At 41.8% G+C, this 576,716-nt stretch overlaps 2 protein-coding genes across 18 annotated transcripts; both read left to right on the top strand.

The window, feature by feature from the left end:
- The first annotated feature begins 207,554 nt into the window (after positions 1-207,554).
- Positions 207,555-472,371, top strand: MYT1L (myelin transcription factor 1 like). 15 transcript variants are annotated; one of them, XM_033143039.1, is made up of 26 exons: positions 207,622-207,680; positions 210,225-210,233; positions 291,027-291,130; positions 292,524-292,573; positions 361,640-361,694; positions 361,882-361,915; positions 362,220-362,282; positions 382,696-383,066; positions 386,694-386,789; positions 401,204-402,178; positions 408,837-408,971; positions 412,158-412,248; positions 415,856-415,963; positions 419,846-420,057; positions 427,481-427,728; positions 431,828-432,064; positions 434,557-434,678; positions 435,059-435,121; positions 435,622-435,690; positions 456,317-456,379; positions 459,861-459,944; positions 461,494-461,715; positions 466,768-466,859; positions 468,878-468,981; positions 470,112-470,255; positions 470,590-472,371. In XM_033143039.1, the coding sequence occupies exons 4-26, from the start codon at positions 292,535-292,537 to the stop codon at positions 470,728-470,730; spliced, it is 3,768 nt and encodes a 1,255-aa protein (XP_032998930.1). In that variant the 5' UTR covers positions 207,622-207,680; positions 210,225-210,233; positions 291,027-291,130; positions 292,524-292,534; the 3' UTR covers positions 470,731-472,371. The 15 variants fall into 15 exon arrangements, with proteins under 15 accessions (XP_032998928.1, XP_032998930.1, XP_032998932.1 ...); XM_033143037.1 differs by lacking the exon at positions 210,225-210,233 and having other exon boundaries at positions 207,555-207,680; XM_033143040.1 differs by lacking the exons at positions 207,622-207,680; positions 210,225-210,233 and adding an exon at positions 289,681-289,696.
- Positions 472,372-480,320: 7,949 nt separating this feature from the next.
- PXDN (peroxidasin) lies at positions 480,321-556,409 on the top strand. 3 transcript variants are annotated; one of them, XM_033143023.1, is made up of 23 exons: positions 480,321-480,573; positions 506,169-506,240; positions 506,950-507,021; positions 513,183-513,254; positions 517,357-517,428; positions 518,933-519,004; positions 525,429-525,598; positions 527,813-527,930; positions 528,216-528,385; positions 529,346-529,618; positions 529,741-529,857; positions 531,408-531,566; positions 533,132-533,244; positions 533,969-534,125; positions 535,469-535,577; positions 537,640-537,797; positions 540,657-542,160; positions 543,242-543,376; positions 544,391-544,599; positions 547,149-547,266; positions 550,359-550,491; positions 555,151-555,264; positions 556,138-556,409. In XM_033143023.1, exons 1-23 carry the CDS (start codon positions 480,341-480,343, stop codon positions 556,261-556,263), a joined length of 4,476 nt encoding a protein of 1,491 aa, XP_032998914.1. In that variant the 5' UTR covers positions 480,321-480,340; the 3' UTR covers positions 556,264-556,409. The 3 variants fall into 3 exon arrangements, with proteins under 3 accessions (XP_032998914.1, XP_032998915.1, XP_032998916.1); XM_033143025.1 differs by lacking the exon at positions 480,321-480,573 and adding an exon at positions 480,814-480,846; XM_033143024.1 differs by lacking the exon at positions 513,183-513,254.
- Positions 556,410-576,716: the final 20,307 nt, after the last annotated feature.

Raw genomic sequence — 576,716 nt, 5'->3', positions numbered from 1 at the left:
GCCCTTCTCAACTCTGTAGCCTAAGCATTTATTTGTGGTAACAGGATGGGGAGAACAAGTTTGGCTTGGCATCTGGTGGTCTGGTTTTTTTGCTTTTCCGGGTGAGATCTGTACTTCTGCCTTGGGGCCAGTTGATGACCTGGAATGTGTTCCCCCTTCCTTTCTGCTTTCCATGGTCACGATTTAAGTTGTGCTTTTACTCCAGAAGAGTTGGATGAAAATGTTTCAAGCAAGCCATGTACCTGAACAATTTCCAACTTTTTTCTCAGGGATAACTTCTGAAACAGTGTGAGGGCAAATCTCCTCTTAAGATGCAACCTAGTGATGGTTTCTGCTGTCCACATACCTTGCACACAATCTCATTGCTGGAAGGTTTTTAGCTGAAACATGAAGCACTTTCATTGAGTTTGATGCCATTTCAGATGATGTGAAAGCTCTGTCTTTTTAGTATTTGATGTTTGATGACCGTTTCACACATGCAAGCTATCACTTGATATCACAGTGTTGTTATGTTTTGCCAGGTATGTTCAATCAATGTTGCTAGATGCCACCTTTAATTTAAAGGGCTAGTCCAAATTCCAAAACTACAATCCAATTGCAACTCAAAACTGGGAAAACAAATGCTTTGTGGGTTGCACTGACTTAGATTAAGCTCTAACAGAACAGCGGAAATGGAAGTCATAGGGTACTACCAGGTTTTGATCCAGCACTGCTATAACATACACCTATGTCCACCAGCCATTGACTCCTTGCAAGTATAACCCTGCAGTTCTGTGGACCCCAAGACACTAATATTTCATTAATCTCACCGGTGTCTAAAATGTTACATTCTGCCATGAGACAAACTAAGCTATGTGGAACCATATTTGAAGGGGGGGGGGATTGTGGTAAACATGCTCTTCTGAAAAAAATGGGCTGGAAAGTACAAGAAAATATCTGATAGTAGGAAAGAGACATTGTTTTGGTTTTTGTCCTCTATCTAGAGACACATAAAACCTAATGAAAAGTCATGTTCCGAGGTATCAGCACCATGGACAGTTCACCCTTGGTAAGTCTATAAAATGGTACAGGCAGTTATCTAAGCTGGGTAAACAAATTTGTTCTATCAAGCAGCACACATTGAAGTATTAAACTCAGCGATGCTCCTGGAGGTCATGTATATCCAGCAAGGTAATGGAAAGCTGGTAACATCTGTCTGTTAATCTACAGGACTTCAAAGGTTCTTGCTCATGGCATGAACTAAGAAAAACAACTTACAATTGCTAGTTTTATGTTTATTAAGGTACTCAAATCATAATAACAATTGAACTTTCACCCCATCCCAAAAGGCAGTCTAATACTATCAGTTCTTGAGTTTTTAAAAATTCTTGATTTATCTTGCTTGAACATGTTAGTTTTGTAGATAGATAGATAGATAGATAGATAGATAGATAGATAGATGGATGATAGATAGATAGAAAGATCCTTTGGCATTTAGTGGCGATGATAGCAGATTTATTATGAAGCACAATTTTACCCAATTAGCCAGAAGAAGATGGATAGATTCTAAAAGTTGAGAAAATGAAACAAGGCAAGTAACATTCACATTGTTTCATACATATTACAGCAACCCCAAACTTCTGTGTTGTGCTGTATTACAGTGGAGGGACATTTAAGGAAGATAACTCTTCCTTATACATTCTGGCCATCCTGCAATGGCACATGCATTGATGTGTGAAAGGTAGTCATTCCCTTGGGCATCATTCCAGAAGCTTGTGGAGTTAGTGTTCTTGGGCTTAAAATAGCTTTGTCTGAGGGTCAATCTTAATGCGATGTTTTTCTTCCACAGAGGAAAATCTGCAGAAAATCTGCATCAGAACGAAACATCTGCACAGATTCCCCCCACCCCACCCCGGAAGAGAATACAGTACCCTACTTGCAGGATCTTTCTATGTGAATTTGTGTTTTTCTATGTATGCTTCTGTGGCAGAAACACATTATTGTGGAGTCAGTCCTCCCTTTCCTTAGGAGACAGAAGTGATTGTGGCCCATTGTGGATTAAGGGTGACACACAAAACCTGGGCAACTATGAGGGTGGGACCTTTGCTTTGCTATGGCACCCACCACAATCCTTTCCCTTAGGAAGGGTGCTCAGGAGAGGTAGCGGGTGGGTGATGAGGGGCTTTGTGTGAGAGACAGGGTAGAAAGCATTTCCCAGGGTGGGAGGGTGGGAGAAGAAACAGTAGTTCCCAGGTGAGAGCTGGGAAGGTCTCATTTTCCATATATGGTTAAAGGATACGATACAACTTTGATAGAGGACTTTTATATCTATTTTTTATTTTGCCTTTTTTCTTGCTTTTTATTCTCTCTAATTTTTGCTCCTCTTTATCTTTCCCTCCTTTTTTATTAGTTTGGTTTTCATTGTATCCTATGCTGAAAACTTTCAATAAAAATATTTTGGAAAAAGGAAGGGTGCTCAGGAGAGGAGCAGATCACCCATGGCAATTTTGGTATGGAAATCCAGGCTAACATTTTGGGTAGATAGAGCTTAAATATCAGAGCATGGCTCCCTCCCTGCCCATTGATTCCATCTTATAACTTTTGATTTGATTTGGCATAAACTGTAGAAACAAAAAAAAAGTTGTGGCCATTATACTCCAGAACTGCAGTCTCTTCCTGGTTGTTTTCGTCTGCTGCTTCCTGTGTGTTATGTAGCAGATGAGCACGGATCAATGTACAAACCAACCTGAAGAGCATGACAGGGTGTATCTAGTCTGGTCCCTAATGCCTCTTTACCAAGAAGGTGATAGCAAAGTGTATACGCATCATGAAACCTGGGGACACATCTGCCGCTCCTCCATGCTTCAGATGCATCTGCAGCCCTATCATTGTGCCAGAGGGAAAGAGGTAGCAATGTTAATAGGCTTCAGACACAGGTAAGCTTAATCTGCTTCAAGACAGAGAGCAGTAATTGGTTACAATTAGGGAAGTACAGCCTGAATACAAATCTGGTTGGCCAGCAGGGGTTTTGGTGCTGTTCAGAAAACTGAATTTTTTGCTCATGGTAGGGGGAACAGAGAGTTGACCTGGTTTTCTGGATTGAGGCTACTGCAGAAACAGAACAGTCTTTCATATGTGGATGCTGTTGTATTGCTTCATTCACAATCTACTCTGCCCATGTTGTGGAAGCTTCTAAAGAGAGCTTATAAGCCACCCATAGGCAATATTCTTCAGCATTGTTTGCTTTCTTGCAGTATTGGCAGGTTTTCAATTCCTCTGCCTCAAAAAGGGAAATGGTGATTTTTATTTTTATTTTTTACACCTATACCCTGTGTACTTGAGAAGATTTTTAAAATCACAAATCAAGGCAGAAATGGACAATAATTGTGTGTTTGAACATATGACAGTGATACATATTGGAAATAAGAGATTAGTCCTTCTCTAGGAAATTAGTCTGAAGGCCCATGAGGCATTTCCCGCAAGTACAATGGATGTGCCCTATAAACTCTCAGATATCAGGTGTGATGGCTTTCATTCCACACCCTCTCTCAGAGAATGTCATGAACAAGGATTCTTCATCCACCACCATGCCTGCAACCAAGATCTTCCAAATCAGAAAATGCAACTTCACCAGACTCATTAGGTTCAGGAGACACTCTCTTGGTGCACTCCAACCTCCCCCCCCCCCAGTCAGAAGCGCCAATGAATCTTGAGAACCAAATATAACAGTCAATAGGCTGTAGGAGAGAGTGGGGGAAGGGGGAAAGGACTGTAGAGCCTTTCCATCAGCTCTGTTGAAAGATCAACAACTTTTGGCTCTTTAAATCTCTCCACTCCACCTTGTGTAGGAATGGCATAGTTCCCGAGTTCCATGTTTCCGCCTTCATCCTAATCCCTTTCCTTTGATGTTTTATCTTTTAGCCTGTTAACACTGAGAACTTATTATTGACATTTGTAAGCTGTTCTGGGAGCCTTTTTTGGGGAGGTGCTTTCGGGTGGAACAAAAATTCCTTAAATAATTTGAAAAATAAATAAGGCAACAGCCTTAAAGTTCTAGGTAGTATCTTTGCAGGGGATGGAGGGGGCAATGCCACTACCACACCAGCACACCTTTAAGGTGTTTGAAGGCATTTATTCCCCACTAAAGAAACTGTCCACCTGGCTGTAGGCAAGAAGCCTTCAGACACAGATCTGTCCAAAATCAGCTCTAGTCTGATTTTTGCTCTACTAGCCAAGTTTGGACCTTGTTGACTGAGGGTTCAAGTCCACTTTCATTTTCCTTCTGAAACCTCAGCTTGAGTCCCTGTGAGGGAAACATTTGGGGTATAATAATAACAACCAGTGCTATTTTTCTAGAAAAAGAGGTGCCAGAACTCATCATGAACTCTTGTCCTCTTATAATGGCAATGGCGCCCACCTGAGAGGTGCTGGAACTGAGTTCCATTGAGTTCCGGCTGGGAAAAAAAACAATAACAACGTGACTCTGCCACATCAGTCACCATGCCACAATTGTGGTATGTTTTCCTAGGAGCTCAGAGGCTAGCAGGGACAGGACCTGGAAGGAGACCACCTGGGAACCATATGTAACTTGCTTTGATCTCCTCAAAGAGGAGAGAGTTGTGTAGAAAAATGGAAGCATGCTGAAGAGAATAGTGGTGAGGCCATGAGCTTTAAAATACTGAGTTGTGAAACCCAAGTCTTAGGGAGAAGCTCTTGGAAGCATACAGCAGCCAACAGTTGTGGCCACATTATATTATCAAAAGTACAAGCTGAGGTGGTTCATAGTACTATCTAGCGTGGACATGCTAAACATTCTTCAAGGAATGGACAAAATTAATTGTTACGTATCCCATGTCATTAATTAAGAAACAGTGTGATTAAGCCTTGATAGAAGTAACTGAATAATTAACTTGGTTGATTAAGAAGGTAAAGGTTTGGCCAACTGTCTCATGTGTGCAAAAGTATCTTGCTATGAATGACTCGTTAATGCAAAAAAGAAATTTTTGAGTTGGAGGGTAACATTTGCCTTGCCCTGCCCTTCTCATCCTCCCAGTAGAGATACCAAAAATCCTTTGTTTCTTCTTGCATAAATAACACCATAGTCATTTCTGAAGATGAGGCTTGAATTTGCATTAAATCCAATCTTAATGCACATGTAAAACCTGCAGAGGCTGGGATGTACATTCTGTTTTCCTTCCAAATTGTTTCTGCATTAACAGTGTACAAAGCATCCAGTGCAGAGGAAAGACTCAACACAGTTCTTCATGTTGGATATGGAAACACTCTTGGGCCTAGCTAGCAAAACTAGACATGGCAGGAACACAGAGCATATGTTTCCCCGCTCATCAAGGTATTGTGTATTATAGTACAACATAGGACACGATGCCACTTACCCTGTGGATTTCACTGCTCTTGATACATTTTATTGTGGGGATTGGGAAAACCCAGGATTATGCTCATGGAAACTGTCTCTGAGCCTTACCTACTTTTACTATGATGATAAAAGCCCATGAGCAATCAGGGCAGATTACAACTATTTTGAAAAATACAGTATATTAAAATCAGTTTAAAGCAAATAATATATATATATATATATATATATATATATATATATATATATATATATGCTCATTTGTCCATTTGTTCTCAATGTGTTTGGCCACCTCTTGATATATCACCACCAAATTCATCATGAGGGTTCCTGAGGTAGGCACAGCAAGTCTTCATTGATATTTGAATGCCAGTGTCTTTGTTATAACTTCACCCATTTCAGGTGCCTCTTAATATATCATTGCCACACCTGACATGAGGGTTATTGAGATGGGGGCGGCAGTCTCTGTCAACGTTTGGATACCAGGTGCCATTTTGAATCAAGATGGCAGACCAAAATATCAATTTGGCATGACTTCACCCGATTCCTAGCATCTGGTATTCTGAGGCATACATCCTCTGACAGTGGAGAAAAACCCAGCCATTGCAACCAGCAGGCATTGTGTCTAATTTTATTCTACACCTATACAAGTTGGTGGTCGTCACTACCTCTTGTGGGAACAATTTTCATAGATTAACTATGTTCTGTGCGAAGAAGTTTGTATTTTGGACTTGGGAGAGGGTGCAGAAGAGGTCTGCACTGAGAGACCTGAAAAGACCCATTCTGAACTTTGACCAGGCCAACTGTAGAGGTTTGGAGCTTTTAGAGTTAACAAGCTCAACCAGGTTGTCCCACCCACAGGAGGAAGAGCGTCACCGGATGCTCTGTGTACTGTTGTACTTTGTAATGTGATACTTTCTTTTTCTGAGTCCGGAGAAGGGAGAAGGGAGAAGGCAGCAACATGGCTTGCGTCTCTCCAGGAATGTAGATTTATGCCTTGTAAAATAAAGCTTCTAGATTAGAAAGAAGCCGGACTCTGTTGTCTGTAATATGCTGGCATGCACACACCCCGCTGCGTGAGAGAAGATAAGAGAAGATAACTCTGCTGAATAGCACAGGAGACGGCAGCAAGGAAAAGCGCTTCAGTCAGGTATTCGCAGCGGAAGCGTGCCGGGCTCCAAGGTGTGCTAAAGTTGGTTTGAAGCGTTTCCAACAATCAAAAACTCTTCACCAACTAAAGCAGTTTGGGGGAGGGGTTTCAAGGTGCGGATGTCTTGTTTTGCCTCCTACAATGCCTAGTAAACACCACAAAAAGTGTTAAATCACCAGTGTTCTCCTCCTCCGAAGCAAACCAATCCCACAATTTCTAGAGAGATCTAGAGGGCATAAAATATTGTCTTGGATTGACTGAAGTTGGATATTTTTGGCCTTTGTTGCCACTTTGGGTCTTCCAAATACGAGGGCAAAGCAGGACATGCATCTGCTGGGACTGACTGCATGTATATTATTTATCAAGAGGAAGTAACGCAGTACATCCATATGGCTCACTTGTTATCTTGATGAGCATAGTCAGAGCTATCACTCTGAGCAGCAGGCGCCACTGGGAAAGGGCAGGGAGTCCTCTATCCCCATGCTTGACACTCTGAGGTCTTTACACACTGGAGAAGCAAAGCACTATAAAGAGAGCAAGGACAAAAACTTGTACCTGGATGTCCCAGACTGTCATCACTCAGGTTGCAGATCTCTGTCGCAAACAGCTATTTTCCTGTTGTTGACTGCCACTTTGCTTTCATTTTCTTCTGCCGTTGCTTTCTATTTGGGGGGCAGTATCTGGAGGAGTAGTCCCCCCCCAATTAGACTTCCCCATTATGGCCAGGGCTGTCAACATGGCACCCACGGGCACTAGTGGGCCTGACAATGTTTCCTAATGCACCCCAAAAATGTCTCTCAAAAATCCACAACAGGTAAGAAACTGTTTGCTCTTTCTGTCCAGTTCCTGTTTGCACTCACTCGGCCTTTCCTACCCCTAGCATGACCACATTTCACTGCAGGACCAGGCTATACCGATCTCTGATTTTGGTCCACCCAACCCCCATCCAAGATCCATTCGTATCACGTGTCTGTCATGATCAAGCATGATCAAGCAGATCAGCCCATGATGCTGTTGCTAACGTTGAATAATGGTAGCAATAATGGCCAGGAAGGCATCCTGGAATGGCAGTGTAATGGAAGTCCCGGGTAAAGCAAGAGTTTAATGGTACAATACAGGCAAAATTCCGCAGAGTGATGTAGCTCTCAGTATGCTCAGCTAGAGATTCAATCTGATTGGCTGCAGGTCTAGCTAGCCAGAAGTGGTGGAGACAGCACTTTGAGAGGGAAAGGGAAAAGAGGGTTTGCTTTGTTTTGTTTTTTAGTTTTGTTCCTGGCATTTGACTTGGTAGCAGCATAACTTCTGAGCTGTGTAAAATCCACCCTGAGAGAATATTTAGATCCAGAGAAGGGCAGTCTTTGAGCTGGATGGTTAGCTTGAAAGACAGTGGCTATTGTGTTTCAAAGGTATACAGACTTGTGAGAACTGGGAAGTTGTATTTTGGCAGAGGAGGAGTGGAATTGTGAGGCAACGCACTACTTAAATCCCAGTTTAGTAGGAAGGGAATATGTCTTCTAGTGAGAGAAGGATAATCTTAAACCAGTTAGAAGGGGAGTGGTCTGTTATACAGAGTCTAACAGAGGAGCCTCAGGTGTGAGATTTCTAAAGATTAGGAATCTGAAGGACAACGGGCAGGTTAATACTAGTCTGACAGAAAGTCAGTTTCAGAACCCACAAGTTGTTGAAACCTAAGCTATAACACCTCTGTGTGATAAGTTCAAGTAACAGAAGTAAATCTACGCTGTACACTTACCATCTTATTGTGAAGCCTGTGACGTCTACTGAATTATATACTGTATATATATTCTTTAAAGATTTCCAACTCCCGACATATCTCTTTTTACCGTTCTTGTTGTGAAATAAATCCTTTTCTGTTTAACTTTAATAGAACTCAAAGTGCCAGGTTGTTGTGTTTTGTTTTTGAAAAGCGAGGTGGCTATATTAAATAAAGGCACACTCTGCATCTGTTCTGGGGCTGAGTCATATACCCAAGAGACAATGTTTCTTGGAAGGTGGGGCAGTATTTTAAACCAAGCCTAAGAGCTACACACGCTACCACAAGGCTAACTCCATTGTTTCAGGTTCCCCAGTATTGGCAGTGAAATCCACTTCAAGTAGGGGGAAAGGTCCAGGGTCCACATCATCAACAGCAACCAAGGCATCCGTGTGTCTGTCTTTACGAAAAAGGAGGTCCTGTAGTGGTTGCCTCTGGAAGTGCTTGGTGGAGGAAACGGGGACAACTGCAGTTTGGGGGGGGGGTGACGACAATGACGACAACCATGATTGTGTTTATATTTTATGTCTAAAATGTGGTTATGTCTGTTGGGAGTAAAGCACCAACGCTTGCAAAAAGTTTACCTATACCACAGTGAAATGTCATTACCAGGAAACCTCTAGGGGTGGGACTCATTAATGGTTCCTTTATGAGAATGGTAATGATTCTGATCTTATATGGGGTTCCAAAGCAATCTTCCCATTCAGGTTTTGTGCTGGCGGAGGCCTAGTTATTAGCTTGAGGCCATTTTCTAGGCCAGCATTGAGCGTTATATTTGAATCAGGGAAGGGTAATCGGTGAGTACTCTTCACAGCTTGTTATGTACTGAGTTGAATAGGATCCAAAATACAGCAGCCTGACTGGTCCCAGAACAATAGGATTGAGATTGCAGCAGTCTGATTGGTCCCAGAACAATAGGATTGAGATTGCAGCAGTCTGATTGGTCCGCAGGAGCTACCCAATCCAGCTCCAGGTGGAAGTGAATCCGCACTCCGATTGGCATACAGGAGTATCCCGGAATTAGCCAATCATGTGGGGCCCATTGTGTAAATAGTGTATATAAAGCAAACGTTTTGGGGGAACTGCATTCCTCACTACTATGAGCTGAATAAAGAGCATGAAATTCACACTTGACTCCGAGTATATTTCACAGCTTCTTTTCCCCTGTGAACTGGATGGGGAAATTGTCTGACTTGGTCTAGGGCAACTAAACTGAAATTCTGTGCACATTGATCTGGGCCTAAACCACACTGAATGTAGTGGGACTTTCGTCTTAGTAAAAAAACCAAACACCTAGGATTGTGCTGAAAGACTCTTAGTGGCCTAAGCATCAAGCCAATAGCTTCCCACAAAATAGTCTATCCTCATTAACCCCATAGTCTCACAGAGACTTCAGGACAACTTTGCAGAGCTGAGACATTCCCTTGCATTTTCTTCTATTTCTGTTTAAGTATCAACTGCATGATGTGCCTTCTGTTAATCTTTTCTCTCTCTCCATCTTCTGCTAAAGCCCCAAGGATACATTTTCCTGAGCCACCGAGGTGTGTTTTCCCTCTAGGAAGTCCCACGGTACATCGTGTCCAAAGATGGATGTGTAACATCTCCCTGGGTGTTCCGGCTTAAAGTAACCCTTGTGGGGCCAAACCCCAGATGTTTGAATGTGCATGAAGTGTGTCGTCTGCTGTGTGCACCTGGCCAAATTAATTAATCCCGTAATGTGGTTTTGTTTGCGCTGCGGTTAATAGCAGTACGGCAGATGTCAGACAGCAAAGTGTCCATTTTACTATAGTACTTTATAGTCTGCTGTGGTGACAAGGATAGCAAAGCAGTTCAACAGCTATCAGCAGATGCACATTTTAGGATCACAGAAAACACATTTACAAGAACATTGCCTCTTAAAAGTCAGGGCGGGGGAAATAACTCAAAGGCATACTTGTTCTCTCTCAGCTCAAGTCTAAAGGTGTTCAAAAAAAAAAAAAGAGTCCAGGTATAATGGGGCATGGGAGAAAACACATAGTGTAGTTCTTGTCAAAGTCTTGCCAATCTTTGATCCTGACTGGGCTCAGAAAATGCATTTTTCATCGGGGCACCAAAACATCAATTGGAACAGTTTTAAAGAAGCTTGTACAGCATTTATGTGATAGCTACGAATGGCAGCCATGTTCTTCAACCATAAGCTCACTAAGTTGCCTTAGGTAAGCCATCGTCTTTTTGCCAGAGTGCCACCATCTACGCATATGTTATACAAACAGAGTAAGTGAGGTTTCTGCTACTGGGAAGATTCCCATTAGCTTTCCTCTTCTTCCCACAGGGAGGCTATAGGCCTTTCCAGCACAGCTCAGGAGTTTCCCTGTTGGAGGGGTCTGGCCAAGCTGATGTCAGTGCAAATGCACCAATAGGGACACCAGATCTGCCAGCGCATTTGCACCACACAAGCCTCCCCAATGCCTCACTCCTCTCCCTTCTGGTAAGCAACAGCAACTGACCTGAAAGGAAGCTAGCACAATGGTTGCACTCCAGCTCACAAGCCAGATCTGGACATTTGTGAGGACAAAAAAAGAGGCAGAGAAAGGGTTTTTTTTTTTTTGCATTAAACTAGTTCGTAGTTTTATTGTTAACAAAACAAATCAATTCCACAAACCTGAAACTAACAACTGCAGAACCAGTTAAAGGCCACCCAGACCAAGCCATCAGGCTACTTCCTCACCCAACTTAAACTGTTGACAGGCATCTCAGTTACAGTAGCTGTCCTGTTCTGTCCTTCCCTTTACCTGACACCAGTGGTGTCACTCCACAATTTGGATTTGCCTGGCTCCACCAACACCACTGGCCCACCTACTAAAGTTGTGATGAAGAAAGAAATGACAGCCTATCTTTCACCCCAGTTTTGCCCTGACAAAATGATTACCTTAGTGCAACCTTGAATGCCCTGTAGCCTCACTTCTCACAATGAGGGAACCACCAGAAAGCCCTCGGTGCAGGATCTCAGTGTCTAAGCTGAACAATGGGGTGGAGTTGCTCCTTCCCAGGGCCATTTAGAGCTCTAAAGGTCAACAGCAACACTTTGATTTGTGCTCAGAAATGTACTGGGAGCTAATGTATGTGTCCTGGTGGTTTCCAGTCACCAGTCTAGCTGCTGCATCCTGGATTAGTTGTAGTTTCCAAGTCACTTTCAAAGGTAGCCCCACGTAGAGCACATTGCTGCAGTCCAAGCAGGTGATAACCAGAGCATGAGACAGTGCACAGGCAGGCAAGGTCTCCGTTGGTGTACCAGCTGGAGCTGGTAGACAGCTGCCTTGATGACACACACCATGAAATCAACAAAAGTTTTATTTCCCCAGCTGCTAGACTATGCTCTACCTCCACTGTCAGATGTAGCATGTTTCTGAGTACCGGTTTCTGGGTACTGCTAGTGGGCAGAGTGCTTTTGCTCTCAGGTCCTTTTGGGGTGCTTCCCACAGGCATCTACTTGGCCACTGTTGAAATGTAATGCATGGCTTTATGGGCCATTGACATGATCCAGCAAGGCTCTTCTTATATGAATGGTGTCAGTGAGTTAGGGCTTCAGCTGAGCTCTTAAGGATGGGCACACACTTAATGTCTGGTCTTTGCTGCATTTGCTGCTCAAAGGAAACACAAACCACCAGCCTTCGTTCTGAGGCAATGGCGGTATGGCCACAGGAATACTCTGGCACTTGGGAGGGTAGCGTGGTCTTCTATTGATGCCGCAGCACTGCAACCTGAATTCACCTGATGTGCCACCTCCTGAGAAGCTTTACTGCTTGCCCAGTCCTTTCCGTTATAAGCTCTGTCAACTTTAATTACAGTGGGCTGGTTCAATGCAGAGTTTACCAATAATTTGTAGTGATCACTGGATCAATCGAGATTTAGTGCCTGCTAGGTGAATGAGTGCAACTAAAGGACCAGGTGTGTGTGTGTGTGTGTGTGTGTGTGTGTGTGTGTGTGTGTGTGTGTGTAGACTTTCCTTTTTCTTTGCTTCGGTGAACAAAGTCTTCAAAATGTAAGCTGAAATCTACAAGGGTGATTTCTAATAATAGAACAATGATTGTACTTTATACCATCATCTGTTAACTTTGGTAAATTCTTCCTTCCTTCCTTCCTTCCTTCCTTCCTTCCTTCCTTCCTTCCTTCCTTCTTTCCTTCTTTCTTTCTTTCCAAATGCCAGTGGACCATGGCTAATGGCGACTGGAGGGAATCGCAGTCTGTTCTGACACACTAGCGTGTGGGTCATCACGAAGGAATCTCCCTTCAGGGTTTTCTCTCCCTTTCCCACCCCCAACTATGAGTTGAACTCTATCAGGCACTTCGAAATAAATTTATTTAGGATTATCGACCCGGTTAGATGGTGGTGGGAGAGATGCGCTGCAGCTCTTGTGGCGAGAGGCTTTGCACAAATGCCACCTCGAGCAGCGCATGCTGTGCTTTTTCTAAGTTTGCAGCAGGGCTTGTGTAGCCTTTGCAGGTTGAATTTCATTCCAATGTTCACAGAGACCATGCACAACAGCTGCAAGGATGCTGCTTGCCCAGAGTTGGAAAGATGATAAGATCCCTACCAGAGCGGAATGGCAGACCAAGTTGTTGGATTATGCAGAGATGGCAAAAATGACCGCGAAAATCAGAAACCAGGAGGATCAAAACTTCAACAAAGAATGGGGGAGATTTATACTATACTTGAAAAACCACTGAAAACATTTGAACTCTTTAGGTAAAGGTAAAGGGACCCCTGACCATTAGGTCCAGTCGCGGATGACTCTGGGGTTGTGACGCTCATCTCGCTTTCAGGGGCGTACCCAGGATCAAAACTAGGGGGGGGCAAGCCATGGTCACCCCCCCCCATTTTCCCAGAGTTGTCGACCTTTTGTCTGGCGGGGTGGCATGACATGGGCCCAGGACTCCCATGATGCAGGGGGCAATAACCAGAGGCGTAGTAAGGTTAGGTGCAGGGGCATCTTAAGCATATCCGGTGCCGGAGTACAAAGATCCCTCCAGAGGGCGCCTCCCATTTCCCACATCATACATTCAACACACATTTAAAGCACATGATTTCACCCAGAGAATCCTGGAAACTGTAGCTTCCCACTCACAGAGCTACAGTTCCCAGGATTCTCTAGAGCAGGGGTGGCCAACTTCCAAGAGACTGTGATCTACTCACAGAGTTAAAAATTGGCAGTGATCTACCCTCTTTTGGGGGGTTCACGTAAAAGTTGTTGAGCTTCTTTAGGGAGGAGGAAAGCAACATTGAGCTTTTTTTTAGGAAGGAAAGCCCTGTTTTGGTGGTTCAGGTCATTTTAGGGGTGCAGGGTAAAGACGTTGAGGTTTTTTTTAGGGGAGCCAAAGTTTTTTTCTTCTTCTTTGGGGGGAGCCACTGATCTACCGGTGATCTACCACAGACGTCCAGTGATCTACCGGTAGATCACGATCTACCTGTTGGACATGCCTGCTCTAGAGGAAGTCACGTGCTTTAAATGTGTGGTCTACTCTAGAACTGGCGTCAGCGGCTGAACATCTGCTTAACATGAGGAAGGTCCCTGGTTCAGTCCCTGACATATCCAGGTATGCTGGAATAGGACTGCATAAAAATCCCAGAGGGCTGTTGTCAGTCAGTGTAGACACCATGGAGCTAGGTAGGCCAGTGATACAACTCTGGTTAAGTTATCCCTCTATAAAAGTAATATTTCATTTCCTCAGGTCATGTGTCCCTTGTTAAACTGGCAGAAAAGGAGGGGCCCCACCCATTTTTTGCACCTGTCCTGCCCACCACTAGTATGCCACCCCTGAGAAATGGCCCTTCATGGAAAAGGTTACCCATTCCTGGTTTAAACTACCTTGATATGTTTTATGAGTAAAAGTAATCCTAGCTTCATTCCAGAATTACAGTATCTGATGTTTACATAAACATTTTGGAAACAGATTTGTCAGGGGTTGGCTTCATAATTTCTCAAACTTTTTGGAGTCCTCTGTCCATAGGAAGCCCAAGTGAGCCAGTAGTATTTACTCAAGTTTGCTTGGCATTCTTCTTCCTCACTTACTGGAAAATTAAGTGTCTTCCTTGTATTTTTGAAGTAAAAGGTAAAAGGTAAAGGACCCCTGGACAGATTAAGTCCAGTCAATGGCGACTCTGGGGTTGCGGCGCTCATCTCGCTCTATAGGCCAAGGGAGCCAGTGTTTGTCCGCAGACAGCTTCCGGGTCATGTGGACAGCATGACTAAGCCGCTTCTGGCGAACCAGAGCAGTGCACAGAAACACTGTTTACCTATTTAACTACTTGCACTTTGACGTGTTTTCGAACCGCTAGGTTGGCAGGAGAATGAAAAAAATTGGATTAAGCAAATAAGAGAGCCAGGGAAGTATAGCAGTTAAGAATGTTGGGCTAGGTTGGACCTGAGGGAGGCCCAGGTTCAAATCCCCACTCAGCCAAGAAGTTCATTGCATGACCTTGGACCAGTTGTCCTCTCTCAACCTTGCCAACCTTGCAAAGTTGTTACAAAGATGAAAAGAAAATCATGTTTACTTCCTTGGACACCTTGGGGGAAATGGAGGAGTATAAATGTAGTAAATAAAGAAAACAAGCAAACAAACAAACAAACAAATATGGACTGTGTTACTGGAAAGGTACTTTTCCCCAAGTCAAACCATCTAGCTCAGTACTGCATACACTGACTGGCAGCAGCTCTCCAGGGTTTCAGGCAGGGGAGATTCTTAGCCGTACATGCAGATGCCAGGGAGGAAAATTTGGGTGCAAGGTGTTCTAACCACTTAAGGGGATGACCCTCCCCTTAAGACATAGATACATTGGAAGCCACATTATGCAAAATCAAACTCTTGGTCCATCTAGCTCAGTATTGCCCACACTGACTGGCAGTGGCTCTTCAGGAGTCTTTCCCACTTCCCAGCCCTAACTAGAGATGCCAAAGATTGAACCTGGGACCTTCTGCATCAAAGCAGATGCTCTGCCACAGAGCTATGACTCCGCCCCCTGCTTTATTTGCAGATTAAATAAATAGTTGGAATGTTGGGAATTAGAAAAAAATGAAACAACCAGTTATTCCCAGCCTAGCTGGGGGGGGGGGCACTCCAGCCATCCTTAGGGCCATTTGCCCCTCTACCCGCCTTACCCAATTCCCCCTTTCCTACCTGGCTGACTGGGGAGTGGGCTTCACTCTGCCAAGGGGGGATGCCACAGAGGTTGGCACCCTCTTCCAACAGAGCCAAGTTTGCTCATCTAGTCTTCTCTTGTTTCCCCCACCTGGCATGGACCTGGGCTGGGAGGGATGAGATGGAGCTTTACTTCCCTCCTTCCCCTCCCTCTTTGATTCCAGGTTGTTGGGAGGGGGGTGTTTCCCCCAATGCATTGCCTTTTTAACCCTTCTCTGGCCCCTTCAGCCACAGATTCCTATGAAGGTCACTATGTAGCATCTTGGTCAATGCTGAGGTTCATGGACAGGAATTTTGAAGTCGTTTTTATATCTTGCAAACCCCGTTCTGCCCTGTTATGCCTTGTTCCTGCCCCACCACTGTTCCACCCATTTTGCCTTTTTCCAGGTCCAAAAGGATCTATGAGTTGGCAATTGCCTGAAATGGTCTCCGGCTGTACAGTTTCACAATATGAGTATTTATTATCATCGCCAGCCCACCTTTTATTATTTTCACAATATGAGTATTTATTATCATCGCCAGCCCACCTGGGAAATCCTTCCCAGGAAAGTAACATTTTTAAATGCATTGAGAAATTCATTTAAAAAAATTAAAAAATTCCTTTCAGTAGCACCTTAGAGACCAATTAAGTTTGTTCTTGGTATGAGCTTTCCTGTGCATGCACACTTCTTCAGATACACTGAAAAAGAAGTCACCAGACTTGAATGCAGACTTGATAAAGACTTGAAGGCAGGAAAGTGGAAAACAAAGGGTTAAATGCTGCTGGGCAAAACAGCAACTAAGGAACAGGGAGAAGCCACAACAAGGAGGGTCTTAACAACAAGGTGGTTTTAACACAGCAAAAGGCAGGGAGGGGCTGAACAACAGTAATTGCTAGGGCAGGTAAAAGGACGCTGCGAAACACCAACCCAGGAGATATTTTTGCTAGCGGTAGAAAAGCAGGGATTTTAAACAGCTCAGAAAAAGGGGGACAGAGGGAAACACCAACTCCAGAGCAGTAAAGAAACTTTAAAAGGGGGGAACCAGAGGAGTTGGGGTGAAGGAATGACAGACAACACAACGCCAGGAACAGGCAAGCCCTCCAAACGTGTTAATATTCCCAGAACACCGGGAGGGAGGGAGGGAGGGAGGGAGGCGTGAGAGGGAAGAGCGAAGACTGAAGCAGCGGCAAAAGCACAGTGAGCAGAGCCGTCCCCACCCACAGTAGCCCGCCGCTGTGAGCGCGCTCCTCCTTGCCTCCGGGCAAGGGGGGGGGCAAAGGGAGGAACTTGGGCGGCAGGAACAGCAGCCTCCTTCTCCGCTCCTCTCCTCCTGCCCCGCTTCTTCCTCAGCCTAAATGGACGCGCCGGGCAGCCCAGGATGCGGCTCCTCTTGCCGGCCGGCGCCCATCATTTTTGCTTCTGGGGGGGGCAGCTGGCTTCTAGGGGGGGGCAGCTGCCCCCGCCTGCCCCCCCTTCGGTACGCCCATGCTCGCTTTACTGGCCGAGGGAGCCAGCGTACAGCTTCCAGGTCATGTGGCCAGCATGACTAAGCCGCTTCTAGCAAACTAGAGCAGCACACGGAAATGCCGTTTACCTTCCCGCCGGAGTGGTACCTATTTATCTACTTGCACTTCTGCTTTCGAACTGCTAGGTTGGCAGGAGCAGGGACCGAGCAACAGGAGCTCACCCCATCGCAGGGATTCAAACCGCTGACCTTCTGATCAGCAAGCCCTAGGCTCTGTGGTTTAACCCACAGTGCCACTCTTTAGCAGGTCTTAAATAACTCTTGTAATGTTACATAGACTTTGGATACAATTTAGAACCGGAAAACTTGAGTGACTTATAATATGCAGCTGAAAAGGTTAATTAAAGAACCCATGGAGGGGAGGAGGGAAGTCTAGAGATTCAGGAGAATCTTGTGTAATTTTTATTATTTGTGATTTTGAATGTCAAAAAATTGTAAAATCAAATAAAAACTTTCTAAAAAATCAGAGACCATGCAGTTGTAGATTTACCTTCACACGTTACTATTACTGTTATCGTTGTTTTTACATTTATATGCCATCATTCCCCCAAAGAGTTAAAGGTAGCAGACATTGTTCTCCCCTTCTCCTTTTTATTTTCAGAACAACCCAGTGAGATAAGTTGGACTGGAAGCCTGGTGCACGGTAACCCAATGAGCTTCATGGTTGGACGGAGAGTTGAATCCTGGTCCCCCAGGTCCTAGTCCAATACTCCAACTGCTACACAACACTGGTGTTCTGTGGTGAAACACACCAGACTGCATCTGGAGGTAGCAAGCACAAGCAGTGCTGGAAGTTTCAAAACTAGGCCATGGATTGAGCTGGGAGCCAGGCATCGTGAGCCCAGACTGAAGGTTAGAGGACAGAATCAGAAGGTGGGGCCAAAGAGCCAGACCAGAAACACAAGCAACATCAGAGTTAAGAGAGACCTTTAACAGTGGCTCAAGCAAAGTTCCACTAAAGCAGGGAGCTCCCTTTTAATCTACAGTATTCATGTTCAGGAGCAGCACTGGACAGAGCCAGTTTGGAAGCTTTGTCATTGACAGGCTGCAGTGACAAAACTTGCCATGTGGGGCAGCGATCAACAGTTCCTGGCGGAAAGCTGCAGGATATTTCCCCCCCTCAAACACACAGTTTTCTCAGAAATTAATGGATGAGTATCTGAGGCAGGAGGGAGAAGGAATCCACCCCCCCGCCTCTCTCTCTCTGTCAATAACTTTCCTCAGGCTGTGTAGTATAGCTATTTACTCACAGAACACATCCGAGATGCCTCTGTCACAGGCTTCAAAAGTTGACAGGCCATGTTTTCGGAGGTGGTGTCGCTTATAGTGTGTCTCATGAACTCAAAGTTTTAATCTCTCCCCTGCCATGCTGAAGCAAAGACACATGTCTTGGGGCCAGTCTCGATGAGGCACCATTCACATAATCAGCAATTGCTCGAATGACTTTTAAAAAAGGAAATTGCAGGCTCACTTTTCTTGTATCCAAACAGCCGTCTCACTGTTTTGAGGTGGGAGGTGTACCCTACTCCTAAAAACCAGATCTGCTTGAAATGCTATTGTATCTTGTCGCACAGACAGAGGGGTATGTCGATTCATGCAGGTGCATGGTTTGGAGACCTTTAGCCCTGCTTGTGGTTTAGGATCTGCAGGAGCAACGTAGGAAGCTGCCTTCTGGCAGGTCAGACACTTTGTCCACCTCTCCCAGTATTCTCTACTCCAGTGTTTTTCAACCACTGTTCCGCGGCACACTAGTGTGCCGCGAGATGTTGCCTGGTGTGCCGTGGGAAAAATTGAAAAATTCAAGAGAATTACTTTATATATAGTCAATATAGGCACAGAGTTAATTTTTTTAACATTTTCTAATGGTGGTGTGCCTTGTGATTTTTTTCATGAAACAAGTGTGCCTTTGCCCAAAAAAGGTTGAAAAACACTGCTCTACTCTGACTGGCAGCAGCTTTCTAACTGAGCTCTTCCACACCCCTGGCTACCTCAACTCATTCAGTTCCAGTTAGTCTGGAACCCCTGCCTTCTGTGGGGAAGACAAATGGACTGAAGGGACTATATCCAACTAAATTATACCCAGAGTAAACCCATTGAAGTGGATGGACCTAAGCCAGCTGTCCTTTATTTTCAGTGGATCTGTTCTGAGGAGGTCTGACACTGGATACAAGGCCTTCTCTGTAAAGTTCATTTTCATCAACTTGAGCTGCTCTTATGAGTCAGCATGACTTCCACTCTGCCACATGCATTTTTCCTGTGAAGTCGCCCATCATGCACGATTTCCTTAAAATCTTTGCTTAAGAGTAAATGGTGCCTTCACAGGGCCATGGACTTTTGTAGATCTTCTGAAATGTGTGATATATAGGCACCATGCTGAAGTTTTCTTCAAGAAGTTTAATAGAAGTACCTAAAGAAATTGGCTAGCGCTCTGTCATTCCTTCCCCAAGGGGCAGGCAGATGGTTTGCTAATTCCCATCCCTGCCTTTTCAGTTATTTAGATTTATGATTTTTGAGATTGATGTTCCTCCCCACACATTTTTGGCCTCCAATAATTATACGCACATTTCAGAAGAATCTCCTTTTCTTTTCTGTTTCATCCCTTCAGGAGGTAAGGAAAATGCTGTCGCCTCTTTGCCACCATGCTGTGTATATTTACATCCCAATTTCGTGTGTGTGTATGTTTTTCTCCACCACCCCTAAAATAAAATGTATTAGTTAAGATGAGATGTGTAAGCATTACTAGGGTTGACTTCAAATGTGGTTGAAACACATTGTTAGTCAGAGTCAGTGCAGGGCTTCTGGGAGTTTGCATTTCTCACTAGAATCGACCCCCCCCCCCCATCTGCAAGGGTATAAGTGCTCCCAGGAGAGCCTAATTGCAAGGTCAGGCTAAGGTGAGCCTATGTCCTCCATGCAACAGGACAGGAATAGTCTGTCCTGGCCATATGGCTGTTGACATGTTATTTTCCTGAATCCTTAGGATAGCTTGTTTTATATACATGTGTGTGTGTGTGTGTGTGTGTGTGTATTGTATATATATGGGTGTTGAAGCACACATTAAGTTTGCTCACCTTTTTTGCACCTCTGTATAACTGCTAATAGGCACTTGCCCTTTCCCATTTTAGAAAGCTCCAGATACCCATGTTATTGTGCGTTCATGATTGTTTGGACTTGTGAGGCTGTCAGTTTACAGTCACACACAAACCCTCTTTCAATATCGTTTGTGCCTGCAAAAGTTTGTGCATGGTCACATTGCTTCACTAACCAGTCAGGGCATATCTAGTAACTTTCTGCTGAAATCCTGTAACGTTTTATGTCACAAATGTCCTCGTTTATTTTTGTCTTGCTTTTGATCTCTGTTGCCCCTCCAGAATAATAATAATAATAATAATAATAATAATAATAATAATAATAATAATAATAATAATATGTTAGCATTGGGGAAGCATCACAGAACAAACTAAAGCTAACACCCATGCACTGTTATTGTGTAAAGGGAAGACTTCAGTTTCATATCCACCCATCCCCAATCCTTCTGTAGGACTGGTGTCCATTTTTTTTTTATTCAAGCCTAGGATTTAAAAATGTTTTTCTCACTTTGCATAGGTGCTGCATAGAAATACATACAGCTTTAGGGTATCATTATTAGGTTACAAGCCTATGCACACTTACTCAGCAGCAAGGTCACATTCTACTTTGTAGACTTTCTCCTGAGTAAACCCCCACAGGACTGAACTGCAAAATAGACATCCTGCTTACGATCAGGTACATAGATTGCATTTTAATAAATCCAAATTAACTGGAACAGATTGGTGATGATGGCATGTATGTGAGGGCAGCACAATTTGCACAATGCAATTTCACAGGCTATTAATTATCCCAGAGTAGTTGTTCTCTGATAATTCCACAAACAAGGAATTCCTGTGGGGGCTGGCCTTACCTTTCTGCTGACTAGTTGGGGTCTTTCACAATCATTGTGGTACTTCAGTGGAATTATGAACTCGGCACACCAGAGATGACAGCTCTGTTGTTACTGTTCTAATAATTTATTGTGACATACACTGGGGTCCAAGACTGATGATAAAATGTCAGGACCACTGAGAAAACTGATCATTTTACACAGTATGTAATGGTTCAGAAGTGTGAGCTCCCAGAGAGGAGATCATGACCCCTCGCTCCTCCTTGGTCATTTTGCTGCTGTGCTGGGCTGAGCTAAACCGTGGTTTGGCTTAGTGTGTCATCTGAACCTGGGCTTGTGGTTTAGCTCTCCCAGGCAAACCATGGGCTGTAAACCATAAACAAACCTTGGTTACAGCTTGTGGTTTGCCAGGAGGCAGCTAAACCATAAGCCTGGGTTTGAATGGTACACCATGCTTTAGCTCAGCACCAAAACAACCAAGAAGGAACAAAACAGCCTTGACCTCCAGGAGCCCACATGTTTGCTTGTTTGTGCTAAGCCATGGTTTGGCTTAGTGTTACATGCGAACCAGTGCTCTATGCACTCAGGTAAAGTATTTCAGGGTGGATCCTATCAATATGTGCCACTATTTATAGGCTTGGAGAAAAGAAGGTTAAAAACAACAATGAAGTTCTGACATCTGTAGTTTCAAGGCGGGCATCTAGAATGTAGTACCCAGAAGTCTCTGGACTGGAATTAGAGAGCGAGACAAAGTTAGGAAGCTTGCTTGCAATAGACTTGAGAGACGAGGAATGATAAGGAAGGAGCATTTCCAGAATGTTTATTGCTAAGGGAAATTCAAATGCCTGTTACCACCATTTCCTCCCATGTGGAGGATGATTCCAAGGTTCAAGATCAAAATACACCTGGAAGGGCCTGTTGGAGAAATCAACAACGTAAGAACCTAGGGAGCTGCTTTATACAGGACTTCTTAACTGGTGGGCCATGAACCAGGAGGTCCATGAACTGGGTGCAAATAAAGTACAATAAAATAAATTGCATGCAAAATTTTGTGTGTATTTGTTTATGTGCATTTTTCTGGGGAATCCATAACTTTCATCAGATACTCAAAGAGTTCCCTGACCCAAACAAAGTTAAGAACCACTGGTTTGCAATCACTGGGTCTCTGGGGTTCCAGCAAGGGATATTCTCAACCCTATCTAGCAGTGCCTGAGAATGAAGCTGGCACCTTCTGCATGCAGAGCAAATGCTCTATTACTTTGTTGGGTGGGGTTCAGTATCTAGTTTAAAAACCTGTTGGGGGGAAGCAGGAGAATAGAACAAGGAGACACCAGCCCAGAGATAGCAACCAGATGTGTGTGAATCTGAGGAGAAGCTTGCTTGCTTGATGCCTCCTCAATGTAGAGTGTTTCATTTCCCGCTTCATCTTGAGTTTGCCTGCATGGGAAAGATGGCATCATGCTTTGGTAATTTTAGGCAGCACTGGGATGTGTGCCCCGTCCCCGCAAATACAAGGATCTTACCCCCTCCCTCCACCCCACCTGCCGTCCCCAACTGCTGGACCCCTGTGGTAACTTACCTATTTTACAGATTTATAAACCACTGCAAGATAAAATGCAATAAAATAAAAATGCAAACTCTAACACAATAAAAGCATTTCTACAAACTCTAAAAGCAATGAAAGCATTTCTACAATTAATATTCCATAAAGTGCCAGGATCACACTTCAGGGAAAGCCTTCTGGAAAAAAAAAACTGGAAGAGAAGGAACGCCTAACGTAACATTATAACAGAATCAAAAAATGGAAATTTAAAAGAAGGCTGAAATCCTAAACATGCTTACTTGAGAGCTAACTCTGTCTAAATCAATAGGACCTCAGATGCTTCATATGGGAGCATTAATGTGAAAGTAGCATTTCTTTTTCTGAAGTCTAGCATGTCAGGGGGTGGAGTTAGATAAGTTGCATCCTTACATTTAAAACACATGACTTTCCCCAAATAATTAGGGGCATAGGAGCCAACTCCTAGGGGCCGAGCTTCCTTCACCCATAAAATATTTGAGGAGGCCGGGCCCTCACAAAGTTGATTGGAATTGCCATTCAACTAGTGTTTGTGCTCCACATCTTGTGCTCAGTTATGCGGGTTGGGGCTTACCTGGTCACCCTCAATATTTTGTTCGAGTTGGCACCCTTGATCAGGAGAACTGTTGTTCACTCCCACAGAGCTACATTTCCAAGCACCCTAAACCAATGGCAGTTCCCAATGTTCTTTGGGGGAAGCCATGCAATTCAAATGTATGTTGCTGTGGTTGTGACAATAGACTTTGGATTTAATGGTCATGCATGGCCCTGTCCCTCTTTAGATGCAACATCAAAATGTGATGAGCCAGGACTTCTGTCTTTGGGACCCTCCTGCTCATTATGCTGGATGGGGCTCTGGACTACTGCCCCAAAGTACTGCCCTGGCAGCACCAATGACAAAGCGTCTCCATCTAAAAACCCACTCACCCAACATCCCCCCCCCCACATTGCTATCACTGCTGTTAACCCTCACGTAGACATTCTGTTTCAGTCTTGTGCAGTGCTATATTTCTAGAAAAAGAGGTGCCAGAACTGAGTTCTGGCAAGTTCTGGCTGAAAAAAAGCCCTGGTCTTGTGTCCAACAATGATAATTTCAATGTGCTGGACAGACTAAGGGCCCATCGCTTGTAGCTCCAACAGCAAAGGACCAGAGGTACCTGGAAGCACTCAGGGCACAAAGACAATGGCTTTGCTCTGTTTATTAATGCCCCTAATCTAACGGCACAGATTGGGAAGAGAGTGTTCATTGCACTTGCTGCTGAATGAAAAAACAGCAATAAGGAGTGGGGTGCTTGGAAGTGCTCAGAGCAAACCAATCAATTGTTACAGCAATAATGGCAGTTGCATTTGGTGATCTATGGGCCATTCAAAATGAAGTACACAGATTTCTATTGGAGTCAAGGAACGCGGGAGAAGAGAGAGTATTTTAAAAAGTATGCAGATCAGCTGCTTCAGCCGCGACCAAGTGTTATGCATCAGTTAAAATTGAACTGACACTCCCATGACCCAAACCATAAAACACACACACACACACACACGTTTCCATCATTGATGAGGATATTTTTTTTCTGCACTGTTCTGAGAACATGTTAGGCGACAACGAAGACACACTCAGACAATAGCCTTGAGACTGCAGAGCTGCTAAAACGCTTCTCTGTGAAGTGAAATAAACATTTGAGCAGACAATGCTCAACGAGACCAGAAGTCACTGAAGATTGCGATGTAGATTTGATAGCTGTTTCCTTTGTCTTCATGCTTTTTTTTTTTTTTAAAATGTCCAGAGTTTCTTACATTCTTCTATGGTGGCATTAACCCCAACTGACAGTGGTGCAGTAGTGGAAGGATGTGTGGATCCAGAATTGGCCTCCACAGTCACTTACGGACTCACTGTTAAAACGTTGTTTATGGAAGACACTCTTACTTGGCTACGAGTGATCGAAGAAGAAGAAGAAGAAGAAAGAAGAAGAATGTTAGTAAATACAGCCTTTTGGTTGGGCAAAAGTACTGCAACAGAGGAAAAAATAGGAGGGCATCTGTGCTTACACCTTACTGAAAATAAATAATCTAAATTTCTGGCTAGTGGTTTTGCATGTGTTGGGTGCAGGTCAGTCTCTGGCAAGCATATCTACCATAAGTGACATGAAAGAACGGGGCTGATTCAAGACATTTTTCTGCAAATGGCCAGGGATGGTAGGAGCTGGGGTCCCCCAACATCTAGAGGGCTAAATATCCCCCACACCTAATGCTAGAGCCAGCCCTGTGGGGGGAAGCTAAAACATGATAGGAGCAGATCTTCAGTTGAGTTCTCTTTCCTTGCTACAAAGCAAAAACCTAACAAATGCACCTTACAGTTGTACATTCCTGTGCTGGATACAGTTCTAGTTGCCTCTGCGTGTCAAGAGCAACAATTATTTGATAGTTACCAAAAACCAGATTCTGAGCTGTCGTTAGAAATGTGCCTCATTTGAATTTGGAGGCACATCTTAGAGAAATGTTTTGCAACAATAAACTCCAGCAAGCTCTGGAGCTATTCATCACGCTCAGCAGGAAGAAAAACCAAATTGAAGGAAGTGCGTGCACAAGGCTCTCTCACTGCACCAATTTGGATTTGGCTGAACTTTATTCTTCAGTTCACTGACTTGTGTGACATTAAAGAGACAAGAAAGGCCAGTCAAATGACTTGGGGGAGAGAGAGAGAGAGAGAGAGAAGGGGGGGGGAAATACCCCAGCAACCCTCTTATTTTATTGCATTACAGGAAGGCAAGCTGTTCCTGCTGTTTTAAGTCAAGATAGTGCTGAAATTTCTGAGCATTTTCCTACAAGCTGGATGTGTTTCAAACAATAACAACAACAACAACAATGGAAGGAAGGAAGGAAGGAAGGAAGGAACGAACGAAGGAACGAACGAAGGAAGGAAGGAAGGAAGGAGAGCAGCCCTCTTACATTTTTTTAAAAAATTATATCTATCCTGTGAAGTAGCAGGTTAGGCTTGAGCAAATGACTGACCTGAGGTCACCCAGTAGGCTTCACAGTTGAGTCAAGATCTGAACCTGGGTCTCTGGTGCTAGGGATTATGGGAGCTGTAGTCCACCAACATTTGGAGGGCCGAAAGTTCCTCACACCTTCTCTACATAATGGTAGGGCTGGCTCTGTTGGTGAAGCTGAAATGTGATAGGAGCAGATCCATACCAGGTATAAATTCCTTCATATCTTTCAGTGGATAGGAAACTATGGGTTGGGACATAGGGAGGACATAGGGTCATCTTACATGACACTGCTGCCTGGGTACTTGTCCTCTCTTTCATCCTCTGTCACTTTCTGGTATATCAAGCACGTACTGGAAATGTAAGCTTGTGCAGTTTGAGTATATTAAAGCACTCTGCTATCCTATGGCAACACACCCACTTAGAAACAATGGAGCTTTCGCGATTAGGAAAGTTAAGGCAAAATGTTTGGGAAAGTGTGGGATGAATGAACAATTAAATGTGAAGATGTATAGATATCCTGCAAGGAAACAGGGAAGAATGCATATTGTCATATAACCTCCCCATAAGCAAATCAGGATGAATGCTCAATAAATGGTTTGTGTGGTGGAGGAGCTCACTCTCGAGAAAGATTCGCTTTCATTCAGTTCATTTATTTATACTACAAGTTGTAAAACCAGCCCAAGGTGGTTAAACTGTCATCACTTCCTCTCAAAGGCCCCTGGAAACTAGCTTTGGGAATGCGCTGAGAATTTTATATTTAAGAACTTTGGGTCTTGGTCCTTTGATTTGTCAGTCAGCTGCGCACGAGCCCCCTTTCCCTCCCCACCAGCACGACCAAATTTAGACTGGCTTGTAATGAGCAGGCATCCAAATCCCTCAAAGTCAGTTTTAATGTCAAAACCCAAGCTTGATACCCCACTACACGAAGGAAGGAAGAGTCTTTGGAGAGACAACAATTCATCTGCAGTGAATTCCTGAATGACTCTTCTTAAATTGGTTCTTCCTCAGGAGTTGTTTAAATGCGGTTTATTCATTTAAGGAGCTTACCATGGGGAAAACAAAACTCCACATCGTGCGAGATCTCATTTGCAAAAGGGTTCTGGAGATCAGGAGAGGACATATGTATGCCATATGCTCCAGCTCCTATCCTGCGATTTTCCTGCTGTTATGAGAAAATTTGAAAATTGCCTAAAATTAAAATATATGTGTGCATCTTAACTGTATGTCCTTTGAGGGGCAGAGCTGCTGTGGTAGCACTGCGTTATCTTAAGATGTACAATCTTTTCCCTAAGATCATATGGGGAAAACAGGTTTTGCATTGGGAGGGGGGTGGACCCCGGCTGTGCAACCTGCTGATTGGCTGGGAGCTTTATGACATCGTTAAATTCCCTCTCCTCTCCTGGAGCATTCCCCACCCCCAATCTTTTAAGAGTATGCATATTTGTTTTAAAAGGTGCCAAGCATTAAATTGGATAAACTTGCAATTTGAAGAATCTAGACAGCCCAGTAGAAGCATTGGGAGAGTCGCAAGACAGATAACTCAGTCAGTGCTGAATATGATGGTAAAGCTCCTGTCAAAAACAACACAGAAAGGTTAGGTAAGCTCACTGTGCAGGAGGTAAAAAAAAGAGAAGCACAAACAGGTCACTTCTTAAAATATTATGCACACGCTCTGCATCTCTTTCTTCCTTCTCGAAATTATAGTGTCTGATGGTTCTTAATGGTTTATTTGTGTGTCAGTAGAGCGCGAGACTCTTAATCCCAAGATTGTGGTTTATTTGTGGCAACTTGCTGCTCACATGTTTAATGGCACCCCTGAGGATTCCCTGAGAAGCCTCTGAGCCCCTGAGCCCTTCCTCCACTCATCCCCGCTATGTCATGAGGGGGTGAGGGTGGTTACCTTCCCTTCTTGAAATGTACAGAGGACTGGAAGACTGACAAGTTTGTTGACTCTTTGTTGTCGCTGCCCTGTGACATGGCCTTTTCAGTGGCAGTTCCACATTTGTGGCATGGCCTTTTCTAGTGAGGTACATCTGTCCCCCTCATTACTGACTTCCAGGAGGAATTTGAAAACTGAACAGGGAGTTGAACCTTAGGGATCCACTATCGTAGCAGCAGCAGAGAGTGGGGTGGCGGGTGGGGTGGGAGCTCCCACCTGCTCTCTGTGTTGCTGCTGCATGTGGGGTGGGGTGGGGGGTGGAGACAGAGAGGGGCAAGGTCAGTGCACTGCATATGCACTGGCAGAGCCAATCCAGTGCTGCCTCTAGTGGATTTGGTGTCTCTGACGCCTCTCCTCTTCCACTTTCCATCCCAGAATGCAGGGCTGCCATATGTCCGTAATTTCAAGGACATAGCCGGAATACGGCTGTCCGGGCAGAAATCACCGAAATGTCCAGGAAAAACTGGACGTATGGCAATCCATGTCGGAAGTCTAGTTTTTGGTGACTTTTCTTTAAAATTGCTTAAAAACGTCTTTTTTTGAGATTTTGCAGAAAGAAAGCTGAACAACTTTGGGCAAATCTTAAAAAAAAAAAGCTCAACAACTCTCCACCACCACCTGCTACTGATTCCCAGTTTACCATCACTCACATACTCTCCAGTAAGGCAAGTATAGCACTATTGTACGTCTGTTTAGTATTGCAGCCGACTAAAACAGGAAGTCCCATTGGAATATCGGAATTGGAATATAGGAAACTGCTATATTCTGAATCAGACCATAGATTTATCTAGCTCAGTACTGACTGCACAGACTGAAAGTGACTCTCCAGTGTTTTGGGAAGGGAGAGCATAGAATCGCAGAATCATAGAGCTGGAAGGAACCCAAAGGGTCATCTAGATTGAACTTGGCCCCTTCTGCATGCAAGGCAGATGCTCTAGCACTGAGCTAAGGCCCTTAATTGAATTCAGTGGGACCGCCTTTTGAGTAGACACGCCTTGGCTTTCACCGCACAACACCTTAAGACTTCTCAACCACTCCTGTGTCTTGTGATTCCAGCCCATTTACCTCCATAAACGGTACTGCTGTTTGATATAACTTGCATATTTCTCCCTTTCCCTTTGATAAAAGTAAATGCTGCTCTCTTTTCTCTCTCTCAAGCTTTAATGTAGCTGTATGGTAACTGCGCCACGGCTTTCTGTGTCGCCCCATTTCCTTGACTTCTATTACCTAATCAATATTTCTCATTATGGGGTGTCAGTTCTCTCCTCCCTCCCCACACAGCTGTTGCTGGTATTGCTTTCTGCATGCACACACGGGGGGGGGGGAGGGAGAGGGAGAGGGAGAGAGAGAGACAGAGAGAGAGAGAGAGAGAGACTCAGCTGCTACTAAACCTTTTAATGTCAGAATGACCCAGAGAAGAACACCAGATCTGACACCAGGAGACAAAAGCCGCAAAGGTGGCGGTGGAGGAATCTGTGAAAATCCCCTCCAGAAATGAAGCGCTGTGCGGAAGATGATGATTCACGTCTCCGCAGTGATCCTTCAGTGAAAAGGTAATGGAGCAGAACTGAAAAACCATTTTCAGTCTTCCTATCTTCATTTCACCCAATCTCGACAGAATTTTGTGGCTCCCTGCTGGAGATTTGGAAACGAGAGTGGGAGACTTCTTTAAAGACTTGCACGGAGTGACCCACTTCGAGAGAACGGGTTGTAAAACAAGGCAAGGCAAAAACAAAGGCACCGTAATCTGGTCGTAAATTCCTCCAGCCGGCTCCTACCATCCATCTATCTTAGTGAGATTTATGGCCATCGCAGCCAGCACGCCTCATCTGGCCAAGTCCACAATGCTCAGTCGCCAATTATTATTTGTGTTAATGCCAATAAAGTCGGACTGGTCTTGCGACAAAACGCTTCCTCCTCCTAAAAATAAAAGCATGCAATGAATGGAAAAGCCTGGTGCTTTTCGTTTGTTGGGATGTGGGGAAGGAAACCGAAAACTTCGTTAAAGTTTAACGCAGGACATGTTCAGGCCTATGAGAGGGAATGTATTTGCATTGTATCATGCAGATGGTAACAGTGACATGTAAGTTAGCCAGCCCTACCATTAGGCAGAGTGTGGGGGCTGCTGATTTTGGCTCTAGGCTTGTATCCAATGCACCCCTAAGTAGCTGTCCTGTTCAACGCAAGGATTTCCACTTATGTGATAGGACTCCCCCCCCTAAATGTGCTCCCTAAACCTGTTCTGGGTTCCCCCTCAACTCTCGGTTGCAGATTTGAGGAGGATACAGGGCACACGGGGGTGGGGGTGGGGGTGGGGGAGAGGGTTGGGCAAGTTCCATTGCGGAAACAGAAATCCTTACAGTGATGGGATGCTAATTTAGCACTGCATTGGGTACCAACATTGGTTGTTACTGCTGCTTCTGCTGCTAGACACTTCATTCCTCAGGTGCCAAATAACTTTCTCCATACATTACAGCTAAGCTTGGGAAACCAGAAAAGTCCTTTAGGGCAGTTTTGGTCATGTTAGGACAGGGGCCCAGATCCAGTGCTGTCAAGTATCCCGTTTTCCCCGGGATTCTCCCTTATTTCAAGCAGTTTCCTGCTGCTCTCCCTTATTTTTTATTTCCCGTTTTTAATGGAAGCAGCTCCTCCCCTGCTGGCCAGGACTGGGTGGGAAGACCTCGCCTACTTGGAGAGAAAAGCTTCAGCCATCAAAGCAAGTGGGAGCCGTTTCCCATGCTTACAGGGGGGGTGTGTATTCCTCCCCCTGCATCAGCCCCTATCCGTTGCCGCCAAGCCCCTCAGCCGGCCAATAGGGTTAGCTGGTGGGCAGAGCCTGGCTGCCTTTGAGCAGCTGCTGCTTCCTGTCCTGTTTTGATGGGATCAGACAAGAAGATGATGGGGTTCCATCGCGCGGAGCACATGGCTGCCCTCCTCTTTGCTGGCTGCCCTCCTCTTTGCTCCGCTCTGAGCCGGAGCCCGCTTGGAGTTTACATTGTGCTCCACCCACTTTTGCTTCTGGCTCCGCCCACCACTGACATGTGACTGTCTCCGGAATAGGTGAGACTGCTGATCCCTTATTTTCAAAACCGAAATTTGACAGCTATGCCCGGATCCATCCTGCTGGCATTTCCTCCCTTTTTCGGGCCACGTAGCAGAGAAATGGTGTAGGGAGTCTTCCACCACCATCGACCTTGATATCTCTAGAGGAGATAAGGGAAGGCAGGGGCTGCGGTATGGGAAATATATTGCTTACCCTTTGCTCTGGAATAGTACAAGGCAAGTGCTTATTCTCAGGATAGGTATGCCAGGCATTACAGCGGTTGAACATATAACATGCACCATGCTGCTGACTTCACTCCTGGAAACATTTGGGTTTTATAAGCCAGGAGATAAGCAGGGTGCTGGTGGAAGAAGTGCTAGCATAATTTGACATACGGCGAGACATTGTATTGCATCATGTAGTAGTAGATGCTTCTATATAGCAGAGAGTTCAAAGGCACAGAGTTTTTCCTGGCGAATGTTGCCCTGACAGATTTGCGGTCTGCAGAGTCCTGCAGAGAACTGAGGGCATGCATTACAATGCATGGTCTCCTGCAGAAATGCGCAGCAGTTTTATGCCTCCTGCACCGTGCAGAAATATTCGGTTTTGAAAAGCAAGCTTTAGCAGAAGAGGGGTGAATTTTCAGGAGGGAAACATTGCTACAGTTGTGGGGAGCATTACAGTCTTTAGAGTGATACCCTGGCTGAATCAGATGGGGTTATTTTTATGTGCTGATGTGGCGCTAGCAAAATAATGATGCAGCAATCCAACATTAAAAGAATGGATTTTCCCCAGGATGATGTTCTTACCCTATTTTTATTTGTTTTGGGGTTTTTAATATATATGTAAAACATAAGGGCCCAAGGTCCCTTTCAAAATGCTTCTCTGTCGATGAGAGAACTTTTAAAGACTGAAATGGCAGGCTCTCACTACAAACTTCCCAATGGTAAATTTGAAGGTTCTCTAACCCTCAGCTGCGAAGAGCCACTGCCACCGGAGTCCTGTGAGCCCCACAGTGAATGGGATTTATACATGGTTATCTTCTTTTTAACAAGATCTAGTATATCTTCGGTGAGTAAATGAAACCCACCATTTCAGAGATGAAGAAAATGGTGAATTCACACAGCGACCTCTTTCCAGAAGTAAGCAAGGAGTGGACAGTTCCAAATGTGAACTGAAATGATATGAGGGTGTTAGAGGATGAGCCAGAATACTTTTGCTCTATGTTGACGGGTGCAATGGTGAAAAGAGTGAACCTCTATTACCGTACTTTTCCATCTATAAGACGCCACCATGTATAAGACCCCCCTATTTTGGGGGACTCAGTTTTAAGAAAATGAGGGGAGATGGCCCAAAGTTGTTGAGCTTCTCCCCCCCCCCCAGCTGCGGACAGAAAACACTCCCTAGATCATTTCCTGCTTGCTGCAGCATTGGGTGAAGTTTCACTCCCACCAACTGGCTGGCTGGCAGGAGCACCGCTTCCTCTCCCCACCCCCACCCCACCCCATGCCACTACCCGTGTATTGGACGATCCCAGTTTTTTGACATGATTTTTTTTAGTCAAAAAACCTTGTCTAATACACGGGAAAATATGGTAATTGTGCCAAATGAGTGGGGCTAAATGAAGCACATTGTCTTTTATCTGTGTCTGCATAGCTCCCTTGGCCATTACTCTGAGGTGCTGCAAATTCTTTATCTATCCCCCTGCCCAACATATATTTTAACCATTTAAAAAAAAAATGGAGACCCAATTATCACGTAAGCCTTTTTCTTTCTTTTTTTGAGTAGTGAATACTTATTCTGGATACATTAGTGATGCATTAGTGATGCAGTTAAGCAATTTTGGGCTGTGGGTTTAATGGTCTAATGTAACTCACTCTTTAGAGGAGAATGTGCGTTATTTCACTTACTTCTAAATGTGGTAAGCAAGGTCTGCTGCATATGGGGGGGGACTCCTGTTATTTTTTTGAGTGAACCCCCGCGTCTCCAAGTCTTGCCCTGATAGCATCATTGGAATGTGCCTTGGTGTCTGAGGCTGCTGAGGCACCAGCTGGGGAGTCAGAGAAAGGGCTCTGAGCTAACTGCTGGAGATCAGGAGACCACTGCACCTGAGACTTACAGACAGGAGATCTACCTGGACCACCATGTGCACCTTCCTCTTGAGCCAAGGAACCCAATGCCTCTCACAGTCCCTCACCAGTCAAGCAGCACACAGGACACACCAGCTAGGAGGCTATGGAATGGAGGAGGAGTGCCCATCTTCTGGCCAGAGGGTTGGTCTTTTGAGACTCTGAAGTTCTCCAGAAGGGGGTGGAACAGAAGGCAGAGACTTAAAAGGTCTCTGTCTGCTGTCAACCTCAAAGCAAGTTCCTTGCTTTGAGCTATCTGTGGTCCTGCAACTCCTGACCTGCCTCGCTGCCTTTTCAATGGGATCCAGCATCAGACCAGAACATGACAGCAATAACCATTTGAGAACAGTTCCTTGAATACATGCCAAATTCCCTAGTCATGGCATCTCATGTTCCGCAATACCAAAAACTGCAACCCAGACAGCTAGGCTGGCAGACTTCTAGAGAGGAGACCTACCCCTTGTTTGTTTGTTTGTTTGCTTGCTTGCTTGCTTGCTTGTTTTATTAATATGAGTTGACACTTTCTTTGTGTGGAATAAGTGCAAGTCACATTGAGTTGCCTTGGATGAACCATTTTAATTTATAAAATAAAAATAAAATACTTGCTTCTTGTTCTTTCTCAACAAGCTTCTGGGGTTGTAATTAATGAAGTAGTGACAGAAGGTTGGACAGAAAGACAGAAAAATCCTTTAGGCTAGAGATGAATCTAAAGTTGTTCAGTGCATGAGGAAATCTAAGTTATGATGTGTTATAAAGTACGGTTGTGACTTTTTCGATTTTATTGTTTAATATTTGAGGGTTGTTGTTGTTTTTACAATCAAGCGGTTTATAAATTTTATTAAATGAATAAATAAATGTGAAAATGAAAGAAGGTCCATCATGGTCAGGTCCTCACCACATCAGAAATGAATGAAGTAATCTGAACTGCACGTCAAGTGGAATCTTTCCCATTTTTAATATGATCATGCCTCAGTAACCAACAGAAGATACCCAAAGTGCTCAGAATAGGCTAAGTTACATTAGAAATGTAAGCAAAGGGATACATATTAGCAATAATATTCATTTACCTAGCCTACCCAAGTGAGAAAGATGGTAAGTTTCACTGAGTTCACAAGAAGGTTTACTATTTAGTTGGCGCATTTAGGTTATTTCAAAATGCCATCTTTACCCTACCAGCAGCCAAACAAAAGGAGATGTGTGAGAGCAAATAACCCCTTGAATTTCTATAGAAATCAACAGGTCTGCCAAGGTGCACTTCGATGGTTCTGTTCCTATGACATCCTGAGTGAAAGTGAATACAAGTTGGCCTGTTTTTACAAGCAGCAGGTCAGAGAGAGGATGAGGAGAAGCCATTGAGTTAAAGGTGTAACTGCAAGGTAGAGTGACCTTCACATTCCAAGTAAGTTCAAAGATGGGTGCAAAAGACTCTGTGAGTACTGGTTACAACTGTGGAATAGCCAAGAACATTACTTTAATCTCAAAGTTTATAACTTTTCCAATAATGGATTGTCACACTGAATGTTGAAAACAATGAACAACCCTTTCCTCACTTCCTCTTGAATACCAAGTCGCCTCATCCTTCATTGCAGAAGGCAAATAATTGCCTCAATGTATGGTAGATTCTTTTGTTTAAAGGGTTACTCTAAAATTGATTTATGAAACAATTCCCCCTGTTTATTTCAGAGCAAGCCCTTCTCCAGTAATTAATTAGATATGCCTCTCCACTCTGTAGTGGCAAATAAATCTGTACCTATCAGATGCCGGGTTCTACTTTTCTAGAGAAACAATCAATGTTCTGTGTGAAGATGTTTAGCTCGAACCATTATTTAATAAGTAGGTTGGAGCAGAGACTTCCCAAGCGTTCTTTTGAATTGCTGTATTAACAATCTGATGATGAAGTGGAACCCCAATGACACAGCAAGAATGAAACAACTGATAATATGATAAAGACATGTGATTCTTTATCTTTTGGTATTAAACACAGGGCCATTTTTTGTGGAAGAACCACATAATGCTTGTTCAAGATTTCTTGCTATTTTGAGACCTGACTTTGCCTACAAATACTCAAAGATTTTGGATGAAGATCGGTGCACAGTTCTTTTCCTGAACAAATGTTCCCAAGGAATTCCTGTGTGTTTCACTATAGCTTTCTTTTTATTTGCTGTCTATAATGACTCTGTGCCATTATAGGAATGGCCACCCATCTACATATACCTGCAAAACTGCTTTTACATTCTTGATCTGAACTGGTTGAGTCCAAATTTTATGTTCACCAGTAACACTGGTATCCATCCAATGGGTTTCCCATTCTTTGGGTTTCGTTTCCATTCCCCTTCCAGCATACACTATTAATATGGATTGTCAGAAGAAACTCATATCATCATCCCTGACCATGTGAGAACTGATGTGAGTTGGCAGCCCCACAACATCTGGTGGGAACCATGTATGCTGAACTAAAATATATACAGTGTTAGAGTGAGAAACTCATTGCGAAGATTCTAAGAGATGGTGTAATGGTCAATTTGAGAACCCGGGCCAGGGAGCAAACATATCACCAGCCTGAGAGGACTCTGTTATTCTGCATCTTACTGCATCTTATATAATTTGTTTCAGTGTTTTAAAATTGTAAACTGCCTTAGGTGCCTTGGCAGAAAGACAGTATATAAATCATATTACCACATTTAATTAATTAATTGGATCTAATTTAGGCTCAATACGAATTGAACTCAAGAGCTTTGTAATGATGCTGGCTATCTCTTTCCATATGCTTCATCCACTGACTAGTGTCTTGAACAGGCAAAAACTCAATTGCTTTAAGTATTGTAGGACTGATTCATTCATGTAGGTTCCTCCCTCAGTCACATAATTTATCGCTTGGTGACTTGCAGCTCAGTGGGTGAGTGGCTTCCACTGAAAAGCTTTGCATTGAGGCAATAGTTTTGCAGGTCTCTGGCAGCTGTTTTACGCTATTGCTTGATGTTGTGGCCATCCAGTGATGTTGTGCTCACCCCATACATGTGGCTTAGCCCTTTAATATAAATAAAATTAGGCAAAAGCAGTTGCCTGTAAAACTCATTTGACTCCCTGTGTTTATTTTAATGATAATAATTAGCAATACCTATTGAAGGTCATTCTATAAATCCATCAAATTAAACATGTACTTACGTAGCGTCTAGATCAGGCTTCCTCAAACTCGGCCCTCCAGATGTTTGAAACTACAATTCCCATCATCCCTGACCACTGGTCCTGCTAGCTAGGGATCATGGGAGTTGTAGGCCAAAAACATCTGGAGGGCCGAGTTTGAGGAAGCCTGGTCTAGATGATTCCAAACTGAACGTAGCGGGGAGGGCCTTTGTTCTCTTCAGTTATTTGAGTCTCTCTGTAACAAATCAAAATATGACATAAAAGGAGCTGCGTCTTTAATTTATAGCATTACTTTAGAACAATATGCAGGTAATACAGGAGGCCTCCAGACAGTATGGGAAAAAGACTTGGGGATCATAATTACAGATCATAAATGGCAATCAGTTTGGCACAGCCCATCCCTACGAACAACCTTTGCTTGTCTGCTGTTTCTCTTAAAATTATATTTCGCTGGCACTCAACTCCATCACATCTGGCTAAAATAAGCATGAGCATCTCTCCTCAATGCTGGAAAGGCTACAGAGAGGTAGGCTCATATTTTCATGCATGGTGGAGTTGCATGTTGGGAAAAGGTGCTTCACATTATTTCCAAAATTACGCAGCAATCCCTTCCACCCAATTAGGCTCTTGCCTTGTTGTCATTGGACTCAAATCTAAACAATAATCTTAAATGCAGAGATTTAGTATTCCCCCCTTATTATTAGCAGCCCAATTAACAATAGCCTAATACTGGAAACAACCTATAGTAATAATGCCTTATTTGCCACAGAAGGATAATTAAAGGCAATTCAAGGATAGACACTTTTGGTGAGACTTGGCTTCCTTTCTTTTCCTTTATAAATGAGACAGAAGATACTTTTATTCCATCCACAACACAAGCATCTCTGGGGAGAGGATACTTGAATTGATAATGCGCAAATAAATGTATTGCTTGTGTACTGCATTTGAAACTTAGTAAGAATGTACCACTGGACAAGTTACTGTAGTTATATGTGGTTCTTGTATTTTCAAGAAAAACCAATAAAAATTAGTGGGGATAAATTGATAATTCCAAACTGCTTCACATATATTGTCTTGGTATATTCCTTACCTGCAAAATAGATTGCAGTATTCTTATCCTTGTACTGGAGACGGGAAGAGAAGGTGTCCGAGAGAGAGTAGCTTGCCTAAGGCAAGCTGGGGAGTTTATGGCAGAGATGAGCAACTCTGGCCTAAGACATTTTGCTGCCTGAGGCAAAGGACAAGACAGCACCCCCCGCCATTCCATGTAGAGAAGCCAACTGGACTAGCAGTTGAAACTTATTTCAGTAACAGCAAAGGGATAATATCCTCCACCGCGTCTGAAGGCAGCGGCTAGTTATGGTGGTGCAGGATGGGTCATGTGGCACACAGCTCTGTATTTCAAGAGAGGGATACAGTCAGGTGGCTGTCACCATTGCTCCCCAGCACCTACTGCCTGAGGCTCACTGTGCCTAATGATAGGGCCGGCTCTGGAGATGAGTTTCAAATTGGGGGCCCTCTCATTCCCCTAGTCCCTATGCTACATCAACTTTCATTTTGAAGGAGTGTGCTACACTATTGTATTAGAGAAGAAAAGAAATGCAGCAATACAGATTATAATATTGCCCAAGATCGTAGGCTCTTAGGAGAGTTTTCTAAAATCAGGTAGCAGAAGATTGAGACAAATTAAAGCTTCCCTTATAGATAACATAAAACATGCTTTATTGGTGAAGCTGAACTTAAACTGGCATGGCCTTTTCTAAAATTCTTCCTAACAAAGGAAGATTAGAAATAATGCTAAATAAGGATGTTTTAAAAATCATCTCCCTGAAAATAAGAGTTATAACCTTCTTGGGAAGATCAGTCTTTAAGATTAATAGAGCATTTACTGCCTATGCATAAAAGGTGATTTTAAACTTGGGAGAGAAGAATTTATAAACCAGGTGAGATTGCAGGGGTGCAGAGAATGGATGGAAAGGCTACCTCTGTAATCTCAGAGGAGGTAATTATAATACATTCGGGAGAAGGAAAGAGAATCACCCCCTTGACATGACTATTGCTAAGAGACCAGCAGGTTCCCACAGGCTCAGGAAAGTGGAGGCTGGACAGAAATAGAACTCTGATATTATTGATCTTCGTAATAAAAAATTTAAGGAGTGTGAGAGAGGTCTTTTTTGCAGAAGCAAAAAGGAGACAGAACACTGATTGTAGCACAGTATGGTAGCGTATTGATCACTTGCAGATCAGCTGGAAAGAAATCCTAAAGATAGGAGAGGAAGACTAATGACCTCCAGAAAAAAATACACCAGGGCTTGAACTTGACAGACAAATTCAAGGAACAAAGTTAGCTTGATGCTTGCATTCAAGAGCTCTCAAAAATGACACCGAGTAATTTGCATTATTATTTCGCAAACGCCAAAATTACATCCACATATATTTGCATGGTTTGTTTTTTATGCCGTTGCAATAATCATTAAGCGAGCCATTAGGCAACAGCTTGTACAACTACAATTCCCAGAAGCCTTAGCAAACTACAGTTTTCAGGATCCTTTGGGAGGGAAGCCATGATTGTTGAAGTGGTATAAGAGTATTTAAACGTACGGCTCGGATGTGACTTTACTGCCTTTGCTATAACTGGGTTTCTTTTACAATTGGACCAGGGTCACAGAAGAGAGATGAGCTACAGGGGTGGAAAGCTGCTTTGAAAAGGAATGAAAGAAACAGCAGCACATGATATTAACTTGAAAAGTTTACTGTCTTAAGCCAGAAAAATCTGTGAAATTTCACCTGTCGTGAGAAGAACACCATCATTATGGTGATTTGGGTGGTCAAGAATCCCCTCACATCTTTACAAAAAGAAGGGGGTGGGAGAATCCCCTGTCATTATATTCTTGCTTTGTCCTTGCGTTTCACCTGCTCTAAAATTGCAGAGGGAGTGTGGTCTTCCTGTGAGTGCCACTCAAATTTACTGTGGTATAGCAGGAGTAGTCAGGGTAGTGCCATCCAAATATTTTGGACTACAACTCCCATCATTCTCTACCACTGGTCATGTTGTAGTCCAAATATCCAGAAGGTACCACATTGTATACCGCAAGGGGGGAAATCCATTTCAGAGTCTAATCTGATTCTGCCATTTTGGGGAAGATTCAGACCAAGCTCCTGTTCTGGGCAGCCTGCTACAAACAAACTGGGCAAATGTTGTTTTGTTTGCTGATTCTTGGCCGCAACCCTCTGCCCACTTACCCGAGAGCAAGTCCAATTGAACTCAATGGGACTTACTTCTGAGAAGACATGTACAAGATTGCGCCGTTAGCGATTAGATGTGGATGAAGGCATTTCATCAGATGGCCACTGATGGTCTCATTGGATATGACAAATTACATGTTCTTTTTACAAATATTCTCTTGACAGTGAAAAATCAATTATTCCCTCACCATATAAAAGCTGTGATCATCCATAAATTCAGATACCTGATGCCTGCTCCATTACAGCGCCATAATCTAATTTATATTAGTACCACTGCCCTGATATAATTGATGGCTAATCCGTTCCAATTGTTCAATTTTCTCCTATGTTATTCATATTATAGTGAAGTAACTTGCACATGAAAAGGAAAATGTTCTAAAAATCATGTGATTATTTTGCCCTGCTCTCAACTAATAGCCTTTTTTTGTTATGCTTTTCTATATATTTTATATATAAGGAATGTTTAATGTAGGTTATTATAACATGTCTGGACTCTTAAAATTGCTTCTATCATCATCAGGACTTTTTTTTCCAGTCAGAACTCACCCAAACTCAGTTCTGGCACCTCTCTGGTGGGCACCATTGCCATTATAAGAGAACAAGGAAGGTGTTCATGGTGAGTTCCGGCACCTCTTTTTCTAGGGAAGAAAAGGACCATCATCCAATTATTTTGTGCCAGCTTTGGGGTGTGTTCACACATGCCCATTCAAGATTGGTGCAGCATCAGGTGATGACTTCCATGTTTGATGCAACTGCCATCAATTATACACCCCAGATGTAGCCTTTATCACCTCAAATATACTTCTGAGCACTTGTCAACATTCTGATTGATCTCCAAAGTCAGTTATACTCAAAATATATTAATGAACTTAAGAACATTGATTTTAATGGGCCTACTCTGAGGATGTCATAGTTGGATATCACTCTTTACAGTTACTAAAGGGAGCATATGCACACAACAAACATACTGTGGTAAAATCTCAAGATGAGTGCAGAGGTTCCTATGCAGGCTAAGAGCAAGGAGAGCAGCTAAAGGATGAAGTAAGGAGGACTCTTAAGGAAGAGGGAGATAAATATTTCACTGTTGTTCAGTCGTTCAGTCGTGTCCGACTCTTCGTGACCCCATGGACCAGAGCACGCCAGGCACGCCTATCCTTCACTGCCTCCCGCAGTTTGGCCAAACTCATGTTAGTAGCTTCGAGAATACTGTCCAACCATCTCATCCTTTGTCGTCCCCTTCTCCTTGTGCCCTCCATCTTTCCCAACATCAGGGTCTTTTCCAGGGAGTCTTCTCTTCTCATGAGGTGGCCAAAGTACTGGAGCCTCAACTTCAGGATCTGTCCTTCTAGTGAGCACTCAGGGCCGATTTCCTTGAGAATGGATAGGTTTGATCTTCTTGCAGTCCATGGGACTCTCAAGAGTCTCCTCCAGCACCATAATTCAAAAGCATCAATTCTTCGGCGATCAGCCTTCTTGATGGTCCAGCTCTCACTTCCGTACATTACTACTGGGAAAACCATAGCTTTAACTATACGGACCTTTGTTGGCAAGGTGATGTCTTTGCTTTTTAAGATGCTGTCTAGGTTTGTCATTGCCTTTCTCCCAAGAAGCAGGCGTCTTCTAATTTCGTGACTGCTGTCACCATCTGCAGTGATCATGGAACCCAAGAAAGTGAAATCTCTCACTGCCTCCATTTCTTCCCCTTCTATTTGCCAGGAGGTGATGGGACCAGTGGCCATGATCTTAGTTTTTTTGATGTTGAGCTTCAGACCATATTTTGCGCTTTCCTCTTTCACCCTCATTAAAAGGTTCTTCAATTCCTCCTCACTTTCTGCCATCAAGGTTGTATCATCAGCATATCTGAGGTTGTTGATATTTTTTCCGGCAATCTTAATTCCGGTTTGGGATTCATCCAGCCCAGCCTTTCGCATGATGAATTCTGCATATAAGTTAAATAAGCAGGGAGACAATATACAGCCTTGTCGTACTCCTTTCCCAATTTTGAACCAATCAGTTGTTCCATATCCAGTTCTAACTGTAGCTTCTTGTCCCACATAGAGATTTCTCAGGAGACGGATGAGGTGATCAGGCACTCCCATTTCTTTAAGAACTTTCCATAGTTTGCTGTGGTCGACACAGTCAAATGCTTTTGCGTAGTCAATGAAGCAGAAGTAGATGTTTTTCTGGAACTCTCTAGCTTTCTCCATAATCCAGCGCATGTTTGCAATTTGGTCTCTGGTTCCTCTGCCCCTTCGAAATCCAGCTTGCACTTCTGGGAGTTCTCGGTCCACGTACTGCTTAAGCCTGCCTTGTAGAATTTTAAGCATAACCTTGCTAGCGTGTGAAATGAGTGCAATTGTGCGGTAGTTAGAGCATTCTTTGGCACTGCCCTTCTTTGGGATTGGGATGTAAACTGATCTTCTCCAATCCTCTGGCCACTGCTGAGTTTTCCAAACTTGTTGGCATATTGAGTGTAGCACCTTAACAGCATCATCTTTTAGGATTTTAAATAGTTCAGCTGGAATATCATCACTTCCACTGGCCTTGTTGTTAGCAAGGCTTTCTAAGGCCCATTTGACTTCACTCTCCAGGATGTCTGGCTCAAGGTCAGCAACCACACTACCTGGGGTGTATGAGACCTCTATATCTTTCTGGTATAGTTCCTCTGTGTATTCTTGCCACCTCTTCTTGATGTCTTCTGCTTCTGTTAGGTCCTTTCCACTTTTGTCCTTAATTGTGGTAATCTTTGTACGAAATGTTCCTTTCTTATCTCCAATTTTCTTGAACAGATCTCTGGTTTTTCCCATTCTGTTATTTTCCTCTATTTCTTTGCATTGTTCGTTTAGAAAGGCCCTCTTGTCTCTCCTTGCTATTCTTTGGAAATCTGCATTCAATTTCCTGTATCTTTCACTATCTCCCTCGCATTTTGCTTGCCTTCTCTCCCCCGCTATTTTTAAGGCCTCATTGGACAGCCACTTTGCTTTCTTGCATTTCTTTTTCATTGGGATGGTTTTCGTTGCTGCCTCCTGTATAATGTTACGAGCCTCCATCCACAGTTCTTCAGGCACTCTATCCACCAAATCTAAGTCCTTAAACCTGTTTTTCACTTCAACTGTGTATTCATAAGGAATTTGATTTAGATTGTATCTTACTGGCCCAGTGGTTTTTCCTACTTTCTTCAGTTTAAGCTGGAATTTTGCTATAAGAAGCTGATGATCAGAGCCACAGTCAGCTCCAGGTCTTGTTTTTGCTGAGTGTATAGAGCTTCTCCATCTTTGGCTGCAGAGAATATAATCAATCTGATTTCGATGTTGCCCATCTGGTGATGTCCATGTGTAGAGTCGTCTCTTGTGTTGTTGGAAAAGAGTGTTTGTGATGACCAGCTTGTTCTCTTGACAGAACTCTATTAGCCTTTGCCCTGCTTCATTTTGAACTCCAAGGCCAAACTTGCCAGTTGTTCCTTTTATCTCTTGACTCCCTACTTTAGCATTCCAATCCCCTATAATGAGAAGAACATCCTTCTTTGGTGTCATTTCTATAAGGTGTTGTAAGTCTTCATAGAATTGGTCAATTTCAGTTTCTTCAGCACTGGAAGTTGGTGCATAAACTTGGATTACTGTGATGTTAAAAGGACTGCCTTGGATTCGTATCGAGATCAATCTATCATTTTTTGAAATTGCATCCCAGTACAGCTTTCGCCACTCTTTTCACTGCATGCCCTTAATCTCATGCAGAAAACTTGTGTATATACAGACCTATTAAGGAAATACAGCATTGTCCACAAAATTAACCCTGGCAGCCAAACAGGAATGTTGATGATGCAAAACGGATTTAGAACATATTGTTTATATTTTACTGTAGTTATTAAATTGAATCAGTTCCTGAACTAATCCATGGTCACTTTAAAGCCCCCTATAGCTCGGGACCACGATATCTGAAGGAATCCTACTCCTGTACAAACCTGCCCACATATTAAGATCATGAAGGGAGGCCTGTTTCTCTTGCATGTCCCAGTGACTCCTGATATAACCTGGTTGGACCACAGAAGGGACCACATACCTGTCAACTGTCCTGGAAAAACTGGACATCCCTTTTATTCTAGCGAGAGAATGGTGGCCATTTTTGGCACCTTCCTCTCTTGCAATTTGGGGCCAGGATCTAACCCCCCCAAAAGCATTTTTTCCTGGGTCCATGATTTTACATGGTGCTCCCAAATCCATGTTTTTAGGTACCATGCTCCCCCAAATGCACATTTCCCAGATTTCAGACCCAGAAGATAATGGGCCGTGTCACGTTGGAGGGTATGAGACCCATCTCATTTGTTGTGCTGAGCTCTGGAACACTGTCCTGAGGAAAGTTGCGTTTTTGTACTCATTAATGGTTTTGTGTGTTGGTTTGCTGCATTCCAAAATCTTCCTTCCTCAGGAAAGGTTCTGGATTTGCTGCTTTAACTCCACTGGACCTTGTTTTCACTGGGCACTCTTGGGCTGTTATTTTTACTCTACTTTTAACGTTCGTTGGTTGATTGCTGCTCTAGCTTATCCTTCATTGCTGTTAGTCACATCTGAGGAAAGGCGAGGTTAGTGCTTTCTTCTTCTTCTTCAGGGGGCACTCAAGGGTACACAGTACCGGCACCTCTTTTGTTGTTGCTAAAAAATGTGACACATACTGTAGCAACTTCATGGTGAGTACTGGAACCTATTTTTGTAGAGGCAAAAGCACTGGGTGAGGTTGGTTTTTTAAAAATGCAAGTAACTTTTGTGTTTTAGGGAATGTTGAGAATATGCCCTTTCCTACCAGACTTGGATAAGCAGTGTGTACTAATGAAATAGTTATAATACAGGATTCAAGGTGTGTGTGTGGAGCCCATTATTAGAAGAGAACAAAAACATTGATATATTTTGAAGAGCAATTTTGCTTAAATACTCCCCCCCTCCCCTTTCCACTCAAATGCCTATGATGCTGCCAGGTGGACTGAGCTGCTGTTCTGACAACTACACACAGTTGTTCCTGGGAGTGAAATGCCCTTTGGGCAAAGTAAATTTTTACAAACAAGGTATTTCAGTGACCTTGTATGTATGAGCCAGACAGGCGTCATTAGCAAGTGATTTGGCTGGAGAGACTCCTGTCGAGGCAGGGATATTGTCTGCTGTTCCTATTACTACATCCCAGTTGACATTTGTAAAAGATGAAGGTTGGAGCAAATGGCACAAATATTCCCCACAGCTTAAAGGCTCACATTTCACTTAAATATAGAAAGAGGTAGAGGCTTCTATGGCTTAGCTGATAAGAATGCAGGGAGACCGGCAAAGCAAGGCACTTGAGTGTCCTTAACACCCAGAATGCTAATAGTACTGCTAAATTGGAAGGGTCTTCCTTACATAGCTAAGGGGTACACTGGTAGGTATCTTTAAAAAGAGGGCTTGGGGTACAGACCCTTTAGGGGACCCTACTACCTCAGACCCTCCAAGTGCCCCTATTTTCCAGGAACATCCCTGATTTAGAGAAGCCGTACCAGTTTCTGATTTGATCCCAGAATGTCCCGCTTTTCCTCAGGATGTCCCTATTTTTGTTGGAGAAATGTTGGAGGGCATGTAGTTAATAGACTTCTGAGCTGTCTGTTTTCTTAGGTTTTTATATATGTTGGGAGCTGTCCAGGGTGCTGGGGGGCAACCCAATAAGATGTGTGATGTATAAACAGTAAAATTATCATTATGGAAGGGGATGTCCCTATTTTCAGTGGAGAAATGTTGGAGGGTATGCTACCTCAGCAAGCACCTGTAAGTTTGAAACACAGCTCATATTTTTAGTTGGTTTTTTAAAAAACAAAACAAAAAACAACAACAACAAAACAATATTTGGAAAACCAGAAACCATCTTTGGTAATTTTATCTGTGTTTCACTTGAGTTTATATGTTTGCACTTCGTGCACAAATTGCAAAGGCTGGTGGCTGATGCAAATAAATTATTTGTCTTTCTATCTACCTTTGTCTAGATGTGGCAACTGTCCGTGTGTAGAGGCATATTAATCCCCTGTTGATTGGAAGATTAAATGCACCCTGTCAGCAGACAGAAAAAATAAATAAAACTTTTGGGTTAGTCCTTCACGATTCCATGTTCCAGGTGGTCCTTAACCATGTCATGGTGTCTATTGCAATGTAGTGTTTCAGCCTGTGTTTTTAATTTAGTGATTAATTCATGTTGTTCCACTAAGGGAGTCAATTCTACTCGTGTTGGAATGACTGAGAAAAACAAAAAGCCATGCACATAAGGTACTTGCGGTCAAAGTGACCTCACATAATGCTGTTTATAGCTATTAGTTACTTGTCAGGTCTAGCCCAGAACCCATTTTGTCCATTTCATGAGAGAAAGGAGAGGGTGCAAAAGCAATATACTGCCTATTTTGATACTAGAGAAAACACTCACTTCCTGTAACATCACCACAAATGGTATCAGGGGTCGATAGTTCCCCAGAAAACCTTTGCAAACCTGAGCTGCCTGCACATTTTTACCCATTTAGACTCTCCTCTGTGACCCAGCAAAACTGCTTTGTTTTTCACCCATAGATATAAATTTGCACAACATTTATGAATGCAGCTTTTCTGGTCACAGAGACCCCCAACTGCATCTCCAAATGCTTGCAAGCAACCCTCACTCTCAGTTCATCATCAGGTAAACAGTCTAAATGGCAACTCTCAGTTGAGAATTTTTCAATAACCACTTTCTTCTGTTCACAGAAAGATCTTTGCAATATATGTCATTGAGGGTGGCCTTCAGCATTTTCAGGGCATGATGCCACAGGTTTTCCTCAAAAGAAATCAATAGAGTCCTCAGATTTGACGACTGACTTCACCGCTGAGCTACCAGTGGGAGAGACAAGGTTCCTCATGTTTACCAACACACCCCCACAATCCTTTGTGCCATATAAGAATGTTAAAAAGGAATAACTGGTGTCATTGAAGGGAAGCTGTCCAATGAAACAGTATAAGCCACTTAAACCCACAAAGCATGGCATAAAAATTTGATTGCATCGCAGCTTCAGAAGTTCATGTTTGTGATGCGGAAAGGTGGCCGAGCAGTTCAAAATCTTTGCCAGGACAGTGGTTGAGAAATTAACAACGTATTTACAGGATTCTGAATGGAATCAACTTTTTTAAAATAAGATTTTAATTAAAGAAATTCAAAATCCATCCAAATTATCAACAATACCCCAATTACATTTTCCCCCTTTCCCACCTCCCCTCCATCCCTCTCCCCCCACCCCCCTCCAGGACTTCCACCAGCTTCCTTAACTGTTTTGTTTATTCATAATGTTTCTGCATACTGTACAATTATAAATATTAGTTTCCTGTTATCCCATTTCATTTTTCGCTAATAAAATTGTGTACGTTTATTCAAATCCTCCCAATAATTCTAAGTCTCTTTGTTGTATTTTTCAAATATTTTGTAAAAAGTTCCCATTCTTCCTTAAAGTCCCAATTGTCCTTTTCACAGTTTGTTTGTTAATTTTGCCAGCTCCGCATAGTTCATCAATTTTTCTCACCATTGTTCCTTCGTTGGTATTTCTTCCTTCTTCCATCCTTGTGCTAGCAAAACTCTTGCCGCAGTTGTAGCGTACCTAAATAAATTCTTTATTTCCTTCACTATATATTGTCCTAAAATTCGTAATAAAAAAGCTTCTGGCTTCTTAACAAAAGTCTTTTAAAACATTTTTTTCAATTCATTATAAATCATTTCCCAATATTTTACAACTTCTCCACATTCCCACCATATATGGTAAAAAGTCCCTTCTTTTTCCTTACATTTCCAACATGTACTATTCCCAGTTTTATACATTTTAGACTGGTGTAATATACCATCAGTACATCATTTTCATATAATTTTCCTTTAACAAAGAACAGTCTGTAAATTTCAAATTTACTTTCCACAGTTTTTCCCAGTCTTCAAATTGTATATTATGCCCCAGGTCTTGTGCCCATTTAATCATTACTGATTTAACCTCCCCATCCTTCGTTTCCTATTCCAACAGAATACTGTAAGCTTTCTTCAACAGCTTCACCTCCTCTTCTACCACTTCTTTTTGGAATCTTGAAACTGTGTAACTAAACCCTTTCTTGTTATCTTCCTTATACAGTGGTACGTCGGGTTATGTACTTAATTCATTCTGGAGGTCTCTGTGTTGCTGTTGTGTTGTTCAGTCGTTCAGTTGTGTCCGACTTCGTGACCCCATGGACCAGAGCACGCCAGGCACGCCTATCCTTCACTGCCTCTCGCAGTTTGGCCAAACTCATGTTAGTAGCTTCGAGAACACTGTCCAACCATCTCATCCTCTGTCGTCCCCTTCTCCTTATGCCCTCCATCTTTCCCAACATCAGGGTCTTTTCCAGGGAGTCTTCTCTTCTCATGAGGTGGCCAAAGTACTGGAGCCTCAACTTCAAGGTCTCTGTATATACTATCAAACTATCAAACACATACCCAGTAATTAAACAGTGGCCAATGGTGGGGTTTCCCCCCCCTATTATGATTATGATTATTTAAATTTGTATACCGTCCTATACCCACAGGTCTCAGGGTGGTTCACAAGATAAATCACAATTTAAAAACACAAAATACATAATCAAAAATAAAAAACAGAAGCAACCCCATAACCTCCCACTCCACATGTCTGGTGGATATCACCTGCTTAACAAGATGAGATGGGGACAAGATTTAAACTTTTAGGTACAGAATTCTGTGCACTTCACTACTTTGGGATTTGATTTTCAGAATGGGCTTGATTCCTCTCCGTCAGCTTTCAGAGATAGCATAAAGAAGCTTTTTACAAGTGAAAATAGGGGTACTTTGCCGTAAGAATATAATGAATAGTTTGTTTGCCCCTTGGATTTGCGCCTTTTTTTCTTTCATTACCTCTCGGTGCCATTTGGGGTTGTGTAATTTTTAAAAATTAACTTTCTACATGTAGAAGAAAACTTCGACACAGAATGATTTGTTTGCAATCATTATAAACCTTAATTGCAGTATATGTGCTTATTATGGAGTTGGATTGAATACCTGCAATTATATAATTAAAGCATGTAGTTGCATAATTTAATAAATGTGTATTTAACTAAAAGAGATTTGCTGTATAGTGACATAAACAGATGCATTAACATTGCAATTCTCTACATGTCTATTCAGAAGTAAGTCCCTTTGAAGACAGTGTAGGGTTTACTCTCAGGTATTACTCTAGGTTTACACCCTAAAGCTGCATGGATCTCTGCCACTCAAATTTGCATTTTTTTTAAAAAAAATGTTTTAAATGTTTTTGCTGTTTCAGAGTGTAATTTTTACTCCTGACAAGTTTTCAGAAACAGATTAAGCAATCTCGTGAATTCAGATCATTCATCTTTGGTGTACAGAACACTTCTGCATTCCTTTAATATTTCTGTGCTTTTTTTTTGAATTGGTGACAATTTATTAAAACCTTTTCATATTTTTGTCACCATAAATTTGAGGGGATTTGTTTACTTCAAAACTGATAGCCTCCGAGGTGTTACATATTTTTAACTGCCACTGCTTTTAGTAGGAGAATTACGCATATTATTAGCTGCCACTTGGTCGTCAAGGGGCAGGTGAATGGTGCAAGCTCACCCAGCCACCTCCAGATAGCATCATATACAGGGTGAGTCCTTTAAAAGAGGCCCAATGGATTCAGAGTACACATGTTCCACGGGGCCTCTTTAAAAAGACTCACCCTGTGTGGTGCAAACACTTCACATGGATGCTCGTTGGCACAGATACCAGAGAAGGAGGCGGAAACTGAACGATGAAACAGGAGAGGGGAGGTACAACTGTGAATCCATGTGGTCGAACTCCTGAGCATAGTTAGAAATGGGCTACAAGCCCCTTTGAAGGCTGGGCCTGATTAGAAACAGACCAATTCTGTGCAGAGTAGGCAAAGAAAAAGTGAGCTTGAAAGACCAAACAAAGACACACGAAAACATTCCTGCTCGGTACTGTATATTCTCCAACATGTTCAGAGGAAAACCAGGATGTGAATCATAGAATTGTAGAGTTGGAAGGGATCCCAAGGGTCAACTAGTCCAACCCCTGCAATGTAGGAATCTCAGCTAAAGCATCCATGACAGATGGCTATCCAATGTCTGCATAAAAACTCCCAAGGAAGGAGAGTCCACAACTTCCCGAGGGAGACTGTCCCACTGCTGAACAGCTCTTACTGTCAGGAAGTTAAAAGAAAATAAAAAATTCTTTCCAGTAGCACCTTAGAGACCAACTAAGTTTGTTCTTGGTATGAGCTTTCGTGTGCATGCACAATTCTTCAGATACCTGTACTTGCTCATACCAAGAACAAACTTAGTTGGTCTCTAAGGTGCTACTGGAAAGAATTTTTTATTTTGTTTTGACTATGGCAGACCAACACGGCTACCTACCCGTGTCAGAAAGTTGTTCCTGCTGTTTAGTCGGAATCTACTTTCTTGTAACTTGAAGCCATTGGTTCGAGTCCCACCTCAGCAGCTGTCTGGAGAAGTAGACTTCAGAAAAATGGGATGGATATGTTTTGGATAGAAATGTGTGCACTAAAGCCACTGTGAAGAACTTTATGTTTTCCTCCCACACAGAAACCAATTCTTTCTTTTTGGCATGTAAGGACATCTTCCTAGCCATCTAGAACCCTTATTGTTTTGCTTTGACTTTGGCTTCGTGATGGGGCAGTATGTTCAAAAGAAACCTTTGGGGCAGTGAATTATTTTGTGGCTGAAAATCACACCCAGTTTTAAGCCAGGCCAGTTTTCTGCAGAGGAAAATGTGTGCATTGTTCTGAACCAAGCACTTTACCTCAAGCATCTGAGATGAGTTGCGTTTGTTGATATGAAAAATTCCATTTCTTTAATCAGGCAGTTCTCTTCTGAAACTTTATGCTTTTTAAGGAAATACCTGTTTCAAAACACTTGAGCAATAATAGTGAAACAATGCACAATAATCAGTGGTGGCGAATTTAAATGGCGCTTAATTGCTAACATTACTGGCACCTATTTGTCTAACAAAGCTAAAGGAAAGCAATTGAAAAGGGGTGAAAATCCCTTATTTAATGTTTTACACCTTGTTGGTTATTCAACTATAATTGGTTGTTTTAGATTCTTGATAGCTAGTCCCGTGTTTCTTGTATTTTACTGGCTTCTGGTGTTTAAAGGAAAAAATAATGAGAACGTACTTCTGGACTGGTGGTGATATCCACAAGTTTCCTTTTAAATATGCACAACAAAATGGATTGTTAAAAAAAATAATCCTCCAAGTCTAGGTCAGCCTTTGTCAGTTTTCTACCAGAGTGCACTCTGTACTGTGACAGAAAATTGCTCATTAATCTCTGAGGAATGACCAATTTCCCAATAGTCACTCAACTGTGCTGCTGCTGTTAATTTTTTTTTTTAAGGTGCTGTGGGTGCCATTAATTGCTTGCTGTGAGTTGTAACTGCGGCAATCTCCTTTGGATGGGACATTAACTCCCAAACTAGGTATGTGTCAGTGATATGGGGTAAACAAGATATGGAAAAACCAGAATGTAAAAGAACAAAGAGCTTTAAGTTGAAAATGAAAATAGCAGTTGTCTCAAGAGTCTGCTATTATATCTGCACCCTTGAAGATTACAAATTGTTCAGGATTTCCTTCTGAACTAAGATTACAGTTGCCATTATTTCAGTAATTACTTTCTTGCATTTTGTTACATACCTTTAAAAACAACAACACCTGATTCCTTCCTACTGTGGAGCTGTGGTCTAAACCACTGAGCCTCTTGGGCTTGCCAATCAGAAGGTCGGCGAATCGAATCCCTGCAACAGAGTGAGCTCCTGTTGCTCTGTCCCAGCTCCTGCCAATCTAGCAGTTTGGAAGCATACCAGTGCAAGTAGATGAATAGGTACCGCTGCGGCAGGAAGGTAAAAGGCGTTTCTGTGCACTCTGGCTTCCATCACAGTGTCCCGTTGCTCCAGAAGCGGTTTAGTCATGTTAGCCACGTGACCCAGAATGCTGTCTGTGGAAAAACATCAGTTCCCTCCGCCTGAAAGCGATATGAGTGCCACAATCCCATAGTCGCCTTTGACTAGACTTAACCATCTAGGGGTCCTTTGCCTTTTTAAAAAAATGAAAATATAATGAAGACTGAATAGCTACAGCTGGAGAAAAATACCTTTCAGCATTCCAATAAAGACTGTTTACATAAGTAGCCAGAGGAGCTCTCTTCTATGAACTTTACATTCTAGTTCCAGTGTGACTATAAATCATTGTCTGGTTTTGTTCAAGGCATGAGTAGCTAACCTGTGGTTCCCCAACTACCATCAGTCCCAGCCAGCATATTTAAGGGTCAGAGATGATGGGACTCAGAGTCCAGCAGCGTCAGGTGGAGCTCAGATTAGCCACACCTGGTTTAAACTCAGCATGGTGACTCAATAGTTCTGCAGATGACATGTTTTGACTTCAAAACAGAAGAACAGCTAAGGAAGGGCTTGATATAACAACAGATACTTCTTCAGCCTTATCAACAGCAAAATTGACTGTACCAATCTGATATTGGGGTCAGATCTACTCCGTATGATGTGTGTGTTGTTAAGCATCTGCAAGTAAACATAGAAGTCTTTGCCGAGGTCTTCCCTTTTCCAGTAAGACAATTTACTTGCACACAATTCATTGAGGTCATCAGTAGCCCACAGTGCAAAGTACAAAACCCTGCACAAGCGATAAATGGAACCCTCACCCCCTTTTAAAGAATGTAAGTGGCAATGAACAACATAAGGTTTTAGGGTGTTGTGTTTTTTATATTATATTTGCTATCTTGTATTTTAATGAAATCTTCTCTAGCACTCCGAGAGACTTTGGTTTGAAGGGCTACTGCTGCTATTATTTAAGATAGTATTATTATTATTATTATTATTATTCATTAAGGATATTATATTATTGTAAAATATAAAACTACTACTACTACTAATATGATAATAATATGTTCATGAAAAACACAAAAACACCCATTCCTTTTGTTAGGTATATTGATATACATCCCACATTGCACCAAAACAATAATATACTGTGAATATCTTAAAAATGTGTTCTACTGTCAGCAACGCTTTCTTGGAAGACCCGGATTATCCTTTCGATTTTGTCGAAAAGATCAAAATCACTATATAAGACTTACACACTTCATTTTAGTTTTGAAAAATGAAAAGCCATGTTGATTTAGGAGTTATTTCCAACAAGGAACATTGTGTTTTCTCCAAACCTGGCAACCAGACAGGGTTGTAGCATACATCTCCACCCCCCCCCCAATCCTTTACCTCAATTTAAATTGTACAAAAATAGATTTGTGCATTTGGGAGGATGACTTTATTACTTCCGAGAGGGATTGCAGCTAAAATTTTGTCAAAATCTGTATGCTGTAAGGGACAAAAAAAAAATAAGGCCTCTCACAGAAAACTGCATAGAGGTTTTTTTTTTTAATCTATTCAGTATTTTGTTAGTGTAATATTAAATGCGTAATGGAGTGAGGTTTGTTATGTTTTGAAATGGTTACTCAAGTCTAGAGGCCTGGCTTCTGTCTCCACACATATTTCAGCTCCTAAATGTACTAATTGTTATTTACAATTGTAATTTATAATGAAATGTGGAACTAAGCAAATGGAGTAATGATGCTGGTACTTTCTTCTCCCGTTTCTGCACTTTGCCTTACTTATGAGGCTCTTTTATTCCCAGAAGAAATAAACCTTTTACCTTCTGTCAATCATAACCACCATTATTTTTAAGATAATTTATCACATGCTTGACTGCAGTCTACACCTTTCACAGGTATTTTCTGCTTTGCGGAATTTACAGCTAACCTAATAAAGACTGCCTGGGGGAGAAATTACATCCTGAGGTAATGCTCAGGCCTTTATTTGGTGGGTGAAATAAGAGGGCATCAACTGTGTTGCTGGTGTAAGATTCCAGGCATGTTATGTGTACAACAGAATCACCATATTCCAGTTCCCCAAATCTGGAAAGCCTAATTTGCCTTACTAATTATACAACATTTACTCTGGTTCTCCCCCCCCCATTTTTCAATAACTAAAAATGCTATGCATCTGCTTACAGGTCATTGGAACAATGGGTACTAGGTTTGGACTGGGACAAAACCGCAAGGGGTAAATTTCAAGCACTTCCCTTGAGCTTGATTCAGAAGCTGTGGTTAATGCAGAATGCTGCATCACGATTGCTGACAGGAGTGAGATCCTGTCAGATATAGAACCTGTGCTCAGAGACCTGCACCAATTGCCAATTTGCTTCTGGGTTAAGTTCAAGGTGCTACTATTGGTATATAAAGCCCTTAAGCTGGGAACCATTTGCCTGCAAGATCGCCTTACCCGACTCGACCACTTCAATTTCTGGAACTGGCCCTGTCTCAGGTGCCACATAAAAACTGTATTGCATTTGCAAGAAGCTGATCTTTTTGTTTGGAGCACTATTGACATCAGGCACTGCATTATTTTTTTCTGCACCTGCTAAAAACATTTTTGATTAGGCAAATGTATCTGGATATGTGGGATGTTGACATATGCTGTAAACCGCTTTGGGATTTTTCTGAAAAATATTAAGCGGTATAGAAATGAAATAATAATAATAATAATGTGTTTTAATTTGGTATTCTGCTCATCTTTGGTCTTAATTATGTTTTTTTGAATGTTTAAAATGTAGTAACTGTTTTTAAAAGTGATAATTGCATTGTTTTATTTTGTAAACTGAGTCCCCCCCCCCCCCCGCCTTTTTACAATCAGGATATCTATAATATCATGAAATAAGTAAAATAATAAAATTAATTGAATGACCTGTACTGGGACCTGAAGTGACCTTTTTAAAATGGAAATTCCAAACAGTAATAATAATAATAATAATAATAATAATAATAATAATAATAATAATAATAATAGAATTTATATACTTCCCTATACCTGGAGGTCTCAGGGTGTTTCACAGAACAAAATCAAAATATAAAACCACAAATATATAATCAGAATAAAAGCAACAACCCAATAACACCCCCCCAAAAGAACCACGTTTTAAAAGGGCATAGGATGTCAATCAAATCAACCAAAGGCCCGGTTAAAAAAGTGACCAGACGGGGTAGTTTGGTGGTGGTAATAACTTTTACTGCAACATGTCAAACAACTTCAAGACTCAGTGTACACATTGTTTGGGCATGGTATGTTCCACTCTCATGTTTCCATTCTGTACGGTGCACATTAGACAGATGTTTTGACTAATCAGCTAGGTCACTCGGCAAAGAGGCTCCAAATGTGGGACCACTGATGACTGGATTGTCTACCAAGTTGACTTCTTATCATGAGAACAAAGGTGTCCCAGGAGAAAATAGGCCTGCTGTCCGTCACCATCAACCAAGTTGTTTAACACAATGGGTCAACTAAGGGGAAAGAACAGAGTGGCCCTTCATCCTGCTTTACAGAGAACAGCTCTCTATTTGAAGGATTCCTCTGTTCAAAAGATAGCCTGGTCCATGTCTGGTTTAAAGATAAAGTACCATAATGATGGAGATGGGGGGACTTGAAGCATCCCACCAACAATTTGAAGCCCCTGAACAGCAAGCTTAGCAGACCTACTGGTCCTCAGGTCACTGTCTTCCCAACTATGTTTAGATCTACTGCATTTCTATTTACACTGCAGTCATTGTTTCTAAATTTGCAGCTATACCTGTACATATATGTGCATATGCAAATGTTATGCAAATATGTGTCCTTTTGGAGAGGGTGATGCATTTCTTCTTCTTCTTTTTTTTAAAGTGATGTATCAGGGGCTACATAGGAAGCTGCCTTTGAGACATGCATGGCTGTCTGCAACCCCCCTTAGATGGGTCTTGTCACTGAATGCAAGCATCTGTCTTTTTTCTTTTTTCTTTTGGCCTTCCTACAGATTTATGTTTGAAAGGGATGCTGCTTTGAAATAATAAGGAGAAAGGAAGAGATGACTAATTTAGTGTTCTATTGCTGAGCTGCCTGATGGGAATATGTGGGAAGAGGAGACTGCCAGTCGCACACAGAGAGAATTGAAAAATGACCTGGTATTACCAAGCCCCTAGCGCATGTTGTCAGGAGTGCTGGCATTATAATAAATCAATCTGTCCAACATCAAGGGTCAGTTGCTGGGATATAGGAGGATTCACCTAATCTGCAAAGGCATGGCCTGTTCACCGTGGGACATTTAGCTTCGTGATGGTAGTGCAATCATGCTAGAAATGTTCTCCGTGCAAAACCAAAATCTTTTGTTTTCATGCTTTTAGCACTCAGAAAACCTTTGTGTCAAGTGATCAAGGGTCTGGAAACCAAGCCTTATGAAGAATGGTTGAAGGAGCTGGGTATGTTTAGCCTCGAAAAGAGAGACTGAGAAGACACTGAGGTCCAGCGCTGAGGGCCTTCTGGCGGTTCTCTCACTGCGAGAAGCCAAGTTACAGGGAACCAGGCAGAGGGCCTGCTCGGTAGTGGTACCCAGCCTGTGGAATACCCTCCCACCAGATGTCAAAGAGAAAAAACAACTACCAGACTTTTAGAAGATATCTGAAGGCAGCCCTGTTTAGGGAAGCTTTTAATGTTTAACAGACTATTGTATTTTAATATTTTGTTGGAAGCCACCCAGAGTGGCTGGGGAAACCCAGCCAGATGGGTGGAGTATAAATAACAAATTATTATTATTATTATTATTATTATTATTATTATTATTATTATTATCTCAAGGGTTGGCCACATGGAAGATGGAACAAGCTTATTTTCTCCTGTTTTGGAGGGTGGCACTTGAACCAATGGATCCAAGTTGCAAGAAAGGAGATTCTGACTAAACATCAGGAAGAACTTTCTGATGGTAAGAGCTGTTCAACAGTGGGATGGACTCCCTTGGGAGGTGGTGGACCCTCCTCCTTCCTTGGAGGTGTTTAAGCCGAGTTTGGATGGCCATCTGTCATGGATGCTTAACTGAGATTCCTGCATCGCAGGGGATTCCTTCCAACTCTACGATTCTATGATCCCATTTCAAGATGGCTTCATAGCAGGGCAAAGTTTGGATATATTTACAGTTAAGATCTAACGAGTAGGAATCTGTTTGGGTTCCACTGGGTTCATTTTAGGAGAACCAGAGAAAGGTCATCAATGCATTAGTTGAAGAAATTGTGGGCCACAAAAATTCCATGCAAGTGTTTTTTTTTTTAGTACATTCTTCTGGAATTCTTGCTGAATAATGATGATGTCATGTGGCAACATTACAAAACACCCCGAGCAGCTATACCATTATAAATGGTAAGTGCCAAAGGCCCTAAGCTCTGATCTGCTACATCTGTGTTTGAATAGCTTCTGTTTACAGTTCCTTCTGCTTAAATCTACAGTCTCCTGACAAATTCTCAACTGCTTTCCTTCACTGTAGCTAGGGTTTGGATGCTTTCACCTTTCATTTTTTAAAAACAACAACAACAACAACAACACAACTTCACCGAACTGAATTTTGTATACATAATGCATATATTGCCTAACACAATAGGCAAAAGTTTAATTTATGACATCAGTCCATTAGAAAAGTTTGTCTTTGCTCTGAGCGAAATATGAGAGAGAGAAGAATGTCATCACCATTGTTGGTTGTGGAGAAGGATAACAAAGCAATATGGTACCCTCAGAAAAACTGTGGAAAGTAGGCCATTAGTTTTTTTTCATATTTCAAAAATAAATAAAGAAAACAGTTATATTTGGGGGCCTTCAGCAGGAGATGTATAAAGAAGGGTGAGGAAACACTACATAAAGGATGGATATGGATAACAAGTCATTGTTTTTAAGGTGATATTTTGTTTTAATGCTTCTAAGGACTTGTTTCCTGTGCCCTAGTGTTTTGGGTCTCCCTTGTCACCAAATTATAATCCCTCCCCACCAGCTTCTCAGATATCCATCAGCCTTAATTTGCCTCTGTTGGGAAGCCACAACTGTAAAGCTCTGGAGATTTGTGTGTAGTTATCCCTTTTCCCATATGAAATGATACAGACTTTTTGAATTGGTGGACGAAACCTAGTGGCACGTGGGACTTGAGATTTCCACCTTTGAGGTGTGTGTGACCCATGCAATTTGTCGTTATGTGAAGCTGCAAATTGTTTGTGTGTAGTTCATGAAAGAGCAATGGGAGGAGAGAGATATCCCTAATCTTTCTTCTGTGCTCTTGCTGCTCCTCTATCAGCCTCCCCAAATCAATTCTTCCCCCTCAAACAACACCAATTAATTTTGCAATCCAATCAGTAATTCTATCACTCAAAATAGAGACTCAATTATCTTCCCTCAACACAGACAATCCCCAGCAGACACTCATCATTAATCATGTTCAGGTTCCCTAGAGCCACTTCAAGCAATAGCTATTTACAAGGTTTTGGTGTTTGATCCTCTTCTTCCCTATTCTCCTCCTGCCTCCCAACTCAGCCAAGTTTCCTTTCCTTCCTCCACATCTGCTCTCTTCTGGCCCTGAGAGAGTGCTGGCAGGAAGATTTCTCTAGTGAATGGTAAATTTGGTCATCATATATATCAGTAACCCGTTCTGCTTGTCTGGAAATGCATGTCCCTGATCTAAGGCCCAACAAGTTTAAACCCAAGCCCCTTGCTAATTTCACCTGCTGGTGGTCTCAAAATATTCAAACTGATGGCATGGAATTTATTTGGGCTTGGTTGCATTGGTGTACAGGTGCAACTGCCCCTGTACAGTGTTATTGACCATGGAAAGCCCTCACCGGGTTTGCAATTCCAGTAGGAAAAGCAGTAAGGGTATAGGAAATGCATCCTTCTGATAAACAAAGGTCCAAAATGAAATATGGACCTGGTGAGAACAGGATGCTGGACTAAATGGCTTTTTGGTCTGATGCAGCAGGATCCAGTCACATCCACACTATGCATTTAAAGCACTTGCGTTCTCCTTTTACAATCACGGCTTCCACCTAAAGATTCCCGGGGATGGTACTTTGTTAAGGGTGCTGGGATCTGTCACTGCCAGGAGTCAGGGAATAACTCTCAACAACCTTAAACCAACTGCAATTCCCTTGATTCTATGAGGGAAAACATGACAGTTGAAGTGGCACGAGTCCTTTACCTGTATGGTGTGGGTGTGACCCTTACAGTAAAAATAGGTTTATAATCTTTGAGGCTTGTAAACAGAGGTTCCCATTGCTATTAACAGGGGATACTTCTGAGTAAGCATGCATAAGAAAATTGGTCATATGCAAGACTGCTGGCATGGAAGTCCACCAAGGCCTACTGCTCTTTTTTATGTCACCGGCATCATGCCTGGCGTGCTCTGGTCCATGGGGCCACGAAGAGTCGGACACGACTGAATGACTGAACAACAACAAAGTAAAGAAGTAAGCATCAGGAGATCTAATCATGAAACCTCCCCTTCTTACCCAGGAATTTCTAGTGTGACTTTCTTTCAGGATGAATTCAACATTGAGCTGAGTGGATTCCATTTGGCTGAGTGGATTCACAATTGTCATTTGTTCTGCAGAAAATGCAGAGAGGAAGGACTTGTGCCCTTTTGCAGGGTTCAAGGGAAGAGGGGCAGCAACAGGAGTTGGCAGCAAAAGCAGACATCAAAGACCAGGTATTATGGATGGCCACCAATTTGCTCACCAATGCAGCAAGAAGACGATGCAGCTAACTTGGAAATACGTTGTAATTGGTTTTTACTTTTAAAAAATTATTATTGATGCTTTACCTGGTTTTATATCTTTACTTGTTATTTAGTGGCTGTTTATTGTATTTCATTGTTGCTTCGAGCACAGTTTTGTGGGAATTTTGGATATAAATTTAACAAACAGAGAAATAAATCCTTGACTCTACTGAAATTATTTCTTCTATGAAACTATTAAAGGAATGGGAGTCAACAGGGCTTTTTTCCCCAGCCAGAACTCACTGGATCTCAGTTCTGGCACCTCTCAGGTGGGCACCATTGCCATTCTAAGAGAACGAGGAAGGCGTTCATGGTGAGTTCCAGCACCTCTTTTCTAGAAAAAATACCACTGGGAGATGTCCTTACATCTTGTCACTGTAGAAGAGTCTGGTGGCCTCCTGATCTTTTGGGTTAGAACTGGCCATGCTGGCTGGGGTTGATGGGAGTTGTAGTCCAAAGGAACTGGATAGCTTCAGGTTGGAGAAGGCTCTGCTAGCATGTGACAACTATGCTTTCCAGAAGCCTTATCTTTTGACCAGTAGAACACAAAATTTGCACAATGCATTTATTGCACTTTACAAATACACCTTCAAGTTTAAGGCTACACCTACTTCAATGGGACTTACTTCTGAGTAGACATGTAGGATTGCACGGTTAATGTGTGAAATGGCCTTTTTTGCATTTGACTAAATAATATGGCCTCTGATTACGACCCAAGCATGTCCAGCATTTTCAATAGCTGTGATCAGTCCATGAACTTTGAGATTAATTATCTTAAGCTTTGTCTTTGAAGAATATTTTGAAAGACACAATGATCCTTGCAACATGTTCTAAGTATTAATTTTCTCATTGCTATATAGTGCTTCTGACACAACAAATCAATCACATGGAGTTGAAGGGTTAACAGAGCCTAGGCAAGGCCAGCTAGGCTGATTAATTGCTTAATGAGGTGCAGGTAGCTGAAGAGCTGCATCTGGAGACTTGGCTAGACTCTTTAAGGGAGAAGCTGAAGAGAGGAGATGAAGGGAGAGAATAGAAGAGGGAAGACTTTACCTCCAGGCTAAGAGCTTTCACTGGGAAAGAAGGGCGGGTGCAAGCTTCTCAGGCAATATATGGAGGAAAACCATTTGGGAAGATGCAATCATATGCATTAAGACAGTGATGTAGGCCACAGTAGGATTGCTTCCTAAAACTGCAGGCTAAGAGACGTGCTTGCAAATTTATGGGTCCCACCATTTGGAGCAGGTGGAATATGGACCATGGGAAGCAACCAAAAAACAAAACACGCCAACCTATAACAGGTAGCCTTAAAGGTAACTGAGTTGGTTGCATGGACAGGTTGGTTTGCTTCAACGTATCAACTGCATCCAATGGTGCATTCCTAATCATGTTTACTCAGAAGTAAACCCCACTGAGTGCAATGGGACTTATTTTCTCATGAGGTTGCTTAGGAGGATTACAGTCTATGTATATTTTGTATATATTGTTAAGTGTTGAATTTTCCTTTTATGGGGTCTATTGAGAGTGCACAACTGAGATAAAAAAGCTCCGATCAGAGATACTTAAGAGCATCCTTGTATTAATGAATGAGCATTTTGCCTACCCATCCTGGGACAAATATATATACTGGGGGAAAGACCGTTTTCACTGTGAAACATGGAATCCTCTGGGAGGCAAAACAATATTAAGTATAACAGTATTGCCATATTTGGGGAGGAGATAGAAGAAGGAGGGGAAAAGTTTTGAGCTCCTGATGTGGACATGTTCTAGGTACAGATCCCAGGGTGAGGACCAGTCCTGTGCTTCATTGGAGGCAGAAGTAATCATATGGCAATGAACTGTGGTGGGAAAGGAAGAGGAGGTATGACAGTATTTTCCCCAGGCATGACAGGGGTTGGTGAGAAGGGGAAGATGGCGATAGAGCAGGAAGGTGACAAAAGAGAGATGGCATCTGTGATTGCCTGATGCAGCTGCAAGTGAAGGCAGGCATTGATCGCACCCCAAAGTCTTGAGTCTCCCCCCTGACCTTTTGATCAACTGTAGATCAGATCTCACATATCCACAAACAGTTGAACAGCTGAAAAACAGGATATGCCTATAGCTCCCCCTGCTTGTATAATAAAGGCGCCATCCGCAACTCCCTCACTTCATTGCAGCACATTGCTGAAGGCTCATTGTGTCCTGTGCGACTCTGCAACAGCATGTCATCCATTGATTTGAAATCCAAAACATACTCATCCTGCAATGTTCTAAAGCAGTAGCTGCATCCGTGTGTCTTATTAAATAGGTTTAAACCCTGAGTTCTAGCTGAAGGAAGGGCACAACAGCAAATAAATAAATATACACAATGTGGGAAAGAAAAAGAGCCAGGATAGCTCAGTAGGTTAGAGCACGGTGCTGATTGTGAGGGATCCTATTCCCTCCCCCTTCAATACTTCCCCAACAGTGACTCTCCCTAGGTTTCACTGACAACTACGATGAATCCTTCATATGGGAGTTGTCTCTGGGGTACCTCAGGGCTCTACGTTTGAAAACCTTTTGCCACCTATGGGATCTCCCTACCAGGGTTCCCAACTACTGCAGTTTGCCTTCCCTTTAGGCAAATAAGTGGCACACTTTGCTTCACTGCCCAGCCCTCTGTATGACAGGAGAATAAGCAAACAGTTTTCTCTTCCACAGGAAAGCTTTGTTCTCTACTCTTAGTCAAACCTCTTAAGGTACTGATACACTGCAAGAGTCAACGAACGTTTAAGCACATTTAACTTTATTAGGTAACTTGAAAACATGGAAGTCTCGGGTTATTACTGGTACAAATCTTCTCATGTAATTCAGCTTATTTATAATATTTCCTGCATCCCTTTAGCAATGGTAATGACCTTTCCTAGCATTCCCCAAAGCCTAACCTCTCATTTTCTCTCTCTAATCCTCCACCCCCAACTGCCAAACCCCCCAACTGCCTTTCAAGGTTGTTCCCCCTACTTTTAGAATGCCAACTAGCTCCGCCTCACAGGGAACACCTACCTAACATGGGAGTGATAGGTTAACCCATGATGAACCTGAATCATCAGCAGGCATTATTCCGCCACACTGATAATGCCAAGGTTGCAGCTTTGATCCATCTGCATATTCCTGCATTGCAGGGGGTTGGACCAGATGATCCTCAGGGTCCCTTCCAACTCTACAGTTCTATGATTCCATAAGCAGCTTCCACCCTTCCATTAGTTTGAAATTTAACTTCTAAAAGCCATGGATTGGGAGCTGGGTCCTAGCTTGGAATCGGTACCCAAATCTCTTGGGCAGCTGCAAGTGCCCTAGAGCTCTCGCATGGCCCTCCAGCGACGCCTTGCCCCCATTTCAACATTTCCCACAATATCCTGTAGCATTGACCTAAGGCACTATGGGAAATTTTAAAATGGCAGCTTCACAGCTGCCCTGCAGTTAAGGAGAGGGGCACCAAAGGAGGGGTAAACACCAGCATAAGAGGAGGGGGCTGCCAGATGGCACTTTGCCAAGAGTCCCCTAAAACGTGGACCCGACCCCAAATCTCACACTTTTTTTTTTGAAGGCACTTCCTTAAAGGCAACCAAACAAAGAGGGGAATGTGGAACAACATTTTAGCAGGGACAGGTACCAGAAAACGAGGAACAGTTGAAGATAAAGATTTCCATTAAGAAGCCTTGCTATCTATCTCTCTGAAGGCTAAGTGCTGTCTTTCTCCAACTCCAGCCACCTGGTGCTTTGTTGTTGCTTGTTTTTCATAGATGCCCCCCCCCCTTGTGGACTATGGGTTCGCTCCAGACTAATTTAGCTGAACTTATTTCCCACTGAAATCAATGGGACAAGTTAGTTGTAATAAGCATTGAAATCAATGGCGCTTAAGTTCAGCAAACTTAGTTTGGGTTGAAAGTTATGTATTTGTATCCATTACTTGAGATTTTTTTTAAGTACCCTGATCTGTATGTGGAAATGCTCTGTGAGCATTTTGTCACCTCTGAAGCGGCCAGACACCTGAGGGGAAATGAAGTTTTACCGGACGGACGTCAGTGTTCTAGCACTCTTCCTCTCCAACTTGTTTCAGCCTCTCTGCAGGCCTTTAAATCAAATCAAGCGCATTAAGGGGTGGTTACCTCAGGATAAATGATCATGTAAACAAGCACTTAGATGCGAATCGACTGATTAAATCCAGTAAAGAAGAAGACTCACTAAAAGTAATTACACTTTATTTAGTTCCTTAATGAACATCCAAAACTTCACTTGGAAGTATCTGATATTGGACACTAAGCAGGAAATTTGGTGAGGAATTAGCCTTCTCAGTTTGACTCTACAGACAGGATGAAAAGCACTTTTTAGTACAATTTCCCCTCCTTCCAAACCAACAGAATTATTTTCTTTAGGAAGAGTGTGGAGAAAAGAAAATGGAGCATTAGGTGTTCAGCACAATGGGTTGTGCTCTGAGTCCTTATGATGAGGTGAGTTCGAAATCTTTAATTAAAAAATAGCAATGATAAGAACGATTTAACCTCCTCCCTTGCCTTCTCTCTCTCTCTCTCTCTCTCTCTCTCTCTCTCTCTCTCTCTCTCTTTCTCTCTCTCCAGATATATTGCTTTTCTTGCTGCTTTGTAGGGGCTGAGAAAAGGACCACCAACCTTTTTGGGCCAGTGGGCACATTTGGAATTTCCAGAAAGGGCCATGGGCACCGGTCACAAAATGGCTGCCACAGAGCATAGGATCACAAAAGGGTACAGGCATGCCCTCCCCATTAGCCATCCCATCAATGGGAATAGCACCTATATCAGCCACAGCCATGCCCACCCACAGAGTAAAGCACTTCATGGTATCCAATGAAATGTGTGCATATTTAAGGAGGTGCGCTCAATGTGGGAGAAGCCAAGCCGGTGCAAACTGTAACTGATCAGGAAGAGAAAACTGGGCATATTTACTGATACCTTTTATGAACAAGATAGCAGGGACTGACTGGCACACTAGTGCCCATGGGCACCATATTGGAAGCCCCACAGCTAAGGTGTGTGATCCAGGAAACCCCCTATTTGTTGCATTTTGATCCCAACTTTTTCTCCATTCAGCTCAAAGTGGTGTACATGGTGCTCCCCTTCCTCATTTAATCCACAAACTAACTGAGGAAGGATTTGAACCCTGGTCTCCCAGGTCCCAGTCCGGCACTCTAACCACTACATCACCCTGAGTGTCAATCCCCACCTTCTCTTATTTAAGCCTTAGCACTATGGAGATAACAATACTGACCGAGTTGAAGTTTTGCATAAAGATCGTAGGGATAATGTATGTGAAATGCTTTGAGCATGCTAAGTGCCAGTAAGTAAAAACACCATCAAAAGTATCAAACATCGAGAGACAGTATTTAATTCTTTGGGGGTTGAATTCTTGTAATTCGTTTGCTGCTTTCTTTCCCTTGTGAACTGAAAAAACAGTATACAAGTTTTGCATAGAGAAAACATGGTGCCGTGGTTAGAACGCTGGATGTTGATGCATATCACACCTCAGATGCAGAGTTGCTATATAACTTTGGACAAATCACACTGTTTTCAGACTCAGATCAGCATCATTAAAATTGGAATCATAGCAGCCCATAAGGTTATTATGCTGCTCCATTTGTGCCGCTGTGGAAGTTAATACTATGTGGCTAGAGATCTCTCTCTGTTTGTGCAAGTAATCAAAATACGAAATGAGACCGAGGACAAAAGGCTGCAGCGTTGCCAGCCAGCCACTTCCTTTCATAGGATATCCCATGCCATTTCCCCTGCCCTAGTTTTATATTTCCCTCTCAAGCCAGTTCGCATTCCATGCACACTGACTGTGCACACCTTATTCCTCACTGAACTGTTTCTCCCCCTCTTGTCCTCGTTCTTTTGCAAGCCCCCTTGTGTTGGGATGGTGCTGTTTTGGTTACATTGTGGATCCACACACTCAGAGAATGAGTTCATTATTAGAACATGGGATTGACAGAATATTACAGCAGGTACGACAATACACACACACTGATAAAAACATCACCTCAGTTGTTGACCACAACAGTCCAGGAAAGTACTTCATTCTTCAACCAGCTCAGTAAATGCCTCAGATCTACTGTACTGAAAGCCTATCTTATGTAGTAGATATGCAAGGATTTAGCTTCTCTCTGGTAAAAAAAAACAACCTGTGCCTGTCCTTAGGTGATCCCAGTTCTGTGGCACTCCCTGAAAGCTCTCATATCACCCATCCCCAGATTTAATAGCCTGCAGTAAAGGGCATCTTCCCTCTCCAGTTTCTGTCCTTCTCCATATCAAGAAAAGGGGCAACCACACAGTAATGGCAGATAAGTCAGAAAGGAGCAAGGCGAGATGAAAGCTTTGCTCACAGATGAAAAGCTGCAAATACCAGCAGCTCAAGGAACACTCCCCGGAAGGGGAAGGAACTGCAGCCTGGCACAGCCTTCCTTAATGGAGCAAAGCGCTGCAAAAGCAGCCTGCAAAAGACCCACAAGGGCCAGGAGTGGGTGGGAAATGACATAATGGATTATGATTGCTTTCTCGGCTCTCATCACAGCAAGGAGCAAACGAAAGCTCTATTAAGTTTGTTGCTCGAGATACAGCAGGGTTATTAAGGAAGGGATAGCACCAAGCAAGGGGCTGCCATAGAAATGCATTCTGCGCTTGCCGAGTTCTTCATAGGGAGGGAGGTGATTGAAGGATTTGCACAGGACAAGTTGATTTGTGGTTCCAAATGTGATCAATAGCATGAAATAAGGCTTCGGGTCTGTCGTCTCATCAGTAATGAGCTAAGGAGAGCAGGCCTGGCTGAGACAAAAGGGACCAAGGCAGACATTGGCAGGGGAGACTCCTTTCAAGATCCGATGCTCTGAGACTCCACATCAAAGCTTGCCATCGTTACCCTAGTAAGGCCCTGTGATGTGTTTCCAGGGGGGAAGGGCATGTATTTACCCAAACAATTATGGAAAGCAATCATTAACTGCTTAGGCAAGTGAGAAAATGTTTTTTTTTAAATCTTTCTCTTTGAATGCCTGCAGCCTCCCAAATCAGATAGCTTAATTAGAAGGTAGGCTTAGAGAAGTTTAAGAGATGGGATAGAGAGGAGAAATTTGATCCAGCTTGCATTTAAAGGTGAGCCTACGTAATTCACACTTTGCAAGCAAGCAAGCAAGCAAACAAACCAATAAATAAATAAATAAATAGGTGAACCAAAACACAACTATCACTAAAAAACAACAGCAACAAAACCTGTGAATTATATTTGGGAGAAATTGTATACAAACATGGGTATGCGAATGGAATTTCAAAAATTAGCAAGCTGATGTGGAAATTCAGAGAACTGGACTTCAGATTGGGAAAAAATAAAAATGGAGAGAAACTGAAATTGACATCTCTATTTAAGAGAAACTGAAAATAATATATATATGTAGGGATATCAACCAAGAACAAAACTTGGGTTGATCTCATTGGGCAGGGGCAGATTGGGGTCATGAGGCAGATAGGAGGGATCTATGCACAGTACTTCTGCATGCACCCCCCCCCCAATCCTGAGAACTGTAGTTTACTCCCCTTCCCCCCCCCCCGACACACAAAGCTACATACAATTCCTAGCACCCTTAACAAACTACACTTCCCAGGATTATTGGGGGGGGGGGAAGTAATATGCTTTAAATGTATGGTGTGTAAGCAGCCCCAAAGCCCAGAGAGCTGTGAAATGCAGTTCTCCACCCTTGTCCTTCAATCATCCTTTCACTTAAACAGCTTCCCTGACTTAATTTCTTCTTTTGATGCAGTTAAAGGAAGGTTTGTTGTGTCTCAGTGTTATTAGCAATACGTATCTCAAGGTCTTTTTTTACTTGCCTTATTTTTGACATTGTGCCTGAATTTGTGCTCTCCCATATGTTACTCATTTGGGCAGGTCTTCTGCTTTTGAAAAGAATCCTTCTTCCCTTTTATAGCTCCCTTGATGCTGCTCATTAACCAAACTGACATTCTCTTGGACTCTTCCTAACCTGAGATACACACTTTTTTTTTTTTTGAGATTCTGTTATTGTGGTTTTAAATAACCTCAAAGCATCCTGAGGAGTTGGGACCTCCTTGACTTTCCCTTCCTATTTTCTTTTATGTATCCTCTCGTCTTTCAGAGATTTCCTCCTTTTAAGTTAAATGTGATATGTGTTGAATTTGACAGCACTGTGGTCGCTGCTTCTGTGCTGGATAATAATGACATTGCACACCAGATCCTAGGCAGCTCCTAAGTTCAAGTATAGGGTTGCACCTCCCTCAAGTCAAATCCATTGCTAAGTACTCTAGAGAATTTAAGACATTTGTGTTTCTTTGTTGTGATTTGAACATATGTGCACCTTATCAGTGTGAGGATGTCAAGGCTGGAGTCAGATGCGGGTCAGAACTGGGGGGTGTAAAACTGCAGTCAAGTACAAAGAGACGCGGGTGGCGCTGTGGTCTAAACCACAGAGCCTAGGGCTTATCGATCGGAAGGTCAGCACGACAGGGTCCCAGCTCCTAGCAGTTCAAAAGCACGTCAAGTGCAAGTAGATAAATAGGTACCACTCCGGCGGGAAGGTAAACGGTGGTTCCATGTGCTGCTCTGGTTCACCAGAAGCGGCTTAGTCATGCTGGCCACATGACCCGGAAGCTGTCTGAGGACAAACACCGGCTCCCTCGGCCTATAGAGCCAGATGAGCATGTGACCCCAGAGTCGTTCATGGCTGGACCTAACGGTCAGGAGTACCTTTACCTTTACAACATTCCTACAGTGGACATGTTAGGGGATGTTTTGTACCACTCAGGAGAAGACTTCCGGTTTCCTCCTGAGCTGGGACAGACTTCCACTGCATGTGACTTGAGGGTGTGGTCTGTTGTACTAGCATGGAGGAGCACATGGCCTCCATGTTCTGATTAGTATGTGTTCTTCATTTTGTATGTTGCTGTGTGTTTGGAGAAGTGACTGCTTAGTTGCAGTCACTTGGGACTAACTTCTTTATGGAATAGTTCTACAATGGTACCTCGGGTTAAGATCTTTATTTGTTCTGGAGGGCCGTTCTTAACCTGAAACTGTTCTTAACCTGAGGTACCACTTTAACTAATGGGGCCTCCCGCTGCTGCTGTGCTGTGGCGGCACAATTTCTGTTCTGATCCTGAAGCAAAGTTCTTAACCCGAGGTACTATTTCTGGGTTAGCGGAGTCTGTAACCTGAAGTGTCTGTAACCTGAAGCATCTGTAACCCAAGGTACCACTGTAGTTATTATGTAACCTAAGCCTACCTTCAGGGATGTGTCTGTGAACCTGAATGAATCTGTGAGTAAACTAATTTTATGTTAATGTTAATCAGATTCTTGGGTTTATTCTTTTTAAGAGGGATTAGAAGGGGTTTTACCAGGAAGGAATCTTTAATAGTAAGACTCAGACGAACCAGCAACAAGCTAACTGCTGTGTAATTTAAAAAGGGGAATGTTTGGAACTCTGCTAGGATATGGAACTTGCTAGCGCAAATTAGGAAGGGTATCATTAAATAATATGTCCTCTCCTGCCTCCCTAATCATCCCCACAAGAACAAAGACAGGGTCAGTTGTCAGTGAAGTTAACTGTTTATTCAAGGACAAACAAAATAGAAAATTCTTTCCAGTAGCACCTTAGAGACCAACTGAGTTTGTTCTTGGTATGAGCTTTTGTGTGCATGCACACTTCTTCAGATACACTGAAACAGAAGTCACCAGATCCTTAAATATAGTGAGGGAGTGGGGAGGGGTATTACTCAGAAGGGTGGTGGGAATGGGTGATCAGCTGATAGGTGTGGAAAACCTGTTGGCGACTCTTAACGGCTGCAATTAGATCACCCATTCCCACCACCCTTCTGAGTAATAGGTTTAATTTTGGTGTTAAGCTTGTTATCCTAAATTCATGGCCCACCTATGCTATTATGCACTTGGGTTCCTTTTATGTCTGTACAATCACCTTTCTTAAACTCCACCCTACGTTATTTACTTTTGCTGGTGTAACATCTATAGCTGGATGACACGTTCCCTTTCAAGGACTCTTATGGCTGATAAATCATTATGTCGTCCTGGACTAAAGAAAGTGTCTGATCATCCCTTTACAGTGGAGCATTGGGTGAGCATGACGGTGCTTAATTACAAAAACAAGCCCATAAAAACCCAAAGGTTATCTGGATTAACAGGATGCTGATGAGACAACAAAACAAAGGAGGGAGGGAAGGCTTTTTTATTATTTGAAAATCCTGCATTTGGGAAGTTGTTTTTATTGTAATGAACTCCAAGCAATGATGAGAGAGAAGAACTGTCAATCTGTCCTTTTATGACGTGCTGTCTGGTACAAGGAAATGCATCCTTTTTTGTTTGGCGAGAGATGAGAGCAAAACTAGACAGATGCTGTTCGCTTCTCTACATGCTGTGTGGATTTGAGTTCAGAGGACACAAAGCCCAGCTCGGCGGGAGTCCTTTTGAAAATAGATGCTGAAGATTCAATTTGGAAGCAATCTAATGCCAAGAAGAAATGTAGCTCCTTCCTTGTAGCTCTCTCATTTCCTGCTCCCTAACCTAACCTTTGTTTTCAAGACATGCTCGAGTAAATAGCACAAGATGACTTCTATGCCAATATATCTCCTCCCACAAAATGTAGAAATAAAAAGAATTTAGGCACGTTAAAGTCTGAATGTTTATTTCTTCAGATTGGGATATTGCAAGATGGTCACCTGGGACCAAAAGGCCACATTTTCACCTCACACTAACCAACGTCTTGCACATGATGTGCACACACTGCAGTGAGATTTGACCTCACACCCCCCATTTTCTTCTTCCCATGTGGTTTTTGCTTTTGCTTTCAGTTAACTTAAGTTCCCCCATGTTTTCCAAACCAAAAACCAGTGATAAACACTAACTAGGATCAATTTCAACAAGCTAGCTTCAGAAACCACTGTTAAGTGAAAGCAAACGCCTCCAAACTCTTCCTGCATAATATAGTAATAAATAAAAATAATAACCTACTACACTAAGTTTAAAAGGCTGCAAATTTTGAATCTGTTTTAATTTGTTGTAACAGTTGAGCTGCTTGCTGTCATGGGCTTCTTTTGGGAGAAGTCAAAAAAGGTTAAAGGGTAAAGGACCCTTGGATGGTTAAGTGTGGCACTCTTCTCTGCTTTCAGGCCAAGGGAGCCAGTGTTTGTCCACAGACAGCTTTGTGGGTCATGTGGCCAGCATGATTAAACCGCTTCTGGCGCAACGGAACACCATGACGAGTGCCAGAGCAAACGGAAACGTTGTTTACCTTCCCACCACAGCAGTACCTATTTATCTACTTGCACTGTAAGCTTTCAAACTGCTAGGTTGGCAGAAGCTGGGGAAAAGCAATGGGTGCTCACCTCGTCACTCGGATTTGAACCGCTGACCTTCAGGTCGGCAAGCCCAATAGGCTCATTGGTTTAGACCATAGCACCATCCATGTTTTAGGGGAGAAGTGGCAAAGCAGAAATGAAGTAAACAAACAAACAAACAAACAAACGATAACGTCCTAGTGATATATGTCATGGATGAGGTTTCTTCTTTTTATGAAAAATAAATTAATACTTATGACAGAAACATCTCTTTCTTCTATCCCCAATCTCCCATGCATCCAAAACTATAATCTCTGGCTGTATTCATGGCTCCAGACTTGCACTGATAGTACTAATGTGATGTAATTACTCTGGGTTAGCTGAAAATATCCACCCAATGGGGTACCCTGAGTAGGGAACAAATTTTGTTTGTGTTACTATAAACACAGTCTATAATTTTGCTTTGCCCCCATACAACAGCAAAATGAAAGCCAAGTGGAACAGGTTATCAGCATGAGTTAAACTATCAGGTTTAGAAACCCTTTGACAGCAAGCCCCATGAGAAGGTTTTAGGGAATGGATTAAGAACTTGTGCCTGCATGGCAGGTAAATGGATTACCTGAAGTTAATCTGCCATAGTGTAATCAATTTTTAAAAGTTTGTATGTGAAATGTTGTAACTTTCTTAAATTCTAGAAAGTTCTCTCTCTCTCTTTCTCTCTCTTGACCTGAGCTAAAAGGGTAGGGTTTTACTTTCTTCTGCTACTCTTTTAAAAAGTATTCATCTTTCATAACTTGATAAGCCTGTGACTATCCCATTAAGGAAGTTGCACTGAACAGCGAGAAACCAGTGAACTCCAAACAAAAGAATGGATCCCTGATAGTGTGAGGGTTCAGCTTTCACCTTTTCTATCCCATTACATGGCAATCACTATGACACATAGGAAAGTTGCCTGGGATTAAATCACTGGAGGCATATAGCTCATAACTGTCTACACTGACTTGGCAGCAGCCTTCCAGGATTTCGGACGGGGAGGCTCTCCCAGCCCCAATTCCAGGAGATGCCTGGGATTGAACCTGGGAACTTCTGCATGCAAAGCAGATGCCCCATCACTGAGCTATGGCCTTTCCCCTACACGATAGGGCATGGTTATCCCATGCCCTATAATGTCTTCATGTTCGTTGCTATCGCGGTTACTGAGTACCAATGACTTGCTGTTTCAACAAGAGACAGAAGCACCGTGCGTATACCCATCAGTCACCTACTTCATACATTGGGTTGAATCTAGTTCTATCAGATCCATCACTGCCATGACATTCAGTGGGTCTATGGTGAGAATTTCTTAGTTGGATTCATCTCAGTGTAAATGTGTGTTCTAATGCACCCAGGTATATTCAAGAGTGGAAAGTGGGAGACTTCCTAATTATATCAAAGGCTGGGCCCTGTCTACCTAGTTATTACGATGGTGCCTTAGCATTAATCATTTTTAGACGAACAGAAAACAACATAAATGTATCAAAGTAACATGCAGTTCATTTTTTTATGTTTTACTTGAAACGAAAGATTATGGGTGGAATTCAATGTCCTGCTACGATGAACATGTTGCCTGATGGAAACCCCCCTCCATCTTGCAAACTGTTTCTTTCATGGGTTCTCCTGAAACCCGTCCAGAGAATTGTGTGGGGTGTGGGGTGGAGGGGGAAAGCCCTGCTGCACCTCTCCTTATGGAGGGCTTCCATTGATGGCGCTCATGAATGAATCCCAACTGCTGCCCCTGTTTGTGTTGCTCACCACCCCAACCTACCCCCAGGCCCCTCGCCACTGCACCTGCCAACCCCATCCTTTAGACTTCACCCAAACCCCTACCCCCTCTCAACTCCTTCAGCCTTCATAATGCTGCCTACCTGCCCCCTTGCTGTCTGTCACCATCCCACCACAGAAGCTACCCTCTCTCAGCTTGCTCCAGTCCCAAGACGCCACTGCCACTCATGGACGAGAGGAAAATGATGAGGAGAAAGTCTTTCTCCCCGTGCTGCCTACAGAAGGAAGTTCATGTGGAAAGAGGGCAAGTCAAGGAAATGGATCCGTTAACAATGCGGTGTTACATGATTATACTGAAGGAGCAAAAACTTAAGTACGTCAACAACTCTTCACTTTCCACCACCCCAAAATGACACAACTCTGCTATTCTCACCTCCCCTTTGATGTTACCCCCTTAGCCAAGTTGTACCCAATGCTCACCATACAGACAGATACAGTAGCTGGAAAAAAGATTAATATTTTACCAGCATTTTACTAGCATTTCAGCCTAGGCATTGGGAAAATGTGATTATGCTTCTTTGGTGGGTGAATACGGATGGGGGAGAAAATTGGTTCAGTTTGCATTTAAAGGTGAACCTATGTAATTTGCAGTTTCTGAAATGATACATGAACCGAAACACAATGTCAGGGACTGGCTGGATGCAGAGGAATTGTGGGAGACACCAGCTGAGGAACCCCCAAGGGAAGAAGGCTCAGGCCCAGGATGGTGGTGGTGGTGGGACGATGATGCATGGTCAGAGGGAGAAGACTGGGAGGAGGATGTGTCGGAAGCTGAAGAGGCAACAGGGTTTAGTGAGCAGGAAGAGGCTGTGGCAGAAAGTGGTTCAGAATCAGAGGCAGAAGCTGAGGCTGGAGAGGGGTGGAACCAGGAGGCAGAGAGGCAGGATGCTGAAGAATCCAGGAGTCTCCCCGTCCTGCTGTGAATAGCTCCACTCCTCCCTGGTCTGCTAGAACATGCAGGGAAATTTAATGGCCAGAGCAGAGTCTGAACATATGCTAATGATACATTTTGTAAAATAAATGGGCCCAAGCTGCTTTTTATAAATTCAATCCATGCATGCCAGACAAATGATTGCTAAATAAACCTCAATGGATATTTGGTATCTGTTTAGTATTTTACTATAAAGATTGAAAGAATGGAAATATCATATGACACTCTGTCGGCCTTTCTCACTTCGACCCTGCTACCCTGAACTTCATTTAGTCACATGCATAAGTGCAAAGTGGATGTAAAGTTTCTCATCGAGGAGCATTTCACACCCCTGTTGCAATGGCGTAAAAGGGCTACACAAAGTGCAAGACTGTGGAGAATACTGTTGACTTCACTTAGAGGGCATGTTCCTATAGCTTTCCCAGCACAATTCTACCATTTGAATTCAGAGTATAGGTATAAACTGAAAACATGACTTATTTATGCTCCTGAAAGAACAAAATTACCTTAAATGATTTTTTTTAAATCACTGGATGCATCTGATTGTTTCTGTCTGCCTCTTTCCTCAGTGCATCCATTGCCTTGCCTCCTAATTTGTTGCATAGTATTCAAATTTTTGTTGTTGACCGGGAGATGCATTGCAGCCCTCCATTCCAGCATTTCTTCATGCATCCAAATTATCTCAAATATATCGTTCCATTCTTTCTGCAGTTCCCAACTAACTCCTCACAGATACATTCTTGATGGCTCAGGGGACTGGTAATGGAGGAAGGAGTTTTCCAACGCTTCAGTTGGCCAGTTCAAACAGGGGTCAGTTCAATAATATCTGAAAGTTATTATCATTGAATGTCTGTTTCATGACCTAAATAAAGTCAGTGGGAATTCCTAGCCATCGTTCTTCTAAAACAGGTCTGCGTAGTAGACACATGAGCAGACTTCGTGCTTTCAGGACCTTCTGACCTGAAGAGCAAATGAGTGGGTTAGGCATATATGCATTGATGAGGGCTCTTTGTGAATCCATTCACACTTATACTTAACACATTGATCCATTCTCTCTCTCTCTCTCTCTCTCTCTCTCTCTCTCTCACACACACACACACACACACACACACACACACACAATCCACCCACCCATCCATTCTCTGAGTGGCAGAGTGAGTGAGTGAAAGAGAGAGTGAGAAAGAGAAATCCACCCATTGGATGGGTGGAGTGTGTGAGACACGCACATACACACACAGAGAGAATGGAGTCTCTCATTGTGAATGCAACCTTGTCCTTTCTTCCCTACTGTTCATCAGGGGAGGGGAGGGTTAACAGCCCACCCAGGAGGCAAGATGAGGCAACTGTCTCAAGTGACAGGATCCACAGGGGCAGAAGATCTGTCCTCCAATGAATGCAACACCTGTTGCTGTGCTGCCATTCTTGTTCCCAGGTAGATCTTCACCCCTGCTATGTTCCTGATGTAGGTCTTCAACTCAGCTCTTCTTCTCTGGCAAGTGGAGGAGGTGCCATTTTGTCACCAACACCCCCACACAAGCAAATTTCTATTATTTTATTATTTAATAAATTTTTATACTGCGTTATACCCATAGATCTCAGGGTTAATCTGCAGGAAGACCTGAGCAGCAAAGAGAGAGGAAGTTGGTTACAGCCAGAGCCTCTTCCCCCTCTTTCCCCTACTTTTCAGCTGACTGGCAGGAGGAGACACTGCAAGCCACATAAAACTAGGCAACAGATATCACAAGAACCATAGATCTGGTACCAATACTGATACACAAGCTTGGTTGTATCTGGGAACAAAAAACAGGCCAAAGAAGTTGAATGGTGATAATAATCTGGGCTCCCTTTTTTTTGGCCTAAATGTTTTCATTGCCCTGAGTGGTTAATAGGAGCTAGGGACAAGGGTGGCACTGTAGTCTAAACCACTGAGCCTCTTGGGCTTGCCAATCAGAAGGTCGGCAGTCCGGATCCCCGTGACGGGGTGAGCTCCTGTTGCTCTGTCCCAGCTCCTGCCAACCTAACAGTTTGAAAACACACCGGTGCAAGTAGATGAATAGGTATCACTGTGGCAGGAAGGTAAACGGCGTTTCTGTGTGCTCTGGTTTCCATCACGGTGTTCCATTGCGCCAGAAGCGGTTTAGTCTGTGCACAAACAACGGCTTCCTTGGCCTGAAAGCGAGATGAGCGCCACACCCCATAGTCGCCTTGGACTGGACTTAACCATCCAGGGGTCCTTTACCTTTGCCTAATAGGGAGCTGCTACGTGGAGTTTGGGACCTATTTTAAAATATAGCCCTGTGGAGAAGGTTTTTGGCTCAACAGGACTCTATATCCACTCCTTGCTCAAACACAGTCGTACGGCTAGTGACAAAAGATCAGATAATTATAAATCATTCTCCAATCAAGGGAAGCCAATAAAGACCACACATGCATGGTTGCCTTGTACTCAGTAATATGAGAGGCGGATTCACGATGTACAGTACCTGCCTCAGCAATGCACTCAGTTATTTGCAAGTCAATAGTGTATGCCCCATTTCTTCTAATACTATTTGTTTTTCTCTGCAGCAGTGATCAGATAACTAAAGGGAAACAGCCCAGTACTGGCTCTTTCTTCATGATGCAGCACATTGATTATCCTGTCTATGCCTTGAATCAGCTCCATGAAGAATCCAATGCTGGAGTTATGTTTCTTTTCTGCAGAGAGATGGCTGGACATGGCTCTTCTGGAGAGTAGGGAATTGACCCTGGTGCTTGAGAGATTATTTCTATGGACTTTGGCCCAGAGGGAATGAGGGACTCTACATATCAACGTTCTTGGCCCCAGGGCATTTTTTTCTCTCTCCCCTGTACATATTACTCACCATTTTCTAATTTCTTTCTAATCTAGCCCAGTCCCGTTATTTGTTCCCTGGGTTCACGTGACCTGGGATTAAGATCTTGAGATCGGAGTGTGGGTTAAACATGTCGTCCATGTCTTTTTTGGTTTCAGGTATATCTGAGTTTGGTGTGGCACAGAGCATGGATCCCTCAACTGGGCAGTCCTGGATCCACCAAATGGGCAGAGTCTGCTGACCAACACTAGGCCAAGTCCACTAGCTGAACAGCAATTTGCAACGGGCTCATCTTGTTGATTAAGTAAGCTAGCAATGAAGCTAAAGACTGAGAATTGGGGCTTCTGAGTATTAGGATTTTAAACGTTTTTCTGTTTCCGGAATATATTTTAGGTCAGTGAGCTTGGTTTCATTCTTTTAATCGGAGTACGTGACTTAATGTATGCACTCACATGTGTGAACACACATTGCTTTACTTCTGCTTCCTGTATTAGCATTTAGTGACACATGAGCACTTCCGCAAATCATTTTGCTGCCTGAAATGTACTCTGGGAAGATGACTGATTTAGCCTTAAGGGAAAGTATGGGTGGTACTTTGCTCTCAGCTCCAATTGGCTGTGTTGACCTATTTATGCTTCTCTCCATATCTTTATTCAACTGGGATGTGTGTTGTGATCTTTAGCCTACCTACCTCCCCGCATTACGCCTTCAGACACAGGAACGACTTATTAGGAGCACCACCGTGCTGTTCAGTTGCAGCGCAGAAATGTATTTCTTTACTACATCCCAATCTCAGCTTTCCTCTAAGGAAGATGGCACGTATGGTTCTTCCCGCACACCCATGTTTACCCACAGAACAACCATGTTATGGAAGTTTATACTTGATTCTGACCAAATGAAGACTCCTGATATATATTGTGCTCTTGGAGGTTTGCTTGGTCGGAATCAAGTACACACTTCCAGAGCTAACACTAAATACATTACTTCTGGTAAATGAGCCACAATAGCCGCCAGAGGGCTGTGAATTTTTGTGTCCCAGGCTTTTTAGATTTGTCTTACCCATGTACTATCTGAAACCAAAGGGCCACATTGGTTGCCAATATATGTGAAACATATTGGCACATTGTTTTCAGCTCTCCTACTCCACTATTCTGTCCCCTTTCTGGATGGTGAATGTAGGGTATTAAAATGATCAACGAAAAAGGATACTTTTCTTTTTGTGTGTACGCGGATAAACCAATTCTTGGCCCCGATTCAACCAATTCTTGATCTTCGATATCTTTAGGTAGTTTGGACGGAGCGTCCTTGAATCTTGATGCTCCCTTATTTCTAGTAGTTTTATAATTACTATTAAATATTGGCCACAACCTGTCATTTGAATTTACTGAAGCTGCTGCCCGTAAATTCCTCTTTTCCTCTTTAAGGCAAGAAATCCAAGTAAGAACTCAAAACTATTCCTCAGCATAGCACTCCAGTCCATCTGCTTCAGAAATATGAATAGGCGACTTGTAGCAGTTCTCGATACAGAACCATCCAACCTGGCTGATTTCTGCTTATTTTTTTTTACATTTGCGCCTTGATCAGAAGAATCAAGCTCCGCTAACCAATCTCATATGTAGCATGTGCAAGTGACAGAGGATATCGGAGTCGGTGGCATTCAAAGCTACAAGCCACCTGCTATGATCCACTTACGAAACTGGTAGCACATGGGAAGACTGCCACTCTTGCTGACACATTGCGGGAGGACTCAGCAGAGGCTGTCGCTCTCGGTAAAGTTGATTTCCACTGTAATGAACACAAATTACAATTCAAACATGCGCATCTGAAGTGTTTGCAAAAGGGGCTTGGCAGTTCCGAGTCCTGAAATATTTCCATCCATTATAATGCAATTTTAGATGGCTTTCTTTAAAAAAAACAACTAACTAAAAACGTGGGCTGCATGTTTTCTTTTTCTTTACAAAAGTAGCTTGAAGCGTGGGAGGGACAGAGTTATATTTCAGGTTTTGGTGCAGAGGGAGGTCAAAATAGATTTTTGCGTGCAGCAGACAGAGGACAAGAGTTGCAGAAGCTTTGAAAGGCCTGATCTTAAGGCTGCCTTTTGGCTCCTTTTCTTTTTAATTCCTGGAGAACAGGCGAAGTGCCAGCAGACTGGAGGAGGGCAAATGTTGTCCCTATTTTCAAAAAGGGGGAAAGAGAGGACCCAAACAATTACTGCCCAGTCAGCCTGACATCAATACCAGGAAAGATTCTAGAGCAGATCATTAAGCAAACGGTCTGTGAGCACCTAGAAAGGAACGCTGTGATAACTAAAAGTCAGCATGGGTTTCTGAAAAATAAGTCATGTCCGACTAACCTGATCTCATTTTTTGACAGAATTACAAGCCTGGTAGATGAAGGGAATGCTGTGGATATAGCCTATCTTGATTTCAGCAAGGCGTTTGACAAGGTGCCCCATGATATTCTTGTAAAGAAGCTGGTAAAATGTGGGCTAGACAATGCTACCATTCAGTGGATTTGTAACTGGCTGACTGACTGAACCCAAAGGGTGCTCATCAATGGCTCCTCTTCATCCTGGAGAGAAGTGACTAGTGGGGTGCCACAGGGTTCTGTCTTGGGCCCAGTCTTATTCAACATCTTCATCAATGACTTGGATTGTGGGAATACGTTTTAGGGTTTCCCGCGCTATAGCTGCTTTGTTAATCCTTCCACGCTACTGCGCAGAAGGAAAGAAGATCTGGCCGGAGATTGGAGCCTGGATCCCTCCACGCCTCCCCAAAAGCGCGCCAGGAAGCCTCCTGGTAACGGTCACAAGGCTGGTTTCCCGCCTGGAAACACTCGTTATTACAATGCTGTTATTGGTTGATGCTTGTTTGATGACGCTGTATAATTTGCCAATAAATAGCCCCTGCTTCTGTTAGCTCAGCGATGAGATGAGCAGAGCGACAAAGAGACGGAGAGCTCGCTCGCATTGAGTGCACTTGAAACCACCGACTGCAGTCTGTTTTATTTGGCCTCTTTCTGCTTCTTCGGCGACACCTTTTGCTTTGCTTCTTGCTGCCTATCCTATCCTCTTCAGACCTTCTGCAACTCCTAAAACTCCTCACGACCTTCAAGAACCCTCATAACCAGCGAACCTTCATAACCAGCCGGAGCAGGCTCTCAGACGACTGGTTATCCCAACAACTGGTTATCCCGACATTGGATGATGGGCTTGAGGACATCCTGATCAAGTTTGCAGATGACACCAGATTTTACAATGTTACAAAGTTACTAAAGAAGATTAGAAATGAACGCAGAAGAGAGGACGCGAGGAAGTCCCAAAACAATGATTTTAAAGAGGATAAGGATAGATAAATAAGTGTGTGTAAGTGTGTGTATGTTTTTGTTTTGTAGTTTTTTGTAGTGTTTGTAATTTGTGTATTTTTATTGTTAAAACCCAATAAATTTTTATCAAAAAAACAAACAAACAAGTTGTGTTGCGAAATAAAAACTGAAGTGCAGTAGTCTGTGTATCAATGTATATTGGAGATCCCCTTTATCATCTCTCTATAGGCAATGCTAAATATCCCTTGCTTTATCCAATCTTGGGTTATCCCAGATTGTTGCATTTTCAAGGAAGCAGATATTCATTTTAACTTAATTCCCTCACCCACCCCCCAGTCATTGCCAGTCAGTCCTAGCTGGGTGAATCTTCAGGTGTTTTATCCTTGGATTCAGTTACTAAATTAAAGTCCAGTCACATGGCAGTGGGCTGAACAGATTATTCTGTCTCTATTCAAAGTGGCATCTGCAGGCATGGGTCCTCATGCCAGCATTAAAATTGTGCTATGAAAAACAGCATAAAATTCATTAGTTCTGAGCATCCTCTCTAGCATTTTGGAGCCCGAGCAGCTCCTTGGTACTTTGAAGAGCTCTGGACTATGAAAAAAAAAAGTCAGATTAAGACTGAAGCACAAGTTGCACAGGTCTCTCTCTGAAGCTGACTGAACACTGGTAAGAATGCATCATCGTGCCTACCATGCAATTTAAAATTCTAATTGATAATTCTAATACAGTGGTACCTTGGGTTAAGAACTTAATTTATTCTGGAGGTCCGTTCTAAACCTGAAACTGTTCTTAATCTGAAGCACCACTTTAGCTAATGGGGCCTCCTGCTGCCGCTGTGCTGCCAGAGCACAATTTCTGTTCTTATCCTGAAGCAAAGTTCTTAACCTGAAGCGTTATGCCTGGGTTAGCGGAGTCTGTAACTTGAAGTGTATGTAACCTGAGGTACCACTGTACTTGCTCTTGTTGACCCCAACTCATGGGAAGTGACTGTCCAAAGTGGAGGACCTTGTGTATCCCTGGGGAATCACTGCATGTTTTAGATTTCTGATTTTTCCAGGGTTTTAAAATGCACAGGAAGCCTCCGCAGGCACAGGAGGGTCCCTGCTTCAGATAGTTCCCTTCTATGAGATGAGGGTGAAGGGAAGGACAATGGAGAGACTGACAGAGTGAGTGCACTCAATTGCCCCTTCTTCCCCCTCACGTCTTTCCTCTACATTGAAGAGGACTAAGGATTCCCAACAGGTAGTTGCAGAATGCAGTGGTTATAGATGCATCTCTTTCTGACTAAGTGGAGGGTTCTTGTTTCCAGTGATTGCTTTCATCTTTTCAAAGTAAACATCATTTCCCTTTCATTGTCCCACATGATCCTCTTTCTGCTCCGCACAGCTGCAAAAATGAGCAATTTTATTTATGATTCGGCAATGCTGCTGCGTACCCCCTCTTTTCTCATTTGGAGCTTCCAAAGCATCATCTTTGCCTGCCCTGTCTGCATTTTTAGCTGCTTTGAATAAACCCGCTCTTCAAGTTCAATTGCGGATACTTATTTTCCTCTTCCAGGGCCATATTGTTGTGAAGCTCAAGTAGCTCAAGTACTTTGTATTTATGGTAAATCTGTGAAGTCATTTGAGAGGCACTTTGTGGCCATGTCTTCCTGCATGTGCCTCCTTTTGCTGTGTAAGAAAATGGAGGGAACTGGATTCTACTAGCATTTACTGTTGAAGAGCAGAGTTTCAGTTTGGCGAAGACCACCTGGGAAGCCTATAAAATATGTTGGATCATTTTGCCCAATTTTTTCCACCTGAAAGAAATGGCAGAGCCCCTGATTGGATGAGCTTCTCTGATGTCATGAAACTTTCACAAACATTCTGTCTTGTCATGCAAAGGTTGGTCAGCAATAGAATAAAATAAGTAGTACACCTTCTGTGAGAGGCAGTAAAGCAGTGGAGAGTCCTCTGTTGGATAATGTGAGGCATAGCTCTCTTAACATTCTTAACACCCCAAAACTCACAGGGCAGTGGTTCTCCAGTCACCCACAATCATATCAATACATTTCCACTGACCAAGAAGCTTCCTAGATGCTTCTGTTCATCTCCTTAGCCAATTATAATAATCTTTGCCTGCAGGACCCACCTGTCTCCAACCCTGTAGGAGCCTCTTAGGGTTTAGATACATTTACATTTCTTCTGTGCTTTATAGGCATGGTACGAGCTTTAAAGCTTGGTGTCCCATCACTCTTCCTTTGCTCCCGAGTATCCCTGCAAAAACCCACTCTTTACCGCTAAATTGGACCAAACGACAGTCCATGGGAAACCTGCATTGCCATATATTGCACTTCAATTTAAAGAGCAGGTTTTTGCAGAGAAAGCTCTGGGGTGGAAAAAAGAGCGCTCTGATGCAGAGCTTTAAGGTATGGACCTAGTAGTATGCCTGGAAAGCACAGGCAAGTATGGATAAGCCCTTAGTGTGTGCATATGTTTTTCAGGAAATGCTGTGAAGAGGAGATGAAAGCAATGTGGCAGAGAGAATTCCAGAATCGGAGGCAGAAGCCGAAGCAGGGGAGGAGGGAGGCCAAGAGGAGGCAAGATGAGTTAGGCTGGTGAAGAGTCATGGGCATCTCCCCACCCCCTGCTATGACAAGCTTCCCTCCCCCCTGGTCACCCAGAACCAGTAGGGGAATGAAGAGGGTGGAAGAGAGGTTGGCTTCAAGTGGTGCAGTCTCTGGTTGCTTGGGGAAAACCCTGGAGAGGAGAGAATTTAGATGGCTGTGGGGAGGCAGTCTGATCCATGGGGCAAGACCTACCGGGGATAAGCTGCTGTGCTCACTCCACCAAGTCTGTGCAGGTCATGTTCTTGCTAATAAAGAGTTAACTCCAACTTGCATGGAGTGATTTACTGCCAGCTCTCTCCTGACATGCAGGTGGAAGGTTGGCTGAGTTAAAGAAACAGCTCCACAGAACAAATATAGCATTATTATTATTTCTTCTTTTTCAAAAAAGAAAGAAAGAAAAGAAGATGAAGAAATGGAGCTGCAGTGTTAGCCTCCCAGCAGGTGGATCACAAGCCAGCTGGCTGTCAAGTGCTTGGAATGTCCCACAAGCGATTTTGACAGATGCATGGGACAACCCATGTGCCATGATGTCATAACAATGGCATGTGATTGCCAGGTGGGCAGCCCCACCCACTTGTCAAATTTGGCCGGCAAGGCTGATCCTGATTCCTCACACATGCAATATAACTTCCAGCTTATTGTACCACGGCTGCTACCATCAAATTCCTTTTTTTGGCGATGGATCCTTTAAAGCCAGGCTATAGATGTACCTCATTTAGCTACCCTCAAACAGATCTATTCCTGCTAAATGATGCATTTACTATATTGGCATTTGCTTTTCTCTCCTTCTCTTGGTAAATCTATTGAACAGTGCACAATGCTGCTAACTTTCACAGCAACATGCCGTATATAACATTATGCAAAAGATATCGGATTATTGCAAATATACATAGTAGAACATCAAAGCAAAAATCCAAGAACAACCTGTGTGATCTCTCTCTGCTGCAGGGCATCAGTTTTGCTAAAGAACCGCTGTAGTCTTTGAAATGCAAGAAGGCGGCTAAATGAGATTCCTGATAGGGACAATTCATAAGTTACTGCAGCAGTACGTGAGCCCCTCCCTTGTGTGTTCTTTCCACTTTGACTTTTCAATGTAGGGAATGGGAGACTTGATCTGGCCATCTTTTTACCTGCCTGATGTCACCAGGTAGTCATGGCTTGGCCAAAACAGCCTTGAAGGCCAAATGTGGATATGTAATTAGGCCTGGAACCAGAAGTTCCCTTCTGTAATGGTTGCGTACCAGAACCACATGGGTAGGGTCAATGACTGGGGAATGTTTAAATGGAAATGACACGAATCAATCACTGCATCCATGTGGTTTCTACTGAATCCAGACATTGCCACAGCAGTGTACTAAAAAGCATGAAGAAATGCCCCCCAGACCATAGCAGTAACTTCTGAAGATCTCTGGCTTCTACTGATGAAAAGATCTCTGGTTTTTACTGATGAAAATATTAAGGGTGGCACTTTCAGTTAATATAAGTCTTGGTGGATAATTATGCTAATTTATTTTCAATAATTTTCAAATTAAAATGATGTACTGTGGATATGTGTGATGGAAAAATGTGCTATTCTGCTGTTTGCCTGAAAATTTGTGCTGCGATCAATCAGGCCACTCAGTTACCTGGGGAAATATCTACTCCCCCCCCCCCCGGATTTACCAGAAAAAATGCTTTGTTCTATGGAATTTCTCCCCAACCTGATCTATAAAAGGGTTGGGGAGCTTGTATCTCTCCAGATGTTGCTGAGAAGCAACTCTTAGAATCTCTTTGGCCATGCTAGCTGAGACTAATTGGAGTTGAAGTTCAACAACATCCAGAGCCCACAAGTCCCTCACCTCTGGTCTACAGGGTGTTAGCAGACCCTCCAAATGTCCCTATTTTCCAGGGACAACCCCACATTTACAGAAGCCATCCTGGTTCTGATTTGATCCTAGAATGTCCTGCTTTTCCTTCGGGCACCCCTATTTTCCTCAGAGAAACGTTGGAGGGTATGGTAGGACATCCCTATTTTGACTGGAGAAAGCCGAACCCAGGCTTAAAGGCACAGGTGTAGGTCAGGTTGGTTTAGTTGCCAACCCAATGTGGCAATACTTGAATTTGTTAAGAGCACCTTTTAACACAAGGCACATGCAATCAGAAATAGAAATTCCTGCCATTTTTACCCACAATGAGTAGATCATTATTCCACAGTTCCAATGATATTTCTAAGCAAATGCACCTGCGTTCTTTCTGTCTTTTATATCATATTAAAGGTCTGCTGCAGTTTGCACTGGCAACTTGCGCAGGAAGTTTGAAGAGTGATTTGATATTCAGGTGTGTGCCCCTGATAAGAAAATAAACACGTGAAGAAGATTATAATTAACCAGAAGTCAAATACCTCCAAAGGGTTGGTGGATTTTTATCTCAGTTCTCTGAGTGGCTAGAGAAATCAAGCAATCGGATTGGCTCGCAGCCAGGTGGTTGCTGGAATCACTTGGGTCAGAATTTTCTCGCCTAATCACTCGGCACAGATACTAATATAGGGAGCATGCTAAACAGGAGAAAATACAGTGTAGAGGTTTCTTAAAGCGAGTCATGCCAGATGCATTTTGGAAAGCAATTTCATGAACAAAGAAACTTGTACATCTTGCAGCCTGATCTAGAACATGTTTGCTCGCAAATCAGTTCGATGGAACTGAGCGAACTCTGGTTGACAAGTTTTCCTACATGCATATATACACATGCATTCCTTGTTGTTGACATCCGTCTGTCTTGAAACACAATGGAGTGCACCTCCAGGGCTGAAGTGAACCGCTGGAGAGTCACAACTCCTACTGTGGCTGTAGAAACCAGTAACTCGTAACTGCTGTCTCATCCATTGTTTTTGCTGTGTTAGCAGCACCAAAGTGACCTCCACGGGGTGCAATCCCCCTGTGCCTCCCTGCACCAACTGCAAATCTGCTCCAAAGGGTTAGGGAAACCCTAGCTTAGATTTAGGAGGGTCGCAGTGAGTTTGCGGGATGGAGTGGGAGGGAGAGTTCTGTTTTGCTTGTGGAAGATGCTTTGCACACATAATTATTTAGTGGAAGACAACCCATAGCCATAAATGATACACACAAGTGTATCTGCTTCTAAACTTCCCAGCCATTTCCTTTGTCTCATAAAATTTCTAGAATGATTTCTTGGTATGTGCACACCTGTAGTTTGTGCTGGTTGGCAACACTTCAGTTGTCTCTGGGAACTCTATACCTGTGATTAGGCAAGAGGAAAACTAGCATGTAAAATAACTCCTGTTGGAATCCCTGGGATGATTTAAAAAAAAAAAAAAGTCTACAGAGCATTGTTGCTCTATCTGAACCCCAAACGTATTAGGTAATGCTACCTGATGCCGTGTTTCTGTGAGATTTTCCTCCAGAGGTGGGATTCATTTCAAAACAATCTATTGGCTTCTCAAATTTCCATGAATCTGCAGGGAACAATGCTGTTCCCAAAGTATCTGTCTAGCAAAAGAGAGGGGGGAACAGATTTAAGAGTAGAGTACCACCTGGTTTTATTGCATGGTGTTACAGGTGTTTGTGAGCCACCCTTGAGTCTGAAAAGCATTGGGAGATGCTGTATACCTTACCATTTGTCAAAAGATATCTTTCTACAGTGGACAAACAAACACTTAGTGAGTTGATCGTCTGCCAAGCAGAAAATCTTACTACACCTCTGCATGTGATCAGAAAGCCAGGGAAGGAGGGGAGGAGTAAGATGAGATCTTCTTGCTGTTGGGAAGGAGGATAAGTCACCCTTTACAAAAAGAACAACATGGAGCAACCCCTCCCCTCATGCATTTTTGCAACAGGGAGGGAGGGAGGGAGCTGTGCCTCCTACTGTAGACCACCTCATTTAAAGCAGCACCTGCCCCTTTAAAGGGGGGGTGATCTTTAGTACAAACTGCAGCCCTCTTTCCCCTGGCTCCCCTTACAGAGAGTGCACTTTGCACTGCATGTTATCTTCTTTGGAGTGAGGAGCTTATCGCTTGAAACAATGAAGGAATAGGAAGGAAATGGAAGAGGGGCAAATGGGGGAAAGTATGCATTTATTTCAGTTGCAGGTTAATCAGTTTATGGGTATGAGGTTCTGCTGTAGGGTTCACAGACAGGGTGAGTCTGGTGTGGGGATCGGCAGAAGATTAGAGGCAGAGAGCATAGCTTAGTGGAAGAGCAGCAAATGCTTTGCATATCAATGGTCCCTAGTTCAATCCTTGGCATCTCTGGTTAAAAGCGTCTGAGGCCCTAGAAAGCCACTACCAGTCAGAATAGATAATACTGGGATCAATGGACAGATCCTAATGATCCTGAAAAGGGCAGCACCATGCCCAGAAGTGGAGCATGTTAACCAGTTGACATGTTCAATTCCATTTGTGCAAGTTCTGTAGGCCCTTGTGTGAACATGAAGACCTGTGATTGTGAATAGTTGCCAGTGAACTCAAGTTAGCTCCGGTATGTTGTGAACCCTGACCCTAAGATATTGCAGTGTGCAGCTGAGGAGCCTGAGAGGGTGCACATTGGTTCTCTAGGGGGATAACTGTCAGTATGTTAGTTGAGGCCCTTCTGGCAGAAGGATACTGTCCCCAGCCTTTAATTTGGAGCCCCCTGAAGTACCTCCACTCCCACCCCCCAGCCTCACAGAAGTCAAAGAATGCAAAATAGGTGCAGTTCCTCCAGGCAGGTAGAACTAATAATCCTGGATTTCTTGTCAGACAGTGTATGGGTTCAACTGGCTACTGCATCCTGCAAACTCAGCACCTAACTACAGCTGCTTTAGTAGGCAGCATCTCCTTTGTTGACTTCAGCTAACAAGCCCTCCTTGGAGCTGTCCATGGTCCTGCTTTATCAGTCCTCTCTCATTTTGACCTGAATTTGTCTAACCTTAGCTAGATTTCCCCTGCCTTTGGCCTAACCTGGCCTCTCATGATGTGCCTTCTGCCTTGACCAGAATTTAGTTGCTTGATCTGATTTTGGACGCCGTGACTGGACTTTAGTAGATAAAGCTTGCTTCTCCTTTAAACTTCAAGTCCCCGTGCTGCAGGACACATTATTTGAATGTGATAGTCTAGTCCTCTTCAGTTCAAACAAATGTGCAGAGCGTGAGCACATTCACACTATCCCAAACAGTGCCCTCGTCTGGCTGCAAAAACTTGTGGAGCAGCAGAAGCCTTGGTGATTATTCATTATTTAGCTTCTCCAAGGAAACAACTTGCAGGGACTTTTTATACACCCTCCCAGTGTAAAAGCCTTGGAATCTTTTCAGCCCTGGGTCCTCCTTCCAGGAGAAATATAATCAAAGGTTTGAACAACTTAATCCTTTCATTCTTAATACATTTTCCCCCTTGTTTGCACCCCACCTTTCTCCTTAGAGCTAGATTGCAGGACGCTTGGCCTTCCAGAGGTTGTTGGACTACACTAGCATCATCTTTGGCCATTGGCCACACTGGCTGGTGCTGATAGGATTTAAGAGTCCAGCAATATCTGGAAGGCCACATGTCACCTACCGTTGCTTTAAAGACAAGGCAGCAGCAAGCAGCAATCTATCTACACACATACACACACACACATATTTTTGAGTGCATCACCCATGAATGTCATATAGGAAGTGGGAAAGAGCTATTTTTTAAAAAATCATATGCACATTCTAGCAAAAGATGTCAAACATTTTTAGTTATAGGGCCAAAGCAACCCTTAATTTTCTTCAGATTGTAGCATAGCTATGACTATGGCATTTCCCGGATTTACTAATCCTCTCGGAGCTAGAAGCAATGGAATGAGCTCTCTTCTAGCAAGTACTTTCTCATCACCAACAGTATTGGACTCGGTCCTAATCTTCACAGAGCTGCAGAATGATGTGAAGACAATTAATAATGCATCCCCCTACTTCTTGCCTGCAGACAACCTTCTGTCTGAATGATACTTAGTTAAAAGGGCAGCATATTAAATGTCCTGAAGAGAGCCTCCCTGTAGTTCTAGAACAGAGAGAGAGAGAGAGAGAGAGAGAGAGAGAGAGGAATCCACCGAAGAGGAATCCACCTTGGACATGTAAGGGAGTCCCAAATCAACAAGGGATAAATTCATTCTTCCTCACATATTTGGTAGTTGCTATTTTTAAAATATTCTTGGCGCTTGATGAGAATTTCCAGCATGGTATTCACATCACAACCACGGTCATCAGTTGTCCATCTGAATTTATGAAACAGTAATTGTCTGACCAAGGTGGATTATTGTATCAGGCAGTTAGCCAATATGTTCAGTCCAACATGTGGTTCATATCTTGCATACAAATAGCAAAAGAAAAAGAAAAAGAAAAAAGGAGCATCTTGTTAATCTCTAACAAGAGTCTTGTGACACCTGAAAGTCCAAAACAGTCATTGTGGCATGAGCTTTCTTGGAGTAGAGCCCATTTCCTCCAATGTGTGAAGTCTTATCTGTGAAGTGAGATGCAAAGTGGACATGAAATGTGAGCTGTACCGCCTGTGACAATTCTGTGCAAATGTTCAATGTAAGCACAGTGCCTGAAGGAACGAAACTGTTTCGGCCATTTTGTCATCTTTCTTGAAAAATTTGTTGCTTCTTGTTTTAGAACTGACCGCACAAAAGGTCACAGGAGGATCAACAGCTGAGCACAGAAATCTGACAGATAAGCAGGAAATAAAAAAAAACAACTTTAAACTATATCTGTTAAAGGAAACAAAGGAAACTTAACAGCAACTATATTGCTCTTTCGACTGATCAAGGGGAGGAGGAGTGGAAATAATGTATTTAAATAAAGCTGGTAAACAGAGCACTGTTGGGAGACTTGGGACAGGATCTGAAGAAGCAGTTCTGCTAATGCAAGGATGTTTACCTTCACAATGGCCTCTCCTGCCCTCTCCTTTCAATGCAAAAATCCTAGATCTGTTCCCTGGGTTCATCCAAACCTTTAGAGCTGATCTGTAGAGTTCACACAGAGAGAAGAGTACAGAGAAGTTCCATTGTGCAGCAAAAACTGTTTACATGGATATGGCCTTTTGTCTTAAGCCTCATTATTTACCCCACACCCATGAGGTGAGGTGGGGTGGTTGCCTCAGGCAGCAGAACTAGACCTAAGGAGCTCATCAGTGCACCCTACCCCTGCCTCCTCATCTGTGGGCACCCCACACCACTGCCTCCACCCACAGCAGAGGAGGCAGTGATGTGGCAGTGGCATGGTGCACCCCCAGCGGAGACAGCAGTTGTGTGGTGGTGGCAGTGGGTTGTAGAGTTTTGGGGTTTTTTTGCCTCAAGCAGCAAAACATGCCAGGCCATCCCATTCCACACCTAGTAGCCTTAGCACAGGTAGAAAGAGCTGGTGGACCAGTACATCCCAGAGGTGAAAAGAGGCCACCAGAGAGTAAAGACATCTAATTGGTCGGAGTGGTGAGAACCAAAGACTATGCACTGAAATAGAGGAAGAAAGTAAAATATAAAAGGTACATCCGAAGCAACATAATTAACAGGAAACTAAAATATTACCTTAAACGTCCCAAAAGAAAACATTACAAGAGGAAGTCAGATTTAAAATGCACATTTAAAGCAGCACAATTGGCAAGAGGATCAAATATTATCGTAATCATAGAACATATCTGCCCCTCATGCTGCCAGTCCTGCCAATGGTGGTCCATGGCAGGGGGTGGCTGTGGAAACCCAGGCTCAATGACCCGGGTTTTCACTAAGACACAGCCAACACCATGGACGATCACCACAATCATTCCCTTACATCTTGACATGAAACTCTTTGCTAATTCAACGAGATAGAGGAAGCTCTAAAGCCCCCGCAGCAAGACAGAAAAACAAAAAAACAAAACCACAAGTCAATTCCATTTCCTGCGTCTCCAGGACCTCAGCATCGTATTGGCTGCAGTCTGGTGCTAAACTAGGGGGAAGCACAGGGATGGAACGCATTTCCAAAGCGAATCCTCTGCTGCGCTACTCCCTTCTGAACAACACTTTGCTTTTTTAAAGGAAAAGGGAAAAAGAAAGGAGCTTTTTTCCTGAATGTTTGTGGCTATGGCCTAAACCCCCTACAGGAATAAATGGGTAACTATTGATAGACTGTGCCCCCCCCTTTTGTTTTTTTTAAACATGCTCTGTGTGTTGACAGGATAGAACTCTGCCCCCAAGTTTATGGCTACCTGTCACTTCTAATAGATCCTCTCTCTCTCTCTCTCTTTTTGGAGATATGGTGTGCATATGAGTAGGATGTCCTGAAGGGGGCCTGGCAGCTAGCTGTCTCTGAAATGGCTGGGAAGCTGCTTATGTGTGACCTGAATAACAGCCTTTCCCATCCAGCCCCATCTGCTTTACATGCAGGCGGCGTAAGCAAGAAGCACCTAGCAGCCCTGCTGATATGGCTGTTGTATAGCACTTATTGCTTCAACACATTTAGACACAGCACCTCTGTAATTTGTCTCGACATGATATCATCTTTTGTCTTAGCAAACTGACCCTTTTATCTGCCTTAGTTCTGCGCTCCTTTCGCTCTCGCCAGTATTGACAGGGGACAATGGCATTGAATGGGGGCAGCAGAATAAAATGGTGCACAGATGAGGTTGGGGAAGGGATGAGACCTGATAATATTGTTATTCTTTTCCCTGTGTTGCTGATGGTGGTATGTTTCTTCTTTTAATTTTTTAAAAATAGTGTGTGTGTGTGTGTGTGTGTGTGTGTGGTTTGTGCAAGAAAGAAAAGCAGACAACCCCAGAGAAAGAGGACTTTCAGAAGGAGCTGTGTGTGTGTGTGAGAGAGAGAGAGAATTCATGATGCTCTTAATCTTTTGCTAATTTGAATCTATGTTCCAGTGATGCATTATTTGTTGTTGTTGTTGTTGTTGTTGTTGTTGTTGTTGTTGTTGTTGTTATTTGAATTTCTATACTGCCCGATACTGGGGGGTCTCAGGGGGGTCTCAGAGCAGTTCACAGAATAAAATCAAGATATAAAACCACAAAATACCTAATAAAAACAAAAACAACCCAATAGCCTCCCCCCATTTTAAAAGGGCATAAGATGCAAAGGCCTGGTTAAAAGGGAACATTTTTGTCTGGTGCCTAAAGGTGTATAATGAGGGTGCCAGGCAAACATCCCTGGGAAGAGCAGTCCCAGATGGGGAGCCACTGCAGAGAAGGCCTGTTCTCGTGTTGCCACCCTCCAAATCTCTCAAGGAGGAGGCACACAAAGAAGGGCCTCAGAAGGGCCTCTCAGGATCCAGGTAGGTTTATATGGAAAGAGGCGGTCCTTGAGGTATTGTGATCCTGAGCTGTTTAAGGCTTTATAGGTCAAAACCAGAACTTTGAATTAGGCTCCAAAACTAATTGGTAGCCAGTGCAGTGGGACCAGGATCGGTGTAATATGCTTTCTTCAAAAATATGCTTTCTTGGTTTCTTCAAAGGCAAGGTTATTTGCATTTCTCTCACTTAGGTATTTACAGTAGTCCGGAGATTTTTATTTAAAACTCTCTGTAGGTGGCATTTTGGTTTGTGCGACAGCAGAATAAAATGTTGCCCAAATACAACTTCTTCCTAAACATGATTGCTTTGTAAGGACAGCAAATTCTGTATATACGAGTGACCCTAACACAAAGTGTGTTGATTCTTCTGGAGTGGGGCAGGGGGTTCATTGCTCCTGTGACCAACTTTGACAATTATGCAGACGTAAGAAGACCAAGACTCTTGAAGCTTACACAATTTAATGTCCAGGCTGGAGCTTGGAAACTCAAGTTTGGGGGTCTGTAGAAACATGTGGTGGAGCTTAGTGAAAGATAAAACTATTATTATTATTATTATTATTATTATTATTATTATTATTATTACTAAAAAAGAGTTCAAGATTCTTCCAAATGTTCTCTAGTAAACGTTTATTTTTCTTGCTCCCAAATGTTTTCATAATATATTATGACTTTATTGGAATCCTCTTTTCTGTCAGCTTTTAGAAACTACATTGGCAATTAAGAACTATATGAATTAAATAATAATAGTAATAATAATAAAAACATAAAATAACAACTATAATATCCTACAAAAAGAACGGTATTGACAGGTAAAGCTCCTTCAATGAGGGAGATGGAGGAGGCTAATTAAAGCACATTCACCCTACCCTCTCAAAGCATTCTGGGCACTGTAGTATACCCCTCACAGAGTTACAATTTCCAGCAACCCTGAACAAACTACAGTGTCCAGAATGCTTTGCGGTGGGAGATGTACTCTGAGCATGCTTTAAAGGTATAGTGTGTATGCAGCCTTAAACACTGTGTACACACCAGCGGCGGAGGAAGGCGATCGGGTGCCTGGGGCCCTGCGTGGGCGTGGGGCAAGCCAGGGCAGGACGCTCCCCGGGGCCTCCGAGGAGTCTGCCTGCCTCCTCCCACTCAGCCGCCCTATAGCTGAGGGGTAGGCGGTGGGTGGACCATTTGGGGCAGTAAGGAGCCTGCAGGCGCCCAAGCCACCGTGTCACTCCTAGGAGAGATGTGTGGCTCGGGTGCGCTGCAGGCCCCGTGGTGAGTGCCGCCTGGCATTTGGTCACCCCCCTCAGTGGTGACACCCCCTTCCTCCACCCCTGGTACACACTACTCTACATCCAGGGTGCTCCAACCACTGGTTTGTGAAGTACACACAACATTAGCCACAACCGTCCAGTTTCTTGAGAAATGCTGCATTGTGCCGTGCTCTCAAACCAGTTTTGATCCCATTTGAAAATGTAAGCCATATGAAGACAGCCATGCTCCCTTTCTATGGTGCGGACAGACAGTGGGCAACTTGGAAACGAATCCATCCAGCTGCTCTGATGTGTACGACGATGCACAATTTGAAATCACAGCAAGGCTGCGTTTTAAGCTGGCGATGTGCGCACAGCCCGTTTTGACCTTGTGCTCAAAACCTGAAACCTGACAATCCTATGCAAAAGCAGAACGTTGATGTCATTGCATGGCTGTAAAAGAAAAGAGAGGTGGAGGGGGGAAGGAATGGGTGGGTTCAAACACTGAGCTAAATGGGCACTTGGCTTGGGTGTTACAGAAATGTAAATGCTTCATCCGATCAACCTTCAGCCGCACCACACTGTCGAGCAGCATGAATAGATTCTAATGAGAATTCGCTGCCTCCCAGGGCATGTCTGCACTAGTTGTGTGCTACAAATCAGTGCCAATCTGAGATGTAATTCACACAAACGGCAGAAGATGCAGTAAAACGGATCCTGAAGAGTATTGCTTCAGACTGTGTGCAAGGGGGTTGCTTGATTAAATCCCTCCACAACAGTGTGGAGAAGACTAGGCTAGAACGATTCTCCCTGGACCAGCTTGAAGGATTTTTTTTTATTGCTCACTGTGGAGCAGGAGTGGGAGCGAGCTTTAACCTCCATGCCCACCAAGCACATCTGCTGCTTACCCTGCCAGCTGTTCACGCAGGGGTGTAATGTCTGACTGCAGCGTACACATATATAATCCAACGCTTGTAGGCGCAAATCATATGGTTGATTTTCAAGATAAAAATCTGTAAATTGGCAGCACAACGTGAGCCTATTGTAAGTGTGTAGGTAGGGATGAACATGTCAGTCAGAATTGTTTTTGCAGATAAGTCTCCTCTATCCCATTAATCTGCATTTTTAAAAAAAGCTGCATAAACAAAATCACATTTACAAATATATTTTTGAATGCATATTCTCACCCAATTCTCACAGTGAAAACACATTTCAGCATGCTCTTTGAGCCAACGAAAGCATTGCAACAGAGTGGTGCAGAATCCAAAGAATTTTGTAGATTCTTTGATCTACACATTAGTCGAGCAGGCGCAGATCGGGTCAGTTCATACTGGGAATAATAAAGCTTAAATCCCCTCAACTACCCCATGCTTAAGCCACAACCAGACACTAGGTTTTTCAGTGTACTGTACATCCAGCAGTGCCTAAAGGAGGAAAGGTTAGTGCTTGGCTAATACAGAGCAAGGACAGGAGGCCAGATCCCACCATCCTTCACCATTGACTGAGGTTGTTGAGAGAGCTGGAATCCAGCAACATCTTTGGAGAGCACCACATTGGCTATCCTTGATCTAACCAGAGATCCCCCATCCCTGGTATAAAGGGGTGTGATTTAGTACTGTTTTTTCTACATGTATGTATGTACAGTGGTGCCTCGCAAGACGAAATTAATTCATTCCACAAGTCGTTTCGTATTGCGAAAATTTCGTCTTGCGAAGCACGGTTTCCCATAGGAATGCATTGAAATTTAATTCCCATAGGAATGCATTGAAATTTTCATCTTGTGAAGCACGACCATAGAAAAATCCATCTTGCGAGTCACCTAAAAAATCGCAAAACCCTTTCGTCTAGCGAGTTTTTGTTGCGCGAGGCATTCGTCTTGCGAGGTACCACTGTATTTGTTTGGTTTTTTTTTAATATACAGTGGTGCCCCGCTAGACGAACGCCTCGCTAGACGAAAAACTCGCTAGACGAACGGCATTCGCTAGGGAAGGCTGCCCCGCAAGACGAAAATGTCAATGGGGCTTGCCTCGCAAGACAAAAAAAAATATTTTTCGTCGCGAAAACCTCCGCTCTGCATTGCCGCTTCGCTAGACGAAAAATTCGCTTTACGAAGACACTCGTAGAATGAATTATTTTCGTCTAGCGGGGCACCACTGTATAAGCATGAATCCCAAACGACTCCTGGGTTATATATTTGCCAATGTGCCTGAAATTCTGAGTTGTCAGTTTTGGAACCCAGCACTCGGCCTGCAAATGGTTCCCTACTCTTGAGTTATCCTTTCAGTTTGAATTAGTGTAGTCCAATCTTGTCTGTTGTTTGTGGGAACGAGGCCTCGAGCATCTGCAAAGTGCACCTGGCCTCTCTTCCTTCATGCCTGCTGGAAGATGCCCACATGTGTGAAACAGGCATTACAGATGAAACATGTCAGGCAGAGCTATTTATTTATTTGTTTGTTTATTTATTTGCCATCTATTCTCACTTCAAACACATTCCTTCCCAATGGAGGTGGTTCACATGTTCGGACGACAGTGGCACGATGATATGTCATGCGATGTAACTGCATTGTGAATCAGACATATTTATATTATTATTATTATTATTATTATTATTATTATTATTATTATTATTAGTGTAAACAAGAGATTATGTTGATTTCCGTGGGGTGTACATACAAGTCCCGGGGGTCTTGAAACATGTCAGAACCTGTTTAAAAAAGAAATGAATGTTTAAATATTTAACTTGCTGACTACTATAGGCTGTAGATTACAAATAAGACTTTAAATCTAGCACTTGTTTTTACATGTAGGATTATAGTTCTGTAACCCACTCTGGTACCTTGTGGTGAATGTGGATAAAAAAGGTAATAAATAAATGAACCTTGAAGGACCCCCCTTTTAATAGATGGCTTTATAAGACAGTATAAAAGAGTTTCCCCCCTTCTAATTATTGTTATATATTTTAATGTCTAACACTTGATGCTTTTATTATGGGTGGGCTATAAATACTGGTAATAAAATTGTTGTTGTTGTTGTTAGGAAGAAACATGTTTTAAATGATGATGCACAAACAAATATTTGCAAATACTACAAGGTTGACTGATACAAACAAAGGATTTTTAAGATGGAAGAATATTATTCAGGGCTGTTACCTTTTTGGCTTTTTCCCTACTAGTGTTGTGTTGTTTCTGTGTCTAGTCCACAACCACTGTCGGGTAGATTTTCCAGGCCCATTTTACAATCGGGGGATTAATTTCCAACCACTAAACGGTGGTTCTGGGTTGAATTATGGCAGGTAAATGTGTCTGTCAGAGTCTAAGGTTGAATTATTTTTTCAAAACTTGAAAACTGTCAGTTTGACCACTTAAGAGGAATAAAACCTGTCTGGAAAAGTTATAGGTTCAGAGAAAGCTCATTGCTGAGAATAACATTTTAACATGACTTAATTTCATGCACTGTCACTCTGTGATCAGTCAGGGGAACACAGGCTGTGGAAGAAGCGGGGTGCGGGGAGCCGGGGAAGGAACCGACAAATATTTGGGTTGAGAGAACTTCCCTGGTGGTCAGAGGGGAATAAAGTGTTCCATCACTTCTTCAATTTGAGAAATCCTTAGAAACATGGAAGCACAGCCTCTTCTACCAAAATTTCAATTCTATATGTGCAGAAACACTGCGAAAATTGAAACTCTATGGTTTTATGTTCAAGTTGTGATGTAGGGCCTCAGCTCCACAAAATACAAGTAGGAGCAGAACTTTGCGTTTACAAAATCTTCCAGTAAATCGGGTCCTCCATCAAAGAGGGCACGTGTTGCGGTGCGACCTGGCCACCTGACCCGGTGTTGTGTGTGGGTAATCTTGGAACAGCCACAACCCCTGATAGGTGGGTCCCGCGTTGTTTGGGTGCAATCTGGCCAATGGGGTGCCTTCAAGAAGCAGCAACGTGCGACCCATGCAAGGCTTACGAGCTTCCTCTTTGGGAACACCCACCCACCTCTCCCTATATTTAGGGCTTGCGCTTGACCTTGCTATGCCGTCGTGTGTCGTGTGCTTTTGGGGCAGGGGCATGGTAGGAATTTTCCCCACTTGGCTGATTGGCTGGTGCCATTTGGGTTTCGCCTGCTGCATAGCAAATCGTCACAGCTTGTAAGGTTGCGGATAGGTTCTGGTTCAGGTGATAGGCATGGCACATGACATGGCCATGCTTATGCAATGACAGGATATTCCGGTAAAGGAATCCAGGGACTCACTGGTTTGGCATTCCCAGGAAGGGGTTCGGCCTGCGCCCGAGTACAGGGGACATCAAGGAGGCTTTTTGGTGTTCCCTCCATCAGCTGTCCCTGGTGTTCATCCATGGCTGTCCTACGAACGTGGCTCTGGGAAAGCGCTGCCTGCATGGGTGCAGGGAGATAGTCGAACCAGAACCTATGCAGCCACTCCTTGATTGTAATCAATAAAGTTGTGGCCTAAATTTCTGCCAAAAACCAAACCAAATATCTGACTCCTGTGTGAATTTATTTCGGGGAAGGTAAAAGGTCTAAACACGCAAAACAGTAGCTGGGGGGGGGAGGGATGGAGCATTGTGGGTGGGCCATGAGGAAGGGTGGCAGATTTTTATTTCTCCAGATGAGTTGTCCCTTTCTCCTACGTTTCCCTTGAGTTTCATGGGGAATTCTCAGGCCTAGTTCTGAATGAAGTGAAAACAGACTGCAGATTGGAATAGCTTGCTATCTCAGGATGCTCAGTGCTCATGTAACTGAGGGTGCCACAAATTTCCCTGCACAAAAAAACCTAGATGGCAAGGATTAAAGTCTTCCAACCAACAGGCCCGCTCTTCTGCATGTGGTGACTTTATTTCTGTACAGAGTAGCATGCAATCATGTGAGCCAACACTTGAAATTTGGAGTCGTGCTCAGCCCAATAGTAGCTCAGTGAGAATTAGACCTTAATCTATTAATTTTATACCCCTCTTTTCTTCAAGTTGTGTTCCCAGGCTTTCTTTTCCCATCCAAGCACTGGTTTAGGCTGTGAATCAGTGTGGGGCAAGTCCTGCGCTGCATCTAGATTTTGTAGACATCTCATAGAATAACAGCATTTTGCAGATTCTCAGGCTTGGTCTCTGTAAGGATGCCTTATTTCTCCGAAGAAGGTTGTATGAAACATCTCCTCCGTGTGGTGCTTTGCCCTCCAGGCATGCTATAGAGTTTCAGCAATTCTTCTTCTACCTGACCTGTTCATTGCATACTAGCACAGCCTGTTTCTAGAAACTCTCCACATGGGGGGAAAGACTCCAGTTACAGTAGCTGTGGAGGTGAGTGACACCACACTGAAATTGTTCCAGGGGTACAGTGCTTCTGCTTGCAATTCAATGTAGCTAATGAACTAATTTTTTCCTTGGCACCAGTTATTCAGTACATATACATTCATATTCATTTAACCTCCATGGATTTTGGCCCTGGGATGCAATGTGCACCCCAAATTCCATTACATACCCTCAGACTGTTGGTATCCGTAAAGCGCTGCAATATATTGTTGTTCTCCCATTTGCCGCTCAGCATAAAATGGTAGAATTTTAAAGGCTAGCTCTGATCATGACATCACCAGTCTGACTGCCTGGATAACCGAGGCCATAGAAATATACTCTTAACTTTTAACCTCTCTCCTCATCTCCTGCCTCCCTCAGATGAATTGTGTTTCGCTTTCAGAGTTGTGGCATGGGGGAGATAAGAGTGTTCCTTTTTAACAAGGCTCATGTTTTAATTCCTGCCTCTGTGTTGCCTCTGCCAGTGTCACTCTGCCAACCTAGCTGTGGCATTATACGAGGCTGGCTTTTTGCCACCCAGTGCTTGGCCTCGGTGATTGACAGAATGAGCAGCATGTGGCAGACAGCAGAGTCTGTTTGAGGCACTGCTGGGACAAACAGAGCGTTGCCCTCAGGGGGTAGCACGCTGGTACAAGGAGGAGAGAAACTCAAACCTGTTTCATCACATTGGAAGATACAGGGGAACCCAGAAGGGAAAGGGTTGGGAAGCTTTGCATTGACTTAAAAATAAGTAAAAAAAAAAAAAATCCCATGAAACGGTTTCACGCCACACATGCAAAACTGTTTAGGGTTTTAGGTGTAAACCAATATTTTCTGTATAGTGCTGCTCCAGAATAGGGATGTGTAGATCAGTATTTCTGGTTTGTGTCAATTGGGCATGTGTTCATTCATAAATCTATTCTCTGCTGTTTTCACAATAATCTGTGGTTGGTTTGTTTTTAAAATACCCATAACTCGGTGTATCCATTTCTAGACATATTTTATCTTAAAATGTGTTTGTTTGTTTTTTTTGTTTTAAATGCATTTTGGTATATTTTTATCTGTAGAATTTTGCATGGCAAAATTCAGAGAAGTGCGAAATCTGAAGGATACGTATGTTCTGATTTATGAATTGGTTTGGAACATGCAAATTTAGTTCAGTTTGCTTTAAAATGTGGGCTGAATGAAATCCTCCTTGGTTACAATTTCATAAATCCCTCTCTTCCTTTGGCAGATGCTACTTGTATATTATATTGAGTGTAAACATAAGTTTCTCACCCTTCCTCTAAGAAGATCAGGATGGTCACCTGGGCCTATCTTTTTCTGTCCTGGCAAACAACCCTGTGGTGAAGTGAAAATTTATACCACAATAACATTGTTACTCTTTAAGGTGTCACAAGACTCCTTATGTTTCCCTGTCAAGATGAGGGGTGTTCAGACATGCACACCCTGGATGAACATGTGAGGGGAAAGTAGGATTGTGTGCACTAGCCTTGATATGATGCACTCTCCGGCTATGTCCCCTGGTGGTGTTGCACGTGGGAACTCATGATTACTTCACTTTGGCAAGATAGACTCATTTAAGGTTGAGGAGGCCTTCAGCACAGGGTCTTCTTGTGAGTCTTCTCTGATTGGCCATGGTTGGCTACCATTTTAACTTCCCACAGCACCCAGGAGTAACACAAAAATCAGGAGCAAAGTGAGAAATGCACTAGAATTTTGAGTTTGGTAGACCGAAGGCAGGTGTTGGTGAAGGCAAAAGCTGCCCAACGATGTAAGATGACACAATCGTCAATTAACTTTTTATTGGCTCATTTATATCCATGGCCAGTCATTGACAATACACCCAGAGTGCAGGTTCTGGTTTGAACGAGACAATAAAAATGAATGCCACAAGTGTACTGGCAATTGCACCAAATGCCTTGTCTCTATACAACGTTGCCTAACCCATTTAATACAGTGTGCAGAGACCAAATCCATTTAAGATCCTTCCAGTGATCCTCCCACAGAACTGATCTACACATTCCAAATGGTACAGCCATATTGAAACGGTGTCATTTCAAAGTGTGGGTGGGAACTGAACATTTGGTTGCTGTCAATAAACTATTTCATGTTGGTTAGTTCCAGCCTTCCTTTGGCAACATGCAAAGGTTTATGTCCATCTTATTTGGCTATTTTTGCATTGATACGTCAGTACATAGCTGTCAACTTTTCCCTTTTCTTGCGAGGAATTTCCCTTAAAAAAGGGAAAAGTTGACAGCCATGACGTCAGTTACAGGTGGGTAGCCGTGTTGGTCTGCCATAGTCAAAACAAAATAAAATAGAAACTTAGTTGGTCTCTAAGGTGCTACTGGAAAGAATTTTCTATTTTATTTTGTTTTAGCCATGACGTCAGTAACAGCAACAACACATCAGGACAACATTGGCTCTGAGAAAGCTAGTGTATCAAGGAAAGAGGTTATTGCCTAGCTCTCTCCCTGATGTGCTAGTTGCCTATATGCAGAGAGTTTTAAAATATGGAGGATCAGTCGCACACAGAATTCTCATACTTGCAGTGGAATAGGCTTCACTGACCCATAACTTTTGTGATCGTTTTGGATCAGCTCTAGTGTCTGAGGATTAGAAGTGACCATCCTTGATATTAGTATAAAACTGTAACCAGTTCTACATTTTACCATCAGGTAGGTAGGGGCGTGTTTTTTCTTCTTACATGTTGTCTTGGAATTATGACTAAAATTTCTGCTATTGAGTACTGGTTTAGTTGTGATATTTTTAAAAGTGAATAATAGCAGCAGTTACTGGAATAGAGTCTTTGTACAGCTGTCCTTCCTATCTTGTACGAAGCAATCCTTATGACAGTTACAGCTCGCCGATAGACTGTGGAGAAGCCAGATGTCTGATAGTCCTTCTGTACTGCTTTTGTCAGATGGTTACCAGTGAGTGCATAAAACACGAGACCACGGAAAATATGGAGGCTTCACTTGTCTGCATAAATCTGGACCTAGTGATTCCACAAGGGAGATTAATGGATTCTAGACTTTTGGAGTGTGAATTAAAGCAACATCTGGCAGAAAAAAACAGAATTAGTAATGACATGTTGTCAATTTGCAAAAAGGTGTTTCAGCCATGCTGCTTTTAGAAATTTGCCATCCCGCATAAGAGAGCTGACTTTGTATAGCCAGCGGTTTATTTTCTGCTTGAAAATAATGTTCTTACATTGGGAAAAGATGGCGAGGGCTGATGTTCAAGCCTCCGTGAATGAATTCCTGATGCTTATGAAAATACATTCAATGGATGGCCACTTCTCCAAAATGTGAGGCTGACAATAAATGAGAGTTAAGGGGTTTGAGGAATTTGTGATTGGCCTGGTGCTATTTGACCTTTGCGGCCTTAAAGATAACAGAGTTGTCTTGGGCACAGAAGCACCTGATTGTTCATTTGCTTATTTCTTTAGGTAACAGGTGGCATTACACTGGGAAGCTCTATTGATGTGCAAGGGATAACACACAGCTATGTTATGAGGGCAAATTGAAGCTGGCAGCATTTTCCTCCAAAGATGAGTGACTTCATTCCATGTTAGAATCAATGAGACGTGTAACTATGCATTCCTACCAGATGGTATAGTGGACCTGATCAACTGCATATAAGAAATTGTTATGATACCATGGCTGTGTTCAGGTCCAAGGCACTTTTCTCTCCACCTGCATTGAGAATGATGTGCAGTTGTCCTAAGCATTGGTCTTGGGCATTAGAGAGATGTTAAAAAGGTTGCTCCCTGATGCTGCTTGCAAATGCAGTAAACACTAATCATAATTTTGCATTCTTTTTGCTTCCCTTTTGATCTCTTTCATGACATAATGATTCCTGTGCTTAAGCATTCTTTTCTGATTTTAGCACAGTCCATATTCTAACATGTCCAAGAAGCAAACACCATCACTTTGCAAGCTGAGATTACAAAGTCAAGTAGTCTAAATTCAATTCATCTACCAACTTATTTAAAATGTTGGGGAAATGCAATGTCTACATTAACTGTCCGCACTATAACATTTTATCCTTGCCAAATGCATTTAATCATACCCAAAATAGCTCTGTAAACATACAGTTTAAAGAAAAAGGAGGATAATTGTATTCCACAAAAGCACTCAAGCAAATGGAATATAATGAAAATGTTGACATTAAGGTTTGCGGGTGTTTTTTTTTTTAACTGCGAATATTTCTAGGGTGATAATTTCCTTAAATGCTTTCTTTGATGCAATGCTGAGAATATGGTAAAATATTCAGACACATTTTTTATGGCTTGGCTTCATTGAGTTCAGAATATGAAATTGAAAGGAGAGGAAATTCTGTTTTAAATAAGAATCTTTATCAGTCTTGGTGTGAACTGTTGAATGCATGTTGGAAAGGGCAATCCATGATTCTCTAGATAAGTAATATTTCTCAAATAATGCTGGTCATCTTCAATGAGGCCAAGATACCAGAATTGCCTATTCACACCAAAACGTGCTCCACTGAGTTCATTTTTCAATGTTTGTGAGAGGGAAGGCAATGCAAAATATATTGTAAAGCAATATCTGCCTTGAAGACTGATATAGCACAAGTGGTCACCAATATATATCCTGCCATGTCCTGTTACCACCACCACCTTGAAGTAACTTAACCGATTTTCTATATACAGTAGTACCTCGGGTTACGTACTTAATTGATTCCAGGGTGCTGTTCATAACCCAAAAAGTACGTAACTGGACTGGCGATATCGCACATGTGCGAAAGCGCGATACCGCGCTTTGCACATGCGCAGATCGCTTCTGCGTATGCGTGGACAAAAACATTTCCGGGTTACGGGAGTACGTAACCCGAAAAAATGTAACCCAAAGCGGACGTAACCCAAGGTACGACTGTACATTCCACACAGTCTTGATGTTCCTGCAGGCAATGATTGGGGGGCAGGGAGACACCTGTAAGTTGCATGGGTGTTTCAAACACTATGATAGTTTGTATGACAGACCATAATTGGGGTGGGGGAGTTGCTTTCTTCTTCTTGTTGGTTTTAATGTGAAAGATAACAAGCATTGCAGCTTATAATGATCTCTGTCAGGCGAGCAGCCTGATAAGCAGCAAAAAAACAAAAAAACAAACAAACTCTCTGTCAGTTTTATACAAGCTTATTTAAAAGAAAAACATATTCTGAGCATGACGTTCTGACTGCTCTCATTAATCTTAGTTTCTCAGTCTGACACATCGTTCTTCCCCCAACAGGAAGAACGCCAAAATCCTGCCTTTCGTCTACTCCCCTTCTGTTGCTCTCTGAGCTTTTCTAATCTCCTTGTTTTAGGACTGCAGGGCTGAGCTACCTCTTCCCCAGATGACTCAGCCTCTGACACCAGCTTATCTGCTGGTTGCCTGGCAATGCCTTGGTCGACTTCTAACTCTTCCTCCCCTTACAGGTAGGTAGCCGTGTTGGTCTGCCATAGTCAAAACAAAATAAAATAAAAAATTCCTTCCAGTAGCACCTTAGAGACTAACTAAGTTTGTTCTTGGTATGAGCTTTCATGTGCATGCACGAAAGCTCATACCAAGAACAAACTTAGTTGGTCTCTAAGGTGCTACTGGAAGGAATTTTTTATTTTATTTCGTTCTTCCTCCCCTTGGGAGCTAACTGCTTCTTCCCTGGAGAGGAGGGGCTGTTCTCTCTAAAATCAGACAGACAGTTCTCATCTACTGAGTCAGTCTCTTCCTTGCCCAGCTCAATTTCTGAGGCAGACTCTTCTGCTGTGCTGGGGGGGGGGCACGTTCCCGACACAGCTAAAGACAGGAGCATTAAACTTGGCTGGATTTCTTAAAAGTAAATACAGTATCAGGGTCTTCAGTGGAGGGAAAAATCTGTGATATCTCATTGAACGTTATCTTCTCTGGCAGCATATACAACAACAACTAATAATAATAATAATAATAATAATAATAATAATAATAATTCCTGCCCATCTGGCTGGGTTTCCCCACCAACTCTGGGCAGCCTACAGCTAGCTCTGAGTAAGATCAGAAACTGGCCAATTTGTGTCTTGGATATGATCTCCATGCTTGTTCACTTTGCCCGATGGTCTTGATCTTGCCTGCTAATGTTCTTTGCCTACTAATAAACTTTGTCTGCTCCTGCCTTTGGCTGTACCCAAGCACAGCCTCCCATCCCTGAACCTGTCCATCCTTCTCAGACCTATCTCCTGGCCAAAACAGATGCTACTGCTATTTGCTGCAAGCCGCCATATTTTAAAATGCTGTTATGTTTGTAGATACAAGGCAGCAGGTCAACAGCTGTAGTTGGAGTGTAGGATCGAAGAAATAATTGGGCTGGGCAGGAGATACAGGATGGCAAGTGCAAATAGGCAAGGAAAACATTGTTGGGTATTTTATATTAAACCTCCGGATTAGAGCAACCTATAAGTGCATCTAAATTTTTTTTGCTGCTCATCTTACCCATTCCTTCATCGTTTATCTTTAGGCATACATGATGAGTAATTTTATCCAATATTATCTCCACCTGAAGCTATCATTGAGGTAGGACTATAGGGTATTGGCCTCCTTCAATGAGATATTAGTAACCAGTCAAAGACCAAAGAATATCTTGGCTGCCAATTGCTGGAGAAAAAAAACCCAATGCAGTGGATCGATCTGGAAACCATAATGGCACCTTAATCTAAAATCAGAATTTCAGGGGTGGGGGGAGAGATTCTCATTTGTCATTACAGAATCAATGGCTATGAGTTTATTCATTACAGGTTTAATATAAAGTACACCTGCTACGGCGTTTCCGTGTGCTGCTCTGGATCGCCAGAAGCGGCTTTGTCATGCTGGCCACATGACCCGGAAGCTGTACGCCAGCTCCCTTAGCCAGTAATGCGAGATGAGCGCTGCGACCCCAGAGTCGGACACCACTGGACCTAATAGTCAGGGGTCCCTTTACCTTTACCTTACACCTGCTACAATAGTCACATAAATGCTCACAAGGAAAAAAGGAATGTGTGGAACTTCTCCATCATCATCCCATCCTTGAACTCATTTTCTCTTTTTACAAAAGACTAAGAAATCCCTGTTCCTGGAATAGTTTGAAATATATTCAAATTATTCATTAACTGAAATAACTTCTGTGTGATTATCCTTTATTCATTAGCTAATTATGGAGTCCTATTAACTTTAATATTGCAAATTAATAAAATGTGTCTTGCCAATTACACTTTTGATAAAGTTAAAACATCTCCTCTAGTGTTATTTAACAAAATATATGAATGTTACAGCAGAAGCACTTGGTCTGACTATGTCTATCCTATAGCACATCTTAGTATGAAGATGGAAATGAAGCAACAAAAACAGACTATTATCCACAAGTATCTTGGGATGATACACTTATCAGGAGGAATTTTGTTCCTGGGTTCTTCGAGTAAAAACTGCATGATAAAATGCACCCCCATTTTGTAAAATAAATAAATAAATAATACAATCATGGGAAATATAGAAAGTAAACTTACATCATATGACAATATCTAGGTTTCACTGTACCATTATGATGACCATAAAAGGATTGCAGTTTGACATCTTGCATGAATTCCTAGTAAACACTGATTAAAGCTTGCTTAAGGGTGCCAGTACTTGAACAGGAGCTTTTTCATGCAATGAAACAATGCAACCTAAACTTAACTCCCATCAGAAATTTAGAGGCATGTGTTGGTGAAAAATAGCACACCAAAAAATAAAAAAACCAGTACAATAACATCAAAATTTCCTGGCAATAGGAAGGTGAAATCTATATACGTATTGAATATCAACATATTATTAGAAAGTAATAGAAGACGAAATTGGATGTAACAAGACCTGTGTGAGAAAAAGGGTTAAGATAAAGAAACAAAGAGTGTAAACGGAAGTCAAGCGTATGTAATTGTATTGTAATAATGTTGTAAGTTGTAACCTTAATCTAGACTTTCTACCTTTTTTTCTTTTTCTTTTTTCCTTTTCCTAATTTTTCCTTCTCTTTCCCCCTTTTTCTATTTTCTTTCTATCCTTTTTCCGTTTGTCCTCTGAACCCCCTTTTAGGATTAGTTCTCCTTTTTAAATACCGTCAAATTATGTGCGGGTTGTATCTTTTTCTTTATGTGTGCTTTGAAATTATTGTGTATTCTGTTTTTGTTGTTTAATAAAAAAGAAAGAAAGAAAGAAAGAAAAATAGCACACCAAAACGCATTACATAATAAATATTATATCACATTATTACTTGCACAATTGTTTATATTAAGCAAAACCGCTTGCAAAAGGTTTAGTACAGTTGTCATCGGAGCTAAACTGCTGATGAATTTTTATGAGGACTTAAAAAAGAAAGCCACAAGCTGAGACAGAAGCTGAAGACTGGAAAAATGAGAAATGGAGAGAAACCAAAAATTATCATTTTATCTGTCTGTCCAACTGCTGATCCCCATGCCTCATCCCACAATCTTCTGGAAGATGCAGGAAGCTGTAGGAGAAACTGCAATGTCCCCCTGCCCCCAGTCTGCTTCCTTCTGCTTGAAGTAAAAAATGTAAGGTTGATGAGAAGCACCAGACTTAGGGAGGTAGGGTCTGGTGGTAGTGGCAGTGGAGAATGAGATAGGATGTGTCTTGTTTGGTTTTGCAACACTGTTATGAGCAATTAGAAGTTTGCCACTTAAGCCATTCATTGCTTTGTTCCTTCACCTCCATCGGTCTTGCATATGGCTGTACCAATGTTGTTTTTATAAATATGTGCTTTTCTAAAATAATCATAATTATATAGATAGATTCAAAGCAACTAGCAATAAAACCAACACTAAAGTAAACCACAATTAAACATACCGAAATATAATAAGTGTATAGTAAAATGATAATAAAAGCACTAAAATAGTAGGGAACCCACATGCGAAAGCAGCTATAAAACCAAACGCAAAACCATTTAAAAACCCACCATCAGGAAAATTAAGACACAGCTAGCAGTAAAGTTAAGCAGCTGGAAATGCCCTCTGAAATAAAAATAAAATTGCAAAAACTCTTGTCTTCAGTCATATTCCTCCCGTTTTCCTACTTGCATCCTAAATGGTCAGTATAATCTTCTACTTTGCGCTATGCTGGTTACAGCCATTTTTCAACAAACAAATGTGCTTCTTTATATCAGAACGTTAGCAGATTTAAGATCTTGTTAAAATATCAAATCAAGTTTTCAAAGCGTTTTTGAGAATCTTTCGAACACACAGGATCTAAAAGCCTGGCAGCGCCACAAAAACTGTAAGGCATGAACTCAGCATAGTTTTCAGGTTGCAATGTACAATTGCCAGGGCTGAATTCTTGTGGATTGGCCCATGCAGTTTAAGAGTGGACATTGTATAGTTTAGGTTTCTCTCCTATTCTAACAGAAAACCCTTAGTTACTGCACTGCTTGATGCGATTGCATCTAAGAATGGACACTCAGTGAGGTGAGTGGGGCTGAGAGACTTCAAAGAAGTGTGACTAGCCCAAGGTCACCCAGCAACTGCTCTTAACCACTGAACCACACTGGCTCTCGACACAGTGCTTCGAGTTGCAGGCATTTCACGTTACGGACGGGCCTCCGGAATGGATCTCGTCCATAACACGAGGTACCACTGTACTTGTACATGAAAGCTTATACCCAGAACAAACTTACTTGCTCTCTTAATGTGCTACTGGATAATTTTTTGTTTATTTCGACTGTGTCAGACCAACATGGCTACCTACCTGAATCCCCCTAATAGGTACATGTGCAGACTGGTTTGTTGCTTATATGGCTTAATCCTCACAATCCAATACAAACATGTGTCTTGGGGGGTGTGTGTAAAATGAGTACGTTCGTTCAAAAATGCAGAGCAAACAGGAATCTGCCACTTCCCTAGTTACACCACACTTCCATGGTGTCAGGGTTGTTTATATGTTCCCGGCAGTAGTTCATCCTCATTCTTTTTCATCTTACCCCTTTGATATCTGATATTAGTTTTGTCTTTTAGTCAAATGAATAAAAAATTCACGGCATCTAAACTTCTTAGTTATGCTGGGTGAGTAGGCCCCAGGTGCTTAAACTGATTTGAACTTGGTGTGTAGGGCTTCTCAGCAAACCATCATTACCTTTCATTTTCATCGCCCATATTCCTAGTATAACTGGTTACCGTTAATTTTGTTGTTGTAGTTCCTTGTGGACTCTCCAACTTCTGTTTTGAATACTCTGCTTGCTAGTACAGACACCCTTTCAACACTACAATTTATGATTAAAAATGCGAATGTTTATATAACTGTCTTATGGGAGTAAGAATTCAAACACGACAGGGATGGGGAACCTGTTGTTTGACTACATCTCCTATCATCCCTTTGTCTGGTGGAACCCAACATCTGGATCTGGTGGAACCCAACATCTGGAGGACCATAAGTTTCCGATTACAGTGGTACCTCAGGTTACATACGCTTCAGGTTACATACTCGGCTAACCCAGAAATAACGCTTCAGGTTAAGAACTTTGCTTCAGGATATGAACAGAAATTTTGCGCTGGCGGCGCGGTGGCAGCGGGAGGCCCCATTAGCTAAAGTGGTGCTTCAGGTTAAGAACAGTTTCAGGTTAAGAACAGACGTCCGAAACAAATTGAGTTCTTAACCCGGGGTACCACTGTACTGAAATGCATGTGGATAAATAACGGTAGGTGGATACATGGTTGCCACCAGTGATCTCTGAGGAAAACCAGGACTCTTAATAGAAATATCACTGTATCACGGAGTTCGCAGCTGGCCCTCCCCAGATTGCAGTGATATTTGAAAAACTTTCCTGCAAAGTATCACTCTGATAGGCTCCTTTGTGGACCTTTTCACTGAGATTACTATGGCCTGAATACCCAAGTCCATTCACAAGAAATTGCACCTCCCTAAACCTCTCCTTTAATGTGGCTTGTGAGATTGTGCTTTCCAACAGAAGCAACAGCTACTTGCTGCGGTAAAGCATTGTCTGTTAAATAGAAGGTATGCTTCGAAAGCACTAATAAAGTTTTGAGAGCTACTCGATGGGAGGAAAAACCCTAACAGCAATCTTCTAGTAGAAATTACAATGTTTTGGTGCAAGGAAGACAATTATCCCAAAGGGTAGAAGATGAAAGGTTCGGGATTTTTGAGCCTTTGATACACAGGTGCAAACAGCCCCGTTTCCTGTGGGCTGAAAATGAAAACTGACATTTAAGGACAGAGTTCCTGAACAAATAGCAGAGCTGGTTAAAAAGAACGTGGCACCAGGAGATGGCAGGGGAAAATACTGTGATAACAAGCATATTGTATATATTGGCAGACGTGCAGGAGAAGGGGCCTATCACGTGGCATGTTTCTCTGAATCTGTGTGTCCCCCCAAATGCATTTAGACAATGGAGTCTTTGTATCCCATTGTGCAGGTAACATCAAATGTGCTTAGCAAACATGCCATTACCGAGGACACAATGGTGAGAGATAATGATGCTTTAATAGTGGCAAAGGTTTGTGAAAGGGAGAATGGGGGGAAAAAACAGGTTTCTGCCTCCAACAAAGAGGCTGTCCGGCACTGCTAGGGAATAACACACCCACTGTCGAGCATTTCCTCAAATTGGACAAACATTTTTGCAGTTGGAATCAAGGCCTGCTTTCTGAGCACTAATGGCCAGGAACTCCTAATTGCTCTTTAGGAAATGCCGCGATATCTAATGAGCTGCTGTTGGATCACAAGGAGCATTCTGCTGCGTAGACCAGATTTTGATGATATTGGATTAACAGAGAAGCTAATAGGTGAGCAAATCGCACCAACTGGGATAAAAGGTCACTCTAAAGGACAATGAGATAAATCAACCTTCTACCTTCATCTATGGGGTTGTTTTTTTATACGCAAGCCCTTTTCCTCAGGAGTAAGTCTCATCGATTGCAGTGTTACATACTTCCAGATGTTACTGAGTGAGCTTCGTGATTCATCAGCTCAGAACATGAATCTTGCTGGGTCATAATACTCACCTTTAAGAAATGAGGTGGCTAGAATGACCCCCAGAATTCTTCTTCTCATTTTTAATTAAAGATGGAGAAGATGTCCCTTCTACTCACTTGACCACTGCTTCTTCTATAGTAGCACTGATTGGGTGGGGAGAGGGCAGGGTGGGAGAGAGAAATGGAAGACTAAAGGACAGTCTCTCTCTCTCTTTTGCATCTCCATCTTCTCTCTGCCTGTTCTCCCCATCCTCCCTGGCAGGTGATAAAATATTCCCAAGGGCACTTGACAGTGGTTGTTACCCCTTGCGCAATGGCATTTCTCAGCGCTCAAGATGCCTTGCAAATCCAAATGACAGCCTAATACAGTACGGGACGCAAGTGGCGTTGTGGTCTAAACCACACAGCTTAGGACTTGCCGATCAGAAGGTCGTTGGTTCGAATCCCCGTGATGGGGTGAGCTCCCATTGCTCGGTCCCTGCTCCTGTCAACCTAGCAGTTTGAAAGCACATCAAAATGCAAGTAGATAAATAGGTACCACTCTGGCAGGAAGGTAAGCGGCATTTCCGTGCGCTGCTCTGGTTTGCCAGAAGCGGCTTGGTCATGCTGGCCACATGATGCCGGCTCCCTCGGCCAATAAAGCAAGATGAGAGCCACAACACCAGAGTCGTTGGCTGCTGGACCTAATGGTCAGGGGTCCCTTTAATACAATACAAATTAGGACAGCCCCCTCAATAGGTTGATGTCTCAGGGAGGCCATAATCCTGGCACAACCCTGCTGCAGTTTCAGCTCTCCAGCAGGAGGCTGGGATGGAAATAAAACCCAATGCCTGAGCCAAAGATTAACCTGTACCTGTAACCATTAAAGTTGTGGCCATTTTCAATCCAGTTGGTTGACTGCCTGCGTCTGTTCTACCACGGGTTATCTAGCTGCCGGCGGAGGGGAGGATGGCTGTGCGACTGAGTCTGCAATTAGCTTTAAACTGTTTTTAGTGCAGTATTTTATATTGATGTAACATGCCTTGGGACCTTCTGGTGAAGGGTGGGCAAAAATCATCATTATCATTATCATCATCTATCCGTTTTATTTATAATTATTATTATGGGGGAGCCAGACACCCGAAAGTCTGAAGTCTGAATTGCTCCATTGTGGGAGTTCCAGCCCAATAATTCTTGATCTGTGATTTGTTTCTGCTTTTCTGCTTGGTGCTTAAAATTCTGCCTAGAATGAAAGAGGGTGTACTTTGCGTTGCTAACAGGAAATGGCTACCGGCCTGTCATCTGCACCAGTCTACTGAAGAATGCATTTGTGTTCACAGAAAACCTACATTGTATAAGTAGGATTCACTCTGCCAATATAAAAAGCACTCAACAGCTTCCTTCAGAAAGAAAAGTCCCTTCTGTGGGAGATGGGTGGGTTTTGCTAGTGTGTGTGTGTGTGTGTGTGTGTATGTGTTGAAAGCCTCTATTAATGCAATGAAGATTATTAATGAGTCTAAACCTCAACTACACTTCAATTTTTTTTAAAAAAAGGATTATAAATGTTTCTTATCAAAACTGTCCAGAACACAGCAACCTTTCTCTGACTGGTTTTTTTTTGGGGGGGGGGGACATAAACCCTGGAACTACTGGACCGAAAAGCAGCAGTTCACTATGACACAAGCAGGCGCCTGGAAGATAAATCTTACAATCCGCTGGACTGTAGAATATTAGTACTCTGTGACACCTCTGGCTATTTCAGGCTTACCTGTGGCGCTTTACACAAGGATGCTGGAGCAGTTCTTTTGGATGTTAACAGGAAATAAGGACAGATAGCCTCCTGCCTCAAGGTCCTGTACAGTAGGGATCTCACATTAAATGTGTACATGTCTTTGCAAGAATGCTGGCTGTAGAGCTTCTTTCTTCAATAAATCGGAGTACTTTTTCTTATGGGTGTTAAGGAGCATTGGCATTCAGCTGGTGGCTGCTGGTGAAGATGAGGCATTTCCATATAGGAAATCCTTTTTTAAACCCTGACTTTCACCAAGTCACACTGTTCCAGCCAAATTTAAGGTGAACACAGTTTCTGGCGCTGGGGTTTTTTTTTTTTTTTGGTGGTGCATTCTTCTTTTCCCCACTTCGATTGCCCGAAAGTTGATCTGCTGCTCTCAACCATTTCTCAACCACAGGCCATTTCTTTACATGCTTTAACATTTGACAGTCATCCATCCGTTCTATAGGACATATCCTAACCTTTCCATTGTCAGTGTTCTGGGTAAACCAATCAGGTGGGAACAAGGTAACTAATGCATTGTGTATGTGTCATGCTATCACTACTAGGGCTATGATTTGCCATACAAATAAAATAATAATAATAATAATAATAATAATAATAATCCCCCAGGTTTCACACAGCTGCACTTTCTTATTTCTGAACAGAGCGTTGCTTTCAGATGTAAGCCGTTACAGCCTAATAATCCCCTTAAGTTTGGAATTCCAGGGCCAACTGTGATGTTGACAGTTCCGCCTTGTAGTTTGTCACTGACATGCAATTGTGAGTGTGGGGTCTCTTGACTCCCCCCCCCACACACTCCCATGTGCATGGCTTAACGTTAGGATGACATCTGCACCCTCTCAAGCAGGCGCTGGGCGTCTTTCTTTCAGGAGGGCACAGGTTGCAGCAAGGCTTGGATGACCAGCCTGTGTTGCTTTATATGTTGTGCAGATACCTGATTATCATCTTCCAAAGCAACTACTCTATTCCAAACTTAAAATGGAAAGCTCAATGTTGGTGGTCAGCAAAAGAGGTTTAAAGACTCTCTCAAGGCAAATCTTTAAAAATGTAGTATAAACACCAACAGCTAGGAAACACTGGCCTGCGAGCACTCCAATGGGAGAACAGCCTTTACCAAAGGTGTCATGGACTTTGAAGACGCTCAAACTCAGGGCGAAAGGGAGAAATGTGCTAAGAGGAAGGCACGCTTGGCAAATCCTCACCATGATCAACTCCCGCCCGGAAACCTATGTCCCCACTGTGGAAGGACGTGTGGATCCAGAATTGGCCTCCTCAGTCACTTATGGACTCACTGTTAAAACTGTGTTCGTGGAAGACAATCTTACTCAGCTACTAGTGATCGCCAAAGAAGAAGATATTCTGTTTGTTCTTCCAGAAGCATTTCCCCAACAGCACAGTCAAGAAGGATGCCACACAATTTTTATTTCTCTAAAAGGGGGTGGGGGTGGAGATCACAACAGAAACCAGACTTTGAACCAAATGGAATAGTTGGTGCAGTACAGGCTTCAGGTTTGTTGGAGATGGGTGTGTGTGTATCTTTGGGCACCCCTCCCTCAGTAAGTCTAGTGGTGTAGTGGTTAAGCCAGTGTGGTGCAGTGGTTAAGACCAGTAGACTCGTAATCTGGGGAACCGGGTTCGTGTCTCCGCTCCTCCACATACAGCTGCTGGGTGACCTTGGGCTAGTCACACTTCTTTGAAGTCTCTCAGCCCCACTCACCTCACAGAGTGTTTGTTGTGGGGGAGGAAGGGAAAGGAGAATGTTAGCCGCTTTGAGACTCCTTCGGGTAGTGAAAAGCGGGATATCAAATCCAAACTCCCTCCTCCTCCTCCTCCTCCTCCTCCTCCTCCTCCTCCTCCTCCTCCTCCTCCTCTTCTTCTTCTTCTTCTTCTTCTTCTTCTTCTTCTTCTTCTTCTTCTTCCCTTTCGTTGCTGTTGTTGCCAGCTGCTCACTATTGCTACTCTCTGCTAGCTCACCAGAGAGAGCCAATAAGCAAGCAGTGACAGCTCCTCCTCCTCCTCCTCGCTACTGCTGTTATTTGCATGCTTGTTCATATCATCTGAGCCAGAGTGGGAACAGGCAGGTGAACAGGCAATGCTGAGGAGGATGAGGTCAGGAGCCAGGCTGCCATCTTGATAACACAGCACACAAGTCATAATTAGCTTGAAGATTTATTGCAATACAAACAGTCAGCCTCGCGCTTATCCGCACGTCTGTGACTTATGAATCAGTTGACCCTTCTGGGGAGTAATTCCCGGTCCGGCAGAATATCCCAAACCTATGCCCTTTCCATTTCCATTTCCGGCTTTGTTTTCTATCTAAGAACTTTCCCACACATCTTCTCCTTGGGTGAATTAACTCGCCTTCCAATGTGGAACTGCTTTCCCTCCCGCCTTCTGACATTGCCTGTGTCACTTGAGAGAGTCGGTTTCTCTTTAGCACACTTTCTGCATTCCTGTCATTCTCACAGTGAGGGGGAGTTGATAAACTACCATTCACAGCTGTCTGGGAAGAATGCGAGCCTCTCTCTTGCTGGCTGCTTCCCCGACTCCTCTGGCACTCTTATACCTTGGGCAGAAGTGCTAATGACAGACGAGGTCCAGGAGGCTCTTATTGGTGCTTCTGGGGTGCGGTTGCTTGGTGAGTGCTTGACCATGCCAAACCCTGACAGTGGCTATGAGTGGGCACTCAGCTATAGGTGGCTACCCAAAATAAATGGTGACGATGTTGGCACGTGAAAAGCACTCTAGGAACTGAGACACATCATGTGATCGTACAGGCTGCGTTATGTAAGATGGTTGCCTGCTTCTCCTTGGCTCAGGGCAGGGAGTATGTCAGGGAATTATAGTGGAAATAGAAAAGAAAGTGGGAATTGCGTTATAGAAATAATAATAATAATAATAATAATAATAATAATAATAATAATAATAATAATAATTGTACCCTGCCCATCTCACTGGGTTGCCCCAGCCACTCTGGGCAGCTTTAAACAGATATAAAACTGCAATAAAACATCAGACATTAAAAACTTTCCTGTACAGGGCTGCCTTCGGAAGTCTTCTAAAGACTGTGTAGTTCTTATTCTCCTTGGCATCTGATGGGAGGGCATTCCACAAGGTGGGTGCCAATACCGAGAAGCCCCTCTGCCTGGTTCTCTGTAACTTCACTTCTCACAGTGATGGAACCACCAGAAGGCCCTCGGAACTGGACCTCAGTGCATTTCATGTATTTATTCCGCCAGGGATAAAAATAATTTGTGATAGGTATTCATACACATAGTTTCTAAGTTCTGAAATGATGCATAAATCGTGACTTTTGAACACTTCTTTTAGAGTAAAATGAATGTAACTTACAGAAATGCTTATGTGGCTTACATTTATTAATGGACAATAAGATGACTAATGCAGTATTTGGCAGGAACCAAACTGCAGCAGAAAGGAAACAGGGCTGATTGTGATGAATACAGATCAGAATGGAAATGGCACTTTCTTACATCCCTACCTTGGAGTGGGAAGGGAAGGCATATTCCCTGCAGGAGCAAAGAATCATTAGTGGGGAATTAAAGAGGAGCTGCCTTCCTTTTAAAAACAACAACAAAAATAAGCCAGTGGAAAACTTTGTTCTTAAAAATATGCAAGACCTTTAGTTTAAACTGGATTATAGAATTATGTGTAGGACTATAGGAAACTGCCTTATACTGATTCAGATCATTGGTCCTTCTAACTCAATATTGTCCAGAAGGACGGGAAATAGCTCTCCAGGATTTCAGGCAGGAGCATTTTCCTAGTCCTGCCTGGAGATGCCAAGGAAATTAAACCTGAAAGCTTCTGCAAATGCTGAGCCACTAAGCTACAGGCCTAAATGAACCTATGCAAGAACGCAAAGCTAAAAGCTCAATTGAGAATGGGTAGCTGCCTGAGAATTTCTCCAACTTTCTCCAGCTTTCTTTGAATCTTCCCTTTGTTCCTAGTTTTCTCCTTTGTATCTGTGTGTGTGTGTGTGTGTGTGATACAAGAATTTGCTCACACTCAGGGGAAATTATTTGAGTGGAATTCCAGCGGCTTCCAAACTTGTCAGTGGACAGATGACAAAAGCCTTCTCCTGCCACAATTTCTGCCGAGGGGTATATGCATTGGCAATGCAATTCGGGTCTCCCCAGCATGGTCTGAAATTATTGTGGACATTTCCTACGCACAGATTGAATACTGCTGCGGCTGTGGTAGCAGCAGTTTTCTTGTTAGATCCCAGAGTAAACTGCTCGTGAGAGCACTGGCTTGATAACAGAAGAGGAGTGAGATTTAAACTTGGGGGAAATGTATGCAAAGAGAGAATCTAGCTTAGTCTAATTATATGGTGCTTGGAAAGAGTGGAGCTTTGTGTGATTTCAAGTCTCTCCTAAAAGAAGTTTCCTGTTATAATTCTGACACTGCAATAGGATTATTTTTGTGCTCTTTGCAGAATTCACCCTTTATTTGGAGGCTGTTCATCATTCCTGCCAGGGATAGTTTGGCCTAGAGTTGTGGGTGGGGAGAAGAAAGTGGTGCCTTTTTTTAAAGAAATACATGGAGTTCTGCTGCTTTCCTTTTGATTTAAAAATAAATTTTGATTTCATTGTTCAATCACTGGACACCTTGCCACCAATATTGACCCTCAGGTCAAAAAGACACATAATTTCCATGAAAAGTGAGCACCACCAGAGTGTTATACTAGGAAGCTTGTTTTTCCTATCCCTCCATGCAAGCCTGAAATATTATCATCCAGAGGGGGGGAAAGGTTATATATACATTTCTGTTCATGCTGCTGTTTGTGCCTATAAATCAATGAACTTGTTCAGCAAAAACATAATTTAAAAGTAATCTCTGTTACTCAGGGTTGGGAAATGGAATGTGGCCCTCCAAACATCTCTATCTGGCCCCCAGGATAAGGGGCATGGCCACATGTGACCCCTTACTGGTCCAGCTTTGCATTGTTCCCGACTGTTTTTGCCTGGGGCAAATGTGTCTTTGAACTTAGAAAATGCCTCTTGCTCGCCTGGACTGAAGATCTTTCTCAAATAAAAATCACATAGCCGTTAACAGAGGTGTGAATTCTTCCTGCGCAATCTAATCGTGTGTCATCAGCTTTGCCTTTCTGAGGAGTCAATTCTGCAGTTGTCCAGCGGAGTCAGACTTTCAGCATGATACCACTCAATGTGAAAAGTCTCCCTCTTCGTCTAATGAAGTCTGGATAACCGGGAGAAGGAGCACGAAACAAAATAGAAAATTCTTTCCAGTAGCACCTTAGAGACCAACTGAGTTTGTTCTTGGTATGAGCTTTCGTGTGCATGCACACTTCTTCAGATACACTGAAACAGAAGTCACCAGATCCTTAAATATAGTGAGGGAGTGGGGAGGGGTATTACTCAGAGGGTGGTGGGAATGGGTGATCAGCTGATAGGTGTGGAAAACCTGTTGACGACTCTTAACGCTGCAATTAGTCTTGCAGGGAAAGGCAAGGGGTGAGATGGCTAAAGATAGCTTTGTTAAGTATAATGAGATAAGAATCCAATGTCTTTGTTCAGACCAGGTTTCTCCATGGTTCTAAGTTTGGTGATTAGTTGCAATTCAGCCACTTCTCTTTCCAGTCTATTTCTGAAATTTCTTTGTATTAAGACAGCTACTTTGAGATCTTTTATAGAATGTCCTGGGAGATTGAAGTGTTCTCCTACTGGTTTCTCTGTCTTGTGATTCCTGATATCAGATTTATGTCCATTTATCCTTTGGCATAGAGTTTGGCCTGTTTGTCCAATATAGAGAGCTGAAGGGCACTGTTGGCATTTGATTGCATACACAATGTTGGAAGATGAGCAATTAAATAGTCCTGAGATGGTATGTTTGATGTTGTTGGGACCAGTAATGGTGTTGTCCGGGTTTATGTGGCAGCAAAGTTGGCATCTGGGTTTATTGCAGGCTCTGGTACCAGTGTCCATGTTGAGTCCTGTGGTTGTATTATTGTGGGTGAGGAGCTGTTTGAGATTGGGTGGCTGTTTGTATGCGATGAAGGGTCTTCCTCCCAGAGCTTGAGAAAGAGAACTGTCATTGTCTAGGAGAGGTTGTAGATCTCTGATGATGCGTTGTACTGTTTTAACTTGGGAGCTGTATGTGATGACTAGTGGTGTTCTGTTATTTTCTTTTTTGGGTCTGTCTTGCAGCAAGTTATCTCTGGGTATCAGTCTGGCTCTGTTGATCTGTTGTTTAACTTCATCAGGCGGGTATTTTAGTTCTAAAAAGGTTTGCTGAAGATCTCTTAGGTGAGAGTCTCTGTCTGTAGAGTTGGAAGGAGCATGCTGGATACTTCTGCACTTAGTTCTAGAGTACAGTTCTAAGCGTCTTTATAATGAGAGCTTCCACAGTGTAGTGGTTACGGTATTGGACTAACAGCAGCAGCAACAACAACAATTTCACCTCTTAGCTATGATGCTCACTGGATAAAATTTGACAAGTTGCTCTCTCAGCCCAACATTCCTCACGGGGTTGTTTTGAGGAATGGAAATAATCATATACACCACCTTGATCTCCTCAGAAGAAAACGTGTGTGTGTAAATAGGCAGGTAGCATGCCCTCCAACAACAGTTCTCCAATGAAAATAGGATGTTCTACTCAATAATAATAATAATAATAATAATAATAATAATAATTGTATTATTTATACCCCACCCATCTGACTGGAGTGCCTCAGTCACTCTGGGCAGCTTCCAACATACATAAAAACATAATAAAATGTTTAAAATTTTTATTTATTTATTTATTTAACCTTCGCTCTACAGCAGGCACCCCCAAACTCAGCCCTCCAGATGTTTTGGGGCTACAATTCCCATCATCCCTAGCTAACAGGACCAGTGGTCAGGGATGATGGGAATTGTAGTCCCAAAACATCTGGAGGGCCGAGTTTGGGGGTGCCTGCTCTACAGGGCTGCCTTCAGATGCCTTCTAAAAGTTCTAGAGTTACTTATTTCCTTTGCTCGGGGTGGTCACATAAGTCCATACACTCCAACATTTCTCTGATGAGAATAGAGGCATCCTTCCATACCCTCCAACATTTTTCTGATGAAAATGAGGACATTCTAAGGAAAAGTTTCCCAATCAGAAACTGGGATGGCCTCTATAAATCCGGGATTGTCCCTGGAAAGGAGGGACACTTGGAGGGTCTGAGGTAAGTAAAAGGTAAAGGTAAAGGGACCCCTCACCGTTAGGTCCAGTAGCGGACAACTCTGGGGTTGCGGAGCTCATCTCGCTTTATTGGCCGAGGGAGCCGGCATACAGCTTCCGGGTCATGTGGCCAGCATGACTAAGCCGCTTCTGCCAAACCAGAGCAGCGCACGGAAATGCCATTTACCTTCCCGTGGTACCTATTTATATACTTGCACTTTGATGTGCTTTCAAACTGCTAGGTTGGCAGGAGCTGGGACCGAACAATGGGAGCTCACCCCATCGCGGGGATTCGAACCGCCGACCTTCTGATTGGCAAGCCCTAGGCTCAGTGGTTTAGACCACACTGCCACTGAGGTAAGCAGGAAGGATAAATAGAAAGAGGTAAGTCCCATTCAGATAAACAGAATGTATTCCTACAAAGTATCATACTTGGGATTGCACCCTTAGTCTGAGATTTAGACGAAGCTTTAAACTTAATAAAAAATAAAAAATAAAAAAAATCCTTCCAGTAGCACCTTAGAGACCAACTAAGTTTGTTCTTGGTATGAGCTTTTGCGTGCATGCACACTTCTTCAGCTCATACCAAGAACAAACTTAGTTGGTCTCTAAGGTGCTACTGGAAGGATTTTTTTATTTTTTATTTTTGTTTTGACTATGGCAGACCAACATGGCTACCTACCTGTAGCTTTAAACTTAGATTCAGAATGGTACTTTATGCTTGGGTAGCCCGACAGTTCCACCACATTTATTTCCAAACCTTTTGATTTCATAAGATATTAAAAGTTTTGCTTCCATATTCCGCAATAATTTTTAAACCTAGAGTAGGAGAAGCAGAAAACCTCTGTGATAGAGGGAATTCATGTAAAAGCAAATGCCTGCGCCTTAAAAAAAAATGAAATGCTGACAGGTCCTCCTTTACTACTGCACTGTGTGAGACACCACTATAATTAACTAAGGTGGCAAGAATTCTGCAAGGAACAGTAGCTATTCATACGAACGAACAGTCATCTGTTGGCTTGTGTGATCCAAATCACAAACCGCTGTTTTCAGAAGCAAGAGAAGGCAGTGATGAATGACAGTCAGCCCTACCATGTCTCTAACAAAGATGCTTCAGGAAAAAAGCGAGGAAATAAGACTGGCTAATTTAGGTTGTACTCTCTAAATACAAGGCTAATAAGGAGGAGGGAGAGAAAAAACCAGCTTATCAAATAAAAGGTGACTGGAGAAAGTGGTGCTTGCTTTGCAGTGAAGACTAACGTTGGATTCATCAAGCTAATCAGGACCAAACTATATATTCCATGCAATTATTTGATCCTAAACAGCAAAACTCTTTGCCCTGAGTTGTTGTTGTTGTTGTTGTTGTTGTTTTACTGAAATGCAACTGGTGGTGGTGCTCAAAGGGAGGATGTGGAGCAAATGCACAAACTCTGACCCCTGGCTCACACCAATTTTAACAACAGTTACAGATGGGTAGCCGTGTTGGTCTGCATGCTGCTTTCCTTTGCATTTGCTTTTTTTTAAAGGTCTTCTTTTAGTGCTGGCCCGGGCGGAGCCGCAGAAGCGAGAGGCTGGCCAGCGAGGAGGGGTGACAGGCTGGCGTGACGCCCCTCCTTGCTGGCCCTCCGCGGCTCTGCCCAGGCCAGTGCATGTCCGTGCAGGGCGTCGCTCCATGCGCATGCATCGTGACGTCACGACGCATGCGCACGGAGCAACGCCCCGCCCCCAGGGGTGCCGCTTGGCTTGCCGCCCCCGGCAGCCAAGCGGCTCGCTACGCCCCTGCTGATGAGGGAAGAATAGTGGCACTGGCACATAAAATGTGAGACAAGAAATGGCCAATTGCCGCTGCCAGTACAGACCCTCCAAGTTACCCTATTTTCCAGGGGCAGTCCCAACTTTACAGAAGCCATCCTGGTTTCATATTTGATCCTGGAATGTCTCGCTTTTCCTTAGGATGTCCTTGTTTTCATCAGAGAAATGTTGAAGTATATGGAGTTTTATGTGACCCTCGAGCCAAGGAGATAAGTAACTATGCAACCTTTAGAAGACATCTGAAGGCAGCCTTGTAGAGGGAAGTTTTTAAATGTTTAATGTTTTATTATGTTTTTATATGTGTTGGAAGCAGCCACCTAGAATTGCTAGGAGCAACCCAGTCAGATGGGTGGGGTATAAATAATAAAGTTGTTGTTGTTGTTGTTGTTGTTGTTGTTGTTGTTGTAGGGCATACCATATTTCCATCTTGTGTCAGCCACTAATACGCTGAATTCTGACTCAAACTGAGATCTATGGTAGTTGCTGCCGCATGCAAAAATTTCTTTAAAAAGGACAGCCAGTGTGCATGCTAAATTTGTGTTTGTGTGTGATGGGAATTCATTGGTTTTCATGACAGAATAGGTCTTTGTAACGGTGTGCCCTTTGGTGATGTGTAAATGACGTGTGGATTCTAGGTTGTTATTTGGCTTCACGTTGGGAGGACTTCCTGGAGTTTAATTGGTTTTGTCGTGTGTATTCAACACAACGGGAAGGAGCTGAAGTTTTAAAACGGAATGGATGGGTCATCACGCTATTAAATTAATGGAGTAAGTGGGGCTGGCCAAAATGATCATGACTCCTGTGGAGCCCTGCCTCGTTCACTGCACACCTGACAAGATATACACATTCCCTAGGTACGTAGTGAGGCAAGCCATGCATGCAAGCATAGCACAGCTGCTTTCACTCCAAATATTGGTAGGAAGTGCTAAATAGTCACAGCAAATTAAGCTTCTGAAGCACAGTCAGGAAAGATCCAACAGGTTTCCTGTTCTGCTCTTGGAATCTAAGAACCGTCATAAAAATGCATTAGCCCAGTGTAATCACACTGGATTCCAGGGTAGTGGGGGAAAATATCTATTCTTTACTGTTATTCTTAAAATTCTACCTTGCCTTTCTTCCCAAAGGAGCACAGGGAAGCAAACAGCATAGTTAAAGGCAGTTTAAAGACACCTGAAATCATTTAAAGTTAGTCATACATCCTCAAAGCTAATATTTTCAAGGTTGCCAGAGGCAGTACATTTCAGGCATCTATTACCTGGGTGAGAGGAATGCTTTTAAAATTCCCCCTGAACATCAGTAATGAGGGAGAGGTGAACGTCTCACCAGGCATTTCAGAACCAGGGAACTGCTGCTAGAAAGGCCTATGTTTCGAAACCTAGCTCACTTAACAGTGCTGTAGTCTAAGATTGTACTCAAACATGTCTTCGGCTGTGTTGGTGCTGTCAAATAAAATAGCTTGTAATATGGCTGGAGATTCACAACCAATGGAAACCCCTTCCTACATGATTTGCACTTGATTGTGTGCTAAATAATAAACTGTTGTGCCACACCACTACTGCTGCGGTGGCGCTATGGTTCAAACCACTAAGCCTCCTGGGCTTGCCAATCAGAAGGTCGGCAGTTCAAATCCCCACAACGGGGTGAGCTCCCATTGCTCTGTCCCAGCTCCTGCCAACCTAGCATTTCGAAAACATGCCGGTGCAAGTAGATAAATAGATACCACTGTGGCAGGAAGGTAAACAGTGTTTGTATGTGCTCTGGTTTCCATCACGGTGTTCCATTGCACCAGAAGTGGTTTAGTCATGTTGGCCACATGACCCAGAAAGCTGTCTGCAGACAAATGCCACCTCCCTCAGCCTGAAAGCGAGATGAGCGCCGCAACCCTATAGTCACCTTTGACTGGACTGAACTGTCCACGGGTCCTTTACCTTTACCTTTACTGCTGCCCTTCTGTCACTGCAAGGAATGCTTCTTATGCAACCTCATAATGAGAAGAAGATCCAGACATTCTTGCAAGCTACATGCGAGAGGAATTCTAGCCAGGCTCTAAAAGCTGCTTGAGATGCTCCCAGATACATGTGGGAAGGAGTCTCAATTCTCAATTCAAACTTTATTTGCGTAGCCGACTGGCCATAGCATCTAAAAGACAAACACCAACAAAAATATAACAAATATGGTTACCAATAAAACCTTATAACCTATTAAAACTCAAAGTAATAACTTCTTGGAACTTAGCATAAATAGTAAAATATTAATAATAATAATGATAATAATAAAATCCTATGCTGGGAATCCGGATGACTGCACTGTTGTCGTTCAGATAGCAGCTCTCAATCTCATTGCTCTCTCAATAAATCTGGCAACCTTCTCTGTTATCGAGCTGTTCTGGTCGGCTAAAAGTGAAAACAATTTGGCTTCACAAGAGCGGCCCGGGATGGCAGATAGGAGCGGCGTGATGGTCTCATCCCTCAGATCTTTATATAGGGGGCAGGACAAGAGTACGTGTGGCACAGTCTCTACATAGCCGGATCCACAGGGGCATAGCCAGATCTCGAGTGGAATTTTTTGGTATCTACCTTCAAGAACAGCTGAGGGTAATTTTGGGGTGGGAAGGAGTCATATTTTCCCCCCAGATGTTGAATGAGATACGGTTCCTTTCTTATTCAGACTGTTTCATATCTTCAAACAGAACTTCCTAATTGTCCAGATAAGATCTGGATCTAGAGGAAGAGATAGACAATTTGATTTCTAGTCTAAATCGGAGCCTGGCAAAAGGTAAATTGACAGATTTGTGGGTGGCCAGAGATAGATCAGCATGGATTCCATACTTATAATTCTTTAATTCTAGCTGTATATCATTCACACCAGGCTCCAGTTAGTGATCTCAGGGTTCAAGTGAAAAAAACAAAGTTGATCCCACAAGCTTGAAAGTCTGAGCTCCACTGGCCTAAATAACAATAAAACACATTTTGAGGATTTTGTACCTGGTATTCAAGCTGGTGGGATCTGTGGTGGCAGCTGCTATTTTCACAAAAATTGCTGACACCTTCCTGTCAACCAGTGTCATTGTCCCTGTCCTTTAAAGGGGAAACAGGCCGTGCCAAAGGAACACTGTTTTCTTTTACTGGGTGCACATGTTTTGGTTTTTCGTATTTCTACAGTAGCAGACCTGAGCCAATCGGGGAGAGGATGGTGGGCTAAAAAACCAAATGCAACAAGAATTAGCACCAAAATTTCTGGTTACAACATTTCCCCTGAACATTTTTTTCTGCCTCACAAAGGACCTGGTGAGTTCTCCTATATCACACTTCATCTGATGATTTCAGGATGGTTCACAGCAGAAATATACAAAATAAAAACACAAAATGCATAATAGAAACAAGAACGAAAACAAAACAAACCCAGAACCCTTCCATTTACAGAAGAAGTTTTTTCCATTTGCTTCTGTGTCCCAGCATGACACTGTGTAACTTGAATCCTGCTTGCAACTGAATTTTAACCCAATTGGCCTTCACAAACTTTCTCTATTATCATCTTAAGACTGGAAGAGAGTGCAGCCAGGGCTTAACGTTGTGTCCAACCCCGGAAGCACATTTCTTTTTTGCATATCTAGCCTGAGGAAGAATTCTGTGAAGCTCAGGAACTCAAACATAATGTTTTAGTTACATGTAGGTAGCCGTGTTGGTCTGCCATAGTTAAAACAAAATAAAATAAAAAATTCCTTGCAGTAGCACCTTAGAGACCAACTAAGTTTGTTCTTGGTATGAGCTTTCGTATGCATGCACACTTCTTCAGATAATGTTTTGTTGCTCTTAAAGAGATATTATTTTGCTGTTCCTCCAAATAAAAAACAGTCCAACAGATGTAGCAGTAAAATATGTTAAGGTCTGGAAGAGATGGGGTGAGTAGTGCAGATTTGCTTTGTGTGTGTGTGTGTGTGTGTGCATTTTCTATTTTACATAAACAAGCAAATTCAAAACATAAACATATTATCTCCTTTGACTTCCCCCCATTGTGGATCTTAATATAATGATTTTCTCCTCTGCATCTCTTTCATAAATCTATTCTTATAAATCCTTTATCATTCCATAGTTCAATTTTTTTGCTACAAGATTTCTGTCAAACCTACCAATGTGTGTAATTGTTTACAATAGTTCTTTCAAATAAATTATAAATTTTCCCCATTCTTTATTAAAGACCTACTCTTCCTGGTTCCTGGTTCTTCCTGTAAGTTTTGCCTTTTTAGCATAGTTCATCAATTTTATCTGCCACTCTTCTTTGTTTGGAGTTGTACCCTCTTTCCATTTCTGGGCTAATAGAATCAATGCAGCCGTGGTTGAGTACATAAATAGTTTAATCTGGTCCTTCGGGATCTCTGGCCCTGTAATACCTAAAAGAAAAGTTTCTGGTTTCTTAGGAAAAGTTATTTTCAATATTTTTTTCCAGTTCATTATATATCATTTGCCCCTGTTTGTTTCTTGCAGGATAGCACAGTTGCTAAATTGCTGCAAGCAGTTCCCCATTGCAACTGTGCATATATTTAGGATCAGTTTTTAATCCCCCCCCCCCACAACCTCATGATACAAAGCCTACCGCTGGTGTTTATTTCTGCTGAAGTCCCAGTAAGACAGTCTGCAATTCTGATCAAGTGAAAAAAACCCAAATTCTTATACTGATTTATACAGTTATATTTCGTATATTCATAGTTCAGTCCCTGGAGAGAACCTGTAGGAAATCTCAGTTAAGAAACAATCCCTAAAGATAAATTATTTAATCTAAAAAACCAGCACATGTTTACCACTGGTGTATTAGAAAGAGCAAAATATATATATTGGTGCAACGTGTGTTCCTCTGTTAATATTTATCCTTTTTTACGCTTTGAAGTCAATAACATCCTACTATATGTGAATATAATTTCATAGTGGAAGAAAACACATATAGAGCAAAATGTCTTTAGAAATGAGCCAAAATATTCGCAATGTCCCTAAAGTGCTGATGTCTGCAGAATGTGGAACCTTTCCAACGCTGCCCTTGCGAGATAAAAACGAAACATCTGAAATACACAAAACACAGCATGGTAGCTGCTGGGTAGCATATTAGGGCGCTTCCAGACAAAAGCCACAATCCATACCAGGGTTTGGTGTACTTAAACCCATTTGTTTCCACAGTACACTCTGGCCAATCAGTTTCCATTGCTGTGTGGGCTGCAACCATCTTCCCTCAAAGAAGTGCTTCCATGCTAGAGATATCACATTTCCCCAGTGCTCAACACATAGTGCGGTGTTGCTGGAAGAAGGCAGCCCTTTCCTCATCCCGCAAGGCCATTGCAACTTGGACGGCTTTTGGGAATGCTGTGGAACTGATAGTAGGAAGCAGTATTGGATAAGTGCTTCAGATGTCTCTGTCAGCAACTCCTCCTGCGACTCTCAAAGCCGCATCCCGTGATTACAGGGAAGACAAAACTCCCTGCTCTTCGTGTGAGATTAGTCAATTTCAGATCAATTTCCCCTTTCATTACAATTTTCTTTTTCTCCCTTCCTTTTTGTTTTACAAGCTGTGTCATGGGTCTTTTGGAAACGGGCATGCCTGGCATACAACGGTATAAGTATTATGGGATATGTGTGCTCTTCGTTACCCTCCTCGTCCCTTCTCAAGTTTTAGCATGGCAGATTAGTTCCAAGGTTGTTGTTTTTTGCTCACCTGTAACAAATGTAAATCACAAAAAGTGTAAAAAAAAAACACTGGATGGAGGGAAGAGACAGCTAGCATGATCTTATGTATGCCCATTCAAAAGAAAGTCCCACAGAGCAGGATAATTGCTGAGGGATAATGGTAAGCACCTTGCACTCATGATTTCAGGCTCTTGTGGCTACTTTTCACACACATGCACACACACAGCTCAGGGAACTGAACACCAGCTGTGTCCTAGGTTGCTGTGAGTTGGCTGCACTGAGAGAGGTGGGTACTTACCTTCTCCAGCTTTGCTTGTCTCCCACCACTTCCCCTGCATGTCACCTTGTGCACCAACATCATGGAAATATCTTATCGCCAACTCACTTAAACCCCCCTTTGAGAAAGCATTTGAGAATAAACAGAGGTTCCCAGATGTGTGAATGTGGGTTTGGGTTCAGAGCAATGCCAGCAGAAGGGGCTTTGTGGAAGGTGGCTTTTAACCCTCAGGAGCCCCCAATCTGCCCCAGGAAGACATCTCCTGAAGTTCAGTCTAGTCCCTGAATGATGATATATGTGGCCGCTGTGCTCAAGGAAGGTGCCTCAGTCTGATTTTTGGTGATCCTCCCTACTTCTGCCACAGTCCACCACGTTCAGGACTGCCCCCCAAACTTCAGAATAGGGTTTTCAGCCTCCTTAGTGTGTGTGTGTGTGGGGGGGGGGCTGCCTAAGGAAAAAGTGGAGTGGAGAATCACCTTTCATCAACCACTTTTCCCTGGTGTATCTCTGAATCCAAGCTATGGTGTTTATCTCATCCCACATGCGTATGCTAATCAAACTTCTGTTAAACCCACATTCTAAGTATTTCACTGGCAGTTTAATGGCAACTGCTCCAAATTGCTGCATTCCCCCCACCCAATGCTTTTTAGTTGTTGTTATTCAACACACCCAAACTTTGTGGGAAATATGCAAATCCTTTTCATTATAATCCATATCTAGCCTCAACATGCATCGTATGTTGTGCCCTTAACAAATGCACTCAGAGCAATATTCAATAAACCTTTATTCCCCATTCCTGTGACAACTACATGTTCTGGGAAGTTACTGATTAGTGATTACTGATCAGTTCAGAATTCTGCAGACCAGCTTTCTATTACAAGTTCCCAGTGGCTCTTGAGTAGGTCTGGAGTGCAAGGTTACCAAGGATGTAAAATAGTGAATTTGATTTTTAATTTTCAGTCTCCACTGTCTGGCTTTACTCATGTTAGGGTCAGTAAAGGTAAAAGGTAAAGGAGCCCTGGATGGTTATGTCCAATCAAAGGTGACTATGGGGTTGCGGCGCTCATCTCGCTTTCAGGCCAAGGGAGCCGGCGTTTGTCCACAGACAGCTTTCCGGGTCATGCGGCCAGCATAACTAAACCGCTTCTGATGCAACGGAACACCGTGGCAGAAAACAGAGTGCACGGAAACACCGTTTACCTTCCCGCCGCAGTGGTACCTATTTATCTACTTGCAGTGGCATGCTTTCGAACTGCTAGGTTGGCAGGAGCTGGGACAGAGCAACGGGAGCTCACCCCGTCGCAGGGATTCAAACTGCTGGCCTTCTGATCAGCAAGCCCAAAAGGCTCAATGGTTTAGATCACAGTGCCAGTACTGAAGTCTGAAATATTTTTTCTACCACTTAAGTTCCCCCATTTTTTTGTTACCTTCCGACACCTCCTCCTCCCAGTCTTCTCCCTCTGACCGCTCATTGTCACCCCACCACCAATCCCCTGGCTCTGAGCCTTCTTCCCCTGGGGATTCCCTAGTTGGTGCTTCCCACCTCTCCTCTGCATCCAGCCAGTCTATGACAGCGGGTGAAGAAGGTTCTGCCTTTGCCATTGGCTGAGCTAGATCTTCATGGCATCCTAGTGAACTCCCCTTTACTACAGAGGGGTTACCACAGATCTCCAGAGGAAATGCAGTGAAGTGATAACCATGTAATATTTATAGCTCTCTTTCAACACCTTTCCTCGCCGTGTAGAGAAGCCTCATTTCATAATTTTCCCTCATTAGGGAAAAAAACAACAACCAACCTCTATAGGGGATTTCGGCAGATGGAATGAGGCCAACAGCAGGTGTGGCGTAATAAAAGCCAAGCACTTTGAACTGTCAGCCACTCTCAAACCACACTCTCTTTTGTACAGCTCTCACAGAAGCGTGCCGGTTCCACTTCAGAACAGCTGCTCTCTCACAAGTATACCCCTGGCTCCCATTCATTCATGGCGCAGGGAGGGGTGCCAAGGCTTAGACCAAAAGAGGCCAACTCCCCCTACCTGCTCCTGCACATTCCCCCTCCTACTCCCAAATCCCTTGGGGAAGCCTAACAGGCCCAAGGTGAGACACCTGTGTATGAAACTCAGCAATAGAAGGATGCAAATGTCCTGCCTTCTCCTCCTTTTTTTAAAAAAGGCATCTATCAAAATAAAGGTCTGTGAAAGCCACAATTTAGGGGAAACAGCCGTGTTTGATTGCTGTGCACAAATAGCTTCTGGTCTCCTCTGATTTAGAGTCCTATGAAATTTTTGTCATGTGTCAATTACACCATACTACACACACACACACACACACACACACAGAGAGAGAGAGAGAGAGAGAGAGAGAGAAACCTGCACTCAGCTACTCCAAATTATGCACCATGAGAAACTACATCCCACTTAAACAAATCTACATATATTTGCTTATGTGGCAAAATTTATTCCATTTCCGTCACAGAACTTATTTTCACATGAGTCAGAAGGACTAGAAATTGCTTTGAAAAAAACAACACCAAGAGCTAAGATTCTCAGACGGAACACTAAATCCTGAGCTCAGTGTCAGCTTCTGTGCTTTTTCTGAGTTGTGTGGGATCACTGGTACAGATTGAACACTTGTTCCAGGGTATGGTCTGGAGAAACAAGGGACAACCACCTTGCTGAAACCAAACAGGTCTTGGTCTGGTTGGTGCTTGGATGGGCACCTGGACGGATGACTGGCTGGGATTCACACCTTTCACTGGGAATTGCCTTGTACTCAGGGGACAGGAGATAGGAAGGAAATGCAAATGAATGTAGGAGCTGGTGGGGCTGAAAAGAACAGCTATGCCTCAGCAGGTCAGCAGAAGAAGGCAGTGGTGCTAGAGCTCTCTCCTTGCCCACTCCAGTTACAAAACTGACTGTGCTGCTATGTGTTTACACACCAATTTGTGACCTCCAAACTGTGGTGGACACATCATTCAAAGACAGAGAGAGGTCCCCAGCTATCAAGAGACTGATCTGATAGCTTGCTCCTCAGCAGACCATTCTAGAAAGCAATTTACCTCACAAATTAATAGTCACCTAATAAGGTAAAGGACCCCTGGACGGTTAAGTCCAGTCAAATTCGACTATGGGGCAGGTGGGTGCAATGCTCATCTCCACTTTAAGGCTGAGGGAGCTGGCGTTTGTCCATAGACAACTTTTCTGGGTCATGTGGCCAGCATAACTAAACCACTTCTGGTGCAACGAGACACTGTGACGAGTGCCAGAGCGCACAGGAAAGCCGTTTAGCTTTCTGCCGCAGTGGTACCTATTTATCTACTTGCGCTGATTTGCTTTCGAACTGCTAGGTTGGCAGGAGCTGGGACAGAGCAACGGGAGCTCAAATGGCCGACCTTCAGATTGGCAAGCCCAATAGGCTCAGTGGTTTCGACCACAGCGCCACCCACGTCCCCAGTCACCTATTACATATTACAGTGTTATTGTCAGCCCTCCACACTGAATGCCAAATTCTCCTCAATCCCCCAGCATTCTAGTCCCTGACATAAAAATATCCAAAATTCCGACAATATTCTTCAGGAAACCTGTGTATGTAAAAGGAAGGTTATTAAACGAAATACTGCCACGCAGAGCAGAAATGTAAGTTTGTTATGACCAGAATTCTGTCCTGTCCCTCCACCACTGAAGTCGCAGAAAGCGACATTTGGTTAAGAAATAAATAAATGTTGCCACGTCTCACACAAAAGGCTTGAAAAAAATCTGTGCTAGGGAACATTGTTAAAAATAAAAGTGCTCAGCTGGCTGGTTAATATTTCATTCTCTTTTGATATGTGCATTTGCATTAAAAAAAAGTTTTCTTATGGCTTCCCTGAAGGAGGAAACTGTCATTTGCATGCAAACGACTTAACTGCTAGGACTCCTTTTTGGGGAGTGGGGGGGGGTGTTAATGAATTCTAAGATATGGTGGTAAATGCTAGAAATTTAGTCAGAAGCAAGAAAATAATTCCAATGGTGAATCTTCTCACCATGCGGATAATGTAGGACAAAACTGTTGGGGCCAGCAATTTCTTTCCATAGAGGCTGAGTTTGCAGCAAGCCTCAGCAGTGCTGAATGCACCACCCACAGGGAATATCTGCTGGGGCAGCTCTTCGAGAATTCACAGGAGCTAAGCTATTGGATTCTTCTGCTGTCAGGGCTTGAACAAAGAACCTTCCGATCTGCATGTTGCTGCCCCATGTGGTGAGCTACAGGACTGCAGGTTGGCGCACCGGCTTTGTAAAATAGCAATGGCCACTATCTGCACTTTCCAGAAACAATTGAATAAACTTTGGTTCCCACAGGCTTTCCTAGTTGGACAAATGTGTCTTTGTCATGAGTGTACAGTTTTAGTGTATCTGCTTTTGTGTATAGAAGGCAATCAATAAATTAATAATAAACAAAAATAATGAAAGACCCTGAGGGAATATACCCTGAGGGCTCCTCTAGGTGTCTTCTTTCTTGTGCCTCCATGATGACTTTTGCACTCATGGTGGTACTGGTGCGGTTATACTCTCTGTTTCAATACTGTTTGTTCCTGCAAATGTTTTTGGGACAGGCATACTCTCTGGAAGTTTAAAGACAAATCTTTTTTAAAAAAATGTAGTTATAAACACCAACAACTGGGAATCACTGGCCTGCAAGCGCTCCAATTGGAGAATAGCCTCTACCAAAGACGTCATGGACTTTGAAGAAGCATGAACTCAGGACAAAAGGGAGAAATGGGCTAAGAGAATGGCACGTTTGGCAAATCCTCACTGTGATCAACTCCTGCCCGGAAACCTATGTTCCCACTGTGAAACGATGGGCAGATCCCGAATTGGCCTCCACAGTTATTTACAGACACACTGTTAAGACCAGGGGTCAGCAACGTGTGGCCCATGAGCCGGATGCAGCCCACAAAGACCGCTTTACCGGCCCCCGAGCCACCCCCGAACCGAGCCGCCCGCTTAGCAGGTCCCCCGCATGCTGTGCTAAACCAGCACGACATGGGAACTTGCTGAGCGGCGCCAGAAATCACATCCGAAAATCGCGTCTGTGCATGTCCAGACGCCAAAAATCATGCCTGTACAGGCACAATTTTCGGCATCTGAGCATGCACAGAAGCAATTTCCAGCACCACGGACATGCACAGACACAATTTCCGGCATCGTGCCGCGCTAGTCCGGCCCATGAGCGATCTCCGTGGGAGTGATCCAGCCCATGGCCAGTAAACCTTGCCGACCCCTGGTTAAGACCCTATTCATAGAAGACAATCTTACTCAGCTACAAGTGATCGCCGAAGAAGAAGACTCTCTGGATGACAGTCCGTAAAGAGAGGCTCCAAAGTTTCCTCAGAAAATGCACGGTTGTTCAGTAGGGGACGAGAGATGACAAAACGATGAAAAATTTCATAAGAGGAAATGCCTCTTTGTTACTCCTCAGGGGAGCAGAATTGGCAGCTGAATGTGCCCTTGGGAACATTCTGCCAGGGCTGGTCCTATTGTTAGGCAGAGTGAGGCAGCTGCCTCAAGAACTGGATGCTAGAGGACTGTGGATGTACCTCCTGACACCCGTCCCCAGACAGTCCCTTCTGTTGGGGGACAGAGCTGTGTGTACCACATAGCCTTTCCTGTACCCCCAAAGGTAGCCTGCTGTTGGCCTGGTACAACAAAGACCACAGTCTCGCTCCCAAACCTCTGCCCTCAGTTCTGGCTTGGTTCTTTGGCTCCAATTTTCACTTCTGATTCCCGCTCGTGTCTCTATTTCCTGCATTTCTAGGCCACCTTTCATGGTTGCCAGTCTCAAAAGGCAGCTCTCAACTTGTTACTAACAATTTATAAAATCACAATAGTGAAAATAATTTTAAAAAGCATAACCTAAAATAACTAATCTAAAAATTATCACAGGCGGTGAGGAAAAACTATATTGGCAGACGAAAACAATAGAAGTGTAAAAGCAGACAGCAAAAATAGCGCAAAGACCAGCAGCAGGCAAGTACCACTATAAATATGAAATAAAAGTGGGTGAAGGGGGGCTTTGTGAGCTATTTAAAATTTATCAGTGTGGGGGGATATATCCCATTCCAAGGATGGAGTTCCAGAGGCATGGAGCCACCACTGAAAAGGCCCTCTAATATAATACTTTTTTGTTGGCAGGTAGGAACAGGGGAGAAACACAATTTAAATTCACATTTAACAACAAACTTTCTTCATTTGCAATATCCAAAATAATATGCTAACTCCTTCAGAATTTAGGCTTATCTTAATTTTTGCAATGCAGCTTTTCAACCAAGTAATGTGAATATATGTTATGAGTTTGTAGAGGGGGGAGACCCTAATAACCCTTGGAGCCAGCAAATGTTAAAATATAAGCAAGGATTCGAATTCCAGGTGAGGTGATGGCCTAGGTAATGGGTCGTTAAGGGAACAAATGACCAAATGGGTGGCCTTCCCTCCCTCAACTGGCTGGTAGTTAGAAAAAGATAAAGGTCAGATTTGAGAGTTGAGTGGTGTGACCTAGATGCAGGAGTAGCAGGCTGTTCAATTGCATCTTGTACATCATATTGGGATATATAGGTAGAAATGGAGATAATAGTGATAATAATGATAATGATATGTCAGGTTTGGGAAGTAGAGGCTTGGCTCAGTCAAAATGAGATTTCATTTTTTCCTCCACAGAGCTTCACAAGACTGTCAGGAGTCTCGCTGAGAGATTTGCTAAGGCCCAGTGATCAGATCTTGAAAGCCCTTTGCCAAGTGTCACGCGTTCCCTTTCCCCTCACTGTGTTTCCTGCTGTTCGGGGAGTTTCTTTCTGAGCACACAGAGTCCCCTTCTCAGTGCACAACAAGGAAACGCAAAGAGTGAGCTGGCAAGAGAAGAGGAGATCTGTGTTCCCTCTCTGCAAGTTAAAAGGTGGGACCTCTCTCTCCCTGTGCACTGAGAGGAAACCTTAGGCAGGAAATGCAGTGAGCTGGCAAAGCAAGAAGAGATCTCTTCTGACATCACTGTGTTTATTCTCTGCGGAGGAAGCAGGAGGAGGAGGAGTTGGAGAAAGGAGAGAGACCGAAAGAGAAAGAGAGCACACTCGCAAGTGTGGCAGATGTCAAGAGTGCCCAGGGAGCAGGCGGAATGAGGAGGAGATAACAGATCATCTCTGCCACAACCTCCTCATTTTATATAAATGAGAAATTCAATAGGAGCAAGTGTGTGAGAGAGAAAAAGAGAGGCAGGGTAGGAGAGAGAGTTGAGTTGGGTGTTTTTGACCTGCCTACTTTGGACTTTGTCCACGGCCATTATGTGGCCCCAAGATCCCTTTCCCCCCAAGGAAATAAGGGAAAGGGCTCTCCATTGTGAAAGAGGTACAGAATCATGGATTTGGCTGTCAATGCGCAATTGCTTGAATATGTAAAGGTGATGAGTGGAAGTGTATTTGCTCCCATAGGAGCCAACTCCTAGGGGCTGTGGGAGCTTTGGCCCCCGTAATAAAATATTTTAGGGCCCCTCCACAAAGTTTATGGACGTTGTCATTCAAATGGGGCGCATGCACCAGGTCATGTGATTGGTTATGTAGAGCGGGGCTTACCTGGGCCCCCACAATATTTCATTCAAGTTGGCACCCCTATCTGTCCCACAAGCTAAAACTTTCATGGCTGGGGCAAGGGGCAGTTGTAGCCCCCCCCCCCAACAAGTGAACTTGACCCCCTTAGAGGACAGAATTTAATTACCGTACTGATTAGTAGTATCAAAAGACCTTCACAGAATCCATTTGGTTTCTGGGGTTGCCAAAATGTACACCCGCCTTTCCCTACAGAATGACTGCATTATTTGTGGATAAACAGCAAGTGCCGCAGAATGGCAGCACTGAAATTCTACAGAGCCACTATTTCAGCCGGCTTCCATGGATGAGAAGCTGTGTGTATGCTTTAGATTTCAGGTCAAAGATGGATCATTAAGGGCTCCCGGCCATTATTCTTTTAGCACATAATATCAATAACAATGATGAAAATCCTTCTTGCAATAAATTGCGGAGATTACTCCCCCAGTCGCTGGAATCTTAATGTACTCACTCCCTGCCTTCTCAGGAATACTCTTGTAGACATCACTCGATGTGGAAAATGAATAAAGAATAAAGTGCTGAAATGAAGAGGTTAGCGGCTGCGGAGACCTTGGCTTCCTCAGAGGTCAACAGTGAGCCCCATTCAGGACAGCAGGAAAGAAAACTGTATTCCAATAGAGCTCAACTTGAACTTGCCAAAGAAGAGAAGAATCAACACATGTAGCGATACCAGATCTGCTTGTGTGTCTGCACACATACATGTGAACCCCCATCTTACACGCATATTTACAAAAGTATCGCTTTGTGGATGTGATTGCACAATACATGGCTTATTGCAATGCACACAGTTACTTAAAAAACACCAATACTTAATTTTAGCTAATCATTCAACCTACTATTTGCATTGTAAACGCAGCGTGGTATACAAATTTTACTTGCATACCTCTTTTTTGTTGGATGACTAAAAGAAAAAAAGAGATATGTCAATATTTTCTTGCTTATTTGGTGAAATTTGCACGAACCAACAAATGTCAATATAAATGAACATAGATTATTTACACAAAATGGTGGACACTGAGTAAACTGGCTTTGCCAGCTTGAGGCACCAGTACTGGAATGCAAAATAGGCAGATGGCTAGTTGTTGCGAGATATACAGGCTACACAGATCCATATTGTCTGGACCATAAGCTTATTAGAGAGGTAGAGCTATGCAGAGAAATTGCCTTATCCATATAAGGTGGCTTAACAGGAAGAGTTGCAGCGGAGGTCTAAACACAAGGGATGGAAATCTTGAATGCAAATTACTTGGGTTTAGATTAACATGAGAGTTCAGAGGCAGCAAAGCTATGGAAATGAGAAAGGTGGTGATATGAAGGTGGAGAAACACACTAATTACTGATCCTGAGAATAAGAGAGTAAAAAGGAGCTGTGTCTTGAGTTTCCTGAGTGTTTATTTGGGGCTGCAGCAGAGGTTTCTAATGGAGGCTAAAGATGAATTCTATGGTGGGGAAACCGGCCTAGAGATCATTACTGGTGAACATGTGAGCTGTCAATAAACTTCCAGAAAGAGGGCTTCTAGACCTGCACAATGATGGGGTTCCCAAAGGTATACCAACCACTGTGGGTCACTCTTGAGCTACCCAGCACCCAAGGTTCCCCAGAACCTTCCTAATAGTGTTCCAGAAATAAAGAAGCTCCCTTTCGAAATAACTTGGGGCTTCTTTCAAGGGTCTTGACCAATCCAAGTCAAATCAACAAACATGGCTGAGAAGTACAGAGATGGGGGAGAAGAGGAGAGCATAAAGCATCTGGCTATGCTGAAAAAGAAGTCTGGATCTCACAGGCATCCGCAGGATTGGAGCAGGCTTGAAGCACAGTGATGTGGTGCAGCTTCTCAGAGGATTTCAAATAGCTGGATTAAGTGGGGCAGTTTCCCAGTAGAGTCTGAGCAATGTCCACCTATAGAGGAGAGACGACCTGACAGGCAACAGCTCTAACACAAAGGGTGATCTTGGAGGGAAGGGGTATTCAACGACGAAGAACATGCACAAATGAAGATCTTCACTGATTTGGAAAGGCATCGGTGATAGGTGACCCTTCCTCGGGAGAGCTTTCAAAGTGAGGTAAAACAACATGGCAGAGCAGCGCAGGCAGGGAGAAGGCACTTCCCACCCCACGCTGCTGGTGGCGATCAAAGGCTGCCTTCCCTCTCTCAGGCAGAAGCCCTGAGCAAAGGAAGGCCAATCAATTTATTTACTTATTTTGTGGCAACCCGCATACATGTGATTATGCGCAAGTGGGAAGCGGCACATAAGGGTTTGCGCGTGCGTGCCCATATTTAGGGATATGGACACTTGGCTTAAAAACTCAAAACAATCAGAGTTTGCACTCTGTTTATTTGCTTTTTCTCCCTTCAGCTATTCCTGAGGAGCAGGAAGGGGCAAGTAAGCCAACTTACCAAATACTAGGTGTGCCTATTTACAGGCTTACTCCATACATACCAGTAAAGAATCATGCTCCACTGTGGGGATAGCCAACAGATGGGACGACCAGTAATCCCGGAGTTCCTGCTCCCACTGCGTCGTGAAAGGGTCCGCTGGCTATGATCTGAAGGTAGTTGTCGTGAGTTCTGAAGGTTACTGAAGGTTTCTGAAGGTTTTCTGCAGGTATCTGAAGGTTCCGGAGATTCCGGAGGTCTCCGGATAGAAAGATAGGCTAAGCTAGGTAGCGGCCGAAACTTAGAAGGCCAAATAAAAGCTTTTGAAATAAAAGAAATAAATACTAAGAGACTGCAGTCAATGGTGAAGAAGCTCTCAAGTGCTCTGTGCGGTTGGTATTGCTTTCGGTTTCTCTCTGGCTTGTCTCGCACTGATGTTCTCTCTGGCTTGTCTCGCGCGTTCTCCACACACGCTACAGAGAGCGCAGGCTATTTATTAAGAAATCAAACATCGTCACAACATTTACAAGAACCAATCACAACCTTGTCTCTAAGCTAGTTTCTGGGCAGGAAACTATCAACTAACCGTTACATTGGCTAAATTAGCGCGCTTTGCCCAAACGCGGAGGGATCCATGCAGCAAACTTTCTGCTGAATCCTTTGCCCTTCCTTCCTAGCGCGGAAGGTTACCTTAAAGTAAACATAAACAAACAGGTGCAGGAACACCTTAAATACGTATTCCCACGCTCCACACATGCACATTAATGCCCTTGAGGTTAAGTGGGAGCAAAGGGTTCACACTGCGAAGCCCACACTGACAAAGAGTGGAATTCCTCAGATTAACAGATGCTAATAGGTGAATCTGTGGTTTGTTTGTTTTTTTAATCAAATAAAATATCATAGTTGTACAACAGAAATACCTTTAACTCTTGTGTTTGTAATGTTGTAGTCTGCTTTTGTCCCCTGGTGGTGCATAGGCCTGCATAAACTTAATTTTTCATTCCTATCTTTCATCTAGATTAGTGATTGCGAGTCCCCAAAGTGCTATCTGTTGCCTGAAATCCAGCATGGTGCAACATGTCATCCGGTCCAAAGGAGCAGGTTTTTTATTTTTTATTTTTTTTAAAAAAACCACAGAGCTGATCTGACATTCTTCAAAGAGGAGCCTAGGAGAGTCCTCTCTCTGCACCTGGGTTCGTTAGATACAACGAGAAACAGGAAGCATGCTCTGAATCCTGTCACTTGAGCTGCGGAAAGGGACAGGCGGCCATGTCAAAACTGACGCTCTTTCGCTAGTCTTCTAAAAGATGTCTGCCTTGATGTGACTGCAGCTGACATCAAACAACATAAGTGGCTGCTTTCTGTGGTAGCAGACTGAAATCCACCCAGTTGCCCGAGTTCACTCTGCGATGACTTCTCATGCTAATTCTAAGTGAGCGGGGCATGAAATATATTCACAGCCTTTACAAATTTAGGACACTTTAAAGTTGATTGAGGGAAACATCTGTGTCCCTCTCTCCCTTTTCTCCTTCCTCTTCTTCTGCTCATTTCTTCTTCTTCTTCTGAGTTTTAATTATGCAGTGAAACACTGAGGGGAGAGAGGCTTCCTTGGCTGATCTGCTTTTCCCTTTCCTTTTTGATAACAGGAATGCACCCTTGTCATGGAGTAGGAGAGGAGTACAAACTTGCATTTGTGCTTAATAGTGCTCACCTCCAGGTGGAAGGATCAGGGAACAGGTGGTGAGAAAGGCCTCTGCCTGAGGCTGCCACCGCTCGGAGGAGACAAAATGGGGCTAAGATGGACTGATGGCAGAAGTCAACTTCCTACATGCTGGCCCTGCCATTAGGCATACACCTTCAACATCTGAGTTGCCAGCTGTAATTGATATTTCTCTGTTGAAGCCAATAAGTTTTAAAAAAATTAATCTCTATTCTCCAAGGGTTTATATCCAAATTGAATTGAAACTGATCAGGTGAACCATTAATCATGTGGACTGATCGCTGCCAAACAGTTGTTTAAATGAGCTCCTTAGATCATTATCATCCTATAGCGAGGAGTGCTGCCTTATCTGTGTTTACTGTGAGGTAAGCCTCACTGAGTTCAGTGAAGCTTACTTCTAAATAGACATGTATAGAATTTTACTGTTAATCAGAATTTCCCTAGATATTTTATTTTTGTTTTGCATTAGTGGAGCTGTGTTTAATATTTATGTTATTGGAATTACATTGCATGATTTAACTCAATTGTGCTTTTTCCAGTGGCTAGGATTTCTGTTTATAGGATTTTGTAAACAGCATTATTTACAGGATTTTGATAAATTGCATTTTTGAGGCTTGAGAATATCCTGGCTTTATGCTCTCTTTTTTTTAAAAAAAAAAGCAGAACAAATAGCACATAATGTTTTATTGCTGAAAAACGCATCTCTCCTTCCTCTTTTGGGATGCGGGTAGCACTGTGGGTTAAACCACAGAGCCTAGGGCTTGCTGATCAGAAGGTCGGCAGTTCGAATCCCCGTGACGGGATGAGCTCCCATTGCTCGGCCCCAGCTCCTGCCCACCTAACAGTTCGAAAGCACGTCAAAGTGCAAGTAGATAAATAGGTACTGCTCCGGCGGGAAGGTAAACGGTGTTTCCGTGCGCTGCTCTGGTTCACCAGAAGCGGCTTAGTTATGCTGGCCACATGACCCAGAAGTTGTACACCAGCTCCCTCAGCCAGTAAAGCGAGATGAGCGCCGCAACCCCAGAGTTGGACACGACTGGACCTAATGGTCAGGGGTCCATTTACCTTTACCTTTTACCTTCCTCTTTTAAAATGTGTGTTCTCTTCTATTTTGTGGGTGTGCAAACTCTGGGTGTGCAAGTATCGTATCTTTTGGAAGGAGATGTGAAATCAATAGCGCCAAGCAAAATAACACATTCACCCAGGGGACCTAGTACTTTTTAAAAAGGAGTCACCCTATCTAGTGTTCTGCAGCTCCTATTCCCAAATGTTAAGAAAATATTGTCGATTCCATCACCTTTTTCAGTGATATTGACAAACAGCAGCAGTAAGGCGCTTCCCTGCAGACAGCCTTTTCAGTATTGCTTCCCTCCCTTGGTGAAAATGATAAAGATCTGTAGGAAAGTGTGTCCTTCGAGATGTCAGACTACATATAGCAGGAATTTACAGGGCTGAAATAAGGGATTTACAGGAGGATTGTGTTAAGGGGTAGGGAAATGCGATTGGAATGCGGTTTGGAGTTGCAAAGATCTCCCCAATGAGAATTATGTAGGTCATAATTGCACAGGAATACCTATTTTCATTTAGGCACAGCACACAAGTTGTACAGGAAATACAAGGAGAATCCCATTCCAAGTAGTGATGGCTAAGCTCATCTGGCTCGGTTTGGATTTGGCTCAGTCGTTAGAAGCTTTCTTGGCAAATGATGGGAGAAGCTCATCTGTTTTTCTTGCGCAACTGGCAATGTTGGTGCACGGACACTGATGCAGCTGCAGGTATGTGCATTTATAGCAGCAACCGCTTTAAAATGGTAGTTCCCAACACCAGTCATAGCAGAGAGCTGCTTTGCAATTTAATCCCCCCCCCCAAAAAAATCCCACACCTGAACAAGAGAAGGGTTTTGTTTAAATCTATATGGGAGACATCACCCATGTAAAATGTTTTTCAAGGAATAATGGAGATAACTGACCAAAACAGAGGAGAGGAAAGGACAACTGTAATATTTCTGATGCTCCAGGACTATGCAAACAAAAAAACAAAACAAAAAACCAGTGTGCTTTCAGTTTGCAGCTCCAATTCCCCCCCCCCCCTAAATTAAGATTAGGCCCTGCTGACTAATCAATTCCTTTTTAAATTGATTTTACATATTAAACACATTAGTGCTTTTGGCGCTAATTTTAAGCTATTGTTACCTGTCCTCTGGAATCAGAACAGTCTGCCATATATGCATACAAATTCAATTTAGAAACACTCCCCAAAAGCAATCAAGCTGGCTGGAAAGCTAAATAAATAGCCTCTGGTCCAGAGTTTGCAAATAGGTTCCTTTGGAAACAGAGATCATAGTTATTGTGTTGCAAAAAGGCAGAAGGTGAGAAGTCAGCTCCCACCTTTACCTTTCTTCCCCCCCTTTCTCTTTGTGTGTATTTTGCAGCTGTTTTACCCAGACATCTGTGGTGTTTATCATGCCTGAATCAAAATATCTAGATGCTGCCAGTTCAAAGGGAAGGAAGTAGGGAAGAGAGAAAATTGTGTGGAAAATTGCGTGAGGCTATATGCTTGTGACGGACGGCTCTCGCCATCAGCCCATTACACTACTTCATTATTTAATAAAGTAGAAGAAGTGCTTTTATTTCATTAATATTGTATTGTATCTTTATTATGCTGAAGGGAGTTCTGGATAACAAGAGTAGCAATGGAGGAGGGTTGACAAAACAACAGCAAAGAGTCAAACAAAAACCCCTTATTTTCTGGAAAACCAACGCTTCTGATCTGGTAACTGCAGTTCTAATTAGTACTCTTTTTCTTTTTTCTTTTTTTTAAAAAAAAGAAATATAAGATTGAAAAACATACCCGGCATAACAAAAATATGTTGTTGCGGATAGGGGCTGGGTATTACCCCCTTTGTTTATTCTAGGGAAGGTAAAGTAGGCACTAAATATGCAGGTACAGACATGATAATTTTCCTGTCGGTGATGTAGCAAGGGGGGAAATCAGAGTTAATGATAATTGACATATTAAAAGCATCTTTTAAGAAATAATGGTGCTGGCTGAAACTTCTTCTCCCAGCGATGTTCTTTGCCAACATTTTTGCACTCACCTCAGACACTGGATGAACTGCCCTGAATCATCAGATGTCACAAACACACCTTCTGTTTAGAGGAACAGATGATCAGACAACAGTAAAAACACAAAAAAGGCCTTGCTGGATCAGAAGGAAGGTCATTCTAGTCTATCACCCTGTTTCTAGGAAATTTAAGCAAACCTGCATGCAGGACACTCATTTCTTTCTTTGAGCAGCTATTGCTTTCATGGTGCTTTGGGATATAGTTATCACGGCTAACCCCTGTTGACAGACCAATGAATTTGTCTAATCTCCTTCCAAAGCCATCCAAGCCAGTGGCTGGCCCTACAACTTATGGCAGCGAATTTCATAAATTTAATTACACTCTGGGGGTGAAAAGGGTTCTTTCTCTGTCTCTCCTGAATCTCTCCAACTCATTGCTGTTTGTGACCCCATATCTGGTGTTAGAAGAAAACAAGAAAAGTTCTCTCTTCCATCATTTTCTCAAAGCCATTCAGAATTCTATAAACTGCTGCCACAATCCCCAAGATGATTCCCTGCCCCCCGCTAAACTAGGATGTCCAAGATGCTTTAGTCTCTCCACACAAAGAAAGACAGACCCTGCAAGTGTTTGTATTTTCCAGGGACAATCCTGGATTTACAGAAGCTGGCCTGGTTTTTGATCTGATCTCAGAATGCCCCACTTTTCCTTAGGACGTCCCTATTTTCATCGGAGAAATGTTGGAGGGTACGGAGTTATCTGACCCCTGAGCCAAGGAGATAAGTAACCATATGACATTTAAAAGATATCTGAAGGCAGCCCTGAATACAGAAGCTTTTCAATGTTTAATGTTTTATATATATGTTGGAAGCTGCCTAGAGTGGCTGGGACAGCCCAGTCAAGTAGGCAGGGTATAAAGACTGTAATAAAATTGTTGCTGTTGTTGTTGTTGTTGTTGTTGTTGTTGTTGTTGTTGTTGTTGAATAGGACGTCCCAAGAAATGTTGGAGGGTATGGAAAGAGTTCTTGTATTTTCTCACCTACTCCTAGAACCCCTTCATGTTCTAGTTCCACCATCAGTTCCTATTCAAAATGACCCTTGAACCTCATCCTACTCATCATCTATTTATAGATGTAATTGGGAGAGACACATGACAAAATACAATACAATATATTTAAAAAGAACAATGACCTTGCACATAAAACCTAGTGGTGGGCAAAAACCTATCCTATGTGATGAAATGGGCTTGTTTGCATATAATGCTAAACCATGGTTTTAGTGCTATGTTCATGAGCCAAACGCCAGGCTTGTGCATTCTCCCCCATACCTCTCCTCCTGTGCAACTGGAAGAAAGATTTCTGCAGCGTTTAGTTTCACTTTAAAAGAATCACAGCTTGTCGTTCTAAACAAGCCAACTTTAAACCATGGTTCTGAAGCTGGCTTGTTTAACTAATCAGAGTTCACTTTAAAAGACCGTCACTGGTTCATATGTAACACCAAATCTAGATACTTTGGAAGTGACACTAAATGCTGCAAAAGTCATATTCCCAGCCAGCTGACCAATCCCAAAACATCACTTGGGATGCTTCTGGCTTGTTCTTATAGTGCTAAACCACAGTTTAGTGTTACATTCACACACACACACACACACATACCATACTGCCATTTTTTTGGGGTTGCATATACAAATATGTATATATTTGTCACGTCAAAGTGCAAGTAGATAAATAGGTACCGCTCCGCCGGGAAGGTAAACGGCATTTCTGTGCGCTGCTCTGGTTCGCCAGAAGCGGCTTAGTCATGCTGGCCACATGACCCGGAAGCTGTCTGTGGACAAACGCCGGCTCCCTCGGCCTATAGAGCGAGATGAGTGCCGCAACCCCAGAGTCGGACACGACTGGACCTAAGGGTCAGGGGTCCCTTTACCTTTTATACAAATAATAAAAACTTGTAAAAGCCTGCTCCACAGATCTTTCGAGGAATTTTATTTGTGAACCATTGCTTTTGACAAAAGATCTTCAAGTCTGCTTTTGAGAAAGGCTATGAACTACCCCCACATATCTTACTAAATGAATATTATGTTCTTTAAAAAAAAAAACCACCCAACTGCAACTAATTTTCAGTGCAGTGTGCCTAGCCATATGGATTTTTTTCACACTGCCAGTGACTGTGGCAGGCCCTGAAAGAAGTTTCAGAGGGCTAGCACTCATCAAAAACTGCAGGTGTTTCATTATGGAGCAAGAGCAGTTAAATCACTTAGCTATTTTGTCTATTGAGTGTGAAGTTGAAAGAGAAATTGACTTTGGGGAGATAATGCATTGTTTCGCGATGGAAAGTGGCAGAAAAATAAAGCTTTAAAATGAACTGGTTTATCTATAACATACATGCAGCCATGCCAGTCCCATAAGAACAGGGGTGGGGAACCTTTTCAGATCATGGGCCACCTTTCCTTAGGAGCATGTGACCCCAGTGAGGGTGGGGTGGGGAGGCAAAAGTGGGAGGAGTCACAAAGGAACATTTTGCATTTCGCAAGAGGCATCATTAGAGTTGGAAGACACATTCCAGCCTGTGAAGCAGAGTTACTGAGGACTGTAGCCCGAGGATACTTCCAAGGGTTAGTTGCAGAGGCCCGCAGCACAGCACTGGAATCAGGTGAATGTCAGCAATGCAACAACGAGGCACCTAATGTCACTGCTGTTAACTCTCCATTCAAAAAAAGAAAGAAAAGCAGCTCAGTCCTAGTGGTCATAGAAACTCAGCTCAGTAGGTTTTGCCCCAATGAAACAGTTGTGAGGGCTGAAGATCCCCACCTTCCCACTGCTTTCTGAGGCTCCTCCCCCAGTTCCTTCCCTAGGAACCTAAGGCTTCATCGTCTTACCTTTCTGTTGATGCACGCTCCTTCATTTCTCTATGTGTTCTGGGTGACCAGGGAGGAAGGGCACTGAGTGCAGCAAGAGGGGAAGACTCCCTGGATTCTTCAGCAGCCTGCCTGATCTCTTTCCTGGCCTCCCTCCTCTCCAGCCTCGTGAGTCTGTACTGCCCTCTGCCACAGTCAGGACCGGTGCTGGGGCATCTGGCGCCCTAGGCGAGTCCAATCTTCTGGCGCCCCCCTGCCAAAGCCTGCTTTAGCGGGAGGTGGGGGGTGGAGAGGCAAGCAGCGGTTTCTCCGCTGTAGCAGAGAAGCCGCTGCTCGCCTGCCCCGCCCCCCCCGCCAAAGCCTGCTTTAGCTGGGGAGCTGGGGGGTAGTGTAGGGGGCAAGCAGCACCTCTCCGCTACAGCAGAGAAGCTGCTGCTAGCCCATCCCGCACCCCCGCCCAAGCCTGGCCAGTGCCCCCTCCATTTTGGCGCCCTAGGCAATTGCCTAGTTCGCCTAAATGGACGCGCCGGCCCTGGCCACAATAAACCCTGTTTCCTCATCAGCTTCCGACACCTCCTCCTCCCAGTCTTCTCCGTCTTCTCCTTCTGACCACACATCGTCATCCCAACACCACCACCCTGGCTCTGAGCCTTTTCTCCTGGGGCTTCCCTTGGGGGTTCCTCAGTTGGTGCCTCCCAGCACTCTTCTGCATCCAGCCAGTCCATAACATGCGCTCACCCCCTGGGCCTGAGCTTCCCCATCTCTGCAACAGATTTATAAAAATCAAAATATCCACTGGGTAATACTGTTGCGCCCATTTGTGTTTTTTTTTTTTTTTTTTAGGACAAACCTTTGTGGGACTGTTCTTTGGGTTGGGTGTGATATGAAAGAAAAATATCCCCAAGTGTGGGTGGTGGAACATGAGAGGAATGTTGCAAGTGTGGGCCATGATGTAATTTCAGAAATGTGGAAAATTTAATTTCAGAACTGAAATAGGAACTTTTCCTCTCTGACTCATGAGGTTCTATGTCTCGAGTGAGATTGTGGCAAGTGTGTGGGAGCAGGCCCTCTGATAAGTATGCAGTGGGTCCCCCCCAAAAATATGCATTTCCCCTGCATTTTGTTTGCCTTAGCACCTGATACACAGGTGTTTCTAAAGCGTTAGTGGTTCTGTTTGGACATACGTTTTTATATTAAGATTCACAATGACAACATGAGTGGCATAACTGGATCATAAGACCAAACCATGCTGGCCAAACATCCTTTATTGACAAATTCAGAGCCTGGGAAGCTGGAAGAAGTGTTTTGGGTTTTGTTTTTTTTAAAACTCATTGGAGCTTGCTGTTCTAGAAGATTCTTCTTTTATATAATAATAATAATAATAATAATAATAATAATAATAATAATAATAATTTTATTACTTATTGTTTAAATTTTGGAGGGTATGTGAGTTAAATTATACCCAGTGACTTCCTTTCCAGAAAAAAAACAGCCATTGTGGATGAAAGGACTTCTGAGATCCTCATGCTAAAGCACTTGTACCTAAATGAGCCCAAAGTGTGTGTGTGTGTGAGAGAGAGAGAGAGAGGGGGGGGGAATTATGTAGATAACAACATATTCAGCTTGAACCGGCACCTTTCCACAAGCCCTTAAAGAAGAAGAAAAAATATCTCTTACAGGATGCGTTGACCACATAGTTAGACACTTAATTACCTGTTTACTAGCTAACAGCCTAGCTTGTTATCACTTCAATAAATGGTTGATTGCATTAACATCGCATTCAAGAGAGTTATTGCCATCCTGAATAATTATTTCATTTATTGCACATCTTAAATGACCCATTTAAAAATTATAAATCACAAATGCGCACGCTCCCCTCCCCCCTTCCCACCCTGTAAAGGAGTGGGTACATTACAGATGCAGCACTCTGCTCTAGTGTGAGAGGAGCCCTGATTAACAGCCACTTCCAGAAGGGCAAAGAGAGGGGAGAAACTGGGAGGAGCAGAACTCAGATCTCTCTTCAGATCAATTAGAAACAAAAGATTTATTTTTAAAAGGGTTGATCTGCAAAGGCTCCTCAAGTTGAGTTTGCAGGCAGAGAGAATTGCGGCATTATTATATGCCTCACTTGACAAGAGACTTGCCTCTGCTTCTTCATTACCTGCGAAGATATCATTACACACACACACACACACACACACACACACTCATGGGAATGGTATAATTCCTGCAGATTTAAAATGACGAGAAGAAAGGAAATGGAACGCAACAGATATAATGGGCAAGTTCTTTAATGGGTTTAGATTAGAAAGATGTAGGATTGGGGTGGGGGCACAGTAGTGAGTAGTGTTTCCTCAGTAACAAAAAAAGCCTGAGTGTAACCACTGTCTCCCCTTGTTTATTTTAAAACAGTCCATAGGAACATAGAGCTGCCTTATACTGAGTCACACCTCTGGCCCCATCTAGCTCAATTGTCTACACTCACTGGCAGCGACTCTCTAGGGTTTCTAGGAGGGGAAGCTCTCTGCCCTAACTGAGGATTGAACCTGAAACCTTCTGCAGGCAAGGCAGATGCCTCACCACTGAGCTATAGCTCTTCGCCAAAATTAGTACCAAATAAGCAGGTGCAGATGTGCTTGCCCCACCCTCAGTCATTTCCCCCTGCTTTGTACAAGCGGTAGGGCCGGTTTGTATACATGGCCTGTTTCCGCACTGCACAAATATCTGTGTAGCCAGAAAAGTCTACTGTCCGGGGACTAGCTGGTAGAAGAAGAGTGATAGGAGGCTGCAGCTGAGGAACCCTCAAGGAAAGGCACAAAGGAAGAAGGCTCAGACCCAGGGGAGTGGTGGGGAGACACAGGAGACACATAAGAGGAGGGAGGAAGCTGGGAGACAGAAGACACAGGAGGCTTGGGTGAACAAGAAGAGCCAGAGGCAGGGAGCCTACCAAGGACAGGTCTGGGTGCAGAGGAACACACTCAGAGCGCAGGATCTGAAGGAGAGGACAGGGAGGAGCCGGACACTGCAATAGCTTCACAGCAGCTGCCCGGTCCCTCTGCATTGAGCTCCCCGCCCCTTTTTACTCCAAGGTCACGTAGCCAAACAGAAAACTAGAAAAGCCCAAGGGGGGGGCTCCTTCCCGGCAGAGTTTTTGTCTGCTAGGAAGACATCCAGAAGAAGAGGGGTAGCAGGAAAAGGGGGTGCCAAGTGCCAGTCTTGGCAACATCTGCACGGAGGCAGCTGTGCCTGAGTGATCTCTGTTGTATACTAATTTCCTAAATAAAACAGCTAACTTTACTTTGAGTCTCCAAGTCTCCCTTCTGACCTGTTGAGGAATCTGCTCCCCTGACAGCTCCCTGACACCCACACATTTGTCTCTCTTTCTCTGTGCAAAGAACCCCCCAAAATTATGAAAACTTTTACATCACAGAACCAGAGCCAAGTGCAGAGTAGGACATATGTATGGATAGTTGTGGGTGGGGGAGGAACGCAGCGCATGATGTAGATCTGAATGTGGTGTTTTTCATGTGGGTCCTCTACTGCTCCTTGGTAGTGGATTAGGATGCTATGTTAGGTTGAGTGTAATAATCTGGAAGGGAGAACGGTTGCCGGAAAGTGCTCTTTCCCTTTTTCATCTCTTCTCCCTTCCTTGTGTCCCTCCTGGCTCAATACACATAAGGGGCAGGTTACAATTGCAGTTCCAAATGTGAAACAGAGCAAGCTTTATTGCCTCATCTGAAAATGTGTTAAAGAGTTGTTGTTGTTTTTACTTTGGGGGTACAGAGTGCTCTCCTGCAGTCGCACAGGATTACATACCGACTGACTAAGCAAACGTTAATGTAGCAAATAGTTCCAGCACCCCGAGGAAAAGCTTGTTGACATAAACTCTCTAGGTGCAGCATTTTACATGTATCAGCCGTTATTTGTGTTTTTATCGCCTTGAGACAATGGTGTAGACGCTGATTGATATGGTATTATTATTAGTAGTAGTAGTATTAGTAGTAGTAGTAGTAGTAAGATGTGCGGGATTTGGCATCTTTCCGCAGGGCCTGCAAGACGGAGCTGTTCCACCTGGCCTTTGGGTTGGTTTCTGTTTGATAGTTATGCTTCATTCTTTTATTGGTGGGCTATTTGAAAATGAGACTGCAGTTTTAATTTTGAATTTTTAAATTTGTATCTTAATCTGTATTTTAAATTGATTGTTTTTATGTTTTTGCTGTGATTTTAATTAGTGTTAGCCGCCCTGAGCCCAGTTTTTGGCTGGAAAGGGCGGGGTATAAATAAAAATTTATTATTATTATTATTATTATTATTATTATTATTATTATTAGTCATCTGTGGATTTGTTCTTTAGCAATACCACGTATAAGGAGTGTCTATGAATATGGAGGGAAAGTGCCTCTTAGTTTTCTGTACTGGACATAAATGGTTGGTTTTCCATGGCTTCCATGGATTTGGCAACAAAAATAATAATAAAAGAAGAGATGGAAAATGAAGCAAAGGCTTTTTTTATTCAAGTTGAGCTTTGCTGAAGTCATACTCTCCAACGTTTCTCCAATGAAAATAGGAGATGTCTCATTCCATAATAATAATAATAATAATAATTTTACTATTTATACAACACTTCTTACTGGGTTGCCCCAGCCACTCTGGGAAGCTTCCAACATATATAAAAACATAATTAAACATTTTTTTAAAAAGCCTTTCCTGTACAGGATTGCCTTCAGACGGCTCGGGGGTCAGATAACTCCATACCCTCACCTGTAAATCCTAGACCTGTAATTCCTAGACCTAAGGCCCATGGGCCAGAAGCGGCCCATGGAGGCTGTTTAACTGGCCCACAAGCCACCCCCCTAACCGAGCCACCCGCTTTGCGAGTCCCCATGTGCTGCACTAAACCAGCACAGCACGGCATGTGGACTTTCTTCCGCAGCTCCAGAAATCACTTCTGCACATGCCCAGACACCGAAAATCGCATCTGCGCATGTCCGCAGCACCAGAAATTGCTTCTGTGCAGGCCCAGATGCCGAAAATCGCTTCGGCGCAGGCTCAATTTTTGGCATCTGGGCATGCGCAGAAGTGATTTCTGGCGCTGCGAATATGCACAGATGCAATTTTTAGCGTCGCACTGCACCAGTTTGGCGCACGGAGGATCTCTGCGGGAATGATCTGGCCCATGCCTGGTAAGCCTTGCCGACCCCTGTCCTAGAAACACCTACAAGAGAAAGGAATGTTTTACAGGAGTTGACAACATGCTGCCCTGGTAAATTATCCAGGAATTAAATCTTACCAAGACCTGAGATTGAATGCTGGAACATCTGTTTATTAAAGTGGGGTGGGAAAGGGAATTCAATTACCGGTACATGCTGAACAATGTGGTATAGTTCGCAAAACATAAATTCGTTTGTGCATTTCACTCAACACCTTACTGCATTTGTAACCCTAAAAAAGAGAATAAATTCTCAGAAGAGTACTATGCTAAAAAGTGGAGGGGAAAGAGGGTGGGGGCAGATCAAGTTGGCTCAAAACTCCAAAAGACAGAAAAGAGAAGAAGGTTTTACCTATCCGGTGCTCCAAGCAGTCCTGGAAGCTCGACATGGTTAGTGATGTAATGGCATGGTGTGCATGTTGAAGCTAGAACTAGAAGCTCAGGCCAGTATGATCCCAAGTGAATTTCAGCTCTGGGACTAGGAAGATTGAAGTGAGGGAAAATCAAGCAACATAATCCTTCACCTTAGAGCTTTGTGTACTGAAGTGTTTCTTCCCAGAAGAAAGCATGTAGTGTGTGTGTAGAGTCTGGCAGTGATAGAGAATTTGGTTTCATAGGAGTATCTAGAAGTGTGGTTTTCTCAGCCCTTCTAGAAGTGGGGTGTATTTTTCATCCCACTAAAAGTTAAACATTCTTTTTTTGGAGTAGAAAGTACAAATGTGCTTCAGATGAGATAGTTTGCGGTGGATCCTGGTTTCCCAGGAAGTATAGTGTAATCTGAATTTTTCTATTTGCCCAGGTATGTCCCTTGACTTGCATTATACTTGGGTTCTGTCAATAGCAAGAAAATCTCTTTCCCGACTGAATTACTTGCTGGGGAGTCTGATCAAGGCAAGCCTTTGTTTCACCCATTATTATCAATTCATCAGACATACCAGACTGAAGAGCCAAGCAGCTTGGCCTCAAACTCATGTCAATAGGTGATAGAGGGGGACAGGAACTCCCAGCATGCATGCCTAGTCTCCTCCATTTCCCAATCCAGTGTCCAGAGATGCAGAATGGGTAGTCTTGGTCTGCCATTTTGCAGAATGCCTACAGCAGGCACATAGTAGAAAAGATTAGGCTATGCATGGAGAACATTGAAGCAACTGCCTTGGACGATGCGGTGATGAAGTCCCAAAGGATAGTTTCCTTACAGTGATTGCTGTCTGTGGCTTCCTATTGATTTCTTTCCAAATGTTCTTTCCAATGTTGCATGTACAAACACTTGACCAGCACAGAGTAAAAGGTTACCTCTCCAACAAGCAAAAGCCCTCAAGTTCCTTCAGAAACACCAGGTTACTACAAGAAACACACAAGCACACTTTCCAGCTTGTTTGCTCTCAGCTGCAATTCATGGCAAAGTGCTAGTACTATTTATTTGCTGCAGTGGTTTGCCAGATGTTGTTGGTTTGTGAAATTGCTCCATTTAACCTCTGCAGTTGTTTCATTCCTGTGTGGCTTTATTCAGGGGTTCATTTCTTCTTTGATGTTTGTAGGGTTCCCCTCCCCCCTTTATAGTCTGAGATAGCCACAAAGTCTTCAAGTTTTCATGGAACCATTACCAATATATGTATGTGTGTTGTGTTCATACCTCTCTCTTTTTGGTTATACTTCTCTTCTAAAACTACAGTATTAGCTAAATAATACATTTCCCAAAATATAGGACTAGATCCTGAGAAGGTAAGACCAGCACAAATCAATGTTGGGACAACAAAATAATATGTGGGGCAGAGAAGGGGGAAAGCGCTTATTTGTCCCACGTTATTTTCGAAAGACAAATGATGGTATGCATCACATAATAAAGCTCCCATCCTACACACACTGTCTCTGAAGTAAGCTCACATTTCTCCTTCCATTTTGTCATTAACAGACAGAAGTGAGCCCATGGGGAATATATATATTATCGTGCAGGGGTTCAGCAAAAGGGATGTGTGGGGTGAACTCTTTGACCAAAGGGGCACTTGCCTTCCACTGGCACCAACTATTGTTCAAACAGGATGGGTTTTTTTTACCTCCATTCCTCCTTTCCCTTCCATGTTCTTTTCACTCAGGAACCACAAGTGCATATGGGATGCCTATGCAAATATTCACCTGAGTGTTTTCACTGCTTTCATGAGCACCATAGCTGTCAACCCTCCCTGCTGTTTCCCAATGCTATAATAAGGGAATTTCCTGCAAAAAAAAGGGAAAGGTTGACAGCTATGATGAGCACCCCTGTCTAGTCAGGGATCCACGTCCAAATAGAAAGCAGCATTTACTTCGTTATGGCCATCAAACTTTCATGAGGACAAGCCCCAGTCCTACTGAGCTCACAGCACAGCGATATTCTACGTTAGGATGCACATCCAACTTAGGCTTGCCATTGCTAATCCTGCAAGTGATATAGAGAAGCTGGCTTCATTGCATAAATTGGGATCCGTAACTCCACGAAGCTGGTTCTGGAGCAGCTGCTGTAGGCCGTCTACATGAGCCAGACTATGCAAGTTGCAGCACTTGCAGCTGCAGTGGGTTTCCCCCGCCTTGGTTGTTGTGGCTGCTGCTTTGCTTGATCCAGGAACTTCTCAGCTTGAACAGGTGGGTTTTGGGATCGGCCCACCTGTTTCTGAGGGTGCATGTTCTCCCAGGCCAATTCTTCCCACTGCCCTTTAAGCTGAAGGTAGGCATTCTTCCTCACCATTTTAAAGGCTGCTGTGGGAGTAGATATGCATCTTCTATGCCCTAGCCTTCCCTTTAAGCCCCATGGAAAAGAGAGGGAAGCAGCAAGGCACTAGCTTCCCTAAAGCCTAATTCACAGCCCGTTAAAGGGACCCCTGACCATCAGGTCCAGTCGTGTCCGACTCTGGGGTTGCGGTGCTCATCTTGCTCTATAGGCCGAGGGAGCCGGCGTTTGTCCGCAGACAGCTTCCCGGTCATGTAGCCAGCATGACAAAGCCGCTTCTGGCGAACCAGAGCAGCGCACGGAAACGCCGTTTACCTTCCCGCTGGAGCGGTCCCTATTTATCTACGGTACTTTCACTTTGACGTGATTTCGAACTGCTAGGTGGGCAGGAGCTGGGACCGAGCAACGGGAGCTCACCCCGTGGCAGGGATTTGAACCACCAACCTTCTGATCGGCAAGCCCTAGACTCTGTGGTTTAACCCACAGCGCCACCTGGGTCCCTTCACAGCCCATTACCAGATGGTTAGTACTTGCACACTGGTCCCTGATCAATGAAAGGCCTGACTATTGAGATCAAACCTGGGCAAAGCTGTCTGATTCATTGTCAAAAGCAATTCTAAAGGAAATGTGAAGAACAGAGCGAACGGGATTCTAGATCTCTGTTCCCATGCTTGAAACTCTCTAACGCTAATAATATCAAATGAATCTATTTCATACATTTCTACAATTAATTCATGTCTAGTTGGTCGGGGGAAGTATAACATGTTTAAAAAGTTACTTTTTTGCCCATATACATGTTTTTCCGGCACAGCGTCTTGAAAACTAACTCTCATCCATTTATTTTCTCCCCCCCCCCCCAATATTGTTTTGGGTGCTGTTTCTACAAAGCAGTGAGGAACAAACTAGGACTGAAAACATTGATTTAATTAATAAATGCAATTAACTGATTAATTATAGATTAGCATTTTGAATTGTTAATCAGTTTTTAATTGGAGGCGTGCTTTGTCAAGGTGTGCTCAGGCAATATATTTAAAGTGCTTTTCCAAACAATGAGAGAAGCTGCTATTGCATTATCTCAAAATATCATCCGTATTGAGGGATTTCGACAGTTGATTTAATTGATTGGCTAAAAGCAACATAGGGGATCAGGTTTCTTTTAAAAAAACAAAAAACAAACTTTTAATTGGGCACCAGGCTGAAAACCAACCATTAAAGCTCAGTAGCTGCAAAGACTTTTGAACTGCAGTTCTGCATTTAGCTGGAAATTCAGAACCATTGAGAACTAGTGTACCTTGTCAGTGAAGACTATCCTGTATTGATCTGTATGCCTATTTAAATCCTGCTCTTCAATTTTTCCATTTTCAATGCACCTTACAAAATTAGCAAATAAAAAACCACAACACTCCTAGACATTTATGTAGTGCAGTGGTTAAAAGCATAAGCTGGAAGCTCCACTGCCCACTCTCACTCCTGGGTTCAGATCTTATCTCAAGCCACGATTAAGGATGGTATCCAGTGAAGTGGTTCTGTTAGTGCAAAGTTTTCCATTTGTGACATGGAACTTGCCCTCCTTCACCACTCCCCCTGCAAAACTCCCCAAAACGACTCCGAAACACTGGGGGAAACCCCAGAACAGGTTTAGGATGTTCACAGGGAGAGGCGAGGGAGAGGAGGTTCCATTGCACATCCAGAAGTGCTTGCACTACTTCTCTGGATGTACATCACTAGATTCTGCCCATGATTTTAGGCTAAGGGTAGCCTGCAAATGTTGTTAGACTACATCATGAGTAGGCAAACTAAGGCCCAGGGGCCAGATCCAGCCCAAATGCCTTCTAAATCCGGCTCGCGGACGGTCTGGGAATCAGCGCGTTTTTACATGAGTAGAATGTGTCCTTTTATTTAAAATGCATCTCTGGGTTATTTGTGGGGCATAGGAATTCGTTCATCCCCCCCCTCCAAAATCTAGTCCGGCCCCCCACAAGGTCTGAGGGACAGTGGACCGGCCCCCTGCTGAAAAAGTTTGCTGACCCCTGGACTGCATCTCCCATCATGGCAATCTTGAGATATTTTGTGGCCTGAGGCAAAGGACAAGATGGCACCCTTCCCTCTCCATTCTATAGACAGAAGCCCCTAGATTGGCTGTTGAATTTTACCTGATCACTGCCTATGAGACAGTGCTCTCTACCACACCTGAGGGAAAGAGGTACAGGAAAGGCTGTGTCACATGCACAGCTCGGTTTTTCCTCAGAGGGAAACACATGGTAGGTTCTGGAGGAGAAACTAGCAGGCTACTACTGCAGACCCCATCACCAGCTTTTGACTTGAGTGCGTTCATATCTGACTATTGTGTATCCCGGTTGAGGACGATATGAGTTGTAGTCTAAGGATGTTTGGAAGCTGCAAAGCTGGCTGTCCCTGCTTTATGCAAAACAAAAATCTGCCCTTAATCTGTAAGTTTGGAATTAAAAGGACAGAATTCAAAGGACTGCTGCACTGATGTAGGTAAAAAATATTCGATATTGTGACCGTTGATGTTTTAAAAAAGCACAATATAAACAGTTGCTAATATGGCTATTACTTATTTCAAAGGAATTCTCCTCAAAGTAAGCTACACTGAAGTCAGGGAAAGCATGCAGGCCTGGGCCAGCAGTTGGCCAAGTCATGTGCTGACCATGGGCCCCTGCCACTGACCATCCCAGCTGAGCCACCATTCATTGCCCTCACTGCTAGGACCCTGGATGCTTTTCAGCAACAAGTGGTGGTACCACTTTTTAACAATGCAATGCCTGAGGCATTGCATTGTGGGAACTTTCAATAACAGGTGGCCACTATGAATGGAAACTGAGATTAGACCCCCCCCCCATTTGAAACTATCACCAACACCTATCCACCACTGAAACATGTCTAGGTGTTTGTTGGAGGGTAATAAGTGGCACTTTTTGACAGTGGCAGAGATGCGGGGAGGCTGGGGGAGTGAGGAGTCCATTGTTGGCTCCAAGTGAAACCTTCCCCCCAAGAAACATTCAGGAGAAAACAAGGTTTCTTTCCACAAGATCATTCATTGGCATGCTATTTTACCATTCAACAACACAATGCCCTACTAACATGCTGTTTAATAAGAGCATTCCTGGCGTTTCTTTTGGTAAACATTTACTGTATCTCTGTAGACCAGTTTGGGGTCTGCTTTTGTCATGACCTTTCCTGAACTTTTGGCATGTTTTTTTCTTCCTCTCCTCCTCTGAGAAAGGTGCGCCAACACTCTCATTATAACAAAGAGCAATTAAAAATCACTAAGCTCTGAACTGTGCTTCAGAGCTCATTTGGGAGCAACACTGAACTTGACTTCCATGTTAGATCCAGGTGCAGTTGGGCTTCTGGCAGGTTTGTAAAAAATGAGGTTTTAGTAACTTATAGTAAGGATTCTTCCATACTGCCATTTAATGTGGGTAATGAGCTTCCCATGCCTCTTTTAATTCTCTGCTGGCCATGTGGCTTTTTTCTCTCCAAATCACTGCCTTCCCACATTTCCCCTCACTCAATCCAGATTCTCTCAAAATCAGGGATATTCAGAAAGGAGAGGCTATGAGAAAATCTGGACTGAAGACTTATCCACACATTTTGCCCTGCTCTTTCCATACACAGTTCCATTGCCCTGGAGCTTTCTCCAATAAAGCCTACTCTTTTAGTGTTGATTCAGAGCAAACATCAATTCTAGTTTTCCATGGATTGTCATTTACTCTGATTGAGCTTTAAAAAGCTGGTTTTCGTAGAGAAAGCTCTAGGGCTAAAAGAAAACCACATGGGGATGGAGCTTTAAAGTGTGGACAGTACCTAGACAGAGTAGAGGTAAGAGAAGTGTGGATAGGCCCTGGTAGATGGGAAAGTATGAGAAGACAGGGATTTTGAGGAAAAAGTCATACGGATAATGGAGAATTAATGAAAGTACAGTAAGCTTACTATTCACATTAAACCAAAGCATGGTGAGCCTATGCTGAAGAGGCTGGGAAAGGGGCATACACTAATATGGCATGCATTAAAAAACAAACAAACCCACAACCAAATTCCATTGGCCTCAAGCTAAAGCTCTGTCTACGGGGGCCAAACTATCCACATTGTCTATTTTGTAGTTTGCCCTTGACTACGAACTTTCTTTCACAAATGGTGGGCACAAGGACCCTGATCCAGACTGGAGATCCCACACGGGGTAGTAGAGAGTCCTTAATCCTTTGCTCTCTGCTGTAGCCCCAATCCTGAGTAGGGGACCCTCCCTACATCTGCAGTTTGCTCTGGTGGGGACAGTTCCCCACTCACTTCTCTAGAGAAGGTTGAGTTATGCAAGTATCCCTTCTCATGAAATGAATGCAACAATTCTTCAGGGAAACTATATACATGGTGCTTTATAACAGCAGGTATGGCAATCCCTACCCCAAGGGAATTACAATCTAAAATCAACAATATTTTATGTTTGTTAAGAATCGCTGGGACATATTGTCGCGGGCCCTTCCACCCTGTACAGCCACCCCCGGACGTTTCACGGTCTATGAGTGCTGCACCAACGACAAACGGTCCCCAGCTGCAACCCACCAGACTGCTAGCTGGAACCTGCTTGCTTCATATACCACCGACGAGGATAACGTGAACAAATAAGTTGTTTATTGAGTACAAAAGCTTGTGGTTGCTGATAAATAAAAGGTTGTTCAATAAGCTTATAACAGTTGTCCTATACCGGCCTATTACCTCTAAATGATACCGGCCTATTACCTCTAACAGTTAACTAAATACCAATAACAACACGTTTCACAATCTGTTTATCCTCTCTGCTAACTTCCACCTCAGACTCTTAAACTCCCAGCTCTCACTCCTGACTCACGCTGCTCAACTCTCCTTCTAACTCTCCACACTTCTAACTCCCGTCTAACTCACCGTCTAACTACCTCACTGACCACTGGGAGGGGTGTTTTATACCCAGGCTGAGCCCGCCCCTAAGGGTTCTAACTGTCAGAAAATTTAACCCCTACCTGGCATTGGGCTAGTTCTCCACACATATATTTTAAATGTAGGATTGACCATGGAAGCACCAAAATTGAGCTAACTGAATATATATTTAAGGACACAGAGACTTGCTTCCAATGTCCACTAATACTATAGAGAGTGGAGTATGATCTAGTAACAGGAATATTTATGTAGCGTTACATTTTAATGTATTGAATTGGCAAGAAGATCATTGCTTTTGCAAATGTTTTGACAGAAGCATCCCTATGCATCGTTTACTGATGTCCTTGCAGAAAGCAGTCCCATTTGCCAGCAGCTGGCATCCTAATAAATATTGAAACTATAAACCTAATCTGTATCTGGAGCATTTTAAAAATAAATTTGGAAGCAAAAAAAACCAGTATGGTCTGGCTGTTGCTTTTTCAGTCTCAACTTCATAGTCTTCTAAATCCATCCATATTTCCATTGGTTGAGAACAAATTCTTGCAGCACCAATTCTTAAAATTGCAAAAAGAACAAACCATTTTTTAAAAATTCTGTATGTGGTGGTAGAATTGGAAAGGAGTAGCCATTGGGGGATGTGGAGCAAGGTGCCATAATCACACTGATGGTACCCAATTCTATTTCTCTAACATTGAACTGGGAAAGGATGGATGCAGTGATGGGCTGGATGAAGGCTAATAAAATGAGTCTGAATCCTGGGAAGATAGTGGCACTGTGGGTGAGAGATTCCCAGGGCTGGGAAGTCAGGAAGTTGCATTCCTTGAATTAGGCTGCACTCTCCCAGAAGGAACAAGTGCATAGCCTGGGGCTGCTCTTAGACCCAGCTCTGCCACTGGAGGTTCAGGTGTCCTCTGTGGCTAGGAGTGCCTTTTAACAGGTTGGGTTGATACAGCAGCTACCTGGTCTTCTCCTGGATGAGAATAACTTGGCCACAGTTGGCCTTGGACTTGTAAATTCAAGATTGGAGCATTGCAATGCCAGTGTGGTGTAGTGGTTAAGAGCAGTAGTCCTGTAATCTGGTGAACTGGGTTCGCGTCTCCACTCCTCCACATGCAGCTGCTGGGTGACCTTGGGCTAGTCACACTTCTCTGAAGTCTCTCAGCCCCACTCACCTCACAGAGTGTTTGTTGTGGGGGAGGAAGGGAAAGGAGAATGTTAGCCGCTTTGAGACTCCTTCGGTTAGTGATAAAGCAGGATATCAAATCCAAACTCTTCTTCTTCCTCTTCTCTATGTGGGGCTGCACTTGAGGCTGCAGCTAGTGTAGAACACAGCAGCTTGGTTGCTTGTGTGAATAAACTACCACTAGCATATAACACCTTGTTTTCAGAATATGCACTGAGTGCCAACCTGGTGGCAAGTTCAAGGCACTGTGCTAACATATAAGGCTCTGTACAGCTCAGGACCAGGTTACTTGAGAGACTTTATCTTATCCCTGATAAACCCACTAGGTCACTGCATCCTGCAGCAGAGTGTCTCAAGTCCCTAAAATATGAGGCGCCCATCCTACAGTCACTTGGAACAGACATTCAGTATGGCTATCCATTTTCTGGAATGGCCCCCTATTGAGATACAGCAGGTGCTCACTATCTGTACTTTTCAGAAATAAGTGAAGGCATTTTTTTGGTTTTAAAAAGCTTCTCAGGTGTATGAAAAGGTCTGAGTCTTAGGTGGTGTTATTTTTCTTTCAATAAATATCTTTGGTATCTGTAGGAGTTGTGGACTATTTTGGGAGGGAGACCCCTATTTTTAGTTGTTTCTCTGATGTGCTGGTAAATTGTCTCAAGATGCATGTAATAAAACCAATTAATTAATGAAATAGCATATGCTTATCACTCCCCGCCCCTGTAGAGGGAAAATAGAAGAAGGAAATGACAACTCAAGGTGAGTGGCAAAAGCTGGATAAATTGCAAGAAACTGTCTCATCGTACCCAAGAGGAGACATTTTGGTACACTTCCTAAGTGGTTCAGATTCTTGGCTTCTGCAGGAGCCTGAGGCAAACCATAATCCATTACTTTTACACTCCCTTATATGTCTTTTTCTTTTGGCAAGTAATATCTCCCCAAGGAGCTTGGCAGGAACAGAGGTGAATATGCGTCTTCAATACCTACTATTGCACACAATGCAATGTGACGTGCCACTAGAAGTCAGCTTATTACCTGGCACAGGTGTGAGGAATACTTTTCAGCTGAAGGGCCACATGTCCCCTTATATTTGTGCAGCTGGTTCTTCCTGCCTAACATTTGTTCCTGTTGAAATTCATTGTATTGGTTTTGGCCCAGTTCTCCAATCAGTTAAGGCCATCTTGAATCCTGATTCTATCTTCCATGACATTGGCTACCCCTCCCAGTTTGGTGTTATCTGCAAATTTGATTAGCATCCCCTCAATACCTTCAGGCCCAGTACATCCCACTTGTCATTTTTTTCCAGGATGATGAGGAACCATTAGTGAGCACTCTTTGGGTTCGGTCAGTCAAGCAGCTACAAACCCACTTAAATGTAACCTCGTCCAGCCTACATTTTACTAGTTTATTTGCAAGAATATCATAGGGGACTTTGTCAAAAACTTCTCTGAGATCAAGATACACTACGCCCACAGCATTCCTCTGATCCACCAAGCTTATAACACTATCAAAAAATATAAATGAAATTCATCCGGCATGGCTTATTTCTTTCCAGTGTCCATACTTAATGATAATTTTTAAAAAACCAAGCTCTGTCTGCACAACCATTGGTCTTATTTGTTTATGGATTTATTGCTGTTACATTTGTCTGAGGCAAGTTCAGAGCCAATGACATTCTACATAAAAAGCTGGAATTTTTTATTTTATTTTTTACATTTCTCATTTTCCTTCTGTTTCCTCAAATCCTAAACAGGCTTTCAAAATCTCCCTTTTAGCTATAGCTATTCATTCCTCCTCCATCATCATACTTCCGTTCCTACCATATGGAATCACTCACAAAGCTACTCTAGTCAAGATGAAATATTTATGTGTTTGGAATATAAATGCCTATAAATATCATGCCCCATTTATGAAGTAGCCACTACTGGTTACCAATGGTATAGTTCCTATGTACGTATTCTGTGTCCTGAAATTTTATAGGCATCCTTCATAAAGCCCTATAAAAGACTTTAATTTAAAAGCTCCTTAAAAGTAATAGAACGGAAGCTTCAAATAAAATGTGGAATTAAATGAAGCCATTTGCATTTTGATCTCTCAATGTTGAATCACTTAACATATTTTTATTTATGATAGAGAAGCACGGTTGTTCTTTTTCCCTGGTGCAAAGGCTTTTTATTGGCAGAGGAGAGCCAGGTGGACTTAGGCTGTAGGAAGAATCCAGTATGCATTTTATCATAAGCTAGCTATCCGCTGCCACTGGAGAATTGGAAACTTTTTTTTAAAAAACTCCCAAACATCTGATGCAGATTTGGGGAGCATTATAATTAGAAAACTGAGAAGAACTTCAGAAATTAATGGGGTGCTTCCCCCCCCCCCAAATGAGCTCCTTTCATTTTCAGAACACTGGACATATTATTGCCCAAGCAGAAATCACTTTAATTTTGCATCGGTTCATAAATAAGCTTGTCCTATTCATCCTCTGCCCCCAAGCTGGGCTACTATTAGGCACAAAAGCTTATCAGGTTGAATAACCTTTATTAAATAACTTCCAAGTGCAAAGATTGCTAGGAATTGTGGTTTGTGGGGAGCTTCCATATTATTACCAACTACAATTCCCATAGAATTTTTAGCTCAGAATTTCTAGCAAATGTTTGGCTCAGAAGGCTGGGAAGTTCCCCTGGTAAGGTAGACTCAAGGAGCAAGTCCCTCATTTGGATCTCTCATCTGTTGCCGCTTTCAGAAATTAGATTTTAGTGAATGGGAAGAAGGTTGGTGCTGGTGTGCTGACTGGGTTCTGATGAGAGTTTCAGTACAAAACCTCCAGAGGGCACCAGGTTGGCAAATTCTATTCTAAATGGCACGCAATTGCACCCAATCTGAATTGAGCCTAAAGACATAAGAACAGGGGAATCTTAGCCACCATGAATTATAATGGATCCCAAGAACATGCAACAAGAAAATGTAAGAATTGCCCCAGTTCTCTAATGTCAGGACTGGAATCAGGCATAAAGTAAAGGTAAGGGTACCCCTGACCGTAAGGTCCAGTCACGAACGACTCTGGGGTTGTGCGCTCATCTCGCTTTATAGGCTGAGGGAGCCGGCATTTGTCCGCAGACAGCTTCCGGGTCATGTGGCCAGCAAGACTAAGCCGCTTCTGGCAAACCAGAGCAGCGCACGGAAACGCCGTTTACCTTCCCGCTGGAGCAGGAGCAGGGACCAAGCAACAGGAGCTCACCTCGTCACGGGGATTCGAACCGCTGACCTTCCGATCGGCAAGCCCTAGGCTCTGTGGTTTAGACCACAGCATCACCCGCGTCCCAATCAGGCATAGGTCAGCAATAAAACAATAAATCACCCAAGGCCAGTGAAGTAACTCTTGATTCAAGAAAACAAACCACAGCTCAAGACTAGAGGTTTCAGCAACTCTTTTCAGGATGTCTTGCCCCAATGTTGAAGCCGTCGTGAGGACTGGAATTCCCTGCCTTCCCTCTGTTCTCTAAGGCTGAGGCTGATGGGAGTTGGAGTCCAACAATATGCCACAGATTCCCCACCCCTGCTTTCAATCAAGGTAGATCAGAAGAGTGATTTACGCTGATCCAAAGGGGTTTGCTGATAGCAGCAAAAAAACAACAATCCCACAGTTTCCCCAACTAAATCATTATAATTAATTAATTAATTAATTAATTAATATTGTACACCACCCTTCAAAATCTCAGAGCTATTCACATCATAAATTAGGCTGCTGAACTGAAGAAAGCTAGCCAGGAGAATACTTTTGTGTGACAGGACAGTGAGCTCAGTTCAAATATGGAACTGAAAATAAATTCATTGTCTCAAGATGGGCTCCATGGTCTTTAATACTAACTATATGGCTTTTGTACTTGATTGTGATTGGTATATCTTGGGATTCTGGTCAATTCAACAAGCCTGAATTCTGCCTACCTCACCCTGCCTTTTTCAGGGCCTCATGTCCAGCCACTCGCAATAACCACAATTGATCTAAGTACCTTCCAGTCCCTACCACCTCCTGACAGCTTTCATCTCTAATTATTTAAGCAGTGATTATACAGTGCATGGAATTTTGTTCCTGAATTAGGTGACTCTTCCAAAGAAGTGAATGGGGAAGCGTTGCCCATTTTGGAATGCCATGTGTGCAGCAGACTATAGATTAGGGATATTGTCAATTTTAGCTTAATACCAACTGTATTGCTAGCCTACTATTTTCAGTAATTTGCTGAAACGGTGGTAATCTTTGGTCATTGTACAATGACAGGCATTTGGTAATATGAAAAATAAAATCAGTTATTTTAAAAAATAGCTAGTTTTCAGGAACAATATATGCAGGGGGTGGTTGGCCTCCACTGTTTAGGCACTGTTTAGCTGAGACTGCATATACACCACACATTTAACACACTTGGCTACCCCCCCCCAAAAAAAAAATATCCTGGGAACTATACTTTGTTAAGGGTGTAGGGAATTACATCTCTATGGAGAATAATCTACAGTTCCCTGGATTCATTGGGGGCTGGTGGGTAGATGTTTGTATGATGTGTATAAGTCCATGTTAATATGACCCTGTGTTTTCCTCCTTCCGTTCCAATCTCTTTTCACTGCAACTTCCATCAATTTTTGCCCCCTGGGTGGGAGACAGGAGGGGAGTGAGTCATGCATGCCAGGTTTGCAGGGTCCCCCTGCCCAGTTTTTCTCCAGGCTCTAGTTATTCTTGTGTGGGGTTAATTAGTGTTTTGTCTGCTGTCTGGTTGGCTGCAGTCGGAGAGAAAAGTGGTTTCTGCCCCAGTACAGGGTGAGAACCTGGTGGTAGAACCTTATCACCCCCAACTTCCCTCCAGGTGATAGACAGGAAGGATAAGTGGATAGCTCAGTTGGCTAGAGCACGGTGCTGATAACACCAAGGTTGCAGGTTCGATCCCCGTATGGGACAGCTGGATATTCCTGCATTGCAGGGGGTTGAACTTGAATTCAGGGGTCCAGGGCCAGATTTGATGAAGGGAACATGTATGAGGGCTGACCAAAGCTGTTGAGCTTTTTTTTTTTTTTAAGGATTGAAGAAGTTGTTCAGCTTTTTTTTCAATTTTACCCCAAAGTTGCTGAGTTTTTTTATGATTGAAGTTGTTCAGCTTTTTTTTTAAGGATTTTAGCCCAGGACATATACTGCCACGGGGGAGTATAAATCGACCGGCAGGCCACATTAGTCACCGAAACAGATTTTGGGCATGCCTGGACTAGATGATCCTCAGGGTCCCTTCCAACATTGTGATTCTAAGGGAGTGGGTACATCCTAGGTGAGATATAGGCATGGCCTGATTGAGGTATCCCCCCCCCAATACCTTGCTGCTTGCTGCAGAGCTAATTGGCACCTCTAACCTATATCCAGCCTGATTGACTGGTACTTTGTGATTTTTAATTGTTTTGATTGATTCATTGTGTCTATTGTGCTTTGATTGTATGTTTCTTTTGTATTAATGTGCCGTTCGCCATTTTCTTTGTTGGGAGGGTGTGGGGTTCCTTGAGCCAAAAGAAGCGGCATATGAATAAGCAATAACATAATATTATTCACTCAAAGGACGTCATCTATTTACATGAAAAGCAAATCACAGGCTGTGGCATCTCTCCCTTGAGCTTTGAGAAGTCAGGTTGTTGCCTTTGGTGCTCTGGGGTGTTTGTGGGTTGGTTACAGCTTGTTTGATTCGGCTGTGTGTGTTTTTGGCGACGGTGCTTTATTCAGCTGTTAAAACCTCACTCTTTGTTTTCTGTAATGTGACCCACCTTCTGTTTTCTTCTTGTTTGTTTGTTTGTTTTAGGGAGGAAAGGCAGCATATACCTAAAATAAATAAGTAAATAAATGTTAGTTCTAGAAGTGCTTGGCAAGTGCTAAAATATTCTATTTGATGCGGAATATAGTTTCCCCAAAGACTGCATAATCTGAAACAAAGGTTCCACAAATTACTGGAGTTTTAGAAAGCGAGAATCTACAGTGGTACCTCGACTTACGAATTTAATCCGTTCCGAATGCACATTCGTAGGTCGAAAAATTCGTAAGTCGAAAAAAGCGATTTCCCCATAGGAATGCATTGGAAATGAAAAATTCGTAAGTCAAGTAAACCGCATCTAAAATTTGTAAGTAGAGTAAACCCCATCTAAAACCGCCAATGGATGTCCTTCGGATGTCGAAAAATTCGTAGGCGTGCGGGCACTTTTTTCATTCGTAAGTCGAAAAATTCGTATGTCGAGTAATTCGTAAGTCGAGGTACCACTGTACTTTCAAAGGACTTGGGGGCAGGGGGTGGCATTGAGGGTATTGTCTTCTGTTTTGCCAAAGAGCCCTCACCCATTGCACCAAAAGCTGTTTTCCAAAACTTAGGTCTTACATCCTAATTACACTTCCCAGAGGGTTACCCTGTTAAAACCCCATGATCAAGCTATACCATTTATAATGCAGCAAAGAGCAGTCACTGTACTGAACTGAACTGACAAAGAAGAAAAGTCCACACTGTACCCCGGAGCCTGTTCTTCTGGTTCCAGTGCCCATAGAAAAATAAATGTTCTTCTTTGGATAACCTCTATTGTCTTTCTCCTGTTTGGGGGTAATGAAAGGAAGATTCCATGTACAGTAGATAATCACCAACTTCTGTTTTCAGGAAAGCTTTTGGGATTTGCGGCGATATAAGAGTAATTGCATTTTATGCCTCTTTTCCCCTGTGCACACATTCTCTCTCAAAAGAACTGCACATACCTAAGGCACTGCGTAGAAGTATAAAGTTACAATAATAAATTGTCCCTTCTGCAAGCCCCACTCTCACGATCTTATCTTGAGAGTACAATGTCGCGTTCAAGCAGCCCTCCTTGCAAGCATGAATGCTCTATCATTCCGAAATGTAGCAGATAAGGCTTTGTTCTATAACCATGCTCCCTCAAGTTTTTAAAAACAATCAGCTCCACTTCAGTTTCCTTGCTTTCTAATTTTTTAGCCTGGCCTAACCAGGTGCACAAGGTAGATAGCAAATGGTTTAGCAATTAATATGTGTTTTTTGAAATATCAATGAAACAAAATCATAGCCGCTGTCATTCAGAACAGGAAATACAGGACAACATAGTCTGTTCAACTCTGGCACATCTTAGCCTGTTCTGATCTAAGCCGGTTTCCTCTGTTCTCTTGCTTAGGTTTCTAGTGATGAAGTCCCCATTTGTATAAAGAAGCTTTAATTTGGGGGAAATCTGAACACCGGTGACAAAAGTAAACGCTTTCACATTTTACTCTTGCCGGTCTTCCTATGGACTTTACCTGTTTGAGGCACAAAAATTAAAGTTTCTGTGCCACTTTCTTCCAGACCAATTATTCAGTCTTTCCAGGTGATGCAAGCTAATGACACTGCAGAACTGGAATATTTTAGCTGAAGTCAGTCTTTGGTTTTACTTATTTTTTGCTCCCCAGAAGAGGAAGATGTTGCATGCTAAAAACCGTGGGGAACTCCCAAAATGACTTGCTGCAGCCTTTATTTTCTTCTCTAATTTAGTTCCTATGTCACTCACCGCTACAGGAGTTGGTAGATCCATTTGCAACCACCATTTCTCTTTCTTCCAATTATTTTAAACTGAAATTAAGGTGGAGGTTGAAGACGGATAACAAAATCAGACTTAAAACACTTCGGGGTGTTCCATGGAAAGTGATTCATAAATGAAACAGAGAGAGGAAATAACCCCTTTGGGAATGTTTAGATTACTGAGAAAAGCGAAACCCAAGTGCTGCTGGAGCTACTCTGTCAGCGTCTTCTGCTCAATACTGGGCACTGCAATATAATGAGCAATAAGTGGGATGAGAATCTTCTCTGTTCTGTGTGCTTCCAAAACAAGTCATGGAAGATAAGGCTATCAATGGCTACCAGGCATGAGGGAGGCTATGCTTTGCCCCCATGGAGCAGGGAGGCAATGCTCTCTTCACCACAGTCAAAGGCAGTATTGTTTCTGAATAACAGTTGCTGGAAACTGCAGTGAGGGAGAGTGCTCTTGTGCACAGGTCCTGCTTGCAGGTTCCCCCACAGGCATCTGGTTGGCCACTGTGAGAACAGGATGTTAAGACTAAATGGGCCTTGACCTGATCTAACAGGAATATTCTTTTAAAGAACACTCACCCAAAGAATCCTGGGAACTGTAGCTACAATCCACACAACCCTCAACAACCTATGTGGTGAGTTGAGATGTACTTTAAATGTATGAGGTTGCAGTCAATTAAGTCCTACTTGGAGTAATCCCATTGAAATTAATTGGACTGAAGTTAGTCATTTCCATTAGAGTCAATGGGTGTTCTCTGAGTAGGACCAGCATTGAATACTTCTCATGTTGTGTACACAGTCCATGTTTCCTGCACTGTGTGAATCAGCCATCAGCAAATGGAGGCTGGATGTCTATAGAGCTACGGACTGGGGCTGGGTGCAATATTGGATTTTCTTTGAGCTCAAGTGTGATCAATCCTCTGTGTTATTACTCCTCCCTAGCCACCTGGTTGTGAACAAGAACAGCAGCATAAAATCCAGCCAGACTAATAGATTAATCCTGCGTGGAAATTGCTGTTTGTGCAGCCGGCGAGAGGCTGGACGTCGCACAGTGCTGTATATCATCTCGCACTCAAATGTGGACAGTGTGGGGGGAAATGAAGTTTTTTTCCTGATAACGTGAAGAATGGAAGACAGCAGTGTGAAGTCAGGATTGACTGCTGGCAAGAATGGCAGCCCTGCGAAGTCCGCAAAGTCCAAAGTGATTCAACCATCAAGCATGGCTCAAGGAACTTTGTGTGAAATCGATCGTACATCAAAGTGCAGCTCTCCAGCTCTGCATATCTTGTGAAGTGGGCATGAGCTATCAAGGAGGGTTATCAAACAACAATGAAAATATGAAATGGTGGGTCAGAAGGCTTTAAGAATTTGTAATTGAAAAAAAAGCATTGCAAGAAATGGGCACACATTTGAAAGATGGTTATAATCATTGACATCTGATGAGCCTATCTGTTCACCTTCAGCAAAAGTGATGGGGGGAAAAATGGAAAACAAGACTCGGGGTCAAACTACCATGCACCCATTGCATCAGTGCAGATACATCTCATCCCTTCCCCACTCCTATTTAGTTACATGTGTTGGGGTAGCTCATTTACACTGGGGCTAAGATCTGAGGGGAGGTGGAAATGTAGCTGATCCTTCCCCAGCTATGATCCCAGTGAACCCTGCCCTAAGTGGCTATGAGGCTTGCACAGGAGGGGAGCTCCTATGAGCTCCAACTATATCTGGAGAAGTCCCACCCCATGATAAAAGTCCCACGCGGCACCTCCTCCCAACACCACCATCACTTTTCCAAGCCTGGGCAGTGTGTATGGAGGTCCTGGGCTGCCCAGGCAACAAGACCCCCACCCCCTCGGCCTCAATGATGAGGTCCAAAGGAAAGGGGAGCAATATGTTTGGCACCAGCTTGGCTTCAAGAGTTGCCAGAAGGAGGCACACAAAAACCCACCTTAGGGATTCCACTCTGAAATTGTGTAGCCTTTTCTTCTTCTCCAAAGATGTCCCCCAAGGCAGTGTGAAAGGCGGGAGTTAAGAGACAATTCTGATGATGAGAGAGAAGAGCCTCTGGAAACACACACCCTTGCACAAAGCCCCATTTCCCACAACACAACTTGATTTTTTTTTTATTTTTTTTTGTACAGTGGTACCTCAGGTTGAGAACTTAATTCGTTCTGGAGGTCCGTTCTTAACCTGAAACTGTTCTTAGCCTGAGGTACCACTTTAGTTAATGGGGCCTCCCACTGCAGCCATGCCGCCGCCGTGGGATTTCTGTTCTCATCCTGAAGCAAAGTTATTAACCCGAGGTACTATTTCTGGGTTAGCGGAGTATGTAACCTGAAGCGTCTGTAACCTGAAGCGTCTGTAACCCGAGGTACCACTGTATTTTCTTTTAGAAGCATTGAAGCTCTGTTTGATAAACTTGTAAGAACGTGACATTCTGCTTTAGTAGATGTTATGGCAAGGGAGGAGGAGGAGAAGAACAGCTGCAGTTTGGTGACAGAGCACATGCTTTGTACGCAGACAATCCCAGATTCAATCCTTAGCATCTCCAGTTAGTGGTGGGATTCTTACCTGAGATCCCATAAGACTGCTACTAGTCAGCAGAGAGAGAGAGAGAGAGAAATCAGCAGCCTGACTCTCTCTACAGAAGGCAACTTCATCCAAAGAGCTGCAGGACAGCTGCTGCAGCTGCTTTTGGTAACATTTTCATCTGTGCTGTTTTGGGCAGTTCTGGCCAGAGGGAAGGTAGCGAGCTTGGTGGCAGGTAAAGGCAGTGATTCACAGGTCACCTACATCTCATGAAAGTTACTATAGTCAATGAGTCTGATTTGGCTCATATCCAAATAGTCTTGATTAAATGGTTTGTGGATCAGCCTGAAAGCACACAACAGTAAACTCCTAATATTTGTCATTTGCCTCCTTTCTTTTTATTTTTAAAAGCATCCAACTCCCGTAATTACTAATGTAAGGTAAGGGGGGGGAGTATAATGAAAGTGCTTCAATTCACGGATTGTTTGCCAAATCCTGTTAAGCAAGATCAAACTCTTGTGCACCCTTTGTTGTTTTCTTTTAGATACTGCACAGTGGTAGATAATTCTTTCCTACAGAATTCCTCATTACAAGTATGTGATGGCGGTTTAAAAAAAAAATCAACAGCACAGTAAGGTAGTATTCAGCCAAGTTTTACTCAAGGTAGAGTCACTGAAATGAATTAAGATGATTAAGGGCAGTAATTTCAGTGGTTCTACTCTAAGTAAAACTTAGTTGAATGCTGTCCCTATATGCCACTAAACACAAACGTGTCACAAATTCAGCTTATATCCTTCATCATCTGAGAATGATTGAAATAATTAGGGATGGATGAATCTGCCAATTTCCTCGTTTTTTTCATTCTTAACTTCCGTTCTCCACATTTCCACACTGGTTTGCAAATAAATAAATAACTCTCTCGTGAAAATTCATCAGCAATTTAGTGCAAATTTCTTCTGATATTTACATTTTTTTGCTCATAAGTTTGCCTGATACACATTTTCCCAAAGCAATTTCCTCCAACATTTTTGTGTGCTATTTTTGCCAATAGGCACACTGAAATATGAATTTTTGTATGCAATAGGCTACTTGGCTGTAGAACTGCACTGCAAACTTTGGAGAAGTGTAGCTGTGTTTTGGTTTGTGTATTGTTTTGGAAAATGTGAATTAGGTATGCTCAACCTTTCTATGTGAACTGCACTGAATGTATTCCCCATTCCTAAAAATGACAGAGGATAAATTAGACCTAGGCTCTTTCAGGGACTTAGCAAAAAATGCAAGAGGAGTTTCCTGGTACCTCAAATCATAAATACAGATGATTTTTTCAGGTCTTGCTATGCAGGCCATTTAGGGAAAAGCCAGCCTTGCTATTAGCTGATAAATGCAGGAGATTGGTACTTATGAATGCAACAGGACAAGATGCCTTTCAATTTACTCTCTATTAGCACTAGAAATGGGAACATTACTGTACTTAAGGGTCAGTCTCCTGGCTTGGTGCTTTTATTCCTGCTGCCCTTGTTCCTAAGACTTAGATGGTGGCAAGTTCATATATGCATGCCCATCAGTTGCTAATTAAGTGGTGGCTAGCATCTATGAAGGAGCCACTGCAGGTCAGCACCACCGAGGAAAGCACAAAAGACAGGTTCTTGCCCCCAAGTGATCTATAATCTATAGTCCTCCAGTGAGGAGGTAACAGGGGTAGGAGAGTGGCAAGACTGCCATGGGATGAATATGAACAAAGGCCTTATTGGTTGCAGATTGTCACTATTTTGCTTGTAGTATTCCATCACATTTTGGCAAATTCAGATTGCATTATTAAGTTGGATCTGGCACTCTTGCACAACAGAAACAAATCAAACTTTTTGCAATAAGGAAAGTGATGAGAGAATGGTGTTGTGATGCCATCATCCAGCAGTGATCAAGACATAGACTCCAGCTAAGGAACCTGATAATAAGGTTCAGTAGAGTCAGCCAGCTGGTAGAGACTGGAAGACCACTGAGCCTGACAGACAGGAGACCACAAAACAACCTCCAGCCTACAGAGGAAGAACCTAGGGCAAATGCACTAGATAGTGTGGGCTTACAATTGCTTAAGGCCCATGTTGTATAACCTTCCAGATAAACCAGGTGAAGGTAGCTGATCAGTCTCAAACCCTTGGTGAGTTAGGGACTTCCCCTGCATGCAAAGACATGCCCTGGTGGATTGAAGGGACAAGACCAAAAGTGGGTTCAACGGTCATGGGGCTTGTCCACCTGGGAAGGTAGCCCATCTAGGAGGAGAACTCTGATCCGAAACCTCTGCTGCTTTGTGGGATATCTTTGGAGAAGTAAAATCTAAGGAGTAAACCCTACACAGATCCGGAGTAGAGTCCCTAAGACGGCTGGGTGGTGCCCTGTACGCCTCTTTTCGGCAACTCCTGCAGCCAAGCTGATGCCAAACATATTGCTCTGCTTTCCTTTGGACCACATCAGTGAGGCTTGTCATCTGGGCAGCCCAGGCCCTCCATACACTGCCCAGGCTTGTGCCCCAGTGTGGTCATTTCAGTGCTGATAACACAGCAATTTTGTTTCAACCCGGAAGGCGCCCTCCATTGTCTCTCAAGACAGATGGACGCCAACAACAACAACATAACCTTGCTGCAAATGAACCCGGAATGAAGGTTCAGCAAACAGCCAGTGTGGTGTAGTGGTTAAGAGCGGTAGACTTGTAATCTGGTGAACCGGGTTCACTTCCCTGCTCCTCCACATGCAGCTGCTGGGTGACCTTGGGCTAGCCACACTTCTTTGAAGTCTCTCAGCCCCACTCACCTCACAGAGTGTTTGTTGTGGGGGAGGAAGGGAAAGGAGAATGTTAGCTGCTCTGAGACTCCTTCAGGTAGTGATAAAGCGGGATATCAAATCCAAACTCTTCTCTTCTTCCTCATGTAACCTCCCCACAAACCTACTGCAAACAAATCAGGATGGATGCTCAGGGAGACATTAGGTCACTCAGATATCAGTTTTGAGGAGGGAGCTATAGCTGCTTTCATCATAGATAAAGCAGTAACAACTGTGGGTTGGTTCAGCTCTCTCCAGCTGCAAGTAGCCCTTCACTTTGCTGTGAAGGAAGATGTTCCCGTAAGTGCTGCTGTCAAGTGCAGAGGGAAGGGCATTCAAGGTATTTCCTTGAAATTTGTGGCAGAAGATATTATGGAATATTATGTACATATCTAATTTTATTCATGCCGTCCTATTAAAGTGAATAATTGGAGTGAGGGGGAAATGCAATATGCTGCAAGCACATAGATTTCTGCGTTGCAATAGATTCTGCCATCTTTTAAAAACCAAAAAAATGTTTTGCCCCAATTAGACTAAACTCTCTCTGGTTTTACATTAATTTAACAGCATCGGCTTCTTCCGTGCTGCATGAGATTTACACGGCTCTTTGGGGGAGGGGAAGAGCATCTCCTGGGTGTCATAAAGAGAGGGGGAGCCATGCTTGTGTGTTTCTCAGATATTCCACTTGAGAAGGGAATTTGTATACCACGATTTTAAAAAGCATTTGGTTGATCTAACAATGCCTCCAAATATCAGCCTTATTCTATATCGTCAACAATTTGTGAACGGCATTTTAGATGCTTAAAACATAAAAAAAACAGTAGCCTTATTACTCCTTGTTTGATGGCAATCTGTTCTTTTGCAGTACTGAAAGGTAAGATTAAATAAATCTGCAGATTACCAGGCAGCAAACAATGCACTGTATAAGGGAAGGTACCAGGAAGAGTTCCTTTACGTTCTGAAATAACTTGAGAGATAATTACCTGCTGTGCTTTACTGGCCTGGGAAGATATTGTGACTTTCTTCCCTCCCCCATCTTCATTTGGTAAGGTAAAGGTAAAGGACCCTTGGGCAGTTAAATGTGGCACTCTTCTCTGCTTTCAGGCCGAGGGAGCCGGCGTTTGTCCACAGACAGCTTTCCGGGTCATGTGGCCAGCATGACTAAACCGCTTCTGGCGCAACGGAACACTGTAGTGAGTGCCAGAGCACACAGAAACACTATTACCTTCCTGCCTCAATGGTACCTATTTATCTATAGTCCAAGAGCTAAACCAAGAGCTAAACCTTGAATGCCAAAAGCGCCCTGGTGATTTTTTGAAAGCCTACTACCTATACAAACAAAATATGGCAGTCTTAGTAAATATCAGTGGTGGGGGTATAAAATACAGGACACCATCAATATGGCAGCCATGTCATTTTCACTTCGAGGCATTGAAACAGCTGTAACTTATCAATGGTCTGTCATAGAGGCTTTGTTTTTTTTAAAAAAAAATTCAAGTTAATTTAATAATAAAAAGCTTGTTATGTCAATATTGTTAGGCCTACTACTTGCACTGGTATGCTTTCAAACTGCTAGCTTGGCAGGAGCTGGGACAAAGCAATGGGAATTCGTCCCATCATGCAGATTCGAACTGCCGACCTTACAATCAGCAAGCCCAAGAGGCTCAGTGGTTTAGACCACAGCACCACCCACATCTGATCTACTATTCCTATGGCTATTGATATTGATTGATTGATTGATTGATTGATTGTTATGTACCCTGTATCCATTAAACCTGGCAGAGGCTTTTATTTTTGAGGAAGTATTATTATGGGGGTGGGGGTGTTTGTTTTTCAGTTGCCATAAATGTGTCAATAAATTACTTTTCAACATTGCACATTTGGGTCACTTTGCATTTTGACAATAAGGAATAGTCAGAGGACTACATACTGGCTGGTTGGTTGGTTGGTTGGTTTTTCAGTAATTTTGTTATTGTGATATATGTGAGAGGATCTGTTTCTATTATTTAAAAGATTATTATGTAATTATTCAGTAAAACTAACAAACCAACATATTTTAAAAGGCCCTTTTCTTCTGTGTGGTTTATTTCACTTTCATACAATTCTAGTCTTCTTCATTAAGAAGTGTATGTGTGTAGTCCTGACCACATTTATTTGGAGGTAACATCTGTTGATTAACAGTGTAATCCAAACCCAAATTATGCCAGGATGAGAGAATTTGGTTTGGGCAGATCTTGACCAGCATCAGTATTGGAGTTTAAGCAGGAGCTGAGTCAAGAAGTTCTGGATATGGATGAGGGAGAAATTTAATTCACTTCAAATTTAAATGCAACAAGACCTAATTTGCATTTTCTGAAGCAATAAGTGAACCGAAACATAGCTATCCTTCAAAATTCACAAAACTATCTGAATTTTGCACTGCACTTCCCTATCCTAGTAATGTATACAAAATGTGTAACGTGTGCATGAAAAAGCTTATATTAGTAACGTCTGTGCTGAAATGCATATATTAGTGAGAATAGCAAAGAAAAATTCATTGCTAAACAAAATTGCACACGAATATGCTGATGAATTTTCATGCAGACATTGAAAAAAAAATAACCACAAGCCGATATGAAAATGTGGGGAACTGAACATAAGATTGGGAAAATGAGAAAGTGAAATTGACCAAATTCACCATACGTGGTTTTGGGGCTGGAGGTCATCAAGAGAGTGTGGCATTAAGAAAGCAACAGGGATATGTTAATTCAGGAGGGCCCCAGAAGAGACTCTTATGCCTTCATTGTTTTGCCTCCCTGGTCATCTTCTGTGTCGTTTTTTGAAGCTGGAGCCTCTCCTTCCTCCATGCAGACCTCTAGCAATGAAGCCTCCTATAGCAACATGGGACTTTCCACTGAGTCTGCTGCAACTTTCACTCTTGAAGCCTGGGGAGAGGGAAAGAGTTGGGGAACAAGGAGGGCTCCGGAAGTGGTGGGGGTTTGTTAGGGAATCCAGACAAGACAGCCATGAATGGAGCTGTTCAGGTTGTCTTTGGCTTTTGTGGGTTCCTCGGGTCTTCAACTGAACTGGGGATCTCTGTGGGGTGTCAAATCTCTTTCCCAAAAGGGTCTCCCCAGGGACTGGGTCAGTAGGATCCTGTCAACAGTAAATCAGAGGAGGAATGAACACCCCCTCCCTATACACACCAGAAAAACACACACAAAGGAATCAGTGCTGTTGAGCCTTTTAATTCCTATTTGTGGTTTTCTTTTTTACTTTAATTTTATTTAATTGCATGAACCTGGCAGGTGGGTTCCCTACATTAGCCAACCTCTTCCTTTCATTCTTCACTCACTCCTGCTTCATCATCTAGTCAGTCTCCATTTTCACGTGCTAATTAGCTGCCTTTAAATCCCAGCTGCATTTCTTAACCATATGGCACCGTTGAAATGCATGTGTGCTGTGTTTGGTTTCCATATGAGTACATTTTCGATACAGTATGGCAGGAATTTCAGGTGCCTTCCCGTCCACTTGCCGAAGCAGTGCTCACAGTTTCATATCCAAATGCACCCTAATTATACATTTAAATTCCTCGCCTCCCGTGTTTTCAGTTAAGACATCACAGCCATTATACTCCTGTGACAGCAGATTGTCCTTTTTACAGATGTTTGTGTTTGGATGCCATTACCAGGAGATAAAAGTCGCAGGGATTGATTGTTTACAATAAAGGTTTTAAAATGAAGAAAGTATATAGTAACAGGTTGGAAAACTAGAAGTAAAGCTTACTCAGGTGATATGATGTTGTCTTAGTGTCAATATCACCAAATGCAGCAGATATATGCAGCAGAGGAGGATTTGACTAGCAACAAAGAGAAACCACACTAAGGTGACTCCTGACTTACACAGGAGTTACGTTCCAGGCCTCTGTGGACATCAGTGAAATGTGTGTAAGTTGGGAGCACCTTGGAGAGTCCTAGTGGCTTGTGAGAAGATCTTCCACATCCTCTTCTGGCTCCAGGAATGGTCTCCCTGTGAGCTGGAGGGGCAGCAGGGTTTTGTGGAGGCTGCTCAGTCTAACAGCTAACATGTGGGTAGTGCAGCAGTAGCCGTTTCCCAGAGCATCAGCTGAGCAGCTCAACAAAACCCTCAACAAAGCCCCCCCCCCCAGCTCATGAGGACACCCTCCTCAGAGCCCAAAGAAGATGTCCTCTTCAGGCTGTGGGGAGGGTCTCCTTGCAAGCTGAAGGCTTGTTCATGTTGCTCAGCTGATGTGTAGGAAAGTTTCATCACACGTTAGCTGAGCAGTGAAAATGCAAACCAGGAGACCAGAAAATGCAATAAGCATTATAACCATAACCAAATGTTGTAATCAATTAAGACAGATCTTCACAAAATTCACAATCATATAAAATTCATACTGGAATCAAGTCCTTCCCAAAATATATGTGCTGACTTTAGAAATTCAGTTGACTTGCACTGGAAAAAAATATTGTTCGGATATGAAATAAACACAAACCATTGATCTTTGAGTGATTCCTGTTACATTCACCCATCAGACACACATACTTGCTCAGTCAATTTGTCCATCAATGCTAACTGATTTTTTTTAAAGGCATATGTTTTATTGCTGTTATAAAACAAGTCACAAAAGAACAAAGGAGAAAAAGAAAACCCACATTACCTAATTGTTTGAATAAAACTAAGGCAAGTTGTTGTATACTCTTTTCAAACAATACTGTGCTGTGTGCCAAGTTATGCATAATGGATCTTATAATTCTCAAAGGTAGTTTAGATCTGATAAGAAAATAATGATTAGATTTTTTTTTCAAATGCCAATGATAATACAAAAAGGAAGGTTTCCCTGCTCCATGGACTTCAACATTTCCAGAACATTTACATCTGCGTTGGAACCAGTCCCAAAAGATACTGGAGTTTTTGTTTTGCCTCAGCGTGCCTTATAATTGTATCAGTAAAACTGGTAAGATGTGTAGCTGGGATACAGGAGTCCTGCAATTTAGCTCTGCTCCCTCATTAAGGTGGCATCTGACATGTGCAGCCACCTGTGCTTTTGTGCAGGACTCTTCTGTCAAGATCATGCACAGCTGACTGGGCTTCACTCGAAAACCCTCACCGTCGAGCGAGCGCTGAGAGTACAGAAATCACCAGAGAAGAGCGGGAGACAGCAGAGCGCCTGGCACCATCCACAGAGGTCAAATCAACTCCAGTCTGAAAGCCACACACAGAACCTTTCCTGACACACAGTAAATGAGGAAGGACCACCACCTGTGTAAGAGGTGGGTTTGCCCCAATGCGCTGTTGACATGCACAGTTTGTGGGCCAGCACTCTACAAAGCACAGTAGGTCGAAACTCTGGCCAAGGAGGCTTCCTAATTGTAGCTAGGTGCCTGTCACAGGCAATCTTCTCCTTTCACTTGAAAGCAGTGGATCTATAAGAAGCAGAAGCAATTCCAAGAGTGTCAGTCAGCATGGGAGAGACTGCGGAGGTGTCTAGCTGTTTGGAGGCCCAGGAAGACAGCTGATGAGACAAGCTATTAAATGCTAAGTCCCTTTCCCCAGCTCCAGCATGTGCTCGGGGTTAATGACTCATGCACATGCTTAACCCACCACAGAGCTGCATCCAAGATAAAGGCACTGCAGGTGTGACAAATCACTCTGCTTAAAATTGGAGCAACTTATCCCACCAATTTTTGCGACATCTTTCTACAAGAGTGGCAAAGTGACTTGATAACCACCACTTGCGTCCTGTGGACAACACCTCTTCTTCTTCTTCTTCTTCTTCTTCTTCTTCTGATTGCAGAAAGAGGAAAGCTTATGTTGACAGTTGGGAAAAGAAGCCCAGAGAACTGGGACTTTCGATTTAGTGTTCACACAACCATTGGGACATGCCATAGATGCAGGAGGAAAAGATACTGAAAATTCTGCTCTCAGTGGTCCTCCAGCCAAGCAGAATTTGGTTTTCAGCACACATGGGGCCCTGTTAGGGAAATGGCAACTTTTCTGTGAAATAGGGTTATCCAGCCCAGGGATGATTAATGCCTAGTGGGTTGAGGTGGTAGTTAATGACTCATTAAGGGAAAGAGTAGTGCCTACTGCCCTGATGGAGGTAGTGGTGGGGCCCATTCTCAAGAAGCCCTCTCTGGACCCTGCCATCTAGAAGAAAAACACTAAATATGCTGCTGAGGGTGTCTAAAGCAGGGACGGGTAACCTGTGTCCCCCACAATTTGCTAATTCTGTCTAACTCCCATTAGCTTCAGGCAGCAAGGCCAATGGTCAGGGATTATGGGATTTGTAGTCCAACAACATGTGGAGGGCCACAGTTTCCCTAGTCCTGATCTAAAGGGATTTTCAAAATTGTAGCCACTGTTTCTTATTTAGTATGAAATCATTGTACCACGTATTTTTGAAGAATACGCCAAGGAGAAACTGCAGTAAATATAAGAGCTCTCATCCATTTATAAAAAGGATATCAGATGAGCCTCTTCATATGAACTCTTTGATCTGATTTATTTAACATCTTTGTCGTGCATTTTCTCAATAGAGCTCAAGGCAGCTAACTCAAAATAAAATTCAGTGCAATTATAGTGTAACAATTGAACACTAAAAACAGAAGAGTGAAAAGAAAATACAAGTAGCCATTAAAAGCAATTTGACCAGACAGCTTCCAGCAAGTTAAAACAATTAAGTAAATGAGCCAATGATGGCCTGAATGCCTTCCTCAAAAAGGGAAGTTTTAGCACACAGTAACCCTTGGGAGGAAATTCCAGAGCCTGGGTGCAGCTTCAGAAAAGGCATCCTCCCTTGCTCCAGCTAAACATATTTCTGGGACCACTGGAACAGACCAGGTGGCTTCCATTTAAGTTCCCAGAAAGTGAGAAGTATTTTATGGGGGATATCCTTTAATATATCCTGGTCCCCAAACTTAGAAGAAGAAGAAGAAGAGAAGAAGAGTTTGGATTTGATATCCCGCTTTATCACTACCCGAAGGAGTCTCAAAGCGGCTAACATTCTCCTTTCCCTTCCTCCCCCACAACAATCACTCTGTGAGGTGAGTGGGGCTGAGAGACTTCAGAGAAGTGTGACTAGCCCAAGGTCACCCAGCAGCTGCATGTGGAGGAGTGGGGAAGCGAACCCGGTTCACCAGATTACGAGTCTACCACTCTTAACCACTACACCACACTGGCTCTTTAGGATACAGACTTTTCTGACTCATCCTCCCAAGGACCCTGAGAACCACCAGAAGTCTCTTATCTTCAAATAGTATTTGTCAGCTCAGCATTCAGACCATGATTAGACCTCTTTTCATCATGGACTGTCCTCTGCGGTGAAGTTGTGCAGTATCTACAGGACACAAGTTGCCGCCACAACTAGCTTTCTTGCTAAGATGGTTTCTCTCCTCAGCTGTCTCAACCCTTCATCCATCTATTTCACCTTTTTTTTAGTTCCTGCTGGGAAATGCTTGCCAATTCCTCTTGGACTTTCCCACTCTATCCTCCCTCCTTTCCCTCTTTGCTGTCCTTGTTGACTCCCTCCATATCTGTTTCTCTCCACCTGGGAGTCCACCCTGCTGCTCCCCGCTCCTTTTCCTCTAACCTACCCCTCTCTGGAACCTGGATGAGATATGCCAATAGCTGCTTTATTTATCTTGCTGGTGGTTGCACAACTCTTTTTATCCCTGCTGTGTGATCTCAGCACAGCCTTTCCAGCACACCCCAATCTCTCTCAGAGCGGTGTGCAAAACTCTGAGTGGCTGGCATGGAAACTGCCCCAATAGCTCCTTACAGGGATCATAGCTAACACCTTAAATTGGGACTAAAAATAATTGGAGGCTACTGCAGTTGTTTCAGCAAGGGAGTCATATGCTCTTTGTATGTGACTTCCATTAACAATCCAAATGCAGCAGTTTGGACCAATTGCTGTTTCCAGACACTTTTCGTAGGCAGCTCTATGAGCTACTTGACAGATGTGGTGGCTCATGTGATTGCTTCAAGGACACGCCCAATGCATGCTAAGACCCAACAGCTACATCCCTAGAGTTCACACAACAGTAGCACAACAACACTGCTACACAAGTGTTTTCCCCACTCTCTGCCTCCTATGGGACACAACTGTGCTGATCATGATGTTGACTCAACTAGCAGCCCATATTTGTAGTGTAATAATCTAGGGGACATTGAAATGGCCATTGGATCCCATGTACTAGTTGAATATGTTTTCCAGGAGTGATGTTTATGGAAGTGACCAGTATGGTTAGGATCAGGGCCCAATGCCCAGCAGAGCAAAACCTGCATGGTCCTGCACATCTCATCAGTTATTAGATATGTATCTTTGTATAGCTTCTTGGAACAGGCTTTTCAAACACTCATAACAGCATTTCCAGAATATTTCCCAGTATTAGAATAGAGGTCATGTTAAAAAAAAAAAATTGAATCTGACTGCTGCAGCGAAAGAAAAATGAAGTTCCTTGGAAATTCAACATGCTGCTTGTGGCGGTAGAAAACCATTTTTGCTTCAGCAAGCCACGTTCAAGAAGAAACACTCTTTAACTTGCACTTTGTCCTTGCATCCAGCAGAGGGAACTTTATGACAAACAGTATAATATTCTTTACCACCATCCCACCCCTTATTCCCCCCATCCACTAAAAAGAAATTTCATACTGATACACCAAGAGGGAATATTCATTGTACGACGACGCCAAAGAATCTTTCAGATCTCCATGCCTTTTTGTGAAGCCTGCTTGGCTATTATGGCAGATTGGTGCCTAATATTTCCTGCAGTATTGACATTCTTCTTTTAGGATTCTCACCACCTGCCCTGGCAGATGTTCTCCTATACCTTCTGACAGGAACACAGTGGAGAGGCGCTTGGCAGATACTGCCTTCCTGACATTGCATCTCCATGTTAAAGCTTTGAATCTATGGAGTTTCTCACAGATACAAACCCATAACTAAAGCATTGTCAGTAGAACAGATCACAATCCTGAGATGCTGTATGTAAGCTAGTGTGTGTATGTGTACACACACACACACACACACACACACACACACACCTTTTAAAAGCACCAAGGAAGGATCTGGCAATGATGTTACTGCTTTCCCCATTTATTTCCTTCTGGTCCTTTCAACCACTCTCTTCCCACCAATGCTCCTGGGTCTGCTATTGCAGGTCTGAGAGGAGGGCGAGTGAAGGAATGTGCAATCTAGGCAAGTGTTCACCGCCTCCTGCCTCCTTGGCATTTACTCTGTGCGGCAACTCTTGAGTTGTGACCTGCCAATCCTAGTTACAAGAAATGTAAGATTAGATGTTCACTCTGTGTTTCTCCTCTCTCTCTCTCTCTCTCTCTCCTCCTACTTGCTGTTCTCTTGCTAAGATCCATTCACTGCTAGAGTTATTTCATAACAAAATACACCTGTCTGTACATGGTTTCTGTCTCACAAACACAAAAGAAGATAGCATCACAAGTCCAAGGCAGAACGGCTACATACACACCATATTTTTTAAAGCACATGACTCCCTGAAAAGTGTATTTTGTCAAGGGCACATTGGGTATTGTAGCTCTGTGGGCAATAAACTACAGTTCCCAGGATACACCATGCCTTATGCTAATAGAATGGTTGCTGTATCCCACAGCAAGCACACAAAGCCAGATACAAAATACATCCCCAGCACCCTTGGAAACTATCTCAGTGCCCACCAATTGGGCTGTGCCACTGCTGATGTCCACATGCTACTCACACATGGAGGAAGCCAATGAACCCACAATTATGGGCACAAGGTGTCTTCATCACAGCACAGACAGAAGGAGTAATGCCACACCAGCACACCCAGTCCATCAGTTCTAGTGGCACAGCCAGCAATGACCCAGTGCTCCCAGTTTCCAAGAATTCCTACTGGATGGGTTTTGAAAAACCGCTTATGCTGCTCACATGCAGCATTTTGGTGCACAACCATGCACCCAAAGGGAAGGAAGGAGAGCTCACAAAACACAATGTTCACATAGCTTTCTAGGAGCTAGATACCTTCAGTGCAGAGTGCACACAGTTCTCCTAGCACAAGGGTTCATAATCTACCTAGGAAGGGGAAAACTCTTTTGTCAAGCAGCTGTGAGTGAGGGACACCAGAACACAAAACAAGGGAAGCTGCAGACACATGCTGATATCGGCCTCCTCCAGTAGCTCACCCCATGGGGCATAGGGGTCACAGCCCACAAGAGAGAAGCTGGATAATACTGAACATTCTCTAACTGGTTGACAGCCCCATTATAAGCATTTATGAAACTGTCCAGATTAGCTCAAAGTAGTATTATGATCAGGGTAAAGCTGAAGTTTAGAAAGTGTAATCAGGGCCAGCCCAACACATTTTGGCACCTGAGGCAAATGACAAAATGGTGTCCCCCTCCCCACCAGGGAGGAAGGGGTGAGTGAAGATCTACATCAGGAGCAAGGGGGGGAATAAAGAACTACATTAGGAACAAGGGGGAGGGAATAAAGATCTACATTGGGATCTGCTACCCCTGTGGATTCTGCCCCCTGAGGCCATCACCTCACCTTGCCTCATGGGTGGGCCGGACCTGACTGCATTACAGCTTCAGCTGACCATTCTTCACTCCCACAATGAAGAACACAAAAGTGAGGCCATGCCAGGTACCCCCATCCCTGACCCTGTGCCCTCCTCCCTGATGTCCACACCTACATGTATGGATGTTGGTGAAGGAATGAACATTGGAGACGGAGCTCCTTGATGTAGCCCTGGTTTTTGCTCTTGTGTTGCCAAGGTGGGAGTGAAGAACAAGGAATTTAATCTATATACATTGTGAATGCTTATGCATATAACCTTTCGTCACATTCAGAGAAAAATTGCTATGGTAAATGTGTCTGTGTGTGAGAGAGGCTATGAATTCACCTAGCAGAGTCCAGGGAGCAAATGCACTTCTGAGTGAATATGCATTGGACTGGGCTACATGGCACCTGTCAGATGTTTGCAGTTCATCATGTCAGGTGTAAACATAAAGTAATATTTTAGCATAATATCACACACCTTAAACAAAAGCTTAATGTGCCCAGGTTCTCTCTTTTTAACCATAATTTAAATAACCCCAGCAGTGCTCATGGACCTTGACAGCCAAACGGAAATAAACTATCTCTTGCATCGAGCTACTTGTAAAGGATAGGTTTGGCCTTGCCTGGGAATTGCAGGAGGGGGGGAAAACGTCAATCACTCTTTTCACCTATACATAAAACCCAGAGTGCAATCAATATGAATTCGAACAGCAGATGCCGCAGAAATGTGTTGCACACGGGTACTATTTGTCCTGTTCTCCAGTGTCCAGATCTCTTGTCTGGATGTTTTTGCCTGTCTCCACTTCAACCTGGAACGTCCTGTGGGCTGTGTTGTTGATTCAAACAGAAAAACAATACAGTGCACTATGGATAAAGTGAAATTCTTATTGCTATCCTACTTCTGCTGATGTTGCAGAGACAATATGCTGACTTTTGAAGAGCCTTAAAATTGCCTCCATTTGTCCGTGAATGTTAGGTATGTTGGCGCAGTGAGGTGGTAAATCAGGTCGTTGTATACCTTTGTGGGGTATCTCTTTAAAATGATGTTTTTGAGCATGTAGCAAACATTTCACAGGCAATAGATGCAACCCAACCAAAGTTAGGCGTGCCTAGGACCCCTAAAATCAGTGGAAGGAAATTGCACAGCAAAATGCTTGAATATAATTGATTTCAGGAGGAATGAAATGTATATAGCCTTCACTTAGACTTAGTTCAAGTGTTGCATGTCATTTAATGGCCTGTTCACTCATAATGTTTGCAAGTGGTGGGCACAAATCTCAAGCCATCATATATCCTTTCCCTGCACTGTGGTAAGAGTGATTAAGTGACCTAGGTTGTACCATATTTATTTGCATGTGATATTCTACTGGCTACCTGTTCTGTCCCCATAAATAATTGGAGGGGTATAAAGAATATTGGTTGGGTGGTCAGGGAGATACTGAGAGCCAGTGGTACAGTTTCATTCAGTTACAGGGAGGAAGGGATGCTTGTGCTTAAGATTCATTCTGGTTGAAATTTATCTCTAGAATGTAACAAATTCATTTCCCTCCGATACTCTCTCCATTTCTCCATCAACATCTGAATTCTTTCTATTCTGTAGACCATTTCTGCATTTTTAAGTGACAGCTCAGCTGTGGAACCTGCAAACACTAGCTCCTAATGGATGCTCCTCTTGGCCTGATTTAAGTGTCTGAAGAAGAACTACCACTTCTACAGTTCATTATTCCACTCCATGCATGCTTCATTTCCTTTGTGCTGGACTGCTGGTCTCTACTAGAAGAGATCCTGGGCTCTGATTGTTTGCTGTAAGAATGTCTGATTAGACCTTCTCTAGTGGTCGAAATGCTTTGAGTTTCATACCAAAGGAGTGGTGTGGGGATGCCTCATGCATTTCAGGGTGGTTTTCTTTTCGTAGAGATGTGCAAATTGCCACTTTCAAAGTTAGAAAATCTGGGAATTCAGGCATGCCAAATTTATATTTTTTATGAATGTTGAAATACCTAGTTGCAGGAGTAGCCCCTTTAAACCCATCAGTTCCTGGGACGCTTAAGGAAGATGGACAAAAGCTGCTGCAGGTCCAGAGGATGATTTAAGAAGAGAAGGGGAAAGAACCAGTTCCCATCCATTGGCTGCTTCAATATCAGCATGGCTACCTACTACCCAGTGTTTGCTTGCGTGTCAATGAATCTCCTTGACTGACCTCTTTGACAAGTTGTTGGATAATGAGTTAGTCTGAAGACCCAGGAGGAAAAGATTCTGCAATATGCAGATTTATTTAAATTCCCAAAACTTTTTTTTTTAGTCTACAGGGACCAAAGGAAGCTGTTCAAAATTGCTTTGTTAGTTTTTTCTTGCATGTTGACAAATCCTGCATATATTTTGCTTTCATTCCAGAAAAGAAGGAGTGTCATATGAACGGGACTTAGAACAAATAAGAGATAGGAAAGTAGTGACAAGTGACACCAGAAGAATGTTGATACAGAGCCTCACTCGTTAGACTTACTGTCTTGGACTTCCTCCAGATTCAGTGCATTCAGGTATTCTCAAAGGCTAACAGTAAAACTGAGCTGGGGAAAAGAATGATGGAATCCATGTTTAAAAAAGGACAACGTTGCTCAGTTATAATGCTATTCTCTTCCTATTTTAGTAATGATTTCTGCCAGTGTGTGCCAATCATGCTTCATTCTGTTTTTCATTCCTCCCCTCTTGCCTCTCTCCCTACCTTGGTTTTTCTCTCTAATGCAGGCTGTTTTCCCCTATGTAGCATCCTCTTACATCTGTCTCCTTTTCTCTTCTGTCATCTGTCTTCCTGTTTCATGCCTCTCCTTTGTGTCAGACCAACTTTCATCCCTTTTCCTTTCTCCCACAATATCTACCTAAATACATATGCATGGATTCCTCTTTACTCAGCTGAGAACCACATGCTGCGCACCTGCCTCATGAAGGATATTAATGCCTTCCAGGTCTGTCATATATACAGGCAGGTGTATTTGCCTGCCGCACCCCCTACTTTAGATGTAATAAGCATAATCACCTTTTTTGACCGTGGTAGGAAAGCATAAGACATATTCATGTGCAATTTATTTATTTTGCCTTGTTCCCCACTGGACTGATGCCAGATGGCTGGCCTTCACTTCATAAGTACACAGCAAAGCAACACACACAGAAAATTGTGGTGGTGCTTTACACTATCCCTGTGAAGTTAGCTATTAGATGCAGACCAGTGACTTGAGTGACAACCAAACTTCCCAAGAATTGTCTCAGTGTGGCCAATGGCATTTGTAAATGTGTTATTGTTGTTGTTGTTAAGAACACATTCTGCAAACAAACACACACACACACACACACACACACACACACTACATAACATTATATTCTGAATATCAAATACATACATTACAAGTACATAAATGATAGTACTAACATCCAATAAATATTAAATCTTTTTATTTTACTACATGAAAAAGCAATTACGCTTATCAATATTTATCTTCTATCAAGTTTTCATAAATTCAGTTAATGGAAGTGATTTACCTCTATAATTTTGCCTTCTTTGGCTGCTGTTATTTAAATCGACTTAGTAAGTTTATGAATCACCATTACCTTCCTGATTTTAGCTAACCATTATTTTATCATTTTTGAACCACTAATGTATAGGCAGCAACTGTTAGATGTCACCTATTGCACCTTGCAAGAAACAATCTTTGGGTTAATCATTGATACACCATTTTCAATCCAAATCTGATCTTTCAAAGTAGGAGTTCAATCAGCTGATGAAGTATGATGCAAGCTGTCCATGCTATCAGTATTGATACTATTTTTTAAAAGTCGTCAGACACACAGGAATTTTGGTGGCTAGGAGCTGTTGAATGCTTTTACAAAATCTGTGCTTGGAAAGTATGAATGACCATAGACAAAATCATGTATGTATCATTATAAGCTATAAGCTGCTGCAAGGCCTAAAGCTGCCATCTGTCCCTCGCTGGTTGTGCCATGGCCAAGTAGCATAATTGGTAGGGAAGAATGGTTGCATTACCTGCTCCTGCCATCCTCCTCCTGCTTCTTGAGTGGACATAAGATAAGCAAAACCAGCAGCGTTCTCCCCTGTCTCTGCCTCAAATTTGCTTCACTATTTGAAGGCACCTTAGTGTCTCTGTCCTGTTATTCTCCTGGTGGAGGAGCCCACAAAGCAAAGCTAGTCAATTGTTGTAGCACCATGGAGAGCTATTGTGCAGCACCATGGAGAGCAACTCACTCCAAAACAGTTGGAAGTAGACATCTCTTAAATAGCCAGCCCTCTGGCCTAAAGATGGGCACTTTTCCTGCATTCCATGGCCTCCAGCCTTGCCATTGGACTGATGAGGTATGGTGGGAATCATTCAGTTACTCAAGCCCAGGGGAAGGCACCCATGGTGGTCCTGGATATGGTTTCATGGGCCCTTGTGCTGTGGAATCTGGTTCAGTGGTCCCCGGACCACTATACCAGGCTCAGAGCTAAAACCTTAGCTAGTACAACTACAGCATGTGGCTTGACATTGTGGTCACTGCTAGTCATGGCAGTTCACTAGCAATCATTAGACCTGGTTGCAGGCAACTCCAGAAGAACTGGAACAAAAAATCACACAGAAGTATTGCAAAGATAATGAGCAGCAGCTTAAAACAGAAATGTGCTACAGCTACAGTTCCTTGCTGCCTGCTGTCCTCCTTGCCCTATTTTACTCTAGCCCCTACTTCCCTTTGACAGATTCTCCAAACTGCAGTCTTGGCACGGATTCAGGACTCTAACTCTAAATCTGTGGGTTTTGCAGTTAAGGTGGCTGGCCAAAATCTGGCAGTTACAGTAGTTCCTGAGTGAACTAAGAATAACTGATCAAACTGTGAAGGAAATGCCTTTGCACCCCAAAACTTTGGCACCCCAGGCCTGTGAGACAATAGTGAAAATAGCTCACACATGGTCACAGAGAAAGCAGCAAAAATCAGAGAAAAAAAGGTGGATTTTCCCCCTATTTAATTTAGATACTTAAAACCTAACTTTTTGTTTAACATACCAAATATTGCTAGCTACTGTTTACTGCACTGACCAAAGGCTGTTGTCTCATTCTGTCAACTTGACCTGTACACAAATGTGAACCTTAAGCTATGTGTGTGGGTTAAAATTGTCAGAGGCTGATGTATAGTAAATGTTAAATAGTTATATAACAAATACAATGTGTGCACGTGGCACACTTTGATGTATTTTGGTTAATTATTTCCTAGTTACAGAAATGTATAAAAGTCTTCATTTGGGGCAGTACTTTTGGGTTTTCACCTCAGGTGCTGTCCTGGTGCAGCAGAAATGAAGAAGGGTGTCTATTCTGGCCTATCTTACTTGATTATACCTTGGTTGCATTTTTATTCGAGAAACTCCCTATCTGGGAACGATCTGGATGAATGGAACAAGCCACTTCCTTAACAAAACACATGGAATTAAACCACTTTTGTAACTACTTGAAGTACAACTATGGATGAAAGGGGATCTGTTACTTACTGCAACTTCGGCTTTTTGTTTTGGAACACAGAAGATGATGAATTGTGTGAGTCAAAATGCCTTGCCCTTTATTTGTAGTTCATTCACCTGAGAAATCGCTTAGCTATAATTACATACATTTATTTGTGTGTCATGTTTGTGTCCCATCTTTCCTCTGAAACGCTCAGGACAGCATATATGGAATTATCTAATGCAATCAGCAGTTTATGTAGGTGAGATTCTAACACGATGACACACTGAAGGCCACTGGGTTGCTTCCAAGCTAAGAAAGGGTTTGAACTTTAAGGAGAAGGGTCATCTCTGAATGCCAGAGCAGGTTCAATCCACACCTTCTCCAGATGGGCCAAAAAAAAGTCCCTGTCTGAAATCCCAGAGAACTGCTGCCACTCGGTATAGAATTTATAGTAAGCTAGCTGGTCCAGCTTTTGTATAAATCTGTGTTTTCCCATATCATGCTACATCATTATTAATTTCTCTGTGATTAGAACTAGGACTGTGGACTGCTGTTTTTTAAGCGGATAAACTAACTGAATTTTAATCAATAAATAGAATACACATAGTTGAATATTCAAATCTTTATGAGGATATTGAAGGAACCGTAAGTTGGAGACATAGAAATTGCTGTCTAGTTAGTCCTGTATTGTGTGGCCAGATACCTGCCTCTGGAAGCTTACTAAAAAAGGATGCAAGTCAAAGCCTTTTCCTGTTTCTTGTTTCTGACGTGCAGGTTTAGAGGTATACTGCCTTTGTTTATTCATATGTATTAAAAAGCATACTAACTCTCTGTCGGGGGGTGGAGATTGCTTTTAACTATCATTACTAATACTGCCCAGCCCAAAAGAAAAACCAACCCAGCAATTTAGTGACCATCACCTCACCCTGCAGTGAAGACTTAAAAAAAAAAATCTATCCTGAATCTATTGCCACTCGTGGTCATTGGGTAATGAATAAATCACTTATTAAACAGACCATGGTCCTTCACAGAACTGCTGCGTAAATTTGGGGGAACTAATTCCCCTTGAAATCAATTCAGTGAGATTTAAAAGTGCTTAAATTTCAGTAGAATTGTGTACATTATTATCATTATTAAATGCACCATGTATTTACTTTGATATTTACTTTAAAAAACAAGAAAAAAGTCACCGATGATTTAAGAAATTACAAATGTGCACTTTAATAATTGTCTTATTTTTTGTGAGTATTGCTCATGTAGATTGGGATACGCAATCCTTTTTTTTCCCCTGCTATGCATCGCATTCCCTGGGAGTAACCTGGTGGAGGCTGCATACTGATTGTGGGGCAGGGCTGGTGTGGGCACAGGCAGAGTCAAAAGTGTGACCCCTTGCTCTCTGTTTCTGTGGCATTCCTGTCTTGTTCTGACATTCCCTTCTCTCTCCTTCCCCACCCAGCAGGTTTCCAGCAGAGGGACATAGATAGCTCTTGACAGCATCTGAACTGAACACCTGCAGAGGGTTTTGAAATTAGGCCAACAGCCATATAAAATTAGTCCGAGGGCCACAAGCAACCCTAAGGCTGCAGATTGCCTACACCTGATACAGGCTATTTTTTTAAAAAAAACAAACACACACAACTGAATCCCATATTGGACTATTAATTTATGTGAATTATCTTTAGGGGGACAAAAAGGCCCCCAAATATTTAATGAAACAATAATAAAACAGTCATTAAAAACAAGGCAACAGAAATCACAACAAGTACTTTGAAGCGGATTGAAGAGCAAATGGGCAGCCAGTGTTCTGACTGTTTCATAATACAAATGGACATGACATTCTTGACTTCAATAATGCTAAGTGTTTTGGACTTGTAATACAGGTATTCTCTGTGTAGCGAGGGTGTATATAGAAAGAAACCATGTGAGATTTAGATGTAGATAAAGGAGCCCTGTTCCGAAAGGGATTGTGTCTGCTTACAAAGAGAAAGGCCTGGGTTCTCCAGCAATGTTCTAATGCCAATGGGAAGAGCCAGAGGTATCAAACAACTGGCAGGCAGCTGTCTGGAGAACAAGAGCCACTCTTCAGTGCTGCTCTGCCTCTCTTTGATCCTGGAAGTGAACTGGGAATACTGCAGACTGTATCATGGCCCAAACTTGGCATAAATTACATCCCTGTTTGCATGTAAGTGCAGTCTTGGTGATTTTCTGTTTTTAACCAGATGCAGCAATGCCTTCTCTCTGTTTACATACGGCATTTCATTTGTCCCTCTCATCCTTATTTTGCCCTAATTCCTTGCAAAACATTTAGCAGAGAGATGCAGAGTCTTAATTAATAGGAGGATCAAAATAGATGCCTTGAGAAGTTATATAGAAATGGTTATTGTTGTTCATATTGTTTTATAAGGTGCCTATATTTTACTAAATGATTTACAAGCATTATCTACAAGTAAGTACCTGCCTGTAGGTTTACATTCTAAAGCAGATACTGGCAGACTTTGGGCTTGTGGAATCTCTTTGTTTTTTGCCAGGGCCCCAAGACACATCAATCATAGCATGGTGCAAAGATCATATATATATTTCAAGAATTCTGAGCCCAAAAATTTGTTCTGAGCTTCATGAACTGAATGTAGCACACAGTCCTCCTACACAAACCCCACTTGTGGTTAGCAGTATTATTTAGAATAATGAGGAATCATTGTGTTGTTGCTATTGTTAAACAATTAAGGGTTATCAATCCTTGCTGGTACAGTATACTGCAATCATCCAAAGATCTGGTAACAGACCCAGACGTACCTTCTGCCCATCCCTGTTCTAAGAGACATAACACAAAAGGAAAAGGAAGGAAAAAACAATCAAGCTCAGGCACCAATTATTAGAGCTACATAGTTGTCATAATAACTAGCTTGAATGGAAATGCTATGGGGAAGAGAGGAGCCCAATGGCAGCTGATTTCTCAGTGGAGCTGGTGGAGTGGACCCTGCTGTCCTGTCTCTCCCTGTACCATGACTAGGTGGAGCGGCTGCTGATAAATTGCAGTGGATGGAGAAGGAAAGCTCAATGACAGGTGGTCTCTCAGCCAAACCAATGGAGTGAGCCTACTGCCCCATCTCTCCCTCTGCTGCAGCTTAGCGAAAACGTTCATTCAGTCCGAACTGAATTTATAAATTTGTTTTGCCATTTACATCTTAACATAGTTCAAACTTTAAGGGAACATCAGTTACATCAGCTGATTTATGCCTGAAGGATACCGCACTATGCCAGCAAAATGTCACGTGGGACGCACTACTAGAACAGCTGTTCACGTAAGGTAAGCTGGTGGGGAGGCTAAAACAGGGCAGAGTCCCTAGAATTTCCTCTCTGGGGAAATTCTTAGATTTCCTAAGACCAACGTATTTCATTATCCACCTGCTCTTATTAAAATCTAATACAGACTCTGTAAGTCTTGCATGTTTTCAAAATCATTAAGGTAAAAGGTAAAGGGCCCCTGGGCAGTTAAGTCCAGTCAAAGGCAACTATGGGGTGTGGCACTCACCTACCACCAAAGGTCCATGAGAAATTTGAAGCTTAGCAGAGCAGAGGAGCCAATGTTTTTGAACTTTTTTTAGGGTGATGTGCCAAAATGGTTCTGCAGCCGCTCCTGTGCCATCCTACAGCCCCTTTGCTATTCACATGGTGTGTGTAATGGGCTTGCATACCCTGACAAAAACAAGAAAACAACTATTTTCTGGGGTGTTGTGTTTCAGTTTCAGAAGACCATTCTACCATGTCCCCAATGCAAGTAAAAATTGTTATATGAATCAACTCTGTAAAGTGGAAGGCCCTTGGTCCAGAAACACTAGGCAAGATTTATTTTCCTCCTCTGTACATGTTTCCAAAGGATGTAGGAAACCGTGACCAATCTTCCCATTTAGTCCATTTCTACAGACTACATCTGTTTGCTACGGTTCCACTGGGGAAGCAGAATGACAGATAAATCAGTTCAAGACTGATGTCGCTACACCATCTACTTCCTACATGGGTGAGGCGAGGCTGTGGGGGGACTGGGACCAGTGACTAAATATTTTCAGACCCTCCAAGTGGCGCTATTTCCCAGGGACATTCCTGATTCAGAGAAGCCGTTCCGGTTGCAGATTTGATCCCAAAATGTGCCCCTTTTCCTTAGGATGTTCCTATTTTCACTGGAGAAATGTTGGAAGGTAGGGAGTTATTCCACCCCGAGCCGTCAGAAGGCAATCCTGTATAGGGATATATATATTTTTACATGTTTAATGTTTTATTATTATTTTTTATACATGTTAGAAGCTGCCCAGAGTATCTGAAGTGTGCATGCACACAAAAGCTCATACTGGAAGGAGTTAATTAGCTAACCTATATATTTACCTGAATGTATTGTTAGTCCAGTGAATGTATTAAGTATAAAAGTGCCCCTGTTAAGCTTTTCTGTATGAAATTGCTCTGTAAAGCTGTGAACTTTGATCTGCATTGTACTTCTCTCTGGCAAGCTTTGCCTTACTAAGTGTCTGGAGATAAGAACAGTAGACCTTACGCAGAGAGTACTGTAGCTGTCCTTCATTGAGAGGAACTGTTGTCTAGGTCAAGAGATAGGATGGCCTTGCTGGAGTGCGCATGAACCAACTCTGGCTAAATGTCATTTGCTGGCTAAATGTCATTTGCCTTATATGTACAACAGGAAATGTTCCTTATATGGACAAGAGGAAGTTTTCCGAAGGTGGGGGGAATGAGTTGGAAAACTGTATAAGAACTGCTGGTAAACTGACTAACTTTTGTACTTGCTTGGCTATCTAAACACCGAAGTACCTCTGCATGCAGAAATTAAATCTTTCTCTCTCTCTGAAGCCAGAAGCCTCAGGTTTTTTTTTTTACTTCCATGTTCTCTCACCGGGCGCAACAATGGGAACCCGTAGGGGCAAATAAGGCTCCATAACGTGGTGCATTGGCCGGGAACCCTTCGCTGTTCCCCGGGATTGAGAAAACAGGGAGTCCGAGGCGTCGCTGCACAGCAGAAAGGCTCTCCTGGTCTGGCGTTTGCTGGCCCCAAGCGCGCTTCCTGCCTGTTTGTGGGAAGGGACTGGCTCACCCCAGGGGGAGAGCCAAACTGCACCGTGGCGACGGGAGAAAGAGAAAGCGGCCGCAGGGGGGAAGGGAAGTAAGATCTGCAGAGGACAGGTAAGCTCCACAGGGGGAGCAGCTTCCCAGGGAAGGGGAAGCGCAGGATGCGATCGATCCTGCAGCGGCAGTGTGTCGTAGAGGACCGCCGCTAAAATCCGGTAGTGTGCAATAGAGTTGCCACCGGAGCCTGGCAGTGTGCAATAGAGTTGCCGCCAGAAGCCTGGCCGTGAGCCGTGGAGGGCCGCCAGGAAGGGGGAAAAGAAGGGGGGTGCCCTCTCTGAGGAGAGAGAAGGGGGTTAAGAATTTTTCAGAGAGAGAAGGGGGTTAAGAATTTTTCTGTGATTTTACTCTGTGTATGGGAATGGTGTGTGGGGACACTCCAATGGATGTATTGAGTGAATGAGACGCAGGAACTCAGTGTCCCTAGCGAAGCGGAGAGTGTGTGCATGAAAAAGTCTGGTTAGGTGGAAGGAGTGTCCCACTGTCCCAGGTTGAACCTGAGCTTGCTGAGATGGGGAATTGGAATTTTTGTTGTTGTGCAAAAATTTATTATCTTGTAATAATTTTATGATTTTTCCTTCACTATGTGTGTGTTGTATGAGTTCTGTGTTTGCAGTGATTGTGCAGTGTGATTTTTGTGAGTTTGTCTGTATCTGTAGTGCCTGTGTGTGTGTGTGTGTGTTGGTCCCTGCTTGAGGCTTGCATTCATTCTGGAAAGGTGGTGCAGAAAGCAGCCCTAAAATGTGTGTTCCCAAACTCTGTGTTCCCAAAATTGTTTCATTTCTTGCTGCATTGCCAATGAAGTCTGGGAAGTCTGTTTTTTTCCGTGTATATGTGGCTGCACAATTTGTATTTGTTGTTTTGTTTTGTTGTCCCTTCAAGGAATCTGTTTGAACCCCAGGGTTTGGTGAGTGTGTTTTGGAAATTGTTTGTGTGCCAAGGTATGTCCCTTCAATAGAATGGGCTGTAAAAGTATTTCTCTGCAATGTTAAGGTGAATGTAAAAGTGTGTCTGAAGCATTGAAAGGAGGGCTGCTCTTGCAATAAGGAATGTTTGTTAGTTTGTTTTTAAAGTTGGTACAGTCTTATTTTGTTTCTTAATTGACCTTTGGTAAAGCAATGAGAGTGGGGAGATGGACAGAAATGGAGAGAAGCCTTAGTTTAAACAGCAAGGATTTTTCTCTTTGCAGCAGTGAATCTTGCAAAGGAAGGGAATTTGCCACCCACAAGGGGGGAAGAAGATTATGTCTTCTGAGCAGTTTGATTGTTTCCAACAGAAGTTGATTAGAGGGAAAAAGTTTTATTTTATATCCCAGGTTTTAAGTTTTTCAGGGAAGGTTTTGAAGCAGAATGTATTTTGGAATGTAGATGTAGGTTTGTGGGATGTAGAATGAAGGAGAAGAGAATGTTGAAGTAGAATGGGAAGGGGCTCATGGTTAGCAACTGACAGTGTAGCCCTGACAGTGTAAGTTAGGATTTGGAGTAAGTTTGAACCTCAGGAGGAAAAGGGGGCAGAAATTTTTGGAATGATTGGAAGGAAAAATTGATGATAAAGTGAAGGTATACATATCACAGAATCATAGAATCATAGAGTTGGAAGGGACCCCAAGGGTCATCTAGTCCAACCCCCTGCCCAGCAGGAAACAATATTGAAGGCAATACACCACCCTTCATGCCAAGGTTGCAGAGCACATCTAGGGGGGTGAATCCATTGTCCAAACCATGGAGAGGACCGCCAGGTTGTTGCCATGGAAGCGTGAGACAATGAGAGAGGCCTGAAGATGGCTCTGCTTCAGAGGTGGTAGATATATAGTAAGCCCTTCAAAGATTGTTTTAAAAAGACAGGAGTTTTTCCTATTGCCCTGTCCATAATTCGTTGTTACCTAAAAGAAGCCTGAAAATTGTCACTATTTGAATGAGCACATCAAGGGTTCAACTCCATTGTCCTAATGAAACACCGTTGTGAGGAGTTAGCAATTTTGCTAAGCTGGCCGCCATGTGTGAGATGATGAGAGTGACCAACCGATGGCTCTGAAATGAGATAAATAGGCCAAGTTCTATTCTGTCTGACAACCCAACTCTGTCAGAATTTGTTCCCTACTGCCCTGTTCCCACCTTAAGTCCTCCTGAAGGTCAAAAATAGGTTGGTGGTGGTGAGTTAATTCTTGGACACTAGGTCCTGATAGGCTTGGTGAGGTGGTAAGTAGAAAATTAGGTACTAAGGATCAATGGCTGGTGCTTGGATGCAGGAAACAGAAGAGGAGGGAAAGTTAGTTTTTGATGTGGCTGTTGGAATTGGTAATATAATTGGGATGGAGAAATGGAACATTAGAAAAGAGAAGACAGTAAGGAGAAAATAGCTATACCCAAATACCCTAGATCATTTGTACAATGTTATATTGGAGTGGATTAGTTGCTATGTAAAAGTTTTCTTAAAAGGAGAATGTTCTGAAGGATGTCAAGATAGTGAGAATTGCAATGGCTCTAGTAGTGTGTCTGGAAGGTGATGTTGAAGAAATGGATCTTATTTGGGGGGAAATTGTATCTTTCTGTTCCCTGACATTAGCAGAGTTTTATGTTAAATTGGTCTGAAATTGTGGTGATGGTAATGATGATAGTGTGTATGATTGTACTGTGTATTTGTTTATATTTGTGTGTATTCTAAGTTTAGAGTGTTTGCATGGATTGGAAAAATGAACTAAATTATTATTCTGGGCCAAAGAAGTAGACCAAGGAGCTATGGGATAATCATTGCGGAAGAATATTGTATTTCGAGGAGATAGTGATCCGGCATGGTCAGTAATATCTTGTGAGTGTATGGGAGGCTGTCCTTATTTGATTGGGTTATTCTAGCTTACCTCCAACAGGGAGGAGGACTGAGGTGTGATCAATATCGATACCTGTGAGGTTAATCTGTGAGGCAAAAGAAAGGCTGGAGGGGCCCAAGACACCACCCTCCAAGGGCAGATATAATCTCTGTAACTATCTCCTATTCTTTTAGCAGGTGCCCTAATGCCATGTAGCTTTGCTAAGCCAGTTTTATCCCTATGCAGAGACTCTGAAACCTAAGTGGCAAAGATCCTACACAGTCTTTATGACAACACTGCCAGTGGTGGAAGTGGCTGGTGTCCGCCTCCTCATGTAGAGACAGGACCTGCCACAGTGTGCTGAAACATCCCTTGAAGCTGAAGATCCAGGGAAGCAACAAAGGCCAAGAAGCAACAAACCTGCTGCCAATGCACAGGGGAGGGGCCATTGGCCCTGTGCACGCCAATAGAAGAAAGGGAAGGAAAAGAACACTGAATGGGAGGACTGAATGATCATATTGCCTTAATTTGTGTTGACCAGTTACCAGATAATGTGACCAGTTGAACAGTTTCTGTAATTAGTGTTAGGAATATTCGAAGTAAAAGATCCTTAGTTGTATTTGTTGTATCTGTTGGTATTGTATCCCCCATTGTTATTTTGCTTCTAAGCCTCTGTATTCTCTGCTTAAAGCAATGCATGCATATGGTGATTTATAAAGTTGTGTCATGGATTCTTTAGCTCATTGCCCTTGCTAGAGAATATCAGTCATTTCCCAGGGACGCGCTGGAGAAAGAATTCCAGCGGTCCGAAGAAGAGGAGGGAATGGAAGGAGTTAATTAGCTAACCTATATATTTACCTGAATGTATTGTTAGTCCAGTGAATGTATTAAGTATAAAAGTGCCCCTGTTAAGCTTTTCTGTATGAAATTGCTCTGTAAAGCTGTGAACTTTGATCTGCATTGTACTTCTCTCTGGCAAGCTTTGCCTTACTAAGTGTCTGGAGATAAGAACAGTAGACCTTACGCAGAGAGTACTGTAGCTGTCCTTCATTGAGAGGAACTGTTGTCTAGGTCAAGAGATAGGATGGCCTTGCTGGAGTGCGCATGAACCAACTCTGGCTAAATGTCATTTGCTGGCTAAATGTCATTTGCCTTATATGTACAACAGGAAATGTTCCTTATATGGACAAGAGGAAGTTTTCCGAAGGTGGGGGGAATGAGTTGGAAAACTGTATAAGAACTGCTGGTAAACTGACTAACTTTTGTACTTGCTTGGCTATCTAAACACCGAAGTACCTCTGCATGCAGAAATTAAATCTTTCTCTCTCTCTGAAGCCAGAAGCCTCAGGTTTTTTTTTTTACTTCCATGTTCTCTCACCGGGCGCAACAATGGGAACCCGTAGGGGCAAATAAGGCTCCAATACCAAGAACAAACTTAGTTGGTCTCTAAGGTGCTACTGGAAGGAATTTTTTTATTTTTTATTTTATTTTTTCCAGTAAGATGTGTGAGGTATAAATAGTAACATGTATCATTATGGAATGGGAGGTCCCTGTTTTCCTTGGAGAAATGCTGGAGGGTATGTCTTTTCCACAAAAAGAACTGCTACATTGAATCTTTAAAAAAAAAAACAACAACGAATGAATGAATGAATCCGGACCCTTCCGAACAGATGAACGACAACGGCGCTTGCATGGTGCGATAATAAAACAAGCATCTGGGAAAGACTCTGGGCTTTGCCTTCCTTTCATTCGGGCGGAGATTCAAAATGGCTGCGGAGCAAAAATAAAAAAATAAAAGAAGAAATATAAACCACCTTCCTGTCCGCCGCACGGAGGGACTGGAGGGGGGGGGGGAGAGAGACAGACAGACAGACAGACAGACAGACAGAGAGAGAGAGAGAGAGAGAGAGGTTGGGAAGCTAAGTAGGTAGAGGGCAGGAAGGAAACCCGGGCAGTATCTCTTCAGGGAGACAGAAGCTCATACTTGGCAACGGAGAAAGAAGCTAGAATAAATAATTTAAAGAGAAAATTCAGAGAGAGAGAGATTTGGTGAGGCGGGTGGAGGAGGAAGGGGAAGCAGCGCTGTGGTGGTGTAAGTGCTAACTGGGTAAAGGAGGAGCTACGCATCCTCTAGTGTTTGTCCTGAGACATCCTGCGGTCTACGAGGCTTCCGCCTGCCATTTCCCATCCTTGTTATTCTCTCTCTCTCTCTCTCTCTCTCTCTCTCTCTCTCTCTCTCTCTCGGGTCCGCCCCCCCCCCCCGTCTGAGAAAGAGAGAAGCATTAAAAAAGAAAAAAGAAAATGCCAGCCCAGGCTGCGACTTGTGTCGACGCAATATGGCCTCATGATTCATTCATTTCCCCGAGATCTCTGCTCCTCTCCAGCCCTGATCTGGGGACTGGCGCGTTCTCCTCGTCCCTGCAAGAAGGCTCTCAACTGGCTGGGGGTGGAGGGAGAGAGGGAGGGAGGGAGGGACGCCTAGAAATGCTTCACTGGAGCCAGACGGAGAGGAGGGCGGTTGCTGTCAATATACCGGAGTTGTAATACATTGACAGCGCTGGAGGAGGAGGAGGTGGCGGAGGAAGAGGCGAGGGGTCTGTGCCGCAGTACTGCTGCGGTGGCTGTGGAACGCCTCCTGCCCGCCATTCCCGCGCGGACTTGGGAGGGCGAGCCCGGTTGGAACCGAGGGGACCCGCTGGCTCCTGAAAGAAGCGGGTTGACAGAGCGGGGCGCGGGGCTACGCAGCGTGTCCACGCAGGGCATCCTGGAGCTCCAGGCACAGACGAACCCTTCTTCCCATGGGCATAGCCAGGATTTCTTTATTGGGGGGGTAGCCAGGATTTCTTTATTGGGGGGTAGACCTTATGATAGGGGGGATAACTTGGTTTAGGGGGACAGCTATGCCCGTGCTTCGGCCCCCCAATAAAATATTTGAGGTCCCCCCCCAAAAGTTGATGGACATTGCCATTCACATGGAATGTGTATATCACGCCTTGTGATTGATGATGCCCCCCTATTTTGTTTAAGTTGGCACCCCTAGCTCCAGCCTCCAGGTTTTCTGGCGGGGGTCCGGGCTGCCCCAACACACACACACACACCCAGCCCCTTCCGACGAAAACCAGCCACCAGTTTCTGGAACGCCCACGGCTGGAATTTCAGCCGCAGTTGGGCTGCGGAAGCCGGCGGGAATGGGAGGCTGGGTTAAAAATGTAACAGCAGAACCAAGCAATGCCGCCCGGGTAGGATACTACCGGTAGACAGCATAGGAGCGAACTCCTAGGGTCCGAGGTCCCATTACCTCCCTCCCCCCCCCAATAAAATATTTGAGAGGGAGCCCCCGCCCAAGTTGCCATTCAAATAGTGTGCGTGGGCCATGTCATGTGATCGATTATGTGGGGCGGGGCTTTCCCCCCAATATTTTATTCAAGTTGGCATCCCTGCCAGAGAGGGAAATACAGAGATCTCAGGAGAACTCGATGTTGATGGTTAAACACACACACACACACACACAAAATTAAAAAAAAACCCTCCCTGACTGTCCGTTTTGGGAGTCTTGCGCAAGGCACGGTGTGGAAAAACCCCCGTGCAATGCAGATCTCTCTGTGTCACGACCGTTCACATGATCATCTTGGAGGCGGTGGCGGGGTGCGAGGAAGGGGGAGACGCTTCCCTGGCGCGGTGACGACACGCGCACCCCCCCCCCCCAGCTCCCTGGTCTGGTCGTTGCTCGTGACCGACTGTCACCTGACGGCGAGGGAAAATCAGCCCTTGGTCTCCCGGAGACAGGAAAATACGAGCGACCTTTTTTTCATATTTTATACATATATATATATATACATGGAAGTAGACTGTAAGCGATTCCTAGTCTTTGCTCCACAGAACATCCGATGCGGTGCCCAATCAGCTGTACAAGTTGCGCCGACGTCATTAAACTCTCAATATCTTCCTTGTGTGTGTGGGGGGGGGGTATATGAGTGCGCGCGCTTTTTGTGCACGGCCAACTGCGGCTGCTTTGCTGATCGGATTCTCCATTAGAGGAGAGCTATTGATTTCTGATTCACGCCGCAGCTGCAGCCAGCAGCAACCGAACCGGTAGTGCAGAGGCGCACCGTTGGAGGGGACTAGCAGGGATGGAAGGCAGAAATGTGGAAAGATGGTAGAAGAGGAGGCATGTCAGCATGTATGGGACGGTGCATGAGAAGAGAAAGTGAGACTGTTTGCGCAGCCAAGATCATCTAGTCCAACCCCCTGCAATGCAGGAATCTGTCGATCAACGTGGGGCTCGAACCCATGAGCCTGAGAATAAGAGTGTAGCCATTAAGCTATCCCGGCAACTTTGCTTTCTCTCTTTTTTCATATACTGTACAGAGACCCATTTTTAGGTGCATGCAGACATTTCAACATACAAGACTGTAGCTATCCGTTTATATACATAGATATAGATATAGATAGATATAGATATAGATTATAGATATAGATATGTAAACCAAATCGTTCTTAAACCACCGGACTGTTCTTAAACCGAGGTACCATGCGCACATGCCGCTTCTACACAGAAGGGGAGAGCGAAGATGGACAGGGCGCAGGCGCAGAATGCGCAGGACCATCTCGGAGACCTACGGCAAGCTAACATTGGCTTGCAGTACGCTGGGGAAGGAATAGGCTGGCACAGCCGGAATCTGAGCAGCCAAACCTTGCTTTCATTTGCCTCTTTCCTCCATCGAAAATATGAGCAGTAGCGAAGGAGGATCTTCGTTAAGCAACACGTTTTCACCCAGCCCAAACTAAAATAAAATAAAAATAGCTTTGGGGAACGACATCATGTTTGAAAGTGTAGAAGCTTTCTCGTTCTCTAGCTCTCTTCTCCCACCTCCCCTCCCCTCCCCAACGCGACTGGCCGCCCTCTTCTCATCCAATGAGGCAACTGCGTTTCAGGACATCCCTAAGCCTTTTCTCCATCCCAACTGCTTATTGCGGACACACACCGCGAATGGAGCGGAAGCGACTTGCTTTTTCAATTAGCAGCGGGGATGGTTTGGTGGGGCATAATCGCCAACGTTAAACACATCGTGTCTCTCCCACATGCGCACATTTCCAATGCTCCCTCCCCACCCCCGGAGTATAAGGACAGACGGATAAGAAATTAATCGGGCTAGTTTCTCTCTCCTCCCCCTCCTTTCCTTGAGCTGTCTGTCGTAGCTCAGGGCTGGCAATAAGTTCTAGCTGCCAACTAAGATGCCCCCTTACCACCCTAGCGCTTTTCTCTCTCTCCCCCACCTCCATTTTAGGAGGAAAACCCCGGAAAGAAAGCTTGCAGTTTCACAATGAGCGCTTGTCAGCCTGACAGACTGTGGCTGCGAACAATATACAATTAAGGGGCGAGAGGAGGGAGAGACGGAGGGAAGGAAGGGAAATCAGAATCATTATGTGTATGGGGCGACGGGAGGAAAAAAAGAGGGCTGGCGATGGTGAAGGGGTGGGGGAAAACGTGCTGGGTGGGGTGGGAGGAGAGAGAGCGAGAGAGCGCGCGCAGGAAGCCATTATTAGCAAAAGCTATATTGAGCCTGCTTGCTTGCCAGACTAGCAGCAGCAGCAGCCCAGCTCGGCTCTTCAGTTCCGCCCAGACATGTGCCGTGCCATTCTCATTGTAATCAGCCTGCTCAGGATGGCTGCTGATTCATTTCGCAGGATGGCCCCCTGGGAGCCAAGGTGGAAGCCTGAGGCGAGCTGCTGTTGCATCAATGCGCCACTCGAACATCACAGAGAAGGCAGGGAAGCTGGCACAAGCCAGAAGCAGATCCAGCTCAAAATATACCAGCGTTTTCTGGGTTGGGTGGTTCGTCTCCCTTTCCCTCCCCGCCCCCCCCTTTCTTTTTTAAAGGAGGGGGAACGGGGCGGAATTCGCGAAGGAAAAGCCCCACTGCTCCCCAAATAATTAAATAAAGCACAATTAGCGACAGAATGAGAGGGAGACCTCTGGACCACCTCCTTTTCTCTGAACTCGGTGGCAATGCCCATCGCACGCTCCCCCCCCCCTCCACCTCCCCGGCTTTTGCTGTCTGTGTTTACTCCGATCCTCTCCTTTCTTCCTCCCTTTCTTCCTACCTGATAAACTAGTCGTGGGGTGGGCTACCTGATTTAGCCGGAGACTTTGATTTGTGGGATTGACAACCTTATTATGCAGCGAGGCTTATTATTGATATTATTCCCTTCTCGGTTGCCATGACCACCTTGTGAGAGACATTCAATTTTCTCTCTTCCATCATCATTATCTATGAGGCCATCTGTTGTGGAAAATGAATTCAGCCTCATTTGCATGACTGATAAGCAATTTTTTTTTATCTATTTAACAGAAGGTCATATGCCGGGGATTTGGAGCTGGTGGAAAGAAAGAGAGGAGAGGAGGGAGGGAGAGAGGAAAAGGGGGAACCGGGAGGAGGGAAACCATATCTAGAGAATGAGTGGGAGTGCGTGCATTAGGGGATGTATGTGGAAGTAAAACAGATCCCTTAGGCCTGCTAGCCTTTCCTTCTGAATTTGTCATCTCTGCCAGGGCGACATTTTCCCCCCATAGCTCCTGCACACTAAAGAGAAAGAAAGAGGGGAGAGAGCGAGGGGCTATTCCCCCCCCCCTCGCAGTCTTCTCGCAGCCCTCACCCCCACCCGCCGTTTTCAACGCTGAGTGTTGGTGGGTGTGTTTTATTTTTTATTTTTTTAAATCTCTGGAACGTGGGATATTTTTTCAGTATTCAGTGAAGAGGGGGGAAAACGGAATCTTTCCGGGGGTCTCCGCGGTATGCTTCAAGCTTTTTTTTTTTTTTAACTACTTCTCGTCCGTTTAAAGTTGCAGCGAGCTAAGGCATATGTGTGTGTCCCCACCCCCCACCCGCTTTCCCTTAACTGTGTCGAGATTTCATATGTTGTAGCTTATCTGATGGTGAATGTAGGTTGTGGGTTGTTGTTCATCTGGGGGGGGGGTTGGTTGTCTGAGCTGACTGGGTATTATTTTGCTTCAGTTGTTTGGGTAGTTTAATACCTGCAGCTTCCATTGTTTGCTTGCCCACCCCCACCCCACACCCCTTTCCCCCTTCTTCTGCCTCCAAATTCTTCACAGCATATTTGCCGTGCTGTCGAAACTGCATGGGACTCTGGAATAGGAAGTAATCTCAGGATGAAATCTGTCGCGAATGTATACAGCCATTATCGTGCATGCAGGAAGCATGTTGTTTATATATGAAGTTGCTGCATGCTGAACAGTACTTGCTTGCTAAGAAAACAATCGAGGCAGAAACTTCACAGACGCCCATACATCACTTGCATATAACCAGTCATTAATAGGAGATCTAGATACATTTGAACGATGACACTAAGTTGACATTCCACAACTTATTGTGGAGCAGTTTTGTTGACTTTAATGGCTATTCTGGAGTAAGTGGACTCCAGCTTGTGCCTTTATTCTCAACACCTGTATTTTTAAGATCACCATGACAAAAGACTGGCTATATATATATATATATATATATATATATATATATATATGTTATGCAACAAGTTAAAATAAATGTATACATAGGTTTCAGTTCTAGAGCTGCGTTATGATATATTTAACTTGTCACAACATGTGAGAATTAACTCTTATTAAATTCCATTTTTATATTCTACAACCTTCAATTTAAAGATGGCACAGAGTTGAGAATACTGCACTGAAATTTTCAGATATCCAAACTTGGTGGGTGTGATAAATATTGTAATAGTTTGGCACAGCAAATTTACTTCCCTTTATAGAAGAACAGTTAGAAATACTAAGCTGATTCTCTTGCTGAATTTATACTTGCTATGAAAAAGATTAAACACCAAAGAACAATTTGACTTGCATTTTATTTCCTGTGATACAGTCCTGGAATTCAGCTGTAAATACTGCAAATCAAAGACTTTTATATATATATAAAAAAGTGGTTTACTGCATACAATGTAATTATAGATGTTTTTAAAGTCATAGTAAAAGTAACTATCTGACAAAGCATTGAGGACAGTATTTCTTCACTGAAGAATATGGAATGTCTACTTCTGCTAAATAATTAAAAGTGCAGCCAATGAAGGATTTTCCCATTGTACATAACTTTAATTCCAAAATGTATCAATGAAGAATAACTTTTGAAAGACTGAACTATTTCTGGTGGGCTGAATTTAAAATGAAAAGAAATTTCACTAGTCCTCAGATCAATTTCAATGGGAAATTGGAATTTTTGAACTAACCCTATTAAGGAAGTATAACTTGCTTAGTTCGTATATACACAGAAGCTTAGAGTTTTTAAAACAACTTGGTTGACAGGTCACCTGACCTGCTATTTTAAATAGTACTTCTCTGCATTGCTGTCTCTTGCCATACAAACTGTTTGGTTTAACCATTGCTTTACACACACACACACACACACACACAAACATGTATGTATGTATGTATGTATGTATGTATGTATGTATATAAAGAGATGCAGATATCTAACTCCACTATAGTTCTGTATCAAACATAGTTCCAGCACTAATTGGATTTTCTGGTGAAAGTTGAATTACACAGCCTTGTTCACACCAATATGCTCAATCACAACCAACTCTCAACATAAAAATGCTAGTTTCCTCAGTTGCTGCCAGCTAGAAAATATTGGGGGGTGGCGTGGGATTTATAGCTTGCTTCATAACAATTCGAGCCATTCACAGTTTAATACCACCACTCTTTTTAAGTTTCAGGAAGTTCCAATGGCTTGTAGTGAGGTGTGTGTGTGTGTGTGTGAAGATAACATGCCTTTTTTCAACCACCAAAAAGAGATAATACACTTGTTTCCCTTTCCCTGCCCCCACAAAAGTTAATTACCAAGCTTGGTTGGATTCCTCCTTGCCACCCTGACATTTGACTGCTGCTAATTCACTGATTAATCTCATTAATGTGATTATGGTGGGATTTGGAGTTGGCTGCCATTGTTCTGCAGACAGTGCTATTCAGCCCAAGAACTTGCCACCTCATTCAGTTTTGCTGTGATTTTTTCCGAAGGTTGTTTGAGTGAACTGTATTATGAAAGCGGCTTCTCTTTTCAGCACCAGGAGCTGTCCGTTGCTGATAGCAATTACTTTTGAGTCCCGACTTCCTATTAGTTCACTGGCAAATAGGAAAATAACTCACTTCCCTCACTTCAGCGACTCTGTTACAAAGAGCAGGTTAAAGAAAGGGGACTGTTTATACTCCACAGCCATCATAGGCACTATGCATATTCTTGAAGAGGAAAAAACACACAAGATATATTCACTTTTGTCCTTATTCATGCATTTATTTTACTTAGCCTGCTAAACGTTGAGGTGGGAAAGATGTAGAAATCTCTCTCTCTCATTGTTTCATACATATAGTTTTAAGACTCGGGCATTATTGACATTACAGGGTTTTTTTTCTTCTCTTCAACAGCTTTGCTTGCCTTCAAATGAGCCCGTTTGGAACAAATATGACTAGTGTTCCCCATGAACCTATGAACAATAGCATGCCCAGCATCACTTTAAACTCTTCACAATTACTCCACCGCGCTTGCAATGGACTCCCACCCATATTCAGACTTTAAACGCCCCCCTATCTCTCACTCACTCACGCACATTTATTTCTTCCGAGAGCGTTTACTTAACTGAACGTCTCAGCTGTAGTGCTAAATAATCATAGAGATTGTCTTTTCTGAGAAGTCTCTGCTTCCCCCCCCCCCTTCATTGTGTGGAGTTAACACTCCGTCAGCATCCTGAACTAAGTCTAAAGGAACATTGTTTGAAGCACGATGCTTTGCATAGCATCCGCGCATGATCAACGAAGCTGTCTGCTGTTTGACTTTATTATTTGAAGCTACATTGTTATCATGAGATGCGGTTACTGCGCATGTGCAGCAACTTTTCCATCCTGTTTTGAATATCCTCCCTATTCTTCAGGAAACGTGCCACTATGCTGAAAATTTCAAGCCATCATTAGACTCCATTGTGTTCAGAGTTTTCTCTGAATTCAAGGGAGTTGTGGCAGAGACAATTAGATATGCATATATACCCTGCTCCTCATTCTTAGGCACTCTGTTAAAGATGCAGTCCTATGCATGCTTCTAATAAAATGTGTTTAGTACTGAGCTATTAAGCATGCAATAATGTACTTTCAATAATTAGGGCTCCTGGTCGCACAGTGTCAACGCTTTATTTGAGGCCAGTTTTATTTACTACTCTCTCCAGCAACATATTCTGCATGTTTACACGGGGAACAACTCCCGGTGTATGCAATGGGAGTTGCTGCTACGTGTGCATGTGATTTCAGTATTGGACTTGTGCGTGTGCCCGTGTGTATTGTTTTCAGGGTGGGAGGGAAAGTAAGAGGAGGAAGCTAGGGGAAGAGAGAATGTATAGGACAGAGGCATTCATAGTGACACCTACAATTTGCTGTTTAAATGTAGGCAGTTCACAGCTCTGCATTCCCACAAAGATCTACAGTTCCAGCCTGGCAGTGGTGAACCTTGTCTGTTGTACTTCTTGCGTTGACTCGTGCTCCTCCAGGTTCGGCCCCTCTCCCGCTCCAGCCAGTCAAAATAAATGAAATGTTATGTTTTCAAGTGTAGGGGCTGAATGAAACAAACTGCGTTAGCCTCCTCCAGTGTGCATCAGAGAGAAGGCGTTGCATTCTCATTATAGGTGCTTCCTGGATGACAGCTTTACCCAGTGGAAAGAGGGATCTGCTGCAGAGATACCTTTGGGGGAAAGGAAGCCCAACCTCTCCCCCATGCTACCCCACCAACATTCAGCCAAAGTCTGACGAATGCAGCGATTTGCCGCACTTGCTATTGTTCGAACATGCCACAGTTCTACTGCAGTCGTTTGGGGTCCCTACCTTGACTTTCAATTGAAGCCAGGGCGTGGGAGCTTTGCGATGTTTCCCCGGCGGTGCACCAAATTTCGTTATTTTTTAGGTGCCCCTAATCACCCTATTGCAAGTGCATTCACCCTAGAGTGGGGGCTGCTTGCTTTTTCGCCAACACTTCTCTCAGGAGTAAATGTATTCACACTTAAAAAACAGCACAGTGTGTATATATACTCAGTTTCATTTTCCTTAGCTCCCTATAACCACCCTATCATACTCAGAGTCACAATGGGTAAAGGATGGATTTCCCCATCCCCTTGCACTGCATGCTCATCAAGAAGGGTGTCTAATCCGTATTAGCACTAGAGCCTATGCAGATGACCAAAGAACCTCGGGTGAACTTTCTTCTGCACCAACGTACCAAGTGGTAAGGCGACTTCTATTACACAGCCGGTGGAAATCTGTGGTAAGATGTTCGTCTGTGTGGGTTCCCGTGTACTACAGTGCCATCCTAACTATGCTTACTCAGAACTCAATGGGGTTTACTTCCCATTGTGCTTAGGATTGCACCCTTGGTGCAGTGCTAATCATTAAAGGGGCTGTAAAGTCTTGCCTTTGTGACTCCAGGGAAGAATTTAATGCAGATGATGTAAACATTCTGGAGAAATGTGAAAGATCCGTATGAGCTTCCTCATCCTGCTCCTGCTGATAGCTGCATGTAAGGGGTCTTCGCACAGGACATGCTTTTGTTTTGTTTTTAAAAGATGGTCATATTCGAATTCTTAACAATTTGGTTTATTAATTTTCGAAAAGGGGGAAAGTAGAGTTGACCTCAAAAGCCATAGAAACAGAAACAGATTAAATTGGTAATCTTCCCATTTCAAACGTTGAGTAATTTGGACGAGGACCCCCCCCCCAACCTTATCTGCCACCCAAAAGCCACTTGCACATATCACAAGTCATCAGTAGCCCTGGCGAGCTAACCTTCACCCAGCTTTATTATCAGTACCCTGAAAACAGTGACAAATCCATAGCGCCTTTGAGCCAGTGCAGGGTGCCTCCCCCACCCCCATGAAATCTGAGGGGCACCTGCCCTCCCCTGGGTTTATCTTCTCCTTCAGAGTGCCACATCCAGTTGGAAGTGTGAAGAAACCCCAGGCTCTCAATTTTACCCAGGAAACGGTTCTCCTTCACCATCAAAATCGACGGGGCTTTTCCAAGACAAGTGAAGATGTTTTATATCACGCTTTGTCGACGCAGTGCATCCGTTGAAAAAGCGCGTTAACACGCTTTCGCTCCCTCCCTCCCTCCCGATCCCGGGTTACTTTTATTTTTATTTATTTTACTTGAAAGTAAGTCCCCTGAGTTTCGATGACGAGCTTTACCCCCCACCCCCACCCCCGCCCAGAAAAAGCTCCTGCAGTGCCGTCCTGGGTGCACTTACTCGGGAGGAACAGAAGCTTACTCCCGAGAAAGCCAGCGCAGGCTTGGCCTGGCCTGCGTAACCTTCGGATCGCGACCCTTGGTTCACACTGGGTTACTCCGAGTCTTTTTTGTTTGTTTGTTTTTTGCTTCCCCGGCCAGACGCACTGCTTTAGGCTTTAGGTGTAACCGAGGGAGCCCCAGGAGGCTCCGTCGATGGAGAAGCCGAGATGGGGGAGGCGAAAGGAAGCCCAGGTGCGGGGGAGGGGGCAGCCCTCTAAGATCCCTTTTCCTTCCTGGGGAAATACCTCGGCGTCCCGCCTTTCCCCGAATCGAGTCTAGGGAGAGAAATGCTTGTGCCCTCGCATTCTTTCGCTGCAGCGCGCGCGCACCCCGACACACACACACACACACACACACTCGTTGGGCAGGATTTGTCAGCAAAGTTTGCCCTCAGCTTGGCTGCCTCGTCTGTAGAGCTGCCGGGGAGAGCCCAGGAGGGAAGCGAGAGAGCGAGCGAGCGAGCGAGAGAGAGCGAAGGGCGGGCTGCGCTCCAGCGAGGCTTTCCCTTCCCCTCAGACTGCAGTGCGAGCTGGGAAGGGAATTGCCATCGAGAGAGCCTTGGTGCGCGGCCGCCGCTGGCCGCGGCGTCTCGTCTCGGGCCTTCTTCTCTCGGGCCACCTCAGGCAGCCGCGAGAGGCGGATTACTCTGGCTGGTGTGGCTGCGCAAGGAGGTGCGCCGTGTGACTTCCCGCGCTGGGGTCAGCCCAGCTGCCTCCTCCGCCGCGGCAGGAGCGGTCAGTATTGTTGTCTCTCCCTTCGCGGAGGCTGCAGTTCGGAGGCGGCGGCGGCGGCGGCGGTGGGGGGAGGGCGCGCGCGCGCACACACACACACACACACACACACACACACACAACACACACACACACACACACACACACAACACACACACAACACACACACAAACGCTAGGAGCTAGTGGATGGTGAAGGAGGAGAAGAAGAAGAGGGGGGAATGAGTGTAGGGGGAAGAGAGAGAGAGAGATGGGGAGAACTGGGGTGTGTTGAGAAGGGGGAACTTCACGCGTGTCTGCATTGTGTGGTGGGCGAGGGAGAGATGGAGGCGGTGGGTATTGTGTGTGAACGGAACTCTGAGGGGACTGGGGTGTGTGTGCGTGTGTGCGCGCGCGCGTTTGTGAGGGAAATTGTGGAAGATTGTGCTTGTGTGAGGGGGGAGGTTGGGGAGAAAACGGTGGGATGTGAGTGAATGGGGGGGGCGGGTTGACCGTGTGTGTGAGAGATCTCGTGAGGGAACTATGGTGTGCGAGATATATATATATATAATATGGATCCAGGCTTGTGTTACTGTCTGTGTGTGAGAGACACAGAGCACTCTGATAAGATACTGTGTGAGAAGGTGGAGTGGACAGAGATTTCCTCCCTCAATCACAGGGAAAGCTTTCTCTCTTGCAGCTCTTCACGAGTTACTTCTCCAATGTCCATACATGTTTTATAAATGGGGGGAAAAATAGTACCAGGAAGAGTAGTTTGTGTGTGTTGCCATCTGTGTGTTTCTGGTTTCTTTTTCATGGCTTTCCTGTAGTTGTGGAGCACCTCTGTGTAAAGGTCCTCACAGCTTGTACCTAGCTCACTGGTTTTGACCACAATAATTTGAATTGAGAAAAGTTGGCATAAAATACGTTTTATTTTTATTTTTTAAAAAAAACCTTGTGCAGGGAACTGGCCAGTAAAATTTATTTTGACCTTTTAAGCATAGGGTTACAGTCACAAAGTTCCTAAAGGGTCATGTTTCAAGCAACAGTAACAGCAAAGTTACCTGTCTTATGACTGAATATTATGCAGGTTAGACTTTTCAGGTATGTGCTGTGTGTCTGAAGTGAATTAATTTAGACGTGTGTCTGAGTGATGACCCTTTAAAACAGTTCTTTACTAGCCTTGGGAGAAAGTGCAGCAGAAACAAAATACATATAGTGGCAAAATTCTGAAGAAAGCTTCCAGATACCCTAGCCTTTTTGTATATGAATCATCACATGTATGTGTATGTATACACAGACACACACACAAAAAGTTTTGTTCCCAAACTTTATACCAGAGATGCTTTTTGTTTAATGTATGTGGCTCTGCAGTCCTGGCTTATTTTAATTTATTCTCATTAAAGGTTTGCTTTTCTTGCGCCTTCCCTTCAAAGGTATGTGTGGCTATTTGTTAACCAAAATGAGGTTAAAGACATACTTGGAGTTAACCCTGTACACGTTGCACAATTATATAAGGATTAAGCAGAGTTTTAATTCTTTCCAAAGAAACACGTCAAAATGGTAGGGAGCTTGCTGAATTTCCTGGCGTTTTCTATAATGAGCAGACTTTTGTCGGTGATAGAATTAGAGACCCCGTGTTAAAAACATATATTTTTCACTGGGTTGCTGTTAAATAGCTTGAGTAGTATTTACCATTCCCATCTATTATATTAAATACAGCATTGCACATGATACACCTCCAGAGATTTAGGGGCCTGTGGGTAACAATGTAGGCAGCATACAGTACACATCCTCAATCTTGCCTGACTCTGTTGGCGAGTCTTATAAACAGGAGATTTAGAAACTATTGTTGTAATCCAAAAGTGGGGGCAAAGGAAGGTGAGGGGTCCCTCTCTTAATTCAGAGGTGAAGTTTATAGCAGCTAGAGGAGGATATCAGTCAGCAGTCTGCTACTGATGTTATTTTGCTGCAGTAATGTGGTCTCTAAGGGAACCTGTGCTTGATGCATATACTACACAGCTAGGCTTTTCTGTAGCCCACTGCCTGCCTCTCTGCTGCTAGTTCTTTTAAATGGAGGCTACTGCTGATCCAGCAAGCAGAGTGCTGCACACATGTACATCTTCCTCCGCCGTTTAGTGGCGTCAACTTATTAATTTCTTGCCTTCCAACTTTGGATCCATTGTGTTCCTGTCTGAAAACATTATGACTTCTGTCTGTGTGGCAAAATAATTAGCATACAAATGAGGAGCAATTCCTGTCTCTTGTACCTCGGAAAATGCACACACAGAGAGAAGATGTGCACTGGAAAAAGTTGACTGGGTGAATGGCAAACAAATGGTGGACATTTGGAAGCATTGCAAGAGTTTGTGTTGTTAGCGTGAAGCTGGTTTGTCACAGATTTCTGGGTGAATATCTCGAAGATGGAAAAGCAGGGTGGCTGGTGTTTGTTGTTTGAAATGATTGCTTGACGGTGTGGCCTACTTGAAAGTGCAAAGTTGGACTGCATGCATAGATAATTCATTTGGACTACTTTGTTTTTGCAATTTTCCTGCGTTCCATTTGATAGCCCATAAAGGTAAGCATGCCCCCTTTTATACTTTGTTATTTTGGCTTTCTGTTCAGCAACTGCAAGGAATTTGATTTGCTTGACGAGGGAACAAAAGAATAGGCTATTTCTTTTTATTGCATGCATGGGGGGGGGGGGAAATATATGAAATATTGAGAGAACCTGGTTCTTCTCCTAGGTCAAACAGGAATTTAGTGGTTTTGTTTTCTGAAATGTACAGCAGCCATTATTCAGTGTTTGCATCGTTATTTTTTGTTTTTCTAAAAAAGGAGAAAGTCAGAAGGATAGTCTTAATAAATGTTTCAGTTAAAATTTCAGAAGGAATTAATTCTGTGTGACATGCTTGTGAGAGAGTATATATTTTCATGACTGAAATATTGTGCCTTATATTGTGATCCTGAGAACCTTAACGACTTACTGATACAGAGATGGCAAAGGGTGAAGGGAAGTATTATTTTTGTACTGCCAAATGATATTCTGTATAGAAAAGCAGAACAGAGATAGCAAAAAAGAAAGCCTATTTAAATGTAGGCAGTAAAATCTATTATTGCAGTTACTCCAAAGTCTTTCACAGGACCTGAATATAATTTAGTCTTCTAGTAATCTAATAATTGACTTACATGTTTACTGTATAATTGTGCTGGATTACTAGAATGTTTGGTTGAAAATGCCTTCCTTCTTTTTATGATATGAGTAGTTTTATCCTGTTATAATGGTTGTTAATCTCCTTAAATACCGAGGTTTTCATTTTAACTGACCTAATTTTTAAAAAAGCCAAAAACAACCTATCCTGGTTGTGAGGTTGAAATTAAGCATAAATTATCCCTTAATTGTATTTAATTAGTTCTCTAGCCACTAGAAATTGACTGTGGAGTGTTTGGGGTTTTGTTGTTGTTTTTTTGGTCTAATTTATAAGTATACACCCTCACTTCTTTTCTTTGTAGAAAATATGTGTATACCAAGGAGGTGCAAATCTTAAAATTTTGGGGTTCTCAGGCTACCTTTGATGAAAAACCAAATATGAGAACTGAGTAAAAATTACACAATAATCATCAGACAAAGAATTGTTTGAGCAAACTGTTAACCCTTAATATGTAACAGCTTGCAGTCACTTTCTCTCATTGTTCAAGTTTGAATGCTGATGTTAAACTTAGTGGTTACCATCTAGTTAAATCACCATATGCATATGTATTTATTAAGTATAGTGAGATTATAATACAAAATAAAACCCAGATAAGTGAGAGAATCAAAAAGCTGTGTAAATAAAAACATAATTGCTTTTTAAAAGATAGAGGTCCTGTTTTTGGCCACTGGGAAAAAGTGAGCTGTACTGACAAGCTACACAAAGAAAGAAAGAAAAAAGACAAAATAATTGAAAATGGGGGTGGGGATGGGATTTTAAGAAAGAGCTAAAAGGAGTACTTTGATTTTTAGCTTAGTTTATACTTCAGATTGTCTTGTCTGATGAATTAATAAGTGTTAGGTGCCAAGCCTAAGAGAATACTGTATGCAGAATAGTTTGCTCATTGCCACCAACAGCGCTTCTTTTGTGTTTGAGTATACACTGCTGAAGTATGTTCCTGCCACTGCATCCGTGACTAGATTGTTCACCGAAGTTATTAATTTATAGTATGACTTTATGGTAGGCTATCTTGGGGTTTTTTTTGGGTAAGATTTCCCTGCTCTTGTTTTCCATATAATACAGTGAATCATAAAATTTGCTTTTTGAGGAACTCTAGTTTGTTTTGACTCCTCATAATTTCACATTATGCAGAAGTTGTGTTAATATTAAAAAAATGAACATGTGGGTATACCCACCCCTATATATATAGTGAGAGAGGTGTGTGTACTCACAAACCAGCCACAAACATTCTCATGGGAACTTTGCAAGTTGAATTCAGAAAGTGCTGTTCTGAATGTAATGAAGCAGTGGTGCCTTGCAGTCATAACCATTGCTATACTTTATCAATAAACACACACACACACACACACACACACACATATGACTTAAGCAGGCACACAGTAATTACTTGTATACTTTTCGACACAATGATAGTTCAAAATATAGCTGTTCTTTCAAATGCCATCCTTCAGAATCACATTTAGTAAGTGATCTCATTTTCTAGGATAACACTTGTATCAAGCAGAATAACTGCTGTTGTCATCATGTAACTCTTGCCATTATAGTTCAACAAAATGTACCATTTTGTTATTACTTGTTTGTTTGTTCCTTCTTTGATTGTAAGCAATGGGGAGGCTTTGTGGTGATATTTAAACCCTTATGAACCAAAGAGCCCCAACATTTGCAAATTGTTTATTGGGGCAAGTAACTTGTACGCTGTAAATTCTCTCTAAGGTTTGTCAACAAAGTACAGTTCACCTATGCTAATAGTATATTGATTAAATGTGATTTCCTCCCATTAAAGTACATTATTCATTTATTAGTACCAGCATGTTTATGTGAAAAATTAAAAGTTACAAAATGATTGAAGGACAATAGAGAAGTGGTTCAAGTTGAAAAAATGTCTAACAGACCATTAAAGTAAAATGATGATTTATTTTTATCACGTTAGATATGGTGTGGATACCAAAGTTTGATATTGCTCATTGGGAAAGGCTGCAAATATACATTTGCCACATAACTATGCTAGCCAGCTTGGATGTGAAATAATCAAGGCTGCAGGGCACCCCATAGAGAGCCATCATGTCTAGTATGGAGCAGTCTGGTAAATTGTGAACATACAGAAATCAATGTTGCATCTGCCAGTAGGCCCTTCGGTTCTCTGAAACTCCCACGTGTCTAATGAGTCGGGCCGATTGGTTTCAGACACTAGTTTCCTTCAGGATAAATTTAATGCATCTTGAGGGTCAGGCATAAGCAAATTGATTATAGCTCTGCACCAGGCAAACTCATAAACATCTGTAAGATTGGAGATTTTAAGGCCATTCAGCATCAGGGTCTGCTGTTTTCAAAACCCATCTCCCTCATCCCAGCATGGCATATCTCATGCCAGCATGGTGCTCTTGAATTGGGAAACTGATTAGAAAAAGGGCATGGTATATCCTGACGCTCTATTTCTATCTGGCAATGACCCAGCTGCTTGTAAGTTGTGGGTTGTGGATTGTGCTGCTCATTGCTAGTTGTTACTGGCCATGGGGTGGTAGGGAAAGCACTGTTTTAAAAATCATTTGCATGATAGGTTTTGAGCAGACAGCTACTTTGGTCTTGAACACAGCACAGTTAAAGCTTCTTTGTCCCCAGTGTCCATATATGCTGTTTATAACAGCAAAACCTTATTTATTTAGCTTCAGTTGTATGTTGTTCTGGGACTGGATGTTTTTAGCTTTCTACATTTTTCAGCCTTCTAGAATTTATTTCTCTTTTGGTTGTAGAAATGAAGAACATATTAAATAGTCAAGTTCGTGATGGATTAGCTTAAATGTTCAGGTACTGGGTCCAACAGACTATATGGTTCCACCTTACATTTTATACTTATTGGGGTATTATTGGGCAGAGTTAGTGACAAAATTCATTTTCCAAGCAAAATTTTGTCTTCTGCCATATCTGGTCAGGGCCGAAGAATATTACCAAGGGAATAAAACGTTATGCCTAATTTTAGTGTTCTTCTGCCTAATGTGCTGTGAATAAGTACCATGTTGCAGCATTTAACTCTGTCCATCTCTGTCACTTCCTGAACATTTGTTCTTTTTCATATAACCCCCCTCCCCCCCCAATGCTGTGAGCTTAGGATACCTGAGATTTGTTGTTTGAAGAAATTATGGAAGGGATGGTCTTCTTTTGCCTTTGAGTCCTGCCTCACATTTAACACCGGGTGGGATGTTGTTTCTGCTTCTAGGCTGTACATAATGATTCTGCTATGCTTGATGGATCACACAACTGAAAACTCTGATACAAGGTGCTTTGGAGGGACTAACAGATTGGAGGTGAAAAATATATTTTAAACAATATTTCTCTTCAATCTGTCTTGAAGAAGGAATCATGACGTATTAGTACTTCCTTCCAAAGGATGTTGAATCAATGGGCCATGCATGGCGCTATGGACTGAGGTTCTGACATGCTTTTTATAAGAGCACAGCTGAGGAGAACCTCTTGATTTAAAATGTATACTAAACCAGGGAAGCCTGGTTTATCCTGATTAGCATTGGGTCTTTTTGTCTCGGTTAAAAAAAAGAAAAGAATTGAGGCTATGCAGGTAAATAAGTGGGCCAGTAAAATATGTTTCTCTCGTACTGCCTCTAGTTTAAAAGAGGGGTTGTTGTCAGTAGTAGTGGATTTGTACAACCATTTTTGGGATTGCAGCTGATGTGATAAAGTCAACATAGCATGATTTCGCCTCCATCATGGTGGTTAGTAGTGTTGTGACACACATACCTAACATGTATCAGGCATGTTATGAGATTGCTTATCACCGTATCCTATCTCAGCTCACATTCTGAAAGTTTTCTAGAGGTGGTGGGATATCATCTTGTACAGTGCTCTCTCTCTCTCTCTCTCTCTCTCTCTCACTCACACACACACACACACAAAACTTACAGGAAATTTATTGCAGAAAACATAACCAAGAAATAATTGTGAGGACCCAATCTGTTTAAAGTTGAGCTCATCTTAATGTGTTTGAGAGCTGCAACAAGAACACATTTGTACCAGTCCAGGCAAAGTCATTTGTCCTGAAGTTGTATTAAAATAAAGGAGAACTCTGTTGCAACTAGCTCCGTTCACATTTAGTTCAGTGGGGCTTAAGCAGGATTGATTTTGTCTCTGGAGCTCTTGAATATGACTTTAACCATTGTGATTTCAGGGAGTTAGTGTGGCATAGTGGCTCAAAGCAGCAGCTAGGGGTGAGAATGATTCCCAGTTCAAATCCTTCCTCAGCCACAAAGTCATTGTGTGTGTCTCATCAACTTCCTTTAAAAATGCATATACTGTATAATTTTGGCCTACCACAAAGGGTAGTTGATAGACTTATTGAGATTTGTGTATGTGAAGCATCAGACAAACATACATTATGACAAATAATTGAAAGTAATGTGAAACCCTGTCCTAACGCTGTTTACTCAGAATTAAATCTCCCAGAATTCATTAGGACTTAGTTAGTAGAAGGCATGCTAAGGATTAGAGACACTAGAAACAATCCGGTTAAGTTTGAATTGTGGCCTTAAGTGTTGTGTGTGTGTGTGTGTGTGTCTGTTTTAGAATGTGTCATTAAAAAGGTACATTAAAATGGTAAGCATAAAAGGGCATTAATGAATTTGACCAGAGGCCAAGGTTTGTTCTTTGTTATAGCTCATGGTTAGTCTGAATAAAACTTAACCACAACTCTGGGGTTGGACAACATGCCAAACCCAACTTTGTTTTACCTTGGTGCAACTGCAAAAAGACAGGGGAGGAGCAAAGTGTCAAACTAAGCAAAGAATTGTCATGCTAAGCAAAGATTTGGGTTAGCTTGACCAGGCCATTGTCTTCCAAATATTTTAGTGGGAACCAGAATAGTCTTGATAAAGCATGTTGTTAGCAAAATGTGATTTTCAACAGGTTGTATACTTTTGAATACCATAAAATTTATAATTCACACCAGTGTCCCAAATTTACCTCATAATTATCAATATCTTCGATCCATTTGATAGTCCAAGGGACTAGCTAGTCAACTTTATTCCCATTTCCAAATATCCTGAAAAACTACTATGCTTTTGACAAGTTTAAAAACAATATTTCCTCAAGGGATTAGCTTCACATATACATCAGGCCAAGAAATGTTCTCATTTGCACCCCTCCAAGGACAAGTTATTGTACCTGTTTACAAATGAGAGAGAGAGTCACTAATGATCTAAACAGTAATAGGTTGAAATATTTTACTGGTTATCAATAATATTAACATTTAAATGCTAGCAAATTAAGTTTTGGTAGAAATCAGGAACTGATGATACTATTGTGATTTAAACAATTTCATTGTCAGTTCCTTGGACTTAAAATCCAGATCACTAATGGATTTTTTCCCCCTTCCTAGCAGACTTGTCAACAATCTGTCTGTCATGACCATCTACTGCCTTTGGATTGTGGACAGAATGTTCAGTGATAGCATTAAAAATTATGTATGCAAACTGAGAGCACAAGATTGTAGGGCTGCACTTAAAAACGAGCTGTCTTGGAGTATGCTTTATTTATTCAAATTTCTATCCAGCCTCTTCCCAAATGTTCAGGGTAGATGATGGCAAATTAGCAACATGCACTGATTTTAGTAGCATGATTTTGTTTTAACACATCAAAATGCTACACTCTCATCTATATGGTGACACAACCTTGCATGATAAAAGCTTCTTATGCATTATAAACTGCTTACAGCTATTCTTAAAAAAGAAAAGCTCAAGTGTTTGACAAACCTCTGGGTGAAGGCAGTTGCCCAGTTTTAGGGCAGCCCTGACAATATTTCAGTTTCTGCTGAATTTTGGCAAATAGATGGTATTGTTAAGATAGCTCTTTCAGCCAGTCTGAGAACAGATTTGACTTTAGGCAAGGATATGATCTTTTTAAATATATTGGGCACAAGCCATTATGCGGATTCAACATTTGTGGCCCAACACGCATATTACCATTAGTATACAACATTTACTTGGGTTGTGTATGGATCTCAGGTGTAGAACTGACTCAATGTAGTGCTGAGCCAAAATAAGTCCAGTTACCTACTTTCTTTGTCAAGAAATGGATTTATTTCTTTATTTAATTTGTATCCCGCCCTTTCTTCCAAATGAGGCCAGGGTGGCAAACAAGGGATAAATCAATATGCATGATTCTAATACATATGCATACTGGGAAAGATATCAGCTTAAAAGGCTTGTTGAAAGAGGGAGATTTTAAGTAGGTGCCAAAAAGACAACAGAGATGGCACCTGTCTTAGATTCAAGGAAAGGGAATTCCAAAGGGCAGGTTTTGTAATGTAACCTATTCATAGACATTTAGAAACTTAGGAGCAATTGGGTTTCCCAGTTTGTTTTTACACAGACTTGCATGCAATTTGATTTCTCTATTCGTTTTGATTTGCAACTGAACATGTGAAAGGATTCAAGTGAAAAGCATTGTGTTTGAAATGTGTGCTGATGTAAAAGTTCTGTCTGCGCTGCTTGATCTCTGATAGCTTATTGACACATGCAAACCACTTCCTGACACTGTAGTTTAAAAGTATTGAATATTCATTTGTGAACAAGTTCGTGTTCTAGGGTTTTCTGCATGCGGATACAATTGCAGTTACTCTTTGTTTTTAATATGTCCCCCCCCCCAACATGGAGAATACTACAGCTGGAACTATCCACACACACACACACACACACACACACACACATGAAAATAATCATAATATTTATCTCTGTATGGTGCAGGAGCTAAGCCACAGTTTGGCTTAGTTTATTCTTTGAACCCACTAAACTCTCTCCTTAACCACAAGGTCTAACCAAGAACATCCTGCCATACAGGAGTGGATATCCTGTTACTGCATGCTCATGAGTGAAGGGCAGATGTTGGAGAAGCAGTTCTGGATTAACGAGCATGGAATACAAAAGTGGGTGGCATGCTCTTAATGGATGTGGGTAAAAATTAACATGGGAAACCCTTTTGGCATAGTGTTAGCATCTCAAGCAAAACATTCCAGTTTGGGTGAAAAGCCCATATATGGCTGCTGTCTAGAATGCACATGTGGATGGCTCTATGCTGGAGCCATTTGGTGAATTTCAGGTACTCCAGGCTGCAGTTTTACAGGTATAGCTGATGCCAGCTGTGAGGTCCTGTCATTCTTAATACATTTGCTCTGCATAATTACCTTCCAGTAGTCCCCACCACTTTTGCTAATGTACAGGGTATTATTACTAAGAAGCAGGAGACCTTGTAGAAAAGGATACATTCTATTTTGCCTCTTCTCAACCTTGTGCTGCAAATTCAGATAGCTTTTAGTTGTGCTAATGCAGTTTCAGACCTTGATCTCATATTTTATGGTGCATTCGCCAATACTAAAGAAGCTGGGCACCAGCAGAGTTCTCTTGTAGTACAGATGAAACTCGAAAAATTAGAATATCGTGGAAAGGTCCATTTATTTCAGTAACTCAACTTAAAAGGTGAAACTAATATATGAGATAGACTCATGACATGCAAAGCGAGATATGTCAAGCCTTTATTTGTTATAATTGTGATGATTATGGCATACAGCTGATGAGAACCCCAAATTAACAATCTCAACTTTGGGGTTTTCATCAGCTGGACGCCATAATCATCACAATTATAACAAATAAAGGCTTGACATATCTCGCTTTGCATGTCATGAATCTATCTCATATATTAAACTCCAGTAGCTAATGAAAACAATTGCTTACATAAATGGACTTTTCCATGATATTCTATTTTTTCGAGTTTCACCTGTATTTTGACCCAAGATTGCTTGCTTGCTTCTTGTGGAGGCCTTTAAAATTCAGGCTCTTATTTTCTACTGATACATTCTGGCAACTGATTCCTTTGCTCACGGTGTGTCTCTGATGGTGGTGTCACCCTACGTCAGCAACACAGGCTGATGACCCTTCATGCTCTTTTACAGTGAAGAAGAAAGAGGTTGCAATCCAATGGACGAATAAGGAGATGGACACAGTAGGTTGGGTTGGACTAACAGCCACCTTATTGAACTTAAATACAACAAACCAGATGATTGCAGAGGGAATCCTCTATAGGTGTGGGAGTAAATGGAATCTCAGGCCAAGCCTGCAGCTAGTACGGTGAACCGCCCTGCCTGTGGAAATGGGGGCTATGGAAGAAGTGCCTACACCTTATCCCAGGCTTCACCCCCCTCTAGTGCCCCAAAGCGCCAGGCTGGTGAGGCTGATTGGCCTCAGAGATGTCTTTATCCAGCTCCTGGGCCCCATAGAGCAAAGAGCCATCCTCAGGCTTCACCATGAAAGGTTTCTAAGGCTGTCACCTTGTTGAAATTTTTATTTCTCCCCATCCCACAGCTAACTACCAAAAGTGACCAAATTGAACCAGATATGCTTGTCTACAGTGGTAGACCAGACCCCTAATGACATCTGCCCACTGGTCAGTGTAGAGCGGGTGAAAAAACTCATCAGCCACAATGAGCAACCAGTGAGCAAAAAGTTCCTATACAGCCCCAAACCACCCTAGGCTGCATTGAGAATCAGGGAGGGAGGGTATGTGCCACCAACAGAGGAAGAGGGAGTGAAGTTGGATCCGCCCCCCACCGGCCACTGCATTGTGTGCAGGGGAGTTATGTGGCGATGTGAGACATTACCAGGAAACAAGGCCTGACTTCCTGTCACCTCTACATCCTGCTGCCGAGAAAGGGTGGCTGAACAGCATTTTGTGGCAGGCTTCCATTACTATGGTGACATCGCGAGGGCTTACTTTCCCACACTGTTGACAGTCCCTTGCACTGTTCTGGAGCTGTGGGAGATTAGAACAAGCTATATAAAAAAAGCCTCCCCTTGAATAAAGGCTGAAGCACAGATTTTTAAACCTGTGAAATCTGGATCCCTGTCAGACTTAATGCATTGTTCCTTAATGCATCCAACAACTATTAATTTCTTTCATATTAATTCCTATTTCAGTGTTAAGAGTATTGTTGTTTTCATTCGGTTTATCTGACTAAGCATGTTTTGATGTAGTGAAATTAAACAGTCATGTCTATAAAATGACAAACGCAAATTTTCATTCAGAGCCTCTTCATTTTGAGATACAGCTTTAGCTCTTGCCAGTTGCCAACTACTTTCCAGTTCAGAGTCAGCACTTTTGAGGCAGAAATAAATTTGTAAGGATACCAGTAGAAGTAAACACTGTAAATGCAATCTAACAAAAACCTGTGTGATTACGTAAAACTACAAAAAGTGTAGCCTTTTTCTTCTCCCACTTCTAGCAGTGACTTCAGGAAAAAGAGTGATTTCAAATTAGTCTGGAGCAGCTCCCTTATCTATCTAATAAACCAAAAGTCTGCCTAAACAAAAAAATAACAGTTTTGCCATACAATGAAACAAGAGAAGGGGCAAACTGACTTTTCCAGGACAAAGAGTTTCATGACTTCCACAAATTAGGCAGATGCTCATTAGAACTATACCTGATCAAGATATGTTTCCTGACCAAATCTAATATTAATCCTTTTTTCCACACTGAAAAATATAATGGCCATGTGTGATGCATTTAAATTTCACTGTGTGTGGTGCATTTAAAGTATGGATAGTTAAATTTGCTGGACAGCCAAGGAAAAAACAAAGGCATTATCATTGCTCCCTTTTCTTAATATAGGTGGCAACATGCATGGTACATTTCACACCCAAGAGCATCTTCTGATGTGTAGTGAAGCTATATTTAGATTGATGATGATCTTGAGTGTGCTTATTTCAGTACAAAACAGTTCCATTCTGTTGCAAATTAACTACAATCAGATGTCTAAATCTTCCAAATTAGTTCATCTCTGAAGGCTTCTATCCACACCAATTCCATTTATAATTAAAGGGAATTTTATTTGCTAGTCATGATCTGTCAGGGATATTTCATTTTCAGGACAGACATAGAATGATTATCATCTTTAGTGCTGAAGTACACAGGAGCTTTAGCAACTTTATGAAGAAGATACATGAGAGGAAGAATGTGTGTGGTCCATGCTGCTTTTGTTTACACTCCTGCTGCTGAAGCACAGTGTATGGACCTCTCCACATCCACCCTGAAGCCCTCCCCCAGAATGAGATGTAAGCTGTCTTTATATCTGGAGTTAACTCATCTCACTGTGGGGAGGAGATGTCCAGCTTTGCTCTGATCTTTACAGAGGGAAGTTCACAAACAGGAAGCTAGTTCTGCATTTCACTTGCTCCTTGCATTTCTGTAATTCTGAAAGTGTGGAACAATAGAACGTAGGAAACCATCCTATATGAATTCAGTCCATTGATCTATGTAGCTTAGCGTTGTCTATGCTGAATAGTATCAACTCTCCAGGTTTTCAGACAGGAACCTTCCACAGCCCTACCACTTGGACATGCCATTGATTGAGTATGGGACCTTCTGTATGCATACTAAGGTCCTTTCATGGGGCCTTGCTGTATTAGAGGGATTCTTGAATTAGCTCCCTAAAACCAGTCATGGTCTTTGAAGTTGGTATTATATATACACAAACTAAATATATATGCTTTAGCATATTATAATATTTCAGCTAATATTAACCTTTTGGAAACAAGTCCTGCAGCCCACTAAAATGGAGTGTACCCAGTTTGGGGACATCTAAAAATACTATTTGAAGTTTCCCAATGAGTGGTATTGGTGCCCGCATGCAAATTTGGATGAACATCCATTAACAGTTTGGAGGTGCTGTACTTCCAGTTATCACAAAATTATATGCCCTGTATTTGAGGCAGGTACGTCACTTAATGTACGTTTTGTACTGCAAAAGTGAAGTGTGGGTTGCTGACTGTTTCCTGGAAATATAGTAATAATTGCCTACATTTATTACACATATGGAGCTTTTCATAAAGGGTAGGTTTGAAAATAAGTCAGTCTTATCCAGCAACTGCTTCCTATGCATGGAGGCAGGTTTTTGCGCATGGATGAGCATTAGTGGCATCATGACAGGCTGCTGTGAGCATGTATGAGATAGCTAGCGAACCTGTATTCATCAGTATTCAACACCTTAAGTAATAATGTATAATCCCAACTTGGATATTTGTTTGTTGGCAGCAGGCATTCAAGTGGCCTGTTACTTCCTAGATTTGGGGTGATTTAAACACAGGGACAAATTTAAGAACTTAATGAATAGCAGTAATTTGTGTTAAAAACTATGGTATAAATAACACCTTATGTCACACCAGAAATGAATAAAATGTTTCCAAACAATGTTAATGAAACATAGCCTTGACCATGAAAATTCTCCAGAGTGGTAAGGAATGGAAAAGTATGATAATAAATGGAAACTTGTATGGCATTGTCTTATTTGGTCTCCTGTGGGAATTTTATATGGTAGAAAACACTAGAGCAAGCTTACGACTCAAACAGTTTAAAAGTCAAATTCCAGTTTGAATTGTATCCTAATTTAAGACCAACATAAATTGTTCCTTGAGCAGTGTAGATAGACATTCTTGTATGATGAAGACTGGGAGGGGAGGGTATAGATAATAACATTTTATAATGATTACAACATGAAGACACAAAATGTAGAGACTGGTTACATAATGCAGACCCACTCACTTTCTACAGAGATTCCTGAATAGCTTTCTCACTGAAAAAATATATTTATATTGTAGATTAAACTAGCATTCTTTTTCTAAAGGCAGCCACTCTGCATTATTCAAATGTACCATCTCTTGTTGTTTGTCCCCAGTAAGTGCCTTTCAGAGGTACAGTGCCTCTGTACATGGTGTTTCTATTTAGCTAACGCAGCTAATAACCCTTTATGGATCTATCAAATTTGTCTAACCTTATTTAAAAACAATTTAAGCAAGGGTCCTTTGTCACATCTTGCTACAGTGAACAGTACAGTGTTTAGTTAATTGAACTCTATCTGAAGAAGTACTTTTGTTGTTGTTCTTCTGAGCTTAATGAATTTCATTGGGTGACCCAAAACTGCAGTATAGTGTGGGAGAAATCTGTCTCTCCATTAAAAACTGGTCCATTCACAATTATACAAAAACTCTAGCATTTACAACCCTTGGAATTCCACCCCCGCCCCCAGGAAAAAGCCACAAAACTTTCAACCAGTTTTATGTGAAAGGTTATCCATTCCATGATCACCTTTAAATACTCTGTTTCTTTCCATCTTTGAGACATCCTCAGATGAGTGGCAATCAGAACTGTGCAGAAGACTGAATGTTTCCCAGGTGGATATAATGATGGGCATGGAATGTTTTGTATGCATCAATTAATGTTATGGTTTCTGCTGTTGCTGTTATTGTTGTTAATGAAACATTGAATACTACCAGTGATTATTTCCAGCATGGACTTATAGAGCTCTGCCCTGCCATACTCTCCAACATTTCTCTGATGAAAATAGAGATGTCAACAACAACAACAACTTTATTATTTACACCCCATCTGGGTGGGTTGCCCCAGCCACTCTGAGCAGGTTCCAACATATATAAAAACATAATAAAAAGTAAACATATATAAACATAAATATAAATAAACAATAAGCATACACGGCTGCCTTCAGATGACTCCCTGGCTTAGGGGTTGCAAAGCATCCAACATTTACGAAATTCAGTGGCTGTACAGCCAAATTAATTTCCAGCAAGATACGAGACCATAGTTTAGACAATGTTGAACTGTTTTCAAATTAAGATTCTTTTTTCTTTTTTTTTACTTACTGCATCATTGTCCGTCTCAGGCCCACTATACACAAATAAAAATTGAAAACTTTCCTGAATGTCCTTCATGTGCAAAATGTTCCACAGTTCATCTACCAAGGCCATAAATACTTGAGCTGAGTTGAACCCAGGTTTCTGCCTCTAGTGGGATATGCATATATATTGAGATCAACCATTTTAAGTTCTTGGGAAGAAGGCATTGTTTAAAGACATGCATGTACCACGTTCACAAATTAACTATGCTGTACTGGACCTCTGTTCTGTGTAAGAGATTTTAAAAGCATATAGCTTCTATTTTCTGGAGTCTGCATCATACTAAGAAGTCTGAGGCCAAGTGAGCTGGATAGTAAATTCCAGAGATACAGGTGTGCGTGCTTATATTTAATTGCTGATATTATCATTAACAAACATAACAAGTGAAAGAAATGCAAAGTTTTGGAGTTTATAGGCGGTGAACTGTTTGCTTTTGTTCTTTCCCAGTGTGTACCAATGAGATAAATATGGGGTGGCAATGACAATCTGTCTCAATCCTGCCCCCTACATCCCATTCTACCTAGTCATTATCACACATGCTTTATTCACATGCTTAAAGCTGTGTATGTTAAGTGCTTGAGCTGATCAGAGCCCTGCACTCCTACTGCAATAAATTACTACACAGAGATGGTGATCTCAAAACAAGGCCCTTGGCCAATTAGAGAAGTTGATTTAATGGCATTCACTAGTTAAAGGCATATAGGGTGCAAGGCGGTAGTGCAAGCAGCTGCTATCAAGAATAGGCAGGAACAAAAAATTCTGCGGCACAAGCAGAATATTGGTTATATCTGAAAAGAGGCAGCACATCGTGTGGCAGGTTCTGTAGCCATAAATTCACAGCAAACGAGTGCATTAACACAGAAATAGTGATTGTGCTTGGATTTCCCCTATGCTGGATTAGAAGCATACTGGAAGAGCTTCACTTTAGGGCCGAACTAGATAAGACACCAACAGTTCTGTGTATGTAAACATGGCATTCATGTAGAAATGGTGGGACTGATTTTAACGACAAAGGCAGTGTGCTTGTGCAAGGTGTTTGAACCCTCTGTGCACTTGCTATTGACCACCCTGCAGGCCCTCTTCTCTGTATGCTTCCCACTTGTGTTGGAGTTAAGCTAAGAACATTCACAAGGTGTGAACTGCTGCAGAGGAGGAATGCAGGTGTGAGGGTGGTTCTGCAGTCCTCCTCACTCATGTACTGCTTTTGCTATTAAGAATGTCCTGGGATATCCATTATGAAACACAGTACTGTATGCAAATATCATAAATAAACAAAATCTCCTCTCTCACAAACGTGCACTTGCTCGTGTGTGATTCTATGTGTAGCCACACAGAACTGCTGTTTTAATGTGTTGTTTTAAATAAGGCTAGAGAAGTTACTTACCTGCAAAACATCTTGCTAGCTTGTTGGTGGTGGTGGGGGGGGCAGTTAGCAGAGGAGGGACTGCGAACTCCATTACACGTCAAGCAGCCTGCTGCATTTCTGTGCAGGGCACAGAGGAAGGGGTTTGTCTTTTCTGGCAATCCGCTTGGTTTCTATGCTTGTTGTAGAAGTGGGATGCTCAGCATCGAGTTGAACATTCTGACACAGCTTAAGCCAGTAGTTATTGGCCTATTGCCTGGCAATCCAATGGGCATCACTCCTTGAAGCTACAGAGAACCAGGCAGAGGGTCTTGTCGGTAGTGTAGTGGCGCCCGCCCTGTGGAACGCCCTCTCATCAGATGTCAAGGAAATAAACAACTATCTGACTTTTAGAAGACATCTGAAGGCAGCCCTGTTTGGGGAAGTTTTTAATGTTTGATGTTTTATTGCTTTTTAATTATTCTGATTAATATTATGTTGGGAGCCACCCAGAATGGCTGGGGAAACCAAGCCAGATGGGTGGAGTATAAATAAATTATTATTATTATTATTATTATTATTATTATTATTATTATTATTATTATTATCAGCAGCACCCTTGCCTTTCTTTGTGCAGCAAGCATCTTCTCACATGGCACATGCTTGTAGTTCACAAGAGCCTCGTCCTTTGTGACAATAACAGGCTCCATGTCCTTAATGCCGGCCTCAGATAAGTCAGAGTCTGGATCTGCTGCTCTCTTTTGCCAAATGAGTGGACATAGCTGTTTTGCAGGCTGCCTCTTTGATGTAGTTCCACCTTGCTTCATTGCTGTCTCTGGGGCAGTTCAGTAGAGCTTGTTTGACGGAATCGGCGAAGCACCCACAAAATTCAAGTATGGCTGCTCTGGAAGTGTCGATTTGTGGCTGCACTTTTTGTTTTGTGCTATGGGTCCTCTTAACCTGGTGCCTATATCATCTTTCAGATGCCAGGCAAACACCATTATAGCTTCCAAAACTTTTTAGAAGCAATTATAAGCCTGCTGACTGTGCTTAGCCTACTTTTTTATGATGTTGTGGCTTTAATATTATTTGTGTTTACATTTTAATTGTTGTTTTCTTTTTGTAAGCTGCCCTGGGAATATGATTGAAGGATGGTATAAAAAAGTACTTATAATAAATCAATCCTTTTTTTGAGCTTAGTGATGAATGAGGTTGGACTGTATTACTGGCACTTTTTATCTGTCACTTTCTGCCCAGTATCACTTGTGTTGAGAACACATTTTTTAAATATATATATTATTTTCTTTTGCTTAGTGCTCTCCTTTTCCAGTGTTGAGGAGCACAGCCTATAGAACACTTCATTGTTGTTGTTTTTTTTAATGTGCTGCACTTTTCTGTACAACTTAAAATGTGGCTGGGGCATGCTTTCATGGATTGTCTGGTTGAACCCCAAGACTTGGAGGGATTGTCTTAGAGCTGACCTATGAAAGTGAATTCATTGACAGTGTTACCTTGTTGTTACTTTTTGTTCTGTGGTGGGCTCTTCCTTCTGACTTTGCTCAGGAGAGCATTTGAAAAAACCAGAAAGGTTCTCCCCGCAATTGCATCCAGGTTGCTTCCAGACTCAGAGTTTAGAGTGGAATTGTCATGCCTCATTCACTTACATTTTATGGAAAGTCCACACAACGTCGTCATCCCTTTGTAACCCTCCTGTGTTTTCTCGGCACTTCCTCCACACTTTTTTCCCTCACTGCAGAAAAAGAAAACTCTCTTACGGGAACGTGTTTATCTTCTGACAGTCTCCAAAGGTATAAATGCTTTTAGCAGTACTCTTCTGTCTTTTTAAAGAGGTGTGGTTTTGACATGGGACTGACTGCATGTCGCACTAGACAGGTGAACCTATCATAGCTCAGCACACGTTCACTATAACCTCTGCAGTGTGCATCATTTTATAATCCCGTTTATATTTTAAATCAAACTATCGTCATTTTAAATTTAAAAGTATTAGTAAAATATGAAATGAAAGTGTTGTAGCGTTACAACACTATCATACTAATTTTAAAGAGGAAAGAATAATCCAGTCACTGCCATGGGTTTTCCTCCTAATTAAACACTTCAAATCCCAAACAAACATAAAGCACTTGTTTTTCTGACATTTCATGGGTAGCAGTGATGAATAGATTCTTAGTGCAACATGCATAACTTTTTAAAAAAATGGCCACTCAGGTGAACTGGGTTTCCCCTTTATCCACCTACAGTAGCTGTGTCATGCCCACTGGGTATTTCTGCAGAATGTACAGAAAAAGTACAATTTCCCTGATGATTAGTGCTCGCTTTGCATTCCTTTTCTTATTAATTTGTTTCGTATTTACACTACTCTTCATTTTAAAAAGATCACCCAGTTTTTAAAGCAGAAGTTTGTGTGCCTGGTTCATACTGTAAACTTGTGGACGTATATTGCTTGAGCAAGGTAAAAGCAGGGAGTGATGCTCTGCTAAAAAGTTGCAATACAGTGGTACCTCTACTTACGAATAGACTAGTTTCAGAAACTGCAGCTAGTTCAGAACATGATGGTGAGGTTAACAGGCACGGGTTGCAGAGACCAGAACTAGCTGCAAGTTAGTTTGTGAGCTCAATTAAAGAACTGGTATTTCGTTTTAAATCGCTTTGAGTCCTGGATATCTGAAGCAATGTCTGCAACATAACTCCCTGCAAAGCACAATATTATCTGTTTCAATTCTGTTGCTTTAATGGCCTTGTTTATGGTACATTTTCATTATGGATGTTTATTTTAATGTTTTGAATGAATTGTTTTATTGTATATTTCAATCCTGCGTGGCCGTATTTCTGTAGCTGGCTTTATACTTGTAAATCACTTGGAAGCGATTGTTGGCAAGTAAGTGGTATATAAGTTAATAAATAATGCTATCCTATCAAGTCATATGGATATTGAGGGTAAGTGGCATTAACAATTGTAAAAATGAACTTTAAACAGGTAAAGGTTCTCACAGGTTCTTTTTTAAAAATTGTTGTCATGCATCCCTGTTTTGCTCTTGAAGAGCACTAAGGATGCTAGCGATAAGAAGAATGAAGTCAACTCTAATAATTCCATATAAAAAAAATCTTTCATTTGCCAATGGGTATTTTTAAAGCCAAGATATCCTTGGAGATTAAAATTCAAACCTTTGTGCTTTATGGATTGTGTTCATAAACATTAATGGATTGCTGTACTTAGATATTCATTGCTGTTTCGTTCTTATTGAGAGGCCATTTATTTTAACAGTCAAAACTTTGGGATGGAGAAGATTGTATAGAGTCAGTTGGTGACTGGGTACTTTTTTCCAACAAACATCATTAGCATATGCAGGGATTGCAGTCCCCTTAACCCTATTCTGCTGCTCTTAGGCAGGTTTATGAGTTTATTCCAAGCCACAGTACTTTAGTGCAAAAGGCCTTGTTTTCCAGATTCTCCCCCCTCTTGCTCTCTTTCACTTTCTTTCTTACACACACACACACACTTATGGTGGAATGGTACAGGAGGACCTGCCTTGTTAAACATTCTCAGGTGAATGAGGTCCCATCTGTAATATACATTTATAGCATCATGATACCACTTTAAGTAGCTATGGCTTCCGCCAGAAAATATTAGGAACTGTAGTTAAGAATGCTGAGAGTTGTTAGGAGACCTGTATTGTCCTCAAAGAGCTACAATTCCCAGAGTTCTCTAAGAAGAGGGATGGACTTTTAAACCAAGGGTACTTCAGATCTAAGATGTTTGTTCAGTGCTCCTCATATGCCAGTGGTGGTGGCAGCTTAGGGTTCCTCTGACTTGTATATAAATTGGATGTTGGCTCATTTTCCGAAAGTGATGAATAATGGGGTTCCATCCACCTAGTTTTGTGTCCTTGACAGCCACACGGTTGTGTTAATTCATATTGCTATGATTAAAGTTGACTTATTAGTTAGGATATCACCAATTATGGGAGGCATGCATGGCAATGCAAAAAAAAAAAAATCTGCTGCATTTTGCTAGGGCAGTTTAGTGACATTGACATAATTATTGGTTTGGATAGCCTTAACCAAAGAGGCTGCTCCAACTCCAGGTTTCATAATTTAGTATGAAAGACAATAGTCCAATGCACAACTTGGCTCAGTGAAGACAATAAATTTTAACCCTTTTAGTCTCATTGAATTTTATGGGGCTCACTGAATGCACATATTTAACTGTTAAACTATAACAATGACTTATCCTGATTCAAATGATACTTCAAAGAACTGGAGCAGCATAAAGTTAAATCCTGGTATGGGCAGGTATTCATTTTGGTTTTGTTGTTGTTGTTCAGTCGTTCAGTCGTGTCCGACTCTTCGTGACCCCATGGACCAGAGCACGCCAGGCACTCCTGTCTTCCACTGCCTCTCGCAGTTTGGCCAAACTCATGTTAGTAGCTTCGAGAACACTGTCCAACCATCTCATCCTCTGTCGTCCCCTTCTCCTTGTACCCTCCATCTTTCCCAACATCAGGGTCTTTTCTAGGGAGTCTTCTCTTCTCATGAGGTGGCCAAAGTACTGGAGCCTCAACTTCAGGATCTGCAATTCCAGTGAGCACTCAGGGCTGATTTCTTTGAGAATGGATAGGTTTGATCTTCTTGCAGTCCATGGGACTCTTAAGAGTCTCCTCCAGCACCACAATTCAAAAGCATCAATTCTTCGGCGATCAGCCTTCTTTATGGTCCAGCTCTCACTTCCGTACATTACTACTGGGAAAACCATAGCTTTAACTATACGGACCTTTGTCGGCAAGGTGATGTCTTTGCTTTTTAAGATGCTGTCTAGGTTTGTCATTGCTTTTCTTCATTTTGGTAGCATCTTCTTAATGCCTCTACTTCAGCAGCAAGTTTCTCTTCTTGTAAAGATCGGAGCTGCTGGCTCACCTGCCCCTTGTTTCCTGAGGGTTATTGTGTGTGTTATCATCACAGGCATTTAGCATGAGAAGTTGAGGAACAATGAAGTCATGGAGGCCTGCCTGGTGCTGAAAAAAATGGCAGACATTCTGCATCTGTGGTGCCACCACCGGGGAGGCCGTCTCTCTGGTAGCTGCTTAACTTATCTCAGGGGCACCTACAGGAGACCCTCCATTGAAGACTTTAATGCACAGCTAGTACTCTGGTGCCAGGCTGTGAAGGGCTTTAGAGTTTACCACTTTGGTTTGATCCTGGGAATGGACTGTAAACGAGTGCAGCTGACATAAGCCTAACATGAACACAAAATTCAGTTGCAACTACTGCAGAATATGGCTGCTTGATTCCTAACTGCAGTCCCATGTGGCATGTGTTATAACCTGCAGGGTACCAGGCCATGGATTATTGAGGCTGGGCAATTTCTGTCCAGGTAGAAGCTCAGATGTATCTGGCTTAAGCTAATAAAAAGCCCTTTGTGCCATAGAAACAACCTGAGTCTTCAGTGACAAGAACACCCAAGTTATGGACAGTTAGGGAGAGTGCAATTTTGTCTAGCACACACCACTCCCTTGAATTGATGAGCTACTCTCCCAAAGAATCTCTGTCTTGTCCTGATTGATCTTCAGTTTTGTGTGTCTCATCCAGTCCCTTACCATAGCCAGAAACTGATTTAATACTCCACTTTGATGAAAAGAAGATAAATATTGGCTGTCATCTGTATATTTATTTATCTGATTTTCATACTGCTCCTTCTTACAGTTTTGGAGCCCAGAGCACCACCACCACCACCACCTTCATTATTATTAGTGAAATATTCGTAATCTCTCAGTTAATTCTACTAGTTGACGTTACTCAGATGTTCATGTAGATGTTAAATAGCATGGGATACATCATGTCATCCAGGATCCCAAAGTATAAATGCCAAAAATGCAAGCTGTAGTTTACTAGAACCACCATCAGGAATTGTCCATAGAGGTAGAAATGGAACACAGTGACTCCAATCCCTGTGGACTCTCCAGAAGGGATATCATGGTCAATGTTAACAAAAGTTGGTGAAATGACCAGGAAAATCAACGGGGTCACTCTCCTCCATCTTTCTCTTGTCATAGGTTATCCATTCAAGGTGTCCAAACACCATGATGCCCAAACAATGTCCTGAACTCAGATTACAACGTATTTGGAAACTCATCTTTGTCTAAGAATACATGGATTTGTACACCAACCACATGCTCAGGTATCTTCTTTAGGAGGTGAATTTTACAAATTGGCTGATAATTATTATGTTCTTCTGGGTCTGGAGTTGATTTCTTCAGGAGTGATCAGCTTGCTCTGCATCTGTAATAATAGTCTGCTTTAGGGATGGTATTAAACTCATCTTTTGGATATTGTGGATGTCTACTGGCACGTTAGTGGTGAGACAGTGGAAAGCAGGCAGGTATATCTGCTGAAATCTCCCACAGTGGCATTATGAGTTCCGGCAACATCTGCCAAGTTGAGAAAGGGGGTGAAAACAGAAGGAAGCTCTATAGAGGATAAAAGTACAATGGTATCCAGAAAGGTAATTTGAATTAAAAGCCATTCCAGGAAGTGTTTCATTTTTCTCTCTCTAATCGTGCTTGGTCTATAAATAGTTGGGTTTTTGTTCTTTATAAATTGTTGAAAATTAAACAAGAAATACCATGGTCTCTAAACTGTTCCACTTATATTGTACGTGCTTTTGTACATGCTGATTTAGTCTGGAGGGGAAATAGGCTGATAACAATTTATGTTAAGTGGCAAGAGCTGAGACTATTACTTTTTATTTATTTCTTTGCTTAATACTACACAAGATGAGTGATTCAAATCATGTTGACTTCAACCCTTAAAAATAATAATAATGTGAAATCCTACCTTATTGCCAATGGATTTTCTGTGAGAGAATGGATTGTATTCAGTCCTTAATTCCTTCAAGCAAGCAAGCAAGCAAGCAAGCAAGCAAGCAAGCGGTGCTGTTGGCATATTCATATTTCAAAATTGCACATTCTGTACATGCTCAGGGGTATTAAACTTCATTGTTTTTCATTTTACAGACTCTTGCACTCAAAATAGCTGCTGGAGTTCAACTACAGTTAGCCTTTGCTCAAATTAATGAAATATGTTGTACATTTAGAGTTCTTTTGTTCAATAATTGATGTCACTTTGCATGGGTGGGGAAGAAATGTTCATTGCTACCAGTAAATGTATATTCTCCTTTGCAAATGGATGAACCATTGCTTTACTGATGGTGGCTCTTTGGGGCTGGCAACTTCATGTACAAGTAAGTGTTGTGAAGCTGTTTGAAGTTTAAAGTTATGGTCAAATCCGACTGTTGTTTGCATCTGAAAAATGCTGGTGCTTAGGAAAATTCATGTCAAAATGAGTTCTTTAAAGTATCAAAAAACTTTTGATGATCAGTAGATGTGGCATGAAATGTAACTCCATTAAGCAATTAAAAAGAAAAACCCCAATCATTCAATAAATAAATTCCACAGTGGTCTTCTAAACTTTCAGGTCACTTTCCATTCATAACCAGTGTTAACAATTAGTGTCTTCTTTCACAGATTTAACAGGATTTTTTTTTTTTATAAAAAATTTACTTACAGAGACAACTCAAAAGAAACTTCACAGGTTTCTCTCCATTCTTCCTGCAGTGGAACATTTACATTACACAGTTCTGAAGTTCTCAATTTGTGTCTGAGGTGCGCTTAAAAGAAAAGTTATTGATAAACTAATGATATCATATCAGTTGTGATTGATGGAAGGGAAGTGGGAAATTGTTAGGTTTTATCAGGATGGTCCTGTGTAAAAAGTGTAGATATGAGTGCATTTCTGCTGACTCCCAGTCCACCCCCAGGCTCAGTTTGAGCTTTGAAGGTCCTTTATGGCTCAGTAGGTTTGTACCTACCGGATTGCCTCTTTCCATATACCGGTACATGCTTTGCGATGAGTGCCCTCTCTCCCCAAGTGTAGTATGGTGAGTGGCAGTAAATACATGAATGCAGTAGTGGCTCCCTGCATTGTAGAAGGTCCACATGGCACCTATCATAATGTCATTTCACTGCCAGGCAAAGACCTTTTTCATTTTGCTAGGCCTTTAAAATTATGTTGTGATGTTAGCATTGTTTTAGCTCCATGGATTTTGTTCCTCTGCTCTCTGTTTCAAGTTTGTATAGTGTAGGGTTGCCATATTTCAAGAGGTAAAAATCTGGACACAAAAGTTGTTGAGCTGTTGGCCCTCCATTGCAAAGCCCAAGCCACCCATGCCCAGAGCCCGAGCCTGGGTTACCCGGGCCAGAGCCACCTGCGCACAGTTGTTGTTGTTTTTTAAAAAATACAAAATCCAGGACATTTGCTTTAAAATGTAAAATTCCCATCGAATGGGCATGTAGGACCCCCCCCAAAAAAGGACGCATCTGAGAATTCCCAAATGTATGGCAACCCTAGTATAGTATGGTGCATTTTTAATTCCTCTATTCTCTGGTTTTAAGTGATACATTTTGATCTATTTTCATTTTCATTTTGCTTTTTTAATTTATTGCAAAATTATAATTTTTTGTACACTGTAAACAACACAAAGTGCCTTTATTTGCCTGCTCAAAAAATAGCCCAAATAAATAAATATTTTCACACTGAAAATTGTGGGCTGAAAGTCCATTGCTATGTCCATTGCTGAATAATGCTGATTTTTGTCTCTTTATTGTGTGTTGTAAAAGGCTATCCTGAACTAATCTAAAAGCAGAGCTTGGTGTGGTGGGGGGCAGAAACCTCATAACTGCCCTACAGTAGTAGCCCAAAGCAATAATTTTGTTAGGACCAACTATAACAGGGAAGGGACCATCAGACCTGAGGTCCAAATGAAGTCCCAAGCCTCTACATTCTATGTGTTATTCCTGCTATTGTTTATAATGTGTTATTCTTGTTACTCATTTCACTGTTTGGAGAACTTCTTTGTTTTGTAAGTGGGGGCTATGACTTTGAGAACTTGCATTTGCGTTTTGTAATTTTGTGTTCTATATACACATTACCTTTAAACGTGTTCACATGCTCATGTTCTAATAATAAGTCTCTCTCGACAAAAGCCATCAGTTAAAGCGACCAAGGCTGCTTCACTGCCAGACTGTCTACACTGAAATAGGTATAGATAAGCAGCCCCTCTCTTGTGAACTTTTAAAGGCATAAGAGCACCATCCTACATTTAAGCTGGCAACCTTAGCTGATCGGCATGTAGTTGTGGATTTCAAGTGCCATGGCATTTCACCGCATATCCAAATGAAAACCCTGTTGGACAAATAGAATTCTGCTAGCTGCCGTGTGCTTATATTTATTCTGAATGGAAACGTGGCGAATACTTTCTGAGCTATGTGCAGGAATCAAAAGATGGGAGTGCCTGTGAGTTTCACTGATATTTGAAAGAATCCTGGACCTTTTGGCTACTCTTAACTGATAAAAGCTTCATTGCTGCATATTTAAGCACTGTCTGGATTTCCAGACTAGCATGGCTAGACTATTCCTTTGTTCCAGGAAGAAGGACCTTATCATCCCATACTCTGTCACCTTCAATGACTTTTTATCCATCTCCCAATCCAATTCGATTTCTCTCCATATCCCAGGTTCTCTGCACTAGCTCATCTGTTCTGTTTTGACCTTTTGTCTACCTCCCTCCCTGACAATTTGCTCAGCTTCTTCATTCTTATATATCTCCCTGCTCTTTCTACATGTCCTTGCAATTTAGGGTATCTTACATGCAGCACCTCATCTTATCTCTAGTGCTCATTTTCTTCTCATATTTCTCCCACCCTCTGAATTTCTGGCAGCTGACTAGGCTAGGCTACGTAGCCAATCTGTTTATGTATGCTGATTTAGTCTTGTTGATCTCACTAGGACTCAGTGGTTGAAATCCAGGTCTGTCTGTTTATCTGGGTTATAGATTTGCAGGCACACTGTGTATCATCTTCCTTGGATCTTGACTTTTAAACACTGTTATGCTGTATGACTATCTGTAACATTCTTCGCTTGACAATTCTTAACTATTCATCCATTTCCCTTCCCTTCCTTGTCCTTCCTGTGGTTTTCTATTTTTAGTCTCTTACAATGCCTTTTGTTGTTTTACATTTTTTACTCCCTCCCCCCTTTTCTACCTGCTTTTTCCTATATTGCCATACGTTTTTGGATTTCGGTTGCTGCTGTAGCCAGCAACATTTTACTGAGATTCCATGTGATGAGCAGAATTTCTAATTCTGCTTTTTTTTTTTTACAGGTGTTTTGCCTCTTTTGTTCATATAGGGCTGGGATTCAGTAGGAATTGCATCGAAATAGAATAAATAGATAAAATAAATAAATAAACTGAATAAAGTTGGAACTGCAGTTTTCATGTCTTAAAAAAAGCCAACCTTTTCTCTGATGAAGCACCATATATTTCAGGGTCTCTCCTCCTCTCCCATCCATTCTAACTAGATCTGAAGGATGAAAGGGATTTTTAAAAATCCAGACAACCAAAGGAATGCACCTAACCCATATTTAAACACTTATTGTGGCACAATTCCACTGCAGCACAAATATTAATTAAAGGGACCATGATTGAAACTCACTCCATTGGCTCATGGAAGCTGTAATAAACTGAGGTGCTATGAGCTTCCCACAAAAGAGCTTTGCCATATGCAAATAACTGTGCTAATTAGCATGAAATCCTCCGGGTGGTGAGGTCTGCAGCCGGCTAGAGGAAGCTGGCTTGGTTCGGAGCTTGGCTGTTAAGGGAGATAAGAGCTGTGGGAGGCCCCTTGGCAGTAGAGAGAACCTTAAATATCCATGTGGCCCTTTTGCCATCTTTTGTTTTTGACAGAACAGCTCAGGTATGTTGGGATTTAAATGTTAAAGGACTAGGGCTTAGAATTGTTAGTCAGGGATGATGCTTGAATAACGTTTATTTGTATTCATATTAATAGAGTCCGCTGACTTTGCGTTCAGTCTTACATCTGAAATACGAAATGTAAAATATAAATTAAAGAAATGTATACCTGTGGGACCTGATTAGCTTCTGCCAAATTTTCCTTTCTGCAAGAGTAACTATATGGGTGTCAGTATAATTACCCCTCATTTATAAGAGAGGCTGGAAGATTCCATACAAGACCAGAGATCACTTGGTTTCAGCACTGGCACAGAAAGGGGGAACCTGATTGGATATAATGTCTCCCACCTTATACTGTTTTTCTAGGAGGAGATATCAGTGTGCCATGGAGAGTGTAGAAGCCTAATTCATGGGATGGTCTTTGACAAGTCATAAACTATGTCTCAGCTAGGGATGTAAGAAAGCATCATTTTCTCTTCACACCTATGTTCATTGCACGCAGTGCCGTTTCTGTTCCACTGCAGTTCAGCTTCCAACAAAAGCTACATTGTTCATCTTGTTGCCTGCTGTGGTGGAATTTTGTGTAATTAATAATGTAATTAATTATGTTAACGCTATATTATTCCACACTATTCCTGTCGATGCAAAGGAAACACAATGCAAATGGGCAGGGGAAAGTAATCAGTTATGCATCATTTGCAGACTGAAAACAACAGCAGCCACGGATATCGATCCTATCAGGTGGATTGATTTCCATTCTGGACATGGGCCGAATAAGCAAACATCAGCAATCTGCTCCTATTTCTGTCAGAATTCTACAGCATCCCTAATTGGTTGTTTTTCTTCATGGAATCTGCCATTTTGGAGATTTTGCCCCATTTTTCTGATTGAAGAGACCCACGAAACACAGGCCTTATTTTTAAGGCTGATATTGCTTCATCCAGCTGCAGCATCTTATATCTTCAGTATATCTGAAGGAGCGTCTCCACCTCCACCGACCTACTCGGACACTGAGACAGATGTAGCTAGGGATGTGTAACGCCTCTCTCAAAGTTTTAGAGAAATCATTGATTGTTATAAAACCTCTCAACATTGCTTCCTACAAATTCTCATTGACTTTACTATTGTCCAAAATTTCAGGGCAACAGTAGCTGCCATATGACAAATATGCATTTATATATTTTCCAGCCCTGGCTGCCCCTGAATTGTTAACATCAAGCCATAGGTGCTATCTCCCCTCAATATTTGTAGGCAGGAAGCTGAGCTCCCCCAATGTTGAAGGGGAAGAGGAGGCTTCCTCCTGATGATGAGCACCTTCTTCTTGGCCTCCTCCTAATGATGCGTGTGGTGCTTGGCTTGCCCTTCCATTGCCACCCCCAGCCTAAAAACGCAACCCAGACTGCCTCAAACCACCACCACTCACCTGCCGCCTGCCACCTTACTTTCTTTTTTCTTTCAATTTTAAAGTCTTTCTTGAAATCCATTAATATTGTGACAATTTTAACTTCACACATACACATATATACATTTTAAAAAAGAAAAGAAAATATTCTTATATTAATTTACCATAAAGTGTTGTTTTTAACTTCTAGGTTCTATTTCCCCTTAGGTTCCAACTAAGCTAAGATCAAATAATATTGCATAAATTAAGGTAACATATAACAGAATAAAAAAAAATAAAAAAATGTAGATTTCCCATCATTTCCCGATATAGTTAACATTTAATGATTTTGAATGCAGTTATAATTATTACCTTACATTTAATATACTTTCTAATGCTTTCTTACAACATATCGTACCGATTTTTCTTTATTTCTTAATATTTAACTTTCACTGGTTCTCCACTGCCACCATCACGATTAGGCCAAGGCCTCTGCTGCCACCACTGAGGCCCACTGCGGCAGCAGACGTACTTCCGGAAGCTGGGCTTCACTTCTGGAAGTACGTATGCCTGCGGCTGCAGTGGACCTCAATGGAGCCCTTGCAGTGGAGGCAGAGACCTTGTTTTTGGCACCACAGCCATGGCATGAGTGCCACTAAATTCAGTTACAAATAGGTGTGCATAAGATCACAGAATATATATGTATTTGTATATGTGGGGATTAAAGGAAAAAGACAAAAACTCGTTGGTAAGAAAAGCAGCATTAATATCCTCAGTTTTTCTAGTTTTAAAATGTGTTGTGAAATATCTAGTCTTACTAAAACTGTTTCCAGTAATTTATGAGTTAGGATATATATCTTAGCATTATTAGCTTGAAATATATTTAGGTCTACATAAATAAAACACATCACTGTCATTCACGAGATATTATATGATTACTATCTTGAAAGCAATGATTCTCTTTGTGAAAACTAAATTTAATTTGCTCCAATTGGATATCTAGCATCTCTGTGATTTATAAATTTTGGATAAGCAGGTAGCCCTTTTATTTTAATAATGTAACATTTATTCAGCAAACAGTTTTTTTGAAAAATGAGCAGGCTGGTTTTAATAACAACCCCTTTCAGAGACATTACAGTATATAGCTAATGTAAAGCAGGGATAAAATATTCTGCACAGTGTATAGAACAAGGTGTAAAAGATTATAGAGTCATAAAAATAGCCAAGTAAAAAGAGCAAATTAAGGTCTGTAATTGGCTAGAAGCAATTAAGTGCTTTTGATGATAGCAAAAGACATGGTTGGTCACTTGTGTGAAAGAATGACCCCATGCTCATTCTCCTTGTCCTTTAGCAAGTTTTGTTTTTATAACCTCCATGTACACCTCTTAAAAAATCCATAAATGCCTGATTATACTTCAGATATGCCATTTTGCAGAGGTTACTATCGCATTTTGAAGAAATATATCTGGAACAGTCAATTCCACCCCTACTTCTTGTTCTCTGAAGTACAGTGGCTAGAAGATGCACCTGCATCATAGACAGATTTCCTGCATTAATATGCAAGTCTACACCTTTTGGGCACTATCTTAGAACAACCATATTTAGAGGTAAAATGTGTTTGAACCTTGAGTGCATTTGAGGTTCTTTGTACAAAGCCTGTAAAGGAGCAAAAGCTGCTGTCTTGATGCAAGCTGGGAAGATAAGTCAAGGGCAAATTTAGGATCTATGGAGGAAATAGAAGTGACTGCTTTTTGTCCTAGAAAGATGCTGTGAGAACGTCATCCAGACAGGGAGTTGCGTAAGAGTGTTTGTGCTGCATCCACCCACGTGAAATCTTGCCTGTGGGTGAGCATTAGGTTTTATGTTCTCTGCAATGCTTGAATCTCTTCACCTCTTGCAATTAAATATAGCACAGTTTCTGCATCAGGGGATCTTGTCAAGAGAATTTTTCCAACCTGGGCAAAGGTATACGATCTCTAACCTGACACAAGTTTGTCTTCCACTTTCCAGCCCCCACCAGCACATTTCTAGATAATACAGAAAGAGATTGAGAATGCATCTTATTACTGTGGCCCATTCCTAGACAACATCCCTAGACTACTGCAGTTTACATATTGTTGCACGCCACTCCAATCTCAAGAGTGGTGCAAGATTCCAGGGGTTCCAGGCACTTACCCAAGGTTTGTGTTGCCTTTTGGTAAGGAGACACAGTGGAGACTGTGGTGTCTTTATAATATATGGTTTATTTACACACACACACACACACACACACACACACACACACAACCTGAGCCTACAATGGAGAGATTCGTAGAAGCAACATCCCCAAAGGGTCTTGAATCTCCCATAGCTGCAGCCTTGGATTCAAACAGACATCAAACCTTGCTCCCTGACTCTCTCTCCAGCTTGTTGCTTTTTTAAAAAAAAGGGATTTTTATTGCTGTTTAAAATTCCAGGTACACATCAACTTTTCCTTTACATTGACATTTCTGCTCCAAAACTCTACTTCAAACTCTGGCTTTGTCTGTTGAGGGATGGGGCACCACCCATTTGTCGTCTCACACTGATGGTCTTAAATCCTTTGTTCCCCTTAACGGCTCATCACTCAGGTGAACACCTCACCAGGAAGCTAGTCTGTATTATATTTTACCACTTGATGGATCCAGGGGCTAGAAGGGTCTCAACTCCCCTATCCCACCTCATAACAATATTCTTTACGGTAAAGTTGTACCTAAACGCGCAGGAACTAAGTGATAGCCTGCCTTCATTATTTAAAGTTGTTGCTGTTTTTGTGGTATACTTCACGGCTAGTAGCTACATATTGAACTTGGTTGTGTAAACGAAAAACACTTTTGCATGCTGACACTGCCCTACCTGTTTCTATATGTCTCTCTGCAGTGCTGATGTTGATGGTTTAATCAATTCCCCCTTATTATAGCATGCTGTCAGTGTGTCAATGAACTGCGTGGAATCATAATACAAAAATTCAGTTGCAGCTCCTTATTTCCCTGAGTGCTGTGAAGTTCCAGGGGTAGCAGGTTTACTTGGAGACTTTACTGTGTCCTTGAAATATTTTATCTACAAATATACAACCAGAGCCAGAAGTGCCAAACAGCAGGCATTTCTAGAAGGCAGCAGAACTACAAGCCTCCATTAGGTGCCCAGGAGAGACTGCAAACATCGAATTGCTTTCTGTGTTCTCTCTTTGCCCCTGTCTTTGGCTATTCTAAACGTCAAACTGTTCTCACTCGCATATGTGCACACAAAGACATACATCCCTGCACAACTTCCTTCAGACCATGGCTTAGCACAAATGTGCAGTCTTCTGAAGAGGAGATCCAATACATAGCATTTGTAGCTAATGCTGTAGATCAGAAGTCCTGCATCTGGACAGACTTAATTTATTTGGAACTCTGGAGCACTTGTCCTATGTTTATGAAGATGGTATTTTGTTAGCTTTAGACACATCACCAAGTTCATGTATGATAAGTGTGCGGTTGAATGACTATGGTGCTTTTATCCATTTTCACTTAACTTAAGTTGAATTGCCAAGTGAATCGTTTTCACTTAAGTTGAAAAGCTGGACAAAATAATAACGCATCACAGTAAATAAAACATTTCCAGTAAATAAAACGTGTATGAAAAAATAATTCAGAAGCACATTTTTCGTAGACACTTTGAAAAATTAAATGTGTAAATCCAGTTCAGGAAATTTGTGTGGATGGGTAGTGTCTGTAAAAAGGTAGAAAAGATTACCTTTCCCAAATGTCTCATGACTTAAAACTTGACATGACAATATGGACACTTGATTCATCATGCCATGTATCATATTGTGGACATGCCACAATAATTGCAAAAGGTCATTGATGTTGGTATCTGCATCAGTATGCTGTTTCATAATGTGTTGTAACTTTTTAGATTATGAGACTGAGGGCAGGGACTATTACTTCAATACATAACAGGGACCATTGTAATATTGATTTCTACACCAGTGTTTTTCAACCTTTTTTGGGCAAGGGCACACTTGTTTTATGAAAAAAATCACGAGGCACACCACCATTAGAAAATGTTAAAAAATTTAACTCTGTGCCTATATTGACTATATATAAAGTAATTCTCTTGAATAGGAATCAAATAAACACAATTTTTCCCACGGCACACCAGGCAACATCTCGCGGCACACTAGTGTGCCACGGAACAGTGGTTGAAAAACACTGTTCTACACACCATTGTGGTGGGGCAATGCAATAGATAAATGTTGAACTGTTCCCAACTAACATCAATTGCACTATAATAGCATGGTTGGTAAGGCTAGCTTGGTTCTTTCAGTGAGGTTACATGGGAAACTAGAAACAATGTTGAATTTTATAGTTAAGGACAACTGAAGAGAAAAGGTTTTGATAAGAGCAAATTTGTAGAAAGGATTAATAATGGTATTAGATTAAAGAGCAAATGGTAGAGGATAATTGCCGTGAAACAATTAAAAGAAGAAGAATGCTGACAGACTAGTTTGATGAAACAGAATGGCTCCCTGTCATTTTACCAATGACATTTGATAAAATAAGAACTTGTAGGATAACAAACAGAAGTGCTTTCTTTGAAGCTCAATCAACAGTTATTTAGTTGCATTCAGGATTATCAGTGGGCAGATGATGTTCAAGTTGTATATGCTAGAATTCGCTGACATTTCAGGACAACTGAATATATACACACATGTATATTTGGTCAAGTGTATATGTGTTTATATGCATGAATATAAATAATGCATAGAGATTATATAATGGAACTACAATGTTGTAATACATTGGAAGAATACCTATTGTGACAAACACGGAATACTTGGTTGTAGAAGAAGATTTTGGATTTGATATCCCGCTTTATCACTACCCGAAGGAGTCTCAAAGTGGCTAACATTCTCCTTTCCCTTCCTCCCCCACAACAAACACTCTGTGAGGTGAATGGGGCTGAGAGACTTCAAAGAAGTGTGACTAGCCCAAGGTCACCCAGCAGCTGCATGTGGAGGAGTGGAGACACGAACCCGGTTCCCCAGATTACGAGTCTACTGCTCTTAACCACTACACCACACTGGCTCTTGTAGGACATGTATCTTGTAAATATACCTGTGTTGTGGCATAGTGCGGTTTTTTGTGCTTGTTGCAGAGAGAGAGACACTGTAATCTCTTCAACTAAATTTGTCACTGGTGGATAAGCTACCCAGTGTAAAGGGGAACAGTCAGGTTTTGCTCTTCCAGACAATTATTCATAAATAGCGGAGTACAAAAAAATACTGAGGACACCACTGAGATTAGCCTTCTGCCTGCTCCTCAGAGCACTGGTCTTCTAGGAAGCATTTTCTTCCTCCTTGGCTCCTAATGCTTACCTGTATTCTTGAGGAAAGGCTTCCCAAGCCTCCTCAGTTTGTTTCCATATCTGAGCCTGGTAAACCTCAGCAGCACCTTTGAGTCATAATCTAGATTTCAAAACATCATAGGTTTTGGTGGAATCTGGTATGAAGTAAGCTGTGAATCTTAAACCTCTAATAATGCCATTCAAAAATATTGAAACATTTAATCAGAAAATGTCATTAATTCAGAAAGTCTGGTGGATTTTGGAAGACTAGGGTGGAGACTAGATTCAAATAGTTTCCGATTTTCATTCATGCAGAGATGAACGCTAAAATTTGAGTCAATACTTCTCTAGCTTAAAACCTGTGTCACAGAGCTCAACATTCTTGTGCAGAATGACTGAGAATTAAGTTTGTATGGTTTTCTTTTTAAACTGGGATGAAATCAGATGAAATGGAAACATCTGGCTATATCCACTCCTGACAGAATGATATACTGAAAGTTCTTGCCTCTTCTGCACCAGTAGGGCATAGCCGAATCTTCTTTTTTTTGGGGGGGGGGGAGATGAGAAAATGCCACAAACCCTGGCAAACAGAGCAGTGTCTGAAATTGGCATTGCTGTTACATAAAGCATTGTCAAGGGTGGCTAAACTTCAAACTTTAAAGTTCATGGTTTTAAGAAAATGCAGCAAGCTTTTAGAAAGGTGAGTGGAGAAGGTGACCATTCACATCACACATAATATAATAAATTATCAGCATGGCATCTTTAAAATATATCCAACTTCATTAGGTCACTGTCCTGTTCATGTTGTATATTTATGGGTTTCACACTCTGTTGATTGAGACAAACAAAGCCAAGTTTTAAGGGGGTTGCTATTTTTGGTGATACTGGACAAGGATTCTGAAACATTCTTGTGTAGAAATGACCAAAGTTTCCCAACTAATTTGCATTCTCAGACAGTGTTAGCTGGGGAAAAAATTACACAAGAGGCTTCAGACCTGCCTGCATTAATAATTCTCTGTGATTTACAGCTTACTAATAATGATAACAATGCTAATTAAGATAACATTGTGCGTGTGTGAGAGAGAGATACATATTAGTGTCTGTATATAAAATAAGAGAGATGTACAACTCAGCATGACACATCATTCTCTTCGTCCTGGGTGGAGGCTTGTGGAATATTTAATATTACTTGTGTTTTGTATACCCAAAGAGTGAATATGAATGCTCTGAATAGTTTAGCAACATGCCCACAGTGTGATTCTAGGAGAAAGGTTCAGGTTTAGAGAGGCAGCAGGCTCAAACATTGCCAAATGGAAAAGAAGGCTGAGGGAAATAGCTACAGCGTTAAGTGTTGGAATCCTAAAGTGGCTTGTAGTTTAGTCTTACAATGTGAATAATGAGCGTTCCCCCACATCAAACGGGGTGCGCATGTTGCAAGGTTGCAAGGAGGCCCCTTTGAATCACGGTGGCAGCTCCTGGCAGTTGGTCTGGCTTCACCTTCCCAGGTTGGGATACCTGTGGACTCCACCTACACTAGCAGCCGCCCAATCCTGGCTGGGGAGGTGTGGCCAGGGGGATTGGCCAGGTAGAGGGAGGGATTAGGCAGTACACACAATAGAACTCGAGTCATACCTGGGAAGCGGCCGTTGGATTCAGAGCTTACAATGTGAATAACGGAGGTCTACTTGCAGAACTTCGCTTGGGTTGCATTAGTTCTTTCTACTGAAATGGGAGCCAGATGAAATAAAGCATGCTGTTCCCTTTTCCCAAATGCACATTATGACAGTTAACATCAGTCTGATATGCCATTTGAATGAAGTATGCCAGGAAATGGGTGTGGCGTTCCCAAATTGGGGGATTTCAACTCTGCATCAATTATTCACAGGGCCCTGTGTGGCAAACAAATGGAAGCACACCGCATTTCCTGAGTGCATGTTTCACAAACTGACTCGGCTAAACAATGCACAGGCGCCCCTTCGACAGCATAGAGAGAAGGCAATTTCTTCATTTTATCCATTATTTGTGATTTAATCTCATAATGAGAGCTTAACGTTCATACTCAGGACATAATATCTAGCATTTGAAATCATGTGGACTTATGAAACTTCTCGAGTAATGAAGTGTCTAAAAGAATACACTACGCAGAATACTGCGCACCATTCAATACATATGTCATGGCTTTTCAAGTACACTCCAGATGCAATTTAGCACAGTTCAAGCACACTCCAATTGCAGTGGCTGATTTCACCAGACCACTGCCAATGCTTTCAAGAGATGGTCAGTGACAACATTTTAACCTCTACTGGGGAATTGGTTCTTGGGTACATAGTGAAGGAATCATACAGCCAGTTGTACTGCAATGGCCACTGTGGTTTTCAGTATAAGGAAAGAGCACAGCTATGCTTGGCTTGCCTCTTCACTAGAAGGGGGAAAACCCCATTGCAGCCCCTCCTAGCTGTTGCAAAGAGCTCTTGATCATTCCAGGAAGAGACTCTTCACCTTCCTGCTCCAAATAGGCTTTTTGCACAGTAATTCTGCTTCCCACAGCCATCCGGTTGAGTGAAAACAGGATATTGGACTTGATGGGCCACTCTCCTGAACTAGCAGGGTTGTTCTTGTGTTGTGGCCTCCTGACTGCTCATGAAGCACAGAAAGGAATGGGTGTGGGCAACATCATCCTTGCAACTGGCAAGTTAGCATGAAGCCTCTGGATAAGCCATACTTGGTATGAAGAACTTTGAAGAGAGAGTTCAAGAGGGCGTGAACCGGTTTCACGCCCTCTTGAACTAGGAGCCTAACCTTCTGCCTTTGCCCAGCAAGCATCTTTTTATTGCGACACTTTAGGTTCCATCTCAAGCCATTAGCCCCAGAGACTGTAGCTGAAATATTTGGGTATAGTTGCTCACACTTTTGACCTGGCCCTGAGAAATAGCCCTTGCACCTAGTGCTGGGAGCCTTGAGCCTAATAATAATATTTTTTTTAATACCCCACCCATCTGGCTGGGTTTCTCCAGTCATTCTGGGTAGCTTACTGCATATATAAAAAATTGTAAAACATTAAAAATTTCCTGATACAGAGGTAAGAGTCATGTATTGATAGATTAGAAATGGGTCATATATTGAAATACTACTGACATTCTTCATTGTCATGGATGCTCATGGAATACCTACATGAAAGAAAGGCATTTAATGAGGAACGGCTTAGGGAGCTGGGTATGGTTAGCCTGGAGAAGAGAAGGTTAAGGGGTGATATGATAGCCATGTTCAAATATATAAAAGGATGTCATATAAAGGAGGGAGAAAGGTTGTTTTCTGCTGCTCCAGAGAAGTGGACACGGAGCAATGGATTCAAAGTACAAGAAAGAAGATTCCACCTAAACATTAGGAAGAACTTCGACAGTGGAATTTGCTGCCAAGGAGTGTGGTGGAGTCTCCTTCTTTGGAGGTCTTTAAGCAGAGGCTTTGATGGTGTCAGGAATGCTTTGATGGTGTTTCCTGCTTGGCAGGGGGTTGGACTGGATGGCCCTCGTGGTCTCTTCCGATTCTATGATTCCATAATAGCCACCACAAGTTCATATATACAACTATTGCATGTGCCTTAGGAACTTCAGAAAAAGAGTATGGGTAACATTTCCCCCCATGTTGTTTTGCCTAAATCAGTTTTGATCAAAAAATTATTTCCAGTGGGAATATAAAAATAAGCATGAAATCAATGTTCTCTTAAATAAAGTGCATTATGATGAAGTTGTCATAGCACAGTAGTGTGTGCAATGATAGCACAACTTGTGCCTCATTACAGTGTTAAAAATCAAATCTTGGTGCGTTTGTGTTTTCCTGTGTCCAAAGTCTTGTTGACTAAGCAATTTGGAACAAGTAATGTCTGTAGCCATAACTTTAATTCTGGGTCCTAGAAATGTTGTGTTGAGTCTCATGGCAGTGTAAATCTTTTCTTTATATTTTATTTTATAAATCTTTTATTAAACTAATAATTTGAGATGAACTGCTGTGTGGACCAACATCCTGATTTGGAGATACTTTATTTATAGTCAACCCCCTAAACCTTCAGACATTAATAAATGGAAGCAAATCCTACTGAGTTAAGGAAGACTGCTTTCTATGTAATTAGCTGTGGGATCACCATCTGAATCTTTCCATGAAATGGGAAGAAAATAGTAGGCAGTCACCATAAGCACAGGCTAACAGCTAAAGCTGAGGGAGGCAGGCTTATGAACCTATTGAGCTGTGCTGTCGTCGTCGTCGTCTGGTAATTCCTTTGTGTCTTATGAAGGAAAGCCCGATTTCTTCAGACTTGTTATACCATTCATAGCGAGCTGAATTCAATTCCAGTTATTGACCTTTCACTGACATTAAAGGCCCAGCGTTCACTAAATCACTGATGCACGCCACTCATGCTGATTTGCCGAGGCATGTCAGTCATGCTGAAAATAGATCATAGAATCTGAGCTCTGGGGGGTGGGGAAGAAACTCTCCACTCATAGCTTGCCTGCCTCCTGTTTAAATCACCTATATGAGGGCATTACAGGTTTGGAAGCTTACATCTCTGGGCTTGTGTATAAATGCTTTATTTCACCATTAAGGGGTTCATCTGGCAGCATTGATTGGCTTTAACAGGAGTGCTGGGCCTAAATTTTGAGGCCAAGATACAGTCCTGAGAAAATATTCTCCTTGCTGCAAGTGCTTCACCCCACTCGCCCCTCTTCCTCCCCCCTCCCCCTTCTTCTTCTTCTTCTTCTTCTTCCTAATTGTTTAAACCAATTCATAAACCAAGAATTTATACATTGATCAGTAGTAATGAAACATATGTTGTAGATATTTTCCCACATTTATTATGCTATATTTGTGATATACAAGTTACAGGTGGGTAGCCGTGTTGGTCTGCCATAGTCAAAACAAAATCGAAAATTCTTTCTAGTAGCACCTTAGAGACCAACTGAGTTTGTTCCTGGTATGAGCTTTCGTGTGCATGCACACTTCTTCAGATACCTGAAGAAGTATCTGAAGAAGTGTGCATGCACACGAAAGCTCATACCAGGAACAAACTCAGTTGGTCTCTAAGGTGCTACTAGAAAGAATTTTCGATTTTGTTGTGATATACAAATCACATGAGAAAACTTGCTATACTTATGCATCCATATGTACAATTGCTCCAGCCAGGTTACCAAGAGCTCTTTATCATATATATACCCTTTTAGTGCTTTGCATTATAACATTGTATGTAGGTTAATACTAATTAAGACAAACCTATTATGTCAAAGTTGCTGGGGCTGTTGTATACTTCTCCAGAGTGTTCAACATGCTGCCCTTGGGTTATCAGACTTCTTCCTCAAATTAGGATTCGGTAATCTTCAGGGTTTACCTGTGGTGCAGATGTCTCTCTGCTATGGTCTTGGCCTTAATGAGTCTCTCTGGACTCATAAGAATCTTCATCATTTATTCTTCCTATTGGTTGGTGGAACTCCCTGAACAATATGTGACAGTCCCTTAGCCAAAGCATTTCTCTATGGGAAGAGGAAGGTTCAAGAGGTGCCCTTGGATAATGAGTCTAATTTGCAGCTAGATTTGGGGAACTTCACTTTTCTCCTTGCAGATTTTCACCTTTTCCCCCTTCCATTTAACCATAGAGTATTATTCCAGAACTGTCCGATTAATGGAGTGAAGTGAATTGGGTTATTTAATAAGGATATTGCTAACCAGATTTCAGCTTGAAAGGCAGTGATCTTACAGATCAGGGATCCCCCCCCCCCCAGCCGAAACTCACAGGAGCTCAGCTCTGGCACCTCTCAGGTGGGTGCCATTGCCATTCTAAGAGAACAAGGCATAAGTTTGTGGTGAGCTCTGGCACTTCTTTTTCAAAAAAAATAGCACTGATTTAGATGTTCATACATCTAAAGTGGGGAAGAAAGACTTCGTTCTCAAATGGCATTCTGAAATGAGTGACACAACCACATACCAGCCCACATTGGGCTAGCTAAATAGATAGTTCAATTTCCTTTTTGAGATGTAGTCTTTCTACTCACAGGGAAACTCATTCACAACCGCATCTGGGATTTGCAAACGTTTTGGAAATACCCATTTTAAGCTGCTTAGCCTCTAGGTTTTACTAAAGAGATATGATTCATACCCCACTCTCCAGCATGCAAAGGCATATTCAGAACAGATATGACCTGCCAATATGGAAGGAAGCCAGAATTGGGCCAGGAGGTGTGAGGATCTTATATGTTCCTCTTAATTGATCCCAAGGCTTTCATTAGGATCTGTTCACCTTTTCACATAGTACCTCCCCCCCAAACAAATCCCATGGCACTCAGTCTTAAATGTGCCAATGTTACTTAAAATGAGAGTAAAGGCCCTGGATTTCATAACTCTCTGTGATATAAGAAATATCTAAAAACAGAGAAAGTGATCCAGATGGTGGAAAATGGTATTAAATCACCCTGCTAAAACTATCAATAGTCGACTGTTTTCTTTTAATAAGTATTACTTCCCTCTACAGTGGTACCTTGGTTCTCGAACATAATCCATTCCGAAAGTCTGTTTGACTTCCGAAACTTTCAAAAACCAAGGCACGTCTTCCGATTGGCACAGGCGCCCCAGAAACAATAGCCGACAACCACATCGGATGTTTGGCTTCCGATAAACGTTCAAAAACCGGAACACTTACTTCCGGGTTTTTGGCATTTGGGAGACCAAATGTTTGAGTGTCAAGGTGTTTGAGAACCAAGGTTCCACTGTATTAGTAAAGTTGGTACCCCTGGTGAGATGTGCAGATGTGAGATGTGCAGAACACCCAAAGTGGTGGAGAGTTAGTATGCGTGCATGCCCTGTGGTGTGGGTGCCTATGGTGTTAACCCTATCATATTTGACCCCAGTCAAGACAGTGTTCTCTCTCTCTCTCTCTCTCTCTCTCTCTCTCTCTCACACACACACACACACACACATCTCAGCAACTGAGTTTTGTTGGAGGGGATGCCCTAGAACAAGAATATATATATATATATATATATATATATATATATATGCGCGCGCAATTGGTGGGCATGCATTAGGATATAGAAATTATTGGAATTAGTGTGAACTAGTATTATGAAAATTACAAAATACGGCTTAAATGTTGACCCTTAACAATGCTCTTGTGTTATATTAATGGCTAGGCTATACAATACTTCTATAAGAAATTGGTTAATAATTTGTTAACAGCTGCCTGGTTTCCATTTTTGCACTGTTGAAACCACTATTGAGTCCAGTAGTTCTCAGCTCTTCAAGGTGAGAATGAATTGGATAAGAACTGAAAACACTGGTACTTTCCAGTTAGAAGGACAATGAATCATTGTCAGGATGGAGGCATATATAGGGAGTTTAGCTTCTTCAATATGTTTGGGCCACAGTTTGCAAATGTTGCTAAAGTTGTGTGTACTGTATGCAGTTGTTGCTTGGTATGGCTGAAGAGAGAGAAAAAAGCAATACATTGTTGGTATTTGGGGAGGATGAAGTCCATGACTAATTCAGCTAGAAATGGGCTGTTTCCATGGCTATGGATATAGAATGTCCACAAAGCTTCAGGGAGCCAGCCGTCATGGAGATAATTTATTGATGGAACCTGGGTGGCTAGAATGACAAAAAAGAAAATAGGAGTTGGCCTTGTAAATTTAGATTGTGTTATGAATGGCATGCTTTCCTTCTTGGAAAATAGTCTGTGTTATATGGTTATTTGCACTAGCATCCCTGTGAATAAGACAGGGAATGAGCCAAGCTTTCTGGAGGCCTCTCAGGATTTTTTGTTATTGTATAACAATATTGGTGGTGATGGCCTAGTTGTGATCTTCCTTAACTCTGGAGGATTATGAAAGCCAATTGTGACCATCTTTGGGGCGCATTGTAAAACCTTGCAATTTGGCCTCCCTCATTGGTTGCCTTGGAAGTCTGTTAGTTCAAGATATATGTTGTATTTGTTAGTTTTTGGCGTATTATCCCATGCTGGAGGCTTGTTCACATTTTAAATTAGTAGCACATTTATTGTCTCACAGAATCAAGACAGACGAAAAGGAAGTACTTCACACACAGTTAAACTATGAAATTTGCTCCCACAAGAGGCAGTGGTGGCCACAGTGGCGGAGCTAGGCTCCGTGGCACCCGGGGCGGCAAAGGAAACGCCCCGGGGGCGGGGCGTCGTGATGACACATTGTGACGTCACGATGCCCCGCCCCCGGGGCGTTTCCAGGAGTGCCGCCGCCGCTTCTGCAGCCCCCTTTTAAGCCGAAGAGCCCGCTTTTAAGCTCTGCGGCTCAAAAGGAGGCTGTGGGAGCGGCGGTCCGACGCTGCTGCTCCCGGGGCGACTGAGCGAGCGGCGGCGCGTGGGGGTGACAGGCGCTGGCCCCTCCTGCCACTCCCCACGCTGCCGGTCACCCCGGGAGCGGCAGCGCTGCACGGACGGGGTGCTCCCTCGGAAGGTGCGCTGTTGCTCCTGGGGTGACGGAGGGAGCGGCAGCGCTTGGGAATGGCGGGAGGGGCTGCCGCTTGTCACCCCCATGCGCCTCCGCTTGCTCCGTCGCCCCGGGAGCAACAGCGCACGGCCGAGGGAGCACCCCGTCCGTGCAGCCCTGCTGCTCCCAGGGTGACCGGCGTTGCGTGGGGAGTGGCGGGAGGGGCTGCCGCTTGTCACCCCCACCCGCTGCTTGTCACACCTGCCACTAGGGGCGTACCGCCCCCACCGCATCCCCCTAGCGTCGCCCCTGGGTGGCCACCAGTTTGGGTGGCTTCAGAAGAGGTTTAGACAAATTCATGGAGGATAAGGCTATCAGTGGCTACTAACCATGATAGCTGTGTTCACTGTTGGAAGAAGAATGCTTCTGAATACCAGATGCTGGAAACCGCAGAAGGGGAGACTGCTGCTGTGTTCAGATTCTGCTTGTGGGTTTTCCCCAGGCATCTGGTTGGCTGCTGTGAAAACAGGATCCTGGACTTGAAGACAGTGGTCTTAGAGCCATGGTTATACACATGAACTATGGTCGCCTGTAAGCTGAGTGTTGAGAATTCTGGAATACATACCCCTGTAGAGAGGCTTAGAAAGCTGGAGGACACTATGCAGTTGAAACAGGAGCTAATGCCTGCCTTCCTCTCTCTTGCTTATCTCTCTCTTTTTGGCAGGTGATTTCCCCTCAAGGTTAAGAGAGAGAAAACCTGCTAAAATGGATATGACAAACAGAGATTAACAACAAATGGATGGGGATAAGAGAGGCAACCAATGGCTCCAGCTTTCCTTTTCTGTCTCCCTGGAGGGCTTCAGAATTTTCCAAAGTTGGAGCCTGTCTTAACAAGCCTGGCTACTTTTCATGTGTGAAGTGTGTTACAGTTTTGTGATAGGCACCTTAACAAATACATAGGTTGCCAAGACAGTGGTACCTTGGTTCTCTAACTTAATCCATTCCGCGAGTCCATTCAACTCCTGAAACCATTCAAAAACCAGGGCGCGGCTTCCGATTGGCTGCAGGAGCTTCCTGCACTCAATCAGAAGCAGCAGAAGCCGCGTTGGATGTTCGGCTTCCAAAAAAATGTTTGCAAACCAGAACACTTACACTAAGCTGTTCGGGAATCAAGGTACCACTGTACTAATTAAGCTGCTTTTACAGATGTTGGTATTCTCAGGTTCCAGTGGGGTAATGCCATTAGTAAGGAGTCATAAGCACAACAGATTCATTGTTGCATAAGCTTTAATGGACCAAAGCCCACGTCATGTAAGAAGTGCTATCATCAATAGACAGAAAGACGCATCACTATAAAGGGTGAAAATAGCCCCCAAAGAGCAAGAAGTGTGGTCTGAGAAAAGCTTTGCTGAATATAAAATAACCAAGCATAGTAACTGTACATCTATTTAGGTGATTTGTATGATTGGTTAATGAGTAGGAATGTTGTATAAATTTGATTGATTAAGTGAACCTCCCTAATCCACGCTTTCCAAAACAAAACAAGAACTGAAGCACAGCTATCATTTGAAATTCACACTTTTCTGAATTTTGCAGTGTAGTTCTCCCGTCAAATAATGTCTATACAAATGCATTTACAGTGGAAAGCTGTGCATTAAAATGCATTTTAGTGAAAATAAACAAAATTTAAAAACAAAAATGCATTCTAATAGAGGAAATTGCTTTGCAAAAATGTATATATTGGGCAGAATCATGTATATCCATTAGGAGAAATTTGACTAAAATGCTGGTGGATTTTCATGATGTGGAAATGTGGAGAACGGAAGATTGGACAAATTAGAAATCAAAATCGACAGATTCCTCCTAATGAGATACAATTCAAAGTATTCCTCGGGATAAACTTCAGTTATTTTACAACTATTACTTCATGTAATCTGGGGTCACAGATCTCTCATCATCAACTGTTTCTGCTTGTGTCCCAGGTTGTATAGCCACATTTGCTAGCAAGGAGAACACTCATGAAAGGTAGATTGGCTGGGGGAAAAGGTATCATTTCCTTGTGGACGAGTACTTAACACCCTGGCAAGTTTCCCAGACAAGTAGGGATAATTTTTAGGCATTCCAGCTAATAAAACTCTGCAGTTTGCCAAAAGGTATGGTGTCAGCTTCGCTGCTGTAGATTTGTAATAAGAAACTTCACTTTTTCAGATATCAGAACAGTACCTGACAATCTTGCAACTAATTCAGCAAGGCAGGATGTTTTTTGTACGGTGACTTTCCCCAAGTCTCTTCCCAGTTCTTGTAGCACCAAACCACATCCTTGCTGCTGTTAAAACAGCCCTAATGTCTTGAACTTATATAAAAGGGGATAGGTCTGAATTGGTTTTGAGGAACTTCTAACCTGGGCCTAATTAGACTTTCTCTTTAAACCGGTATGATCTCTTAGTTTGAGCCTTCCTTTTGAAGCCAAGTACACACACATCCAGTAATTATGCTACTATATTTGTTGGAAGATGCATGTATAAGGAAGAGTGTGTTACAAATATATGTTTTATGAGGGATTCTGAGCTGTATGTTTCTGTTTTCAGTGGCCTATGACTAGTCAGTCTGGATGTGAGCTTTGCTTGAGCATCAGGATTGTGGTGGAGACATCTCAAGGTAGTACTGGGAAGTTAACAAGCTTACTGCTATTCTAGTTTCTCTACCTCTTATTTCCTACTTCCCTTTCAGGAAGAGCATGAAGAAATGGAGCCTATATGGGAAATGATGAGCTGAGAGCCCACTTTGGGCGATTGAGAACCATTTCCCATTTCCTATTTCAGAATACATTTCTCGACAAAAATGCCATTGTACAGTAAACATCTTGAATATTTATAATAATGAATAGATACTTACAGTTGACAGAAGATAAGAGAAATGTTAAGCACTTAATGCAGCCATTTAAGTCATTTCTCCTTTCAATTTGTGCGTTCCCTGTTTTATTTGCATCGCTTTGCAGGCTGGCAGACCCACGCTGTGTACTTCAGTATGTCTGTTAAAACTGCTCATCAAATAATTAATGCTCCATATTTATGACCCATGTTTTCTCAGAACATCAAGGGGAAAAGTTTGTGAGCTTTGAGATATTTCTTTGTGGTGCCCCCATATATATTAGTGCAAGAATTAGGAAGCATTCAGAGAGGGTAGTCTACAATGCCCAATATACAGAGGGTTGTATTCTGTTGCCTTTACTCAGCTGGATCTGAGACTTTGTTCCATTCATTTGTTGCAACAACCATGTACTCCGTAAATAGCATCTTTAGTTGAGCTACATTTGGCCAAACACTGATTTTACAGTATTCGGGGAACACAAAGACAACTCACTTTGTTAGTGACCACACTCCAAATTACTGGGTGTTTCTTATGTTTAACCTGAATGGGCTTTTAGAATGCAAATGTCAGGGCACAGGAAGGGTGGAGGCTGGTAATAGTGTAGTCTAGGGCAGGCATTTTCCAAGTCCAGGGGTCTGAAGAACCAGATGCGGATAACATAGTATTAGGTTGCCATGTGATCAAGTTCTTTCTTTTAATTTACAAACCTCTATACTTCAATGTACTTAAGAAATCCCCTGAGGATATAGAAATCACTCATTTATTTTTGGGTGGCTCTTGAGTCAGAGAAGTTGATAGATCTTACTAGTAGGCACAGAAATAATCCAGTACTACTTTCTAGGAATGACCACAAAGAACTGTAGCTAAAATAACATTGTGTTTTAGGTCCGCCTGTCATCAACAATACAGTGGGAGGTACCCAAGTCAGGGCTTTTTCAGTTGTGGCACCCAAATTTTGAAACAATCCCCCAAGGGACATCCAACTCTGTTGATTTTTAGTATTATTGCAGAGCATTTTTTGTTCGCGGAAAACAATTTTGAACATGTTTTTATGCTTCTATTGCCTTTTAGTTTCTTTGTCCTCTCAGACTATGTTGACTGTTGTCATTCTTTTTTCTTTTCTTTTGTTAACTTAATTTTTGTATGGTTTTATTCTTATTGTGAGCCACCTTGAATATTTAATATCATCCTGGGATATCGATTTAAAAATAAAATAAAAAAACCCAATAACCACGAAATTACTGGTACCGAAATTACCTTTCTTTCTGTATGTCATCTTTCCTTATTCCAAAATCCCATTAGTTTTTATGGGAACTTATCATGACTTGGGGTCAGTTCACAGTTTTGGATTTATTTGTGCAATCCATATACCATGCTTTTTCTCTGGGGGTACGCAGGGGTACACATACCCCTAACCATTTTGTGAATCTAAGTTTGGTCTCATTGAGGGGCAGTATTTCAATATGAGTAGGAAAATGAGAGTACCCCTAAATATTTTTTTTAAAGAAAAAAAGCACTGCATACATGAACCAAAAAGAGAAGAAAGATTATGTCTGAACTACACATACAGTAAGTCAACAGCTCCCTCCATGAATGTGGTCCTACATAAATGAGCCTTGTGTGGGTAAATAACTTGCTCAGTGCATGAATGGCCTGCAAAAATAATTGTGTGGAGGAATATCTGTAACAGGCCCTAAGAGGCTCAGGAATTTTAATCAGGTGCTTACAGTATATTCAAAAGTGGATGTCTCTAAAGTGCTTTTGACACTCAGTAAGGAGCCAGAAACTCCAAACCAAGTTCCTTGGGGGCACTGAGTTATGCAAAATGTGTATTTGCAAACATTATTTAATGGCCTTAAGATTTAATGTGGTTATTCACTTCTTTATAAATACATATGCGATCCTTTTAACGGCTTTCCCCTTTTCCATGCACAGCAACATTGCTGACAGCAGTATGCTTGGGGACTATGCTTTTATGATAGGATTCCATAATACGTAGTTACCCATTTGTTATTTTGAGTTGGCATTGAGTACAGCAGGTTGCAGAACAGAAGACAGTTGAGCAGAGTCAGGACAGTAGATTCTGGTGCTAGCAGCGAGACTTTCTAAGGAACCCTTTCAGTAGGCGTCAGTCCTTCAAAAGGGAAAGGAAGCTTTGAAACTAGGAAGGGTGGAGTTTCAAGTGGAAGAGTTATGTTGTAGTTAAAAGGGATAGGGGCAAAGAAACTTCACTTTGCACGGAGAATCGAATCTGATTTTTTGCTATTCTGCTAGAAGTAAGGATTTGTCACTTTAAAGAGACAATTTTCTCAACCCACAGGTTTTTCACCCGCGCCACAATGCTATGGTTTTAGTGCTTGTCTGTGCTCTCTATCTTCTAACATGCAGCTTTTATACAACTGAAATAATTTCTGATCAATCTAGTAAAGGGTCACTCTAGGTCTGTTATGCGAAAGGAATGTTACAGGAAGCAAAGGAGAGAAAACAGGGAAACAGACTTGGTGAACTACAGGAGGGGACCAGGAATGTACAGTCAAAATGCTCTAACTAGAGTTGTTGACCAGCCTGCCTACAGGTAGTGGTTCTTCTTTCTATAGGGACAGCTGGGGAACTGGACCCAAAGCAAGCATGGAAGTTAAGTGGTCTCACCTGAGGTTGTGTTCCAAGGAACAGCGGGGTGAGCAGTCTTGGTTTCTGATAAAGTCTGCTCTTTGCCTTTTGAACCTGTGTTTTGTAAAATGTACAACCATTCGGAGCCATACAAGAATGGAAATCTTCTTTCCCTTTTCCTGCCATGATGTGTGGCAGATATCATTTATCTGCCCAGCATCTCATTGTCATCATTTGATGCCATCTTTTACTGAACATGCCTAACATAATCCTTTTTGAGGGTAAGTTCATGCTTGTATTTGTGTGAAGGTACTTTCTTTACTTTAGCAAAAGCTACACTGCTAAATATAAGGGAGGGGTTTATTGTTTTTTATTTGTCTCCAACAAGTATTTGAACATGGTCAATAAATGCAATATGCTATCCACTTCGTAGTAGACTGAAATGGTAGTGATGTGCATCTATTGTTTTAGTAGCATATAGCAATATTGTGGTGCACATGAAATGCAGCTCCTTTAGATCATGAGTTGAAGGCAAACACAGTTCATTAGTTCTGTAACTTGCTCAGGTTGTGCCTCCATTATTAACTAAAATGAAGCTGTATTTGCCTTGGTCTTTTCTCTCCTTATATTTTTGTCTATGTATGTGAGTTCATTCTTAATGGAAAACGCTAAAAGGTTTGCTTATAGTAATTGAGCTCAATTAAATTTTTCAACACTTCTAAAGTATCTAGACATTAATGATAAGATTGGAAAACAAGCACCTTGCTAAGACTTAGCCTAGGCTCCCTCCTGTGAGTTTGAGACCGGGTATTACTTCTAACCCATGAGCCACCTATAACCTGAATCACAAACCAGGTAAAAAAATCCATACAGTGAAAATGAACTTACCGGTAAGTCAAATATTTCTGGCGAATATTATTTTGGTTTTTTAAAAAGCATAAGCAGGAAAAAATGGGTTAATAACTGTATTCACATTAAATATATATTTTAATCTCATAACAGTAGCTGTCAGCAAAAGAAATGGCTAAAGATAATGAGATATAAAAAGTGAAGGAAATAATTTAAAAGAAACTAGTTAAGACACTTAAAGAAATCAGCCCTGAGTGCTCACTGGAAGGGCAGATCCTGAAGTTGAGGCTCCAGTACTTTGGCCACCTCATGAGAAGAGAAGACTCCCTGGAAAAGACCCTGATATTGGGAAAGATGGAGGGCACAAGGAGAAGGGGACGACAGAGGATGAGATGGTTGGACAGTGTTCTCGAAGCGACTGGCATGAGTTTGGCCAAACTGCGGGAGGCAGTGGAGGATAGGGGTGCCTGGCGTGCTCTGGTTCATGGGGTCATGAAGAGTCGGACACGACTGAACAACAACAAAGTTAAGACACTAGAGAGCAATATCTAAAATTTTATATTGGCAAGCGTGTTTATAGTTTTCAGATGGACAGCTGTGATAATTTACTTTTTTAAGGGAGTCACTCTGGTTTGGATTAAGAGAAGTGACAGAGGAATTGTCTACCTAATACCTCTTTTATAACTAAAGGACACACATATTTTGAATCTGACACTGTATCATCATCACCATCATCATCATCATCATCATCATCATCATCATCATCATCATCATAGACTTTTATTGCACTAGCCATAGGCCATGGCATCATTCAGAAAAATAACAAAAGGAAAAACAGCAATAACCATAAAAATCACATGGTAATATTTGTCTCAAAACAATATTGAGCACTGTAGCATTTCATCAAAAAAATTATGTTAGTCTTTGCCTGGCATTGTATGTGCATTACTTTCATAATTTTTATTTTATTTTATTTTAAAGTCCTGTCTTTGACACTGTATCTTACAATTCCAAAGTGGAGTTCCTAAGAAAGTTGGCTGGCGCCTTCTATGCCTCCTTCCGGCAACTCCTGCAGCCAAGCTGGTGTCAAATATATTGCTCTGCTTCCCTTTGGACCACTTCCAGGTAGCCCAGGACCTCCATACGCACTTCCCAGGCTTGCACCCCAGGGAGGTAACTTCAGTGTTGCTAAAACAACAGTTTCACTACACGCTCAGAGGTACACTCCATTGTCTCTTGAGACAGATGGATACCAACAATTTTACACTTTGAATTCAGAATCTTTCACAAAATTGTGTCTTAATGTTAAGCATTCTTCTTAGAAACCTCCTCTCGGGAATTGCACCCACAGGTCAATGTCCTTTGCCCTTTATATATAACTCAGTGCAAAATAGATTCTGAGAGCTGGATGTAATGTTCTAATTAGGGCATAGCCTTTCCCACCACCTCTTCATCTGTTTTTCACTTAAAGCAAAGAAATTCTAAGCAAAAACCAATCCTTACATTGTCTCTAAGCCAACATTACAACAGACTTTAAACAGGGAATCCTGATTCCATTGTTATTCTAACACATTGTGGTGTGTATCTACTCTTTGGTACTATCACAATAAGGCACAATAACCTTTCAGCCAAATGTCATAACTGAAGTTGATGAAATCTCAGTTATGGGAATTTTTGTCAATAGTTTCAGAAGCAAATGTACTCAAGAGCCACAACATTCATTGGCCTGAATGGGCTGGTCCGAGCTTTAATTTAGCAGTGTTTTCAGCAAGTAATAAACAACTGTTGGACAGAGGCAGAATGGTGCCCTTGGTAATTTGTTGCACCTTGGCAGGGGGCAAGGGACTGGTGATAGAGGGAACACAACCATAGAAAAATAGTTAAATAATTCAAGCAGCAAGTTGTTGCTCAGTGCATAATATCTATTTAAGGGAATGTTGCTTTAGTGGTTCTCGCATGAGGTAGTATTTCAGTATCTCTCTTCCATCTCAACATTCCAGCCTTTTGAAAAGTAAAATTCCCCATTAACTTTTATTGATCAAATAGTGAATTTTTTTTTTGGGGGGGGCAGCAGGAATTATATTAGGAGTCCACAGAGACGACATGCAAAGTTTATTATTGTTTTGACTCTCTGTTCTTGGTTCTTTCAGTCATTGGTCTGATGAGTCAAAGTTCAATAAAGTCAGACTTTGAAAGTCTAAATGGTAATCAACTATTAAAAATTCAAGTAGCAGTGATCTTTGACTGTAAGAATCCAGTATTCAAATATTGATATCCCATGTTTTGATAATCAAATGCTGACACAAATTATTTAAAACTAGCCCAGGTGTCACTCTCTGTACATGTTCATTTGTATTGGAATGTGAGAATTAAAAAAATGTTAAACCAGAGTTACCATATTGGCCTGAATATAAGCCTCACCTTTTCTCCAAATTCCAACTGTGAAAAGTTAAAGTGCGGCTTATATTCGCGACCTTATGGTATGCAGCCAGGAGTGCTGGGCAAGGAGCGCAAGGAGCGTGGTGAAGTGGCACCCGCCTCGTGCATAGTCCCCCGTTCTCTCCCCCAAGGCGGGGAAGGGAGAGAGCGAGGAAGGGGAAAGGCCAGCGGCAATGCAGCGTGGCTCCCCCCTCCCCCTGTATGCAGCCAGGAGCAGCGAGGAATGGAGCGGCTTATATTCGGGTGTTTTTTCTTTTTTTTTCTCCCCCCCCATCAGTTTTTAAAGGTGGGGCTTATATTTGGGCCAACATGGTATTTAATTTTATTAGTTCCTGCAGTTTTCTAATTTTTTTCAAAAATACATTTGCCCACTTCTATGTAGATAACATAGTTTCTAGTTTTGAAATAATATATTAATAAACATGTTCATGACACATAAAAAACATACATTATTTCTCATAAATGGAAACACATTTCTTTCTCATTCTATAATGAACAAGTGTTCTATTGCATTATTCTGAAAAAAATGGGCAATTATTCCATGCTGCTAAAACTTCACTAGATATTATCCCCCCATATCTAATATAATAAAACAACTTCAAAATAGAAAATTTTCCCACACTTGATTTTATAATTATTGCAGTAGATAACCCAGTCTAACAATTTTGCTGGTAGAATTTTTTTATTTTATTTTTTAAAAAAGAGCCTCCAATCCTGTACAAAGTTTTCTCGGAGTAAGTCTTATTGAAGTCTGTAGTTCTTTCTTTGGAGTAGTGTGTAACCTTATAATTATTAGAGTTTTGATTTTAGGGTGGAGTGGTCTTTGTTTGTTTGCATTATGCTTCAAATAAACTTATTCCTGTGACTGTGATTTAAATAGGTATTTAAATAGTGTTAGTACTGCAGAATGAGCTGCTCCTTCTTTTCAGTAACAGTGATGTCACACAGTGTCAGGGACTGGCTGGATGATGATGAGTGGTGGGAGGCACCAGTCAGGGAACCCCCAAGGGAACCCCCAGAGGGGGATGGCTGAGAACCCAGGAATTGGTGGAGGGACACCAAAGAGAGGTGAGAGGAAAGGGCGGAGGAAGTGGGGGTGCGGTGGGGGTGGTTCGCCCTGAATTTCACCACTGAGGGGGATGGCAAAATGCTGGGCGGCACTCACCATGGGGCCTGCAATGCGCCCGAGCCATGTGTCTCTCCTGGGAGAGACGCAGTGGCTTAGGCGCACACAGGCTCTGCCTGCCCTAATGGTCCGCCCACTGCCTCCCCCCCAGCTGTAGGGCAGCTGAGTGGGAGGAAGCAGGCCGACTCCTCGGACACCCCATGGAACACCCTGCCCCGGCAGGCCTTGCCCCTGGGCGCAGGGCACACGCGCCTGATTGGCTTGCTCCACTGCTGGTCAGAGGGAGAAGAGTGGGAGGAGCTGTTAGATGCTGAAGGGGCACCAGGGTTTAGTGAGGAGGAAGAGCCTGTAACAAGCAGCAGTTCGAACTCCAGAGGCTGAAGCTGGTGAGGCAAGAGGCTACAGAAGGATCCAGGGAGTTTCCCTTTCCTACTGTGACCAATTCCCCTCCCTGCTTGTCTCCAAGGATGCGCAGAATGATGCATAGGGAGGTACAGAGATTAGAAGTGCCCTGGCACAGTTTGAGGCTGCGTGGGAAACATCCAGAAAATGAGCCTCAGTAGGGGTTGAAGGCAGGGACCATCAGTCCTGGCAACTGCTCTATAGGGGCAAGGCTTACTGGGAAGCGTTGCTGATTGGATGATGTTTCTTTGAATAAAGAGTCAACTTCTCTGGCAAACTCTGCTTCTTGCTTGCTGACCTGCATCTGACTCCAGCCCTGACACATAGTGATATCTGATTGGCTATGCTATGACATCACTGGCTACATTATGGCATCACTTTTTAGGAAGATTATCTTGATGGGCATAAAATGGTGTAGGAAGTTGATAAGGGCTGTGAATTGATGGGGTTGGGGAGGCAACTTTAAACCAAATCACACTAACTCATGCCAACTCATTTCTTTTGGAATCCCAAAGACACTTGGAGATACGTATTTATGGAGAGTCCTTCCTAATTTTTGTTTTTTTGCAGATGTATTTTAGTATTCTGCTGGAAGCCGCCCAGAGTGGCTGGGGAAACCCAGCCAGATGGGCGGGGCACAAATAAATTATTATTATTATTATTATTATTATTATTATTATTATTATTATTATTATTATTATTATTATGCTGTGTCCTCCATGGGAGTATTAAAAACTACAACACATAGCCTAACCCTTAATAAGGATTTCCGTGCTTTTATGAATACTGTAAACATGTTGCCACAATAACCAGTTCAAAATATCAGTTAATCCATCTATTGGAGAAATTACAAGCTCCCTGATTCTCACAACAATATAGAACTCCAGATCTATTAGTTTGTGGCTCAGTCCTGACACAACAGTAGAATGTTGTGACTGCTCCTGCTAGGAGAGAATTTCATCTGATCTTCCTGTTTTGTTTCTCATAAAATGAGATAAATCGGTGTGTTCAAAATATGGGCACATTGTCATTGGTGTTCCTGCTTTAGCCTAGCTAACAGAAGTGCTAATTAGTGCTGACTGTGGTGAAAATGTTTAGTGATGTGAAGGGCACTGCTTTGCTTTGAGCTCAAGCATAGCCACCAGTTTGTATCCCTTACACCAGGCCATTTTTTCTGCCATAAGATGCTAGCATTTTGTCATTAGTGACTTGCCCCATGCATGAATAAATCAGTAGGTAGGAGAAGACAAGTCCATTAGCACCCCCCTTCCCCAAGACATTCTGCCAAGAAGCAACAGTAATTTATCCTTTTAATACAGATTGAAATTTCAGTGGCTAACCATTGTTGAACTCCCACTTCCCCTTGTGAGAGTGCATATAAACAATGTTGTGCTAGATGGCATCATGGAAATACATAACTTGTTAGAACTGTGCTAGGTTGGCTTCCAAGGCTTTCCTTTGTGCATCATGTAGAGCAGTGTTCCCCAACCTTGGGCCTCCAGCTGTTTTTGGACTACAGCTCCCATCATCCCTAGCTAGCAAGGCCAGTGGTCAGGGATGATAGGAGTTGTAGGCCAAAAACAGCTGAAGGCCCAAGGTTGGGGAACACTGATGTAGAGCATCAGTTGTACACTGTACAACCCTACTCTCTTCTGAGTAATAGGAGTCCTGTTCAATATGATTAGTCTTGTAATTATCTTTCCCTCTATTCACTAGTCTGAAAAACAGGGTATAAATCTTATTTTTGTCATCCGGAGTTTTTAAGCTTTACACAGTATAGCTGGTGATTTTTATGCTTTGATTATGTTGTTAGGACTAAGTGGATCTGGGAATCTCAGATGCCCTTCCATCAGTTGCAACTTGTAAGTTTCATTGGGCTGATGTTATTCTGTTCATATGAAAGTTCTGCTATATATGAAAAAGAGCACCTATGATCATTGCTATTAGCTTTTCGTGCACAAGAAAGCCCATGTGTTAAGTGTTATCTGTGTAGGTGTCATTGCTGCTGCATGTGCAATTTAAATTTTTCAGAAGTCTGTGGGTAGTACAGAAGTCTGCAAGTAGTTCAGATAAAAGAGGAACTTTCAGCTATGCACAAAAGATTAACCAAATCCCCCTTTTATCACTTTGAGTTACAGGTAGAGTGATTGTGGCATTGAGGCATGGTGACCAAATGTTTAGGCTGTTTGATTGAATATCTAATGGTCACTTCTCGCTTAGCAGGGGCACACCTTGGTAATATAGCAGCCTGAGCTGAGGCCAAAAATTTACACACCCACCCAACAGCCCTTCCCAGGTAAGAGAGGCACCAGGCTTTGGGAAGGTGGTGTGAGGCTCTGGCAGGGTCCTAGAGCCCCCACACCTCCTTCCCAAAGCCCAGTGCCCTGTGCCCTGTGCAGAGGCGCCAGTTGCGTTCCCCTAAATCTGCACTTATGTAGATAACTATTGGTATGTTGGGTGCTGTGAAGACAACAAGCTGTAGAAGCAGTCATCAAGTTAGAAAGTTAAATTTCAGTGCTGATAAGTGCCAAGTGATGTTCATGGCAAAATACTCCTAAGTATATTCACAGAATGATGGATTCTTAATGAACTACTGATACTTAAAAGCCAGTTTACACATGTATTTACATCACAGCGTGCCATTACTTGGTAAGTACTTAATGAGTCATGGTGATAATGTCCGCAAAAAAGCACTGGTGGTGTGAATGAGCACCTCTTGTCTCTCAGTCTTTATGTGCTGACCATGCTTGTGTGAATCATGCCTCAGATTAATTTTGGGATTGCTTTGTTGGCCTTACAAAATGGTGCAATCTGAGTGTAGGGGGAACAAACCCGGAATTGTATGCATAATGGTTGTTAGGATTCTCCCTTAATCAACCACTGCAAGATAGGCTTTGGATTTCCAGTGACACCAGTTTGCTTCCATTTGGCAATCTGCTTCTGTAGTTATCTACTGCCTTGTATATATCTTCCTTATCTTGGCATACATTGCTTTTGCCTTCCCTCCACATTGCCAATGGAAAAAAACTGTATGCTTTCTCAATATAAATTCAGTGCCAAGTAAAACACACTGCAAATAAGCCACCTGTATTCCTACTAAATAGTTGCCAGCTGTTCAGCATCCCTATGCATGGCAAATCTAATGCTAATGAAAATTTTTTGTTTGTTTTTATTTTTTCCTTTTAAAAGCTATAATGTCTGGCAGAATATTTTCTAGTGGATTCAACATTCATATTACCCATGGCACTAAGCTGCATGGAGTAAAATGGCCTTTGGGCAGATGCTCCATAGCCCTTCTGATCTTAATCCTTGTTTTGGCTCCTGTGGAAAAGCTCTGTGCTACAGTTTTTAGGATAGTGAACTCCTTTGAAAGCCCAATGAAGATATGAAAATACTCTTAACATGTTTGGAAGAGCTGCTTCCTACTGATGTTTTTCTCTTCTTTTCCAGTGTCTGCATTTCTTACTTTCCATCACTTTTTCTCTAAAGAAAGATATCTCCTGTGCTGGTTGAGACAAACCAGTTTCCAGTTTTCTGGAGGGAATAGGATTTACAAACATATTTGTGGCATGGGTTATAGCATATGGAAGCACAGGAGAAGCAACTGGTTGAAATAATATGAGGATTACACATGCTTTCCTATGTGTTGAAGAATAGGAAGATGCATTTGAAATCCTGCTATATTTATTTACGGTAAAGCCCATTCCACCCATGGAAAGGAGGGGGGGGGGTTGCTTGTGGCCCTTTCATGCCAATTAACCTTACTTATTGAGTCCTGTGTCTTTATTTTACCACAGGAGGGGTCGGGATATTGACATGCAATAAATTTGTAGTCCACCTTTCTGCCAGGATCCAAGAGGAACATCACATGGTGACCTCTAGTTTTTCTTAATGACTCATCCCATCATACCTGACCATTAGCTATGCTGATGGGAGTTGTAGCCCACAACATTCAGCTGGCACCACATTGATGTACCCCTACTTTAAGGGCTAATAATCATAAAGAGATAGCTGAGCATACAATGACAAATGGGATTCTGTTCTTCTGGAGTGGAACCTAGCGTAAGAAAACACAGGAGAAACTCTTTTCCTCCAGGGAGTTCCTAATGGCTCCAGAGTTGTCTGGGAATCCCTGATTCAAGTTTAAGCCCTGCTTATTGGAGGGTTGCTGCAATAAAATGGTGATTGGCAATAAAAATAAATTGGGGGGGAATGGAAAAAATGGGGAGGGTGGGAGAGTTGAGGAGACAAGATAATAAGGGGGGGGGGAGGTTTTGACCCAAATAAGTGTGTGTGTGTGTGTGTGTGTGTGTGTGTGTATGTAAAAACACACACACACACACACACACACACACACACGTATGGAGAAAGTAAAGAAATGTGAAGTGTGGAAGAAAATGAGACCAAGGAGGGAGAATTGCATGAAAGAAATATTCAGGGATTAGAAAGGATGCAATGCAAACATGACATGAGAATTGAAGGGATGGGAAGGGTAAACTTAAGTGTGAAACGAAGAAAGGGTGAAGAGTGGAAGGAAGAGGAAAAAGAGAAGCATAGAGAGAAGAGGAAAATCTGCAGAACTTGTCTAAGCAGGCACTGGGGAGTATCTGTCGGTTTTCTTTTTTTAAAAAAATAAATAAAACCCCAAACTACATTTGAAATCCCCACTGTTCTCATTATCTCAAAGTAAAAAAGAAAGATAGATAATTGGGTTAGACAGAGTGTAGGGGCAGAAATACTAGTAGAGAATGAAATCTCCATATCCAAGAGAATGCAAGATGAAGTAGAGGCTAGATCCTTTGAATACACTGGAGCACTCGGCGAAAACTTACGTCTGTCCTCTTGAGCAGTCTGGGTGCCAGTCGCCAGGTACATCCTTCCTGGGGCTATTGGGTGCCCCTGGATTTTTGCAGTCATGCTAATAACAGTTTTGTAGCAACCAGAGCATCTCTACTCATTCAGGAGCTTTCCAAGCCGTGTATCCATTTGTTTCATGTAATCAGAAGTAGCACAAATGGAGTGATTACGCTGCTTCTGAAGAACCTGATTTGTCTTCCTGTTGCCAGCGAAAATTTGGGGAGGGGAAAAATTATGCACACACAGTACCTCAAGCTTGATTCTGCACTTGGAAGATCATGTATTTTAATCACAAGGGAAGCACAGATTATGGAAAACGTTTGAGCTGAGTAAAATAGAGTGGGTGTGAAATATCCCTATGGAAACAAGATATTTTAAGGTTGGGGTTCATTATGAAGATCAACCTTTAAATGATGACTTCAGCAATTATACAGCGTGTGAAGGCATAATGACTGACAGATGTCAAAGAAACATCGTCTGGGTCAGGTGGCAGAGAAGGAGACTGCTGCTATGCTGGCAGAACTGTATTAGTATTAAGTAGCATTAGTCCACAAGTGATACATTATAGATGGTGAGTTCAGGAACTGGAGAGGTGTCGATGGGCACTGGGATGCCTACAGCAGAAGAGAGAAATTTGAGGGCCAAAGGGGCTCATGCTCACAGTTGTGTCGAAGGAGAAAATTCACTGAAAGGTGGACCTGTCTAAAGGGAAATGAGTTAGAATGGCAGCTGACAAGGGGTAGCATTCTTGCCCACAGAGATTATTTATACGCGGTGTTTTTTGAAAAGCTAAAACTTTCTTATTCAGTTGTGTCACAGGCTTAAGAACTATTATGCTTCAATGTTTTGCTGTAGGGAAAGAAGGGTAGGCACATGTTGTTTTTTTAAAAAAAATATTGTTTGTATTTATAGATACTTCTTGAGATGACCTCAAACTATTTTTTCATACTATGACTTGAAGCTAACTTATTCTAGCCATGCACCAGCCATGTTCATATGTCATGGTAAGCCAAGAGTTAGTCATGGTTCCCACTTGTTAAAACGGAGCATACCCGGGCTAGTTACCTGTCAAAGCTCCCACTAGCTGTGCTTAGAATCGCTTTCACAGAATTATGATTCCAATCAATGCCCTTGGCAGTGTTGGATGACGCTATGGCATAGCACATTATGAAAAGAGACTTTGTGTGGGCAACCCTGTGTGGAGGACCTGTGCCGCTATTTATTGCTGTGCACGTTATACATAGACCCCTTCTCTTTTGTTTTCTCAAGTATTTGAAAGGAATCGCTCTATAAAAGACAGTCACAAATTTAAACAATCTTCCATTCTTCTGATCCGGCGTATGCTTCACTTTTCCTTTGAAAGCAGTAGGACTTAACCATTTTTAATTTTGCAACAATCATGCCTGTGGGAAGTAAGAAGAAATATGCACATAGTTTTTTAAAGGGTGGGTATCATGGCAGGGTTCTTTAGGATCAGAGTTGCCCCTAATGTTTGTTTGTCTTTGACTTTCTTTTGTTCAGTTGCAAAACATTCTACCAATCTCTCCCTTGTCTCTGTTTCTGGTGTTCAATCCTGTGATGATGCATGTGGGAAAATACTAAAGGGGAAAATTGGAATTTAAAATTCTGGCTCTCGTGAAATAAGAACTACTTTCTGAAGTGTACAAAGTTTGAAGATTAGACGGTACCCAGTGCCATACCTCCTGATAGTATACATTATGTGATTTTACCACAGAGACTGCATAAGCTTGAATTATAACTATTCCCCTTGGTCATTGTTGCAAAGTGGTCGTGAGGAACTCGATTCGGAGACCATGCCTATCTGTTGACAGGTTGTAAATGCACAAACAGAGAGAGTTTTAAGTGTATGCACACATGTATGTTCACATGCTTGTAGAAGGTTTTCACAGGAGCTTTCCTCACTGCATAATCATATGCATATATTTTAGGATCAAAGGTAAGTCAAAGAAAAGTGCCACTAAGACAGCTCAGCTAGCAGCCTAACTACATGACAGACCCACAGGCAACTTCTGAGCTGTCAGCTTCACTGCCTGTGGAGCTCACTGTAGAGCCAGATGCTGCTGCTGGAAGAATATTCTCCGCAGCGTGGCATCTGGGCTCTATGATGGCCTTGTGGATCACATGTCAGAACTGGAGACGGGCACAAAGGAAAATAGGCTTTGCCTTTTATTAATAATAATTAAAAATAAATTGGCAAGCCAATTTCAAAGTCAGTTTCCACCTGCCACTGTTCAGGAGCTACAGGATATTAGGAAGGCCAACCCCTGCAGCTTGGCACACACACATATATATTCCTTGCCGATTGCAATGACTTCTTTTAGGTATGTGAAAATCATGTGCACATGTATCTCTCTGCACATATGGGGGAGTATGCAGACAAATTTGGCTACAATGCAGAGGGGAATGTAAACATAGAGTGGCTTTAGGTAAGTGAGGTACAGAAAATTAAGCTGTGATAGCCTTTAATTGTAATTTTGCAATATGCCGAGGCACTGAATTTACATGGCCTTTCTTTTAACATAATGATTTATTTTTTAATTATGAATCCATACAGTTCTAAACATACTCATATATTCTCTCCCCCCCCTGCATTGCTCTTATGTCTTTATTGCCAGGAAAGCCTACATGTTTTATGTAGATAGCAACCCACAGCAAAAGCCATACATGCGTGTGGAATACTCATGTTTGTTTGTTTTTTGAAAAAAATCTAAGGAATAATTCAGTAGATTTCTGGTTAAGTTGAGGACACTATACTTAATCATTTGAAGTGCTCACAAAACTATCATACCATGCTGAGATGGAGGTGAATAATTAGCAGAATCATGTGATATAGCTGTTGTTTTTCTTCTCTTCTTGGGTATGGTTCTTCAGTGGGTGGACGTGGACCAGATCCAGGCGCTATTGGAGTAAACTGATTTTCTAGATCTATTTCAATCAGGGTTTAGGCCCTGTTTTGGCACAGAAACTGCTTCAGTTGCCCTCTGTTAATTCTCCTTGACCTCTCAGCCACTTTCAATACCACTGACCATGGGATCCCTCTGGAATGGCTTTTGAGTTAGAGGTGGGGGGCACTGCTTTGTGGTGGTTCTGGTCATACTTGGATGGTTGTTTCCAGAGGATGATGCTTGGGGAGTGCTCTTTGGCCCTGTGGAGCCTTCAACGTGGGGTTCCTCAGGGCTCAATTTTATCCCTCATGGTGTGTAGCATCTACATGAAACCTCTTGAGTGGAGCCATCCAGAGTTTTCGAGTATATTGACAGCAATATGTTAATGACACACAGCTCTTATCCTTTACACCTGCAGATGCAGCAGTGGATCTGCTGGACCGTTGTCTTGCCTCAGTGATGGACTGGATGAGAGCCAATAAACTGAAGCTCAATCCAGATAAGACTGAGGCACTGTTAGTGGGTGGTTCCTTAGACTGGGTGCCTGCTGCTGATGGTAGGGTTACACTCCCTCTGAAGGAGTGGGTATGTAGCTTGGAGGTACTAATGGATCCATTGCTGTCACTTGAGGCTTAGGTAGTCTCTATGGTGCAGAGTGCCTTCCATTAGCTTCAGCTGGTGGCCCAGCTGTGACCCTATTTAGCCAGGGATAGCCTAACGTCTGTCATCTATGCTCTAGTAACCTCCAGGTTAGATTACTGAAACACGTTGTAGGTGGGGCTGCCTCTGAAGACAGTTCGGAAAGTTCAGCTGGTGTAGAATTTGGTGGCCAGGTTGCTCACAGGGGCAAGATAGGTCGAGCAAATAATGCCAATCCTGGCCTGACTGCACACTGGCTGCCAGTTAGTTTCTGGCCCCCTGCCCTGCCTTTTTTAAAATTTATTTAAAAGGTAGAGAAAGATAAAACATGCACAATTCTCACACTGTGCTCAGTAGTGGCCTGTACTCTCATTTAATTTTAGATTTCCCCCCTTGCCTAAACCAACAGCTCAGGGCAAGTTACAATGTTAAGAATACACTATCCCAACAGGGGCTGACAAGGAATTTTCTCAAGTTATGATTTATCTTATTCCCATTTTTCTTTTGTGAAAAAGGCAAACTACACCTAAATGTTTATTCTATTTGTAGTATGTATAGCTTGCCTTTTCTGTTAAAAATATATAACAAGCCAAAACTTTTATAAAACCGAAATGCCCGGTCCTCAAATCGCAGTACGTACTTCTTTGAGAAGCATAGTCTACATTTTGCTTGAATTTGCAATGCTGCATGAATACCTATCTAAAGTTATTTTTTGCCTGTATCTAGGTCTATGCTGATGTATCCGTCAGAACGGGGGAGTTAATTTATGAAGAATGGAAGCATGCATGTATTTTCAGCAAAGTGCTGTGCAGTGTAATGTATTAAACTGAGAAGCATGGAAAAGTGATGGTCTGTGTCCAAGCAATTTGGGGGAAATTTGCCTGGTTTTTTAAAAAATCAACTGATAGGGATACTGGTAAACACTGAATAATGTTTATCCCCTGCTGCTGTATCTATGCAAAGGTGATCATTGTAAATCATTGCAGCTTCTGCCAGGATATGTATACTGCAGCTGGTCTGCCTGCCTAGCGAAGATCACGTGGAAACTTGCAGGGGGGCGGGAAGAGTCACATTAGTTACGGTTAGATCAGTCCTTGTGCTCTGGGATCTTAGTTCTATACAGTCCCACTGAACCCATCAAATGTCATCCTGCACCATCTGTTCCAGAGATACCACTTTCCCATTCTCAAAAGAGGAACTGCCTGGTTGTCATTGCTATGCACCTCAGCTTTTAAATAACTGAGCATGTTATAATTACATTGCAACAGTGATGTGAATCCCTTTGGGAAGGAAGGGGGTTGTGTTGACATGATGTTTATAATGGATGCTTACCCAGTTTGGGGTGGGCAGCGGTTTCGGCCCATAGCATCCAGCTGCCCAATCTCCATTGTGCGGCTAACCATTGGAAATCACCAGGCCGGCCACAAGGTACTGTGGTGGTTCCTGCCACGCCCCCCCCTTTGAATTCAGCCAATCCGGCCAGGGGGCAGGGCTTTGGGAGCAGATCTGACTGCGGCAGTTTTCAGTCTGGTCATAAAAGGTGGAAGTTGCTTTCTTTAGCATCCATTTGGCCGTGTTGTGAAGAGGTGAAGCAAAAGCAGCTTCACAATGCAATCTTATGCATGGGATGAAAGATCTACTGTGTCCAGTGCGCCTACAGGAGTAAAACACTAAGGGTGCCCTTTTGCCCTTTTTGTGTCATAACTCAATAGCAGAACTATGTACTGATTCAAGAAATGTTCATTATGCAGGAGAAGCTAGGGTTGGAAGTCTTAACTTCAATATGTAGTAGAATAGGGCAACAAAGAGAAAACCTGCGGTCTGAAGCAAAACATAGTTTTGGGGTCTTCTGCTTGTTCCTCTTCCAATGCTATCAATATATTGAAATACACAGAATATCAACATAATAAATGTATGCTTCATAAAGTTTAGTATGCAGTATTTAACTGTGGTGAATTCATTAATAACATTGAATTTCAATTCATTGGGCAAACCTATTTTAATGGTATGCAAAACGAATATCTTTCAACGTCAGGAAATTACAAATCATTAAAGTTACTATGAACATTATTTACAGTTACAAAATTTAAGAACAGGAATTTTCAGATGCTTGTATTAGTTCAAACAAAGCCCTTTATTACAATAATTAATGAATCATGTAATACTTAAACTGGTAGGCTACCTGAATGACTTCTCCCTTGCTTTCGTTTTGATGAACATTGATTAAAGAATCAAAAGAGATTTGGCTAGCAAACTTATTTTCTTTTGAGAGCATAATAAGGTGGTTTAACCTTTCTTGCCCTGTGTAGATCTCAGGAAATCTTTTCTCACTTTTAGGTTACTAAAGGTACACTCAGCAGAATAAAGATGTTTTATTCTTGCTAGCTTTCAGTGACTTAGAACTGATTGTCACCAACAGAATTACAATCAACTATATCTGTTTAGTTTTTTTTAATTTGTATTTAATATTACTGAGGGTTTTATTGTATTCTTACAGATGCTTCAGGAATTTTTGAGAAATTAAGTATAAATATTTAAATAGTTATGCACCTAAAATATTTACTTTATACATCTGAAGTACTAGATTTGCATTGCTGGATTGCTTAAAATGGAGCTTCCATCAAATTTACTTTCTACAAATGTATAGAATTTTAAAAATGGACCCAGGCTCGGTCACATCATCATATGTGGTGTGGGAGAAAGCAAAACTCAGCATTACCCACATTTTATAAGAATTTGTAGGAAAGGGGCTCTCTCTTGTATTCTGTGATTCTAGTAGCACACATTTTTCAAAGTTCAATTTCACCAGAAAGTTATTGCCCCTACATGATTTATTGTGATTCATCAATTTGTTATCAAAATGAAAGGGGAAGAAACAAATAACCCAGGGATAAGAATCATTTATATTAATGCCTAGATTGCAAATATTTCAATAAGATTCATTGTGTGTGTGTGTGTGTGTGTGTGTGTGTTTTACTGGACTTAACCGTCCAGGGGTCCTTTACCTTTCTACCTATATATATATAGGTATATATATATAGGTCTTGTTCCAGACTTGGCTTGAAATACCAACTAAAGAAGTTATCTGTGGACCCTGAGGTCCAGCACGAGGGACTTCTGGCGGTTCCCTCACCACGTGAAGTGAAGTTACAAGGAACCAGGAGGAGGGCCTTCTCGGTAGTGGCACCCACCCTTTAGAACACCCTCCCATCAGATGTCAAAGAAATAAACAACTTTTAGAAGACATCTGAAGGCAGCCCTATTTAGGGAAGTTTTTAAAGTTTGACGTTTTATTGTGCTTTTAATATTCTGTTGGGAGCTGCCCAGAGTGGCTGGGGAAACCCAGCCAGATGGGTGGGGTATAAATTATTATTATTATTATTATTATTATTATTATTATTATTATTAGTTATCATCATCATTATCATTATCATCATTATTACCATCAGATTACTGTTCTGTAAACGGGTTATCCATCAGCTATGAGAAATCCAGAATTTTGGACTTCAAGAAAAGGATATTCCCCTTGTAAATTGGTACTAGATGACCATAATCTAGAGCAGACTAAATGTTTTCAGTAGCCTAGGGTTATTGTTTCACCACACAAAGCCCTGAAATTGCCACTGGCAGACTATCTGTCAGAAGGCGGAGATGAGCAAACTTGCTATACTCCATTTCTTCACAAAGGGAGGTCACTATGTTCCATCAGCCATAAGAGTCTTTAATGCGAAAACTGTTTCCCAACTCCTTCATGCTTCAAACGTCTGATACAATGGTCTATTTTCTAAGTTAAATGGGTTCTAAGCTAAGTTCTTTCGGTTCCTACTTCAGGTTCCAAACTATGTCCCTAACTCAATTCAATTGTTGTAAACAGGTGAATTCCCACTCTCCACCAGAGTGTGGTGGGCTGCCTTGAAATACTGGCTAAAGATCTCTGTATTTGGCCTCGGGAAGGGATTGCATTTACATCTAACCAATGAAGAGTCTATCGGCTTATGGTTGTAAACTATGGCCCGAAAACCTCTTCAGTTGGTCTTTCACCATCCTTTTTACATAATCTGGACAATGAAATTGTCCTTAAATCCCTGAGGCAGAAGTTATGGGATATTTCACATGGCGATCTTCGCTCTAGATGCTACGTAAGCTGTGGACCATTTGCATCTGAAATCCACTATGGCCATGATTTTCAGTTACCGTCACATTTCATGAATCTGTCTGTACCTAACTATTGTCGATTATTCACCAAAGCTAGACTAAATGTATTTCCATCAGAAGTCCTAAATGGCAGACTATCTGGTATACCCGATTATCAAAATAGGCTCTGCTTATGCTCTCAGTGTGTCGACTCTATGAAGCATATCCTACTACACTGTGAGCAGTTCAAACAAGCCAGGGATCAATTAATTAAACCCCTATTGGTAAACTTAACTGGAAAATCTGAAACCTTCCACCTTAAGTACCTCCTTGGAGACATGTCAAATGGCCGTGGCTATGTTCCTCTCAGAAGTATTATGAAACTGAAACCTACATGCTCTGGATACAACATGGTGACCGCCTTGGAACCCTTTTCCTGTATTTCTGTTTCATTTTGCTTTTGAAAATTTGTGTGTGTGTGTGTGTGTAAGGGCACAGAATGCAGAAGAAACAAAACTGAAGGCAGGATTCTATATTTGTGTGTGTGTGTGAAACAAAAGAGAATGGCAGTGGCTGGGAGGGGGAGGGCAAAGAGCTCTTTAATAAACTTGTGTAAGAGTCTATTTTAAATCATAGAACGTAGCATACCACCTAGCACAGTAAAATAATTGTAAATGAATACCACCCTTGGCATCTCATTCTGCTTAAATGGGACTTACGGTTACTATGATGCCAGCTGAGTTCAAAGAAGGATTGATTTAATAAAATAGTGAGCTGGAGCCTGTAGTTATAGTTGATGGCAAAACTCTATGATCAGAAGTTAAAAATAAGTTTGATATTGGAAAGACCAACCTTAACCCTGTTCAGTATTCCCATCAATAGACTTTGACGTACTACAACGTATTTTCCCCCCTGTTGATTGCCATTATTTAGGTCTGTGCAATTGACAACTGATGCTTTTGAATTGATGCTTTTGAATTATGGTGCTGGAGGAGACTCTTGAGAGTCCCATGGACTGCAAGAAGATCAAACCTATCCATTCTGAAGGAAATCAGCCCTGAGTGCTCACTGGAAGGACTGAGCCTGAAGCTGAGGCTCCAATACTTTGGCCACCTCATGAGAAGAGAAGACTTCCTGGAAAAGACCCTGATGCTGGGAAAGATTGAGGGCACAAAGAGAAGGGGAAGACAGAAGATGAGATGGTTGGACGGTGTTCTCGAGACTACTAACATGAGTCTGACCAAACTGTGGGAGGCAGTGAAAGATAGGTGTGCCTGGCGTGCTCTGGTCCATGGGGTCACGAAGAGTCGGACACGACTAAATGACTAAACAACAACAACAACAAATTGACAATTTGTTCTTTGGGGGTGGGGATGGAGGTGCTAGTAGTCATATTATTGTAACCCATCCTGGGAGCCTAGGGTGAAGGTGGACAATAAATTGTAATAATAATAATAATAATAATAATAATAATAATAATAATAATAATAATATATTAATAAAAGTGCTATGGATGCTAGCACATAATTGGCTGCTACAGGCATAAAAAATAGAATAAGACAGTACTCTGTAATAGTGAGTACTGAAACAAAAAGTTGTTGGCATCCATCTGTCTCAAGAGAAAATGGAGTGCGCTTTCAGTGGTGAAGTCAAACCACTGGAGTATTATAGCACCTGTTGTGGCTGCAGAGACCGGTAACTTGTAACTGCTGCCTCCTGCATTGTTTTTGCTGTGCTAGCAGCACCGAAGGGACCTCTCGGGGTTGCAAGTGTGTATGGAGGTCCTGGGCTGCCCAGGTGACAAGACCCACCTCTTGGCTTTGCTGATGTGGTCCAAAGGAAAGCAGAGCAATACATTTGGCACCAGCTTGGCTGCAGGAGTTGCCAGAAGGAGACATACAAGACACCACCCAAGCATTTTAGGGACTCCACTCTGGATTTATGTAGCGTTTACTGCCTAGCTGTTTCTTCTCCTGGAGTTGTCCTACATGGCAGTAGGTATGGAATTTTCCTTGGGGTTTCCTCCTGAAGACTTTCTAATGAATGAGTATAGTTGCAAGGATCAGGATTACGTGCAGAAATCCAGACTCCATGACCTGGTCAAATTTGTCGTTGTCGTGCTACATATCAGATGTGTTAAGAGTTTGCTATCAGTCTACCAGTTCACCTGAGACCAGTAAATTGATGGCTCTGTGTGCCAAATATAAGTTGTGGGGAGAAAGTCCCACATATTTTCTTTTTCTGAATTTTCTTTGCTGCAGCCAAGGCAAAGGTTCCATTAGCACACCAAGTTAGCTGAATGTGGCCCAATATTTGCATGCCTATGAGCTATATAGCAGCAATAGGAACTTACTTAGGCAGATTTGAAATCTGCTTGAGAAATTTTGTTTAGAGTACAGTGCCTGAATCTTGAGTGGTCACTTTCCATTAAAAAAATCTGGCTATCAACTCTTAACATCAGTCATTTTCAGTGTGCATAAAATATTATTCCCTTTTAAGGACAAGTAAAACTCCATGGTCTTTCAAATAGGCAGGGTAGCACCAATTTTTTAAAAAGTGATCCAGATGGTAGCTTGACATCTGTTCTGGGAGAACTAGTGGAAAGCATTCTTCAACTGGTTAAACAACAAGGGCACTGGATACTGCAGTGGGTAAGGAGGACCAGCAAAAATTAGGTGTTCTATCCTGTACAAGCAGGTTGTGTTGCTATATATACATATACATATACATATACATATACATATACATATACATATACACATGCGTGCATAAGTATTTGGACACACCTGTGTGTGTGTGTGGCCTTTGATGATATGGCTCAAATGCTCTGAATTATCATAAGAGATCGGGTGTGTTCAGGGTAGTATGGCCGTAGACACAAATGCTCTGAATTATCATGAAAATATGTGGTAGTACAGAAAAGGGTCAAGTGTCTTGTAAAGGTGAATACCAGTAGCATTTACAGTGCTTATTAATTGCAGCAGTAATAAAAGGTGTAGGACGTCCATTTGTTTAAAACCTACTTGCTTTTTTTAAAAAAAATGGCTACAGAATTGCTAAGTAAGCATTCCTGATAAGCAATTGGGGTTTCCTTCTGGATTTCTGTGATGATGGAGTGTGCGCGCATGTTAATATGTAATATCAATTAGAATAAATTTCCAAATAATTCTTCAATAGCTCAGATTTTGAATGAGGAATGTATTTATAGAATAGTTTCAGGTATTTTGCTTTCTGTCCTTTGTGCCCAGTTTTTATTTCCTTATCTAAAAATACATTTTTAATGGCTATGTTTCCTCCCCCCACCTGCCAATCATCTAATCATTTAGTCCCTGTTTCCTTTCTTGTGGGGCATAGCTGGCTTCCTCCCCCCCCCTTTGCAGTTCATCAATACAAAACTGATTTGAAGCTGAGCTGTATAATAATAAGCCTTTCAGCAGCCAGGCTTGACACTTGCCTTGTAATTAAGGCCTTGATGGTTGTGTTGATGGCAAATGAAAGAAAATGGCTTTGTTCTCAATTCCAGAGGCTTGATTGCTGGTTCTCATTCTCACCTGAATTCGACCCATTCTGCATTGTGCACATGATTGCTAGAGTGTGAGTAATTGCAGCACTGGCAGATGACATTTTCATGAAGCACACTCTGTACTGCTCCAGAGGGAATTTGCAGAATTTAGAGCTGGGGAAGCTCATCAAACATGGATTTAGGAAATGCCTGTATGAAAAGTGGGAGCCCACAACCAAATATCAGAGGTTTTCTTTTGACATTTGCCTTTTACATAAAGACAGCTTTGCGCAACCTGCCTTGCCTTATGTTGGCAGTCTTTTTAGAGCCAGGATTTGGGATTGTAGATGGCTAGTTATGCTCTGTAGGGCCAAAATTCCTTTTGGGGCTTTCCTTGATTTGCTTCTTTCTATAAGAGTACCATTAAAAAGAGAGAGGCAGAAATACAGAGAGAGATTTGCATGTCTCCTGACTTAATGTCTGTACAAATAAAAAGTCATTGCTATTGCTTTAAAAAAAAATCTGTTAGCTAGTCATATACTGTACAAGGGAAACTACCTTGTACTACTTAGATCTGGTGATTAGTCGAATTGGTGAAACAAAGGTTTTATCACTTAAAATAAATTCATTTTCCCGATTTGTTTTCAGTGTCTTACATATATTTTTAATGAATTTAACATGTTGTGGTGAGTGAAATGGATAAAAGAGCAGGCATATAAAACAGTGAACAAAAAAGCATTGGTTCCAAGGGAGTCCTTTAGGAAAAGAGATTATAAGTAAAAACTGAAAATGATCTTAATGAACTGTCATAACAAGATTGTAATTCTGAACAAGAAAAAATAATAGCTTTATTTGGCAAGCTGCAAATAACTGCATATTGAAGTGCAAACTCTCTGTGTCACGTTTTACAAAAATCCCTGTATCCCCTTATTCCATCTCTTGGATTTTCTCACCCCCCCAAAAAAAACCCCAACCCCCACAGCTCCTGCAGCCTGTTTGTGGTGGTAGTATTATTTTCCACATACCATCATTACTCTAAGAAGGAAAAAATAATAATACTGCCAGGCAGTTCAGTCCACTGTAATTCCAACTGAAATGTTTATACATTTAAAAAAAGATTTTGTTCTTGTCATATAGAACCACCTCCTGTGCACCAGAAAATTCCTAACCAATGGTGACCTAAGGAATTTTTAAATTCTTGTCTGTCAGGCTAGAAAAGATCTCCCATACTAAGTACTGATATTCTACGAAACATTCTTAGTAATCCAAATATGTTTTTGTGTTTCATATACCCTTGTAATATCCCACAATGTTGCAATATTAAGGTTTTCCACTGGGCTTATTGATCAGCCGCTGCTTAAATTAAAATAGCTACATTCTTTGGGTCTCTGTAGGAAGCTGACTTGATCATTTGAAATGAGCAGTCCAGCCGGTAATGCGGGATCAGTTCAAGCATCAGTTCTGCTAGACAGTGTTTTAAATGAGACCTTGCCTCATTTAAACCATTGAATGGATCCCTATCTTGGTATTAATTCATGGCAACATGATGGAAGATCATTCTAAGTTACAGTGAAAAGTGGCTGAATATGAAATTGCAAGCACTCTTGAATTATTAGGTGTCTGCATATATGTTCACATTTCCTGCATTTTGGAGGGATGAGTGTGTGTACGCGCCCTGGTGTGTGTGTGTGTGTGTGTGTGTGTGTGTGTGTGAGAGAGAGAGAGAGAGAGAGAGAGAGTCATATGTCTCCTTTTTGAGGTTGCATATTCCCCCCCATAAATGTTGTTAAATATTTGAAGCTGCAATTACAGTTTCCAAGTATAGTTTCCAAGCAGCATATACAGTGCAATGCATGTGCAACTTTATCTCCTTTTCACATTAAAGAGCTAGAAATCCTTTTGAGCTGAGGAGAGAGGCTGAGCCATGCTTCCACAGCACACTGCTCTGTTTTGGATTGGAAATTTACAGTGCATATTTATTGTTACAGTACATTCTCTGCATTCACCTTAATGGGGCAGTGCTTCACTAATTCATGGGAAACAATCATGTGTGGAGCAAGCTCAGTGCGGCACTGTATAGCTTGGGAACCACAATTGTCTCCCTTGCTTTCTCTTCATATTTTCCATTTCCCCCTGCTTTTTATCCGTCTCTTTGCTGGTCAGTTGATTATTCTCTCTAATATTATCTTTCCCAAACCACTTTTGCACTTTCTTTTCCCCATCACCCCCTGCCCCAATCCCTTACTTTTAGCATGTCCCTCTACTGACAATTTCAGTTATCCTTTCTTCTCTTTTATTGCATTTTGCCACCATACTGGTTTGTCTTTTGCTCCTCATTCCCTGGATTCCTTGCTGATCCTTGTATGTTTCCCCAGTCCCTTCGGTTTTTCAATTCTCTGTTACCCTTTTGCCACATAAAGTAAAACAACAGTACCTGCTTTCCTGTCCTGCCTTGAAGGTTATGGGTTTAAAACCAACACACACACACACAAAAATCTCAGTATCAGTGTATGTTGGTCAAGTTAAAATTTTCTATTGAAGAACTGCTTTGCGCTTCAAACATCACACTGATACAGTGGTACCTCTGGTTACGTACTTAATTCATTCCGGAGGTCTGTTCTTAACCTGAAACTGTTCTTAACCTGAAGCACCACTTTTAGCTAATGGGACCTCCCGCTGCCGCACGATTTTCTGTTCTTATCCTGAAGCAACGTTCTTAACCTGAAGCGTTATTTCTGGGTTAGCGGAGTATGTAACCTGAAGCATATGTAACCTGAAGCGTATGTAACCCAAGTTACCACTGTATTCTACTAGTGTCTGTAGCATTCTACTAGTGTCTGTAGTGGTCTGTAGTGGTCACACACAAGGCTGTGTACACACTCCCATTTACTCTGCATCCCATCCCTGGTTTGAGAAACTGTGAAGGCAAGAAGTACTGCATTTTGATGCATTTTCCACCAAAGTAGCTTCAATCTGATTTGAAAACAAAAGAAAGATGTAAACATACTTGCCCCCTCTCCACTCCTTGATGTGAATAGTGGTCCACTTAGAAACACATTGAATGGTACTGTAGGTGATGTGCAACTGTCATCTGAAATGCAGAGGGTGGTGGAGGGACGGGGAACAACCTTGCTGAGTTTTGAGATAGTTGTGTGTACACAGCCAAAGTGTAAATATAAAAAATGTCCTCCTAGGAGTATGACTCCCTCCCTATTTTTATAGTCTAAAGCTGGAAATAAAACTGTATGCTTATCATACCTGTGGTTGTTTTTATCTCAGTGGATCTGACTAATTTGCCCTTACTGTTGCGGCGGTGTAATGCAAAGTTCCAAACGTTTATATTGGTATTGTTTGTTTGTTGTTTATTTATTATGTTTGTTGCGTTGGGAGGATATTTTCCTGAAAAGTGGGATAAAATAAATAAATGGCCTTCTGTATTCCTTCATTAAGAAATATTGACCATCCAAATAGTGAGCTTTCATTTATTTTCAGGGAGCTCAAGCAGGGTGTGTGTGTGTGTGTGTGTGTGTGTGTGTATTTCCCAGGCATGGTATTGGACTATAACTTCCATCGTTCCTGATCATTGATAATTCTAGGCCTATAGGAATTGAAATCCATCAACATCTGGAGTTCCACAGGTTCCCCATCCTTCTTTTATGAGCATAACACAGTTTGCAACTGCAAAATTTGAGAGAGGTGCCTTTCATGGGGTAGGTTAGATGAGTAACCTTCAGAAGAACTAGGCTTCTCCCCTAGTGTGCCATTTGCGAATTTCCAGCATACTTGGTTTCCTTCTGTTCATGCAGCAGTAAAATGCAAGCTACTGATAGAATGCACATGAACAGGCTTCAGAGTAGCATGAGTAAAAATCCCTGTTGCCCTATGGAAGTTGATTGCATGCTGGAAACAGTTAGCATTAAATATCCCTATGTATCCCTAAATATATCAAAATTGCTTCACAATCTGGATTGAAAGCCCGCATCAAAACATTTTATGTGCATTTGAATCTCTTGATAACACAGGGATGTGTTCTTTATAAATGTCTACACCAAGAGCATTCCTGTGCTTTTTATCCGTTGTTTGTTTTGAAAGTATATTGTATGCATGCTCATTAAGCATGCTTTAGGAGTGGTCCTTTGGTGTTTTGTCCACTGTAAATTAAAAGCTTTATTTCTCATATTCTATGGGAGATTTTCTTCTACATCCAATTTTTAACAGATGTTTGGGATTCAGGAATACAGAAAAACAGAAAGATGTTGGTGGAACTCAAAGGACCTTTCTCAGAGCTGGATAGATATGGGGAGGGCGAAGAGAAGAGAGTGCGCGCGACAGAGTGCTTTCAAACAACTTTCCATTTCTCTGTCAAGGATACTGTTTAGTTCTCAAGTTCTTCATGCAACAGAATTTCCCCAATACTGCAAGGTTCCTGTGAAGTTGTTTATGACTTTCTGTCAGCCAAGCACAACTAGCCAATCATCCTTGTGCCCATCCCACCCTCTATAACTTTGCAGTGTTGTTTTGGTTGTACTCAGTACCTGGGCAATCAAATGTGCTGATATATCATCAGTGAGTTCTGCTGCCACCAGGTCAGACTTTGAGATGAATGAGTGAAGCTGTGAGGAGATATTCCTTAGTCAGGCAGAACAAATAACCAGTTGCAAATCTTTTCCCCACTTGCATCTTGCTACGCTGTACAATCCTCTCACCTTACAGGATATGCGAATTCCGAAAAAGAAAGGTAGAATCTGTTCTCAGTAGACAGAGAAAACTGGAGACGTGGGAGGGGTGGGCAGCAAAGTTTTGTTAGTGTTCCCAAGTTCTTCTCTTTTTCCACATTCCAAATGTGAGAATTTATTGTGCCTCTTTATATTGAATGGGAGGGAGGTAAAACTAAAAACTAAAATAAAAGAATGATGTGCCACTTAAGGGATTGTGGTGACAATGCTAGAAATGCTGCAACAATCTGCAACATTCAGTTTCTCATTTTGATGTTGTGGTTCTGCTGTAGTAGACAAGTATCCTGGGTCTTTCTTGGGCCCTGTTCTGTCCAATTTAATTTCCATCAGTGAAAAGAATTATCTGGATGTGCAGACTTTTGCACATGCTGGTTAGATGAAAAAAATACCAGCAGCCCATATTTTTTACACATGCTGATCAAAGTAGAATGTTAGGAGTGGTTAAATATACATCTTTTGCTAATTCAGAAAACAGTACGCAAAAGCTGTGAGCCGAAGGAGTGCAACTGAACCCCACTCCCCGCCCCTTTACGGGAATTTTTTAGAAGTTCCTGCAGTACAGAGTGAAATTCGAAAGGAGTTTGAAACTCCTTGCCAGTTTCATTTCTGCAATGAAGAGATTTGTTTATTTTTATTTATTTTTTTGCACACCCTGCTGGGTTGGGGGGAAACTTGTCAGTTTCACCACTGGGCTGCAGCAGAGATGCTTCTCCTAGCTCACTGTACAGGTGGAGAGAAAGCCTGCAAGTTTAGCTGTTGCTCTTTGTAGACTTTCTACAGTGAGGCGGTAACACACAATTAGTGCCAGACGTGCACATCGTAGTGTGAGCAACCTGTAAAATTGCAGATATAGAACGCAAACCTGCATGTTCAAAACTTCTACTGCAACGTAGATCAGGTTGGGGGGAATTGCCGGTGCAGAGGTTCAGGAAAAAAAGAATATTTGAGACACTCTGCAGACTTTCTGTGGACACCTGAGAACCTGGGAAGAAACTCCCAGCAGAAAAAGACGCAAGATTGCATATAGGATTGTTGCCCCACCCAGACACACAATAGCAGAGTGCATCTCATTTGGGTAGAAGCATACAACTATTTCATAAGAATGGTCTATTTCTTATATATAACACAGGATTATAGTACAGGTGAAACTCAAAAAATTAGAATATCGTGGAAAAGTCCACTTATGTAAGCAATTGTTTTCATTAGCTACTGGAGTTTAATATATGAGATAGACTCATGACATGCAAAGCGAGATATGTCACCCCCTTTATTTGTTATAATTGTGATGATTGTGGCGTACAGCTGATGAAAACCCCAAAGTTGAGATTGTTAATTTGGGGTTCTCATCAGCTGTACGCCATAATCATCACAATTATAACAAACAAAGGCTTGACATATCTCACTTTGCATGTCATGAGTCTATTTCATATATTAGTTCCACCTTTTAAGTTTAATTACTGAAAGAAATAAAGTTTTCCACAATATTCTAATTTTTCGAGTTTCACCTGTATAGTGGAGTATGGAAATAAATAAATGAGTCCCACCAAGATTGTGTGATCTGTTGTTCCCATGCAATATGAAGTTTCTCAGTCCTCATGCCTATGTTAGCAGATTTGTGTGGTTGCACCTCTTTAGTAGCTGGGTTCTGGTAACTTCAAAGGAAAAGAGTCATGTAATCCCATCAGGGAATCCCGTAGTGGTTGAAGCATAAAATGTATAAGGGCTATACATTTAAATAAAAACAATCAACGCTGTGTATTCCTTTTTTTTTTTAGGAAAAGGTTCTTGCCTGGATTAATTGTTATCATTACAGAATCCCTCCTCCATGGCTTATTGATGTTGCCTTTTACATAAATTGAGATGTAGATTAACTGCAAAAATAGATTAATTTATAGTTACAACTGGAACTCAACATGTATGGCAACTGGAATGTATAGCAGAGTTGAAGCATGCCTCTTCAGGTTTGAAAGATATTATGTTTTCTCCTTAAAGGTACATCTTGCCCATGAAAGTCATTTTCATATGGCCTCCTAGAAGTGACCAGTGCTAGTTTTATAGAAAAACAGGTGCCGGAACTCACCATGAACACCTCCCTTGTTCTCTTAGAATGGCAATGGTGCCCACCTGAGAGGTGCCGGAACTGAGTTCCCATGAGTTCCGTCTGAAAAATAAAATCCCTGGAAGTGACCCCTTCACTCTTTAGTTATAAAGACAGGAAGTGTTATTGGGTAACTGTTAAGGGAGCTTGACTCTACTGGGAGTAAAGGATTACAGATCCTCATCCCAACAGTGTTTCCCCAGTCACACAGAGATCAACCAGGATGGTTCTGGCAAAGCAGATTGAAAAACAACCTGAAAGTATTGTTACGGTTTTCTATAGCAGTGAAATTTGATAAATTAATTTTGTGCCCCTGGAGAGAGAGAGAGAGAGAGAGAGAGAGAGAACCTGAAATTACTTTTGGTTTGAACTATGACAATATTTGTTGTGCGGTTGGTTTTTGAGCTGGCAGAGCAATCAGCTAGCTCAAACATCAGAGCTAGCAGAGCAGACAGTGGTTAACCATCAGTTAAATGCACATATATAAAGCGTCATACTATATTTTTGCTCGCAAATGCAAATCTTATGTGAATGGAAGTATGAAATGTACATTGGTTCTTTAATCTGTATGTTGGAAATGGTAGCACATTTCATCACAGTAATAATTAAGTCAGCCAGCAAGTGAAAAATAACTATCAAAAACAATCCCGAGTGGCCATTGAATATGAACGACATGTTTAAAGAGAGAAATGTTAGGTATACATGTAATCAACGTGCTAAGTGACATGAATACTTCCCTTGAAATTCTCATGCATTTTACATTTCTTTCCCTTCAGGAGAAACACATGACCTTTATTAACATTAAGTTTGCAGTTCTGTACCCATATAACTGGGAGTAAGCCTCATTGACTAGACATGTATAGGACTGCACATTAAGAGAATCCCCTCCCTGCTGTTTTATGGGAAATAACCGGGTGACAGAAGTCAAAATAGGAAATGCCAATACAATGTGTTTTTTTAAAGAAACATATCTTATTGGTACATAATCATTAGACCAAGAGGCCTACAGAACTAGATGATGGAAAAGGTGACACTACTACAGAAACCTTCTACCGGTTTTAAACTATTTTCTAACTTTATCCAGGAGCAAGGAAACTTAATAGAGCCATTTTATAGCAGATGTGTTTGAAGATTCAAACACTGTGCTGCTTAGGGACATAAGAAAAGCTCTGCTGGATCAGACCAAAGACCATTGTGTCCAGCATCTTGTTCTCACAGACCAGATAGATGCCTTTGAAAAGCCAGTGTAAGCAACAGCAGTTTACTCACTTCCCAGCAACTGGCATTCAGGAGCACCCTCCTCTTCCTTTGAAAACACTTCCTAATAGACACAATGAAACATTTGAAGGAAAAATTTACTCAAATGGCATGTATATGATTAGGCTGGATTAGGTTAGGTTTATATATCATTTCCTACTAAAAGGCTCCTGAAGCCTTTTACAACAAAGTTGAAAATACAGTAATAAAACTGCATATTAAAAACAAATTTAACAGCACAGTCATATAAATGGTGCTGCCCAGATGCCTGCGAAAACAGAAACAGATTTGCCTGGTGCCAGAACAATGGCAAGGTTTGTGCTCGGTGAGCACCCCTGGATATTCCCATGAATTCATTCATGAACTCATCCTGAAAAAAGCACAGGATAGGTGGGATGAAAAGCATGGTATTTAGCATTCCTTTCTTTGTCCTTTGAGAGAAGGGCGGGCCAATTTTAATACAGTGGTACTTTGGTTTTCAAACAGAATGCATTCTGGGAGTCCATTCGACTCCCAGTACAGTTCAAAATCAAAGTGCAGCTTCCAATTGGCTGCAGGAGCGTCCTGCATCCAATCGGAAGCCACGCCGGATGTTTGGCTTCCAAAAATCATTCGGAAACTGGAACACACTCAGGTTTCGATCGTCTGGGAGCCAATTTGTTCGGGAGCCAAGGTACAGGTATTTGGCTTCCAAGTTATGACTGTATTGTTTTTGAACTTTCAAAGAAGAAAAGAATGGGCTGTCATAATAGTTCACTTCAGCCAATTGACTGCTGCCCTTCACTCTTGATCCTGAAATTTATGTTATATTTTGTATCCCACTTTGACCTTTTTGAGAAATCGATTTAAGTACTTTATCTGCACACGCATTTTTGTTCAGACTTTTGGAACAAATACATTGGTATTTTGGAAAATACATCAGTAGGTATACGTACCAGCTAAACATCACCAATGTCTTAGTTTTGTGAGAACCTACATTAAAGTAGTTTCATATCCAGATGTATGACACATTCTTAGTTCCCTGGAGATCTGTTAGCATTTACAATAGTTCCTTTAATATGAAAATCAAGGAATAAACCTCTTAAAATGAAGGGTTTTATTTTATTTTAGATTCTTTATTGAAAAATAAAAAGTACATAATTACACATGTACAGAGTAAGATAAGACACAAAAAGAAGGAAATAGTACCCATTTAGAAAATAAACAGAACAGCAACAACAACAACAAATGAAACTGTATACAATTTCTATTTATTTTATAAAGACTGAATTATGTTAAAGTTTGGTTAACCACAATAACAGCACCCCCAATCTTAAAATGAAGCATGATGAGTTTAATTTGTAACTACATTCCAGCAACTTGAATCTGTGGCCCTATTCTGGTCGGAAACTTTTCTGCCGCAGAACTAGGCAAATATTTTGTCCTAATTTAAAGGGAGGAGATGTTCTGAAAACACACAGTACATGTTTATGCCTGAGCGGGAGCAATGGAGAGAAAAGTCATATGTTAAATTTTGCTGCAGAAGTCAAAGTTGAGTTTTCTGCTTTCTGCTCAAGTTGTCAGTGGTAATGAATAATGCATGTCATAGGGGGGTTGCCTTCCACTGCTATGGTTACAGTCGCTAGCCTTGGTGCTGAAGCAGAGGAACCACAGTAAAGGAAATTAATTCACAGTGTAAACTTAACGCTTAATCAGAAGTTCTTCCATGATAAACATGCATTTATTGTGTAAACAAGTTTACAGAAATGAAGGGCATCCAAACAGTTTCACAGAGTTTCTGTAGCATATTTTCTGTGGCACACATATAACTTGATAAATTTATAATTGAAGTTGTGTGAAGCACCCTTGTTTTCATCATGCCGATCAAAAGCACTGATATTGAACCACTTCTGGCATAACTGAGGTCAGGGAGAGTTTTGCTGGAGGAAAGTAAAGGGTCAGCATTTGCTGAAAAGCTCCTGAGATATGGTAAATCTGGCTGCTGTTAAACTAATATGCAACAATTAATAAGGTTCGTTATTAATCCTGTAGACTGAAAATCTATAACCTATTTCATTCTGCTGGTTTGCTTTCACAAAACATACCTCATTTGCAATTTATACAAACGCAAAGTGAAAACTGAAGATTTGGGAGATTGCAAGTGGTTTGGTTCCATTATTGCAACCGAAAAGACTCTTCCATGTAAACCACAGATTGTGTAGAGGAGCCAAAAACTTAAAGAACAGTTTTGCCACCAAACGTTCCATTAATAGCATCTTTGAATTTATGAAGATGGAGTTTGTACATACGTGCTCATGTCTGTTTATATAGCTGCCTTGGAAATCTGTTAAATCATACTTGTTACTGTATTCTTATACGCTTAGTATTTTTATAGTCTTATGATAACCTTAAATGCAAGCTGTTGAACAGGGAAACTGTTTTCATCTTCAATCCCAATTTGTACACTCTTAGATGTGAGAGGTAATATATACCTGTAAGGAGCCTAATATAGTTTCTTTTAGAAGATTTCTGGTGATGCTGAATTGGCTGATCATAAACAACCTGGTGAACCCCTAAGGGTCCCTTCAATTTCCACTGCTGCCGCATTAACACGTCTTCTCTTATTGGTGCCATATACCATGTTTTAATTAGTATCTTTGAATTCAGAGCTGTACACTAGAAACAAAACCTTTAAAGGATCACCTTTTCCAGGTTTCCCAAACCCTTTTCACATGTGCTCTGAAATCTTCGGCAGAATTTCATTATAACCTGCCTTTAGAAATAATGAAAAAAAAAGTTAATATTGTAGTCATTAATCCCAATCCCAGTGTAATAGCATCAAATTTTATATCACACCTATCTAAAAAGTACATTTTATATAATAATAATAATAACAATAATAATTTATTATTTATACCCCACCCATCTGGCTGGGCTTACCCAGCCACTCTGGGCGGCTTCCAACAAAATGTTAAAATACAATTATCAATCAAACATTAAAAGCTTCCCTAAACAGGAGCAGAAATTTGCAGGGAATCCTTGGTAAAGAAGCTTAAAGGTAAAGGTAAAGGTACCCCTGACAGCTAGGTCCAGTCGCAGACGAGTCAGGGGTTGCGGCACACAGAAAGACCGTTTACCTTCCCTCCGGAGTGGTACCTATTTATCTACTTGCACTTCATGCTTTCAAACTGCTAGGTTGGCAGGAGCTGGGACTGAGCTCACCCTGCCGTGGGGATTCGAACCGCCGACCTTCTGATCGGCAAGCCCTAGGCTCTGTGGTTTAAACCACAGAAAGCTTACCCAAAAGACACTTCGCTGGCCTTCCCCTGGAAGCGGTAGCTACAGGAAAATATGGAGGGTGATTCTGTAGTGAAGGGAGTCTGGCCTTTTTACTGTCCACAATAATCTTGCATTTTACAAAGGTTCCATATTAAGGTGGACCAAGATTTTCCCTGGAAGTATGAAGATTAGACTATTGTTATTGGGGCCAAATGAGGCCCTTCGTTACTCCTAGATTTGAACAAGCTACTAATAAGTATGAAAAATTCTGTTATAAAATGCACAGATGTGGCGTCTGCCCATTCTTTTGAAAATGTCTGTACAGGGGAAGAGAAAGGGTTAATAGGTAGACCAATAGAAAAGCCCAGAGGTGGAGCCTACCTGTTTTTAAAAGGCTTAGCCAGAGGTTTAGACAGTTGGGGAAAAGCAGCTGGAAGACAGTTGGAAATAGAGAGACAGTTGGTTCGGTTGGTTTCTTGTGGGTGGGAGGCATAGGAGTCAGAGTGAGTTAGAGACAGAGGGGAGACGGAGTGAATCGGATTACAGTGTTTCAAAGTATTTAAATCTTGTTTGCGTTCACAATAAACTGGAATCTTTGTTAATACATTACAACCTGACTGAGTCTGAATATATTACCAGGGAAACCTGGTTGGTGGCAGTGGAAGAGATAAGCCGTGGTGGTGCAGGGTCAATAGTCCGTGGAACAACTGGGGGCTCTGTGCAAACACCACAACATCATTAATGTACAGAGCTGAACATAGCTGCATATTGCTGTAAGAGACATTCTCACAACAGTATCTCTCTCTCTCTCTCTCTCTGTGTGTGTGTGTGTGAGAGAGAGAGAGAGAGAGAGATTTCACATATTTTGTAGGTAAGTTCCTAACTAGGATCAGCCTTCTTCAACCTATGCTTAGCACATGCATGAAGCAAGCCAAGTTAGTAATAGTTAATAACAGTGAGAACTTCTGATGAACCTTTCTGTTACTGTATTTCAGTATTTTAATTCATATGTATCCCCCGCCCGCCCCAGTTATACGCCACCCAAAAGCAAAAGTTGTCTAGTTCATCTGGTAAGTGAAAAAGAAAACACACATACACTATAGAAATATAAGAAAGTGTGAAAATAAAGTCCAAAAATGAATAAAACCTGAAGCAAAATAATAACACCCATACAACAGTTCCAGAAAGTACTAAAATATTTAATAGTTGGAAAATAAGAAAGGGTCTTCGGCTGGTGCTGAAAAAGGCGTAAACATATACATGCAATATGTGCAATAAAGCCAAACTTATTTGTACAAGAGAAATGCATATGAAGAGAGACTTGAAACTAAGCAAATCTGTACAGCTCAGTTACCACAGATAATTCCAGCTCATGAATTCTTTTTTGTTCACATGAGCCGTCCAGATCTGCTACTAGAGCCTCCAAAATCTCTTAAATATACCTCTCTGAGGTTGTGGAAGTATAGTCCCAGCAAAGAAGTGTGTTTTCCTGCATGCAGAAAAAGTGCTATAGGGTTCAGATGTGTACAGCAAAAAGCTTTTATCTTCATCTGAAAGATGGAATTCATCATTTCTGTACTGTGATGCTACTTGCAGCTGCCTCTCTTTGTAAATCCAAAAGGGTGATCTTGAAAGTTTAAGTTCCTTTTTAACTTGGCCTACATTCCACACAACTCCCCTGACCTGACATTGACAAGGTTTTCTGAGGCAGGCATGTCAGGCATATGTTGCTCACTGAAATCTGCTGATCTGCATGGTGGGCCAGCATCTTCATTTCTTTTCCAAATTTCCCTCCAGCGTGAACATAAATTTGTGACAGTGAACACCAGTTGCATCATAATTTTTGAGTTCAAGGTTTTTAAGTTTATATTTGCTATAGGTGACTCTCTTGTGGAAAGGCAGAGAAATAGCCTTAGCTTGCCATTCAATGTATATACCTACTTGGCAGAAAGTTTTATTGAAATCAACAGGATTGTGGTGCCAGAACATCACTATTCTGACTTAAGTGCTGGGGAAGGCTTGAATAATGTATCCCAGTATGTTGTTTGCAGACATTGCATCTATAAATGTGGCTTTTCTAAGGATAAAATAAGAAGGTATTGAGGTCTGTACACTACATGTTAGGGCATAGCAAGCACAAGTAAAGAAATCCAAAGGTGTTCTTCAGCTTGCAGAAGACACAGCTTGAGCACTTCAGTAGAGGCTATCTGTTATAGTTGGACATGAATTCTCTTACTAGTATAAGCATTTATGAGTGATAGCAGCTATTTCCAAAACACTTGTGGTTCTTTGGATCCGGCCCAATCTGTCTGCTTGCATACTAATTTATGATAAAATAACATTTTTTTGGTTTTTTATTCTGTTACAGAGGAATTTATTTTAATTTATTTTCTCTTTTAGAAAATGAATTTGAAGGAAAATTGGTGAATCTAACCCAGTGGATTTGGTAGACTTGGAGAACAGAGTCTGGACCAAAGAACAATTATCCTGCTAAACAATTTCAGGTACAATTAACCCATATATTATTGAGCTTGTTGGCCCATTTCCTGATGTGCTTTTCCGATGCTTGCTTTTGCCAACCACATTATATTATCTGTTTGGTGTTTGGAAACTTCTAAGATACAGTTAAGTTGCATTGTGTTGCATGTGCTTTTAAAATGGCAATTCATGCTATAAAAAATCCATGCACTACTAAATTAGAGAATACATTTATTGTTCTCAGCATTACCTAGATACAAAATGGCATTTGCCTATGATCTAATCATCCAAACATATATTCAGATTTAGAGATTTATTTCAAAATGTGAGTAATAGCAGAAGAAGAAAATCACTGTGGAAATAAACCTGGCTGTCTTCCTCTATAAACTCAGCAGTAGTGAAATTTCGTATTATCTCCTCTTTAAGGGAAATCTCAGGCTATAGACAGATCTGCAATTTTCATGAGGTGTCAGAAGAACAAATCACTCAACAACCTAAATATAGAAATGTGTGAAGATAACACACAAATGAACTTGGAAGCTTGTGTTTATGGTGCATATTTTTATTTTTCCTGGGGGCTCCCCAGGCTTTAAAAAAAAAAAAAACTCATGTAGTCTGCCCCACTCAGTTTTTACATCTTTGGGCTTGTGAGGAGTTTTCTCATCCTCGTTGTATTTATGTTGATTTTGTTTGTATAGTTTTCTTTTGTATCTTTATATTTGTTTATTGCAAACCATCCACAGAATGTCACATTTTGGGACATCAAGTAGATATTGTGTAATAGTCTTTATAAATCTTGGATTTTGGCCCATGGAAATAGTTTCACCCATGGAAATCAAGCTTCATGGAGTTACAGGACCCTACAGAACTTGGGGGAAGGTAGCATGGCAGGCTCCAATAAGAGATGCCTAGATCAAAAGCCCCTCTATGAGCACACATGCCCCAGTTGGATTTCTTAATTATTAATTAAGCATCTTAATTAAACACATGCATCTTAATTATTCCATCTATCCTTGTATGTATTAATAAGAGGATGTAGCACCTACAAAGAAAATGCAAGTTTTTTAAATCAAAAAGACGTGAGCAATTTTTAAAAAGCAAATAGAATGACATTGCTATTCCTTCTGTTTTTATCAATGCAGTTTCACATCTGAATCCACAAAAGATGCTGTTTTAAATAATAATAATAATAATAATAATAATAATAATAATAATAATAATAATAATATCATTCAAATGAACAGAATCTAAGTACTACCTGAGCTTAACCTAATTCTCACCTCCACCACTGGATCCCATATACATTGCGATACAGATAGTTGTGCGCAGATGGACTGCCCACTCAAATACATGGATCTTTTGATATGTATCTTTACTTATGTGCACTGACCATAACATTTGGTTTGGACCCCAATTCAGTGCTTCAGAGAATGCTCAACACTGGTCCAAGCTGCTTCATTTCATACATGGTAAGCTTAAGAGGCCTTTACTATTTTCCTTCTAGTAGATATTTGTCTTCAGTGTCTTTTAAACATCTGGAGCACTTAATTGCTTCAGTGGTGCCTGCTTTCACTTGTGCTGCTTTGTATGGGTACCACTTTGCCTCTGAAAAGCCCCAGGTCCCGCCATAGCATCCTGCTTCAGCTCAGGATTCAGAATTTGCCTGAATCCAACAAAGCCCCCTACAGACTTTGCTATGCATTTAGAGCTTGCTATGTTTGCGTGGGTCGTGGAACTTGGTGTATATGAAAGCTCCTATGACAGCTTGGAATTCTCATTCATAAGCAATAAATTTTCTTAGTTTTGTATACCAAAGGGAACTAATACTACCCACTGTTCCTTTAGAAACTATTCAGGTTCTGTAATCTTTCATTGGTATATGTGGCCTTAGGTTGGTTCCCCCCCCCCTTTTTTAATGACATTGCTCCGCAGTGGCGAACTAACTGAGAGTTATAGAGTTATTTTTATATTCTACCAACAGATAATGAATCTGTTGAGATCTCTTGCTGCTCCAGTTAGAATATGACATAAACATGGATGGAAGTGAAAAATTATATTTCGACCAACAGAGGTAGCTCTTAGTGTTTGTGCTTGTGTGTGGTGGATTATTTGAAAGAAGAAGAAGCTTTCTTTGAGGAATTCTTTTCTAATTTATTTCCCACGATTTAAATCTCCTAGAAAATAAAAATAAGTAGAATGAATTGACCAAATCAGAATTTGTTTACAATCTCAATAATTTTTCAGAGTGTTTGTCAAAATACTTTCAATACAGATAAGCATTTGTGTTAATTCTAAAATACTAGCTCTACTTTATAATGTTTTCCAAACAACATTTTCCATTTTTAAGAGTAGTAAACATACCTGAGTTTAGCTGTTGTATATTGTGCTAAAATGAACCCTTGCCCCAAGGAGAAAAACAAACGTTGGTAAACATAATCTTGGAAAAATGAATCCAGTAATGTAAAAAGATTTCCATCTATCCATCTATCACCCTGATTTATAGCTCACTTGCTTGGAAGTAAATTCTGTCAATTTCAGTTGAATTTAAACTGTATAGACCAATACTCTTGTCTCACTTCTCCCCCCCCCCTTTCTTCTTCCTTCTGTTCTAAGTGCAAAACTTTTGTGTTGCCGTTCATTTGTACCTTCTCTTACTGGAAATGAAGACCTCCAATAATAGCTCTTGGGTGTCTGAATTTTTGCTTGTGCACATCGGAGTATGGTTTGTGTTGCTGTGGATTGCAATGTTAATGAATATTTCTACCCACTATTTAGAGAGGAAGAGAGTGCATTGCAATGAAGCAACCTTTTTACAACTATGAAACCAGTTGTATATTGTAGGTGGCAAGTATTTGATTGGAAGAAGTGGTTGGTTTCAAACTCAGTTTATCCTGGTTATGCAAAGTACGCCAAGAGGATAATTTAAACCATGAACTAATGTATACCATTAATGGAATAAAGGATTATGGAAAAGTGGACATGCCATTTATGGTTTATCAAAAACTCATTCCAGAGCCACCAGTCCCAATCTTATGCATTCTGAGCCTGGAAGGTAGGAACTAGGGTGAAAGAGTTGACTAAGCACAGTGGAATTTGCTGCCAAGGAGTGTGGTGGAGTCTCCCTCTTTGGAGGTCTTTAAGCGGAGGCTTGACAGCCATCTGTCAGGAATGCTTTGATGGTGTTTCCTGCTTGGTAGGGGGTTGGACTGGATGGCCCTTGTGGTCTCTTCCAACTCTATGATTCTAGGAGGGGAGCTTTATAGGGCTGCATCAGTGATTTAAGGACATGTGTTGCCTATTATTATTATTATTATTATTATTATTATTATTATTAACCACTTAATTGCCAAGGTGCTTTCTAAACAGTTAATGGGTATAAAACCAATTACGAAAAAATATAAACATAATTAAAATACACAATATATTTTTTAAAAAATATCTGAGTTTGATAGAATATTCATAGAAGGCCAAATCCAGTGTAAAACTTCATAAGTTTACTCCCAATAGAAAGCAGGTGTCACCATGGATGTGCATCCCAATGGATGCACATTTCAATCAACGTTGTTAAAACTCTTTTATTTTCCATGTCATAATGATTCTATCAGATTCAAATTCCATCAGGTGTGTCTTCTCCAGCCTACACCAACCAGGTGCCTAGATGTTTTAGACTGCAACTCCCATCAGTCTAGGCCAGGGGGTCTGTCAGTACCACTCAGCATGTGCTGAGTGGGACTGATAGGAACTGTAGTCCAAAATATCTGGAAGGCACCAGGATAGTGAAGACTGTTCTGAAGATTTGAAGGACTGAGGATGCATGTGGTCATTCCAGTACTGTTATAATGCTGAGCATTTGTGCTAGTTAGACATTCTGTAGAGGTCTAATTTCCAATTAATCTTAGAAGTGTATATCTATGTGAAATATACTAAAGCCCTTCCGTCACACAGTATCATGATTGCTGTACACTTGAACATAGAATGGCGAAGGAAATTCATGCATACAGCATTGCTTCTTAACAAGCTGCTAGAGGAACAATTCTTGGTATCTGTTTTTGGACGTTGTTTGAATCTAAACACTATATATCTGGCTTTCAAATGTCACTATTCAACAAGAAGGGATGTATGTATGAACAAAAAACGTTTGAGAGGTCAGGTGGCCCCATGGGATATATGTTCTATTTACAAACCTAGCAAATCATGGGCTTAGACATCAGTTTTGCAGTGACTCCAAGGGACAGACTAGATGACTCATAAGAGGATGCCTCTGGCTCAGATGAGTCACTGCTGAAATATTTATATGACTTGCTCTCAGAATGGTCCAAGTTTGCATCCTACAGAACTTGAGCTTCTGCTTCATTCTTTCCATGACTCCTTTGTAGGACATGACAAACTCAATTTCTTCAGATAATAGTATTCCAAGGCTATTATTTGCCCATGTTGCCTCTTAATAGTAGATAATTTATTACTGTGACACTGAATTTCTTTGTGCATATAATATACAGAATAAGCTCTTATTCTGAAACACACACACACACACACACACACACACACACAGTCTTAATTGCTACTGGCTGATTCAACTATATTAATTAGCACCAGATCTGTCACAGCCTACCATTCTATCCAGTTTGCAGCTTTGCTTACTCCGTTTCTTGACCTGTACATTAAGGCAAATATTGTGAATGTTGTGAAGTTGGTTAATGCCCTCTGGTGGTTCTGTCATTGCAAGAATGAGGCGACAGGGTATCAGGCAGAGGGCCTTCTGAGTAGTCATGCTGACCCTGTGGAAAGTCCTCACGTCAGATGTCAACAAAATAAACAACTATCTGACTTTTAGAAGACATCTGAAGACAGCCCTGTATAGGGAATTTTTTAAATGTTGGATGTTTTACTATGGTTTCAAAATTTATTGGAAGCCACTCAGAGTGGCTGAGGCAACCCAGTCAGATGGGTGGCATATGAATAATGTATTATTATTATTATTATTATTATTATTATTATTATTGGCTTACTTGAGTTAATCATTGGCTCCTGATTATCAAGATTATGTTGGTAGTGATTTTTCTTGTGTGATGTGTTTTTTTTGTTGCTGTTTTTTTGAAAAATGAGTTCTGGTGGCTTATTCTTTCAGTGGAAGTTCTGATATAAATTGAGCTCCTTTCTTAATAACTGCTGAGACTATGCTATAAGTGCACCCATTCTACTGTTACAGCTTGCAAGAGCAATTCAAGACATTCATGGTGAGCTGTATCTGAGCTTAGGCACAAGGAGATAGAAAGGTGGTCTTGAAGCTTGGGGGCATGCTGACACCATTGTCACAACATGGACTGGCAGCCCAGCAGTTACCAAGCCAAGTTCAAGGTCCTTGTGTTGCTTTGTAAAGCCCTGGACAACTTAGGTGTAGGTTATATCCCATCTCGATGACAGGGATGTATAACTGTTATAAACTGATCATTTTTATGAACAGCGGTATATAAATATTTTTAGAAATAAAATGAAAAATAAATAAGTAACAGGAAATGTATTCATTATTTATATTTATTTATAAGATTTCTTATTCATGCTTAATCTTAAGGTCCTAGGCCATGTTACAACAGTATATTATACAATTATAAAAAGATGAAACTGTTAGAATTATGAAAATATATTTGAAAATGGCTGTCGTATTTCCTCTCAGCCTCCTCTTTTCCAGCCTAAAAATACCCAGCTCCTTCAACCATTCCTCATAAGGCTTGGTTTCCAGACCCTTGGCCATCTTTGTTTCCCTCTTCTGCACACATTCCAGCTTGTCAATATCCTTATAAAATTGTGGTACCCAGAACTGGACACAGTACTCCAGGTATACATATAAAGGTGGCTGTGGACGTACCACAAAGATGGCAGGTTTATATTAGTCATTGAACATATACACTCTTTTTAAAAGTAGGATTTTTTTTTAAAAAATGTTAGTAGTATTAATATATTTATGTATTTATGTCATTGAATTATTTCTTTACCTTTCTCCCACTACTCCTCTCAGACTCTCCTGCTCTACCCTGTTGTTAATCTTTTCTTTCTTTCTTTCTTTCTTTCTTTCTTTCTTTCTTTCTTTCTTTCTTTCTTTCTTTCCATTTTCCTGACCCCCCACCCCAAGTAATATTTGGAATTATACACCTTACATACATCGTGTATAGAAAACTAAATGCAGGGTTACTGAAAAGGAAATACAGTATTATATAAATCAGCACTACAGCAGGGAAAGAGACCCTACACTCTCTTTCCTCGTGGTATATTGTGGTTTCAGAAATGAGGCACCAGACTCTTAAAAATTATTGTTCACAGACAACATCTCAGCACCCTTAGCTACTCTGGCTGCTTCAATCTCATGAGACCGTCAGCTGTGATTGATCACACAGACTCTGCTGATGTCAGCAGGCTAAAGAGAGCAGTTATGTTCTATCAGGGCAGGGTCAGACAACACACCAATAGGAACTAGAAGAAGGAAATGTTTCTAGTGCTTTCAGAAAGACATAGCTTTTAGCCCACCAGCAAACATGAGCCTTAAATCATTTTTAAAATCTTGTAGGTTATAAAATCAAATTAAACTCTTCTCTCTTGATGGCTGTGGAATGTCCTTGCTGCACAGAAAGCCATAGATGTAAATCTGTGTGTTTTGAGGGAAGTATACAATTCCAAGGATATTTTTTTTTTTAAAGAAAGCTGTTGCTGCTGATACGGTTGGCAATTTGCACAGTAGACATTAATTAAAACACTTCTCAGCAAGCAAAATAACACTTCTTAGCTTTATTAAGTGTATGTTAGAGGGAATTATTACTTCTCATATGTTTTCTCAGCCACTGTTTCTATTTTGTTCTTTGGAAGTGAAATAGCCATATGCAGGAGAATATAAGTAGTTGCTGTATCTCCCTAGCTAGTACTGTGAAATATTCTAAGACAGAAAAAATGGTTGTCTGTCCTTTCTTCTGAGTTATGTGTATGATTCTGCAACTTACATATTTCCACAGGATTTATGAAAATTCCCTTGTAATGTGGCACACCACAGATTCTGCTCCTTTGAAACAGCTGAAATACCAACTTTCTGCCACTGCAGATTTTCTGCCCTCTCCATTGTTGTGAAATGATATGGTGATCCTATTCAAATCCCATATTTGGAATTATTTAAGATATAGGAGCCTTGTTCCTCTCTCACATTTGATCACTCTGGTTACATATTTTCTCTGTAAGAGATTAAATTTCCTTCAGTTGGGATGGCCAATAGATTAAGAGAACCCAACAGGCCCAACCAAATGATGAGACAGCCGTGTGGATTACTCCAACCTAGAAAATGTTTTCTCTTTCTCTAAGAACCAATGCAATAATTGGCTAAAAAAATAGTTCACCAGGTCCTTTGGACTATGGATCTGGATCTTGCTGACCCTTTTGCTAGTATTAACAAGCCTATTGTTTATTTTTGACAATCTCAACTGAAAAGAAAGCAGCAGCACTTTAAAAGATGGTGACCTCCAAAAGCTCACTGAAATAAAACTGGAACATATATGGGTTTTTTATTCTACAGTATCATTCTCAGCATATGTAGATTTTTCAGTGCCCTTGTTAATTTAATGAACTGCGTTGTGAGCCTAAATGAAATTCTGGAAAGAAATTTGGCTGGTCTAAGCCAGCTGATAAAATTAACTAATTCTGTGTTACAAATCAAGCTAAAATTGTTGCCATAGCTGAGAAACAAATCTCTGGTTCTGCCTTGAGCTGTCAGTGAGATTTAGATCTATTTGAGGTCAGAATTTCGCCTTTGGGCAGCTGCATGTCTTAGGGGACAAGGAACTGCCTCCTTCATTGCATGACCCACATAACAGTCTCTGTTGCTCTCATATTGCCAACCCAGGTCTGTTTCTTCCTATTCCAGGAGAGTAAGGAAAGGACACTGGAGGAAGGTTGGCAGAAAGAACTTAAGGTGTTTTGCTTCTTAGAATATAAATTCTCAAGTAGCATTATGATTTTAACATCTTAAAAGGGTTGGTCCTCCTTTTCTGCATGATTAAAATTCTGCGCAGAGGGAGAAAAATACAGGATGGATTCAGAATACCCATCAATACTGTACCTCCTGTAGATTGATGCAGCATTGTGATTCATAACCTGTAGTTATACTTCAGACAAATCCACAGCTAAATAGCTTTCTGTATTGTATTTCCAAGTGGAGAATCCATTTATTTATATACAAAGCAGCCTTAGATAATGTTAAAGCATCAGCTTACAGAGAATGTGTTTCAGTACCATCCTCTGCAGCACTTTGCGGATCTCTACGCTTTTATAGGGTGCATCCTCCCTTTCTTGGCAGGAAATAACATCTCCAAACTTTCTGTGTTATATAAGCCAGGAGTCGCTAGCCTGTGGCCCTCCAGATGCTACTGGATGTTGCTACCATTGTTCATGACTATTGGTCATGTTGGTTCAGACTGATGGGATTTGTAGTCCAACATCTGGAAGGCCACAGGCAAGCCACCTGTGAAGCAGTGGGTTTAATCCAGCAGAGTCATTATAGGAGCTGAACGACTTGACTTGGAGACCAGAACTCATTCCCTTTGCCCCCACCCCCACTTGTCTGGTTATAGAATTAATTCTGCTTTGCCGCATTATATTGAATCTTTCTTGTATTTCATTTGCTCATTCTCATCTGAAAAACAAGAGAGGACCAGAAAATAATGCCTAACTTTCCAAATGTTATCTCAGGATCTAGAAAGCCATTTACTATGATTAAGAGTGATGAGCCTTATCCTGCTTCCCTTACTCCTGTGGGAAAGCCCACATTGATTTTCACATTAATCAGTGCCAGGGAATGCTTGACAATCTGCACAAGATCATCCTTGTGGTATGTGTGCTTCCAAAATGCCTGCTGATAGATTTTTTGCCTCCGGTTGGTAGTGTGAGCTTGGAAGGCTTTGGAATTTGCCCCGCCCTGCCCAATGCATACGTGACTGACATATCAAATAAATGGCAATGGCAGAAAATGAAATTAAATAACAATAAAACCAATTTGTTTTTGCCTTTTCTCACAGAGATTGAATCAGTTGTGCTTTGCTGGAGATGTTTACCATGCAACACATGCCTTTCCTCTGCTCATTTACATGCACTTATGTAAACTTTTTCAAGGCAATTAATCTTTTTTAGTCTGATCAGGAAGGAAGGATTCCCCAGTGTGATCTGGAGTCAGGCATTGACTGCTGTGTTGTGAAGGGCAGGCCAGCCTTTGTTAACTAAATAACAGCTGTGGTTCTTTATGCAGTACTTGAAAATACACAAAATATATTATTGTATTTACTTTTCACTGCAAATATGCAAGCCGCTTAATTTCAGGAAGTCCATGAGCTGTTTTATGCCTTTGTAAAGATGTACTGGGGTCCATAATTGTCATGCACCTGGTTTATAAGGCTTTGAAGAAATAAAGCTTAGTATTTTTGCAGCTTATCAGATACTAAAATAATAGACCAACATACCGTTTGCATTTCCCAGAGATAAAATCTGTAGATCTTTTATCTTTTAGGATATTAATTGATATTACAACATTGGTTTGCATGCATATTTCAGAGTTTGGCCCTGAAGAAGAGGTATGGCATATAACAGTTTGCCCTGCGAGAGACTGTGTAGGTGATATAAAGTCAAGGGAAGTTTCCTCCAAGTCTCTACCGTATCTACAATCATAGCACACACTGGGGTACCATAAGAGAAATGGCAGTTCTTAGATTAGGATGCTTCTGCACAGAACTGCCTTGCAACCAGTGAGAGAGATGCCCAAGAGCTTCCCATGTTATAGTTTTAAGTAAGCGGTCTAGGGAAAAAAGTGTCCACTGTATTACTACCGAGATGACTTGTGTTTGGCAAAAAACTGTATCCTATTTTACTCCGCTGCCCTCATTCAGCCTTCCTCTTATATAACTGTCTTTATGCCCTATGGGAAACTAATAGTCATATCCCAGAATGCATTACTCATGCTTAAGGAATTACTAGTAGTACAGCATATTTGGGTCTCTCTGTCTTTTCCCCCATGATCATGATATGGCAGCCCAGATGTATACATAAAGAAGAAATGATGATAATAATAATAATACCTTTATTGCCAATGTACAACCTGTGAAATCTGTGAAAACACTTAAGGTGCACATCATGGGCAAAGTGATATTTAAAACATGGCATGGTGAGTCCGTGGTACCTTTTTACCCTTGCAGCTTAAACTTGCATTCTGAAACTACCTGCAAGTGGAATGTGGGTGTGATTTACATTGCTGCTGGTAATCTGCAGATTGTAAAAACTGGGCCTCTCTCTGGGTTTTCCGCTCAGGCATAGGGTACAGTACCAAAGTTGAAAGTGTGAATCTTTCTTTCTTTTTACCGTATTTTCCGGCGTATGGCGACTGGGCGTATAAGACGACCCCCAACTTTTCCAGTTAAAATATAGAGTTTGAGATACACTCGACCGCAGATTCTCCACCCAGCGTATAAGACGACCCCCGACTTTTGAGAATATTTTCCTGGATTAAGAAGTAGTCTTATACGCCAGAATATACAATAACTTTGTTTGATATGCTAAATTTCAAAGGAAATGGTGGTCACTGTCCAGTGAAGGACAAAAATCAGAAGGGGTCTGTTCAGTGATTGGTGAGTGGTCATGAATAACCTTCGATTTATTCCTTCCTTTTTGTCATGATTCATATCCCTTCACTTGTTTTTATTCAGTATCTATCTTCAACGCTCATGTCCTCCAGTTGCCAGAATCTTGTGTCCCAAATTCCATTCTTTGGGAAACTAGTTCCTTTTGAAAATAAAAAATTGTGCATGTAACTATATACTTCATATGGTTTATACTGGATGTGTGTCTGTAATCCTAAGCAGATATGTGATGGTTAAAACCACACCTTTAAATCATTTCACTGCATTAACCTTTCCCAGTATGGTTGTATAATGGCAGCCCAAGATGCATGGCTTTACTATACAAGTAGAGACTGAGCAAGTTTTATCAAATTACACAGGTGAAATGGCAGTTCTATGAAATCTATGCACTGCAATAATCCAGCAGAACATGTAATTTGCTTCCTAGTGACATCTAAAGCCTATTTCATGTCATCCCCCTTTCCTGCCTACACAGAAAGCATGTGTGTGAGTGTGTGCTTTCTGTGGAGCTAAAGTGTAACATGAAGCAGCCCTTAGATGTCACTCAGGCCACTTGAGTAAAGCAGACTCTATTGCACACTGCCACTAGATAGTAAACTGAATATTCTGCTATATTGCAACCATGGCAACAGTACTATATTAAAAAAAAATCAAGGACAGTAGTTGTGGTGAAGAAATATAGACTCCTGATTTATATTCAAATATAAATTAGGAATTGCTTCTTTTCTTTCTGCATGCAAGTGAATTATTCACAGTCAGAATATGTTGGAATCAATATGAGAAGCAACCAAAAACCCAGAGATTTAGGTCCTGTTCAGCATAGTTTGGTGTACAGAATCAGTGAAATAATGCCATATATTTACTGGAACAAGCTCATCTCTTTAAACAGAAGTGTGAATATTGATGATAAAAGACTATGGCTTTTGTGAGGATTGTACTAATAAGTACTGTGATACTACCAGAGAGACTTGGGGTTTTTCTTCTTCTCATTATTACATTCATTTTCCAATGTCATCTTGGAAAACATTGGGAGAGAGATGCAAAAGACAATAAACCTCTTCACTTTGTCAAAGAAGAAACTACAGACTAATTTCAAAATATCTTAAAAGGAAATGTTAGTAGTACAAAATAAATGGGTGTGCTATCAAGCTGCAATTATTGGCTGTGAGCCCTTAGCTGAAACATCTTAGCCCAAGTAACTCAAGTTACAGCACTCTTGACTAGTTGATGCTGTTTTGCAGTATCTACCATGGGTAGAATGGGTTGGATCCAAAATCTCATGTGTGGAATTCAACTCACAAAAAGGGAATTCTCGGGACTGCCTGAAAATATTCTTTGGGATGGGGTGTGGTGGGGGTAAGGACCCTTCAGAACAGTGCAGGATCATCAAAACCATGGCGGGTAGCCTTCACTTTTGGATTACCTTTTTGACAGTGGAACACCCATAAAATTATTATCCTCCTACCAAAGCTGATAGGCTGTGAATGTGTAAGGCAAACAGTTCACCAAATCTTGTGGGTGGGACGGTGGGAGTAAAAATAATAAAAGGGGAGAGTTGAACTGTATATTCAGTATCTAAATTGTGCTTTATTTTATGTACATTCATTTTTTAAAACCCTTTTGAGACTTCAAGAAGATAGGAAGAGGCATGACAAAATTATTACAATTCTGTGAGTATATCACACACATACACAAAATGTGTCCAAGCAATACAAAGTGCAAATAGTAGTAGCTCGGATTGCCTTAATAACATCAAATGACTGAATACCACATTAGTTTCCTTGCTTGGTAAGCTTCTTTTGCAGTAGAGTGCCCAATTTTTATATTTTTTGTATTTTTGTTTGGACTGGCTAGGTTGGAAATTGGAAGGAATTTGGTGATTCTAGTCTTATATGTCACACTCATCCTAGAAGGTTGTTCTAGGAGAATGTTTCTTCACCTCATGCAGTTTATTATGTGAGTGCTGCAATGTTCCTTTCTGTGCTTTAACATCTATGGAACATCTACCAAGAGAGGTTGTCCAGAGATTTGGATTGAGGTGCTATCGGTATGGTGTTGGTGGTAAACTAAATGAGGCTAATAAACTGAATCTCAGACCAGACAGATGGTGGGCAGTTAATGGTAGATCATTTGTACTCGGCTCCCCTTGAAAGGGTGTGCTTTTTGAACCAGTGATTCTCCTGGATGTCCAGCTGGTATCTTTTTATTAGAGTTGCCAGTAAAATTAAATACATTTTTTGTCTATATTACGTTTTAAATATGCATAAATCTACATATGAAGAAAATAACGATTTCAAGTGGGAAATGTCATTTCAAATGCCATTTAAATTTAGACACATTTGCCGGGGGGGGGGGGAGAGAAGAGAGATAGAGAGAGAATTTTTCAGTATTTTAGAGCATTAGAACATTAAACAATAGGGGGGGGGAGAACATAGGGTTATATTTAACTGATGTTGTTGCCAAGAATGGATTCTCTGTGAAGACTAACTACACCAATGATTTAGTCTCTGTTAAACAAGAAACAAAAAACCCTCAGCACTATACTCCCCCTGTAAATACAGAAACTTTGCACCTTCCCTAATAAAACATCTGCCTCCTGAGTTCTTGTTTTGTATGTTCAGCTTTGTCTGCCTCCAAGTGGGGACTAGCAGGGGCTAAGGCAAGGGAGACTTTAAAAAACTCAGGTTCAGTATCTTCCTTCCAATGCTAGCCAACACTTCTTGGTCACTCTGAGACTTTCATGGGAGAAAGAACTCATAAACTGAATAAACAATACTTGCCTCTAACAATACAGGTAGATGCAACTGCCTCTGCAGAAAAAAAAGATCACAAAGAGTTACCCCGGCAAATAATGTAAAGGTAGATGTGTTTAGAGGTTTTCCCAATAATAGTCAGCCACCCACCCACCCCCCAATTACTGCAGCACTCCATTCCACTTAAATAGTGTCTACTTGCTAAATTACTGAGGCTGATTACTTGGAACATGGCAGGCAAGCTTGCCTGGCTTTTCAGATTTGCTTCCACTTCCTTCCTTCTCCACCAACCAGAAATTTCAGGATCCATCATTCGTGACCGACTATTTTCAAACAGGCAAGGTGCTTTCCATCCCACCCAGTCCCAGTAGCATCACTTCCAGCTAGGTTGGAAGAGGAGATTGATTGATTTATTGGGTGAGTGAGTGAGTGAGTGAGTGATTGTACTTTTAGACCAGGTTCCATTGTGTAGGACTCTAGGGTGATGTACAAATGATAATAGGAGGCATTGCACCTTTGAAATACAGCTGTTGGCCAAGATACAAAGCCTTGGAAATGCAAGTGGGCTTATGTGTCTGTGTGCAAGGGAAACTCACTCAATTTACTGGGCTTTTACTTTTTTTCCAATGCAAAAAGGGAAAAGGGGGGGGGGAAATCAATGGATAGGGTTGATCAAATTGATGACTGCTGTTGCTCCCTAGTCCCTACCAACAGAGGAGTGATGCAGCCACATTTTTTTAAATATGCACTGACATACTTGCTCATTCATGCTAAGCCACAGTTTGGCATAGCATGATGTGTGAACCAAGCCAATGGTTCCATCAGCCTCTAGGATGCGGAATATACCAACTGCATTATGTTAGGCTAGCTAGGGAATCATCACCATGAAACTCGCTCCACAGAGAGCTTTTGTTGTTTAGATTGGTTATAAAGCATTTGGGGTGAGGGGCATGGGTTTTGTTCCATGCATCAGTGATATTTTATCAGAATCTGCTATAATGGATTTGAAATTATTATTTATGCTGGTTTTGTTCCATCGTATTTTATTGTGTCATGTGGTTTGGAGCTTGTGGTTTTATTTGTTGCTGACTTTCTGGAGGCTAGCCAGGCAGGATAGAAATTGAGGAAATAATAATAATAATAATAATAATAATAATAATAATAATAATAATAATAATAATAATAATAATAATTTATTTGTACCCCGCCCATCTGGCTGGGCTCTTTGTTGCTTTGGAGTAAAGCATAGGAGATGATCAACAGGCTACATTCCATTATTACCGGTAGTTTACTGTTCACTCTGAAGATCCTTTCTGAACATTCCTGCTTGTTATTACTGTTTTGTTGGCATTTGAAGTTCTCTGATTGTGTTTGCAATATTGTGATAGTTTTGACTATACTATAGAATTTGACTATGTATCTAAAAAGATACCTTAGCCAAATCCTTAGAATTTTTTTAAAAACAACAACAACTACAACTACAGAGAATCTCCATAGCTGTATAAGCATAAGAATGTTCTTAATTCAATTAAAAATATATGGAAGCATCTGTGGCATTGAAAGCCATATAAGACACTAGAAGCTGTGAAAATTGGCTCCACAAGCAGTTAGCTCATGCAGCAAGAGATGAGCTGAAATGCAGAAGCCAATTAGCAATAAAACCTTTATGCAGAGTTAAGCTGCAGGCATTGGGGTAGCCAACCAGGAGATGGAGAGTATATGCAAATGAGTCCTCTTTCTCAGACCACATGAACTAATTCTACCCCCCCCTCTAAAATATCCTGCAGCCTCTGTCTTACCATTTATAATGTTATATAGTTAACAGTATAGCATGGAAGCTGGTAAGAAATGCTCATAGCCTCACTTTTTTGAGAATGTATGCCAGACTGTACAGTTAGGAATCTAGGGGAAAGCAAGAAAACTGTGCTCACCAGTGTAAAATCAGATAAGATTTTTTTATTGAAATGAGAGTGCAGTTGCTGTGCATTTCCAATAGAGTGTTTTGCATAGTGCTTGTTATGTTTTGGGCTCACCTAACCCAGGGGAAAGATATATAAACACATCACTCCCAAGTGGATGAGCAATGCTCACCTGAATGAGTTCTGACTTACCTGAGTTCGTTTCTGATTCAGTGGGAGGTAACACCACTTCTTCTGTGCTGTTCTGTGCCTTCTGCTGTGGCTCCTTTTGCTCTTGATTACTGTGATTGCCTGAGTTAGTGGGACATGGTTGTCATGGGTCTGAGTGGATACGCACCTTTTAAGTGGCACCTGAAACATACAGGAAAAAAAAAATCAGGCCGTTAAGCTCAACCTAAACAAAAACAGACAAACTGCATTAATTGTTATTTCTGAATCAGAAAACTTAATCTGAACCTTATTTGAAAGTCTCTTTTACACCTGAACCTTGAATAGATCCTTGAATAGCAAGTGCCAGCTCAGACTAAGGGTTCAGCCACAAGCACACATCCCGATATCAAGATGTGGTGATATAATGACTCCAACCCAAATGAATCATAGGCACATAAAATATGGAGGATTCTTTCCCAGTTTGGTTTGTCTCTATTTGGTCATAGTCTGCTCTGTCTTTAAAGGGCTGGAAAGCAGCAGGGCTGCTGTTCTCTTGGTTAAGGGTGCAATCCATCATGGGCGTACCCAGGGGGGCAGCTGCCCCCCCCGAAGCAAAAATAAATAAATAAATGGTTATCGGCAGCCTAAAAGGAAAAAAAAAGCTCAACGACTGGTCTTTCTCCCCCTCCCAAAATCTCAATAACAATTGAGCTCTTCTGCTCTTGCCGAGGCAGTTGGCCACTGTGTGTGTGTGTGTGTGTGTGTGTGTTGCGCCGGCTGTTTCCCCCTCTCTCATGCCGACAAAGAGCTGGCGTGCCTATCAGAGACCGGATCCTAGCCTGCACCCTGCTTGGTCAAATGGGGATGCAGGCTGAGACTTGGGCAGTGTCAGGGGGCGAATTCATCGTTGCAAGGGAGCTTGGCAAACTGAGTTCCCTTGCATGGTGAGTAGTTCCTTTGCGAGGACTGAGGATCCTGGGAAACTGAGTTTTTCAGCCATTTGGGGCTTTCTGTTTTTGGGGAAAAGTTTTTCTGTTTTTTGAAGCTGTTTTTGTTTTTGAACCTGAACGACCAAGGCTCCCCCCCCCCCAGTTTTGATCCTAGGTACGCCCCTGCAATCCATGCTGATTAAGAAGTACAAATTTATAACATGCTTGTTTTGTTTTGTGCATCCTTCCAAGTACTACACAGGACTGTTGCTTTGACTGTTGACCTGTTACCTTTCTTAACCTGCTGACCCAAAACTGAACTAGTTCTGGACTTGTGCTGAACTACTTAGTGAATCTTTGTTGACTTAAACAGTCACAGCAGCTGCAACCCAAGACTTCAGTGGTCTGATTCCAAGGTTTAGATTTTGGCCTGGAAGATGGATGCGCTAAGGCCCATCTCCATTAGAATTAAGGCAGTGTGACCATTATGCAAAGGATGGTAAAATGATCAAAATTAACTCTGCTTTTCCTGCACCTCATTTTAATGCAAAAAAAAAATCTTTTGCATTCTCAATGGTTATTAATACAGATGACCCAACCTAATTATCTGTATCAGAGTTGGTGAGTCAGTGTCATGATCCACTTGCCAAAAGTTACAGAAACAGGAAGAAGAAATAGGGAGATTTAAAAGATAACTATTTTGAGAAGTTCTCATTTTTCTTTTTAAGTGCCTTCCCCCACCGTATTTATGATTTTTTGTTCACTTGACTTTGTACACTACAAACAATCAAGAAAATAATAAACCCCTACAGAAAGGATGTAACCCCTACCTCCCCAAAGTTGTGAAAAAATCCCTTCCATTCCCTGTTTCACTATTACTGCTTTGATATCTCTTTCTAAATCCCATCAGACTGCCAATATGGCTTTCTCTTACTCTTTTATTTCATTTTTAAATGTTCTGAGCTATAGGTCAATGATCAACTAGTTCGCCAGAGTATTTAGAAAAACGCAATATAGTCTGTTGTAGTGCCCCCTCCCTCCCCAAGCCAGGACTGTATGTTAATACTTGAGCTCTCAAAATTCCTTGTTCATAAACCATTCTTTTCATTTCTTTCAAATACTAGCCATTTAACATTTTTCTTCTGCTTCATGACTCTCAGTGTGGCCTTCTTATTTTTGGAGCAGAAGAGGTAACTCTCTTGCAGGCAAATCTCTGATATTTATAAATCTCATCAAATGCTGCCAGGAACTCATGTAGCTAGGAAAGACCATTTAGGGAATTCCCATTGCATGGCAAGCAGTTTGAATAAGTCCTCATTAGCTCAGCTATTTACTGACCCTCAGCAAATTCATGGACAGTTTTAGAATTGCAACACAGTCCTGAACAGTATTCTGCTTACACATAGGTTAGTGGAGCAAATTGGTCTTTCAGTGACACAGTTGCTTGAGGAATGGGGTTCTTATTGAACTATTTCCGTATATCATCAAATGCCAATAATACACCAGGAACTCCAGGAGGTCTGATCCTGATTGACCATAGCTTTTACTAGGATGCATAAAGCTGTACAGTGTACTGTAACCAGTGGCAGCTTTGCACTAGCAGAAAGTGCTCCTGGTTAAGAATATTAGAAGAACCCGACTGGATCAGGCCCAAAGTTAATCTATTCCAGTTAGCCAGATGCCTGTAGGAGGGCAATAGTGCCCATCTCACTTGTGATTCTCAGCAACTGGTATTCAGAGACATATAACACAGTTGGGGTTAGTAGCCATTGGTATCCTAATCGTCCGTGAATTTGTCTCTTTTAAAGCCACCCAACTTGGTAGACACCACTACATTCTGTGAAAGCAAATTGTGTATCAAGACCCCAAGCCAGCCCCCCATAAGAAATAAATTCACACTGACACAGAATTTTGGTTTAAGGTTAATGGGCAAAATTTAGGCCACAACTTTACTGATTACAGCAAATGTGAGCGGTATTGGCTTAGGCATTGGCAATAGACTATACTGTATCTGACTCCTGCCCACCTTGCAGGGAGTCATGAAAGGGTAAACCACCAAAAGAGGTAGCCACATCAGGGGAACCCGCCTGCAGCTCTCCTCGGTGTTCCCAGAGGCCTGGCATGGCCCTAGCCCCTCAAGTGGACTTCGGACAAGATGTAGGCCCTGGATTCCTTTAATGGAATACCCTTGGACATGGAGGTGGGTGGGTGGGGCTGTGTTGAGGGCCTGTCCACAACCAGGACCATCTTTTAAGATGATCCAACTTGCATAGTTCAGCTATGTGCTGTGTGAAGAAGTGGTTTATTTTGTCAACATTTCCCACCCACAGTAAAGATGTATTTGTGCTGTATTGTCTCCTTCCTCGGTTACAACTTGCCCATCATACAGAAGTTCCAGAAACCAGAGGTCCTTTGTAGGCATGCACATGGGTATTTGTTTAACTGTGCAAGCACTTTTTTTTTTAAAATAAACATTCTGTTGGTGGAATTGCGCAACAACAAACGCCTACCAAAGTAAGAGTTTCAGACATGTTTCATAAGAGAGCAAAGTGTTCATTAAAAATAATAACAGTAATATTAATAATAATATGAATACATGTTTCTTTTAATTTACCAGTTGTGTACATAGCAGCAATTAAAAAAAAAAATTCTGCATGTGTCACACCCAGCGCTGTCTGTTATCACCACTATTTGCCCAATTCCTCGGATTCCCTTCCTGCCCTACATCTTCTGCCGTGAAGATAAATGCAAAGAATTCATCCAACTTCTCTGCAAACTCCTTTTCCTTCTTTAACAGACTTTTGACTGCCTTGTCATCCAAAGGTCCAGCCACAACCCTAGCTAGTTTCCTACTTTTAATAGATTTTTAAAGCATTTTTCTTAACCTACCGAGGCTCCAGGTTTCATGGTTTCTCAGCATGCCCAGGCTTAAATGTGTGTGACACCAACCTTTGAAATGTGTGACACAAATCTCGCTCAGGAGAAGCAACAGCCCCAATTTTTCATGAAAAGTAGCACGAAGTAATGCAAAATTCAGTTGGCTAACTTTCAGTTACCTTTTTCTTCTTCTTTAATAAACCTGCCTTCATGTCAATAGTTTATTATAATGAGCAGGGCAAGACAGAGAGAAATTCTTTTCACATTTTGCTGGTCTTCTGCAAGTGACTGACTTGTCATGGAAAACTTTCCTACTCATCTCTTATCAAATCCCTGTCTCCGCTGGGCATGAAGGATGGTGAGGTAGCAGATTACTTATTCCTTAAGTTCCTAGTAGCTCTGGGACCTGGGGTGATTTATTTACTGAAATAAATACAGGACTTGTTGAGACATATCTTTGTGAAATCAAGTAGGTTCCAGTGTTTAAATCAAAATGCATAAGATGAAGGCACAGGTTTTTTTTAATATTACTACTTTTATTATAGTTTTTAACAATACAAAATAGCATTCAAGACAGAAATGAAGAAGGAAAGTTGAAATAGGGAAGGGATTCAAGGATTAAGGTGCTTTGACCACATAAACTGGAAATACAAATATATTGGGTTGTGGACTGTGATGCGTATGTCTTAAGAAAAGTTGACCAGAACAAAACATTGGCCACTGTGTACCATGGGCGTACCCAGGGGGGCAGCTGCCCCCCCCCAGAAGCAAAAAAAAATAATTTAAATGGTTATCAGCAGCCTAAAAGGAAAAAAAAAAGCTCTCCTCCTGAAAACAGCTCAACGACTGGTCTTTCTCCCCCTCCCAAAATCTCAATAACAATTGAGCTCTTGCCCTCTTGCCGAGGCACAGTTGGCCACTGTGTGTGTGTGTGTGTGTGTTGTACCGGCTGTTTCCCCCTCCCTCATGCCAACAAAGAGCTGGCGTGCCTATCAGAGACCGGATCCTAGCCTGCACCCTGCTTGGTCAAATGGGAATGCAGGCTGAGACTTGGGCAGTGTCAGAGGGCGAATCTGAGGGCTGACCATAATCTTAGCCTGGGTTCTTATCCTTCCTTGTCTGCCTGCTTTTTGTATCCACACAACATCGTGCTGGCAAGAGAGGAACAGTTTATGAATTTGCAGGGATTCATCGTTGCAAGGGAGCTTGGGAAACTGAGTTCCCTTGCATGGTGAGTAGTTCCTTTGGGAGGACTGAGGATCCTGGGAAACTGAGTTTTTTTTCCAGCCATTTGGGGCTTTCTGTTTTGGGGGGGGTGTTTCTCTTTCTTGAAGCTGTTTTTGTTTTTGAACCTGAATGACCATGGCTTGCCCCCCCTAGTTTTGATCCTGGGTATACCCCTGCTGTGTACTGATAAATTTCTCCCCAGTTGAGTAATGTTCCGTATGTGCTAATGATGTGGTGCTATATATTACTATAATGTGATCCTCCTTTCTGTATAAGCAAGTATCAGCTTTCAGATTTTTTTGGAAGATGACCATCAATTCCCAACTCTGGGTTGTGAACTTCCCAAGTCATTTGGTTGACTGCTGATGGATAACAAAATAGAAACAATTAATTCCTGGCCAAACTAAACAATATAGATGTCAGGAACAATATATTACTGTAATATAACGTAATAATATTTACTGTTGCACAGTCAAACAATTAAACAAGATCAAGCACTTTATCTCTTTCACATTTTGGTGGATAATTTCAGGGATTCACACCAAAACATTAGGAGTTGTAATTACTGCAGCATTTTTTCAATATTCGGGGAGTCTGGGGATTTTCGATTCCAAGACTGTTTAAAGGGGTATGTGAGCATAACTCCTTATTTAGGCAAGCCTAAATTTGATTCTGCTCCGGAGCAGCTAATCCAGTAATTGTCATTTATATGCCACTGAAGAAGAGCTCAAGGCTGAAATTCATCTGGCAATTGGAATTGTTTTGTTGGCTGCCGATAGAAACAGACTTCTAGACCTAAGTGGACTCTGCTCAGATCAAGCAAGTTTTTATGAAGATTGTCTGAGAGAGATTCCCATCTCCATAAACAATGCTAATAATTTTTGAGATTTGGCATGCCTAGTCCTTCACATGTGCATGTATTTAGAGGCTACTTTACTTGTTTCCTTCTGGTTATAAAATCATTCAGTATCTGTTGCCATTTCCCAAAATTTGCTATGGGAATTGACACCAGGAGCACCTGAAAGAGGTACAGAAATCTTCAAAGGACTGACCTCTTGATAGCAGGTGTTCTCCATAAAGTCTACCTTGAGGAAGCTTTTGCATCATAAATTAAATGGAACTGTGGGAACCTAGGGAAACTATGCAGTCTCTTTTCCTAGAGATAGTTCAGGAAAAATAGAAAAAGAAGAAAACATTTACTAATAATGATTTAGTTATGCTAAGATTCAGCGCAGCATTGTGAACTCCATGCTACTGAATTTCCTTACATTTCCATTCTAAATGTTATATATCACAATGAGTATTCTTCCATGGGGAAGTACTATAAAATTTGTCCTCCATTCTAGGTTGCTTGTTGAGATTGTCTTCTTATCCCCCCTGCAAACACACACACACACACACACACACACACACACACACACACACCTATCCCTTTTGAGTGATTCACAGTGCTGAATAAAGTTGCAGAACATTTCATTTTTATTAATGTATTAATAATTGAATAGCAGCAGCTTGGTAATCTGTGAGATATTAGGAGGCAAAGAAAAGTATAGAGAGTTCCTGGTCCATATTCTGTCTTTAATTTCTGATTTATGGATGTGTGGCAAACCCCCTTATTCTTTTGTAGCTCAACAGTGCCATCTAGAGTGTCTGCAAACAGTTTTGGGGGAAGTTCACAACAGACATCTTGCCTTTCCCTCCCCAATAAAAATTTATAAAATTATTCCTTCCCCCCCTGCAAAGGCTTATTGGCCAGCACTTGCTACCTCTTTTGACCTGTAAGTGCAGAGTCATTAAGAACGGGAACCAACCTGTAATTAAATTTCTGATTAGCCATACACATCAGTGATGGGAGTGGATCTCAAAACTGGGCCAAAGAATCGAACACCACCAAGGGGCTGGTTAAAAATGTGAGGCTTTGCTCTCACTTTCTATCTTCCTGTATACATCTATAGGAACGCAAATATATTTTCTCTCAAAGCACACTACATGTACTCTGAAACTCAAGACCTCAAGCAGATAACCTGTAAATAGCTAAGTTAAATTAACTTTATTTGCAAGTGTGTTTGTCATTGTTGCCATTCCTCTTCCTTTCCCACCCCACCCCCCAATATTTCTGTTTCTTCTGTACTTTGAGAAAATGATGGTAAACTCTTTACCCCTCCCTGGAAAGACTAGTGTGTGCCAGAAAGTGCAACCTACCGTGAAACTACACTGGAAATGCAAAGCTGCCATCAAGGTGGCATGAATCTGGGTTGTCATCTTATCAATCTAGCAGTCCAGCAATTAAAACCTTTTAATAAGGCAATGCAACTAGCATGTCAGGTCTCTTTGTAAACTATCACAGTGTGCACAAGGAATCCTAGAAGATCTAGATTTTCTAGATATGCTAGGGAGGGGAAGTTCCTAGAATATTCCTCTTGTATAAATTTGTACTGATTTCCCCCCGCACAATGTAAATATCCCAGCATGGCATGCGGTTAAGGGAAATGTATGTTGCATCATATCAGTGATAGTTTGTTGAAATATTGAATCAATGATCTTGTTTGTCCTACCATTGAAATTCACTGTTATCCAACAGGATTCTATTTTTTTAAAGAGAGAGAGAAAAAATTGGGCAAACTCTCACTACAATACATTTTCTGCTTACCACGGACAAAGCTTCTGAGCTATGCTATGAGTAGTTGGATAATAACTGTAAATATGAGGGACTTGAAAGGGACTTCAACGAAAGTGATTGATACCTCTCAGTTCATATATCGTAGATTCATACCTTTAAGGTGTCTGTCAGTAAATTTGTCTTGGCCATAGATAAAGAACAGAAATTTTAAAATGCATTGAAATAGACAAGTTGAAATATATATATATATATATATATATATATATATATATATATATATATACACACACACACACAGAGAGAGAGAGAGAGAGAGAGAGAGAGAGAGAGAGAGAGAGAGAGAGACTTGCAAATTCACATGAGAATTTGTAAAAATGGAGACCCTGTGAATGGGCACTTGTCAGGTCAATGAGGTTGCACTGTGAGGACCAGGTGTATAATGGGGTGGTGGTGCTCTTAGATGTGCCGTGGTCACTAGAGGCCCAGGAGACCTCAGTGACTCAGAGCATCCATTACCAACTTTGGTTGGTGCGCCAGCTACAACCACTTCTGGTCAGGGATGTCCTTATGTTGCTGACTCATTGTTAGGCTACTGCAATGTGCTGTTTGTGGGGCTACCCTTGTGCTTAGTTCAAAAGATGTGACTAATGCAAAATGCAGCTGCTAGAGTACTGGTGTACTGCATTGGGTGCCCATTAGTTACTGAGCCAAGTCTAAGGTTTTCTTGTGGGCATTTAAAGCCCAAAACAACTTGGAACCACAATACCTACCAGACTGGCTTCCCTAATACAAACCAAGTTGATCTGCAAGTTCTTCCAATGATACCCTGTTGGTCAGTCCACAAACAGCAGATTGCCTCTTGGTGACAATGCAGAAGCAGGCCTTTTTGGTAATAGCACCAAGTCTCTGGAATTTCCCTCCTCAGGTAATTTTGGAGGACAATGCAGTAATGACCTTTAAATATGTCTTAAAAGCTCGTGTTTACCTAAGCCAGTGTTTTTCAACCTTTTTTGGGCAAAGGCACACTTGTTTCATGAAAAAAATCACGAGGCACACCACCATTAGAAAATGTTAAAAAATTTAACTCTGTGCCTATATTGACTATATATAAAGTAATTCTCTTGAATAGGAATCAAATAAACACAAAGTATTTTATAATTACTTTATTATGAAATAGTAAGTAAACAGAAATATGAAAAATTATAAAATACTTTATTCAGTGCGCAACCAGGGCCTGTTTGGCTGAACACAAAGCTGATATTCTGGCTGGAATTTTTCCCACGGCACACCAGGCAACATCTCGCGGCACACTAGTGTGCCGCGGAACAGTGGTTGAAAAACACTGACCTAAGCTTTCCTGGATTCTGACTAGATCTTTAATTTTGTACACTGCTAGGTTTTGATTGTGATATACAGATGTAAGTGGTACCTCGGGTTACGTACTCAATTCATTCCGGGTCTCTGTATGTAACCCGAAACGTACGTAACCCGGAAAACGCGCTTTGTGCATGCGCGAAGAACGCGTCTGCACATGTGCGGATCGCACACGCAACAGGAAACACTTCCGGGTTACGGGAGTTCATAACCCGAAAAGTACACAACCCGAGGTACGACTGTATCCTGTTTTAGGAAAGTTTATTAAATGCTGTTTGCATTTTTTATTGTTTATATAAATTGCTTCAATACTGTAACTATTTTAACTTTATAAATAAATGCATAGTTAGAAGTCTGGACAGGTAACATCTAAGCAAATTTTGCTACTTCTTTTTTATTAATATTTATCTGCAAGTATCCCAACTTTTGCACAATAAGCCAATACATTAACTCTTTGGGAAGCTGCAAAAGAAGCTTTTGCTACCTTTTCTCTAAAATGGAGGGGGGGATCCCTGTTGTGGCAGATACTGTCTATATCACCACTGGTGAATATACAAAAACACATATTATAAGGAATATTTTTATACTGCAGTTGAAATGTAAGTTATATATTTGCTCCTTGCTGAGAACTTTCTCAACTGCAGCAAGTAAGTTGCTTATGTCTCAACCTGGAATACTGTGATGGTTGTCTGAATCACAGAATGTAGAATTGTAGGGTTGGAAGGGACCCCAAGAGTCATCTAGTCCAACCTACAGTGCAGAAATCTCAACTAAAGCACCCTTGACAGTTTGCCACCCAGGCTCTGCTGAAACCAGAGGTGTGTTCATATGATCAGTGACACTTGCTGCATTTTAATTTTGTGGGGTTTTCCACTGTGAGGTGCTCATTTTATTCCTTGCTTCATTAAAACTAGGAATATTTTAAAAATCTGTGATTCATAGTATAATTGCAATGGGACAGCTAGAGGGATGTTTGGCATACTTGCAATTGGTTAGCATGGAGAGCGAACTACTCCTTGCACTGGATAAGTTTGTGAGAACCAAAATAAAATATAAAAAATAATAAGGAGATGGATAAGGAGAGCATATTGCACAAAAAGAAAGTACAGTTTACAGACCCTGTAGCTCTCATGTCCTCTCCACCTCCTCCCCCAATAGGATGGGGAATTTGTGGCATTCCAGATATTATTGGACTTCAATGCTCATCAACCCAATCAGCATCACAAATGTTCAAGGATGGTGAGAGCTGCAGTCCAATAACAGCTGGAGGGTCACAGGTTCTTTTATGCTACAAAATATGTATGGAGAGATTATGAGTGGGTGGGATAAACACATATGACATCCTACTTGCTGTGGGATCCATGTGCAAATCTGAGGTTTGTTCCTGCTCTCTGCTGCATGTATAACCATTCTAAATGATGGGAATACAGATGGAGTTTGCTAATTTGTCAACAACATTCAGTTCACCTTGAGATTTACTGGCAAATGTAATAATCTAGCCTGATTTTTTTAAAAAAAACATCAGTAAACACCAGCATCTGCTGAGTTTATCTCATTCTGTCTGCATATTTTTATAACATCATGGTAAATATCAGAAACAGAAAGAAAGGAAATCAATGAATTTTTATCTCCTTGGTAGGATGAATGACCAATAACCAGATAAGTAAGACTGGGCTGCATAAACAAACATGGATTGAGGAACTCTTGAGTAAACAACACTGATATTATTTCAGTAATTCTACATTCTGTTAACAAGTCAGTCTGTCCAGCCCTGGAAATGTCCCATTTCCATAGTTAAAGTTACAGGGGCTCACTTCTTGCAAGACTGTACAGTTTCTAAACATGATCCCATTTGAGGACTCTCTCAATCATCACCAGTGATGGCTGCACATCACTGTTCCCTGGTAATAATGTGAAACAACTCTTTCAGCCTCTGCTGTTTCTGACTGCTGGCCTTTCATGCCTGATTAGCTGTTCTGTATAGTTGGATGCCATCTGCTGTTTGGTGAGTTGTGTTGGCACTGTTACTTACAAACCTCTGCTCTCTAGTGGAACAGTGTAAAATGATTTAATGATCTATGAGAATTAACTTGGGTTTTTTAGGGTCAAATAGCCACTGGAGATCCCGTCTTCTAGCAGCTGACTAGAAGAATGAGAACATGCTTCAAGCACAAGGAAGTGACATTATAAGTGGACCATTGAAATAGCTATACTTGCTTTAGGATTTTAGCTGATTGCCACAGAAGCATGATTATCTTTATTCCACTGATTAAAATTATTAATTCTACTGAAAGGCTCTTCAGTGCCAGCTCTCTTTTATGAGAAAAAGTTTCTAATTTTGCAAAAGCAATTAGAAATTCTAAAGATTAACTCTGTGGAACTTTAGAAGAAGGAACTAAGGAAACATTGTCGTGCTGCTTTCGAAATGTATCAAATACAGTAAAACTCTTTGGGGTAAATGTAAACATCTTAAATCTGAAAATGCCTCCGGTAAGAGTTGCATGTTTGTAGACATAAGTAAAAAAAATACTAACAAAACATGTTTAAAGTAACCAAAAGGAGGAAACAGTACAACATTATTGGTGCCTCTGTATGACATCAACTATTTCTTTGATGCTCATCTTAGGCCTCTTAGTATGTTCATCAACCTAAGAAAACTGCCTTCCTTGCCAAACTTGGAAGTAAAGTATCAAGAAGTACCGTAGGCATGCCAAACTGTGTGGTTAAACTTCAAACCATAGAGTTGGAAGGAACATCAAAGGCCATCTAATCCACGTTGCCCAACCTTCTGTTAGTGCAGGAGATCTTCTACTAACACATCTCTGATTGGTAGGTGACCAACCCGCCTCTGCTTACAAATCTCTTTACAAAGAAGGGTTCACTTTCTTCCAGGGAAATCTCTCCCACTGTTGAACAGCTCATACAATCGGGAAGTCCTTCCTAAACTGGTCATTGAGTATTTGTCACAGAAGAAATTTTGGGGGATACCTATAACTGGTTACAACAGAGATGCTACAAGGAGCTATTGTAATTATAAAAGCTCTGTGTTGCCTTGCCCCCAGAATTTCCCATTTCAGGGCTTTCCATGGAGTGCCGGCAGTGTGAATACAAGTAGTGGTACTGATTCTATTATTCCCCCTGCCTGAGGTTTCAGTGGACAGAACAGGAAGATTCACACCAGGGGAGTGGCATTTGCATCACTCTGCGGTTGGAAACTGTCAAAGCTGTTTTGGGTTGGCTGGAGGGAGACATCCCACCCCACCTCCTCCAGCACCGAAAAGCGAGAGTTAAAGGCTTCGCTGGTATGGGTGTTGTTTATGCCAATCACTCTTTAATTTTCTGTAGAAAAAGTTCAGAGAGCAATTCCACTCTCAGGCCCAACAACTGACATCCCCCCCCCATTTTTTTTAAAAAATTGATGCTGCATAAAGCCCTCATTAACTGTAACAGCCCTGCTCCTAAAAGCTGTCTGCATGAGCAGATGTTTTCCCTTTCCCTGTAAATTGTTGCTGCTATTGCATGATGATTCTGCCTGAAGATTATATACATGGGTTTTATCGCTGTGTTTGTCCCAGTGCCTGAGTGACAAAGCATTTTATACACCCTGTTTCTATTCATACAAGTGTTACAAAGATGGTATCCATGCTAAGCCCACAGTTCTCCAGAGCACATCTAGCAAACTACAGAACACATGCACTGGCTGTTAATAGAGGATTGCACACATTGCTTGAATTACAGCAAAAAAACAGTAATAGCAGAACTATTGTCTGCTGTACTCAGTTTTGATACACTGACATGTCTTCATGGCATATTTTAGTAATGTCCATCTTACACTTGTGCAGGCTTGGTTCTCCTAAGCATGGACAAGCATTTTATTGTTGCTGTTAATTATTAATTTTATTGTTTATACCCCACCCATCTGGCTTAGTTGCTCCAGCCATTCTGGGCAGCTTCCAGCACATATAAAAACCTAATAAAACATTAAAAGCTTGTGACAGGAGGGCATTCTACGTGGAGGGTAGCCACCACCAATAAGTCCCTCTTCCTGGTCCCCTGTAACCTCACTTCTCTCAGTGAGGGAACCACCAGAAGGCCCTTGGAGCTGGACCTCAGTGTATAGCTGTCAACTTTTCCCTTTTTAAAAGGGAAATCCCCTTATTCCAAATAGGATTCCTCACAAGAAAAGGGAAAAGTTGACAGCTATGCCTCAGTGTCTGGGTTGAACGATGGGGGTGGAGATACTCCTTCAAGTAGACAGAGCTGAGGCCATTTAGGGCTTTAAAGGTCAGCACCAATACTTTCAACATTATTATTGTTGTTGTTGTTGTTGTTGTTATTTTTACTTATACCCTGCCTTTTCCCCTGACAAGATGCAAGGCAGCTTACAGATAAAAACAAGAACCGCTAAAAACATAGTCTGCCCTTCCTGAACAAAGTGAAGGAGGCAAATACATGTATATAGGAAGCTGTTTAAAATAAAAAAAAATTAATTCAACACACACCAGGGAGTTCTGCCAGAGTGCCTATCCAAACTAATGAGTAATGCTAGATGTACAATCTTCTATTGAAATGGAAGCCAAGGGAGGTCAATATAACTATTGGATAAATAATACCAAATGTTTTTGACTGACTATGAAATTATCATTCATATGGTTTATACAGGCATGCTGCCACAGATGACAAGCTAAAATACAATATTAGTTAGCAGCGTATATTAATGGTGCATGAAATCATGATAAACATCTCTGAAAAGGATAGATGAAACAAATAAAATTGAACTAGGACTGGGGAAAGAGTTACTAAAATGTGGGCCAGGTTTTGGAGTTTGTCTCACCTGCTTTAAAACAGCTGTATCCAGATGTCACCTCTGATTCTCCTGGTCCAGGGGATTTCGGAAAGAGCTTTGTGCCCACCGGAACTGGCAGACTCTGGTTTGAACAAGCCATGCAAGCCAAGATTGCAACCTGTTTTTTGATCTTGTTTTGGAGGCCTCACTCAAACTTCAGTTTGTCAATTTAGATGTCATAGTAAACCACGTGATATATTTCATTAAGCCAGTGGTACAGAGGGGTATATGTTGCCAAAAACCAGTGAAAGTGGAATCAGTTACAGTGTTGTTGGATATTTGCTATTCCGCTCAGTTTAGGGGAAACAATTAAAGACAGATAAACCCGAGCAAGGGAAGGGCAAATATTTTCTAGTGTTTTGACTGCAAAGGGCTTTGTAAGTTCAGTCTAAAAAAATAAGAAGTGAAGCATTTCAATGTTGGTTTTCAAAAATCTCAGAACTCCCAAGATTTGAATATTTGAATTTGCTAACCTGAAAACACAATCTTTAAATCGCATCAATAACGGTAATATTTTAAGCCCTCAATTATTATTTATTGTTATTATAAATCACAGTGGTACCTCGTGTTACGTACTTAATCCCTTCCGGAGGTCCGTTCGTAACAGAAAACAGCTCTTAACATGAGGTGCACTTTCTCTAATGGCGCCTCCTGCTGCTGCTGCGCCACCAGAGCACAACTTCTGTTCGCATCCTGGGGCAAAGGTCGCAACAAGGGGCATCTACTTCCGGGTTAGCGGAGCGCATAACCCACAGCATTCGTAAGGGGAACGGTACGTAACACGAGGTACCACTGTAATTGCCTTCCCTACATGTCTCAAGGTGATGTGCAGAATGCATTTAAAACAGCTAAAAACAGTTTAAAACAATGCAGAAAATACTAGCAGATACCAAATAGACAGCAATGGTACAAAGCAGTATATTTTGCTTTCTGTTGTTTGGCTTTCCCTGCCTCCAGATATATGAAATAGGTTTCTCTGTTCATGAAGCAGCAGTTCTAAGTTGAAGTTTGGTGAGTGATAATTTGACCAACATGGTCCTTCTCCATGTGCCCTCGCTGAGGGAGGTCTGGAAAGTAGCAATACAAGAAAGGGACTTTTCAGTGGTGGCTCCATGCCTGTGAAGTGTTGTCCCTATGGAGGCACACTGGGCACCATCATTAAGCTACTTTTAGGCACCAGGCAAAAATGTTCCTTATCAGTCAGGCATTAGGTGTTTAATTTGGAAAGTTTTAGATATTGTGACTTCTTTTAGTGGGTGGGATTTGTTAGATTCCTTTTTTAATGTAAATCAGTGTTTTTAGCTTTTTCTTTTCTTTTAGCTTTTTTTTGTTTTAATTTTTGTATTGTAAGTTCCTGTGAGTTTACTTTTTCTAAAAAGATTTAAAGTGGCTAACAGTTCCCATAAAGAAAAGTAAACTTAAAGAGAACCATATTTCTGTGGTGGTTGTGCGAAACAGGAATCAGTAAGCACTAGTAACTCAGCACGGAAAGTACACTTTGTCTTTTAAATGGGTGTACGATGGGCCCTTTGTGATGCTGGCACTTTGACCTTAGGGAGTCCCAGCTACTTGATGGATATGCTTTTCTTCAGAAACAAGGTGGAATTCTCCGTTTTCCAAACTCACTCGCTGGTATGCAGCCCCTCTCTGTGTTTTACCTTCTGTTTCTTACTTATACACTATTGGTACGATTGTTCAGAAGTGGATCAAGCTACTTATCTCCAAGGAAACTGTTAGCATTGCACAGGTGTTGCGCTTGACTTCTACATTTCTGGCACAATAGCTCATTGTAAGCCTCCAGATCAGTTATTATTGCATTACATGGCAGTTCATGGATTAGTTCAAAAAAGGCATGGCCTTCTTTCTCTAAAAAAGAAAAAAATGTACTAAAACATTATACACATGTAAAGAAACATGGGTGGTATTTACAGTACAGATTTACATGACGGAAGCTCCTTTTTATCATAACACCAGTTGTGCTGGCCCCAAGGGTTTGTCCGTGAAGCAAGGTCCAAGTCCAGTCCTGGGTCTAGGGGTCCAAAGGAGGTCAGTCCAGCGGGGAGCGAGGCAGGGAGCAGGTCGAGGTCCAAGGCAGGTTCAGGCACAAGGTTGCAGGTTGAGCACACGCTTGCAACTAAGTTGCTCACGCAACTTGGGCTGGGTCTGGCTGGCTTTTATCTGGCCCTATGCTTAGGGCGGCCCCGATCCTCTGGAGACTCGCCTCTCCTCCTGGCCTGGAGGCGAGCACTCCTCCTGTAGGCACTTAACTCCCTTCGCCTCTCTGCCCTGAGCCTCTGTAGCTCAGGAGAGGCTGGTGGGTTACTGGACCCAGGGGCTGCCTCAGCTTCCTCTGAAGATGCTGGGAGTGGAGCACCTGCAGGCAATGGGTCCTCCCTCCCATCAGGAGCCAGAGCAGACTCTGCTGATGCCTGCACCTGGGGATCCAGCACAGGTGGGGATCCTTCAGGCTCAAGCCCTGGCCCCGGCTCAGCTGGTTCTGGAGGCGGGGAATCCTGTGCAGGCTGGGATCCCTCAGGTTCAGCATCAGTGTCTGACTCCCAGGCCATCACACCAGTCTTGAAAGACCTACATTGGCTCCCAGTACGTTTCCAAACACAATTCAAAGTGTAGGTGCTGACCTTTAAAGCCCTAAACGGCCTTGGTCCAGTATACCTGAATAAGCGTCTCCACCCCCATCGTTCTGCCTGGACACTGAGGTCCAGTGCCAAGGGCCTTCTGGCGGTTCCCTCACTGAGAGAAGCGAAGTTACAGGGAACCAGGCAGAGGGCCTTCTTGTTAGTGGCACCCGCCCTGTGGAACACCCTCCCAGCAGATGTCAAAGAGAAAAACAACTACCAGACTTTTAGAAGACATCTGAAGGCAGCTCTGTTTAGGGAAGCTTTTAATTTTTAATAGACTATTGTATTTTAATATTCTGTTGGAGGCCGCCCAGAGTGGCTGGGGAGGCCTAGCCAGATGGGCAGGGTATAAGTAATAAATTATTATTATTATTATTATTATTATTATTATTAGGGTTGTACCACCAGTTTATATGTAAAATGAATCATTTTATGTATGGGCTTGTCCAGACTTCCGCTTGTCCTGCCATTTGTTCTGATTCAATGGTAAAGTTTGCGTTTCCTAGGGGAAAGCAGCCAGACAAACGGAGGTGGAGATAAACCCTTTGTGTACATAACTTGAAGCCAACTCTTCAAACTCTTCCTTCCAACTCTTCATGTGGGAATATGTAATTTATGAAAAAGGGAATTGTAGGTATTATCAGCAGCAAATCTCATGATTGTGGTGGCCAGGGAAATATTTGTTCCATATACTGTACTCCTGAGATTTTACCAGGGACCAAGCCTTTACTAGTGTAGTAGGTGTTAATGTGTGGAACATCTTGCCAGTAGAGGTTCAGAAGGAGTCATCCGTGCTCACTTTCAAGCATTTTCTGAAAACTATTTTCCAGATACGCCTTCCAAACCTGAGTTTGTTTGCCAGCCAACTTTTGCTGATGTCTTTGATGCTCTTATTGTTTTTATTGTAATAGAGCAGGGGTGGACTTTAGTAATATGGCACGCGGCGCAAGGCCAAAATTTGGTGCCCCAAAATGGATCTTCTCAATCATGGATCTTCTAAATTTTTCACCCCTTCGGCTCTGTGCTTTTTTAGTGTGATGACCATGCACACCACCCTAAATCCACCACCCTAAATACAGTGTTGTATTTTTAAGTTGTATATTGCCTTGTTTTTAGGTTGTATATTGCCAAGAGACACTGAATATGGTCTCCCTATATATGTTCATTTTCCTTCCTGCTTTGGGCACCCAAAGCTTTAATGACTACCACTGCCTGCCTGCCTGCCTGCCTGACAAAGGATGCCCCTAACTGTATTCTGTGGCATGTAAACAAAGTAGTAAAGTTGAGTGCAAGTGCCCCCCCCCCAAATACATAAATAAATGAATGAACCTGGCTACTAGCTGCATAAAGCTTACATCAGCAAATGAGGCAAGATGCTCCCATCTACTTTCCAGTGTGCAATCAGCATAAGGGTTGCTAAAATGGGCAATTTCCTTAACTGGCTGCCTAAAGTACTATCTGAGCTGCATGATCGGCCCACTGTATCGGATGTATACAGCCCCGCTGCAATGAGGATAATACACTTTCTTACAGGATTAACTCTTGTGCAACCCACTATGCTTTTCTTTTTTAAAATCACATCAAAACAATATAAGTTAAAGCTCATTTAAAACAAAAACGTAAGATTATTCATTAATTTCATTGTTACATTTTTACCCCTCCTTTCATCCCAAAGAAGCCCAGGTCAGTGTACATATAGTCCATCAGAATAACAATAAAACATTTAAACACTCATATTAAAACTGTGGTAGAAGAATACCGGTGGCCCACTTACTTACACTGCAGTTACATTCTGGGTATCACGCCTAAAGCCAAAATTGTGTATACTCAAACCCCATTGGGTTTAGTGGTGGGTGGGGTTGCCATATTTTCCCCAGAACCCCGCCCCCTTTATAATTTTTTTGCCGTGTGCTCAAAGCTGAAGGCGCACAAGTTAAATGTGCACAAGTTGCAAGCTTACTGTATAACAGTGAAACAAAATCTGTACATTCCAGCAATCGGAGGAAATAAAACATCCTTCCCTGAAGAGTCAAATGGGTACATTTTCTGCTGTCAGAAAGAAATAAAAATGCTAGTGTGGGGGATAGCTGCAGTTCTATGGGGTGATAGATGATAAGCAGCAAACAAAAAGCCCCTCCTTGTTGTGTCTTAATTATTCAGAGGTTGCATAAAATAGTCTCTTAGGGTCCATGCACTAGAGCAGCTGATTCAAAGAAGCCTCGTCATCTTATTTCCTCCTCCCTGTTGCAAAGGAAATGCTAAGGTAAATACTTATCTACCGGTATATATTCCTGCTCTCCTGGTGAGAGGATGAGAGTTGAGCAAGTTGACATAACCCTCCAATCCCAAAGCTGATCAGAGCCATTCTGTTATTCTTAATGAAATGGTTAACAGTTGAGGCAATAATCAGCAATAACTCAACTTACCGTATTTTTCGCTCCATAGGACGCTCCGGACCATAGGGCGCACCTCATTTTTAGAGGAGGAAACAAGAGAAAAAATATTTTTCTGGTTTTCCTCCTCTAAAAGCCCTGTTTTGTTTTGTTTTTTGTTTTGTTTTTGAGGATCAGCTAAACGTTTTGCAGCTTTTTTTGCAAAGGGAAAAGCCCTGGGGTTTTGGGGGGGGGGGGTTTGGAGGATCAGCTAAAGGTTTTGCTGCTGTTTTTGCAAAGGCAAAAGGCTTTTTTTGAGAATCAGCTAAAATTTTGCAGCTTTTTTTGCAAAGGGAAAAGCCCTGGGGTTTGGGGGGGGGGGGTTTGGAGGATCAGCTAAAGGTTTTGCAGCTTTTTTTGCAAAGGGGGAAAAGCAAAGCTCCTTTTGCAAAGGGGGAAAAGCAAAGAGGAAAAGCCCCATTTTTATGGGGTTTAACTCACATTTCTGAAAAATCCTAAAGAGAGGGAGCCATTTCTACTGTTTTCAGACAGATAATCTAATCAGCCAGTCACATGTCCTGGGGAAACAAACAACCTCCCTCTGCAGCACATTCAACAAAGGAGGGCGGGGCTGAAAGGGAGCCGGGGACTCTTATCTCTCTCCCGATCTCTTGCTAATCAGCTGCTGAGCGGGTCCTTTCAACACTCCCTTTTCTCTTTGTAAAATAAAAAGCACAATCTGCTTTTGGCCCCTGGGCAATTCAGCTCCAGGGACCACCATTCGCTCCATAAGACGCACAGGTAGTTCCCCTTACTTTTTAGGAGGAAAAAAGTGCGTCTTATGGAGCAAAAAATACGGTAGTGCTTATTCTATTCTGGGTATTATTAATAATTATATCAACTGTAGGATAACCAGCCTCAAATAACCAAAATGCATAAGCCTAATTAAGGCCTGAAGGGGTTAATGTCATAGAGTAAGCTGTCCTGCCAGGCTTAGCTAGGTCACTCCCCCACACATTGGGAGGAAGGTCATCAATCCTATTGTTTCCCTTCAGTCTACCATATGAACTCCAGTGTGTAAAGAGGTCTGAGCTCAGACTGTGTGGCTTTCTACAAGCCATCCTTGAGTTTCTATACAAATAATTTAGGAACTGTCACCACCTTGGAACTAACCTAAGTTTTGCTGCCCATTTTTTATGAATGCTCTATGGAAAAACACATGAACCTGACACCAATGATTTGGCTCCCACCTGCAGGACTAGATTTAGAAACTGTCACTGGGAGACTGTACCTTGGCGTCCTGGCAGCTATGCTATGGGGGTGCTGGCAGCTTCCAGCTTCCAATGTTGTTTAACCTCTATGTAAAGCTGTTGGGAGTTACCATTAGGGCATCTGGACATGAAGTGTCACTAGTATATAGATGAGACTCATATCCATTTCTCTGTATCATCCCAATCAGGTGTGGCTCTAAGGACCTTGCAAACTGTGCTTGGATGCTGCGATGGACTGGATGAGGAACTACTTAGTGGTTTATAAGGTTTTAATGTGTATTTCCTTTTATTACATTTGCTTCCATTTTGGGAACTGCTCTGGTACTACTCAGATGAAGAGTGCTATATTCCTGTTTGGAAATAGAAATGGATAGTAGTAATACTTATTGCCTTATTTTTTTAACCAACCATGCTCAGGAACCCCTAGCCTCTCACTATTTCAATAAAAATAAAAATACACAAAGGACCTACCGATATAATGCTGGAACAAACCCCCTACACTAAGAATACTTAATCGCTTATTGCGATATTTTTGTTATTATAAACAGGAACAACAACGACAAAACAACATGATATAGAAATGGATAGTGAATATCACACATGGGGGCGGATTTTGACTGAGACTACAGCAGGGGCATATGATGGAATCCTTCTTGTTCCAAGCCATGATCCTGAACTGACTCCCACACCACCGTTGACTACTTTTGAAAGAAAAATGAGCCATACAAGACCAAATGTGATTTAAAAAGCATGTCAGTGACCGCAAGAGCACCAGGTTGGGTGGGAGTCAGTTTGCCTATTGCCCGTTCCTGTTCACACACAATGGCTTATCCTATCTGAGATGGTACCTTCGGAGCAGGGCAGCTGCTGTGTAGGTTGTATTTGAGTTGTTGCTCTGCAGTATGCAATATGATGACTGCTTGTGTTGCGTTAACTCAAAATCATATCTCTGAAATACAACCCAGCAGGCATCTAGCAGCAGTGTATGCAAACCTGTCTCCTGGGGTGTCTGTTTGTATGGGTGCAACCTAGACTGAGCTTCTGCAAGAAAGCTCCCTGGCACCCATTCTCCTGGTTTTAATTATTCTGGTATATCTTGTAGAATTTATTTTTTTTAAGTACACATATTTTCCCATGAATAAGTATCCTAAAATTCTCTAGAATTATTCTCAAAACGCTGGTCAGATTTTCCTACTTCTCTAGATTAATATTTTTAAAATATTTTGATTGATTCAAATTCTCTTTCGTTTTAAAGTTTACCTCTCTATTCTCCGTTCTGTGAATTGGGGCAGAGCATTAATGAGTGATACCTCCTGCAGTTTGTCATGTTTCAGACATTCCAGGAATCATAGAATCTTGGAGTTGGAAGGGACCCAAGGGTCATCTAGCCCAACCCCCTGCTATGCAGGAATCTCAGCTAAAGCATCCATGACAGATGGCCATCCAGGCTCTGCTTTAAAACCTCCAAGGAAGGAGCGTCCACAACCTCACAAGTGAGACTGTTCCTCTGCCGAACAGCTCTTACTGTCAGAAAGTTTCTCCAAATATTTAGTTGGAATCTCCTTTGATTTGAGTTCTACCCTCCAGAACAGCCCTGGAATTTTTCCTCTCTGTTTACCTGTTGTGATTTCTTTTTGCCTATTCTGGAGTCACCTTTAGTTTCATTATTTTTTCATTTTCTGCCTCTATGAAACTTATTCCCGATTCTGGCATGTTTCCCCTCATACTCCCTGTTGAACATACTGAGACAAACAAATCATTTAGCTTTGCAGTAATCTTCCCCTTGTCTGTCACCAATTTTCCACTCAGAATCTTACAAGGAGACTGTGGGCACTGCCTGAGACCTCCTGATTCTTACCTTTGTACAAAACACTTTTATTTTGCGCCTTTTTACAATCTTCCCCATTTTGCTTTACGGCATCGTGACATTACAGTGGTACCTCGGGTAATGTACTTAATTCGTTCTGGAGGTCTGTTCTTAGCCTGAAACTGTTCTTAACCTGAAGACCACGTTAGCTAATGGGGCCTCCCACTGCCGCTGCGCCGCCAGAGCACAATTTCTATTCTTATCCTGAAGCAAAGTTCTTAACCTGAAGCGTTATTTCTGGGTTAGTGGAGTCTGTAACCTGAAGCGCATTTGTAACCTGAGGTACCACTGTACTTTAAAAAGAAGACATGTGTTTGGAAACAGTCATTTTAAACGAATTAGTGTTCCTTCCTTGGTGTTCTAGTGTGCTGTGGGTTTTATAATGTATACAGTCATATTACGTGCTGATGATTTTGACATAAATAATGTACATGTTCTGAAGGCTTGCTTTTGCAAAGGGTATCTAATACTACACGGATCTAAACTAAAGCCATTTGTGCCTGCGACTTGATCATATCAATGATAATCTTCTCTTCTGTGAATTGGTGCAGGGCATTAATAGATATTGGTAGGATACGTTTACATCTTTCATAATGTTTACATCTTCAGAGATTCATTTGCTGGTACATCTATACTAGCATAATTCTACTCCGTTTTTGTTGAGGTCAATGGAAGCATCTATTAGTTTACCTATTTGTGCCAATATGGACACAGAGTTTAAAAGCGAAGAGATAATTCAGCCTGCATTGCAGGATAAGAAGAATCCTACGTGCATGACCTAATCCATCAGCCATGTGTTGGTTATCCCAAGTGCTACCTAGACCAACCTCCTTTTTCTGCATATAACTTCGAAAATAGAGAAGACAGGAGAATCATGTAGCTGATGGGACATCTTTTATGTAGGTGGTTGGTGGGTTATATATAAGCAGGTGGGATGCAAGTTATTCAAGGCCTGCATAAGAACTTTTTGATTGCAACAAAAATTGACCTGCGGATAGGCATGCAGATCAATAGAGAAGCAGTGACAAGCACAAATAACGGTCCTTTTAACACTAAATTTGGTTATTCCGGGTACCGGGACAGTATGAGTTTAGACTGCTGTTCTCACACACTCAGAAAGCAATTAGAAGCATTTCCTTGTTGTTTACATTAGAATAAGTAATAGTATGAACATGTTCCAGCTCCTGACATTTATTTGCTTTTCTTTATATTTTTTATTGTTAGTCTATCACCTTTAGAAGATGTGTGTGCTTAAATAATGAGTTTTCCTTACAAGGTGTTCTTTTGTCCTGTGACTCTTCCTAAATTAGATCACCACCACCGCCCCCTTTCCGCAATAGTTTTTTGGAAGAGCCTTTTGCTTATCCTTGAATGCACATCTTCTGAGTATCAGGATGCACTGAGAAAACCTGAATAAGGCTGTGGTTTAGATCTTCTGCACTTCTAGTTCCGCCTTGGAAATAGTTAATAATAGATGAACTGATACCTGATGAAGCATTCAGTGTGACAGACACAAACAGGGTGTCTATTGTCACTCATTGCGACAAGCCTTTCAAGAAAGATGATTTCACATGAATTAGGGCATGATCCACAAAACAGTTCCGCTGGCCAGATACCTGCCAGAAGGCATACTTCAAAATTGGGTGCCATGCAGGCAACAAGACCATACAACAAGGCATTTCTTACATTCTTCACTGGAAGATATGAGAGTCATCATACTGGGTGACAGCCTACAGAGCTCCCATATTTGCCTGAGGTTTGCTATGGCTTGTCTGCCTGCCCTGGCACGTGGGGTAGACGAAACTGCCACTTACAGCACAGTGAAACATTTTTGTAAATTGTGACCTCAAATGCTTTGTTGAACAGCAGAATAATGTTGTCATCCCAGGAACATAGGAAGCTGCCTTTTACTGGGTTAGACCATTGGTTCATCTAGCTCAGCATTGTCTAGTCTGACTGGCAGCAGCTCTCCAGGATTTCAGAGCTGAGGAAGGGGATTTCAGTTCCCCCCTCCCTCAACCTAACTGGAGATGCCAGTGATTGAACCTCAGGCGTTGTGCATGCAAAGCTGGCTGGCTAATAGCAAGAGCTGAGACTATGTAAAGAGTAAGTTCCCCATTCTGGTATCACACCACATTTGATATAAGCACTGCTACGTACATGCTTTCAGAACAGAGACAGATTAAGACACTGCAGCCCTACCTGGAGATGCCATGGATTGGACCAGAACAGTCTGGCTTGTAGGAAAGAGTGATCTAAAGCAAACAGCCAACTTATAGTATTTCAAATGATGAAAGAGGGTTTGTTTTTTAAGAAGTAGAAAATGCTTGTTTGGGAAGCACTGTACAGAGTAAGACAACACACAAACTTAGCACCTAGCTAGCCTTAGCACTTGGGTAAGGTGCAAAGTGCAATTTGCAAGCCTGGCATATGCATGGTTATTCATGATGTTCTGAATAAGACAAAGGACTCATCCATACTTCCTTTTGTGCGCCATGTTTCTAGATGCAGGTTTGGGATTTAAAGCTCTATGTTCAGGTATGTTTTGTTGTGTTGTCCCAGCACCATTCCCTGGGAAAACACACAATTTACCACTGAATTAGAGAAAATGGAAATCAGCTTTTTTTGCGGGGGGAGCACTGGGACAAAAACAACAACCCTGTTCTGAGATGGAGCTTTAAAGCCCGGACCTTTGCCTAGAAACACAAAAGGAAGTCTGGATGAGTCCAAAGGCTAGTAAAAGTTACTTTAGCTATATCTTGAGTGGTGGAAGAATGGATGGGGCAAGTCCAGACAATGAAGGAAAGACCTGGGAACCCATGAGGCAGGCCCCATATACAAGAAACCTTCACAGATGGGTGCTTGGGGCAACTATTGCTTTGCTCAGAGAGGGGAAGAATGTACAAGCAGGGGTTTACCATCACAACACAGTTCTGTAATTAATAACAGTGAAAATGCATAATTTGAAGGACCCAGATCCTTGTTGAAGCTAAACTACTTGTGAACCAATTCATCCAATAAGTTCAAGCAGCCTTTGTATCCGAGTGGGCACAGTGGTGCATAGTGTGAGTCACAGCTATGGTAAAATAGTGGTTTCCTCTACCTATTTCTATAGGCAATTCTCGTGTTATACCCCAGGGAGGTGTTTTTTTTTGTTTTTGTTTTTAAAAAAGGTACATTGAAGCTGGAAATTCAGGGTGTGCAATCTTTTCATATCTGTGTACAAAGCATGCAACAATGCTGGAGCCCTGTTATCTCTCTCAAAAAAGACAGTACTGTCCCTATTCTGTCACAGTTTTACATTATGAGAGCATGAAAGGGTCATGCTTTAAAAAGGCTTCCATTTGCAAAGACATCCCACCTATGGTGTTTGAATTTATTTTTAAACATTGGAACAAGACTGTGGCACCTCTGTAATAACCTGTTAACAAATGCTAGCTTTTAATGATAGTGATCACTGTGACAGATAGGGCTTCAAACTCCAGCCAGATGGGTGGGGTATAAATATTATCATCATCATCATCATCATCATCATTATCATCATCATCATCACATTCAGGGCAGCATCTAATACAGATACCCTCCCTGGGTGAGTCAAGGAATGTTGATCTAAGAATAGCAAAATCGCAACTAAGAAGCTCAAATCATATATATGACTGGCAACCTTCTTTGGAAGTTAAACCAGTGACCAGACTTTAACATTCAAAAACTTTGCTTGCAAAAATGTATAGTTATAGATAAATTGAAACATAATATTTACAGTCACATCCTTCTCCAAGCATGGGCTTATAGTCTCTTCTTCTAACTTCCAAACAACTGTATTTTCCTCTCTTTCCAGCATTCAGCCCTTGTCTTTCTGTATCTCAATTAGGCCATGCCTTGCAGCTCATATTAGGGATTTCAACTTTTACCTTCTCCTACAGCTTTGCTCTGTTTCTTTCAAGCAGAAAAGAAGCACTCCAACACTCTATTCAACTTAGCAGTGGATTCTAAAACACAGTCACCTTGCTTCACATAAAATGGAGTCTCTCCTTCACTAGGTACTGCCCAACATTAGCCAATCACATGAGAACTACTAGAGAATTCTCTAGAATTTAGTTACAAAGGTCGGCAGTTCGAATCTGCATGACTGGGTGAGCTCCCGTTGCTCTGACCCAACTCCTGACAACCTAGCAGTTTGAAAGCACACCAGCGCAAATAGATAAATAGGTACTGCTGTGTCGGGAAGGTAAACAGTGTTTCCTTTCACTCTGGCACTCATCACAGTGTTCCGTTGTGGCAGAAGCGGTTTCATGATGCTTTCCACATGACCCGGAAAGCTGTCTGTGGACAAACACCAGCTCCCTCAGCCTGAAAGTGGAGATGAGCGCTGCACCCCATAGTTGAATTTGACTGGACTTAACCATCCAGGGGTCCTTTACCTTACATAGTAATGCACACAAACATTTGCAATTTTGGTGAATTGAATTACTATACTTAACACGGAACATAGGAAGCTGTGTTACACTGAGTCAGCCCACCAATCCTCTTAGCTCAGCATTAGCCACAGTGATTGGCATTAGCATTTCATATGGGGGAAATGCCTAGCCCTACCTGGAGATTGCCAGGGGTGGAAACTGGGAGTTTCAGCATGCTCTACCACTGAGCTATGGCCCAATACTTAATATGCACTTGCTCCCCTGTTGCTAGGTGTGTAGGTCAAGGAAGAGACGGACTGAGGGAGAATGGCAAATGATTAGAGGTAGGTAAAGGATGTAAACTAAGTGGAAGAGAGAGAAGAGGCAAAATACTAGACAGAAGAAGGTTACGTAGAGGAGACCCACACATCAAAGTGTGAGTGGTTTTAATATAAAGTTAGTGTATAATGAAAAAGGAACATAGCAGAAGAGAAACAGAAATGAAAAGATTGAGAAACCTTTCTCTGCTGGAAGATTTTCCCTCTTCTCAGCAAGCATCACTGCCTTTCAGAACAACGGATTGAAATCATAGGAACTGGCAGGGAATGCCCAGAGTGGGGAGAGACGTCAGAGTCATATTTGCTTGTAGAAGTAATGGGAAGTGGAAAGGGGTATGTCTTCTCTGAACAGCACTTGCTTTATTTTTAAATGTGTGAACATTTGGGATAATCTTTTCTTTCCCCTTCACCTTTTTGTGTGTGTGTGCGCTAAGTAACAAAAATAGAGCCCCTGTGAGATTGTCAGGTGCTCAGTCTATTTGTGGAGAAAAACGAATGCTGGCAGCAGCGGTAACAAAAAGGGATCCATAGGATCTCTTTTCCTCAGCTGCAACCCTCCCTGCATCACCACTGTCCCTTCCTGCTTCACATCCAAGAGTTTTTTTTTTTAAAATGGCTAGATCCCTTTAGAACTGAGTAATCCCTACTCAGCACTAGTGTGCTGCTATTTGATCTAGTATCTCTAAAGTGGAGATTTGACAAACAGATCTCATTGCTACAAATTAAGATTTGTGTTTAGTGCAATAAATCAGGACTGCATTAGATGCAGTTACAGGTTTTTAAACTATCATAATTGGTAGATTAATCAACCAAACCTTTAGGGGACGAATCAGATACAGATCAATTTTAATGAGCGGTGCTAAGAGTTCAGGATGCAATTGCGGCTAATTTGGCTCTGGTGTCTTACTGTGATGCTACAATCTGCAGCCTGCGCGGTGAGACCTGCAGCTGCAGCCACCCCCCTTTGCTTCACCTACCAGCAAGCGGGTATATTTATTTTTCTCTGGCTGCCTCCACTAAAAAAAGCCCCTTTAACCTTTCAGATTTTCAACCAGCTCAATCTGTTCTCTATATTATGTATGACACTGACACTTAGGTGAGGGGAAAATAACAGGTGTTATAACAACAACAACAACAACAACAACAACAACAACAACAAAAATGGTTGAAAATTTAATTCTTTCATAGTTCTCAAAACAGGGAATGAAGAAGATTATCCCAAAGATGGCCCCTGAGTACAGTAAACTCACAACTTATGTAGGTGTTACGTTCTAGGGATCATGCCCCAAACCAAAATTGCCTGAGAAACACAGGATGTAGCCTTGTTCAGTTGTACACAGGCAAATCCTTTTCAGCTCAACAAGTTTTTATATGCCCATAAGTGCAATAAGAATTGAACCCTCTGGGTTTAGATGAGTTAACCAGTGGGATTACCTTTCCATTAAACAACAACAGCGACATGGTTGTGATTGGGTGTTGGTTTGTCCGTAGCATTCCTAACTCAAATTTAGTAGGAATACAGCAGGGTAAAGAGGTACAGTGCATCATGAATATGAATTCTCAGCTTTCTGTTCTTTGATGTCCTCTAAAATAACTTTCTGCCAAGCTTGCCTGATGGTTCCAGAGACTGGCTCCCTGCTGAATTGTCTGGCTGGGAATTAAAATATATTCTGCAGCTCTCATCGGCAAGAAAGGTACAGAAAATGCTTTGTTGACTAGCTTAGTTCTACATGACAGGGTATTTTATACCCTCATAATATTTTCTCCTGTCTTCTAGTGGACTTTTCTCATTTCATAAAAGACAAAGGCAAAACCTCCTCTGAGTATCTAGACACCATGCAGTGGTAGCAGAAAACATATTCTGTGACTGCATGTGGCTAATGTCTTCCATGACCCAAATACCTGAGCCACAGGTCTCTGAGTGTATTTCCCAACAGAACCATCATGGGCTATGGATCAGCTTAGATTGCTTAATGAAAATCACTGGAACACATCACAGACACATCAGCTTAACTTCTGCTCCAGGTAAAGTGGAGGAATGCATGAAGGTAAGAATCACAGACCCACTTCTTAGCTAATAGCACCCCCATGTGATTCGTTCTGGAGCATACTGATAAATAAATGGTTCTACTCAGCCAAACACTAATGTATGTTTTGGAATTTTTCATTATTTAATTTTTTTTTAAGTAGTTCTCGAATCATGGCTCGGGCACGTGTGGCAAAATTTGGGGTGGAACAAAATTCAGAGGCACCCATTGTCTTGGAGCTCTTCTCCTGGATTCCACCAAGAATGAGCCATCAACTTTTTAAAAATCCCAAGGTCCCTATATAGTACTTCTGCTGAGGGGTGGGGGGATATGATGGCCAGTGGGAGAGAAGTTCTACAATGTGTGTGAATTCTATCCCTACCTATCCCTACCATGTCACAACCAAGCAGACCAAATCCTCACCCCATTTTCTCAACTCCAAATAAGGCAGTGAAATGGGGAAGGGGCATTTCACCTTGGCCTCACTTTTAATTAAACATTCAGCAAAGGATACACTTTGAAGGGACTTGTTATGTACTGAGTTGAATAGGATTGAGATTGCAGCAGTCTGACTGGTCCCAGAACAATAGGATTGAGATTGCAGCAGTCTGATTGGTCCCAGAACAATAGGGTTGAGATTGCAGCTGTCTGATTGGTCCGCAGGAGCCACCCAATCCAACTCCAGGTGGAAGTGAATCCGTACTCCAATTGGCATACAGGAGTATCCCGGAATTAGCCAATCATGTGGGGCCCATTGTGTAAATAATGTATATAAAGCAAACGTTTTGGGGAAACTGCATTCCTCACTACTATGAGCTCAATAAAGAGCATGAAATTCACACTTGACTCCGAGTATATTTCAGGACTTCAGTGGATTTATTTATTGTTGATAGAATTTGGAGGGTTATTGATTGCGTGTCGAGGTCCCCAAACCACCCCTCAAATGAAGCACACTTCACACAGAAATTTAAGTTTAAGGTTTTTGGCATAATTTTTGCCACAACTTGATTAAAATACAAAATATGTGAGTGGTTGCTTAGGCATTGGTTCAGACTATCTGTCCCACTGGGGACAGAACTGACATCCACCCGCCCTCGCCCCCGACCGGGGGATACAGACAAGCATGGCGAGCCCCTGGATTCCTTTAACGGAATTCTACATGCAGCAGCAGCATTGAAGGGGCAGCCAAAGCCAACCCTGCCCTTCCACCAACCAATTAATAACCAATGCCTAACCACCAAACTTATAAGTTGTGACTAATTGCTACGCAGTAGGCGAAAACCAAATGGTACCAGCCAATCAGCCAAATGGAAAAATTCCTGCCAGGCCCCTGCCCCAAAAGCAGACGACCCCATGACAGGCATAGCAAGGTCATACGCAGAGGCCTAATAATAGGGAGGGGGGCGGGTGATCCGATGCACGCAGCAAAGAGCCAAGCAATATATAGTCACTGGGCTGTCCATCAACAATTGCAACATAGAAATCTCCCCAACGACACCCAGAGCCCAATCACAGCAGTGGCCATCTATACAATCGCCCCCAGCAACAGAGGGGTGACTTGCTAGCCCCCACCGCAACATGTGCACTCCATGAAGGAGAACCCGCTTTGCAGTAAAACAACTGGCTGAGAGAGGAAGCTTTCAAGGATGGCTGGTTCCCCCCTTGGAGTCTACTATTACTTGCAAGCCTCTTTGATTTACTTTTGTCCATAACCATGAATCTGTGGATTTTTAACTTCATTCTGGTAAATTATTTGTATTGGATGTTATTGGGAGCTGTCCAACCATGGGAATCAGTCAGGTGTTGGGAAAGATGCCTCCATTTCCATCATAAGGCATCTAGTTACCAATCCATCACACAATGGCTACACCGTGGTTTGGTGATGACCTGTAAGTCAGTGGTGGAGCATAGACCTTGCAAGAAAATGGCTCCAAATTCAATCTCTGTCATTTGCAGGTGAGATCGGGAGAGACTCCTGCCTCAAATCCTGGCAAGCTGCTGCCAGTCAGTGTAGACAATATTGAGCTTCATGGACCAAAGTTCTGACTCAGCATATGAGTCAGCTTCCTATGTTTTCACATATTTTGGTTTGTTACGAGGGAGTACCAAACCAGTTTGAAGCTGGTGTGTAAACCAAAGTTTTGCGCTAATTGTGCTTTGCTGTTAAAGTCCGATAACAGAAGTCATCCAGAGTTTTGGAGTACGTTGTCAGCAAAATGCTGATGACACACCAGCTCTACTTTTCTTTTACATCTGCAGGTCTGTGCTTTTAAACTTTATGTCCAAGTGTTTTTAAAGCATTGGCTGGATAGCTCAGTTGGTTGAAGTGTGGCAGTGGGTGTGCTGGACCATTGCCTTGCCTCAGTAATGGACTGGGTGAGAGCCAACAAACTGAACTTAATCCAGATAAGACAGAGGTGCTGTTAGTGGGTGGTTCCACAGACTGGATGGGTGGGAGGTGGCCTGGGAGGTGGTGCACAGCCTGAGTGTACTTCTGGATCCATTGCTGTCTCTTGAGGCTCAGGTGGCCTTGGTGGCACGGAGTGCCTTCCATCAGTTTTGGCTGGTGGCCTAGCTGTGCCCCTATCTGGACAGGGATAGCTGCACTCTGTCTGGTAATCTCTAGGTTAGATTACTACAACATGTTATACGTGGGGTGGCCTCTGAAGGTAGTTCAGAAACTTCAGCTGGTGCAGAATTCAGTGGCCAGGTTGCTCACTGGGACAGGACAGTTTGAGCATATAATCCTGGCCCGACTACACTGGCTGCCAAATAGTTTCCAAGCCGAATTCAAAGTGCTGGTTTTAACGCCATAAATGAAGCCATAAATGTCTCAGGACTGCAATAACTCAAAGACCGCCTCTCCCCAGATGAACTGACTTGGACCCTGCAATCTTCATCTGAAGGCCTTCTTCATGTGCCTCCTCCATGAGAAGGCTGGAGGCTGGCAACACAAGACCAGACCTTTTCTGCAGTGACTCCCTGCTTGTGGAATTCTCTCCCAGGGAGACTTGCCTGGCACCCTTGTTACATATATTTAGGTGCTGGGTAAAAACATTCCTCTTCTCCCAGGCCTTTGGCTAATTAAAAATATATATGGCCTTTTAAACTGTGTGGGGTGGGGGTGGGGGTTATTGATTTTGTTTGTTATTATGGTATGTTTTGTGTTTTTATATTGTAAACTGACCCTTGATGTTTGGATGAAGGGCGGTATAGAGATTTAAAAAATTATAATCATAAATAATTGAAAAGCCATAATTTGGGCTATTGATCCATGATAAGAGGCTGCTTCACTGTGGAGACAACAGGAGCAGAGCATCTGAACATCTGAAGGTGGCTGCTGAGATAGAAAATAAAAAACAGGCAAGCAGTTCCAAACCATGGTTTGCCTTTGCTACTTTTCTTCACCATGGTGTAAGTTTACTATGGCTAAACAGGGCTTGAAGCAATTCAGAACTGAGCTGATTTCCTCCAGCCCCTGGTGTGGAGCTAGTTCAATAGGCGTTGTTTTGTGTTGCTGTGTGTATTTTTTGAACATCCTGCTATAGTGTATGACTTTTGAATTATCTCTTATGTGTTATGTAAATAGACAGTAGCATTAACACTGACAGCAACCTCCCCCCGCCGCCCCTTCTGTCCTGTTCAAAGCCAGAAGGGCTGTGTTTTATCCCAATATTCTACCAAATGTCAAGATGTAGTGCACTGAATGGTCCAACAAATGTTAGTTTAACTAGTTTTTAATTTGATGCTGCTCTGTTTCTTGTTTATATTGTCTGGGTCTTTTAGTAGGAAAGGCATAACTGAATTTTATTCTGTTGACTTTTTCAGAATTCATAATTGGGGGGGGGGGGGACGGACGCTTTAGAACTCCAACATGGTTGTTATTTGCACAAAGGCCAAAATCAGCTCAAACTCAGAAATGCCTGAGGTGGTATTCTTTTATAGTTCAGCAGCTGCTATACAGTACATATAGGAAATAGGGAGTTTGACGGGATAATATACTACTTATCTTTCTACCATTACTGTATGTTTTAATATTAATTAAATTTTAATGTCATAAATTCAATTGGAATACCAGATGTGTTTCTGTGCTGCAAAGCTTTAGCCAGATGACACATGTGTGTTTCACCATTATTCCCACTTACAAATTTCTAACTGTTTATATTTCACAAGACTTCCCTTTAGTTATCGATGGGCTGTGTTATGTTGCTAGCTGTTAAGTCCCCCCCCCGCCGCCACCAAAAAAAACCCAACAACCTGGGAAATAGAGGTGTGTGTGTGTGTGTGTACATGTATATAATGTCTTAAATACACTTTTGTGAGAGAGAGGGAGATAAATTGTTCAAAGATATTAAATCAAATCCTAAACATATGGTGTAGACACAGAAGCCTGAGCAAGTTCTGCATGCTTAGCCCTTTCCTGACTTGTAGATCAAGCTGCAGAAATTGAAAACAACATGACTTGTGTATCAAACACAGAAATTTGTAGTAGGAGCACCAGTAGCAGCGGGAGTGTGGCATATTCCCTGCTGTCAGATGCGTTGCTGGGAGTGTGGGCCAAACCTAGATGTGATGTTGTGGGGAGCTGGGCATGCACACTCCCACCTGTGGCATATAGAACAGATGTCTGTTCGTTCCTGGAAATATATCAAGGGTAAGAGGAGCGCAACATGGGTCTGTTGTTTCCCTGGCAGGGTTTTAAACTGACAGGTGGGAACCAATGAGGGAATAGAATCATCCTGTTTCAGAAATATCAGCATCTAGATAAATAATGCAAGAATTGGGGTCAGACTTAAGAAATTATGTGACTTGTGCAAATAAAGGCAGAAGCAGGTTAGCGTGATCTAATAGTGTTGCATCATTTTGTACTTAAAAAAAAACAACAACCCTCAGACCTTACTGCTAGTTGCATTGTGAGCTGGTGTTGTGAAAGGGTTAGAGGGTCAGAGCTGAACTGAGGAGAGCCAGATTCAAGCCATCACTCATTCTCAAAGCTGGCTTTGCCACTCTGAGCTCTTTTGTGGGATATAACATTGTAGGATATGAATGTAAATATAAATAAAATAGCTTGTTTATCAGCAAATGCATTGGTCAGATGAAATCCATAGGAGTTTCCTTCCTTTTGTGGAGTGCTGCTTACTTCTGGAAGTGCTAGTGTACATGGTATGCATTTGTCTCATGAATCCAGTCGGGTTTTTAAATCTAATTCCTCTACACTTTTGATTTATTTTCCTCCCAAGTGTCTTTATAAGCTGGCAGGGTCCTCTCTTACCTATTGGAGAGGACCTTAGATTTTACTGAAGCCCTTAACAAATGACAAATATTATCATGTTTGCTATTTGATGCATGAGTTGCACAAGCTTTCCTGCGGTAGAAGCCATACTTAGCCTTCAGGAACCCTCCACCTTCTATGTTTTTGGTATTTGTGGCCAAATAATTTTTCCCTTTGCTGATTTCCGAATTGGAGAGCTGAAATATAAAATTGCATGGATAAGTTGTTTACTTGAAGATGTAACTACTTTGCGCTAAAAACAAAAACAAAGGCGGAATAGGCGATCTGTAGTTACAACGAAAGCAGCAGCAGCAGCAGCAGCATTTGCACGTGACTGAATTTCCCAAAACTATGCTAATCGAAAGCACTTGGGATGCCGCAGCAGATTCTGTGCCTTCTGTGCGGTTCGCTGGTTTTGCTCAGAGGGATATTCTACATCACCCTTGACCAGCAACTGCACAGGTGCATCTTGCAATGAATAAATTATGTGTGCCAGTGAACTAAGAACAAATGGCAAGAGGCACACAGGACTAGAGCAGTGACAGCAATCATGTCTCTTGCTGTCAGCGTAGGAGAAGGAAAAGGGCATCACCTCTCCCTCTGTCTCCAGTTTTGCCCATCTCTAATCTCTGGTAGTCTGATTCCAGGCGGCTGGAATTTTTCTTAGAAAAGTCAGATGCTTGCATTTCAAGGGAAACACCAACATTTCCCCTGTTCTTTACAGAAGATTGCTTTGCTCCTTTTATCCCTTATTTGTGCTTCGTTAACACCAAATGGCGACTTTTCATAGACATATAAAGTAATAAACATCTTCTTTTGTAATATTTCAAAAGTGGAGCATAGTCCTGAAACCTTTATTATCCCAAAGTTCCCCTAGTGACTCATCCCAGGGTCCTGATTAGCTGCATTTTGTTTCTGGAAATCTGGAAGGCAACATACATACATACGGTTTACAAGTTAAGTGTTGGGTGAAGGAGATTCTTACAGGAAAAAGTTTCCTTCCCATTAGAAGCCCTCATTTGTCATGGCCAATGGCTAGTATAATAAAGGATATTTGGATTGGATTAGAAGCCCTCACAAAGCCATCTTTGTGATAAATCATAGGTAGGCAAACTAAGGCCCGGGGGCCGGATCTGGCCCAATCACCTTCTCAATCCGGCCCACGGACGGTCCAGGAATCCGAGTGTATTTACAGGAGTTTCCTTTTATTTAAGATGCACCTCTGGGTTATGTGTGGGGCCTGCCTGGTATTTTTACATGAGTAGAATGTGTGCTTTTATTTAAAATGCATCTCTGGGTTATTTGCAGGACATAGGAATTCATTCATGTTTGTTTGTTTTTTTCAAAATATAGTCCGGCCCCCCACAAGGTCTGAGGGACAGTGGACCGGCCCCCTGCTGGAAAAGTTTGCTGATCCCTGTGATAGATTAACAAGGCAAATCTGGGGAGAGTAGAACTCTTTCTCTCTCTCTCTCTAGTTTATCTAATTTATATACATCTGATTACGTTTCATTGCTTTGTCTTCTTTCTCAGTTATTGGTGCACATGCGAACAAGGACAAAGTAGGATCAGATATCACAAATGTGGTGCTTATGCAGTTCTTTATGAAGGAAGGGAAGCCCTCAAACAAATTGACATTTCAGCTACCCAAGCCTTATACCTGCAACCGGCATTCCTGTAACCAGAAAATATTTCCTCTTACAAAGAAGATTTTTTTTAAAGGTGTGGCTGAAGTTTTGGGGCATATTAGATTTGTAAGTTTTAATGCTTTCACAGTTTAAGTGGCAATTTGAACAGGTAGATGCTTTTTAATTCTCCATCTGTGGTGAGAAATCAATACTAGGAAAATTAGATTCTGCTTTAATTAGTTCTAGTGCCGGAACACTTACCTGCAGTACCAGAAATGGTAAACCTGATAGCGTCTGAATGTTGTCCGGATTTAGCATAGTTTTAATTTTGTACATTGAAGCTTGTTACCCTCACCTAAGAACTGATCCACAAGGTCACAGTAATCACATGCTACAGCCTTGTCAGACCTGTACCACTTCATAGTATTGGAATACTTCCCCATGATGAACAAAATCCCTGCATGCATTATTCTAGTACATTAGAGCAGAGGTTTTCAACCTATTTGAGTCCCTGGTTCCCTTAGCCAACTACATTCTTTCTGCGGCACCCTGCAGCATGCAAAGCCCCACAACTTCTCCATGCTCACAACTCTCCAATCTCCAAATAGCCCAAGTGTTGAAGTTCCTAATTTCTGCAGTGCTTTTGGTGCTTCTGACAACTGCTTACCGGTAATATATCAGCTGTTCAGAAGCCAAATAGTGTAGTGAGTGATAGATAGCCACCCCCCACTCGTTCATTGGGATTCCCACTCATCTCCATGGAAACCTGTAACACCACAGGAATAAAACTCTGAAGCTGTGGCTCTTTTTTAAATATGGTATTTAAATGTTTTTTTAAAGGAACACAGAGAGAAGGAAAAATAGTAAATGCAAACAATAGTGACACTTCTACCTCTAGGCTCCAAGTTTAAGATTTTTATTCAGTCTTAGATGTTGTCTAAATTCATTCTTTTTCACAAAAATTATTGGATTTTAACAATAATAAACATACACAAAATACAAATACAAACACTACAAAAACTACAAACAAAATACGCACAAGCAAAACACTTATTTATCCATCCTTATCCTCTTTATAATCCTAAATTTGGGACTTCCCCGCGTCCTCTCTTCTGCGTTCATTTCTAATATTCTTTAGTAACTTTGTAACATAGTAAAATCTACTTTCTTACACCTTATCTTAATCTTACAATTATAATCAACATATCTTAAATCTTATTCTTATCAAACAAGACATCAAATTCCACATCTCATCCTCTTTTATCCTCTCTTAACTAAACTTTGTTATACTGTAGCCTGTATTTATTCTGATTCCAATTTCAGATATTAAAAAAAATCACATCTTATCAATTACCTAAATGTTTCTTCCAGTCTCATAAACCGTTTCCCCTCTGGTTTCGGAGTTCCATGGTCAGCCTTTATAATATCCCCTTTAAAAATTCCTCCTTTACCCCACCCCCCTCCTGTCCATCATAACCCTTCCCATTACCTTTCCCATCCCCCACAAGTCCTTCCCCCAAAATTCACCCTTTCCAGCTTCTTCTTCTGTTATTTCCTTCATATTCAACTTTAATCTTGGTGTTCTTCGTTGTAGCTTCATCTCCTCCAGATTGTTGCTTTCTTCTTGATAAGTAGTTGCTCGGACGTCGTCATAAAGTATCTCTCCTCCACTCTCGGCTACATGTTGCATTTTCCATGATTGTTGTTCTCGAGCCCTTGGACTCACACCCCAAGGGATCATTGTACTGTACTGCCTAAATTCAAATGCACTGCAAATACTGTACTGCCTAAATTCAAATGCACTGCAGATAGCTTCACTGTCAACAATTTTAGCATTGTGTATGTGTGTGCACGCACACATTCATGCATTTGGGAGAATGGGGATTGTTTAGGAACTGCATGCCGGCAGTCAGGGTAATGGTACTTTTAAAAAATGTGTATTGAATATAACCTGACAATGCAAGTGTCACTGGGAGCTGTGTATCATGTTGATTTTAGACTGAGCACCAGTGGGACCTCTCTCTACATAACTTCAAGAAGTATAGCTATTTCGCTCCCCACATCACAAGCTGGGGTCAATGAGGCTACTATGGCACAACAAAGAAAAAAACTGCAGTTATCTCCTCTGTTTTTTTAACACGAGTTTTGGTTAATATTCAGATGACTGAAACTGGTGCATTCATGTTAATTTATTTTTTGTAAACAACAACAAATAATGCAACTGGAATGTAATTGTGAGCCACCTAGAGGAAGCGGTTTTGAGAGCAATTAACCTTGTCTTTCAAAATACAATGCCCGGGTAGCCAGACTCCATACAGCTCCTAAGCAATAGGGGTATGACTCCCCAAGGGAGAAAGAGATGGTGGCACAGCAGAAAGAGCAGCTTGGCCTTTGGGTCCTCAGGGTGTGACTTCCTATCTTAGGCTGTGGGGACAAAGGAAAGGGGCAGGCAGTAGACCGTGCGGACAGAAGGGAAAAGTGAGAAAAGAAAAAGTGAGATTGCGGAGGCTAGAGAGGCAGTTGTGGATGTTTCAATTCCAGCAGCACACTTGCACTTTTAAAAGTGTCTGCGAGTTGGGATGTGGGGGAGAGAGAGTCAGTGCCCGTGAGCATAGACTTCTACTAGGAATCACTTCAGGACCCAATGGGGATGACCTCACACGCCAGAAGAAATAATCCTTTAGCTGCTCTCTCTAGCTCAAGACCTAATGGCAGCATCAGGGGAAAAAAAAAACCTTATCTGTGGCTGAACGTTGCTGCAGCTTTAATAAAGCACATTTGTAAATGCCTTGAGCAGGTCAATAGGTCTCTGATGAAACAATGGTAATAGTGCAGAACTTGCTCCCATGTCTGCTCTCGGCATCTGTTTTGCTTTGGGTATCGGATATCTAACAGAATTTCATCCCTACTGCCAGCTTCCCCTCCCCCCCCAGGTTCTTAGTAAAGATGTTTATGTGCAGGTCTTGCATATGAGCATTACATTAACGTTTTCTTATTACTTTCTAGCACTTTGATTTATTTTGTTTTGGCGCTGGTAGCAAACATACAAGCCCAAGATTGAATGCAAAAGGTGTTCTTATTTCCTATAGTTGTTACATTCAAGAGGGCTCTGTGATATTTCCACTTTAATTTATGCTAATTACATGGAGGGTATGTGTTATTTGCTTGCCTCTTATTAATTTATCATTTGACTGCTGCATTTCTAAACAGTCTTAAGCTATTTATGCCATATGCAATTTAAGTATAAATTCAGTAGGAATGAAACAAAATTCTGATAGCTGTGCTGAAACCGCACAGGACCCCCCCCCCCCGAACACACAAGAGATAAGAACAGGAAAACGGATCAACTGCAAATTACTCACTACCATTAAAACAAACTGAATTGATAGCATTCTAGTGCCACATGACAGATAGCAGCAATGAGTTTCTTTATCCGGACTTGTTTACCAGGAAGTTGTTACTCTTTTCCTTCTTTTGCTCAGGGGGTTGTTAATTTCTTGAAGTCTGAGGCATGAGCGCATCTCCAAATTAACTACAGTAGGTTGGCAATAAAAGATTCCCCCCCTCTCTCTATATATGTGCATGTTGCATTGGGTTTTATTTCCTGAAATTATGTTGCATCTTGTTGCGTTATTTAATTAAACATGGAAATTGCAAATGCATCTCTGCAATTATTTAATCTACTTGAAACTAGGTTTATGTCCAGGGAAGATAGGGCAGTATAGTAATGTTTTTGGAGCCCTGTGCTTCTCTTGGTCTGGTCAGTGAAGCCTGAAGCCAGTGCTATGTCTCCTCTGTAATCATGGGCAGCACAATACAGGAAGAGGCATTTCTTCACGTAACAATTATCACATTTGCAGGATGCAAGGTGGAGGAGCGTGCCCTTTGCTTCTGTCCTGCAAATGCTCTGAAATCCTTATTTGTTGTTTTGATGCGGATGGTATGGCTGGTTTCTGTTTTCCACCATTTTTAAAGTTTAGTTTAAATTACCTTTTCAGCATTTTATTTATGCTTTGGAAGTTCTCAGCTGGAGAAGGCAGGAAGGTGTAGGACACTTGCAGATGTGGCTGTCTGTTTTTTTAGATGCCTGGCTCACCCTGAGCTAGAAACAGAACTCATGCATGCTGTGGCACATGCACTGGTAAGCTTACGTCTGGAGTATTGCATTGTAATGTATGTCTTGTGTTGGTTCCTGAGCTAGTCTCACCTGCCATCTTGCAATGACATTGATCCCAATTCAGGTGCAATGGACCCCACAACCTGGAGCAACACAGCAATAAGGTCCAATTATTATGCCCCCCCCCACCTTCTGCCATGGAAATTTTGTATGTTTCTGTTGTGAACAGCCCTGTGATCTTTGGATGAAGGGGAGTATACAGTTTACAACAACAAGCCACCATGAACAGTAGAACTGTAGCTGCGGCAGTAACCCCACCACTCCAAAAAGCCCCACAGAGATTGCACCCTAAAAACACTGAATTTAGTTGGTATTCAGCTACGTAGAGGTGCCAGAATTTTTTTTTCCGCAAGCCAGGTTTGTAAGAGCCCACCTCAAAGGAAAGGCAGGTGCCAAAGATCTTTCTTGGCTTGGATGAGAATATGAGCCAGATAGGAATTCCACATGTCCCTGTCAGGCTCCATTATATTTCCCCCTCCTTTTACTTACATATAATTAGTCTAGTGAAAATTATCCTTTCTTATGCCATATCTCTAGGGTTTCTGTGTCCTTTTTTTAAAGACATCACAGCCATTCTTTCTGATCTTATATAAATTTGAAGCTACCCATGCATTTTAAGGGCTTGGAAATGAACAAGTTGAAGATTCACAACACCCAATTTAACATTTCTCCCCTAATATCTGTCCCACAGTTTTTTAATGGTATTTTTCACAGGCAGGTATGTAAGACTCTGTAATGAGGACTTCAGATTAATAGTTATACCTTTATACCTTTTACTATGATTCCACCCCCTGCCCCTTATTGCTGGGACTCAGCACTCCTTATTCAGCACTCAAGGAAAACTATCACAGACTAAATACACTGTAGTAGGCAGCAGTTTTTTTTATAATTTTAAACTTGATCTGTTCCTCCTTTAATCAGGATGTCATAGCTGCTTGTGAACACTGAAACAGCAACTGCTTATATAACATCCTTAGAATTAGAAATTTGCTGCTTATAGGGTATTTATGTTAAATAGTCTCTTTGTGTCCAAAATGGAGGAGTGAAACTGGGTCACATAAGATGTATTAAAAACAGCGATTATGGGAATGTTGAAATTTTTATGTCCAAAACTTTGTAAGTCATCGAAAATTGTAGTTTCCCACTGGTTTCTTTGTGTTGCCATTTTTAATGTGTGGTTTATGTTTGTGAGAAGAAGAAGAGTTTGGATTTGATATCCCGCTTTATCAGTACCCTAAGGAGTCTCAAAGCAGCTAACATTCTCATTTCCCTTCCTCTCCCACAACAAACACTCTGTGAGGTGAGTGGGGCTGAGAGACTTCAGAGAAGTGTGACTAGCCCAAGGTCACCCAGCAGCTGCATGTGGAGGAGTGGAGACACGAACCCGGTTCCCCAGATTACGAGTCTACTGCTCTTAACCACTACACCACACTGGCTCTCCAGTGTAACGTCTGTCCTGATTGTTGAAAGTGAACAACCAAATAAATGAACACCCAAGGTATGACACTGGAGGATGTGCAGGTGAACAAGCATTGGATAGTACATCTCATGCCACTATATGCAGTAAATGTGTTGCTGGCACAGAAGGAAATATACTGGTGATACCTGGCCTCATTATTTGTTTCCTACCTCATTGTGTCTGCTGAGTGGCATCATGCTGCTACTTGCTTCAGGTTCGGCATTATTTTTAAGTGAGGGGCGGCCAGTTGTTTCCACAGGCCAAAGTTTTGTGTGAGGGGATCATCATCTGCCAGGATGGTTTGCAGATAATTAATGATAGCATCATGGAGGTTTCAGCTGAGAACGGTAATTATTCAGTTATGAAGTCCTGCCATTTTTTCTTAAAAGCTAGTATAAGACTGACTTTCCTTGACTGTCACTTTGGCTTTTCCTATGCTTGCCATATTTCAAAAAGTAAAACTACTGACACCCCAAAGTTTTTTTGTTTTTTTTTTGTTCAGTCGTTCAATCGTGTCCGACTCTTCATGACCCCATGGACCAGAGCATTTTTTTTTAAGGAAACCACTGAAATTGTTGTGCCTTTTTTTTTAAACCAAAGTTGTTGAACTTCTTTTAGGAAGCTGTACCATGCTTCCTCTTTCTAGGGCTGGTTAAGGCACCAGGCGGCACGCATATTTCAGTTCTGCACAGCTGGGCTGTTAATGGGCTGCTTCCCAAAGAGAGAGATTTTAGATTTAGATTTGCAGAGTTGGAAGGGACTCTTAGGAATCTTGCGCCCAACAGATGGGACTCAAACCCACAACCCAGAGATTAAGAGTCTCAGGCTGAGCTATTCTCAGTAGCCTTAATGTGGCCTTCACAAACTTGCACCACAGTGCTCCTGAAAGCAAATTTATTGTGTGGATTAAGGCTGATTTATGGTGTGATGAAGGCCTGGGTGAAATGTCTGTAAGACTGCTTTAAACATACATCTAGCTGATGTTGGTAATACTCAAGTATATCAGGTATAGAAGGAGACCACGGTGCACTTTGTGTATGCTCAGGGCCAGCCCAGGATGTTTTGCCACTTCAGGCAAAACAAAATACGGCAAAAAAAACCAGCTGCTGCCACACCTGCATACTTCCTCTGCCGAATCTGCTACCTGAGGCAACTGCCTCACTTCCCCTCATGGGTGCTGGGTTGCCGAAAAGGATACACAAATAAACTAGATTTGCGTTGGGTTGTTAAGGAAATCTTGTTACGAGGCTAATTTGAGTGTACTGGCATGTTGTGGAGCCATATTAAAGCCCAGGGCAATTCCATTTAGCCAAATGTACAAACTGTCCCTGCGTGTTGACTGTCCTCATTTTTGTGCTAACTGCAGGTGAGAGAAAGTTTGAAAACTTTGGATGCTAAGCAGACTTGTGGTAATGTCAAGGATTATGTTCCTGTTGGCCTTAACTCAACTACATGTTGAGTGTTAGTGTGCAAAGGTTTAACATCTACAGTTCTAACCTGAGATAATTTCTAAGTGATCCTTCATGGAGCATGGCTTGGTCTTTCTGCTGGAGATTCACCCCTACTTCACAAACAGAAAAAGGAATGCGGCAGTATATTCTTGCAGGGGTGGGTGGGTGAGGGTGAGGTGGCAATATGGAAAGGAGGGGAAATGAAATAATTGAAAGGCTGAGATGCAGAATAATTGTGAATATGGTATGCCACAGTGAAAAAGATATGATTTCCCCAGCTTCTCCTCCATGAACCTGATATCTTGACAAGCTTCAGTGTACTATTCAAACATAGTTAGCTATTGTTTCAGGTGGCTGAAGTCTTTGGAACAGGAAAGAAAGGATTATGTAAAATAATTTATAAAGCGTAATTCGGACAGTGCCCTTTGGCTCTTCCAGAATTCAGTAATTTTATTCTCTGGAACTAGAAATCACTTAAAAGCACAGTGCGAAGAAAATAACAAGGGTGTGATAAGAACATTGAACCATAACTTCAACATTAGCTAGTTAGATATTCAGACCTACCAGTAATATAGAGAAGAGTTGGAATAAGTATAAGCTGAGGCTTCCTTTCCGCTTTCTCTGCATACTTTATTTCCAGGATACCTTAAGAACTGCCTGAGCCTTCATATCCCAGCTCGATCACTGAGATCATCCACAAGAGTGCTATTAGTTATAGATGTGTTGCTGGTCCCATGCTGTGAATGAAAGCTTCAGCAGGAACCCTTGCTTCTGAATTTCAGGCATCTCTTGAAGACTTTGTTATGTTGACAGGCTTTTGCAGCTATTTAATTATTTTTATTATTAGCCAAATGATTATCTGCATTGTTTTAAGTGGAGTTTCATGTTTTATTGTTGTGCACCACCCAGATATTTTATGATGGGGCAGTATAGAAATGCTTGTATGAAAATAAATAACATGAGGAGAGTGCTGTTTCGCTATACAGTCATACTTGGACGTCGATCGGAATCCGTTCCGGAAGTCCATTCAATTTCCAAGATGTTCGGAGACCAAAGAGCAGGCAGCTTCTGACTGGCTGCAGGAAGCACCTGCAGCCAATCGGAAACCATGGAAACCCCGTCAGACGTTTGGGTTCCAAGGAGCATTTGCAAACTGGAACACTCCCTTCTGGGTTTGCAGTGTTTGGAAGCCGAAAAGTCCAAGTACCAAGGTATTCGGGATCCAAGGTATGACTCTACTCCTGCTTGGGGATTTTCCATTGGCATCTAGTTGACCACCAAGAACAGAATGCAGGACTATATGGGTTTTGGCCTGATCTAGCTGAGCTCTTCTTAATTTAGTAATTTATAGCATGAGAGAGAAAAAGAGAGAGAGAATAAATATATGCTTTACTATTTCCCCCCCATACATTTTGTCTCTGTGCTTTCTTTTTATTCTGTGTTACTGAAACTTAATTTGCAACCATTTTCTCAGAACTTAGTATTGCTTGTCAGTTATGAATGCTTATGCGTTTAAAACTGTTCTGCAGATGTACAACAACTTGTAGCCTACGCTTATCAGCCTTTTCAAGCATAGCATACCAGCATAAACTTGAAAAATTGCATTTTAAAAAAATTACTTACCCGATTTCTTTCTCCTCCCCCTTCCTTGCATTTTCTACTCCTTACTGTAATTGCATTTCGAGCATATTATGTGGCTGTTTTGTTGAACTTTGGGAATTATATTCATAATGTTGGGAACACCCCCTCCGCTCAATTCAGGAGTGAGTCAGCAATTACAAGCATCTTTGGAGACCACTTGAAAACAATAATCAGGTTTCCCCCACCTACGAATTGTGCGTGTGTGCAGAATCTCATTTTACATTGTAAGCTACAGATAAACTTTTTAGGGAAATGATGCTCAAATCTGTATTCCAAAAGCAAAAGATGTAAAATCTTCAGCCACATCACTAGAAATCGTCACATGGGTTGTTGTTGTTTTGTTTGCAACATTTATATTCCACCCAGTAACAGTGTTCTCTGGACGGCTTACAGCAACAGAACATTAAAAACAATAACAATCATGAAACACACAAAATGAGCAGAAATGAGCACATGAGCAGAAACAGTGTAGAAAAATGCACTGCTTCTGCCTTCTATCACTGTGCCATTGAGAGCATGCTCAGTTATGGTTTATGTGTGTGGTATGGAAGCTGCACTTCTTGGGATAGGATTGTGTTACAAAGAATTATCAAAACAGCAGAGAGTATTATTGGCTGTTCACTCTCTACCTTAGAATGTATCTATACCATCAGGTGCCACAGAAAGGCATTAGACATATCAAGAGACCCATCACACCCTGGTCACCGTTTCTTTGAGCTTCTGCCATCGGGACGGAGATACAGAACAATGAAGGCGAGAACAAGCTGTCTCAAGAACAGTTTCTTTCCTAGAGCAATTTTGGCCTTAAATGGAAACTCTGGACTCTGAAGTCATCTTATTTTATTTGTTATATTGTCCTGTATTGTACTGTGTTTATTAGTATTTTTAAATTATGTGAAGTGCCTTATTTGAGTTGATGTAGCAACCGAGGAATTTTGTTGTTTCCCACAAGGGGACAATGACAATAAAGATCTATTCTATTCTATTCTATTCTATCCTAAAGATGCTTGAAATTCCGTAGATTCAAAAGTTCACAATGTAGAAGTTGGGGAAGAATAAAAAGGTCTTCATCTGATAACAAAAAGACCGCAAAGAAGGTGCTACAAGCTGATCCTTTATAGGTAGGGCATTCCGTAACTGAACACTTCCTCTGGTTAGCCACCTGGGGCTCCTCACGTAGTGGTGGAATCCAGATTGTCATTCACAAATCCGCAGATGTCACTACAACTTCATTAAGCCTCCCATGCACCTTCTATTTCTCTGTATGGTGAGAAGTTGCCAGAAGCAGTACTTAAAGGGGAAAGACCTGAGTCAGATGTGCTTCTAGCAATTGCGTAGTGTTAAGGCTGAGCAGTTGGACGAGTGAGATCCCTTGGCAAAGCCTACAGGTTTCAAATTTGAGTTGTTTATTAAAGATCCATGAGTAAAACTGAGGGAGAATGGTCGATCACATTAAATACATCATGATGGTACATCCTTTACAGATTAAGCCTAAATTCAATTGGTGGAAGAGGGTTGGACCCAGCAGCGGCACTCTGATAATGATAAGGCTTCCATCAGCAGAACAGGAAGCAAAGCAATTTTTTGCAAGTTCCCCCATCAGAACCCCCACACTTGAGCAGATTTAGAATTCTGCTGGGCTGCAGGGGGGAATCATTTAAAATTGCTTCTCTCCCCATTCTGCTGATGAAAGTCTTGCCATCAGATGCATCACACCGTTGGATATAGTCCTGAATTTGTCTTCTCTGTCAAAGACAGAGACAAAATACTGTTCCAAAATCGTGTGGTTTTTCATGTTGCTTGCCAAGGAGATGGGGATTGGGGATAGAGTAGTGAGAAAGATCGTATACACAAGGGAGGGAGTATTTACCATTTCTTGAGTCCATAGCAGTAACTCACAAATGAGTAAAGGTTAGGAAATTGTTCCCTTCCTCATCTCAGACCACTCATTGGTGCAAAATGATGTGTCAATGCGAGGGTGTAAACTGAGAATTAATTGTTGCAGGTGTGAAGTCCTCTCGCAGGGCATGTGGAGGGAGACTGGTGGTTTTTTGTTTGTTTGTTTGTTTGTTTGTTTGTTTTACGAATTCCACTAGGATTGACATTCGATGCCCGGATCCAGTTAAGAATCTTCGTTCTTCCATCACGTCCTTACAGCTCTGGTTTTGAAACAGCTCTTTTGGCTTTTTCACTACTGCAGTGTTGCTTGATTTATTGAAGCATGCTTCTCAGTCACTGTTTTGTTCGTCTGTGGTCGCTAGTAGGATTTACAAATTGATGTGATTCAAGCTCAAAATTAGAAAATTAAATATTTAGTATCAATAAACATACTACCCTAAGATGCATGCATTTTATTTTATTTTTTACGTTGCAATCAAATTGGACGGAAGCAGTAAGATCTAATTTCCTTGCATTCCCTATGTGCTCTGCATTGGAAGCTGCATCGAACCCTCACTTGGTGACTGCAGATGGTGGAGAGCTGGTGTTCTATAGCGTCTAGACACATAGTGAAAGGATTTTGAGCATCCTGTTGTCACCTACCTACCAGTAGGGACACCATTTAAGCTTTAGGGGGCAAGGGAAAATATTTTGGCGAGCTTTTGAATATAAGCAGAGTCTTGGAACAGTCCACTGTTCTACCAGCTTATGGTTGCCTGTGCCCTTTTGTTACCCATAAGCTCTTCACCATTATTTTGTTCATTATTTTGGGTTGCAGAAAGTTGAAGTCAAGTCATCGCCTCCTTCAAATTCCTGGAAACAAAAATATATGCCCCTATAGAATCAAGTCCCAGCATTTGCGGGTGTTTGTGTTATGGAACATTCCAACAATCTGCTTTCCTTTTCTTTCTTTGCTGGCATGGGCCCCTGTTTTGCAAATTTATCTGTGCCTTATTTGCAGCAGTATGAAATGATTTTTTTATGCGGATCACTAAGCTAAAGTTGATTAGCGACTGTAAGTTGCTGTAATGTGACGCTTAGCTGTCTTGTTGTGCACTTACCATCTCATTATGGCACAGCTATGGTGCAAATTACTAACATTGATCTGTGACAGAATATGGCCAAAGCCTTCCCCATACCAAGCAACCCCTTAAAAATTTGGCACGGAATAACAGCATGGAAGTCCTGCTAAAGGAAGAAGTTGGTTGTCATCCCAGTTGACGGTAGCTAAAAACTGGTTTTGAACTCCAGGTTTTAAGGCTGTAGTACCCACAATATCCTTCCTCCAAATCCCATCAATCCCAGCCAAGAAAGATGAGAGCAACATCTGGAGGGGCACCACATTGAGTACTTGCTCTACTTAGTGTTTTGTTTCCAAAGCTATTTGCCAATTGAAGGTAATTCTTCCTGTGTCTGGGAAGTGCAGTTGTGGTATGTGAAAGCATATACCATGGTAATTGGTAGTCTTCAAAGTATTCAGGATTCTCTGGTGTTTTAGCTATGATAAAGGTAGCACAGTTTCCCATGTGAAATCTGTTTCCCAGGCTGTGTGTCTGTTGCTTGTTTAGTTGTGTAATGGTTAGTGCAAATAGGCTTCTAACAGGTCAACCCTTTTCACAGCCCTCTCCTATATTTCTGCACCAGGAGCTCTCTGAGGAGTACGTTTCACTTCTTTTCAGTGTATCTTTTCAGGTATCACAAGAGAGTCTGTTGCCCTGCCAGCATTCACAGGAGATTCAAGATGGCAGCTATAACCCATTACTCTAATTGTTGCCTTGTAAATTTTTATATGGTTCCAATTGCAAAACACAGAGCAATGGGCTGTCACTGCCATTCGGGATTCCTGGTGAGCTGAAATATGGATACTGGCAGCATAAAACTGGTAATGGCAAAAGGGAAATTGTGTGAGAGAAAGCAGCCACCCATTGGTCCAAAAAGTTTTGGAAGTTCTCGTGATGCCATATGGAGTATATATCATCAAATATACATGATACCATCACAATGTTCGCTATCACCCCTTAAGATATTCATAAAAAATGTAAAAGCTCTGGATTTCCTAATACATTTTATTAAATGTATAATTAATCTGTGGAACTTGCTGGTGTAGGATATTAATTATTGAAGTAAACAGTATAGAACATTATAGAAATTAGATAATTTATATGAATAAAGGGGGGGGGATATCTTATACTTTTTTGAGGGGAAACAAAAATTGAAAGGTGGTCAGTCTTCATATACACATACATGCATCATTTGATTTGTATGCCGCCTTTCCATAGTTAAAATCATGATCATTAATGGTTACCAATTTAGTCACTGAAGAAATGATATTTCAGAAGTTTATCTCACTGTATCGTGATTCCTGCAAGTTGTGCAATCCATGTCCAAATATTCTCAGGGTAAGGGCCTGTATGACCTCCCTCTGTGTACAGCTCCTGCTGGAAAATAGCATGAATTGAATTCCAGGTGTGACTGCCACAGGTGCAGGCTGCGGTCTGCACAGATTAGCTTTTAGCAAAGCATCTCAGTTGCTCATCGTAGGCCAATGTGCACAGAGCTCAGCATGCAAAGGAAATAGCCACACAACCCCCGAAGGATGCACAGCTAAGGCAGGAGCGCTCTTCAGGCTGAATATTTTCTGGCAGCCAGTAAGGCTGCTCCTGCTGCTGCTCCTGCTGCTGTTATTTATTACTCTTCCTTCTCCCTAAGGTCAAAGGGCAGTTTACAGTGGGGCAAATAACAATAATACAATATACCGTACAAAACCAGTCACAAAGACAACGGCTCTGATGGATTAATGAAATACCTTAATTATTAATTAAATATCTGTGCCATGTGTTTTGGGTTGGTAAAATTCCAACAAGAAGCGGGTATAGGTCATGAGGCTTCCAGGTACAGGTGCTGGAGAAGTACAGGCCAATATGCTGCCAACTTGTACATCACCTTGAGATGCATGTGTGGGAGGCAATAAATCAATAAGTAATCTGTGATGAATTCTTAAGCGAGATATAGTTCTGACAATGTGACGCTTTTTAGCTATCTGGAAACAAAATATATTATTAATTTTATTATGGAGCCATCATGACTTTTAGAACTTCTAGAAATGCAGAAATGCCTAGATAATTAGAGGCCCCTGGAATAAAATGTTGATTTGGACACTAATGACAAAAAAACAAAAACAGTGATACTTCTTGTTGACAACCAGCACAAATAAACATTTCTCCAGCCCTATAGGCAATTTCTCATATGAAACCAAAATATTTGTTTATCTATAAACTGTAGAACAGCCAATTGTTTAAGCATAGGTAAACGCAAAGGGTTTAAATACAGATAAAAATAGTTTTGTTTATTAGGGTATTAGAATTGCTACACACACAAAAAAAAATTCTAAAGCTTTCTAAAAAGAATTTTTTTGTCTACTATCATGGTATAAGGCTCAAGGCACACATAGTGCTAATTCCATAGTTTCTGGCATTGTTTTTTCAGGCCATTTCAAAGTGTCCACAGTGTTATCAATCATGTTTGCTTGGCCACCCAGGACATGGAACAGCTCCAGCCAGGCCATGTGTGCTTCACAGAAGCATCTGGTAGGTTGAACACGAGAGAAGGAGAGTTGATCTCATGTCTGCCTCTTGTTGAAAATCTAAAATACAGGATTGGCACAGGGAGTTCACTTCTCCGGTGACATATCCCATCATTATTATATGCAACGGCAAGAAGTAGGGGCTTGTGGAAGCCAGTTAGGGAAGGCTGTGCTAATTAGAGGATCCCGTTCTTTGTCCTTATGAAGGAAACTAGAATGGTCAACTTGGTTCAGCAGAGTTATATAGAGAAAACGTAAAAGCAGGGAAACAGACATATGCAAACACGAAAGGGCTTGGTGAGGGGGAAAATAGTTAGAGGCCTCTCTCACTGTGTACGACAGGCACAGAATATCCATTAAACAGATGAGCTTTGCTGACTTCCAAAAATTGAGTTAGGCTTTTTCAAGCCAAAGTGACTGATAGTTTTGGCACTGCTCTTGAGAGTTCACCAGAATGAGATGGCATTAGCGAGACTTTTCAGATTATACATAATGTAATATAAATATACAAACATAAAGATGAGCCTGCTGGATCAGGCCATTGGCCCATCAAGTCCATCATCCTTTCTCACAGTGGCCAACCAGATACCTGTGGGAAGCGTGCAAGTAGGTCATGAGTGCAATAACACTGTGATTCCCAGCAGTACAGGAGCAACATAGCCATCGTGGCTAGGTGATAGCATTGTCCTCCATGACTCTGTCCACTCCTCTTTCAAAGCCATCCAAATTGGTGGCCGTCGCTGCCTCCTATGGCAGTGAGTTCCATTGTTCAATTAACAAGTGCAGAAGCACTTTCTTTTGTCTGTCCTAAATCTTCCAGCCATTCATTGGATGCCCATGAGTTCTAGTATTATGTGAGAGGAAGAGAAACGTTTTTCTCTCTTTCTCTACGTTGCATATAATTTTATAAACTTCTATCATGTCACCTGTTATGTTCCTCTTCTTGAAAATTGGGTAGTGGAAGAAGGCAAGCTTTTTATCCCTGAGCTGTGACGTGCTTGTGGGTGGGATGGTGGAAAGGGGAATTGGCCTCAGTTTTATTTATTTGACAATGACCAAAGAACTCTACATTAGCCAATTATGGCATCAAGTACTCATTTTAAACATAGCCACTAATTTTCACTTACATATTCTAAGAGAATCCCAAGCACGAAATACAGATGTGTTTGGTGTCGATTCTAGCTTGTCTGTAATTGAAATAAACACCAGTTACAAGTAGTACTGATAAAATTACAGTAGCAGTAATCAAAATCAGGGTCATATTTCTCAAGAACTGCCCACAGCATAAAGAAGGCATCTCTGTAACATTAATAAGCCCTAATTTAGGCAACAATCTGATACCTACTTACCCAGGAGCAAGCCCCATTGAACACAAAAGGACTTCTTAGACATGAATACTATTAGAGTTCTGTTATTGAGAAATGTATGGTTTTTTTTAATTGCTCTGAGTGGCTTTGTCATAAAACAGCAACTTACATTTCACAAAGGATCTGTTGAGCAGAGTATCAGCTTTGCCCAATGTCAGTGCAGTTTTGGTGATGAGCTGTCTGAGCTGCTTCATTTCTATACATTTGCAAATCAAAACAGCCAGGTTGGCAGATGAACCTAATTAGATTATGAATAGACCATGGGTTAAGAATGTTTCCTGCAAAAGCTGGACTGGCTTCTTGACTCTGCTTCAAGCCCCTGGTAGAATGAGCAGGCACATTTAAAATGCCGGAAAATCTCTCATTTTATTGATTTTAGTAAAGGCATTTTCAGATGAGTACAGTGTATTTTACAATTGCCCCTTGCAGCCTCTATAGCTTCTAATGTGTCAGCTGAAAACTACTCATTAGTAAAACAGAGAAATTAAGAGTCCTGTTTTATCATTGTACAGAATATTCTGCTCTGACTTCCAGGAGGGAACCTACTTGTAAACAGCAAAACATATGCATGATCACCTTTTCAGCTGTAGAAATACATTTCCTAGCTTGGCTTGGGGGGTGGGTCAGAACATTATCACATAATATTTTTAAGATTCTATCCCTAACAGTTCCCTTCACAGTAAAGACAAAGGCAAAAGAAAAAGAAAAAGAAAAAGAAAAAAGGTTAACACAAACTGAATCCAAAACAAAGATTACCACATACTGAAACAGAAGCAGGTTCATAACATAGTAAACAATTTTGTTTTGTTTTGTTTTTTTACAAATTTTCTTCCATTAGGCCCTGGTTTGTATTTAAAGGGAACAGATAAAAGGAACACATTTAATAAGTGTAAAGAAAACCTATAGGATAACCTAAAACTATAGTTGATTTGCAGAAAAGGATAACACAAATTTCTTTAGCATTTTTCATCTGTCAGTAAATCACAGAACTGTTGAGTTGGAAGTCCCCCCCCAAAGGTCATCTAGTCCAACCCCTGCAATGCAGAAACCACAGCTATATTCTGAGTTTCGTGTTATTTGCAAATTTGATGAGCACTCCCTCCATTCCTTCATCCAAGTCATTTTAAAAGATGCTGAACGACACCAAGCCCAGGACAGAACCCTGTGGCACCCTAAGGTCACTTTTCCCAAGCATGATGAACAACTGTTGGTGAGCAATCTCTGAGTTTGGTCGGTCAACCAGCTACAAATCTACTTAACAGTAACATTGTCTAGCCCACATTTTACCAGCTTCCCCACAAGAATATAATAGAAGACTTCACTGAATGCCTTACTGAAATCAAGATACGTTACATCCATGGCATTCCCCTGATCCACTAAGCTTGTAATTTTATCAGAAAAGGAAATAAGGCTGTTCTGACATGACTTGACTGATAAAGCCTCCAAGGAATTCTCTCTGCTTCGTTTCAGGTTCTTTTTGGAGTTGGGCTGTGTACACTTTATCAGATTAAAATGCAGCTAGGTCATCCTTTTTCTCAATTCAGATTGAAGCTAGTTGGGGCAAAATGCACCACAAGAAATATCAGGATAAACATTGATTGTGGCTAATATCCTGTGTACACTGCTTCCCAAACCAGGGGTGACATTACTTTTAAATATTCTGGTGAGACATCTATGGTTTCTTTTAATAGGATGATCAGCTGTGTGTGATAATCTCTCATCTGCTTTATAGTTTTGTTCCTAATAGCACAACAGTAATATTTTCCTGTCTTAAAAAGACAGTAATGATATTCTGCTGAATGAAACTTAGAAACAGAAGAGACAAAACTATGTGCTGGGAAAGCCTTCCAGATGTTGTTGGTCTGCGATTCTCATTTGTTACAGCCAACATGACCAGTGCTCAGGGATGGTGAGAGTTGCATCCAGCATCATTTGGAGGGCGGCAGGTTTCCCACCTCTGTTCTAAATCCAAAAATGTGTGCTACTCTGAGAAATGTATTGTTTTAAAACTAATTCCAGTGCATGAGAGCTGGCAGTGATCAGCAGCTCTTTAGGTATTTATTCAGTGTGACAGCTTCTCACTACTTTCTTTGAGGAAGACATGTGAGAGGGGCATCCAGCAGAGCTTGGAGATGAAGGGTAACTTCCCACTGGGCTCTGGTACTGAGATTTGTCTTTTTCAATTACAACACAGTTTTTGCTTGAAGATTTTTTTTTTTAAGGGGATGCTGGCCATTTCTTAGTTATTTCATGAAGGACTTAGGTTCAAAGCACCATGGTGTTTTCATAAACTGTTCATACCAACATTTTTCTGTTTTGTTCCATGCACTGGATTGTATGAGTAGAAGCATCTTATACAAAATATGGTGAGACATTTGCCAGATTTCAAATGGCAACCTATTGGGGGGGTGGTTTGAGGGTCAAACTGTAGATGAGGTGCTAATCACACAATTAACAATTGCTTGATCAACTTTTTAAAAAGTAAATTGCAAGTATGATCCTAATCCAGATCAGGAACCTAGTGTGGGGATAGAAGGCTTTAATCCATTGACACACACACACACCCCGCCGCTGTGGCCTTGATCAACCCTCCCCTACCTGCAAAGCTCCTTTCAAAGCAAATTCTGGTTGGTAATGTAGCAAGGAAGGGTTAAAAATTTCCCTCCCCCAAAATAAATACAAACTCCCCAACTCTCCTCTTTGGTCCCATTCTGAATGTAGCTCCTCACATCTGCAATTTACTTTTAAAATGCCAACCACATGATTGCTAATTGCTAGGCATATCAAGTAGTTTGGCCCTTAGACTGGAAATCCTCACATTGCCATGACTGGACATGATTTTGGTTCTTTGCCATCCCGTCACGTCAATCCAGCGGTCTTTTCTGGCTATGGGAGCTTCTAGCCTCACCAGAGCTGCCTGCCCCCACAAATGTCTTCTGCGTTCATTTCATTTGATACAAGTACCGGTATGCATGGAACACGCCCCCCCCCCCATATTATGCATGTAGATCTAGTCCTTCCATTGACATTAAAGGGAACCTCATGCATACGGTATATGTTTCCAGGGAGCATACCTGTATATGAGCACACCTATGGATCTCTGATTAGGGAGCATGATTCATTTAGAGGACCTGTGCTGATGAATCTTGAAGTCATTGTTTATAATATTAACCCATAACACATGGCTTGACCAAGTTATCCAAAGTGAGGCGACAGCAAACACAAGCAGAAAAAGCAGTTTCAAGACCAGGCAGACATACCAAGCCTTAATATCTCTTTTGTGCTTCTGACTCTGTTTTCCTTTCTTCTTTTGCCTAAAATTCTGTCTTAAAAGCCTCCCAATATGCTAGAGCGCCTGACCTCAGTTTCAAACTGCAGAGAAATCTGCTATATCCTCCCTCTGTTTGGTTTCCTTTAAAGAAAGACCTTTTATAAAGCAACTGGGGGTTGGGGAAGGAAACCTACTATACAGGTACTTTAAGTCATGCAACTGGTTAAGAGGAAGAGAGCACATAAGCCAGGTGATTAGAATAAAAAAAAAAATGCCATGTGGATATTTTTTTTGTTTCTAAACAAATGTAGGGAGCATTAAAAAAAAAAAGAACCCTCTTAACGCAGGCTCTCCCCTTGCAGGATAAAATGGAATTAAAATATTGTCAATAAATTGTGTGTGAGAGAGAGACTGTATCAGCCTGTGCATTGATAGTCTGTGCATGCAGGATAAGAGCATTGACTGCCTGCTAATCTATTCCCAGATGGAGGTGGATGCAGACGAGAAGCGCCATCGCACACGGTCCAAAGGTGTTCGAGGTACGTCTCTTGCTTCAGTAAATCACTCAAGGCCCCTGCTCAGGGTGACCTTCATCCTCCAGAATCTCTTTGCATGATTCATTCTGACCCTTGCTTTTTTACACAGCCTTTTTTGGCAATTTTCAGCAGGAGAAGGGGGTACTTGTGATAGATGATAAATTTTTATATATTTTCCATCTCTCTGCAGTTCCCGTGGAACCAGCCATACAAGAGCTGTTCAGGTTAGTGCGCCGAGTGTAAAATGTATCCCCATTAGCAATTTAGAAAATTCATGCCTTTTAATGGTTATAATGCACTTTCAAGTTCATTGGTGGTTTGCTCATGCCCTGCTGCACTGATGAAATTAATTCCCCTGGGATTTGCTAATAAAAAGCATCCCCACCCACCCTTTTTTCCCTTCAGTTATTTGATTTCTCTCTTTCTGTCTTTGTTGCCCTCCATCTCTGTAATACCTTCCGCCTGTTTTCAATATAATCTCTGTGCAGCACACTAACACCTATATAATTAATTCCTTCCTTTTTACAGCTGCCCTACTCCTGGCTGTGATGGCAGTGGTCATGTTAGTGGCAAATATGCAAGACACAGAAGGTAATGTGTGTGCATGTGTGCATGTGTGTATGCAAATAATGAAGCGGTTTAGTAGGCAAGTTACCTGACATGATTCTGCTGATGACCTAGGCACAGTCACTGGGGGTCTAATAGTGTACAGAAGAATTCTTTTATTATTATTTGTGTTCCATTCTTTGCTCCTAATTGCCGCCTCGCTTTCCCAATCATTAACTTTTCTGCACGCAAAACTGCATTGTAAAATGAAAATCTAACAAAAGGAAACAAGCAATGAGATATTGAGGTGTTCCTTCCTCACTTTCTATTCAAACTTACCTCCCGTTAGGTATATTAGTTACGGAGAGAAGTAAATCCCCAAATACAGAATGTGTAAATGCTGTTTTAGTGAAGACACTTTTTCGTGAATACACGTTTTCTGCTTATGTTTCGTCAGGTATGCAGTTTTGTGGTTCATGCGAGGCAAATTACAATGAGACCTTATTTACATTTATTCCCCCCACACACACACCTCCCCACCCTCACCCCCAGCTATTGTAATTTCCACCATTTAATATAGTTCATAACTGGAATAAGAACTTAGACTTTTGAGCACAGGGAGTTCAATGGTGGGAATAGATTCAAAGGGACAATTCTAGGACAGATTAGTGATAATGAGTCTTTGAGATCCAGATGGTTATATTATTGGCATTAATGCAGTAGCTAGGCCTTGTAGACTTTGATGAATGATAAAATTTCCAGTAACAACATGCTAGTTCAGTGTTGTTAATCCTTAGTTTCCATTGTTTGGACCTAATTCAATGGCCTTTACTTCAGATTGGTCTTTATATTTCTGTGTTTAAAGTACAAGTTCATTGACATGTGGTTTCAAGGGATTCATATACATCTGCTGCTCATCCGTTCCATACATCCAAAGACCAGCAGAGCATAACACAGAGGAGATCTGAGCCAAGCCATAGACTAATATAAAAAGGTGAATAGGAACAGTGAGTTGTATTCAGCACGGTGCTAAGTAGCACTTTGCACAAGCCCAACAAGTTCTGCTTGTGCAACAGGACTTCAGCCCTGTCTCCTTCCCCTGTGTGCCTCCTAAATAGGTTCTGGGGGTTTCTCCAACTGTCCAGAGCAGATTTGGGGATGGCAGGGTGCACATGTAATGGGAAAAGGGGGGGAGTCCGGTTGAGCAAGTGGAAGTCATTGTGTTCATACATGTATTTAGTTGAATTGAACTCAGCACTGCCTACTGGCAGTGGCTTTCCAGGGTTTCAAACAGAGGTCTCTACCTGAAGATGTTGGAGATTGAAGTTTCCTCTACAGATGTTTTAACACTAAACTGTGGACTGCCCATCCATAGTAGTTCCACCCTAAAGTCACAAGAAAAAGTAGTTAGTTGATTGGTTTTCGAAGGTGTCCTCAGTGTTTCCTTTCTATTACATAAGTGTCAAACTCAGGTCATCGGAAGACGCCATCACAATGCCCCCAAATATTATGGGGGACAATTGGACAGATGTGCACAGCCTAGTACAAGGCTTTGTGATTTTACCACTTAGAAATTCTGACTACCAAGAGGTATATAAATACCTGAACTAAATAATAACAACAATGGATTTAAAATGCATTAAATATTGTGTAATAGTATCCAAAGTGTTGCTTTGTTCTTTAGTTTTTCAGCCATTTATTTTCTTCACAGTATAATATCCCAGTCCTAAGACAGCAGTTTTAGAATTAGGGCCCTGGTATGTGATAGGGTTTGCTTTTACCATGATCTTATGAGAGATTCCACCAGACCAATGGAATCTTTGCCGATGGTGCAAGGAATCTAATCTAAGCCTGAACACTTTTAGCAGCAACAGCAGTGGCATTGGTATACTGTATCTGATTCCTCATGTGGCACAGATTTGTGTTGGAAAAGGTTGTGGGTGAATAAACGAGTGGGGCTCAAGCCTGCAGCATACGACTTATTTATTGGTCCTAAAATTTGATTGATGATTCCCAATGGCAATGGGTTTTTAAGGGCAAATAACGGTTTTGCTGCTCAGACTTAAGATGTGTCCAGAGGCAAATTTGCAGTGTAGGTGTGGGGGGGGGGCTAGAGAAATGGGGAGAAAACGTTGGCTGCACTGTCATTCTTAAAACCCAGCCATTCTTCCGGAAGGTGAGCAGGACAGACCGGAAGTGATGAGAGAAGAAGAAATAAAGCCATGGCTTGCTGCAAGACAGAGGAAGCTCCCAAGTGGAGAAAAGAAATTCAGAAGGCACTTGAAAGGAGTGAACAGCTCATTAATATATTAGAATTATATATTAGCATCTGTATCAAACAAACACCCAAAACATGATGAATTCTTTTTTTCTGAATGCAGATAGAGAAGAATCAGCAATAGTTTTACATGTCACATTTTAAAATATATATCAGTCTAATCTACAGGGTTATTTCAAAGAGTTGAATAACTGACTTTATTAGCTTGCCAAAGGAAAATATGATTCTTTTGTGTTTTGATTTCAAGTTGCACCTTTTCTTCATTTTTTCATGATGCGAAATGCACTCCTTATGAGTGAGTAATGTGTATCATGAAACCTTTCCCTTCAGCAAACTCCAGGATCAATCCAGTGTTTGAGTTATATTAATATTGGGTTCTTATTAAGAATTGCATAATTAACAAATTAAGTTCAGTTTTATGCTTTAATTGAATTTAGATATAGTTTTCAAATATTTTAATTAATATATGTTTATGATACAGGGGAGGGGAGGAATTGGAGGGTACAAATGTTCATGTGTTTAAGGATCCATGGTTGAAATTAGTTTCACTTTCAGATGTATTTTTTATTATTTTGCTTTCTTGACATGATCCTGCTATGTCAATACATGAACAGACTGGATTTTGAAGCTGTTAATTAAATGAAAAATTGAGGACATTTCACAAGACAATTTGGAAAAGTATCAAAAAAAAATTTCTGGCTGTTAGCGAATTCTTAACACCCTAATTATCAGTTATGTCCATGGAACAGACCTCTTATTAATAGGACTGGAAAGGAAGCTTTCAGTTGACACTCACTATATAATTTTTTTATAGAGTTTCCCCACCCCCTCCACATTGCAAATAACGTCTTTGTTTTGAATAGCATTGTGCGTTTGTGGAAGCAGGAAATGGTGTAATTTCTGATGAATGGAAACAATATTGTAGTTTTGCATTCAAAAGCATTTGTACCCAGATTTTCAGTATGTTCCACTTATATTTTCCTGTGAAGGGCCACCACCTCTTTATTACAGACATATGCCATTTGCTTACTGTGCTCAGGACTTTCAACTGGAAGGCAGTATTTGAACAGACAGGTGGTTTTTGGTTCATCCAGCAGACCCCCAGTAATTATTAATTTTAGTATCTGCAGTATAGCTGGCCGAATTTCTTCAGTCCAAGATCAGCATTAAAATAAAGACACTCACAGACATAGGGCAGATTGCTGCTATTGTGTCTGAATATGTAATGCTTTAATATTGGTCCGTTTGACCATATTAAATTGAACTGGACATTACTGCTGCTTCTGCTCCTGAAACAGTTCCTTCTGTTCGTGCCCATTCCAATTCCTTCAGTTCTCCAACCTTTACACCAGTACCCAAAATACTGTGCGCCTGCACCCTCCAGCACATCTCATTGGATCGGGGCTTTGTAGATTGCATAGTGCTTTGTCAGCAGCCCCTCTTCCTCAGCTTGCATGCTCCTTCATTCTCCCTGAGACAATGAACTGGGAAGCTTTATCTCATGCATGGACCTGGCGCTTCTTCGTGATAATCTAACCCCGTGGCCTTCCAGAGGCTGTTGAGAACTCCCAACTCCAATCAGATCCAGCCAGCATGGCCATTGGTCAGGAATAGTGGGAGCTATGGTCTCGCAATATCAGGAGGGGCCACTGGTTTCCCACTCCTAATGTATAACTTGGTTTACCTGGCAGGAAATGTGCCTCAGAGTTATGAGCTCCTTCCTTGCCCTCCTTCCTTCACCCACAAGAGGAGGAGAGCAGGGGAAGAACAACAGTTTTCACCTAACAACAAACTATAGTTACCCGTTACACCACCCCAATCTCCATGTGCTGCGAGGTTCCACGAGGTAGCAGGGTTTGTTTTTCCTTTTGGACAATGAGGACAACACAGGCTTTATGATACTGTATATGGTTTATTTACACACATATGCAACCTGAGCCTAGATGGAGAGAGTACAGAGCATTCTCATCCCAAGAGGATCCTATTTCTTCCATTGCTGCAACTTGAGATTCGAAGAGACCCTAAACAGCATGTCTGACCCTCTCTGCAGCAGCACAAAACAGACAGCCCGCCTTCTGCCCTAGCCCCTCTCTCAAGCTTGTAAAACAGGCACTTGGTTCCTGTTCACTTACACCCTCCAAACCGAAATGCTACACCCTTTTGTCTCTGTCCACCAACACCCAGCTGCAGGAGGGATCCTACCCTTCCTCATTTGGTATAGACTTCACCTTCCTAATGGCTTTATTGATGGGTTAATGTCTCGGCCATTATTAGCTCTGTTCCTCCAATGACCCACACTCAGCTAGCTGGGCCAGAGGCCTGGCTCATTAACATAAACTGGATCCAGCGGCATTTGGCACAGTTTGATTAATCCCAACTTTGACTAAATCCAGGTGTTATGGGGAGGACCTAGTACCCAGGAGTTTAGGGGATCCTGCCCCTCCCCGGCCGCCAACTTATAACAGTACAAACTCATGGCACTTGCTTTTCTCCCTATCTCAGGATGATGCTAGATCATGTAATCATCCACCAATTAGTGGGGAGTTTCAGGGCAGACAAAGAAAGTACTTATTTTTCACAGTTACAGGTGGGTAGCCGTGTTGGTCTGCCATAGTCGAAACAAAATAGGAAATTCTTTCCAGTAGCACCTTAGAGACCAACTGAGTTTGTTCTTGGTATGAGCTTTCGTGTGCATGCAGAAGAAGTGTGCATGCACACGAAAGCTCATACCAAGAACAAACTCAGTTGGTCTCTAAGGTGCTACTGGAAAGAATTTCCTATTTTATTTTTCACACATCACCTAGGAATTCACTGCATCAAGATGTGGTGACAGCCACTAACTTAGATAAAGTGGTACCTCGGGTTACATACGCTTCAGGTTACAGACTCCACTAACCCAGAAATAACGCTTCAGGTTAAGAACTTTGCTTCAGGATAAGAACAGAAATCGTGCTCTGGTGGTGCAGCGGCAGCGGGAGGTCCCATTAGCTAAAGTGGTGCTTCAGGTTAAGAACAGTTTCAGGTTAAGAATGGACCTCTAGAACGAATTAAGTACGTAACCAGAGGTACCACTGTAGTTTAAAATGGAATCAGACAAACTCATGAGGCTATTAGTTATGCTGGCAAGATAGAACCCCCTGAAATGCAGTATTAGCGTATTGGAAATGCATGCCTCAGAATTGTGATGTCATAGCTATTGGGGAAGAAGCACCACAGATACAAATGAAAGCAAAACCTTACTCTCGCATTGTAAACACCCACAACTGAACCTGGAAAGGTGCTTTTTTTTGTTTGTTTGTTTTCTGTAGAATTCGTGTCCCAGTTTCCACTCTCAATTAGAATGCTCAAGACAGTGTGTGTGTGTGTGTGTGTGTGTGTGTGTGTGTGAATGGTATAAAAATACAGTAAAATCATAACAATACATTAAAGGAAAAAAATATTATTTATTAAATTTGTATACTGCCCTTCATCCGTAGAGCTCAGGGTTGTTCAGAACATAAAAATACAAAATGAAAATCTGCAGGTTCCATTTTGAAATACTCTTGCTGCCTACTTGCTAAGGAAAGTTGGGTCACCTTGATCAGGAGCTTTAAGAATCACCCAAAAAGAAGAAAAAAAAAACACCTTAAATTGCACTCAAACCTGTATGTGTGACATCACTGCTGATTTACACATTTTACCTGCCTGTTTGTTTTGTTTGTTTGTTTGTTTTGTTTTGGAGAGGACTCTGTTGTTGTTTTTAATGGATTGTGGGCCAGACTGGATATAATGTTAAATATTACTTTTTCTTTTAAAATAAATAGCCTTTGTGGGCTTCCTTTACCATTCAGATAGCAGTTTTGGAGAGGCAACCCCTCCCCCAATTGTGGTAGGGGGAAGTAGATATAAACTAAACACACACACACACAAACACACACACACACACAGAGAGAGAGAGAGAGAGAGAGAGAGAGAGAGAGAGAGAGAGAGAGTCTCCCTGTGGCTGCTATTTACATAACAAAAACAAGCATGTCAATTGCATTCGAGCAATTAGTGTTTCATCTAGTTTGGCCTCCCCAGTTGATCACTCGGACAAGAGTGCATATGCAGCCTTAAAAAATAAAATAAAATAAAAATTGGAGGGTAGTAATCTGGCTAGCGCCAGCACTAGTCTTACTCTTTCCCTTGCCATTTCATGAATGGTTTTTTCTTTTGTTTTGTGGCCCCCACCTCACTATGCACAGTGTTTACCTATTATTTAATCACGTTTAACCCAGTAATCAAAAGGTGGCAAAAAGCCATCTGTCCACAGCAAAGGATGGAGTCTCACCTCCACCCCGTTAACAAAGGAACAGGTTATTGTGCTGCTAGTCCTGAATCCAAGCATAGAGCTAAAAATAAAACTCCATCTCTCTCCCCACCCTTCCGTTCCACCTTGGTCATCTGCTAAAGTCCTAAGGGGGGAAAACCTGTGTGTGAAGTTACTACCCCCATGATTGCAGGAATGGGATGCCTTCTGCTTTTAGCCCCTTGTTAATAGTCCATTTGATACCGAATGTTATTACAATACTTGGGTCCTTATCTCTTCCTTCCTTTTTATCCCCTATTTTTTAAAAAATGGAAACCTGGAAAATTTATTTTAAATAGTAAATACCTGCCTATTTAGCATTACCTTTCTGTGCACTTTTTAAAAACAAAACAACTAGGCTTGCTTTAGCATCCTCTGAAGCCTTAGACAAACAGTTCAGATCCAGACTTTTAAAAAATGAAAGGACTCCAATCTCTCTCTCTCTCTCTCTCTCTCTCTCTCTCTCTCTCTCTCTTATTAGAAAACCTTCCCTTATTAGAAAATTATTGAGTTTCCTCTGCTCGTTGTGCCATATTTCTTTTTCTTCCTCAACACCCCCCCCCATGTTTCTTATACCTTTTCACCCACCAGTTTGATTGCCATGGCTGCAGCCGTGGGTGAATAATTGCCTGTCTTCACAGGAGCATGTTCTGGAGCTAAAGTCGAGTGCTTGCTTCCTGATGTATGCCTCATTTGGATTCTGCCGACAGCCTAGGGGCTGTATTATTCATGCCTTGACAGATAGCACTCACTAAAAGCATTGGAACCGGGCCAGGTACTGGCAGAGAGATAGTGGAGCATTGCAACTTGCAACAGAGAGGAGCATCTATAATACGGGGGTGGTGGCGGGAGGAGAAATCCTCACACGTCCCTTTTTGCTGGCTCTTATATTGATGGAAAAAATTCATTTGCAACAAAATAAAACACCCTAAAAATAAATACATTGCTTCCTTCCCCTGGCCCTCCCCCCTCAATCCTTAAAACCATGCTTGAAAGTTTAACACAATTTTCCACATTTAATTGCAAAGCTGATTTTAATTAGTAAGGCCCTGCATGTGAAAAATGAAGATTCACTTGGGTGAGTGTAACACATTGCAGTGTCTGCTGAACGCTCTAATTAATGTATGGCGGCTGTACAATGGGGTGCACTGTGGGATATTTATGAAAAATTCTGTGCACGCAGACAGTCTGTACGTTCCTGAATCCACAAGAATAAATAACTCCCCCTCCCTGTTATTCTTTACGAGACATTATTGTGCATGCCATCACTCCATCCATAAACTTTACGACGTGCCTGTCCTCTTTACTATTTGTCAATGATATAATAAATCAGAAGTCAGGGCATACATATTTTAACATTAATTTCAAAGAAGGATTTGGTGGTGCACTATTCAAAGATCATGCTCCATTTGGACAAAACTGGCAGAAGCCCCTCTTCTCTGTGTGTTTCTCCAACTCTCTGTTTTAACTACTGTACATGAAAAATAATGAATCCTATAAGGGAAGACATATAAGTATGTCCCTGAAGTTAAAACGGCACCTTTGCATTGGACCACAGTTCAAATTTCACATGTAGTTCATAATACCAGTTTTGTTATTTAAAAAAAAGGTTCCAAAGAAATTCTGACAAAAAATGTAGAAATTCTTGCAGAAAATCATGTGTGTGCTGTGTATATAACACATGCATAAGACCTCCGGGTATAGGGCGGTATATAAATTCTATCTATCATCTATCTATCTATCTATCTATCTATCTATCTATCTATAATATGCACACACATTCATCCTCCAGTATTTAGCTAAATGCTGTTAGGTGTTTTCCACCAACTGACTTTCAGTCCTAAGCAAAAGGATTTTCAAATGAAATACAGCAAACAATAAATAAATGTACTGACAGAGAATCCGTAATATATCTGAAGTCTGTTACTGGCTTCCTTTGCAGTAGAATAGCCTTATACTTTTTATCAGAATCCATGATGCATTACTGAAGAAGTATACACCAGAGTGTAAAACATTCACCAAAAATCCAGGTCTCTGGTTTTGTATGGCAGTGGATGCTTTTGATTTTCATATGCAGTTATGTTACTTTTGCCATGTGGGCTGGCAAACCGCCATTTCTTTTGCTACAAGATTTTGTGACCTTGATTTGTCACAAGGGTAACTTGATTAAGGCTGACTTAACTATGATGGTCTAGGCACGTTGGCTCCACCTGCTGTGGTGTAATTGTTAGATAAACATTGTGAGGGGTGGAGAAAATGCAAACCCTTCCTTCTGTATTTTAATATAGCTTCCAATTCAGTCATCACATGTGGCAGTGGCCATTTCCCAAATGGGATAACATTTTAAAAATGAAAATTTGTTTTCTTCTTGGCAAGACCCAACATTACAGCTGTAGCTGCACCAGATTCCAGGAGTAAGCTTACATTAAGAAAGGACATTGGCATGCTTAGGTAAAACTGATGAATTCATCAGCTTTTGTTGGGTCCATTGATCTTAGCTTAAGGTTTAAACCTGGTGCAGATGTAACACTGGCATCATGCAATTTTTTTTTTTAAAAAAAATTCTTTTCTTTTTTTGCAAATTGAGGGCAATCCTCAGAACATGCACTCCTTTATCTTCCTTCTTTCTTTCCTTTATATAGAGAGAAATCCTTCCTTTGTTCATGGCTGTATTTGAACCAATTTAATTACTGAATGCTGGTTATGGTTTCAAGTAGGTTTGCAAATAATGGTTTTGCTGGCATGCAGGCAACTCTGAGGTTGCAACCCGAACCTGCTTACCTGGGAATAAGTTCTATTGAACTAAGTGGAAATTAAATCTTGCTCCATGGAAGAAGGAAGGAAGTGTACACCCCTAAGATTGGCTCCTAATTTGCAATTAGGGACGATGCATCAGATATTTCATCTCAAACCTGTTTAGATTATGTTCTTTTATGAAGGACATAAAGTTGCCTTATACTACTGAGCCAAACTATTGATCCGCCTAGTGCAAGCATGTCCAAAGTACTATTCGGGGGCCTACTGCGGCCCCCTGGTTGATTCAATCTGGCCCCCGTGGCAGTACAACAACTTCAATCCTCAAAAACAACTCTGGTCAGCCCTCACGCATGTTCACTTCATCAAATCTGGCCCTCTTTGCACCCCTGGCCTAGTGCACATTGTCTCTGATTAACTGGCGGTGAACTAGCAGAGGTCTTTACCAACCCTGCTGCATGAACTGGGGGGTCTTGGAATCTTGCCTACTCCTGAACTTGGAGCAAGGCTTCCACATCAGAGTGTGTAAATAATGAGAAGGCGGGCTGGTGATCTCAGTGCGTTTAGAATTTTTCCCCCCCAAACATTTAAAAATTCACAGCTAGGAGGAACTGAAGAATAGCCCCTGTGCGTTTTAGTGCAACACTGAGCAGGATAGAGAAGGAAAGATGTGTCAGAAGGATGGTGTCAGAAGGTGCTGAATGGTCCATCTGTGCCATGACAGTGATAGCAGATTTGGGCTGTAGGATCTGCAAAGAAGTCTCTGGCATGAACTAGGTGTTTCCATGATGGTAACTTGTTTTCTTTTGAACAGCAGGTGTTGGGCACATGCTCTTCCATCAGTGCTTTGCTTGCCACCACATTGTCTGAAGTGGGAAGGTTTACAAGGGGGCAACCGGAGGGGATGTGTTGCTCTAACAGCCACCAAATAAATGAGGGCTCAGTGTGTGCTGCAGGAAAGGGAAGAAAAAGAAGCAGCAGTACCCAGAAAGATAATTTTCTCAAGAGGCTTCTGCAAATATCCATATAGATTTGTCCTCTTACCTACAGCAGATTTCTTCTTTTTTTAAAGAATGGCTGGCTTGGCTGATAGCATAATGTGCTCACTTTGCTGATAGAAACAGATAGTGTGAGAGCAACTTCTTAAAGTGGCTCTAAGAGGGATACGAAGGCAATCTTCACATGTTGAGTAAGTCATTCTCTCTGCCTTCCATTTTCAGCATCTGTAAAACAGAGACACTAGATAGTCGCCCTCATCTGTAAAATATTTTGAGGTGTCTAAATGAACAGCTCTGTGAAGAGCTAGTCATTACTATGACTGGGTTCAGTACAACCAATTCAGTGTGGCTATTTACTTCTGCACATAAAAACGCAATCCTTATCCCAACAGTAGAAGACTTTCTCTTGGCGGTGGCACGGATCAATTTTGGACCAACTCTTCATATTTTTTTGGGAATTATTTATTTTAGTGACTTGATTTCTGTTTTGAACCACATTTCTTTCCCTAAAAGAACTATGCAACACACTCTTATGTCTACAGTTTGCATGTCTTTCTCATAAATAACAGTGGTTTATTTTCTAGGATGATAAAAACTCTCTTCACTATCTAATAATTATTACACATCAGGAGCTGGAATCAGGCATAGGTCAGCAATAAAACAATAAAGTACCTGATGTCAGTGAAGTTAACTCTTTATTAAAAAAACAAAAACAAAACAGCTCAGTCCTAGTGGTCACAGCAACCCCTTCCCAGTATGTCTTGCCCAAGTGAAGCATTTGCAAGGACTGAAGGTCACTGCCTTCCTACTACTGTCTAAGGCTCTTCCCCTAGCCTAGTTCCTTCCTCTGGCATCCTAAGGCTCCATTGTCCTCCTTCTTATTGCTCTGCCCTTTTTCATTTTTCTGTGTGTTCTGGGAGTCCAGGGGGAAGGGGAGCTGGTTCAAGCAGGAGGGGGGACCCCCTGGATTCTTCAGAAGCCTTATCTCTCTCCTGCCCCCCTCCTCTCCTACCCCTAATTCTGGACTGCCTTCTGCCACAGCCTCTTCAGCTTCTGACACCTCCTCCTCCCAGTCTTCTCCCTCTTCTCCCTCTAACCACACATCGTCATCCCACCACCAATTCCCACCACCCCCTTCTTACCCTGCCCCAACGGCTGCCTCCCACAATTCCTCTGAATCCAGCTAGTCCACGACACTACGTATGTAATCCACATTTTCTCCAATTAGTTCAGGGTGATATATGTGGGGTTCTCTATTCTTGCTATCATAGTAACCTTATGTGTTGGATTCCATTAAGAGACATCAGCCGTGTTCAGGCATCTAAACCATAGTTTAGCAAAAGTTGAAGAAGCTTTCCAAAAGAAAGGCTTGAAGCAGCGAAAGACTTGTAAAGAACTCTTGGGGGAGGGGGCCACCACAGAAAATCTGCCCCCATGCATTTTCTCCTTATGGATACCTGAATGGACAGTGAGAAGGGCCTCTGTAGAAAGTCTCAGTTTTTGGGCAAGAGTATATTGAAAGCTCCTCCTGCTATAGCTTCCTGTCCCCACACTCTAGGCATTTGTTGAGGGTCTCTTAGCACTCTGAAGAGGCTTTTCAATGCCACAGGAGGCTGGAAGGAGAAGGTGGGCACCAGGAATTCCCACTGCATGAGTACTGCATTCAGTTGTTGTTGTTCAGTCGTTCAGTCGTGTCCGACTCTTCGTGATCCCATGGACCAGAGCATGCCAGGCACGCCTGTCTTTCACTGCCTCCCACAGTTTGGTCAGAGTCATGTTGGTAGCCTTGAGAACACCGTCCAACCATCTCGTCCTCTGTCATCCCCTTCTCCTTGTGCCCTCAATCTTTCCCAGCATCAGGGTCTTTTCCAGTGAGTCTTCTCTTCTCATGAGGTGGCCAAAGTATTGGAGCCTCAGCTTCAGGCTCAATCCTTCCAGTGAGCACTCAGGGCTGATTTCCTTCAGAATGGATAGGTTTGATCTTCTTGCAGTCCAGGTGTTATGTACTGAGTTGAATAGGATCCAAACTGCAGCAGTCTGATTGGTCCTAGAACAATAGGATTGAGATTGCAGCAGTCTGACTGGTCTCAGAACAATAGGATTGAGATTGCAGCAGTCTGACTGGTCCCAGAACAATAGGATTGAGATTGCAGGAGTCTGATTGGTCTGCAGGAGCCACCCAATCCAGCTCCAGGTGGAAGTGAATCCGCACTCTGATTGGCATACAGAAGTATCCCGGAATTAGCCAATCACGTGGGGCCCATTGTGTAAATAGTGTATATAAAGCAAACGTTTTGGGGGAACTACATTCCTCACTACTATGAGCTGAATAAAGAGCATGAAAATCACACTGGACTCCGAGTATCTTTCACTGGCGACGAGGATGGGATCCCGCTGAGCTGACTGCCACACACAGCACCGCAGCAACGCCACCTGCCGCACAGCTGCCTCGCACCGTGTATCCAGGCTTCAGCTCCGGGTCCCAAGGAACTCAAGATGGCAACGGACAGCAGCTTCTCGCCGTTCAACCCAGCATCAGGAGACTGGGAAGGATACGCCACCCGTTTCACCTTTCTTCTAGAAGCTAAAGGGGTCACCAACGATGCCAAGAAGAGGGCGATATTCTTCAGCGTCTGCGGAGAGGAGACATTCGAAATCGCCCGGGCTCTCCTTGCACCTGATGATGTCGCTACTGTTCCTTACAAAACAGTAATGGAATGGCTGAAGGGGCACTTCTCGCCACAGCCCTCGGTGGTGGCTCGTCGAAATGCCTTCTATGCAAAGCGGCAAGCCCCTGGGGAAACCATAACGGGGTTTGTGACCTCCCTCCGCCAAGCCGCTCGGTTCTGCAACTTCTCAGAGTTGGAGAACATGCTGCGTGACCGCCTCGTCGGTGGCCTGAGGGACGAGAAGCTGCAACGACGCCTCTATGCCAAGAAGGACCTAACGTTCCAGGTCGCTCTGGAGGAGGCCCTGGCAACAGAAGCCGCCGAGAGGTCGATGCAAGAGGCACGGCCGAGCGTGCCGTCCCAACCAAGGGTCCACCACGAGGACCTCATCGACGATTCAGGATCAGACAGGGAGGAGGTGCACAGAGTACAGCAGCGCACTCAAGCCGTGCACACACCACAGCTGCCTCGACCAGAAGGAGGGAACTGCGCAAGCTGTGGGGAGAATCACGAGAGGAGGACCTGCCGTTTCCGCAATGCCGAGTGCAGGCAGTGCAGAAAATCAGGCCACATCGCCCGGGTGTGTCAGGCTCGGCCCATCCGACGCCAGGCATCAGATGACCGCCCCAAGAGCCCCAGGTCCCGGGGCCCAACGCACCAAGGCAACTCGACGGAGACCACGGACTACCAGGTATACCAGTTGCCCCACCCCAACATAGAGAAAATTTATGTAGAGGTACAGATAGAGGGGGCCCCGTGCCGCATGGAGCTGGACACAGGTTCAACCCTATCCATAATCTCGGCACGGACTTTAAGGAAACTGTGCCCTAGTGGGGGTCCCAAACTCAGGCCAGCCCCATTCACCCTCCGGGACTTCCAGAAACGTAAGGTCCCCACAATGGGGGTGGGGACCTTCAGGGTGCAATATCGAGGGCGGACGCGGCAACTGGACTTGCTCGTGGTCAAGGGCTCCTACGTTAGCTTACTGGGATTGGCATGGTTTGGACCACTGGGGCTAGCCGTCACCGGGGTGAACCGCACTAGCTTACAAGTGGATGTGGACGCCATATGCAAGGAGTTTCCGGCGGTTTTCGATGGGAAATTGGGACAGTATACGGGCCCCCCTATTGCCCTACAGCTGGACCCCGCAGTACGACCTATCAGGCTCAAGGCCCGCCGGGTCCCGTTCGCCCTGAAACCCCGTATAGACGAGGAATTGGACCGGCTCGTGGAGCAAGGAGTGCTGGAGCCTGTGCCTAATGCCACCTGGGAAACCCCGATCGTCACACCCGTCAAGCCTAATGGTTCGGTCCGCATCTGCGCAGACTACAAATGTACCATAAACAAGGCCCTCATGGCCCACGCATACCCAGTGCCAGTGGTCAGCCATGTCCTCGCCACCCTGGCTGGGTCAAAAATTTTTGGCAAGCTGGACTTGGCCCAAGCCTATCAACAGCTGCCAGTAGATGAAGCCACAGCAGAGGCACAGACAATTGTGACGCACAGGGGAGCTTTCAAGGTAAAGCGGCTGCAATTCGGTGTCAGCGTGGCACCAGGCATATTCCAGAATCTAATGGACTCGCTGCTTAAAGGGATTCCTGGCGTCACCCCCTTCTTCGATGATGTGTTGATTGCCGGGCCCACAGCAGAGGAGTTTGAGTACCGCCTTGCCACATTCCTTCTAGCACAGCACAGCACCCCCAGCTCAACGACTGGCCGGAGCCCCGCTGAACTACTAATGGGCCGGCGCCTCGCAATCAGACTGGACCGCCTCCACCCTGACAGAGCTCAGGATGAGGTAGTGGTGGGGGAAGGCAGGAACCCCCGGACCTTTGTGGCCCAGGATCCAGTGTACGCAAAGAATTTTGGGGCAGGCCCAGCATGGGTACCCGCCACAGTCACCAGGGTGACGGGCCCCGTCTCATACGAGGTGCTAACAGAGGGGGGGCAATGCTGGCGCCGCCACTGCGACCAGCTACGGCGACGATTCCCAGGAGAAAACCAGGAGGAGGACAGGTCAGAGGAGTCCCAAGGGAACAGTGGGGCATTGAGACCCGTAGAGCAGGAGGGGCCGGCAGGGGAGGCAGAATCAGTAAATACTGAGAGCACCCGTGAGGCCGAAAGGGCACCGGAACCAGAGCCACGACAGAGCGAGCTGGTTGCGCCAGACCAAACAGCCCCATCACAACCAGCAGCCTTGGAACACGAGCCTGAACCAGAACCCCTGACCATGGAACAGCCCAGGCCGCAACGCACACGTAGGCGGCCTGCGTACCTTGAGGACTATGGATGCAACCTCCCAGGCAGGACTGGAACTTAGAGGGGAGGGGTGTTATGTACTGAGTTGAATAGGATCCAAACTGCAGCAGTCTGATTGGTCCTAGAACAATAGGATTGAGATTGCAGCAGTCTGACTGGTCTCAGAACAATAGGATTGAGATTGCAGCAGTCTGACTGGTCCCAGAACAATAGGATTGAGATTGCAGGAGTCTGATTGGTCTGCAGGAGCCACCCAATCCAGCTCCAGGTGGAAGTGAATCCGCACTCTGATTGGCATACAGAAGTATCCCGGAATTAGCCAATCACGTGGGGCCCATTGTGTAAATAGTGTATATAAAGCAAACGTTTTGGGGGAACTACATTCCTCACTACTATGAGCTGAATAAAGAGCATGAAAATCACACTGGACTCCGAGTATCTTTCACCATGGGACTCTCAAGAGTCTCCTCCAGCACCATAATTCAAAAGCATCAATTCAGTACAACTGCATTCAGTACAACCTTGTAACTTGGTACGAACAGGGTTTTAAATAAGATGTCATGAGAATACAGACTGCTAATAGCAGAACCATGAAAGGAGCACATTCAGACAAATAAGATTAACTGTAATAGCAAGATTTCAGTAAGACTTGGCACTATTTTGGGAATAATTGCTGGTTGTCGGGACACATCTGTTTAACCTGAATTCTGCTATTTGCTAATTTTAGCGCTGGTTCTGATTATTGGCCTTTTTTTTTACTGTTTGTCTGCAGGAAGCAATGCAAGCTTCCAGGGCATATTATTATCACTACAAATCACTTCATAGCTCTCTTAAGGTATACTTTGAAATCTTTCTCACTCATCCTATCCTGTGAGGAAAAATAGCTACATAGTTAGTCAAGGTTGTGGTTTGGTTTTTCATATATATATATATAATATCATCTGTAAAAGTAGACTTAGGCTGCCATCCAAACCTCCCTTGCAGCAAGCTGTGGGGCAGGGCCAGTCCACCCATAACGCAAGGTGAGGGGGCAAGATCCACAAAGGCAGCAGAACCTCCAAGTAAGACACTGCCCACTGCTGCAACACACTTCCTGGATGCCAGACCAGCCTCCTCCTCAGCAGCCCCCCCCCAAGTTGATAGGCGTTGCCATTCAAATGGTGTGAGTGCCTGCCACATCTTGTGATCAATTTTGTGAGACAGACTTAACCCCCCCATTTTTATTCAAGTTGGCACACCAGCACACAATTAATGTTTGCCCCAACTTACATGGGAACAGGTGTTTTGCATTAGGAAAGAGTGGTTATATTACAAAGCTACTGAATAAGAAGGAAAAAGGAAATGCAAACTGAAGCTACAGTTCATCATTATGTTTGTTAAACACACACCAATAAAACTGCATATTTTTAAAGAACCAGATTGTAGCTGATGGAACTATAGAATGCTAAGGTACTGTCTCTTCTAAGTTGCTTGAAAATAACTTTCTTCCCCTGTGCTAAGAAAAGCTACAATCCCTTTTTTCCCTCTGAAATCAGGAATGTATAACATCTCAATCCTCTAACTACAATTCAGAATATTACACACTTGAATGATTCCTAACCAACCATGTAAGAGACAGAACAATGTATTATACTTTGAGTTGGATGTGAGAATCTTTTGTCCCTGATTTAGCTTCAGTTTTCTTCCTACTGTTTCCCCACCTACTTTTTTTGATAGTAATTTAAGTTGTTGCCTTATAGTGTTCACACCTTTGCATTATAGGAAGGTTTCTTCATATAATTTTCTTGTTGGTTTTTTTCCCAGATATATGAATAAAAGCTTAGTCTTGAATAAAATTAATTTGGGGAACAATGTTGTGCATTTATTGTAAAATTATTGTCAATTCGGAACTAGTAGTGGATAACTAGAATGGTCATCAGCCACTGATTCCACATCAACAATAGTTTTACAATAAATATACCATGTTGTTCCCCAAATAAATAGTATAGTAGACCTGTACTTCCAATGCCATTAAATGACAGTGAATTTTGTAGTTCAGTTTTTATAGACCATGCAAGGCTAGAATTATGCTAGTTTAGAATTATGTTAAATGGACATAATATCATTACTGTATCTATATGCACATCATATTCCGGTTTAGGTATAAAGTCTTGATCTTCCACCCATAGTTATGCCAAACACTCATGCATTACTTCCCTATTCTTTCAAAGCGTGTTTGGTTTGATCTTCTTGCAGTCCATGGGACTCTCAAGAGTCTCCTCCAGCACCATAATTCAAAAGCATCAATTCTTCGGCGATCAGCCTTCTATGTTGCCATAGAGTTTATTAAATACCATGCGCTGAGAAAGCAGAATGAGCAGAAAAGAGAAAGAAGGGAGTTTGTTGTGCTTTTCTGTGCACTAACTAATTTAAACTTAGTGTAGACAAGACAGAGGTGCTCTTGGTGGGGTTCTGGGGTCTGGGTGAGAGTCTCCTGAACAAATGGAAAAAGCAGGTGGGTGCAAACCCTATATGAAGAAATTTCATCTGAATGCTGTCCTCCTGAGCAGATTTTCAGTATGAAAACATTCGCAGTTCTGGATGGTGCCATTTTAAAATTTCAACTTCTTCCACACTATTAAATTTTTTGTTGCGCCCATTGAAATTCCATTGTAAATGCTGAAAATATATTTCTTAAGCATATCCTTTTCTGAAGAAAACACCATCTCCTTATCTTTTGAGCTCCCGCTGTGCATATGCTGTTCCATGTATACATGTGGCCAACTCTGCCTTCAGTATGAACTTGTCTTCCCGCGTTTCTTGTACTCTGCATCCCATTTAATTTTTAAATGACTACCAGAATTAATTTGATTTTCTGCTTCACCTATTTGCTTGGTCCTGATCATTAAGTTCATCAGTAGCACTGCATGTGTCATTTTTGCCCAATGAACAGCAAAGTTGGGGTTTTTTGTTTATTAAGATCCAGTTCTCCAGTCTTTCGGCTGTTAGTGAGTTGACAGGCCATAACTATTTTTATGATTGCTTATCTTCGGAATCCTAGTTTTTTGTTTGTTTTTTAAATGGAACAACTTCACATGTGGCAATTTACTGCACAGAGATAACAGGAAAAATGTGAAGTGTAGCATTGGGTGGTTGTTTTGCTATCAGTACATGAGTGAAGAACCTAGTGTGTCCACAGACATTGAAACATCCAACGCCTCTTCTCACATTATTTTAAAGAATACTCTTACTAGCAACACACCCATGTTTGTAGCATGAAAGCTGCTTACTTGCAGGGCCATTCTGCAACCCAGCTCTTCCTAAGGTTTTAGAACACCTATCCTTCCTTGATCAGTACGTCCATAAAGTCCCACGCAATGTTTGCACAGTGTGCAGCCATTTGCAAGAGTATTACCATTATTATCAAAACTAACATGGCAATAAATCTACAAACTGTACTTGGGGCCATATCTGTAGCTGTGGAAATGCAAAGCACTGATGATGAACCACCCATGGCTCGAATCAAGTCAGCTGGTGGGGAGCAGTGGCTGAGCTCCAGCACAGCTATGGCGTTCTGTCTTCGGCACTTCCTCCTCCGGCCATGCAGGCTGCTGGGGCATTGCCCACGATCGCAGCCAATCATGGGTGAGCTAGGGGGCGTGGTTTGGGAGCAGACCTGGGGGGGGGGACTTCTTCCCTGGCTATAAAAGCTAGTCACATTCAGCCTCATTCATCACTGATTCCCACCCACCCTCCCTACCACTTATATGGATGGGCTGCCCGAGGTTAAGTGGGAAGGCGCTGCAGAGCACCTTGCTATGGAAATCTTCAGTCGCTGTATATGGGGCCAGGGAGGAATTTGCCTTCAGACTAATTGACCATTTCTGAAGAGTTTCCTACCTCATAGCAATTGTCACAAGCTTATGGTGGGTAAAGCACTGGGTCGGATCCGTTGGACTTCTGGGGTGACCCCCTATTCTCTTCACAGAGCTGCAATTCCCAAGTAACAGTTTATCCCTCTTCCCACAAATCGCTCAGAATTTTTAGTTCTGTGAAGTGAATCTATGTATTTTTCCGCTTACCAGACAGAAAGATCCTCCCACCACAAACTGGGTGGGTGTGTTTTTTGGGGGGAGGAGGGAGGGGGAACCCACAGTAACAACTTTAGTCTGTAAGATCCAGGCCGATGGTGTGTAAATTATTTATTTGACTGCTATTTACAGTTCAGGGATGATATGCCACTGGGCTAAGATACCATTTTTAAAACCGGCTGAACCTGACTTAGATTTGATGTCATGGTTTGCTGAGATGTTAATACCTGTTAATACTGCACTACTGCCTTTATACAGAAGCTTGATTGGATTCCCCCTCCCCAGCTCTATGGTATGCATTTTGGTTCCCTCCATTTAGAATTTGCTAGCTGGAATATGACTTCTTTATCAGAAATCACCTGGGTAACTATTTTGAGAGAGCAAGCTTGTTGGCGACTGCAGTATTGGTTAATTATTGGGAAAGTGAGGCAAGCACACTGGGGGTGACATCCATTTTTGCTGTTGATCCTAGTGAAAAACACCTGGAGAAAAGCAACATTAGCCTGGTGAATAATGACAAAGTAGGGTTGCCTCAGGGTTCTTTCCCGGTCACAGTGTTGTTTAACATCTTCATTAACTGACTTGGAGTAGAGAGGCTGCTCTTCAGATTTGCAGATGTCACCAAATTGAGTAGAGCAGCTTACACCTTCAGAGACAGAAACAGGATCCAATATTATCTTGGCAGAACGAAGAACTGGGCCAAAACTAACAAAATGAACACCAGCAGAGATAAATGTTTCCTGCATTTAGACAGGAAACAGCAGATGCCCAAATACACAATGGATGGTTCCTGGCTGGAGAGCAGTAGCCTACATTTGACAGTGATATCGGGATTTTCGTAGACCGTGAGCTAAACACGAGTCACCTGTGTACTGTGGCAGTTTTAAAGGATTTAAATAGTCACTATTGTAAGCTCATTAATGACTGCTCTTAATATTTCCACATCTCTCTCTTATAGCCATCTTTAAAGCAAGGGTTTATGTTGGGAGAACTAGCATTTAAACAACCAATTGCATCAAAACAGGTGTGTGTCCCCCTTTGATCATATGCTCACAGGTGGTCTGGCAGACGGTGCAATAACATGTGTTTGTTTTTCTAAACAGTGTTTACGGCTGTCCTTTGGCAAAAAAAAGAAAGACGCAAGAGAAGCAACCCCAAGAACCGGCTCCTAAAAGAAAATCATTTGTAGTTAAAACGGACAACTCTTCAGTAGATGAATGCTATGAAACAGATGGAACTGAGGAAATGGATGATAAGGAAGAGGAGGAAGAGGAGGAGGAAGAGGAATATTCTGATGATAATGAGGAGCAAGTTGATGATGACGAGGAGGAGGAGGATGAAGAAGTAGATCGGGATGAGGAGGAGGTTGAAGAGGAGGAGGAGGAGGAAGAGGAGGAGGAAGAGGAAGCAGACGAAGCAGAGGATGATGAAGAGGAGGAGGAGGAAGAAGAGGAAGAAGAGGAAGAAGAAAGTGGTAATGCATAGATAAACACCGTGCACATTTTGGGTTAATCTTCCAGTGTGGTATTATGGGATTTAGCGGTGCATCTTTCTTTAAGGCTAATACTAGTCACTCTGCTTCAGTCTCTCTCTGCTGCATGCTGACAACTGTCCTCACTGCATTCTCTTAACAATCATTTTCAGATGACCGTCCTACAAATAGTTCTTGAAACAGCTAGCAGTCCAATTTTCAAAACGTGTAGCTAAGTCTCTGTGCCCAAAATTCTTGCAGAGAAGTGTGGCTGTATTGATGCTTGGAGTTATCAATGCCACGAGACTGGCCAAAGAACTTGGGAAGCAAATTGTTATGTTTGCACATATCTCTGTTGGGAAAATTCCATGTTTGTTTGCTGTACTTGTCTCCTTCATAGTAATTGTTTGCTTCTCCTATAGATATGGCCACACGTTTGCAGGTGCTCTTGGCAATGCAATATGGGAATCTTCCCTTTCGAAAATTTGAAACGACACCCTTTTTTTAGGCAAGGAACAAGTGGTACCTACTTTGGTTCTTTGAGACTTGGATGTTGTGTACTTTAGCTGATTTTATTAAAACTATGGAGACTGGCAGATTTACATAGGTATCCCTGTTAAAAGCATTACATGTATACTCCGTTCAACAAGTTAGGAGACACTCATTGAACGTCCAGTTAATATATTGCTAATACAATTAAACCAAAGGCATTTGTTCAAGTTCTGTGGACTTTTAAAATAACTGGTGTTATTTTAAACACTGGTTTCCAATTGCTTAACTTCAGTAGTTCCTACAGTAATCAGATCATACCGTAATGCCATGAAAATGAATATAATAATAATAATTATAATTCATCTAAAAAGTATTTTGTTCCCATTTCCAGGGAACACGTTTTTGGTTGGGTAGAATCACCTTTCTAATCAATCAATAAAAATATAAGAAAAAGTTTCTTTTTTTATAATAAGTTTCAGCACTCTTCAGTCGGATTCCTCTTAGGAGCCAGGTATGAAAGTTGTCTGATTTCTGTTTCAGAATTACCCTAGGTAGGAAGTAGAAAGTGGCTTAAAAAGACTCATTTAAAAGAGACTGGAAAGGTATGCCTCATATGGTTCCTTCTCTGAAATCTACCGAATTCTCAGAGAAGGAAAACATTCAAGTTTTGCAAGAGAGCGATTTAGGGACAAAGCATCTTTTCATATTCGACTTTTCATATTCTGGAATTTGAACAAGAGGAAGCTTCATAATCATTAATTACAACTAAGTTAAGAAGGCCAATTGTACAGACAGGAGAATTTCTGAAGTACAACAAACCTTATAATAATTTGGAACTATGCATAATGATTAGTAAGTAAGCACTATTGGATAGAAATGTAGTTTATTTCTGAGTATACATGCATAGGATTGGACTGTTTGATAGCAAAGAATGCATCTATGCTATCTAAAATAATCAGAATAAACAAACTTACTTAGAATTTAGACAACTTTGTGAAATAAATTAATTGCTACTGATATATTATGGAACACACTATTTTTACTGATTCCTTACACAGCTACATGGTCAAGTGACCCGAATCAGTAGCCAATAACTGCTACTGCTTTCTGGGTATTTGTTTTGTACACAGCTAGTTCCTATTAGAAACAGGAACTGGAGTGTATAATGATAGAGGAGTATACACTGCCTCTAGCCATAAGAAATAACCTTTCAATTCCTGATTCTGGCAAAAACAATGCTTGACAAAGGTAGAAATGCAGGAAAGGGGTTTATATAGTACTATAGAAATATCTATAGAAACTATACTATAGAAACATCACTGTGTTCTTTGAAACTTTGCATATAACCAGACAACACACTTGTTGCTTGTTAGTGCACAAAGGTATCATGAAACAAATAACCAAATAGAACACAAACTTTTGTTTCTTGAAGAAATGTGAAGGTTTTGCTAGTTTAATTTAAGATAGTGTATTAACGAAGCAGGTCAGGAGAAATGTATTTAACCCCCTAAATTCAAGTCTGTGTCGATATAGACATAACACTCCAGATTTGTCAAGCATGGTTAAGAGAGTGAGATTGGGTTTTGTGGAATTGTATAGGTTTATTCCCACCACCCATTGGCAACTGTTTTTCATTGTGGTTAGGGCTGAATCAACATTCAGATCTGATTAGTGGGTCTTGCTTAGCACTGAAGGTGGTTAAGACCAACAAGGGCAGAGGTAATTAGCACAAGAGAGAGAAGAGACAGACTCTCAATCTCTAAACCATAGTTAAGAGACTAGGTGTCTTACCTATGTGCCAGCACTAAGATATCATTTTTTTCTCTCCTGTTGACAGCACAGGCAGCTTGAGCTCCCTTAAGGTGAATATTTGAGATTGTGCTTTAAGAAATCTGCAACTCATTAGCACAAGTTTTTTTTTCTCAGACCCTAAGATCAAGGGAGTTAACAAATTCCATTCTGGATAATGTTATGGACTTCCTTTGCTTAAAGTTCCACCAAAGGGCTTATAGCCAAATAAACAGACTCCTATAAGAAATAATGTCAAAGAAGCCCCGTGTGTGCAGCTAAGCCCTTCTGCGTGCTTACTGAGGGTTGCCTTATTTCCTGAAACATCAATGGCTGCTCCAGAGTGACAATTTCCCCTAATTTTGGGAACAAGGAGCACAGAGGGTTATGTTCTGGAGAGAGGCCTGAGACGTTTTGGAAGGTGCTTGAGCATTCTGGACATAGTCTTTTGCAGTGCTATTTTTATAGAAAAAGAGGTGCCAGAGCTCACCATGAACACCTCCCTCATTCTCTTAGAATGGCAATGGTGCCCATCTGAGAGGTGTCAAAACTGAGTTCCAGCAATTTCTGGCTGGAAAAAAAGCCCTGATCCTTTGGGATCTTGATTTCTGTGACCTTCTGGGTTCATTCTCTGAGTAGACAGAAATTAATCTAATTTCAGCGCTTTTACATTAGTGCACCTGAATTTTCATAAGGTTTTGTAGGATTTTAGAAGCATAGATCCTGAGGTATATAAATAAGATAAATATTTCAAAAGCAGTTAGGCTCTTATGAAATTCCACTCCTGGTCTTTGATTAAATATACAAAGCATACTAAAGCAACACTCTTACAAATCTCAAAATACCAATTAAAGAGAACCAAAGACTTCCACCTCAGCAATAATATGTACCCCTAAAATTCCTTTTCAGCAGTTTAAAGAAGCCTTCTTTAGTTTACCATTAAGTATATTGAGTCTCCTTGATTGAATATATACCCTGTCTTCAAAAAGTTATGTTACACCCTCGAAAGGCCACAACTGCTCTACCCTAGTCATTAAAAGAATGGCTAATCTTTCAGATTTTCTTTGCACCTCACCCCTTACCCCGAAAGAAATTATGAGCCCCACCCCCCCTTGAAATCACCTATCCCATAGATCCTATGTAACATGGCAGAATGAGTCATTGTTGGGGGGAGGGAGGAGTCTTCTAGGATTGCCGTCCTCTGTGGTGGTTATTGCTTAATTAGTATTAATGTCCCGTTTAATTTGCTAGGCCAAACTTAAGCGACCTGTTTCTCCTCCTTCTGAGAGGAGATCACATCAGGTGGTAGATGGTTCCCAAAGACTGTTTCACAAAGCTTTTCTATTATAGAAAGAAATCTCCGGTGGAGGAGCTCCAGGAACAGATGTTCCAAGGCACCATTTAGCCTATATCATATGAAGACATTCAAGATGGCTTGTGCTCCAGGTATTTCATAAACCCCTTAGGGTCAGGAAGAATCAGGTTGATTCTAGAACTCCCAGGAGGGTCAATACAAATGATGAAAACACTCACCCATTTCTTACAATTATGCTATACAAATCTATATTTATGTTTCCTTAAAGGGATGTGGGTTAGATCTTGTTTAGGCCTGGAAGACTTTTCCCCCATATCTTTATAAATCTTGCACATGTTAATATTTCCCCGCCCCTCCCAACTCACATTATTGTGAAAATGTGACATATTTAATGAGATACAGGAGGGATATTATCACTAGGGGTGCCACTTTTTTATTCTGGTAAATTATGAATAACTCATCATATTAGTGGGGGAAACTAAGTAGCACATATAGGGATTTCAGTGCAACCGCAGCATAATCATGTTATGTAGTGACATGGTTCTAATATAAAATAAGGAAATGAAAAAATAGGTCACTAAAGTTGAATGTTTGTTGTGGCATTTCATTCTAGTTTTCAAATCAGGCATAGCTTAGAAAAATAACACTATTATGTATTACATTTGTATGAAAAACAATTCACCCTTATTCTTTTGCTGTTGTTATTGTCATTGTTTAAAAGCATGTGTATATTGTTGCTCTTTGATGACCCTAAAAGTCTTACCCTGAAGGTAGGATTTATCAATACTTGTTCATATGCACATCTGCCTTCACAAACTAGCCATAAGCATTTTGGGCAGAACTCCTACCGAAGTGTGGATATGCCATTAAAATATTATGAGCTTGCCCCACTACATAAAACAGTAAGGCAGCAGTAAGACTCACAGGATTTATCAACTTTCATCTGCAGATAGGGTGGAGATTACTTAGAATGGGCACACTGCCTGGTTCCCTTTTGTCTATACAGAATTACTGCCCAGTGTTCACATTTATTTTGCAAATAAATTATAGCAGAAATAAGTGATGCAGGGATGCATTTATCCCCATAGCAAGCATCTTGAAAGAGACAGCTGACTGATTTAAACAAATATTGCTACATGTAGATCAACCTCAGTCTTTTTTTCCTTCTTCAATGACAAGCTGCTGTACCTCAAGGAATCACTTTTCTTGAGCTAGGCCAGGAATTCCCTGCCACAATATGGGTGGATGGGCATTAGTTTAGGTGGCTTTCAGGAGACTGGCAAAATAATGGAAAATAATTCTATCAGTGACTACTAGTTGTGATGACTATGTGCCTCCAGATGTTGCTGGACTAACTCTAATCAGCTCCAGTCAGCATTGCTCAACATCTGGAGGGATGACAGACATTACAGCAACATCTGGAGGGTCAAATGTTCCCCGCATCTGCATCTGGTAAAGAAGTACTTTATTTTGATTGCTGTGAATGTCCCATCAGTTTCATTGGATACCCGAGAGTCCTGGTATTATAGGACTGGGGGAAATATTTAGCAACTTTCTCCACATCACAAATGAGCGTTGGTCCTAAGAACAGAACTGAAAAGCAATCCATTGTGGAGAGTGTGGGGAGAACTCACCTTACAATCCTTAAATCTGCCCTCAGAGTGACCTCCCTTCCACTCAAAGGAAGTAAGAAAGTCACTGCTCAGGCGTGAATCAAGAATCACTCAGTTTGAAGTTCATCTCTGTGATGAGCCTACATTTACTTTCTCTCAGCCCTTGCTTCAGTGTCTGCAATATGAAGGTAGTAGCACTGGCCTACCTTACAGGGCTCTTGTAAAGATTGTAAGAAGATAAGTGCTTTTAAATTAAAGCACTCTATATAAGTGGTGGCGGTTGTAATGGCAGAAGCCAACAAACACTGCTGTCCTTATCTCCTAATTGTCAAGGAATGATAAGTAAGGTGATTTATTTTGGGGGGGGGGTGTCTACCGTGGAGTACCAATTATAGCGCGTGAAGGGAACAAAATTGCCACAAGGTGGTTGGTCGGATAGTAAGGTTCTGTTTAAATCCGCTCATGAGAAACGTTGGGCTGATTTCACGACTTACATATTATAAATGAGCTGTGCAGCTGGGGACCTTTTCTGACATATTAGAACTTTCTCCCACTTCCTTCCCCTCCCTGCCCAATTGTTGGCATCTAGCTAGTCTTGTCGCAGGACCTGCAATGCCATTTCCTGTCCTTGTGTAATCAATAAGTCTTCAAATAATCAATAAGTGCTCCTGCTGGAGTAGCCTAGTGGGATTTCCTGCTTCGTCAAGTGGAGAAAAAATAAAATAAAATAAAATGGGAGAGGTAGTTCATGTGTTCTCTGTTGCAATAGATGCCAGTGACAATCTCAGAGTCACAGCCCAAGCAACTTTACTAGAAGCAGTGAAAAGCTAGTTGAGCTAAAAACTACTCCCACACCCGCCCAGAAATACTTTTTTTATTATTTCAAAGAAATTTGATTCCTTAACAGTGGGAATGTTACCTGTATCATATAGGTCTAGGGAAGCGATACCTCTCTATTCCATGCAAGAGACACTTCGTTTGGAATGTCCGCAGAAATTTGACAAGGAAAAGTCTGTTCTAAAGCTTTTGTTACTTGAGAGCCAATGATCTTTATTTATTTATCCCTTTATTACCTACTTATTTCTGTTCACGGTGTGTGTTTTTTCACTACACTTACTTTTGTATTCTAGCTTCCTTTCTTTGTGCAGTAATGTTAACAACTACCCATAGATTCCCTTTGTGCCCTTAAGCAGCAGGGCCGGGATAGAAGAAGCGTCTATGTGGCTCATAGAGTCCGATCATGGAAACATGGGAAGGAATTGCATCAATATCCCCAATCCTCTGTCCATTCCCCTCTTCCCATTAATAGCTAGGAAGGAAGGAAGAGTTGACACAGTCATAATTTGGCCTTCCCCAGATACTCTGGCAGCACAGCAAAGCCATAAATTATTTATTCCTGCAGCAGGAGAGAAGGTCAGAGACATACATTATACTTCCATCCCTAATAACACTGTGAATTTCTCGGCCACATTCCAGGGTTTCTCCCCCTCTCGTACATAAACAGTATACAACACTATCAGTATGTAAAAGCAGGATTTGGGGCTGTGCGAGTGGTGCACACACACTGGGTGCTTCCGCGAGAGGGTACTGTCTCAAAGCCCAGTAAGCAAAGCTTTGGGAAGGAGGTGTGAGGGCTCTGACAGGGTCGTAGAACCCTCTTGCCTCCTCCCCAAAGCCCAGTTAGGATCTTCCCACCTTTGGGGAGGAGGTGGGAGGGATCTGGGACCCTGCCAGAGCCTCGTGCCTCCTTTCCAAAGCCAGACGCCTCCTTACCCATCTTTGGAGCGCCAAATTTTGGCCTCTCCTCTCACAGGGTGCCACAGTACCCAGGCCCACCACTTGTAAAAGAATGTTGCAACACAGTTCATGGGTATCTGAAGTGATCTCACCCATGATAGCTTCAGCTTGGGGACATAAGACTGTAGTCTCTGTATGAACAGTATTTATTTATTTTAGCACACACGAGATTCATAACTTTGCAGTCTAATCCTGCCACTGAATAAACTACACAAACATAAATTGTCAGTTTAACCTAGGTCCATCTAATTTGATTTATGAAATTTGAACTTTGTTGAGAAGCAGTGGGTTTCCAAAATATGAGGCATTTCGAAACTATCCGTAACCAGCTCAGGGAATTCAGGAAAAGGCAGAATAAGTTTTTGAAGAGTATAAAATTCTTACCTGGGCCATCAGAAGCTCCTTTCCTTTTTAGTATCAATTTACAGGTGTTTTACCCACATCTTGCTTACCTGTGCTCCAGAAAGATTTCCAGATGACCAGTCTCTCTTTCTTTTGGGATCCTTTGATTGTGCTAAGGTAGTTGGCCTGGAGGGAAAGAGATTATTTTTCCTTCTAGAATTTCCTTCTAGAATTTCAGTATGTGGAATTTCACTAAGTGGTCAGAAACTATAGCAGGCAAGACATTGCCATAGCTTTGAAACAAAAATTGCCAGAGAGCATGAAATAATTCTCACCAAACAGTAATATTAGTGCTCTCTCCTCTTGCCATGACTTCTTCACAACATTATGTTTATCTATTGCCTGTACCCCTAGACTCGGTGCTTTTGTATCTTAAAATATACATCTGCCTGAAAGAATTAATTCAGATTACAGTCATGAGCATCCTTTGCCGAAGCCAGAATTAGCCAGCCAGGCATCTAGCCGCTGCAGTCAGAGAAAGACAGAAAAGCCTATTACTAGCAAGGAAACCACTTTAAAGAGACAAAGTGGTAATTAGAGGGGACTATTGGAAGGGTCACAGAGCTCAAGCTGGCTTTGGTGTCCTTGGCTATTAAAATATTTCTGAATTAATAGGCCTGCCTCAGCTGCAAACTGAATATGTTTATATTAACTGTACACAGAAAAATGGTTGCTACTTTCTGCCATTGCTGCAGAGAGTAAGAGATTTGAAATTGGCAGGATATTTTGAATTGGGATTCCATAAAATCTTTGTGAAGAAGCAGCTTGGTCCCTAAAGAAACCCTTGTCAAGGCATGATGGGAAAGGTGAAAAGTCTTAAAGGTGAGCTTTTTCCCATGAGCCCATCACATAGAGACGATACTGGGCAAAACATTGCCCAGTACTTTGCTGCAATCTATGGGCCACAGTGCCACCAGGCAAACCTGTCCCGTGCTTATTGGGCATGAAACGAGGCTTATGTACACACCTTCCTAAGCAAAATGCACTGGGCACATTTACTTAGACACAGATTAGCAACTCTTTTCTATTTCTTGCCATTACCAAACAAGGGGAAGTTTTAAAAGCCTGAATGGAGGGAAGAGGAGGCTGAGGTGGTTACTTGTGGGTGCCAATGGAAGACAGGAATGGGAGAAGAAAGGGGGTCTGCACATCATTATTCAACAGTTGGGCCGTGCTGATTTATTCCATGAGGACATAGGGAGACCCTTGCTAGATCAGACCAGCATCCTGGTCTCACAATGGCCAACCAGATGCCTCCGGGAAGCATATCAGCAGAACCTGAGCACCATGGCATTTTCCTTACTGATGCTCTCCAGCAACTGGCATTCAGAGGCATACACAACCACCATGGATGTTAATAGCCTTATCCTTCACTGCTACCATGTCTGCTGTCAGGGATGATCATCATTGGAAAACTCCAGGAAGCATTACTGACCCCTGGAGATTTCTGGCCATGCTCCTCCTCCTTGGTGTCCATGAGGGAGGTAGACCCACTGCAGGCATCAACCTGGAAATGGTACTGGGTACTACTGATACAGAACCAGTGAGAGGGTGTTGTTTGGGTTGGGTGGAGGTGGAAATGGGCAAGAAGTCCTTCTGTGTAGGTGGATTAACCAGCACATTTCCCAAGATCATGTTCCTCTTAGTAACATTAGTTCTCCACTCTTGAATTGTTGCTGTTATCATATTTGCCAGTGAAGAAAAGAAATAGTAATCAAGGCCATTTTGATTTATTAGCACTTCTGTAATTGCTTTAGCATGTGCACGTCTTCAACAGTGGGAAGCCAGAGTAAAAATATAACAGGTAAAGTACAGGTGTCTGACTACCATGTAAAGATTACATGTTGCAAAGCACATGGTTTAATGGGCCATATATGGGCTAGCAGAATAGTTGCTTTTACAAACTAAGGAAGGAAAGTGTGCCTGAAAATCTAGCTGCTGGTTTTTTCATTTGTGAAAGGTCCTTGGGACATCTCATTCATACGTTTTGGATTAATGCCATGAGATCATATTTAATGCAACAAATAACTTGTTTTTGCTCATAAGGCTAAAGGTTGTGGATTAAGGGTTGCTTCACAGATGGCATCAGTCACATTTAAGCTGCTAAGCAATAGTTCTGTGTAAGAGTGATTCCTTGTAGAGTTTGTAATCTGGACTGGCCCAGGACATTTTGTACCCCCAAGTCCCTCGCCCCCACTCCCCAAGTTAAGATGCATAAGAACTAAGGTTTTTTTGCACCTGAAACAAAAACTTCCCAAAGCACATCTACCCCTCCTGGTGGGAAAAATAAAAATTTGAATAACTAACAATTTGTTTCCCTTTCATGACACCTAAAATCAGCTGCCTGAGGTAGTTTTCTCACTCTGCTTAATAGTAGGACCAGCACTGTTTGTCATGTATGTAAGTCCCTTGCCATGTGTTTTTAGCACTGTTACAAGGCTCTCCACATTGACACAATATTTTCCTGGCCAAAGGTGACATTCATGAGGAGCCACTTGACAGAGCCAGGTCACGTAGTCAGGTGCCTGCATATATTTTTCCTGCTCACCTCACTCTCCCAGCAATTACCTGTAAGCTTCCTCGATAACTTAGTGCTCGGAGCTACTGCAACTTATGAAATGGTTCAAACTGTGAAGCCTCAGAATCTACTGAGAAATAATTATTTATTGCATTGAAGCTTTTGCTGAAGTTGGCAAACAAATCTGTTTTCTACATCTCAGGCTATAATTCCATACTTTTCCTTCACTTCTTGTCAAAATTGTCCTAATTCACTCTCAGCCTGACCTGATACTTGCTCTGGGGTGGGGAGTAAAGAGTTTGTTTTCACATCTCCAAAGTTTCAGGGATGGAGAACCTGTGGCTCTCCAGATGGTGTTGGAGGCCAACAGCCATCAGCCCCAACCAGCATGGTCATTGTTCAGGGATGGTGGCAGTCATAGTCCAAGAACAGCTGGAGAACCACAGGTTCCCTGCTCCTACTTTATTTCCATTCTATCTGCATATTTACTATTCCATCCACATGCACCGTAAATTGATTCAAGCAGGTTGTGCCATGTTACTGATATAGTGATTATGATGTATTTACTGATCATGAGTTTGTCTGTTCCATTTGGCACAAATGAGAAGTACACAAACTTAAATGCGTGTGCAGGAAAGGTATTAGCAAGCCTACCAATAAGCCACATACTTATTAACTCTTTTAAAAATCACAATTGGAAGCTGCAGCAGCAGCTGCTGCTGTTGTTGTTTAAACAGAGGGTTGAACTCTGCAGGGTGTTCTGCCTGCAAGGTGACTTACCAGGCATCACTGAATGGATATGGCAGAGGCGAAACATGGTCCACAATTTACCTGAATTGCATAAAGCATCTCATTCAGGCTTAATAAATTGATTTTAGGAAATCATAAAGCATAGTGCAACAGCAAACACAAATGGATAGCGAAAACAAATTCAAGTGGAGTGAATTAGTTCTGTTTGCAAGCAAGTAGGTCAAATGCTGCAGCACAAAGAAATTGGAAGTAATGAGGATAGAGCCAAGTATAACCATATTAGAATGAGCAAAGCAGGTTGAGGATTGGGCAGAAATCTTGTGCTACATTTATGTGAATCATCAGCAGTTGCGGGGGAGTGCATTTGGCTTATATGTTCAGAGGGCAAAAGAATTTGGATATGCCCAGTTTACATTGACACCTAAGCATTTAACTGTATTCTTGAGGGTGAAATCCTACGTATGCTTACTTGGAAGGGAGTCTTATTGAATTCAGCAGGGCAGCTGAGTGAACATGCATAGAATAGAAATATTGGGCTGTGAGTCCAATGAATTTAATCAGGATTCAAGCCTACTTAATTTATCCGGATTGTATCCTATGCATACTGATTTGGCTTTATAATGTGGTCTACATATTGATCCTGAACATTTGTTTCAGAATATCCGTTCAGGTCACAAGCATATAAATGCCAATGCTGTACCTGCAAAACATGATGTTAGGTAATGTTAAGTGGGCATAGCTGCTGCTGTGCACTATCTTCCCTACTTACATGCTAGCTGAACAGGTTTTAAGATCAGCTGTTAATTTGCAAATGACTTGTGATGGGCTTATAAATAACAAATGCTGTCGGTCTTGAGTAGGATGCATTATAGATGATAAAGCACCATCAACAGAAGACGTGCTAGAGATAGTCACTATCTATGAATGAATAGACCTTTTTGACTCTGCTGACAATCAATTACTTTGTATTAAACTGAGGCAGGCAACCTATTTAGCATAGACGGGCATAATGGAAATGCATGATGAGCCAGAAGGCTGAAGCTAATTCAGATATTATACACTGCATGTCAAAGTTTCACCACACCTAGAAATCTTTAATATAAATTATTATTTTTAAAATAAAACAAATATCCTTAACTGGTCTGCAACTTTTTTTTTTTGGAACAGTCTTCATGAAGGCTGTTCAAAACACAACTATTTTTCCTTGATGAATGAACTGTTGAGATGTACTGAGAATAAGGGCCTCTGCAGGCTATCTTAATGTTTAAGCAAGCTCTTGTGGGGAAATCTAACCTTGAGGTACCCTCATGATGGTCCCAAGCTGTTCAGAGACAACCCATGATCTTCCAGATGTTGCTCAACTACAATCCCAATGGCCTTTGATAACAAGTGGGCTGTTGGGGTCCCTCAACGTCTGAAGGGCCATGGTTTACTCACAGCTATCCTGGAGGTAATGATGAGGGAGAACTTAATTCCATTCATGTTGTACATCAACCTACGCTATTCAGTTCTTGAACCAAAATACAGCTAGCCTTCAAAATTTGCACTTCTCCAAATTTTGTGGTGCAGTTCTCCTGTCAAAATAATAAACAAATGTTATGCAAAACTGCATAAAAAAACCCATATACTACTGAGCCGGTTTCAGGGCCCTGAATGACTAAGCAAAAGGGTGGGTGCATGGAAGGCAAGTTGTAAGCAACCACAATTTGTGACATTGCACAACATTGTTACAGACACGGGAAACAAATAAAAAAAAATTCGCCACACCTAGGAGACATATGCCTATATATCTAAAGTTGCTGACCCCAGAAGTAAGTCAACGCTTAAAAATTACAACCTGGGATTCGGTGGAAAATATATAGTTTTGAGTTTATCCCTGCACGCATACGGGTTGGAACCTTTCTTTTAAAAAATAGAATACATAGTTTGCTCTTCTAGTAATATGCTGTCCATGGGACACTTGTATTTAGCTCTGTATTAAGCCTCAAATCTGTAAGTTTTGTAAGGCAAAGCCACCTCTGAAACCTTCTGAATTGGGCCAACCAACATATTCCTTTCTGTGGTGGTGCTAAATATGAGGGGGAGAGGGAAATGGGATGTTAAGGGGCGGGGAGAAAAGAGGGCGAAAAGAAACACACAAGTTGAGGAAAGAGGGAAAGTGAAAGTAATGGTTGTGCGAATATACGAGATTCAGATACAAGAGAGAAGGGCTGCCATACATCCTGGAGAGAGAGACTGGAGAGAAGGGCTGTTTTGTCCTGAATGTTAGTCAAGTTATTTGAAAAATCACATTTTTTTTGGCGTTTTTGTCCTGGCAACCCTACAGGAGAGTAGAGAATGCTATGAGATGGAGAGAGAGAAAGGAGAAGAGTTAATGAAGATGGTAGTGCCAAGACAAATGTGCTGCAAAGTAAGCAGAAAGAAAAAAGGTTAATAGAATGGGCTAAAATGTGACAAATACTTGAGTAAAAACCACTGTCAGTTGTTTGAATTGTGCACCTCTGCTCTACACTTGAGGTGGCTAAGTGAATGGAAAAAAACCAAGACTTGCTAAAGGAGTATAGGACCAGGTTTGGGGGATATAACATGGCTGCAGGCAACTCTGTGTGTTTAAGAAACGTCTTTGAGGGAGAAGTGGTTTTTAAGGAGGGAATCTGCAAAGAAGAAAGTGTTGGCTTGTCAAGATAAACGAAGGTTGTCCAAAGCACATGGAACAGCATGGGTGATGGCACAAAGGCAAAGACAGGTAGAGAGAATCAAAGAGAGTGATAGCGGATCAGTTTGCACAGAACAGAGACAGCAAGAAAGGGAGTATGGAGAGATGAGAGAAGCGTCAAGGCCAAAGAAGTGGAGAGCCTTAAATGTAAGGATCAGGAGGGGCTTGAAGTTCATGAAAGTGACACAAAGAGACAGTGCAGAGATTTAAGCAGAGGCGCCTCCCAAAGAAGAAATTGATTTTAACAGAAGCATATCAAATTGAGAGGAAGAGAAGTGGCAGGATACCTAAAAAAGAAGGATGTGGTTTGATAGGGGAGAGAGATGGTGCGGGATGCATGGGTGAAGCCTTTAATGCTGGCATAGTTAGGGAAGATGACAGCAGTGCTTCCAAGAGTTTTGAAATCACTACAAATTTTCCAAGTATTCTAAAGTAGATTGTGTGTGTGTGTGTGTGTAAGAGGGAGACTGCAGTTAATTTCATATGGGCAATAGATCAATGATAGAAAAGCAAAATTCTGTATAATGAGAAATGGATGTCTGACCTATGCACAAAAGAGACAAAAATCAACACATATTGTGGCCAGAGGCTTTTTGCACTCACTCTCTATGAAGGAAAAATCCCTGTTTACCTGTGGAGAACATACTTGTCATAGTAGATATTGGAAAAACCATTATGTGAGTAGATCTTTCATTTCTTCTTTGGTCTGCTGTTGCACTGCCTGCTGTTTGCACCAGAAAGATGATGTTTGCATTATTTAAGTCGAGGACGGGGGAACTGTGCCCCTTCAGTTGCTATTGGAACATCCCTGGAGCCAATGGGAGTTGGAATCAAACAACATATGGAATACTACAGGTTCCCCACCCCCACCATTTTAGTCTAACTTTAAAAAGCCATCATAATGATTTGTTTCCCACCATGCTGTTAGAAAGCTCCTCCACAAACTGACCCAGATGCATTTCCCATTATGAGAAGCTTTTGGAGCCTTTGTCTGTGAGGATCATGGCAGTTACCAATACTAAATTATAGTTGCATTCTTCATCAGAATCCCTGAAACACTGACATAAGTTTCAGAGTAAGAAGAAACATCGAAAATCAACCGAGGAAAATGTGGCGTCTTCCAATATGTGTGCTGTGCTTTAGAACCCTGACTTATCATGGTTCTAGAATGCCTGGGAAGCCCCCACAAATGCACCTCCTACTTTTGCCCTCCAACTCATTTATTTATTTACTTATTTTTACATCTATACCCTGCAGATTACGTTTATACACCAGCAGATTGATGTTTGCTCTGATTTAGAGCAAAAGAGTGGGTTTTTCCTGGGAAAGGCAAGGAGAAAACTGCTTGGACCCATGCCTAGAAAGTGTGGGTCAATCAGGAAACCACTCAGACCCGTGCTTTCTAGGCACAGGGCAAGCAGAAGTGTGGGCAAGCCCTTAATGCTGCACACAAATGCCTGAAGAGGTATTGTCCCTCACCATCATTTCAGAAAACCTGTACCTAATTGGGTCATTGTCATAGTCAACCCATTGCTACTTTGTGCATTGCTCGTGCGTGGCTCTTTTCTAACAGCAAATACTCCTTACTACCTCAGCTCATTGCAGGAGTTCATAACTAGGCATTTCTCATGTCATGTTCTCCATGCAGTATTTCACCACAATTCACAAGGCTATCCCTGCAGATCAGGACTCTTGACAGTTGTGTCTATGGAACGATCTGATCTTATGATTATTGAAAAGTGATTAAGAAAAATTGAAGCAAGATATATTCCAATGTCAACACACTTGTGGCATGTAGCAGATACCTCAAGTTGCAGGGTCCCAATTCTGAGGAGTCTATGGAACAGAAGAAATGGACACTTCAAAGAGATCATACATATTTTCTAGAAGGATAGTTAGGGTGGTTTTGTTCTTTGGTGTATGTGCATTTTAGTAATTGTACTGTTCAAGATGACCTTAAGTCAACTGTACTTTGTGGGGCAAAGGAGTGTAGCTTGGCTGTTAACCATTCTTTGCTGAAGAGGCTGCCAGTGATTACACCTTCGGTAGTATGCATGTGCTGCAAGATCCTTACTTGCATTTGCCCAATACACGAAATGCAGGACATATCTGCATACAGGGATGGAGCCTATTTCTCCTGAAATGAAAGGACAGGGCCGTCTTAAGCTTATCTGGCAGCGTGGTGCAAGGATCCCTCCGGCGCCCCCCACCCCCATGGTTCCCTCCGGGCGGGCAGCAGCTGGAGTGCGGCTCCTCTGGTGGGATGGAGGCTCCGGGCACAGCGTGGCATGGTGGAGGCGGGCTAGGGGGGTGCTGCCGGCGAGGATGGAGGGAAGCTCCTCCGGTAGGGAGGAGGCTCCGGGTGCAGCGCGGCATGGTGGAGGTGGACAAGGGCGGCAAGCTGATGCTGGGAGGCGCCGTGTCCAGCCTCCGCCTCTTCCCTGGCGCCCTCCAGAATGTGGCACCGTGGTTCCCCAAACCACTAGCCTCTATGGCTAATACGCCCCTGCGAAAGGATGAACAGAGCCCTGTCAGAGTCACCAATGTAATTCACATCTCTAACATGCAGCTTGTACGTTTCTTGGGCCTGCTGGCAAACTGCAGTTCAAAAACTTTCCCCACACGTTGATTGGCTTCTCCAGTTTGCAGGACTGGACTAGTATGAGCTAAGCCTCTGAAAAAAATCTCATTTTGGACCAGTTCGCAACCCTGTAATAATTGCTTCAATTCTTTTTGTAACGTTTTCGTTTGACCTCTGGCACAACGGTAAGGGGAAGCACCCATGGTAAAAACTGAAGAATCCTGCCATAAAAATTAATTACCGTATTTTCCGGCGTATAAGATGACTGGGCGTATAAGATGACCCCCAACTTTTCCAGTTAAAATATAGAGTTTGAGATATACTCGAACACAGATTTTCCACCCGGCGTATAAGATGACCCCCGACTTTTGAGAAGATTTTCCTGGATTAAAAAGTAGTCTTATACGCCAGAATATACAGTAACTGGGAATTCCTTTCTGAGTGTGATTGAAACAAATAGTCAGCATGGCAAATGGGATATATGTGGATGGAGGACTACATTGCAAGGATTCTCTTGGGTGTGCTGCAGTCCTCTTGTTATTGAGGATAAGCACCACAGCGGCAGGTGGAGGCAAAATTGAGTTCTAAAATTAAAACATGGTGGGGTTTCTCTTGGTAGTTTTCAGCAGAGTTAAAAAGCTTGTAATCTGGAGCTACCCAGATCCACCCCCTCTTCCTCCCCATTCACACATCACTAGCGTTGCTTTAAAAAGTAAACCATACAGAGGTCCTTACAGTTCTTTTCATATTTACAAGGATGGCTTCGGAGTCTAAGCTTACATGGTGGAAACTAGTTTCATGGCTGCCTCGGGTGGTGGGAATGGCTGGAAACCACAGTGTATATTTCGAACACTGCCCTCTGCTGACTGGAGACATGAAAGGTTGCTTATACCCAACAAGCACAATATTATCTCCAATGGCTCACCTTTTGCTTATGGAAGGGAAAAGAACTCATCCACATATATGGGCAGGGGAGAAGGGAGTATTCACTCATGGGGCAGGGGGGCTGCTACCTGCCAGTTTGTGACCCCAGCTACTGAGAATCTAGGTTGTTCCAGCCTGCGTCGTCCCAACCTGGTTGTTGTTTCTGCATGATTGGCAGAGTGTCAAGGGTTGCTGAGGAATGGCTTTCACATATAGATGGACAATATTATTGGTGTAATGGATAGCTACCATTCATTTCAGTTATGTTTACTAACAATAATGATGAGTTGGGTATGTACAAAAATATATGACAAAAGTTAGTTTTTGTCTTACTGTTGAGTCTTTCAACAGTTCTAACAGGCATTACAAGATAAATGAATCTATTTGTTATGCAACCATTATAAGAACAGAAATATCAGCAAAATGTCTACCTGTGATAATGTAGCACATAGGTTAATAAGCAATTGCTGGTATTTAGCAAATATTACTATTGTGAAGGATTTTGTTAAGGTTTTTGCCTGCTTTGTTTGGGCAAACAAAATGCTTTCTGAGAATGCATGCATATGCCTTTATGTACTTGTATTTTCAAAATTATATGCTGGAGATATGCAGTCTATAATTATTAATTGAAACATCCAACTAATACATATTTCCCCAAGAGCCCCATGTCTTTTGATCCTCTCAGAAAATGTGATTACATATTATAATATAATATAATATCAAAATACTATAATATATGTTAGCATTGTGGAGCTTAAATGAATAACCTTTTAGGTGTGTGTGTGTGTATCCTCAAGTGTTAACTGCTGAACAATAGGATTGGGGATATTTGGAAAGAACACACACAAGTAAACTAGCACAAATAATCCAGCTGTTTTCAAAAAGCAAATTAGAAAGAAAAGGTCAAAATAAAAGTTTGAAAACTATTTGAGATTGTAATGTCAAATTTAAAAAATGGTTAGAGAATATGTTTTCTAAGCCCAGTAATCCTTCACTAAGAAATTAGCAAAGGTATAAGTGTCGTTTTCTCCATAAGAACCATCAATTTTCTTAATCCTGTAACCTAAAATTCAATTAATATGGTTTTCTTAGTGCTTATGAGCCACTGTAGGCTAAAGTGTGATTGATAGGCCGTTTGTGCTCTGTCCATGGCACTGCAAAAACAATTCCAGTTCTAGCCACTTTTTTTCCCTTTCCTTTTCCATTTCTCTTTCTTTCTTTGTTCTTTTTTTTCTCCTATGCAGAAGACCATCAAATGAATTGTCACAATACTCGAATGCAAGACACAGAAAAAGATGATAACAATAATGATGAGTATGATAATTACGATGAACTGGTGGCGAAGTCATTGTTAAATCTTGGCAAAATTGCAGAGGATGCAGCGTACAGAGCCAGGACAGAATCAGAAATGAATAGCAATACATCTAATAGCCTGGAAGACGATAGCGACAAAAATGAAAATGTTGGTCGTAAGAGTGAGCTGAGTTTAGATTTAGACAGTGACGTTGTTAGGGAAACTGTGGACTCGCTGAAATTGTTAGCACAAGGACATGGTGTAGTGCTTTCAGAAAACGTTAATGACAGAAATTATGCAGACGGTATGTCTCAGCAAGAAAACAGGAATATGAACTATGGGATGTTGGGGAAGCCTACCAACAATGGGCTTACAGATAAAATGGTGGAAGAGAGCGATGAAGAAGTGTGTCTCAGTAGCCTGGAATGTTTGAGGAACCAATGCTTTGATTTGGCCAGGAAACTCAGCGAGACAAACCCACAGGAAAGGAATCAACAGCAAAACATGAATTCTCGCCAACATGCCCGGCAAGAAGAAGATTTCCAAGGAAGGACATCTGATAGGAACTACTCTGATATGATGAACTTAATGAGGCTTGAAGAACAGTTGAGCCCCAGATCTAGAACTTTTTCTAGCTGTGCAAAAGAGGGCGGGTGCCACGAAAGAGATGACGACACCGCCTCTGTAACTTCAGATAGGTCGGAAGAGGTGTTTGATATGACGAAAGGAAACTTAACGCTGCTTGAGAAAGCGATTGCTTTAGAAACGGAAAGAGCAAAAGCCATGAGGGAAAAAATGGCAATGGAAGCTGGAAGGAGGGATAATATGAGATCCTATGAGGAGCAGTCTCCAAGACAGCTTTCTGGAGACGACAGGAAGTCTAAGTCCAGTGACGGCCATGTCAAAAAGCCATATTATGGTAAAGGTAATATTTCTATCTAATGTATGTTGTATTATGATGAACTATGGGGTGAATCTTAACAAGCTACGCACATGAATGTGGTTTTCTTTGCACTCAAAAAATAATTCTAAAAGCACAATTAGTTCCAAGTAATGGTCTGTGTCTTTGGGTAGAACATTATGTCATGCCAGGAGAAGCAAAGGGAATAGAAGATCATGTTAAAAGAGACAAGTTTGTCCTGAAATGCTGAATATATTTTATGATTTTAAAACTAAAGCCAAATACATCTTGTATGAATTGACTTATACGTTAAGATTTTGTGCTAGGCAGCCAAATAGCTGGGAAATGCATATTTTTATAGACTGGACTGTGTGGGGCATCTTGATTTATAAAATTATAACCAGATGGTGGTTATTGATGAACCCTCTCCCATATAAAATGTAGTGTTGCTTGATAGAAATTGAATAGTATCTGAGTGACCGATAACATGAGATAGGGGCAACGACTGCACATTAATTATCTTTAATAGTACGGTAATGGAAATCATTTGCTATGCAAGGCATGCTTTGGCCTAGGCTGAGATCAATAGCAATTTCTTTCTTATATGCATTCCACTCCACTGGTTTCATGCCTTTGTGGAAATAGCTAAGGTGCTACCACAACAATTATCCAATATACAAGACCAAAAAAGACAAAACATAAACAATTACCCAAACCATGTATTATGTCTAGGTATATACAATGTAAATATCAACATGCTATTTTTATGAGTCTGCATTCTTGTAAAGCTTCCCAACAGCAGAGTACTTTTCACTCCCATTAACTTTAATGGGAGTTGAGGAATCTGAATCATTGGAGGGAGGTGTGAATAACCTAGATGGTTATGGATGATGCTGTACTTTCCAGAGCATCACTTTATTAAATTGTTATGCTGTGTTTTTTTTAAACTATTTTGAACTTGGTAACAGGGCTGTAAAGTATAATTATGATATTAAAACATTAATTTCAATATATATGCACAGGAGACTTTTTCTTTCCTTAAGCAAAGTTTGTAAGACAAATAAAAGACCCATACATCCCTCATAAGCTACATAAGTATGACAGAAGCATGAAGCTTTCTTGCAATCCAGTTTTGAGCCACTGTGGTATACTAACACCTGAGTTATTGACTGCGTTTGAGGCAGTTCACCCAATACATTTTTCTGTACATGCAAACTACTTTGGGGCACACACTTGTATGAACAAGTGTAATGTATGGGCAAGGAAATCATGGATGTGGCCAGCACCAATTTGTATGACTGGCAAACAGTTTCACCATGGCTGCCGCAATTACAGGAATCGCTTCTGGCATGCTATGCACATTATGCTTGTCCAGGCAAATTAATATCTCAAATTGGTCAGGAATGCTTATTTTTACGGACAAGGAAAAACACACTGTCCCATTACATGCTACAATAAGTAATGGGTATATACTTCAATACTGATTTGTTATTCCAATTAAGGAAAAATACAGTCTGTTTTTTTAAAAAAGAAAAGAAAGTACTGTACGAATCAGCAAATAGTTGAGAAACCATTCAAGTAAAAATTACAAAAAAATTAATGTGCTTATCTTACAGAATATATTATAATATTAAATCATGCCCTTAAGCAGACCCGATATCATTTAAACATTACCACCTCAAGGGAAAAAGAAGGTGCTTCTGTGCCTCTGGGGGTTTGAACGTAAATATAATCAATGATGCTAACAGGAGTCACAAGCGATACCTGGATCTAAAGTTGAAAGTTTGGGCAATGTTTAACCTGAAACTTGGGGTCCAGACTCAATTCTTTTCAAAGAGCAGGATAAAATAAATAACCATATACCTTCTTTGCTCTACTGTAAAAAATTTAAAAGCGAATGAATGAAGGCTATCTCCTTCTAACACCACTCGTCATCAAGTACAGGTGGTTCCCTCAACTGTGTCTCCTCTTGGGGGAGATGAGTGGTACACATCTCAGGGAATATACACACACTTTAATGTAGGGAAGAGGATGCATCAAAGGGAATGCCTAGCAATTCTGTTTCCGCTGCTTTCCTATGGTGGGTTCCAAAAACTTTGCGAGAGGCAATCCTTTCTATAGATATATGCTTTTCCGTGTTAGAAAGTATCCGGATGTCTTTGTGTCCCTAACCTCACTGTTGAAAATTTATACTGTATCTAATAATATTGCAGTCCTGACTGGACAGTTGTATCAAGAGTTGGTAGAAAACAACAACTTTCCCTATGGCAGTAGGGAAATATTTATGAGGCAGTCATGATTTTAAATTGAATTACCCAAGTGTCAGTATTAAGTTCTCCTTCAATATTTTCTTACATAGTACTAGATAAAGCTATTTCCATTCCTTGTTTCGACCAAATACGGTAACCATTTTGACAGTAAAGCTCCATAACGGTCATCTAGAAACAAAGAGAGCCTGCCCCACATTTCTGATTCGCTCAGCCTAACTTGTTTCTAGCATTGTACTTGAAATACACTACTCATTAGTGACTATAGCTAAAACATTGTTTTTATCAGTAAGCAGATTTGAGTTTCAAATTAAGATGTGAATACTTACTGTATGGTTCAGCCCCATGGGTAGCAATAATTCAGTAATATCCATTGATCTTAGTGATGCCCTCCCATTTATTATCTAATTAACTAAGGTTTGAAGATTTATACTCTTTTAAGTTAACTGTACCTTGTTGCACTTGATTATTGTCATATGAAATAGAAATAACCAAAATACTCTGGGAGATAGTCAACTAAATCATACTAAAAGTAGGCCCATTGAATTCAATGGGTCAGCTCTGAGTTTGACTGATATTGGATATCACCCAATGCTCTTATTGGCTGGATTCTTTGGACAACAATATAACATATCAGAGTGCTTTATGTAAAGAGTTCCATAAAGCTTTATGTATGCAAATGAATGGTATGGCTGTCAAGAGGTAACATAACTTCAGAGACATAGAGAAAGACATTGATGAGTTCTATTCCCAGCTCCAGTACTAATTTTTTTCTGTTTTCTTGGGCTAAATAATCTGCCACAGACATAGTCACCAATATGGGGCATTTTAGTATTTGTGTTGCTTTATAATTTGTTTTATTTTTGGCAGGGGGTTATGCATATATTGGTCTTCCTGCTGTCAGGAAGCCCTGTCAACCTAGTGAAACTAAAACCTTTGGATTTAAACCTTTAAGGGTAGGCCTGTACAATTTATGACCTACCAAAAGCAAATTCAGTCTCCCCAGCCATGTTATGTAGTGTGCCAGATGTACGACAGCATTCCTGTGTTTTGAAGTTTTTAGGCAAGCAGAAGAAGCAGGAGGATTATCGATACCCTGTTGGTGGGACTCCATAGGTGACTGGCACGCTGCATTATAGAATCCTTGAATTGGAAGGTCAGCTGGTCCAACCCTCTGCAATGCCACATTTACCACAAGGTGTGGAAGCACATGCCCTTGCACACAAAACTGGCCACTTTAAGTTGCATGTGCACTGGCTCCCATCATGGCAGGCCAGTCATAGGAAACTACTGCCGTGAGTAAAAGCAGACTGTTTGCACACCACTATAAAGCCTTCCTGGAGTGGCACGCTAAATTCCTGCATATGCTTCTCACTTTTATTCTGTGAGCTGGCAGAAAAATCAATGCTCAAATATACAGGTGAAACTCGAAAAATCAGAATATTGTGGAAAGCTTTATTTCTTTCAGTAATTAAACTTAAAAGGTGGAACTAATATATGAAATAGACTAATGACATGCAAAGCGAGATATGTCAAGCCTTTGTTTGTTATAATTGTGATGATTATGGCATACAGCTGATGAGAACCCTAAATTAACAATCTCAACTTTGGGGTTTTCATCAGCTGTACGCCACAATCATCACAATTATAACAAATAAAGGCTTGACATATCTCGCTTTGCATGTCATGAGTCTATCTCATATATTAAACTCCAGTAGCTAATGAAAACAATTGCTTACATAAGTGGACTTTTCCACGATATTCTAATTTTTCGAGTTTCACCTGCATAGCAAAGGCCAAATAACCAAGAGTTTCCTGTGTATTGGCTTGAGTTGCGAATCAGTGTATAATATATCAGTAATCAGCACTAATTAGAAACCCCAGTCCTGGAATACAATCTCTTGCTTTAACCTGTGCTTTAAATACTAAAAGGCAAGCACCTTAATTTCTCCAAACTTTGAGCTGTCAAAAAATAATGTTTGATTTGAATTGAGACCTATGAGGTTTGAAACAGTGGAATAACAACATTCTGAAGGGAATTAATGTCCTTCCTGGAGCAAAGGGAGTCATAATGTCAGGTTCAAACACATAGTGCTGATAGATATTTTTTTAAAATAAATAAATAAATGAAAACATTGCTTTAAAAGGATGAATTCTAAAATGGTTGAGTTTGGTTGACAGAATCTTATGAGCAATATTAGCTGCATTTGTTTGATACCTGATATGAATTCTTCCTAGTACTGTATTTAAAACGTTGCAACAGTATAAAAGGATTTTGTTCTGATCTGGAGCTTCTGATCAGAATTCACAGGGGTCCTTTCGCCCAACAATCCTGAATCATGTAAACTTTACTGTGTACCGCTGAACTCTGAAAGTGGCTTTGCACCTAACATTTTAGGTGTAAGACATGTTGGGTTTTTTAAATATGTGAGTTAAAAAAAAAAATTTGAATTGTTGTATTTGTTAGGGAGATAGGATTAGCTCTAGCTGCCTGGTTCTGTACACATGGCTTTACTGCCACACAAATTGGAAAACGGTTCTGAGATGATAGCGCTGATATTTACACAATCATTTATTTTAGGATCATCCCCCTATCTTTTCAGGCATTGCCAATTCTCTTACAGCTGACTTCAGCCTCTGATTCACACAGGCATAACCAAGGAAGGTCACAGGCAATTTTCTTCTATGATTTGAAGTGGTGGAGACGGTTCTCCTCCTTCATACACGCTTACTATTTCTCCCTTTAATGGTTGTCAGAGAGGAAAGACAGAAAAAGAGAGGACAGGGCCCACTTTTGGGGCAGGGTCCAGTGTCAGAAATGAAAGAGAGGTAATTCAGTGGTACAGCATCTTTTTTTACACACAGAAGGTCCCAGGTTCAATCCCTGGTCTCTCCAGGTAGGACTGGAAATGCCCCTGGTCTGAAGTCTTGGAGAGGTGCTGCCAGCCAGTGTAGACAGACTAGATGGACCAATGGCCTGGCTTCATATAAGACAGCTTCCTGTGTCTTATGTCCAGTCTATGTCCAGTCCGTCTCCCTTTCCCTTTTGGTTGTATCTTCCACCCATCATTCCCAGTAGCCGCCTCTATAGGCTGAGACAAATGAAAACCAAATTGCTTTTCATGGCACTCAACAGCACAGGGCTGTTGCAGCACTGCAACAAGAACTTTAGCATTGCTACTGAAGCTAACCTATAGCAGGAGGTGGGGAGAAGGGGATCTGAAAGAAGAAAACCAGTGGGGCAAGGAGGTTGAGGGTGAGAATGGCTATTTCAAGGAATCATGACACATACATTACTCTTCTTATCTGCCTCCCTCTCCTATCATTCTAGTTAGTATTGATGCTCTGCCAGATTCCTTAGAACAGGGATAGCCAACATGGTGCCCTCAAGAAAGAGTTGGGCGCCATCTCCCAACATCCCTGACCATGGGCTGTGCTGGCTGACACTGAACGAGGTTAAATTCCAGCGATATCTTAAAGAGCTGCTTGCCCCTGCCCTAGAATATGGATACAAATCAGAAGTTGAAATTAGCTCAGGAGATAATTAGCCTAGGATAACGGATTGTGTAAATGGAAAGAGCAGGGGTATTTTAGTACAACCCCCCCCATGCATTCAGTAAAAGAATGTTATGGGGGTTCCAGTTTTAATTCCAAAGGGATTTCAGCAGTAATTCCACAACATTCTCTGCAAACACACATACACACAAGCGTAATAAGAAAAATAATTTTTGTAGGTTATTACAAAAACAGCAAAATGTGATGCAACTCTTTATTATGAATGTTATGAATATCTAAGTGTTATAAATACATGATGACTTTCACAGGACAATTTAAAAGCAAGTCTTAACTTTTTTTAAAAACTTGTAGTTAATGTTCAGTGGGGGAAAACATCCTTTTCTGTAAGTTCTTATATTCTGTAGCAAACTTTCGAGAAACAGTGTTGTCTGTTTTAGCATGCCATTGAAAAAGAATTAATTTGCATTGCATCTTTGAAGAATTTTGGCAAGGAGCTGGGTCCACTATCATCAGTACTCTGAATTTCTCCTGCAGTAGATCTCTAGACTTCAATATTTATGAGGAAAATAGTTTTCAAAACAAATTCAAAACAGAGCCAACTTATAGCTAATGCTTGACAGAAGTTACATTGACAGTGGTGTGTGGCTTTGCTGGAAGAAAGTCGCCACCATTTACCCTCCATGAATGGAGGACAGCTGTGACCATAGGAGCCTACGGTACAGAAGAAGGAAGGAGGAGATAAAAATGTTTTCAGTCGTAGATGTGTTTTCTTCCAGTGTTCTTTGAGAACATTTTCCAAGGAGTAACTGAATTCATTAAGTGAATCTTCGTCCATTTGGAAATCTGAAAAGAAAAAGAAAAAAACATCATTCACTTGACACATTTGTTGTAAATTATAGATCCCTCAAGAACAGAAAAGAAAGAGAGCAAATGTCCTACCCCTGGGTGTGATGGAACTGGCCATGTAACGGGGCTTTACCCCCATCACCGCAGTTTGTCAGGATGCCCACACAAAGATAGGGTCCCTCCAGAAAGTAAGTCCACATTGTTTCATGGAAACTGGGGATAAAACTCCACACAAATTTTTCTAGCATGCATTAAGAAACTTTTTTTCCCTTCTCTTTTTTTCTCTGTCCCATTTTCCCAGTATGATATGTCTCAATTTAGCAAACTGTTTTCTGTTATATTTGCATTTTTTCCTTTATTTCATCATGTTCACATCTATACTAACCTTTATGCTTGAAGAAAGATGTTTTAAAGCTGTATTCTTTTTATTCTGATAGTATTAGGATATTGGCAAACTGTTGTTTTTCTCTATACCACAGGTATTCCCCCCCTCCCCGCCAGAAAACGAAACGAAACAGTACTGCTTTTAATTCTGAGCAATTATAGCCATCTCTTGAATAGAGTCTCTCATGTTCAAATAAAGGAGCCGGCGTTCCTTCCACTTTGAAAATACGCAATTGGGTTCATAGATAGATAGATAGATAGATAGATAGATAGATAGATAGATATACAATATATATATATATACAGTATATATAGATATACAGTATATAGATATACAGTATATAGATATACAGTATATATATATATGTATGTATAATTATTCAAGCAATTAATTCAAATATTTGACCTTTAGAATTGTGGTTGACTTGCAATAATACAGCTCTGCCTGGATGTTAGTGCAAAAATGCTGCAATCGTATTAGAGGTATGAAGGGAGAGGGAATATGTAAAAAAACAAAAACAGGTGCCATAATTGTCTTAGATTGTCAGGACTCATCCACCCACCTGCTAAGAAGAATATACTAAACTGATTCTCAGATTTTGTGGGAGGCTTCAAACCATTAGAAAAAAAAGGCTTCCACGGTTTTCAGAAGCCGGACGTCCAACGCAGCTTCCACGGCTTCCGATTGAGTGCACGAAGCTGCTGCAGCCAATCGGAAGGCGTGCCTTGGTTTTCGAATGATTTCAGGAGTCGAACAGACTCCCGGAACAGATTAAGTTCGAGAGCCAAGGTACCACTGTGTTTGATTTAATACCTACACCCCACTTTTCCATTAAAACAATAGTCCAATGAAAAACAACAACAATAAATATAAAACATTAGAACAGCATATTTAATATAGTAGCGAGATCAAGAATTCCCACTAGAATTAAAGGACCTTAGTCATGTTCATTAATTTCCGTGGGTCTCAATTCTGCTTAAGGATCACCCCATCGGGTTAGGGTGAGGACAATCATTTTCCACAAAGCAGCTCTTCATATATCTGCCACTTAAAACAATATCGCTGTGAGAGTGCTTCTGCATGTTGCCATTATATTGAGAAGTAATTACCATGTAATGTAGTATCATCACATACATTAAGTGAAAAAAAGTATTTTTCATTCATGACATGACAAAGCCATAGAAAAGGAAGATTTGGAGAGAGAAGCTGCAAGAAACTTTTGAGTCTTGAAAGCACTTACTCAGTCTGGAGTTGAAGTGGTATGAGGGCATCAACCGTAGAGTATTGTCCATTTCATAGTCTCCCTTAAAGCTCGCAGAAAGGGAAATCCCTCTTAAAGAAACAACACCGCTTCTCAGCTGGTGTGTGAATCGAGTTGATCAAAGGAATTCAATTTCCAGTTTAGCAAGGCCTATAATTTTCTCAAACACAAATGTTTACTCAGTTGCTCAAAGCGGTTCATCTCCTTCCCCTCCCCCCCCCAACGTAATTGGTCAACATAAAGCATTTAGAAAATGTTACCAATCAAAGAAGAATATAGCTTTAAACGGTTTGCATGTTCAGTAGTGGCAAAAGTGAAAAAGGTGAGATCATCTCTCTCTTTCTATCTATCTCTTTTTTTCCCTCCTTACCCTACTCCTGCAGTGCTGGGCTTGTAAAGCATGTTTCAAGAACAGCTTTGAATAGCAGGAAATCCAAAGTGAAGCTTTCACATCTTTAGTACACTGCTAGTAGTGTGGTGATGGTGATGAATGATGGTGGTTGTGACTATTCTTTAAAATCAATTATGCACAGGCTTTATTCCTTATGTCCTCTAGGCTTTTGTGTAAGCATTACACATGATTATTTTTTTAAAAAAAGATTGGTTCCTTTGAAATGTAGCATAATTTTGCATTAGTCGTCCAGCAACAGTGACACAGATTTGAGCATTTTTCATGTTGTACACATGCACACCAATTGGATGCAGCTCAATTTATTTTTAAACGTTTAAAAAAAATAAGTGAATGTTTGGCACATAATGGTTTTCAGTTGAAGTAAATTATAAGTACTGTCCTATTGTATTGAATCCAGAGACTTTGATATATGTAGGATGGGATCCCTGATATTTCAAATCCCACATTGGAAAATAGTGGAGATGCAATTTACAAAGTAGTGTGCTCCCCTATCACTGAATTGCAGCCCCTCCCCAATGCTTGCTTGGTGGTGGAAAATGACAACCCTTTTTTGTTTAAACCAGACCTTGTTGGCTCCTTTTATTCCTAATTTATCACTCCACCACCCCCTTGACTTTAAAATGTGCTCACATTTTTTGCTTATATTGGTTCCCCCTCCCTTTTTTTCTTCTTTTTTGGACCCTTTATGATTTATTGACAGCTATAGATTATTATTATTATTTTAGCAATTATTCTGATCACAACATGAGTGCAACTGCCATTGAACTTTTAACAAGCGTTAGTCCTGCGTAATCAAGGCAGTTGCCGGACCCGGAACCAATTCCATAGCTGGGCTTCAAAGATATTTCTGGTACTGCTTTCAGCACCTCAGAATTCGCACACATTTTATGCAGTTATGGACTCCAGATTCTGGATGCCTGTTTTGTGTACCTAATCAGTTTATTATTGCACATATGCACCTTAAAACTGCTCCAACCTCCAACTCACCACTGTGCTTTTCAGTGCTTTTGCTCAGGGCTTATGTATGCAGCCTCCTGTTTCACTGTCACACCAGAGACACATTGATTGTTAGATAACCTGCCCTCCATAACTCTTAATGTATTAACATCATCCCTATGTTAATGAGTACCACAACACCTCTTTCCTTCACCAGGCTTTTATTGGCTATACCTGTCACGTGTCTATTTTCAGGAATGCTGATCATTAATTAATCTTGCTTTGTACTAAAATGGCTTCCTACAAACTGGGACTTGAAATCTTTTTCTTCTTGTTGTTGTTTCCACACTCTGCTGTTTCCTTTCCTTCTCCTTGTCAAGTTCTTGCCATGCATGAAAACGTTCTTAAGTGTCCTACACCAGGCTGCACAGGCCGAGGCCACGTAAATAGCAACAGGAATTCTCACAGAAGGTAAGATGATGTGCTCACTGAGCTATAATGTAGGTGGATACCATTTCACAGCAACAACACCTCTGAAAGTCTCCTGACGAGTGTGTGTGTGTGTGTGTGTGTGTGTGTGTGAAGATGCTATTGGCCTTAATTGAGCAGATGGACTGATGTGCTCAGTTTGATTGTCCTTTATGGCTTATCGTATGAGAGGATTAACTCTGGGGCACAGTTAATTCAAATAATAAGCTATATTTCAAGGCTTGTCACTGTTTGCCAGCATTTGCCTTTCCTTAGCGAGAATTGAATATACAAGTTTAAATTCCTTCAGCAGGCTGCAATAGGTATTTTCTATCATTGGGGGAGAGGTGGCTAGCTACCCTTCCTTCCCACAATGATTCAGGCTGCTTGTAACCATTTCTCACCTGTATTTGAATATGAGTCACCTGCATATCTGGTTGTTTTGTGATACAAAAAAAGTAGCTGCAACAAATTTCTTTAAATGTTCTGCTTCTTCACAATATGCACTTTAATATTTCAAAGAGCAGCCTCTTAACCATGGTGCAAATCCTGACACACACACAAGCCCCTCAGCTCTACTGAAATCTCTTTGCCACCTGATTGAAATCTAAAATGGCACTTCTAGAGAATATCACCGATGATACTAAAATAAGGTGTATCTAAGCAGAACCAGGACAGTTTCTTTACACCATGTTAGCCTACTAACCTTTTTGTTTTGTTCATGAAGTGCTGTGGATTCCAGTGCATTGTAAATAAAAAATTGTGTAGAACTGGAAATTATTATTATTATTATTTATTTATTAAATTTCTATTCACAGATAGTAAAGTCTTCTAGTATAAAGGATGAAAACAGCAGGATTGTTTTCAAGTTATCTTAAAATCCACAGCAAGTTGTTTTCTTTTTAATTTGCTTTTGGAAATGGTCCCATTCAAAGCTACAGAAGATAAAAGGATTGGATCCAGAATGAGAATCCCACATAAGTGGGGATAAGCTCAATTGAATTCAGTAGAACTAACTTCTGAGTAGATGTGGATTGTGGTGTTTGTGATTTGACCTTCATTTCTATTGAAATCAATGGGACTTCATTTATGTATGATTGCTTTTATACCACACTCTTCCTCCAGAAGGGTAACTCACAACATAGAATATACAATAGTAGCTAAAATGTTTTTTTTTAATGAAAATAAAAACATTTTAAACCCAACTCAGCAGCAATAAATAATATAACTGGCCTCAGAGTCAACATAAACCAGAAACCTGAAGGCCTAGACAAACAAATGTTTTTAACTTGCCCTTAAATATAGCTAATGTGAAGGGCAACCAAATTTCATTTTAGTTATTGCTGACTTTTCACATTGATTTCTTTTCTTTTTTTATAAGAATTTATTAAAAAAAATTAAAACAACAAACACAAAATACAACAAAAAATACATAACACTACAAAACTACAAAAAATAACAAAATTAAACACAAAAATACAAAAATCTTAACAAACACTTATTAAACTATCCTTATCATATTCATCACATTGTTAAGGGACCTCCTCACATCCTCTCTTCTGCGTTCATTTCTAATCTTCTTTAGTAACTTTATAACATTATAAAATCTTCATTCTCATCTAATCTTAATCCATATACACATTATAAATTTATCATTCTCATCTAGTCTTAATCATTAAAAAAATGAATATTAACTATTTCTATCTAGTTCTTATATCCTATCTTAATCTAACTAATAGCATTACTGTAGCCTTATATGTCCTCTGATTTCAATTTCAAATATCAATCTTTTCACGTCGTTTCAAATAGTCTTTAAATTTCTTCCAATCCTCCTGCACCGTTTCTTCCCTCTGGTCTCGGAGTTTCGCGGTCAGTTCTGCGAGTTCCATATAACTTTTCACATTGATTTCAATGGGAATGAAGTTCAACTAGCTTACTCTGGATCCAACCCATTGCAATTGAGCCCAAGAAGTTAAAAATAAATATATCAGGAATCACAACTAAAGCACACATGGCAGATGGCCATCCAAACTCTGCTTAAAAACTTCCAATGGAGGAGAGTCTACCACCTTAAATGAAACTATAAAAAATATTGACCCTGTTTAATGTCCATGGCTTTGACAATAGCACTGGGGAAAGCTGTAGGATTATTAAAACACAATGTCTTAGATCCACGGCTTTTGAGACATCAAGGAATGCTGTTTGGCACTCCTCTTTCTGTCTGCATTATTTGATTCTCCATTCCTGGCCCCCTCTGCCATGCTCCCTAAAAGATATCTACTTTGAGAATGGGTGTTGCTGGTTAGCAATAGTAATCTCTTGCTAAGAGGCATGGAGGATGTCTGAATGAATGAACTCCAGTGGTCATGTCACCTCAGTGCATGCCATGTAATCCATGGAAGAGTTTAGGAAACATTGTCTACTGTATCGTGTCTTCTCTTAAACATTTCTATGGCTTTATGATTTATTTTTCCCCTATAGAAAGGGGAATGACTTTCTAGATCTCAGGAAGATTCAGAGTGAAGTTCTGTTCAGAATTCTGCCATAGAGTGTATTGATTTCCTCTGTAGAAATTTTGAAATCAGATAAGCATATTGCAAACTATGACCAGATAAACAACTTTTCCTTTACCTCATCATAATGTTCATATATATGCTACTTCCAGTGTGTTGTTTATTTTTCTCATAAACTGTTTTTTAGCAGAAGCAGACCTGTCATTATATGCTCAGCTCCATAGCTCCTGTATCCTCATGATTCTGGGTTCTTTCCAAGGCAGCTTTCCATCCATTTCAGCAGCAAGCAATATCTTCAGTTATAGGCTAAATTCTATTTTGATTTACGATTGGCACAGCTTCATTTTGCAGGTCAGCCCTAACCATCTTTACCAGTTGTAAGTCCTGAATTCAGCAAAGCTTATGTTCAAATAAGCAGCTTCAGGGTTGCAGCCTTAATTTAAAAGCGAAACAATGATTGTGTAATGTGTTAACCTGTGTAATTTGGCCTACACGTCATTGCCACTGAAATACCAGTGTAGTGATATAAATAACAAAGTTTTCCAAAGCAGTTAATACTCTCGGCAGGATTGTTGGCAGTCCTGCTGACAGTATTGCAAAGTGGAATTTTCAGATTTTCATTCTGTTTGCCTGGCAGTAGTGTTCTCCTGCACATTTACAAGAACACGAAACTAAAGCATAACTTGTGACCTATCAAGCTGATTGCAGCTCACCAGCTATTTATGGTGGTTAATCAACAGCTCGTTAAACTTTTATTTTTTTGCAGAAATTGTAGAATGGCTAAAACGGTAATATTCAAGTACCTGGCTGGCATGCCGCAATATGTAGCTTGGAAAGTATGTTTGGCTTGGTGGATCACACGTTTCACATAACTTTTCTTATGTACAGTGGGATAGGAAGTTTTTTTTTTTAAAAAATAAAAAATGATGTCAGCCCTGTGTCCTTAAAGGCTAGAGTTGTGCATCGAAGAGGAGTAACACAGGGCATCAAAAAGTAGATTATTTGGTTCCTGGCAAGCTTCCTCCTTATATTTACTAAGAAGGGCTCTATGAAGCTATTCAGGACACGACAATTACATTTTCTTTCTGTAATTGCAGCCTCTCGGGATGTCCTATTGCTGCAGCAGAGAAACTGGCTAAAGCTCAAGAGAAGCATCAGAGCTGTGATGCATCCAAATCAAACCAGGCATCAGATCGTGTCTTGAGGTATTAAGAGTTGCTCTAACACTTAATAGTGTATACCAGATTAATTGCATAATAAGTTAGCCTGAGCACTAAAAAGAAAAGTATACGACCCTTGAAGAAGTGTTTAGAATTAGGGCTTCTGGATCCTGTTCTCAGCATTTATCTGCCTACCAATATACCCTGGGGGTGGGTGGGTTAATGTTTTTTTGGCAAATATCAATAAAGCTGAAAAGCTCATTTTTGTCTTAGGCATTGTTTGGTGTAAAGCTGCCTGCTGGAGTTCTGAAACTAAGAACAGTGTGAAAAAAAGTTGATATCTTTGGGAAATAAACTAATATTTACCGGTAAGTCTTGTTTTTTCCAGCAGGCGTTTACTAGTAAATATCAGTTTAAATGAAAACCAGAAGCCCTATTTTTCAAAATTATAGTTTGCCAGTATGGATTTCTAATTCAAAAGTATTTTCATTCTTAGATTTAACAATGAAAACCACCCACTGAGGTTTAGTTGGCTTCTTATTCTCTCTAAAAAGAATGATAAAGTTACACCATCATATGGCTTACAGTTTTATTGCTGCCAATAATTCATGATTCATCTCATTCCTCAGGAATACAAGTTCTAGGTTGTCCTGTGCAGAATGTATACACATTTCCTTGAAGCAGTTACATTTCTTGGGAATCATGAGAGTCAGGATCCTAAGGCTAAGTCCTGTGCTGTGTAGGTCACCCAACTGCTGTAATATTTTCTAATTAAATGCATATATGTAGATGTACACAGCATTCCCTAGGAAAAAAGAGAGAGTTTTCTATGTTTTCTGCCAGGAAACCAGTTAATTATAAACATTAACAGAATGGCTTAACTTGAATGTGTAGATTTAGATTCTGCTTTCCTCTCTCACAGTGACATGTTTAATGACCATTTTTAGTGGCCTCATGATACTGGATCAATCATCTGAAAAAAATCCAGCCAAACTCAAGCTCAAAACTAAGGGTTTGGTCAAAACATGCTGGGCTATTTTGGATTCATTTCCATGTGCATTTACAACTTACAGTGATGTTAAAAGCAAACCCACAAACATGATGTCTGAAGCTACATTTAGAGTGCCTTCAGATCTCATATTAATCCAATGGCAATGCAAATCCAGTGGCAAAGACATTTTAATAGTATTGTCCATACACAAAAGAGAGCAGGAATTGTGTTTTAGCCTAGAAATCTTGTGGTGGTTTTTACTACTAATGATGTTTCTAATCTTCATTCAAATGGTATTTGAAAATGCACTTAGTACTGCCCTGGAACTGCAGGTTTTGTTGCAAATCACTCCACTGAAAATGCAAAGCACGGTAAAACCTTGCTAATAGTGAATGCCACTATTTGAAAGCCAAACACTGCAAAGTTTCCCTGGTATTTTTTTTTCCTGGCTTCTTCTACAGTCTAAAAATTGGGGGTAGGGGAATAGTTAAGTTAGGCACAGACATCACATATGTATCGGTGTGTTTTCCCCATGCCATTAGAAAAACAATATTATTTTTCCGAAGAAGAAGCATGGCTGATTTTGTTCATCCTTCAGAAATACGATGTGATTTTACAGATTTAGGGTTTGGTGTTCCACATACTCTTCCACTTCAGATACAATTTGGGGGGGAAACTCCTTTGTTGATCAAAACAACAATACCACAGATAAGACTCTTCCGTGGCTCCTGCCAAGAGGAACAGAACAAAGCTGGTGTAGGCTTGCCATTGCTTTCGAACCAAAATTTCTTTAGTGCAAAGTCAAATGCCATGCAAAGGAAGCTTCTTATAAGAAGCAGCACCTGAGCTTTTGACAGATTCCTCAAATAGATATTTTGGCACTTTTGCCGCTGGGACTGTCATGCCTCTCAGATCTTGATAGGTGATCTGAGTTACATTGTCACCTCAGATTTGACTTCTCCGCTGCCTTTATCCTGTAAGAGCTCTTAAGATGAAAACTCTGAAGCTCGCCCTGTGATATTTGTGCTTGCTAAGCACGTATCGACTGCTGTTATTACCTTCAACTTGATTTCAGAGTAACCCATAGGAAGTGCCCAAGGTTGGGTTTTTTTTGGGGGGGGGGGTTTGGCTGCACACCTTGACCTAAAGATGTGTCCTAGCAGCAACAACATGCTTCTGCCTTTTTGTCTTCAGACTGAGCAAAATGGTGGTGCCTTTGGCATCCAGAACTGAAGCCTGGTTACTTAGGATTTCCCACAGAGATGGTGCTTCCTGGGGAAATATCCCTTTTGCACTGCAAGTGAAGTATACATTTTTGTATACTTGTATGGATACATTTTTTAAAGCCTTTTGAGAATAAATCTGATTTACAGAATATGTGATCCAGTGTACAATTAGTATTTGTTTTGAGAGCACGGTATATGAATTCTATTTCCATAGTTTAAAGCAGCTTTTTGCTTTATTGGGTTCTGTGTTTGCAGAACACTATTGAGCTCTGTTCTCCCAGAAGTAATTTTCCACCCCAGCATGTGAAATAAAATCCAAGTGGATGAGTAGTAAAATCTTATTTATACATACATATCTTTTACCTAAATTCCAACGAAATAATACTTTAGAAGTCTAAAAGTTTATGGTTATGTAACATTTCTCACATTCACTTTGAGAGGCACAAAGCCAACCTATATTATTAAAGAATCTAATACATATCAGAGCTCCCATCCATGATAGTGCAGTTGAGGCTTTCCTTTAACAAGTTTACAGACATGCATTGGAGCAAATCTGCCATCTGTATTTTATTTCAGTTTAGAAGGGTTTTATATATATATATATATATATATATATATATATATATATATATATGATGTTTTTTAATTTTGCATTGTTATATATTTACCATTTTATGATTGCAATGAGGAAGTACTTGAAAAGGACATTGCCACACTTATCAGGAATGAGTTTGTCCCACCACCCCTCACCTTCGAAGAGATGTGAGTTGGTCTCTTGTGGGGAAGGGGTTGTGGGAAGCTTCTAATTTTATACACGGTATTACACGCCATGATTTGTTCAATAATGAGCTCCCAGTGATGCTAAGGTCAACAGCAGTTGAAACAAGACCATAGATATTGCAAAAACAAACAAACAGCAAAATAGTCAAATCACAGAACTTTAAAAACGTCTGTTTGATCTCACCACACAAGCCTGCCAATATGGGAGTTTCCTTTTATTAATAGTAGGTGAGAAAAAAAGTATGTATAAAGGAGGCATGTCAACCATAATGCCCTCTTGGGGAGCTGAAAAGATTGATGGTGCCAGCACTATCCAATTCAAAATTTAGTGCTGTTAAATGTAGGTCCAGTGGCAGTATAGTTCAATGAGTAGACTTCAGGAGGTTGGTGGATGCACTAGATATCAAAGCACATGTGGAGTTATTGCCCACACCTTGATCATCCTAGATTTAGAAATTATTCCGGGGGCAGGTAGGCCCTGGAATTGCTATTGCTCCAAAACTTATATGCACATGTAATATGCTCAGGTAACTTTTGCTATCTCCTTGCAGAGCTGCTGTAATTATGCTCCTCCCCTTATTGCCTTGTATAGCAAGGGAGCATACCTGTGTGTGTGTGTGTTGTTGCTGTTGTTGTTGTTGTTGTTGTTGTTGTTGTAGTAGTAGTTGTTTTTTAATAGGACCATTTCCCTATTTCTTTTGCTATTAGCCACATGTGGTGTAATTATAATTTGTTTTCTTTGGGCTTTTGTTGAAGGAAGGTGTCCTGCTAAAACACAACTTAAGCGCTTAAATAAATACATAAATAAATAAATGCATTGCTGCCGCTTGTGTGCAGTAAACAAATTGAAAGAAGTGTTACTATCAAGGCTTCAAATTGTGTATTATCTGTCTAATACACTGTACGTGTTTGTTTTTGTTTAATTTCTAGGCCCATGTGTTTTGTTAAGCAGCTGGAGATCCCTCAGTATGGCTACAGAAACAATGTCCCCACCACAACGCCCCGCTCCAACTTGGCCAAGGAACTAGAGAAATACTCTAAGACTACGTTTGAATATAACAGTTATGACAACCATGCATATGGCAAGAGAGCCATAGCTCCCAAGGTGCAATCAAGGGATATTTCCCCCAAAGGATATGATGGTATGAGGTGCACACTCTTTAATCATCAGAAACCAATCTGCATCTAACAATGGTGTGGGTTGTGCAGACCGCATCTGAGTATTGTATGTGTTCATGCCCATGTAATACAGCGGAAGTCTATTTATCTCACCTCCCGGCTTTGTTGTAATAAAAAGAGTATGGTTTCTGCATTTTTCTATGTCAGAAATTGCAGCCTTGAGACTCACAACTGCTTCTGCTTCTGCGGCCTGATCCATTAGGCCGAAAAAGTCGAGGCACAGGTCGATATCACTTGGTTCTTAATTACACAAGGTTGGCATAAAAACAACTTTGGCCAACATTAGGTAGGTTGCAGAAAAGCAACAAGAATAAGAATGGTGTAAAGCAGATAAGCAGACTTCTGCTATATTAAGGGAATTCTGTTCATATGATGATGGCGTTGCCTGGAACTTGTTCGTGAAAGCATGTCAAAAACTTTATATCATGCTGGATTCTGGACTGCTTTGTTTCCCCCCCTCAAAATAATGTCTAATGATTGAGTTTGGTGGATTATTGTTATTAAGTTTGCAATACAAATGGGCAGTGGACCCAGGCCATGTGGTTTAGCATCCGTTTTAATGTCTAGGAGAGCCAGACTTATGGGTTATGTAATGCTTTGCTAACTCACAAGGATAATGTGCTTGCTCTCTGAGGTTTGAGAAATGGAAATGTGTTGAACTTAGCTGCAGTTCCAACACCTTTTGTTAGTCATGTTAATTATGGCCCTAATATATTACCAAATTCTTGATGGGGTTTTTTTGGGCCGAAGGAGGGTAGTGCTGGAAAACCTGTAATTATTATATATCACCTGATTCTGCTGATGACTCTACTGCGAGGGGGCGGAGTATAATGATTGTGGAATATAGATTAGCACCGAGACTTCACATGATTACTAGACCTTTGTGGGCGGAAGGAGGGAGGGGAGATGTGTGCCATGTTTTCACTTCTGTGTTTTAATACACAACATGTCAGTGTAAAACAATCCGGTACAGAAATGTCTAAGTGGTACAGAAATGTCTAAATGACAATCCTAACCGTAGTCCAAAAAATCCACAATAGACCTAACACCCTGGAACAGACATAGAGTGAGATTGGTGTGAAAAGGAGCGAAAGATGTACAAACTGGAGCATGCTTGCATCGTTTTGTTGCGAGGCAACCTTTAAGGTATTGTAGAAAAGGGGGTTATAAATTATTTAAATAAAGCAAGAGACTTCTATTGCCTGTTTAAGCATACCAGCAGTATCCAGAATAACAGATGATGCTTTGAGCAATCCTGTGTTTGGACTGTACCGAAATTCTGTGTAGACAAAGTGGGAGGTGTGCAGTCTGCCCAACTTTCTAGATGCATCATGGTGAAGAGGGCTTGAATGTTTCTGGGACCTGTTTGTATGGTAATTCTCCATCCCTCCCCACCCACAGCCAATCCTGACATAACTGGATAGTTCACACTGTGCCTGGAGCACCACTGTGTTGGAATACAGAGCACTCCCTATCCAGCTACTCACAACACAAGGTGCCCAGCACAAGGGGGCACCGGACAGGTGTCAGCATGTGTGAGTCTTGCCAAGATCCTGAGGCCTTGTCAACTGTGTGAGAATGCCAGGTGCCGATGTTGATATGCATATTTAGACTCCACAACAAAATTCTGTGGTAGCGTTGTTTTTGTATGTAACATAGATAACAATATCAGGTTCCATTTGTTGGACTGATTAGTGCAGTGCTCTCTTGTTGTTGGACACCTAAAGCTCTTAATTAGGGGAAAGACATGAGACACATACAAACCCATCTTCTGAGTTCTTTTTTATTCTAAAAAAACAAACAAAGGATGAGTATATAGTGAAAAACAAGTCTACAATGTTGCGTGTGAACACCGCCAAACCCCCTCCAAATGGAATATTTGTTTAAGATTTTTGGGGGGCATTAATTTGGCCACAACTTTATTGATTACAGCATGTGAGTGGTTGTTTAGGCATTGGTTCGAGCTACCTGAACCTGCACTAGCAGGAACAGGACTGACAACTGGAATTTCCAGTAGTCAGTAAGGGAAAGCATACTGGGGGAGCAAAGAAGCGGATTTCTGCCTCTTAGTTCACCCCCCAGATGCTCCCAGGAACTCTGGCATGGCCCTACCCCTGAGAGGGGATCGGACAGAGCAAATTGAGCCCTTGGATTCCTTTAATGGAATTCCCTAGCAGCAGCAACAAAATTGAGGGGCAGGCACAGCCAATCCCTAATCCCCTCCACCAAAGAATGAACCAATGCCTAACCGCCAACCTTACAAAGTTGTGACAATTTGCTACACAGTAGGCAAAAACCAAATGGCACCAGCCAATCAGCCAAGTGGCAAAATTCCTACCGGGCCCCTGCTACAAAACAGACGACCCCTAGACAGGCATAGCAAGGTCAAAAACGGAACCTTAAATTATAGGGAGGGAGGGCGGGAGATCCGCTGCACAATGCGAAAGAGAAAGTACTTCCCCACTTGCAGCCCTATAAATAGCCTCTTAGCTGCCAATCAATCCCCAACGGACAGATGATTTTCCCCAGCAACAAAGGGGCAACCAATGAGGTGATGAGGTAATCCAAACAGACCCGCCCCAGCAACAAGAAGGCAGTTTGGTGATCTCACCGCAACATGTGGAATCTCCATGATTTGGAGGACACGATTTATCTGACAAACTATGGTAATGCCACATGCAAACCCTTTTTCTCTCCAGTCATGGATTTCATTTGCAGAAGCAGGGCAATAGATGGCAACCTAGCCATGATTTTACTTTCTCGTGTCAATTTATACACAAATTTCATAAAACCGGTATGAAAGAGTTTTTGAGGAACTAGTAGGATTTTGAAAGGGATTACATCTATTGTGTGTATGCATTGAAGCCTTCACACACAAGAATTGGCATGGATTATGTCTTCATAGTTTGTATAAATTAAGGTGTAGTCAGGACCAAGGAATTACCCTTTTAGGACCTCAATTCACTAAAGAACTTAAGCATTCTTAGGGGAGCCCAGAAGCCTAAGAACGTGCTTAAGGTGTAGGCTTATTCCCTGAGGATTTGTTGAACTGGATTGTCAGTGATGGAGAACATCTAAATAGGGGCTTATCTGCACTGTGCAAAGTGAGAGAACATTTTATTAATAAGTATGAACTGAAGTTGGCCTGTATTGTATGCGAGGCATAAAAAGGTGTAGTGATGGTTACTACAGTAGTTTTATTGATGTTAGTGTTGAAAGTATAAAGTGGCTAATAGGGGCCATCCAATATGTTTTGCTGCCTGAGGCAGAGCAGTAAATGGTGGCAGTCTTCAAGCCAAGGTGCATAGTAACCAAGACTGGCCAAGTTATTTTGGCACATGATGCAGAAAATACCACAAGCATCTCCCCCTCTCCCTAGCAAAAAAAAAAAAAGACAATAAATTAAAGATTTGCTGCCCTTTCGTGACAGCCAAACTCATCCACCTGAGCCAGCCACCTCACTCTGCCTAATGGTAGGGTCAACCCTCGATGTAAGGATTTGTATCCAACAAAGTCATTGAACGTGACAAATGACTTCTGCTCACGCAGTGGACCTTTTCCTCCCCTTGCACAGATACACCTGAAACCTTCTCTTGAAGGTTAGGAAGAGCAGATTGGGCAGGAGAGGGGAGAGGGAAAGGAAGTTCTGTTGCATGAACAGTATTTGTTCTGCTCATTCAGTCACACTGTTGGATGCAACCTTCAGTCCTGACACAAATTTCTTCTCTTATCTATTCACTTGTATTTAGAATTAAGCAAGAAAAGAAGATCACTGGATGAGAATAGCTATAACTCCATCAAAACATAGCCTAGTTAGGCAGAAGTACTTGGATTTAATCCAACCAATGTTGTGATTACACTGCTGGTGCTACTAATGAGTAGTCTATTATGCTTCAGCAGCAAGCTAGTATATAATACAGAAGTAAGCTTTTCCTGGCCCAGGGAACTTACATTTGACCAGTTCTGTACAACTTATAAATAGATATGATTGTGATAGTCGTATCCTTATCACCCCTTCTCCTTATATTTTGTTTAAAAATATATGCTTAGCCAATTCCTCATCACATCACTCTAGGGTGGGTTACAATATAATTGAAAACTACAACAATTTGAAACAATTATGAGACAATAAAAACAGAACTCTAAAATTCAGTCATGGTTCAGTCACAAACTGAAACAGTGGCCAACTTTCCATAACTGTACTTAACAACCCATAAATGTCTGGGCAAATAAACAGGTCTCTGCCTGGTGCCAAAATGCCATAAGGCAAACATGTTTCCAGGGAAGGGACAGTCTACAACTGGGGAAGGTGTCAACACAGAGAATGCATTTGTTTTCAAGTCTCAAGCAAGCAACAAAAAGTAAGGGGTTTATTCAGCTCCGGCTGGACCTTTATGGTTGATGATGGGCTGTGTTCAACTTGGCAGATCACAGGTTGTGCAATAGAAACAAATAAGGGACTGGATACAGAGAAGTTAGAGGTTTAATAATAAGGAAATGAGGAATGACTTGGGGAAAGTCAAAAGGAGTGGGAAGAAGAAACAAGTGTTTTTCAGAATAAGATTTGTGCTGACATTCTTTAAACAAATTAATTGTGCTTCCTTTACAACCTCAGTTTTTTTCTTTCTACATTTTTACTATTGTACACATAACATTTGTTCTGTCCCCATAAAATTGTGTCATGTGTGCATGTAGCAAGCAGATGTATTTGGGTATATAGATAATACACCAATGGATCTCTGTAGAGTTGATGGCATATTGATTGCTGAATTGTAATTTTTCATTATATTGTTGTCGGAGATGGAAAAAGAAATATAGTCTAAAGTATTTTTGTAGTGTATGAGGCGAACCTGAGTTTTCTCCTCTTCAGACATGCCCCAACACTTCCCCTATAGCATTCATATTGTCAACAAATTATATATTGAGCCATATTGATTATTTCAGTATTACAGTGACAAATTATGGGTGAAGCTGTTATCTGAAAAGACAATGTTATCTAAATATCTGTGATTATTTTAGTATCTGGAAATTAAACATCAGTTTATGGGGCCAAATGATTAAAAATGAAAATTGAGCAAAGGGTTTGGCATATTAAATGATGAATGTTTGAGCTTTTGTTAATATCGAGGCATAGCTTGTGTCAAAGATCATCAGGAAAAAATGTCAGGTGACCAATGCATGCTCAGAACATAAAGTAGTGACAGTAAGGGAGGTTCTTTAAAAAAAAAATATGTAAACGATATTGGTATAGTATGCAAAAAGGCACGCAACTTAGATTCTAAGTTCTAAAATCAAATGGTTTGAATCACTATGACCATTTCTAAAACAGAGGGGCTGTCTGGGCCAGGGAAGCTTAGGATCTGTTTGTGCATAGGCTTTCGTGGGACCCTGACGTTGCTTTGAAACTCCCATCCTTCCCTCCACCTGCACCAGGCACAGGCAAAACTAGATGTTGATATGGAAGATTTGTGAAAAGGCTCTTCGGGACAGACAAGAGACAGCACTTCTTCACACAGGGCATAGCTAAACTATTGGATTTGCTGTCACAAGAGGTAGTGATGGCCATGAACCTGGATAGAAGAGGCATAGACAAAGTGTGTAGAGGTCCTTACTTGTGAGCTTCCTGTGAGAAAAAAATGATGAAGTTGGTGGTCCTTTGGCCTTATCCAGCAGGCTTCCCTTCCATTCTTGTCTCCTGAGGCTTTTAGAAATTAAATAGTCATTGCAATTGGCAGGGGAAGGGGCTGGGTTCAGAGCAAAACCATAGAACTGGGCTAGGAAATTTTACCCCTTAACGCTGTGCCACTTTCCTGGTATGAGCTTTCGTGTGCATGCACACTTCTTCAGATACACTGAAACAGAAGTCACCAGATCCTTAAATATAGTGGGGGAGTGGGGAGGGGTATTACTCAGAAGGGTGGTGGGAATGGGTGATAGGCTGATAAGTGTGGAAAACCTGTTGACGACTCTAAACGGCTGCAATTAGTCTTGCAGGGAAAGGCAAGGGGTGAGATGGCTAAAGATGGCTTTGTTATGTATAATGAGATAAGAATCTAATGTCTTTGTTCAAACCAGGTTTCTCCATGGTTTTAAGTTTGGTGATTAGTTGCAATTCAGCCACTTCTCTTTCCAGTCTATTTCTGAAATTTCTTTGTATTAAGACAGCTACTTTGAGATCTTTTATAGAATGTCCTGGGAGATTGAAGTGTTCTCCTACTGGTTTCTCTGTCTTGTGATTCCTGATATCAGATTTATGTCCATTTATCCTTTGGCGTAGGGTTTGGCCTGTTTGTCCAATATATATTAGAGTCGTCAACAGGTTTTCCACACTTATCAGCCTATCACCCATTCCCACCACCCTTCTGAGTAATACCCCTCCCCACTCCCCCACTATATTTAAGGATCTGGTGACTTCTGTTTCAGTGTATCTGAAGAAGTGTGCATGCACACGAAAGCTCATACCAGGAACAAACTCAGTTGGTCTCTAAGGTGCTACTAGAAAGAATTTTCGATTTTGTTTTGACTATGGCAGACCAACACGGCTACCCACCTGCCACTTTCCTGATTATATTCTTGCCCCAATACCATGTATTTGCCCCACAGGCAAAACTTTCAGGTACCATGGTTTTAGACATTACATCTGAACCAACCTTTGTATATTAGACACTGCCAGGAAAAAAAAAATTGTGTCAAGACATAATAGCTTTTAATAATTACATAAACAGTTGGCTGGGTAGGTGAGAAAGGAATTCCAATAGTTCCAGGTTCAGCTAATGAGGGGGTGCCTTCTTAATGTACTGTTTAGGTTACAACACATTCAAAGGCAACACAGAGGAGATCAAGCATATTATCTTCTCGGTGAGCTTTTTTTTCTGTCAGGCCCCCAGAAAATAGTGTGAATTAGGAGCTTTGTGCAAGTTCTCCCGTTTTCCTGGGGCGGTGCTTTCCTTCTTCTCCTGCCAACAGTTAACAGAGGGTGTGTGTGTGTGTGTGTGTGTGGTGTTTTTGTAAAGCCCTCCTTATAGTGCATTGTGCACATTTTGCTTTCTATAAAACTGATCAGAGTGTTGCAACTGATCAGAGTGTTGCTGCAGAATACTCTGGAGATTATCACTCTGCTTCTTTTCAGTATCGCATCCAGGTTTCTTGTGCAAAAAAAGCCACACTCAAGTATCATAAAATCATCAGGAATGATTCCCTTACACACACACACACACACACACACACACACACACACACACACACACCTTGGGTTTTCCCCTCCCTTAATAGTCTTTGCAGTTCCTTTTGAACACCATTCTCTGCAGATTGCATTGCTTTTTTTTTCATGTACGTGCATAAGTGCCGGCCCTTTTGAGTCATCCATGTCATATTTCCTTCCCACAGCAAAACGTTACTGTAAGAACTCGAGCCCAACTAGCAGCACAACAAGCAGTTATGCCCCTAGCAGCAGCAGCAATATGAGCTGTGGAGGAGGCAGCAGCGCCAGCAGTACCTGCAGCAAGAGCAGCTTTGACTATACCCATGACATGGAAGCAGCACACATGGCTGCTACTGCTATACTGAACCTTTCCACTCGTTGCAGGGAGATGCCTCAGAACCTCTCCACTAAACCTCAGGATCTCTGTTCAAGGGTAAAAACAAACAAACCTGTGCCTCTATATCTCTATGTATATTTTGTTTGTTGAATGGGGAAATGCATAACGCTTTATTGTCTGCACTGGCATAATACTAATCATCTATGGTAAATACAGCAAGAGCTTCCAAGAATGCTTAACTTTGTTCTCCGTATAAATTCTAGCAATGACATCTTGTAGCTTTGCTATGGTAGTCCAGCAGCAACCATCTGATATGATCTAGCTCAGAATACAGAGTTTAAAAAACAGGGTGGAAATGAATAAAAAAGCCTGCTGTTGTTGTTAAATGTTTCCTTAACTGGTGAGGTCTGCTGAGACTACAAAGGTTATGTCAGCTGAATTTGATGAACTGTGTGTGCTATAGCTTTAATGTGCTTATTGGTGTATTTTTAAAAAAAGTTAAATTATGGAAAGTAAGAGTGGCTTGGAGCAGCAGAATTAGGCTCCTGAGTAGGCCTACATGGGGCCACTTTCAAATAAACATCAGCAGGGCAGTAGGAAGATTAGTGACTTTGCCCCACAACTTCAAACTTCAACCACACTCTACCTTGTATGTTGCACGTCTGTTTTGTGTTTTGTGTGGTGCTTGTGTCTCCATGGAAACTGCTGTGTCCAGTGATAAATATTCACTTAATAGTGTCTTGAACATATTGAAAAATCTGATCTAAGATTATACAGATTTATGCTTAGAAATTAAGAAATGTGGCTTCAAATGTATGCTTGGGTTTAAAGGTGGGCCCTGAGTCTGAAAAGGTTGAAGACTTACTGAAGGTAGATGTTCCATTTCCATGGAAAGCTGTGGCCCAAAAGTGGAAGTCTGCGACTACCCACTTTTAAAAATAATAATAATTAAGTATATTTATTTACAGCTTAACATTCCTTTGTTTTCATGCATTAGTGTCTTGATGTTGTTTAATAACTGTTCTTCCCAACCCTGACCCTAAGGAACATTCTGTGTTAGCAACTAAGGCTTGTTTTCCACATTCTTTGGTGTGGGACTTGAAAATAGCTTTCTGATTTCTCATTTCTGAGAATCTCCCCATGGTGGTAGTTGAGATCTGAGGGTTCTGCCCATGTTGAATGGCACATCAGTAGTGGGGACTCAGAATTACTTCTGTTAGTCCTGTTGCTAAAGGCAAAGGTAAAGGGACCCCTGACCATTAGGTCCAGTCGTGTCTGACTCTGGGGTTGCGGAGCTCATCTCGCGTTACTGGACGAAGGAGCCGGCGTACAGCTTCCGGGTCATGTGGCCAGCATGACAAAGCTGTTTCCCATTGGAGGTTTGGGAGAGAAAAAGAGATGTATACTTAGCTATGCTTCCCAACAACATGAGGAGCTAACGCACCCCTACTGACTAATCTAAAGGCCTGTTTTGCTTGTGTATCTGACTATCTGTACACAAAGATGAGAACTAGCTAGTCAGAACCACACTTTTTACACACAGAGCTAGGCATGGAGGAGAAATCTGCCAAACCTGTACTCCAAAGCAGACTCACCTGATTCGATCTGGGAGAATCATCATATCTGGATCACGCATCCAGCTTGGAATCCACAGTCCTTTATGGGGGCGGCGGACTGAGGACTGCACTGTGTTTCCTCTGCTCTTCTAAAAATGATTTCTGCCCTTTAAAACTGGGTTGAAAAATAATAATGTTTATCTAGCCACCCAAATCATGGGTGTCAGCTAGTGTCAGGTTCCTTGACACCCCCTCACTTTGAATGCAGTAGAGTAAGTACAAATACCTGGAACAAATATTTAGGTGCTAAAAAAACTAAACCCCACACCATGTGGATTTTAAAAGACATCCCCTTAAAAATTCACCTAGAAACAGGACAGGATAGACTTTATTCTATCCTCATGCAGATTGAATTTAAGTGTGTCTGTCTGTCACTAATGCTGAGAGACCTTACTATGAAAATATAAAGCTATCCCAGGTGTCTTCAATAGCCCTAGTACACAGGCTCAGCACAACACAGTAGTGCTGCACGGCCTGACACCAGCTCATAAGTTTTAGTGAACACTTAATAGATTAAAAACCACTTGGCAAAGCCTAAAGGAACTAATTACAAAAAGAAGCAACTCTTACAATTAGGATCGTGTACTTAAATAATTAAACGGGACGCGGGGGGCGCTGTGGGTTAAACCACAGAGCCTAGGGCTTGCTGATCAGAAGGTCGGCGGTTCGAATCCCCGCAACGGGGTGAGCTCCTGTTGCTCGGTCCCAGCTCCTGCCCACCTAGCAGTTTGAAAGCACGTCAAAGTGGAAGTAGATAAATAGGTACCACTCCGGCGGGAAGGTAAATGGCGTTTCCGTGCACTGCTCTGGTTCGCCAGAAGTGGCTTTGTCATGCTGGCCACATGACCCGAAAGCTGTATGCCGGCTCCCTTGGCCAGTAACGCGAGATGAGCGCCGCAACCCCAGAGTCGGACACGACTGGACCTAATGGTCAGGGGTCCCTTTACCTTTACCTTACTTAAATAATTTATTCAGACTTTAAAAAAGAAAAGAAATAAGACTCTTAAAAAACACACATTGTGAAGAAATTTCATTTTTACAAAAAAAAAAAAAAAAGTTCAGAGAGTTAATGAGATATTGCTTGTTTAAAACCATTTCCCAGCAAAACTATGCTTCCTTCATGAGACCACTAGATGGCTATACAAACAAACAAACGCTCAGAGGGTGAATCAAACCAAGTTTTTGAAGCTATAAGTGAACTTTGGGTCTGGCAAACATATTATGCTTTTTGCAGAGAAATTTTCTTTAACAAAAGATAAAGATAAATGGATAATACAGCTTAGCCCAAAAGTAGCTATTAGAAATAATTAATGTCAATTTAGAGAAAAGGAAGAAGCTTTTGTTTTCATCTTGCTTCAATTCATTGTGTTATTATACAGAAGAGAGGAAAACCTATTTTTCCCTGGCATGTAATATTAATCCAGTTTAGGTAGAAGAAAATTAGGTAACATCACTGGGAGATGTTGTATTTTCTTTTTTTAAGTTAAAAGAGGATTCCCCCCTTCCCCAGTGTTTTCCCCTTTTATTAAAATCAAAATGGTACTTCTGGGAAGGTAAATGCCACACTAAATCACCATCAAGGAAATAATCAAGTTTAGTCTATTAAAAACAGTATACAAGCAGGATTGTGATGCATGATTTTCTAGGCAATAAGAATGGGAAAATATTTTCTCTTGGAGTGTCTTCTGGAAGCTTTTATTACTGTGAGGAAAGTAGGTTGCTAAAACTATGAGGAAGCAGAGCCTTTCATGCCACGCTTGAAATAAGATTTCTTGGGAGAAGGGTCTTTCTCTCTTAACATATGAATTGCTGTGTGCATTTTGGCTTTAGGAAAACAAAGGTTCAAAGGTGTGTGTGCGTGTGTGTGTGTAATATTTTTGCTTCACTTGCAAAAGGAAATAAAAGAGGGAGAAGGAAAGGTAGAAAGGCGGAAAGAAAATGCCTCACTTTCCCTGCACACTTCCTCAGTCGCTGCAGGGAATGTCAGTACCAGTTTCATTTCCCCAAGCTGAGATGATTATAAAGGAGGACTTTGTAGAATGTAAAGGCAGTTTATCACTGAATGTCTGTGATGGGGTGTCTGTGTGGTTTGAATGCATTTCCACTTTATATGGAGGTGGCAAGCACAGTACAAAGACCCTAATGGGGGCCAGTCCCATGAAACTGCCTGTTGGTGTTACTGGTTGAGAATGGTATGTTTTTTTGGTGTTTTTTGTTTAGTACTTAAAACGTCTCTTTTCTGAATCCATAGTTGCTAGCATTTGAAAGGTTTGCTGATGTTTAACATTTAAGCTTCTGTTGTTGATTGCTCACCTAATTAAGGCGCTCCAGGCCATATCAGATTCATATAGTTGTTAACTCAAAGAACTAGACATGTCAAGGAGTTAAAATCAAGACAGCGGAATTTGCAACAAGAAAAGGTTTTGCAGAGATTTCTTTTTATTATACAGCAGTGTTGCCAGGAAGCAGAATTGTAAATGGAGCACTCCTTTTGGTTAAAACTCTGTATGTGCTGGGAAATAATTGATAACAACAAACTGAACTCTATACCCTTGGCATGTGTGTGTGTTTTTAAACAGAACCCTGATATGGAAGTTGATGAAAATGGAACGTTAGACTTGAGCTTGAACAAGCAGCGGCAACGAGATGGTTGTTGCACCATTTTGACGCCCCTAGAACCAATGTCGCCACAACAACAGGCTGTGATGAATAACAGGTGTTACCAGCTGAGCGAGAGTGACTGCTGGGATTTGCCGGTGGACTACACAAAAATGAAGCCTAGTAGGATAGATGAAGATGATTCAAAAGAAATCAGTGTATGTCTCTTTCATGCTTTGGTCCATTGAATGTCTAAGAACTGGTGGTGGTGGTGGTGGGGAAATGATTTACCCACAAGAGGCTTTGGTTGACATCTAATCAAATCGTTTAACTAGAAATTGTTTTACTAACTATGTGCTCATTTTCCATATCCTTCCAATTTCCATTGCAGAAAGTCACGGTATACTTTGGTTATCTAAGTTCAATTTAGAATGAACACAGGGGACTGCAATTTAGTGCAACTGACTTGCCTAGCTTATCAACTTTGCTTGTCATATTCAGGGATATTAAGGAATGCACACGTATAGAAACTGCTTTGCTAACAGAGCAGAATACATGTCACATAGATAGCCTATTTTTTGTCCTTATACTGTAAAAAAGCTGTTAGCCATTCACCATAATGTGGGGGAAAAGTAAACTGAGTGGGCAACAGAAAGAGGCTTGGGATTATTTGTGTTCTTGTTGCTGTGATGACATTGTAGACACTGAAAGTGGTAGTAAAGAAAGAAGACTAAGTATCTCGTTAGTGACTATATTTTCATTACAAATTTCCAAATGATAAAAAAGGTAGAATGTGCTGTGTTTTCAATTGTTGCTCAGAAAGGAGGCTTTTGGTAATCATCGGTGCTGCTTTATTTATGATGATGCTGTTTATCTTTGTTAGGTTCTAACTTTTCCTTAGCACAATTTATAGTCAAGCTTCTGTAATACAGACATGATCTTACAGTCCTAGACTTTAGTGTCAAGGAATTTGGTGATGGTACATTTTGATTGCCTGATCTTATATGCACTTTTCCTCTGCTGTCATATCAATCTTTGTTCAGTAAATGATGGTACAGCTTCTTCTTTTTTGGGGGGGGGGGAACCTTAAATGAGACGTGATGGAATATGCTTTGTATACATTATCACTAAAATAGGAGAAAATACATAAAAGATAGTAGATGCAAAGCAAGCAGAAATTTCATATTTTTTATTAGACTGCCATCTACAGGAATTTTTGTGTCCAAGCATCTCAGCTCATTAATCTGAACATTTCCAAATTTCCAAATGTGTGGAGAGCTGTGAATTCTAACCTACAAATTGTACTTAGTAGGAACAGTAATTTAGAACTGAGGCATCATTTGTGCATATAACTATGAAATATTAAATACTATGTTTGGATATTTAATTATTTGACTCTGTTATTATCTTTGCGTTTTTCTGGATAATATATATATGGGAGAGTAAAGTCTTCACATATGTTCATTCTACAAAAAAAAAAACACACCAGTGGATTTTTGTACATAACTATTCATAAAATGAGGGTGGTTGATACTGATACCCAAAAGAGCAACAGAACAAGCATTTCACAATTTCCACCCCAACGTGGTAGAAGTTCTTATACCTAGATTCAGAGTTCCTAATTCTTGGCTGTTTTTCCATGCTGCCCCATATTACCAAACATCTATATAAACAGCACACCCAATTTGCCTGTGGTTTTGACACCTCAAAAATTTTAAAGTTTCCCACACATCCATTTGAATAAACGTAGGTGAATTCTAAATCGGCAACAAATTCCCTTTCACGCATTCTAAATTACACCACCAAAAAGTGGCAATTTTTGGTTGCAGGTGAAAATGGCAACCATTCCGTGTAGCTATTTTATGTAAGAATCTCATCACATGGATTGGGACTGCAGCATGTAAATAAAATACACGCACACCTCTGTGTGCAGCTGAGGATGAAGAGACTTCTATGCAATAGGACCAATCCATGCCTTGCACAAGTGATAGCAGCAACGTGAAGCTCCCAACAGATGGAATGAACTTTGAGCAGCTACCACACTACTGTGGTAGCCTATGAATCAGCCCTAATACCTCATAATGGTCACCACCACATAATAGTCCTAAGCCTCCCTTTTGGTCCCTAAAATCGATCCCAAAGGATTCACCGTATAGTAGTCTCAGGGGCATTCTCAACGCACATTCTCTGTACCAGCCAAAGGCGTGAGGGGAGCAGGTGGGTGAGAGAAGCTGTAATGAGTGATGCGCAAGAGACTTGGATTGCACCAAAAACAGTTAGTAGCAAATAATAAGCAACGGAAACATAAGTATGTTCGTTAATAAAGAATTGTTTCCTCACGTAATGGTTGCACCTCAGGTTTTTCCTCACATAATGGTCACACAGCCTGTTTTTTTGAAAGGAAAAATCAGCATTAAAACATGCAACCATTATGCAGTGAAATACGGTATGCACTTAGAATCGTTTGCTCACGCAGACTGTTCCTCTCACTTCATCGTAGGGGATGCAGTCTGCAATCCTTCCAAAGTAGTGATTTGCTGAAGGCGCAGGGCATCCAATTCATATGTGAAAGTATTTACTCCACTGAAGTGAATGGGATGACTCTTAAAGGTGAAGAGGCCTTGTGCCCAGAAGATAACATTTCATTGGCATACCTCTATTCATTATGGCCCACTATTTAATTCTGATTAATCTTCATCCTTGCCTGCAGCCAGAAGACTTAGATCCTTTCCAAGAGGCGCTAGAAGAACGAAGGTACCCTGGCGAAGTCACGATCCCAAGCCCTAAGCCCAAGTATCCTCAGTGCAAAGAGAATAAAAAGGATTTAATAACGTAAGCATAATGTGAGGTGAAATTATTTTTTTACTCCTTTTATAACCTTTTCCTCTCTCTCTTTCGTTGTCTGACTTGAATAAACAAATACATATATGCCTTGCAGTATGAGCATGCAGCATTTGCAGCATATAAATGTTTCAGACTGTCAGTTAAGTTTAAGTGATGAAGCTAACATGGTATCTGCTTGTCCCTAATGATGCTATATCGTACTGAGACGCCATTTTCATTGAATTCTGTTCATTTTGCAGCTTTTTTGGTAGGATGCTTAAACCCCCCTTGCAGACATTGCAGCTAAACTGGAAACAATGAAACTTTTAAAAAGTATTTTTAAAACATACTTACTATTTTGGCTGTTTTTTGTTTTTGTTTGGTGGCAGATGTCCAACACCAGGGTGTGATGGGAGTGGTCATGTGACTGGTAATTACGCCTCACATAGAAGGTGTGACTTCATTTTTTTCATGGTGGATTCTGTCTTTTCAATTTATTGTTTTCAGCTTACCTCAACAATGCTGTCAAAGTAAAAATGTTGAACTATGTGTTAACCCTTTGAGTAATAAGTGTTGAACTTAAGAGCATGCCGATTTGTGTGTTGTATAAACGTCTTTTTTCTTTTAAGACTGCTACTAAAACATTTTTAAATTTCCTAAAACTTTTTCAGATAGTTAACCCATGGATCACTAATGCTTTTTTTTGTTGTTATACCTACAAATTTAATAGGGGGAAAATCTGATAACACCAGCAATAAAGCTTTATACCTAAATATATTCAGAGGGTTAACTTGTGTTACAAAATTCAGTACTGCAGCACTTGCCCGCCCCATCGCTTCTCTGCATTACAATATTTTTTTTATTAATTTAATTTTTTTAACGTTGTGTTTGTTTGGAAGGTCTTAGTTTAAAAGAAGGTTGACTTACATGGCTATCCTGACCTGTTTTACAGTCTGTCTGGGTGCCCGTTGGCTGACAAAAGTATTCGAAGTATGCTGGCCACAAGCTCACAGGAACTCAAGTAAGATATAATTAATGCCTCTCTTTTTCTTTTTAAATTGTTTTCTTAGCAGTTGCAAACAGAAGTTTCCGGAATATACCTGTAAGAGGATATTGAACAAACCTACTGATACACTACTGAGCTTCTTATGGCATGTGGATATTGAACACTAACACAGACTATAACCCATAGGCTGTGGGCGTTGTCGTGTCACAGGTTGCTGATTGCTGTGATGTCACAGCAGGCACAGGCTAGGCAGAGATTCATAGCCCTTATGGATGCCATGCTATTCATCCATGATGTAGGAGAGCGCCTGGGGTGTTGTGTTTTAAATAGGAAGCTGTGGAGACCTTAGAATTACAATAACATTAAAACAATGTTTTTGAAATTGAACTATTGGCCTTCTGGTGCAGAACATTTGAATAATTATTGAGCTTGTAGTAAACAGTTGTTGAGCAGATAAAAACAGTTGCTCTTTCAATACATGAGATTTTCAGGTCGGTTTTGTTTCCCTGTAGGACAAATAAATTTACTTGGTGGAAGTAGGAAATGCAAACCTTAATGTTCATTTTTGTTTTAAGTTTCTTAGTGTCCTATTTTCAGTGAAAGATTTGAAATTAGAATAGCATGGTGCTAAATTATAATAACACTTCATATCTGAACTGCGGGCAACTGGAGCCAGATTCCAAAAAGCTGAATGGGGTTGGAGACGGATCCTTCAGTGGAGTTCAGAATCTAACAAGTCTGACATTTGGAAGGAATTAGAGTAAACCAAAGGACACAGATAAGAAGGAAACACATGGCAGCAGGATCAAGAAGGGTCAAGGCCAGAGGTCTCCAAACTAAGGCCCGTGGGCCAGATAAGGCCCAAGGGACTCATTTACTTGGCCTGCAGCAACCCCCGCCACCGGCTGCCGCCACCCGCTCTTACCAGTGTGGCGCGGCGTGGTGCAGCTGCCCACTTCTGGGTCAGAGAGCACCGGAAATAGCTTGTGCGCATGCGTTATTTCCGGTGCACATCCAGGTTGGAGGAGACCCCTGCACATGCGCACAAGCTATTTCCAGTGCTCCTCCGACCCGGAAGTGTACCGGAAATAGCATGTGCACATGCGTATGGGCGCGCGCTCCCCCGCCCTCCGATCCGCCATGCGATCAGCGGTGGAGACACCGGCCCAAGGTGCATTAAGTTTGCTGACCCCTGGTCAAGGCTGACCCCAGGTTCTTTATTGCTTGGGTGTAGTTGAAGCATTTTGTTGGCATCCCTCTGTTTCAAGAGACAATGGAGTGTGCCTCTGAGGGTGAAGTCAAAGCAATGGAGAATCACAGCACCTGCTGTGGCTGCAGAAATTGGTAACTCATAATTGCTGCCTCCCACATTGTTTTTGCTGTGTTAGCAGCACCAAAGTGACTTCTCTAGGGGGCAAGCCTGAGCAGTGTGTATGGAGGTCCTGGGCGGCCCAGACGACAAGACCCCCCTCTCAGCACCATATTGGATACCTATGGCCTATAAAAACAAGATAAATGAATGATGTCAAAGAAATTTGCTAGTACAGAAGCAGCTAGAGAGAGCTTTCCAAGAATGATTTTTATGTGAGTACTGAAGACATGAAGAGCATCTGGCTTTGGGATATGTCATGGATAAAATCAGAGTTGTATTCAACTCTTCATAATGGTATTTATAAATGGGAACACACTTGAATTGGTATAAATAAGTTCAGGTGTCCCTTTGAAGTTTAATCAGGTCTTTTTGGCAACAGAAAGAATTCCAAGCACCATCACAACGGCTATCAAACAGAGATGGTCCCACTTAAGAGACATTTTTCTTAAAACAAAGAGCAAATCAGTATCATCTGTTTTTGCTTTCCCTGTGACTTTATTCACGTCATAAACAACAGTTTAACCCATGAGTCCTCTGAACAGTCAGTATGTACTGTATAATGAAATAGTTCAAATAGCTTTTAAATCATTTCCCACAAATGGTTTTGATCAAAACTCTGGGAAAGTATATTAATTCCACAGAGAAGTACCTAAAGGACATTAGAACTAAGGATGCCATCACTTTTGCTGAACAAAGATCCAATATGCAGTTGATTATTTTTTTATGTGCTCATAAAGGACTGCTTCTTGGGAGAAAAGCAATGACAAACCTAGACAGCATCTTAAAAAGCAAAGACATCACCTTGCCGACAAAGGTCCGTATAGTTAAAGCTATGGTTTTCCCAGTAGTAATGTACGGAAGTGAGAGCTGGACCATAAATAAGGCTGACCGCCGAAGAATTGATGCTTTTGAATTATGGTGCTGGAGGAGACTCCTGAGAGTCCCATGGACTGCAAGAAGATCAAACCTATCCATTCTCAAGGAAATCGGCCCTGAGTGCTCACTAGAAGGACAGATCCTGAAGTTGAGGCTCCAGTACTTTGGCCACCTCATGAGAAGAGAAGACTCCGTAGAAAAGACCCTGATGTTGGGAAAGATGGAGGGCACAAGGAGAAGGGGACGACAGAGGGTGAGATGGTTGGACAGTGTTCTCGAAGCTACTAACATGAGTTTGGCCAAACTGCGGGAGGCAGTGAAGGATAGGCATGCCTGGCGTGCTCTGGTCCATGGGGTCACGAAGAGTCGGACACGACTGAACGACTGAACAACAACAAAAGAACTGACAGCATTGGAGGGAGTCTAGGCTTTTAAGCACTTGCAAATGAGATATTTAAGATGTCCATGAGATAGACTCAGTCCTCTAACCTCATCAATCAGAGAGATGGCTTTCTTGTTTCAGCCCAGTTACCACATATTTATTAGTGTTGTAGCAGAACTGGTGCTTCCCTAGTGAGAGTGTGGAGCTCTGTGGATCTATATTTGGGCATCTTCAACTTGTCACTTTTCGATTCCTGCTCCAGTGGGGGAATGCTGTCACTTTCAGAATGGAGCATAATGAAAAAGATAAGAAAATCTTATTCTTCCATTTGTAGCAGAAACAAGAGAAGCTCTGGGTATTCCAAGATGCACTTTTTGGCCTGTCTGGTTTATTACCTGAAGGTAACCACCTACTCCTTCATTCTGAAGATTTGTTAGGAAGAGACAATCTCAAACTCCTTCTTTGATTCCTCTGTCATTACCAGATGGATATTGCCTCCTGGATGTCTACAGTTCTCCTTGCAGTAAGCTTCCATACTGAAACGATAAAGATCTCATTGCCACATCTGATCACCAATCAGATCTGTATTGAAAATGATGAGGTTGATCAACTGACAGGCTGTTCTGCCAGCTTCTCTGCAGTTTTCATCAAAATATCAGCACCATAACTTAGAGCATCTCCGGAATGTCAGGATTCAGTCACATACCAGTATGTTAAGTTTGCGCATTTAAAATGGATTGATACGCTCTGTCGCCCTTGCACACTTTTTTAAAAAAAGAAGTCTTTTTGCAGCTTGGGAAGTGACAGGGTAATGCACTAAAAAGTGTGGGATGAACAAATAAAGGTAAAGGACCCCAGGACAGTTAAGTCCAATCAAATGTGAGTATGGAGTGCAGAGCTCATCTTGCTTCAGGCCGAGGGAGCCGGCGTTTGTCCACAGACAGCTTTCCGGGTCATGTGGCCAGCATGACTAAACCGCTTCTGGCGCAATGGAACACCATGACGGAAGCCAGAGCACACGGAAGCACTGTTTACCTTCGTGCCACAGCGGTGCCTGTTTATCTACTTGCATTGGTGTGCTTTCGAACTGCTAGGCTGGCAGAAGCTGGGAGCAATGGGAGCTCACCTCATTACACAGATTTGAACTGCCAACCTTCTGATCAACAAGCCCAAGAGGTTCAGTGGTTTAGACAGGAAGACACATAAACACTTTGTAAGCAAATTAGATGAATGCAGGACAATGCTTATCTTCATATGCAGTGGTACCTCGGGTTACATACGCTTCAGGTTACATACACTTCAAGTTACAGACTCCGCTAACCCAGACATAACGCTTCAGGTTAAGAACTTTGCTTCAGGATAAGAACAGAAATCGTTCTATGGTGACGCAGCAGCAGCAGGAGGTCCCATTAGGTAAAGTGGTGCTTCAGGTTAAGAACAGTTTCAGGTTAAGAACGGACCTCCGGAACGAATTAAGGTCGTAACCAGAGGTACCACTGTAATCACCCTGTAAACAAATCATCGTGAATGCTCAATAAAGACAAGATGCAGTTTAACCACCATGTAAGCATTGTGCAAGGTATTCGGGAAGAATTAATAGGGCATCTTGAGGGGCCCTAATTAAAACTACCAAGGAGGAACAAATCTTCCCAGCTGGAGCAAGCCCTGGTTTTCCCCACCTGCCTCCCTCCTCCTTTCTTCTGGAATCCATCCTACAGAGCAATTGGTCATAGAAAAGCCCCAAGGGAGGGTGACAGGAAGGAAGGGAAAGCCCTGAAGTCAGCATCAAGCACCAGGGGATTGTGCAAAAGGTCCCATTCTTCATTTTGCAGCAGCAACAAGAGAAACTCTGGGTATTCCAAGGTGTATTTCCCGGCCAATCAGATTATTGCCAGAGTACTATCACCTTCTCCACCATTCTGAAGATGTTGATGTGGAAGAATTATCAGGGCCACACACATAAAAGGAAGTAAGAACAACAAAACAAAACACCCCTGCAGGCATGATGACCAGTGCATGGACTTCAGTAAAAAAAGGCTCCACAACTGGAAATACTCCAAAGTGTGGCATTGGATGGCCTTGCATTCCAAAACAGGCGCATCTGTGTCACTTTGCCAGTGGAACTGGGAGACAGCTGCAGGGCCAACAATATCAGAAGACAAAAACTAGAAGCTGTGGCAGGCTTGTTCTTGGGAACTCGGGTACCCATGAGACAAGCGAAAGGCATCAAGCTTAGAGAAGCAAAGCAGTAGGCTGGTGAGGGTGTGTCAAGCATTCTTTCCCACTGCATCCTTCTCTTCCACCTTCCTGCCAGACATACAAACATACATACATACATACATACATACATACATACATACAAGAACCGCTGCTAAGGAAAGTCTCCATGCTGCCCTTTCCTTCCCTAATTTTCTGTCAGGAAGGCGGAAGCACCAAATGCAGCCCTGAAAACAAGAATAAGTACTTGTCTTTTTCATTTCACCAAGTAAGGGCCCTTCCCTTCCACAGGTTGGATGGATGAAATTCATCTATGCCAATAAAAGTTCAGCTCAAGCTTGTTAACAGTTCCCAGAAGGCTTATCGACAGTTATTCTTGTCCCGCTGCCTTCCACTAGGAGGAAACCGCTTTTTAGCTCTCAGTTGGCACAAACAGTAATTTGTGTTTTCTCCGAATTGAAGTCAAACAAATAGACAATTAAACTCACATACAGTAGATACATTAAAACCAAGAGGAAAGAGAAATACATCAAAAACACCCCACCCTACTTCTAAAAGGCCACAGATAGTTAAAGGCCAAAGGCCTGGTTATAAAGGAAGACAGATATAGACATATAATGATGGCACCACAAATGGGAAGTCACTGCAGAAAAGGCCCATTCTCATGTTGCCCCCCTCCAGGCCTCTCGTGGAGAGGACACATGAAGAAGGACCTCAGATGATGAGCGCAGGGTCTGGGAGTGGGTCAGTTCATATTGGGAGAGGCAGTCCTTGAGGTATTGCAGTCCTGACCTGTTTAAGGCATTATGGGTCAAAGCCAGCACTTAGGGCCTGGAAACTAATTGGCAGCTAGTGTAGTCGGGCCAGGATTGGTGTCATTTGCTCAAACCATCTTTCCACGGTGAGCAACCTGGCAGCTGAATTCTGCACCAGCTGAAGTTTGTGGATAACAGTAGACAACAGTAGCTAGACTATCCATGTCCAGATATGGATGCAACTGGGCCACCAACTGAAGTTAATGGAAGGCATTCCACACCACCGAGGCCAGCTTAGCCTCAAATGACAGCAGTGGATCCAGAAGTACCCTAAGCTGCATACCCGTTCCTTCAGAGGGAGTGTAATGCCATCAAGAGCAGGCTTCCTCCCATCCATTCAGTCTAGGGAACTGCCCACTAACAGCGCCTCAGTCTTCTCTGGAGTGAGCTTCAGTTTACTAGTTCTCATTCAGTCCATTACATCCACTGCCCAACCTACAGATGTAAAGGAGAAGTAGAGCTTTGTTTCATTGCTGACAACATACTCTAAAATTCCAGGTGAACCCACTCAGTGGTTTCAGGTAGATGCTAAGCAGCATGGGAGGAGGGAATTGAACCCTGGGGAACCCTGCATTGAAGGCCCCACGGGGCCAAATGATATTCCCCAAGCATCAGCCTCTGAAAACGACCATCTAAGTAGGTTTGGAATTACCTTCTCCTGGTGGTGTGAGGGATTTACTGGTATCTATTTAGTTTCTGTCAGATAATGACTAGTCCCTAACATCCTGCCATGCTTCCTATATTAAACATTTAAAAGGCCTGAGCTGTTTTAGCACTGACATTATTATTATTATTATTATTATTAGTAGTAGTAGTAGTAGTAGTAGTAGTATCATTATTATTATACTCCTCCCATCCAGCTGGGTTTCCCCAGCCACTCTGGGTGGCTCCCAACAGATTAAAAACAGAATAAAACATCCAACATTAAAAACTTCCCTAAACAGCGCTACCTTCAGATGTCTTCTAAAAGTCAGGTAGTTGTTTATTTCCTTGACATGTGATGGGAGGGTGTTCCAGAGGGCAGGTGCCACTACCGAGAAGGCCCTCTGCCTGGTTCCCTGCAACCTCACTTATCGCAGTGAGGGAACCGCCAGAAGGCCCTCAGAACTGGACCTCAGTGTCTGGGCTGAACAATGGGGGTGGAGGCCCTCCTTCAGGAATACTGGATCCAGGTATACTGGATTAAAGGTCACTTTAAGGGTCACTTTAACACTTTATAACTTTAAAAATGGTTTTACATTTGAATTACATTATAGGCTATATAGGCTTGCAGCTTCTGAATAAAAAATTATCTATAGAATTACAGATTATAGAATCCATGATGCAGTGCAACTGTGATATAACTGCATATGCATAACAACATCTGGTACTCAGAAGCAACCATTCCTGTATATAGTATGTGTGTGAGAGAGAGACAGAGACAGAGAGAATATTGATGCATAAAATATATATATAGCCAAGCTTTCTCGTGGATTTTATAGTTCATATGCTACAAAACATTTGGTAATGTTTAATATAGGGTGCATGGTAGCACATAATGAGGCAGAATAAATCCAACAGGCCAGGCAGATTTTTCACAGAAATGTATTGCTGGGTTGAATGGATTTTATTAGAGTTAGGGGTTTGAGAGGGCAAAATATGATAGGATATGATGTAAAGAACAGTCTAATTGAGTAAGAATAAAAGATGGCTCACCTTTCATTTGGTGGAGAACTACTCTCCTTGCTAAGTGTAGTTTTCAACTTGTGCAGATGTGGCAGAACACACCTTTAAAGTCCAGTGAAGTCTTTGTTGCAGGCTGCACACGCATGTATTCAAGCTAGAGTAGATCATTCTAGCTTGATGCCCTGCTTCCTTTCCCAATTGCACAGGTTAGATAAAAGGCAGGGCACTTGATTAATTTCTAATCAAAGGGTATTATACATTTATCCACCTGTGATTTAGCTAGTATGTACTGTTGGTTTAATTTGATAACTAGCTAAATACTATTATTGCCTTTTTTTCCTGCAATGAGACTGTTCAGTTAATCAAATCCAGAGTGCCAGAAAGTACTTTGATACCTATCATTTTATTCTTCAGCAACAAAAGAAATCTACATATATTGATTTAGCTGTCATCAGCCCTTCTTGCAGTTGGTGCTGGGAGTTATATAAGAAAAAGAGACTAATGGGAAATGCCTTGTTCCTATTTTGTCAGGTTGCTTTGTGGATCTCGATTGCCGGCTGCAATCCTGCCACCATGTAGGGCCACAGAAATCTGGTGTGCCAACAGTTTTAGTGCTGTGTTGAGGTTATTTCAATTGCATGTAAAAGTCAGCAACCAAGAAAGGGGGGGGGGGTGAAGAAAGACTAAAACTATGTGGTTGATCATCACAGAAAGGAATTACTTTGTGCACAAGTCCTACTGAGATGAGTTTCACAAAATCACGAAGTCAGGGAAATGCATTCTGGTGGCAGATTCCAGAAGCCATTAATTCTGATTTGGGAGAAGACTCTTGAGAAGATGATAAATGATCCAAAAGTGTCTCCAAAAAAACCCCGTCTCATGCTGGATCTTGCTTGTGCATTGATCCAGATTGGTGATGTCACCAGCCTGCAAGAATTTGCCAGGCTGAATTTTGGAATTTCTCAGTATATCAGGTGAGAGAGAAGTTTTTAAGCTCTGTTTTTCGGTTTTCCAAATACATGGAGTCTGACGACCCTGAGTTAATAATGAATATTAGTCCAATGAAAGAGGTGGTTAATACTTCATTTATCCCCACTCCCTGGCATATGATGCCTTTTGCTAGTAGGTGGTTCCACCTTGAAGGCTCTGCCATTGTCAGCCTGCTAAATAGTCCAGCAGCCTTCTGTACTCGAACCCAATTGCGGACAGTTTTGTGGGCGTGTGGTTCAACAAGCAAAAAAAAAAATTTCCTATGAATAATTGGAGTGTGGATTGTATCAACATTTGGGCCAAGGCACAGAGCTAGTGCAGTAACACTGTACCACTGCAGTTTGCAGGTTAAAGTACACAGTATGTTTTTTCCTCCATGACAACTCAACAATTCAGCATTTGTTTTCACTCTACAAAACATAACTGTAATTAGTTTAGTCACTGTCTTATGCCATATCTATGGGCATGAATGCATGGACAGATGGAGTGTGATTGAACCCAGTGGCCTTCCTGTATTCATCTGTGACTCTGAACAGAGCCTGCATAAGCTTCAGGGTGAACATGAAGGTTCTGTCGTGTGGCCAGAATAGGCAAATGCCCCCTCTACCAATCTGTGTGTATACCAATGTTACAAACACTGTTGATCCCCATCCAAGTCCTGCAATGAGCTTTACCAACCCACACAACCCCATAAATAGGGTTTTTATTACTGTGATATTAAGATGCCTCAAAAATTGCGAGGGGTTTTAAGCAATTAAAATTATTAGTAGGGTTGGAATGATTAATGACGAAGATGCAGGAGGAAAGGGGAAGGGGGAATCTATGGGGGATTTATGGAATTCTCTTTTTGTTTTGGTTGTTTGGCAATTGTTTGTAAATTTCAATACATGAAAATTAATTTTTAAAAAAAATTGCAAGGGGTTTTGTAACAACTTTTGCAATTCAGAAGTATAACTGATCTATTATTTAGGCCATGGGATTATAAGTACAAATATGTAAAAGCAATCCCCACCTACTAGATCCCAGTACAGCATATCAGTACTGTGGCTGGTTCACACAATACCTGGCCCAACTGCATTATGTTGGAGTATTTGCCCTTGCCTCTGTATAGGCAGTATACAGTGACAATGAGTCTTATGGAAATATTCTACTAAAATTAGTAAAACTGATGGTAAACAAAATGGAATAAATCTATAGCACAGAGAATACTTGAAAAGATTCATTGGCATTATGCACATATGTGCAAGATGGCCACAATTAGGCATTTGCAGTGTAATCCTGGACATGTTCAGTTCAATTATGAAGTTCTTGGAAACTACAGCCACTTCGTACATGACATTTTTGCTACACAATCAGTATGGTGTATGAGAAAATAGTTAATTTTGATATAATTTTATGAGTTCAGTATCTCCTATACGTTGGTATCTGGTCTATAGTTTCTTTGTGCAATGAAGTTACATAGGAGTACGCAACTCTAATTGCTGTTTTCTTCCAAGTTACATGTGCTTAGGAATATTAGTAGACCGTATAAATAATCAATTTATTTGTCAAAAAAACAAACAAATCATCCAGGCCATAACAAAACAATATTATGTACATTACATATATATATATATAACAATTTATTTGACCGTCAGTCAGAACACAATCATCCATACAAATTTTAAAAACCTGAGACAACTCAGAGGGGTTTACACTAAAACATACAGTAAAAGTAAATTATACATAAAAACCCATATCGATACCATCGATTTTGACCTTACGCTGTTTAAGGGCCAAAAAAAGAAATTTGGCCACCTCAAAAGCTGTGGTGCCAGTAAAATTATTCAGCAAAAACGAAACCTGACATTCTCCATCTACCAGGCTAAGGTGGCCTAAGAGTGGAGCTATCAGTTTCTGTCTAAGAGCAACATAAAATGGGCAGGTCAGGAGAATGTGTTCGGTTGATTCAACCTTTCCCGAGGCACAGGGACAGACCCTCAGAGCATATGGGACTCCCTTATATCTTCCCAACAGGACCTCTGTTTCCAGGACGTTTAATCTTGCTGCTGTGAGGAGTCCCTCTCCTATTGCTACTGCTTATTTGGTGGCATAATGCTTCTAAACATGGAGGTTTGTTTATTTATTATTTAATAAGATCTGTTCATTTTCTATGCCTTAAAAGGGGAGCTGTCAAGATCCAAACCAGTCTCAGTTGTCTTTTAATTCTATGGAGTTGGTCAGGGACTGAGGAGCACGACACCTCATCCTGCAACTACTCCCTTTTTCTTAATCCCACAAGGTTCCCTAGTCTCTCTTCTCCGTATCATCACAGGTCAATATTGCCCCTCTTTTTCTCTTCCACATCCCTCTCACCCCTCCCCTCTATTTTTACTGGCTGCCCCTTCTCTTCCCCCCTTTATATTCCTGTTATCTGAGTCCATTTTTTATGTCGAGGACTCCCAGGACACCCCCCAAATAAAGACACAGTTCACACCAATTTTTGTTTTTTGTTTTTGGCATAATTTTGGCCACAACTTTATTGATTACAGTATGTGAGTGGTTGCTTAGGCATTGGTTAGCGACTATCTGTTTCCACTTAGAGGTCGGAACAGAACTGACATCTGCAAGCCTGCGAAACTCAGTAAGGGAAAACATTTTTGGGGAGAGAACAGAGATGGGTGCCAGGCTCTCACCTCTCCCCAAATGCTCCCAGGGGCTCTTGCGTGGCCCTAGCCCCTTGCCAGGGGTTCGGACAAGAGCATGGCGAGCCCCTGGATTCCTTTAACGGAATACCCTTGCAACATCATCATTGGAGGGGCTGGCACAGCCAACCATACCCCCTCTACCAACCAAAATTAACCAATGCCTAACCGCAACCTTACAAGTTGTGACGATTTGCTACGCAGTAGGCAAAAACCAAATGGCATTAGCCAAATGGTAAAATTCCTACCAGGCCCCTGCTCCAAAGCAGACGACCCCATGACAGGCATAGCAAGGTCAACACAAACAACCCTAAAGATAGGGAGGGTGGGCGGGTGATCCAATGCACGCAGCGAAAAGAGGAAGCTCAACGCTGCGCGCAGGAAATAAATAGCACCCCAACAGTCATTCAAGCTTTGCAACATCAAATTCTCCCCAGCAACAAGTGAAGGTGCCCTATCAGATTCGTGGCCATCCATACTAACCCGCCCAGCAACAGGGGGATGTCATGGTTGCCCCCACCGCAACACGTGCTCTCCATGAAGGAGAACCTGCTATGGCATCAAGAGCACATGAGGCTTTAACTTTCCCCGTAATTCACCTACAGAAGTAGTATGGCTGGCTGGCTGGCTCCAGTAGACTAAAAAAAAAACAAAAAAAACCTCTTTACCACTTACTGCCTGCTTTCTCACATCAAAACTCTGTCAAAGCTCTTTACACCTTATGATTGCCTTAAGCAAGATAACTAGTGGACAATCAAATCTACAACTAGCGTACAAATCAAATGTTGAAACCACTGGTTCAGAACGTGCCATCTTAACTTTTTCACAGTGGGCGACTAGGAGATGAATCTCTCCCCAGTCGGTCCAGAGAACAATGTTTGTAAGGTGACTGATAAATGCAATATATTTATTTATTTAGAATATTTGTCTTCCACTGTTTCTTGTTTGAGGACATTGCCTAACAACTAACAGTCCATATTGTTACATACAGGTAAAGAACTGAGGTTCCTGTAATGCTGATTCAGCTGACAGTGGACCTGATTTGGGCCTAGTGGTGATTTATCTGATCTTTACCCCCGCGGTGTACATCTTGTGTCTTCTAGCCATGGTGTTAATTATGGCTTTGTGGGATTCTGCCATACCAGAATATGTGCTTTCCCTGACTCCATAGTAGTGTTCCTTCCCTTTCCTTCTGCTGCACAAATCATTTTCATTTCCTCCTCTCATTATTGATTCCCGTTTTAACCTTTGGCTTTCCTTCTGCTCTGCATAGCTGATTCAGCAGCCTATTTCTACACCCCTAAGCATGCAGTCTTATTTGAATGATGTAAAATGTCTTCAACCCAAGCAAAGCTTTGAAAAGTACTGTCTGTTTGTACAAATTGCAATAGAAATGTTTTATTTGCCTTTTCAGTTGTTTATGGTTCAGCATCTTATTTTCCCCTTAAACTTTACATCTATAGAAAAATTATGTGCGGATACAACTTTATGGTAATGAACTACCTATCTTTTTCCGCTTAGAGAATTTGACAGTCTTAATACGCCATCTATATATCAGATAAAATCAATGATTATCTTTTGTCTCTGTGAACCATCAGTTCAGTCTTTCATTCTCCCCTCTGAGCACAGGCTATTGAAAAGTTTTTTTCCCTCAGTAACAATTGCAAAATCTATTCATGCTTTCTCTACCTGTTGCTAAAATCCTTGCCCATATCCTGGTAATCTTCTTGCCTTGCTATTACAGTTGCTTTTTCCGTGGCATTATCCTTCTTCTGGGTCAATCCAGAATCCCTTCAACAAAATCCTCCCCACTTTTTGACAATATGATCATCTCACATTTCCTTAAGGCTGTGACTTGGCTTCCTAATACCTTCTAGATCAGCTTCAAAAGCCCCATCCTTATATGTAAGGCACTCAAGTACCATGCGATAGGACGATATTTCTTATTTCCTTTTTCCTTACAGAATATTTTGTTGTCTTCCTTTCCTGGTCTTCCTTTCATCAGAATCAAGTCAAAGCTGCTGTTTCAAGTGTCTTGGTCACTTCGTTCAAAAGACATGATGTGACCTCACCGAATGGTATTTAATCCTTAACAGGATTAAAGTACTCTTGCCTAAATTGTGCAAGGTCTTCAATAGGATCAAAAGCAGTGATCTTTCTCTACTAAATCCCAGCTCATTTTGTGACTTTCCCCTCAAAATCTCCACTCCAATGCATTTTGTATTTGCCTTGATTTACCAATGGTTCTAAAGCACTACACCAAGGTATGGTTACATGGTACACATTTGGTACACATCACCCTATGACTTATTAGCTGGCACACTGAATTTCCACTTATTTAAGAAGGTCCTTTTGCCTTTTATAAACTTGATGGCCATATCACCCACAGTGTTATTAGAATGAGAGGAAGATGCAGGGCCAAACCACGTTTGAGGCAAGGTGAGGCAATTGCCTCAAGCGGCAGGATCCACAGGGGCACCAGATCCTGATGTAGATCTTTATTGCCGCCTTGTTCCTGATGTAGATCTTCACTTACCCCTTCTTCCCTGGCAAGGAGGGGGATGCCATTTTGTGGTTCACCTCAGGTGCCAAAATGTCTTGTGCTGGCCATGGGTGGGTGCGTTGTTTGCTTGAGTAGCACTCATTATGTTTTGTCTTCTAGTATGTCTGAGGCTAGGAACATAGATAATGTATAGAGAACTCACTGCACTGCCACTTTAATTGTGCTGTGAGTTCTGTTTTCATATTACGTCTTTCTCTAAAATACTAGTGAATCGAAATGTTGATAATATATCAACATTGCCTCTTCCTCCTTGCTCGCCTGCTGATGTTGCTTCCTCCTCCAGCTGGGAAGCTTCCACAGCTTCCTTCTCGAGCACTCAGCCTTTTGCGTTTGAACCACAGGAGCTCTCATCGGAGATCCCTCCACCGCCAGCCATTGCATGTTAGTTATGCAGAGTCTGTTTACTTGAGCTCCAATGCCACTTGTATTGGGGGGGGGGGGAGAGAGAGCGAGAGAGAGATGAATTGCAGTTTGTTTGTCTTTGCATAAGTCATGTCTAGGTTCCACCACCACTGGCCTACATCACAGTTTGAGTATGACATAATTCAATCCAGCTCTGCAGTGAATGCTGCATGGCTAGTGGTGATTTCAGCTTCTGGTGGAGCTACTGCAGGACAAGCTCACAACAAAACAAAACTAAAACCCCACAGCTGCAATCCGGGCAAAGTAAAAGGGCTGAGACAATTAAGTTATCCATGCCAGAGGCTTATTCTAACAATGATGTGAATCTGTGCTTGCAACGTTTTTTTCATCCCACTATCTGAGCTATTAGGCTTCCAAACTGCAAAAATGGAGTCTTAGGTCAATCATACGCCACATTTGAGTATTTGAGGAAGAATGGCAGATTGTGTGTCAAAGGAGAAGTTGCTATGTGTTTTGGCTATAACTCTCTTTTTACAGAGTGAGTCCCTTCAAGCTCCCATCTTCTCCTACCTGGAAATGCCCTCTTGGGGAACAGTTGCTTTCCCACCCTGGTTATGTTTGCAGGGTTTGCCTGTTTTCTCGGTTTGATGGCTATTTGGGGCCAGTCTTTTCTCCACTTTGACTCTGCCCTTGGAGGTGCACTCCATTGTCTCTCAAAACAGACAGATGCCAACATCAGCATCTGGGTCTAAATGTCAAGGCACTGATGGGTGGGTAACCCATTGCAGTAGGGCGTGTTGAATTTTTCATCTTTAAAAATCCTGATTTGAGGGGTGTTAAAAAGTTGTGGTATGATTAGGTAATTTGAAATATATTTTGGTTACTTGTAAATATTTAGGTCTTGCTTGGTAAATATCTATGTGAAAAGTTCCTACTTTTTAATTTTTCTGTCATTTAAACGTATATGTTATTCCCAAATTTTCATGAAAACAGATGTTGATAAGTGCCTAAAATTGATTACAAGATATTGTAGTTCTGTTATATATGTATTGTAGTTATCTGTATTATTAATATTAATATTAATATTATTAATTATTAATATGTAGTTATCTGTATTATTAATACTGGGTATGTTTAGCCTGGAGAAGAGAAGGTTAAGGGGTGATATGACAGCCATGTTCAAATATATCAAAGGATGTCATATAGAGGAGGGAGAAAGGTTGTTTTCTGCTGCTCCAGAGAAGCGGACACGGGGCAATGGATTCAAACTACAAGAAAGAAGATTCCACCTAAATATTAGGAAGAACTTCCAGACAGTAAGAGCTGTTCGACAGTGCAATTTGCTGCCAAGGAGTGTGGTGGAGTCTCCTTCTTTGGAGGTCTTTAAGCGGAGGCTTGACAGCCATCTGTCAGGAATGCTTTGATGGTGTTTCCTGCTTGGCAGAGGGTTGGACTGGATGGCCCTTGTGGTCTCTTCCAACTCTAGGATTCTATGATTCTAATATACAATGGTATGCGATTTCTTTTTTGCTTTGTACAACCAGTGATAACTGCTTCACTATGACTACAAAGAAGAGAACAAGGCAGGGAACATTCACACATATGAGCAACCTTATTGGAAGTGGAAGAGACATGTTGCCTTCTGAATTACCAACTTTGCAAGACATGTTAAGATATGGGCTGTTGCTGAGAGAACAAAGTAAGTGAGGATATGAGAAACTATCCAGCTGCCAGTGTTGCAAAAGACTTATAGCCTAAAGTACTTGAAAAATGGGAACGAGCAAACTGTTCTTTTGTTTTCCCTGTTGTGAATTCAAGAGTTACAGTATTAGCAAAGATTCAAGAAAGTTGAGAGCAAGCAGAAAACATATCTCTTGGAAGGGGCAAGTTAGATATTAAAGAAGCCTTTGCTTCAAAACTTGACAAGCTCTTTGACATTCTCAATTGCAAATGTGAAATCATTATGTGCTCTGAATTTGGCTGTGCTACAGATTGCACAAAAGAAGCTCACATTAATTGCACATGCTCTAAAGACAAGAAGATCCCAGTGAAAGAACTTGCTTTCATTAAAGGCCAGAGAAACAATATTGGTTCTATTGGACCACACCAAATTGGTTTGCCAGATTTTCCAGAACATAACAGACTGATAAAGAAGCAAAAGCGATGAGAAGTTGAGAGAACAAGACTTGCTGATGCTGAATAGAAAAAGGAATGTTTGCAGACTTCTTCACTTCCATCACATGAAGAAAGTTCCTCCGGGGTTGGAAATGAAAAAGAATCTGATACAGAAGATGGAAGTGAATCAAATTATGATTTAGCAGCTCCTTCAACTTCTAATGGAGAGAAACAGTACAATACATTAGATATTCCTAATGTTGCTATGCAGACCATCAGATACGGTGTTGGTCTTCGTGCCACAGCTGCAATTACCACCGCTGCATTTATTGATATTGGCTTGATCACTGAAGAGAATACAAAACTTGTTGTTGACCACAATAAAGTAAAGAGAGCACAGGAGAAATTGATGTCATCATTAGACAATGAATTTGAAGAAATTCAAATTCATTGTCTAATGAATTTGAAATTCAAATTCATTGTAAGGTGGCTTACAACAGCAAACAGACTTTGTCGCTTGTGAGTTTCCAAACATGGCCTAAAAGGCAAAAACCTCAATAATTTAAGGCTGATTGTAGAATACATTGTTGGTGTGTACTATCCGTGTTGGTTCAATATAAAAGTAAAACATTTGTGGATAGAAGGCTCATGTCATTTGTTGTTTCAATTGCAACAGCTTAGACTGCAAAACAAGGCTGCTGTTTTGCCGACTGTTAAGCGTTCAGCGTGGTATGCATTTAGTGAAATGTTAATTCAGACACTGCTGTGCTCAAATAATAAGGAAGAAAGGAGAGCTGGAATTCAAAAGATCATCGATTTGAGAGGTGGCAATGATGATATATTTGGAGACCTTTCAGTACGTCTAAGGAAGACACCTTCTATAAACACCTCTGCTTCAAACTTATTGGAGTTGATAGACTGGTTTGATGGAGTTTATGAACCTCCATTAACATGCAAAATGACCTTGACAGAAATAAAGGAATTTATTGACAAGCCTATGCAAGTTCCTCAGTGGCCTTGTCATGGTCAAGGGATTGAAAGATGTGTGAAACAAGTCATGGAGGCTGCAGAGAGGCCAAGAAGCAGGTCGTCTGCTTTTGTCAAGAAATGAATCAATACAGGACTTGATGAAACTTGTTATTAATTCCAATTAATGTTATTCTTTTTTTTTTAACTATAATAGGATGTTATAAGACAAAGTGATGATATGTTGTTACAGCTGGAAATAAAATTTCTTTATATTTTGCTTGTATAAAATGATTAAAAACTTTAACTTTGCTTCAAAATGCGAGTTTTTGGCTTTTTTTTAGTGTATTTCAAACAAATCTCAATTTACCAAGCTAAACATCAACCAATCATAAAAATAATTGCAGATTTGGATTCCTCATGTGCAATTACATATTTTTAGACCCCCTCATTGAGCAAATTCACAAAATAAAATTTTTCGTCCTTAAATGACACGCCCTACCATTGCAGTTCTAATTTTTCTACCACAAATAGATTAACCATCCAGTGCCTGAGCATTTTACCTGTGTTTACTGATGGTGCACATCAAAAAAAAAATTAGTCCCAGTATTCTTTTCAGTGTGCCAATCCTGGGTATTTGCATAAAATATAGGTTAAAATGTAAAGGTAAAGGACCCCTGACAGTTAAATCCAGTCGCGAACGACTCTGGGGTTGCGGCGTTCATCTCGCTTTATTGGCTGAGGGAGCCAACCTTTGTCCGCAGACAGTTTTTCCGGGTCATGTGGCCAGCATGTCTAAGCCGCTTCTGGTGAACCAGAGCAGCGCACGGAAACGCCATTTACCTTCCCACTGGAGCAGTACCTGTTTATCTACTTGCATTTTGATGTGCTTTTTTTGTTAATATTTCTTCACCAGTTCATCAGTGCAGCAAACAATACCAAGAAATTGCTTTCATGTGAACGCAGGCACTTCTTAATTAGTTCATTATTATAAGTAGTTTTCTATAGTTCTGAGTAATATTTTTTTTAAAACCCTAGAAAGGCTTTCAATTTAAAATGCCTTTGTAGCAAGCAGTGCTTTCAAGATCATTCTTACAGACTTGGATCCTCAATATGTTACCATAAAGTGCTTCTGAAAGGACTTGTCTGTTGACCACTTCCTCAGTTCATAGGTTTATTCTCTCTTTTCCCACTGTCACAATCTCTTAACTCAGCCCAAAGTGAGGTGAGGAGAACATAATTCATTCTGTCAGTAGCCCGGGAGAATGCTGTTGGAAGCAGTGCCTGTATGAATGGGGGTACATATCACTCATCTTACAATTCTTTCTCCTGAAAATAAAATTTGTGGGGGAAATGTAATCTAGTTAATCTAATACCAAGTTAATAAATGAGTCGTGAACTGAGATAATGAATGTGATCTCTTCCTCCCCCTACCTCCTTTTTAATACTATAGAAGGGAGCGATTTGCTACTTAATGAAAAGTTGCCCTCTAGGTCAGTCTCAGATTTGTCAGCTTGTTAGCAAAGGAAGTTCCACTCGCAGAAATGCTGCTGGTTAGTATGGTGGAGGGAAAGCTTGGATCTTTAAAATGTCACATACACACACACACACACCCCTGAGATAATTCTGAATTACACAGAGGTTTACATCCAGTGCTGCAGAACATAGGGACGGGGCAAAACGGAATTGCACGGCAGCCACTGGAATTTGAAAAAAAATACGAGACTTCTCTGAGATTTAACTGAAACCTTTTCCAGTTCTGAAAAGTGTGTTTAATGTAAAAAGAAAGAAAGAAAGCGATTCTTGACTGGAGGGTAAACCACAGCCTTAAAGAGCTAGAAAGCCATAATTAAATCATGCGTTGATTCTTAAAATGTGCGCTAGATGAGAGTTTAAAAAAAAAAAGTGTTGCGGGAGGAGGGGAGGAGAAGCAAAGAGCAGTCACACCAGTGGCATCGCCATGACAACCATGCCGTAGTCGGGCCTACAGGACCTTTCCTGCCAAAAGTGAGGGAGATCACTGTCCCACTGGGTGGCTTTGTCCTGTGATGGCGTGTTACATGGCGCAGTGGCATTATACACTACGACAGGACATGGCAGGGAAAGTGAGAAGCGATCGCAGAGCCTAACTTCTTTTGACACAAGCCCCAACTGACATTGCGTGATCTAATAATGTCACGCCACGTTATAGGTGGGGTGAGCTCCTTCTCCTGCCTCCATTGCTCAGCAAATGCTGCATGCGACTTTGCAAAGGGGTACTTTGCCCACTTTATTTTTGTATCCTGACAAGGGTGGGATATGGAAAGAGAGAAAGAGAGGGTGGGATGGGAGAGAGAGAGAGAAGAGGAAGGAAGGAAGAATGTACGGACCACAGTATTTTTTTTAAAAAAAAATCAAAATCAAAATCAAACCTCAGCTATATGAACTTTCTGCCTTCAAGCTTTAATATTTGTGATTACTAAGAAGAGCAGAAAAAACAGAGTGGACTTAGAAATCCAGAGGAAAAAGTTATTAAACTAGATAGATGCCAGGATTTGAATGATCTCGGGCTTGTTTGGGGGTTTGTTTGTTTTTTGGCAGTAAAACTCTCTAGGCTGTAAAATGGTGAATTCCTAGAGATACTAGCAGTTGAGCTTTCTATAAATTATGGAAGTCTGACAATCCAGTGTAAAGTTTTCAAGTAATTAGACAAGTAAAAAAATAATAATAATGAATCTTGGCTTTTGCCCACAAGAGGGCAGTATACTTTTGTGTTTTGTCCTGCCAAGCTTTCTTCTGCCTTGCTAGAAGGACTTTTCCTCTGGTGAAGAAATCTTCCTAGCCAAATAAACATCATTCATTGCGAGGCTGTGACGATGTACATGAATCACCTGCGAAATATTACGACTAGCATGTAATGTTGCCATTGTTACACTAATGTCAGAGCAGATCTTGTCCTTTTCCTGTTGCGGGTTTGCAAATTCAGAGTTGTTGTTGATACTGAAGATATGGGGAGCTGATGGCTGGGGAGGGGATTGCTGGGTCTGGCATGATCAGGCACCTTCCAAGAAACTCAAACCAGTAGGGAGTTCAACTCTAAACCCTGGAGTCTCTGCTGCTAATCTCCCTTACTGTTGCTTGCCCTCATCCCCTTACAGAGGAATGAGGTGGGGTAATAAATCTCTACACACACCCTTGTCCTCTCCCTTCGGGGAGGTGGTGCCCACAGGGAAAAGCAAGTGAATGGACGAAAGCAACAATGGCAAAGACAAGGAGGCGAGCTCACGGAAAGAATATTGTCCAAAAGTCACCACCCCTCACCCCAAACCTGGAACTAGCACTGGGTGACCTAGAAACAAGCACATTTATGTTGTGATTAATAGCATTTTCAACACAAAAGCAGGAGAACGCTATTGCACTCATTTTGTGCTTGTGGGCTTCACATCTGGTTGGCCACTGGAAAAATCATACTTGACTATATAGGCCTTTGGAAGGGGTGTTGTTATTTTTTTTAATCCTTGGCAAATGTTCACTGAAAGAGGCTTTATGGAATTTCCACTGCAAGCACAACTGGGCAAATACCAAGGTTTCTGATGATGTAGGCTTTTATGTCTCCCAAACAAGTTATTCAAACGACTCTCTTGTTTCTTTTAGGTGTCCCACACCTGGTTGTGATGGCTCTGGGCATATTACCGGAAATTATGCTTCACATCGAAGGTATGTAAAATGTTGAGCTCTTTATCACAGTGATTTCCATTTCATGGGTCACCTTGGTCTTGGTCTTGAATCACAAGGCCCGCCAGCAAAGGGCATTGGGGAGCTGTGCTTGTCAAGTTTCTTCAGTTACTGCATTCAGTGTGTATTCACAACAGATTCAGCCAACAACTAAGTCCATTGTAAAAATGAGTAAGTCTCAAAACAAATCGATACTCAGCTACAAACAATTCATTATATTGAAAACTGGTAATGGCAACATTAAATAAAAAGTTACAATTCATTTATAGACTCAAAACAAACACCACAGCAAAATTCAGCCACATCAAATACACAGACAAATTAAGGTAGGCCTACCATTATAATAGGGTTCAAAAGTCCCAAAGCAATTGGAATTATTGTTTCAAGCATGTGACTGTTGTCGCATGGAGTTCGGCCTCACACAAAAGAAACATTGCTACAGGTGCTTATCTCCCTACTTATTACTTCAGATACTTCTTTGGGAACTTCCTGGTTTTTGTTTGTCTTTTGAAAAAATGATATCTCAACCTGCATTTTCAACCGGATCTTCGAGACAGCTCACAAAAAAGCACACCTAAATGTCAATATAAAAGCACCATCACAAATTTGTAAAAGGGGCACATGGTTATGGTTGAATTATTATCAGTTTTCAAGGCTTAAAAAAAATAAATGATCATGATAGCCACGCTCCTAAAACAGAAACAGACAAACAATGAGAGTCTCTAGCATTGTAAGATTTCAGAAGGTTATGCTATTCACAACTGAGATGGAGCAAGATGATTACATCAGTTCCTCCTTTCACCTGCAGCCCCCTGCATCACTCCCACATTATTCCAGACTGTTCCCCAAACCTCTGGGCAAGATTTTCAGGGGGCTTCAGTGAAAATCAACATCTCCCACCTTTGCTTCTTGCCAACAGGAGGATCCTTTCATTTGACATGCTCACAGAGTCTCAAGATCCAAGCCATGGCTTCTTAGGAAGTTTCATTTTAGACATAACATTTGAAGCAGACAGATCACTTCTTGCTGTGGCCTTATAAGTTTTGATTTAATCTTGACACAATCTACCATATATGCTAAAAGTCCGGAGCTTTATGGAAATTGTTTTCTTATTACTTGATATTTCAGCTAGTCCATATTTATTCACATCCACATCAGACGGTCCACATGCAAGCTGCTCCAATCCATATCATGTAAAGAACCTTAAAATGTGCTTACTTTAATTGTGTCTGGTTACTGGTAAGTTAAGCACATCCCACTATCCATAGAAAGGTAGAAAGGATTACGTTCACAGGTAGAAAGGATTATGCTACGATTCCCAGTACCCTTAACAAACTACAGTTCAGAATATTTTTTAGGAGAAGCTATGTGCTTTAAATGTACAGTGTGTACGCAGTCCTTGTTGTTAATCTCATTCTAAAATAATATATCAGTGACCAGGGCTGTTTGCACACCATATGCTGAAAGCACACAAGCCCCAAATCTTGTAAACTGTAGTTTGTTAAAGGTGCTGGGAATTATAGTTCTGTGAGTGGCAAACTACAGCCTCCAGCATTCTTGTGGGGCTGGGTGAGTGCTTTAAATGTATTGTGCACATGCAGCTTAGGAGAAGTTACAAGAAGCAAACATGATCAGCTGGGAGGTGACTTGGGCCTCCAGGAATCCTGATTTATTTTGTTCAAAAACCCACCTTTAGAATCAGGTTACCAAAGAGATTCAGTTTCCAAGTCCCAGTTACTAAAAGACCTCTCATAAACTAAAGTCAGGACTACACCTGACATGCACCATGGGTCTATGGTCCCTGTGTCAAATTCTCTTCCTTGTGTGATATGTAGGTATATACTTATCATATGTCATGACAGAATTATGTTCTAAGTTTCTACATTCCCAGTCCACCTCATTCATTGGCAGCAGCAAGAAAGCTCACAAATGTGATGATATCGTGTCATGGGATCTGCATTCCTACACAAAGGGGTGGAGGGAAGCTTTGGTGCAAATGCTCCTTTCTGCAGCAGCCCTATAATCAGGGCTGGTGGCAGACTTCACGGGTTCCTTGGCACGGTATCACCAAAGAACACCACTTACCCACCACAACCAGAACAGGGCCTGTCTATAGTCCTGGTCCCATTGGGATTCCAGATGTTAAATGTCATAAAGTTCTGTGGTTCCCTATACCTATAAAATAGATCTGTAAGAATTTATAGGCATAGGGCTGGTGCATTTGGACTAATTAAACATGGTGGGTGACGACCACAACTGCAGCACTGAAACTGCTCTGGGGGCCCAGCAGGAAGAGTGGTGAACAAGGCAAGACCAATGGGGACCTTTCTGAGCCAACTGGGTCCTTGACCAGTGCCTGGTCTAGCTCACTTCTGGCACCAGGTCTGCATACGGTTCATATAATGTGCGGTTCCTAACCCTTTCTGACTTCCGGCTTTTCGCTGGACTTTGCCACATTATCTTTCAATGAATATGTGGAGGGGAGCTGAGGTTAAACCTGCTGTCTCCTCCCCTACCCTCTATGCATTAGCTGTGCCTGTTTGCACAGGGCCTGTGTGCTGACAACATGCTTGATCTTAGACTCCATGTAATTAGGGAATGTTAATTCTGCAAGACCCAGACTACATATACAAGTTGTACATATATAGACTCAGGCATGAGCAACACATAAAGGTCAAAAAGGGAGCTGGCCTGATAACTAATGCTGTTTTCCCCTCATTTAGATTGCCATGAAAGCAACAATCCCATGTGTACTGTAATTGATACCGTGATTTTGTATAAGTTGTACATCTTTTTGTATAAGAAAGATGTGTTATAATGGTAGGTCTCAAAATGCCTGGGCCTCATTCATATTGCAGACCACTCCTGCTTGAAAATGAGAGGCCACATTCTAGTCTTGATATTGTGATCAGTGCAATTTGCATCAAGTACCAGCCCTAAAGTTTCAAAGAAGGAATGCATCACAACCTCCAGTTCCGCTATAGAAAACAGAAAGGCGTCCCCCATTTGTTAATAAATAATATAACGTGGGGAAAGGGAATTTGAAAGGTTTTGGTGTCTTCTTTAAATGATTCATTCACTACTTGCCTCTCTGTTTTACCTTTCCCTTCCCCCTCGGCCATAAATTACACATAGCTTTCTGACTTTCTCGACTCGCGTTCTTCTGAAGCCCATCAGTGTCATAGCTGGAGATACTATTAACAAGAGATTTAATGCACAGTTGTCCTTGTCTTCCAAGGGTCTTGGTCCATAAGGGTCCTGGAAGGCAATTTCGATTCACAGTGAGGAGGAAATCATGATTCATGGGCTCCCTCTTGTGGTGTGAATAGAACTGCTAAAGTCAATGCAGAAAGGATATTGTCTGCAAGTAACGTTTGCAGAAAGTTTAATTCTCTAGGACACTTAAGAGATTTTTTTTTTTAGAATTAAGGTGTTCAGTTTTGAACTGATTTCTTTCATTCAGTCTTTCTGGTTGTCCACGAGCAAAGAAAAGTGGGATCAGGATAGTACAAAGCAAAGAAGACAAGGAAGACCAAGAGCCAATTAGGTAAGCATGAATCTAGTCAACTTCTTATGAACATTCTCAGCTATCTCTTCTGCCTGTTTTCTTCTTGGATACATATTTGAACGACAATAAGACACTTCTACATTCAAGTTCGTTGTTTTTAAATCTGTATGACTTCATATATGCATGCATACACACACACACACACACACACACACACTCACACATATACATACAAACAAACACACACACATATGTATATATAGATGTGCCTGGAAAGATTTGAATTAAATGCAGCTTTCATAGTATTTGTTCAACATCTGACCAAATACTTCTACTGAAGACAATGAACAAATGAACTAGAAGCTGTGTGCTTTTGATCAAGAATATGCACACATGAGTCTGTTGCCCATCTATAATCTAGAGTCTCGGGCACTCACAGATTTTCTGTGTCTAGCCATGGGAGAAATTTGAGGAGAGCATACGGATGCTTTCTCTTCCTATAGCCAACAGCAGGGCAGCTGTGCAACACAGCTGCTTTCTTTGTATGTACAACATACCATTTGCCTCCCCAGCTCTTTGAGGTTTTCTATAATATTGTATGGCTCTCTAGGATCATTGCCCCCCCCCCCGCACTGAATTTTTTTAAAGCTGCCATTTCAAGGGGCAATTGAAAATACAATGAGAAACATAAGAGGGGTTTTTTTAGTATTTGTTTCGTAATAACAAAAGCAGAGCCAAACCTGCACACAACGTTCAGTTCTAATCACAACTCCTGGGTACCAAATACTAAATTTAAGACTTTCCTATTTTAGAAAAGCAGTTGGCAAAGTCTGCATGAAAAGTCCGGCATCTTATTGCTAATAAGCACGTTCACCCAGGGAGGCACAAATCTGGTGTTGCACATAACACTACACCATGCTTTAGTAAATGATGGTTTATTAAATTATGACTTAGCATTCTATGGCAGCAACTTAACTATGGCCTATTTACTGCCAACTAATCACATTAAGAAGCCTTGGTTTGTTCTTGACTGACAAACCTTGGTTTATTTCATTTATGGCTTGGCACTCTGTGTGAAACTAGTGCCTTTCCTTAACGGGTTTGTTTGGCCACCCCACTCCACAACATTCACCATGTTACAAACACACAAGGGAAGAGGAGCTGGAAATCAGACCAAACTTTGGGGGAAATAAGCCAAAGTTCCTTCGGTAATCTGTGGAACAATTTATGGTTAATTCATGGTTTCTTAAACAAACATGTCTTAGTGTTATGTGCAGACCTGGTCAGTTACAAAGGTTTGCTAGATTGGAAGTTACCATATCCCACTGTGTCAACATTACATTACATTTACACAGAGCTTGTTAGCAGAATGTTCCCAATTCCATTAGCATCTTTTATGTTTGTGTTGCATTTCTTGTTGGTGTTCTTGGTGGGTTTTTGTTGTTGTTGTTGTTGTTTGCTTTTTCTTTTAAGCCATAAAGCATGGTTGTTCTTTTTTTTATGTGAGATTTATTTTGACTTTGTTGTAGAGGCTGCCAGGTATATGATGGCAAGACAATAAAGTTTATTTCATCTATCTGCTATCCAGATGTCCGGTTCCTGGTTGTGACGGTCAGGGTCATATAACCGGGAAATATGCATCTCACCGTAGTGCATCAGGATGCCCTCTAGCTACTAAAAGGCAAAAGGATGGGTATTTGAATGGCTCCCAGTTTTCTTGGAAGTCAGTGAAGACGGAAGGTATGTCATGTCCAACCCCAGGATGTGATGGTTCAGGACATGTCAGTGGTAGTTTTCTTACACATAGGAGGTAAGTAATTGCAGAAGTTTCCCCCCCTAACTTACCTTATTTGAAATAAGCTCTCCATTTGCCATGGTGTGCAAGTCTCTTTAAATTAATTTTAACACGTTATTCTGTGGAAAAAAGAGTCAACCAAGATTTCTTAGGTATGAAGCTAGATAGAACTACCTAGCTTATGTTTATGACACCCTTGAAAGAAATTAGAGCCTATCAATCTTATAATAATGATTCAACCCCAGTATTGTTTTCTTAAGGCAAATTAACAAATAAGTACCTTGTGCCAGTCTTTGGTTTTTATTTGATAAACTTTCAAGGCAGATAGTTTTAGTCTTATGTTGATTTTATTAGAGAATCTGCAGTTTAGAATCTGCACCTGGATTCTTAAGCCTTGTTCCAACCATGTGAATGTTCCTTCCAGAATAGGCAGAACTATAAATTAGTATGTCTTTGTGGAAACCAACTTAAGTTTTACTAGGCTTTTAAGAGAAAGCACACAAGAGAGAGAGAGAGCACGTACCATAGCAGGATTACAGACTAATCCCACTTGTAATCTAGGATCTGTGATTCAGGAGTGAGTAAGGAAAAGCTTCTTTTTAATGTGAGATTATGCATATTATCCTATACAACCAACAAATAATCCGATGGAACGCTGCTTCTCTTGGATGGAATTATTTTAGAACAATGAGTGACTTTGGGGAGTTAAATGTGTTTTGCTTTTAATTCCTTGTGCACCAAAGTCTATTTATTTTAAAATTCTGTTCAAACCCAATGCTTTCTTTTCTTCTCTCTTTGCACAAAACTAGCCTCACATTTATTCCACATATATTCTGCACTAATTATATTTTCTTCATGTGAGAAACAGCCTCTCCTCATGTTTGTAACGGTGTCCTCCTATTAAGTTTCTTAGATACATTAAACGAATTTACACTGCAGATTTAACTGGCTTCTTCTTCCCAGGAAATTGTAGTTTGATGATTAGGGGGTAGCACTCCACATGCTACCATTCCCAGACCATTTTTTGTTGGAAGAGTAGATATAGCCCAAGCTCTTCACCTCAGCTACACATCTCTTTCAAGTATGTTACAGTTTTGTTAAGATGATATTTGCTTGTGGAGTTAGTTTTGTGGTGTTACTAATTAGCGTAACATGTCAAAGCCACAAGTGACGAAAAAGAGAGGGTAGATTCTTCTTCTGGAATTTGTAACAAAATAGTCCCAAGTTTGTTTTGCAGCATGAAAAATAAATCATTAGAGAAGCTGGTGGCATAAACCTAGAAATGAACTCAGTAGCGCTAGCCTCAAAAGCAGGCACTCATCATGGTCCTCTGTGCACTTGAAGTGGTTTAGTCATGCTGGCCACATGACCCAGAAAGCTGTTTGTGGACAAACGCTGGCTCCCTGGGCCTGAAGCAAGATGAGTGCCACAACCCATAGTCGCCTTTGACTGGAATTAACCATCCAGGGGTCCTTTACCTTTACCTGCCAGCTAGTGATCAGAGAGTCAGAGTGCAGCCCACATGCTGAGGCAACATGCTGGTGAAGGATTGACCCTGCACCCAGCAACTGATGTCACCAGGTGGAGGAAATTGGTTCACAGCTCAACATGGACACCTTGGTGAGCCAAGACTGGCCTGCGGGATGGAGATTCCCACCCCTCTTGTGAAAGAGCTCAAATAACATTGAGACCGAAGTCATGCATTTGCTCATTCGTTGTTAGTTACCGACATTCAGTTGGTGACAGGATTGAATCCTTAGTCCGTTTCAGACTCAAGCAATATGCATGATTAGGAGACTAAATTCCATTATAGCGTATTCCACCAAACAGTAACCAACTTTCATTCAGATGATGATGATCTATGGAAGTGACAGTTGAGTAATCTGGCCTATGAGTAAAGCAAATAAGATCTGATTTATCTTCACTAGCTGGCATTTTATGCCCTAAAGCACTACAAACAGAAATGAAGTCTGCCTATAAATCTATATCCTTATTATATTCCACCAGACTAATTATTATGACCAGCCTCTAGTGCCTGAGGAAACTAAATAACTTGCAAGAAAATGGAAGATCTCCTTAATATATTGCGACTAATCTTTGCATTCATATAGTATATGAAATTGTGATGGTTTAAGATTAGATTCTGAATCTAATCTGAGCCCTGTCTTCTTAGTAGTCAGTCTCATACACTCCTTTCTTTTTAATAAAAAAAATGGATTTAAATTTGTGAACCTCACCCAGGCTTTAAATTGGCCCAGCTTTGTTTTTGTGAGCAATATATTAGAAAATATCAGTACAGTGGTACCTCGGGTTGCGGACACAATCTGTTCCGGGGTGCCGTTCGCACCCCGAAAGGTCCACAACCCGAGCAGCCATATCACGCATGCGTGGAAGCACGATGTCACGCTTCGGCGCATGTGCAACCTGCGCAAAATGCTTCTGTGCATGGTGAAACCCGGAAGTAAACACTGCCGGGTTAAACATCAAAGCAAACAAATAGTTTAAGCACAACTAGCTTGCTTTCCTTTTCTGTTCCTTCACTTTTCTCCATAATATAACTTGCCTTTAATAAATTAAAAACATGCATGCAAGGCATGTCTTCCCCCCACATCTTTTAAAGAGTGCTCAGAAGTTTCAGGTGTGTGCTAAGATTATAGTCTCAAGAAAGTGAGGGACAACTCAACAGTTAGATTCCACATACCCAGTCAGTCTTATCTTAACAGTAGATACCAGCCACTATCAAACCCACCATAGTCCCCAAACCTACAATTCAACAGTATGAGCCAAACGTAAGATAAAAACATGGGGGGAAACCTGTTACGTTGTGGTTCATTCATATTGTGTTTTTTGGCCCAAAGACTTCCAAAGCAGTTAACAGCATATTAATAAAGCAAGCAATACAGCAAAAGTTGTTGTTGTTGTTCAGTCGTTCAGTCGTGTCCGACTCTTCGTGACCCCATGGACCAGAGCACGCCAGGCACGCCTATCCTTCACTGCCTCTCGCAGTTTGGCCAAACTCATGTTAGTAGCTTCGAGAACACTGTCCAACCATCTCATCCTCTGTCGTCCCCTTCTCCTTGTGCCCTCCATCTTTCCCAACATCAGCAAAAGTACAGAAATGCAACAAATCAGATGGGCCATGATTCTGTGATTTTGCTATCTACACAGTGAACTAACTAAAAATTTGATGGCCACCAGCTCACCTAGAACTGGGTCATTCAATCCAGTTGCCATCTTTCACCTTAACCTATCTGCTTCTCTCTATTCTTTGTTTAGGGCAACCCACCCACTCCCAGTGCCCCATACTTTCTCTTACTAGGATCCTGGAACCAAAAGATTTGTGCAAAGTACCTGTACCTTCCATGAAAATAGCACCATTCCTGCAAGTTCCTGTCCTTAAAGGGCGAAGTTAGGAGTCCCTATGACCCACAAGCTGTCATTCCCTTCAGTGCACTCAGGCTACCACCTCTCTGTTCTGGGTTTATTTAGTAGATTATTCACCCAGGTTGGAGTGTCCCCCTTTCCCCTGCCCACCAGTACCAAAGGCTTTGAACCAAAGGCCAAGTCCCCAAGGTTTGTGCCTCTAACCAGACTGTGGGACTAACCCTGCCATTAGTAAGAATGAAGTGGGTGCTTCATTTAGTACAGGCATAGGCAAACTCAGCCCTCCAGATGTTCTGGGACTACAACTCCCATCATCCCTGACCACTGGTCCTGTTAGCTAGGGATGATGGGAGTTGTCCCAAAACATCTGGAGGGCCGAGTTTGCCTATGCCTGTTTTAGTAGATCGTGAGGGATCTGTGTATGCACCCCATAACCTTGCTTACTGCTTACTGTGTAGGGGAGGACACTGTTCCATTGCCAGTGGTGATTTGCTTTGGGAACCAAAATTTCTTCAGCCAGCCCTCCCAAACCATTTCCCGGATGAATACTTGGAGGGGCAAAGCACACTCTATGACTGGCTTCGGGTGCCTTCACTCCAGTCTGCCCCATAATATACATAAATATATATACTATACATGGTGGGTTCTGACTGACACCTCTTTTTTATAGAAAAAGAACACTGTAAAAAACCAATTAAAACTCTAATTTGGTCCTTACTTTGTGCCATGTTCTCTTGGCATACCGTTAGTAATATATTTCATAGAATCACAGAATTGTAGAGTCAGAAGTAGCCCAACCCCCTGCAGTCAAATTCCTAACCAGTAAAATTTCCCTAATACTATTCTGTAAATACGGAATGGTGATACGATTTTTGATTAGAACTCATATAGAACTTGTGACAAACTTTTCAGGAGCTGCCCTATTGTTACACAATGGTAGGAAGTGTTTCTACATTTGTATTTGAACCTGCTAATGAAATGAAATCAGCTGCAATCCCTCAAGCTTAAAATAGGGTGCGTATCACTTATTTAGGATAAGATACAAGCTATAAGTTCATATTTATTCCTTCGAGGTAGTTTAAATAAGAATGATAAATATAGGTTTCATTGCCGTGGGTAAAATTTGTTGCAAAAAGGTGTGTGTGTTCTAACTATAACTACTCTAATTTATTAAAACTGGGTTTATATGAAATGCGTGTTCTTGTCATGTGGTAAGAAAAACTAGGTTCCAAGACAGATGAACATGGGCATCTGCCCCACAGTTGAGCTGTAATCCCCAGAGTTGCAGCTTTCTTTATAAAAATAAGTCCCTATCCTTTGTATATGAAGCAAATGTATCGGCACCATTCTCCTTGTTTGTTTAGTGAAAAACTAGCATTCTTCTACCTTTCAGTGTTTTTAGGCAGTGAATGAAGTTATTGCAACATCAGCCAATTAGACAAAGAGAAGAGGGACACACCATGGTGTACAAAAGAAACTAGGTTTTTTTTTTTCATTTTTGTCTTATATTTTTCCTCTTCTTGTCTGAGAACAGTTCCTCTTCTCTTTCAGAAGCCAGCACCTTACCAATGGCAGTCAAGAGAGACTTCCCTGTAACTCTGTTTCCGTAATAGATATAGCTGACGTACTGAACATCCGTGACTTATTACAATTAATAATTCTTTCCTCACTTATTTTCTACAGTCTATCAGGATGCCCCAGAGCTACATCGGCAATGAAGAGAGCAAAGCTGTCGGGAGAACAAATGCTTACAATAAAGCAGAGGGCTAGCAATGGTAAATAGTTAATTGTTGTGGATTAAATGAAATGCAGCTATCACTGTTTACTTCACTTTCTCACTGTGAGAATAATTTACTCTCTATGGTATTACAAAGGAGTCTTTCTGAACACAATCTTGGAGTCCTTCTAGAATCTATAAAGTGGCATCAGGCTACAGTGTACAACACTGTGGTGATTTTGCTGCTGCTGCTGCTGCTGCTGCTGCTACACCATCAGCTTCTGAACATGCTTCAGAGAACACCTATGTTGTGATTTGTGCTGCCGTTGTAAAGCAGAAAGCTCATGTGAAGCACAACCGTATGGAAGTTTACTCAGAAGCATGTCCCTCTGTATTAATTGCATCTTACTCCAAGGAAAGTTTGCAAAGCAGTGCAGCCTTGGCTCAAAGTTCTTTAAAGGTAAAGGGACCCCTGACCATCAGGTCCAGTCGTGTCCGACTCTGGGGTTGCGGCGCTCATCTCGCTCTATAGGCCGAGGGAGCCGGCGTTTGTCCACAGACAGCTTCCGGGTCATGTGGCCAGCATGACAAAGCCGCTTCTGGCGAACCAGAGCAGCACACGGAGACGCCGTTTACCTTCCCGCTGGAGCGGTCCCTATTTATCTACTTGCACTTTGATGTGCTTTCGAACTGCTAGGTGGGCAGGAGCTGGGACCGAGCAACGGGAGCTCACCCCGTGGCAGGGATTCGAACCGCCGACCTTCTGATCAGCAAGCCCTAGACTCTGTGGTTTAACCCACAGCGCCACCTGGGTCCCTCAAAGTTCTTTAGGCACTCGTAATTACCAGAATTCCTCTCCTTCTAGTACTCATTCATCAGACTGACGAAAGAGGGTCCCCAAATCTAGCATGGCCATCAAAACGGGACCATTAAGTCTAAAATTCCCACAATATCCCGTTGTCTTTAACCCAAGTTATACATTTGGCATAGATATTTAATCTGCTCCATTATACTATGTATGGTCAGAAAAACTCATATAATATAATCGCTTCATCTGGCATTGATACTTTTATCAATTTTATTTTCATCATTTTTACTCTGCGTTTTTACCCAAAACTATGCCAAAAAGCTATGGATGAGCAAAAAGAACCGAGATGTCTAACAACAATTCAGTAACCTTACATATCATTCACATAAAAGAAAGACAAGAAAAAATATCTCAAGAAAAAATAAAACTTAGCTGTATGACGCTAATGGAGAGCCCCCCCCCCCATTCAAATAGCATCTGTGGGGAAGTGGTTTTCATCAGGAGCTTGTGAGGAGGGTCAAATTCCTCCTCCCCACCTTCGGTGATTCCAGTCATCTCCCCACCCCACCTCCAGCTAACGGCTACAGTCTGCATTTTCTAAAAAGTGCACATTAAATGGAAATATGAATTTAATGCCACAGTTCATTGGGCAGCCATCAAACTCTGTTACTCGAGCGAATGGGCTCAAATAGAAGTTGTGGTTGAAGGATTGAACTAGTGTGTTTAAATTTTGAATGTGGAAGGACTTTTCCACCATGGGAATGTCAAGGTTCACAGCTGGGCTGGATGTTTGCCCTGTTTTCTCCCTTTCCTCCACTTACTTATGCATGCTGATGGCACAGTGGGATGTTGGGAGGGTCTGTACATGCTTTCCATACCACCATCCAGTTCTTCCTCTCTGTGCCTTGCAAACTACTTATATTCTATGTGCCTTTTTTGACAGGTTGGGTAGGATGAAAATGTGGAGAGTATGCAGAGACCTGCCACTCCCTCCAGTGCCCCATCACAGGGCCAGGGCAACAGGGGGAAAAGCTGGGTACCATTAAGCCTTATAGAATCTTCCATGTGTGGTACTCTGCCAGCGGCTGGATTCCTACTGTCTTGATTCCCCTTAGAATATTCTTACTTTAGCTTGTGGAAGGCATTGCTCAAAATGGAATATTCCATGAGATGTAATCATTCTGACTTCAAACTGTGAAATGGCTCAGTTGCTTAACTCAGATTTATAACAACTATATTTTAATATATTTTATTTATTTATTGCATAGGTATAGAAAATGATGAAGAAATTAAACAGTTAGATGAAGAAATAAAGGAACTAAATGAATCCAACTCCCAGATGGAAGCTGATATGATAAAACTCCGAACTCAGGTAACAGTTTTATAAAGTCCTAAATGCAATGGCTTTTTACATGACTGGATTAAGATAAATAAATAGGCTAGTTGCACTCTGTGGGGATATTTTATTTTATTTTTCCCTCCCAATTTTTCCTTAATGTGTTAATTAGTTAAAAATTAACTAATTTGGTACTGCTTCCCTAGCATGGCAGCCGCAAACATTTCCCCCTGAAATCATAATCAAAACCATCAGGTTAAAGAAGGATTTTGTTCTAAATGAATATGTAAAGCTTTTACTCTCTTATATATGGATGATATTGGGGTGGGGGGTGGGGAGTAAAGGCAGATCACCAGAAATCAGTGGTCCAAGCTTTCTGCTCAGGAACACTAGATGCTACATTGTGCAAAGGAGCAAACTATCCATGACATTAAGTACTGTTTTGAATCGCAACTGGCCATGTTCCTTTTATCCTAAAAAGTAACTGTGGTGCCCCGAACTTCTAGATTGTACTGCAGGGGAAGAGGCCATTTAACCATTTTCCCATCTCCATTATCTCAAATGGTTTTAATTTTATAGCACTTCAAAATTTCGTTAAATCCATGTTGTCTATCCCTCTTGAGACCCTCGGCACAAGATACCCTTGTGTACATTTTATTTATTTTTCTCCATAACCAGTGATCAGATCTCTTTGAAATTTTACACGAAACTTCAAAGTGCTATAAAATTAAAACCGTTTGAGATAGAGGGGGGTGGAATTAAGGGGGTTTCTTTCAACCATAAGGGAAGGGTGTACACCAAGTTTCATCAAAATCTGAGATGGCTGGTGACAAAACCCTTGGTTTTTTTTGCGTTGATTTGATGTGGAATGACCCATAAGTAGAACGCTGCTCACAGGGCACAGACCAGAGGAAGAGGCCAGAAACGGAATGTCACTGATTCTTCCTTCCTCCTGAGCGTTTTTTTGCTCCCTGAAATCTGCTCTGGAAGGTTGGATGAGCTATAGAACAGCGAAAGAGGCACTGTACCCGCCAAGTAGATCTGCACTCGCTCATAGAGGGACACTCTGGATCAACTTAGTGTTATAATTGACATAACATCCCCCCCCCATCGTTTTAAAGATGTTCTGCTTCCTGTTACATTGTACACCATTCTGTCCCTTTCAGATTACCACCATGGAGAGCAACCTGAAGACGATAGAAGAAGAAAACAAAGTAATTGAGCAACAAAATGAGTCGCTCCTTCACGAATTGGCTAATTTAAGCCAATCTTTAATTCATAGTCTAGCTAATATCCAGCTACCGCATATGGTAAGTGACTGAGGCACAAGTTAAGGAATTTGGCGGTCTCCTTCACCTCATACAGTAGATGTCTTTTTGTTTTTATATTTATGGCTCCTCAGCCCGATGGAGATTTGCGGTATCAACCCTGAAACCATAGAGATAAATTTAACTGCTAAAAAAAAAAAAAGACACGGTGGGCCAATTCCGATGTCTCCTGTAAAAATTAAGTAAGCGCTAAACTAGACCTTTTTAATGTGCTTTAAAAATGGTGTCAATGTGCTGTGATAGTTTGTTATGCATAAATGAATATACCATTAAGCAAATAAAAGTTGTATATGAACTACTATTTAATATCTCGTAGGAACCAATCAATGAACAAAATTTTGATGCTTACGTGACCACTTTGACGGACATGTATACAAATCAAGATCGTTATCAGAGTCCAGAAAATAAAGCCCTACTGGAAAATATAAAACAGGCTGTGAGAGGAATTCAGGTGTGAGCAGCTGCTGTAGTGGTGAAAAAAATCTTACCTTTAAAAAAAAAAGATGCCTCTTGTTTTTTGCTGCTGTAATTTACCAGAAAGTGTTATATATTTCTTTCTGTTTAAAACAGTGTTATGCTTACAAGACTTCATGATAATTTTATGTCTTGCTTTAAAGATAGTAACTGCAGAATAGTTTTTTGAATACATTCACATTTTGTACGTTTTCATATAAGCTGACATAGTGTGATATGCCATGTAATGTTTATAGCTGCTAATGTATGCACATTTTTGGGGTAAATATATTTCTGAAGAGGTAAGCTGATCAAAATAGAGTGTAAATTCTTTTTAATGCTTTAGTGATTAAATGTTTTAGTATTTTGAACTGAAATGGACAAAAAAAAAGAAAAAAGAAAATCCGCTTTGAATGACAATGTTGCAGTCTGCGGCCACTTTTTAAACACTCTCATTTTGTCTCATTGCTGGAGGATTTTATGGGATTTAAGAAATTACATTTTGTGTGCATATTGTTTCATAGCAAGATTTGGTTGCCAAAAATGCTTTATTTTTGAACAATGCTTGAAATATTGTGTGACTTTTGTTTTCAGAGGTTGGTATGTGGCGGGGGGCAATAAAAAGAAGGTTTTTGTTTTGTTTTGTTTGTTTTGTTTTGTTTTGTTTTAATTCCAAGCAAAGGGCATGAATTAGATGTGAGATGTAAAAGGAGTAATTTATTGTAAGACAACATCAAGCCATGGAAACTTGACAGAGAAGATTCAAAGCAGCTTAAACAGCACTTTTTAATTAACTTCTAAGCATTACATGGTATGAATATGGGAACCTCCATAATGACAGGAGCTCTATCAGAGGTGGACAACATGAAGATATCAACTTTTCTTTTCAAATACACTTTGGAGCCAACATCCTCTGTCTCTCCAGGACTCCTAGAGTTTCCCTCTGAGTTATCTGTTACAGCATTGTAGTTCATCTTTTCAGAAGTTCAGTCTTTCCTTCCTAATACAAAGGCAATCGTTTCAAAGAAATATTGCCATTTTTAAAAAAAGGTTTTAATTTGGGAATGAACTCCTAAGTTTTATCTTTACAGTAGTTACTGGCCTGGATTCATTGCTACGCTGCGTAGGAAATAGAATGCGGTTCAGTTAACCTGATTTTTTTTCACCTTGTTCCTTTTTTTTTACTGTTTTGGTTCTGGGGTTATGGTTATTATTTTTTGGCGTACAATCATTATTCCTGTGGCATTTCCATATGCTATCTATTTGTTCTACTGTTACCTATTGCAAAAAATAAATAAAAATAAATGAATGAATGAATGCAATCAGAAAATTTAATGTAACTAAATATACTTTGGCACTTTTTGCTTTAAATTGCATCATTTCAAGCTAAAAAAAAAGACGTATTGTACTTTTCAGATTTGATTGTTATTTCTTCAAAATAACTGCACTATATGTATGCATAAGACCACTTTTTCTTGCGGCATTTTTGGTTCCCCCCCCCTCCCATTTAAATTAGTAATTCAGATGGCGTGTCGTGTATGTCGGATGTTGAATTGATTTCGATTTGATAGCATATCTTTTCCTTCCATGTCTTGATGTTATGCAGAAAGTACAAAAGTACTTTGAAAAATTTTGTTATGAAAAATAAAATAAAAAAGATGGGTTTTGTAAAAAATAATAAAATAATAATAATAAATAAAATAAAATATTTTTAGCAGAACAGGACTTACAGGGTCATTGTCCCCACAATGTGCCAGTTGACTATTTGCACTTACCTTGCCCTATATATCCATACGGAGGTGTGCAATCTCGTGTGTCATTCGCTTTGTGACACTAAATTTGAACAAATTAGAGTGGAAGCCGATGTGGGCTCGTCCAATAATATTTGCTACAGGGATCTCACAACAAATATTCTGATACAATACTCAACCTCGGTATATATATATATGTATAAATATATGTATATCCCAGCGGCACTTTATACTATTCACTGTACAAAAAGCTTACAGTTTTTCCACGAGGACTTTAATAACTAGCTGGGAGAAGATTATGTAATTACTTTTGGGGCTCTGCAGTGTCTTCTTCTGTATAGTGCCCTCCTTTTTCTGTTGTGCTATTAGTTGTAGCTGCCATGCTTAGAATTGCCTTTTTGAGAGCTGAAGCAAGGTGCTTGTTGTTCACCTTCTGCCATATATATTGTACTTTTTGCCCTAGCCTCCTTTTAGGGCTCTCATTGTTCATAAGGGCATATGCATTTTTTTCCACTGCATTGTGTCTGCCGCTTCTTTGCCAATATAGTAATGCTTTCCGTAGAGTAATAGATAGTATCAGTTTTGGATTCTTATCGTTATCACCTATGTACAATGGGAAAAAGGGATTTTAAGCACAAATCCGCGCTGCTCATCTAATGTTGGTACATAATATCAAATCAAAAGATATCTGTGACTATTATATAGGGATCACACACAAAAAAGTGTCACATATTAGAATGCTGACCTTTCATCTGAAATTATTGTGAGTCATCAGAGTTTTATTTATTCTAACTTATTGTTCATTTTTCTTGAGTTTGATTTAAGTGCTCATTTATTAAGACAGAATTTTGTATAAACTACTTATTGTGCTCTCTGTGGAACTGAGGTTTGATTTATTTTTGTACTACACGGCATGGGTTTGTTGACATTTTAATTTTGCTATAAATGTGTGAAATCACAAGTTGCTGTGATAACTTCATTTTTAAATTGTGAAATTTGTACAAATTTTGTCATGCTGGATGTGAACACATCTTACTCTAAATAAATAAATGAATAAATAAAACAAACGTGTTGCCACATTTGTAGCACAGCTGTTCTCTGATCCATTGTTACCTTTCTTGATTTCACCCAAGGTACTGGCAGTCTCATATATTCAGCCAAACTGTGCATTGGCACCTTTCTTTGTCCTTTTTAATAACTGAATTCTCATCCTACACAAACACACACACCCCATATTTTTCCATGTGTAAGACAACCCCTAATTTTTAAAACCCAAAATTAAGAAATTAAGTTATTTAGCTTTTTTTGGGGGGGGGGGGAGGTCACTTCCGCCAATCGCTCACCCGCCTGCCCACCACTGCCAGTTGCTTGCCTACGCCACTGCTGATTGCACACCTCGCCACAACCAACAATTGTCTGCCCACTCGCTATAGCTGCCAACTGCCTGCCCAATTGCCAGCAGACCTTGCCACAGCCACCAATCACCGCTGCCAATCTCCTGCTTGTTGCTGCCATTAATTGCACGTCCCCCCTCTGCATTCACTATCCGTGTATAAGATGACACCCAATGTTGGCCTTTTTTTAAGCAAAAACATTGTCTTATACACAGAAAAATACAGTGTGTGTGTGTGTGTGTGTGTGTATGTTTTGCATTTTCTAGCTAGATTCTTCATTTCTCAACAGACGCATTCTTAGAAACACCAACCTGGTGTAGTAGAACCCAAGTTTTCAGAACCTACATTTTTAATAGCTCCTCTTTACTCAGAATTGTTGACAACTACATCTTTTACATGCAAGGTATCATTATTATCATTTCAATACCTGCACCTTATCTACTTACACTTAACTGGGCTCAGGTTCTCATCACTGGTGTTTATTCCATGTCCCATGTTCCCCACTCCCATATTTTGATTTTACTACCCCCTGCACATGTATGCACACATACATAGAGTTAAATATATATATCTTTTTTTCTGCACGCTTTCCAACTGAGGCTTCAAAAGCTGAGACTTGACCATCTACTGTATGATAGCAAATGATGAAAATGCAAAATACACTTCTATAAGAATACCACGGTTCTCAGTAGATGTTTGTTTTAAAGTGTCAAGAGATCCCTCAGGAATTCGGTAATCACCTTTGACACAACCATTTCAAGGTGATGTACGATAAAAACAGCAAAGAACAGTTAAACACAAAACAAAGCAAAAAACAAAAAACCAGCCAATGCATTTTTTAAAGTAATTGTTGTTTTTCAGTCGTTCAGTCGTGTCCAACTTTTCGTGACCCCATGGACCAGAGCACGCCAGGCACCACTATCTTTCACTGCCTCACACTGCTAGTCGCCTCGAGAACACTGTCCAACCATCTTGTCCTCTGTCGTCCCCTTCTCCTTGTGCCCTCCATCTTTCCCAACATCAGGGTCTTTTCTAGGGAGTCTTCTTTTATGAGGTGGCCAAAGTACTGGAGCCTCAACTTCAGGATCTGTCCTGAAGCAAACATTAAACAATACAAATTAAGACACCCATGGCAAAGAGCTGTTTACCCAGCTGATAAATCCTATGAGGACAAAAAAAGGTCTTCCATTGTTTCTGGGAAGTGCAGGGAGTGAGTGCCTGGTATATCTTGACAGGAACGCCATGCCACAGATCAGGGGCAGCCAAACTAAAAGCCCTACCCTGAGTTCTGAGATCATTGGAATTTGCAGGAGAAACTTTCCCACAGACCACAGTGATCTGCTGAGTGTACAAAGGATAAAGCAATCTCTAACGTAGACTGGACCTGAGCTGTATTTCGTATGTCTTGAACTCAGCCTGGCACCAGATGAGGACCAACAAATTGTCCTCTCTCTCTCTATGTATGTATGTATGTATGTATGTATGTATGTATGTATTTACTTCTTGTTTTTGAAGACTTGAGTTAAAAATATCCATTCATTCTTTCATTGACGATACTATCATTTTTAAAAAAAGAGGTCCCTTCTCTTTTAAAATATTCTCTGCCAAGGGGTGGGGGTGGAACCCAGAATTCTCTATAAATAACTATATATAGAAAGCAAAAGAATATCCATAGATGACTGTTGTGTTAATTTGTAAGAAAAACAGGAAATGATAATTTTTAAATGCTGGTTATATTAATCCTGGGGCTTTATGCATTCTTTAAATATATGCAGCTTGCTGCCAGGACCAACCTGAAGCAAATTCGCCCCATGTGTTTTCGTCTGGAATGTTATGCTGCGTGATGATAACCATGTGAAATTAAAACTTCCATAAACTGCATTCTTACTCATGTGGCAACCAATTGAAGATGGTAGCAGTGTGGAGAGAAAACCAGCAAGTGGCAGTATTGGACAAAAAAACACACATAATAAATTGTAGCCCGAATCTGAATAGTTCTTTAGTTGCCAGAAATAAGCACAACTTCACTGGTTTCAAGTCATCTTGAGGTAACGTCCCCCCCCCAATCATTTTTATCCAGAATTTATTTCAATCGCCTAAAATGGACAACCATATTGATTTGATTCCAGATTTTTGTGAGACAAGGCATGAAAGATGTCTTACTTATGATGCAAGCCTTTTTCACGTTGTGAACCTGCTTTCGATTGCAAAGTTCTGAAATTGACCGTAGTGTGAAATACCTAAATATTTTCCCCGGCTGCTCACATTACAAAATGTATTATTATTGTTGTTCATTCAGGTTCATATCTGTCGTGCATTTGTGTTTCACTTTTCCTCCTGGTAATCTTTGTTCTTCCTACTGAGCTACCACTCAAATAGCTACATCAAAACATTGTTTTTTCTTTAGATATGTTCTAGCATATTTATCACACCATTTCCTGTACAGAAGACTCAAATGTTGCCAGGACTTGCCTCTGATTGTACTGCTGGGAAGGAACAAAGTTGTGCTGTCTGGATTATCCAGAAAGTAGGGAATCATCTTTCATTCTTGGAAGACTAGTCTCCAGAAGGAGGTCTGCCAAGATAATAACTGGTAAGAATTCTGTTGGCCAAGATTTGGCTAGCTCCTCCACCTCTGGATTTAGCTTCAGCCAACTTAGACTTTATCTTCCAATTGCTCTACATACATCTTGAGTAGTGCCTGGAAAATAGTTGGCTTTCAGGAGAAGCAATCAGTTGAAGGTTTTCTACTCCTCCAAAAGCCAAAACACCCCCCCCCCCAAAAGCTAATTGGATATTAGAATCATTGGTTGTTATCAAAATCCTGCTCTACAACGTTTTGCCATAACCTCATAATCTTTATTGACACAGAACATCCTGTTTCAGGCAAAGGATAAATATACAAAAATCTGCTCCAGATGTAAATTATGTCTTTCTTTTTCTATTTTACTTCTTAAGATTTCCTAACACACAATATGCATCATTCTGACTTTGGCAGAAGTTAGCTTCCCTTTGACCATTGCCAGCAAATTATGTGTTTAAAACTAAAAGTATAAATATGTCACAAATTGGACATTCCTATTACATCCGTTTGGATTATTATCAGTACATTTAAATAAACATTAACACTGGCCGCCTCAAGGTACACAACACTCAGGAGAAAAAGTTCATGTTGACCTAGAAATAGTATTGAACTTTGTGGAAGTGTGTGTGTGTGTGTGAGAGAGAGTGTGCACTTAATTTGACTTCTGATACACTTACTTTTGGTTCTGATAACAAGCTGCTTCAAATTATATTCTGTAAGTTTCAGTGAGAGAATAAAACATGCCACTGTTTTGTGGAAGTTTTTCTCTGTTTAAAATTACAATTCCAGCATCTGGTCCTAACCAATATTATTCCTTGCCATAATTAACTTCATGATAACTGTTCAATATCAGTCACACTCACTCACCAATACATCATACTCTCAGGGAGTAACTTTGAAGGTGATAGATAGATGCAGCTCCTTCTTAAGTCAGGGAAAATACTCAGTATTCCTGTGACATAATGTGCTAGTGACCCCTGGCAGTGGTCAACTGCTACTATCCATCAGGCGGTGGCTGCTTGATTTCAGGATACACACCCAATGCCTGCACGAAAACCAGCTTACATCTGTAATCAGTAAAAGTTGTGGCCTTATTTGATCCCAAACATTGGTGCTTTGTGTCTTTACAGGGTCTTATGTGTGAGCAGGCACTTCCTTCCCTGCCTGCTGGTAAAAAAAAAAAAAGGTAAATGATCCCTGACCGGTTAAGTCTAGTCAAAGGTCACTATGGGGTTGCGGTGCTCATCTCACTTTCAGGCTGAGGGAGCTGGCGTTTGTCCACAGACAGCTTTCCATGTCATGTGGCCAGCATGACTAAATTGCTTCTGGCGCAATGGAACGTCTATGACGGAAACTAGAGTGCAAGAAACGCCGTTTACCTTCCCACCGCAGCAGTACCTATTTATCTACTTGCACTGGCATGCTTTCAAACTGCTAGGTTGGCAGGAGTTGGAACAGAGCAACAGGAGCTCACCCCGTCGCGGGGATTTGAACTGCCGACCTTCTGATTAGCAAGCCCGAGGCTCAGTGGTTTAGACCACAGTGCCACCCACATCCCTGCAGCTCCATTGCACCTGGGCCTCCATTATGGTGCTCCCATCTGTATGTTTTGTTTACAGTTCTCTGCTGCAGTTGTAGTTCAAAAGTATAAGTGGCCTTCCATGGAGTATTCCTGTCAAACACTACAGTATGCTTCTCTACTCATAAGTAAGCCCTACTGAGTTCAGTCAGGGCTACTCCCAGCCCAGGTGTTTCAGATGATGTTCTGTAACTCACAACCAAAGGACACACACACACACAAAAATGTGTCTCGCTGTTTCACCATACTGAGTCTTCAAAGTGGCTGGCAACTCAGGTTAACGACGTTAGCTTCAAGCCTTGTGTTAAAGAGCTAAGTCAGGGATGGGGCGCCTTTTTCTAACCCGAGGGGCTCTTCAGGGCCACATGCCAGTCTTGGTGGGGCAATAGGCACCAAGTGCAACATCAGGAAAGCCCATCTGGAAACAACTCCTTTGATTTGGAAGCCCTTCCAAAATCTTAACGGGAGTAAGGAGTTAACGTGCTTGTGGAATTACTGGGTGCGTTCTGAAGAACCTATTCCGGAGCACTTTCACCTGCCCTTATGTTCAAGGGACACACCCTGACACATTAAAAACAGATGGGGAGGCTTGTGTGAGTCCTTGGAGCAGCTGTGTGAAAGGAAATCTGCAGCTGCAAAGAACTCAGAGCCTGCCTCAGAAAAGGTTCTTCTTGGGGTTTATTTGTCTGACGAGTGGGATCAAAACAATGCAATACAGGCATAGGCAAACTTGGCCCTCCAGATGTTTTGGGACTACAACTCCCATCATCCCTGACCACTGGTCCTGTTAGCTAGGGATCATGGGAGTTGTAGTGCCAAAACATCTGGAGGGCCGAGTTTGGGGATGCCTGCAATAGGCCCAGCCTTTCTCAATCTTGGGTCCCCAAATGTTGCTAACAACACCTGGGGATCCAAGGTTGGGAACGGCAGCAATAGGCCATCCGCACGCAGAGATGACCCCACACCTACTGGGACCACAGAGATATGCAAAGGTTCTCCTTCAGTGACCATTTTCTTCATGCACAGATATTAATGGAAATGTAACTCGGGAGATATGTTCAGACATGACCAATGAAGTAGGGGAAGTGGCTTTCACACATACACCCCTTCTCCCATCGCCATCTCCCTCTGCCTCCCAAGCGCTGCCACTTCATGAAGAAATGATTAAACATGGGGGGGGGAGCACTTTTATATTCCATGCCACTTCTTCTTTTTCCGCCATTTATCAAAAGATCTCAGGGCAGTGTACAACATTAGAAACTACATTGCAAAACATCAAAGATAAAAACATAGTAAAAGCATACTGACAGGCAGCCCAATAATAAGTTAATCATAATAATACAGAGTTCTCTCCCCACATCTTTTCAGGCCATGTAGTATTTAATAACCATAGGTAAAGAGGAATGTTTTCGCCTGGCACCTAAAGACAGGTAATGATGGCGCCAGGTGAGCCTCTCTGGGGAGAGCATAGCATTCCACCATCCAGGAGCCACCACAGAAAAGGCCATTCACTTGTTGCCACCTTCTGAATGGGGGGAGGGGGGTAAGGCCGGGACATAGAGAAGGGCGTCAGATGACAATTATTGATGGAGAGGGGCTGTCCACAAAGTATTGAGATCCTGAGCCCGGCCATAAGGCTTTATAGGTCCAACACCAACACTGGCAACCATTTGCAGAGCGGTTAGTGCCCTGCACCCCGTAGAAGCTTGTAAAATAAGTGGCTGCAAGGAGACACTTTGTCGTCATCACGACCACAGCTGAGCTACGCCTGCCGGAAGTGGGGGTCTTTTGTGTTTCCCTCCGCCAGGTGTGGTGGCCGTAAGAGGTTTTCTTCCCCTTCTTCCCCCTCGCAGCTGGCGGGGAAAAAAACCCCAGCAGCCATTGCCCCCGCTGGCGCCTGTCGGCCGGGTGGGTGGAAGAAGAGGCCACCAGAAGCCCCCTCCTCGCCCCTCCATTGCGCTGCTCCAGGCAGGCGAGCGAAGCCAGAAGCCCCAGCCTCGGTGTGGTGAAGCTGCTGCCTGCTTTCTAGCAAGCTGGCTGGCTGGCTGACTGAGGCGGCCCCTCCTGCCGCCGTCCCCTCTTTCTCCTCCCCCTCCGGGTTGCGCGCTGGCGACTGGCTCGCCTCCTGAAGCCCCCGCCGCCGCCGGCTCGACCACCGGAGCGACAGCAGCGGCAGCAGAGCCGAGAGCTGCCTCGGCTACTTCTCCTCGCCCTTCTTTCCTTTTTTTTATTTTTCCCTTCTCTTTCTCTTTCCCCTCTGAAGCCCCCACCCCGCCCTCCCCTCCGCTCGGTTTTTGCTCTACGGCATGGCCCGGCGCAGAGCGGGTGCTGCCTTCCCCGGGCTCTGCCTCGGCGTCCTGCTCGGGAGCCTCCTGCCCCTCGCTTCCCCGCAGCAGCAGCAGCAGCAGCCGCCGCCGCCTCCTCCGCCGAGGGGGAGCGTTTGGTGCCCCAGCCGCTGCCTCTGCTTCCGCACCACCGTGCGCTGCATGCACCTCATGCTCGAGAGCGTCCCCGCCGTGTCCCCGCAGACCACCATCCTGTAAGTTGGGGGGGGGGGTCGAGAGAGAGAGAGGGGGGGGCAACTTTGAATAAAATATTGCGGGGAGGGGGGTGGACGCGCGAGGAAAGCTCCGCCCCGCATAATCGATCCCAAGACATGGCGCGCGCACCAATTATTTGAATGGCAACTTTTTTGGGGGGGGGGCTCAAATATTTTATCGGGGGAGAGTTGGCTCCTGTGAACAGCCACGTCTATCGCGCGGGGTTTGAGCAAGGCTCCCAGGGAGGGGAGGATACCTGGCAATGGCGAGGGGTAGGAAAGGAGAGGCTTTTTTTGGGGGGGGGGGGAGAGGAACCACGACCGCTGCTGCGGCAACCAGCTCACTCCTTTGTCTGCAGCCCCTGTCGGGTCTGGGTCTGGGTGCTCGTTCCCGGCTGCTCTTGCTACCGGTGCCGTGCAGAGTTCTCTTTTGTCCGCGCCGCCGCCGCCGCCACCTTTCGTGTTTTGTCTACACAGGCATGTTGGCTGAGGTCCACAAGCTAGTTTAAGTTTGGACGCCTTGGGTTGAGACCCCGCAGCCCAGTAATGCAGAAGAAGTGGTAGGAAGGAGCGGAGCTGATCTTGAACGTCCAGGGAATTCGGGAAGGATCCAAGCCACCCTTGGTTTCCTTAAAAAGGTGACCTCGATGGAGGTTTTTGCTTTCCCGTTTGATTTCATTGACGGCTCCACTGTTGGAGAAGTTTCGCGGGAGGAAAACACACACACACAACACCCCTCTGCTCTGTGGTTCCGTTTATTCCTTCCTTTTGCTCTGGTTTTTCTGGATGAGAGTTTTGATCTCTGTAGCTCCGAGACCTTTTGTGTGGCTTTGTCCTCTTTAGGAATGTAGCCACTGGCATGAACTGTGTGGCTTTTCCAAGTAGCTTGGCCTCCCAAGCCTCTTTGTTGTAGATTTCCATTCATCCCTCAGTTCTGTTTGATTTCAGGAATGTCTGTTTTAAAAGGTATCCTGGGATATGTCTGCAATAATTGGGGACCGTTATCATTTTTGTTGATTATTATTATTATTGGTACTTGCCATAGCTGGGCATGTTGACTGGAAACAGTGCTGTGTGTATTTTGGACAGAGGGTTTGTGGATTTATACATTTTCTTTGAAAAGGAAACACGGCCATGAAACGCAAGGGTTTTGAAGAGTTCCCCTCCCTGCAAACCACTTCTGAGCAGTTTTCAAACATGATTCTTGTTAGTGACTTTAGGTGTGGCGTAATTCTTCGGGCAAGAAAGGGGTCTTTCGGGGATACTTTCATCTTTGTTTTAATGTGGGTAGCTGTAAAATATACAGAACAGAGCCTGTGCTCAATTATACCCGAAGAACATAAGCCTCCTGATCTTGCAGAGATTTATGGACATGCCAAACTTAACATAACTGTGTGTGAACCACAGTGATGTCACTGTAAGTATTCTCTGAATACTATTGGGATCTTCCAGGCTACAAAATGAAGCATGTGCAAGACTCAGACCAAGATGCAAGGTTGGAAAAGGCAGTTCCATGAATGCCTGCTTTCGAACTGCTAGGTTGGCAGGAGCAGGGATCCAGCAAGGGGGATTCATATCACGGCAAATCCAAGTGGCACAGTGGTTTAAACCACAGCGCCACCTGTGTCCTGTTATGAGTATACTGTTATGAGTACTGTATTCATATTCGTATATACAGGATGACTTGGGCTGTAAAGCACACCAACAATTAACTTGTACTGCACTTGAGTACCCAAGCCAGCACGCCCCTGCCCCAACACCACTTCTGCTGTGCCCTGGAAAGCCTTCCCTCTTGCCAAACACAGCGAGAGATAGGCTTTAATGTTTGTCCAGCAGCAGTGCCATGAACTAGAATGCCCATCCCTTGCCAAGACTCAGAAAAAGGAAGCATTCTGGTGGGGCATGTGGAGCCGCCTCTTCCACTTTTGCCACCTGAGTTGGGTCCTTCACCCTACCTCATTGTTGGGCTGGCTCATACAAAACAATCCAGCATCAATGTATTTCTATCATGCTGAAGAAAATTAACAAGATTGCATATCAGTCAGGAGGGAAAATACATGTCACATTAAAAACACTAACCATAGTTGGTTTATTGCCCAGGAGTCATTTAGTCTCTTAGGGAGACAATGATCAAAAACCCGGCAATATATTTTACCTGGGATTCTTCAGATTTTTACATTTTTTGCATTGGGGTACTAATAAATGGACGCAGGTGGCACTGTGGGTTAAACCACAGAGCCTAGGGCTTGCCGATCAGAAGGTTGGCGGTTTCAATCCCCGCAACAGGGTGAGCTCCCGTTGCTCAGTCCCTGCTCCTGCCAACCTAGCAGTTCAAAAGCATGTCAAAGTGCAATTAGATAAATAGGTACCGCTCTGGCGGGAAGGTAAACGGCGTTTCTGTGCGCTGCTCTGGTTCGCCAGAAGTGGCTTAGTCATGCTGGCCACATGACCCAGAAGCTGTACGCTGGCTCCCTCTGCCAAGAAAGCGAGATGAGCGCCGCAACCCCAGGGTCGTCTGTGACTGGACCTAATGGTCAGGGGTCCCTTTACTGTACCTTTACTAATACCCTAAGCAAAATTTACAATTAATAGCTTGCAGTTTATCTAGGCAGGTGAAGTTATAGCTGTGTTCTGTTTATGCGACTTATTTAAGTTTTTGTTATTCTTGTGTCTGAGTTACACAACAAGTCATGATGGCAGTTTTGAAAACTGCAGAAACGGGGCCTAAAATTTAACATTTTATGATATCTGGAAAATTGATTCAGATTCCTACAGGTCTTCAAGCCTGCATCAAGTTTGCAGCAGCCAGGCCTGCACAAGGCAGGCATTTGCGTGGAGCAGAGCCTTTTTGGTGGCGGCACTGCAGTTGTGGGATTCAGTTCCATGTGATATCATCAGGCACACCTCTCTCTTCAGTGCCTAATGCAAAATGGTGTTCTGGACTGATATCTGCATATTGGGCATTTGTTAGTTTTATTTGTTGCTTTTGTGCTGGTCTAGGATTGTTGTCTGGTGGGTCGTGGGTGGCGCTGTGGTCTAAACCACAGAGCCTAGGGCTTGCCGATCAGAAGGTCGGCGGTTTGAATCCCCGTTGCTCGGTCCCTGCCCCTGCCAACCTAGCAGTTCAAAAGCATGTCAAAGTGCAAGTAGATAAATAGGTACCGCTCTGGCAGGAAGGTAAACGGCGTTTCCGTGCGCTGCTCTGGTTCGTCAGAAGCGGCTTAGTCATGCTGGCCACATGACCCAGAAGCTGTCTGTGGACAAACGCTGGCTCCCTCAGCCAGTAAAGCGAGATGAACGCTGCAACCCCAGAGTCTTCCACGGCTAGACCTAGCGGTCAGGGGTCCCTTTACCTTTACCTTTAGGATTGTTGTGAAGTAGATACTTTAAATAGTTTATATTATATTTTATAGGTCGTATTTTATAAGCGATTGTAAGCTGCTGTGTGAAGTATATTGAAAAGTAGACTACATATCTGTTAAAGAATAAATATTTTAAATTTCTAGGCAACCAGATGCCTGGAATTTCCAAAGACCTGTTTTTTGGCACTGATATGTTTTAGTAAGCGCCCTTCAACTTCTGCCGTTACTTTGCCTTAAAAAAAGACTTCACAAAAAAGACTTTCACAGAAATACTGTTAGAAGGGAGAAACACACTGATCAATACAGCTTTACCCAGAAGTATTATTCAAGCTTATTTCCAGATAAATATGTTAGGGGCACAACTTTATAAATGCACAATTTAGCTGTGAATCCTATTGTATAAAACAGATTTTAGATTATTTTAAGGCCTTTAAGAATGCTTCAGACAACAAATATGTATGAAAATAAAAAGTGGAATTATTTTGCCACTAACTGAACCTTTGGCTTGGTGCACAACCTTTTGGCAGCATCTGAGTAATCCCGCAGAAGCTGTAAAAAAAGGAAAGAAAAATTAACTGACTAGTACAGGAAGTGGGTGGTGAATGTTTCTTGCATTTAAAACCAAGTACATTTACAGAGGGCTTTTATATTGATCAGTGTTCTTTATACTGTTTCCTGTAATGCCAAGTTGTGCATGGCCCTGAATGAGACTTCATGTTGTTGTCCTCTGTCATGGAAACATATGTCTGAAATCAGAAATAAAAGATCAAAATACTTGATTAAAACTGCTGGGGCTTGGTGGACCTCACAGTAAAGGGTAAAGGGACCCCCTGACCATTAGATCCAGTCGCGGATGACTCTGGAGTTGCGGCGCTCATCTCGCTTTACTGGCAGAGGGAGCCGGCGTACAGCTTCCGGGTCATGTGGCCAGCATGACTAAGCCGCTTCTGGTGAACCAGAGCAGCACATGGAAATGCCGTTTACCTTCCCACCGGAGCGGTACCTATTTATCTACTTGCACTTTGATGTGCTTTCGAACTGCTAGGTTGGCAGGAGCAGGGACCGAGCAACGGGAGCTCACTCCGTTGTGGGGATTTGAACCGCTGACCTTCCAATCAGCAAGCCCTAGGCTCTGTGGTTTAACCCACAGCGCCACCCGCGTCCCGGACGTCACAGTAAATTGTCATTAATTGTTGCATTTAATAAGAGCCAGTGTGGTGTAGTGGTTATGAGTGGTAGACTCATAATCTGGGGAACCGGGTTTGCGTCTCCGCTCCTCCACATGCAGCTGCTGGGTGACCTTGCGCTAGTCACACTTCTTTGAAGTCTCTCAGCCCCACTCACCTCACAGAGTGTTTGTTGTGGGGGAGGAAGGGAAAGGAGAATGTCAGCCGCTTTGAGACTCCTTCGGGTAGTGATAAAGCAGGATATCAAATCCAAACTCCTCCTCTTCTTCTTCTTCTAAGCAAAAGACTATTTCAGTCGGGGTTGAGAAGTAGTATTCCACCACATGCACATCAGATTCTTACTGACTTGTTACCTCACCTTTGGGATGACAGCTTGCCTTAAGAGCTATAATGATTTGTAATCTGTGATCTGAATAATATATTTTAGTAGAGCACTACTAAGTAGTTGCATAAAGGAAGGAGCTGAACTTTAAGCTGATCTGGCCTAAAGTCCTTTAAAAAAGTGAATTTCTTTTTCACATCAGAATCATCCGTTAGCCAGAATTTTAATTAATGATAGTATGAAGCAGGTGAAAATAGCATTGGTTATAACTTTCAGCAAATGTATTATCTTGGCATGGAGCAATTGTTTCCAGGATTTGAGTCACATGTGTGCCATAGATCACACACAAAAGACCCTTCTCACCTGTTTCCTTCTTGGTTCCTTTGTCTCTGGAATCAATTAAAAACACATAGCGCACTTGTGTTTTGTTTCTTGGCCAGGAAGCCTATGTAGATTGTCCCATGGTATTGGGGTAAAAAGAGAGATTATTTCAAAGAGAGATGTTTTCAAAACATGCCTTGTCATGGTAAGAACAGGAGCTCCTCACCTCCTGTGTTGCTTAGAGTCAAGAGAAGGCCTCACTCACGCAGCGACTGCAGTCCACACCTCCTAACTCATATGTCCTAACTCAAAAGGACAAAGACAGAAGCCTGGGGCTGTTTGCCGGTTGCTCTAGCAGGGATCCTGTGCCTTCAGCAGTTGTGGAGATGATGAGCAATTGTGGGGTCCCTGGTTATCCCCAGCTGTTGCCCTCCTATCTCCTATGGGGGATGCAAGCAGGATGCAAGAACCTGCCTGCTGCATGTAGGTAGGCAACTTTTCAGTGAAGGGCTAGCTACATCCTGGTCGAAATCCGGTGGGCCTCCCTCAGGGTCTACATGGAATGGGGTGGTTTCCTGGCCCTATTCACGGTACCCATTAAAAAGTCATCTGTAGAGAGGAAAGGAAGAAGCTTGAAAATAATAAGAAACAAGAAGGCATAATCTCTGGGGATAGTTATCGGCAAGGGGGTGGGAGAGCAGAGGGGAAAGTGAGTGGTGCCTCCTGTTTTATTGAGGGGGGAGGCATAAACGACAGTGACTGATGTTACAGGGGTTCTGTGTGCAGCTTATTCTGCTCCTTGCCTCTGGGTTCTTGTTGTTTTTTCCCAACCACCGTTGCCAGAAGCCAGAGTGCCTGGCCTTTGCCAACAGAGACCTTCACTGCAGGTGAAGCACAGTGCATTCCTTGATCCCAGCTGTTGGGACAGAAAAGTGTTGTTATGCCATGCAGTTGGGGCAAAATACCATTATCTCATGGGGCAAAGTGGGGTTGGGCTGACATGGAGATATTTTCTGTAGGTACGATTTGCAACAAATCTCATTTCTTTGTTTGCCTTGTGTGGGGTTTTGATGTTCTCTCCCGCACCCCAGGTTGTGGTGGAGGAGTGGGGCTTACTCACTGCTGTGTGTGTGTAAGTGTGTAAGAGTCCAACCCATGCAGCTCAGGTAAGACACAGTATTCACTTATGTCAAAGAGGGAAGAGACATGGGAGATAGTTGCAGTACGGTACTTGTACTTATCAGCAAGGGTCCCCCTTCTCCCTTGCTTACTTGTGTGGGGTGCTCTGCTCTGCCCCTCTCCCAGTTGTTGGAGTGAAGTTTTGTGCTGCTGTTAGCAATGTATTCAAAACCCTAGGGTTTTGAAGACAAAATGCCCTTTCTCCATAGTTTCCCCACGGGAGCTCTAAGCATGATTAACATTGTGTGCCATGAGCTATGTTCTCTGGATGTAGGATTTATACATTGGTAGTGGTGTGCTGTGATTGGGTGCTGAATTCCACCAAATTGTATGCTCTGCTGCAGTGGTATGAATGGGTTGGTCATCCACATGGGCACAACTGTTTGAAATTCACCTTCTCCCATTGAAGCTGCGGATTTGGAGCCGGTGCGAGGCTGGGCTGTTTGACAGGCACATGACAGTAGACTCAAGAGGTATAGGACTTGGTTCTAAGTGTGCTCTTCCCTTTCGCTGCCTCCATCCCAAACACAACTTGTTTAATCTGTTCTGCTGATGCATTTGCGTTGTTCTGCTGGCTTAATTTTGTGGCAGTGATGTATCTGATGTATCCATCAGATCCTGTGTCCTCTCAGCTGGCAGATATCATGCAAATGATTTCTCCCTAAGCTGTGCTGTTTCTTCACTGCTCTTCTTTTTTCCTTCTGTGAAAAACAAGACCTATTATTTCCATTGTCCAGGCTTCTGTTAAGGTAAAGGGACCCCTGACCATTAGATCCAGTCATGGACGACTCTGGGGTTGCGGTGCTCATCTCGCTTTATTGGCCGAGGGAGCTGGTGTACAGCTTCCGGGTCATGTGGCCAGCATGACTAAGCCACTTCTGGTAAACCAGAGCAACTCACGGAAATGCCGTTTACCTTCCCGCCGGAGTGGTACCTATTTATCTACTTGCACTTTGATGTGCTTTCGAACTGCTAGGTTGGCAGGAGCAGGGACCGAGCACTGGGAGCACACCCCATTGCGGGGATTCGAACCACCGACATTCTGATTGGCAAGCCCTAGGCTCTGTGGTTTAACCCACAGCGCCACCCATGTCCAAGGCTTCTCTTAGCATGCATTTAATGATAAATCCTAATGATGTGTATACATTCCTCCCCCAAATAATTCCTTTAAGTCACTAAATGCTGCTTGTTCAAATTCATCTGAACTGTCTGCATATTCTACAACTCATCTCCTTTTTTATTTTGCTTTTCATCCTTCCATTTATGTTTTTGTTTTATTTTTTATTAATCTTCAGTTCATTGTTTGGTTTTTGTTTTACTGAGTGGAGCTAAGTAGTAATTGGAAAACTATGCTTCCTTTCTGCTCAGTAGTAATGGCTTTGCTTTTTTGTAGAACAACTGAGTCTGTAGTTGTTGCCTTTTTAGTGTCCCTTGTATATTCCTTCCATGAATGAGCATGCTTTATTCATCATTGTCTGATTTTTGTGTGTGTGTATGCCATGCATGCTGTGTTTTTATGCTTACCTCTATAAATATTTCCTGTAATACCTCATTACAGTTGTGAGGTCTTCTTCACACAAGCAATTGTGCATATGCTTACTTTTGTTCTTCACAGTAATCTTTTATAGTCCTGTGCAGACCTCCTGCATACTGTGTATTTGAAGGAGCATCTCTTCCCCCATCATTCAGCCCAGACACTGAGGTCTAGCTCCGAGGTCCTTCTGGGGGGTTCCCTCATTGTGAAAAGTGAGGTTACAGGGAACCAGGCGGTAGGTCTTCTCAGTAGTGGCACCTGTCCTGTGGAACGCCCTCCCGTCAGATGTCAGAGAGATAAATAATTATATGGCGTTCTGTGGACATCTGAAGGCAGCCCTGTATAGGGAAGCTGTGGTGTACTGTTGTGTTTTTGTATACTCTGTTGGAAGCTGCCCAGAGTGGCTGGGCAACTCAATCATATGGGCAGGGTACAAATTATTATTATTATTATTATTATTATTATTATTATTATTATTATTATTGCATGGATTGGAACTTATATATGTACAACCCGACACCTGTAGTTTCGAAATGTGTAACTTGTACTCTCCATCACTGCAGAATACAGATGTGTTCCTATCTACCTGTGTAACATTGTATGACCATAGTAGCCTAGTGCTTGTGACCAACATGTGGAGGTTGGGTACATGATCCCATTCCCCCCCCAACCCCCCCATCAAAGATTCCAATTTCTGATTAACACTTCTGATACAGGATGCTTCCTTTTCAGTTCTCAGTTGAGGCACTCTGATTAGATCGATAAGGTCTGCTATGTATTCTGACCCCTTTTATGCAGGGGTGGTGCTGTTTGAGGCAGGATGTATTCCTTGCTGCCTTGCTTACTTTCCCTTCAAAATGTGTTGTCTTCTGTGGTAAATAGAAACCTGTGTTGCCACTGCAAAAAAAAAGCAAGCAGATGCACACCCCTAGAATCTTCCCCATGGAAGTCATTCCTAGAGATATGCGCAATATGCAAAGTTAACTTTTGCTGTCAAATAGTATGCTAGCATTCACAAAGGCAAGAGAATTTGTTTTTCCAGTTTTGATCCCACTTTTCTTTCTAAAAAGAAATTGAGAGTGGCTAGCGGCCCATAAAATATCAAGAGCATACTAAAAAGGTGGAACAAAACGATTTTTTAGAAGACATTTTTGTGTGTGTGTGTGCTTTATGCAGGTTTTTAAAATTATGGTGTTATACCAGGTTTCTGGTGCTGGTGTTTCTGGCGTGCGTACACACACAGCCATCCTGAGTCTCATTTTCCAAAAGAAAGGTGGGATCAAATTACGAAAACAACAAATTTCTGTGGTAGAAGGGCTAAATTAACTCTCAATGATTCTCACCATTTTCAAACCCAATATAAAAAGTTGCAATCAGACTTTATGATTGGTATGATGAACCCAAAAGGAGTGCTTTCAAGATCCTTTCAAAATTCCCAGTTATTCCTGTTTTGTGTCTGCCATGCATCACCCATGCAAAACAACACTGCTTCTTATCTGAAATAAACTGTTCAGAAATGTTGAATTACATTTTACTCCTCCCAGAAGAAAGAGGAATGTGAAACCGCACACAGAGTAGCCCTGTAGAGATACTTTTCATTTCATGTGATGAGTGGACAGCATGAACACCCTCTCCTCCATCTGCAGCACGTCTCAAGTCATCCTTCATGTGCTACTCAGGGGTGGCCGATTGCGATCTACTTTCAGAATTAAAAACTGGCAGTGATCTACCCCCGTTTTTGGGGGGTTCAGCTCAGTGATCTACCCCCGTTTTTTTGGGGGGGGGGTTAAAGGCAAGGGACAAAGGAGTATAGTCACTCACAGAAAGATCGCTATGGATCAAAACAGCATCCAGAGAAAGCTCTGTCTTCCCTTCCAGAGATCATACAATAATGGAGGGTAGGGCGAGGGTGCATGGCAGGAGTCAGTTTTAGTGATGCTAAGGAAAGGGAGCCAGAGATCGACCTGTTGGACATCCCTGTGCTACGTGAACAAAGGTCTGTAGCAAAGAACCTGCTTTGCTAAATGGGACCTCCTCCTATCCTGCGATTTAGAATCTTGCACATTCAGGGTTCTGCTTTGCACAGGTAGCCTTGAGGAGCACAGCAAGCTCTCCGTTGCAGACATTTTTTTCCCTCCCAATGCACGGAGACAGTGTTGGAAACTATATAAGCTAGGTGCCAAATTGCTCCTTAAACCAGGGTTACAGTTGCCATTTTTGGACCAGGTAGCTTAAAAAAAAAAGATGAATTTTTGGTTCCTGAAATTCATTCTGATTGTGCACATAAAATATAACGGATAGAATTCTACAGGATGTGTTGTTAGTGTGTGAAAACGGTCATGATCCAAGAATCCCCAGGCATGCAGCTGCATCCTGGCGCCCGGGCATCTTCACCTGGTCGCAAGTGGCCAGTAGATAGGTACAAAATGTGCCTGGCAATATTTTTTTTTTAAAGATATTTTATTATTTTCACATTGAACAACAATAACACAATACATACCCAAATAAACAATAAAAAAGAAAAACATAATAAACATTTTAAACAAAAACAACAAAGAATAAAAGAAAACTTACCTACATAAACAAGAACAATAAACTATCCTTATTCAATTCTAGTTTCTATCTTCTTCAAAGGGGGGACTTCCCCCGCTCCCTCAGCTGCGTTCAATATCAATATACTTTAGTAACTTTGTATCTTTTTTTCTTAACATTAACCATTCTTCTTAATAGTCTTTAGGGCATTAATTATTCGAATATAATTCATTACTTAAACAACCTATCCTAAAACATTCTTAAACATTTAAGTCATTCATAACAATACTTCTTGTATACAATTTTATCTAACATCAACTAGCTAAAGCCAATTCACCAAGCTAATTCTGCTCAAATGTCCAATTTTACACAATTTTTTAAATAGTCCTTAAATTTCTTCCAGTCCTGTTGCACCTTCTCCTCCCTCTGGTCTCGGAGTCTCGCGGTCAGTTCAGCGAGTTCCATATAGTCCATTAGCTTCATCTGCCATTTTTCGTGCCTGGCAAATTTTGAACGCTGCATGGTGAGGGGTTGGCTTGGGGCTCAGGATGCAGTGGAAAGGGGGGGGGGGTAGGACAAGCCAGCACATCCGTGTTCTACCTGAAACGGGGCTAAAATGTGTGCCGAAGCTCCAGTTTTTCCAGTCTATTCCACTGGTTTGCATATGGCTGAACTGTGAGCTATTATTTATTGTTCAAAGTCAGCACCATTGCATTCCTCACTTCTGCCTCATAAAAATATTTATGCCTTCTTTTGCAGGCAGTTCAGTGTCAAGAGGTAAAGTAAAAAGTATGTGAGCCTTTCCAGGTCAGTCTGCAGGGTCTTTTGGCAGAAAAGATGCACCACTTTGCTTGGCAAAAATGCATTGCCTCAGTTAAAACTCTGGTTGTGCCTGGTGGCTTTAAAACAACAACAACACTGCAGTAGAATGTTACGTCAAGTAAACAAGGTCCCTTTGCCATTGTTTCAAGAGAAGGTGGGGATAATCAACTTGTTCTACTACATTTAGCTATGGGAATAAATTTCAAGGCTGTACAGAGCAACTGTGGAGTGACTGCTGGCTCAGCTGAAATGGAATTTCTCAAATGTTGGGGGGAAGGGAGGTCTTCCTCTCATTGGTTGCCAGGTTTGGATGCTTGTTGCTCTGGGGCTGTTACTGTTGCTAAGAGCCAGCTGATTCCTTTGAAAAGAAAACTGAATGAACATTTAAGACCCAACAGCTAATGACTTGGAAACTGGAGAAATGTTAGGGTCTGCAAGCTTTCCTTTCATTGCGCCCTGGCAGCTGCAGTGACAAATCTGCTGCCATCTTCCTCTCGTCTTTCTTATTTATAATCTCTGAAAACATTTCTAATATACACTACTGAATGGCTTTCTAATCCCTTGGCATGGTGCGAAGAGGATACAGATGGTTTTACTTCTGAACTGAGACTTAAAATTGCCATATATTTCTGTTGTTAGTTGGGGATCCCTGTTTACAAATATGAAATATACGTAATATTGCGGTGTAAAAATATTAGGATTTCAATCCTATATCCCTGATAGTAAGACTCATTGGGTTCAGTTGGACCTACTTTTCAGTTGACATTCTTTTGAGCGTTGTCTTGTTAAAGATTCAGAAAAGCTAGTAATCTAGGACACATTAAAAAGCTAATCTAGGACACATTAAGGGAAGGAACAGTCACAGTATATCTTATTTCTAAACAAGGAGGTTGAGAGGGTTGAGATCTTTCCTCTTCAATTCGACGCACCATGTTGATTTTGGAAACCGATTCTGCCTTTTGCTCTTTCGAATACATTTGCCATTACACTTTTGATTCTCTTTTACTGCAAACCTACGGTTTCCAGTACCATATGTAGAAATGCAGATGACAAAGCTACACACATGGTGAGAGCTTTTGTTGGATTTGTTAGTTATTGAATTCCTACTGGAGTCCTGCTAAAGTTCCAAGAACATCTGTGTAAAAGAGCTTTTCCTTTTGGATGGCTTTTGGTGTTCACAAATCATTCTGCTTATTCACTCACTATGTTTTAGTGTTGCTTTAGAGTTTATTGTTACTCGGTCTTTGGGACAATGGTGCAGATAAATGCACATGTAAATGGAAATTTCTGAAGAAACCAAAGGACTTCTTTACCAATATTGTTTCATTTTTTGTTATGTGTATGAAAAATAATCTATATAAAAAGTGTATATGTTCAGGTATCTATTTTACATAGCTCTTTATGTTTAATCTTTTTCTGAGTCAGACTGCACTGTTTCCAATAGAATACAATCAAAAACTTTCATTCTACATATCCACAGGCTTTAAGATGTTTTAGTCATTCTTCTTCCGACTTTACTGTTCAAAATTGGATTTCACTGAGAATTGTAAGAATTCTTATTCATGGAAGTGAAAATGTTTATAATAATAATAATAATAATAATAATAATAATAATAATAATAATAATAATAATAATAATAATTTATTATTTATACCCTGCCCATCTGGCCGGGTCTCCCCAGCCACTCTGGGCGGCCTCCAACAAATACCAAAATACAATACAAAGTCACAGTTTTAAAACTTCCCTAAACAGGGCTGCCTTTAGGTATTTTCTGAATGTCAGGTAGTTGTTTATTCCCTTGACTTCTGATGGGAGGGCGTTCCACAGGGCGGGCACCACTACCGAGAAGGCCCTCTGCCTGGTTCCCTGTAGTTTTGCTTCTCGCAGTGAGGGAACAGACAGAAGGCCCTCGGCGCTGGATCTCAGTGTCCGGGCTGAATGATGGGGGTGGAGACGCTCCTTCAGGTATACAGGACCGAGGCCATTTAGGGCTTTAAAGGTCAACACCAACACTTTGAATTGTGCTCGGAAACGTACTGGGAGCCAATGCAGATCTCTCAGGACCGGTGTTATGTGGTCCCGGCGGCCACTCCCAGTCACCAGTCTAGCTGCCGCATTCTGGATTAATTGCAGTTTCTGGGTCACCTTCAAAGGTAGCCCCACGTAGAGCACATTGCAGTAGTCCAAGCAGGAGATAACCAGAGCATGCACCACTCTGGCAAGACAGTCTGCGGGCAGGTAGGGTCTCAGCCTGCGTACCAGATGGAGCTGGTAGACAGCCGCCCTGGACACAGAATTAACCTGCGCTTCCATGGACAGCTGTGAGTCCAAAATGACTCCCAGGCTGCGCACCTGGTCCTTCAGGGGCACAGTTACCCCATTCAGGACCAGGGAGTCCCCCACACCCGCCCGCCTCCTGTCCCCCAAAAACAGTACTTCTGTCTTGTCAGGATTCAACCTCAATCTGTTAGCCGCCATCCATCCTCCAACAGCCTCCAGGCACTCACACAGGACCTTCACCACCTTCACTGGTTCTGATTTAAAAGAGAGGTAGAGCTGGGTGTCATCTGCATATTGATGAACACCCAAGTTGGAAGTTTAGAATTCCAACTTTTATAAAAACATCAAGATATATATATATATATATATGGTCTTTTTTGTTTTTCATCACCAAATGGCTTTGCAGGAAGAGAATTTAAACATCAGGCTGCTCATAAGGGTTTCCTGTTCAGCAGCATCTGCCAAAAGCGGTAATAAAAAAAGATGTCAGAGCACTTTCTGACTACTGTTTTATGGTTATATATATCATTCCTAAATAACAGCTCAGTGTCATAACAGCAGGTCAAACTACAATGGCATATCCTTGATTGAAAGGCCCTATCTCAGATCAACTTAAACATACCAAAAGAGTCTTTTGAGTCCTCACCAGAACTTCCCCTTGTTACCTCTTTCCTCAGAAGTACGTAGGCATGCTAGTTTCAAATGCTGTTCAAACAAGAGATAGATACTTTTTGCTTTGAGTTGGGAATGGTCCATAGGGATTTCCTCATATTTCAGTTTCAGGTTTGACAACTAGATTGTTCTGAGTGTCTAGATTCTTGATTCAAGACATCAAGTGTTGTAAAATTACCTTTTTGGTTGAAAAGTGAATTGGTCAGCTGAGTTCAAAGCGTGAGAAGAAGGTGGCTGTCCCAAGTGGTAGTCAGTTGTACTTCCCAATTCATTTTGGAAAAGGGATGTGCTGTTGCCACACTTGCATTGTACTGTTGCTTTCGAATATATTTATCTACACACAGCAAGTCAATTCAGCTTTTTTATTCATTAAAGGGAAAATAAAATAGCACTTGTTCTGTGAATAATTTGGTTTCTAATAACAATCCTTTAATTTGAGAGGATGTTAGGCTTTGTCACTTAGCATGTGCGACATATACCTGTTGTACAAATTCCAACAATCTTCATTGTGCTGAATGATACAAATTGCTTATAATCACAGGTGAGAAGCCATCTGAATCAGGCTTATATTCAAGAATTACTGATAGGCCTCAATCCAGAGTAGCTATTTTGGTCCGTAGGCAGCAATCCCACATGTTACAGTAACCTTCCGTGACATTTTTGCTTTGATAACTCATTCTGTCAGAAACAAGCCACTGCTTAGTTTTTAAAGTTTACTTCTTCAGCTCTTAGATGAACTGCACCACAAACATAGGGAAAATGCCATTCCCCCCCCCTTTTTTTGAAAACTGGATTTTGTAGCGTAAAATAAACTCTTGTCTAGATGGACAAAGTCATATGGTGATTCATACTGAGTCCACATGAAGATAACGTGTCTTAACAGTGCTGAGTGCTCAATAAACCTATGGTAGACTTTTGAGACTTGCTGTACTTATTACGACCCACAATCCTAATGCCCGCTGGGTCTTTCTGTAATGACTGCCGAGTCATGTAACTTTGTGGTCATAAAAAAGTGGCATGTGGATCCGCAGGCTTTTCACAGAGATAGTGGACGATCGTTAAAGCGCTTCATTGATGGTTAATTCCGAATTTCGGGCTTCTGGTGCACAGATGAAGAAAACCTTTTAATCCATTTAAAATGCATTTCCTTTGCCCTTTTGGGTGCTGAGACCATGCCGCCACCTCTTATCCATCTTGTTCAGGCAGCAAGCCTCATTCACTCAGCCTCCCTGTGAACAATATCACTTTTATTGTATCCTTCACATTGCTGAAATCAATCGGTTGCAAAAAGCCAACCCTCCTGGTCTCTTGAGTCACACAGCTTCTATTCAGCTACTATACTTCACCCACTGGGCTGCACTCCAGAAGTTCTTGCAAGCTCCTTTCTTTTCACTGACATCCAGAAACTGTAGTTTATCTTTTTTTAAAAAAAACAAATATGAAAACAAAAGAAAAGATTGTGCCTAGTTACACAGCTGCATCATCCTGATATATCAAGTGTGTTCTTGTTATACAAGAATGGCAGGAGTTTTTTGTTTCCATTTTTAAGCCTTGGTTCCTTCCCCCCACCCCCCTTCCTTGGATTCAGAAGGCTGGATGTTTATGTGATTCTGTTTTTGTCATTCTTAATTGTTGCCAGGACACTGGTGATATTATCTGAGTTGCAAATGCTAATCATAAGAATGCACTCAGGCTCCATGAATTTAATAGCCTCAAGCTGTTAACAAACATATATGAGACTTAACAAAGTAGCCCTGGAAATGACAGACACAGCTGTGGAATTTGCAGCAGTCAAGTTTTCCATCTGCCTCTTTCTATAGCTAATCACTGTGGACAGATTGAGAAAGTAATGATCCACAAGAGGTGCACCCATTTTGTGTGGGTTTGGACTGCTTGCTATAGTACAAAAAGCACACTTCCAGTGTATGTTGTGTGATTGAAATTTAGATCGCTTTATGCCAGTAAATTGTCACAATCATAGTCTTAGATTTTTATATATATATATGGAGGACGGTTCCTGTTTAAAACGGTGTCTAAATGCACTTTTTTAAAAAAAAAAAAAAATCTAGTTACCATAATAAGTTTATTGCTCTAGCTATAGGCTATGACAAACTTGTAGCAATAGTATTACTTAAAATAATACAGAACATACATCCATAATATAAGCCAGCATCCATGATGTAAGAGAGAGACGATACCAGAGACACCAACAAGCTTAAATCTAGCTTGGTTTTAGATTAAAACTTTGAATCGCCGCAACAACTTAGAGTGATTTTTATTAAACTCCTTTTTCTTGATTATTTTATTTTATTTTGCAGCCAGTGTGTAGAGCGGCACTCCCTGTGTTACGAAGCTGCTATTGTCTCTCAAAAGAAGCCAAACCATTTCTGCCAGCTTGTACCTGCTTGCTTGTGTGAACCGAGGTTTCAGAAAGTGATCTCTTGGCTCTCTAAGGCGCAGGCTAACGGGTAATGAGTGATGTCTTTCACCTGAGGCTGGCCACAAATAAAAAGTCTGTCTGCATATGGGACCTTGTTTTGGCTGCCATCCAAGGCTGTAGTGGGGCATCACTTGGAAACACACCTGAATGCTGTAAAGGCATTTCTTAAGGAAGCTGGTGAGAGTTTGGTCGGATAACTAGTTCTAAAATGCTCTGTTCTCAGGAGAGGATACCAAGGATACCAATTTGTTGTTTCTAATTAGTTGCAGATCCTTTCTGGATTCTGCCCAGAAGAGCCAATCCCTTAGTTGGCACTTATTCAAGGTCAATGCAGAGCTCAGTTCTGGAAAAATAAGAGTCTAAAAATCTTGACAAGCTGCTTTTCAGAGTTGGTTATCGGCCACTTAAATATATAGCACAGCGCAGGAAAATGCCCAATTGGCATAGTTGCCATTCTTTTGATATATTTTAACTGAGTGTAGTCTGCTCTTCCCTTAATTTTTGGCCACCCAGATTCTATACGAAGATGAGTTGCTGATATTCCTGATGGTAGAGAGTATAGCTTCAAAAAAAATTGCTCTGCAGTTTCCAAAACTTTCACCAGAGCCCCAGATTTCAACGCCATAGAGCATTAGAGTAAGCACCTTGCTACCAAATATATTTAGGGCAGATTCAACAGGTTGACCTCCCTTATTGTAATAGAACTTCATCAATGTCCCTTTGGGTTTCTGTGCTTTGATTTTCACTGGCTCCATATGATTATTTCCAAGAGAGAGTTTCACCCAGAGTGTGCCCAGGTATCTAAATGAGCGAGTTTGTTTTGTAGCTTGCTGTACCATTTATATCTAGGACTGTGTTTGCCAAAACCCATTATCTTGGTCTTAGAGTAATTTATAGATAGGCTTTCCTGTTTACAGTATGTACTGAACACCTCCAGGAGATTTTTGAGGCCCAACAGGGAAAGAGAGAGGAGCACTAAATCATCTGCATGCATCAAGATTGAGATCTTTCTGTTCCTAATTATTGGAGAGGGGAAGTACGCATTGGCTAAATATGACAGCAAATCATTAATATAAAAGTTAAAAAGAGTGGGAGCCAGAATGCAGCCTTGCTTTACTCCTCATGACGTTTTAAAGGCACCAGTCATATCACCGTCTAAACTTCCTCTGACCCTCATTTCTGGGCTGCCATATAGTTAGTTCTTGGATCAATAGCAGGTGTATAGTCGATGTTAGCAATATGAAAATTCCCAATTAAAATTCAATTCCAACCCATGTCCCAAATTTATGTCAAAACAGATAAAAGAAATGTATTAATTTGCACATCCTGACCATATCATTTTAGCCATATATACTTCCTAGAACAGAGTATATAGCTTTGCATGAGATCAGACTGACAAGGAGAACAAAGAATAGGAGGATGGTGTCAGGGTGACATAAGAGACTAGGCAATGATAATTGCTTCACTATTAAGATCCCTGTAATATTCAGTCTGCATTTGTAAAGTAAATACATCCTCTCATTGTGTGTGTTCTGCTGCCGAGTGGAGGAATTGTTTTAATTTGTTGAGTTTAGGGCTCATCAAGAGCATCTGTTCAAACAGGAACTAGATCAGTGACATTATCTAATTAACTGAATTAAATAATTGTCCTACAAAGGAACTAATTGATTCCTGTCCATTCTTTTGAGTGATTCGCATTGGGACCCCTGCCTGCGCCTCTCCTCAAATCAACCACACATATACACTGATCCAGTGAAATGATTTTGGAGTCCTTGTGGAGTGTTCAATTAAAAAAATCACCTCATGTAGCAGCAGCAGCAGCAGCAGAAAAGTCCATGCTTGGGAATAAACAACAACAACAATCATTTTGCAACCCTTACAACAACTCTGTAAGGCAAGTCAGTATTATTATTTCCTAAATTCCAGATGGGAGACTGAGGCTTAGGAGGGATTGCCTAAGACCAATTGAGTTCATGGCAGAGGTGGGATTCAAACCAGGGACTTACTGATTTATCGCTCAGTCTCTTAGCCCTGCATTTGGGATATTGTATATAGCGAGGGGTTGTCAATGTGCCCCTCTTCAGATGTTCTTGGACCACAACCCGTATCATCCTTGACTGTTGGCTATGGGGCATTTAGGAGTCCAAACAACATTTGGAGGTCCCTGTTGGCTATCCCTTGTTATGTTTATCAGGATTTCCCAAACTTGGGTCTCCAGCTGTTTTTGGACTACAACTCCCATCACCCCCAGTTAGCAGAACCAGTGGTCAGGGATGATGGTAATTGTAGTCCAAAAACAGCCGGAGACCCAAGTTTGGGGAATCCTGATGTTACACTGTATAGGGTCACCCTACATTAATAGGTGTTCAGCTATAAAAGGTGTAGGAAAAACAGAACTAAAATAGTCAAAGGGGTGTTGCACCTTCCATATGAGACAAATATCAAACCTTTAGCGCTTAAAAAAATTAATTATTATTTAAATGATATGGAGAGAGAAGACAATGCAGGTCTATAAAATGTTGGAGAGAAAGTGGCTAGATTCCCCGACACTTTTTGTTCTCATTACAGTAGGATTAGATGACAGCCAGTGAAAATTAGTTGGCAAAAAGTACTTCTTCATGCAAGGCATACTTAGCATGGAATTCAGGGCCTCGAGATGCAGAGGTGGCTGCTGGCTTAGATGAGGTGGTCATTGCTAAAAAAACAAAAACAAAAAAACCCACCTCTTTGAATGTCAATTTCTGGGGGATAAGCAATAGGTTTATTGCCATCATTCTCACTGCCTGAGGCATCCCAGAATCATCAGCTGGCTGGCCATTGTGGGAAACAATATGCTGCTCAAGAATAAGCCCTCGGTTTGTTGCTGCAGGGCTCTACTTCTGCTGCCTAACAGGAAAACACAGCTGTGGCTGGAGGTCTGTGTCAGATGTTGGTGATTAGAGCTGACCACATACTGCAGAATGTGTGTGGGTAGCAGCTTATGGTTATCCTGGTTGCTTAAAAATCTTCTCCTTCATTTTCTTACTTCGACTATAGGTTAGATGTTTGTTTGTTTTGTTGTCTTTTGTGGTTCATCACTTGTATTTGGAAGATGCTCGGTTTCATTTTGCATATTCGTTATGATAAACTAAAGGAAATCTTGCCGGGTGGTGGCTGCTCTGTGCTTCTTTTTACTGTTTGTGTACACACAGAGAGAGCAGTCATAACAGGCTCTAGATCCTGAGGCTTACTTGCACGCTCAGTGGCGCACATGCATTAACAGATACTTTCCCAGGGCCCCAGCAGCCAGGTGGAAAGGATGGGAAAGCGAAGCCTCATCCCTGCTTTCAGCAGGAGGACTGGAGGAGCAACAATGTGGCCACAGTCTCCTCTTGAGAATCCACATGTTTGCACTAAGCCATAGTTTGGTTTAGCTTTACATGCAAACCAGCTCAATGGTTCACCCCTTTTCATGAATTATTATATAGCCAAATCGTATGGATGAAGCTAAAACCAGTGAAACCACACAGTGCTCTCAGCTTTTACGAGCCCTCCTGCTACATTCCAAGTGAGATAGAGTTGGACGGGACCACAAGGGTAATCTAGTCCATACCCCTGCAATGCAGGAATCTTTTGCCCAATGTGAGGCTTGAACCCACAACCCTGAGATTAAGAGTCTCATGTTCTAAAGTGATCAGAGGCCCAGTGTAGGGCCTTCTCAGTTGTGGCACCCCACCTTTGACACATTCTGGAAAGCTGGAAAGCTCCTCTAGTGCTGTCTGTGTTATCTTTTCAGTCTTTTGGTATCTCTTAGCCTTAGTCTGGCGTTGTTGTTTTTCTGGTGTTCATAGGAGTTGCTGGTGTTTTTGTTTTATTGCGTTTTATTGATATTTTATTTACTTCAATATACAAGCTGTGGTGGTGGTTGGCCTTTAATATAAAATAAAGCCTATAAACTTTTGAAAAGTGAACATGGCTACCCTCTTGTTTATATAGCATACCGTCCTCTTAATGCTAAATAGCATTTTCTATCCTTCCCATGAGATAGGGTCCCTGCTGTTTATAGGAAAAGTAGGGAAGTGGTTGAGGATGGAGATAAACTGAAAAAGTCTTCATTGGGGCCTGTTCAGACTGCTGCCAAAAATACAAGGCACAAAATCTCCCAATGTGAGTTTGAAGAGCTGGGGAAATGGCCAAAGATGCATAGTTGTAGGCAGAGGAGGATCTAGAATAGGTCCAAAATCCATTCTCTTGGCACATATAAACATAGAGTTTTACGGGTGCTTAGAATATTGGCAGGAGTTATTCTCCTATACACCAAACCCATGTTGTTTCAATTTTATAAAGCTTATATTTATTTATTTGTTCGCACCTGTGTCCTGTTTTCATAACGGGGTGGGGGGATGGGGGATATACTGACACAGATTACAAATTCTTCCCACTCTTCTGGGTTTCTTGTTGGAGTTGTATCTGAGCAGGGCTACTAAGTTAATACAGAATCAACTAGCTAACAAATCTATTCACTAGTCTTTCTTTTGACAAGCAAAAGGAGAAAATGAAACAGATTCCCCCACCCCAAAGAAAACCAAGCAAGATAAAAGCCATAACAGATCAATACCATGAACAGTTCAGACTGAAACTCTCCATTGCAGAACTGTTGCGCCATCAACATACAATACTATACAATAGTGAACAGAGTAGAAATAAGGCACTTTCACACAAACAAGACTTTGGGGAAAACTGGCGATACTGATTATGGCAAAAGGATGTGGCTGTGTAACCACTGTAAACACATTTCTTCGTTGTTCCAGTCAAATGCAGTCATACCTTGGAAGTCGAATGGAATCCGTTCCGGAAGTCCGTTCGACTTCCAAAACGTTCGGAAACCAAAGGTCCTGCAGCCAATGGGAAGTCCCATCAGATGTTTGGGTTCCAAAGAACGTTTGCAAACCAGAACACGCCCGGGTTTGCGGTGTTCAGGAGCCAAAATGTCCGAGTATCAAGGCGTTCGGGATCCAAGGTACGACTGTATGAGAAACTGCAAGGAAAGCTGAAAAGCAGTCACTTGAAGGGGCCCCTTACTGCTGTTCCCACCCTGAGCATCATGTATGCCACTAGCCCTGCCCACTGGGCAGCTATGGATTTCCTTTCTCCCTGCATCTACTCAGATATAGGCTTCCTCTGTGCAGGCAGACATCCATGCCGACAGATGGACATTTGGGGACTAAGCCCTGCTCCTCAGTCACTGGGTAAAGCTCCTTCATGCAATTAATGTATGAATAAAGATAATTATTTGAGAGAAAATAATTCAATAAGACATCATTCTATAACAGGAAAGCTATTTAGTAAAAGGGATGCCAAAAAAAAATTACTGCAAAAATACAGTACTGGAAATAACTCAGAGCAGAGAAGACCCGTTTTAAGCATTAATGGGATAGAGAAATGGGACATGATATGTCTGTCCAAAAATGGAAAGTAATATTCTAGCAGAAGATGAATTTTCATCGTGTTTAAATTTAAAAGAGCTTCCATATAACATTCTTTATACAATGCTATAGAAACAAAGTAGAATGCACAAAGTTAATGCATTTATTTATTGGGAATGTGCCGTGCATATAATTTGTGTTGCGCTTATCTGGTGGAATTGGCTAAAGTAGGCAAAGTGTTTATAAAAGGATCAACTGGACAAAGGCTTCAAAAAGAAACAAAAATAATCTTGGTAAGTATTAGGTAAGCTATAAATACCAAAGAGTGTTTTTGATGAACTTAACGGTAGCAACCACAATCACCTGTGCCAGAAATTGGAAAAGTGAGTGCAGTTGCAGAATTAAAGGAGAAGGTGACCCAAGGATTGGTAGGTTACCCAAAACTAACTTGTACGTAGTGAGCATGGGCTTGCATAGCATTGGTTGAAAAATTGTAATGTATTAGAAATAGGGTGAAATGTGGTCAACGCTTCTCAGCATTTGGAATGATATGGAGGGGGCGCTGGCCAGTTCGACCAGTTGCCTTTCTGCCTGCCGTGCAGCCTCCCCTACCCGCGCCGGGAGCCTCGCTCTGCTTCCCGCAGGCACTGGGGAGCCAGAAGTGCGGCGGGGCGCTGGTCCAGCGCCTGCTCCTCTTTTGTGCGTGCGGCAATGGCGGCGTCTCCTCGCAGGCTTTCCGGGTCTCCTCCGGGGCTGGCAGCGCTGCAGCGGGTGCGGGAGGCTCTGCGTGCGGTGCTGGGCGAGCTGCGAGGTGCACGCGGCCTTCGGGGGCGGACGTGGCGGTGCTCTGCATGCGCTCAGAGGCATGCTTCTCTTGCAGGCGGCGAGAGCTGGGAGGGCGCCGGAGGCTTCAAGGCTGGGCGCTTCTGGGAGGCCCTCAGTAGGTGCCGCCTTGCAGCGGAGGCCCCTTGGGGCCCTTTCTGTCTCCAGGGACGGGGAGGGGGCACGAGGCTGCAGGGACCCCCGGGATCGGCTGCCCCCAGCGAGGCCAGGCAGCCATTGGCCAGCAGAGGGTGCAGGGTGGCTTTCCCCTCGACACCCCTGCAGGGCAGCCCTCCTTCACCCCCCTGCCCTTCTCCACAGAGCAAGCGTTCCTGGCCTCCTCGCAGGAAGCCACCAAGCTGAGCCTGGGCTTCTCGAGAGTCATCTGTGTTTGAAATATGATTGGCAGGAGGGCGGGGCGGGGTGCCAGAAGGTGATCTGCCTAGGGCGCAAAAAACCCTAGCACCGGCCCTGCTAGCAGCTATGCTGGGTTTGCCGTTTCACAGATACAGTAGATGCTGCTGTAGAAGTTCCCATGACTCCTCTTTGTTCCTGGTTTTAGGGCAGACTGTGCTAGGCTTCTTCCTGCAATGAGTCGCCTTCCCAAACTCACAGGATACTACAACCCAAGAGGGCCTGTAGGGAGGGAGGTTGTATTCATAACTACAGGCATAACATTATTTCTAACTGGTTTGCAGTGGAACAAGCGGCACTTAGCTGCCCTTGGTTTTATATAACATATTTTATATGATTCCTCCCCCCACTCCCTGCTTGCTCATTTTTGCTGTGCGGGCGACTATTTCCTGTTTCAGTGACCTTGAATAAGAATTTAAAAAGAATAAAGTAAACACAAGCAATGTAGTCTTGCTGGTGCTTGCAGATCTTTTGTTATTTGCCTGGAAAACAAACCATTGTCTATGTTAGGTGCTTCTCAGTAAATTGGGCGGTGCAGGTGGCGATAACAGCTATATCTCCTATCTACCCTATTTTAAGGTGTTCGAAATCTTATTTCCCTTTAAAGCAACTTTTCTTCCTGTTGATTGTGGTTCTTGAATGGAAACCCCTGTGTTCATTCCTTTCTCCCAAATAGGACATAAAACCGTGGAACAATTGTTTTGAAATTTGCTCCGTCCGTGAGTAAAGAACTTGTAAAGGATAATTTTCATGTTGACCCCACCCCCAGAAACAGGGCAAAAGCAGAAACAAAAGAGAAGAGATTGTATATAATGTCTGAAAACTTGGCATATGCAGAAAGATAAGTTTGCCCCCTGGGCAGTTTTTTTCCCAGTGGATAGTACGCTATTCAAACGTAAACATGCTGCAAAGACATAGTACGCTATCTTTTTTAATGGAAGAACAAAAAGTGTCCAAAGAAAACATAAGCTCCCTGATTTACTCAGTTCCAAGATTTTGAAGATATCATTATATGGAAAGTATGCTGGTGAATTCCAGATGTTAGTGCCGAGAGGTATACATATTCTCCTGCATTTTGTGGTGTTAAGCTCAGGGTTTTAACTGAAAGATGGACTAATTAGATCAAATAGGTATCACTTTGTGTCTTGTTTTTTACAATATGAATGTGTGTTCTTCTTTATTTGAAACTCACTTTCATAGAACCTCTTTTCCCCATCCAAGACATGAGTTACTTTCAGCCAACTATGTGCGAAATCCTTATTTTGTAAAGCAGCCGATGCTCATCCATGCCCAACACATATTTTATCTCTCTAAATCACTCATAGGCAAACTTGGCCCTGCAGATCTTTTGAGACTACAATTCCCATCATCCCTGGTAACTGGTTCTGTTAGTTAGGGATGATGGGAGTTGTAGTCCCAAAACATCTGGAGGGCCGAGTTTGCCTATGCCTGCTCTAAATGCTTCAGTATTCAAGTTTGTGAAGTGATGGGTTGTTGCGATTGCTGAACTCTTCCCAACATGCATCACTGTGCACCAACATGTTGTGTGGGGTGTTGTTGCAACTGTAGACGAGTGGTGATATAGATAGATGTGGACAGAATTTCCATAGGTTTCATTCGGCTCACTCTAGATTATTTTAACCATAATTATGTAAACTTTTTCAGTTATGAGAAGTATTAAGATTGTCTCATTTTTTTCCTCAAGGGGGCCATATGTGAACTATTCTAGTCACAGAACTATGTGCAATGTTTTTATCTCCTTGCATTTATTATGCAAGTGTGAGAGTATATTTACATCCATTTTAAAGCAACAGGCCTTGCAGACTGTTTCTCAATACACTGAACTTTCCAAAGCTCAGTAGGTATTTGGAGAGGGAAATGCTGTTTTAGTAGCAGTAAACAAAGGCATTCTTTAGTTGACAGCTGCTGTGATTAACTAATTATCAGCAAGTGTTTAACTAATTATCCGTAGTGTTGGCTAGGCTTTATTGTGATTCAACACTGGAGCAATTAGTTATTTTGTACCACCTGAGCAAAGTGACATTTGTTCATGTTACCATAAAAGGCTTTCAGTTTTATTTAGGCTGAGTGTTAAATTCTTACTTAAATTTGATTATTTGTTTACAAAACAGGCTTCATTTTCTTTGAAGAATACTCTTTTGATTAGAGCAAGGGGGATTGAGAAATATATACATATAGCAAAGTTGGTAGCAAAGGTTTTTTTTTTTTGTTTTAAGATCATTGAAATCTGACCTGAAATGGTAATCTCTATACTAATGAGTCTAATTTGTTTCTTCAACAGGGACCTGCGGTTTAATAGGATTAAAGAAATCCAGCCTGGTGCATTTAGACGGCTTAAGAATCTGAACACCTTGTAAGTTTCATCCCTCATAAAAGCTACTTTCCCTTTTGTAAGCAGTTTAACAATTTATTATAATATTTACAGCTGGGGTGGGGAAACCTGTGGTCCCCCAGATACTATTAGACTCCCATCAAAAAGTTTAGGTGATACACCCAGTTAGAATTTTCAATACAAACCAAATTGGTTGTTGTTACCATGTGACTGGACACAAAAGGCAATTCCAGCTTTCAGTTGGTAGAAAGTCATCTTCTAGTTTTAATAGAGGCTTTTAAGTAAATGCTGGATTGCAACCCAAGAGAGATGCTGTTTTAGTTTAGTGAATCCTTGCATTGGCAGCGGATTGGAATAGAATATCTTCGAAGTTTCTTCCAGTCCTGTGATTCCATGAAAATGTCACACAGTAGTGAGTAAGCTGTCAGTTGCCTGCTTCGGTCTGGTTTGTAGGAAAACTTCTTAAATTTATTCCAAATTGTCGAATGTTACTGCAGTGCATGATGATGAACGATCTTTTCCTTTCTCGGTAATTTAAACAGCTCTCTCAATTGAACCCAGACAGTTTAGAAAGATTTTGAAAAGCATAATGAATTTCAACTAACAGTTGTAAGAAATCACTTTAAGCTCATTCTGATTTTGTTTCTGTGTGGTGCAGTTGCAGTTTCTCAGGAAAATGTACTCTGAGGAAGGGGGAAAAAGTAAAGAACCATTTTCATTTATTTTCTAGACTTCTGAATAACAATCACATTAAAAGAATACCTACTGGAGCATTCGAAGACCTTGAAAATCTAAAATATCTGTAAGTTGAAATGCTTTTATAAAGAAAGTAGGTACGATGTTTATATTGCACAGTATGGAAAAATGCTATTTTTTCATTTCTAAACTGTTTGGAAATTGAATAGGATTATGAAAATGATAGCAGTTTCTGTGCTGCTTATTTCACATAATCCAGAACTCCTCAGCGTATTAGTATTAAGAATCAATTGCTATGAGCTTCAAAAATATATTTTACACATAGAATTTTCAGTGCACCATAACAGCGCAAGACACACCACACCAACAAACAGGTGTTAAGAAGATACTTAATTTTAATGTTAGTGTGGCTAACTTAGCATCACATACCATGTCATTATGCTGGCATCTGCATGTGCATTTTAAAGCTTTGTTTATGGTATTTCAGTCAGTTGTGTGTACGAGATGCTAAGTCTCCATTTGTGGCATGGTTGTAGGTAAGAAATCTAGATTACTGTAGTGTTCCTAGAATACCAAAGAAGAGTGGGGATCTTCAATTTATTTCAGTGTGAATACTAAATGTTATGTCCTGTAAAGTGTTGCATGATTCAAGCTGATAACTTTATGGTTCAGTATGTATTTTTCTTAACCAACATGTTCCAGCCTTGGGTGAGATTTGTCTTCCCATTGACAGTAGTTCTGAAAAAAATATTAAGGTTACATATAATTCCATTTGAGGATTATTGGCAAGTTATGGTCTCGTACTTTCTCTTAAATTCAATATTTTGTGTGTGTGCTTTAGCCTCCATTTGGGTTGTTGTTGTTTGGTTTTGGGTTTTTGTGTGAGTTTGGGGTTAGAAATCTGCATCAGCCGTAGTGTAACTTCATACAGACAATATTGTCAGAGCATATATAAAAGCCGGAGTTTTACAACAATCTACATGCTAATTGGGACCCAGGTGGCGCTGTGGGTTAAACCACAGAGTCTAGGGCTAGCTGATCAGAAGGTCGGCGGTTCGAATCCCTGCCACGGGGTGAGCTCCCGTTGCTCGGTCCCAGCTCCTGCCCACCTAGCAGTTCGAAAGCACGTCAAAGTGCAAGTAGATAAATAGGGACCGCTCCGGCGGGAAGGTAAACGGCGTTTCCGTGCGCGGCTCTGGTTTCACCAGAAGCGGCTTTGTCATGCTGGCCACATGACCCGGAAGCTGTCTGCAGACAAACGCCGGCTCCTCGGCCTATAGAGCGAGATGAGCACCGCAACCCCAGAGTCGGACACGACTGGACCTGATGGTCAGGGGTCCCTTTACCTTTACCTTTACATGCTAATTAGAGACCCAGATATATGCTAATAGAATCTTTGTTAAAACATTTCAAAATATAAGCAAAATGAAAATGTCACAAGCACATATGAAATCCTTAATAACCATACTGTGGACCACCAAATACTTAGCACCTGTAAAAATTCTCTTTTGGTGATGAATCTTTCAAATTCAGGAAACTGTTGAGCGGTCCTAATTCCTTAAGAAAAGAATTGGATTTAATTGTGTATTTTAATTATACATGTGTTAAAGCACTTTGGTTGATTTAATACAGTTGCACAACAGAGAGATACCTTGAAGCATTTTCTGAAATATAATACACACGATAGTATTGTGAATATTCATAATTCACAAATACATTACTAAACACATTACTAATAACTGCACTGAAGAGAACAGTACAGTAGGTGTAAATGCGATGACAAAAAACCAAACCCAACAAATTATATTAGAAAGAATTTGACAGATTCTAAATCTTTCTTTTATAAGACGCTGGTGTAGGTAAAAGGATTCTTTCAAGAGTGTATGCAGTACTGATAAACCAGCATTGTAAATAGAAGTCAAAGCAGGAAAGGGCTCATAATGAGGCTATAGGGTAGGACTAGGGAACTTCCACCTGGGAAACTGGATGCGCCCCTTGGAGGCTTCACATCTGGGGCTTCTGCTCCTTGTCCTAATTTCCTCCTAGTCTTCTGGAGGAATTGCAGCTGCTGACACCTACCCCGGTGTGAGTGTAGAAGCGTAAACTTTTTCCCTGCACTGCACCCCCAGTCCAGACTGGGTCTGCCACATCTGCAGTTTGCATTGCCCAAAAACCAATCTATTATTTTGATGGGAAACTTTTTTGGCAACACTGATTTCTGTTTCTGGGGGCCCACGGGATCACAAGTGGGGGAGCAAAGACAGAGTTGCTCAATGTCTTCTGGGGGGGTCCTGGTCCAGTTTCGGGCCCTGGCACCTGCAGTTTGCAACACACACATGCACACGCACGCACAACTCATTGAAATGAATGATTCCTTTTGGGCAATGTAAACTGCAGATGTGGGAGGCCTGATCCAGATCCAGAACACAGGGAGGGGCAAAGGCTTAAAGCCCCTTCTACCTCTATGCAGGGGCTTGATCCAGAGTGTGTTTTCCCAATGGTTGGCATTTTTATTGTGGTGGGGGAAGAACTCCTGTTGGAATCAATGGGAGGTTTTGCTCTAATGCAGGTTGTAGTGAAGGCTGCGTTTGTGTATGGATGACTGAGTGGATAGATCCACATATCTGTGTCTGTGAAGAAGAATAAATGGTGGCAGATGGGTGGAGAGATGAGTGGTGTGTGTTTATGTGAGTGTGACTGGATAGATGGGAGTCAGGTGTGTATGAGAGTTTGGGTGGCCACCACACCCCCCCCCCCCTTATACAACAATAAGTCACATTTAAAGAAATAGGTGAAATCTGCAAGCTGAAATAATTGCATTCCTGCTTCTTTATGGCAAGAATGGGGAACCTCCCATTGAGGACCACATTCCCTTACAAATAGTGGGCTGCAAGCTACTTGTGGGAAATTGTTAAATAATGTAATTTGTCTGCTGGAGGTATAAATCTAAAGAAACAGACTACATACGTTCCTGGTAGTATTGTAAAAATATTCCAATGTTTTAACAGGGGTGGCCCACTCCCAAGAGACTGTGATCTACTCACGGAATTAAAAACTGCCAGTGATCTACCACCTTTTTGGGGGTTCAGGTCAAATTTGTTGAGCTTTTTTTAGGGTGGAAGAAAGCCCCGTTTTTGGAGGGAGGGGTACAAGGCAAAGTTGTTGAGCTTTTTTAAGGGAAGGGGCCTGGGCCTGGCAACCAACTGCGATATACCAAAACCTCACGGGGATCTACCAGTATATTGCGATCAACCTGTTGGACATCCCTGTTTTAGTAGACGGGGAAAGAAATGATGTCTTGTGTTCTTAGGCACAAGGTACCTTTGACACCCTGATTACTCTTCTTGAATGGTAGAAGTTCTGTGAAACAAGAAATATTTGTGTATTAATATGCTCATAGCATTATTATTATTATTATTATTATTATTATTATTATAAGACATTTAAGCCACCGTCTATAACGCAATTGTATCAGTAAATTTGGTTTTAAGTACCACATGACCAGGAAGCTGTATGCCGGCTCCCTCGCCCAATAAAGCGAGATGAGTGCCGCAACTGGACCTAGTGGTCAGGGATCCCTTTTCCTTTACCCATGAATTAAATTTTAGGCATGATTCGTTTTTCTTGATGTAGATTTCAGGCACTAAATATATGGGATACATTTTTAAGATAATGGAAATTCCCTTGTGATGGAGTTTGTGAAAAGGCGTTGACCTTGTTTTAACATTCCACACTTCCCTGTCTCCCTGTTTTTAAGAAGCAAGACACAGTCGGCAACAATAGAACTGCTTCACCTCTTTACCCCTTTTCTTCCTAATGTCTCAACAAATGAAACTGATTTGTAAAAATGATACATGGAAAAAATACGAGAGAGAGAGACACTGCAGATACTTTGTAAATCAAGAAATCTTCAATAAAAATACATTTTAAACTGCTTTTCTTGATGAAGGTTTAAAATCTAAAAGCAAGAAGAAATATTTCCATAATATCACACTGGTATAGTAACTACATCTTCCATTGAGCAGCCTGTTGAGCCGTGTTACATTTTCATTGATTAGAATGCTGTGCGGTTAGAAGAATGGTGAACTGGCAGAGGTTTGGCTTCCTCTGTGAAATAACAAGGAAACTAGTACAAATAGGATTATCGTACCGGTCAGTTGACTGCCTGTTATTTGACCCTGGTCAATTATCCAATGAAGCTAATGTTGCAACTGTGAAGGTGGCAGTTTATATCCCCACCCCCACCCCCTTAGCCCTGTGGCAGTCAGTGTCAGATCTAGAAGCACAGAATAGTTTCTCCTGCTGGTTACTGTCCATAACATATCCAAACAGGAACATAGCAGTTATTAGTGAGAAATATCATTGCATAGGACTAGCTATCGCTTTGTTTTGCTTGCTGTGACCTAACTGACCTGTAAAATTTGTTTGATTGATAGAACTTGAAAACACTAGGAAACACGTAGCTGTTGAAAGGCCTAAGAACATAGCTGAAGTACTCAAGGTTATGTTGCAAATGAGACTTTTTAAGTTCTGTGATCAGGACAGTTAAAAATATTTTTGGTTGTTGAACTGATAGTGGCCCAACTCATAGGGTTGTTCTTATCACAAGTAAGATAAAGTATGTTGCTAATTTAGTATGTTATAGAAATGATAAAGTGCAATTTTTTCTAGAAAAAGAAGTGCCTCCCTTGTTCTCTTATAATGGTAATGGCGCCCACCTGAGATGTGCTGGAACTGAGTTCCAGTGAGTTCCAGCTGGGGGGAAAGCCCTGGCTAGGGCTTTATGCGTGGTAACTGTTCTCTCTTCAGCAATATGCTGAGGAGTACTTTGGTGGTACCCTGGACAGCTCTGTGAAGGGCTCAGGCTCTCTGTAAGAACAGAACTCAGATGTTGCTTCAGCAGCTGTCATTCTTAGACGGAGCCTTAAATAGGAGCTGCTGCTGTATCCCAGTTGCCTGAAGAGAAAAGCCTCTTCAGTTAAATACTTAATTAACTATCTTAAGACAGAGGCATTTTAATAACCTGCCTAAGAGAAGAGTAAGATTGAAAAATACATGCTGTGGCCTACCCCCAAAAGCACACTGTGAGTGCATTGAAAGTGTTCAAGAAGCAAGACACAAGCTTAACAAAAACTTTTGTTTCTGGAAACCACTGTTTAATGTACTGGTATGTAAGATGGTATGCAGCTTTTATGTAGTTTTATGCATTCTCTCTCTCTCTCTCTCTTTTTCTGTGTGTGTGTGTGAATCATTCTCTGGTGTCGGAATAATGAATCAAGTTAACATATGAAGGGAAAGTTTCAGTCATGCTGTCCTCTTTTCTGTGATTGGAGTGACATTTTTGAACCTTTCAGTTTCCATCTTACGTCTGTGGCTATTTAGCAAGAGGTTTGCACACATCCCCGTGATGTAGTCTATTATAAATTAGGGTGGTTGGGTGTAAAAGAGGATGGGGCTCCTGCACCTTTATTTGTTGTGTAGAACAATAAGTTTTAGCAGGTGTACCTTGTCAATACAAGGTATACCTGCTGAAATCTCTTCTACGCAACTCTCAAAGGCACAGGAGCTTTGCTTTTTTAAAATCTATTCGAAATTAATCATTAAATAGGAGCTCTCTGTACCAGCAAATTTGTTAGTGATCTTGTAAAACTCCTCCCCAGTAACATTTACCTTGTTTCGTGGCCTTTGAGAGTTTTAAGGGTTAAATTAACTAAAGTCCGATGGACCAGCGTTTCGCATATTTGGGTTGTATATTCATTTGGCTATAATTTTTGATCTGTTAATGTTTTTGTGAGAATGGAGCAATGATCCTTTGGCTGGGATGAAGCACTTTCTGATAATTGAATATCAGTAGAAACATTACTTAACTAGAATTGCGATAATAGTTTGTCTCAGTCCAGTAAAAAAAAAAAAAGGATAATTGTTGTATTTCATGCCTTTAAAGATGCTCCACAAATCTGCTAATGAATTCTGTGGAGATACATTTCCAGAAGAGCAAAAAGAACCAAAATCTATTTGGGTGTGTCATTTTTGAATCCTGCACAATATCTTATTTGGCTCCCAGAGACCATGGCAGGCAGATGCTCAAGTTAAAAAAAAATACTGTAAAATAAAAATAAAAATGTTTTTGGTGTGTATACATGTCTTGTTTTGTTGCTTTCTAATATGTATTTGGAAAACTGTCCTCACGTGTCGCCTTAATTCCATCCCACATTAATGTAGCTCTCGTTTGTGTATACTAATATTACTGATTGTTTCTTGTTTCAGCTATTTGTACAAGAATGAAATCCAGTCAATTGACAGGCAAGCATTTAAAGGACTTGCCTCTCTAGAACAACTGTAAGTGCCTTTTCTCTTCTGTGCTGTCATCTGCTTGGTTGCCTCAGAGAAAAAGTGCACGTTTTTTGGTTGACATTTCTTGCCTGCATGCCTTGCATGTCTGCACGGAATGGGTTTCTAGTCTCAACGTGGTTGCAATTAGTGGCACGCAGAAAACGTGTCTGTCAAAATTCATTCTGTCTGTGTTCATATTGTATTTGTTATTTACATCTCAAGGCTATCCGTTCACTTTATAATGACTTAACGTGAGCAGACTCAAGTATAGCAACAAGAATTAAAACATGTATTAGGATCCAGTTCTTCTGTTTCTTACAAATACTTTACAGTTTTGAATTTTGTGGAATTAACTTTTTGATTGCCTCATTATAACCAGGTAGAATTTATGTTCTGATTTTTCCCCACCCTATACTTTTTGCAATTAAAGTATTTTTTAATTTTGGTATGCTTTTGGCTTATCAAACCAGGATGGATTTGATTTAAATCAAATCGATTTAAATCACTAGTCAGTAAGACTTTATTTAAATCACTAGTCAGTAAGGCTTGATTTAAATCACTAGTCAGTAAGGCTTGATTTAAATCACTAGTCAGTAAGGCTTGATTTAAATCACTAGTCAGTAAGGCTTGATTTAAATCAATAATCAGTAAGACTTGATTTATTTTTATTTTTTAACAGAAAGACTCATTCTTGCTGGTATATTCTTAATATTTACAACCAGATGAAGGTTTCATTTTTGGAATAATAAATTATCAGAGTAGTTTTTACAGTTATATCAAAAATTACTGAATTGGTTATATTATTAGAAATTCATAGACATATAATTATTAAATTATTGTGAGGCTTAATAAGTAAACTGTTTATATTTGGACAACTTGTCTGCTGTACTTTATTGGAAGGAGAAAAACAATCATTTCCTTAATAACAATTTAAGCAATTTATTTAACTAAAACAATAACATTATAGCATATGTATCCATGTTTGTTAACTGATGTGGTTAAACGTGTTGTTGTTGTTTTTTAAAAAAACCAGACTGAGTTTTAGCACACATGACAAACTTAAAACAAATTCTTATTTCCTGATGAATAGCCTTTGGACTATAAAGTAACTTAAATAGAAAACTACCTTTAGAAAGATTTTTCCTCCAAAAGCATTTTATTTTAAATATCTGGTTTTTTTTTTTTAAAAAAAAATCTGATTTAAATAAAAAAAAATTTTAAAAAAAAATCATTGATTTTTATCCACCCTGCATCAAACAGAGGAAAACTCTAAATACAGTGTTGAAAAATATAGCTGGGGAGCACACCCTGCAACCTACGGAAAACTAAACTCCTTGTGGATTTCAAGGGTACAAGAGTACATTTTGGCTGTGGGTGTGTGAAACCGCAATAATCCTTAGTGCTGTGATAGATTCAGTTATAGATTTAACTATGTACAGTATGTTTGATGAGCTTCCATCAGTCCCAGCCAGCATAGCCAATGGTCAAGGATGTTGGGAGCCACAATCCAGTGATCTGTAGAAAGCCACAAGTTGCCCATCCCTGCCACAGCATTTTAAATTTCAGTTGTGCAGTAGACAACAGCATGATTCTGCTGTGTTAGTATCCCATCAGATATAGCTGAATTTCTGCAGAATAGCGCATGGAGAATTTTTGGGTGTGGTAGTTAAATATTTTGTCAGTGTGTATTTGTTTGTACGAATGCCTAATGCCATATTTTTGTTCTTGTTTTTATGTATTTTGAAGGGTGGTATACAAATCTGTTAAATAAATGAATAAAATATTTATGCTTTTAAATTACATTTTAGTTGTGTTAACGTAAGAAAGTCAAGCTGTACAGACACAATTTGGAGCATCTTGAGTAGGTTGCAGGAAAATATCTTCATTTTAAAATGGGCTTTATCACATTGATTGAATCTTCCAACTCAGATCCCATTGACATAAGTCAGTGCATGAGTCTATGCACAGGAAGGAAGGAGAGAAGGAAGGAAGGAAATTGACTTGCTGGATCAGACCAAGGGTCAATGTAGCCTGCCAAAACCTCTGGGAATCCTGTCAACAAGATGTGTTGGAAGTAGCTTCCCCGTTTGCCCATTCATCTTGAAATCAGAAGGATACTGCTTTTGATTATAAGGGTTCCAATTTAGCTATCATAGCCGGTCATCATCCATAGATATATTCTCCATGAATTTCAAATGACGCCAATTTGACAAAACTGTTGTCTGAGGTGGATTTTAATATATTAGCTTTTCTTTGACACACACACACATCAATTTTCATGTTAGCCATACTCCTGTGGTATTGATGCAGCACTAAGGTTTTCAGAAGCTGCTTAATAGGAAGCTTTGCTGTAGCTTGGTGATGAAATTTGATGCAGCAGTGAAGTAACAGATTGTCCATATGTATGGTTGCAAGCAATGACGCAGAGTTACACACATTCTTTTAAGAAGTGACGTCAGACCATGGCCCTCATTTCCTAGCACTTCTGTTGTGACATCAGTGGGACCCCAGATGCTAATTACCTATATCAATAGTGTTGTACCTAGTTGTGAAGTACAGAACAGCGTACGATTTTGTTACTCCAAGTAGAACCACACACCTTTCTTTTTTTATTTTGAACTTATTCCGTTTCAAGATGCATGATGATGCTTTTAAAAAATTGCATGCTTTTACTGTCATATATATCAGGTGGAGGTACATTTTAATGGGAGGTAGAAGTATTGCTCAGTAGATTCTGCCTGTTCTTCTGCAAAATGCTTCTTCGCTGTACAAAGAATGGTGTGACTTACTGTTCTCTGTTATTGCAACATATCCTAGGTTCATTACTGGTAGCATAAGGTTACCAGACGTCCCCGTTTCCCGGGGACAGTCCCCAGATTTACAAATCAGTCCCCTGACAAAATCCATCTATTTAGTAGGAAGTTGAAAAGTGTCTGCGGATTCATTGAAAAAATCTGGTAGCATATTAATCACAGAATAACACATTTGCTCATAATAGCTGGGTCCAGTGGCGTAGCCTGGGCAATTGCCACGGGCGCAAAATTCTTTGGCGTGCAATATTTCAAAAGAAAGTAGTAGTAAATATATATATATATATATATATATATATATATATATATATATATATATATATATATTAGCTTTAAAAGCTTACAGATGTTTTCAAACAGCTGTCATTACTTCTGGATGCATTATTGTGTAACTTTGAAGGTTGAGAATATGACTAGTAGAATGTACTGCCTTTTCCATACTTGTAAGGACAACATTCCTACCCTAGTCATTAATATAAACAGAGAAGCTACTCTTACTCCCAGGCTTGTTGCCAAAGATCATTTAAATGATGGTGCTGGAAATGGATGCCAGGCACTGCTTTGTTCTAGTGCTCAACGAAATAGGAACGAAGAAGCATGTAATGTGAAAGTGAACTGCATGTCATAGCTCATATTGGACGTAAGCAATTATTGCCTGTATCACAATGTTTTGTAGAAGGTTAAAATGGCCCTACTGATGTATCCCAGGCATTGCTGTGGCACGTGGTCATAAGTGGGTCTGCTGCATGTGTGCATAATGACAGCATTTATTTTTAGGTTTAAATTTGAGCTGAAAGCTTCTCACTGGAGAACAAATGTAGAATTGTATTTCTTAACTATTTCATGTAAGCAATGTATGCTGAGGTAAGTGGTAGTTTGTTTACAGGAGAAAGATGTCTGCCGTAGATAAAGCATGTGTTATATTTTGTGGATTGAAACATTAATCACAAAGCAATCATATATTTTTTTCTTTCATTCTGATTTGAGGGTCAGCAAGTTCATATATATATATATATATATATATATATATATATATATATATATATATAGTATAGGAATGCCGTCAAAAGCAAACAGATTTGGAGAGGGTGCATGGAGGGGAAAGGGGGTTAAGTTCTGCTGTGTTAGCAGGACTTGTTGCCCAACAACTTGGTTGAATCCAGTCCCAAAAATATGTTTAATGCAGGATGGCTGTAGGATCCAAGTTACTTTTTTTTTTTTAAGCAGCTGCTTTGGATCCCTTTATTAAGCACACTGTGTTTCTGTGTCGTCTTATTTCCCTTCCTCTTCCCCAACAGGTACCTGCACTTTAATCAAATTGAAACATTGGAACCAGAATCATTTACCCATCTTCCCAAACTTGAAAGATTGTAAGTTTTATTTTTGTTTCCTCCCTTTTCCAGATCGCAGCTTCCCCTCACATGGAGGATGACAGTCCCCATGGTGATTCCTTATAATCCTAGACCATTTACTCAGCATCCAGGTGCTCTCACTTCTGCTTTGGGAAGCGGTGTATGCATGTCGGTAGCCGCAGTCTATATTCATCTTGTTGTCTCTTAAGAAAGGCTTCATTTTGATGTGTTTTTACCTAAAGCAGCCCTGATCTGGCTTGAGAAAAAGAACCACTGGCTGTGTTTCAAGCCATTAATGTGTACACAGCCCTAGTTCAAAGCACAAGGCCTCCATGCCGTATCGAACCTCTCTTTTTGCATACATTTTACTCCGCGTTAAATTAGCTAGTAAAGAAGCTGCCATCTGGATAAGCCCTAAATAAAATGTAGCCTCAGTATATATATAGTTTTCCCTGGGAGGAAATTCTGTGCAGTAGCACTGCTCTGCTTGGACATTGGAACTGAAGTTCAAGTCCCTGTAGCCACTGTTCTTGAGAGAGGATGTGAACAAAGTGGTCTCTTTTTTTTTCTCTCCCTCTCTCTCTCACACACACCAGCCTGGATTGACCCTAGGCTGGCCACCCAGCCTGCTGCTAATCTCGCAGCAAAACTGCAACTTGGATTTTGAAGTGCAAAGGAAATAAACCGCATCTTAAAATCCACTCAAGTAGCTCCAAGCACAGTTTCTGTTGAGATCTTGGCAACCGCTGCCTAGGCAATCGGCTTCCATTTTGAAAATGGAGCTGACAGGAAGTGAGAAAGGAACTACATTTTAACATTATGCAGCCTAGTTCCCTTTCCTCTTGGTTTCATCTTCCAACTGGCAGGGCGCAGCATGCCTGGTTGGCAGGGTGGGAGGGAGAAATTGTCGGGTGGGGGGGTGCACAGCAGGAAGTGGGAGGAGAGAGGCCAGGGAACAAATTGCAAGAACAAGGTTGAGAGAAACGGAGGCTGCAAGAGATTGAGAAGTAGTGCCGTTGTGCGCAGACAAGGTAGTGTAAGGGCTTCTTGGCTTCCGTGTGCCCCCTAAATCTGCTCTGGGAGTTCCCCACCCCACCAAACCAGTTTTGAGGAAGGTGCGTGAGGAGAGGAGAGAAAGTTCCATCACACAAGTGGAAGTCCTTTTGCTAGCAGAACTACTTTGTTAGATACCACCCATGGTTGGTACCTTGTCCCCTAAAATCTGGCAACAGCCCTGCACTTACTTGAGGGTAAATCTCACTTAATTTACTAGTTAAAACTTCCATAAGATTGAGCTGCATCATCATTTACATGGTTCCCAGGTGTCCTCAGCTTTCGGACATATTTTATACTCATATAACGGGAATATTGGGTCATTACTTATAAAAATACAATGATATGCAGCAACAAATATATCAACATTTATTTATTTTTAAAGGAGTACATAGGAAGCATGCTAGACTGGGGAAAGACTGGTATAAGGCATTCGAACCACTAATTAGTAAATGCAATATTTCAACAGATTTTTACATAACAACAGAATATCCCATTTAATTCCCGGGACATTTAGTCACTTGGAATCTATGAAACGACTGTAAGTAAATTTCCTTTCCCCTTTAAAATTGTACTTAATCTTCTGTCAGCTAACTCTATACTCTTTAATGCTCCTGTATTTATATGCTATTTTCAGGTGGTAACTATTGATAGAGGCAGTATCTACCTCATTGTTGACCTGCCAGTATTTTAAGCTATATTTGTGCTAGGTACAGAATCTCAGTGTTCAGCAGATAATACACATTTGGCTCTTGAGCAAGCCCCTTCCTGTTTTTCTGACCTTTGGTGCTACAAATGCAGAAAGCTATCTATTATCTTAAAGGGGGGGGTACAGCCCACCCCCGGACGTTTTACGGTCTATGAGTGCTGCACCAACGACAAACAGTTCCCAGCAGCAGCCCTTCAGACTACTAGCTGGATCCTGCTTACTTCATTCACCACAGACGAGGATATTGTGAACTAAAAAGATGTTTATTGCGTACAAAGCTTGTGGTTGCTGATAAAATAACGGTTGTTCAATAAGCTTATAACAGTTGTCCTATACCGGCCTAATACCTCTAATAGTAAACTAAATATCAATAACAACGCGTTTCACAATCTCTTTATCCTCTCTGCTAACATCCACCTAAGACTCTAAACTCCCAGCTCTATCTCTTGACTCACACTGCTCAACTCCAACTCTAACTCCCCGCACTTAACTGCTCCTGCCCATACTTCAACTGCCTTACTGTCCACTGGGAGGGGTGTTTTATACTCAGGCTAAGCCCGCCCCTGAGGGTTCTAACTGTCAGAGAAGTTAACCCCTACCTGGCCTTGGGCTAGTTCTCCACATACCTCCCTCCTTTTTAGGTTTGTATCAGAGGAGTTACTCGCCAAAGTATCCCTCTGATACAAACAACAGTTTAACACATCAATATAAACATTTTATAACTCTTACCTATTTTCTAACTATAGCATAAACAGTTACATCTCCAGTAAAAGTACATATAGTTGTGAACATTATATACAATAGTTCATGCAGCATTAGGCCTTTATTGCAAGAAAAACCGTAACTGTCCATTTTAACCTTTGTCTTTGGGTCTTAGTGATAAGGCGTCTGCGATGATGTTTAGGATCCTTTCACGCTCCTTATCGTCCTTATCCGTCGCAAGAAGTATCTTTCTCTGGGCACCAGTCTTTTCTCTGCCATACGTGATGGGATGTAAGCTGTCTTTCTCGGCCAGATGAAACAGTCCCATGCCGATCCCTGCACTCGAGGCGTCTGTAACGATTGTGGATCCCAAGCTGGGTAGAGTCCTTGTTTCTCAGGATCAAAAGCTCTCTTAGTTCAACCTCTCCCTCCTTCAGGATCTCTGTTAAATGTTTAAGCTCGCAGACTTGTACACACATCTCCAAATCATCATAAGCTGCATAAACACTGGTTGTCTGGCTTTTAAATGCACTGGGAACTATTTGCAGAAGTTTGTGGAATTCTTCTGTTTTAGTCAGCTTGCTGAAGCTTTCTAGGCAAGTGTGATCTCTTAATGAAAGTAGGCTAACAAGCTCTGATTGCTTATTGCTCCTAGCAATCTCCCTTGTTGTCAGTTCATCTTTGGTCTGTAGTGATTTATCAGTTCCCACTTCGAGCAATTTGAAAACTACTTTTTTATGCCTTTGACGTGGTAGCCCTGTTAATGCTGTGTAACCACATTCATTTTGGACATTTATTTGCGTTGCATGAGCAGCAGGGTACCCATCCTCCCACCACACAATCTCTAGTGTAGGAAACACTTTCACTTTCATAGAAAGTCGATGGGACCCCATGCCAGCTATAACTTCCAGTACGTCTTTCTTTCTATCTTTCCAACTGATGAGTGGTTTATCATAAATTTGACTAGTTGTTCTAACTGATCTCACAGATAGGTTACTGGTCATATTGCAGGTAGACACTCCTTTACCAATATCACAGGCTTTTTCAACAACGTGACTATTGTAGTCTAGATTGGGTTCATGGTTTAGTGACTGGGTTGGGTTTATCATATTCGCCTGCATGACCCGCCTCCCTTCACCATGCTGAATTATATTGTTTATATCATTCATTTTTGGAATGATCTTACAAGGACCTTCCCCTGTCAGTTGTAACTGGTAAGTATGGCACGTTCGACAAAATAACTTTATTTGCTTGCCCATCCCAGGCCAAAAGAAATTTTGGGACACCCTTTGTTTGGTTCTGGTGATTCCCAAGTGAGCTCCAAAGATACTGCCATGTGCATGTTGTATTATCTTGGTTCTGAATTCAGTAGGTACTATTAGTTGCTTGTGGATTTCATTACCCCCTCTATTAGGCTTTAAAAGAATCTCTCTGTATAGCAACCCATTGTTGACTATAAACCGCTCCGGGCTTTCAGGGGTTAATACTGTATTCACGGCTGTGGCTTGAAAATATTTCTGTAAATCTGTATCTAGTTTCTGCTTGGCTGCAAAACTAGCTGCTTGACTATTTGTAACTGGCATTATACTTGTATCTTGTGTCAGTTCCGCAATTGTATCAGGCCTTTCCTCCTGAGGTAACTGTCGCAGTTTTTGTGCCCTAGTTATTACAAATGCACTCTGTACATGGTCAAGGAGATCCCACCCGATTAACATTGGAGCTGGGATTTCTGGTGAAACTGCTACTTGCCATTTTCCAGACCATTGTTTATATGTCAGATTAACTAATGCGACTGGCAAGATTTCTGGCTGTTTTGATATTCCTTTTAAACTGATTGTTTTGCCTTTAATAAAGTCTTCTGGCTTTAACAAATCAGGATGTACAATACTAATCTGAGACCCTGTGTCTTTTAAGCCTTTATATTGTTTACCATTCACCCAAATTTCTTCTCCTGTTTTGTGTAATAGCATGTCATCTTGTTGAATTATATAGCACCTCACAACTTGGGCCACTGGTAACTCATCAGCCTCTGACTGGGCCTCGGTTGTCGTGGCAACCATGTTGGCAGTTGGCTCTGTCTCCACAGTTTGGACACAATATGTCTGCTTCTGAGGGATAGTATTTGCACTCCTAGTTCTGATTTCAGTTCTACAGTCCAGTTGTCTATGGCCTTTTTTCCCACATTGCCAACAGATTAATTCAGGCCTTTTACCCTCACTATATTTATTTACTTTTCCCTCAGTCCCCCCCGTTGTCATAGGCGTGTTATGGGGAACATTTGCATTGGCGGGAAAAATTTTCTTGGCAGTTTCTGTGGTAAACTTTGTGGGCTGTTGCATTCTCTTAAACTTATTTGTTTCCCACTGTTTGTCCTTATATTTTGGGGCATCATAAGCGTGTTCTCGGATTTCATTTATTTCATCTGCCAGATTAGCAGCTTCCCGGATGGTTTTAGGTCGTCTTTCTTTAATTAAATACTTCAGATGGGTATTAATCGTGTCATAAAATTGTTCTAATGCGAACACCTCTTTTATTTTCGCCACAGAATCAGCACCCTCCTGTTCTAGCCACTTGTTTAAATAATTTGTAGTTTTAGCTCCTAGTTGAGCAAATGTTTCCTCACGCACTTTTGTTATTGTTCTAAATTTTTGTCTCAGTTGTTCTGCAGTAATTCCGAATCTGACATAAACCAACCGTTTAAATGCTTCAAAATCTTTAGATTGATCAGATGGCATTTGAGAATAAATCTCTGTTAATGTTCCACTAATACGCGCTCTCAGTATTTGCATTTTCTCCTCATCTTTTACTTCAAAATCTTCGCAAGCCCTCTCAAAAGAAATGATAAATGCTTCAGGGTCGTCTTTATCTCTGAAGTCAGGGAATCTTTTTAAATCCACCCTGCTAGGATTTTGTGTGGAACTATTGTTGTTGTTTCTATTATCTACAGCTGATAATTCAAGTCTTTTCATTTCTAATAAATATTCTCTTTCTTCCCGTTCTCTTTCTCTCTCAATAGCTAAGGTCATTTCTTTCTCTTTCAGTTCTCTCTCTTTTGCTTCAGCTTGTAACTTTAATTCTCTCTCTTTTGCCTCAGCTTGTAACTTTAAGGTCATTTCTTTCTCTTTCAGTGCCATTGCCTCTCTTTCTCTCTCTCTCTCAATATTTAATTCTCTCTCTTTTGCCTCAGCTTGTAACCTTAATTCTCTCTCTTTCAGTGCCATTGCCTCCCTTTCTCTTTCAATATCTAGCTTTGCTAGTTCGATTTTCAAATTAAATTCCTTCTCAAGTTTCCATTTTTCAAATTCCTCTGAGGCTTTAAAACTAGTCCCCTCAGCAGGATTTTTGTTAACTGTTTCAGTACTGGTTTCCTCAATTTGGGAAACCCCATTTTCTTCTTCAGAGCTTTCTACTTGTGAGTCCCTAAGAGCTGTTTTAGTCTTTCTAGGTGGCATTTTCTATTTATTTGGTGGTATTATTTCTGTACTTAAATCAAGGATGTTTCAGTTAAACTATTTCTCCAGGCTTAGTTTCCACAGTTTAGGTCCAAAGTCACGCCTAAAGTTACCTCAGTGCACTTTGTCCAGCGTACTTTTCCGACCTCTCACTATAAACCTTTCTGCCTGAAATAGTTTCAAACGCAAAGTATCTTTGTAACTCTCTCACAATCTCACAGTCTTAGGCGCTATCACACCACACCCTAGGGCCAGGTAATTCCTCTCTGAATTCCCCTTCTCCCTTTCCAGGTGTATGCGATCCCCTTCCTGACTAGATTGTAGAGTCTCACAGAAGTTTGCTTAAATCCTCTTTAAGCCTCACACTTCACACAATGCGTCACCCTTAAATCTTTCTTGTACCTTGGCACTGCTTGCCAACACTTTAGATCTTTGATCTCAATGTGACCACCACTTTATGACAATCTTTCGTCCCGACGCTGCCACCACTTTAATGTCGCGGGCCCTTCGCCCTGTACAGCCCACCCCCGGACGTTTTACGGTCTATGAGTGCTGCACCAACGACAAACAGTTCCCAGCAGCAGCCCTTCAGACTACTAGCTGGATCCTGCTTACTTCATTCACCACAGACGAGGATATTGTGAACTAAAAAGATGTTTATTGCGTACAAAGCTTGTGGTTGCTGATAAAATAACGGTTGTTCAATAAGCTTATAACAGTTGTCCTATACCGGCCTAATACCTCTAATAGTAAACTAAATATCAATAACAACGCGTTTCACAATCTCTTTATCCTCTCTGCTAACATCCACCTAAGACTCTAAACTCCCAGCTCTATCTCTTGACTCACACTGCTCAACTCCAACTCTAACTCCCCGCACTTAACTGCTCCTGCCCATACTTCAACTGCCTTACTGTCCACTGGGAGGGGTGTTTTATACTCAGGCTAAGCCCGCCCCTGAGGGTTCTAACTGTCAGAGAAGTTAACCCCTACCTGGCCTTGGGCTAGTTCTCCACACCTGTTGTAATTCACAATTCATTTGCGACCACTAGCACAGATTCCTGGTAAATATAAGGATTGCAGATCTGTCACAGTAACTTCTTGCTCTCTCTTCTCACATCTGTTTCTTTCCCAAAACCAATTTCCTGTATTCCAGTGCAGTGAGTAATGGTGCTGTTGCCATTAGTTGAGTAAACTGTGGAGCAGGGTCGTAAAATTTTTTTATAGGAGTCACTGCTAAACATTAGCTTGAACTCTTCCTATCGTATCTTCATTTCACCTTGCTTCATCTGGAGAAGGAAATAAATTAACCTCTAGTTTTACATGTTTTATCTTGACAATTATGAGCTTCTAGTGTGTAGACTGAATAATGACAGCTTTTAAAAATCTTGGTGGCTCCTTTTTTTGGGGGGGGGGATTATTTTAGTCACTCACCACACTGTGTTTTATTAATATAACAACAGAAGGAGGTGGTTTCTTCGTGTATCACAAAACTGCACCGTTTTAAGTTTATTATTCTTAACATAGATAGATAAAACTTTATTCGCATCAGCCGATGGGCATAGCAACAATAAAACATTACAATATGCACAGAAAAAAGGAAATTTAGTATAAAAGCACAGTTTATTAATCTTAAGAGAAATCAGTAATAATATCTGTGTGTCATTTGATGAGAAAACAGAGCTGGATGGGGAGGACACTTGGAATCAGTGGCAGCATTTTAACTTAACAGCTGCAACATTCCATTTTATCCCAGGTGAACCTCAGCATCACCAGAGTTTTAAATACTATTCTTTCAAATTGTCTCTTAGCGCCCCCCCTTCACTAAACACACCCCTTGATTAATTGCACTCGGGTTGTAGTAACTGACTGAAGCTTTGATGCAGAGTAACCTTAGTCTGTCTCTCAAATTTTCTTCAAGTAAAGACTGCTTTATTCAGTACAAGGTTCGTGGCTGAAGGGTCACAAATCACTTTTAACTGGCACCAATGAAATTGGCTTTCAGGTTTCCCACTAGCATTCTGCATAAAGTTACAGCATCTCGCAGTACATACGCGTCATGCTTGACCTCATTAATATGTACAGTTTGTTATTTTGTCCAGGCGTCTGGATTCAAATGCACTTCACTGTGACTGTGAAATACTGTGGCTAGCAGATTTGCTGAAGACATATGCAGAGTCTGGTAATGCACAAGCTGCGGCTACTTGTGAATATCCAAGGAGAATCCAGGGAAGATCAGTGGCCACAATAACACCAGAAGAACTTAACTGTGGTAAGATGGAGTTTGTGTGTGTGTGTGTGTGTGTGTGTGTGTGTGTGTGTGTTTGTGTGTGTGTGTAAATTTGCCTCCATCTGTCTGTTCCCTGGGTGGGTGGGGATGATATCTAAATTTTGTTGAGAAGTACATCTTGCCCATGTGTGCTTCATATTAACAATAAACGATTTAATTGTTTCCTGGGATCTCTCTGCTCCATTGATTCCTGACTCACCCTCATTTATTTTTTGCATTATAAAAGCATGCCATTCTGTATGGCAGCCCCTTCTCAGCATTTGTTAGCAATAAACTACAAAACTATGGGCAGTCTCCAACAAATTGGTTCTGCTATTTCTGTTTGGACAGTGGAACTTCCCCTCCATATCCTCTCCCTTTGTGCCCCCACACCCTCCCCAAATCATAGAATCATAGTGTCGTAGAGTTAGGAGGGACCCTGAGGGTCATTTGGTCCAACCCTCCTCTTCCAATGTCTTCTTTGTTTTCATGAGGCGTGGAATGCCTCCAAGTCACTGGCCCCCGAAAGCATGCTTTTCATCCCCTGCTGGCTGTCCCCTAGCCAGAGACAGAGTCTGCCTGGGCTTGACTTACCTCCCTTCGAAACGGTTGGGAGAGACCTCAGAGCAGATTTAGGGGGCATGCACAGAGGGAACAGAGTCAGGGAGAAATGCCAACGCTCAGCCAGAGGTCCTTGTGTCAGCAGAACTATGTACATCTTTGGATGCTGCCCAATGTAATAAACTTAAAAACAAAATCTTGAAACAGAAAGGATTGTTTGAAGGGTATTTAAATGTCCGTGAATTACTACTTCATCCTATAATAATGAAAATATGATTCAGGCATCTTGCTTGGAAATTTGCACGTGTCATGTGACGGCTGAGTAAATGTCAGGATAGAAATTCTAGGCAAGCAGCCAAATATTCATGTGGTGTTGATACACATAACATGACGGAGCTTAAATTAAAACCCTTGAAAGAGATACAGGATACGTTATGCCAGGCCTGCATGACTTGTGAACCACCAAACCAAGCCAGCCATGTGGCCCGTTGGACTTAATAAACAACCTGTTCTGGCTGCCTACTTGGGACTGCAAAAACAAGAGTATTGTCAGGCCCTGACATATTATAGTTGATGTCTGAGTTTGTGGCTACCCATAAGGATTTGCTTCGTCACTGTGAGAACAGAATGCTTGGGCAAGTTAGGCCTTTGTTTTGCTCCTGCAGGGCTCTTATGTATTATTGGTGGTTTAAACCCGTTAAATTAACGGGCACTAGAACATGTGGTGAAACATTTTTAAAAACCGGGCCAGGCCGGCCAGACGCCCGGTGCATTGTGGGACTGGCTGGCTGGGCGGGGGAGGCGGAGGGGTGTCCCGTTCGCGGGCGAGCGAGGAGCAGCCGGGGAGACGCGGTAAGAGGGAGGCCTGGGCGGGCAGACTGCCACCGCTCCCGGCCTGATGTCTCTGCGCTCCAATCCCTGTGTCTGTGGGGCACATGCGCAGTAGCGCAAACCCAGGGACACAGGGACAGGATGCAGAGACACTTGGGTTTTATATATAGAGATGTTCAGCAAGCTGTGAAGGTCTACTGTTATGTTTTTTTTAAAATGATGCCTTGTGTGGTTCTTTTTACCTCTACAGTTTTTCTGTCATTGCATTGAAAGTCTGAAAACTCTTGGTGGTACAGTTGTTTGAGACAGCTGTACTATGTATGACACTGCATTTTAAAAATTGTTCTTAGAAGGAAACATTAAAGAACTTGTGTAATGCATGGCATATAGATCTTTGTACTGTAAACTGTTCTGTTAATATATATTAAAACTTTATTATTAGCCTACAATAATAACTGATGGTATGCTTAATAGTGTTTAGGTTCGCACAGCCTAACTTCATCTGTGAGAACTAAGATTTTAAAGGGACCCCTGACCATTAGGTCCAGTTGCAGACGACTCTGGGGTTGCGGCGCTCATCTCGCTTTACTGGTCGAGGGAGCCGGCGTACAGCTTCCAGGTCATGTAGCCAGCATGACTAAGCCGCTTCTGGCAAACCAGAGCAGCGCACGGAAACGCCGTTTGCCTTCCCGCTGGAGCGGTACCTATTTATCTACTTGCACTTTGATGTGCTTTTATACCTTACATTAAAATGGAAGAGCTAACCTATTTATAATTTATTTTTCAGTCACATTAAAATAAAAAAATGCTTTGTTGATTATACAGAGAGACCAAGAATCACGTCAGAGCCTCAGGATGTGGATGTTACCTCAGGGAATACCGTTTACTTCACTTGCAGAGCTGAAGGCAATCCCAAACCAGAAATTATTTGGCTTCGAAACAAGTAAGGCTGCTTTAGAAAATAATTTTCTCTGTGTAGACTCGTTTTAATAAGAGTTCATTGACCCAACATCAGATCACTTGCAAAAACTGTTTGCATTTGAGATTAGCTGTGATTCTTGCAGAACTAGATGACCCTTGGAGTCTTTTCCTTTTATACAGTTCTGTGAGGGCTTACACACACAAACACACTGAACAAATTCACGGTCAGTTTTTTGGGGTAATTTTTTTTTTAAAAAAATACTTATAAATTAAAGGTTTTTAGTCCCACAGTTTTCTCTCTCCATAGTAATGAGCTCAGTATGAAGACGGATTCCCGTTTGAACTTGCTCGATGATGGCACGCTCATGATTCAGAACACTCAAGAGACTGACCAAGGCATTTACCAGTGCATGGCCAAAAATGTGGCAGGAGAAGTGAAAACTCAAGAAGTTACTCTACGCTACTTTGGTTCACCAGGTGTGTAGATTTCTAATGCCATTAAAAAATATATATACTGTGTTTCATACCTCTTATTCAAAAAGATAAGCTTAATAGTACAATATAATTTGTATGACCTGTTGCAGATCTAGAACACACAAAACAGCCTGACCAGGGTCTTCCTTTTATTTTTATTTTGTAAATTTAGAAGTCGTGTGAAATCAGAAATATTTAGGGCCACACCAGATTCCCTATAATATAATAATATCCCTATGTTATAGGGCCTATGTAACAGGAGGTCGGTGAGATTTAAAGTCCATTAGTTGCGAGTGGGAACTGAGCACTTCTCCTGGTGGAGCTCAGTTGCCAGGAACAATTGCTGCAAGAAGAAGGAAACAGTCAGGGATAAACAGCTTTAGTCAGCTGCAGAAGGTGTGGCAGGGAAGCGGCGCTCATCTGACCTCCTGATGACTGAGTTGCTACTGCTTCCAGGGAAGGAGGAGGAGAGACCAAGGTGCCATGGATGTTGGGGCAGTAGAAATGCACTGGTGCAATCAATCTGGCGCTTCTGTGGCTATATTTGCACTTCGTCAGTCTCACTGTCATGTCTCAGCCCCCTCTCCTCGGTAAACAGCAGCATCTCGCTTGTCACTTATTGCAGGGGCTGAAACTCCCCCCCCCCCCACAGCCCCTAGGAGTTGGCTCCTATGGCCCCACCACATTGCCTACTGTTGGTTTTACTGCAATCAAGGAAAAATTCAGTTTGCTTTTTCCTGTCTGCTCATACTGTGCTTGAAATTTCTCCTTTCTCAACTTTATATGTGGAATGAACATGACCCAAGTTGACTAGCCGTGTCCTTAATTTAATAAGGCGCTGAAAAACAATAAGATAACAGCAGCTTATTTTAAAGAGTGTACATTTCTTTAGTTTCATTTCTCTAAATGGCAGAATACTGGTGTTAACAGCGGGTATCTTAAACATTATTCTATTTGTTACAGCTAGGCCAAGCTTTGTGATTCACCCCCAAAATACAGAGGTACTGGTTGGAGAAAGTGTCACCCTGGAATGCAGCGCAACTGGTCACCCCCAGCCACGTATCACATGGACTAAAGGGGACAGAACTCCTCTCCCAAGTGACCCTCGCATCACCATAACTCCGTCAGGAGGGCTTTACATCCAAAATGTGGAGCAGGAAGATGGTGGAGAATATGCCTGTTTTGCAACCAACAGCATAGATAGCATCCATGCAACTGCATTCATCATTGTGCAAGGTACGTGGCGTTTAGATCTATAATCTAAAGTACTGACATTCTGTGGTTCAATGAGCTATTAGGGGGAGAATAGTCCAAAGTATATATTCTGACCCTTTTTCAATTTTCTCCTTATCACATAGCTGTACCTCAGTTTACTGTGACTCCTCAAGACAGAATAGTAATTGAGGGACAAACTGTTGACTTCCCTTGTGAGGCACAGGGATATCCACAGCCAGTCATTGCCTGGACTAAAGGAGGTAAGAATTTAGATTTGGGGAGAAATATGTACACCTTGAAAAAAAAATTAATACGTTTTTGCAAAATTCAAGCCATTATGCGATCTAGCAGAAATTATGTCTATTTCAGTTTCCCTGATTTTGCTAGTAACAGTTCTTGGTGACTGAAGGTTTCAAAAAACTCACCTCTCATTTGAGTTGGGCTTTAAGAGCCCCTGAAGTCTAGCTCAGGAGAATTTGGTCGTTATTGGGTATGGCCAGATGGTCTCCATTGTTTGGCTCTTGCCTTTTGATTAACTTGGAAGATTTCTAGGCTTAGGACTGTATCCAAAGAAGGTTTCCCTTGCGCAACAGAACTTCCCACCGCTCTCCTACCTCTGAATCTCTCTCTCCCCCTGCCACCCAAGGTTCATTTGCATAAATGGATGCTCTTGTGTGAATGGGACGACTTGACTTGATACAACCATCAACTTTAACCTTGTTTATCTTCTTCCATTTTTCCTTACATGACACATGTTATGTGACCTTTACATATGCTTTGAATTGTAGGCACTAATAATTTATGTATCTGAAATAGAGACAAGATTTGAGCTTTTTTCTTAGTTGATAATGACTTGAAACTTACTTCAGATACATGTTATTAGTTAATCTGAAGTCCAAGCAACTTATGTTTATGTGATTGTGAAGATATTCCTCTTCTAAATATATTATATGAAGGTGCAGAAGTTTCAGCCATTCACAGATTTTTCCTCTTGTTTTCCTCTGCAGCTGCTGCAGAGGAAACAGGTGGAGGAACTCAAATACACACATGTTATTGTTTACACTTGCATTAAAGAACCTGCAGGATTGTGTTGATCACTTTGAACTGGGTTCTGTTGATTTCACTAGGATATGCTTCCAAGTAATTTGTTCATGATCCAGGTGAAAAGCTAGAATTTATTGTTTTATTTCAAAATTTGTATATATTTATTAAAATAGAGCAGGCACAGAAGAAGACGTAAAAAGTATAGTAGACAGCATTTGCTGTATTAGTACATGATGATATTTGATATTAATTTTCACTTTTTAACAATCTGTCATTATCTCAGAAGTGTTTTACTGTTTCTGCAAGGAAATTAAGACGATACAATTGTAAGAGTAAATCAGTTTTGACTTATTCTTTCGCAATAATCATTTCTGGTATCATTCTTAGTGCTTTAAAATCTCTTTGGCTAAGCTTAATGAAGAAGGCAAATCCACAATGAGGAGAATGCAAAAATATCAAATCAAAGTGGCCTGGACCCAGACCTGTACAAATATGAGGTGGTCAAAACAGGGTTGTTTTAGGTTTGCGAATATATATATAAATATTTTCTTAAAGTACATTCGCTCACCATGCTGCATTTTCTGGGAAAGCTGGGGAGGGGAATGATATTAACAGGAATCAAGTAAAATTTGTCCGTTTTAATTGTCTTAGTTCCATCTTCTTTTTGTAAGAATCAGGTTGACAGAACGAAGAATACTTTGGAAATATTGTGAACTCAGCGTCAAATCAATGGTGCAATACTTTTATTTTTGTGTGTGTGTTTCAGGAAGCCAACTTTCTGTAGACAGAAGGCACTTAGTCCTATCATCTGGAACACTGAGGATTTCCAGAGTTGCTTTACATGATCAAGGCCAGTATGAATGCCAAGCTGTTAACATTGTAGGATCTCAAAGAGTTGCTGTTCATCTGACCGTACAGCCTAGAGGTAGGTTCACAAAAACTCATGTTCATCCAGATTGTTAATATGTTTTAAACCACCTTTCGGTTTGAAATCAGACTAGATTTTCTGTGTTTTGAACATACACATGTTAAGAACCATTAAGTATACAGTTGATATACGGTTCAATTTATCACACAAACAGAGAGAGAGATGTAATCTCTCTATTGGAGACAAGTTAGGAAGTTAAAGCTTGACACATTTATATGGAGGATAGTGATGAAATGCAGAATTTTTTCATCACCAGAATTTTTAAGCTGAATAGAGTGTTTCTCAAATTTGAGAAGCAGGGCAAGTGGAAAATGAGGGCTGTAGGGGTGTGCCAGTGGGAGCAGCAGATTGGCACTGCCAGTGCGCCCGCAGAGTCCTGCCCTGGCCATCCTCCTGCTGCTTCCCTTAAGCAGCAGCAGGAGAAGGATGGGGCAACATTGCCTGGTTTTTCTATCTGTTGCTGCTGAAGCCTCCATAAATAATAGTTGAATGATTGTTGTTCAGTCGTTCAGTCATGTCCGACTCTTCGTGACCCCATGGACCAGAGCATGCCAGGCACGCCTATCCTTCACTGCCTCTCGCAGTTTGGCCAAACTCATGTTAGTAGCTTCGAGAACACTGTCCAACCATCTCATCTTCTGTCATCCCCTTCTCCTTGTGCCCTCCATCTTTCCCAACATCAGGGTCTTTTCTAGGGAGTCTTCTCTTCTCATGAGGTGGCCAAAGTTGAATGATACTGAATGATTATTTTGTACATGAAACAGGCAATGTGAAGTAACCTCCTACTGGCAGGAATGTTCTTAGGTGAAAGGGATGTTTTCAAGGTAAAAACCTTCACAGTGGTACCTCAGTTTACAAACTTAATCCGTTCCAGTGCGATTTCCTTAATGAGGCCTCCCGCCGGCGGTGCCCTTCCACCGTTCAGATTCCATTCTTAGACTGAGGTAGAGTTCTCAAACCGGAACACTGCTTCAGGTTTTGCAGTGTTCATAAACCAAATGGTTCTTAAACCAGACTGTTTGTAAACCGAGGTAACACTGTACTTTATAATGCAATCCTGCACACTTGGAGCTAAGTCTCATTGAACTCTTAAGGGACTTATTTCTAGTCGACATTCATAGGATTGCCCTGTTATACATTTGTACCTCGGAAGTCGAATGCCTTGCGGGTCAAACGTTTTGGCTTCCGAACGCCACAAATCCGGAAGTGAATGTTCCAGTTTGCGAACATTCTTTTGGAACCTGAACCTCCAGTGTGGTTTCTGTGGCTTCTGATTGGCTGCAGGAGCTTCCTGCAACAAATCGGAAGCCACACCTTGGTTTATGAACGTTTTGGAAGTTGAATGGACTTCCAGAATGGATAACGTTTGACCTCCAAGGTACTACTGTAATATAATCCTATACATATCTATTCAGACTTAAGCAATTTTGAGTTAAGTGGTGCTTAGTCTTAAGTTTGTGGGCGTACAACTGTAGCCTCAATGAATGTTAATGTTTCTGTTTAAAGACTTTTATCCACTTGTCATTGTTTCTGTGCAACCCTTTTTCTTTTTCTTTTTTTAGTAACCCCTGTGTTTGGTAATGTTCCAAGTGATATGACAGTAGTAGTTGGCACAAATGTGCAGATTCCATGCAGTTCTCAAGGAGAGCCTGAGCCAGTAATAACATGGAATAAGGTAATAAACTCATGTTTATAGTAAGAATGGGTTTTCAAACTCCTGTGTAGTTCATTCTTTACAAAGCATATGGTAGCTGACAGCTGCGTTGCCTTGGTATAAATTATTAGTTTCACTTCTTCCTGAGACCATGTGTTTGGAAAAGTTATTCAAACTGCGGGTACTTAACAATGCAATTAATCTGGAAAATATGCTTCCTAAAGGCAAAGAGCTTATATACATGATATTAGCGGCAAGGGCTTTATATGCAAAATACTGTAAAAAAAAAAAAAGAGAGAGAGAGAGAGAGAGAGAGAGAGAGAGAGAGAGAGAGAGAGAGAGAGAAATTCCTCATTTGAGAGCCTGGAATATTAAACTGTAGGAAGTGACAATGTGGAGCAAAGACTTTGACAAAGGGAAGCAAGACAAATAAATTTCAACAAGAATGGTTGAAGAGAGCTTTGGAACAGTAAGCAGGAGGGGAATAATAGTTCTAATGCTTTCTCAATTCTGTGAAACTGTTTGGCTATGACCCATCCTCCAGTCTCCATGCTTACCAATTTTAAAATTATACAAAGCACTGTAATTTATAAATGAAATGCTGAATATACGAGACTCAAAAGTTGCGTAGCTCTCACTATTAATACAATGTATTTTTTAGTTTATTTAAGTTTGTTGGTGTTTGATTATCACTAGCACATAGACTTATAACAATAAATTAATTTGGCTTTCCGATTTGCTGCAGGATGGTGTTCAAGTTACTGAAAGTGGAAAATTTCACATTAGCCCCGAGGGATTCCTTACCATTCGCGATGTTGGACCAGCAGACGAAGGCCGTTACGAATGTGTTGCAAGGAATACAATTGGATATTCTTCAGTTAGTATGGTACTAAGTGTAAATGGTAAGATTTATAAACTGCAGTTGGTGTGGAAGTCTCTCTCTCTCTCTCTCTCTCTCTCTCTCTCTCTCTCAAGAAAAAATTACCAGGATCTTCAGAAGAGAAAAGGGTCCACTGGCAATGCAATAGCTGCTGGTAGAATGTAGAAATTATAAGAACTTACTTTAAAAGGGAAGGGTGTAGGGAGAGAATTTCCCTGCTCGTCTTTGGATAGAGTAAGTTTGTGTGGTAATGGATAAAAAGCTCAGCTAAATTTTAGAACATCGTATTGAATGAGGGAAATGGAAAGGTATTTTGAAACACAGGTGTCAGGCACACCAAGGGAAGATAATTTCTACTGCGTATTTATTCTTTGGATGGCTCGATGATAAGGTGTCCGCCAGCAAATTCGCCAATAAGAAGAATATACACCATTGTCTCCCGTTTCAGAGGATGCCGTTAGAAAGGTAATCTAGTTTGGACTGGGCTATTTTTGGCAAGGTTTCTTCCACCTGGCTTATTTTAAAGGGTTGGGTTGTGGGGGTTTTTTGTACTTCTGCAAACTTCAGAGTTTCCACAAGCTTGCTGATACCTCCTCCTTATTTCTCAGTGGCCGTTATGGCTACAATTTTGTTGACACTCACCTCTTGCATTCACTATTAGAAGGAAGGAGTGCAGGGAAGTTGTGGCAGGATTTCAAGAGACTTGAGAATACTGAAGAGATAAAATATTTTCCAGGGCTTGGAGAAGAAATAGTCTTTCATCTTTCCTAGAGACCACCCAGCCTTTCCCCCCTCTAGATCAGAAATGTTTCTAAGATACAGATAAGATTACATGCTGCAGCTGAGAACCCTGGATTTGCTTTAGGGAGACCTAAAGAGTCAGAGATTGGTTTTGCTTTCTTTCTTTCTTTCTTTGCGCAGCAGACTCTCATGTCCAATGCACTGCCTTTGAAACTCTTACCTGTTTTAGAAGGTATGGGATCAAGTGATCAAGAAAAAGCCCAGAGCCTTTTAGACATTGTGAATCTATCATGGCTCACATATTTTAAGTGTGTCTTTGGATTATATGGCATTGTGGTTTGGGATTCTTGTAACACCTTTGTATTGCAAAACAAAGAACAAATACTAATGGTAATTTATACCTTTTCATCGAACTTGTAGAAGAGTGGAGGCATTCCCAACACAATCTTATTTTTTTTTTAATGATGTTCTCAATATATTGAAAATTTTCAGCTGTAAAAGTAAAACTTTTTAGAAAAAAAGATTTGTAATACAAAAATGATGTCGTGTCTAGACTTTGCTTATAGTGAGTCATTTTTGCATGTGGATAAATTTGCAGCTTTTTTCCCCTTTCCCTCTCTCTAGTTCCTGATGTCAGTCGAAATGGAGATCAGTTTGTAGCAAGCTCAATTGTTGAAGCAATTGCTACTGTTGACAGAGCAATAAACTCAACCCGTACACATCTGTTTGACAGGTATTGTCTGGAGGGTTTTTGTTTTATTTTATTTCATCATGGCAATGTTTATTACTTGTTCGTTTTGTAACAGTAGCTTGAGGGGACATGGCAGTTTTGCTCGATGATCAACTGCATACTCTACATTTTGTAATTCTTTTAGCTATGATAAATCCCCCTCGCTTCACAAGTAATCCTATATAGGCACATCCACGCATCAGTTGCCTGCAATCTCTGTGGGTGGTGTAGCACAAAATGCTTTCCTACTGAGGCATAACTAAGCTTGGGATATTTCTACTGGTTGTATGGACTGGCGGGTGGGGAGCACTTAGTCTAAGGCACGCTGACTCTGTGGAGACTGGAAGTACAGAAGCTGTGTATCCGATTCCCTAAATCTGAGCCATGTGGCTTTTCCAGTTTGCAAGTAATTGTAGAAGCCCAACCCGTTCAAAATCTTCCCCATAGAAGCTGTACAGCTATTTGGGGGAGGAAGAAGAGAAAGTACTACTATTCTCCACTGCAATGCGCTCTACGTGGGGCTGCCTTTGAAAGTGACTTAGAAACTACAACTAATTTGGTATGCAACAGCTAGTCTGGTGACTGGAAGTGTCTGCCAGGACAATATAACACCAGTCCGAAATGATCTTCACTGGCTCCCAGTACGTTTCCAGGCACAATTCAAAGTGTTGGTGCTGTCCTTTAAATCCCTAAACTGCCTTGGCCCAGTATACTTGAAGGAGCGTCTCCACCCCCATTGTTCAGCCCAGATACTGAGGTCCTCCTCAGAGGGTCTTCTGCTGGTTTCCACTGTGAGAAGTGAAGTTACAGGGAACCAGGAAGAGGGCCCCTCTCAGTAGTGATGTCTTCCCTGTGGAATGCTCTCCCTTCAAATGTCAAGGAGATAAAGAATTGCACAACTTTTAGAAGACATCTGAAGGCAGCTCTGTATGGTGAGGTTTTTAACACCTGATGTTTTTAACATGTTTTTAGATATGCTGTAAGCCGCCCAGAATGGCTGGGGAAACCCAGCCAGATGGGCAGGGTATAAATAATAAAACTATTGTAATTATTATTATTATTATTATTATTATTATTATTATTAAATAACAAAAGAGAACTTGCTCCTACGGCTGCAATTACAGCCACCAACTTGGATGCCTTTAATGTAGGATGAGACAAATTCATGAAGGACAAAGCCATCAGTGGCTACTAGTTTGAGGCAGTATACATCTGACTACCTATTGCTGGAAATGCAAGATGGGAGAGTGCTACTGTCCTCAAGTCTTGCTCGTGGGCTTCCCATAGGCATCTGGTTGGCCACCATGGTAACAGGATGCAGGAGTAGGTGGACCACTGTTCCATCCCATCAGGGCTCTCCTTGTGTTCCTATGTTCTCATGCCAAAGTACACTTGTCCCCTTTTGAAACAACACTAGCTTATCTTTGGAAACAACTCTGCCAAGTTTTGAAGCATACTTTTAGGATCCCAGTTGTGCACATGTATAGCTTTCCACTCAAGTCTTTTTGAACTATTTCTCTCCACCCCAGCGAGCTGTTCTGGGGATTCTCCTGACCTCTCCCCTCCCAAAGTCCCAATTTTTTGGGCCACCGGGGGTGGGGGAGAGAAAGCCCCATTGCACAAATGAAAGTCTTTGTGCAAGGCTCTCGCTGATAAGGCTTATTAGCTGAGTCCTGCCCAATTTTCTTAGATTTTGTATACTCCAGTCCACAGCGAATCTAGTGAAATGTGGAAACAAGGAGTTATTTTCTCCTTGTTTCGTTTTGTGGTCATGCAGCATGCTTGACAGTCCTTACTCGACAAACCATGTGAAGTTGTCATCTGCTGATACTTTATTTATTTATTTATTGCTTGCCATTTGGGGGATAAGCAATCAAGGTATGTATTTATGAACGACTTGTTGCCAATGATTTAATATAACAATTAGAGCTTTTATAGATCATAGTCTTAATATTAGTAACCAGTCAGCACATAGTGTTAAGGGCACAGCCGCTTTATCGCACACATCTGGACGGCTCTGTTTACCCTTTTACTTTTATGTCTTCTTCCTGTTTTCATCTATTAGCCGTCCTCGTTCTCCAAATGATCTGCTGGCCTTATTTCGGTACCCAAGAGATCCTTACACTGTTGAGCAAGCAAGAGCTGGAGAAATATTCGAAAGAACATTGCAGCTAATTCAAGAACATGTGCAAGATGGTCTGATGGTTGACCTAAATGGAACAAGTCAGTGTTTTTGCCTTGTGTGCTCTAATTATGCATGACAGTGGCATAGTGGCATAGTCCAGTGCTGTGTGCCTTATCAGCTCCTTGTCAGAAGCTTATATACAGATGTTGTGTGCTATCACTGGGTGTAGAGTTATGTCCTGTGTGTTATGCCATGTCCTGTGTTATGTTGTGGGACTAGGAGTTGGTGGTCAGTTGTGGGTTGTGCGGTTTTTTGTTTTCAAATCAGTTTAGTGGCAAACGTATCCCTTCTGTGAGTTCCATCGTTGGTATCAGGGCCAGGTTCTAAAGGTGGATTTGGCATGTGTGGACATGGCAGTCCCAGCTGTGCCAGCTCCATTGCTAGGTTTGAGCAGCTCTGCCAGTGTACCATCTGTGACAGTGGCATACCTTGTGTTCCTCTGGCATAGTGGGACGTTTGGCACCTCCTCTGTCTTCTCGGCTGATGTATCTTGAGCGTAGGGTTTTAGCTGTATATAATAAATAAAATGGACATCTGAAACCTTATTTTAAAAAAAGTCTTGCACCAGGAAGATGTCTCTGATCTAAACTGCTTCCGGCAAAGTGAAAAGCAGTGGTGGTGAGCAACCTGGTTTCATTTTCCCTCCAGAAAAGGTGTTTTGGGGGTAAAATTAAATGTTCCATCACAAACATAAAGTACTTGGATGGGAATAAAGTTGCGGTGGGTGAAGGAACAGGCTAGGAATTTGAAGCTAGGGTTCTTGAACTGCAGGCTGCGGCTCAGATAGTTTGTGCCCCAAATGAAGGAATAGCCATTGACACATGGCATTGACACCGAACAGCTGAAAGGAGTGGTGTAGACTCCATAAGCTGGAATGAAGTATGCGAAACTTTTGTAAGTGCCTCAAATAGCATCTACACAATGGGTTAAATTCAAAAATAATATGTAGCGGGGTTTTTTAAAATGTTTTCTCTCCCTCCCCCCGTTCTTCTCTTTCTCTATATATGTCTCTCTCCTCTTGAACTGCATTATTTATTCTGAAAGCAAAATGCAAATAGGATGTTTTAGCACCATAAAGGTTCATCCGAAGTTTCACAAATGAAACGCATATGACTTTTTACTTCTTTCCCTCCAATGTGGGATGCTGCTTGAGGATATGAGCAACTCTGTATCTACACTGCTTAAAGTGTGTTTTGTTTTCACCTTTTCTAACAACGTCTAATACAGTAATTGCCCTGGTGGAATACCCATATCCTTAGTCTGAATGTATCAACATAAGCTAAAATCGCATTTGTAAAGCAATCATTTAATAATCCCTCCAAGGCCTTGTTTTTGGCAGTTATCTGTGCTTGAGGCATGTTGCAAAGTAGTTGGAAGCTATACTAAAATCTTAGTAAGGCAGAACAGCTAGGACTTGGCGGGTAACGAAATGCTGCAGCCAGGTTGATCATGTGAAAGGAAATACTTTTCCTTAGGATAGTTCTTCTGTTTTGAGTAATCGTGAGTTTTATTAAAGTATACTAAAAACTTCAACTCAAAACCCTGAACTCAGCACAAGGTTCTATGCTTCATGGTTTTGAAACGTTACCAGAGTAACTCAACTACCCAAATTTCTCCACATAATTAGGATGAAACAGATAATTTATACTGAGTCGTTTATTGTCTTGTCGCATTCTCCAAATCCAGATCATGACTTTGACAATGTACATTTTTGTGTGTGGAACTGTTGTGATATATTTGATTGCAGTCTTGTCGAAACAAACCATTTTCAAGTATAGTTGTGAATAAAATCCTAACATTTCTAGATTAAATATTATATAAAATAATTTTAATCATTCTTAAAATGTAATCCACAAACAATTCTGGCAATAATACAATCATACTGTTCTAGTTACAGGTAGGTAGCCATGTTGGTCTGCCGTAGTTGAAGCAAAATTTAAAAAATCCTTCCAGTAGTACCTTAGAGACCAACTAAGTATACTTGCTCTCTAAGGTGCTAATGGAAGGATTTTGTTGTTGTTGTTACAATCATACTGGATATGGCTGAAATGATCTTAAGTTTTCTCTTATTGTCTCTTTTTATGAATAAGCCTTGGCTTCTAATAGATGTTTGTTTTGAGAGAAACAGGTCGCAAATGCTCGTTCACATATAACCCCTAAGCTGCTGCTCCATGGTTTGTTGCCCTGCCCTGCAAAGGGAGCAAAATAGGGATTGCTGAAGCTGCAGCTCATGCACAATTTAATTTCCATAACATTGTATTATGCCAGCATTATGTGCAACCAAGGGCACTGGTGGATCAGTTTTTTTAAATAAAAAAAAGTTTGTGATTAAGTTATTTGTAGCTTGTCTCCCATTACTTTCAGTAACTTTTTTTTAAAAAAAACTACTACTAGGAAAAGAATAATTTTTGTGCTACCGACTAAAGGTGATCTGCAACCCTACACCCACTTCCTCGTGAGCAAGCCCCATTGTATTCAGGGGGGCTGTATTCTCAGTAATGATTGTATGTGAAGTCAACTTGTTGATTAATAGATCAAGTAACATCACACCTTTTGAGATATCGAAAGAGGGAGCATTCTAGCTTATGATATAATAAACAGAAGCTATCATTCATCATAGCTCCTGTGCCGCCTTTCCGAAAGAAAATGGCTATCTTTAATATTTTCTTTCCCGTTCCCTATTACAGTAACACACCAGAACCAAAAGAGCCTCAAAAGGTAAAGAACTGTGCCCCTTAACTCACAGTACCCCGATTTAAAATGCCCCCCAACTAATTAGTTTATCAGTGTTGTAGATTTTACATGGTTAAAACTGGTTAAAGCATGTAGCAATAGCATTTTTATTTCCAGGACTTTAAAAGTATTTGATTCCTCCCTCTCTCTCTTATCTGTTTCAGGCTATCACTATAATGACCTTGTGTCTCCACAGTATTTGAATCTGATAGCTAACCTCTCAGGCTGCACAGCTCATAGGCGCGTGAATAACTGCTCAGATATGTGCTATCACCAGAAATACAGAACACATGATGGGACCTGCAATAACTTGCAGCATCCGATGTGGGGAGCCTCCCTAACAGCCTTTGAACGCTTGCTGAAGTCGGTCTACGAAAACGGATTTAATTTGCCAAGGGGCATTGGAGCTAACCGGCGTTATAATGGACACACGCTCCCAATGCCACGCTTGGTTTCAACTACACTGATCGGGACAGAAACAATAACCCCCGACGACCAGTTTAGCCATATGCTGATGCAGTGGGGCCAGTTCCTAGACCATGACCTGGACTCCACCGTTGCTGCTCTGAGCGAAGCCAGGTTTTCTGATGGCCAGCACTGCAGCTCCGTTTGTACAAACGACCCCCCGTGTTTCTCCATCATGGTGCCGCCCAATGACCCTCGGGTCAGGAACGGAGCGCGGTGCATGTTTTTTGTGCGTTCCAGCCCGGTGTGCGGAAGCGGTATGACTTCCCTTCTCATGAATTCGGTTTACCCACGAGAACAGATCAACCAACTGACTTCCTATATTGATGCATCCAATGTGTATGGCAGTTCGGATCACGAGGCACAAGAAATCAGAGACTTGGCAAGCCACAGGGGGCTTCTGAGACAGGGCATTGTGCAGAGATCTGGGAAGCCTCTTCTCCCATTTGCTACCGGCCCACCAACTGAATGTATGCGGGATGAGAATGAGAGCCCGATTCCTTGCTTCTTAGCCGGCGACCATCGCGCCAATGAACAGCTGGGACTCACCAGCATGCATACCCTGTGGTTCAGAGAACACAACAGGATTGCCACAGAGTTGCTGAAACTCAACCCACACTGGGACGGCGATACAATTTATCACGAAACACGCAAGATTGTGGGTGCAGAAATGCAGCACATAACGTACAGCCACTGGCTGCCTAAGATTTTGGGAGAGGTAGGATTGAAGATGCTTGGCGAATATAAAGGTTACAATCCCAATATTAATTCTGGAATAACTAATGAATTTGCAACTGCCGCTTTTAGGTTTGGTCACACACTGATCAATCCCATACTGTATCGGTTGGATGAAAACTTTGAGACAATTCCACAAGGCCACATACCTCTTCATAAAGCGTTTTTCTCCCCGTTTCGGATTGTAAACGAAGGAGGCATTGATCCGCTTCTAAGGGGTTTATTTGGCGTCGCTGGTAAGATGCGTGTAACATCGCAGCTGCTCAATACGGAATTGACAGAGAGGCTTTTCTCCATGGCACGGGCGGTAGCATTAGATCTGGCCGCAATGAATATTCAAAGAGGTAGAGATCACGGAGTACCACCTTACCACGATTTTAGAGTTTACTGTAACCTTTCTTCGGCGCACACGTTTGAAGATTTGAAAAATGAAATCAAGAATCCTGACATCAGAGAGAAACTCGGGAGGTAAGCGTTAGATAAATGTGACTTAAAATAAAAATGTACTTATTTGGTGGGAACTAAACATTCTTATTTTTTTTTTTAACAAAAACAATAAAACTCTCAATTGTAAGTTATGTACTTTCAAAGGGTTGTATCCAACGCTTCTGCTCACACAACAGGACTTCCTCTCCTCCTCCTCCTCTCTCTGCATGCTCCCCAGATCTGCTCCAGAGGATCTCCTGATTCTTTAGAAGAGATTTTGAGGGTGCATGGTTGGGCTATAGGAGAGAGAAGAGGAGGAGGAACCAGCAGCATTGGATACAACCCAGAATGTTTAGTTTCATGGCAGTCTGTTAATATATTATATACACATATTTAAACTTGCATATGACACTACTGCCCTTAGACAAAACTAAGAATACCATTGTGCTATCTAGATTGATGGATTTACTGAACCAACTAATGTTTAAAATGTTGGAGGCTACCTTTTGAGTTACAGCAAAGGTTTACATTACCTTGCTTTAGAAATCAGCTTACAGAAGTCAAATGGAAATAAGGGCTCAAACCTGCCTGGAAGCTGTGCTGACTAATCCTACAGATGTGAGGTCATACTCAGTCTGGGGAAGGAAAGACACTGTACACATCCAAACAGTCAGCGAGTGCAGAGAAAATGGGAATGGGATCATTGGCTCAAATTAAATCACACAAGGATAAGGCAACCAAAGTAAAAACCAGACTGCCATCTTTCTACCTCCAACTGTGTGACATTTCAACTATCATTCTTCAAAGTGGCTGAAATAGTGTGTATGATTTCAATCATTTATCCTTCTTACTTTTTATTTCATATTCTTTATTGAAAAACATACAAAATTTTAGGTGCACAGAGTAAGATAATACACAAAATAGAAGAAATAAGAAATAGTACACATGTAGAAAACAAAACAAAACAACAACAACAAAAAGATATTGTTTACATTACAAAAAGGGGGGACTTCCTATTGTAGTTAACCAGTTCATAATATAATATGGTATATTTATGGAGAAATTTAACAATATTTGGAAATCATTTTTATAAATCCTCAATCATTCATCTTACTTGTAATAGGTTATATGGTTCACCACTGAACATAGATTTGTTTCCTGCTCTTATGGTGGAAGATTTAATTCCTGGTAGCAGATTGGGACCAACACTGATGTGTCTCCTGAGCACACAGTTTAAGCGTCTCCGAGATGGGGACAGGTAAGTTTTGGTAGAAAACAAAAAAATATTAATTCAAAATTAATAAATTCACCATCTTAACAGTAATCAGCTATAGTGGCTGTGTATCCTCTTTGTCTCTTATATTTAATTAGTCTTTCAGTTACCATAACAGGCTAGTATTGGAGGAAGAGTACCCTGTGGTAAGAATGTAGGAATTGGTGGGGGGGGGGGGAGGCCAAGTTCAGGGAAATCGAAAGGCAGGCAGAATATAGATCAGAATCTGCTGTTAGATCTCAGAATGATGTGCAGTAGAGCATTTGCCCTGCATGCAGAAGCAACAGATTCCACTGCCAGTTAATGTGGCCTTGTGCTATGGACCCATGGTCTTAACAGTGCTGTTTTTCTAGAAAAAGAGGTCCTGGAACTCACCATGAACGCCTCCCCTATCATGGCATTGGCACCCACCTGAGATGCCGGAACTGAGTTCCAGTGAGTCCCGGCTGAAAAAAAGAGCCCTAGCCTTAAACAGTATAACACAGCTTCTCAAGTCTCTGACTGACTTGTTTAACAATAGGAACACCAAAAAAAAGGGCTTGCCTCCCCCCTCCCACCATATAAGTGTAGGGGAGTAAAACTGGGAGTGGGTTTTTATTGAAAGACTGAGCTCATTTCAGTGTATGTCTCACAAAGAACAGTAAGTAACTCACCACCATTATTTTAATGCTCAAGGTGATTTGCTTATCTTCTCAAAGGGCAGACTAGTCCTGGTTTACTGGAGTATTTTAATATATTGATATTGGGTTTTCATTAAAGGGTCGAAATGGCAGGTGAGCTAAGAAATACTCGCCATTAGGCAGTGGTGATTCATGGTGGTGGAGTCCCATTGTGCAAACATACCTTGTTCCATGCATGCAACAACTTAGTTGACTCCCACCCACAGTCCTGATAATTGCACAGAGTTTAATCCCATCTTCCGATGGAATGTTCTAGCCTTCTTCTTTTTTTAATTGAGATTTGTCTAATAATTTATTCTTACTTTATGTGAGACTATAGGTTATGGCATGAGAATCCAGGTGTGTTTACTCCATCGCAGTTGACTCAGATCAAGCAGGCATCCCTTGCCAGAATTCTATGTGACAATGGCGACAACATAACCAGAGTGCAACGTGATGTTTTCCGTGTGGCTGAGTTCCCACATGGATATGGAAGCTGCGATGAAATTCCTAAAGTAGATCTCAGGATGTGGCAAGATTGCTGTGAAGGTAGGTAGGCACGCACACACAACTACACTTTGAAATTATTCTGAACAGGTAATATTAATAATAATAACAATAATAACAATAATAAATTAATGATAATAATAATACTTTTATTATTTATTGAATTTGTTTGCTTCCAAGTTGCTTTGGGTTGATGAAGCAATTAACAGACCCCACATAGATAACATTAAAAACATCCCTCCACTTCCAAAAGGCTACAGATAGTTAATGGTCAAAGGCCATGTTATAGAGGTAAGTTTTTGCCTGGTGCTGAAAGATACATAATTATGGCACCAGGCGAGCCTCCCTGGGGAGCATTCTACAGAAGAGGAGCCACCACAGTAAAGGACCATTCTTGTGTTGCCACCCTCTGGACCTCTGAAATAACTTCATTGATATTAGGCAGGGAAACAAGTTGAGGAATGTAAGTTATGAAGTTCCTTTCTCAAAACAACTGTTTAGATGTTCTAAGGCTTTTAGTTCTTCTTACACAAATCCTGCTGAATGTGGGGGCATAGCGCAAAACTTCTTAAAATTGAAGTAGGTATATGGATTCAAATCCCTGCCTTGTCAGGAGATCTTTGAGAAGTGAGCATTCTCCCCTGGAATGACCATTCTAACCCAATCTTAAAAGGCTGGTGAGAAAGGATGAATAAATACCCATGCATGCCCTCCCTCCCCAATGAGGACATTTGAAGAAAGATGGAGTACCCATGTGATATACAAGTAATTCTTAAGCACTGTGCTTTAGTGGTCCATATCTGGCAAAACCTGGACGTCATATTCATAATGCTTAATACATGTTCAGTTTGGACCGTAGCATGTGAGTATGCATTTGGCTCACTTTGCCTGAACCTCATCTGGTCTCCTCAAGAGAAGTCTATGGCTAGCACTGTTTACAGTAAAGTTTATCCTTCTCCTCTCTCCCTTAGACAGTCATCCTGGTCAATTCCCCCTTCCCAGACAAAACAATAACAGCAGTTGGGAAGGAGAGGAAGTGGCAGTTGTGAAAGCTCACTAGGAACAAGACAGGACTTTTTGTCTCTTCTGCACTGGAATTTAGTTGGTATGCATGAAGTTTGTAGTCTCCTCCTGCCCCACCCCTTCACTTTTGGAGGCGGAAAGAAATGTAAATCCCATGAGCCCCTATGGGAATAACAGTCCTCAAAAATGATCAGGACCTCAATTGTCCATTAAGAAGAGGTAACTAGTGCCTACGTTGTCTCTAGTAAACCTTCACCACAGCTGGTTTAAGATTTTTGTTGGTTTAGGAAGCGGTAGGAAGAACCGGCAAGGGTGACACACTAGCAGAGGCCCACTTTGAGCTGAAGCTGAATTTGGAGGGGCCTAGACCCTACTCTAAAGGGAGTGAGGATCTTCAAACTGTGGGTATTTATTTCAGGCTCTCCCAATTCCAGATTTGTTCCCATTGCATCCCTTTCTTCCTCAACAGCTAATGGAAGCTTTCACTATTTTGAGACAAAGCAAGAAGAGGCCATTACACTTACAGACATATTGAAAAGAGAAACATTGCACCTATTCTGCAAACAAGCACTTTTCAATCAAAATCTGACAGTTTGGCCAAGGTGTATACTATAAAAAGCTGGCCTTTTTATTGAGTCTTTATTATTGCAACACTACATAATAGAATGTATCTGTTTTTTATTATCCTTCCTGTTTTCCTTGCTCCTAAATACTTTCCCAGGATAGATTTTAAATTATATTTGTTACTGAAATTTATCTCTTCCTGGAATCTTTAACAAGTAGTAAAGCAGTGTAATAAAGAGAAAAACAAAGTTGCTCTTCCTCTGCATAATAACAAAACCCAAATACTTGTTTGACAAACCATTGCCACCACAGAATTACTGTTTTAATCTGGTAAGCAAAGTAGTTTCTCTCCATGTGTGTGTGTCTGTCTCAAAAGTGATTTTAATATTTCATCTTCCTTTTGTTCCAATACCCTTGACAGCTTTCTTGCCCTTTTGAGCTTTCCTGAAATGCACATCTTAAAGCATCAACATAAGCCAACCCTCTCAAACCACAGATCTGCATAGTGATGCCCCCTGAAAAAGGAATCTGTTCAGATCTTTCAGGCAGAGAACTTGGATGAACAAAACTCCTCTCTCAGCAGTAAATAGCACATTTCTAACATTCTCTTCGACTCTCAGCCATAAAATCTACTGTAGGAAAGCTTTCCACAACCCTAGTGTGCAGCTGTGAGTTCCCATACTATTCACCACCCCTGTCTTCCCATCTCTTAATGGGTAAAGTATATAGCACCTGCAAACAGCTGCCTGCCTCGGCCTGCAATGCATAATAAAACTTCCTGTAGATGTTTATTTCACTGTGAGTGAAGTTTCTCTGTGTATGTCTCTCACAGAGGAACTTGATATTTCACTAAAAGATTTTACGGAAGAGGTTATTTTGAGCTTTTCCATACAGTTTTCCAAGCCAAAAAAATTAAAAAGCAACTTACAATTTACTGGCACAATACATGTCTTTAAAATCCGAAAACTTGTTCATAAACCCCATAACATTCTGTTTAATTTCAGACTGTAGAACTAGAGGACAATTCAATGCATTCTCTTATCACTTTCGAGGAAGACGTTCTCTTGATTTCAGTTTCCGTGAAGACAAGCCATCAAAGCACATGAAAATGTCAAAAACAAGGTAAAGGTTTTAAATTATATATTTAAATTACAAAATGTAAACATGCCTGTTATTACTGAGGCGCAGAAATCTTTGGACACCTCCCAAACATTCAGCTGCAAGTCTTTATTTACTTTTGTCCTTCAGCACATGAATTTTAGGAATGTGGCCGTATCTTATCAGCTAGGAGGTCGTATGTCTCACTCGTTTCCAAAAGTTGCATTCCTTTTATTTCAAGTGCTTCATAATTAAATCGCTTTAGAAAGAACTCTTTCTTGGCTACTGCATCACAAGGAATCATTCAGAATCCCAGACTTGTTTTATCTTACATAGGAAAAAGAATTTGGGGGCAAGTTATTCAGATTGCAAGGCTGGCTACCTTGCGTGATTCAAAATGCGGTCATTTTTTGTGCTGTTGTATTTTTTATGGGTTGCTATCCTTCCTGAGATTCATGCACTGAGTGCCAGGCTACCATTCAAAATCATTTTGATAAGACCAAGTGGATTGTGAATCATACAACAAAGGTGTATTATCTCCAGTGCTGTTTAATATCCAGAAGAAGTCATTAGGAGCCGTCATTAAGCATTTTGGAGCGAGGTGCCGTCTGAATGCTGATGACACTCTGTTCTAGTTATCCATAGCATCTTACGAGGGAGATAACTGGGGAAGCCTCGGTAATGGGGAGCAACAAACATGTCAGAATATCATGTTAGGAACAGGATTATTGGATTCTTTAATTAATACAATCCCAGTTCTAAAGCAAATAACTTTTTTTTTTTTTTAAGAATCTTCTATGTCCTACTAAACAGCTTTGCTAATCCAAGTGTACTTTTTCCACCTAGGATGATAGATGGGCCTTCCTAGGACATCATGCCTTCAGTCCATAGGCAAAGTCATTTATAAGCTGCATCAACAAGACTCCTAAATTACTTTTGTCCTTTCCTTCTCTCCTCCTGGTTTTTGTCCCTGAGCAGGAGGGATGCGAGCATGGTGTAAATATCTTAGGAAGTTGAAGTGTATGCTTGTCATTTTGGCTATGGCTGCATGGTAGTTGGGAGAGATGCTTAAAAATGTGTGTAGTGCACACTGTAACGGTCTCAGATTTGTAAAATAGTCTGTAGCTTGCAAAACCTGTAATGGGATACCATGCTTGGAAATTAGCCAGTACGAATGTTTGCTAGAGTTTCATATTTTATCGTTTTAAAACCCTGATCCAAGACAATCACCAAGTCTTTAATCTTCCATTTGTTTACAAGTCAGTCTTTTAACATATGCTTATTTCCAGTGAGAGGCATTTTTTAAAAAATGCAAAGGTAAGAAAAATGGGGGGCTGTGCATGTTTCAGAACTATGAAACAACAATAAACAAGGGTTAAAATTTATATAATGTACTTCTTAACATATAAAAATACTATTAAATAATTGACAATTTTAACCAAAAAGCAGGGAAGACCAAAAAAACCAACAACCCTGGTTTTTGCCATTTAAATGCTACCATTTTATATACTTCCATCAGCTGCTAAGAGATGGAAAGAGCTCGAGTTCTTGGTTGCATTGATTATTACTTTTAGAAGCAAATATGCATCTGCACAGTAGAAATTCCTGCTTGGCTGTTTCTAGGATACAGTACACTGTTCTGTGAGTGGGAATGTAAAATTATGCTTAAATATCCATATATCTTCTAAAGAATAACAGGGTCATTCTACACCTATATGATGTAACTTCTTTCCATGGTGAAATGTAAAGACATAGTGAGTAATGCTTGCTTGGCTGAAACGATGTCACTTTGGTCGACTTTTTCAGATTGTTTCAAGCCTATGCTCTTCTTCTCCAAACCTCCTACAATACAAAGGGGTTAGCATTCAAGTACAATGGGGATGTTAGGACTGAATCCTACACTGTGCTGTTTTTCTCTTCAGCGCCAATCTCTCCTGCTTTCATTAAGTGTTGCTTAAGTTTTCTTTATAAGTAAAACAGAGATTCTGTTGGAAGAGGAAATAGTAATTCTACTACGTAGGTCACATTTTATACACTGGAGAATAATAATGCATGTGTTCACTTGTTGCTGTATACCTTTAAATCTGCATTCTCTTTCCTGATCTTGGCTGGCTTTCTCATCCTTATCTCAAGTAACATGGGGAGAAGAGAGGATTAAAGCACTTTATTAGAGGGGGCAGGGGACTGCTAGCCTTCTGATTTTTTTTTGGAATGTATTACTGGCTTTTATTTTAAGTCTGCAGAATGTAAAGCTCAATAAAGGGAACACCTGCCAATCAGCATAATCTTTTTTCTGCATGCGGTAAAGTTTATGCCAAGTTTCACATCGTGAAAGAATTCTGTTACAGCAGCAACACCTATTTCAAAAACATCTTGAGGAGAAAGCAGTTGCCATCTGGTCTTCACTCTGTGGAGTCTAAGAACTTTTAATGACTATATCAACTCTGCATCTCATTCAGCACCAAAGGGTCACCATTGGAAATCATTACCGTTGTGGAAAGTTCCTAATTCTTTTCTGCTGTTGCTTTGTTGTTTAGTCGTTTAGTTGTGTCCAATTCTTCGTGACCCCATGGACCAGAGCACGCCAGGCACCCCTGTCTTCCACTGCTTCCCGCAGTTTGGCCAAACTCATGTTGGTAGCTTCAAGAACACTGTTCAACCATCTCGTCCTCTGTCGTCCCCTTCTCCTTGTGCCCTCCATCTTTCCCAACATCAGGGTCTTTTCCAGGGAGTCTTCTCTTCTCATGAGGTGCCCAAAGTCTTGGAGCCTCAGCTTCAGGATCTGTCCTTCCAGTGAGCACTCGGGGCTGATTTCCTTCAGAATGGATAGGTTTGATCTTCTTGCAGTCCACAGGACTCTCAAGAGTCTCCTCCAGCACCATAATTCAAAAGCATCAATTCCTCGGCGATCAGCCTTCTTTATGGCCCAGCTCTCCCTTCCATACAGTTGCTAGATCCTCCATTGTGTGTTTGCAAGGGATTGAAACACCTAAGCCTAATTTGTACAACATAAACATACTCGTAAACTAACCTTCTTTGTAGAAACGTCTACATTTCAAAAAAGAAATGGGTTGCCCCTCCTGCTTAATATACTGGTTAACTTTTTGTCGTTGCAGTTCTACAAGGGAGAATAAATTTTCTAATCTCACCATCTCATCCTTTGACGAGCGCAAGAAAGCACCCGTCATGAATGACTTCAAAGAATTTGTTGGTGACATGCAGAAAACTATCACAGACCTCAGAAAACAGGTGAACATAAAAAGGTTCCTTAGATAATATTAGACTGTGTGGCACAGAAAGTGTTTCAGCAGTATAATCCCATACATGTCTGATCAGAAATAAGTCTCATGAGTCCAGTGGGACTTACACCCAGGTAAGTGGGTGGAGATCACTGTCTTAAGCTCCCTGCTCATTGTATGAAAGAGTGCATGTAATGGGTTGAAAATATGCTATCGGCACCCACTGTGGAATGGGTTTGGAGATGCACACAGGAAAAACAATTCACTGGAGGTCTGGTTGACACTCTGGGATGGCACGAGAGTGGTGAAAGGAATTGGTGAAAGGAACAGTTTCCCCCCACTGGATTAAAGGCCCTTCCACTCATTGAAGGAATCCTTGTGGCAGTGGAAGCATTCTTAAGATCCATTTGCATAGTTGTGTGTGTGTGTGTGTGAGAGAGAGAGAGAGAGAGAGAGAGAGAGAGAAGGAACACTTGTGCATTAAGACTAGCACTTGTAGCTGAGATACAGGGAAGTGTAAATAGAGAGAGAGAGAAGGATTCCCACAGGGTTATTGTGAGGGTGGGGGAGAACTATGAATGTTGCCTTGAGCTCATAATGAAGGCTGGATATATATACATACAATAAATATGTAACTTCATTGTGCTCAACACTGGATATCTCAAATCCGTCTCTTGGCTTCCATCTCTTGAAGTGAGTAGGACTATAAGCACACATCCTCGATCACACACGTATGCCCTTTCATGTGTGAATACATGCCACCAACAAGCAGCAAATCTTGGGCCTAGAACAGTGGTTCCCAAACCTTTTCAGGCCATCACCTGCTTGGTTCCATAACCTCATCCCCCAGTGCCCCCTACCCTATAAAAAGCATTGTTCAGAATGGCCTTTTGCATGACTTAGTAACGAAGATAATAACACAGCAAAATTCAAAATAGTAGCAATTTATTGCACATTTATCCAAAATCCAATATAGTTCAAAAAATTCAACTAAATTGATGAACTTGATGATCTAGTAATACCAGGTTTTCAAAGTATCTTTTTTTTTTTGCAATATATTTTTATTTTTCAGCAAATAAAATACAAACAAGTTGAACATACAATATTTTACAGTATTACATAAAACTCCGTCGAGTTTTCTGACTTCCTTCCTTCTCTTCTCTGGTTTTCTAACTTTTCACTACTTCCTCGCTTTTTCTTATTTTCCATCTGTTTTACTAACTTATTTTCTTCACTTTGTCTTAACATTTCGTCCTAGTGCAAGAATTCCGCCAAAACCCGAAAGTGTTACAGATTTTTACAGTCTTTCATATAATCTAGAAATTTACCCCACTCCATTTGAAACCTTTGGTCTCTTTGATCTCTTACTCTCCCAGTTAGTTTGGCCAATTCTGAATATTCCCATAACTTTCTTTTCCAATCATCAACTGATGGTAAATCTTTTAATTTCCAATTCTGCGCCAAAAGTATCCTTGCTGCTGTGGTTGCATAAAGGAAAAACCTTTGGTCCTTCTTTTTTATCTCTTCTCCGACTAGACCAATTAGGAAAGCTTCCGGTTTTTTTGGAAATGTATATTTAAATATTTTCTTTAATTCGTTATAAATTACTTCCCAATACTGCTTGATTTTATCACATGTCCACCACATATGGTAGAAATCGCCATCCTTCTCCTCACATTTCCAGCATTTCTTATCGTATCTTCTATACATTTTTGCTAGTCTTACTGGCGTGAGATACCAACGATACATCATTTCATGATGTTCTCCTTCAATATTGTACAAGCAGTGAATTTTATATGTTCGCACCATAATTTCTCCCACATTTCAAATTGAATATTATGACCTATATCTATAGCCCACTTTATCATTACTTCTTTAATTCTTCATCTTTTGTAAACCACTCTAATAGGTAATTGTACATTTTAGATAATAATTTCTCCTTTCCTTCTAATATTTCTTCTTGAAATTTTTGATTTTTCTTATCAAAATTATATTTTCTTTTGTCCTCATTAAATAAATTGTACACCTGGTGATATTGGATCCACCCTGTCAACTTTTCCGCCACCTGGTCGTAGGGTTTAATTTTCCAACCTTTTTCTGATTCAATTAACAGATCTTCATATGTTATCCAATTTCATCTTCTGTATAAATCTTTTTTATCGTTAATATCTCTGTGGGTGAAAGCCACCTAGGTGTCTTTCTTTCTAGCAAATCTTTATACCTTTGCCACACCTCATATAGTGGTCTCCTAAATATATGTGATAAGAATTCTTTGTGGACTTTCACTTTGTCCTGCCAAAGATAGGAGTGCCAACCGTATCTGTTGTTAAAGCCCTCCAGATCTAGCAGCTCCTTATAAAGATAAGGTTTTCAAAGTGAGATACAGGGAAGTGTAAATAGAGAGAGAGAGAAGGATTCCCACAGGGTTATTGTGAGGGTGGGGGAGAACTATGAATGTTGCCTTGAGCTCATAATGAAGGCTGGATATATATACATACAATAAATATGTAACTTCATTGTGCTCAACACTGGATATCTCAAATCCGTCTCTTGGCTTCCATCTCTTGAAGTGAGTAGGACTATAAGCACACATCCTCGATCACACACGTATGCCCTTTCATGTGTGAATACATGCCACCAACAAGCAGCAAATCTTGGGCCTAGAACAGTGGTTCCCAAACCTTTTCAGGCCATCACCTGCTTGGTTCCATAACCTCATCCCCCAGTGCCCCCCCTATAAAAAGCATTGTTCAGAATGGCCTTTTGCATGACTTAGTAACGAAGATAATAACACAGCAAAATTCAAAATAGTAGCAATTTATTGCACACTTATTCCAAAATCCAATATAGTTCAAAAATTCAACTAAATTGATGAACTTGATGATCTAGTAATACCAGGTTTTCAAAGTATCTTTTTTTTTTGCAATATATTTTTATTTTTCAGCAAATAAAATACAAACAAGTTGAACATACAATATTTTACAGTATTACATAAAACTCCGTCGAGTTTTCTGACTTCCTTCCTTCTCTTCTCTGGTTTTCTAACTTTCACTACTTCCTCGCTTTTTCTTATTTTCCATCTGTTTTACTAACTTATTTTCTTCACTTGTCTTAACATTTCGTCCTAGTGCAAGAATTCCGCCAAAACCCGAAAGTGTTACAGATTTTTACAGTCTTTCATATAATCTAGAAATTTACCCCACTCCATTTGAAACCTTTGGTCTCTTTGATCTCTACTCTCCCAGTTAGTTTGGCCAATTCTGAATATTCCCATAACTTTCTTTTCCAATCATCAACTGATGGTAAATCTTTTAATTTCCAATTCTGCGCCAAAAGTATCCTTGCTGCTGTGGTTGCATAAAGGAAAAACCTTTGGTCCTTCTTTTTTATCTCTTCTCCGACTAGACCAATTAGGAAAGCTTCCGGTTTTTTTGGAAATGTATATTTAAATATTTTCTTTAATTCGTTATAAATTACTTCCCAATACTGCTTGATTTTATCACATGTCCACCACATATGGTAGAAATCGCCATCCTTCTCCTCACATTTCCAGCATTTCTTATCGTATCTTCTATACATTTTTGCTAGTCTTACTGGCGTGAGATACCAACGATACATCATTTTCATGATGTTCTCCTTCAATATTGTACAAGCAGTGAATTTTATATGTTCGCACCATAATTTCTCCCACATTTCAAATTGAATATTATGACCTATATCTATAGCCCACTTTATCATTACTTCTTTAATTTCTTCATCTTTTGTAAACCACTCTAATAGGTAATTGTACATTTTAGATAATAATTTCTCCTTTCCTTCTAATATTTCTTCTTGAAATTTTGATTTTTTCTTATCAAAATTATATTTTCTTTTGTCCTCATTAAATAAATTGTACACCTGGTGATATTGGATCCACCCTGTCAACTTTTCCGCCACCTGGTCGTAGGGTTTAATTTTCCAACCTTTTTCTGATTCAATTAACAGATCTTCATATGTTATCCAATTTTCATCTTCTGTATAAATCTTTTTTATCGTTAATATCTCTGTGGGTGAAAGCCACCTAGGTGTCTTTCTTTCTAGCAAATCTTTATACCTTTGCCACACCTCATATAGTGGTCTCCTAAATATATGTGATAAGAATTCTTTGTGGACTTTCACTTTGTCCTGCCAAAGATAGGAGTGCCAACCGTATCTGTTGTTAAAGCCCTCCAGATCTAGCAGCTCCTTATAAAGATAAGGTTTTCAAAGTATCATAGTTATTTACACCTCTTACTGCCCCCTTGCCTCTTAAAGCCCCTCCTTAGGTAATCCCACTGCCCTCCAAGGGGCAGTACCACCCACTTTGAATGAATGAATTGATTTATTACTGTCACAGACCAGAAATACCCACTTTGGAAACTACCAGACTATAACTTCTGCTTGACCCCATTCCCTCCAGTAGCAGAGCGTTTTGACAGTCAAATGAAATGTGACATTAAATGCATCCTTCAGCCTCCACAAGCAGCCAGGAACCCTATTGGATTGCATCTCTCAGTAAAACAAACTAGATACAATTTGAGTACTTAAGAGAAGGCTGTGTTCCTGTGGTTTTACTGGCTTGCATACAAAAGGTAATGGAAACGTTTTTAGTATACAGATAGCTAAACAAGGATTTCCTGCCTTTCTTCAGATAAAGAAACTTGAATCACGGCTCAGTAGAACTGAATGCACTGACGAAAAGGGTAAATCTTATTCCAGTAACGAAACCTGGAAAAAAGACCCATGCACCACGTGCGAATGCAAAGTGAGTAAGCAGAATATTCATTTTCATGGTTTTAACATGGAGTCTCCACGCTTACCTAGACATGCCTCACTGTGTTCAGTGGGGTGCATTCCCAAGTAAGCATGAATAGGGTTGCAACGTCATACTAATTTTGCAGTGTGCTCAATTGTAAATAAAGATAATTGCCGTTGCAGTTTTTGCACTTGCAAACTGAAGAAGTGGTTTGTGCATGCAGGGGTGAATCATGAATACAGCTGGAATTCTGCTGTTTTGGCCTCAACAGTTTTCACTGCCAGCAAGACAAGCTTCTGTTCAGTCAGTCTACTGGCTTGTCTTCTCACCAAAGGAGCTACTGCCAGAACAGTATGGAAATGGGCACAGAAATTGGCTTCCTAAGAATCCCAGCTTTATTTTATTTTGAAGAGCCAGCCCTTAGTTCTTACAGCTGTAAAATGTTTTGAGCATGGTTGAAATTTGCTAGTGTGGTTTGGGGGGTGGGTAGGGCCTGGCTAGGGTCCTGTTTCCTACCCCTTCCCAAAACTAGTCAAATCTGGTAATGCAGATTACTGAATAAACAGTGCAGAAGAAGATTCCTGAAATTTCTTCCAGTTTAACTCAAATTACACAATTCATACAATTCAAACTCTTGAAGATTTTTCAGTGTCCATTGGACTGAAGAGAGTCTCATACATCGAAGTGTGGGTTAGGGACAATAACTTTAAACAGGGCTGACATTAACCATTAAATTAAGTTTGGGTTCTGTGGGAGAAAACTTATTAAATTAGCGTTCTTCCCTGGGTTTCTGCTTAGTAGCTTTGCTGAATAATGTCACTGGCTATTGAACACTTTTATTAGGATGTGTGCTAAGCTGTTGCTACAATTTTCCTAACACAGGTTGGCCAGATAACCTGTTACGTGGAATCGTGTCCACCGAACGAATGTGCAACACCTGTGAAGCTTAAAGGAGTTTGCTGCCCTGTCTGCTTAAAACAAACTGTTAGCAAAGAAAATAAGCTCTAAGCCTGCTTTGCAATGGTCACAATACAATTCATATGGATATCTGCTGATGGCAAAATACAGGTAACATTAGGCATAAAACCACAACAGGACGTTTGCAAGACAGCATTCAAATGATGGTGTAACAATGTAAGAAAATGTATTATTTTACATGCTTGCCCACTGAAAAACCACAGTGTAAAAGTATTGAAAGGGAATACACAGGACAGGACAGGACAATCTTTGTGTTAATACTTCTCAGGTTCAACAAACTGAAAACTTGGTGCTACTTTTTAAAGACTCCTTTGTCAAGTGGTTTTGAGTCTTATTAGACTGGCTTTTATTTTTTCATACACTGGCCAAAGGAAGTCAGGAGCCATTTATTAGGACGAAGAGGGCCACAGCTTTTGTTTTTAAAATACTGTCCGGCCCAGTGTTGATAGTCTAGCTTGCCTTCTATCAAATACCTTGATGGAGCTAGTTTAAGGTCTTTCTGAGACCCATAGTCTACTTATTTAGCTACTCACATCATGTCTTTACAGCATTCACTCAGTATTTACTCAATATTCTGTGGCAGTGCCAATTCTAAAGGATGGTGAGGGTGGGGAACACAAATTTTGCTGCGGTTTTCTCCCACAACTCTTTGCAGTATTAATATTCTGTCCTATCCACTGTCCACAGTTGCCCTTCTTTATTTCTCTGTACGAAACCTAGATGATTAGCAATCATAGGCATAAATTATGTGTTTAGCCTTGCACAGCTTCCAAAATTTGGTGTAATGTAATTCAAAAGTCAGCGTACTCATGAAAGAAAAGGCATTGCTGCAAGACAACAGCAATAACAACCAAAAAGAGAGGCTGCTCTGACTACTGCACGATGAGCTTAAACCTGCCTGAGCTAGGACTTGATTTTTTCTGGACCCTTCTGGCCTCATTTGCAATGTTTGCCCTTGAGAAAATATTGTTTGGATTGGACCATAGAGGGTGTTTCTACTTATCTAATCTAATAAATAGGATAAAATGCCCTACCCCTCCAGCACTGCAAACCAAAGGACACTGAAGCAGTACAGTAATAGCAAACTCTCTTATCAGAGCTTAATTTCTAAGGGGGGGGGGGACATTCTAGAACTCAGATTTCTGAAAGCACCATCATCCCATCTGGAACCCTGTCTCCCTTAATGCCTGGGATATTTTTTTCTAGAAAAAGAGGTGCCAGAACTCACCATGAACACCTCCCTTGTTCTCTTAAAATGCCAATGGCACCCACCTGAGAGGTGCTGGAACTTGGGGGGGGGGGGAACCCTGCATATAGAGATTCTCTGTAGTTACTCAGTGGTAAAATTTCCCCTGTTCAAGATTGCTTTTCCCCTGGCATACTTCATATATCCCCTGCTGCTGCTTGAATGGATGCAAGGACTGAACTTTGGTGAGCTCTAGCAGATATAATTCCCTCTATTTCTGATGCTATGATGCAAATGTTGTAGCTTATATTGTGAAAATGGCACCACACAAACGAGAGAGAGAGAGAGAGTTTTTAGCTGGCTTGGAGTCTAATTTTGCAGTCATTTTGCTCTTTAAAAAGCATAGCTGAATGGGCACTCCCCCCCCCCCCCCAAAGAATCAGACCTATGTCAGATTCGCTCTCAATTTAGGTCCTGCATTGTGCCTGAAGTTGCCACATGTCTTCCCAGGGAGGCTCCTTTCCCTTTTAACAGCTGCCTGTCAATGAGTTTGGATTATCTTGGAATGAAGGTGCAAGGATTGTGAAAGCTTCATCAGTCCTATTTCTGCCGCCTTGTGTGGTTGTTAAAAAGTGTATCGCTCCCCAGCATCTTATTTCTCAAGGGCACAGTGTACGCATCCTCTTACATCCTCTAGTTATGGTATTCCATGGTATTGTCATGGAATGTGAAAGTAAAAACAAAGGTGTGCGGTTAGAAAAGGGCAGGGGTGGAGAGACTGTAGTTCAGCAGAGCTTAGTGAAGAGCACTGAATGGCACCTACTGAATTGTTCTAAAAACTTGCTCCTGTAGATGTGTTCCTAAGCTGTACCATGGCGTGATTTGTGAAAAACCCATCTGAATGAAGGTTTACCGAATAGAGATTAGCTGTTCCTTTACAAACTTTATTTTAAAAATATGGTTTCATTTAAGGTTTTTTTTTTCCATAATGCATAGTGCCTGTTTCCCCACCCCCATAGTCCTTGTGTCAAAATCATGTTAGTGATCACCTTTTTGTGAATCTGTGTGCCCAGTTAAGAGGGGTTTTTTTATACAAAAAGCACTGTCAAATGTATGTCTACATTACCCTGCCATTGTTTACCTTTGTATTTTCAACTTTGCCTCTTTTTAACCAACATGTATCATTACATACAATGAAGGAAAACTCTCATACCTCATTTGACAGACATGTTTGGTTTCTTAAGATTTGTTTTCTGGATAAGCACCATTTAATTCCCTGGAACTTAGCCGTATTCTTCAAGTCCTGACACGCTCACTCTCTCTGCTAACCAGTGCTAAAGACAAAGTCAATGATTGCTAAGTTAAATCATTAGGATTTAAGGGTCAGGGACTTAAAAAAAGCAATGCCATATCGAAAAGGGGGCAAAATACAGGAACCTTTTCAACTTGCTTAATAATTTTGTTTGATAACACAGAAGTGCATTAAATAAAGCTAGTCTAATAATATTTTGGTACATCAGCTCCCTCGCACAAATCATTTGCTATCTATCATGTTGTGCATCACCAAATTAGCCAAGAAACCTGTTTGGTGGAGACAGCAACTGTGTCTCTATATGGTATCTGAAGAAGTGTGCATGCACACAAAAGCTCATACCAAGAACAAACTTAGTTGGTCTCTAATGTGCTACTGGAAGGATATTTTTAATTTTGTTTTGTCTATATGGTGGTGTTAAGCAAAGTGTGTCAGGAGTGCATACAACATCATGAGAGCAATCCTAACCAGACCAGGGACAATAGGAGCTTAAGAGCCAAAGCCCTGCAAACTCCTACCAGCCAGGATGGAAAGCTGAAGATGGGGTGGTTTTTGTTTTTACATTTTTTTAAAACTAGGCGGCTGAGGGTTCTGCAGGCTTTGAATCCCAAAGTTTCTGGCACCTTGCTTTGACATTCCCTGTTTCAGGACTTATTGGCAGCATACCAACCTCTGGAACAAATGGACATACACACAACATTAGTGGACAGAGTCCTGCGCTCTATCCAAAACCACTAATGGGGATGGGATGGGATTGCAGTCTAAGAAGACTCCATGAAACACAGTGGGACTTACTTCTGAGTAAACATGCACAGGTTTGAACTGTGAGGCAATTTCATACACAGATATTTGGCTTTGTGCCATTACAACAAAATACCTATTTTTATGTGTTATATTTAAATTTGGAGTTTAATTCTTAAGGTCTTTCAGTGCACGAAAATATTTTGTTTTGTTGAAAATCCAGATCCCAGCTGTGCTTTCCAAGCTGCTATCTAAAATTCCTACAAATCTGGACAGATTTCGAAACAAGGGCTATAACGGTAACAAGCATATTGGTGGCTAGTGGAAGTTTTTAAATGTTACCAGTCACCCTTAATTTTCAATGCTGTATTGTTTTAAAAGAGAGGAGGGGGGAAACCTCAGGTATTTTAGGTTGTAATGCTATAACCACATACTTGAGAGTAAGCCCCATTAAATTCAATGGGCCCTACTTCTGTATACAATTGTAGTGTCAGCCACTTTAGTATTTTCCATGTATTCATTAACCAAATATACCTCTGTTTTCCATTGTTAAATAAAGCAGATATCTAATCAGTATTTGCTAAATTAGTATGTAAAATTATACAGATTCCAGCATTTATTACCACTACACCTCTGGTGGTAAACTGGATTAGGAAATAGGTCTCATTCTAATTTTAAAAAATAAATCAAATGAATATGTTTTTGTTTTTGTTTTTACATTTTCTGCTGATTAAAGCCTATGTAACATTTTAAGACAGTGGCCAATGGCCAAATGATCATTTTTCTCAGTATTTCTTCAGTTGCAATTGTTCCATATTTATTTACTTTTTTATAAAAAAAAACTCCTACCAAAAGTGAAGTCTTAGTTATTTTTATTGTACTAAATAAATCAACCAAAGAATTGTTTGCACTGTTATGAATGCTTCTCAGTTACAATAAACAGGTCACATTTTTATTAAGTGTCATGGGTAATTATTTAAATGAATCCGCTTGCATGTCATTTTGTCAGTGCATGACCAAGGTGTGCCCTGTTGACATAGGGCAATATCAGTAATTACAGGTAACCAGGCACAGATTTACCAATTGGGCAGTTGAGTTAATGGCATTCCTGTCTGGCTTCAACAGTGTACACACATGAACAAGGCTTCAGGGGCTTCTAGATAATGTGGAAATTGAACTCATCACTTTGTTAGGGTTGCCATATTTCAAAAAGTAAAGGCCAGGACACCCCAAAAGTTGAGCTAATGCAAAAAAAAAGACCAACACCACCATTTTTTGACTGACTTGCCTAAGATCCAGGACAAAGCACCACCTTTTGGAAATTCACCCCAGACATCAATTCCACCTTTGAAATCCTGGTAATGTATGGGCGTATGACAACCCTAACTTTGTAGGTTTCTTCACCAGCTCTCTACTTCTAAGCCACTGAACAGTATTACTTAAGATTGTATTATGAGAGGCTAACTTTATATTGAGAGATGAATCAGATGTTCTCTGGGCACCATCCCAGAGTTTTGATCCTGTGCTTCACACCAAGAACTATCAAGGTACAGCTTGTACTCCGGAAACATATCGGCTTTGTTCTTTGTAATTCTGTACACTTTCAACTTTCACAGATGTGAAGATCTTTTGGTATGGTAATAGACCAGAACCCCCATTGTCCACATTTCAGCTATGTTTCCTCTTGCTAATATCATGTTCATATAATATTACATAGGACAATTCCTAATTATTCATAAACTAGGTAAGAAGAATGGTTAACCATAGACAGGTTTAAGAGAAAGGACATGGATTTCACCCAAGAAACAAAATTCAGAACATGAGAAAGGATGTGTGGCATACTGAAAAGACATTCTGCCATCTCGTATTTTCCATTTCGTGGTTTGGGCCTGCACACTAGACACTGCTTATCTGTGATGTATTACTCCCATGGAAACATTCTCCAAACCTCTTAATCAGTTTAGATATGAGTATTGTTCCCACCATACCAAGCACAATCACATTGCCTAAACATACACTGCAGACAGAGCTGGGATGTCCTTCAGGGATTTTCCTCTCTAAAACATATTTCCAGGTGTCTCATTCTGAGACTACTACTATACCAGTGGTGGGGAATCTGTGACCCTCCAGGTGTGCTTGGATTCCAGGTCCCTTCAGCCCCAGCCAGTATGGCTATAGGTCAGGAATGATGGGAGTTGTGGCCTTCCAAATGTTGTTGGACTACAAGTTCCCCATACCCGGCATATATGTGAAGCAGAGGAGGGCAACCTTACGCTCAGGGGGCAAATGCAGGAATCTCCTGAGACAACTCCTCCTCTGGTCACACCACTCTCCACAGTCTATAGCTACCAGACGTCATCGTTTCCCAGGGACAGTCCCCAGATTTACAAATCAGCCCACATACAAAATCCATTGAAGTTGAAAAGTATCCCCGGATTCATTGGGAAAAATCTGGCAACCTAGTCTATACCCCTCACTGACCCTGCTCCGTGTCATCCTCAAGCACTTTTTCCTGGCTGGCATGTGTCCTTGGACTGTGATATTTCATCTTGTTTGTTTGAATGGGCAATGGAGAGATTTGGCCTATTGGTCAAAGGTAAGTGCTCCAGTGCTCCACCCACTTCTGCCACTGGATCCCATCTACCATTGGGCATGTAGTCCTTAGAAGGTTGTCCAGGACGGAATGCTGCCCCTGGGCTGATTCCCCATCCCTAATGTAAAGCAATCTCATTAATCCCCACTTTTAGCACTTCCTATATGCCCCTTGAGCAATTTTATACCATATGTGCAAGTAGCAGTTGGCCAGGAAAATATTGGCCTATTTAGGTGCTTTTAGGTCAGCTCCTAGAAAAGCAATTGCTGAATTAAAAACAACAACAACACCACTGAGGAGAATAAACTGAAAGTTGCATATCTTAGATTAGTAGACAGTTTAAATAACCTAAACAGAGAAAACAGATGCACTCTTGTTAAGAGCCAAGAGAGGAGGAGGAACAGGAAATAGAAGAGGCTTTAAAAGGCTGCTCTGGAAGGGGTGAGAAAACCTGGAGGAAACAGCAGGAGAGAGAAACTCTTGAAAAAAAAATGCTGGCTTTTGTAGAAAGAGAAAACAATCATCCTTGGGAAAGTACCACTGCTCTTTAGCCATTGGACTTCTTAGAAGTAAAGCTCATCAGTTATTATCACCATTATGGCTGACCTTGAAGACAAAATGAACAACTCTGGCTCAGAGCATGCTGGATTTATGCACTTCAGTCATAAATCTGACCTAAAGCATCCCCACTGCCCTCAGGCCATGGAGGAGAAAGCCTAAAAGCTGCCTAAAAGGTATATAATACAAAATGGTTGACAGCATGCAAGGAGCAACACTAGCAAAACAAACCCAAAGCATTATAGGTGTAAATAGAAATAAGAAGGTAGGAACTATCTGGAGAAAACCTATGATGTACTAATCTTTACTGACACAGATGTATTGAGCATATGTGACGTGCCAGTCATTTTGGAAATAATTATTTTCAGATTTGTAATCCTGTGGTCCCTGGTAGGGTGTCCCAGTGCCATAGTAAGCATTAACTCTCCCTCTCCAAGGGCGAGGGGGGTGGGGAGGAGAGAAGGAAAATCCAGAACTTCAGCATCCAAATAGATGGCTGCCCATCCTCTTCCAGCTAGAAAAGAGCCCACCCTGCTTAGATAATTGGTTCTAACATAGTTAGCTGCCTTATTCTGAGTCAGATCATTGGTCCATCTGGCTCAGCATTATCTGCCCTGACTGGCAGGGACCCTCCAAGATTTCAGATTTCCATCTGGTTCTTTCTATCTGGCAATGCCAGGGATTGAACCAGAAGCCTTCTGCATGCAAAGGAGATGCTCTTTCAAGCAGTTCTCCAGCTGAATTGCTCTTATCAGAAGAACCTCAATCAAATCTTTGACTTTTTAGCATGTCACATCCACAGAAACACCCTTCAGAATCCTCATCTAGATTAGACTTTAATTACTTTGGAGCATGTGGTTAGAAATGCGAGATACGGTTAGCTTGGCCATGAGATATGGCTAGCTTGGTCAGTTGTCCCCTTTTTACCTCTACTCTCCACAGAATTTGAAAGGACCAGAGCCAACTAGTTTACCTTTCCCCTCCTTTGTTATCATTCCCTTTGTGCTACTTGGCTCTCTTTCCACATGTTTTGAACGTTAACTTCAGCATACTTTTCTTGGTAAATTGCAGAGATCCTTTCCCTCTGCCTCCCCTTTGGAATGTCTGGTTTTCTCATAACACATTTTCCACTTGTCCCGAGATCAGCTTTTTGCTTCAGCTGTTGCCATAGGGATAACGAAAGACTTTCAACAGACTATTGCTGTAGCAGGTTTTTGTTTTGCATGAGGGCAGCTATGATATTCCGCACCATATGGACACAGAGTTGTTTGTGTAGCTAAAGGTGTTGTCTCCGTGAACATTCAGACACTTTGCCAAAATTGGCAAGTGGCAGACATCACTTCACTGGCTTGTTCTTTCCAGCCTTTGTCAAGGAGCTTTGAGGAAATACAACTTTGGTATTGTTCTTCCTTATGCAGATCTGAAAGCTGAGATTTCCCATAGGGCAGCTACTCTTGTCAGCTTTTGTGTCTCCTGCTGTGCCTGTAAGATCTACCAGATGTTTACCAGGCTTATTCAACTTTAATTCAAGTCAACACAAAAGGCTCTTTGTTTGTGTGTCAGGAGCCCTGAAGCAGGGAAAACCCCTTGCTACAAGTAATCCATTAAAATAGATCAAAGGGATGGGGATGGGGATGGACGATGGACACACACACACAGAGAGAGAGAGAGAGAGAGAGAGAGTGCTATAGCTTAAGCTATGAATTTCCAATTTAAGCAGAATGCATTAGAAAGGAGGCACCCACAAAGAGACGCTAAGGGCTCATCCTCACTGTTATTTAATGTGAGTAGTAAACTTCTCGAAGCTACTAACATGAGTTTGGCCAAACTGCGAGAGGCAGTGAAGGATAGGCGTGCCTGGCGTGCTCTGGGTCCATGGGGTCACGAAGAGTCGGACACGACTGAACAACAACAACAAGTAAACTTCCCGTTAATTCTCTGTGGTCCATATGGCTACAGTGATTCTCCAAATCGCTGCCTTCCCACACTTTCGACCTTCCTTGATCTGGACTTTCTCATACCAGGGATGCTCCAAAAGGGGAGAGGATATGAAAAAAAATATCCAGATTGAGAGGGAGAAAAGCATAGGAAAGCAGTGATTTGGAGGACAAAGTCATACGGACAACAGAGAATTAATGGAGGTGTTATAATAAGAATTTAAGGCCCCAAATATCTAAATTAAATGTTCATAAATTTAAAAGGCAAGCACATAAGTATATAAACCATGTGTCTGAAATAGTACAGGAGAGCAATCCTGAAACCATTTTGACTCTCCCAAATCGACCTCAAATGTTTCTCTGCAAGCAGGAAGGAAATTGGAAAGCCTCTCCCTTGTCTTTTGCTTACCTGTCTTTAGGGCATCTTTATGTATGAATAGGATGAGCTTTTCCAGTCTCCTTAAATCAAAGCTCTCTGCAATTTGTACTTCCCAGTCTCCTAGGATGCAATAGGTATCTCCTAAATCAGGCAATCTGCCAGCTACTTGACACCTCTGTTTTTTTTGTTTTTTGGGGTTTTTTTGTTTTTGTTTTAGTAGTCCCAGAGAGACAGCAAAAACAGGAGGTTTGTGGATCTTCCACTGAGCCCTCGTACAGTGGTACCTCAGGTTAAGAACTTAATTCGTTCCGGAGGTCCGTTCTTAACCTGAAACTGTTCTTAACCTGAAGCACCACTTTAGCTAATGGGACCTCCTGCTGCCACTGCGCCGCCAGAGCGCGATTTCTGTTCTTATCCCGAAGCAAAGTTCTTAACCTGAAACGTTATTTCTGGGTTAGCGGAGTATGTAACCTGAAGCGTCTGTAACCTGAGGTACCACTGTACTTAGTTGGCAGCTTGTGTTGAACTTTGTCTTACTATTCAAGCAGCAAAACTATCTGCAGCCAGGACGCAGCAAATATGTTTATTATTTCCTGTGCTGTGGCCCTCCAGATGTTGTCAGACAACAAATCTCATCATCCCTGACCACTTGCCATGCAACTGGGGGCTTATGGTAAGGTTACCAGATTTTTTTTCTATGAATCCGGGGATACTTTTCAACTTCAATGGACTTTGTATGGGGGCTGATTTGTAAATCCGGGGACTGTCCCCGAGAAACGGGGATGTCTGGTAACCTTAGCTTATGGGAGTTGGAGTCTCTGAGAACCTCTGGAAGGTCACAGGTTCCAGCTCATTGCCCTGAAGTGTGAGCATAAAGCTATGCTTCTATACAGTCTAAAATACTTAGCTCCCATCACCCTATCCATGATAAGAGGAAGTTATACTGTATAAGCAATGGCTGCCTTTGCCAAGCAGCTATCAGTTTGGTCTCTTACTAGCATCTGGAAAGGTTGAACTGTTGACAGGATCCTGTGAATTACATATACCTGTACCTGTAAGATGTGGGACTTTCTGCAGAATTTGGCAGACTAGAGAAAGAGAAATATGGTGTGTAAAATAAGGTTCTAGTCCTCATAGTTGCAAAGAAAAAGCTTGAAAAAAATACCACAGGAAGTAAAAACAACAACAAGAAGTAGCCATGTGAATCTACTGTGTCACACTGGGCTTGTCTATTAAAACCAATAATACCCCTCACACTTCAATGGGGCTAGGATCCTAGAACTACCAGTTAATTGTTTTTAAAAAACAGTGACAGAGGTGATCATGGGGGGGGGGGTGTCAAAGCCATAGCTGTTAAAAACATAATTGGATCTTCTTCCCTGCCATCCATATTGACAAAAGGGTACCGGTATTTGTTTTCTTCTTAGTATTCTTGGGGGCACAGCTTTTATCAGCATTACGGGCCAAGGTTACAGCTGTACAGCTTTTGGCATTAGCTGCCAAAAGGCCTGAAATCATCCATGAGAGCACAGCTGTCACCCAGTACAATGAAGTGAGGGATACATGATGAATGGCTTTGTGTGAGGTCTGCAGGGAGGAATTGAGAATCAAGGGTATCATTGCGTGCCTGTACAGAGGGGCTGACTCGTTTAAATTACCCTGGCATTTAAAAATGATTTCTCAGATTGCAAAGATCAAATCTGTTGCCTCTGACACATTCCTGCCTGACCCTTGGCAAAAGGAAAGAGAAGAATCTCCTGTCTCATCTTGTTCCCATGCACTGTATAATTCCTAGATTAGAGGTGCCATAGTGCCTCTTGGCTGCCATGGGATGGCACATTTTCAGGCTTGCATGACAAGCCTCTTGGTTTCTCCCTCTCCACTCTTAATGCCGGGTTGGGGAGAAGAGATGGCTCAGAAATCAAGAAACAAATAATTCTTGACAATCCAGTATCCAGAAATTCGCTTCTGACTTGAACCAAAACTGCTAGTCTTTAGAACATAATTCATCACTTGGTTAATATGTGAGTTTTTCTCAAGTTCTGCTAAGATCTCAGAGAGAGAGAGGAGGCTGGCACTGTTAGGCAGCAGATGTGTTAGTCACATTTTAACCAGAGCTTCTGTCCTTGTGAGATTTCTAATGTGTGTGTTTTCCACCCAAGCAGGCCCCAAGGGTGTGATATTATCGCACCTGCAGTCATTCAAGGCCCAGTGATAAAATAAGAGGCATAGCTTCTAATATGTCTGTACATTGTGCTCAGGAGAGCAATTTTCAATTATGAATGAGACGTGCCAAGCTGACAAATATTAATAATCTCATTGCAGGACTATTTCCACTTGTAATGGCATTGTAGCATTTGTGGTAGAACCATGGCTGGCTGGTTTGTCGGGATTAAATAACTGAATAATGTAGATGTATTAAAACAAACAATAGGAACCTCTTTAGTAAGATTTTTAGCCAAACATTTGGTTGCTTAGTTCAAATCAGTAGGACAAATTCAGACAGGCACACACTGCCTCTTTGCTTCATTTCTCTCCTAGCTTCTTGCTGCCCAGATGAATTGAATGGAACAGAATAGAACTTTATGAATAGAAGTTCTGGGGTGGCTTTGTGCAGGAACAGAGAATCATAGAACCATAAAGTTTGAAGGGACCCTGAGGAACATCTAGTCCAACCAGCTACAAGGCAGGAATATGCAGGTGTTCCAAATGGGGATCGAACCTGCAACCTTGGCGTTATCAACACCAAGCTCTAACCACCTGAGCTATCCAGGAAACCAAAAAGGTCATGAGCATTGGGTGTAGATATCCCTGCCCTCACTCTGATGTAAACAACGCTGTCGTGTAAACGCGGCTTGAAACTCTGTGTGTGTTTGGTGGGGAGGACAATTTCTCCACATTTTAAACCACTAATGTGAACATACCCCAAGTGGAAAACTGCCTTTGTACAAAGAAGACACCAACAGAGGAACCTCTCTGCCAAGTTTGGGGATCCTTTGACCCTCCAGATGTTGCTGAACTACAACTCCCTTCAGTTCCTGCAGACATGGCCAATGGCCAAGGAGGATGGAAGCTGTAGTTCAGCAACATCTGGCAGACCAAAGGTTCCTCACGCCTACAGTAAATGATCAACCTCCAAGCAGCAGCAGCAGCAGCAGCAGCAGCAGCAGCAGCAACAGCAGCAGCAGCAGAAGAAGAAGAAGAAGAAGAGTTTGGATTTGATATCCTGCTTTTCACTACCCGAAGGAGTCTCAAAGCGGCTAACATTCTTCCTTTCCCTTCCTCCCCCACATCAAACACTCTGTGAGGTGAGTGGGGCTGAGAGACTTCAAAGAAGTGTGACTAGCCCAAGGTCACCCAGCAGCTGCATGTTGGAGGAGCGGAGACACGAACCCGGTTCCCCAGATTACGAGTCTACCACTCTTAGCCACTACACCACACTGGCCCTCAGAAAGGACTCAAGCAACAAGCAAGCTTTCCTCTTCCTCTATATACCGGTACTTGCTCAATCAACCGCCTTCTCTTGTCACTGAGTGCTGGGCACTTCTGCAAAAAACAAGTGGAAGACAGGACAATTTCAATGGTCATCAGCTTCCCTTTCCTTGATTTCTCCTTTCCTTCTTCATAATTCTTATAGAACTCATTAGTTTCACTATCTCTCCTTAACCCCAGCAGCTGGACCAGATCAGCTGGAGGTTAATGAAATTTACCAGTTCTGAAAGAATTATAAATGAAAAGAGAACATAATATAAGAGAACACAAGAACCATCTGTGACTCTGGCACTTGTGAAACTGGTGGACCGACTCCTTAATTCCTGCCCCGCCATACACCATTTGTCATGAAAAATGCAGAGCCTCTAACAGGCAAACTCAGCTTCTAGCAGACCCTCCAAGTGTCTCTGTTTTCCAGGGACAGTCCCGGATTTAAAGAAGCTGTCCAGTTTCTTATTTGATCCTGGAATGTCCCACTTTTCCTTAGGACATCCCTATTTTCATTGGAGAAACATTGGAGGGTATGGAGTTATGCGACCCCTGAGTCAAGGAGATAAGTAACTATACAAACTTTAGAAGACATCTGAAGGCAGCCCTGTATAGGGAAGGGTTTTTTTAATGTTTAATGTTTTATTATGTTTTTTATATATGTTGGAAGCCACCCAGAGTGGTTGGGGCAACCCAGTCAGATGGGCAGGGTATAACAATAAAATTGTTATTATTCTGAAATAGGACATCCCTATTTTCATTGGAAAAAATGTTGGAAGCTCTGCTAGCCTGGTATTTTGTATTAACTTGCTAGATTTCTATTTTTAAAAGGAACAGCAGCAGCAACAAAAAGCACTGCTTTTTCTCTGAAGCAGACAGTTTCATACTTTACGTGCGAAAGGAGTGTGCAAACCTAAGGTGGTGTTAACCTTTAAAAATAATAAATCTCAGCTCCTTTGTCTAGAGCTTGCTTGTGCTTTTTTAGAATGCCAGAACATTACATAAACACTAACTGGAAACAGCTGCCCAAAATGGGGCGGGGGGAGAACGCAACTCTCTTGGAGCAGCCTGAGCATTTGGCAACTGTCTCACATTTCCAAAGAAACTTGCGCTGCCAAAAAGGATGTGATGAGTTAGGGACTAGCAATGGGAGAAACCCCTGCAGATCACACAACAGTACAATCCACAACTTTCTCTTCAGGCCACATCACATAAAATATGCTGTATTATACCTGACCACGAGAAGGCTAATGGCAACAATTCACGAAAATAACAAATGTAAGCAGTGTTCCGAATTTCCCCCCAAAACAATCTTGTTTTTAGATGCTAATAAAATGAACTCTAGCTTTGGATCATGCGCAAGCTACACAAAAGCAATGTTTGGAAGGAAAAATATATATTTAAACTTACAAGTTTGTGAATTTTAGCATGGTGCTTGTTTTGGGGTAAGGGGGTGTACTAGTGGATTTAAATGGCTGTGAAAATTTAATACATACATCCCACCCAATAACCGTGGGAACATTAGTTTGTTAAGGATGCTAGGAATTGTAGCTCTGTAAGTAGCAAACTAGGGTGCGGGTGGCACTGTGGGTTAAACCACAGAGCCTAGGGCTTGCCGATCAGAAGGTCGGCAGTTCGAATCCCCACGATGGGGTGAGCTCCCGTTGCTCGGTCCCAGCTCCTGCCCACCTAGCAGTTCGAAAGCACGTCAAAGAGCAAGCAGATAAATAGGTACCGCTCTGGTGGAAGGTAAACGGTGTTTCCGTGCACTGCTCTGGTTCGCCAGAAGTGGCTTAGTCATGCTGGCCACATGACCCGGAAGCTGTACGCCAGCTCCCTCGGCCAGTAACGCAAGATGAGCACCGCAACCCCAGAGTCATCGGCGACTGGACCTAATGGTCAGGGGTCTCTTTAAGTAGCAAACTACAGTTCCCAGGATTCTTGAAGGGGTGCTTTAAATGTGTGGTGCATAGCAGTCAAGGATAGCCTTTTTCAGGAACACTTTCCTTGTGGCCTGAATATAGGAGACTCATAGTGACACTTGTAATGAACTGTTCATAAAAAGGTGTGATTTGTCAGAGGTGCTGCAGAAGGGGGGGGCCGGTGAATGTGTCCTCCCATTCAAAAAAAAGAACAATGCTGACACAGTTAGAAGGCCCTTGCTCTGAACTGGCACTGTGGCATCATCCTGCTCACTATGGGTTCCCTGATTGGCTGTGACCATTTCCTATTAAAAGAAACCCTTGCTCGAGAGCGGGAAATTGTGCCTAAACAATTTCAGTCATGCAGCAGAGAGCCTGCCCTGAAAATAATAATAATTAAAAAAAAACTGAATTACAATAAGCAGAGGCAGTGTTGGGGGGAGCATTTCAGCCTCCTGCCTCGAAAGCACTGTTTTTGTGCCAAAAATATGTGCAGGGAAATATTTCATTCAGCTTTAGTTCATCACGGTTCAGCGCATGGCAAACAATGGTTTATAAAGGCAGTGTCAAGGCCTTTTAGTGCAGCATCTCATATCTTGGCTAGACGTTTGTGCCAGATCAGAAAGTTTTTTTATATATATACCAGTCTTTTCCAGCCAACTTTTCTCTATCTTCTGTCCACTTTCAAGTGCAAACTGGGGCTCAGGCAAGGGGAGTTGTTCCAATGTGTTGCAAATAGCCACAAACTAAACCTGGCATTTTCCGGACATAGACGGGGTCACAACGCACAGCTAGAGCATATGCTTTAGATGCAGGTGTGTCCCAGGTTCAATCCCTGTCATCTTGAAGTAGGACTGAGAAAGACTTCTCTATGAACCCTGGAGAGTTGGAGGTCCCCATGTTCCTAGAACCAAATATATTGTTCTTGGCCACTCCAACCCCTGCAGAGTGGTGAGAGGTTCCAGAAGCCTTGGCACTTAAGCAGGGTTTATGTTTCCTTCGGAAAAATGAGGCACATCCGAGACTGTTGCATCTTTAAGATAGATGGTTTTATGTAGACACACCTATGCCTTGGGCACCACAGTTCAAGAAGGATACTGACAAGCTGGAACGTGTCCCAGAAGAGGGCAACCAAAATGGTCAAAGGCCTGGAAACGCTGCCTTATGAGGAACGGCTTAGGGAGCTGGGTATGTTTAGCCTGGAGAAGAGAATGTTAAGGGGTGATATGATAGCCATGTTCAAATATATAAAAGGATGTCATATAGAGGAGGGTGAAAGGTTGTTTTCTGCTGCTCCAGAGAAGCGGACACGGGGCAATGGATTCAAACTACAAGAAAGAAGATTCACCTAAACATTAGGAAGAACTTCCTGACAGTGAGAGCTGTTCGGCAGTGGAATTTGCTACCAAGGAGTGTGGTGGAGTCTCCTTCTTTGGAGGTCTTTAAGCAGAGGCTTGACAGCCATCTGTCAGGAATGCTTTGATGGGTGTTTCCTGCTTGGCAGAGGGTTGGACTGGATGGCCCTTGTGGTCTCTTCCACCTCTATGATTCTATGATTGATGGGGGGAGCGCAGAACATTACATTGCAAGTGTGTCTCTTGTTGCTTGTCTCAAGGCTTCAACAATCTTGGGTTCAGAGCAGAAGCCAGGCCCCCTTTCCCATTTCTGGGTACAGCCTCTCCATATGGATTTCTGCCACTGCCTTACATTCAAAAACCTCCTGCAAATGCACACTTTTTCCTGTGGTGACATCACTCCCCTTGTAACCCTGGCAACCTTCCACTCCCAATTCTTCTGTCTCTGTCCACTACTCAGAGCTAGGGGAAGGAACTATTTGCATGTGTCAATTGCTCTTAATGGCCTGGTACTCTGCTCTCTTTGTTTCTTAGTGGCACCTTTATCAGCCTCTGTCTCCTAACAGGAAAATGGTATATAGCCTGTGCCTGGGCCTCTCCCCCTTAATACTCCAAATATTAGCTAATTTTTTACTAGATTTAAGAATTTATGGGGATCTGTCCCACACCACAACCTCATAATAATGTAATAGTAATCCACCAGGAAAGGGAATGGGGTGACGTAGGGAACAAAATCAGCTGCGGGCAATATACTGGGGGGGGGGGGTGTCCATGAGAGAATAGCATTTGCCTGATTTATGGGATAATTCAACAGTTGCAAAGCACAGACATGGGCAATCGCTAAGCCTGCTATTGTTGTGTTTCCAACTTGTCTATGAAGCCAGAGGATCATCTGTGCACTTCAGCAAGGTCTCTTTCCCTTCTTAAAACAAACATTAAACACCACCCATTGCACCCAGCCCTGATAGCAACCCCCTTTGGAATATAACAATGTGACCCTGATGTTCTCTTTTGGCCTTGCTTGGAAATAAAATAAAAAGCTTCCCAGTTTCAGCACTCGTTTCATCACCCCCGGGATTTTTCTATTTTAGAATTTCTCATATAGCGACTTCTCCTGTTCCCCACCTAACATTTACATCAACGGGTACTTCTTAGTTCAAACCCACAGGCACCCAGATTCACAGCAGTTTCTCTCTCTCTCATATTCTTTCCCCACTGAGCAGCTGGACCAGAGCAATGAAGAATTTTCATGGCTTCCATCTGGCATCTCATTCATTTATCACACAGGGAAGGAAGTTGATATGAGCACTCATGCTGTCAGGTTAAGAACATAGGCCACTGTCTTACACTGAAGGCCCATATAGTTCGGTGTTGTGTCTACAGGACTGGGAGTGCTCTTCAGACAAGTGTCTCTAATTCAACATGGGACCTTCTTCATGCAAAGTATCTGGCCCACCCGTTGGTTCCTAATTTTAATTCAGAATTCCCACACATTCCTAAATAGTGGTGCATCTATCACAACTAAGCAACCGGAAGAACTTTCTGACTGTAAGAGCTGTTCGACAGTGGAACGGACTCCCTTGGGAAGTGGTGGACTCTCCTTCATTGGATGGTTTTAAGCAGAGGTTGGATGGCCATCTGTCATGGATGCTTAGTTGAGATTCCTGCATTGCAGGGGGTTGGACAAGACAGCCCTTGGCGTCCCTTCCAGCTCTACAATTCCATGATTCTATCCCACTTCTCACTCCACTCCCTGCCCCATGCCAAAGACCTGTCACCACAAAATTGACTTCATTGTGCTATTACTAGCTTGATCCTATAAATATTCACACGTGGTAGGAACAACCATGAGCAATGGGGACATAGTAAGTGAGGGCGGTGGCAGCTGCTCATTGGGCAAGAAGGCTGGGAGCCCAACAGCAGGTGGCACTAGAGCCCAAAACTGTAGGAGCCAAACTTCTGGTTTTGGCCCCATCCTCCTCCCTGCTGAGTTCTACGAGGAGGAAGCTGACAGGCAGGGCCACCCTCTAGACTGGTTGTAAGTAAGGGTGGAGGCAGGTAAGAGATGGCTAAGGGCAGACTGGCTTGGTGGGGCAATGCTCCAACCAGTGGACCAACCTCCACTGGGTGTCTGTGCATAGTATAAGAATATAAGAGCCTTGCTGGATCAGGCCAAAGGTTCATCTAGTCAGCATCCTGCTCTCACAGTGGCTGACCAAATATCTCTTGAACAGAGCCGTAGCTATTGGAGGGGGGGTAGCCAGGTCTTTTGCCCTGGGTGAAGCCTCCAGAGTGTGTTTGTGTATGCAAATGTGAGTGGAGGGTGCCAAACTGAGTCTTCGGCCCAGGTGAAATGAAGCCTAGATTCACCCCTGGCTCTTGAGAAGCCTGCAAGTAAGATAGGAGGGCAGCAGCACTCATCTTTCTTGTGATCCCCAGCAACTCGTGCAGAGAGGCAAACTGCCTCTAACAGTGAAGGTTCAGACACCTGTTACCTTATACGAGGGGTAGGCAACTTGGGTCGGATGCGGCCCAATCGCCTTCTCAATCCGACCCGTGGAGGGTCCGGGAATCAGCGTGTTTTTACATGAGTGGAATGTGTCCTTTTATTTAAAATGCATCTCTGGGTTATTTGTGGGGCATAGGAATTTGTTCATTTTTTTTTTTCCAAAATGTAGTCCAGCCCACCACATGGTCTGAGGGACGGTGGACTGGCCCACGGCTGGAAAAGGTTGCTGACCCCCAGGGGTGTCGTAGGGTGGGGGCGGGGGGGGGCGGGCCGCCCCTCGGGCCGCCCCTAGGTGGGCGTAACATTTTGGCGCGTGGGGGTGACTTGCGGCGGCCCCTCCCACCACTCCCACGCGCCGCTCGTCACCCCGGGAGCGGCAGCGCTGCACGGACGGGATGCTCGCTCGGCCGAGCGAGCACCCCGTTCCTGCAGCGCTGCTCCTCCCTGGGTGACCGGTGGGGAGTGGTGGAGGGGCCGTCGCAAGTCACCCCCACGCACCGCCGCTCGCTCCGTCACCGTGGGAGCAGCAGCGGCGCACAGTGTGTGCGGTGCTGTTGCTCCCGGGGCGGAACGAACAGCGGCACGTGGGGTGACAAGCGGAGGCCCCTCCCATCACTCCCCACGCGCCGCCGCGCCGCTCCCTGCCCGCTGTGCTCAGGGAGCGGAGCCCGGGGCGAAAGGACAGGGGCAGGCCCGCTGGCCCAACCCCTCTCCTTTCCCCGGGACGGCTCCGCTCACGGAGCGCAGCGGGAGAGGGGCGGGCCAACGGGCCCGCGCGGAGGCGTTGTTCCGTGCGCATGCGTCATGACGTCATGCGCACGGAGCGATGCCCCGCCCCCATGGGTGCCACTGGGCTTGCCGCCCCAGCAGCCCAGGCTAGCGACGCCCCTGCTGACCCCTGCCTTATACTATCAACAACCCCCAGCATCCTAACCACTTTCGAATTCAGTGTGCCCCCTGTGAATGTAAAGAGCACATTGCAACAAAAAAATCCAGCAGGATCAAGAAAGAGGCAATGCTTGAAGCGACAGTGATGACTGTTCCACTTCGCAGTGAGAAGCTCCCCGCCCCCAACATTTTATTTTTCCCAACTTGCAGAGCAGCTTATTGGCTCTCTCATTTGCATGGCATTTTTCCTCTTGCAGCCTGCTCATTAAACATTTCTTAAATCCCCACCGTTCTCTTTTTGGCTCAGGGCTCTGCTATTATTCATTTGTACCGAGAGCCGTCAGAGCATATAGTATGGTGATGTTTTAGGATTTTAAACAGGAAATGTTGGCTGGTTTGGGTGGCAGTGGGTGCACTTTGCAAATCTGGATGCAACAATCTTTTTTTTAATGGCTTCATATTTTTTTTACTGCATGTCAAGAGAAGAGGCTGAAAGCTTGGCACTTTTCATTTCGGTGAATCAGTGCTAATATAAAGAGCTTCCCTAAAAAGGAGAAGTCAATGAGCAGAAAACAGGGCAAGCTTACCAGATTGATTGTGTAAAAGCTTGTGCTTCTGTAACGAGGACAATCTTTAGCAGCAACAAATAAGTAAACTGCTAGCACCAGAGGATACATTTGACATGATTCAGCATAAATTTACTTAATTGCTACAATGGCTTGGAAGGGGAAATGCTGTTGCTCAGTTACTTAATAAAAGCAAAACAGAATCTTCGTGGACTGTTTTTCCCTGAAGCATAGCTGAACAGAGGTAACTTCTGCTCTCAGGTTTCCCGGCTGGTGGTTTATTGAAGGGAATTCCAGGAAGGGTCCCCTTGAGTATTTTCCATAAACATCAAGGCGAGAGCACAACTGCATTCATATTTATGGAAGTCAAATACAGCCAAGACAAATATCTTTGAAGATATTAAATGATTTTGAGGGGAATTTTGTTACATGTATGCAGTATTCTGGAGGTTTGGTGGATTTGCTGAAACCTGAACAGTTCCAAAGCTAGGAAGGTGCTGTAACAAAATATTTTGCAAGAAGTCCTCCCAAAGAAATACAGTCACACCTTGGAAGTCGAACAGAATCCATTCTGGAAGTCCGTTCGACTTCCAAAATGGTCGAAAACCAAATCACTTCTTCCGATTGGCTGCAGGAAGCCCCATCGGACATTCGGTTTCCAAAAAAATGTTCACAAACTGGAACCATCACTTCTGGGTTTGTGGCGTTCGGAAGCCAAAACATCCGAGTTCCAGGGCATTTGGGATCCAAGGTTCGACTATATTAAGAACAGAACAGAGAAAGCTGCTCCGCACCATTGGTCAGGCCATTGGTCACTGAAGCTGGATCTACACTGACCTGTTTAACATTATTAGAACGATATTGCATATGCCATCCTAAAACGTCACAGGGCATATTTGTTAATTACAGCATTTTTTTACCTTGATTTTTTCCCTGTCAAAATGCTGTCTCCCTGCTGCTGGTTGCAGCACCCTGGTGTCACATTTTAATAATTATGGACATTAAAAGTATGACATCATGTGCCATGTCCATATACATTTATCAAAACCATTCCTTA

The sequence above is a fragment of the Lacerta agilis genome, chromosome 3 (genome assembly GCF_009819535.1).
Source record: "Lacerta agilis isolate rLacAgi1 chromosome 3, rLacAgi1.pri, whole genome shotgun sequence".
Lineage (NCBI taxonomy): Eukaryota > Metazoa > Chordata > Lepidosauria > Squamata > Lacertidae > Lacerta > Lacerta agilis.
The sequence above is the reverse complement of the archived record's forward strand: the minus strand, read 5'-3'. Positions and strand labels throughout refer to the sequence as shown.

Excerpts from the sequence above, each read along its gene's own strand:
- MYT1L (XM_033143037.1), top strand. The coding sequence starts at position 292,535 with ATGCTCAACACTGGTCCAAGCTGCTTCATTTCATACATG. Across the intron at positions 383,067-386,693 it reads AGAAGAGGAAGAAGAAAGTG|AAAGAAATCTCCGGTGGAGG; the intron begins GTAATGCATAGA and ends TTTCTATTATAG. Across the intron at positions 434,679-435,058 it reads AATAAAAAGGATTTAATAAC|ATGTCCAACACCAGGGTGTG; the intron begins GTAAGCATAATG and ends GTTTGGTGGCAG.
- PXDN (XM_033143023.1), top strand. The coding sequence starts at position 480,341 with ATGGCCCGGCGCAGAGCGGGTGCTGCCTTCCCCGGGCTCTGCCTCGGC. Across the intron at positions 533,245-533,968 it reads CAGTAATAACATGGAATAAG|GATGGTGTTCAAGTTACTGA; the intron begins GTAATAAACTCA and ends GATTTGCTGCAG. Across the intron at positions 555,265-556,137 it reads GCACCACGTGCGAATGCAAA|GTTGGCCAGATAACCTGTTA; the intron begins GTGAGTAAGCAG and ends TTCCTAACACAG.